Source organism: Cryptomeria japonica, chromosome 4 (genome assembly GCF_030272615.1).
Source record: "Cryptomeria japonica chromosome 4, Sugi_1.0, whole genome shotgun sequence".
Lineage (NCBI taxonomy): Eukaryota > Viridiplantae > Streptophyta > Pinopsida > Cupressales > Cupressaceae > Cryptomeria > Cryptomeria japonica.
Window position 1 is genome coordinate 271268138 of NC_081408.1, and position 576716 is coordinate 271844853.

General features: G+C 36.3%; 1 protein-coding gene across 1 annotated transcript; it reads left to right on the forward strand.

Moving 5' to 3' along the window:
- Positions 1 to 125718: 125718 nt before the first annotated feature.
- On the forward strand, positions 125719 to 128602 carry LOC131074036 (probable xyloglucan endotransglucosylase/hydrolase protein 5). Its single transcript, XM_058010584.2, has 4 exons — positions 125719 to 126382; positions 126505 to 126605; positions 127563 to 127756; positions 128066 to 128602. Exons 1-4 carry the CDS (start codon positions 126184 to 126186, stop codon positions 128451 to 128453), a joined length of 882 nt encoding a protein of 293 aa, XP_057866567.1. The 5' UTR covers positions 125719 to 126183; the 3' UTR covers positions 128454 to 128602.
- The last annotated feature ends 448114 nt before the right edge of the window (positions 128603 to 576716 follow it).

A 576716-nucleotide genomic window follows, 5' to 3' on the forward strand; every position in this document is an offset into this window, starting at 1 on the left:
GAAATGACCATGTCAAGAGGTTTGTTACATTTTATGTCCTTAGTTTGGATAAAGATCAAGGGATAGATTTGGCTAGGAGGCAGATATGATAAGAAAGATCAAAAGGGGGTAATGATGGATGGAAGCAAGCAATGGACAAAATAATGGATAGGAGCTTAAGGTTGTGGATCAAGTGCAATAGATAGGACACACAAAATCCTGTAAAGATCCTTAACCTTGTCAAGATCAAAGGTGGAAAAAGGGATATGGATGGATATAGAGTGAATGAGGGATAATGGAGGATGAGGGATAATAGATGGATGCACAAAGATGGAACTTGCCCGCAGTGAATAGTACAAGAAGATAATGGATTATGCATGACACCTGTTTGCTAGGTTTTCATCATGGTACTTACCCAAGGTGTCTGTTTGCTAGGTTTTCACCAATGGATGAATTTTTTTCTCTTTACTTTTTCTGATTTTTCACTTTTTTTTCTTTTCTTTTTTTTCTTCTTTTTCTCTTTTTTTTTCATTTTTTTTCATTTTGACTTCTTTCTTTCATGTTTTTTTTTGTTGTTGACTTTTTTGAACTTTTGAAAGATAATGGATACATGATAGGAGATATGACTCAGGAATCAAGTTGTACTCTGGATAGTACCCTTGAAAGATGTTCTATAATGATCCATGGTTATTGAAGGTATTCTCAAAGATGTCGATAGGATGATGGTAAAGGGAGATGAAATGGATGATAAGATGGAAAATTTATACGGATTTATGCAAAGGATTGGATAAGAGGGATGGAAGGATATAACATAGGTGTTGGATAATGGATGGGATGTTGGAAGAATTGTGCATGGCTAGATGGAAATGCTAGCAAGATCAACATTGGCACGCACCTTGAGGGGTGGTGGGCTAGTGGAGGAATAGTGGATTTTGGAGTTTGTGATTTTGATGGAAAGGTTGAAGTGGATTTTAGGACACAAGGAGCCAAAATGGATGTAGGAGGTGAAATAGGTTTTAGGATAGTGGATGTGGGAGAAGCTGGGGTAGAAAACTTGAATGCCAATTTTGATTTTTCTTTAGTGTGCAAGTCCTATACGAGTAACTTGGGAATCCACATGGTTCTTAAATTTTCATTCTTTTGTGATACTTTAGAATGCATTTCCGCGATGTAAGACTTGGGAAGCCATACACATTTTGAATTTTCTTCTTTCTTTGTGGGCCTTTGTGGCCTTTTGGAAATTTATTTCTTTTGTAGTGTCTTGGAATGCATTGCTTCTATAAGCACCTTAGGAACCCATATGGTTTTTGAAATTTCTTTCTTTTTCTCAATGAGCCTTTGTGGCCTTTTGTATATCTCTTTTTCTTTTTGGATCGCATTTGTATTTGTTTTTACATGTCAATTAGATGGGACATGTTGATCCTTAAATGCATGTGGATTGTTTGACTCGTGACTTGTATGCTTGGAATCCACATTGCTTGGAGAAGGAAAAAAATGTGTAGATAGATAGGAATGATATGAAGGTATTTTGGATGGATGGAAGGTGCTCGAAGATGTGTGCCTTTGTTGATCCTACATAAGGGAGGGAGGGATATAGGGACCTAAAATAGATGGAAGGGGTGAAGGGGAAGGCGTGTATTTGGATTTAACTAGACAAATGTAGGATTTATGAGGGATACCAACATCTTGAGAGTGAGCAATGCAGCCATTATAATCAAGATTTTCTTTTATATCAGGGCATTCTAATATACCCTGTTCATGAATGTCTAACCCTTTTCTTTGATAATGTATGCTTTGGAAGATCTTTTTAACAAAGGGTTTCTTCTTACTTTTGATGCTAGAGGCAAGTCCACTTTGAGGTGGAGGTGTCTTGCAAGGAATGGTAGGATAATGAGAGGGCTTTATGGGAATGATGTAATATTGAGGAAAACATGGAGAATTATGACAAGGGAATAAAGGGATACTTTGATCTTGACATGGAAGAGGACCATTGGATAGAGTAGGAAGGGTGTTTGACACTTCATTTTGAATAGGACCATTTGAAAAGGTGGAAGAGGCATCATGATCTTCCTTAGGAAGTGGATTAGGAATGGGATTTGGAAGGATGCTTCTCTCTTGAGATGGAAGGGGATCATCTTGGAAGAATAGAAAGGTACAAGGGGATCATCATGGGATTCTAGGGAGGTAGGATCTTTTTCAACCATTGGATGGGATTGGAGAGTTTTGGTGTCTTGATCTTGATTTATGATAGAACTCATTTCTTCATTTTTTAGATTATCCTCTTGACATGGAGCCACTTCTAAGGAAGGGGTAGTGTTTGCGATATGCATGGGGGATCCTTGGAAGGTGTTCATGTTTTTGCATAATGGTGAAGCATTTTGGATGGGGCCTTCTAGAGTGGGTATGATTGGAATTGGAGTGCATGATGGCATAGGATCTAAGATATCTGAATTGTATACAGGATTTGTATAAAATAATGTGTTAGGTTGGATTTGTACTATTGATAGCCCTGGAGGTTCAACATGAGAAGTTTCACCTTTAGGTTCATTGTTTGAAGGAGATGGTATGGATTGTTGTTGAGAAGTTTTAGGAGATGAAGGCATCATGGAAGAAATGGAGGCCACATATGGAGCCTTGCTAGACATAGGTGTATTATTTTGATCATTCTTAGGAGTACTACCTTGTTTCTCTATAGATGAGTCATTAGGATCTTCAATTTTAATGATACCATTATCAAGGAGGTCTTGAATCTTATGTTTTAGTTCCATGCAATCTGAAGTCTTATGTTTGTTATGTCTATGATATTCACAATAATTGCTCAAAAATTCACATCCCCATGTAGTCTTGTTAGGCAGTATGATAAGATTGTGCTCAAGAAGCTCTTTCAAAGCCGACTCAATAGATTGCCCCAATGGTGTAAACTGTCTATCTAGGGGATACAAAGAACAAATGTCTTGTTGTCTTAGTGAAGAATTCATGTGATCTTTGTTGAGATTTGGCTTTTGATTTTCAATTATTTATTGTTCCACATTATATAGTTGGTTTAGCATTCCTTGAAGTTTGTCATTGTTGATATCATGAATTTGTTTCTCAAAAGGGGTCATTGATTCATTTTGTTGAACTTGAATGTCAGATATTTCTATCTTGAGCTCTTGAATTTGTTGGGCCAAGGTAGCCATGGAGATTTACGATAGTTCTGAAGTTTGACCTAGGACAATGTATGAGACTCTAGGTATGATGAAAGCACTAAAGTGAAAAGGGGGAACTATATGATATAAGTGAGATTAGGATGTGGTAAGGATCAATGCAAAAATGCAATCTATGTGACATGATTGAGAAGGGAATGTGCTAAAGAGTTGATGCAAAATATTTCCAATGTGGGGTTTGACCTGTGCTATGATGGATAGACACACGGATAAGTTATCAAAGAGAGGGCATGCTATAATAGGAGATGATGAACTCCAAGCAGAATACCAACTCAAGGACATTGATAGATTCCCTAACTCAAGGAAGATGCACCTCAAGTGATAAGGGGGATTGATGATCAAAAGTTGATGTCAGAGCTAAGAATCCTAAGTGCAAGCAAAGTGTTTTTTGTTTTTTTTTGTTTTTGGATTTTGGTATGCAAATAATAATGAAATGCTAGGACCAATGATGAAATGACCTAAGGAACTTATGCAAGGTTTAAGGTTATGTCCTAAAGGAATGATGTAAGGCTATGCAAAGATTATGGGTATGATCTAAGGGGATTATGCATGGGTTTGATCTAGGGGGGATATGCAAAGACTAGGTATGATTAAATAAGATATGCAGGGATTAAAGGTGAAACTAGGTGAAGACTTTGCAAGGACCTAAAAGGGTATGGGAAACTAGAATGATATGACTATGTGAGGACATAAAAGATTAGAACTTCAAAAGTGATGTCTCAAGAGATTTGAAATGATTGTTTTGAGAACGCAAGTTCAACGTTTCAAGGACAATGTTGTTTTACAATGTGGATGGATACTTCAAAGCTTAGACCAAGCTTTTTGTAAAGTATTTCAATTTCAAGTGTAGTGTTGATTGTGAAATGTTCTTGTTTGTTTGTGCACACACTAAAAAAAAAACATGGCAGACCAAAGGTTTGTTTGATTTTGCAATAAAAACACATTCAAGAACAATCCTAAGGTTGGCTAGGACAATAGTTATTGAATCTCACTTGGGGGGTTACCCTGAGCTACACAATTCAGAGTGGATACTTAGATGCTTGACCCCACTGGCTCCACCCTTGGCACCCACTTCTCTAGGGTAGCCAAGCATCAGTCCCCATGAAAACTCCCCATGGTGAACTTTGTATCTCTACTAAGAACTATAAGAATGTGAGCCGCTTCAGAGGTCCGACCTCCTACATCAACAACTAGAAGGTTTTTGGCTTCTAATGCAAAAGGTGTCTAGTAAGGGCATCTGTTCGAGTTTCCATACATGTGGCAGCATATGCTCTATTAAGGAAGGCTCCCAGCCTATAGAGGTTGCGCTCTATAGGGTTTATGGGGAGACATGCCGTCGGTATGAACTAATCAACACTCATTGCTTGCAACTTTCATCACAAACACATTTATTTATAGTGGTTTGGAAGAGATTGGCTTTAGCATGTTACCACTTGGCTTGTTCCCTCTCACCAAGCCTTAAGGGCTTCTCGGGAGGTAGGCCCTCTAAAAGGTAAACACAAAAGAGCCTAATGCTCAAAACATGAAAGACACTGGTTAATTTTAAAGTACCAATTCGAAATGTGATCTAAGCTAAAAATCAGACAATCAGTTTCAAATCACCATTTCTTCGACATGCGTCCTGCATCAAACAATGCTAGTAAATTCAAGATATCTCCTTTGACACAAGAGATTGGATGCCACAAGAGGGAATAGGGCATGCCAATTGTAGATGGAGGAAATGGGAAACTAAATCATGGATTTAGCTTCTTCCAACATCCAACAATGAAGTACCTGCAAAACACACACATGCAAAGCCAAAATAAACAAAGGAACACACATGCATTAACAAGAATTTGCCTCCATTGCTCTCCTATCAACCAAGGTCTTGTATTTTAAGATTTTTCTCTTAGAGCATTGTGCACAAGAGGCTATGGTGAATGGAGATAATTTTAAAATAAATATGTGTGATTGATCAAGAACATGAAATGCAAGCAATGAATTTTGAATGTAAAAGTTGTGGATGAGTGCTCAAATTGCAAAGATGGTGAAGAATACAAACTGACATAAGTTCGATGCATAAAGATTAGATCCTCAAATAAGAGAGGGGGGCTTGTTTAAATAGATTTTCTCTGGGTGAGTTCATGTTGTGGGATGAATATGGGATAATGCAAGATGAGTGGTATAGGGAAGATGAGTGGTAAATGGGAAATAGTAAGTGGGAAATGATAAATGGTAGGAGGGGATATTTAAGGGTTTTATTAAATAAATAGAGAAATTTGTATAACATGAATACATGAAGGTGTATGCATGATATAATGTTTTATTAAATAAATTTAATGGATAAATGGTAATATATTAATAATAATATAATAAAATATGGAAATTATGAATAATGAATTATGGAGAAACAATAGTGTAATAATAAGGACTCGCCCGATATTCAGAGAAATTTGGAATTAAATGCAGACAAATTAATGGAAATTTTTATGTGTCTACAAGTACAAATGACATTTTTTACCTTTTCCATCTCAAATGGAATAAACTAGTTGCTGAAGGGTCTTTGCTAGTTCACGTTGATCCGGTTGTCAAAATTTCTCATCCAGTTGCCATTTGGTCTTGGATGCATATGTGGTACAAGATTGTTTGCTCCATATTTGAACTCAACAGATCTATGTCCATACATTTTGCATGTGAAGCAATGACCTTCAAATTTCTTGGACACGTAGCTGGCATTAGTATTGTAGCTTGTATTTCTGTTATGTTTGTCTTTACAAACATTTGCAGTGTGACCAGGTTTATGGCAAACAAAACAAACAGGTTTAAAGACCTTCTTATCGGTAGGCTTCCAGATCTTAGGAGCAAATTTGTTCTTAAGAGTGTTGCTCTTAGTACTAGAGGATTCACCTTTTTCAGTTGTATGAAAACCAAGTCCAGAGGTATCACCTTTCATCCTTTGTGATTGAATTTGTTCTTCAAGCAAGGTAGAACTCTTGTTGAACTTTTCCAGTTTCCCATTATCTTTAGTAAGTTGTTTGGTGATATCTTCATTATGCTTTGACAGGTTCTCTCTTAGAGATGATGCTAATTTAAGATCTAGCTGTAATTTCTCCTTCTCTTCTCTTTCAACATTCAAATGCTCATGCAAGGTAGCATTTTCTTGCTTGATCTTGGCAATCTCTTGATCTCTTTCTTTGATAAGATCTTTAGTAGCTCTTCTAGCTTCCATTTCTTGACTCATGCAGATGGTAAGACCTTCCAACTCTCTCCTTAGGTTTAGCTTTTCACCTTTTAACTTTTCAACTTCCTTGGCTCAAGCATCAATATTGGCATCATCTGAAGAACTATTTTCAGATATCTCTAACAGTTGTTTAGTTAGCTCTCTCCTTTTGACTTGTGAAGCTTTTAGTTTGACCCTAAGGGTTTCAAGCTCATTTCTACTAGCTTCTAGCTCTCTAGCCATCTCAAAGTAGCTCATGTCTTCCATGGTGGTTTCAAGGCTCCCTTCTAAGCAATTAGGCTTCAAAGAAGTTAGGCTCTGATACCAATTAATGGACTTGAAAAGCACTGAGAGAGGGGGGTGAATCAATGACACCAAAAATAAAACTACTTCAAACACTAACCGGTAGATGAACTTAACAAAACTTTTAAACACAATGCATGTAATCCAAAATGATATAACAACATCCACAATAAGTAAAACATCCACCATAACATAAGTGTTTGTATGTGGAAAACCCAAATAGGTAAAAACCATGGTGAGATGGAACTCACAAGTTAATTATCCACAGTAATAGATAACTCACCGGTTAGGGTCTACAAAGTGCTCTGCTAGGAGCAAATCTTGTTAGAGATCCCAAAGCTTGATTAGAAGCTTATACCCCGTTAAAGGTAGTACCCTGTTAGGAGTAACCTCGATGGAGGATTTCTAAACCCAAACTAATGGATCACCCTGTTAGAGGATTTGTACAAAGAAGCTTGTTAGAGCTTACCCGGTTAGGGGATTTGAATTTTGTTGTGATTGTTAGAAACAATAGGATTGGTTTGATCTATATGAGTAGCACAATAATTGCTTGATCAAATCCTTCTAAACATATTCAACACTTCTCTTTTGCATACTCTGCAACTTAACTCTTTTGAATTTCGCACACAACATATCACTTTCATTCATATGAAATAATTCATTGTAATGTCAATATATAGACATTAAGATTTCATGTCGACCCAAAGAAATCATAACACAATTTCCTAGGTGCAGTGTATCCGATCAAGTGATCATAACTCATCACAAAAATACCGCCAAACTTTTTTGGTGGGATAACTAATCACAAAATCAATAAATACCGTTTGGAACAATCAATACCAGTTAGAGTTAAATATATGAACTATTATCCTTGAATCTTCTGATATAATCTCTGCTTGATCTTCATGTGATGCCGACTAATGTGTATCCATTGGTTGTCTTCTATGTATATATCGGTTGTCACAAAGTACTGGTTAGAGATAAACCTCTTAGTATAACCTCTAGCATACTAGTTGTAGAATAAACAACTTGAAGTTACATTGGTAGACAATATAAACATATGTGTGTGTATGTGTTTCATCAATGACAATATATGATGAATATATTACAATCATCATCAAGCCAACATATTCTTTATCTCTTCATCTTGTACTTGGATTCTTGGAGCAAATTAATATGTATCTTATGAATTAGAGATATTTTGGTATAGTGTATCATGAGATGTGTTGGAATCAAGGAATACTAAGAGGTGGGGGGGGGTGAATCAATGTTCTACAAACTTTAATATTAGTTATCTATTCTTTCAACCACTTAATACATTTAATCAAAATAAAGATGCAAGAACATAAAACCAACAACCAAGCACCATAACACAAATATTTTGGACGTGGAAAACCTTGTTAGGGGAAAAACCACATTGGGGATGAACCCACAAAATAGGTATACTCTGGTTGGCTGAACACTCATCACCTAATTACAAGAATACAACCATACTCATCACAAAATAACATGCAAACCAAGAAATGTTGGTTAAGACATAGCATGGACCCAAATCTCTCATCTTAGACATGTTACACCTCCAAAAATTATACCACGAACATTTGCAACACGCTACAAGCATCTAGTTGACCAAGAACATGAAGAACATCAATATACCAGAGAAAAATATCAATTACGAGCACAACGATCAATGTGAACCACCAAAAAAAAGACACACGATCCAAAAACATCCACAAGCATCATGAATTACTATAGCAACATTCACACCAACACAAATGACTAGAATCATCAACATCTTCATACTGAACATTAGGAACACTAATTGCAATGATTATCAACCTGGAAAAATTAATTATGGACCTCCAAACCACAAATCACTTTAGTTGAGGACACACACTAATGTCCCAAACATTCATCCAAATCCATAGATCAAGATATTATATTGCGGAGCAATACAAATCAAAATATTGACACTTTGTCACCATTGAACAATTGAAAAACCAACCACAACACAAATACCAATAACTCAATCAAATCTCCATGCGGACCTCTAAAAATTGAATTGAATCAACTACAGACAACCCTCTACAAACCCTTTAATCCACAAACTCTGATCTTCATCATACTGAACAAACTAACTTACTAAACTATATTGCATCACTATCACAGACATAGAAATATGTTGACATCAATGATAACACATATCTCAAATATCTCTCAAGCACATATTTGCAACATTCTTCCAATAGAGGTGTTCATATTTGTAGTTGGAAAAAATGTTTCTTGTTGTAGAGATGATATTGTAATATCGTAAGACTTACTATGAAATGGATGATTATTCTTATGGTATTGTTTATAGTTCTTATTGGTAATGGATGGTGTATGTTGTCACAAATGTTTGCACTCTTGTTGAACATTAGTTCTCAACAACCTTGTGCAACATGGAAACAACCTTCAAGTGTAGGACCTTGTGCATATGAGGTTGAGTCTCCAAAGAAGGCTGGATTCCTTATCAATCATGGTACAATGTTGGACCAACCCAACACTTATAAAACTTGTTCTAATAGCTTGCAGGGGAAAATGGGAGAAGGAATGCTGAAAGGGAAATGTGAGGTGATGCACCTAGATTGAAATGATCATTTTCCCTACCTATAACTACACAAAACATTAACAAAACAACCCAAAAAATACATAGATTCTTATCCTTAATTAACCCCTAAGACATATATGAGATCAAGAATTAATGTAGAACTAAGAGGAACTGAATTATTCATAGATAAATCTCATAAGTAGAGTTGATATAACATTTAAATCAAATAAAATTGATAAGAAGCAAATTCATAACAAAGGCAAGGTAATTTTGTGGAAGGTAAATGAACTTGGAAAGAGGTAAAAGGATAACTTAATTGATGCAAAGGAAAGGTAAATTTACAGTTGCAAAAATCCTATAATTTTGTAAGAGAAAAAGAGAGAAGATCCCTAGAAAGGTTACAAAATTGCCTTTATAGGTTAGACATAATTCAGATGATACACTCAGTTTAGAAACCTTAACTAGCTAGGGTTAGGTTACAAAAAAGAGAGGATCAAATTAGACAGATTGATCTGATGGTTGTGTGCCCTGAAAATATCTCCCAAAACTGGGAAAGAAAAACAATCCCTAAAATGAGGAGAATTCCTACAAGAATGGTGTCTGAATGTCCTCTACTAGCCTAAAAGTCTTTATTCTATAATAGATGAGCATGGAGGTTGAGAGAAATGTTCGCAAGAGCATGGCAGAGTAATGGTAATTGTCCCTCTACCCTTCTGAAAGTGGTTGAGATGGATCGGATTTGATTTGGTTAGCCGACGGGGTCAAAAATTGATTTTTGACCCATTAAGTCGACAACCATCCTTGTGTAGTTTTTTGAATTTCAATTATCACCTCTAGTTTAAATTTGGGACATTAGATCCTCCCTATTACACATGGATGGATGGCGAATAGGGTAAAAGCATGGAGTTTTGTCACACTTTGGGCCAACTGAGGGTATTCCGGTTGGACCGAGTGCAAATGGACTAGTTTGAGCTGTGTGGCGCCACGTGGCATCAAAATGGCATCAGAAGTCCAATTGGTCTAAGTTTAGTTGGACTCAGTTCGGTCGGAGTAGCCTATGTGTCATGTTATGTGGCACAATAAAGGTGAAAAACTTTGTATTTCTGAAACTTTTCACTTCTGCTCAATTTTTCTTCAAGTAGAAAATGCTTTTACAAAAATTAAAAAACACCCTTTTGTGGAGCTCGAAGTCACGAATCTAGACATAATTTTTTGAGTATTTTGATTAATTTAAATATTTTTTATTAATTAAACATTGCAAGTAGATTTTTAAAGTTAAAAAAGAGGCTAATTAGAAATTAAAAAAATTAAAAAAAATATTTTACACTAGATGAGATAATCTTCTTCAAAAGGGTATTTTTTTTTGGTTAATGATAAATTTAGTAGTCAAAAGGTGACACCGAATGAAAACTGACAAATTTAGCTATGTTGGACTTCAAAATATTATAACAAGAAAAATATACATCATTTGTTTTGGTGACGTTGACTAGAACTCCCAATTTTCAGCATTTTTCAGCAATGAAAAATCTGTCTTTGAATTTATTAAAAAAATATCAATTGTTTTTATAAAAAGTTTAAAAAATAACAAACCTAAATTTCGTTAATATTTCTGCATTTGATCAGTTTACATCATTTCAAAATTCAATTTAGAAATGTCACTTTTATGCTATTGAAGTTAAACAATTTTAGTTGTGTTGGCTTGTTCCTTTATAAAAGTGTGACATAGGTTTGTGCTTTTAACCAATATTGTGCCGTAAATTTTGGACCCATTAACAAAAAATAAGTCCTATCGCTATATCGCAACCACAAAAAAGGCCTACATTCTAACTGTTGTGAATCTACAAAATAATCTACCACTGATACCAACCTATCACAACATTGGAACCAAGGGTGGTACCTAGCTCCTGATCGCTGCAAAACAACGATAACAACCCTTCCCTCATTATCACTTTGCCTATCATTCATTGCTCTTTCACATGAAAAAAGAATAGTCATAGAAGGGAATAAAAGTGGAAATGCCCTGACTGCATGACACAACAAAAAGAACTCCCGCCAACAACTCCATTTCCTCTCGGCCATATCGCTCATTATGATTTTGCACAAAAGAGGAAGATCCAAATAGGGATCAAAAGTGGAAGTTCCCGACCAATGCGACATTGTGATAATAGGATCTCCCACCAACCGGTAGAGGGTGAAAGGGGCTAGTCCTGCCATAAAGAAGGGGCCCTCCAACTGGTAGCCTTTAAGTGAAATGACCACCCTGTTCGATCAACGAATGAAAAGAATAAGGCTAAAAAAGGTTAAGGCAAAATACTTAAGGGTTTAGGGTTTTAGGTCTTAGGGGTTTTAATAGGGTTTTTTAGCCATTGATGATATCTTAGATTGGTTGTCTGCATGGATAAAGTTGAAAATGGTCAACATTTCTAGTGACTCGGAGAGGACAACAAGCCTGATTGGCACAAGACAGAAATCTTGGGAGAAAATCGATTGGGTGTAGGATCAAGACTGAAACATGATAAACATCCTATCCCAGCAACTTGCAAAAAATCAAAATTTTTCCATTCTAGGGAAGAATGGCCTATTCTCATGCACTTCTTGAGAAGTTGAAAACTATCTAATATTTACATGGGCCAAAAAATCATCTCAAGTACAAGCCTTGAGGTGGATGCGATTGACTGCAATAAGAAGGGCTTCACCATCAAGCCTAGATAGGTAAAAATAATTGGCTTCCTTGCAGCTGGTAATAAAATATGAGCTACTCCAAATAGAATTAAATTTGGAGTGCCTACCTGGTTTACCTCGATTAGAATCCCACTTTAGGACAAGGTCACCAACCTTGAAGGTCCTAAAAGTGGCCATCTTATCAAAAAACCTTTTGACTTTTCCCTGGTGGAAATTAAGGGTCTGGATGGCCTTACTTCTGATTTCCTCTAGCTCCATCAGCTTTGCATATCTAACCATCATGGCATCCTTTTCTGAGATCTCTAGCTAGTGTGTTAGGTCAAGAGAGGTTAATTTAAGTGATAAGGGAAGCCTTGCTTCCCTTCTATATACCAATATGAAAGGTGAATTACCAATTTCTCTCTTAGGTGTGATCTATCAGCCCAAATACCAAGATCTTTGATTGTCATCTAAAGTCTTCTTGATGATTTTGATAAGGTTCTTATTTGAGGCCTAAGATAGGCTATTCCCTTAGGGCTAGTAGTTTGATGATGCCTTCAAATATATGTCATGCCTAACTTCCCATAAAATGATTTGAGCTCTGACAAAAGCCTTGGCATTATCTGATATAATAGTGGAAGGGGCACAAAATCTGGTTACAATTCCTTCCAAGAACTAAACCACTAAATTTTCAATTGCATCCTTCAAGGAAATTTCCTCTGTCCACCTTGTGAAGTAATATGTGGTGGCCTAAATCCACTTATGGCCAATGCTTGACAAAGGATTGATTGGGCCAATGAAATCTAGGCCCCATTGAGTAAAAGGATAATCAATTTTTATAAGATGGAGAGGAAGGGTGACCAACCTTTGTTTATCGGAGAACAAGGCACACTCCTTGCACTTCCTTATCCACCTGTGTGCATCTTTGATTAAGTAAGGCCAATAGTATCTCGCCCTAATTATTTTCATGGTAGTGGTCCTTGCAAAAAAGTGGCCACCCAAGGGGCCATCATGAAACTCTTTTAACATTCTGCTGACTTGGTCTTCTTTGATGCATCTTAGTAAGACTCCATTTAGGTCCATTTTGAGCAAAATATCATTGACTAGTACATAAGGAATAGACTAAAGTCTGAAGTGTCTTCTTTTAGTTCTGTAAAAATTAGGAGGGTAACTACCATCCCTCAAGATGGCATTCATGTCTTCAAACCAACTAGTTTTCCTATCTTCATTGTTGGTTGATTGTTCCTCCTTCTGCAACACAAGGGCAACCTCTGGGTCCTTGTTAAAAGATGAAACAAATTATTCACACAAGCCTTTGCCTCTTACTAACTTGGTAATTTTGATATTAAAGTCACATTCCATGACCTTGGTGATCCATCCAACCCTCTTCTCACCAATATCCTTGTTTAGGAGGAAATCCTTCACGCTTGCATGAGAGACTAGGAGTTGGATCCAGTTGTTAGATAGCATATGTATGAAGTTATTTAATTCTCTAACCATTGTGATGGCTTGCTTTTCCATGTAGTTGTACTTAAGCTCATAATATTTTAGGTCCTCATTGAAAAAAGAAATGGGCTGCTCTAACCCATCATCATTCAGCTGTGTTAAAATAGATGAGATAATTTCCTCGCCTCCCAAGGTATAGAGGATGAAGTCTTTGTCATAATCAGTATTTACTAGGGTAGGAGCCTGAGAAATTTCTTGTTTGATTTGTTCAAAATCATCTTTACCTTCTCTAGTCCATCTAAAAGATATATCTTTCTTCAACATGGCTGTGAGAGGCTTAACTAAAGCAACCAAGTTTGGAATATATCTCCTTACAAAGTTGGCCCTACCAAGGAAACTTTGCAAACCCTTTTTGTGGCTTGGGAGGGGAAGAGATAACATGGCCTCCACCCTTTATAGATCTATGTCCAAACTATCCTTTGATACAATGTGTCCTAACAGTTTATCCTGATCATAGAAAATACACACTTATTGGGATTGAAAGACACCATACTCAATGCATTTTTTGAATACTTGCTCAAGGTGACCAAAATGGTTTGCTGAATGTTTGGAGTACACAATTATATCATCTAGGTATACCAACACAAACTCTGCTAATACTCTTTTGAAGGCCATATCTATAGCCCTTTGGAAAGTGGCACCTACATTGGTTAGTCCAAAAGGTATTTTACAATAGGCATAGGTTCCCCATTTAGTAGTAAATGTAGTTTTGAATTGGTCTGATTCTTGGACTAGAATTTGATTATATCTTGAATACCCATCCAAGAAAGAAAATATCTCTAAGCCACTTTAGCTAAGATTTATTCCATGGAAGGAAGGAGATAACTGTCCTTAAGGGAGGTTGTATTGAGATCCCTAAAGTCTACACATAATTTGATTTCCCCATTCTTCTTCCTACCTGGAATAAGATTAGCTACCCAATAATAATGTTTTATTGGAAAATTTATATTCGACTCTATGATCTTAGATAACCCCTTTCTCATTAAGGGCTCAACCTTGGAGTTTATTGGTCTTTTCTTTTTCCTGACAAGATTTGCATTTGGATCTAGCTCTATGGCATGTTGGGCTAAAATAGGGTCAAACCCTTTTAGATCCTCATAAGTAAAAGAAAAGACATCATTATATTCTTTACAAATTTTGGTAAAAAAATCTTGGTCTATTTTGGAACATTCCTTCCCATCAGCCACTGAGATTGATTTGTAATCTCCATTTTTTATGGCTAGGTTCATAGTCCTCCCTTTCACTTGATCATCTAAATTGAAGACCCCTTCCAAGGTGATTAATCCTTTAGGTAGCTTGTTTGAATTGAGCTTCATGATCTGATCTCCATATTTATTTGTAGTAGGGATTGTTTCTTGGCTGGGAACTCTGCCTCCTCTTGTAAAAAGTTGACAATATGTTGATCTAAGTTAAAATCTTGCCAGTTAACTTGATTATCAGGTACAATAGGCCTAACCACAAGCCTGACTTGTTGCTCCTTGTTGGCTGCAATATGAGTTGGTATTTCATGCTGAGCACCAATCGCTACGAGCCTATCAACATGTTTGTTTTGATTTCTAGGGACACTAGGTATATTGAAGGCTTGAAATCCTTCTATCCTAAATTCTATGCTTGTACGATTTGAGAAGGTTGTTTTTGGTTATTGTAATGGTGCAAAAGTGACCCTACAAAGGGAAGAACTATGTTCCCTTGAGAGCCAATTTCACAACATACATTCATATATCTCCAATTAGTAAAACTGATAAAGATATCTAATTAGGGAAATTGAAAGAGCATATATAGAGAGTATTCAGTCTAAGTTTGAGCGCCTCAACCAAGAATGCTAGCACAATGCACAGATGTTTGCATGGCATGTTGTAGTCTTATACAAACCACAAATAGAAAAGACTCAGAAACATGAAAACTTGACTTTGCATTCTTTAGATAACTTGCAAAACCAAGAAGTTAGGAATGTGATAACGAATAGCTCATATAATAAATAAAAATAGAAATGAAATAAATAAAGAAAAAGAAAACTCTCATGCATTCAAATGTTTCTACTAAACTTGCACACATGAAGAAGAGGAAAAATGTTGGTGGTTGTGTTTAGATGCCTACCTTAGTCAAACCCCCGGTTTAGTATTTCCACCTCCATGGACAACCCAAATAGATAGATAGATCAAAAGATAAATAGCTAGAATGATAAAATAAAAAGGGGATGCGAAAAAACCCAAGATGCTCAAAGACAAGATAGATAGAATGATAGAAAGATATTACCAAAGAGGTTTGAGTTCCAAGATTATTGTGAGAGCTTGAGAGTATTGTAGCAAACTAGGGACTAGTGCAGCAAGTGAGAGAGAGAGAAAGAGAAATTTATGAGAGCTAAGAGAACCAGAGATATTGTATGGAGGAACTAGAAAGATTGAAAGAAGAGAAAATATGGATTTAAAATGAGAGAATAGGAGGGAAAGGAGAAGTTGACAAGTCATTTAGGAGATTTTGAGCTGTTCCCACTTACCAAGATTGGTGACAAGTGTCGAAATGCACAAAACCAACATTTAAATGTTATGATGTCATGGGATGAAGGCATAACAAACAAATGTTTGTGCGATGCACTAGTGTCTAGACAAATCATGCTAAAAAATGACAAGTGGCAAGAGAAACATGTGACTAACATAAAATAGAAGCTAAACGATAGCCATTGAAAGGAATCTTGAGCATCTTGAGAGGAAAAAGATTGATACAAGGGCTGAAATGAGCCTACTCAAATTCTAGGGGAATGGACAGTAAAGTGGCTAAAAAAATGTAGGTGGAATTGTAAAGGGGTATGCAATTTTTGACTCTACAACTTGTTCCCTAATTAATGTCTCCTAAATCAACTCTTGTTGAAAAAATTCTTATGGAGGTGTGATAGAGTCATAAGACTTCAGTGATACATCTTAGAGTTTTTGGTTACAAGATATATGCACATGTACCAAACTAGAAGCGAAAAAAGTTGGAGAAAAAGGCTATGAAATGTAGCTTCATTAGGTGCACTTATAGTGTGAATGTTGTCACGAAGGATTGCGCCTGAAAATACTAAGTGTGAAACCTAGCAATCCTATGAAACATGGGAATACTTTCAGGCCTGTGGGTATGCCTATCGTAAAGGTAGACCTCCAAAGACCACGTCGACTTCCTATCTTAATGAATCTCCTACAACTAAATTTTGCTGTAATCTGTTCATGCACTTCTAGGGTTTTTCAAAAAATATTTTATTTCCCTGCCCTTCTTTTTTTGTTATCACAAAATCTTTTATCATTTTGGTGAAATATTTCATTCAAAATGATGTGCATACCTAGGGTTTCTGAATGAAACCCTAGATATGCACATTTTGTTTTGACTGTGATAAAAATAATGAATATAATCATTGTATTCTTTTCATGCACTGTATTATGTTCTTGGAATCTCTATCAAAAAAACTATTTTGCTGTCCTCTGAGCCTCATGACTTCCTTTTGGGTCTTTATATTGTGCTACACTATGTTGGATATGACTTCTACTATCTAATCTAGCTCTTTATTCACTGCTGTGACTATTTTTTTTCTGTAAAGATAAAGGAATAATCATGCTTTTTCATCTCTGTCTCTGGCTTAGGGCTATCTACTATTCCTGTTTGTGAAGATAAAGGAATAATCATGTTATCTCCTGTTGATTGGCTAAACAATTGGACTGTTACAATTGTCTGTGGCTTCTTTACATTTACTGTTTTGATGAAGTTGATTTTTTTCATGTCTCAGTGAGTACTAGGACTACTCGTTGAGGTTGAATATCCTTTATTAGTGTTCATATATTACACTTATGACACCTTACTGTGTTTCCTTGTACACACTGGTTATGTCTATGTTGGAGCTCACTATCATTCTAAGTTTGTGTATTTGTTTAAATGCCCTCATGACTGTATATTTATCAACTTACTATCTTTTGATGCTGCACTAAAACTATAATCTCAAACTTTTGATTGCTCATACTATTGTTCATTTTGAATGAATCTTGGTGATAAATATTCTCAACTTTGTCAAAATTGTGCTTTTGAGAATAAACCTAATTTTCCTTTATTAGGCACTGCTCTTTTGATAGTCCACCCTTTATTATCGTATCATATTCTTTTGACACTTTTGTCAGTGTATTGCATCATTGGCTGTGAGATACCTGTTGGCATTATGTGAATCGGCATGAAGACATAACGATATTGTATGTTGTCATTGATGTCAATATGAGACATGGTGTGAACCCGCACATGTGATAGGTGAAAAGAGAGAGGAACCGACATATGTATGAACTGGTTTATATGCCAAAGTGAAGTGACATATTTGTTCAAGATGAACCGGCATGCAGTTATGGGAACCGGCACATGGAAGCATTGTGTTACTACCAGTTGGTAGGTAGTTTACACTTCAGGATTTTTGGTTGGAGTACCTCAAGCTTGTGTGACTCAATCAGTGATCTTTGTGATAATGGAGAAAAGATTTTGTTGCCACGTAAGCTCTGTGCATGTGAAGGATCTTGCATGAAGAATACTATTCCTATCTACCTCGGGAATGTGTGAAGTCTGTAAAATGGTGATAATGCGTGATGAGTTATCAGCCACCATGAAATCGGTGGAAAATGGATGATGGAGAATGTCTTGAGATCGATTCAAGATTGTTGCATTTAATGTAGTATGATTCAACGATCAGGATGGAATTGCTTGAATTGCTTAACCCAACAGGTTTAGGGTTTAGGGTTTTTGCTATCGATCTATCTGTTTCCTAAAAGGTTGATGTTGTGTTTCTTTCTAAGGTTGCTGGCAAAAGTTGTGAGTGTGTATCCAAGGGAAGTGATATGTGGTTCTTGCCAGACCAAAGGAGAGAAGAGATAGTTGCAAAGTGAATGTGCAAAAGGAGAAGAGGAGCCAAAACATATCTGCATTAGCATTGAGTGTTGTTATCAGATCATTGTAATTCCTATTGATCTTTAACCACTTCAACAGTTGTAAAATCTCCTAATAGGGTAGTCTTAACCGACTTGATTCAAATCCCTTAACCAAGTAACTCGAGGTTAATGAGTTCTGAGAAGCTATAGAGCTCTAGAGATCCTTTAGCTATTTAGTTCTTGAAATCCTCTAACAAGGTAACCCTACCGGGTTTAACCCTTAACCAGGTATTATAGCCATCCCTTAACTGGGTGATCCCTAACAAGATCGGTTCCTAGTAGAAACTATTGTAATGTCTTTAACCAGACAAGGCTCCTAACAGAGCGGACTTCAAAAGAGTTCAAAAGCAACTTGTGGGTATTCATCCCCACCGTGTTTTTTCCCAGTTGGTTTTCCACATGAAAAATATGTGTGTCATGTGTGATGCTTTTGTCTTGTGATGCTTTGTTATCACCTGGTGAGCATATGATGGTTTTGTGTTTTATACCTATCTGTAAAACATACTAAACTAACTATTGTGATGATCAGATGATAGTTTACCTATTCATGCATGAAAGCGTAATGATATTATAGTATTGAGCTAAAAGGAAAGCTTAGTGAGTGACCGGTTTGTGACTGTTTGAGCTATACTAGATGTTACCTGTTGCACTCTATTTTGACCAGTACCTCTATTTGTCAGTCATTTGGAGTATCTTCTATCAAACCGGTTTTGGACTATATTTGTGTTTGTACTGATTCACCCCCCCTTCTCAGTACCGATTTGGTACTAGTGGTTCATCATTGAGTTATCAATTTGTATCAGAGCACTCCAGGTCCTTTGTGTTGTAAGCTTAACCACTTGAGGAAAAGATCCTAGTCAAAAGATGAAGAGGGAAGGTCCAAAGTTTAACAGGGAGAATTTTGGCATATGGAAAGACAGGATGAAGATATTCATCAAAAGCATGGGTGTTCAACATTGGAGTTATGTTGAAAATGTATATGTTGTTCCTACTGGTACTCTCACCAATGACCAAAAGAGAGAGATACAAGAAAATGGGCAAGTCATGGAAGCCCTCATCAGTAGTCTATCTGACATTGAGTTTATTGATGTTCAGGACAAGGAAAATCCCAAAGAGGTATGGGATGTTCTTGAAAATATCTATGGTGGTGATGAGCATATAAAACAGGCTAAGGAAGAAAGCCTGAGAGGGAAGTTTGAAGACATGCAGATGGTTGAAGGAGAGACCATTCAGTTTTATGGAATAAGAATCAAAATGGTTGTTGGAGATATCAAGAGTGTAGGTGGCAAAATAGAAGATTCCATTGTGGTAAGTAAAGTCCTGAGATCCCTATTGCCAATGTATGCAATAAGGGTCACTGCTATTCAGGAGCTGAGATCAATAGACAAGTCTAAGGTGTCCTTGGAGTCCATCATAGCCAAGTTGATAGCCTATGAGCTAAATAGTTTTGATGGCAGTGTTCAAAAGATAGAATCAAATTTTAAAGCCTCTGCTATACCATCCAAAAAAGGAAAAGAGGCTAGCACTAGTGGGGAACCTAGTCAGAGCAGAGAAATGAATGATGAGGAGTTTTTGATGGAATTTGAAGCTCTTCTTGCTAGGAAATTTCCAAAAGGAACTGGTAAATACAAAGGTAAGCTCCCTTTGAAATGTTTTTCCTATAATCGAATAGGACATATTGCTATGAACTATCCTAATAGCGACAACAAGGATAAACCAGAGAGGTTCAAGAAATTCAAAGGAGGAAACTAGAGAAACTATTTTGTGGCAGTTGATGAAGGTGTCATAGATGAGGAATTAGAAGATGAAGAGAATGAAGACATTGTGTTTGTTGCTATAAAGGAAGATGTGGTAGACAAGAAGGCTCTTGTCTCTTGGTTTGATAATTCAAATGAGTGGATCATTGATAGTGGCTATTCTCACCATATGACTGGTGACCGGAGCAAGTTTCTATCCTTGGAGGAGTATGATGGTGGTGTAGTTCACTTTGGCAATGATGCACCATGCATGGTCAAAGGCAGAGCGTCCATCTCTCTGAATGGAAAGAGCAGTGCTAACAATGTGTATTGGGTTGATGGTCTCAGACACAACCTTCTAAGTGCTGCCCAACTAGATGATAGTGGCCTCACTCTGCAATTCAAGAATGGAGTTTGCAGAATCAATGGAAAAGATGGTAAATTGGTGGCCACTGGAATGTAGACCAAAGGTAACCTATTTTATTTGAATACAAATGTAAGTACCTATCTTATGGCTAAGCTTGATGATAGTTGGATATGGCATAGGAGACTCTGTCATGTAAACTTTGATAACATTGTAAAGGCTAGTAAGATCAAGGCAGTTAGAGGGTTGCCAGTGCTAAACAAACCTGATAGTACCTTGTGTAGAGAGTGTCAATTGGGGAAAATGTCTTCCTCAACTTTTAAAGGTAAATCTTTCACTATTGACAACTTGCTCGATCTTGTACATACTGATTTGTGTGGTCTTATGAAAACTAGGATTATGCAGGGTGATAGATACTTCATGATCCTCACTGATGACTGCTCAAGAATGATGTGGGTGACATTCTTGAAAGACAAGTCTGAAGCCTTTGGGAAATTCAAATCTTTCAGAGCATTAGTGGAGAAGGAAAGCGATAAAAGGATCAAGTGTCTCAGAACTGATCAAGGAGGGGAATTCACTTCCGGTGAATTCAACAAGTACTGTGAAGAATTTGGCATCAAGAGGCAGCTGTCTACCCTCTGGACTCCACAACAGAATGGCCTAGTAGAGAGGAATAACCGGACTATGGTTGAAGTAGCTAGAACCATGTTGATTCAAGAAAAGGTTGCTCATACCTTTTGGAGAGAAGCGGTGAGCACTGCAGTCTACACTATGAACCGGGTACTCATCAAGAAAGGTAAGGACAAAACTACTTATGAGTATTGGACCGGTAAGACACCTATGGTTAGCTACTTTAAGGTATTTGGTAGCAAATGTTACCTCAAGAGGAGTGAACATCAGGGCAAATTTGAAGCTAAATGTGATGAGGGAATATTTCTAGGATATTCCACCAAGAGTAAAGCTTTCAAGTGCTACAACAATAGGACTCAGAGAATTATGGAAAGCATCAATGTAAGAGTTGATGAATCCTCTGAGAAAACTAAGGAAACCGATAGTGAGCAAGCTATAAATGAACTAGTTGCAACCTTCTAGGAACCAGTTGTTAGCCAACCAAGTACCGGTAACAGTGTCCCTGAATCGGTGAATGCTGATATTGATGAAGATGAGGATGAAGAAGAAAAGCAAGAAGAACCGGTTAAGACCATTCCTCGGTATGTCAAGTTGAATCATGATCCTAAGCAGATCATAGGTGATAAGGATGCAAGAATCCTTACAAGAAGAAAGATCAGAGAAAACTCATGTATGATCTCTAAATTTGAGCCTAAATCATTCAAAGAGGCTCATAAAGATGAAGACTGGATCAAGGCAATGGAAGAGGAACTTGACCAGATAGAGAAAAATGGTACATGGTCCTTGGTACCTAGACTTGAGCATAAAAATGTCATTGGCACCAAATGGGTGTTCAAAAACAAGTTAATGAGGATGGCATAGTGATTAGGAATAAAGCCAAATTGGTATGCAAAGGATATGCTCAAGAAGAAGGAGAAGACTATGGAGAAACCTTTGCTCCTATAGCCAGATTGGAAGGAGTTTGTATACTTCTTGCATATGCAGCTTTTAAAAGGTTCAAAGTATATCAAATGGATGTAAAATCTGCATTCCTAAATGGTGTAATTGAAGAGGAGGTATATATAGAGCAACTAGATGGGTTTTCCCTATTTGAAGATAGTGATATGGTGTGCAGGCTACATAAAGCACTATATGGTCTAAAGCAAGCACCTAGGGCATGGTATGAGAGCCTACATTCCCATATTATGAAGATTGGATTTGAGAGAACAAGTGAAGATAGTAATATCTACTTGAAGTCTGAAGGAGATCAAATCCTGATCTATGAGGTTTTTGTTGATGACATTATCTTTGGAGGAGATGACAAGATGAGTCATGAGTTTGTGGATGAGATGAAGAAAGAGTTTGAGATGTCACTCATAGGGGAGATTAAGTTCTTCATTGGAGTGCAGATCTAGCAGATGGAAGATGGAATCTTTATCACTCAGTCCAAATTTGTCAAAGAGGTACTGAATACCTTTGGCATGGAAGATAGCAAACCGGCTGGTACACCGATGGTGACCGGTTGCAAATTGACAAAAGAGGATGATTCCGCACTGGTTGATGAGAAGGAATATCGATCAATGATTGGTAAGTTGCATTATGTAGTGCATAGCAGACTAGATATTGCACATGCAGTTGGCATTACTGCAAGGTTCCAGAAGAGTCCAAGAGAATCCCACTTGATTGTAGTCAAGTAGATTCTTAGGTATCTAAAGGGAACAATTGACTATGGATTGTGGTACCCATACAACAATGATTTCAATTTGAAAGTGTTCACAGATGCTGATTGGGTAGGTAATGTGGATGACCGGAAGATCACAACCGGTGGTGCATTCTTTCTTGGTGGTAGACTAGTCTCATGGATGAGTAAAAAGCAGAGTTGTATCTCTCAGTCTACAATGGAAGCAGAGTATGTTGTAGCTTTCATGAACTGCACTCAAACAATTTGGATGAATCATGTACTGGAAGGCTTTAAGATCCTTGTATTTGAACCAGTAAGTATATTCCACGATAACACAAGTGCTATCAATATATCTAAGAATCCAGTTTTACATTCTAGAACCAAGCATTTTGAGCTTAAGTATCATTTCTTGAGGGAAAAGGTTTAGAATAAGGAGATTGCACTCGAACATGTTTCCAGTAAGGAGCAGTTAGCAGACATATTCACCAAGGCTCTCCCAAAGACAACATTTGTGCATTTGAGAGGTGAATTAGGGGTATTGCCCCTTCAGAAGGTGAACTAAAAGTAATTGTTCCACATCAGTTAGGTATTGGAAAGACAAATTTTTGGTTGATTGATGTGTTGAAGGATGCTACTCCTCAGGGGGAGCAACATGATGGAATAGAGATGCTTGTACCTCCACTTTGGCATTGTTGTCAAAGGGGGAGAAGGAGTGAAGCAAAAAGATATCTGCAACAAATGGGGGAGAAGATGTGAAGCGGAGAAGATATCTTTGTATATTGGCATCAATGCCAAAGGGGGAGATTGTTGGCAATATGTGAACCGACATGAAGACATAATGATATTGTATGTTGTCATTGATGTCAATATGAGACATGGTGTGAACTGGCACATGTGATAGGTGAAAAGAGAGAGGAACTGACATATGTATGAACCGGTTTATATGCCAAAGTGAAGCAGCATATTTGTTCAAGATGAACTGGCATGCAGTTACGAGAATTGGCACATGGAATCATTGTGTTACTACCAGTTGGTAGGTAGTTTACACTTCAGGATTTTCGGTTGGAGCACCTCAAGCTTGTGTGACTCAATCAGTGATCTTTGTGTGATGATTTAGCAGTATAATGGAGAAAAGATCATGTTGCCACGTAAGCTCTGTGCACGTGAAGGATCTTGCATGAAGAAGAGTATTCCTATCTACCTCGGGAATGTGCGAAGTCTATCAAATGGTGATAACACGTGATGGGTTATCAGCCACCATGAAATCAGTGGAAAATGGATGATGGAGAATGTCTTGAGATCGATTCAAGATTGTTGCATTTAATGTAGTATGATTCAACAGTCAGGATGGAACCGCTTGAATTGCTTAACCCAACAGGTTTAGGGTTTAGGGTTTTTGCTATCGACCTATCTATTTCCTATAAGGTCAATGTTGTGTTTCTTTCTAAGGTTGTTGGCAAAAGTTGTGAGTGTGTATCTAAGGGAAGTGATATGTGATTCTTGCCAGACCAAAGGAGAGAAGAGATAGCTGCAAAGTGAATGTGCAGAAGGAGAAGAGGAGCCAAAATGGATCTGCATTAGCATTGAGTGTTGTTATTAGATCATTGTAATTCCTGTTGATCTTTTACCACTTCAACAGTCGTAAAATCCCCTAACAGGGTAGTCTTAACCGGCTTGATTCAAATCCCTTAACTGGGTAACTCGAGGTTAATGAGTTCTGAGAAGCCATAGAGCTTTGGAGATCCTTTAGCTATTGATTTCTTGAAATCCTCTAACAAGGTAACCCTACCGAGTTTAACCCTTAACTGGGTATTATAGCCATCCCTTAACCGGGTGATCCCTAACAGGATCGGTTCCTAGCAGAACCTATTGTAATGTGTTTAACCAGACAAGGCTCCTAACAGAGTGGACTTCAAAAGAGTTCAAAAGCAACTTGTGGGTATTCATCCCCACCATGGTTTTTCCCAGTTGGGTTTCCACATGAAAAATATGTGTGTCATGTGAGATGCTTTTGTCTTGTGATGCTTTGTTATTACCTGGTGGGCATATGATGGTTCTATGTTTTATGCCTATCTATAAAACATACTGAACTAACTATTGTGATGATCAAATGATAGTTTACCTATTCATGCATGAGAGCGTAATGATATTATAGTATTGAGCTAAAAGGAAATCTTAGTGAGTGACCGGTTTGTGACTGTTTGAGCTGTACTGGATGTTACCTGTTGCACTTTGTTTTGACCAGTACCTCTGTTTGTCAGTCATTTGGAGTATCTGCTGTCAAACCAGTTTTGGATTGTATTTGTGTTTGTACTGATTCACCCCCCCCTCTTAGTACTGGTTTGGTACTAGTGGTTCATCATTGAGTTATCAATACCTTGAAGATATTTTGTAACTATTCCATAATGATTGATACTCCTTTTTGTGACTGTAGATTGAGACTTCATTGTCAATTCTCTTTGCAAACTAAGACACTTTACCTTTGAGATCATTATGTCCTTGTATAGCCTTGCATCTATTATCTAATATTTGACAAAACCTTTTGACTATTACATACCCTTTGGTAGGCTCATACCTTATATATTCTACTCTCTTTATTGCTGAGTGAACTGTGCAATCAAGACTATTGAGTTTTTATAACTTATTGCAGCTTTTGACTTCTGTCTTTATTTTGTAAAAATGTTTTAAATATAATTGTTGGCATTTGTAATTTATGTATCCCTTTATGCTTTTGAAATACTATCTTTGTTTTGCTGGTTCTAAACACTGCTACATGAATGGCTAATTTTTTCTTTAAAATCTTGTTATCACGAATATCTCCATGTCACTGTAAAATGTACTATGATTTGGTGTTTAGTGCACTATCAAAGGTTTTTAATGGTGATCATTCACTATTCCTGCCTTAGAATTTTAGTGCTATTACCCTTGTCACAATCATTAATGTTGTTATCTATGTCTCATATGAAGTTAGTAATTTTTGTCAAAGGGTGCATTGCATCTTGTTCTCTATGTCACTGTTATAGGTTTGCTTCTTTGTGGCTTTCTTTTCGTACCATATACTTAGGCATGAATTCCTGCATGACTATATTTTGGGCATAATGAGATGCATTCATTGAATCTTGGAAATGGCTATGAACTTTGATCTCTGTATTCATGAGATTGTCCTTATCGTTACTATTACTTATTGAAGTAAGTATATACACTCTTTTTTATATATTCCGATCTCTTAAATTGCTCAATGATGACTTAAATTTTTCCATTCTTCAATGCCATGCACCAACTTACTTATGTCTTTGATTTATCATCCATGACTTTCATTTCTTAGTATTGTTCCTTTCTATATTTTCCCTAGACTGTTCTTTGATCTTCACGCACTATCCCTTTTGTTGATGACAATATTCATATTTGCCATCAATCACCTCTATATGATATAATTCCTTGTGATATGGATTATGCTCCGATTCTCTATCTTATTGACCTGAGCCTTTCATCATTGTACTCTATCAGAAAAAAATGTCATTGCCGTGTTTTGGTAGGTTGCCATTGACTGGGACTTCTCACTGTATTTGTTGATTTGGCATTATTGTACATTACTATTTCATGACTTGACAACCTTCTATACTCACTGTAGTATGCCCTTATTGTCTTATGACTGTCCTTTTGGGTCTTTGACTACAAAAATAGTATTGAGACTAATATAATTTGTATGCAGAAAATTAATTACTTGTATACTGCTATATGTCTTTATGACAATATATTATCATAAAACTGTTATCTCAAAAAAATCTTATTGTGGATGACCATTGTGCTATCCTCGAATTTGACTGCTTCTCTTCATTATATATCCTTGATGGTGATGGTACAATGATTTCTCACTGGTATTTGACATTCTTTGTTGAAGCTGATTTCTATATAAAGTGAACATGCAATGATTCTATGCTTTGTCATTAAAGTCTAAGGCTGCTCTTACTCTATAATTGCCTCTTTGGAGCCCTACTGCTACTCTGACTATAGCTTCCTTGTGGATGCCATGTGAATGCTTAATAAGATGTCTTGTGATAATGCCTTTTCATTTTAATGATTGTACATTTGTTCTTTAAAGCTTATATCTTCATCAAACTCATCATTGATCTTTGATTGTATATTAGTCCTTAATAGTGAATCATTGTTTTCAAACTCTATGTGGACTGCTAGCACTATATTTTAGCTTTTCACTGTCTCTATTCCACTATCCTTATAACTAGTTTTTCTCATTTGTACAAATATTCATTCTCACTGTCTCATATGCTTGCAAACTTTGTCAAAAGTATTGGGATTACATTTAACTATGTATTTAACATTGTTTATGATATGCTTTGTAATATATTACTATCTTGGGGCTCCTTAGGGCTACCATCTTTTCCCATTATTCACTATTCTCAGTCATTCTCTTTGACTGTCCTAAGGTCTTGAATATCACTTCTTGACTGTTGAACTTTGGCTTTGTAAGGTGACTATCTTTTCTATCCTTCAAGTTTGATTGTTAAAAGTTGCTATGAGCTCTCATATAGTACATTGATAAAAGTTTCTCTTGTTTAATCATTGTGTATTAAGATTTTGCCTTATAATGAATCCAAATACTGATTGTTCCTATTTTTTATGCATTGGAGGTGCTTTCACCGTGTAATTTTACTGCTCTTGCTTCTTAGCTTTATCATACTCTACAAGACTGTGCTTACTTCATTGTAATGCCTGCAAAAATACCCCAGAGAAATATAGCTAAATACACACTAATTTATTTATTTTTTATTTAACAATACAACACATAACATCACTTAAAAAATGCAGCGAGCACACAAACAACATTTACATGTTATGAACATAGAATAATTCACTCAAGCTATTCAAACAATTACGCAAGCAAAATACAATAAATCATTTCTACTAACTCCCTAGGGTATCCCAATGCCATTACTTAATCTACCTACATAAGCAATAAGCATTTACTTTCTTCCAGATCAATACCTCATAATCTTAATCATTATACACATATGGGTGCATCATAGCAATACCTAACACTCATGATATGCAACCTACTTAATCTTTCATTTAATATGAGATTCTATCTTTCAAAGCATAGCTATTTCCCTTTTTCTCTTAGGTTCATTTTATACACCAAGTCCAAATGTTCCTATTACCATTAACCAACCTTTGACTATTAACATCACCATTCATATACTGAGATTAACCCTTACATTGAATTAACACCAATTCCATTTATGATTAAATTCCACATAATCATTTATGATTCTATGCTCCTAGCATGCTTATTACTTCATCATGATTCCTAAAGTACATAAGGCAATAATCACAAAGTCTTCCTAAACATTTAACCCATAGCTCATTTAATACTCCTAAAATCTCTTACACTATATCAATTAACTGACAATCATCTTATTACAAATTAATTAACTACACAAATTCATATCAACATAAACTAAGATACAATATCCTAATTCCATAGCAACTAATAACATCCACCAAATGGAGATATAATCTTAAACCATAACACATGATACATTCTAATCCTTTCCTAAAAGACAAGAAATCATTTTACCATCTACCCATACACTTACTATTAATTTCCATTAATAAGATTAGTAATTAATTCATTAAGAACATCCATACAATATTTTCATAATGAACATTCAACTACATCCCCAACATTATAAGATTTCAATCCTACCATTAGATCACTGACTATGAAGTATGATACTATAAGTTAAAATTCTTCAATCACAACTCATAAACATGTCCTAAGATATCTTCCAATATTACTCATACTCATACATCCTACCAAGGCATAACATTTCTTCTACTTAAAGAATTAGTTAAAGACATTATTTCTAGGCTATTACCATTATCATAACATTTACACCATTTCCCTTTAACATGGTTCATCAAGAATACAAAATGCATCATTTAATTCTAAACCACAATACTTATCCACATCTCATGCATCCATTTCATTTAATATAAATGCATTACAATACAACTCAAGGTTCATCATTACAATCATATACCATAACCAAGACCTATCACTATAAATAGAACAACATAATCATTTCTCATAAGCATGATTTCTTTTACAATCATTACATAATAATTTCATTACATAAATCACATCATCATTTACATTCTTGTTGCACTTAATATCCATGAACTATCTGAAGAAGCATCCTCACCACGCAAGAAAAATCCAAAGATAGAAACATCCCAATGGTTTAAAAGCACCAACCGACTGACCATGTGGAACCAAAGGAACCACCCCCGTGCTAGGAGATGACACAAGGCCCCAACACACACTCTACACCTAATCTGGCACCTATAACCAAGGAGACTAACCACACAAGGACTCTCAAGCAATAACTCACACAAAACAACAAGAATGAACTTCTAGAGGCGTAAAACTCATCAAGACAAAAATGCACCCAAGAAGCATAATCATAAATCATAAAGGGGAAACACATGTAGGAGTGGAGTGTCATCACATGCCATCCTCATAACATAATAACATGATAACACATGGCACTAGCCTGATGGACATGTGGAGCCATCTCAACCTATGGGAGACCAAGGGAGATTAGCTTACCATCTTCACGGCCTTCTCATGCTTATCCTAAAACATCCTCCCTAGGAATAAGCCATGAGGCTGAAAACTATTCATTATCTTGTTTAAATGAGTTCTAATTACCCATCCCCAATTAATTCATTATCAATATTATCACTTGTTTACAAATCATGGAAAACTCTAATGTGCCTTAGTGGTCTAGACTTCATGCTGTTAGGATTAATGATAGTCCCAAAGATACTGAGAGGGGGGGGGGTGGTGAATCAATATCTAATTGGTTTGTAGAATATTTAACCTTATTAAGAACTTTGCATTCCAAAATAGTGTACCGGTAAATAAGAATTAATGCAGTAAATAGGAACAATAAAGACAACATAGAAAACACACCATAACACAAGATGTTTAATGAGAAAACCCGATGTGGGAAAAACCTTGGTGGAATTTGTGACCCACAATATTCACTCACTGGCCAATGAATAAACATTACTTACAATGAGGGGCCTGCACATGCAGGAATGCCAACTACCTAGAGCTCACTGCTCAATAAGAGTCATATTGACTACAAAAGTGGATTATGAAATCCAATACAATGTACTACTTCAAAGTTGCATCAACTATGCCAGGTTCAGTATCAGTTTAAGCTCATTCTATAACCAAAACCTTTGCTATCACTTATATCACCTTATACATAATTCACAACTCTGTTCTTCTACAAAATGACCTATAAGATCTCATACATATATATGAGTCTTTTACAATACGCCATGTTGGCTTTACAAAAGACAATTTCAATTAAATACAATAAACAAAAGTTTATTCCCTATCAGTTGGGGTGCCGATATGCATTGTTGCCGCTGCCGGTGTATGTAAATGTCTATGTCAGTGCCGATGCCTACTGGTGGCTTTACTAGATGAGTGCTAGAAGGTTGCCATCAATGACACCACCATCATTCTCATAAGAGTGTAGAATGCCAACACATGCATCCTTACAAGGAACCTCATGCAAGCCTATCTCTCATGACCCCGGTCATCACAAGGAAGCCCACTCCTTCTAGCATGGCCCAACAATAAATCACAAGAGGCTCTACCAACATAATTACATGAAAATAATATTCAATGTAGCCAAAAAATTCCACACATACTCTTACAACATATGCAAGGCTACAACAACATCAATATAGCAAAAATAGCCTCTTGGCTAGCAATAAACAAAAGTATATCAAGCCATCAAATGCTGCCATCAAATAAAAGATACCATCACAACAAGGCCTACCCACTTGCTAGTCCAAAACAACATAGTAATCATCTCAATCATCCATGGCCTATCCACATGGAAGAGAGTCTAAAATCTCAAAAATGGTGTAGAGAAGTAAATATACATAAAACCATCAAAATACATCAAAACTGATAAAAGCCGAATGTGGAAAATATTAACAGACCTCAAATAAAGCCTCTGGTACAATAATCAATTCGAGAAAATTAATTAAAATAAGTAAAATTGTGAAAAACACATAAATCAGATAGGTTCACACATTTGCCCAATAGGTTCATGCTTTTGTTCAATAGGTTAGCTCTTTTGTTCAACAAGTTAGCTCTTCTGTTCAATAAGTTAGCACATTTGTCAATAGGTTTGTGCATATGTTCAACAGGTTCCCATATATGTTTAACAAGTTCACACATATGTTCAATAGGTTCGTGCATATGTTAAAACAATGCATATACCTAAATTTGACAGAAATACTCAAAAACTTACGACAGAAAATAAATTAGGTTCGCACATATGTTCACAGGTTCGCGCATATGTTCAACAAGTTCGCACATATGTTCAACAAGTTCGTGCATATGTTAAAACAATGCATATGCATAAATTTGACGGAAATACTCAAAAAAATTTCAGGTAGAATACTAAAATCCAGACTTCATCAAAGGACTTGAAAAATACATGAAAAGAGATGCCCAGAAACAAGGAATACATAGGTATAAACGAAATAAATCAAATTAGACTAAAAACCAAGATTAAATCAAATGTCTTCACAAGAGTTTTCACAGAACCAGGAATGACATACACAAGAAATACCAAATACATATTTTCCAGCAACTATACAAAACCCAAATAATATAAAGTTTCCTCCCCAAATATTTATTTCCAAAACTATATTAAGACTATAGAATATGCAATACATATTTCTTTCAACCCAAGCCTAATACACTTGCAGACACGATGCATACATAGATAGGCCATTAAAATAAAAATACATAGCCTCAAGCTCAAACCTGCAACCTGAAGTAATGGAATGAAGTTGAAGAAGAGCTCCCACAAAGCCAAACCAAAATCCAACCAAGCTCCAGCCAAAACCAAGAGTGAAGAAATCCAAAACCAAGGAAGAAAACTTGCTGGAGAAATTTCCAGAAAATAACCAACCCCAAAAACTTCATGAAAATGAAAATAAAAAGCCAAACAATAACCAAAAGCCCTAGCCTCCACAATAGCCAATCAAAATATTCGATTCTATAATATATTTTACCAACCCCACCATATAACATAATTTTACCTCCCTTTTCAAATTCAACCAATAAGAGAAGAGGGTAGGTAAGATAAATATAAATCATGTTTTTACAATTAGGTGGGAATATTTTATTATTTTATTTTAAAGTGTATTTATACAACCCACTTAATATAAAAGTCAAACAAATAAATAATACATGAGCCACAATTAAATAAATCAAATGGGAAAATTAAATTAAATAAACCAAAGGCTCATAAGTGAATTAAAGAACCAAATAAATATTAAATACTAAATAAATATTAAACCATAGACAATTAAATAAATAAATAAATAATTAAATTCTACTAAAAGGTCAAATCACAAATAAATATAAAACCACAACACAAGATAAACAATAAATATTAAATAAATATTAAATCATCATTAAAATAAATAAATATTTAAAAATAATTAAATACCCAAAAAGGCAAGAATCCAATAAATTAAATTAAACATTAGATAATCAAATAATCAAATCGCTATTAATCAAAATAATTGAAATAAACATTATTAACTATTTAATCTCACATCAATAATCAACCAATCTCAACATAATAGAACTAACCAACCAATACTAACATACAACACATAAGAAACCAAGCTTGCTAACTAACATGGCGACTTGCACCAAGACACTGATGACTCATAGTGAACAACTTAGACCTAGAGTATGTGAGGGGAACTTGTGCCAACTCTGAACCACATGCCTTTGGTATTTAAAGACACGCTCAGACCTGTGGAGCCAGGTGGAGTCGATGTCTGGTACCTGAAAAATCCTGCATCCACAAAGAAATGATACAACATATGCATATATATTATAACAGACAAGGGTTAGAGAATCACAATGACACATCCCACTCACAATGAGTGATGTGGCATTGTCTCTATCCTGAAGACAGTCATACAACAAAAACCACACCATAAGATCAACTCATCATAGATAATCATTAAATATGGTCAGTACATAAAAACATCATCAAGTGCATGATTAGTATAATTCATGATTATAGTAAGGCATGTAAAATCCATCAACACTTATGCTCATCAAATCACATGATCAATATAATCTTTCGATAATATATCACATAATAAGTATATAGTGTCTAATAAATCACACGATCAATAATGATAGTATCAACATCATATAAATCATCTGAAATAGCCTATGCCGAATAATGTCTATCATGCATGAATTAAAAGTCAACTCTAGTCAAGACAAGTCAAGTCAAGGGTGGACACTACATTCACTGTCACTGTACTTATTTTTGCTCATGAATACTATTTTTATTCACACGATGGCTCAAGTTATTTTTTTTCATTGAGTGCAACCATTTTTCTTGTTGTATATGCTGCCACTGGATGGTAGTTTATAGTGTCATTGAGTGACAGTATATGGGACTGTGGATATGATTGTACCCCATGTTTCATCTTGTGAGTGATGACTAGTATTCTAAGTTCAACCCTTGTGGGAGCCCATTTTACCCCACATACTTGATAAATATGGAATGAAAAACCTGTATCTGCACATGAAACAAACAAGTTATATAAAACATGATACTTTCTATTATCTCATGGCTCCTTCTCTACATTGATCTTTCTTTTTGCTTTGAGTCAGATGTAGCACTATAAGCACATTGGGAATATCATTATGTATGTAGGAGTGAGATAAGTAACCTAAAGCTCTAACAAATATTTTCTCTTTCTCTTTTCATGTCATCTCTTGGAGTGGATAGCGACACACTTGGACCAACCAGACTGATCAGAAGACTTCTAGAAGGAACTATCAACCTACTCAGGCAATGATGGGTTCCTTCTCTCCCTCTTTCATACCTTCTTTTGTTATTTATATGTTTACCATGTTATGATAAGGTGGATCATCTCTTGGCTATTCCCACAACTTGTGTGGGATTTCATGAATAGTTTGGTTTCATAAATAAAGATGTATTTTATGCAATGTTAAACTTTAATATCTCTTGTTTGGTTTAAACAATTGCATATCTAAAAATGAATACTATGTATAGTATACATGTTTATTTATGAATGCAATCAGAAATTTTATATTTCCACATCTCTCCAATACAATCTTGTTGTTACTTTATTAAAATTAGATTGTATATCTTGAAACAAACTTTTGACTTTCAAACCATGATGTAAAGATGGAGAAACTGATAAAATTTTATGTGTACCTTTTTGCAATTGCAATATATAAGGCTTGTAATAGGCTACCAAATTTGGGTGTAGCAAAATTTGGTAATAGTGAAAGGATACAAACTTTGGGATCTCATTTCATAGAAGATAATTCATAGTAAAACTATTATTTTTAGACAAAAAAACCTTCTAATAGATTGAAAATAAAAAAATCAAACAAAAATATGTGATTCAACTTCCTTCTACATCTAATAAAGTTGAATTATGGTCACTAGATAAATAAGAAGTTCAAGAGAGCTCATCTACCTCTAAATTTTATAGAAGAGGAGGAAGAGTCTCCAAGTTAGCTTGTTTAAAGGTCTACAAGGTATAGACAACCATCTAAAAGTTATTCACTTGATGATTGGAGATGCATTTTTTCTTTGAATACTAATATGGATGGACCTAGATATATAGAAGAGACATTAGGTATGAATGGTGTAGAACCTTAGAAGATTACTATGGACAAAGAAATGATACAATGATAAATGGGATCTACTACCATTGCCCGAATGACTAAAACTTCTTGGTTGCAAACATGTGTTCAAGAAAAAAGGTTAGCTTAGATGGATATGTTGATAAGTACAAAATGAGGTTGGTTGCAAAAGGTTACTCTTAGGTTGAGGATGTTGATCTTACACTGAGATATTTTCTAGTATTGCTAAAATAACATCCACTATATTTTTTTCTTTCTATTGTTACTACTTATGTTTTAGAGGTTGAGAAAATGAATATGAAAATGACTTTTGTTCATGGTGATTTAGAGGAGGATATTTATATGAAATAGCTAGAGAAACATGTGGTGAAAGGTAAAAGTATTTTAATTTGTAAATTAAAGAAATATTTGTATGACCTCAAATAGAGTCATATGATATGGGAAAATTTGATATATATGTGTCGAGTTTGACATTTGAGCACATTCTAAATTAGTTTACTATATTTATTATAAGCCAGATGGTAATTATTTTCTACTTATTGCAATGTATGTTGATGATATGCTATTTATTGGTGAAAGGAAATGTATAATTTCAAAACTAATGTCTTAACTTGTAGCTAGATTTGAAATGAAATATCTTGGTGCAATTGAATACAATCCTAAGGTAGAAATTATAAGAGATCTATAAGATTAACATAAAATTATGGATTGTCTAGAGAAATTTGTTAATTAAATTTTAATAACCACATAGGATTATAGACCATTATGTTTTTTATTTATAGTTTGAATGATGTTATCTTCTTTAGATTGTTAAAAATCCTCATCAAAGATGGAAAACATGAGAAAAGTGCTTTAGTAAAGTGTAGTTGGAAGTTTTATGTATGCTATAATCTAAAATAGACCAAACATTGTGCAACCAATGGTAGTTGTTTCCAGATATATGTCTAATCTCATTAGAGTTCATTGGGATGTAGTTAAAATATCCTTCAAATATTTTAAGGGTACCTCAAAGTAGTAATTATATTATCATGGTAATTTGATAGAAGATAATATTTTTTTGATATTCATGATTATGTGGATCATTCAAAAATGATAGGTGATGTTGATAGTAGAAGATACACTAGTACTTTTGTGTTTACTTTAATTTGGAGACTTGTAATTAGTTGGATGAGAAAGTGACAAGCTAGGGTTAATTTGTCTACTATTTAATATGAATATATAACAAATATTCATGCTTTTAAAGAAACCATTTATATTAAGAGACTATGTTTATATATTATAGAATAAAATAAGGTGCAATAATAGATTACTGTGACAATCAAAGCAATTTGTTTAGCTATAAACTTGTCATTTAATGCTAGGACCAAGCACATTGATGTATTGTATACCATTCAATTTTCAGTTTATTTAATTTTTTTTAAAATTCAATACTATAATTCTAATATAATATTTCCTAAAGTCTCTGACCCCTTGCAACTTTCAGACTTTAGACCTATCGGTCTGTGTAACATAGTTCTGATTAATTAAAAAAATAGGTTTTTAGGACCCGAAACCTTTTCTATGTTACATAGGTCTGTGTAACATAGTTTATAAGATCTTTTCTAAAGTATTGATCAATAGAATCAAACCAATGATGGAAATACTAATTAATAGGAGTTAGAAAAGGTTTGTACTAGGTAGACAAATAATTGATGCTACAATTTCAACACATGAGATCATTCACTTAATGGATAGATGTTGCCTTTTGGGAATGATCCTTAAGCTTGACATTTCCAAGGCTTATAATAGGGTGAGATGGAATTTTATTTTTATTCCTATGGAAGATGGGGTTTCAAAATAACCTATTAGATTTGATCAAGGAATGTGTAACCATTGCAAAATACTTTGTTCTAGTTAATGGAGTCTCCAAGGGATTCTTTGATGTTGAAAAAGGGCTTAGGCAACGGGATCCACTTCCCCCTTACCTTTTTCATAATAGTGGTTGAAGTTTTGGGAAGAAACTTTTTGAATATGGTGGAAAATGGCATTTTATAGGTTGTTAAGGCAACTTCAACTATCCCACCCAATTTCATAGCGATTCATGGATGTTGCCATCTTGTTTAGTGCAACTTTGGTTGTGGAGGCCAAAAAGTGGAAATTTATTATGAACTAGTATTTCAAAGAATCAAGACAACACATAAATTTTGATAAGAGAAACATATACTTCTTTCGTACAAGGGATGAACTTAAGAGAATAATTAGACATATTTTAGGCCGTCATAGTGAAGCCTCTAGGTGGTCTACTTGGGCCTATCCCTGATGATAAAGGAGGTTACTCACTCATTTTAGAACTCTATATTGGAAAGACTTCAATGGAAGCTTGCGGGGTGGAAAGGTAAGTTGTTAAGTAGCACAAAGAAATTACATCTCTTGACTACCTCCCTACAAGGTATCTTTGTCTACTTTCTCTTCCTCTTTAAAATACCAACATCCATTTCTAAGAAACTAGAGAATCCAAAAAAATTCTTGTGGATAGGGAAAAAGGAAAACAAGAAAATGGATCTAGTCAATTGAGACACGACATGTTGCCCTAAGAAGTTTGGAGGACTTGGATTAAGAATAATCAACTTACTCAACAAGGCCCTCTTATCTAAAATGGGATGGAATATTTAACTAAACAAATTCGAATAAAGTAGTTTTATGAGTGCTAAGTACCTCAACTTTGAAAAAATTTATACAACCTTTTTCCACCTTTAGACTCCCTAGTGGGTCTAGAAATTGGAATAATATCATAAAAGTAGAAATCTGATCCCTATGGGCATAAAGTGGAAAATTGGTGATGGGATAGAAAGATCCTCTTTAGGGAGGACAAATGGTTGGGAGACATGCCCATGGTTATCCATATCAATTTCATAGACATCAATGAAGGGGATAAGGATATTTTTGGATCTTGAGTTATAAACAAAATTTCACCTCCAAAAGCATGGAAAGAAATTGTGCAGTATCATTAGAATCAATCAAATTTACTTAAGTTGGCTTCCATGTTTCAACAACTCTTGTAGTGAAGCATAATCCCACTCTTCAGAAAGGAGGATACGAATGTCTTGTCCAAAAATCCAAAAGGTGATTTATCGATTAAATCAACTTACAATATGTTGATAAAGGAGGGTACACATACAAGATTATGGAGGAAAATCTAAAACCCTCAACTGCTACATAAGATCAAATTATTTTGGTGGATGATAATGCATAATAAGATTCTCACTTTGGATAATCTCATTAAGCATGGATTTTAACTCCCTAATAGATGCATCCTCTATAAGAAAGATGAAGAATCCATCCTCCATATCCTTTTACACTGCCAATTTTCTCATGATTTGTGGGGACAGGTTTTTCTAAAATTGAATGTGTAGTAGTCTATGAATATGCCCCCCTATCCCTTACTCTAGATTGGTTGTGCCTTTCTTAGTATCTCTTGGTGGGGGAACTCTGGAGACAAATCCTATCTCACCCATGTTGGAATATCTAGAAGGAAATAATAATAGAATTTTTAGAGAGGAGGAAATATCCATGGAAGAGGTGTTCAGCAACTTTGCTAGACTCCTAAAAGATAACATATATGTCTATAAGTGAAAGTGCCCTTCTTACTTCCTCTCATAGTTTAATAATAAAATGGCAAGGAATTGGAACCTTCCTAACCCCTATGTGAGATTCAACAACTCTAAAAGGATTGTGAGAATTAATACTCAATGGAACCCTCCTTAGTTAGGATGGAACAAGATAAACTTTGATGAGGCAGCTAGGCAGGGCTTGATTGCTACTTGAGGAGTAATTTGATCCAGCATGGGTGCCTTGGTGGTAGCTTACATGGGTAGTTTGGAGGATGGTACTGGCAATCAGGTTGGGAGAATGGATCTTCTTTGGGGGGTCAAAATTGACCTCTTGATTGACATTTGAGTTAGGGATATTGAGGCTGAATCAAATCTTATTGTGGATTCTATCAAAGGCAATAACATGGGAGGATGGACCATAGATGGCATTATCAGAGATGTTCATAAATTGCTCCTAGGGCGAGGCACTTTTGAAATAAGACACACATTTAGGGAGGGAAATAGTGTTGTGGATTCCATGGTGGCTTTGGTCTTAGGGATTTTCATCCTTAGATATTGGAGATCAAGGGAGTGTCTACCCACAAATGTTCAAAGAATCCTTATATAGGAGATAAAATCTAATCAACATGATTGGATGATGAAAAAATAAGAGGTTTAGATTCTAGGTGTCATTGTTTTCTTGCTCTTTATGGCACAAAGGATGGGAAGTAAAGGTATAAAATTTAAATTACTTGGGTGGGAAATAGATTTAAATTTATTAAAGGCTAGATGTGATAGTGAGGCTCCTAATAGGACTAGTAATCAGATGAGGGATGTGGAGCTAAGATGGTTGAGTAACTTGACGTGGACTAATATCTAGGTGTGCAATAGGGCAAAATAGAAAAAAGGGTGGGACCCTCATGGAAGCGGTCAAGCCTATGGGGGTGGAAACTATTGGGCCTACATGAATGCCCTTCTTGTGACCCACTTGGAAGAAAGGGTATCACCATGGGTGCAATGAGCTAACTATAAGGTGGATGATGTCTATTGAAATGATGTGGAAGTGTAGTCCATGATACTGCATGCCAAATTGGATAAATCGGTGGGGTGACCTTTATAGTGAAGTAGTTATGATGCTAAGATGGCTAGTTTGTGCATGGGTCCCTCACCACCCCAAAGGAAAAATTAATGAATTTAAGATGTTATCATTTTGTGTGCAACCATATAGTTGAAATGGCTATTAAGATAAAATATAATTCTTTTTTAATGGTTTCCTTAAATATTGGTATTCCTCATTATAGAAATTCCCACTGTAATCTTCCTTTAAATTCAGAGGGAAAGGGTTGGCACATTTGGGGTTTATGGAAGGCATTGTTTAATCATTAAATCACCATTGGAAGATTTTTAACTAAGGAATTTAATGTAAAGGCTATGAAGTTTGTTATATTGGCTAACTATAGATTGTAGTAGAAAGAATAGGCTTTAAAGTTTATAGTTCTTTGTGTTATTGTGATGACTTTCCATATAGGTGAGGACACAGTTAGGATTAAGCCTAGCACTCACACTAAGTTCAAAGGGAGTAATATTATTTGTCATATCTCTAGAGGGACAAGTGACATCATTTATCAAATGGTTATGATGGAAATCTATCTTTATTTTCTAAGTCTTGGGTAGATAGGAGGGTTACCGTGGGGAAAGTTTCATTTGAAATGAGTGAGGAGGTCATTGGGAAAGCAACAAGTCTTTCCACAAGGGTGAGAAAATGGAAGAATCAGAGCAAGGCTACAAATAGAAAAATCTTAACCAAATTCTTCTAGGAGGACAAGGAATCAGTTGAGTATCATGGTGGGTTTGCTTGTTGCAAATTGCCAAAATCTTGGAGTGACATTTTTATACTCTTGATGAACTTTTTTAATCTTATAAGGAAGATTCAATGTTATTAATTACTATTACCATCTTCCTCTTCTTAATTATCTTTAGAACCATGAACTAATTTCTCTTATGTTGTTTTTGCTAACTTCTCTAGAAAGTTTAGTTCATGATGCTCTGGATTTGGCCAAAAATCAAGGCAAGAAACCTATTCCGTTCCACCAAGGCCTAATTTTACTCTTATACCACATCCACTTGGCCCTTTTTCTACCTAGACAACTATCTATTATTGGAGCCCCTAAAGCCTTGTGCTCTAACTCGCTCCCCGTGGCTACAATTCTTGACTCTTTAGGGACTACCAAAAAGAAATTCCTACAAATTCCTTCTCCTACTAAAGCCCTATCTCACCTTGACTCCCTAACTACCCCCACCCTTTGCTTGGGCCAAAGATAAACTCTCTCTTCTAGGTCCTCTAAAATAGAGAAGAAAAGGAAATACCAAAGACCCTCCCCTAGCTAAAAAGCACAAAATTACCATTTAGGAAGCGGTTAATGATAAGGAGGGTGCCAAACATGATAGTAAGAGTAAAAATTCTAATCATAGATAATTGAATAGGTTAATTGGCCATATGGTGAACAAAAATAGAGGCAAAAAATTGGTTGATTATGAGGAAGAATCAAAGGAGGAGGAACTAGTTGACAATGAGGATGTTGTCGAGGATGAAGATGAAGAGGAGGATGCCATGTGTAAGGTGAAATTTAAAAAAAACCAACCAATGACAACTCTAAACATAGTGGTAAGAATGAACCCTTGGACCTGACCCAAAGTGTATTGCTAAAAGAGGTTGACAATCGACTAGGGGAGAGAGAATGCAATTGTGTTAATTATAGGACCACGATAGAGGAATTAGAGGACTTGAGGAAGAAGGTAATGGGATAGAATGAACGATGATCAACATATCCAAGTTCAGTTTGAGGGTGATGCACAACTCTGCCACTTCCTTATGTCCAACGAAGAAAAACATTATGGGCAAAGATGCTGAGAATGAAGGGAATTACAAGAAAATTTTAAAGGTCCTTACTAATGATTGGATCCTTGTATTCAAATAGACATTGATTGGCTAGTTTTAGTTTTTAGGCCGTTTGGTTTATGCTATTAATACTTTTATATCATTTTACTGTTTGGTTAAGACTCTTTGCTATAGTTGATGTTTGTTGTTAAGTTGTTGATGGGCTATTAGTGTAAAGGGTCAACACCTTTGTTTTGTTGCTTTTAATATTAAATATATAATAAATATATGCTAATTTTAATTCAAAACTAAAACTAAACTAATTTACTTTACATAATTGAATTCTTTTAAACAAATAGTTCATCTTACAATGAAATAGTTTGGAGCATAATAATAAATTAAGACAAAGCCACACACACAGACACACACACAGACACACACAAAGATAAATATATATATATATATATATATAATATTGCATAGTTCTTTTAGTCTTCATTTTAATTAAGGTATCAATCATTAATAAAATTAAAATTTGAGACTTAAATTATATTTAAAGATTATATTTGTATAAATAATATGAAGATTATAATAAGATTTAAAATTTATGGATTAATAATACTTGAGTTAAATAGTATTAAATTAAATTTTATTCTATAAATATAATATAATATAATATATTAAAATAATATAATCTAAATAAAATACGCTCTTCTCTGAATAATGTGAAAATGTGAGGAAAAAGACAAATAAAAATAAGAAGCATTACCTGATAGTATCAACATAGCGACCCTATAGAACTGGGAAACTATTGCAGAGATCCATATACCCAACAAGTGTGGCTTTGAGGGCAAACTTTATTCCCGTGGCTCCCCCTCGACCAACCCTAGTATCTAATAGTTTTCAGTCTGGGATCCATGGGAAGGTGAATAGGTCACAAAACTCCAATTCAAATGTTGATTTAGAAATGCAGAAAACTAAGGCAGATATCCCCAAACTAACATCTAGGGTGAATTATGATTACCTAGGACATCACCCACAATGGGTTTTTTAAAATGGTGGCTAGGTGGATAAATGTTATAGGCAAAATCAACATGAAACACAAAAGAAATTGGTAAACAACAATCCAATCTAAAATTTGGTCTGAGAGGAAAATCAAATCAATGGGAATTCTAATGCAAATCCCAACAATGAATGGCAGGTGGTCAAATTAAAGAAAACAAGATGACTAGAAAAATAGGGTCAAACTTTCCCAGGTGTGGTGCTTAGACCAAAATTCTATAGGACCAATTTTAATACACTCTATTAAATAACAAAGAGGGTCAAATCAAAAGTCCTGGGTTCATAATGGAAATAGGGGATATTCAAAGGATGGATTAATAAATGCAATGGATTCTAAGTCTAGCGGCAATATCTCAGAAAAAATTGCTAGTAAATTGTTGGCAACAACAATGAAAGAAAACTAAGAGAGGGTGGGGGGGGGGGGCAGGGGGGTGAATCATTTTTCACCAGATTAAACAAATCAAGCACAATATCAGATTTGGTCAATTGCAACAAGAATAAGAATAAACACAATAACAACAACACACATAACACCAATATTTTTGATGTGGAAAACCTGGCTAAGGGAAAAACCATAGTGGGAACCTACCCACAACAATATGATACTCTACAGTAGTATGTGTAAATATTACAATGGGAAATGCACATGCATTTAGGCACACTGCCTAGAGCTCACTGCTCAAAAACTGATGACCCAGAAGGCTACAACCCTCAGGGAGGTTTCTGATAGTTCTGATACTTAATATAAGTATATATCCAATAGCCAACAAGATGAGAGAGGGGGGGGGGGGGGGTGAATCATACAAACTTAATCATCCATAAAAACATCAGATTCAATCTCGGTAACATATATATCAGTCATATAACCAAAAACTGTCAAACATGCAAACTCAAAAGCATATGAACAATATAAACCTCATAACACCAGATTTAATGTGGAAACCCAAATAGGGAAAAACCACTGTGGGATTTCAGACTCACTAAGAAATATACTCTTCTAGAGTATGCTCGGTTAAAAGCAAATCCTGTTAAAGATTACAAACACATTGCTAGATGTGACCCAGTTAAGGGATTTCCCTCAGATCTATTAGGATCTTCACTTTGTTAGAAGTGACCTTGTTAAATTATTTCAAACACTCAATAAGAATGTCACCTTGCTAGAGGATTTACATATAAGACTGTTAAGTCCACTTGGTTAAGAGATTTTCTGCTACTTTTCAAAATAACAGTAATAAAGATATGTCTACAACTTCACATCTAAAAATGCTAAAGTAGATTCTTATTTGTTCAATACAATCAATTCATAGGACTTATCTTGTCCCTCTGCTAGGCTCTATACTCTGTTATTCTAACAGGTCTTCAAGCTTTTGTGCTCGGTAATCACTATGTAGCATCCCTGTGCATACACTTGCCCACATGCATTGTTTATCAACAATTTCCTATTTATAAACAATCTTCTAACCGCTTAATCTAATTTATCACATTTCCCATGATCAATCATAGCCATAAGATCTTCAATCTTGTCCAGGTTCAATGTATTCTTTGATCTAAAAATGTTTTACCCTGCCTTGGAACTTGCATATTTACCTTGGAACTTGTGTTAGGGTATTGCAGTTCAATCTAAGTTGTAGATCTTCCTGCCAATCTTTCTTTACCATAGATTCTTTAACAATCTTCATACACGGCTTACCAATCATTTAATTTGGTCTAGCTCATCACCTTCCTTCATTAAATATCACATGTAAACATTTAATACATTTTGTTATAGCTCAGTTGTAACTCGGTAAATACTAAACTTCACTCGGTAGACATTCTGCCTTCATTAACTGATAGCGATAACCTTAGGGTTTACTGACTAGGTTCCTTAGGGTTTACCGACTAGGTTCTTTGCTTGATAACATAGTATAGTATTAACCTTTACATTTTACAACATATGTATGATGTTAAAACAATCTAAAACATCACGATCTCATCATTGTCTAACTTGGTAGTAGTTGCCCATTGAATAACTTATCCCCTTATTCATCATATTCTTTCCTATGTCTTTTACCGACTTCTTTATAATCTTCATATCATACTTCTCAAGATATGGCAACATCATACTAAATTAGAAAATCAATTTCTTGACATCAATGACAAAATAATAATATCAAGATAGTAAAACATCTTTAATTAGTTATGTCCATAATCATCAACAACCTTCTAAATATCCTTATTGAAATGTCAACAATCTTTCATTGTCTGTTATAATGTAATATTGCCAACAGTTTCACTACCTTACAACAATATTCAGACTACAATCCGATTAAGATGAACTGAAAGAATAGCACCTGCTAATGCCTAATGATAGTTCCAGTTAAGCACAATTGTTTGCCCTACAATACACCACACCAAAAGATAATTTTTCTTGTTTTCACATACATGACTCTCTGATAATGCAAACTCAACACCCATACCCAAATTACATGAATATAACACCTATTTATACAAATCATCAACCTTGACTACAAGGTCGGCCAAACCCTCAACACCTAATTATAAAATTACACCACATGATACATAAATCAAGAACATACCAATACAATGTCACAAGAGCATATCATGGACCCAAATCAACTCCTCGAACATGCAACACCACCATAAATCTTTCCAAGATCAACCACAACATGTTAAACCTATTGTTCATCATAACTGATTAACCCAAGTACACCTGCAATTGATCTATGAAGTAGCCAATTCAATCTATGAAGAACCTCAAGGCTTGGACAACATGACAAGGATATGAATCCTTCTACTCTTCAGGCTCTGCAAAACCTAGGCGGGTATACCTTTGATGCTTAAAATCAAACCTATTACACACCTATGATAGCATCAATAATGCATATAGATCTCACAAGGGCTCAATAACAAGTGGGTTACTGCAGATGGGCTAGATCTACATATACAACTCAGCTATGCTTGAGCATGAGATAGATGAAACGTTTCAAAACATAACATGAAATAAAGATATTCTAATTGGATTTTAAATTGGTTTGAGAATCCCCTCAATTGCAAGATCAGTGCCTTATCCAAGGGCAACAAAATCACACATCAAACTATATATGAGAACTTATACTGTAGATCCATCTTCATTCTTAAGTATTCCTACATTTAATGCCTTGCATAGATGTATTACTCAACTCATCCATAGAAAATATCAGATCCAGAAACATGAACCCTATTTTATTAATGTTTGCTCATAGAGTTTAAAATCTTCCTTGAAGATTATCTACAAACAAGCATTACACTCACAGACACAGCTGCTCATGACCAACTTGATCCTCCTTAAGAATCATATTTGAATAAAATGAGAATACATTTCAGAGATAAATTTTGTGCGAATTTGTGCATGCCTTACATACACAAGAACCTGGAACTAAGAACATCTACAACAAAGAATTGAACTCCATTACTGAAAGAAAAGCCTTGCCCTATACAATCTTGAAAAAAACTCAAAATTGGAAACCATGAAAATATGGAGCAATTCTCCAAATTTCTAGAACCCTGACAATTTAGAAGAATTCGAAATAAGAAGAGGAGGGAAAAAGATCAAATCTCATCAAAATTTGCCAAGTGTCTTCTTTTCTCACTGAAATCCATTTTCTTCCTCCTTCCTGTGGAAACTTCTCTCAAAATATCCCATATCTATTAAAACTAACTTCATGATTCGATTCCTTATCTGAAGAGCTTTTCGATGATATATAATACTTGATATTGTGGGCAAAAATGAGCCTTTGGGAAAATTAATCCTTTTATGCCTCCATCATTTAATTTTTTTGAATTTCTCCTATAGTCTAAACTATATATTAAATTTGATTTTTCTCTAATTTTTGGCCTGACACCCTACCACGTGGCAGCCTCCAATTGGCTGATGGGGTCCACTAGGCAAATTTGATTTTTCTTTGATTTTTGGCTTGATACCCTGCCACATGGTAGCCTATGATTGGCTGATGGAGTCCACTAGGTGCCACCTTGGATGACACCTCATCAATCCACCACGTGTCTTCCACATGTACTACCACATGTATGCCACCTATCTACCACATCATCGCTGCTAGATGATACCCGCGAGCTGGACCTCCACTTGGACCTGTTACCTATATGCCATGTCATCTTTCGCCATTTCACAATGGCCAATAGATGTGCATCTTTCCTTCATGAATCCACGAGCACCATTGGATCTCTTTGAATTTGTAGGGTCTTTAACACCTCGCCATTTCACGAATTTTAACCAGAGAGCATCTTTGATTTCACGAGGCACCGTCAATTTCTTTGGAACATGCTCGATCTTTAACTTTTTTTGCTGCTTCACCTTGCTTAATTCTCGCACATCTTTACCCCACAAATCAACATGCATTTTTGGATCTCCTGCAACTTCGTCACTGGTTAAGTTGCCCTTTCTCTGCAAAACTTGCCTCGAGATTCATGCCTACGTGGGGTCCACCTGGTCACCACTCAGCCTCCTTGGTCGCCTCAGGAAATGAACTTGCACACATGGGGTGTTGGTATTTTGCTATGGTTTTGTCATTGATGTCAACACCTACTAAAACACTAGCACTTTGGAGATCCAGCAGCATTCACCGGCAAGCAAGTAACTATTGCACAGTTACTGGTATATGGTACACCGACAGGATATAATTATCACCAGCACTTGGAATGATATGGAAGACACTTAGTAATATCAAAGACATCGTGTCGACATCTTATCTTAATGAATTAATCATTGGTATATTCATATTTACATATTTGCTTTTACTGACAAATAGGTCCAGGGTTATCTAGGGTTACACCGACAGGTTTATCTTTTCCAGATCAGCATGACACACTATGAAGATGATTAATTATTGTTATAAATGCATTAAGCCGACATGTTCAATCGGTTATTGCATCAGATATTATATTGTTTGTAAAATGTTTTTATTATAATATCTTGTAGAGCCGACCTACTAAAATTGGTCTTAGATTATGGTATAAATTTAAAATCTTATTTGTAAGATCAAATGTGGAATGCGAAAAAGAAGTGTGTGAAGGTATATGGGAGATTAAGCAGAGCAATACACGCAGACATCATTTGAAGGTGAAGTTAGGTTTTTGTGAAAGCATATCAACATTACACTGGTACTGAATCCAACATATGAAGATGCTATTTTGAGGAGTACATTCTTATTGGATTTAACCATCCAATTGTAGTCAGTGTGACTCCCATTTTGTGATTGAGTAGTGAGCTCTAGGCGCTTGGCCTTTCTGCATGTGCAAACCCCATTTATGTACACTTACTATCTGCAGTAGTATCATCTGATTGTGGGCAAGGTTTCCCACCATGGTTTTTCCCCTTACAGGGTTTCCACGTACAAATATTGGTGTTATGTGTTGAGGATGACTTTGTGTTTATGTTTCATGCACTAATCTTTACCGGTATAGAAATTAATTGTTAAAACTGTCTATCAACATACTTAACTTGTTTACCAGTATTAAGAATTATTTTGGTTAAGTTGTTTTTGGTTTGAATTTATTTGACAACTAATTCACACCCGCCCCCTCTCAGTTGTCCCCGGGACCTAATAATTGGTATCAGAGCTTAGTCCTCTTTTGCAGAAGTTTAACAACTTGAGGAGATCCAATGTCTACTAACTATTTCAGGAAGGACAGTCCTAAACTTGATGGAACCAACTATGGCATATGGAAGATCAGAATGGAGACACATCTAAATTGCATTGGAAAGGACATCTGGGATGTTACAAAGAATGGTTATACTGTTGCTATACAAGGTCAGCCCAGTCTAGCTAACTTGACTAAAGATGAAGAAAATGATTGCAAAGAAAGAGAAGCACTTCTGAGTGCATTATCAGATCAACAAATCATGGGACTATTAGATAGGTCTACTGCTAAAGCTATTTAGGATCATTTGGAAACACTGAATGAAGGAGATTCCACAGTCAAAATTGCAAAACTTGAAAGCTTCCGGGTCAGGTGTGAAATGTTGTGGAGGAACCTTAAGTGAGGATGAAATTGTTTCAAAAGTTTTAAGAGGATTGCCACCGGCATATAAAATGAAGGTTACTGCTATAAATGAGTTGAGAACAATGCCTAATACATTAGTAACTAGGGATACATTGATTGGGAAACTTTCAGCTTTTGAAATTGAAGAATTTGGTCCTATTGCTACTATTAAGACAGATTTGGCCTTTAAAGAATCAACATCATCTACTCCATCATTTGACAAATCTGATTGGAAAGCCTTTTATGCAAGAGAACTTGAAGAAAGCAGGAAAGAAAATGAAGAACTTGAAGAACTTGAAGCACTATTTGCAAGGAAAATGCCTAAAGGTCCAGTTGGAAGTAAGTATGAAGGTAAAGCACCCTTTAAATGTTTTAACTACAATAAGATTGGTCATATGGCTTCAAGATGCCCTGATAGACATGCTAGACTAAGAGAAGAAGCTAGAAGAACATACAAGCCTAACCCTGAATATCAGAGATACAGATTTAAGAAGAATAAAGACAAATCTTGTTACATTACTGATGAAGGTGTGACTAATGATTCCGATGAGGATCGAACAAACAATGGATGCGTTTTTGTTGCTATAATAGAAGATCAACCAGCACCTACTACTCAACCGGTAGAACAAGCCCTAGCAGCTAAAGTTGAAGTAAAGGATGAATGGATAGGAGAAAAATGTAAATTCTTGAACTTTCAAGAATACAATGGTGGTTTAGTAAGATTTGGAGATGACAAAGCAAGACTAGTGTGTAAGGGATATTCTTAGAAGGAAGGAGTTGATTACAATGAAACCTTTGCACCGGTAGCTAGAATTGAGGCAGTCAGATTATTTTTGGCTTTTGCAGCACACAAGAACTACAAAGTTTATCAAATGGATATTAAATGTGCATTTTTGAATGGAGATCTTGAAAAGGAAGTCTATATTGAACAACCTGATGGATTTTCTTTGACAGATGATAATGATATGGTTTGTAGGTTAAGAGAAGCTCTGTATGAATTAAAACAAGCTCCAAGAGCTTGGTATGCAAGATTGGATAAGTATCTTTTAAAGATTGGTTTTACTAAAGGAAATGCATACAACAATTTATATTACAAAATAACTAATGATGACATCTTGATTATAGAAGTATTTTTTGATGATATAATCTTTGGAGGAGAAGATGGATTATGTAAGGAATTTTCTATTAAAATGCAACAAGAATTTGAAATGTCTATGATTGGAGAAATAAAATTCTTTTTAGGATTGCAGATTTCATAGATTGATAAAGGTATATTCTTGAGTCAATCCAAGTACCTAAAAGAGTTACTAAAGAAATTTGGGATGGAGAATTCTAAACTGGTAAGTACACCTATGAATACAAATGACAAATTATCTCAAAGGGATGAATCTACACCTGTTAATCCAACTAGATACAAATCTATGATAGGAGGTTTACTATATTTAACACAAACCAGACCTGATATTATGAATGCAATATGTATTGTTTGAAGATTTCAAAGTAATCCTAGAGAAAATCATGAATCAGTAGTAAAAAAGATTTTTCGGTACTTACAAGGCACTATAAATCTTGGATTATGGTATCCTAGAGATGAAAATTTTGATCTATGTGCATACACAGATGCAAATTGGGCAGGAGATGTGGATGATAGGAAAAGCACCACCGGCAGAGAATTCTTTCTTGGAAACAGATTAGTTTCTTGGTTGAGTAAGAAACAAAGTTGTACATCTTTATCAATAGCATAATCAGAATATGTTGTAGCAGTAACTAACTGTACACAGGTACTATGGCTTAAGCAAATGTTGAAAGACATAAAGGTAAAATGCAAGGAACCTATTACTATCTATTGTGATAACACTGTAGCAATTGATATATCTAAGAATCTAGTACTACATTCTAAAACAAAACATGTTTCTATCAAACTGAATTTTCTAAGGGAAAAAGTTGAAGAAAAGGAGATAAAACTAGTTTATGTGAATACTAAAGAACAATTGTTGTTTGGGAGAGATTATTACTCTCTGTATGATCTTTTTGGAGATTGTTGGTTTTTGGTATTTGGCATTTTTGTTTTGGCACTTTGATGGTTTTTCCATCTTGTGTTGCCATCAATGCCAAAGGGGGAGATTGTTGGTATTTTGGTATGGTTTTGTCATTGATGTCAACACCTACTAAAACACTAGCACTTTGGAGATCCAACAGCATTCACTGACAAGCAAGTAACTATTGCACAATTACTGGTATATGGTACACCGATAGGATATAATGATCACCGACACTTGGAATGATATGGAAGACACTTGGTAATATCAAAGACATCATGTGGACATCTTATCTTAATGAATTAATCATTGGTATATTCATATTTGCATATTTTCTTTTACTGACAAATAGGTCCAGGGTTATCCAGGGTTACACTGACAGGTTTATCTTTTCCAGATCAACATGGCACACTATGAAGATGATTAATTATTGTTGTAAATGCATTAAGCTGACATGTTCAATTAGTTATTGCATCAGATATTATATTGTTTGTAAAATGTTTTTATTATAATATCTTGTAGAGCCAACCTATTAAAATTGGTCTTAGGTTATGGTATAAATGTAAGATCTTATTTGTAAGATCAAATGTGGAATGTGAAAAAGAAGTGTGTGAATGTATATGGGAGATTAAGTAGAGAAATACACATAGACATCATTTGATGGTGAAGTTAGGTTTTTGTGAAAGCATATCAGCATTACACCGGTACTGAATCCAGCATATGAAGATGCTATTTTGAGCAGTACATTCTTATTGGATTTAACCATCCAACTGTAGTCAGTGTGACTCCCATTTTGTGATTGAGTAGTGAGCTCTAGGCGCTTGGCCTTTCTGCATGTGCAGACCCCATTTATGTACACTTACTATTTGCAGTAGTATCATCTGATTGTGGGTAAGGTTTCCCACCATGGTTTTTTCCCTTACAGGGTTTCCACGTACAAATATTGGTGTTATGTGTTGAGGATGACTTTGTGTTTATGTTTCATGCACTAATCTTTATCGGTATAGCAATTAATTGTTAAAACTATCTACCGACATACTTAACTGGTTTACTAGTATTAAGCATTAAGTTGGTTAAGTTGTTTTTATTTTGAATTTATTTGACAACGGATTCACCCCCCCCCCCCGTCTCAGTTGTCCTCGGGACCTAACATGGGGTCCACCTTGGAGCCCAACCGGCTCCTTGTGTCAAAAGCCCTTGAGGCTTTGACACTATGAATGGGTGTGTTGTTTCTTTTAAATATCAAATACTCCCATTCTGCAGTGAATGTGGGATAAAGCATTTCACCTGGGACTGTGTTTTCTGAGCTTTTCCCCGAGTGTTAATGGCTGCCTTTCTTTTGAACGCATGTGTTTGATGGTTGTTTAAACTCCATACAAGATCCATGCACAACAAGGGGGCAATGATTGGCCAAATATCTATTACCATTTCCTGGGAGACTTCATGTGGAGGGAGGGTTTGGCTGGGAGCCTGCCCAAAATGCATTTGCAGAAATGTTTCAACTTCTTCAAACTCCACATGGAAGGTTAGACATTTTCAATGGCCATGGACTTTAGCATTACACCTACACATTGCCATTGCTTGAAAATTTCTTATTTTAATTACCCTTCACCAACTGAATTACATTTGTTTGGATTTCATTTGCTAAAAGTTTCTTATGCTTTTAACTTACTGCGTGGGAGGAGATTGCTGCCTTCAAACCATGCCAATTGCATTTGCTTTAATAGTCTCTGCAACCTCTTCAACGTTGCCCCCAGGAGGATTTTGGTTTCAAATCTGCTAATTGCATTTGCATTGAAATCTTTTAATTACCTTCACATTTCCCTTTTCTTCCAATGCAAGGGTGGCTCTGCACCCACCATCTGAATTAAGATTGAAAAGTTTAATAAACTTCTCCACCACTCACACCATAGCAAGGAAATTATTTGGTTTCAAATTTACAATGGACAGATTAGAAAATTTAAGGGATGGAGATCTCTTGAGGATGCAGGGAGTTGCCATTTTAATTTGCTTTGAATTTCATTGTCCTCTAAACTGCCACACCATCTGTCGGGTGCATTTTTTAAAAAAAAAATCTCTTCTCTGTTGCTGAAGGAGGATTTGGCATTAAAATCGCCAATCTAAAATTGCCTAGAGGTCTACAGTCTTTTCAACTCTTATGACATGTCTCTTGATTACAATCCATATTTAAATATATTCTTTTAGAAAACCAAGTCGCTAATAAAATCAATGCACGGGCATGAGTCAGGTTGGGCCCCAAAGTGGGTCCGACTAAATGTTTTTTCGTTTTCATGCAAGTGACCTTCATAATGCTTTAGGAACCCCAAAAACACCTCTGGAATCGATCGACACCATTTTTGGATCATTAAATTGAGTTTTGCAACTTTCAGGCGCCTATGCCACATTTTTGCATTTAATCGCGAAGATGTAATTTTCAAACTGGTCAAAACACCTTTCTGGACCTCGCCATCTCATAGGCGTGTACTCTGATATACAAGCATGAACTCTACCAAGAGGTTTTTCAAGATGAATCTTGATTGAAGAGGTATTAATGGTCAAAGATGACCAACTGGCTTTGTCGACATTGCGGACCTGATGAAGTCAATGCACAGGCAACTGATGACGCCTTTCTTAAAAATATCAAATGATCTCCGTAGACCCTCAAATTTGAGGCATAGGTACCTTGAAGTATATATCAAATCTTAGAATACTCACTTTGACCAAAAGGCTAACTGGGTGCAAATGGTGCACTCATGAAAATGGCTACTTTAACTGATATGTCAATGAAAGTATGGAACATTGAAAATAGATGGCTCAAGAAACCCTTTTGAAAACTGACTAAACGGATTGGCAGGAGCTTGAAACTGGAAACATAGCTTATCATTTATACCAACAATAGCCCAGAATAAACATTTTGACATAACACTCACTGAGACAACTTTTACACTTATGCAAAACAAAGCTCCGACTAGGTCTTGAAACAGGGATTTGTCAAACCATACAAACTGCAAACAGATCGAGCTTGGTAAACTGAGCAAATGGATTCATGAAGACTTGAAATTTTGCACGGAGGCACACTTTTATGCATAGAATTCAATCCATTTTTAATTTCACTATGAATATCAACAGGGAAAAATATATAAGCACTCAAAGTAGGCTACTTGGTAAAATATGCATTTGCACCTAAAATGGACTTTTAGCTCACCCCTTGAAATGGGTACCTAATAAACTAATCCAAACTGAAATCTAAAAGTTGCAACACACTCCATAGGTCAAATGAAGGGTGTAGGACATATTTACCAAGCCTTACCCTTTGAAAATCATCTGGCTCCATTTTACCCTCTCCCTAACTAGGCCATCTGAATGAGATTAGGTGCGTTTCTAAAAATGCAATATCAAAATTTTGAAATGGGGCTCAAAAATTAACTCAAATTTAATGATTCCCAACAAAACCATCAAAAAATGTTGCATAACATGAAGAATATCACCAGACCCATAAGGTATTCAATAACATACACAATGATCAATGCGGATCACCAAAACAAATAGGACATGATTAGGAAACACCAACAAGCACATTAGAATAATCTGCAATAGCTACACCAACACCACTTAATCAAATATTCATCGATCAACACACTAACACTCAAGAACATTCAACAAAAAAAACTCAGACAAGAAATATAACTTGCGGAGCACCAAATCACGAACCATCTGAAATGAAGATACACACAAACATCCCAAATACTCTCCCAAATATGTAACACAAGATATAATCCTTTCGGAGAACAACAAATCAAACACCCGGAAACAGTAACACTGAACACTTAAAAACAATCTTCATAACAGAATCCACAAATCAATCAAATAACCACATAGCATCATGAAATCAATATGTAATGAAGTATCTCTAGTTGATTCAACATATCAAATAGATAAACCAACTAGATTGACTCACTGCAAACAGTAGATCACCAAAATAATTCTTTGCAACACCAAAACATAGGAATATGTTGACATTAATGAAAACAACATATCCTAGCAGTAGCAGTATCAAACATAAACCCTATTTATAGGGGGAGTCACAACCAAGATCCAATCAACATACAAATGCTAAAGTTAATTCAAAGAATCTTGGCCTTAAAAAACCCCAATTTAATAATGAAAGAATGTTTAAGAAAGAGAATCTACATCTTGAAAGGAAGGCTATAAAGCATTCATCATTCATAGTAAAACTATGAAGGCTAGATGGAATTACTACTAGAAGAATGGCCATTTCCCAAAATGGTGTGGAGCAAGGCAATCCATTCAAGAAATTGCAAATTGGTGGAGGTAGGCATTTCCCAATTAGGTAAGTATCTCTATCCTTGCGAAAAATTTCCTTTTCATAGATTGTAAAAAAGAATCCTTTAAAAAAGAATTATTATTTGTTAAATCTATAATTTTTTAGATTGGCAAATGAACTTTAATCCATTGTCATACAAATCAAAGAACCTCCCTAGATGGATCAAAATCCCATATCTACCAATAGAATTGGTAAACTTAGAGATTTTAGTAGAAATCAATAATGCTCTAGGTTCCTTTATTGGGGTGAAAGTTAATTTTTCTGAAGCAGCAGAGGTTAAATATTAATAGATATGGATAGTGAGGCTAGAACCCTAGACCCCCTGGAAATTATTACAGCCTAGGAGGCCTACTATATCAGACCATAATTCTTCAAAGGCCCCATCTTAGGTAATGTAATAACAAACAAGGCTCGATCAAATAATCTAGTTAAGACAAACATAGAGCCTTTGAAGGTTAAGGGGATTGATATTAAGTTTAATAATGACTTGGGGGGTTTCATTATTGAAAATGCAGTTCAAAATATGGTGATGAAGAAACTTTTGACCCTAGAGAATACAGTCATGAGGAATTCAGATAATATAGCTGTCCTGAATTAGACTTCAATGGATATTGAATTCAAGGAGGAAGTGAGAAAAGTTTAGACAGTAAAGGAATATTTCCCCAAGGATATGGAGATGCAGGATGAGGACACACAACAAAAGGAAGTAGGGGAGGGGTTTAATAGATTAGAACAAGAATAAATACAAGAATTAGAAGTGGATCAAATTCTGGCTGAATTAGAAGTAGTTTATAATCTGATGGGAATTAATCATCCCCCGGAGTTAGAATATGAAACAAAAGAGGAAGACTCTAAGAGATTAATTAAAGATATCCTGGAACTAGATGTAAAGGAGTTGTATGAGCATGAAGAGGTAGTAGGTTAATATATCAAAATTCCTAAACAAATAGAGAATGTTGGTGCCATAGGGAAATTGGGATTAACAAGTAGTTGCCTTGAGAAAATAACCCCAGAATGTTGGAAGTCAACGAAAAAGAGAGGGAGAAAGTCCCTAAGTGAGTTAAGAGAATTGGTAGGATTAGAAAAAGACCAAGCTAAGATTACTTCACTAGAAAATATTGGGAAGGGGAAGGGTGTTCCCTAAGAAAAATGAAGGTCATAACTTGGAATGTTAGGGGCTTGAATTCCCCTAACAAGAAACACTTAGTAAAGCACAATTTATCAATATTTAAATTAGACATAGTTCTTTGGATCTAAAATGTTCCGTTTCACCTCAAAATTAAAAAATCTCAAACACAATATGTTACAATGAAATAAAGACCACTTTAAAAATATCTTTAAGCTAAAACAAGATATAGAGTTGGAACTAGATAAATTAAATGAAAGTGTCATTAAAGATGGTATGGACCAAGGAAAATATTTCAAAGAAAAAGAATTGTTAATGAATTGTGAAGATGTTTTGTCAAAAGGAGAAATCTTTTGGAAACAAAAGTCCTAGGAGATTTGGTTGTGAGAGGGAGACATAAATTCAATTTTTTTTTCATAACAACATGAAAACTAGAAAAAAACATCAACAAAATCACAAGAATATTAGGAGAAAGAGGATTATTAGTAGAAGATCCACAAGTGATATCCCAAGAAGTGGTTAATTTTTTCAAAAACAAATTAAATAATTGGACAAGCTCTGATTTAACATAACAACAACAGATGCTAGCAAACATATCGAAAATAATAACAAATGATCACAATAAAATGCTTATCAATAGTTTTACTATAGCCGAAATTGAAGCTGTGCTAAATCAACTTCAACTTGATAAGGCACTTGGGCCAGATGGGTTCCCTTCATCTTTTTTTCAGAAATGTTGGTATTTCTTAGGTGAGGAAATTTTAGAAGCTATAGAGAACCTAAGAAATTCAGGAAGGATTTTGAGGGACATAAATAATACCTTTATTGCACTCATACCTAAGAAAGAAGTAACACAAGAGCTCGACAATTTTAGACCTATATCAATTTGTAATACGATATATAAAGTCTTATCTAAAGCTCTAGCAAATAGAATTAGGAAAGTGTTGCCTTTCATTATTTCAGAAGAACAAACTGAATTTGTCCCTAGGAGATTTATTTTGGATGGTGTAATTATAGTAGATGAAACCATACACTCGGTCCAAAACAACTTAGAACCCTCTATGCTCATTAAACTCGATATTAAGAAGACACATGATAAAGTGGACTAGAGGTTTCTGTGTAAATGTATGGAAGCATTTGGTTTTGCAAAACAATACATAAACTTGATTTATAGTTGTATATCTAGCCCTAGGTCTTCAATATTGGTTAATGGAACTCCATAAGGGTATTTTGAGAGTTCAAGGGGGCTTAGACAAGGGGACCCAATTTCACCCTTCCTCTTTATTATCATGGATGAAGCCTTTGGCTAGTCCATTAGTAAGGCACATGATCATGGAAGAATTAGAGGAATTCAAGTAACTAAGAAAATGGCAAATATAACTCACCAATAGTTTGTGGATGACACAATGCTCTTTGGGAAAACTAAAAAGATAGAGGCTAGAGAGTTTAGGAATATTTTAAATATATACTCCAAAGCTTCTGGTCAGATGGTTAATGCCAATAAATCTAAATTTACTTTTTTAACACCAATAATAGATTAGAAGCAGAGATTTGTTAGATTCTATAATTCAATAAGGGTAAACTTTGCTGCAGATATTTAGGATCTCCTTTGGGCAAATGATGTTGAGTAAATAAACTCTAGGACCCAATTGTTAAAAGAATGGATCAAAAAATGAAATCATGGAAAGGGAAATGGTTATCTAATACAGGTAGAGAAAAAATGGTCAAAATTGGTTCTTTTGCAATCCCAATATATCAAATGTCTTGTCTACCTATATCATAAGGAGTGATAGACAAGTTAGAAAAGAAAGTGAGGACTTTCTTTTGGCAGGGGGTGTCAGAGAAAAGAAAATTAGCATTAATCAGCTAGGAAAAGATCTGTCGACCAAAAGAGGTGGGAGGGGTAGGGTTTAAAAAATTGAATTGACAAAGAAAAGCTTTAGGGGCAAAGTTGGTTTGGAAAATGTATAGAGAACCAGAGAAAAAATGGGTAAAGATACTTCAAAGAAAGTATTTGAATGGTTTTGATCCAAGTAATATTTATAGAACAACAGATCCACCAAGAGGCTCCAGAGTATGAAATTTCATTTTAGATAGTAGGAATCTGATTATAGATAAAATCACTTGGGATATTGCAACATGCAATAATGCATTATTTTGGAGCGATCCTTGGGGAGGGTATGCAACTCTATAAAACTGTATTGTGTCTCCCAGGACAAAAATAGTGCTAGAAAAACTTTGGGGTAGATTATTCAAGTATTATATAGAGTACCCCAGTGGGGATCTAACACTTGGGTGGAGATGGAAATCTTTGGAGGGGACACCATTATCAAAGGAAGAAAAGTAGAATTTAGAAACATCTTATTAGGAAGACATATTACAGTTAAAAAAGGAGAGGATAATTTAATATGGACAAGTTTTAAAATAGGAGAATATAAAGTAGGAGATGGCTATGCAGACTTGATAAAGTCAAAACATTTAGAAAATATAGATATTCCCATTCATTTGTGTTGGGATAAATCATGTTTACCAAATCCAGGGATGTTCTTATGGGCTACATTGCAATATAGAATTCTGACAGCTGAGTGGTTTAGGAAAATTGGTTTCAAAGGCTCTTCAACATGTCCTTTATGTGAAAAGTATGAAGAAACAATAGATCATTTACTTTTGACCTATCCTTATACTTCAATTTGTTGGAATTGGCTATGCTTTAAGCTAGGGTGATAGACTACACTATCTAACAACCTAAGGGATTCCAAGGAAAGCAAATGGACATTAACAATCTCTTAAATAAAATATAAGCAGTTATTGTTGAAACAACCAACAACAGATTACACAATGCTAATTTGAGAGGTAGTGTATTCTCAAGTTGGGATAGTAAAATTAGAAAAGAATGGTTTAGTCTTAAGATACCCCCTCATTATGGTAAATGGGGAAAATAAATTAAGTTATTAGGAGAACAATGTACCTGGAGAAGACGTGATTATGGCTGGTATAAACTTAATTTTGATGGTGCATCGAGGGGCAATCTTGGGTTGGCTAGGGTAGGATGCATTTTTCATTTGTGGCATGACTCTGTTTGTGCTAGATTGGCCAAACATTTAGGGATGGCTTCAAATAATATGGCTGAACTAGAGGCTCTTATTAAAGGCTTACTGCTTTACAAAGACCTAGAGATAGATAAACTAACCATAGAAGGTGATTCACAGATAATTATTAATGTCATCAGAACTGGGAAAACCCTGAATTGGAAGTTAAACTCAATATTGAGAAGGGAAATAGAACTCTTACATTATTTTGAAGAGACAATGATTGGCCATACATGTAGAGAAGGAAATAGGGAAGCAGATAAATTAGCTAACTTAGGGGCTACTGGCTTTACATTAGAAGTGGTAGGAGGTGAAGCAAGTTCTCTTTAAAGATCGTGGCGATAAGTTTCAAATCCACGGAGGTCTTGAACGCATCTAGGAAAAATTATGTACCTATATTAATGTACTAGCAACTAAGAGTTTGAAATTTATTTAAGGTAGCTATTATTTTCAAATTAAATTGAATAATAATTATATGTAGTGGTTTGAGGTTAGTAGTAGGGGTATTGAAAAAGGTTATTGATTTTCATAGCCAATTCATATCCAGTTAGCTATTTTTAGCTAGGTAATATTATTAGTTAATTTAGTAATGCCACACATTATTAGGTGAGACCTTCCAAAATTTCTAGAAGTAGTAACAGTCTGGATGGCCTATCCTTGAAGCTAGCCCATTTCCAACTATAGTTCAAGATATATTAAAAGTAATTATGCTTTGTAATTAAGCCACAAAATTATCGCTTCTCATTATACTTATGAAAGACACCTCGAATGAATCAAATATTGTGGAGCTAATCTCAATTAATTTTTCTAGGTGAATTTTCATTTTAGGGATATCTTTCGAATGTCACTAGCCTCAGTTAGGAAATAGCATTCTCTGAAAACTTTAAAGAGTATTGTTGTGACAAAGATAATGAAATCAAATTTGAGGTTGGTCCTAGTCGATGATAATAGATTCATGAATTTCAGAGGTGAAGTGAAACCTAAAAGGTGGGGCAAGATATTGAATGACCTAGACAAATTTTCAAGCAGAGTGGTAAGAGAAATCATGGGAGATGAACAAGTCAACAATGAATTTTGTTTCCAATTAAACTGTAACATTCCTACAACTTTCATTGATATTTTATTGGTTATGGGTATTCAAAAAGAAGAAGCTAAAGTACTCTATATGAAAGTATTTCAGAATGACTTGTTGGGTAATCTAGATATTGCAGTGGATTGTGTGGATGATAATTTGATGACACCATATAACCCTAAAGATTATCCTATTGTGGTTGGAATAGGGGAAATTAACAATCCTAATTTGGTAATAGCTAAACAGCCTTTGTTGATTGTGAAAGATGCTTATACCTTGGAAAGTAGGAAACAAGGTATTGTCAGGAACATAGATTTTCTCCTCAAATGACTGCATTTGAGGGCAACTTCTAGGAATAAATGGTGGGTTGAATATCTTATTGCAGAAGGCTACCAGCCCCAAAAATCTCTACTTGTTATAGAAGTGGACAAAATATAGGTACTATCTCTGGTGATCTTAAGGGCCTGCATGGAAAGGGGGGCCTTGAGGAAGAAAGAGGCAAAGAAGAATATAGTTTCGAAGAAAGATAATATAGGTCCTTTTTTTTCTTCCATAGATTTTGACTGTGAATATATGGATAAAAGTCTTATGGAGGAATGAGTCGAGCACTTAAGGGTAGGTTCAGGCTTTGGGCTAAGGTTTATGTCATAAGCACATGAGAAAATTTTGGTCATAGGCACTCTATACATTTAAGGATATTATGATGTAAATATTTACTTATGTTAAGTCTCTTAATTGTAGGAGATCTTTTAGTAAGATTTTAGTTTAGAAATAGTAGCTTTGAAGGACTTGAACTTCTATATGACCTTTGTAGATTTATATATGGGAACCTAAATTTTTTATATGCATACTATTAATGGATAAAATTACTATTATGGCTTATTAGTTCTGTTTATTAAGTTTTGAGAGTGGAGCATGTTAGCAACAATAAATAAGGAAAACTAAAAGGGGGGGGGGGGAATCATTTTTTACTAGATCTACAAACTTTACCACAAATACAAGTTTGATAAATTGCAACGATAACACAGATAAGAAAATATATACCATTACACACAACACCAAGATTTTGATGTGGAAAAATCAGTTAAGGGAAAACCATGGTGGGAACCTACCCACAATAAGATGATACATTGTAGTGGGGAATGCACATGTGTCCAGGCACACTGCCTAGAGCTCACTGCTCAAAGACAATGACCCGAAAGGATAAAACCCTCAAGGAATTCTCATTGACTTACAACAATATTTAGACTACAATCCAGAAGAAATGAACTGTAATAATAACATCTGCTAATTCTTGATGACAGTTATGGTTAAGCATAATTGTCTACTCTGGAACACCAATCTTTGATCAATACACCACACTGAAAGATGAATTATTTTTCACACATATACCACTCTTTGATAAGGTAGACATAACTTCTATATCCAAATTACATGGCAATACCACCTATTTATACAATTCATCAACCTTGACAACAAGGTTGGCTAAACAATCAACTCTCAATTATAAAATTACATCTCACAATACAAAGATCGACCACCGAGCCAATATAATGATATACATGGTGTAACATGGACCTAATTAAAATTTCCAAATGCTCATTTCCATCGGTAATCACAACAAGATCAACTGCAACATGCTACACCACAAGAAATACCGCATAACACGAAGAAAATCACTGGATCAACAAAATCACCAACAACTCGCACAATGATCAATGTGGATCATCAAAAAAAATAGGACACAATTAGGAAATACCAGCAAGCACATTAGAATCATCAGAGACAACTACACCAACACCACTTATCAAATCTTCATCTGTCAATGTCTGAAAAATCAAGAACACAACCAATCAATAACCGTCACAATGAAAGATAACTTGCGAGACACCAAATCATGAACTATATGAATGAAGATATACCAAACCATCTCAAGCAATTTCCCAAAGACTTATCTTAATATCTTGATCACACTAGAATATGCCGAAGGAAATATCAAACTCTACAAAGCACTAATCAAAAAACAAAACTGCAAACCAGATCATATGCTATGATCAATTAATCTTCCCAGATCACCAAAAATAATATAGAAAAATATAATCATACTAGAAATAATCAATACACAAAACCAAAAACCCAATAAACCAATCTACAAGCACCAGAGCAATAAATCACAAGAATATGTTGACATCAATGACAACAACATATCCTAGCAGCAACAATGTCCAACAATCTCCCCCTTTGGCATTTATGGCAACATATGAATGTGAAAAACAATCAATGCAAAGAAAGAAAACATCTCCAATATACTCCCCCTAAGATCAAGCAGATAAAATAGTTTTTCACATGCTTCTCTCTCCCCCTTTGACAACAATGCCAAAGATCTCAAAATAAAAAACCAAACTCTCCCCCTTAGAATATAAAATATGAATCTTTCTCCCTTAAAAAACATAACTAGACCACTCCACTAGAGGAGTAGCACCAACTCATCAATCTAGAAAAAGAGATAAGACTGTGAAGTCCATTAGATTGATGCAACTCAATGCATCTAGTTCTCACCAGGAGGGGTTGATACCCCTAACTTGTCTCTCAAGTAGACAAATGCATTTGCAGGATAGAGTTTAGTGAAAATATCAGCAATTTATTCCTTTGTAGAAACATACCCTAGCTTTACTTTCTCTTCATTGGCTTGTTCTCTCAAGTAATGATATTTGATTGATACATGTTTAGTTTTTGAATGTTGCACCAAATTCTTTGACATGTTTATAGAACTATAATTATCACAGTATATGACAGTAGGCTCATCATAGATAACTCTGATATCCTTCAACATTTTCTTCATCCAAACTACCTGAGTGCAGTTACTAGAAACAACAATTCACTCAACTTCAATAATAGATAAAGATACTGAATCTAGTTTCTTACTAGCCCATGAAACCGATTTCTTACCAAAAAAGAATGCTCCACCAGTATTACTCTTTCAATCATAAATATCACCAGCCCAATAAACATCAATGTAAGAACATAAAATGAAATCATCATTCCTCAGATACCACAAACCATAATACATAGTCCCCTTCAAGTATCCGAATATCCTTTTTATAGCAGTGGCATGACTCTCTTTTGGATCAGCTTGATATCTAACAGCCATGCACACAACATGCATAATGTCTGGCCTAGTTTGAGTAAGATATAGTAGTCCACCAACCATAAATCTGTACAAAATCTGATTAGCTTTAGGAGATTCATCATTTTTAGACAATTTGCAGCTAGTCTCCATAGGAGTTCCAACCGATTTGGAGTCATCTAACCCAAACTTCTTCAACAATTCCTTCACATATTTAGTTTGAGATATAAAAATACCTTTTCTAGTATGTGAAATCTACAAACCGAAGAAGTTTTTTTATCTCTCCTATCATAGACATCTCAAATTCTTTCTGCATATCACTGACAAACTTTATCCTCAAGTTATCATCTCCTCCAAAGTTAATATCATCAACAAAGACTTTAACAATCAATATGTTATCATTCTCAATCTTAAAATATAAATTACTATCAACAATCCCTTTATTAAATCCTAATTTCAGCAAATATTTATCCAATCTAGCATACTAGGCTCTAGGGGCTTGTTTCAATCTATAAAGAGCTTTCTTCAATTTACATACTGTTGGTGTTATGGATATGTTGCACTAGTTTTGTAATTGATGTCAACACTTATCCACACTTATCCTTCTGGAGATCTTTGGTTATGTTCACCAGGAAGTTCAGTGACTTATGTATAGTCAATGGTATTTGATTCATCGGCAGGTTATATTGTTCATCGACACTAAGGATGACTTGTTATCATCTGGAGATCACTTGGTTATGTCAAAGACATGGTTTGGACACTTGGTTTTGGTGATTTGGTTATTGGTCTAATCAGGTTGACATATTTGTTGTTACCGACAAATTGGTTTAGGTTATGGACCGGCATGCGTTATCTATTCCAGAACAACACGACACGTTATGGAGATGGTTTAATAAATTGGTATTATTGTTGAGCCGACATGATGCATCACATCTTGACTTATTTGTTCTAATTGATTTTATTGTAATATTCTTAGTGAGCCGACCTACACATTTGGTCTTAGGTTTTCGTATATATGTAAGATCTTATTTGTGAGATGATGTAAGTGAGAGAATAAATAGAAGGTATATGGTTATGGTATTGTAACATGGTATGTGTGAATACTGAAGATCATATGAGTAGACCATAGAAAAGGAGATAATCAGAGCTTAACCGGTACTGAATCCAACATTGGAGATGCTACTTTGAGCAAAACATTATCATTGGATTTAATCATCCAATTGTAGTCAGTGTGAATCCTATTTTGTGATTGAGTAGTGAGCTCTAGGTGGTTGGCCTTTCTACATGTGCATACCCCATTTGTACACATATACTATCTATAGTACTATCATCTGATTATGGGTAAGGTTTCCCACCGTGGTTTTTCCCCTTATAGGGTTTCCACATACAAATCTCTGTGTTATGTGTTGTGAATGTTGTTTCTCTTTCTGTTTCATGTATTAAGTTTCACCGGTATTGATATTAATTGTTAATCTGTTAACCAACATTAAGTTTGGTTTATCGGTATTATGTATCAAGTTTGATTAAGTTATATTTAGTTGAAATTAATAGACAACTGATTCACCCCCCCTCTTAGTTGCCTCAGGGTCCTAACAATTGATATCAGAGCTAAGTCCTCTTTTTGTAGAAGTTTAACTACTTGAAGAAATTCTATGACAACTAACAATTTCAGGAAGGACCATCCAAAACCTGATGGAACTAACTATGGTGTATGGAAGATTAGAATGGAGACACATCTGAATTGCATTGGAAAAGACATATGGGATGTTACACAGAATGACTATGTTGTGTAATACCCTAAAATTGGTCATCTAAACCATGGGCCCCTAATCTTGACAACATCACCAAGGTCCTAACCAAAGGCAATTAAATCAATCTTGAGCACATTATTAATTCTTTAATCATCAAATATCACATGGAAAATAAACTACTCAATATTAATTAAATATTTATTTAATTAATCAAATCATTTCCAATAATATCATTTTGATCAATTATCCCATTTTAATTTATTAAATATCCTTGCATATTTAATTAATTAATAAATTTTCCATTCAATCATGCAAAAAGGATTAATTTATTACAAAAGATGAATTAATTTATTACAAAGAGTTGAATTGAAAATAAAACAAAAGGAATTGAATTGAGAGAGAAATCAAACTTGAGATATTATTTCTTTTTCTAAATTTAGAACTTGAAATCAGAAAGGCAATTTAATTGAATTATTGAATTATTCTCTAAAATTGGAACTCAAAGCTTTTCAGAAATAAGTTCAGTTGCATTGAAAAGACCTTTTTCTTCAATAAATCAAATATGTGCATGGAATTATCTATGTTCATCATATATGCATGGAATTAATTTATTATTATTTTCCAATGCAACTTGGACTTCTAATTTGAATGCATTTCAATTAAATTATAATTGGAATCTATCTCCAGGTTAACTGAACATGATTTCTCAATTATTTCAGTTAATCCAAAATTAAGCTTTTTCATCATCTCTCTTGTGATTCTCTATAAATTCAGTCTTTAGCTCTCATTCCAATTGACCCCAGAGATTTTTAAGAACATGCTTGGAGATTATTATCACGCTAATTTCGCTCTGGAGTCATTGAAGATTATTGTGCTTTTTAGATTGTTTACATCCATTTTCCATTCATTATTGCTTGCATCCATCATTGCTTGAATTGATTATTGCTTGAATTATTCATCCATCTTGCATCCATATAGTTAATATCATATAGATTAAATCCTTCATCTTGGTGTAGTCTAGTCACTGGTATTGCTTATAAAAATCTGAGAGCAATCTTATACTCACATCTTTTAGAAGGCAATTGGTCGCTTTGCTATGGTTGATTACTTATTGATTATTGATTACTAACCATGCATATAATGACTTAATTGAAGTGTTGTGCTTGCAGCTACAGGTTCACTTTTTCACACACACATCTCTGGCGCCCATCGTGGGGCCTGAAGACTACACTTTTTCGGCCTCCAAGACTGACCACTTTTTTTTTGTTATTTTCCAGATTTCAAATTTTTTGGTTTTTCATCCATACATCTCGTACGACAATTTTTACAGGCTGAAATGACAAACTGTAGGTGTCACACGAATTGCAATATCCTATCGTATGAGCAGATCCTCTGTCGTACGAGCAGAAATCCTCTATCATACGAGAAGACATCATCAACAATCTTCTTTCGTACGATACTAAATCCTATCTCATACGAGTCAAGTGTCTTTTGTACGATTCTATATTTTCTGGTAAAAGAGACAAATTTCATAATTTTCTCATTTCTGATTGATTATTCTGACGACTAACCTTGACTATTTATTTGTCTATCTTAGAGTTTTTCCACAGCCTAACTAGTTTTTGCAGAACGCTTGTCGAAGAATATGCTTGTCACACAAAGACAATATGACTACTAATTCATTGTCTTTGCAGGTTGCCTGAGGAGAATAGACGAAACATCGTGTATTCTTTAAATTCATTTTTAAGAACCTAACTTGCTATTTGGTTAAAGAACAAATTTGTCTTTCGTGCTTTTAGAAGATTCTGAGAGGTAGGAGAGTATGCTCTTGTCTTTTTCTAGACAATCATAAATCCAGACCCTTGAAGCTTTTTCTTTGTTTGAGATTTGTACATCTTTAGTAGGCCTGCCCTCCCAAGGGGTTGAAAAACTCTTAAAGCCATTACAGCCAGTGTGAGGGGAACGACCTAAGTGGGAATGGATAAACACCAAGTACTCCAACCCACTATAAAATAAACGTGATTTTGATGAAAATCAAGTCCATGATAGTGCTTGAGAATACCTCTCCTCTGTACCTTTGGGTATATTAAACCTTGGTTTTCAAGGCTGGGAGACCTCTTAATTGAGTTTATACCTTGACGCGCCGAATGGATCCCTGACTAAACCCAATTCAAATTTAGAAGCTACTCGGTTCACCTCCGAAAGGGAGATAATCTTTGTGCAAGAGAGATAGTAACTCTCCCAAGATACTTGTCATTTCATGCCCCCATTAGCATTTGGAGTCGGATAATATGGCATTGAGAATCCATTGTGTGAGACTCAGTGGCCATATTCTGATTAGCTATTGGGTGTGTACTTGAGTCTACAAGAAAAGGTTTTCTTTCCTCACCAAATTCCTTAGGGTTTTGCATGTTGTGATTGGAGTCACTATACATACTACTTGTTTTCTATGTTTTCATCCCTGAAACAAGAACTGAAATACCAAAAATTGGTGAAGACCAGAAACAACTCAGTGAGTTGAAATTCTGTCCATGTCAAAAACTAGTCCATCCCGAGTCAAAACCCTATCTGTGTTAGAAACTAGTGCATCCTAAGTCAAAACTCTATCTATGTCAGAAACTAGTCCATCCTAAGTCAAAACTCTATCTGTGTCAAAAACTAGTCCATCCTAAGTCGAAACTCTATCCGTGTCAGAAACTAGTCCATCCTAAGTCAAAAATCTGTTCGTGTTAGAAACTAGTCCATCCTAAGTTGAAACTCTGTTCGTGTCAGAAACTAGTCCATTTTAAGTTGGAAATCTATCCGTGTTAGAAACTAGTCTATCCTGGTCAAAAATATGTCCATCTCAGAATTAGTCATACTCAATTATCATACTTAGCAATCGGAAAAACTCAAAATTTCTAGGCTCTATCCCGTGAATAGTCATACGAGTCTGATAATCCATCGTGCTGCACCAAGTCCTGTGTCATACGAGTCTACTGGTTTGTCATCCTATACCATATTATCTGTCGTACGTGTCTGAGTCATCTATCATCTTGCACTGTATCTTGTCTCGTACGAGACATAATTGCCCTCAGTCTTTTGTCATCCTGCACATGCCCATTTGTTGTATGGTACAAGGCAGCAACTTGTACAAAACATAACTATTGTTTTCCTATAGCTGCTAAATTGTCGTCCGGTCCAGAAAATACTGTCGTACGAGTCTCTAGTTTTGTTAGAACATAACAATCAAACTTTCCTAAAAACAACTTACAGTGAATATAATATTGGTTATCATTTTCCTGAGCATAAACAAATCAAGACAATGTACCTCTACCATTTGCATCACATGATTTGGTAGATCACCTTTCAGCTAGTTCAATCAACTACCTATCAAATTTTAGTCACTTAGATAACATCTTATACAGGATAGATCATTCCTGAAACCAGACTGAATCTTACACTATGCTTAGAATCAACTTAGCTAAACATATTATACAGGATAGATCATTCCTGAAACCAAATTGAATCTCAGTTGTTTCTCCCAAACAAATACTCCAAACAGAATAACTAGCTCTGAAATTGATCTTGACCTTTGCATCACAAAACAACTTTAGGTCATACTAATCCATAAAAATGCCTATTCAAACCAAGAGTTCTTGTAAGAAAGAAGCCAAAGGCAAAGGACAAACCTTCATCTATCAAGATATTCCATTCTATGTGAAGGATCCACTCACTGACATGCCATCATCATCGGGCGGACCAATTTTTGATGAATCGAAATCTCCCACTATACATGAGACAGAATATAATGATGGAAACAAAAACGACCGTAATATTCTCAAAAATCATAATGACTCCTCATCATCAAGTGAGACTGACGAAGACGTTGAACCTTCAGGAAAAGAATTCCTTGACTGTCAAAAAGACAAAGACTTGAGAAAAATGATGAAAACTATCATGACCCAAGAGAAGGAAGACTATTTCTTAGAACTAGCAAAACAAGGTGCCAAACTTCCTATTGGATATGATGTTCAGACACTTGTTACTAAAAAGGAAGACTCACCTATACTCATGGTACACAAATAATTACTAGCTTTGCGGATGGAGGTCATAGAGCTGAAGAATAAGGACATGTCTCCAAAACAATATTCTCTGGAAACAATATGTCCCTTTTCATTTGACAAGAATCTACACATGCCTCCATTTCATCCACGAGTGGAAATCCCAAAAATTGACAAATATGATGGTACCTTAGATCCTGAAGATCATGTTAGGGAATTTAGTGCTTCTTGTATTGAGTTCATGCACATTCAAATGTACCTCATGCGTCTCTTCCCAAGGAGTTTGGGGCGTCAAGCAATGGAATGGTTCTCAAGTCTACCCAAAGGAATAAAAACATTTGAAGAACTAATCCTACTATTTTTACAATAATACTCATACAACATTTGACATCCTGTGACTATGATCGATCTTTGTAATACTCAACAGAAAATAGGGGAACCTCTTCTTACTTTTCTCCAATGCTGGAGAAAGATGTTCTCTAGGTACCTATGACCTATTCTAGACTATGAGAAAATGGATATATTTGTCAATAACTTGGTCCCCAAACTGAAATATACAAACAAATGCAAGTACACTCATCATTTAAAAAAATGGTAGATAATGCCATTCGAATGGAAGATGTGCTCATAAAGAAGGGGGATATCACACCTTGGAAAGAAACACAAACAGGATCTAGCTTTGAAGAGAAGAACAAGTACTGGAAATTTGGCAAAGACAACAATAAGAATGTTGTTAACGATGAAGTAGTAGACATTGTTAAAACCAACTGAAAATCCACAATATTCAACTTGGCTAGTGGTACACAAGAACTTAAAGCTGTTGAGGCTGCCGTAGAGAATTCACCAAAGAAAGCAAAGGAATGGTTCAAAGAAAAGCCTTGGCTTTCCAAACCTAAACATGATTTTACTCCTCTCGAAGAATCATATGAATCTACTTTCAAAACTCTATTGGCAAACAACTTGTTAACACTACCAGATAACTCCAGACCATATGATTCAGATGCCAAACCAAGATGGTGGAGAGAAAATGAATATTGTGACTTCCATCAGAATAAGGGTCATAACATAAACAATTGCATGAAGCAAAAACATGAGATTCAAGATCTCATAGATGCTGGTAAAGTTGTTGTTGGGAATCATCCAACCAATTCTAATCATAAAGCATTTAAAGACCCTTTGCCTGCTTATGAACAAGGTGATTCCTCAAAGACCAAAGGAGGTGCCAAGGTAAATTATACTTATGCCAGCTAGGACAATGTTATCAACATGATTGAGCCTTCACACTTGGAATATTGCAATGTGATTATAGTTCAAGATAACCAAATGAATCACGATATGCAAGAGCTCTGACCCAATCTCAAAAGAAAGTTACCCCCTCAGGAGCTAGTTCTTCCAACCCAGCTCAAGAAACATCAAATCCAACAACTTTGTCAAACAAACAAAAAGAATCAACCTTGGATAAATTTAAAAAGTTAACTTCATCATCATCCTCCGGATACAGTGTGGTCAAACAGTTAAAAAGGACAAATGCTCAAATTTCAATTTTTGAATTGCTACAACTCTCATCTTCTCACAAGGAAGTCCTAGACAAAGCATTGCTCACTACCAATGTTTCAAAAGATTTAGACATTGATCGGTTTCATTCTATGGTGGGTCATCTAACTTCACCTCACTATTTGACCTTCTCTAAAGAAGATGACAATTCATCAAATCATCCACATAACCAACCATTGCATATTGAGGCCATGATCCACAAATACAGAGTTAAATGTGTTTTGATAGATGGAGGCGCAGGGTTGAATATCTATACTTATCATCTTCTTACACAACTAGGATTCTTTGAAAATGTTATTGATCCTGGCAAGAAAATAACAATAAAAGCCTATGATGAGGAAGAAAGGACCTCCAAAGCTCTAGTATCATTACCAATTAGAGTGGGACCGGTAGAGAGAGATGTCCTTTTCCAAGTTCTTGATATTCCATTGTCATACAATATATTACTGGGTAGGCCGTGGATTCATGAAATGAAGGCAGTACCGTCAACATATCACCAATGCTTAAAGTTTCCTTATAACAGAGTTGAAGTCAATATTCTTGCTGATACAAATGTCATCTATAATGCATTGACAAAAGGTGCAGATACTTTTGTGCCTCATAAGAGGGCAGCCTCTCCAAATGAAGATCCAAAAAAATAGATGAAAGACTTAGAAAAGAGATTGAGGATTACAGATACCGACATGGATGGCTACAAGATAGAACCAGTACTATCATTAGTTTCTCTCCCTCCATCACCAAGATAGTTGGGTAAACCATCAGAGGCTATGAGAACACAAACTTCAGCTCCAAATACTATATATGATGGTATCTTTATACAATCTTCTACCTCCTTGGCAGATGAAATAGAAGAGGATGCTATGCTTAACTGGCTCTTTAAGGAAGATAGTCCAAATGAGGAGGTACAACATTGTGAGATTTCCTCAAACCAACATGTTGCGGTTACAAAATGATTCAGTGCATGGGGTACTCAGGTACTGGTCCTTTGGGCAAACAAAATGAAGGTATTACTAAACCAATTCAGCTACAAACCAAATCCACACATGATAAGGCTGGACTGGGATACAATCTGAAAAAGACATCAGACCAAAAACATGTTTCTAAGTCTAAGTGCCTGAAAGGATATCACCTTTAACATTACACGAAGCAGATCATAAAAAAATAAAAGTAGAGTGTAGAAAAGAGAGAGAAGAATCGGTAGTCAAGAAAGAAGAAATAGTCAGTGCTCAAGCTTCAATGGTATCAGCTATGATAATACAAGAAGTTGAGGTTCCTGAGGATATAAGAGATGAAATGGTAAGAATCAGAGAATTGTTTGCACCACTAAAAGTTCTAGTTACATATACTGGCAACAAGTAGATGATTCCGAGATCGATTCAAACAAGTATGAATGGGGTCCTAACTATCTTTCAAACACATCCACTACGGAAACTCCAGAAGAATCTAGTGGTGTCATAGATGATACTCAAGAGCTGATGTGCATAAAACTAGAGAAGGAAATACAAGAAATTAGACAAAAGAGGCAAGCAAATTATGAACAAGGATTGAAAGAAGGAAGAATACCAAAAAGCTTCTCATCTATGTGCCCTTATCCTAAAATAGAACAAATTAGTTATAGCACTACATAGGAAGAGTTAGAAGCTACAGAACAAGAACCGGTCATCAGTCCAGAAGAAGCTGAATGGAGTAGATGACAACAAATCATAGAAATAATGAGATCATGTCAACAGGTGTGTCAAATACAAATGACAAATGAACCACAACATGAAGGACCTTGTAGCATTAAAGATGTCGGTATTGATACCATACACATGCTTACTAAATCACCTAAAAGAGCCTTGGAAAATTTATCTGATGACTCTGATGACTCTGATGACAGTCTTATTCATGATGATATCCACTCAACCTCAAATTCTGAATCATCTGATACAAACAATGAAAAGTTGCCTACTAGTCTTATTGTTGTTAAACCATGATATGACATCCAATCTAGCATAGTAAATGATGTTACATGTATGTCTATTAGATTAGATTGATTAAATTCTAATGTGAACTTTAATAATCATGATCTGACTCTTCCTGGTCTTGAGACACTTACGCAAGGTATCATTCTGGAACTCGACTTTTTGATCCACAGCTATGATAATAATATTGTGAACGCCTTTGAACCTATCCAAAATTTGTCCTTAGTACATCCCAAATTGATTGATTGTACTTTACAGAACCAACCCATGGATGTACCTACATTTGCCAATGACTATACATTATCCTATTATCTCAATGCAGTAGAACCTATAAACTCTTCCATCAGTGAACAGAGTGAAAATATGACTAAAGCAGATATCAAGTATCTTAGTTGCAAAAACAAGAAAAATAAAAATAAAAGATCTGATGGTGAAAACCATATTGTGGCGGTGTCAGAATCTAAAAAAGAGAAAATAAAGGACGTACCTAAAGGTGAAAACCTCTTTGAGGCACCTGAAGGTGAGATACTTGGTATACTGCCCAGTCATTTCCAAGAGAGGTCTTCCATATTGATCAAGCCAACTCAGCCAGTGAATATCGGGAATCAAGAGACACCACAAATCATTCACATAGCTCAATCACTATTAGTAGAAGAATTGAAGGAGTTCACTCAACTATTCTTAGAAAAGAAAAGAAACTGTGCATGGACATACTCTGATATGCCAGGCTTAGATCCCAATCTCATAATGCATCACCTCTTAATCATGCCATGAGTAAAACCAGTTAAACAAAAACTCCGTAAGATGCACCCACATGTAGCGTTATTGGTCAAAGCTGAACTAGAGAAACTGCTCAAAGTTAGATTTATCAGAGCAATAGATAATGCTGAATGGATTTTCAATATAGTGCCTGTGTTGAAGGCAGATAAATCTATCAGAGTTTGTACAAATTTTAGAGATCTCAATAAAGCATGTCCAAAAGATGACTTTCTATTGCCAAATATTGATATGATAGTCGACATGACAACTGGGTATGAGATGTACTCACTAATGGATGGATTTTTCGGCTACAATCAGATTAAAATTGCTCCTAGAGATCAAGAAAAGATAGCTTTCACCTGTGCATGGGGAACCTTTTGTTGGAATGTCATGCCATTTGGGTTAAAGAATGCAGGGGCGACCTATCAAAGAGAAGTTACAACTATCTTTCATGACATGATGCATAAGAATATGGAAGATTACGTTGATGACACCTTAGTGAAGACTATGAAAAGATCAACGCATATTCAAGAGTTAGGTCCTATACTTGATAGAATGAAAAAATTCAAGCTTTGATTAAATCCAAAGAAGTGTGCATTCGGAGTGACATCTAGTAAACTACTTGGCTACATCATTTCAAAGAAGGGAATAGAGGTTGATCCTGAGAAGGTCTAAGCTATAATGGAAATGTCACCTCCAAAGAACATCAGTCAAATGAGAAGTCTACAGGGACATCTCCAATCCATTAGAAGATTCATTTCTTAGCTAGCAGACAAGGCTCAACATTTTACAAAAGTATTGAGAAAAGGAATAATATACAACTAGGATCAGTAGTGTGAACAACATCTTCAGTAGATAAAAGAGTACCTGTCTAATCCACCAATATTGATGCCACCTATTCAGGGTAAGCCACTAATCTTATATATATCAGTAACTAATTCATCACTAGGGGCACTTCTGGCACAATGGGATGACAACAAAAAGGAACGGGCTATTTATTACATTAGTAGGACATAGGTGTCATATGAAATGAACTATAGTATAATAGAAAAAGCATTCTTGGCATTAGTCTTTGCATCACAGAAACTGAGGCACTATATGCTAGCACATTCAGTCAAGCTGGTGGCCAAAATCAATCCACTCAAGTATCTTCTTAATAAAGCAACACTCATAGGAAGATTGGCGAAATGGGTCATGATCCTTACAGAGTTTGACATTGAATATGTGGAATGCAAAGCCATAAAAGGATAGGTAATTGCTGATCAATTTGCTAAAGCTCCACTTGAGGATACTCAACCACTACACATTGAGTTCCTAGATGAATTAATAATGCATCTTACTCAACAACCCTGGAAGATGTTCTTCGATGGTTCCTTTACTCAAAATGGTTCAGGTGCTGGCATATTATTTATTACTCCTTAGAAGTATTCAATCCCAAAGTCTTACAAGATTCTATTTCCCTGCACAAACAATATTGCATAATATGAAGCTTTGGTGAATGGATTAAAACTAGCTATTGAATGGAAGGTTGTTGAATTACATATCTATGGAGATTCTCAGTTGGTCATCAATCAAATCAACGATACATATCAGACTCGAGATGAGAAATTGATGCCTTACAAGAGGATGGTGGATGATATCAAGAAGTACTTTGCTTTTGTATCATTCCAATAGATTCCTAGATCAGCGAACAAAGCAACAGATGCTATGGCCACCTTGGCATCTATACCTGAGCTACAGAAGTCCAATTTTTGCTTTGATTTCCTGTTGGAAGAGTTATACTACCCCGCTTATGATTCTCCTAAGACCCAAATAGTCTATTTTATTATTGGACATGATTCATCCAGATACAACCACATCTATTCCTATCTATGCAATCAAATTATCCCTGAAAACCTTACTCGTAATGAGAAAAGAAACCTAACTCAAAATGCTTCATGGTATGTTATCATAGCTAACGATTTATTTAGATGAGGTTTGGATGATACATTTATTAGATGTCTAGAAATTGAAGAATCTAAACGTGCATTATTGGAAGTCCATGAAGGTATTTGTGGATCTCATTCGAATGGTTTTACTTTAGCTCAGAAACTATTATGGGCTGGGTACTATTGGCCAGATATGGAAAAAGATGCCATTAAATTTGCTAAGACTTGTGAGAAATGTCAGCTTCATGGAAATCTCATACATCCCCCGACAAGGGACCTCATACCATTTATAACACACTGGCCTTTTCAACAATGGGCCTTTGATCTCATTGGTCAGATATATCCAGCTTCATCAAATGGCCATAAATTCATCATAACTGCCACTGAATATTTCACCAAGTGGGTAGAGGCAGTTCCGCTCATCAAAGCAACTAGTAAATAAGTCGCCTTGTTCATCCTAAACTATATCATTTGTAGGTATGGGATACCTTCATCCATCATGACTGATAATGGAGGACAATTTAAGAATAAAGATTTGGATGAGCTTTGTGAGAAATTCAAAATAAAGCAACACTAGTCATCAGCATATTACCCTCAAGGTAGTGGACAAGCTAAGGTGTCTAACAAAAACCTACTGACTATCTTGCATAGAACAGTGAACAAGTCTGGGAAGGATTGGCATCTGTAGCTCAATCCTGCACTATGGGCTTACTGAACCAGTATCAGAACACCTACTTGGGCTACACCTTTCTCTTTGGTGTATGGGTCTGAAGTAGTATTACCTATTGAAGTAGAAATACCATCTCTAAGAGTTTTGTTGCAAGGTCTTGTTACTGATGAAGATCATAGAATATCTAGATTGCAAGAACTCGAATTGCTGGATGAGTGTCGACAAGTGGTGTTTGACAATCTCAGAGTGTATCAGAAGAGAATGTGCAGAGGATATAACAAGAAGGTTCGATAAAGAGAATTTCAAGTTGGTGACCTAGTTCTAAGAGAAAATCCAAAAAATCAACAGTTTTGTGACAATAAAGGGAAGTTTGAACCCAACTGGCTGGGTCCCTAGATTGTTACTGCAGCATACGGCTCTGGTGCCTATCAACTCTCAAACTTAGAAGGAGAACAGCTCCGTGAAACAATTAACACCATCCACTTGAAGAAATTCTTCACTTAGCATTCTCTGCTCCAGCAAACATGTATAGCTGAAAAAAGTCCTGAAAAAATCCTAAAAAATCAGAAAAAGTCCTGAAGAAATCCAAAAAAAAAAAAAGAAAAAAGAAAAAAAATAAAAATATATATATATATATAAAGAGAGAAATTGCCCTTATGAAAACCTGGTAAACAGGCACCTTGGTAAAAAAAAAAATGAATCTCTGTCAAGTAGGTGAAAACCTGGCAAACAGGCGCTTCTTGTACTCAAGCGCTCCATCTATCAATGCAACATTGGCATTTCCTGCTTTCATGCATCTTTTGCTTTCACTTGTACATATTTTCAGTCACTTTTGTGACATCCTGTTTCGCTAGAACCCTCATGACTTGAAACTAATCAACGTCCTAGTCTTAGGTTACTTGACAGAGCACATTACATATCCTAAGCAGTGTCAACCAAGTCATTCTTCCGTTAGTGAAACTTGGTCGTCCACTCCGAGTTAGTCACCTGTCTCCTAACTACCAAAGAGTTTATCACTAAGTTCATAAAGCAAAACAACATAACGGAAAACAATCACTAAATAGTTTGAGCTATGAACAAAATTTTTCTTTGTATGTTGTCTTTTATATTGATTTTTGATTATTGTCCCTCTGAGTAACTCGAGGAAGTCTATTGTGACTAAGAGGAGCATGGATTGGGGGCATAATATTTTCCTTGTTTTCTGCTTGTAGGAATGATCCTGATGTTCTGGAAACATATAATTAGCCGAGTGTCTATGATAAGAGCCTTCACATCAAGGTGAAATTGCCTCACATACTTCGACTCCACTTATTTGTATGCTACAGGGAGGTCCATATCATTTCTTTGTTTGTTTTGAGGGAATTTCTTTATGATGCAATTAGGGTCCCTACAAAATCTGTCCAAGGATATGAACGAAAAAAAAGGTCATTGCAGACAAGATAATTAATATTGCACATTAAAAAAGAAAGGAACTCTAACCTTCCTATTGTGTTTGTTATGCTCAGTGATGAATCTTAAGTATTTTAAATCCAGTGACTAGATTTAGGTTACATTTTGCACATCATTTTGCATATCATTTTGCATTTTTGTGAATCTAGAGTGATTTCGGTATGGTAATAATCACTTTATCTTCTAAAGGAGAGCTGAAAGCATCATCAATACTTACGCTAAGTGGTCTTTTTATCATCATTTCTTTGATTGAGTACTTGTGTTTTGAGATGTTTTAGTTGCATACATAACATTTCATATAGCTTCATACATTTCATTATTACTCATTTGCATTATCATTTATTTGCATATACAAGAAACAAAAATATACACTCATAATCATTTGCATTACATACATTCATATGGAAAAGAAATGCATACATATAGAATAAATCATATAAGAGACATCTCATAAGTGAATCAACACAAGTATGATGAAGTCAAATCAGATCTCGTATATATATATATATATATAATGTCAAGTATAAGAGTACAAAATGATGTCCAATGATATATACAAACTCCCATCGGACCAAGAATCATATAGGCTACAAAAAATGGGGGTGTCTACAAAAAAATATATCTAAGCTACACAAACAGGAATAATCTAGCTCACACCCTCTCCCTCATCGCCTGGTGGTGGAGGAGGAGCCTGATGCCTAGGATCCTATCGAGGTGCTCATGCTCCCTTTGATCGGGCCATATACTGTGAATAGGGTTGCACCTGCTGTGCAACAGGAACTGCGACACTATATGCTGCCACATAATATGCTGCCCTACTGCTCTGGAGAAGAACCTCCTATCATAGAGACTCTATCTTTGCTCTTGACTCTGCTCTCAATGCTGTGATCTGGCGATCACGCTCGACCCTCACCTCGACCAGCTATCGGTCTCGCTCCCCTAGTTGAGTCTGAGCCACTATCAACTGTGACTGTAGCTCTGCAAGACGTGCTCTCATCGACCATCCCATGTCAGCCCCTTTCTCTCTTGCAGGCTCTCTGCCACCATCTCCACCACCATCTCCACCTATGGCTCCACCCTGCTCATCCCGCTACTGTCGGACCTGCCTCCGAGCTTCTTGCTCCTCCTCTTCGCCACCCAACCTCACGCCTACTCTCCCAAGGGATCCACCGTCACCCCTTTGTTGTCCAACATCAGCTGACACCCTACTACTACTAGCACCAAGATCACCACCAGTCCGTCGTGGAGCCTCTGATCTTTGTGCCTGTCCCTGCCTATGGCCCTATCCCTGTACCGGTGCAGGGGAATCATCCTCCACATCCTCAATATGAGGAGCCTGCTCTCCCAGATCTATAAATCAAGGGAACAAATGCTGTTGAAAGTAATCCCTATACTGGGGCAATACCCCCGCATCTGCTACATCATCCAGGTAATCCCATCTCAAGCAGTGTAACCCTGTCAACTCCTATATCGCCAATGCGTAAGATAACCATGAAGACCATCCCTGTCTCTCCTCATCTTCATATCAAGCATACGTTGTATACTCCTGCGAGATCCCCTGAGGCCAGCCATACTACCTCATCACTCGTGAAATGATGAATCGCTCCACAATAGTCTGTGATCTCCCGATTAGTGGGCGTGTCACAAAAATGTCCCTGCGAACCCTCCGCCAGTCATCCCATAGCTCCAATCCTCTATATGGTCTCCATACAATGGCTATCAGGTCATTAAGGTGCCATCTCCAGAAGTCCATCTTGCCCAGATGGGGCTGTGTGATATATCCGGCATACTTGTAAATGATTGGCTGCTCGAGCTCTCTACTATCATCTACAATCGACCAAAAAATGGGAAGGTGCTCCTAAGTCCACACTTGCAAAATGTATACACCCACGACCATGCTCAACCCATCTCTGTAAACAATCTCATGCATCTCCTGATACATGTGGGCCAATAAACAAGAGCCCCAGCCAAGTCTCTGAGGGGTCTCTATCAACCTCTCTAGCATCCAGCCCCATCCGCTCTGGAAACCCTACTGCCCTCTATCCAACATCAAGAAGCAACCAATGAACCCTACTAGAACACATGCCAGGGGATACTCCTCACTATACCTGCTCATAAGTATGTCCCAACTCATGGAACGAGTCAAAATGTCTCGGTCCCTGAATACATTCCTAAGTGCCTGTAGTCTAGGTAACAATGCGGTATCATAATCCACCTTATCTCCAACAAAAGGGATATGAAGGATCCTATACACATCCTCGGGAGTGATAGTCAACTCCCCAACTGGCAAATGAAATGTATTCTGCTTTGAATGAAAACACTCAACCAATGCCGTGAGCATTCCGTGGTTCACACGGATATCAGGTGATCACAATAGATGAGTCAAGCTGCATAAATCAACATGAGCCTCCTCAACCTTAGATAAATGATGAACTAATGCCATCGTAGGAGGATATACACATCTAAAGAGCATAGGAGGTAATCGAACCTGCAAAAACCCAACAACGATCATTAGAAAACATTCCAAATGAGCCTACAAGAGAAGTTAAACATCACGCAAATACAAATAAGTCAAATACAAAACCAAAATTTCATGTTTACACTTTCAAAAATGATCACTATCTTTCGAACGACAAAACATAGTCAAGCAACATCTCGTACGAGTCAAGGAATGGCTTTCGTACGAGAAAATAGCCTCAAACGATAAACTTTTACACATCGCACGACAAAATGGTCTTTTAACAGACCTGTCGTATGACACGAGGGTGGACCCCATACGACAAAACTAGTAGGCTCAAACGAAAAAAGATTTTTTACTAGTTTCTCGTATGAGACAGGATCCTGTCTCGCACGATAAACCGAGACACCCGACCCAAAACCCATGAAAAACTTCAAAAAAGCATAAAAAAATTCAAAATTGGAAACATAAAGAGGCTTAAGATCGATCACTTACTACTGGCTAATACTTTTGAGGTCGATTATGTCTTCTCTGGCACTCAAATTGATGCTGACGAGTAGGGACCACCATTTTTCTCGCAGAAGGCTTTTTGAATTTTCAAACTTGGAGGGTTAAAATGATTTGAAAATGACACTTTCATCCCATATATAGCCTAAAACCTAATTTTTCAACTTGCTTTGATGGTCATGAAAATTGTACCCTTAGCTAATTTGCCTACTCTGATTCCATTTTTGGGATCAAAATTGAAATTTGAGATCATTTTTCTAGTCAATTTCACAATTTCGACCACTTAGTGCTCTTTTCATCAAATGCTCATTCTTTCTTCAAATTGCACTCAATTTCAACGCTGAATCTTAAATCAATTTCATTCTACACATCAACATTACAATCAACTCTATGCCCAATATGTCATCAATCGACGCTGAAATTTTCAAAAATTCCTTAGAATCAATTTGTGCTCAAATAATTTATTTTTGCCACACAATTGCATATAATCAATCCCTCGCTATCTTTCGATTTCGCTCCCGAGGGGGCATACTGACGACCTTATGAACCTTATGACTTCACATCTCACAAGTCAAGAAATTTTTTTAAATCTTCATCAAAAGTCGGGCAAAATCTTTTCAATTAAAGAAAATAAATCCTTATTGCTAAGAGGCATCTCAGCTTCATCGCTTCACACTGAGTTGAGATCTCTCAATCATCTGAATCGAATCAATCACTAGGGGCATATCAGTTTCATCACTTCAAATCAAGCTGATATTTGTCTTTCATCTGAATTAATCTCTTAACCTTAATCAGTTTCATTGCTTCAAATCAAGATGATTATTCATTTAAACTCAATCAAAAGTTTCAAGAGTATCTTTGATCACACTAAATCTAAGTAGATGTTCAGTATTCATTTCTTGATCAAGCTGAACGGTTCATTCTTTGCTCATCGTGTCTTGATCAATCAAGTTCAAGATTGATTTTTATCATCACTCACTATATCTAAGATCAATCAAGTTCTAGATCAGTAAGATCCGCTTCTTGATCAATCAAGTTCAAGTTCGGTATCTTTTGTCTTCTATCGTTCCTCAGTTCAATCAAGTTCAGGATCGGTATCACTTTAATCAGACTTCATTCAGCTTTGTCACTTTGAATCAAGCTAAACACCTTGCTTTTCATCTAGTTCGTGATTAATCAAGTTCAGAACTGGCATCTCCTAGACATCACACATTCTTTGAATCAACGCGTTGCTCGCACATTAATTCAAAGAGGGGCAAATGTAATACCCTAAAATTGGTCATCTAAACCATGAGCCCCTAATCTTGACAACATCACCAAGGTCCTAACCAAAGGCAATTAAATCAATCTTGAGCACATTATTAATTCTTTAATCATCAAATATCACATGGCAAATCAACTACTCAATATTAATTAAATATTTATTGAATTAATCAAATCATTTCCAATAATATCATTTTGATCAATTATCCCATTTTAATTTATTAAATATCCTTGCATATTTAATTAATTAATAAATTTTCCATTCAATCATGCAAAAGGGATTAATTTATTACAAAAGGTGAATTAATTTATTACAAAGAGTTGAATTGAAAATAAAACAAAAGGAATTGAATTGAGAGAGAAATCAAACTTGAGATATTATATCTTTTTCAAAATTTAGAACTTGAAATCAGAAAAGTGATTTAATTGAATTATTGAATTATTCTCTAAAATTGGAACTCAAAGCTTTTCAGAAAAAATAAGTTCAGTTGCACTGAAAAGACATTTTTCTTGAATAAATCAAATATGTGCATGGAATTATCTATTTTCATCATATATGCATGGAATTAATTTATTATTATTTTCCAATGCAACTTGGACTTCTAATTTGAATGCATTTCAATTAAACTATAATTGGAATCTATCTCAAGGTTAACTGAACATGATTTCTCAATTATTTCAATTAATCCAAAATTAAGCTTTTTCATCATCTCTCTTGTGATTCTCTATAAATTCAGTCTTTAGCTCTCATTCCAATTGACCCCAGAGATTTTTGAGAACACGCTTGGAGATTATTATCATGCTAATTTCACTTTGGAGTCATTGAAGATTATTGTTCTTTTTAGATTGTTTACATTCATTTTCCATTCATTATTGCTTGCATCCATCATTGCTTGAATTGATTATTGCTTGAATTATTCATCCATCTTGCATCCATATAGTTAATATCATATAGATTAAATCCTTCGTCTTGGTGTAGTCTAGTCACTAGTATTGCTTATAAAAATCTGAGAGCAATCTTATACTCGCATCTTTTAGAAGGCAATTGGTCGCTTTGCTATGGTTTATTACTTATTGATTATTGATTACTAACCATGCATATAATGACTTAATTGAAGTGTTGTGCTTGCAGCTACAAGTTCACTTTTTCACACACACATGTTGGTCCTACACTGGGTCAACCTAATCCACCTACATTGAGTAAGGATCAAGAGAATGATTGCAAAGCAAGAGAAGCACTTTTGAGCGCCTTGTCAGATCAACAAATCATGGGATTATCAGAATGATCTATTGCTAAAGCTATTTGGGATAAATTGGAAACATTGAATGAAGGTGATACGATTGTCAAAATTGCAAAATTGGAATGCTTCCGGGTTAGGTATGAAAATTTGAAAATGGAAGAAGATTAAAGAATTTTTTATTTTATGGTAAGGGTTAACGAAATTGTTTTGGGAATACAATGCTATGGAGGTTCCTTAAGTGAAGATGAAATTTTTCTAAAGTCTTAAGAGAATTGCACTGGCATACAAAATGAAAGTAACTGCTATTAATGAGTTGAGAACAATGCCTAATGCATCAATATCCAGAGATACCTTGGTTGGAAAACTTTCAACATTTGATCTTGAGGAATTTGGTTCTATTGCTACAATTAGGACAGATTTAGCCTTCAAAGCATCATCATTTGCATCATCATCATCATTAGCTAATAAATCTGATTGGAAAGAACTTTATGCAAGAGAACTTGAAGACATCGGGAGGGAAAATGAAGAACTTGAAGCACTATTTGCAAGGAAAATGCCTAAAGGTCCTATTGGAAGTAAGTATGAAGGTAAAGCACCCTTTAAATGCTTTAACTGCAATAAAATTGGTCATATGGCATCTAGATGTCCTGACAAACATGCAAGATTGAGAGAAGAAGCTAAAAAAACATATAAGCCTAACCCTGAATATTAGAGATACAAATTTAAGAAGAATAGAGACAAATCATGTTACTATGCTGATGTAGGAGTTACTGATGATTCTGATGAAGAATCAACAGACAATGGATGGGATTTTGTTGCAATAACAGAAGATCAACCAACACCTATTGTTCCACCAGTGGAGCAGGCCTTGATAGCTGAAATTGAAGAAAAGGATGAATGGATTATAGATTCCAGATGTTCACATTATATGATTGGTGATAAAAGTAAATTCTTATCTTTTTCAGGAATACAATGGAGGTCTAGTAAGATTTGGAGATGACAAACTTGTTTGATCAGAGGGAAAGGCACTATATCTTTTGATGGTAAGCACAATACTGACAATGTTTATTATGTTGAAGGTTTGAAGCATAATCTTTTGAGTGTTGGTCAATTAGTTGAAAAAGGATTTCAGCTACAATTCAAGAATGGTAAATGCAAAATCATGAATAGAACTGGCTTAGAAATTGCAATCGGTAATCAGACTAGAGGTAATATCTTTCATTTGAATAACAATGAAAAGACATGCTTGATTGCACTTATTGATGAAAGTTGGTTATGGCATAAAAGACTCTGTCATGTGAATTTTGATTGCATTGTAAAGATTAGTTCATCTAAGGTAGTAAGGGATTTTCATGAGATTGTAAAACCTCATAATCTGGTATGTAAGTAATGTCAAATGGGAAAGCAAGTTAGAACAACTTTCAAGAGTGTTTATGAGAAAACCAATGATGTTCTTGATTTAATTCACACTGACTTATGTGGTCCGGCAAGAACAAGAAGTCTACAGGGAGATATATACTTTATGCTAATCATTGATGATTATTTTAGAATGTGTTGGGTTACCTTTCTTAGGGAAAAATCAGAAGCTTTTGGGAAATTCAAATTGTTCAAGGCACTTGTAGAGAATGAAACCGGTAAGAAAATCAAATGTTTAAGATCAAATCAAGGAGGTGAATTTACATCTAAAGAGCTCAATACATTTTGTGAAGTGAATGAAATTAGAAGACAACCATTAGCACCCTAGAAACCTCAGCAAAATGGAGTTGTGGAAAGGAAGAACAAAACTATTCTGGATGCAACTAGAAGCATGATATCAGAAGCAAATGTACCTCATGTGTATTGGAGAGAAGCAATGAATACAATGGTTTACACTTTCAACATAGTTCACATCAAAGGTGAAACTGATAAGACACCCTATGAATTATGGTTGGGTAATATTTCTACTCTTAAGTACTTCAGAATATTTGGAAGCAAATGTTACATTAGGAGAGATGAGTATATTGGCAAATTTGATCCTAGAAGTGATGAAGAAATATTTCTTCGTTATTCATCTAAGAGCAAAGCATATAGATGTTTTAATAAAAGATTGCAGAAAATCATTGAGAGTGCAAATGTGAAGATAGATGAACACTTTAGAGGAAATTCAAGGTCTATGGATTCTGAACTGGTAGTTGAGATAATCACAAATGAACCTATATAGAGTGCACTGGTACATAATGTTGATCCAGTCACATCGGCATCATCAGAGAATTCCACAGTGATTGAAGAACAATGACAAGTGAACACACCCAGGTATGTAAGACTGAATCACTTTGAAAGTCAGATAATTGGGAATAAGTATCAAGGAGTTATGACAAGAGGAAGACTAGCAAATGAAGAGGTATGTTTAATTTCTCAAATTGAACCAGCATCTGTCATTGAGGCATGTGAAGATAAACATTGTATTAAAGCTATAGAAGATGAATTGGAACAAATTGAAAAGAACAATACATGGACATCAGTTCCCCGACCTAAAAATAAAAATGTAATTGAAACTAAATGGGTATTCAAAAAACAGCTTAATGAAGATGGTAAGGTAATAAAAAATAAAGCAAGATTAGTGTGTAAAGGCTATTCACAGAAAGAAGGAATTGATTACAATGAAACCTTTGCATCGGTAGTTAGAATTAAGGCAGTTAGATTATTTCTTGCATTTGCAACACACAAGAACTATAAAGTATATCAAATGGATGTTATATGTGCATTTATGAATGATGATCTTGAAGAGGAAGTTTACATTGAGCAACTTGATGGATTTTCATTGACAAATGATAAAGATATGGTTTGCAGATTAAGGAAAGTTTTATATGGATTGAAGCAAGCTCCTAGAGCTTGGTATGATAGATTGAACAAATATCTTTTGAAGCTTGGTTACACTAAAGGTAATGCTGACAACAACTTATAAATCAAAGTGACTAATGAAGACATTTTGTTTATTGAAGTTTTTGTTGATGACATCATTTTTGGAGGAGAAGATGGATTGTGTAAAGACTTTTCTAATAAGATGCAGGAAGAATTTGAAATGTCTATGATTGGGGAGATATAATTATTTTTAGGATTGCAGATTTCATAGACTGATAAAGGTATATTCTTATGTCAATCAAAGCACTTGAAGGAATTACTGAAAAAATTTGGTATGGAAAACTCTAAATTGGTAAGTACTCCTATGACTACAACAGATAAACTATCATTGAAGGATGATTCAACTCCTGTTAATCTGACAAGATACAAATCTATGATTGGAGGTTTACTATATTTAACACAAACAAGACCTGGTATAATGAATGTAGTGTGTATTGTTTCAAGATTTCAGAGTAATCCTAGAGAAAATCATGAATCAACAATGAAAAGGATTTTCCGATATCTCCAAGGCACAACAAATATTGGTTTATGGTATGCTAAAAGATGAAAATTTTGATTTATGTACATACACCAATGCTAATTGGGTAGGAGACATAGATGACAAAAAGAGTACCACCGGCGAGACATTCTTTCTTGGTAGTACATTGATTTCATGGCTGAGCAAGAAACATAGTTGTACATCATTATCAACAACAGAATTAGAATATGTTGCAGCAACAACTAATTGTACTTAGGTATTATGGATTAAGAAAATGTTGAAGGACATAACTTAGGTAAAATGCAAAGAACCTATAATCATCTATTGTGATAATTCAACTACAATTGATATTTCTAAGAATCCGGTATTTCACTCTAAAACTAAACATGTTTCTATCAAATATAATTTTTTGGAAGAGAATGTTGAAGCAAAAGAAGTAAGATTGGTTTATGTGAATACTAAAGAGAAAATTGCAAACATCTTTACTAAGCCTTTCCCTAAGGAAACTTTTGAATATCTCAGAGAAGAGCTTGGGGTTATACCCTCACTGGTAGAGACTTAGACAGTTGAGGTTTGGCATCAAACCGACAAAATTTACAGAAAAATATTTTTCTGGCTTTGATGGAGGAGAGCTACTTCTCAGGGGGAGTAGTTGGTATTTGCAATTGGTTCTATAAACTGGTTGTATCTGGTATTTGTATTGCTTTAGCATTTGATGTCATAGGGGGAGATATATCTATGGAAAAACAAACATTTTCCTTTGGGGAGAGATAATTCATTGTGAGAGAGATTTTTATTCTGGAGATTGTTGGTTTTTGGTTTTTGGCATTGGTATTATGGATATGTTGCACTGGTTTTGTCATTGATGTCAACACTTATCCACACTTATCCTTCTAGAGATCTTTGGTTATATTCACCGACAAGTTCATTGACTTATGCACAGTCACCGGTATTTGGTTCATGAGCAGGTTATATTGTTCACTGACATTGAGGATGACTTGTTATCATCTGGAGATCACTTGGTTATGTCAAAGACATGGTTTGGACACTTGGTTTTGGTGATATGGTTATTGGTCTAATCGGGTTGACATATTTGTTGTTACTGACAAATTGGTCTAGGTTATGGATCGACATGCGTTATCTATTCTAGATCAGCATGGCACATTATGAAGATGGTTTAATCAATTGGTATTGTTGTTGAGCTGACATGATGTATCACATCTTGACTTACTTGTTGTAATTTATTTTATTGTAATATTCTTAGTGAGCAGACCTACACATTTGGTCTTAGGTTTTCATATATATGTAAGATATTATTTGTGAGATGATGTGAGTGAGAGGATAAATAGAAGGTATATGGTTATGGTATTGTAACATGGTATGTGTGAATATTGAAGATCATATGAGCAGACCATAGAGAAGGAGATAATCAGAGCTTAACCGGTACTAAATCCAGCATTGGAGATGCTACTTTGAGTAGTACATTATCATTGGATTTAATCATCCAATTGTAGTCAGTGTGACTCCTCTTTTGTGATTGAGTAGTGAGCTCTAGGTGGTTGGCCTTTCTACATTTGCAGACCCCATTTTTACACACATACTATCTACAGTAGTATCATTTGATTGTGGGTAAGGTTTCCCATCGTGTTTTTTCCCCTTACAGGGTTTCCACATACAAATCTTCGTGTCATGTGTTGTGGATGTTGTTTCTCTTTTTGTTTCATGTATTAAGTTTCACCGGTATTGATATTAATTGTTAATCTATTAACCGACATTAAGTTTGGTTTACCAGTATTATGTATCAAGTTTGATTAAGTTATATTTAGTTGAAAATAATAGACAACTGATTCACTCCCCCCTCTCAGTTGCCTCTAGGTCCTAACACATACTATGTCTCCAACATTTGATAATGGAAATCCACCAGGTTGCTCAATGTAGACTTCTTCCTCAAGATCACCATTCAAAAAGGCAGATTTGACATCCATTTGATATACTTTGAAATATTTGTAAGAAACATATGCAAGCAATAGTCTAATAGCTTCAAGTCTAGCCACTAGAGAAAAAGTCTCCTCATAATCAATTCCTTCTTTCTATGAATATCCTTTGTATATCAGTCTAGCTTTATTTCTGACAACTTCACCGACTTCATTCAATTTTTTCTTGAATTCCCATTTAGTACCTATAACATTCTTATCTTTAGGTCTAGGAACAAGCTCCCATGTGTTATTCTTTTCAATCTGATTTAATTATTCTTCCATATCTCTCATCCAATTTTCATCTTTACAAGCTTCAATAACATCTTTAGGCTCAATTTTAGAGATCAAACATACCTCTTCAACAACTAGCCTTCTTCTAATCATCACACCCTTATTTTTATCTCCAATAATCTGATTTTTAGAATGATTTAATCTTACATACCTCAGAGTCTTCTGATTGTTGTGATTTTTAGGTTCCCACACCTCTTCATTGACAACAACAACATTCAGATTAATAGTCTCTATCGGATCATTTTGTTTCAGTTCTTTAGTCTGAATAGGCATTAGAATAATATGTTGACCATCATCATATCCATAAGCTTTGATTTCTTTCCCAAGGTTCTCATTCACCTTCACATTTTCACTTTCCACTATCTTTCTCAGTCTCTTATTGTAGCACCGATATGATTTTCTCTTTGTTGAATATCCCAAGAAAATTCCTTCATCACTTCTTGCATCAAACTTTCCTATTTTGTCATCTCTCTTGATATAGTATTTTCTAACAAATATTCTAAAATATCTCATAGTAGGAACATGACCAAACCATAGCTCATGGGTAAAAGTACAAAGCTGTGTCACACTTTTATAAAGGAAATGGTCATTGGTCAATCCTGATTCAACTTTTTAAATGAAATCAATAGAAAGTGAAATATATGTTTTGGATTTTAAATGATGCAAACTAATAAAATTTATATTCTTTTGTCTATTTTATGTTTGTAATTTTAACATAAAATTAAAAAATTATTTGAATTTAGTTTTTTATAAAGTAAACACTATAATTTAGTTGCTGATAAAATGTTGAATTGAAGTTACACAAGCCACCACACTTTATTTAGTAAATTTTATCTTTTTTCTTCAATTTTTTGTGTATGTTGATAACTTGAAGCTTCAGTGCATGGATATATTTTTTACTATTTTTTATAAATATATATTTTTCAATAAATTTGAAAAGTTGTGTGTACTGAAATAAAACTCTTACCAATTCCCACCACCTTTTTTCTTAATTATTTATCATATTTTCTCTACTGCATCATAGTTTTTTCAAAATTTTTAAATAAATTTTAGTATTTTTCCTTGACAAGATAATCAACCTTATATTTTAGTGCTGATGACCTACTTTCAATAAAAATAAAATATAAAATATAAAAAACTAATTAAAATATTAAAAGATATATATTTTGGAAAATTCATATAGATCTATAAAAAAATATTTTTACATTTCAAAAAAATATCATTTATAAAAGTAGGAGTCGTTGAAACATCGAGTTTTTTTATTTTTTTGATAATTAGACTCAGAGTGGTATAAAATATACATTTAGTTGACACTTCCAATTGGGAAAGTTGTGGCCCATATATAACTTAGCTATAATGAATCTATATAGACCATATGTTTGACTAAAATTAATTTTTAGTTAGAATTACTTAAATTCACTTGTGCTGATACATTGGCCTAAAACATGACACAGTTTTGTGCATTTACCCTCATAAGGGGTCTTACCGGTATTACCTTTAATATGAACACGATTGAATGTGTAAACAATACTGCTAATAGATTCTCTCTAATAGATTTTCAAAACATTCCCTTCAATCAACATAGGCCTTGTAGGATCCAAAACAATCTCGTTCTTCCTTTCAATGACTCCATTCCACTGAGGGGTTCGAGGAGCAGATAATTGTCTTCTAATCCCATGCTTTTCACATAATCAATCAAACTCACCAAAACAAAATTCTCCTCCCCTATCAGATCTCAGTCATTTCACCTTCAATCCTGACTCGGTATCAACCTTTGCCTTCAATATCTTGAATTTGTTTAATGCTTCAGATTTATCCTTCAAAAAGACAACCCACATCATCCTGGAATAATCATCATTCAATAACATAAAATATCTCTCCCTGCACACTTCTAACATTTGTAGGTCCACATAGGTCAGTATGCACAAGATCTAGCAATCCCTTAGATGTATACTATTTTCTTTTGAAAGAAATTCTTGTTTGCTTACCCAACTTACATTCTTGACATACTGGATTAGTAGGCTTAACAATCTTACGTACATCTCTAATAGCTTGAGTAGAACTGATCTTAATCATTGAATCAAAATTAACATGATACATTCTCCTATGTTGCAACCAAATTTCATCAATCTGAGCAATCGAGCAACTTTTCTCACCAGCATTCAAATTAAAAATATTACCTCTAGTCTTAGTTCCAGATGAAATATCTATACCGGAGGCATTTAGGATTTTGCATTTTCCATTTTTGAATTGTAGATCATAACCTTTGTCAACCATCTATCCATCACTTACAAGATTATTCTTTAAACCTTCAACATACATGACATCATCAGTGTTATGCTTACCATCAAAGCAAAGAGAACCCCTACCACGGATCACACATACTTTGTCATCTCCAAATCTTACTATTCCACCATCATAGCTTTCCATACTGACAAATTTTATTTTGTCACCAGTCATATGATGTGAACAACCGCTGTCAATCACCCATTCATCTTTTTCTTCAACTTTAGTAGCTAAATCTTTCTCTTCAATAGTACAGCTAGTGGAATCAATAGGTATTGGTCTATCTTCATTAATGACAATAAACACAACTTCATCTTCTTCCGATTCTTCATTTGTAACACCTTCATCAACAACAAAATAGAAGTTCTTCTGATGCTTGTACTTTTGGTTAGACTTGTAAGGATTATCATACTTCTCATGCTTCTCATATCTATCATTCCTATCATGCTTATCGAACTTATCATACCTATCATATTTAGCCATTCTATTTGGGCATCTAGAAGAAAAATTCCATATCTTATTACAAGAGAAACATTTCAGAGGCAATTTTCCATCATACTTACTAGCTCCTTTAGGCAATCTTTGGGCAATCAATGCTTCAAGCTCATCCAATTATTTTTCTTGCTATTCCATCTCTCTCCTTTCTCTTTCATATTTGGATATTGTTCACTCATCGGGATCATACTTCTACTTTGTGAATATAGATACTGATTCTCTAAACATCATCTTAGACTTTCCATGTGATTTTCTAAATTCACTTAGTTCAAATGCAACAATATTTCCTACTAACATGTCTCTTGTTACTATAGTCACACTCTAGATTTCATCAATAGCAACTACCTTATGTTTATAAGTAGGAGGCAAAGATCTCAACACCTTAGGAAAAATTTCATCTTCTTCAAGGGTTCCAGCGACACATCTGATACCTAGGACTAGATCATTCACCTTAGCCATAAAAGAGTGTATGTTCTCATCTTCTCCCATCTTTAACATTTCATATTTTCCTTTCAAACTCTGTAACTTTCACTTATTTATCTCCTTCATATAGGGTTTCAAGCTTCTCCCAGAACTCATGTGTAGTTTGAAGTCCCATTACATTTGCAATCTCTGAATTAGTCAAGGCACTCAATAATGCTTCCTTCGCTCTAATATTATGTTTAGCTTACTTGATCTCATCAGCAGCAACTGGTCCATTCTAAGGAACAAAATAGGCATTCTTTGTAATTTTCTAGTAATCTTCTCCAAGAAATCTCAAGTTCACTTCCATCCAGTTCTTCCATATAACATAGTTACTTCCATCAAATCTCATACTCTCCTTCTTAAAGATAACACTTCCAATTCCAGTTGTCATTCTGGATCTCCTCAAGAAGTTAAGCTTCTTCCAAAGGATCTTGCTTTGATAACAATTGTTAGAAACAATAGAAAAGGAAATCTGAGAGGGGGGAGTGAATCAATTTTCACTGGATGTACAAACTTAACCACGAATATAGGTATGATAAACTACAACAATAACAAAGATAAGAAAATAGATACCACAATACACAACACCAAGATTTTGATGCAGAAAACCCAGTTAAGAGAAAAACCATAGTGGGAACCTACCCATAATAAGATGATACTCTGCAGTAGTATGTGTAAATATTACAATGGGGAATGCACATGCATCCAGGCACATTGCCTAGAGCTCATTGCTCAAAAGATAATGACCTGAAAGGCTACAACCCTCAGGGAGGTCTCATCGACTTACAACAATATTTAGACTATAATTCAAAAGAAATGAACTGCAATAATAACATCTACTAATGCCTGATGATAGTTCCAGTTAAGCACAATTGTCTTCTCTGCAACACCAATCTTTGCTTAATACACCACACCGAAAGATGAATTCTTGTTCGCACATATACCACTCTCTGATAAGGCCAACACAACCTCTATATCCAAATTACATGACAATTCCACCTATTTATACAATTCATCAAACTTGACAACAAGGTCGGCTAAACCCTCAACTCTCAATTACAAAATTACATCACATGATACAAAGTTCGACCACCAGACCAATACAATGATATACATGGTGTAATATGGACCTAACTCAAATTTCCAAATGCTCATCTCCACTGGTAATCACACCAAGATCAATCACAACATGCTACACCACCATAAATACTGCATAACATGAAGAACATCACTGGATTAGAAAAATCACCAACAAATCGCACAATAATTATTGCGGATCCTCAAAATAAATAGGACACAATTAGGAAACACCAACACGCATGCTAGAATCATCAACAACTCACACAGCGATCAATGCGGATCCTCAGAAAAAATAGGACACAATTAGGAAACACCAACAAACACGTTAGAATCATCAGAGATAGCTGCACCAACACCACTTATCAAATCTTCATCTGTCAACATCTGAAAACTCAAGAACATAACCAATCAACAACTGTCATGAAGAAAGATAACTTGCGAGACACCAAATCATGAACCAATTGAAATGAAGATAGACAAGACCATCTAAAATAATTTCCCAAAGACTCAGCTCAATATCTTGATCACATCGAAATATACCAGAGGAAATACTAAACTTTTCAAAGCACTGATCAGCAAAACAAAATTGCAAACTAGATCATATGCTATGATCATTTAAGCTTTAAGCTTCCCGGATCACCAAAACTAATACAGAAGAATATAATGATACTAGAAATACTCCATACACCAAACCAAAATCTCAATAAACCAATCTGCAAGCAACATAGGAATAAATCATAGGAATATGTTGACATCAATGACAACAACATATTCTAGCAACATTAATGTCCAATAGAGCATGGTTAAAAAACTAGGAGGTAGAAATCATAGTTTGACTATAGAATGGAGTATTGCTATGATAAAATTAGGTAGTATTGGTTTCGTTTATCGGAAATCTTGCCTTTGAATTACTTTTTTATTTTATTTTGTCATTTAACAGTAGACTCAAATCTAAATAAGTGACTAGTTTTGGAAATAACAATTCTAATGACGAGGTGGTAGTAAAAGTAGATAATTGGTTGGATTGTGATTTTCTTTGAACAAATCTACAAATTTTAGGTGATTTATGCAGCAAAGGCAGGGAATACTTGATAGCTTTGTTTATGGGAAACTATATGCGATTATGTGTTATCTTAGCAATAGTGTATACAATCTAACAACTGATAGGTTTTGAATATAGAATAGTTTGAATTGCGATGTATGAGTTAGTGGTAAATAAGAAGGCTTTACACTAATCTTTTCTTATAACTAAGTTTGGGATTTGACAAATTGTGAAGATTTGTGCAAGTGTGATTAAGGAAGTAGGATTCAAAATATTTCTTTAGTACCCTATACCGACTTCGGCTCATTATCTAACAAAAATAAATAAATATAATATATATAAATTATTGAAATAAAAAAATTGATTGATCTATTAAATATATTAATTAATTGATTGATTATTATAATCACTCTATTAAAATACAAAATTAATAAATAAAGACAAGAGAAAAACTCTTTCAAATTATATAAAAGAGATAAGATAAAGAATTTTATCTTAAAGTTGACTATTTTTTATTATTAGAATTTTTAATGTAAAAAATATATTATTATAAATATAGAATAAAAATTAAATGCGTTTAATAATATTTAAAAAAATTTAGAATAGATTTTTAAATTTAAGTAGATTTGTAATTTTGTATTTAGAATTTATCATTATAATTATTGTTGTTAAATGATTATCCTAAAAAAACATTAATAATAAAAAGAAGATTCTCATACTCACTTGGTCTAATTTGAAAAGCAAGCTGTATATCATTGCTCATCTTATATTTAAAAAAAAGTAATATATTATTGCATTCAATAATATTTGAAGCAATATATTAGTGCATTTTATTATTTATCATATAGTTTCTATTATTAAATGATTATCTTTAAAGATTATTTGATTTTTAAATTTGATCAATAAAAATATGATAGTTCTTTATTATTTTTTTATGTGGATAAGGTATAAAATTGTTATAGATCTTGAATTAAGATGATATTTTATTAGAGTATTATTAAATAGCATAAATGAAAATAAAATTTTCAAAGACATCTAATCAAATTAGAAGAGTTCAAATTTTATTATTACACTTAAATTATGCTTTTTAATAAGAAAATTGAAAAATTAATAAACCTTTAACTTTAATTTTATATATTAACTAAATGAATTCATTGGAATCATGAGTAAAACAACCCCATCACAAATAACTAATAATTTAAGCTTACCAATAATAAGAATGGCCAAACAACCATAACAACAAAAACTTAAATCCAAATAAATACAATAATAGTGTCCTTATCCATACACCTAACCCAAATTATTAACAATATTTTCCATAATAAAAACCATCAATTTCAATAACTAATAATTTAAATCTCTCAATAATAAGAATCCCAATCCAACCAAAGAAACAAAAACTTAAATCCAAACAAACACATTAATAATAACTACGACTCAAAATTAAAATACTACACCCTTAACAACACACATAATGAGATTTTTTTAACATTATATCTCATAATTAAATACTCATATAATGTCTTCATCCCTATTATAAAATCATTACAATAGTACTAACCTAACCACAAAAACTAATAACAATACCCTTCAAAACTAAAATACTACACCCTTAACAATACACCTAACCTAAAATATTAATATTATTTTTCATAATTAAATACTCATAATTATCTTCATCTTTTAATAATCTACATAAAATTGATCTCCTACTATTTCTCATTGAGAATGCGCCTCTGTTTAAAACTATCAATTATGAAATGATTAATAATAATAACAATATCCATAAAAACTAAAATACTACACCCTTAACAACACACCTAACTCAGATTATTAACATATTTTTTCCGTAGTAAAAAAAACCCATAATGTCTCCATCCTCTCCTATTATATCCCCAACGAAAACGCGTAGATCTGGTTTTCTTTCCCAGACAAAACTAATGCCAAACCACCTTGAGAATAAACTGTTTCAGAATTTTATATGGGATAATATAAAATTTTCTTTCCTAATCTGGACCGTTTATAGAAAAGAGACAGAAAAAGAATCAAAGCCGTCCTGACAATTACAGGTAGATTTTTGTCTGAAACAAATTTCAAACTAAGCTTTCTAGGTGGTGATGAAATTCTTCCCGGAAGACAAAAACAAAACAGAAGAAAAAACAGTTGGGCACCCAAATAATTAGCCGTTTGAAATTTAAAATAAGGCAGAAAGTCTCTTTCAGAGGGTAAGGTCTTTCCTGGTTCATCATTCCTTGAAACACGAAAAAAGATGCTGTAATTATAACAAATGGAAATATTTGAAGCTACTTCAATGCTTTCTGGTACTCATTATGATCATCTAACAACTGCTCTAGGTAACCTAACCGTTTCTGTAGATTGTACGTTGAGTTTTTTCATATTGTCTATGCTTTCAAATGATAAAAGTTACAGTCAATATGATGCTTGCATGGAAACTATAAACCAAAGAAAATTCAATTTTCATTGCCATAATCATCTCCCTAGTTTGATCTATAAAACCCATGGAAAAGTTAAATTAAATTAATATTTTATTATTTAAATAAATTAAATGAAGGTGGTATTAGTTTTAGTAATAATTTTTTAATGAAGGTTTTATAATTTTTAAATGTTATAAAGATACTTATAATTAACAATTCAAATTTTAAGAAGATTATTGTCAATTATACTAATTTCATGTCTTTTCAAAATATATTGAATATGTATTTTATGTCTTATTCAAATGTATCAACTTTGATTATAATTGATTTAGAAAAGTAAGGTAAAGTCATATGAATATAAATATGAGCGTGCATGAAGATTATTTTCAATTTCATAAAGGTATTAATATTTTTCTAAAAGATGTTGAAAACATATTTCGTGTCTTATTCAAATAAATTATTTTTTACTATAACCGACTTAAAATAATAAGTTAAAGTCATGTGAACATGAATCTTAGTATAGAACTGTTAAAGAATAGTAGTCTTCTCTAATATCATAAGAATAGTGTACAAACATTGAAACTATAATATTTTAACTAAAAAATAATATTGTTAACAAGTGAAAGTATAACATTTTTATACAAAATAACCAAAAGAAATTTGGAAATAAATTTAATTATAAAATCTATTATTGACCTTCAAATTGATATAAACAATTAGATATGTTGTCTTAAGTAATTGTATCTAACTTTTATTACAAAAATGATAACATAAAAATGTTACTTTCTCATATTATTAAGAGGACCTCTTTCAACTATATCGATAGAGGAGTTCTTTTTAGGAGGATGCTTGAATTTTTAAGTTTTAACTTCTTTAGACTCTTTGAAATTCTTATGTGTATCCATAGAAATTATATGGGGAAAGGCTAGTTTATAATTATGAGGAAAGGTGAAAAAGAAGCTATTTATCATATTTTGAACTTTGGAATTAAAATTATAAAGATGTTGAATCTAAAAATAATTGCAAATTGAAAAATTATAAATAAAAATTAGAATATTTTATTAATTTAAAAAAATATTTTATTTGTTCAAATTTTAGGTTAGTAATGCAAATTCAAAAGTAAAATGTAGATAGGGTTAAGAAGATTGAAGCTACCCAAATTTGATCTCCTCTCACTAAAGCAAAAAGAACTATTTAGAAATTGATAGGGAAATTTAAAATCAGATACATAATGCTTTATGGTATAAGGGCCTATGATAATTTCCTCTTTAAAAGGGATTTGTGTTTTCTCGCCATAAGTTTTTCATGCTAGGAAGTATGGAACACTTTGTTACTATGCATTGCTTTCTCTACCATTGTCATAAGGAGGTGTGATCATTTAGAGGTCACCCATTCAAAAATGTCTAATTATAATAGCACTTTGTTACTTTAAGATATTAAATAGCATGTTCAAGATACGCAAACAAAATTTTAATTTGACTCATTTGAGATCTTCGTATGTGGAATTTTTTTATCATTGCAAATCATCTTGGCTCAACTAAGGAATATGTTTTCCTTTCCTCTTCTCTTCAATTACTATCACATTTGGACAAGTACCATTTCTATGGTATTCCTTACAACTCATGGAATGTGCTAAGGAAAAGAAAACATAACCTTGAAGAAAAGGTATTTACATTACCTTAATACAAGTTTTAAGATATTATTAAATAATTATTACTTTTGTCATTACTTGATTATCCTTCACAAAGTAGCTTGTCATTGTTGGAAGTATGAGATTTAGTTGTTGTTATTGATGTCAAACTTGGTCATCTGGATGGATTTTGGTCTAGATATCTCATGGTTGTTGCAATTGTGTTTTGAGTTACAAATTAAGTTTGATATTTTGGTGTTGGTTGTGGTATTTTCATTTAGATAGTTATTTGTATTTTTTGGTAGTAAGAGTGTTTGTTAGACTAGTTAGAAAAGTATTTGGTGGCCTTTAGATATGTTGTAGATTGTGTTGCAGTATAGTGGATATGATTTAATGGCTCATGTAGTATTCTCAGTGTGCTTCTTTGATGGATTCTCTATTCTAGAAGAGAACTCTATTGAAATATGTGTGGGATATTTAGTTACATTGTAAGTTTGGTGTGTCTGATTGGGATATCTTGTTTGGATCATGTTCTTTGGTCCAAATACACATTGGAGAATGAGTTAGAGTATTTTTTTGGGTCTCACCATGGCATTTAGAGATCTGAATGTGATAATTTCCATTGAAAGATGTCTTTTAGATGTCAGTTTAATAAGATCTATCGCCTATCTACACATTATGTTTGATGGTGACTTTGGAGGATGTGTTAGTATGTGTCGATCATTGGATTCATCTTGGAAGGTTGCTTTATAATGTATATGGATTCTCTCTTTCTCTTGGAGTGGATCGCTTTGAGTATTTTTGGTCCAGGTGGTTTATTTTGTGCAATATTGTTTATTTTGATTGTGGTTGACCCTCAATTAAATTTTTATGATCTACATTATATTTAAGGAATGAGATCGTATGAGTTGTGTATGGAATGCATGTGAATTGATGGTAATTGTATGCAAATAACATGAAAGAAGATTTGAGTTTGTAAGTGTTCGAAAGTCAGTTGGTGAAGGGCTTTGAAGGTGATATATTCAAGAAGACAAAGTGTAGAGATAGTGTAAGAGTTCAGAGATGTTTTCCATGATATTGGTCGATTGATCCTAATGTTCAAGGATAATTTCAATTTTTAGAGATCCTTCTCATATAAGTTTTGATATTTCTTCTATTGTTGAATGATAAAAGTGGGTATTTTAGTAGTATTTTGTATCTTTCCCTAAAGCAGTGTGCCTTAGCTATGCAAGTCCATGTATCTTGCCCTAAGGTAGTGTGCCTTAGCTTGCAAGTCCTTTAGGTGTTGTTACTCCTTAGTAGTGAGCCTAAAACATTGTAATCATTCATACTCATATTCATATTCATACTCATATTAATATTCATATTCATATTCATATTCATATTCATATTCATATTCATATTCATATTCATATTGTGAGTTAGATTTTCACTGTGGTTTTCCTTGTTTAGGTTTTCCACATAAATATGGTATCAGAGCGAGATTCATTTCAGAGATTGCGTTATCCTAAGAATTTTGCTGTAAGGTGATAGACTATGGATCTGATCTGTAATTGTAGAGGACTAGCACGAAGATGGCATAAAGAGGAAATGGGAATGGTGGAGTGCGTGGGAATGAAGACCCTGCTGTGATGGAAATGTTGTGAGTAATTGTAGCTCGATTGGAAGCCGTTGAGACAACCCAGAGAAGAGGCCGACATATTGAAGATGTGAGTGAATATGAGGAAGAAGAAGCACCAAAATATCAAGTAGCAAATCCACCGACAATTGATCTAGATGAAGACAGGTTATTGATGGTTTTGAGTAGGGTGAACACTAAACCATATTTTACCTCCAGAGTATGATGGAAAGTTGGATTCAGAGGAATTAATAGATTGGATCTCAGAGATGGAGAAATATTTTTATTTTGAGAACACAACAGAGAAAATAAAGGTAAAGTATGCCTATACCCAGTTGAAAGTCATGTATCTCTTTGGTGGGAGAATTTATAAGTTGATAGACAAAGAAGAGGTAAAGAGAAGGTCAAAATATGGGAGTGGATGATTGCTAAATTAAAATCAAAGTTTATGCCAGCTGATTATCAAGTAAATCTGATCCAGAAATTGCAGAACTTGAAGCAAAAGGAATCTAGTGTGGAGTACACCAAAGCATTCTACAAGTTGAATATTAGATCTAAACATGTTAATGATGAGGTTGAACAAGTTGTGAGATATATGAATGGATTTTGGATATCTATAAAAGATGAACTCAGTTTGATCAAGTTACAGAGTGTTGAAGAAGCTTATCAATATGCCTTGAAAGCGGAAGAGAAGCTGAACAAAAGACATGAGAAGAGACAAAGAGGTAGAGGTGGAAGGTTTTCTGGAGGAAGATTTCAAGGAGGAAGAGGATTTTCTGGAGGAAGAGAAACCTGTATAGATTAGAACAAGGAAAAGGAAGTAAGAAAAGATTATAGTTCATACCAGAAGGATGATAGAAGTTTCTACCGGAGAAGAGAACATGATGGTTACCAGAATGAGGGTTTTGGAAAAGTTGATAGAAGAGAAGATAAGAGAGTCTTTAGAGGAACTTGCTATAAGTGTGGAGTAGAAGGACATCATGCTTTCGAATGTAAGAAGATAGAGAACATTGGGAGAACAGTATTGGTGGAAGACAATCCCACCAGATTAGCTAACAAACCAGAAGATGGAGAACTTTTGATGACGAGGAGAGCTTTGTGTCATACCGGAGAAGATGAGGAACCCTTGCAAAGGAGAAATTTGTTCAAAACTAGATGTAAGGTATAGATGGTAAGTGTTGTAAAGTTGTTATTGATAGTGGTAGTTCAGATAACCTTGTTTCAGAAGAGATGCTGACTAAGTTGAATTTGGAAAGATTGAAACACCCTAAAACTTATCAGATAGCATGGATTCAAGATGATAATAAGTTGTTAGTAAGTGAGCAATGTTTGGTGAAATTGAAAATTGGAAATTATCATGATGAAGTGTTGTGTGATATTATGCCTATGGATATTTGTCACCTTTTGTTGGGTAGACCTTGGTAGTTTGATAGACAGGCAATACATCATGGGAGAAAGAACATATACACTATTGTAGCCAATGGGATGAAACAAACCTTGTTGCCCTTGGAGGAGCCTCTGAAGAGTGAAGTCTGTATAAATGCTAGAATTTATTTGGTGGATGGAAGGAAATTCTTGGATGGGATGAGACATTAGAATGTGTGTTTTGCCTTGATTCCTAAGAAGACTAAGAATTTAGAGCAGGAAGAAGAACAACCAGAAGAGATAAAGGAGTTACTGACAGTGTATGAAGACATCATTTTAGATAATGTGCTCAATGGATTACCACCTGTGACGAGTATTAGTCATTTTATGGACTTGATTCCCGAGCTAGTTTGCCTAACAAAGCTATATACCGGATGACACCACCAGAGAATGAAGAGTTGAATAGACAAGTGCAGGAATTGTTGAAGAAAGGTTTGATTAGAGAAATTACAAGTCCCTATGTAGTGCTAGTAGCATTAGCACCTAAGAAGAATGGAGAATGGAGGATGTGTACCGATTCTAGAGAAATAAACAAGATCATAGTGAAATAACGGTTTCCTTTACCTAGGATAGATGACATAATGGACTGTTTGAGTGAAACCAAATTATTCACAAAGATAGACTTGAAGAGTGGATATCATCAGATTAGAATTAGAGAAGGAGATGAGTGGAAGACAACATTAAAGACAAATGAAGGACTATATGAATGGTTGGTGATGCCTTTTGGGTTGACTAATGCACTGAGTACTTTCATGAGATTGATGAATGAGGTATTGAAGAAATTCTTGGGTAAGTTTGTTATTGTATATTTGGATGACACTATGATTTTCAGTAAGACAAAAGAAGAGCATTTGTTGCATTTAAGAAAAGTTTTGCAGAGGTTGAGAGAAGAAAAGTTGCTGATAAATCTTAAGTGTACTTTCATGAAGGAAGAGTTAGTCTATTTGGGATTTGTGGTATCTGTGGATGGATTGAAGATGGACCCTGAGAAAGTAAAAGCAATTGTTGCATGACCTACACTAGAGATCATTGGAGAGGTAAGATCATTTCATGGATTGGCTAGTTTCTATCAAAAGTTCATCAGAAATTTCATTTCAATTTTAAACCCTATGAATGAGACAATGAGGGGAGATTAGAAGGAATTAAATTGGACAACCAGAGCAAACATATATTTTGAACTATTGAAGTAGATGATAACTTAATGATGAACGAATAGTACCAAACCGGTACTGAGAGGGGGGGTGAATCAGTACAGGCAAAAACTCAACCTTAAACTAGTTTGTCAACTAACACTTATGCATTGACAGACAAACAACAGCACCGGTCCTTCAACAGAGTTCAACTGGCAAAACCCAGTGTAACTAAGACAAGCAAAGACTGGTTGACACTTATCTTCTCATATAATCTAACTCTTCATTCCCATTTCACTCTAATGCATGAACAGGCAATCTACCATCAAAGATGTACATATTACAGCAAGATGAACATGCATCACCACTTAATCAGAAAATAATCATAACATCACACATGATACACATATTTTTCACGTGGAAACCCAACTGGGAAAAACCACGATGGGGATGAATACCCACAAGCTTGTTTTTGAACTCTTTGGAAGTCCGCTCTATTAGGAGCCTTGTCCGATTAAAGATAGATACAATAGGTTATGTTAGGAACCGATCCTGTTAGGGATCACCCGGTCAAGGGATGGCTACAATACTCGGTTAAGGGTTAAACCCTGTTAAAGGGTACCTTGTTAGAGGATTTCAAGAACTCAATAGCTAAAGGATATCAATGACTCAGTAGCTTCGAGTTACCCTGTTAGAGGATTTTCAACAAGCCGGTTAAGGCTACCCTGTTAGGGGATTTCACAATTGTTGAAGAAGTTAAAGATCAACAGGTATATCAATGACCTGATAATAGCACTCAATGCCAATGCAGATCTGCTTAAGCTCCTCTTCACCTTCTACACTTACACTCTTCAGATATGACTTCTCTCCTCTGGTCTGGCAAGAATCACGTATCTCTTCTCTTAGATACACACACACAACTTTTGTCAACAAACTCTAAAAGAATCACAACATCGACCTTATAGGACAACAGATAGGTCGGTAGCATAAACCCTAAACCCTAGACCTGTTAGGTTAAGGAATTCAAACGGTTTAATCCTGACCGTTGATCATACTGTATTGAATGCAACAGTCTTGATCCAATCTCAAGACATTCTCCATCGTTCATTTTCCACCGATTTCATGGTGGCTGATAACCCATCACATGTTATCATCGTTTCCAGACTTCGCACATTCCCGAGGTAGATAGGAACACTCTTCTTTATGCAAGATCCTTCACGCACACAAGGCTTACGTGGAAACACTATCTATTCTTTGTTATCATGCTAACTTCATCACATAAAGATGACCGATTGAGTCACACAAGCTTGAGATACTCCAACTGGAAATCCTGAAGTGGAAACTACCTACCAACCGGTAGTCATATAATGCTTCCATGTGCCGGTTCCCATGACTACATGCCGGTTCACCTTGACATGATGGTTCATCTTGAACAAATATACCGCTTTACTTTGGCATATATACCAGTTCTCACATATGCCGGTTCTCTCATCATATCACATATTGACATCAATGACAACATACAATATCATTATGTCCTCATACTGGTTCACATAATGCCAACAATCTCCCCCTTTGGCATTGATGGCAATATACAAAGATATCTTTTTGCAAACTCATCTTCTCCCCAATTTCTGCAGATATCTTCTTCGCTACACTTGTTCTCCCCCTTTGACAACAATACCAAAGTGGAGGCACAAACATCCCTGTTCCGTTATGCTGCTCCCCATGAGCAGTAGCATCCTTCAACACATCAATCAAATTTTTTTTTGACTATGCAATACCTGACTGATGTGGAACAAATACTTTTAATTTACCTCTTGAAGGGGCAGTACCCCCAATTCACCTCTTAAATACACAAATGTAGTCTTTGGGAGGGGCTTGGTGAATATGTCTGCTAACTGCTCCTTACTGGAAACATGTTCCAGTGTAATCTCTTTATTCTAAACCTTTTCCCTCAAGAAATGATACTTAAGCTCAAAATGCTTGGTTCTAGAATGTAAAACCAGATTCTTTGAAATATTGATAGCACTTGTGTTATCACAGAATATACTTACCGGTTCAGATACAGGGATTTTGAAGCCATCTAATACATGCTTCATCCAGATTTTCTGAGTGTAGTTCATGAAAGCTACAACATACTCCGCTTCCGTTGTAGACTAAGAGATACAACTATGCTTCTTACTCATCCATGAGACCAGTCTACCACTGAGAAAGAATGCACCACCGGTTGTGCTTTTCCGATCATCCACATTATCTGCCCAATCAACATCTGTGAATACTTTCAGGTTAAAATCATTGCTGTATGGGTACCACAATCTATAGTCAATAGTTCCCTTCAAATACCTAAGAATCCGCTTGACTGCAACCAAGTGGGATTCTCTTGGACTTTTTTGGAACCTTGTAGTAATGCCAACTGCATGTGCAATATCTGGTCTGCTATGCACTACATAATGCAACTTACCAATCATTGATCGGTATTCCTTCTCATCAACCAATGTGGAATCATCCTCTTTTGATAATTTGCAACCGGTCACCATCGGTGTACCAACTGGTTTGCTATCTTCCATGCCAAAGGTCTTCAACACCTCTTTGACATATTTGGACCGAGTGATAAAGATTCCATCTTTCATCTACTAGATCTGTAGTCCAATGAAGAACTTAATCTCCCCTATGAGTGACATCTCAAACTCTTCCTTCATCTCATCAGCAAACTCATGACTCATCTTGTCATCTCCACCAAAGATAATGTCATCAACAAAAACTTCACAAATCAGGATTTGATCTCCTTCAGATTTCAAGTAGATATTGCTATCTTCACTTGTTCTCTCAAATCCAATCTTCACAAGATGGGAATGTAGACATTCATACCATGCTCTAGGTGCTTGCTTTAGACCATATAAGGCTTTATGTATCCTGCACACCATATCACTGTCTTCAGATAGGGAAAACCCATCTGGTTGCTCTATATACACCTCCTCTTCAAGTACACCATTTTGGAATGCAGATTTTACATCCATTTGATATACCTTGAATCCTTTAAAAGCTGCATATGCAAGAAGCATACGAACTCCTTCCAATTTGGCTACAGGAGCAAAGGTTTCTCCATAGCCTTCTCCTTCTTCTTGAGCATATACTTTGCACACCAATCTGGCTTTGTTCCTGATCACTGTGCCACCCTCATTCAGCTTGATTCTAAACACCCATTTGGTGCCAATGACATTTTTATGTTCCGGTCTGGGTACCAAGGACCGGGTACCATTTTTCTCTATCTGGTCAAGTTCCTCTTCCATTGCATTGATTGAGTCTTCATCTTTATGAGCCTCTTCGAATGACTTAGGCTCAAATTCAGAGATCAAACATGAGTTTTCTCTGATCTTTCTTCTTGTAAGGATTCCTGCATCCTTATCTCCTATGATCTGCTTAGGATCATGATTCAGCTTGACATACTGAGGAATAGTCTTGACTGGTTCTTCTCACTTTTCCTCTTCATCCTCATCTTCATTAGTATCAACTTTCACCGGTTCAGGAACACTGTTACTGGTACTTGGTTGACTGACAACCGGTTCCCAGAAGGTTGCAATCAGTTCATTTACATCTTGCTCACTGCTTGTTTCCTCTGGTTTCTCTGAGGTTTCATCAACTGTCACATTGATACTTTCCATAATTCTTTGAGTCCTATTGTTGAAACACTTGAGAGCTTTACTCTTGGTGGAATATCTTAGGAATATTCCATCATCACATTTAGCTTCAAACTTGCCCTGATGTTCACTCCTCTTGATGTAACATTTGCTACCACATACCCTAAAGTAGCTAACCATAGGTGTATTACCAGTCCAATACTCATAAGGAGTTTTATCCTTACCTTTCTTGATGAGTACCCAGTTCATTGTGTAGATTGCAGTGCTTACTGCTTCTCTCCAAAAGGTGTGAGCTACTTTTCCTTGAATCAACATGGTTCTAGCTACTTCAACCACAGTCCAGTTATTCCTCTCTACTAGGCCATTCTGCTGTGGAGTCCGGGGGGCAGATAGTTGTCTCTTGATGCCAAATTCTTCACAATACTTGTTGAATTCACCGGAAGTGAATTCCCCTCCTTGATTAGTTCTGAGACACTTGATCCTTTTACCTCTTTCCTTCTCCACTAATACTTTGATAGCTTTGAACTTCACAAAGGCTTCAGACTTGTCTTTCAAGAATGTGACCCACATCATTCTTGAGCAGTCATCAGTGAGAATCATGAAGTACCTATCACCTTGCACACTTCTAGTTTTCATAGGACCACACAAATCAGTATGTACAAGATCAAGCAAGTTGTCAGCAGTGAAAGATTCACCTTTAAAGGTTGAGGAAGACATTTTCCCCAATTGACACTCTTTGCACAAGGTATTATCTAGTTTGCTTAGCACCAGAAACCCTCTAACTGCCTTGAACTTACTAGCCTTCACAATGTTATCAAAGTTTACATGGCAGAGTCTCCTATGCCATATCCAACTATCATCAAACTTAGCCATAAGACATGTACTTATATTTGCATTCAGATGAAATAGGTTACCTTTGGTCTGCATGCCGGTGGCCACCAATTCACCATCTTTTCCTTTGATTCTGTAGATTCCATTCTTGAATTCCAGAGTGAGGCCACTATCATTTAGCTGGGCAACACTCAGAAGGTTGTGTCTGAGACCATCATCCCAATACACATTGTCAGCACTACTCTTTCCATTAAGAGAGATGGACCCTTTTCCTTTAACCATACATGGTGCATCATTGCCAAAACGAACCACACCACCATCATACTCTTCCAAGGATAGAAACTTGCTCCGGTCACCAGTCATATGGTGTGAGCAACCACTATCAATAATCCACTGATTGGAATTATGAAAGAGGGAGACAAGAGCCTTCTTGTCTGACACATCTTCCTTTACAACAACAAACACAATGTCTTTGTTCTCTTCATCTTTTGATTCCTCATCCGTGACACCTTCATCAATTGCAACAAAATAGTTTCTTCGGTTTCCTCCTTTAAATTTCCTAAATCTTTCTGGTTTATCCTTGTTGTCACTATTAGGACAGTTCATAGCAATATGTCCTATCCAGTTACACGAAAAACATTTCAAAGGGAGCTTACCTCTGTATTTACCAGTTCCTTTTGGAAGTTTCCTGGCAAGAAGAGCTTCAAATTCCATCAGAAACTCCTCATCATCCATTACTATGCTCTATCTTGGTTCACCACTAGTGCTTGCTTCTTTTCCTTTCCTGGATGGTACAACAGAAGCTCTAAAAGCTGTTTCAGTCTTTTGAACACTGCCATCAAAACTATTTAGCTCATAGGCTATCAACTTTGCTATGATGGAGTCCAAGGATAACTTAGTCTTGTCTATTGATCTCAGCTCCTGAATAGCAGCAACCCTTATTGCATAGACCGACAATAGGGATCTTAGGACTTTGCTTACCACAGTGGAATCTTCCATTTTATCACCTGCACTCTTGATATCTCCGACAACAGTTTTGATTCTAATACCATACTGTTGAATGTTTCCACCTTCAACCATTCGCATGTCTTCAAACTTTCCTCTAAGGCTTTCTTCCTTAGCTTGTTTTACATGCTCATCACCTCCATAGATATTTTCAAGAGCATCCCATACCTCTTTGGGATTTACCTTATCTTGGACATAAATGAACTCGATATCAGATAAGCTACTGATTAGGGCTTCCATGACTTGCCCATTCTCCTGTATCTCTCACTTTTGATCATCGCTGAGACTACCGATAGGGGCAACATAGGGATTCTCAACATAGCTCCAGTGTTGAGCACCCATGCTTCTCATGTATATCTTCATTCTGTCTTTCCATTTACTGAAATTTTCTTTGTTAAACTTTGGACCTTCCCTCTTCATCATTACAACAGGATCTTTCCCTCAAGCAGTTAAGCTTACAACATAGAGGACCTGGAGGATGCTCTGATACCAATTGATAACTTAATGATGAACGAATAGTACCAAACCGGTACTGAGAGGGGGGCGGGGTGAATCAGTACAGGCAAAAAATCAACCTGAAATCAGTTTGTCAACTAACACTTATGCACTGACAGACAAATAGCAACACCGATCATTCAACAGAGTTCAACCGGAAAAACCTAGTGTAACTAAGACAAGCAAAGACCGGTTGACACTTATCTTCTCATATAATCTAACTCTTCATTCCCATTTCACTCTAATGCATGAACATGCAATCTACCATCAAAGATGTACATATTACAACAAGATCAACATGCATCACCACTTAATCAGAAAACAATCATAACATCACATGAAGAAAACATCACACATGACACACATATTTTTCACGTGGAAACCCAACTGGGAAAAACCATAGTGGGGATGAATACCCACAAGCTTGTATTTGAACTCTTTGGAAGTCCGCTCTGTTAGGAGCCTTGTCCGATTAAAGATAGATACAATAGGTTCTATTAGGAACCGATCCTGTTAGGGATCACCCAGTTAAGGGATGGCTACAATACCCGGTTAAGGGTTAAACCCTGTTAAGGGTACCTTGTTAGAGGATTTCAAGAACTCAATAGCTAAAGGATATCAATGACTCAGTAGCTTCGAGTTACCCTATTAGAGGATTTTCAACAAGCCGGTTAAGGCTACCCTGTTAGGGGATTTCACAACTGTTGAAGTAGTTAAAGATCAATAGGTATATCAATGACCTGATAATAGCACTCAATGCTAATGCAAATCTGCTTAAGCTCCTCTTCACCTTCTGCACTTACACTCTTCAGATATGACTTCTCTCCTCTGGTCTGGCAAGAATCATGTATCTCTCCTCTTAGATACACACACACAACTTTTGCCAACAAAATCTGAAAGAATCACAACATCGACCTTATAGGACAACAGACAGGTCGGTAGCATAAACCCTAAACCCTAGACCTGTTAGGTTAAGGAATTCAAATGGATCAATCCTGACCGTTGATCATACTGTATTGAATGCAACAGTCTTGATCCAATCTCAAGACATTCTCCATCGTTTGTTTTCCACCGATTTCATGGTGGCTGATAACCCATCACACGTTATCACCGTTTACAAACTTCGCACATTCCCAAGGTAGATAGGAACACTCTTCTTTATGCAAGATCCTTCACGCGCACAAGGCTTACATGGCAACACTATCTGTTCTTCGTTATCATGCTAGCTTCATCACATAAAGATCACCGATTGAGTCACATAGGCTTGAGATACTCCAACCGGAAATCCTGAGGTGGAAACTACCTACCAACCGGTATTGATACAATGCTTCCATGTGCCAGTTCCCATGACTACATGCTGGTTCACCTTGACATGCCAGTTCACCTTGAACAAATATACCACTTTACTTTGGCATATATACTGGTTCTCACATATGCCGGTTCTCTCTTCATATCACATATTGACATCAATGACAACATACAATATCATTATGTCCTCATACTAGTTCACATAATGCCAACAATAGAAAGTGACTAAGATGCCTGTGTTAGCTTTACTAGATTTCAAGAAAGTGTTTCAAGTAGATTGTGATGCAAGTGGAACAGCAATTGGAGCCTTATTGAATCAGTAAGGGAGAGAAGTACCTTATTTTAGTGAGAAGTTGAATGATGCTCAAAGGAGATATTCAGTTTATGATAAGGAATTTTATGCCATAGTTCAAGCCTTGAAGAAATGGAGACATTACCTATTGCCTAAGGAGTTTGTGTTGTATAGTGATCATCAATCTTTACAATGTTTGAACAATCAAAGTAAGTTGAATCAAAGACATATGATATGGGTATAATTTCTATAGAGTTACACCTTTGTGTTGAAGCATAGGAGTGGAAAGTCAAACAAAGTTGTTGATGCATTGAGTAGAAGGATTTTTCTAACAAAAATGAGAGTGACAGTATTAGTATTTGAGGAGTTGAAGACCTTGTATGAGGATGACTCGAATTTTGCAGAACCTTGGAGAGCATGTAGAGAATTGGTTATGGTAGATAGAGGCAAGTGGTTGGATTAGTTCATTTAGGATGGGATGTTATTCAGAGGAGTTCAGTTGCGCATATCTAGGATTTCTATGAGGGAGAATTTGATAAAGGAGAAGCATAGTGGAGGATTAGCATGACACTTTGGTATTGATAAAATAGTAGCCTTGGTGAGTGAATATTACTTTTGGCCTCCAATTCATAAGGATGTTAGGAAATTTGTGCAGAGTTGTGGAGTTTGTCATGTTGCAAAAGGTAGTAGTCAGGATGTGGGATTGTATAAACCTTTGATAGTACCAGAAATACCTTGGGAGGATATCAACATGGAGTTCATACTTGGATTCCCTTAGACATAGAGAGGGAATGATTATATATTTGTAGTAGTAGATAGATTCTTGAAGATGTCTCATTTCATACCTTGTAAGAAGATATTAGATGCAGTGCATATAGATGACCTATTTTTCAAGGAAGTAGTGAGATTGCATGGATTACCTAAGAGCATAGTTTTAGATAGAGATACTAAGTTTGTTGGTTTTTTATGGAGAACACTTTGGAAGAAGATGAAGACAAATTTAAATTTCAGTTCTAATTTTCACCCATATACTGATGGACCAATAGAGGTAGTAAACTGGAGCTTGGGAAATCTACTGAGATGCTTGGTTGGAGAGAAAATTGGAAGTTGGGATTTGATTCTTGCACAAGCTGATTTTGCCTACAATGATTCAGTGAACATGAGTACCATAAGAACACCTTTTGAGATTATTACCAGAACACACCCTAGAGGTATATAAGAATTGAGATATATTAGAAGTGAAGATAAGAGAAGTGCAGATGCAAAACAATTTGTAGATCACATGAAGGCCTTGTATATTCAGGTTAAGCAGCATTTGGAGGACATGAACAATAAGTACAAGGAGAAGGCATATGAGAAGAGAAGACATAAAGAATTTGAAGTTGGTGAAGAAGTGATGGTGTATCTAAGAAAATAGATATTTCCAATTGGAACTTATAACAAGTTGTAGATGAGGAAGTTTGGACCTTGCAAGATCTTGAGGAAATTTAGTTCCAGAAATGCATATGAAGTGGAGTTACTAGATAGTTTGAGAATTGAAGCTACATTCAACATTGAAGATCTACATCAATATCATGAATCAAAAATCAATGAAGAAAGTATTGTAGACTTGAAGAAATAGTTGCCCTAGAAGAAACCAGATCATATTAAAGACATTTTGGATAGTAGGATTGGGAGTAGTACCCGGAGTAATCAGTATAAGGAGTATCTAGTGAAATGGAAGGACAAACTAGTTAAAGATTCATCTTGGATTTCTCAGGCAGAGGTGGACTGCCTTGGTTTTCCTTTGACCCCATCAAAGTGAGAGACTCATTTTTTTCATCAACCCTGGATGTATGATGTAGGAACATCCCTGGTTCTTGGCAATCTTGCATCAATTGAAAAAAAAATTCTTTTTTGTTTGCTTTTTGTTTTGCAGTTTTAGTATTTCATTCTATATTTTCTTGCATTGGCTCATCGGATCTTGTGGAGTTGGATTTTTCTTGACGACATGATCATATTCCTTATTCCTAAACCGTAGAGAATTTGAATCATTTTCAAGCAAGTTATCGATGTTATTCTAAGGATCTAGTAATTACTAAGAGGGTGGGGGGTGTTGAATCAATAATTACAATAAATTGCAATCTTTCACTAATCTACAAATACTTCTCAAAAATAGTACACAACCAGTACCGGTAACTACTTAGTCAATCACTTAAAGAAGATTCATCAAACTACTCATTCATATGTTCATCAATGTGCATGCAATGTAAAGATATCAAGTCCATACATAAACAAATTTTTCATGTGGAAACCCAAATGGAAAAAACCACGGTGGGAATTAGCACCCACAAAATTTGCACTCTTTCAGAATGTGCCCTGTTAAAGACCTAGCTTGGTTAGGATCTTTACAACAATGCTTGGTTAAGAGCAGACCCTGTTAGGAGTCACCCATTGAAGGGATTTCAACCTTAGCTCTATTAGAAGCTCTACCCTATTAGGAGTAACCTTGTTTAAGGAATTAAACCCAAATTAATGAGCCATAGGGTGAAGGGATTTACAAGACAAGGCCTATTAGGAAGTACCCGGTTAAGGGATTTTAATACTGCTGTAACTGTTAAGGAACAACATATAAACAATCTGGTTTCAACACTCTCGACTTGTTTGTAAAGATCCTTTTTAGCTCAAATCTGCTCCACTCTCACAGATACCTCAAACTAATTTGACACACTCTTCCTTTCTGACCACCGACACGATAAACCTTCTCAAACTTGACCTAAATATATTTTTCAAATTAGTCTGTTACATAACCCTAACTTACAATGAATTTACATCATAGATCATATCAGAGCATTCCAAATCATTACAGTTCATCATACATATCATTACAAGTAATTACAGTTCATCATAATATCATTACAACAAATTTCAAGACAATTACAGTCGTTGAATGATCATAACACATCACCGCACATCGATGTGATAAGCTGTAAAACCCTTATGACATTTTGCTAAGCACTTCACTGTTTCCCAACAAATTCGCTCCTCGATCTTGCTCAAACAACATCTTATCCATTCAAATAAATTTTGACACATCACCACTAAGTTAAGAACATGAATTTAAGATTCACTGCTAGACTATAAAACATCACTAGTTAAAGATCTTGTTACCAATTCTCAAACCCTACACTGAATATACAATACTCAATTACAAACATGACTTCTGATTCTCCAAACATGATGCAGTTCTTGTCATAAACTCATTATAATGCCATAAGCATATATTCCAAACTGCAACACCTAACGCAATATGGCTCTCTACCGCAACCATCTCCTTATCTATTCCTACTTACCGATTGACTTCTACTTAGCAGTTTTGCTATCCAAATAAATCCATTACCACTTAGGCTATATCAATAGATAGATAACTTAGATGACATACCAAACATAAACAAACATGGTTGATATGAATGACAACACAAATAACTAATCATCAAGTGAAAAATCTTCTCATTGGCATTACCGTTCATCAACTTATCTCATCATCAGTTATGCCAACATGCCAACATTATCCCCCTTTGGCATTGATGGAAACACTAAGAGAATTTAACACCAAAATAATCAACATAATGCACTGATCTCTGATCTGTTCTACACTTGTTCTTCTCTTCCTTTCAATTTTTCTTCTCCCTCTTGTTGTTGTTCTTCTCCCCTATTATTCTTCTTCTTCCCCTTTGACAACAATGCCAAAGGTGCAAAGGCATCTTCTATCTTTATTCTTGCTGCTTCATCTCTACTACTATTGTTTCCATAATCTCTATTTGCCTCATCTCAGTTGCTCCCCCTGAGGAGTAGCCCTCTTCTCATCAATCCACAGTGAATGATATTCAATAATTCCACTAAATTGATGCATCACCAGCATCTTAGTTGATCTTGTGTGGGGTATAACCTCCATCTTACCTCTGAGATACTCAAAGGTTTCCATAGGTAATGTCTTAGTGAATATATCTGCAACTTCTTCTTGCTAGACACATGTTCCATCTTAACTTTCCTTTCCTGCACCCTTTCTCTCAGAAATTGATACTTCAATTCAATGAGTTTTGTCCTAGCATGCAACACAAGATTCTTTGAGATGTTTATTTCACTTGTGTTATCACAATATGTGATCATCGATTCTATCATATCCTCCTTAAATCCTTTCAATACATGTCTCATCCAAATAGCTTGTGCACAATTCATGGATGTATCCACATACTCTTCTTCTATTGTAGACTGAGATATACAAGTTTGTTTCTTACTAGTCCAAGATACCAGTCTACCACCGAGAAGGAAAGCTCCACCGGTTGTTCTTTTCTAGTCATCCATATTTCCTGACCAATCTGCATCTGTGAAAACCTTCAAAGAAAAATTCCCTTTGTATGGATACCAGAATCCATAATCAACTGTTCCTCTAAGGTATTTGAATATTCTCTTTATTGTTGTCATATGTGTCTCCTTAGTGCTCTTCTAAAATCTTGCTACTAAACCAATTGCATGAGGAATATCCATTCTGCTATGAAAACCATAATGCAGTTTTCCAATCATAGATCTATATTCTTTACATCTACTAAGGGTAAATCATCTTCTTTTGACAATCTGCAACCAGTAACCATAGGTGTTCCAATCAGTTTACAACCTTCCATCCCAAAGGTCTTTAACACTTCCTTCACATACTTAGATTGACTGATAAAAATTCCACCTTCCAACTGTTGGACCTACAATCCGATGAATTTTTTTATCTCACCTATCAGAGACATCTCAAACTCTTTCTTCATCTCATCAACAAAAGTTACTCATATCATCATCTCCTCCAAATATAATATCATCAGAAAATACTTCTGCAATCAATATCTTGTCTCCATCAGTCTTCAAATAAATATTGTTGTCGTCACTGGTTCTCTAGAATCCAATATTTATCAGATGTGCATGAAATATTTCATACCATGTCCTTGGTGCTTGATTTAATCTATATAATTGTTGGCAATTGACACTCATTGGATTTATATGTTATCATTGATGAGGACTTCCTAAGCCTATAATGCCACTAGTTTCTATTGAATGAGGACTTCGTAAGCCTATAATGCCTATTCTTCTTGGTAGTGACCCTAGAATATTTTTGATAGATTTGACTGATGTCATTCCATGATGATTGAGTTATATCTCCACCTCCCATAAGGTCTAGGGCATCCGTGCATTCTTCATTGATTCCTCTCAAAAATATTATCTTGAGAGATTTTTCATTTAGTGTACTATGTTTAAACTTCTAAACACAAAATAGAAAACTCTCAAGATAGTCTTCTAGACTCTCATCCTCCTTCTGTGTCATTCTAAAGATATCATCTCCATGGAGGTTAGTTCCCCTATAATAATCCTTACATTTCTCAAGAAAAAATCATTTCATCTCATCCCATGTATCTATTGAGTTACTCCTTAAGCCCATAAACCATCTGAAGATAAACTCTTTTAAAGTAGTAGGGAATATCTTTAATCTATGGGTGTTTGTAGTATAATCATATCTCCTATAGAGGACACCAAATTCAAACAAGAAAGTGTCTGGGTCTTCTGTAACTATCCCATAGAATTTAGGCAAAGAAGAAGCTAGAATGTTCTTGAGATTGGCATTATCATGCAGATAAAAAATGAGAAATTCAAATGTTGGGTTAAGAGGTAGATTGCCACAACCTAGAGCTAGGGGATTACCTCCTCCTCCTGGTGGATTAGCTCCACCTCCTCATCCAGCCATTGGTCCTTGGTGAACAACTAAAGGTTAATGATCCTCTTCAGGTGGTTCAATAACAAAATGAAGGTTGTTTTCTAGAAGTTCAAATGTAGGATAGTCCGAATTATCTGGGGCTTGATAAAGTGCAGCAAAAGGATTTACATCTGGTGCTTCATATGGATTGAGTCCTCTATGATAAAGGTGATTAGGAAGGAATCTACCATGAGAATATCTTCTTCTTTTATGCAATCAAATTCAAAAAAATTAATCGAAAACTTATCTTAAACTACCAATATAGAATTGTTGACTAAAAAATTGAAAACTCATGACTATGATAGGTTCTTAGTTTGGCATCATCCCTGGAAACGGTACCAAAAATGTCCTCTTTGCAAATTCTGATAATAAATAGACTTGAAGCCTTAACTCAGGGATTGGACATCCATTTTGAATAGCTATCATTCCTATGGATGAGGTTCATTTACTTGTCAAGACAAGGACGTAATACTTGAAATGAGCCAACACTATTTGTGCACTAAGTTCCAGTAAAAGGCATTCTATCCTACTGCAACAAAAGAAGTTATTGAAATAAACATACAAAGATACAACAACTAAATGGCTACAAGACATATGAATACAGAAAGATGATTTAAATGAATAGCTATTATCTACATTCAAAGCTAGCAAACAAAAACTACATTGTCTGCTATGGTTGCAGGAACAACCACAAGATTTGATTCTAGTGGCTATAGGAGCAGCCAATTGCTGGAACAACTACTATAGCAAAAGAAAACTTAATTTAATAGTTACATAGGATTTCTCACCAAGTGGACCCCCTCGGATGAGCGTACTTATATTTAAAATGCTTCTATATGCTTAGAATAACATAACTTTTATTCATTATCTCCAAGAGCTGTTACAATACATAAAACAGGGAAAATACTATTTAGTTCTGAAAACTTTGTCTAACCTCTATGAAGAGGTTCAAAAATTTATTTATAAGAAGATTCTAACAAACTCTTAACTACCTAGACCACGCCCATGATAATAGGCAGAAAATTTTATCACAACAAGGAAAAAGTCATCTACAACGACCGTGGGACTTTCATCATTACATGGCTAGGAATATAGCATGACGATTTTCACTAGATTGCAACCTATTGAAGATAGTCATAAATAAATCTGGTACTTCCTCACTATTCTTTAGCTGCTCCACTTGAACACCATCTCCCTTATTGCCTTTAATGCTCTCAACCACCTTGAAATATCTCTAACAACTTGCATACAATCCTCCAAACTGGTATAGCTTGAATGCTTTTGCAACAACTTATTTATTCCTACATCAAGGGTTAGTGCATGAAAACACATACATATCCATTTTCTGTCAATGTTAACATTTATGCATCCATGCATTAAATTATCATAGTAATTCACATAGCTACAGGAATATTTAGCCAAAATAATACAAGGTTCAGTAGGTTCGATTAATGTCCAATATGCACATAGTCAAAACTCTATTATACCCTATGAACTTTACATTATCTGATTACACAATTTAAATCATGAAAATCATAACAAACATGGACACAAAAAGAACTATTATTCCAACTCATCGCCTAGGCTCATATCTTTGATCTCATCAATGGGATCAAACTGAAATGCATTAGCCCACTCATAAAGTAGTCAATCAGGAGCCTCATCCAGCTTTATTATAGGCTCTCTGATTAGTTTATCTTCATTCTCCTTATGAAAAGTACAATTCATATTGATAGGGGCTGGGGTATAGTGTATAATGTGATCAGAAATTGGATTGACCCTAATGGTTACTTTTGTGCCATATCTTGTCCTAAACAACACATGTGACCAATCAGCAAATAGGTAGCCGCCTATCTTAGAGGTAAATTCCCTAGATAGACAAATAGAAAAATGGCCAGGGAGCTCAATCACTGAGATGTCCTACAACACACGACAATCTGAGTAGGCATGCAAGATTAAATTTAAAATCTTTAATTACCCCCAAGGTTTGGACTGATGTGCCATGAATTTGCACAACTCCTCTTGTAATGGGCTTATACTTGATACCTAGGTGATCAACTATTCCCTTAGGCATAATGGAACTACCAACCCCACTATCTATCAAGCAATTCTGAACAAGTTTATCTCCTATGATTAATGATAGATAAAAGGGTGGGGGCTTATTGATTTTCTGCCTCTAAAGGCTACATTAAGCTTGTAGGAGTGGAAGGGTTGCCTCTTTTGCTTTAGGCTTTTGCAACATTCATATCTTTTAGGGCCTCTTGAAGAAGATCTCTCTGAGATTGAATAGAGAGTGCATTTCACATAGAAACATTAAGGCTAGCCCTCTCCATTTGATCCAAAATACTGAATGAAGCAGTGGCCTTAGAATGAGTTTTCATAGCAATAATATCAATCTTTGATATTGTAGGAACCTTTGGTTGCCCAACTTATGTGACCTTTTGAGTCAAATTTTGTTCTTTATTTGTAGTAGCCACCCTATCAAGAGGTTTCAATATTGGAGCTTTTATGGTAGATTGTGGAGCTTGAACTACCATAGTAGAAGCAACATTAGGATCTATGGCCCTTCTTTTTGATCTTGTATTGTTCACAACATTATCCCCACTTGTCTGATTCATTCCACAAAAATCAACCTCTTGCCAATTCATGAAGGTACCATCTCCTCATGGATCATTTGGATAGTCACCAAATTGCTATTTGCCTAAGGTTGTCGGTTTATTTTGAGCCTCTAAAGATTAAAAAAATTCACCATTCTAATAAGCGGGCTGATTGTGAGGCTGATGCATGGAGTACACCAATCTTGTTTTTGAATAAGATTATTTTGAGTTGGTACTAGAGCCTTTGAGGTACTTGAAGATGTAGGGTTCAAGCTATTCAAGGGCTCGAAATTACTCGATTGGTTTCACCCTTGAAAGTTAGGTCTTTACTGCTGGTAATTATAATTTGATGCCTGGTAAGGCCTATTGTTAGCCTATGACAGATGCCTCTTAACAGAGACCTATTCATTTCCAAACTCCTACAGTTGTTTTTGTAAAGGGTTGATCATTTATGTGCTGAGGCCTCAAGAGAGGAATGTAGATCCTTTCTCTCTAAAAATGGTTGAGTTGGTCTAGGTGTGAGCAAATGACTTGTATATGTCATTGGTATTGGTGCCAAGGTAGGCTACTGTGTAGGAACCTCTAGAAATAAAGGCATTGGAGGCCTAGGAGATATTTTTCCTACCTATATTAGATAATGTTTCGCCCTTATGGTAGTATCATATTCTTCTAGAAGATTATCTCCTCCCATGGACTATATAATAGCAGCAATATCATTGTTGAGAGCCTTAATAAAATACAAAAGAGAATAATTTGATTAAGGATTTACTAATGATGGGATTATATCCCATGTCTTTTGAATCCTATAGTTAAAATCACCATAAGAGAATTTATGGGGTGCTTTTTTGATTTTAGTTAGCTACTCCATAAGTGATAGATGGTCACTTTTATCTTCAAAATGTCTACACAATTTCTCCCCTAACTCATCCCAATTGTGAATCGAGTTAGGAGATAGTCCTCTATACTGTTGATGGGCTTTTACCTTGAATGAGGAGGCAAGAGGCCTCACTGCAACATTGTCTTCAGTGACATCAAACACGGTACAGATACTTGGCACATCTTGAATGTGTTCCTGAGGAGTGACAAAGGTCTCTCTACTAAAAAATGGGATAGCCTTTAAGGCTGCTACTAGAATGTCATTCCTTTGGACTAGAACCAAAGGGTGGGAACCATCAAAGGTGACAAAGATGTGTGCTCTAGGGACTTCCATGTGAAATAATGGTCAATTGATGTGAATAGAAGGCCCTCTAGATTGAGACGGTTTGATAATAGGAGGGGTAGAATGAGACCTTAGGGGTGTAGATATTTCTACTTGGGTTCCCCTTGTAGGTAACAAAGAATGCCTACCCTTTCTTCTTCTATAATTAGAACTTGAGAGATCATAATATTAGAAATTACCTCTAGAAGACGCTCTAGTTTGAATTATTGGCATGAAAATGGAAGTTGGTCATCACCAAGAGTCTCAATTTGTCCTCAAAGTTGCCGAGTGCTAAATGAAATTGGCTCCAAAGAGAATAATGTCAAGAACAACACTGAATCCCTAGCAAGAATATCTTGAAATGGTGTCCCACCAGGTGTGACAAAAACTATTGTCATAAAAGTTTGCACCCTTGATGATCAACCTTGTGAAACATGAAAACAACCTCCCAAGTGTGGGACTTACAAAAGTGAGGTTGAATCTCCAGAGAAGGCCAACTTCCTATCAATCTGAGATGCAAGTGTTGGTCTAACCCAACACTTGTAAACCTATTCTACTAATTTGAGAGGGGAAAAGGGAGAAGGAGGAATGCATCAAACATAAAATAAGGCTTGCACCTAGATGGAAATGTGATCTCCCTACCTATAACTGCACATACCAACAAAATCACCTCAAGTATGCATAAAACTCTATCTAGATTTTCCACCTAAGTGCAATTGAAGTTTGGAAATATTTTGGAAAGGCAAAAGGAACTAAGATCAATTCATAGATGACATCCAAAGAGGGTCAACATAATCACCTATGCTAAGGAAAATAGATATGAATGCATTCAAATAAAAAAGGTAACCGGTTACACAAGTTCTAAGAATTGAATCAAGGCAAAATAAGAAAATTCTATTGATGCAATGCAAGACAAAATTACAAGTGTGGAAGATATATAAATTTTTATAAAAGAATGGAAGAATACCCTTACGAAAGATACAAAAATTGCCTTTATATAACTAAAGCATAACTCAAAAATGAAAGCTCAGCTGGAAACTCTAACCCTACTTGGGGTTAGGTTACAAAAATATCCTAGAGGAGGATCAGATTAGAGGATGATTTGATGCCATGTAGAAAGAATTCTAAGAAAGTTTCCATCTTTGGAAAGAGGCAAAATGTTTGCAAGAGAAGGTGTTTCTATCCTTTTGTATATTGTGGCAGCATGACAAAGAAGAAAAGTCTTCAAAATGTAATGAAGAAGCATGGGTAGCATCCAAAAGAGTTTTAGAGGTCACCTCTGGAGTTATTGAGGGAGATCCTTGATAGTTGAATGCCAAAAAGATATGATCTTGGGCACCGACTGAGAAAAAAATGATATCTCGACGATTGCGTCAATAACTACCCCTATATAGAGCATTTGAATTCCAATGGCCCCTACAAGTTTGAATACCCACCATTGATCCTGAGACCTTGTGCAAAGATGGATGAATGAGATCTCAACACAAAATCGCCCACCAGGTCCAACAAAAATATAAAAAAAGTCTGTTTGATATGGCTTATGAAGATCCATTGGTCACCAATGTCTGACGTGGCAACTTCCACCCATTGTTGACTCAAGATGATTGAATGACTAGTGTGCCTCTATGGGGGGAAATTTTGTCAGAAGAAGGGAGGCCACAAAGCCATGATATTTGTTGAATTAGAAAACAAACCCCACATGCACAAGCAAACCATCCTTGGGCCCACCATGTACATCGGTGCTACACAAAGAGCTCAGGGAGCTTGACACTCACCTAGGACAAGAACCTCACCCTATCAAGGCCCAAGAAGATGAGTCATCCAGCCATGTGGATATCTCCAAGGAATTCCACCCTCGGTGGGAGAGTGAAGCTCATTCCACCAAGTCCCGAGTAGTCGACCTCACCACTACCGCACGGGCCCACCACGCACAATTTGTCACCAAATAACATATAGAATAGAATCTAGAAGCTAAAATGCCATGCGGGGAAGAGGCAGGACAAGTTAACAAGCCCCCCAATCGCTCCCAAAATAAAAATGAATCACCAAAAAGACCATGCGGGGGAGTGGGAGGGACAAAAATTTGCACCAATCAGTGGAAACAAAGGGGGAACCGGTTGCCAATGACCTTGCTAGCCTTGAGCTGGTAAACTTAAGTGAAAGAGACTGTCCTGGCCAATCAATTCAAAAATATAAAAAAATGGAGGACAAAAGGATAAAAAGGCCTATAGACCTTAGGGTTTAGGGTTTAGGGTTTTAGGGCTCAATTAGGGGGTTTAGCTGTAGTTCTCCTAGGCAGATATTTTCATGGCTATGGTTGATAGGAAATTAGGTCAACAAAACACATTATGATTGATCATTATTGTTGAAACAAAAATGTAGAATTGAATGCTTCTTGCTTTGTATTGTAGATCTACACTCAATTGACTCAAATATGCTTGATTGGATGTTCATAAGATATCTCAAGAAGACTTAGAGTTTTAATGAGAGAGGGAGTTGTATTTATATGCAACATAAACCTTTCTAGATTTAAGTTTTGAGGAGGTTCGACATTGAAGGGTAGTTTATTGCCACTTACAAAGGAAACATTCATATTTAAAAATTTGGGGCCAAACTACCTGTACAACCTAGGCACTAGGCACCATAATCATATTAGTTTGGTTTGGGAAAAGATCATGAATAAGGGAATTCACTAAGTTAACTAAAATGGTCCTAAAACTATGCATTAATTACATAAATTAGGCATACATTATGCACAAGCACCAAACTGGGTGTAAACTATTTGTGAAATTATAAAGAGATACAATCTACCTACACCCTTGTTCCTACAAGAACATGCATTCTCTTTTTCCTTTTCTATTGTGAGAACACACACTCTTTTGGTGTATGGATCACCTAGGCTAGTGTGGATTTCTAGTTGTTAGCATGTTATTTGCATTCCTTGAGGTGTTGATCATCTAGTATAGCATGAGTTACTATTTTTATTATTTATTTATAATACATGGATCACCCAACATAACACAACATGTTAGCTAGTGGAATTTGTGTTGTATATATGAATTACCTAATATAACATATTTCCTATTGGAATTCATAGAATCTCTATGGACCCATAGAATAACAAAACTTTTTAGTAATGGTCCATGGATCCTCTTGTCATCCTAATGGTGTAAATTCTCTTGTCTCTTTCTAGAAGTCCACTTGTGCTTTTATATTAGAATTTTAAAACTGATAGTTAGTGGTTGAGACAACCTTAACATCAAGTTTTTTTTAAATAGTTGACTTGGAACCTTTTTTTTTCTTTAGTACTAACATTATTTGGTTCAAGTACACGTGTATCCTAATTTGAGTTTTTTTGTACGGTTTGACAAGATCCTAAGATTTGTGGCTTGCACGTTCATTGACTTAGTGTCATCCTATCCCTAGTTTTTCTTTATCACAATGTTTCTCTACTTTACCATGAGTATAAGCATAAGATCATTCTTCTAATAAAGTAGGGGCTAAAGGCAGTGTCATAAATTTTATACCTTAACAATTTCACACTCTATTTGATACCTACTTTAGTATGGTTTCACGTAGATAATTTTAAGCCTAGGTGAACCCACAATAATGGGTTATACTTTTTTGGATGAAAAAATTCAATCTTTTTTCCAAAAATCAATTTCAGACATGTTCTATCGAAACCCCCTTTCAATTGAATGAAAAAAACATGTTTGATCGAAACCCCATTTCGATCAAATCCAAAAAAGCATTCAACACAAAATTTCCATCAAGGGGGTTCAATAGAAAGGGGGTTCGATCAAACGCCTTTTGATAGAACATATGTTCTATCGAACCTCCATGGTAGAGATCTCTCCCCCAAACTCTCATGGTTTTTTACAAAGTTTTGGTCTTTGAAGCTCAAATTAGGTGTTTAAATGGATGAATTTTGACAAACCCAAACACATAATGGTAGTACTCAAAGAGAGCTTTCCAATGATTATTATTTTAATATATATTGAATTTATTAAGATTTTTTTAGGTTGACTGAACATAGGTTTCACACCAAACATCAATTTCCGAGTTCAATGCTTATAGAAAAATAATAAACAAGTGAAAAAAACTTCTAAAAAATATCTACATACTAGGTATTGAAGTCGTCTTTCCAACTAAAAAAGTAAAATGAATTTCATTACATACGCAAGTTATGAATGACCAAATAGACATATGTCAAAATTATAGTTAACTCGACCTCAAAACTTAGTAAAATATGCAGTATTGAAGATAATGTTATGAAACCAATTGCAAACATTAGATATGGATGTTACAAAACTAAATTAGAAAGAATCACATTCATATCTATTTTACAAAAAAATTTATGCCTCACCAAGTGAGTATTACTATTTAAAAATGTTGTTTTTTGTACAAAAATAGTTTTCAGGGGAGATATAAAAATGGAAGCAAATTGATTCCAAAAATTTTCAAAAAAATATATTTAGAATCTACACACAAAATGACACAAATCACTAGTTCGCATCATCTACAAATTCCTTATGGTTTTGTAGTAATAGGTGTCTGAATGAGTAGTTTTTAAAAAAAATAAATATTGTAGTGTCAAAGTTGGCAAAAAAGTGTAACCCATTATTGTGGGTTCACCCACCTATATGTTCTCTATTTCATCTTGAAACTTAACAATTAATCCTAAATATGATAATCATCAAATGCCAAAATTAGGACTAGTTGACATACCACAAACCTTAACACTTTCTTTTTCCTTTTAGAGAGGTGATTTTGGGAGGGCTAGAACACACAAATCCTTAGTCCTACAAAAATATCCTAAAATTGTTGACATTGCATGTGTGGGCCTTTACATTTTTAAATCTAGTTGTGATATTCACTCTTGACTATTCTATGTCAATTTTTTTATTTAAAAATTAAGATTGTGACCCCAAATATAAATAACATCTTCTATCATTTATAAATTCTACATTCTAAGTGGTCCAAGTGATTTTGAACTATCAAGGAATAATTCTAATTTTGAGCTATCAACATATGGAACAACAAACTACAAGCATTTAATATTCAAGTAGGATTTCATGTTTCACACTTATTTCTATCATGTTATTGCATTAATACTTGTGGGATGTGTCTAAAGAGAATTGCACCACCAACTTTATATGAACATCCATGAGAAGGTTTCATACCTAAGGTAGCACCATTCATTTAATCATTTTCAATACTATTTTGCCTCTATACTACCTAGGGCATGCACTCTTTTTCTTTATTGCAACTGCATAGGGAGGTGGGAACACCAACATGAGGTTTTACCTAAGCAAGCCCCTATACAACATAATTGTTCTTCTCTGTTTTCGATGTGTACATGTTTATATCTAATAAAAAAGCAGTAAAAATGTGTAGAGGAGACTGTTACAAGTTGTGATAGATTTCAAACATGTGAATAAACCTAGACTAAGGAATTGGGTGCCATTGTCCTTCCACTTAAGCTTTTTTTTTTGGAGATAGTAGCACATAGCCTCTTGATTGAATTTTTGGCCACCTAGGACAATTTTGGATACCTATAAACTAGAGTGCCTTGCAGTCATGTCTGACACTTTTTGCTTTAATTTTTAGATTCTAGTTCAAGTCTTTGTATCTTTATTCGAAATCTAGCTTACTCTATCTATCATTCCTTCTATAATTTATTGTTCATGTTGAAATTAATCTTTTTTCTATCATTAACCCTATGTCTCATACACACACTTCACAATTTCAACTCCATTGTAACAAAGGGACAAAATTCAAGTGTTCAACTCTCTTATCAGGATTGTAGTTTAACCTATTTGTGTTCCAATGCTATGCTATGATACTTTCAGATCTCAGTTTGTATGCATAAGTCTAGGATCTCATTTCCATTTAGGCATAAGGAGGCTTAAATGGTATAAAGAAAATCACACCGGAAGTAAGAGCCCAATATAGTGTAAATTGTTAAGGTATACAATTAATGACATTACAATTTGTAATCTAAATTTGACAGACATTTTTTAATTAATAGAAATAGTGTATTTTCTTCGATAGTTTTGTGTATTGTTTTATGACCAACAGCTTAGTTATTGTTTTTTTAATGGCATGTTTGTGTTTTATCCTTGTTGTTTGTCTCCACTTGTAGCTTTGAAATTCATTCCATCAAATTGGTATTAAGAGTATTGCATTTTCTATTTTATTTGGATTTATTCCTTCAACTATAGGTAGAAAGAAGAGTGTGTACTTCCTTGATACTATTCCTATTCCTTAGTCATTATACAAAGAACAAAAACATGTAAAATAAAGATACAAATGGTAATGCAACTAATATAAATCAAATTGAAATTATTCATTGATCAAACTTCAATTAAACTCTTTTAATAAAAATAATTGATACCAATAAGTGACATCCTATGAGTTAAAAAATGTTCTTAAATAGATGCTCCTAAACACAAAACATAGACTTTTATTATATTGATTCATAATTCAAAAAATCATCTTTAATAATAAAATTAAAATAAACAATTACCTAATCCAAAAAATAGAACTATATGTCCAACCTAATCTAAAAAGGTAGAGATCCTATAAATTAAACAAATTCTAAATAAAATAATAAATAAATGACTGTATATGTTAAAAATTTAATAAACAAAATTAATGTAAAACAACAATAAACAAATGATTATAAATGTAAGACTTTAATTCATTAATACGCCAAAAAAATTAAATTGACTACTAAAGTCATGCATGTACAATATCAAAGTGAAGTGAGACAAAACGAAAGATAAAGGCAGAGCATTCACTTCCATCCCTTACACATGTAACGAGATGGGCGAGTCTTAACAAGACTGCCTTACAAAATTACAAACCTGAAAAAATAAAACACCATTCTTGAAAGCTCATTCATTGTTAGCAACATGTGAAAGATTAATAAATTCATTTCTTCATTTAAATCCTGTGTCTGTTCAACCTCTCACAGCTGGCGATTATAGCTGTTATTATTAATAATTTACTATGGAGTTGGTTGATATTCCCCTCGCCAATGGAAGTTGACAAGACTTGTCTTGCCTGCTTATAAAAACTTATTCTGGATGGAGGCGTGGAGAACTAGAAGAGAATAGATCAGACCATATGATGTCATCTTCTTTGATAATGTCTTCCTTCTGTTTGTCCAAACGCTTATACCTATAATATGCTCGTTTGCATACACATTTCATATATGACATAAAGAGGAGTCAGAGAAATTGTGGCTGTCAGAATTGTTCATTCCCTGTCAGAGAGAGAGGGGGCACCCAGTTTATTTTTCTTTCAGAAGCAATGAAGAACTTTCCAAGGCTTTTAGGTTTTAAAAGAGGCCCATTACATATCTGTTCGGTCCTGTTTATGATTCTCAACTTTTTGTTACAAGGGGAATCGTCCAACTTCAGTGAGAACTTTGGTATCTTATGGGGGAAAGATCAATTTAAATTGTCAAATGATGGACAGACAGCCCATCTTACCTTGGATCGAGCTTCAGGTATTTTTACTGGCAAAAACCCAACTCAGAGACTGATCATGGTATTGGAATTCTTTTAGATCATACCCATGATAATGAAAATATTGACAATGATGGCTTTCAATGGTGGTTTCATGTTTCAGGTTCTGGTTTTTCCTCCAGGAATGAATACTTGTTCGGGAGCTTCAACATGAGAATAAAGCTGATAGCTGGAAATTCCGCTGGAATAGTGACTGCCTATTATGTATGTAAGCTATCCTGATTCATGAAACGTTTGAAAAGGTTTACAGAACCATTTACAAATCCCAGATACAAAACCATACAGTTTAATAGTTATTCCAAAGGCATTTATTCCCATAACAAAATTTCATGAAGCATATAAGCAATATGCTACTACCTGTTTCTTAGGTTTGGACTGATCCATAAAACGATCAACGGAATACTGTCTGTTTCTTAAGTTTGAATTTTAGCTGATCCATAAGATGATCAACACTCATGTCTCTGATATCACTTTATTTATCCACTAGATTATGACTGCTTATAACCAGAACATGCTTTCCAAATGAACCCAAATTGATTACCCTTCTGAAGGGTATGGCTTACCAATCTTACAATTGCCTCATGAAGTTTAACAATTATTCCAAATGCATGTATACCCATAACAAAATCCCTTGAAGCTTACAACCAAAATGTTATCTGTCTTTTAGATTTGAGTTCTATCTTTTTAGATTCGAGTTCTAGTTGGTTCATGAAAAGTTCAAGTCATATCAGTTTATTTGAATCCTCTTATTTATGTTATCCACTAGGTTATAACTGTTTATAATCGGAACTTACTTTCCAAATCGACCCAAATAGATTACCTTCCTAAAAGTTTAATAGTTATCCCAAATTCATGAATATCCATAACTAAATCCCTTAAAAGATAATAAGTAATATATTATTGATCTTTAGATTGAGTCCTAATTGATTCATGAAAAGTTCAGCTGATATTAGATTATTTAGTTTACCCTTCTGCAGACTATGGCTTACCAATCTTACAATTACCTCATGCACACAAAAATGGTAGGAATACAATCAACTGATTGGTATGCAGGTAGGCTTGGTATAGCAGGAAGGCTATCAAACAATTCAATTGATTTGGTTAGGAATAAAATTGACCATTGAGATATGAAGTAACGGTTGCATGTGTATTTTGCATCAGTTGTCATCAGCCACATCCGCCCATGATGAAATTGACTTCGAATTTCTGGGAAACCTGCCACGAAAGGGTTACCATCTACAAACGAACGTTTTTGCAACTGGGGTTGGAAACAGAGAGCAAAGGATTCGACTCTGGTTTGATCCATCTGCAGATTTTCATAACTACTCAATTGTGTGGAACCAAAACCAAATAGTGTATGAGATCTTACCTTCTACAAATCTATAATCTAATTAGCTCAATAGTTGGTCATTTATTTCTCTGTCAGTCTGCTTTGATGTTTCAAATTTTCACAAAATAAGATAATTTGAAGGGTTATTCAGGGCAAGATAGTATGTACAGCCTAGATAGAGTATTCATGTATATATAAGACGGCTTCTAAGAGCAATGATGATTGAAATAAATTCTCTAAATTTTGCTCTCGTTTACTTGAACAAAGGCTTTCTGATAGGTGGTCAATTAGTGCAAATATTTGTGTCTAATGTTATTACCTGATTTCTAAGCAGGTTTTCTGTGGATTCGGTCCCCATTAGAGTTTTCAAAAACAATGAAGGAGTGGGTGTCCCATATCTGAAGAATCAACCCATGAAAATCATCTCCACCCTTTGGAATGGGGAAGACTGGGCCACAGATGGAGGAAGAGTGAAAGTAGATTGGAGTAAAGCTCCCTTCGTTGCATCTTATCAAGCCTTTGAAGTAGATGGGTGTGTGGCATCTGCTTCATCCGAATCCTGTACAGGGCACTGGTGGGATCAATCCCTTTTTAGTGGCCTGAGTAGAGATCAACTCAAGAAACTTCGATGGGTTAAAAGAAAGTACATGTTTTATGATTACTGCAAGGATAAGTCTGGAAGGTTTTCTACACCACCACCTGAATGTGCAATAAATCCCTAGTTACAAAGGGTGATTGTCTTTTTATATTTTAAACATTCAGTACAAAATTTATATCTTATTGCTTCATCAGTGATCTGTAATAAGATGAAGAAATTCAAAAGTATTTTCTGTAAAGTTTCCATAATATTGGAGGTTCCATATTGAAAGAAGATTTAAATGCCAAGAAGGTTAATTAAGTAAAAAGAACTTCTTCAAATTTATGTGTATTTTACATTATCATCAATGTTTTAGATTAGGTTTCATAATAGCGATCTAAATATTCATTAAAATATAAGATTAATTTTTTCTTTATAAATGAGATAATTGAACAAAACTTTGTATTATAGAAGACAACAAATTACAAGTTATGCAATGGTTTATATAAATCTATTCTTTCTCATGAACTATATTCAACTTACCAACTACCAATTAATTATATTAATATTTAATAAACATTTATATCTTATATATTAATAAAGAAAAAGGTTATTTTTGATGAAAAGGATCATGAAAGCCAACCTCCTCCTCCACCTAAAACGTGAAAATCAAAAGTTTTGGAGCATCAATATTTTTGATTCACCTACCCACTCTTTAAACTTTGTTTTCTATCCCTCGCTATTGATTAATTTATGTCAACATCTATATGCATCCTCCTAATACTTAACCTCTACATTCCTCTAGATCAACAACACTTGCCAATCAGCTACATCTACTACCTTGTGCCATTGTGAAGATACATTATCTATTCCTCACACTACTTGGAACAATCATGCTAAAATTAATGACAGCATTTTGTTAAGAATCTATGCTACATTACTTGAGTTATTTTGGCTTTCCACTTGATGATCCATTGCCTCTTTTTGACACTACATGTAATGCTAAATTTATCACTACATGCCTCTAAAAGTTTGTACCACATGCAGTATGAGAAAGATATCATTGTCCAACTATAATGAACATTGTCCTAGTGGTTACATTTTATACCTACAATACTTAGGTTCATCCGCAAGAGATTCCTAATTTTGTAATCCCATACATATCATGAAAACCTATCACCCCTAATTAGTTTATAGGTGGGAGATAATTGATATAAATTCATAAGAAAATTATTCTTCATTTAATCTCAAGAATAGAAAAATGTAATGGAGCATAATGCAACCCACATTAAACATGATACTACACTAAAAATTATATTAAAATACGAAATTAAAAGTAAATTTTGTAGGTACACAAAAATGCATAGGTCAACACATTTTTGTTTGATGGTATGATTAAAATTGATCGTAATCAATTGTGCATTAAAGGTGGCATTTGATCTTGAATTTTATTTGTCTTTTCTCATGTGAATTTAATTTTCATTTCCTAGTTATGTTGAAATTTTTTATTTTAGTAATCGATGGTTATAAAGCTATTATGATTATTATTAGAGTAATTAGGATATCACCTAATCAATTATCTAATTAGGTCTTTATTACTTTATCCTCTTAATATGAGTTTAGGAGTTCTTTTTATTTTATTAGATTAGGCTAATAATAGCTCATGTTGTCTAATTGAATATAATGTCAGAACTTGTCATTAGCTAATTTAATCTTCCTCTAGGTTTAAGATCTAAGGTTGCAATATCCTTTCTATAAAAATTCATCTTTAATTGTAATTGTAATTCAATTTTTTTTTTGCATCAATACAATTCTCATATTATTGAGAAAATCTATCTTGCTTGATCTATATTTGTGATAGGTATTTTTTTTGCATGTGATTGTTAGTCTTGTGGAGTTAAATCAATAACCGCATCATGGTATTCAAGCTCTAAGTCTACAAGTTTCCACTTAAAATTTGAGACATCCAACCTTGAGCCATTGTTTGTGCACTTTGGGCTCAAACGGATGTTGTCATCATGTTCAATTTTTTTCAAAACTTATAAATTGGCTACCATTTTTATCAAAATTTGAGTAGTTGAATTTTCACACAATTTTTTAAGGGCGTGAGATTTGGTTGTACAATCATTTACAAGGAAACATAAGAAGAAATAGAAGCGTAAATATTACCAATCTAATCAACCAAATGTGGAGTCCCATTCAAAAGATTCATCAAATTATTATTCTTATTCCAATTGGTATTCATCTATTAATGGCAAGCTAAAGTGTGGATATTGCACCAAGACGAACATAATGAGCATCATTGTTATGAAACCCACATAGAACTTTGAAGCATCTTTTATAGAAGAATAATGTCCATCTACCTTCATCTAGTCCATCTACCTTCATCTAGTTCATCTTCTTCTAGCACTTCAATACCTTCACATTCTATGTCATCTTCTATGGCACATGGAGAGGACAAGATGAAATTATATTCTCTCTTGGCATCTACACATCTTAAGTCTAGTTGTTGGATTCTTGATTTAGGAGCCTCTCATCATATGCCATCATCTATTGTTATGTTCTCTTCTTTTGAGCATTATACTTAACCACATATTTTTATGGGTAATAAAATGTATGTCTTATGAGGAGAGAGTATATAGAGGATGGTTATGACACATTCAATGATGTCCTTTATGTTCCTTTATTATTTTTCAACCTCCTTTCCATCTACCATATTAGTCACACTAGGTTGGGAAAGATAGTAGATTACACACCTGATTTATTGCTTATCAGAGACTTGCATAGTAGAGACCTTATTTTAATTATTATTGTTGATCATGCATTTTTATTATATGAATTCTCTCATTTTTCTCTTATATGAACATGGAGTTGACTAGCTCCCACTCTCCTCCATCTAGAGTGCATCATATTTCTAAGGAGAGGTTTAGTCACTTTAACCCATGCATTCTTCCATAACCACCTTATTTCTTGAAACTTGTGTTGAGCATTCACCTCGTCCACGTCCTAATTTTTGAAAGATCAATTTAGTTCAACAAGATCATACTTCACTTCCATTTTCAACACCATGGGATGATTTCTTTCTACACATTAGAATGTTATTTGTAGAGTCACACATTGGAAACATTAGGGAATTTATTACATATACTTCCTCTTTGATGGAAGCTTAATCTTTCTTATCATTTATTGATAAATTACTAAAGAGGTTTTTCATAGATGTTTGATCTTGCTTCCTATCGTTTAGAAACATTTGATTCAGACATGTGCACAATTAAGCAATTCTTCTTGGAGCACATCATGTGACTATTCCTACCATATCCTTTCATGGAGTTGCTTTTACTTTGGCCATTAAAGTTTTTTCTTCCTAAGGAGAGGAACATTGTATGCCACTCTTGGATCATCATTAACATTCATCTTCGAGTATTCACTATTGGCATTGGAGATTATTTCTTAGTGGGGGATCATACATCACATCTTTCATTCTCTCATATAGGTGGATATTAATTGTATTTATAAGACTAAATCAATCGTTGGGGTGACATAGTAAGTCATACATTCTTAGTCACGTACTCATTTTATTTTATTTTCTATCTTTTGGAGAGGATTTTTTTCAATGTGGCTTTCTCCTTTTCTATGGTTGTGAGAGATTGCATTTATGTGTACATGGGTGCCTCACCAGTCGTTGTAGGTAGGACTCATCCATGCATCCATTCATGTATTTATCTTTAAATTCATTAATAGGGTTTTAGCTTCTCCTAGGATAATCTTAATGGGAGTGTTAAAGTAATTAGGATATCACCTAGTAATTTTCTGGTAAGGTCCTTACTACTTTATTTGCTTGAGATAAACTTAGGAGTTGTAAATTTATTTTATTAGATTAGGCTAATAATAGCCCATTTTATCTCATCAAATATGATGTAGACACTTGTCATTAGCTGATTTAATCTTCCTCTAGGGCTTAGATCTAAGTTTGAATTATCATTTCTATAAAGATTCATCATTCATTTTGATTGATAATATTTTGTGCATCAATACAATTCCCAAGCTGTTGAGAAAATATATCTTTCTTGATCTCCATTTGTATAGGTGTTTTCATTTTAGGTGATTGTTGGGCTTGTGAGGTTAAACCATTAACTCCAACAATTATTTTGTAATTATTATTGTAGTTTCATATATTCCATAGTAGTTTCTCTATGTCGCGATGGGTTCAAAATTATTTTTCTATTAGAAGTGATGTTTTTCCTATTACTAAAATTATGAAATTTGAAGTGTCATGTTTCTATATATTAATATATTATTTATATTTTTTAATAGCTCTTGGCTCAACCCTCAACGATCATTTTCTTTAATTAATTCAAGGGATCCATCTATTCTTTATTTAAAAGTTCAAATTTAAGTATGAAAAAGTGATTGGTACACCACTTTTCATCCTTTCTAACCTATTACTCTTCATTATTTTAATTATTAATACCAATTCACAACAAGTTCTTTAATTCATCTTCTATGTCAAGAATATAAAAATATTTCATTTTTTATATTCTAGTAACTAGAGTCCCTACATTTATGTAATGTTAATATATAATTATCTACTTGCCATTGTCTTTTTTTTATCACTTTTTTATTTGAATCCTTCTTCCCTATCCCTATTTAGCTTTGGGTTCTATTGGGACCTATGTAACACACACTAGTTCCTTAGGAAATAGTGAACCCATCAAGGAATGCACTTCTAAAGAAATACCTTATCACATGAAAGCATATTGAGGGCTTCCTTTTGTAGTCAATTCTTGCGCTTTGGGATGAAATATTGTAACTTGAAGGAAATTTGTCTCACATCTATCTTGTATTGTATCTCAATGTAACTTAGTTTGAGAGGGAGACACAAACATTTCAGATATGAGCTGTTATAAAACCTTTTGAGAAATTATTATTAGTAGTATTTACCTTAGAGCCATTTCGCTGTGCAAGTTCCTTTAAGATGATTGATATAATTTTGTTATAATGTATTTTCTCCTTGATTTTTGTCTCATCTTATTTGCCTTTATGTAAAATGATGTATATTTTTGCAAGTGACTTGTGTTAAACAACTAGGGATAAATTTTAAGTTGTGACAACTTCTATAGATCCTTCTAAATGATATGATTAGTACTTTCAGCCTAGTTATGAAACACTTATGTAAAGTACATTTACAATTATAAGTTGTGTGTGTTTTGTTTTGAGAAGTTGATCATATTATCTATCCAAAAAATTAGTGTAGGTCCTATATCCATTGTGGTGTATAACCTTTTTAGCCTTAGTTTCATCTCGTTTTTCTTTCCATCCTTTTCATAGTATGCAATAATATCACAAGTAGAATAGGTGAAGCTCCAATAGACCCAAACCTCTTTGGAGGTTGTTCTCAACCATCAACGCGCATGCTTTGTGAGATCATCCCATATTTCAAAAGGTTCTTGATTTAAGAGCTCAACAAATGTGCAAACCTTAGTGAAAATAGTGTCATTGTGATAACTATTAGGTTCATTCCCTTTCCCTCTACCCAATAGCACACAATTTTGCCAAATGGATTGTAATATCATTGTCTTTATTAGATTTATCGATGGGCCTAGGATATGTGTTGCATTTGTTTGTTAGTGCAACCTAAAGTGCACCACCATTTTGCACTCATGATAGAATGACAATGTGCCCTGTGTACCATAGGTACTAACCTTTTTGGCCAAATAATGAAGTAACATTGGGTCCCCATTTCTATCAAAGAAATATGCATAATATTTTTGTAGCATCATGACTTTGTGGTGGGTCATATTTTAATACCCTTTGATCATGTAATTCGGCACCATGTGGACTATCTAAACAAGTCAACACTTGAGGGAAACAAATATAAGTAATGGTACCAGAAATGTGTCCTTATTTTGTAATATCACAACTTGATGTTGGGCAACCCTATTGAGTCTGACAAATGTGCAACAAGGTGTTGGATGAATTTTTTTAACAAGAATTACATCATCACACGCTAGATATATAATCCCAATGAAAATAATGAAAATTGAAAAATATGACATATGATGTGATTTCAGAACATTATAGGCATAGCTAAGACTGACTTCTTGTAGCTTGTAATTGGGTACTTAGGAATTTAGAACATAAAGTGACAAGGGACATGAGGGTTTAGGATTTTTATAAGGAAAACAAAATTCTTTTGATATGCATGAATGAACCCTAGGTTAGAGGAATTATTAGGTGGCATGAAATGCCAACATTATCTTCCTCAAATAAGTATTTGTCAAATTTTTTAATCACATTCTTCTATTGTGAATTTTGCTTCATTAAAAGTCGTATTAGAGAATGATCTTGACAAATAAAGGGAAACAAATTCTAAATTTCATACATCTCTCAACTTGGACAATTTTTAACTTATTTAAAATGTGTTCTTTTAGTAAAAAATTGAAGCTACTATATAGTATATCTTAAGGTTATTTGGATTAAAATCAAAAGATTTATTATTAAATTAGGCTTTCATAAAATCACTCATAGTGCTTCAGATGAATTATTTTCCCTAAATTATAGAGGGTTGAAAAAGAACCCATTAATATACCAAAAATCATGATTTGTATAAATTTGGATGTTTTAGTAAGTATTTTCAATTTTAGCATTTTCCATAAGTTCACTATATAAGCTATAATATTAGGGATTTATTGGATGAAGTTATGTTTTTGAAAGATAGTTTTTTTGTTCTATTTATATAATCCAATTTTTTCCCACTTTTATAAAAATAATTTAACCAAGGTTTGGTCTTTTTAATAAAAAAAAAGGTTTTGCATTGCTAAGCATTAGCATGATATGACCATACACAATATCCAGGGGAAAAAAATTATACGAATAGGGGATATTGACACCATGGACAATATAATGGAAATAAAACAACAATATAAAGGGAAAAATTACATGAAAATGCTATTGTAGTTTTGATGAATCCATAACAAATAGAATATCAAGTGTGTATTGGGTAGAAAAATTTCACAAAGAATGCTAGGATAAAAATTTATCTCCTAAAGGACATAATGATTTTTTGTAATAATTATTTTTAAAGATGTATTACGGAATGTTACAAATGAATGATATGGAAGAAGGAGATACAATTGTTTTAGGTAGGGATTAGATTCAAAGATGAATTCTAACTTGTTTCTAATCAAGGATATGGAGAGAGAAGGAGACAAGAGGGAGAGAGGGAGAGGGAGAGGGAGAGTGAGTAGGAAGAGTAGGATGAAGAAAAGGACGAAGAAAGATGATGAGGATATATGAGGATGATGATGGCAATGATTACAAAGATACAAAGATGATGGTGAAGGATAATTAGGAGGAGGAAAAAATTGAAGAGGAAGAGGAAGAGGAAGAGAAAGAGGAAGAGGAGTAAAATTAGGACCTGAGGAGAAGGAGGAGGAGGAAGGATAAAAAAAAGAGGGAAAGGAAAGAAAAAGGAGGAGGGGGAGGAGGAGGAGGAGAAGGAGAAATAGAACAAATAGAAGACGTAGAGTGAGAACAAGGATTAGAAGAATTAAAAGGAGAAAGAACAATTAGAATAATTAGAAGGAGAAGAAGGATAAATATGAAAATAAGTATAAGGAGAAAGAGTAGAAGGCTAATATATAGAATAAGCATAAGGAGGTGAAGAGAGACAAGTAGGATAACAATGACTTGGGGGAGAAGAAGAAGATGGAGGAGGAGAATAAGTAGGAGGAAGAGGGGAAACATAAGATGGAGTAGTAGGAGAAAAATATGAAGAAGACGTAGGAGAAGAAGAAGAAGAAGAAAGAAAAAGAATAATACTAAGGAGATGGAGAAGGTGAAGATGGATGAGGAGATGAAGGAGAGGAAGAAGAATAAGTAGGAGAAGTAAAATTATAAGGAAGAGGAGGAGTAGAAGAAGTAGGCTAATAAACCAATTTATCTTAACTTTATTTTATTTTTGGGTGATGAAAAATTACCCATGAAACTATGTATAGACAAACACTTAAATTTCTTTCACTATAAACATTATTTAAGATTTTTTTTAGAGAAAAAATATAATTTTTCGTGTTTGAATTTATGTATTTATTTTTCAACCTAGATTAATTGTATTGAGAAAATTTATATCAAGTATCTTCAAGAACTAAAGAACACCTCCAAGTTTTGTCCCAATGGTATGCATATTAGGACTTTGGTTCCTTCTTTTCCTAAATTTCCTTTTTCCTCTCATAATTTTAGTTTTCTACGGAAGTTTTTGCTTCTCATGTTTTGAAATTTTCAAAGATTAGCAATTATGTATTACTTTTACTTTACACAAGATAAAAATTAAGTAATTTGTTTAACAATGTAGCTGAAAATGACAAGTGTAGTTTCAATAATTAGGTTTCTATGTGGTCATGGGATTAAACAATTGAGGGATTTCATTGATTTATGGAGCAATACCTCTTATACTGTAAGTAGAGTTACATTATTCTTCTATGAAGTTTCAAATTCTTCCCATGCTTTTAGACCATGTCAAAATCCACAATTACAACAATAGTTGATCAAGGCATCATGAATAATATAGCGGTCCCCAACTACAAACCTTATTCCATGTTCATGTCCTTTGCAACACCGATACTTCAATGTAGATATCTATTTTACAACATATATAAAATTTTTCTAGAAACAACACTCTTGTTGAATTGATGATAGAAATGAAGAAATGTCACTTCTAAATTATGGGTCGTGTTGGGTACATGACCAAAAATCAACAAAATGACAATGATGATCATGACCATACCCCCACACATTACATTTTTATATACAACTCAATAGTTCAACTTCTATTTTAGTTTATAACTAATTAAATATAAATTTAAATGACGTTTAACTCTAATTTAAAATATATACACTCAATATCTTTATTCTACGATAACCTCTTGATACCATGAATCATTCTATCTTTTAAGAAAACCAAATTACGAGGAGGAATATCTATTGAAGGTAAAAGTTTAATAGGACTATAAAATCTTATATGCACGGAAGTAATCAAGCATAGTCCAGGAAAACACTGTACAACCGAGCGAAGAATATTACACTCATAAAGACAACATACAGCCTGGCCAAAGATTTATCATTAGGACAAAACATGAACAAAACTCATAAATTAATATTGTGTCAATCTAAAGGTATCTTAACGAACAGTTCTGCCTGCCAAGAAGATCAAAGCATATACCACCAAAATTGGCCAGGAAATATATGTTGGATTTCACTTGTTAATGTATTCCTCTATGTTTCAATTGACTCATGGTTTTCATATCACAGCTGGTCGTTAGATTTCTGAGTCTGATGAAGCAAGTAAAACAATGGCTACTTGACAATTATCTGATCTGTCATTCTTTTATTATTATTAAAATTATTGTTTTTGTCCCACTGAACACACAAACATTGCATATAAATATATGTTTGTGCTCGAATCTGTCTCTGTGGAAAGAGGCAACAAGTACAATATACCTAAAAGCAATAACAATGAAGAGTTGTCGCAATCTCTTAGTTGTCACAATATCTGTTGAGTCCGAGTCCTGGTTCTGATTATAGACGTTTTGTTCTAAGAGGAATCCTCTACCCTCCCTTACAGCTTGATATCTCAAGGTAAGCGATACGTTGAATTGTCAAATAATAGACAGGCCACACAGCTCACTACTTAACGGACGTCTGGTATTGCACCCAGCAAAATGCCAACTACCCGACCATATTGATTATTGTATTGGACAGGATTTTGATAATGTCTGACAACCTAAATTTTAATATGTAGATGTCCTTATAATAGGGAATTACACCAGTTTCAGAAAGTTGTCTTCTCGTTTGACAACCAAAATTTTTATAATATGTGCTTGCAAACATTTACTTGAGACCTAAGGTGACGTAACAGTCATCTTCATATCAATTCACCCCATATTATTTACTTGATATGCTCTATTTTGAGAACACTCCTGGGTTGGAAAACTCCCTCTTGCAAACAATTGACTATTAGATCAAGCTTTGATAGTTTTAAAATCTCTCTGGGGTGTAAAAGTTAGGGATTACATGATATGCTCTGATAAAAACAACTCCATTATCTTTAGATGGAAGGATTTTTCCAACCTTCCTTTCCCTACAGATCAAAAGGAACTTCTTTTTAATTTTCTATAGGATTTAGAGATGTGCATCTTGCTCCGAAGGAGGATTATTTAATATGGGTTGCCTCACCTTCAGGATCTTACATAGTGAAAAGGGGTTACGAATACCATGTTTTTCAAAGAACTTCAAGAGCCTCTTCAAGAGATTTTATTTTTTGTTGGAACACATCTATTATACCAAAAGCTAGAGTGTTCACTTGGACTACTCTCAATCAAAGGATTCTAACTATTAATCACCTTTCTCATTTGGGGATAGCTAATAATTTCAATTGTGTACTTTGTAATTCAAAAGTTGAAAATTCGGATCATCTTCTTATTCAATTCCCATTCCCTCAACAATATTGGGCCTAGTTAAAGAATAAGCTCAATTGGTCTTCTCCACTCATGAATACATTAAAATATGTTCTTGACAATTGGCCTCTCTTGCATTAGGAATCATTCTTTCCAGACATTTGCATTGTTTCTCCCCCTATTCAGATTTGGAGCTTATGGTGGGAAAGAAATAAGACAATATTTAGGCATCAATTTCAACTCATTGAAAAAGTGATTAGTGGAATTGAATCTTCAATCTCTAAAAATGCTAAAGATTCAATTTCAAGGAGTAATAATCTCACCTCAGTTTTCACATCATGGCATTCAAATATTTTATCAGACCAAATGTATGTCTCCCTTCCTTTCAAGGGTAGCCTTTTTCATAATTCTCTCCCTAAGGTAGATAGAAAAATTGTAGCATGGACATTACCCCCCTTAGGATTTTCAAAACTAAATTTTGAAGGAGCTTCAAAATGAAACCCTAGATTATCAGGTGTGGGTTGTGCGATTAGATCTCATTCAGGTAGAATCATTGCAGCCTCAACATTCTGAATCCAAGATGGAACTAACAACATTGCAAAAGCCCAAGCATTGTTACTGGGTCTCAAATTGGCAAAAAACCCCAAAATTTCTCATATAGACATTGAAGAAGACTCACTAGTCACAAATAATGCACTTAGTCTCAAGTAGATTTCCAATTAGAAATTGAAATATATCTATTTGAAGTATTTAGAACTCCTCAATTATTTTCAAAGCTATTAGATATCTCATTATTTCAGGGAGTGAAACAAACTAGTAGATTACCTCACTAATATTGACTCTTCTCTTCCAAGAGGGGAAAAGTCATTCATGCATGATGAGCTTTTAAAAATTCTAGAACTTGTAGCTGATTTTCATTAGAAGCAGTATGTTTTCTTATCTTCTCCAATTTTGTCTTCGTGGATCAGTTGGGTACCTCGCTTTATCAAAAACTGCATAGTTTTATGGAGTTATCTTTTTTCTATCATCTTCTATCCTTGTTACTCTTTGCAATTACTAGTTGGGGATACCAACTCACCTTAAGGGTGATGTATTAATCTTCCACCATGTCATTTTTCCCTGGATCAGTTTTTTTGACTCCAAAGTACATCTTTTATTATAAAATGACATCATATCTGCCCTCTACCTACTGGTGCCATCTTTTCAAGGATCCTTCTCAAAGTTAGCAACCTCCAAATTAGGCTATGTTTTGATTACACATGTCTTCTATTATATTTTCAAATGTTCTTAAGGCATTTAAAAATTTGTCTAGAATTTTTCCCATGGCAATACTTTTGAACCCAAGGCAAGATTGAGAGGGGGGTGAATCAGTCTAAATTAAAATTAATGCATCGCATAAACAATTAAACAACAACACAAAACCAACACATCAACACCAAGATTTTCTACATGGAAAACCCAAATAGGGAAAAACTATGATGAACACGTACCCACAAAATATATCCACTATGTATATCAAATTACAATGAAAGAGATCACTACTCAAGACTTGCAAACTGAGGCTAAATGCTCTTGGAGCAAGATACAAAAGTCACTTGCAAACTTGATGCTAAATACAATAGGGAAAAATACAATAAAATGATTAAAAAGAAGGATCTCCTAATCATGAATCGGTCCTTGAACTCTACATCAAGTGACCAAGCTCAACACACACAACTCATACCTCATCTATCAATTCACTGTCTTAGATTTTTTCTATAGTCTCGACCAACTTGCATATCATTATAATAAAACTCTTCTTCTTTTCTCTTCACTGAATTTTGTTGACTATCTCCACATCATATTCTCTACCATATACCTATTTCCCATGCTCATCACCATCCTTACACAAATTATTTATATATAAGATAGATCAAAAAAACCTAAAACAAGTTGGCTTGAAAACAAAATAAACCTTTTGGACCAAAAGTGCACACTCTGATCCACTCCAAGAGAAAGAGGGGAACAAAACACATCTTCATAAGATGAATTAATCAATCTACAAACACTAAAACATAACCCACAATATTCCAACTGATAATGTGTCCATTATACAATTAACAACCCAAAACATATTGTCCAATGCAAATTACTCTTATCCAAATCTCCACATGCTACTGTGAGACCCATAATACATTGAATTACTTCCCATAAATCATACCTGAACCAAAAAAGGATTAACACAAAATACTGCAACCATTCAATGAAATAGACTACAACATCCAGCGAACACAAAGATATTTCTAGACCACAAAGCTAACATATCCTTAATGCCAAAAGCATAACCAAAAAAGATGACAACACCAAGCAACATTAATAGTACTTCCTAGACTTGAACACTTTTGGAACAACCAATAGAATAACTGTAACACCAATACAACAAGATATCTCTACACTACAAACTTTTCAAACTAACAACTATCCAGAACAACAAGTTTGACATCAATGAAAACCATAACATCACATACTTCCAACAATATCCCCCTTTGTCATTGATGGCAATATTTGACCAATCTAAACACTCAACCAATTTGCAAAACATACTGCTCTATCAAAAATTGCCACAACTTTCTCTTTCTCTCCCAAGGACTATAAAAAACTACAACACAACTTTCTCTTTCTCTCCCCCTTTTCCATCAAAGAAAAAGGCTACAACACTAACACACACTCCACTACTTCTCATGAGAGTAGCCACAACATCAATCTAGGAAAATAAATTGTCATGAGAGCTCCCCCTAGAAAGATGGACCCTCATAATGCACCAAGTCAAAAGAAGGGGAAATGAACCCATTCCCAAAGAAACTCAAATGTATCCTTTTCCATTGCCTTAGTGAAAATAGCTGGAACCTATTATTTTGTAGAAATATATTCCAATTGAACTTCTTTCTTAGCAACCTTCTCCCTTAAGTAGTGACATTTGATTGAAATGTTTTTTGTTCTTGAATGCATAACTAGATTTTTAAAAATATTTATTGCACTTCTATTGTCACACTGAATAGGAATTGCTTCATCATATGTCACCTTGATATCTTTAAGAGTTTGTCTCATCCAAATTACCTAAGTACTTCAATATGTTGTTTCAATATACTCTGCTTCAACAGTAGATGGAGAAACTGAATCCTATTTCTTATTGAACCAGCAGACCAATTTGTCTTCTAAAAAGAAATCACCGCCACTAGTACTCTTTCGGTCATCAACACTTCCAAACCAATATGCATTAGTATAAGATTTTAACAAGAAATTTGTACCCTTTTTGTACTAGATTCCAAAATAAATAGTACCTTTCAAGTATCTAAAAATTGTTTTCACATCTTTCTCATGTGTCACCTTTGGATTAGCCTGAAATCTAGCCACCAAACAAACAACTTGCGGGATATCTAGTCTAGACGCTATCAAATACAACAATCCATCAATGATTTATCTATACTTCTTCTAATATACTTTCAGAGACTCATCATCTTTTCTCAGCTTGCTTCTAATGATCAAAGGAGTTGTAACATGTTTACAACCATCAAACTCAAATTTATTCAACTTTTCTTTCACATATTTTCTTTGCAATATTAAAATTCCATATTCAGATTGAAATACTTAGAACCCAAGAAAGAAGGATAACTATCTTCATATTGAAATAAAGATTACTATTTGTCATACCTTTCCTAAAATTTTGTCATAGCAAATACCTGTCTAATGTTCATACCATGCCTTGGATGCTTGTTTAAGCCCATACAATGCTTTGTTCAATCCACACACCATATTTGGATCTTCTATTAGTCTTAACCCATCCAGTTGTTCAATGTACACTTCTTGATACAAAAATAATGACTTGACATCCATTTGATAATCTCTAAAGTTCTTGTAAGCAAAAAAAGAAAGAAACATACGTATAGCTTCCATCCTTGATATCAAAGAAAATGTTTCTTCAAAATACATGTCTTCCACCTAAAAATATCCTTTACGTACCAATCTTACTTTATTTCTTATGACTTGTCCTTTCTCATTTAGTTTGTTTAGGTGAATACCCATTTAGTTCCTATCACATTATTGTCTACTGGTCTAGGTATTAGCTCCCAAGTCTTGTTCTTATGTATCTAATTTAGTCCTGCTTCTATTGCTTTTATCCAACTTTCATCTTTACTTGTTTTCTCATAAGTCTTCAACTCAATCATCAATAGAAAATAGTAGTTGACTAGTTCTTATGCTTCCACAATTTTCCTCCTTTTTTAACACCTTTTTTCTTATCTTCAACTATCCGATTTTCTAAATGATTCTTTTGAACATACTTAGTAGGAGTTTTTGCTATGTCTTCCTCTTCTTGTTATTCATTTGTTTTCTCATCCTTGTTCTCTTTCTAGTAACCCGTCTTCTCTATGATTGCTGGAACAATATCAACCTTGACTTCAGTGTCAAGTTCAATTTAATTCCAATCTTTGCAAACTTTTACATTTGTACTTTCTACTATTCTATTCAACCTTTTGTATAAACATCAGTAAGCCTTGCTATTTGTATCATATCTCAAAAGAATTCTTTCATCTACTCTAGTATCAAACTTCCCAACATTATCTTCATCTCTCATGATATAACATTTGCTTCCAAAAAATTTGAAGTATTTCACAATAGGTGCTCTTCCATTCCATAGTTCATAAGGTGTTTTTGTGTGATTTACCTTGATCTACACCTTGTTAAGAAGATATATAGTAGTATATACTACCTCTTTCCAATACACATTAGCTAGATTATCTTCCTTTAAAAAAGTCCTAGCCATCTCTATGACTGTCCTATTCTTTCTTTCCACAACACCATTCTACTAAGGAGTCCTCGAAGAAGAAAGGTGCCTTCTAATCCCACGTATTTCACAAAAATTATCAAACTCCCATGAAGAAAATTCTCCTCCTCTATCTGATCTTAAGCACTTAATCTTACAATCTACTTGGTTTTCAACCATTAATTTGAAAACTTTAAATCTATCAAAGGCCTTAGATTTATCTTTTAGAAATGTAACCCAAGTTATTCTAGAGAAATCATCAATAAATAACATGAAATAACTCTCTATGATCAATCCTCTTGTCTTTGTAGGTCCACACAAATCTATATGAATTATCTATAGTGGTTTTGTAGTGGAATACTCCTTATTCTTGAATCTTCTCTTTTCTTGCTTCCCCAATTGAGATTCTTTGCACACTATGTCAGTAGGCTTCATAAGTTTAGGTAAGCCTCTAACTATTTTGGATGTACAAATCTTAATCATGTTATCAAAATCGACATACTCCATTCATTTATTCCATAACTAACATTCATTACTCTATGTTAGAAAACATTTTATTTCTATTTTATCCTTGATTTAGTATACATTTCCATTTATTCTAGCCCCTTCTACAACCCTTTTACCAGTCTTCTCTTTTCTGATAACACATCCATACTACTGAATAAAACTTCATAGCCTTTTCTACACATCTAACTAACACTTAATAGACTATGTCTTAATCCTTCAACATAATAAACAACATTATTTTTATACTTACCATCAATAGAGACACTTCCAATACATCGAATAACAACACCATCTTCTCCGACAAATTTCACTAATCCATCATCATATCTCTTGAGATTAGTAAACCTATCTTTGTCATCAATCATATGGTTTGAACATATAGAATCAATGATCCATATATTTGGTTCTATTTTTGCATGAGACCAAGTCTTGATTATTTTTTCCTCTTCTCATATCTCTGATGCATTCTTCTTTTCTTCAATTACTAAAACCAAGGATTCTTCATTTGAGTCATCATCAAGTTCACCCTCAAATTAGTGTTCCTCTATGGAACATAAGCCCTTTTTCTCTCTTTTATTAAAGTTGCATCTTCTAGTTTCATTTTTCTTATCATCATCATCCAATTTCTTATAGTCCTCTTTGTAAGTTCAGTGAGAAGCATAATGTCTAATTCTACTATAAGAAAAATATTTCAGAGTTATCTTACCTTTGTATTGTCTAGTGCCTTGCTACAATCTTCTCACAAAGTTTGCCTCATCTTCATCCATATGTCTACTACATTTTGCATCATCATGTCTTGAAACATTAAACGCTGCTTCTTTCTTTTCTCTTTTCTCTTCATCCGTTTTGAAAATTTCAAAGGCTGCTAAGGTACCAGTAAGCTAATCAATGGTATACTTGTTTAAATCATTTCTTTCCTATATAGCACACCTCATTTCTTTGTAAGATTTTGGTAGGGTTAGAAAGATCTTTTGAATAACATCACCTTCGTCCAAATGTCCACTGATAACTCTAATGCCATCAACAATTTCAGTCACTCTATTTATATAGTTTTCAACACCTTCATCTTCAAGCATTCTCAAATATTTATACTTTTCCTTTAAATTCATCAACATAGCCTATTTTGTCTTTTAATCTCTTTCAAATTATAAACATAGCTTGTTCCATATAACTTTGGCTTCTTTTAATCCTCTTACTCTTCCAAATGTTGAATAACTTATACAACTGAAAATTACAACTCTATCTTTTACATTAGTCTCTTGTAACTTTTTCTCATTAGGAGTTTGAGGACCATATTTTGGGGGCACTGTTTATATGGTTTGAATGATCTCCCATATTCAATTTTGTAATGTCTCCAAATGTGCTTCCATTCTCTCCTTCTAGTATAGAAAGTTTGTGTCATCAAATATCAGAACTTTGTAATGCAATTCCCATGCCATACCAGATCTACCTCAAGCAGTTAAGCTTACTCCAGAGGATTCTTTCTCTAATACAAATTTCTTAACCCAAGGTACGATTGAGAGGGGGGGTGAATCAATATAAATTAAATAGAAACACAAAACCAATGCATCAACACCAAGATTTTATACGTTGAAAATGCAAATAGGGTTAAAAAACAACAGTGAGCACTCGCCCAAAAATAAATCCACTATGTATATTAGATTACAATGAAAGAGCTCACTGGTTTGGACTACCAGGAGAAGTATAACTGCTCTTGGGGAAAGATACAAAAGTGACTTGAAAATATTATGCTAACTACAATAGGGAAATATACAATAAAATGATTTGAAAAGAAGGATCTCTTGATCATGAAGTTTTCCTTGAACTTCACATCAAGCGACCACTATCAACACACACAACTCATCTCTCATCTATCAACTCACTATCTCACATTTCTGCTATAGTCTGAAACAACTTGCATATCATATGAACACAACTCTTTATCTTTTCTCTTCATCAAATTTTACTTACTATCTCCATATCACATTCTCTACCACATACTTGTTTCCCACACTCATTACCATCCTTACATCATTTCTTTATATACAAGATAGATCATCAAAACCTAAACCGAGTCGGCTTGAAAATAAAATTAAACTTTCAGGCCAAAAGTGCACTTTGATCAACTCCAGGAGAAAGAGTGGATCAAAACACATCTTCCTAAGACCAATCCATCGATCCATAAACAAAGGAACATAACCCACAACATTCCAACACATAACATTTCCATTATACAATTAACAGCCTAAAAGATATTCTCCAATGCAAACAACTCTTATCTGGATCTCCACACGCTATAGTGAAACCCATAAAACATCAAATTAATTCCCACAAATCATACCCAAACCAAAAAAGTATTAACACAAAATATCACAACTAGTCAATGAAACATACTACAACATTTAGAGAACCCAAAGATATTTCCAGACCACAAAGCTAACATATACTTAACGCCAAAAGCATAACAATAAAGGATAGCAACACAAAGAAATATTAGTAACTATAGCCTCCTAACATTGCATCCTTGAAATTTTGAGTGCATTTGGGGCCCTTACTTTAGTTTTCTCATCTTCACGCTTGATCTCAACCTATTTATGACTTTGCCATGCAATAAATATCATATTTTCATCTTGTACCTTACCGTGACCCCTTAAACCTCATCCGATTTGGGGTAGAACCAAAGTGTGGTTCCTTGGTCATGACTGGGACCATGGTGCCATGCCATGGTCCTCCCTAATTGGGGCCTAATTTGGACCCTTGGTCCTACCCAAAATTTGGGTGGGAAACCTTCCTCTTTGTTGGCCAATATCGGAAAATTAATATGTTTGTGTGATGTTGGAAAAATGGTGAATGAATGAGATCTAGAGGAAAGCTTTTCTTCCCTCCAAGGAGAGATTAAAGTTTCACTTTGGATTTATCTTCAAACACATTTTCTACATTACATTGGAAGAGGGGGGAGAATACACTAGATTCAACCTCTAGAGAAAAAGATTGAATTCTGAGTGATGGTAAGTGAATCACCTCTTCTGAGATTGAGATTCAAATTGATTGAATTGTGTACCTATGATCAAGTGTAAAAGTGACAAAGATCTAATTATAACTCAAAATAGAAGCATAGGATGAAGCTGTGCACCTGGATCTGGCAATAATCTATTGAAATGAAGTTGCCTTGTGAATTTGGGAAAAAGTTGTCCGGACTGTGGCGGGAATGTACACAGTCCTTCGAAAAATCCATGAAACAAAAAGGGTTTTTCCGCCTCTGCAAATGGAGCTCAAATCCGAAACTATAGCTGTGCACCTGCAACCTACACACAGAAAAGAGAGGGAAAGGTGTTAGGATTGGGGGTTTGCCTTCAAGTCAAACCCCAGTTTTGGAATTAACCAAATGATGAAAGAGAGTACTTGCAAGTACATGTAAATGAAAGATTGTAATGTAAATCACCTCAAGGGAGGCTTTAGATAGAATGTAGGTAGATTTGCTTGTGTGGAATTGAATGTTGGAATGAATCTCCTCTTTAATGATTGAATCATTGACTTGAATGCAACACCTAGCCTTGAAAGGAGACTTGAGAATGCTCAATGCTGGAAAATAATGCTTGAATGTATGTTCTCCTATATTTATGTTATGCCAAAATTGAAGGGGAAATGTGACTTAAATACTTGCTAATTAGGGCTAATTGACTGATTTTCCATCACGGGCTGACACTGGGGGAGTCTTCCCGCTCAATGTGCAACCTCCAAAGCACATTTGAAAAGGGTCTTGCCCAAAAATGGGGTAGGGTAAAGGGGCATCATGCCCATGTTCTTCCCTTTTTTGTAGGATAATATGCAATCTAGGCAATGCAAAGGGTAAGCAAGATGCGGTTCTCAGGCGTCGAACAAGTCTTTGGTCATTGATGTGGCTTAGGGATTCAAATTGCATGCATGAGGAACCTAATGTGGTCAACAATTGCAAGGGTCTCAATTTCATAACACTACATTTCTCCCCCACTTTAGTGGGAGTATAAGCGTACGCCAATACTATCGGTAAAGTACAAGGAAACAAGATTGAAAAACTTCTACCATGTCAAGGAGGCAAGTTGCACCAAGCCCCCAGTGGACTTAGGATCTTACAACATCGATTGACAAAGTAAAAGGGAAAACAGTGATAGAAAGTAGTAAGGTTCCCCTCACTATGAGTCATGAAAAAGATACTAAAATTATGAAGCAAAGCCAAGTTCACTGAATAATTCTATGTATCAAAAAGGAAAATATGAGTAGAGTGTATGCTCCCACGTTAAAGCGATCACATGCGCCTTATCGGGAGTGATTGCTTTAAGGTAGGATACACCCAAGAGAGAGAGAAGATAGGGAGCATGTTATCACAAGGATTTAGCCCCCGAGTGAGTAATAAACCCAAGGATAATGAACACAAAAATATGAGGTACGAGGTAGTTTCACTTTCCTCGGGGTCAGTATGCTATATGATAACTCATGTTTATCATATATATATATGCATATCGTCATTCCCCAAAGGACACTACCTTGGAAGAAAGGGAAGAGAGGTTGTCTTTCGAGTCAACATGAAAGAGACCAAAAGAGATCTCAATGCTTTGCATCGTCCCCAAATAAACACTAAGGGAACAATAGAAGATCAAGGATACACATAAAAGAATAGTCACAAAAGAGGTAGAGAGAGAGAGAAGATCTACAGTGCTAAAATTTGCTAATCTAACATGACATCCACATCTCAATCTTGCTGATCACTATTTCAGGAAGGCAAGCAACATGCCAGAGGAGAGACATCAAGGACAACAGATGGAGTTATCACAAGATCCAAACAAGAACTATGCTTATGTTGTAAGTCACTTTGTTTGATTCTAGGAGCTAGGATTAGGGTTTGTTAAAATTCAGTTGATAAATGTTTGTCAACATCAACATATTCATACTCACTATCAGAAGCATTAGGAGTTGTATTACCATCATGAATAACATTGTCACTCATTTATCCATCAAAGTTTAGAGAAAAGGGAGAAAGAACAAAAATAGGAGTAAAACCATCACATATTTTATGCAACTTATGATTTGAAGATGTAGGTTGAACATATTTCTTAGGAAAAAGAGGAATCATATCAACTGTTGGATTCTTAGGAGATTGAGTATTTTGAGGGACAACTTCACAAGCTCAAACATGGTGTCTTTGTCAGCATTCTTTCACGCAATGATTTTGTCGAGTCTTAGTGGAAGGCTGAGAAGGAGGAGGAACACTTGGAAAAGTAGGAATGTTTCTCTCCTTGATAGTTGAAGGTTTAGGTTGAGGTCTTTTAGGTTGAACAAGAGGATAGGTGGGCCTCTTCTCTCAATAAGAGGAAGGAGGTGGAACTACGGCATATAAAGGAGGAATGTTAGGTGTAGGAAGAAGACTAGGTCCAACATGAGGAGGAGGTACAAGTCTAATCTTAGGAAAAATATTGTTGTTCTTCATAGGAGAAGGTATAATCACATCCATAGGAATAGGTTGAAGATCTTCCTTAGGATGGAGATTAGTTATATCTATGAGGGGAAGAAATTCATTAGGAATGTCAATTATTGGGGATCTAGGTTGACTGAAGGATAAGATCATATCTTTCTTCCATTTTTGATAAGATTGAAAAAGAGCATCGCTCCTTGATGGAAAAGATTGAAATTGTCTAGGCCAAAAGAAATCAATAGGAACATTAGGGCTTCTTTCGGATGGATGAAATAAGCTATGGTTCATAGTTATGATTTCTCCATTGTGAGGAAATTTCAGACACTTGTGTATTCGAGAAGCACTAGCCTTCATGGAAGATTGCCAAGGATAGCCCAACTTCACACGGAATTGCTCAGAAGAAGGTATGATAACAAAGTCAACATCCATGGATTTAGTATGAACTTCAATAGGAAGGGTGATAGAGCCAATGGTAGGACAAGAGAATCCATCAAATAACTTCACCACTACATTAGAAGCATCATATAATAGTTTATGCAATCGTAAAGTGAAAAGATACTCCTTAGTGATGATGTTAACCATGCAAGAAGGATCAACAAAAGAGCCACGGAAAGGGATATCCTTAACTTTCACAACTATGTATAAAGGGCCATTGGGTGTTCTAATGGTCTCACTAGGGTCAAATGTAACACTAGGATCCTTAGGTGTATTTTTTTTCTACCATATTTACCAAGTTCGGAGCCATAGAAGTGAATTCCAAAGAGGAGAAATAAGTATACTCAGTCTCAATCATGTTAGAGGTATGAGAAGGCAAAGGATTAGTAAAATTTTTAAGATTTTGATTAGGAGGAGCTACTAATTTTTTTCCCTTGTCATTCACACCTGCCACAAATATAGTATTGTTATCAATGAAATCTTGAATCTTATTTTGCAATGCAAAATATTTCTCAGTATCATTGGTGCAGGAGCACCTGGTTGAGCACAACTCTCATTTTTGAGTATTTTGTGATTTCATGTTTGTAATGTATTTTGTTAGGTTGATAATGTTGTTTTAGGTTGTTATGTGTCTTGTTTTGTGGTTTTGATATCATTTTGGGCTCAAGAGATCAAGTTTTGCCTTTCAAGCTTTGAGTTGACATTTTTTGGCAAAAATGTGCAAAATTGCCAAAAAGGTCTTCTAATGCTTTCCAAAGAATTGAAACATGTTTGATAAGTTTTTTTAAGCATATCAAAGTTGTTTAGAAAAGTTTATAAGGTTAGAGTGTCAAAAATGTCCTTTGGAGCAAGAAATGTTGTCATTTGGCTTGCAAAAGTTGTCAAAGTTGTCATTTTTGGGTTTTTCAAGCAAAATGCAGTTGTGGAAGCCTCATGTCCATACAAGACTTGGTAACTAAATTGGAAATGCTATAAAAAGGCCTCCATTTTCCTTTGGAAGGGTTGGTTATGGTATTAGCAAGAGATTCCTAATAAAATCATGAAATTTTGGCTTTATTGACTGTTTTTTGCTTCTTTGGAGTAACAGTCTGTACTGTACCTTTGGAAGTGTTCATAGAAGTTTTACCATGCTATCCAAGTGATTTTTCTACTGGTTTCCTTTGGCAATTAGTTTGTACAAAATTATTTTACTTCTGTGTGCTCATTGCCCTGTCAAGGGTTTGGAGTTCCAACATGCCACCACTTGACTAATCCAGGTCTGGGATCCCACAAAATGGATTTAGTCAAGTTGTCACACATGTATATACTGTTCATATGCTTTAATTTATGCCAAAATTATGTTTGGAAGGAGGACTTGAGCGAATACTAAGCAAGTATTGATTACTCGGCTAGTAGCATGATCAAAAACTCAAGATTTGCACCCCGAAGAAATTTGGAGTGAACAAATGTATGAGGCAGAGGTCTAGACACATGGCCAAGGGTGTTGAGAATCATCTTGGTTTTTTATAATAGCTTATTCTTATTGAACATTCTCATTTTGTAAACAAAATAGTGAGTTCACTATTTTTGTGAATTGTGTTGCCAAATTGCTCAAGGAATGCTTCAAAAGCATAATCCAAGCCTTGTAACTATGAAAGCTATGTAATAGGAGGTTTCAAAAGTGTTTTTAGACCTCTTTGAGGTGTATTTGTAGTTCCACTTCTTTTGTGATGTAGGTCCAAAGGTGTAATAACTGCTGATTGGTAAAAGGGCAGCTTTTTGACTGTGACAGTGACAATTTTACTGATTTCTCAGTGGCTTGCCAAGTGTTTAGCGTAATGCTTGTAAAAAAAAGGTAGGGGAAGTTTTAATTTGCTATGGAAGAGGTCTCCTAGAAATGTGGGAGTTTTTATCAAGCTTGGTGAAAGGAATCCATGGTGGAAGCACCCAAACCCTCACTAAACCCTATGTTTAAGCCTAAATTTGTGGATAGTCACTAAACCAGGTCAAGGGAGCCTAAAACCATAAAAATATCTTTTCTAAGACCTTATCCACACTATCCAAAACATCTTCCATGGTCAATAATTCCATCATTAGGTAGGGTGAGAAAAAAGGTGCCAATTAGGCCTCCACGGGCTAGTAGCCCTTTGACTACATAACACACACTTTTTAGAACCCGATTGAAATGAGGGGTTTGGGGCACATGAGACTTTGTGTGGAAATTTTAAAATAGTGATCCAAATGAAAAATAGGACCTTGGTTAGTGCATAGCCTTAGTTGGATTTTTCGACCCTTGGTTGGTGAGTTGAGTAAGCCAAAGGCTATGGGTCTTAAGCTAAGTTTGATTACCAAAACCTTGAGTAAATCTTTTTACCCTACATGTCCATGTTGAAGGATCCTAATGCACTCTGAAATAGAGGGTTGAATGCCACAAGAATAGGGTTTGAGAATGTGTAGATGGGTGGAGTGAGAAATTGGAGTAGGTTTGAGCATGGGAATGAGCCCACTCAAAAGGGGAGTTTGTTAGGGAAGTGAAGCATGGGTTTCTAGCATGAAGACTTCAAGAATGACTTGTAAACATATACAACTACCACAAGTAAGTCTTTGGGAAACATAATTGAACCTTTAGACTCAAAACCTCTTTGTTGAGCACTCATCTAGAAAACTTACTATCATAGTGGTATCAAAGCCAACAAAAGATTCAGGAGGAAAGGAACATTTGGAAAACATGGTGACTAATGTTGAATTAGCCAAGAAGGTTGAAGACCAGGAAGAGGAAAATAGGGCACTCAGAGAAAGATTAGATCAATTAGGAATGAAACTAGCTGAAGTAGAATTCAAAACTGAAGAAGTCCATGATAAGGTTGGAGATCAGGGTAAAATGGTGGCCATAGAAGATGAGGTTCCCATACCTGACCCTGTTATTGAGCAAGAACCATTCTTGAAAGCCTTGAGAGCTATAAGTGGTAAAACCTTAGAGGGAGTGGCTCTTTCTAGTGGGAAGATGGATCCAGATGCTCTTATAGAGTGGATTGAAGGGCTAGAAAACCATTTTGAATGTGATGGAGTAACTGAAGCACAAAAGGTTGAGAGGGGTAGCCTTAACTTGGTGGAAGTTCATCCAAGAGGAAAGGGTGAAAGAAGGTAAGCAACCAATAGCCACCTAGAAAGAAATGGTAGCCAAAATAAAAGAAACCTACCTTCTTGAAGACTATGAAGTCCAACTTCATAGGAAACAACAAAATTTGAGACAAAAAGACCTAGATGTCAGTAGCTACACTAAGGAGTTTCAAAAACTATGCATGAGATCCTAAGTAGTAGAGGATGAGAGTATAAAAGTGGCAAGATAATTGAATGGGCTAAGATGGAACATCCAGGAAGAGATGAGCTTGTTATGCCCACAAATAGTACACAAGTGTTATCAACTAGCACTTAAGGTGGAGGAGAAAAGTAGGAGAAAGCAAGAGAAAAATAACAGAGGAAGAGGTAGGGGAAGAGATGGAAGAGGCCATAGAGGCAGTTTTGGGGGAAGGAGCATAGATCAATGATCCCAGGGAGAGTCTAAACTTATAGAGCAAAGTGGGGATTCTCAGAGCAAACCCAACTATAGGGGTAGGGGATCAAGAAACCCGAGTAGGGGTAGATCTAATGGACCAGGGAGAGGGTCCTACTTCTCAACCATGAAGTGATATAAATGTCAAAAGTTGGGCCACCCTGCCTATAGATGCCTAGAGAAGCCTAGTTCATCCTATGGTGGTGAAAAGAGGGTAAACTATGTTCAGGAAGATGGAGGTAATACTAGAACTTCAGCATTGAACCACCTAGCTTTAGAAGATGGTGAGAGTTTAATGATCAAGAGAGTGTTAATGAAGAAGCCACACAGTACAGAGGTCTCACAGAGAAGAGCATTGTTTAGGATTAAGTGTAAAATTATGGGTAAGGTGTGTAAGGTGATCATAGATTCAGGATCCACAGATAACATCATATCAGAGGAAGCAGTCAGTAAATTGAAACTACCTAGGATACAACACAAGGAACCATACAAAGTAACATGGTTAAACTGTTAGGATTACCAAAGATACTGAGAGGGGGGGGTGAATCAGTATCTAACCGGTTAAATAAATTTACCGATTTAAAACATGAAAAGCATATAAATACTATGTACCGATAAACCAAAAATAATGCAGTAAACAAGAATAAAAACAACCACATGAGAAACACACCATAACACGGTATTTTAACGAGGAAACCCGGTGTGGGAAAAACCTTGGTGGGATTTGTGACCCACAATATTTGCTTACTGGTCAATAAGAGAATATTACTTTTACAATAGGGGCCTGCACATTTAGGAAGGCCAAGTGCCTAGAGCTCACTGCTCAAATACAAAAGGAAGTCTCACTGACTTACAAAAATGGATTGTATAAATCCAATGCCTTGTACTGCTTCAAATAAGCATTTGCTATGCTAGATTCAGTACCGGTTTAGCTCTGCTACATACATAAACCCTTAACCAATAATTTGCATACTAGGTTTGCAAATTATACATCATACTTCGCATACATCTACTCTTTTTTGTCGATTACAAAATGATCTCATACATATATGAGTCATATTACAAATTGCCATGTCAGCTTACAATGATTTAATAATTAATTATAAAATACATTAAGAACAAAATTCCTGTCGGCCAGGGTGCCGGTATCCTTCCTTTCATTGCCAGTGTTTTGTGTGTCGGTGTAGAGTTTGTCATTGCTGGTGCCGGTATCATATGATTGCAAGGTTTCCATCAATGACAAAACCTTCAATCACCTACAATTCTCATTGGAGTGTGCATTTTCCAACAATCTCCCCCTTTGGCATTGATGGCAATACTCATGAGAAAAATTTCAAGAATGTATCCAAAATTGAAATCCAAAAATCTTTCCAAAAACTATACTAAAAATTTTACTAGATGTGTGCTCCCCTTGAGCAGATGGTCTTTGCTTTTTGATTTTTCTCATCACACCATTCCCCCTTTGACATCAATGACAAAGGTTGTCATTCGCTATCAGTGGAGTCCTACCTAAATTCTTGTAATCAGTTGATTACAATCTGAAAAATGTCTATCAAAATTTGATTTATGCTATTTCTGAATATTTTGCTTTCTTTTATTGCCTCTTGTGTTCTCTGCAATGTACCGGTGAGTATGTGCATTTTCTCTTTTGGTGTCTTTAGTCTGGGAACTAGAGCCTTAGATATTCCTTTTCTCAAAGAAATAAGATACTCTAGTCTTGGACTAAGTCTGCATCTCAAGTCCTTAGTCTTTTCCTTTATTCCCTGTTTGTCATTTTCCAGTTTCTTGATTTTCTCTTCCTGCCCTGCAATTTTCTTCTCTAATTCTAAAAATGAGTCTGATGTTTCAATCGTATTATCAGCAATATTATTTATCTTCTCTTGTATTTTGCTGCTCTCCTTGTCAAGATCTTTTGTTAATACATTTGTTTTGCAAGTGTCCCTGTACAGTTTCTTGAAGTCAAGAATTATTTCTTCAAGTTCTGGTAATAAAGTATCCATGTCTTCCTTTCTCTTCTATACAATATCCTCAAATAATTTCTCTTTTTCTTTTGTAATCCTTTCCTTAAATGTATCCTCATTTATTTGGTCCAGTGTTATTAGGTTGCCGGTTATATACTTAGACAATGTGTCTAATTGCCTCAAAGAATCTTTATTATCTATATTACACTTTGGAGCAATCATCTTCAAAATTGGTAAAGTGTCATCTATAGCCTTATAAGATTGTGCATTGCATTCTGTTATTTTCTTTATTGAGTCCAGTAGTACCTCTGTTACATTTGTTGGCCTAAATTCAGTCATTGATTTGTCGGATGATTGTCCAACTGTATTCACAATCTGTAGTCCGTCGGTTGTGGTGATAGCTTTGCTTACCTCTTTCTCTGGAGGATCTGTCTGAGTTTGCATTTCCACTACCAAAGGCTTGGGTTTTTCAGATGTAGCTAGTGGTACATTTTGAGTAGGTACCTGTAAAGGATCCTGTTGCTCTACCTATTTTTCTGTGGTATCCACTGCCGGTTTTTCTTTGTTTACCTCTGTGCTGCCTATTGCCGGTGACTCAGTTGGTTTTTCAGTTTTAGTAGATGTCAGTGGCTCAGTAGATGCATCAATATGCACAGCTCTGGTTTTTGCCTTTCTAGTGTCCAGGGGTACATTTGATACTTCAGTTTATTGTTGTTCCCCAATTCCAATGTTTTCAATTGCAACATTTCCCGCCGGTAGCTCTGTTGCCACATCTATTTTCTCAGTTGATTCCTTATCCACCATGATATTGACTTCCTGAGTGTCAATGTTCATTGTATATAACACCTCAAGATCAGGATTTGTATACTCATGTGGTGTATCCATACTCTTAGTTGCCGGCTGATTGTCGGTTGTGTCTACCAGTGGAGTATCTAAAGTCGGTGGGGGTAAGTTATCAGTTATCTTTATACCTGGAGGTCCACCTACCTTACCTTTTCCCTTATCCCTGTCCTTTTGATATACTATGAAGGTTTTAGGTTTTTGATACTCTTCTTGTTTCTTTGTTTCTACCAGGAATATATCCCATGCATCTGCAGTTTCTTCAGATACTTCATTCACTCTGCCAGCCATTAATGCTACATTCCGGTGAGCAGTTGAGAATACTGACCGATTAGCTTCAGAGATTAATTGATCTATTTCCTCAGGTGAGTTTATAGGGTGCACTACAAGTAGTTTTTCCATCTTAATCTTTTTATCCAGTTCAATAATAGCTACCCTTCTAGCTTCTAGTCCATGATATAGGTCAGCTGGTATTTCATCAACAACTTGCATCAAAAATTTCTTGAAAAATGTCCAAGTGTAAGATTACACTGTTTTCTACTCTCTCTTTGTCATTAGTGGATAGTGTGTCATACATTTTGCTGATATTCTTCAACTTACCATCCTCAATTATTTTGTTAAGAAGTTTGTCTAGTGGTGCAATGACTTGTTTTACCTTCTTTTTCTTTGGAGTTAATTTCTTTGCTGGAGCTCTCACCGCCTGTTGCTTTTGCCTTGTTCTTTTTGGAGTAGGAGAGGGTGCCGGTGAAGGTTTTCTTTTTCTTTCAACTCTCTTGAATACTGTAGATATGTCACTCTCTAAAGAAGTTCCAACTGGTGAAAGGTGAGTTTCCAGTTGAAGTGCTTCCAACTTACTTTCAGTTATACTGGTTTGCTTCAAAACATCTTCCTTGATTGCTTTAGCCTGTCGGGTTCCTTTTCTCACAGTTGCTTCAACCTTTTTAACCCTTTTCCTAGATTGAATTTGGCTTATTATAGTTTCAACATCACCAAATACTTTCTCTTTCGATTCCTTAGGAGCTTCGAGGAGGGCTTTTGCATAAGTTTCTATGATGTTATCATTTGTCTCATAGCCCATTTCAGTTACCCAAATGGTTCTAGGGATAACTACCTCCATCCAAATTTCATCTTTCTTTATCACAAAATAGATTTTCTTTTGATACTTATCCACAATAGCTTGTGATAGCCTTACTCTGGTTTTCATTCGAGCTTTTAGTGCTTGAAAATGCTCATTAATGTTTTTCTTCTTGTTCTCTCCCATACTGTTTAGTAGTTCTGATAGTTGTTTTCCTACTGGTATATCAAAACCAAAGTCTTTAGCACCAATACCGGGTACTTGTTTGGTTATGTATAGCATCAGACAAACACGTAGGTTTCCAAATCTGAATGTACCTTTCTTATCCCTTTTGACCTTTCCAAGATTGTCTATTAGCTCATCTTTAAGCCATTCACATATGTCTATCCTTGCATTATCATTTACCATATCATAGGCACTCTTAATACATAAGCTAGAAATTGAGTTTAACCTATTTGTATGTGTATCCTTATAATCTAAGATCACACTGATAAATCTGATATTTATATCCTTTACATCATTTATCCTTAGTGATCTCTTATCAAATGTTGCACTGGTTAGGTTCATCACTAAGTCATTTGAGACCTTCTTTGTTTTGTCTGGTCTGTTACTGGTGGAAGGTAACCCTGTTACGGCTCTTACTACGTCTTTTGTGATTTTGTGAATAGAGTCTAACCAGAAAAATTCACCAAGCACTCTGCTTAACACAATTCTTATGATATCCTTGGGTAAATCCAGGATATTAAGAATCTCAATGAAACCTAGGGTTTCTATTATCTTATGTTCAGACTTGACATTTCCGAATTCATCACAGATTATAGTATTATACATATTTTTAATTTTGTCATCACCTAGTTCATCAATATGATAGTGTATATACATTCTAGGGTCATCAGCATATACTACTCCTTTAGGGATTTGAGAGAATGCACCTATGCTATCATCTTTCTTAGCAATTTCAAGAACTAACTGAAAAATGGGTCTAGGTCGCTTAACAACTTCAACAATAGTAGGGTTTGCAATAAATTCAGGAGTGGATAAAGATGCCATAGCTAAAAATACCTCAATCTTCCTTAAGGATGAATGATATGATGGATTGCTTCTCTTCTTTGCTTGGAATGCCTTCGCTCAGGAATTTTCGTGCTCTCAAAGATTTGAATGCTCGGTGAAATAAAAATGGAGCCAAAATACTTTCTTTATAATGTTATTTTCACCAACTACCACATTAAATGCTTGCCGATTAAGTCACAACTTAACTCATCTGCCGGTATAGAAGTAATTTCAACTTCTCACCATCAACCGAGAGAATAATAGCATGTTTTTCAATTTGTTGCTAAACCCCCAAAAGAATCTTCTTTAGTTAGATGAAGAGTCTCCTGCCAGTGGAGTGTTACTCTGTTCTGCTGGTGGAGAAGTATTCCCATCAAGATTTTGTTCTGACTTTTTGATCCATTGTCTTCAGAAATCTTGTTTTACCTCTTCAACCTTTTCTTTACCCTTCAAACTAGGACCTTTGTTATTTTCCGGTGGTGTCTTACTTCTACAAAATTTTGCAATATGTCCAATCTTGTTACAGGCATAACAAGTCACATTGTTCTTCTGAATAGCTTTCCCATATCCTATGCTGGTTTGTGTTCTACATTGATTAGATAAGTGTCCAAATTTTCCACAAACATAACATCTTACATTCATTATGCAATTCTTTGAATTATGACCAACTTTTTTGCATTTAGACCATTGACCGGTGGGTGTATTAGTGTTCTGATAATTTCTAGATCTACACTGATTTTCTCTATGACCATACTTGTTACAGTTAAAGCATTTTCCATTGAATTTGTAAGCATTAAGTTGTCTTACCAGTTTTCTATGATCATGATTGTTTGCAGTACCGGAGCTTTCACCAACTTCAAAGCCAAGGCCATTTGTATCACCATTAGGTTTCTAATTTTTCAGCATGTCACCAAATTCTTCTAAGCTTTTCTTGAATTTCTCCTTGTGTTGATTTACAATAGCCAATACTCTTTCCAAGATTTCTTTCTGTCTCATGAGTTCATTTGTGTCATTTTGTGTATGCATGAGATCTGTCTTCAACATATCATTTTCATGATTGAGTCTTGTGTTTTCATTTGCAACATCATTCAGTCTTCTAACCAAATGATCTTCATTCTTCTTTCTATCTTCATTCTCTTTACAAAATCTCATAGTCATATCTTGCATCTCATTCTTCATTGTAGTGTTTTCTTGTCTCAGTTTGTTCACAAGATCATTAAGAGTTTCCTTTTCATCTTCATTATTCTGCATCTTTTCACAAAGTTCTCTTCTCTTGTTTCTTGCAACAGTAAAATTTTCTTGAAGTGCTTGAATAATATCCTGTGCACATTTTAGATCATCTTCAAGTTTTATATTCTTTAATTTCTCTACATCATAGTCTGAAAGAGTTGTTTCAAGTTGCTTCATCAAGTTTTCCATCTCTACCGGTGACAAGATCTTCCTCAAACTATTAGGCTTCTGAAAATAGAGGACCAAGCTCTAATACCAATTGTTAGGATTCCCAAAGATACTGAGAGGGGGGGGGTGTGAATCAGTATCTAACTGGTTAAATAAATTTACTGATTTAAAACATGAAAAGCATATCAATACTATGTATCGGTAAACCAGAAATAATGCAGTAAACAAGAATAACAACAACCACATGAGAAGCACACCATAACACAGTATTTTAACGAGGAAAACCAATGTGGGAAAAACCTCAGTGGGATTTGTGACCCACAATATTCGCTTATTGGCCAATAAGAGAATATTAGTTTTACAATAGGGGCCTACACATGCAGAAAGGCCAAGTGCTTAGAGCTCACTGGTCAAATACAAAAGGAAGTCTCTCTGACTTACAAAAATGGATTGTATAAATCTAATGTCTTGTACTGCTTCAAATAAACATCTTCTATGCTAGATTCAGTACCGGTTTTAGCTCTGCTACATACATAAATCCTTAACCAATAATTTGCATACTAGGTCTGTAAATTATACATCATACTTTGCATACATCTACTCTTTTTTGTCTATTACAAAATGATCTCATACATATATGAGTCATATTACAACTTGCCATGTTGTTTTACAATGATTTAACAATTAATTACAAAATACATTAAGAGCAAAATTCCTATCAGCCAAGGTGTCAGTATCCTTCCTTTCACTATTAGTGTTCTATGTGTCAATGTAGAGTTTGTCATTATCGGTGCCAATATATTTGTCTTGCCGGTATCATATGATTGCAAGGTTGCCATCAATGACAAAACCTTCAATCACCTACAATTATCATTGGAGTGTGCAGTTGGCAACATAAACAAGGGACAACATGTGTTGGTAAATGAGCAAACCTGGGTGGATTTCCATATAGGTTGATATACTGATAGGATCCTATGTGACATCCTTCCAATGGATGCTTGCCACCTACTATTGGGTAGACCATGGCAGTTTGACCAAAAAGCACAACATGATGGGGAAAGAAACTCCTACTCATTTCAGAAAGATGGAGTAACCTATCAGATTCAATCCCTCAATGAAGAAGGAGAGAGCAGCAACAAAGTGCCTAATATCTTGTTGGTAAATGAGAAAGAATTCATCAAAACACTTGAAGAAGGTGAAAGAGTGTGATTTGCACTCATAGTGAAACCCAGGGAAGAAAAAGTAGAAAATAAAGTTGAGATACCTTATGAGGTGCAACAAATCCTTGATAACTTAAAAGAAATAATCAGTGATGGTACACCTGCAGCCTTACCACCTCCTAGAGCCATTAGCCATCAGATTGATTTCATACCTAGAGCCTCTTTACCAAATAAGGCAGCCTATAAGATGACCCCTAACTAAAATGAAGAGGTAGCAAGAAAAATACAAGAACTCTTAGACCAAGGGCTGATTAGGAAGAGCATTAGTCCTTGTGTAGTACTTACAATGTTGGCACCCAAGAAGGGTGGAACATGGAGACTTTGTATAGATTCTAGAGCCATAAACAAGATCACCATTAGATACAGATTTCCCATACTGAGGATAGAAGATTTGATGGATTGTTTGGGGGTGCACAGTATTTTAGTAAGATTGACTTGAAGAGTGGTTACCATCAGATAAGAATCAAAGAGGGGGATGAATGGAAGACAACTTTCAAAACAAATGAGGGTCTTTATGAGTGGCTTGTCATGCCTTTTGGACTCTCTAATGCTCCCAGCATATTCACAAGACTCATGAATGAAGTTTTACATGATTTCATTGGCAAGTTTGTTGTTGTGTATTTAGATGATATTCTTATTTTCAGTAAAACTAAGGAAGAGCATTTGAAGCATTTAGCTATTGTTTTGAACAAGTTATTTGATGAACAGCTAACCATTAATCTTGAAAAGTGTGATTTCTTGAAGCGAGAATTGGTCTATCTTAGTTTTGTTGTATAAAAAGGCAATCTGAAAATGGATCAATCTAAAGTTACAGCAATAACCAGTTGGCCAGCTCCTAAGACAGCCAGTGATGTCAGAAGTTTCCATGGTTTGGCATAATTTTACAGAAAATTCATCAGGGGATTCAGTGAGATTTGTGCTCCAATGTTAGACACCATCAAAGGGGGTGTAAAGGTAAAGTTTTAGTGGATAGTTTCAGCCAATAAGGGGTTTGAATTATTGAAAACTAAAGTATCTACTCAACCAGTGCTCATTTTGCCTAGTTTTGATAAGCTTTTTAATATTGAATGTGATGCTAGTAATATTGCTATAGGAGTTGTTTTAAGTCGGGATAATAGACCAGCTGCATTCTTTAGTGAGAATTTGAATGATGCAAAGAAAAATTATTCTTCCTATGACTTAGAACTCTATGCATTAGTACAGGCACTTAGGAAATGGAGACACTATCTTCTTCCAAAAGAGTTTGTTGTATACACAGATAATCAGGCACTAAGTTTCTTGAACTCACAGGATAAACTGAATCATAGGCATGTTAAATGGCTAGAGTACTTGCAAGATTACACTTTTACTCTTAAGCATAAGAAGGGTCAGTTGAATAAAGTAGCAAATGATTTGAGTAGAAGGTTGTTAACTATTCATGAGATTCAAGTTCAGAGCATTGGTATTGATAGTTTTAAAGAGATGTATCCTACTGATGATGATTTTGCTGAAGCTTATAAAGTTTGTCAAGATTTTGAGAATAATTTCCATGGTGCATATGCTGATTTCACATTGTAGGATAGTTTGTTATTCAGGGGTGGATAGTTGTGTGTTCCAAAAGGCTCTATGAGGGAGAACCTCATTTAGGAGAAGCACAATGGGTACTTAAGTGGACATTTCGGTCTCAACAAGATCTTAGAGTTGGTTCAAAGGTTCTATTATTGGCCTAAGATACAGAGAGACATCAAGAGGTATGTTGAGTAGTGTTTGGTATGTCAGAAAGAAAAAGGTAATTCCTCTAATGTTGGTTTATATTAGCCTCTTCCCATTCCACATAGGCCTTGGGATTGCATTAGTATGGATTTTGTGGTAGGATTACCTAGAACTCAAGCAGGATTTGATAACATCTTTGTAGTAGTTGACCGATTCAGCAAAATGGCTCATTTTATTCCTTGTAAGACAACACATGATGCAAGTCATATTTCTTACTTATTTTTCAAAGAAGTTGTTAGAATACATGGATTGCCTACTAGCATTGTTTTAGATAGGGATGTTAAGTTTCTTGGTCATTTCTGGAAAACATTGTGGAAGAGATTGGGTACTAATCTCTCTTTTGGTTCAGCTTATCATCCACAAACTGATGGCCAAACCAAAGTTGTGAACAGGTCTCTTGGAAACATGCTCAGGTGTTTGACAAAGGAATATGGACAGAGTTGGGATCAACTCATTCATCAAGCAGAATATGCCTACAATGATAGTGTTAACTGGTCTACTCGTAAAAGTCCTTTTGAAGTTGTTTATGGTATGCATCCAAGGGGTATAATGGAGTTGAGGGATATTACTAACTTGCAGCCTAAGAGTGGGACAACATATGACATGACTCAATCCATGAAGGAGGTTCATGAGCAAGTGAGAAAAGCTCTTCAAGATACCTCCCAAAAAGTCAAGGCAAGAGTGGATGCTACAAAGAGAGATGTTCAGTTTTCCATAGGTGATTATTTGATGGTTCATTTGAACAAGGAAAGGCTACAAAAGGAAGTTCCAAGCAAACTTTAGATGAGGAGAATAGGCCCTTGCAAAATCTTAGCTAAGTATGGGTCTAATGCTTACAAAGTTGATTTGCCTACTGATGTTTCTTTTTCTCCCATTTTTAATGTTGCAGATTTGATTGCTTTCAAGGGGAAGCCACCTAAGGAGATTCAAAGAGTTTTAGATGTTGCACAATCCCTTTCTGATCTATGTCTCCCTTCTCTCTCTATTCCCCAAGCGGAACAGGTTCTAGACTCTAGGATTCTCAAAAAGATAAGGCATCACACCTATATGGAACATCTAGTCAAATGGAAGGATAAGCCTATCTCAGAGGCCACATGGATACCTGAAGCTCACTTTTAGAAAGCTGGAATACCTTCTTCTTTTCTACCTCAAGGAGTCACATGACTTCTTTGTTTTGGAGGGAGTATGGTGCAGGAGCACTTGGTTGAGCACAACTCTCATTCTTGAGTATTTTGTGATTTCATGTTTGTAATGTCTTGTGTTAGGTTGATAATGTTGTTTTAGGTTTTTATGTGTCTTTTTTTGTGGTTTTGATCTTATTTTGGGCTCAAGTGATCAAGTTTTGCCTTTCAGGCTTTGAGTTGACAATTTTTGGCAAAAATGTGCAAAATTGCCAAAAAGGTCTTCTAATGCTTTCCAAAGCATTGAAACATATTTGATAAGTGTTTTTAAGCATATCAAAGTTTTTTAGATAGGTTGATAAGGTTAGAGTGTCAAAAATTTCCTTTGGAGCAAGAAATGTTGTCATTTGGCTTGCAAAAGTTGTCAAAGTTGTCATTTTTGAGTTTTTCAAGCTAAATGCAGTTGTGGAAGCCTCATGTCTATATAGGACTTGGTAAATAAATTTTAAATGATATAAAAATCCCTCCCTTTTCCTTTAGAAGGGTTGTTTATGGTATTAGCAAGAGATTCCTAATAAAATCATGAAATTTTGGCTTTATTCACTGTTTTTTGCTTCTTTGGAGTAGTAGTTTGTATTGTAGCTTTGCTAGTCCATACTATACCTTTGGAAGTGTGCATAGTAGTTTTACCATTCTCTCCAAGTGATTTTTGTACTGGTTTCCTTTGGCAATTAGTTTGTACAAAATTATTTTACTTCTATGTGCTCACGGCCCTGTCAAGGGTTTGAAGTTCCAACATGCCACCACTTGACTAATCTTGGTCTAGAATCCCACAAAATGGATTTAGTCAAGTTGGAAAACATGTATATAGTATTCATATTCTTTACTTTATGCCAAAATTGTGTTTGGAAGGAGGACTTGAGTGAATACTAGGCAAGTATTGATTACTCAGCTAGTAGCATGATCAAAAACTCAAGATTTGCACCCAAAAGAAATTTGGAGTGAACAAATGTATGAGGCAGAGGTCTGGACACATGGCCAAGGGTGTTTAGAATCATCTTGGTTTGTTATAATAGCTTATTCTTATTGAACATTCTCATTTTGTAAACAAAATAGTGAGTTCACTATTTTTGTGAATTGTGTTGCCAAATTGCTCAAAGAATGCTTCAAAAGCATAATCCAAGCCTTGTAACTATGAAAGCTATGTAATAGGAGGTTTCATAAGTGTTTTTAGACCTCTTTGAGGTGTATTTATAGTTCCACTTCTTTTGTGATGCAGGTCCAAAGGTGTAATAACTATTGATTGGTAAAAGGGCAGCTTTTTGACTGTGATAGTGACAATTTTACTAATTTCTCAGTGGCTTGCCAAGTGTTTAGTATAATGCATGTCAAAAAAAGGTAGGGGAAGTTTTAATTTGCTATGGAAGAGGTCTCCTAGTAGTGTGGGAGTTTGTATCAAGCTTGGTGAAAGGAATCCATGGTGGAAGCACCCAAACCCTCACTAAACCCTATGTTTAAGTCTAAATTTGTGGACAGTCACTAAACTAGGTTGAGGGAGCCTAAAACCACAAAAATATCTTTTCTAAGAACTTATCCACACTATCCAAAACATCTTCCATGGTCAATAATCCCATCGTTAGGCAGGGTGAGCAAAAAGGTGCCAATTAGGCCTCCACGGGCTAGTAGCCCTTTGACTGCATAGCACACACTTTTTAGAACCCAATTGAAAGGAGGGTTTTGGGGCTCATGAGACTTTGTGTGGAAATTTTAAAATAGTGATCCAAATGAAAAATAGGACCTTGGACAGTGCATAGCCTTAGTTGGAGTTTTTGACCCTTGGTTGGTGAGTTGAGTAAGCCAAAGGCTATGGGTCTTAAGCTAAGTTTGATTACCAAAACCTTGAGTAAATCTTGTTACCCTACATGCCCATATTGAAGGATCCTAATGCACTTTGAAACAGAGGGTTGAATACAACAAGAACAGGGTTTGAGAACGTGTAGATGGGTGGAGTGAGAAATTAGAGTAGGTTTGAACATGGGATTGAGCCCACTCAGAAGGGGAGTTTGTTAGGGAAGTGAAGCATGGTTTTCTAGCATGAAGACCTCAAGAATGACTTGTAAACATATACAAATACCACAAGTAAGTCTTTAGGAAAGAAAATTGAACCTTTAGACTCAAAACCTCCTTGTTGAGCACTCATCTAGCAAACTCCCTATCAATCATGACCAGACTAATGACGAAATTGACAAAAGGAATTGTTATCAAAATAAGGGGATGGAAGTTTATGAGGATCAACTTGTTTTATAGGAGGAAGTTTGATAACATTTCTTTACAACAACTAAGACATAATACTATTTAAAGATTCATTTAAAGGAGTAAACTGTCTTTCTCTTTTGAAACTTTTAGAAATAGAAAGCACACCTGTTGTAGCATTCACATTGTTGTTGTTGATTGTATCATTGAACTTGATGAAGATTTTTGTTGGTTTGAAATTCGCAAATGATTTTTGAACACTCTCCTCTTTATCACTCGGAGCCATCGGAGTAGATTGCTCCATTTAACTCACAACCAGTTGATAATTGTGGAGTGTTGCACACAACTGTGGAAAGGAAGTAAAATTAGACAAAATAAGCTTTTGCCCGTTATATTTTTGCAAATTAGAAATGAAAATTCATTGAATATCATTATCAGGTATATGAAAAGAAATTTGAGCACACAAATTCTTATATCTATGAATGAAATCAGTCACTTTTTCTTTAACACCTTGTTTACAATGCATTAAATTAGTCAAAGTAATTTCAGGACCAATGTTATTTTGAAATTGTTGGATGAAAGCATTTGCTAGTTGTGGATAAGAAGTGATGGAATAAGAAGGAAAAGAGCAATACCATTGTAAAGCCTTATCTCTTAATGTTCTTGTAAACAGTTTTGCAAGCAATCTTTGATCATAAGCAAAATCAATATACAAGGTTTGAAATGTTTTAACATGTGTGAGAGGGTCACCCTTTTCATTATAGAGTTATGATTGAGGGACCTCCACATCCTTAGGTGGCACAAATTTAATAATATCAAGAGAAAGTGGTCTCGCAGCATGAAAGGTGGGTAGACTCAACTTGGCTTGACTCATAGAAGCAATTTGGTGTTGTAAGGAAGACATAGTTTGAGAAAGATTATTGATTGTTGCTTCGGTAGAAGAATTGATGATAGACATGGTTGATTGAGAAGGTGGTGTGATGTTATTGAAGGAAGGCATGGATTGAGAATAAGGTGGTGGGACATTAAGTAGGCATAGGTGTTGATTGTGTAGGAAATAGGACACTCAAAGGAGGAATAAAATTGTTGAATGAATTTCCCCCTTGTGTCACATTGATTGGTTGAGGGATAATAGGAATACTTATGGAAGACATAGGTAAACATAGAGGATTAAATGAAGAAGAAGGATTGCCCCCATGACCAATAGTTGTAGGAATGACATTTTGAGTTGAGTTGATGTAGCCATGATGTTTAAAGTGAAAGTAGGAACACTAGCCATTGAAGTGGTCAAAGAAATAGAAGAATTGATTTGATTTGAAGGTTGTGAATAACCTAAGTTCTCAACACAACTTGTGATAGGCATGACATTAGAATCTACAATATGAGAAATGCCACACAATATATCAATTCCATTCTTATCTCTTTGAATCATATGTTTAAGGCCTTGAATTAATGGAAGAGATTCACTATTAGGGTACTCTTGGGACATCCATTGTTGAAACTTATCAAATTGATTTTCCAATTTGGAAAGTTGATCTATGGAAACTCTATTCAAAGCTTCTTCTTCTTCATTATGGGATTCATCAATTGGATAGATAGGGACATGATTAGGATGGGAAGCAATATCATTATCCTCATTAAATAAGTCACCCAAATTATGCTCCATCTCCTTGGTAATTAAACCTTGAAAGATTTTAATTCTAATGCTTCATCTAAAGGGGATAGTGTAGGTAGGACTAATAGTGGTGAAGCTCATGCTCTAGAGGAAAAATTGAAATTTTGAATTTGGAACAAAGCTTACAAAATTGATTAATGCAAAATTTATGTAAATACTGATTAAACAATTTGAACTTTGTTGGAAGAAGAGGATGACACAATTTCCAAAAATGAAAGGAAATTGGAATTTTAAAATTAGGGCCAAGGGAATACCACTTAATTTTAAAATCAAAATTATTAAAATTAGGGAAGATTATAATTAACCTCTTAATTTTAAAATTTTCTTGAAATTTGAAATTTTGAAATGTGAAGGTATTTTCGATGTTAGAGGGATAAAAAATGACAAAAGTAGCCAATCTTTTGGATTTAGGCTATTAAATACAATCATAACAGTCTCCCAAAATTTTGGGAAAAAAGCCAAGGACCGTGGTGGGAATGCACACAGTCCAACCAACTTTTTTCAATTTTTTTATGGATTAATGTTATGATGATTTAAAGCTAACCCCCAAAAAGTGGAAAATTTTACTATTTTGAGATAAGCGAAAATAAGGTTCCAATGTGGAAATAGGACCCTATTAGGGTTTTGAAGAAAAAGAGGAATTAGACTGCAATTTTGAAGAGGGTCACACCTAAAGGGGAGGGACACCGTGGAGAATGTTTGGAAATTTGAATTTGAAAGAAATTGAATGAAATTTGCACAAAATCCAATGAATTTTGAAAATTAGGGTTTTATGACCTAACCACTTAATTTTTGAAATTTTGAATTTCAAAAAAAGGACGGTTCAATTGAAAATTTAAATTGTAGGACAAAAGATTAGTTTGAAAACAGTCACAAATCTGAAAATTAAATGGAAATTCAATTTTTACACAATTTTAAGATGATTCTTAAAAATTAGGGTTTTGACAATTAACCTCTTAATTTTGTGAATTTGATTTGCAAATCGAACAAGGCTATGAAGAAATTGAATTTGACAAACAGAGCAATTTTCAGATCTAAGACAATAAGAAGCAATTTTTTGCAAAACACAAGTTCAATTTCAATTTAAAAAACTAGGGTTTTGAATGAATTAACCACTAAGTTTGCAAAAAAATTAAACTTGTAAATGAAAAATATGCAATGATTTTCAGAATAAAGCATGTAAGACGTTGGGTTCACTAAAATGTGATGTTGGAAAAATGGTGAATGAATGATATCTAGAGGAAAGCTTTTCTTCCCTCCGAGGAGAGATGAAAGTTTCACTTCAGATTTCTCTTCAAACACATTTTCGACATTATATTGGAAGAGGGGGGAGAATATAGTCGATTCAACCTCTAGAGAAAGAGATTGAATTATGAGTGATGGTAAGTGAATCCCCTCTTCTGAGATTGAGATTTGAATTGATTGAATTGTGTACCTATGATCAAGTGTAAAAGTGACAAAGATCTGATTATAACTCAAGATAGAATCATAGGATGAAGCTTTCCACCTGGATCTAGCAATAATTTGTTGAAATGAAGTCGCCCTGCGAATTTGGGAAAAAATTGTTTGGACCATGGCAGGAATGTACACGGTCCTCCAAAAAAATCCATGAAACGAAAAGGGAATGTGTTGGGATTGGGGATTTGCCTTTAGGTCAAACCATAGTTTTGGAATTAACCAAGTAATGAAAGAAAGTACTTGCAAGTAGATGTAAATGAAAGACTGAATTGTAAATCACCTCAAGGGATGTTGTAGTAGAAATGTTGATAGAAATGCTTGTATGGAATTGTATGTCAAAAAAAATCTCCTCTTCAATGGTTGGATCCTTGACTTGAATGCAACACCTAGCCTTGAAGGGAGACTTGAGAATGCTCAATGCTGGAAAAGAATGCTTGAATGCTTGAATTCTCTTTATCACTTATGACCTTATCCAAATTCCACTTATTGAACTTATGCGAATGAGAGACCGAATGCCCCCTTCAATACATGTTTGAAGGGTTTTTATTTCATCACGGGCCGAAATTAGGGAGATTTCCTACTCATTTCACAACCCACAATGCATTCTCTAGGAAGGTCTTGCCCCCAAAATAGGGTAGAGATAGGGGCGCCACGCCCTGTCTTGGGAGGACAAGGGCGCCATGCGCATTTTTTGTTTCACGGATTTTTCGAAGGACCATGTACATTCCTGCCATGGTTTAGACAACTTTTTGTCAAATTTGCAGGGCGACTTCGTCTCAATATTTTACTACCAAATCCAAGTGCACAACTTCATCCCATATTAAGCTCTCAAGTTATAATTGATTCTTTGTTACTTTTTCACTACATGATTCAATCAATTTCCTTTCCATTTCAAACAAAGGAAGAAGGGATCATCCTAACATTCTTAATTCATTCAGAATTGAATCTGTAGCATAGGAAATAGGAAATCATCACAAGCAAATATCAAAATACTAATCTAGCTCAATAACGAAAGCTTATTGCAATGATCTATCCTAAACACATTCAATAGAGACATGAAAATTGAAACATTCAAAACTAAATACTATGCAAACCAGACGTAGATCTGAATGCTTCCTTCATGCGGCTCCATTGTTCTTCTTTCTTCTCCAAATAGCCTTTGTTTGTGGATCTCACCTTCAAGTGCATACACATGAGATGAAAGCAAATAGACAAGATTATGGCGCAAGAGTACTCAAAATGTGATTTGACAAAGTGATTAGAAATTCAATAATCTAATTAGCGGCCTGAGATTGAAGAAATTCATCCAATTTATAGAAAAATTGGAAAAAAGACAAGATTAGCATGATTCAAATCAAATGGAAATTGCAAATCAATTATGTCAATTATGACAATTTATGACAAATTATGCACTTTCTATGCAAAATTTGTTGATTGATAATTTATGACAAATTATAACAAACTTCTATGTCAAAAATTAATTGATTGATGATTATGACAAAATTATGACAAATTTCTATGCAAGGATTTATGACAAGATTTTGAAATAGAAATAGACATTTAGGAATTTAGGAGAAATTAGAAAATTAAGTTGGAAATAATGACTTGGAAATTAGGAAATTGATGAAAAATAAGTAAATTAATTAATAATTTCTCATTCATTAATTTACAAAAATAGGAGGAAATTAATTAGCCAATTAAATAAACATTTAATTGTGACAAGAAGACTTAGGATAAATAAATAAATTATTTAACCTAGAGGGAAAATGCCAAACAAGATTAAATAAATAAATCATAAAACCTTGGAAGATGAATTAGAAATGCAAGGATGACAATTAGGTCTTGACAAAGGATAGTTGATATTGATTCGATCATGATTTTGAATTGATAAATGACCAGTGTTGATAAATGATTTGATTGAGATTGGTTGACAAAAATCAATGACAAATTGACCAAATTGACATGATTGAAAAGGACAAGGATCGATGACGAATCGATCGCAATATGACAAGATTGACAAGGACAAAGATCGACCCAAAATCATGATTGAAGATTGTTGTCGACAAGACCAAATTCGAAAGCGAGACAGATGAAGAATGTAGAAGAAGGACTCAATGCTTGCAAAGGATAAAGACCAAGTGCGTGACATAGGAGAAATGTTAATGCGATGCAAAAACCTAAAATGAGGCAATGCGCAAATGTGAAAGTATGACTCCACAAGCGTTGACCATCTTTAGGTGTCTACATTTTGCCCCTCTTTGAGGTGATTTTAAGCGTTGTTTCAAAGAACAATAATGAAAATGCCCCAGACAATAACAATGACATATGCATGCCCCCTCGAGGAATTGGCCGGAAACATGCAGAAAAGAGGCCAATTGATCGATAAAAATGATAGGATCAAACGGACTAACAATCGGAGATCGGATGCATGAAGAACAAGAAATTGATGGTGCAAAAGACTGCGACCAACATTAGATGGAGAGGGTGCACGTCCATCTATGCACTGACAAAGATCTATAAATGGGACCAAGAAGGTGAAAAGAGCTTATTTGCACTCGACAAAGAGGAGGATTTGTTGCTCTGGACAAGGACACTTGCAGAGAGATGGCGAACATTCCAATGGCGGATCACCTCAGGGAATGTGTATGCACATACAGATGACCAGACGACGTAGGAGCAGTGGTATGGATCTCAAAAACCCATGTTTTCAATTTCATGAATTTTGATTGCTTGCGGGACATTGCGGGGCCCACAAGGAATGCAGAAAAGGACTCCTATGCTTGTGTAGGGTGAATCCTGTGCTTGTGTAGGGTCTTCTGTGCTTGTGTAGGGAGACACAGGCGCAGGTTCCTTGACACAGGCGCAATTGTGCATTTGTGACTCAAGTTTGGTTCGAAACTGCATGCAAATGATCCGGAAAGGGGGGATAAGGGTAGGATAGGTCAGATTAGATGAAAAACACCCTGATTTGGACATGAAAAAGAGGAAATGCAACCCGTAGGAGCAAACTCTAAAACTGACAAAATATGCCCCAATTGTGATGCAGAATTGACAGTATCCATTGATCACACGGGAGAACCGACCAGATTGCCTCATGCTATGACATAGACTCAGGAGCACAGACAGAGATACATTAGCAGGACTTGGGATATACTATGTCACATTCATGCCTGAGATTAGGGCAAACACAGGACTTCTTACCGCATTGGCAGAGCGATGGCATTCAGAGACCTCCTCATTCCATCTGGCGACTAGAGAGGCGACGGTGACACTGGAGGATGTATGGCGTATCCTCCGCATTCTGATTCATGGAGAGATGATAGAGTATGACCCAGTGACAGGGAGAGACGCATTGTGCAGACTATTTGAGTGTGATGCAGATGATCTGGATATTGTTGAGAGGGAGATTGGCTGGGAGACCATGGCATTGGAGTATGATCGACGATATGTGGTGATAGCAGTGGTGATAGCATGCCTACTAGCAGGAGACAGACGAGGACATGGATTCCCTATTGGATGGGGAAGAGTGCTAGAGCAGATGGTGACAGAGGGGATGGTGTATGTATGGGGACCATGTGTACTGGCTATGCTGTATTTTCAGTTGCATCAGATAGCATATCAGGGAGTTCAGACTTTGAGCTGTGGAGTCACACTGCTACAGGTATGGGCATTTGAGCACATAGCCATATGTCGACCGATTATAGATAGACAGGTAGTACCACATCAACCGTATGTGTACTGCTATGGGGGAGCACTAAGACAGGGTCCTTTTGGATACATATTGTACTGGCGACATGAGCTAGACAGACTGAGAGAGTTAATATGGAGGCCATATCGGGATTGTCCGGGATGGTCAGATGACAGTGATGAGCTACCATATTGTAGATAGGAGAGGTACCTAATTGGGTGACCAGTGAATCGCCAGAGAGTGATTGAGTTGTACCTGCCAGAGAGAGTCAGATGACAGTTTGGAGAGAGGCAGGATGTACCTAGGAGGACTGCACACTTTGCCCGATCTCACAGAGAGACGAGTCAGTGGGGGAGTATGATTCAGCCACACATAGCATATGCTGACTTCTCATAGCTACAATAGAGACAGTGGGATTGGAGATCAGATGTGGTGGACGTCGGGACAACAGAAAATTATGAGAGATGGTTTGCACGACTACGGCTAGTGCCATTGACAGATCTGGATATTCCAGTACCGAGGCGACAGGAGGACTTCCCACTCACAGGAGAGGAGGAGGGAGATGATGAGGATGAGGATGAGGATGATGGGGATGATGAGGATAGAGATGAGGATGATGGGGATGATGAGGACGGAGATGAGGATGGGGGTGATGATGATGAGCCAGATTCAAGCGAGTAGGAGGCATTGTAGGATATACCCATAGGGCCGGAGATAGTTAGGACAGAGGAGATGGAGATGTGTAGGGCTATCATAGAAAGTCAGCAGGATCACATTGCAACATTAGAGACACAGCAAGATCAGTTCAGAGCGGAGATAGCCAGACTCACAGCGGCTCGAGATGCAGCAATAGCTCAGGCACAGCGAGAAGAACAGAGAGTCACTGAGTATATTGGGTCGATTCAGGATGCCAGTGCACGCGAGATGGCACAGATGCTGGTAGAGACCAGAGAGGAGATACGTCATTGGAGGACACTATATGAGGGTGTCGTTCCACCAGAGCAGAGAGCAGCTTCATATCGGGCACGATCAAGGACAGAGAGTAGGGCACGCTCTCGGAGGTCATTGAGCAGCATGGGAGTGAGTGGACCTATGAGACCACCACAGCCAAGACCAGGAGGGACATCATCCGTGAGACATGGCAGGGATGAGGAGGACAGAGGGAGCACCCAGTGACAGAGGCACGTGCTCCTTATGACAAACAGTGGACATTTATGTAGTTTGACATTTTGTAGTCAGCTTGCGGGCCATACTTAGGACAGACAGTCCAATTTTGTACTCCGATATTATGTTGACATATGATATGATATGCATCGATATGATGGGATGCAATGTGTTATGACATATGTTATTTTCCATGTATGGATGACTTATGCACTTTTGATGTACCATTGTGGAACATGTATGAATGTATTTTTTTTTTTATGTGTTTTTTTGATGCATTGATAATATGAAATGGATAAAATGCGTGATGTAATGCATGATGTAATGCAAATGTACTAACCAAATGGATGCAGGATGCTGCATATGTTTTTGGAGATCGGAGAACGATATTGAATTGACTATCCGAGCTGATGGAAGAAATGTTAGTAAGAAGAAATGAGACAAAGGACAGTTAGAGACGAAGAAAACTTGCTTTTAGTAATGCACTTTGTAGGTGAGAACCTTTATTTTAATGTAGAAAAATGGATGTGTAGCATCATGGCATTGAAGGCCAGAGCTGAAATGCAACCCTTTGTGCAAAAGACAGACACATTGCAGACAAACAACAATCACAACAAAAAAGAAAGGAACCATGAACCATCCTGGTCACTCTAAATCACTCAGTGACATCATCGAGCAACATAGGAACATGATTGAAGATAAATCAATAAAAAGATAAGATGCACAAATTCCAACAAGTCAAACAAACATCTTGATCTTAATTGTCAAAAGTTGAAAGTGCTGAGAGGACGATCATGCTGTCTGGTTTCAGGACATGCGGTACCCCGTCTAAGACAGGACACAGTCTGGTTTCGAGTATACCACACCCTGTATAAGACCCATGATATTAGTGACAAGGACAAATAAATTTGCGGTTGATTGATATGACAATTCGGATCAGTTTGAATGTCTGGTTTGATTGAAAAGTTCATGCGTTTAAGTGTGATTTCATTAAAGCACAGTGTTGATTGCGAGTCATTGGATGTATACTCAGTGAGCTGTCTATGCACAGAGGGGTTATTTATGTTTTTGTTTTGCTTTTCGAGTTTTTACAATTTTTTGTTTGTTTTTTTCAGGACTTTATTTGACTTTTTTGGATTATTTCAGGACGTTATTCAATTTTTTTGAATTATTTCAGGACATTTTTCAATTTTTATGAGATTTTTTTTCAGGACATTATTTGATTTTTTTGAATTATTTCAGGACATTTTTCAAGTTTTTATGATTTTTTCAGGACATTTTTCAATTTTTAAGAGATTTTTTTTTCAGGACATTTTTCAATTTTTAAGAGATTTTTTCAGGACATTTTTCAATTTTTAAGAGATTTTTTCAGGACATTTTTCAACTTGTATGATTTTTTCAGGACATTTTTCAATTTTTATGATTTTTATGATTTTTGCCCCCAGTGTCTAGCAAGGTAAGGAATATGATAGGTGAATAAATAGGCTTTCTGAAATGATGGTGGATAGAGGGAAGACAAAGGCCTTTTATTATGGAGACAATACGGATGCAATTTTCAAGGGCTATTGTGTGATGGGACAAGAGACTGGATATGACAATGTAAAGCAGTGACATGGCATGAGGGACATGTCAAGAGGCTTTTGAAACTATGTTTAAATTTTGCGTCCTTATGTCAGATCAAGATCAAGGAATGAAAAAGAGTGTATGGATAGTGATAAGATATGGATAAGATAAGCAAGACCAAGAATGGATAAGGGACATGGAATGAAGGTCGGGATTGGCTAAGGGATAGTGGCAGAAAGTTGCAATAAGATAGGGAATATGGATAAAAGGTTGCAATAAGCAAATGGATAAATGACCAAAAGCTATGATAGACTGAAAGCTGCAAGCAAGATGCATGATGCTCATGAAGATTGTCAGCCTTGTCAAGATCAAAGGTGGAAAGGGAAAATGGACATGAGGGACAATAGGATAATGGAGGAGTATGACAGGGGTTCGATAGGATAGTGAAGGGCAATAGGATATGAAAGAGTATGACATGGGTTCGATAGGATAATGGAACAATGAAGGACAAAAGGATATGATAGGATAAAACCTGCCCCCAAGTGTGGTGTGCAAGAAGTTCATAAATTACGCATGACGCCTGTTTGCCAGGTTTTCATCACGGTACTTGCCCAAGGCGCCTGTTTGCCAGGTTTTCACCAGTGAACGAATTATTTTTGCTTTACTTTTTCCTCTTGTCTTTTTTTTTTTTTTTTGTATTTTGACTTTTTCAATAGAAGATGGACACATGATAGGGGATGGAAGAAGGACTCAAACATCTTTTTGTTTGGATAGTAGCCTTGAAAAAAAAAATGGACCATGACCTTTAAAAGTATGCTCAAAGACGTTGGTAGGATAAGGACATGGAAAAGAGATGAAATTAAGGCGAGGTTTTATGCAAAGGATGGGATCAAAGGGATCGAAGGATGGAAAATATGCATTGGATAATAGATAGGGTATTGGAAGAATTGTGCTTTAGTGGATGGAAATGAAGGCAAGATCGACATTGGCACACACCTTGAGGGGTGATGGATTGATGGAGGAAAAATGGATCTCAGATTGTGAGATTTGGAAGGAGGAAAGGCTATGGATTTTGGGACATAAGGGCCCAAAATGGATGAAGAAGGTGGTGGAGGAATAGACTTGGAAGGTTTGGATGGAGGAATAGCAATTTTGGATGCCAATTTTGATGTTTCTTTAGGCTTTTGTGCTTCAAGGAGCTGCTTAGGGATCCACATGGTTTTTGATTTTTCATGCTTTTGTGGTTCCTTGGAGTGCATTGCTTGCACAAGGGATTTAGGAACCCATATATATTTTGACTTTGCTTGATTTTGAGAAATGGGCCTTTGTGACCTTTTGGATATTTCTTTTTCTTTATAGATCATATTGTTCTTTGTTTTGACATGTCGATTATATTGGACATGTTGATCCTTGAATACATGTGGATTTTTAGACTTATGACTTTTATGCTTGGCATCCAAATTGCTTGGAGGAGGAAAGGAATGCATGGATGGATAGGAATGAAATGGACTTCTTTTGGATGGATGAAATTTACTCAAGGATGTGTGCCTTTGCTGACCTTGCATAGAGGATGAAGGGATATAAGGACCTAAGATGGATGGAAGGGATGATGGGGAAGGGATATGTTTTGATTTTGATGGAGGGATACCAACGTCTTGAGAGTGAGTTGTGTAGACATGACCCTTAAGATCTTCTTTGATATGGAGAGATTCTTGCTTATGGAGATCTACTCCTTTGCCTTTATGAATATATTGACTTGTAGGATACTCTTTTCTTTGGGAAGAAGACATGAGCCCATTATGAGGTGGATATGATATGAGAGAAATAATGAGATCTTGAAGTGGATCAGATTGCACCAAAGTGGAAGAACCCATTATGCATGTCGAGGGTTCATGAACATCTTGCACTGACACATTAGAATCATGAGAGGGATTAGGATCATGAGGGGGACTAGGATTGTGTAGTGGACATGGTTCAATGACAGGCTCTTCAAGAGATGGAATGGGAAAAATAATGGGATCATCAAAAGAAATGCGATCTTGGAGTGTATATGGAGCATTAGGACAAGGAGATGGAGGAACAAGTGGATCTTGTGGAGGATCTAAAGGAATAATTTGATCTTGACAAGGAGGAAGATCATTGGAATCCTCTTTAAAGTTGCTTTGCTCTTGACTTTTAATGGGATCATCAGAAATGATGGAAGGGATATCTTGATCTTGCTTAGGAAGTGGAATGTCAATGGGATTTGAAAGGACATTTTTATCATGAAATGGAATGGGATCGTTTGGGATTGGATGGACTGGGATATCTTGATCTTTCTCAGGGAATGGAGTGTCAATAGGACTTTGGATAGGATGGACACGAATAGGGGAATTGTCATGAGTGTCTGGGGAAATGGGATCCTGGTCAACAATTGGATGGGATGATAAGGTTTCAAGATCTTGATCTTGATTTGTTTTAAGACACATTTCTTCATGTTCTAAATTATCCTCTTGACATGAGGTTGGACTTTGGATATGCATGGAGGATTCTGACAAGGGATCAATGGTTTGGCATGAAGGAAATGCACTTTGAACATTTGTGATGGATTCTGGCAAGGAATCAATGCTTGAACATGAGGAAGAGGGACTTCGAATGGGGTCCTCTAAAATAGGTAATGGCAATAAAGTGCATGGTTGCATTGGGTCTTGTATTTCTAAAACATGACAAGGATGTGCATCATGAATTGGATTATCTTGGCAATCAATTATGGATAGCTCTTGGATAATTGCATCCTTGGGTGTATTGTTTGATGAGGACAATATAGAAGGTTCTTGTGAAACTTCTAGAGGTGTAGGGATAGATGCCACTGGAGAGTCAATTTGTTTATGGGGGGATGAGGCATTGCTAGACATAATTATATTATCTTGATCTTCCTCAAAGAACTCACTTGGTAGTTTCCTTAAGATCATTGCAATAAAGCCACCTTTCTTTCGAGGTTTTGACATAGTTGTATCTGGAATTTGAACTTGTTTTTGGTTTGATGTCATGTTTTGATTTCAAACTAGATGTTGATCAAATTGGTTTGACATGTTCAAAATTTGGCTTGGTGCATGTTGCAAGTTTTGTTTTTGAATTTGTGATTGTGGTTGTTGACGTTGATATGTTGATTGAACTTGTTGATATTCCACCATTGGTTGAACTATTTGTTGAAATTGTATAGTTGGTTGGACATATTGTTGAAATTGAACCATTGGTTGTGTTGATTGAATATGTTGGACCATTGGTTGTGTCTATTGGAAATGTTGAACAACTGGCTGAACAATTGGTTGTGATGATTGAAAATCTAATTGATAGTAAACACCTTCTTGTTCTTGTTGTGGAGGCACATAATGTTGTTGAAATTGATGTTGTCTCTTTTCTTGAAATTGTTTCATCATCTCTATTTGTGAGAGGAGAGCTGGTATGTCTGATCGTTCAAGAAGAGATCTTACATCAATTGGCTCAATATTGGGATTTTGACCTGGAAGTTTTCGAAACATTTTGGACATTTGTGATCTATTCTTCTCAATGTTTTTCACTCTTTGTTCCAATATCTCCTCTTCTTGAGCTAGTTTCTCCTCTAGTTTTTGTATTTGGAGACTTGTTTCATCATAAAAAGTTTGATCGATATTGCCTTGTTGTTGGGTTGGATATAATTGTGATTGCATTGTTGGTTGATATGTCAAACTTTGTTGCATCATTGGTCCTTGGAACCTTGTTTCAATAGACATGTCACTATGCAAATGCAATATTTTTGAAATTTTTCAAGGATAATGTATGATATGCAACTAAATGCAAACTAAATAGATGAAAATGCAATCTATGGCAAGAATGCAACCTATGTTTTTGGTTGTTTTTCAAGATTTTGACAAACTTTTTGGAATGCAGATCTAAAAGAGACCCTTAGGAAATTGAAATGATGTCTAGACCTCAAAGGACAAAAGGACCAAGTGACAAAAGGACAAATGACAAAGTCTCCCCTATATGCTTGGATACGAAGCTAGGTTTGACCAAATGACAATAATGACATAAAGACAAAAGGTTTGATAAGGTCTAGACTTCTTAACAATGACTTAGGGTTTATCAAAGATTTGCATTACTCAAGTATGACAAAACCTAATTTTTGAGACTATATGCAAAGGGACAATTAATATGCAAGTGACCCTAATATGATATGATAATGACCCAAGCTTAATGAAGAGACCTAGGGTATGCAATGTATGACAATGGTATGACTTTAATGCAAGAGGACATATGCAAATGGATGACCCTTATTGATATGCAAAGGACTATGACTTAGGTGAAACCTAACCTTGGTACTTGACAATGAACTTTACAAAATGCAAACCTAAGATGAACCTAAATCTAAATGACATGAATGTTGAGACAAGATTTTGAACAATATTTGACAATCATGTTTGAAAGTGTTTTGAAGTTTGTTGGATGAAATGCTCTTATGTTTAACCTTGTTTTGAATCAATTTGCCTTGTTTTTGAAATGATATGCAATTAAACTTTTGACAAACAAAGAAGACAAGATATTTCAACTTAGACTCAAGACAATCATGCTCATTCACACATTTCTTATGGATGGTAAAGACAGTAGGTACTTGAGAGGTAGACTCGTTATGAGATTCAAGGAGAATACATAGATGCTTGACCCCACGGGCTCCCCTCCATGGCACTCACTTCTCAGGGCAGCCAAGCATCAGTCCCCATGGAAATCTCCCCATGGCGAACTTAGTATCTCTTCCAAGTATCCGAACTTGTCCTTCTCAAGCAACTAGAAGGGTTTTTGGCCTCTAAAAACAAGGTGTTTAGTAAGGATTTCTATTAAGCATTACTCCTTGATGTCACGAAAGCGTGATTGAGACATTAAACCCATCAAGATACCAAACAAATGTAGTCACGCAAGCCCGATTTAGACCAAGGGGCCCTACTTAGATGTTGATATGAGAAAGAGTTCAAGGGTCATCACTTCCCAAGTAACTACAATTCCCACGTAACCCTTCCTTCAAAGCTTTCGCCCATCAGGTATTTGTTTATAGTGAGTTAGAATGCCAAGGTATTCTAGCCATACTCACTTGGGGTCATTCCCTTATCACAATTATCACTTGCTTGCAAAAGAAAATGGTCGGGAAGGCAGGCCCTCTAAAGGAGACACACAATCAAAGACACGAGCATGGTATCGAAGATCTGGATTTCTGATCACCCTAAGAAGGATGAGAGCATACTCTCCTACTCCAATGTCACACTCAACAATCAAAGAAAACATATATTCATTCCATCCTATTTAGAAATCATACTAGGTGCCTAATTAAAAACCACAAACACAAAGTTTGGTTGGAATATAAGGAAACCTGCAAAATCACTAAGTTAGGAGTTTGATTTGTTTAGTCTTTGACTATCGATTCTGCATAAAACATGTTAGTAGTTTCATTTGTTGTCTTTGCCATGTGTATGTCAAGATGCTGCATAGATAATTAGTACCAAAAACCAAAACACAGAAAATAGAATGCAAAAACAAACAATTTTCAAGTAAAACACTGCATTTTCACCTCTATTTCTGGACTTTACATAGGTGCAGAACCCATGACACAAGCGCAGAACTCATAACACAAGTGCAGAATGTCTCTAACACAAGTGCATAATGCATAACACAGGCGTAGGTTGTCTGACACAGGCGCAGAAGTCCCCAGAAAGCCCTGCACTGCCCTGTTTTTGGGTTTTTTGGCTTGCAAATCAACTGAAAAGCACTCAAAAACACAGTTAAGGGGTTAGATGGTTAGTGTTCATGTCGGGTTCACCAATTAATGTAGCATAGGAAATAGGAAATCTTCACAAGCAAATATCAAAATACTAATCTAGCTCAATCATGAAAGATTATTGCAATGATCTATCCTAAACACATTCAATAGAGACATGAAAATTGAAACATTCAAAACTAAATACTATGCAAACCAGACGTAGATCTGAATGCTTCCTTCATGCGGCTCCATTGTTCTTCTTTCTTCTTCAAATAGCCTTTGTTTGTGGATCTCACCTTCAAGTGCATACACATGAGATGAAAGCAAATAGACAAGATTATGGCACAAGAGTACTCGAAATGTGATTTGACAAAGTGATTAGAAATTCAATAATTTGATTAGCGGCCTGAGATTGAAGAAATTCATCCAATTTATAGAAAAATTGGAAAAAATACAAGATTAGCATGATTCAAATCAAATGGAAATTGCAAATCAATTATGTCAATTATGACAATTTATGACAAATTATGCACTTTCTATGCAAAATTTGTTGATTGATAATTTATGACAAATTATGACAAACTTCTATGTCAAAAATTAATTGATTGATGATTATGACAAAATTATGACAAATTTCTATGCAAGGATTTATGACAAGATTTTGAAATAGAAATAGACATTTAGGAATTTAGGAGAAATTAGAAAATTAAGTTGGAAATAATGACTTGGAAATTAGGAAATTGATGAAAAATAAGTAAATTAATTAATAATTTCTCATTCATTAATTTACAAAAATAGGAGGAAATTAATTAGCCAATTAAATAAACATTTAATTGTGACAAGAAGACTTAGGATAAATAAATAAATTATTTAACCTAGAGGGAAAATGCCAAACAAGATTAAATGAATAAATCATAAAACCTTGGAAGATGAATTAGAAATGCAAGGATGACAATTAGGTCTTGACAAAGGATAGTTGATATTGATTCGATCATGATTTTGAATTGATAAATGACCAGTGTTGATAAATGATTTGATTGAGATTGGTTGACAAAAATCAATGACAAATTGACCAAATTGACATGATTGAAAAGGACAAGGATCGATGACGAATCGATCGCAATATGACAAGATTGACAAGGACAAAGATCGACCCAAAATCATGATTGAAGATTGTTGTCGACAAGACCAAATTCAAAAGCAAGACAGATGAAGAATGCAGAAGAAGGACTCGATGCTTGCAAATGATAAAGACCAAGTGCGTGACATAGGAGAAATGTTAATGCGACGCAAAAAGCTAAAATGAGGCAATGCGCAAATGTGAAAGTATGACTCCGCAAGCGTTGACCATCTTTAGGTGTCTACAAAATCTATCATCTTTGTGTGGAGATTGAATCTAGTGAATTATCCCTTATCTTCCTAATGTAATGGTGAAAAGTGCTTGAAGGATAATCAATAGTGAAATTCTCATCTCTCCTTGAGGGAAAGGGTTGTTCTCCACTTGATCTATCACTCATCATTTTCCCACCATTACATTTTGGTGAACCCGACATCTTGCATGCTTTCCTTTGAACAATATTTCATGTTTTTCATTTGCAAGTTTAAATTTTATGCAAACTTAGTGGTTAAATCATTAAAAACCCTAGTTTTTAAAATGAAAATTGAACTTGTGATTTGTAAAAATTGCTTGTGGTTATCTCAGATCTGAAAATTGTTTTGATTGTCAAATTCAATATCCTCATTGTCTTGTTCAATATGCAATTAAAATTTAGAAAATTAAGAGGTTACTTGTTCAAACCCTAATTTCCAAAAATCATATTGAACTTGTACAAAAATTGGATTTCCCTTTAATTTTCAGATTTCTCATTTTTGTCATATTTGTCTTCAATCCTACAATTCAAATTTTCACTTTCCCCACTTTTTCCCAAAATTCAAAACTCAAAATTAAGTGGTTAGGTAATCAAACCCTAATTTTTAAAATTAATTACATTTTGTGTGAATTTCAAATCAATTTCATATACATTCAGATTATTAAACATTTTCTAAGGTGTCCCTATCCATTAGGTTTTGACCCTTTTCAAAATTGCACTTCAATTCCTATTTTTTCTTCAAAACCCTAATAGAGTCATATTTTCACATTTGTGCCTTCATTTCTCCCATCTAGAGATCGTAAAAATCACCAATTTTTTGGGGTTAGCTTTAAAATCATTGTAATATCCATCCCTGAAAATTTCAAAAATAGTTGGTCGGACCATGTGCAATCCAACCATGGTCCTCGAATTTTTTTCTAAAATTTTGGGAGACTATTATGACTGTATTTAATAGCCTAAATCTAGAAGATTGGGCTAATTTATCAATTTTTGAACCCTCTAGAATCAGAAATACCTTCAAAATTCAACATTTCAACTTTCAAGAATTTTTTTTAAATTAAGAGGTTAATTATTGTCTGCCCTAATTTTAAAAATTCTAATTTTAAAATGAAGTGGCCTTCCCTTGGCCTTATTTTTAAAAATCCAATTTCCTTTCATTTTTGGAAATTGTGTCATTCCCTTCCTCCAGCAGAGTTCAAATTGTGTAGTCATTATTTTCTTGAATTTTGCATTACTCAAATTTTGTAAGCTTTGTTCCACAATTCAAAATTCAATTTTCCCTCTAGTGGATGAGTTTTACAACTATCAGTCCTACCCATCCTATCCCTGTTAGACGAAGCATTAGAATTAAGTTTTCCCAAGGTTTAATTACTGAGGAGATGGAGCCTAATTTGGGTGACTTCTTTAATGAGGATCATGCTAATTCTTCCCATCCTAATCACGTGCCTATTGATGGATCTCATGATGAAGAAGAAGCTTTAACTAGGGTTTCTTTAGATCAAATTTCTACATTGGACAATCAATTTGATAGCTTTCAACAATAGATGTCCCAATAATACCCTAATAGTGAAGCTCTTCCATTAATTGAAGGTCTTAAGCACATGCTTCAAAGTGATAAGAATACAATTGATATATTGTGTGACATTTCACATATTGTTGATTCTAATGTCATGCCTATCAAGAGTTGCACCGAAACCCTAGGTTACTCACAACCTTCAACACATTTCAATTCATCTATTCCTTTGACCAGTTCTATAACGAGTATTCCTACTTTCACATCTAACATCATGGCTACTTCCAATCAAAATGTCATTCCTACAACCATAGGTCATGGGGTAAATCTCTCTTCTTCATTTAATCCTCCATCATTACCTATGTCTTCCATGAGCATTCCTACTATTCCTCAACCAATCAGTGTGACACAAGGGGGCAATTCCTTCAACAACTTTATTCCTCCTTTAAGTGTCCCTTTTCCTACCCAATCATCACCAATGCCTACTTATCATAATGTCCCACCACCTTATTCTCAGTTCATGCCTTATTTCAACAACATCACACCACCTTCTCACTCACCTATGTCTAACATGAATTCTTTCACTGAAATGACAATTAACAATCTTGCCCACCCTATGGCTTCCTTACAACAAAAAATTGCTTCTATGAGTCAATCCAAGTTTAGTCTGCTCACCTTTGTGATGAATACTAAGAGGGGGGCTGAATTAGTATACCAAAAAATGTTGTACTGAAACACTTAAACAATCTAGCAGTAAACCAGTAAGATGGTTTAATAAACAAACCGGTTATCACACATGCAAGACAAATAGCAAATATGACATTCACCCATAGGAGAAATACCACCATAACACATGATATTTGATGTGGAAACCCAAATGGGAAAAACCACGATGAGATGAAACTCACAAGTCACTATCTGCAGAATAGAAACCAAACCGGTTAAGGTCAGACCGATTAAGGTCATACAATTTTCTTTACTAGAACAGACCTATTAGGAATCTCAATCTCTGTTAGGAGATAAGTCTGATTAAAGACTACCTTGTTAGAGGATTTTAGATTTACAGATGTGAACCATCTTGTTAGAGGATTTTACAAAAGCCTTTTTGGGCCTACCCGGTTAAGGGCTTCAATCTTGTCGAAGATGTGAGTAATCAACAAGTGGGTGATCTAGCATATAGAATAGATTGCTTGATTAGATCCTTGATAGTTCTCTCTTACTGCATTCTAGCATTACTTCAGTCTTTAGCTCATTCACACTCTGCCTCCTCTCACAGACCTTAACTTCTTTTCAATCGCTCTGATAAAAACTCATCAATAACCTAAAACCCTCACGACATTTTTAAAACCCTAGACATGATGTCCTTATAAAGGAATCTGGTTTCATGTTAGTTGAATAGGATTACATGCAATTTCCTAGGTTCACTATATCTAGACAAAAAGTACCGCTAAAGTGTCGACACCACCAAACAAACGGTGGACGATAACTCATCACAAAGTATTACCGGTTCAAACAAAAATGCAGAATACCAGAATACCAATTGCCAGTTTGACAAAGAGTGAAGATTGGGAAATAGGGGTTTTGCCGCTCTGTTTCTTCGTACCGATTGAGATCCTCATGCCACTTGAGTCATGATACCGATTGAGATTGGTAAAACATTTTCTGCATAACACAGATAGTCTAAAGACTAACACATCATACTGGTTGAAACAAATACTGGTTGAGCATACATACAAAAAGTGATCTCAAAGCAAGTGTGTGTTCATCAATGACAATCACAACATAATCATCAAACAATGCCAACAATCTCCCCCTTTGGCATTGATGGCAACACTTAGGAAAATTTTGAAATCTTAAACAAAAATCTGCCTTAAACAAAATTACTCCCCCTAAGCATATACACTATCCCTTTGTATACTACTCGCTTACAGAAATAATCATGAAAATATACATCATGATATCAAAAGTACATCAAAATTTATATCCTTCTCCCCCTTTTCCAACAATGACAAAAACAGTTAACAAAGTCCTATTAACAAAAATCTAAATTAGTTTATGACAACAAGGAGTGAAATTTGTCAAAAACGGATTTAAAGTCCTTCAAAAAGTGCTTCATGGAGAGGGACCATGACTCAAGTAGGGAGGCAGCCACTTCTTTCTCTGTCTGCATCTAGGAGACCTCTTCTTCCATGGCATCAATTGTGCTCATCTCCTGAGTTACTGTTAGGGCGTCTTGATTTAGGTAGCATTTTTGGAGTATTTGTAGACATGGGAATAGAATCAGTTGGAGTTCCTACAAGTCCCATGTCCCGTTGCTGATTTCAAGCTCTACCTTTGCAGACTGGATATAAAACTAGTGAATGGTTTGCCCATAAGCTGAAAAAGAGTCATATGGTAGCTTGAAGATGCTTATGTAAGTCTGTAGGTCTATTTTAAGCTTTTCCTTTTGAATAAGCACATCATCATAGAAGAGATGTGGTTGGCATATCTTACTAAGAAGTAGATTGCCTTCATCTAGAGCATCACTGATATCCTTTTGAGCTTTGTGAAGATCAGACCAGAGCTCAATCATCTTCTTTACTAAGGCAATGTTTAGAGCTGGCCCCTTTTGACATATTGCTGAATGAGATCACAGAGGAAGGTAAATTGAAAAACATAGGGAAAATCTATGACACCCTATCAGATGATGAGAAAGGACAAGTTGAGGAAAGTGTTATACTACATATGGATATGTATAAAAAGTTTTTGATGCAAGTCCTAAATGAAATTCCTGATGAATTATATAAAAGACTTCAGGCCAAAAGGCAAGGAATAATTGAGTTAGATAAGAAAATTAAAATAGAAAAATTACTTGCAGTATACCCAGTCAACTCACATAAGGAAATTGATGATTTGATAGCTCAGGCCAACCGGACAGTCTTTTCCATTGCACACCGACAAATATCATTAATGGCAGGTAGAGTTACTGAAGTTTCAACTGAAACAGAAGATGGTTGGGATAGATTCTTGGTTGAAAAAGAAAAACAAGAAGAATATATGAATCCCAAGCCCATTCTGGTATATCAAAAGGATAAAGGGAAAGGTAAAGTTGGTGGACCACCAAGTATCAAGATTAGAGACAACTTACCCCCACCTCCTTTAAATACTCCACCGGTAAAAACAACTATAGAAGATCAACCGACAGCTAAGAGCATGGACACAGAGGATAATAATCCTAATCCTGAAGTCCTATATATTGTGAATGTTGATACTCAAAAAATCAACATAGTGGTAGATAAGGATACCACAGATAAATCTGATAACAAAGAGCAACTGGCAATAGAAAACAAAGAGCAACCAACAACAGATTTAGAGAAAAAGATGGAATCTGGAACACAAATAGAGCAACCTCTAGAACAGACGCCACCGATAAGAAATGATGCAAGAAAAACTGTGCTTAAAGAGATGGAAACACAAACAAACCTACCAGAGGTCAATACCAGCATGGTCCCTTCCACCGACACTCAGTTTATTGGGTCACCATCAAATGTGACAAAGGTATTGCTCGAATCTATCAAGAAAATAACTGATTATAGCTCACAAGCCTATAAAGCGATAGATGATTCAATTCCAGTTTTGAAATTAATAGCTCCAAATTGTAATATAGCCAACAAAGATTCTTTAGGCTAGTTGGATACACTTTGTAAATATATTTCTGGAAATTTTGAGCAAACAAAGGTAGAAACTGTAAAGGAAAGTGTAGAAAAAGAGAAACAGAAATTCTTTGAGGAAGAATAAAGAAGTGTAACAGGGAATTTGACACACTTCTACCGAAACTGTGCAATTTGTTGAATGAGTACAAAACTCTGTACAAAGACACCTGTAAGATAAACTTTTTGACCACGGATGTAGACAAAAAGATGAGCAAGGTACAGGAAGAGATCAATAAACTTGCTGATAATTTTGTTAACTCACCTGATACATTATCAGTTTTTGAGGAAAAGATAACAAATTTTGAGGAAGAATTGCTCAAATTAGAAAGAGAAAAAGAGAAAATAATAAACAAGGCAAAAGTTTTGAGATCTAAACTAAGTCCAAGATTGGACTATTTAGCATCTCTGCGTAAGGAAATCTTAGAGGCACTAACACAGGGTAGCAAAACACCGACAGAGCACTTGCAGCATCTCACTGGTACAGTATACAGAATTGAGATAGCAATAAAGGAGAGCAAGAAGTTTATGGATAGTATAAACTTAATTTTGGGAGATATTCTTCAGATAATAACTACCCAACTACAAGGTTGAGGTTATGAATTGGTACAACTACAAAATCTACTAACCTTTTTCATTGATGCCAAAGGGGGAGTAGTAGATGAGAAAATTCAAAACACAGGGATCACATGCTCAGGGGGAGCCCTCACACTTTTGGTAACATTTTTGGTATACATATTTTTGGATATCTTTTTGAAATTTCTCATGAGTGTTGCCATCAATGCCAAAGGGGGAGATTGTTGGCATATGGACACTCCAATGAGACATTGTGTGTGATTGAAGGTTTTTTCATTGATGGCAACCTTGCAATCCTATGGCACCGGCAAGACATTATACCGGCAAAGCATTATACAGGCAACCTTGCAATCCTATGGCACTGGCAAGACATTATAGCGGCAAAGTATAACATAGGAAAGATAGTACACCGGCATTAGAAGATCAATCTACACCAGCACCGGCACAGAAGATGTACACCGGCATAGAAGGAAATATGTATATTAGCACAGAGGCCGACATGATTTTTGATATGTAATATTTTGTTTATCATTGTAAGCCGACTTGGCAAATTGTAAAATGACTCTTGTATATAAAAGAGATCATTGTAGTCATTTGTATGATATGGATAGAATGAAATAAATAAATTATAAGGTAGACCTAATGTGTGAATTGTAGGTCAAGGGTCTATGTAAAGAATAGAGCAAGAACCGGTACTAAATCTGGCATTGAAGATGCTATTGTAAAGTAGTACAGAATATTAGATTTGTGTAAATCCTCATTGTAAGTCAGTGTGACTTCTTATTGAGCAGTGAGCTCTAGACAGTTGGCCTTCCTGCATGTTCAGGCCCCTATTGTAAGTAATATTCCCTTATTGGCCAGTAAGTGAATATTGTGGGTCACAAATCCCACTGAGGTTTTTCACACACCGGGTTTCCTCGTTAAACATCTTATGTTATGGTGTTCTTTTCATGTGGATGCTTTTGATTCTATTATTTGCATTAATTCTTGCATACCGGTATACTGTTACTTTATATTCTACATATTCAGTTTTAAGAAAATTACATTACCGGTCAGATACTGATTCACGCCCCCCCTCTCAGTATATGTGGGAACCCTAACAAGGGACCATGACTCAAGTAGGGAGGCAGCCACTTCTTTCTCTGTCTGCATCTGGGAGACCTCTTCTTCCATGGCATCAATTGTGCTCATCTCCTGAGTTACTGTTAGGGCATCTAGATTTAGGTAGCATTTTTGGAGTATTTGCAGACATGGGAATAGAATCAGTTGGAGTTCCTGCAAGTCCCGTGTCCTATTGCTGATTTCAAGCTCTACCTTTGCAGACTGGATATAAAACTGGTGAACGGTTTGCCCATAAGCTGAAAAAGAGTCATATGGCAGCTTGAAGATGCTTATGTAAGTCTGTAGGTCTATTTTAAGCTTTTCCTTTTGAATAAGCACATCATCATAGAAGAGATGTGGTTGGCATATCTTACTAAGAAGTAGACTGCCTTCATCCAGAGCATCACTGATATCCTTTTGAGTTTTGTGAAGATCGGACCAGAGCTCAATCATCTTCTTTACTAAGGCAATGTTTAGAGCCTTTTGATGCTCTTTCTTTGCATCTGCCTCTGCAGCCTCTTCTAGGCTCTGCACCTGATCATCCACTATTGTACATAGAAGCTTCAATTGAGCCAGTGAGGAGTCAGTACTAGGAAGGGTTGTGCCAGGTAATAAATCGGTAAGAGTGTCCACTATAGTTTGGATCACATCTTGTTCCTTCTTCCTCCTTAATTCTTCTAAATGTTCTTGAGCAACATTAATGCTCTATAGCAGCTCCATTTTGTTGGCAGACTGGAGGTCAATAGGACTGGTGAGTTCAGCTGGTTTGGCTTGACTATTAGGTGCCTTTGGAGTCTCCATCTGAGTACTCTTTGCCGCTTTCTCTTCTTCCTTCCCTTTCTTTTTTGCTTCCTTTTGCTTCTCCTCTTCCTCCTCTGATTTTTTCTTTTCTGCCTCCTTTCTCTTCTCTTCTTCCTTTTCCTCTGCATCCTTCTTCTTTTTCTCATCCTCTTGTTTCTTTCGCTCTTCTTCCTCTCTTCTCTTTTCTTCTTCTTTCTTATCCTCTTCTTCTTTCTTCTTCTATTCATTTTCTTGCTTCTTTTTCTCTTCTTCCTCTTTTGTCTTTTCCTCTTCTTTTTGTGTCTTCTCATCTTGTTTTTTCTTTTCTTCTTCTTTCCTATCTTCATCTTCTTTCTTTTTCTTTTTATCCTCTGCTTTCTTCTTTGCTTCCTCTTTTCTGTCTTCCTCCTCTTTCAGTTTCTTCTCATCTTCTTTCTGTTTCTTCTGCTATCCAGCCTGCTTCTCCTATCCTATTGCTTCTGATGGATCCACTTCTTCTAGAGCATCGACATCAATGGTTTGTGCAGGATCAATGATTGGGTTTCCTTCATTGTCAAAGACCTCATCTGGTTTATTGACCTTAGGTGCTAGCACAGCCTTCAGATTTGCTTGTAGAGCATTGTAGGTGTAGACAACAGTCACCATATGAAGATGGGTGTCTTTTTCCACATCATCAACTCGGCCTTCTAGCAACCAGAGTCTTCTCCTTCTTGTGAAGAATAGACCTTTGTTTTGGTTGATGACTTCAAACAGCTCAGAGTTGGACAGCTCAGGAAAGTATTGGGCAAATACTTTCTCCCTTATTTCCATTTCCTTTTCTATGGCAATTCATGATTTGTTATCTAAGGACTTATACAAAGAATCTGGTGTCTCAAATCTAATTTCTAAGGGTGACCGGTCATTAATACATAAATATCTGATAACTTCTTGTTCCACTTCCTCTTTCTCATCAATAGTAAAATCATCAAAACAATCAATTAAATCATTTAACAATTTTCTCCTAATATTTTTAATAGTTCTTTGACAATGTGTCAAAGGCTTGTAAGAGGAAATATCGATAGTTACCAGTGCAGAAGTTGCTAGTTCATTCTTTGTCTTTTTCCTTGTTTGCCTTGTCTTTTTAGGCTGCTCTTTTGACTCAGTGTCTTCAAAGTTGGGTGTGCTGCCTTTTGTCTTTCGCTTCCTCTCAAAAACTTTAGCGGGAGCAGCTTCTGGTTTCTTCTTAGATGGTGACCGCTTGGTCACTTTTGGACTTTCTCCAGTAACCGGTACTGATACTGAAGGTACTGACTTTCCCTTCTTTTCTGATGGATCTTCAACTGGTGTCATCCTCTCTAGATAGGTGTTGGTTCTTTTTGCCTTGGGATCTAGAGGAGAGGCAATAAGGATAGAGGCATACTCTTCCAGCATATCATACAAAACCTCATATCCCATCGACTCCACTTCTTGTTGTCTGGGCTCTACCACCTCCATTATGCACTCATCAACTGTGATGGTGAAGTAGATATCATCCTCATACTTTGTGATGATATCATTGGATATCCTTATCCTTAGGCTCATCTTGCCTCTAAATTCATCAAAGTACTTGTTCAAGACTTCAGGGTGACCGGATCCAATAGCTTGTAGGCTTTCTTTGATTTTCTTGGTTACCGGTTGGTCCACAAACCACTAAATATCTCCAACTCCTGCGAAATATCCCTGAAAGTAGAAGAATAGCCCAACCAGTAGTTGCCCAAACTTAAACCTTAATGCATTGTCCTGTTTGATCGATTTTAGGTTTAGGAGAAGTTGTCTTTGCATTTCAATGCATAAATCATATGATGCATCCTCCTTGATCACCCTGTATGTTGCATTTACCACTGCAACAGAGATAGAGTTAATTCTACTTGCAGAGAAAGTCCAGTAACCTATCACCATGCAAGCATACTTAACCAGATCATCCTTGATGGAATTTACAATCATTCCTCTTGAGTCACCCACTGAACCGGTGAGCTTGGTCATTTCAGTTTTGCTGATCTTCCTTAGGGCTGGCACTTCATCGGTGTTACAAAATTTGGTAATGGCACGAATAGCCTCTGGTGTTATGTCATGTGTCCTCTCAAGATACATCTTATCACCATGAACCCTGCTCAGAATGATCCTGATATGATCATCTATGAATTCTTCAAGGAAATAAACAACATTGTGGAGTTTCTTCTTTTCCAAGATGCTATACTCTGGTTTGATCTTTTTATCCTTCCCATAGAACAAACCTAGCTGTGAGTGGATTGCCAGAGACCCTAGTTCTTCAATTTTACAGTCTATGTAATCTGAAATTCCTTCTTCCACCATTACACTGGTAGGTACTTGAGATAGGGCATTATATTTAGACATGTGTTGGATGAAATTCATAGATTCAATAGGTACACTAGAGATAGCATGTGATGTGGAAGCCATGATAAAATAGAAAGATCATGAAATACCTTTGGAATTTGGAAAATTAGGGTTTGCAAATTTCACTTCGCCTCACACCTTGTCGGTTGCCGAATCACCGCTTTGAGTTATTCACCTAACCTTTTGATATGAGCTTCTGTATCTTCTTTGGGATTTTGAAATCTCTCAAGTCGCAAGACAAATCGCTCTTACTTCTCTCTTCACTTAAAAGAAATTTCTGCTCAAGAAAATGATAGTGAGAATTGGTTTGGAATTCCTTTTTAAACATATTCCCCACCTACCATAATAAATGCTCCATAATTAGGGCGTAAAACCTAATTTGCCTTTTACCATTTCCAGTCTTCTACCCACTGACAAGTATCACACACCGGTTGAGGTCTCTTACCGGTGAAAGATGGGGGTTTGAAATATTTCACCGTTCACTCCCCCTAAGTTGTTCGGTCGCTTAGTTTGCCGGTTCATCAGCTTCTACACTGGGCGCACAAACCGGTTCATCTTTTGACACTTCCACTTGTTTCTTCTTCCAAGTTTTGTTCATATTCGCTTGGACTGTTTCTACATCAATCTTTCCATCCGAAGTGACCAGCATGTCATCTGATATGCTCTTTCTTGCTCTGCAGAATCTGGCAATATGGCCCGGTTTATTGCAATGATAGCAAACCATTCTAGGTGCTCTCCATAGTCCATAATTCATGTTTCCATTCTTTCTTTTGCATGTTGTAGCAGTGTGATCATGACCATGACAAATCACACAGATTGCTCTCCATCTGGTTCCTGTCTGATAGCCACCACTTCTAGTCTAATGACTATAGGTGTTAAACCGATTCTGGTTCCGGTTCCCAGAGGGTTCAGGAAAAGCTCCTTGACTCCTTTGTGGATAACTTCTGGTATTGTGCATGACAAACCAGCACTCAAATGCTCTATGCCCAAACTTGTTGCAAGCATAGCAGTTACCATTGAATCTATTGGTTCTAGGCTTATCATTTAAAAAATAAGGAAAATTTTCGTAAGCCTTACTTCTACATACATTAGCAATGTGTCCTTCCTTAAGTTAGTTAAAGCAAACAGGTTTGAACTTTTGCTTACCTTTATCCTTTGGTGTCGGTTTCTTCTTAGATGCTCCATCTTTTGCTCCAGAGGTTTCACCTTCCTCATGACTATAGAAACCAAGTCCATTGGTGTTCTTAACCGATTTGGCCGATTCAAGCTTTTGCTCCAGCTTGACACTACTCTTGTTGAACTTAGCAAGTATTTCCTTTGACTCAGCAAGTTCCATGGAAATAGCAGCATTTCTTTCTGTTAAGTTTGCATTCTCAGAAATAGCTATGTTCAGTTAACCTTGCATGTCTTCTTTTTCCACATTGCTCACATGGAGTTGAGCAGTTAGGGCATTGATATCTTGCTTCAGCTTGGAGATCTCTTGATCTTTGTCTTTTACCAAATCTTTAGCTTTTCTTCTGATCTCAAGGTCCTGACTCATCCAGATAGTTAGTCCTTCCAGTTCTCTTCTTAGGTTGAGTTTTTCTACATTCAACTTTTCTACTTCATGGATTAGGGCTTCCATGTCTGCTTCATCAGAAGAACTATTTTTGGTTAGCTCCATCAGTTTTTCAGCATGCTCTCTCCTTTTTGCCTGAGAGGCCTTATATTTGATCATAAGTTCATCATAGGCTTGCTCAGCCTGAGTGAGTTGATGAGTAAGTTCCCTCACGGTGTATTCCCCCATATCTCTTTCCAAGTGGTTAGACTTATAGAAAGGTTGCCTCTGATACCAATTGATGAATACTAAGAGGGGGGGGGGGTGAATTAGTATACCAAAAAATGTTGTACTGTAACACTTAAACAATCTAGCAGTAAAGTGATAAGACAGTTTAATAAACAAACTGGTTATCACACATGCAAACCAAATAGCAAATATGACATTCACCCATAGGAGCAATACCACCATAACACGCGATATTTGACGTGGAAACCCAAATGGGAAAAACCACGATGAGATGAAAGTCACAAGTCACTATGTGCAGAATAGAAACCAGACCGGTTAAGGTCAGACCAGTTAAGGTCATACAATGTTCTTTACCAGAACAGATCCTGTTAGGAATCTCAATCTCTGTTAGGAGATAAGTCTGATTAAAGACTACCTTGTTAGAGGATTTCAGATTCATAGATGTGAACCACCTTGTTAGAGGATTTTACAAAAGGCTTTTTGGGCCTACCTGGTTAAGGGCTTCAATCCTGTCGAAGATGTGAGTAATCAACAAGTGGGTGATCTAGCATATAGCACATATTGCTTGATTAGATCCTTGATAGTTATCTCTTACTGCATTCCAGCATTACTTCAGTCTTCAGCTCATTCGCACTCTGCCTCCTCTCGCAGACCTTAGCTTCTTTTTTTCAATCGCTCTGATAAAAACTCATCAATAACCTAAAACCCTCATGACATTTTTAAAACCCTAGACATGATGTCCTTATAAAGGAATCTGGTTTCATGTTAGTCCAATAGGATTACATGCAATTTCCTAGGTTCACTGTATCTAGACAAAAAGCACCACTAAAGTGTCGGCACCACCAAACAAACAGTGGATGGTAACTCATCACAAAGTATTACCAGTTCAAACAAAAATGCAGAATACCAGTTGCCAGTTTGACAAAGAGTGAAGACTGGGAAATAGGGGTTCTGCCGCTCTGTTTCTTCATACCGGTTGAAATCCAATGCCGCTTGAGTCATGATACCGATTGAGACTGGTAAAACATTTTCTGCATAACACAGATAGTCTAAAGACTAACACATCATACCAGTTGAAACAAATATCGGTTGAGCATACATACAAAAAGTGATCTCAAAGCAAGTGTGTGTCTATCAATGACAATCACAACATAATCATCAAACAATGCCAACACTTTGATGTTGCGAGCCCACTTTCTCTTGATATTGTTAAAGTCATGCCACATAAATATGTTGAGATCCCTCAATTGGAACTCTATAATGGAAAAGGTGATCCTCTTACGCATGTCAAAACATGTCAAACCTTGTGTACGAATTTTTCTAATGATCAAAGATTGCTTGCAAAACTATTTACAATAACACTAAGAGATAAGGCTTTACAAAGGTATTTCTCTTTTCCTTCTTATTTTATCACTTCCTTTCAACAACTAGTAAATGCTTTCATCCAACATTTTCAAAACATCATTGGTCCTAAAATCACTTTGACTGATTTAATGCATTGTAAACAAGGTGTTAAAGAAAAAGTGACCGATTTCATTGGTAGATATAAGCATTTGTGTGCTCAAATTTCTTTTCACGTGCCTGATAATGATATTTAAAGAATTTTTATTTCTAATTTACAAAAAGATATAAGGGAAAAGCTTCTTTTATCTAAGTTTACTTCCTTTCCGTAGTTGTGCACAACACTCCACAATTATCAACTGGATGTGAGTCAAATGGAGCAATCCACTCCTATGGCTCCGAGTGATAAGGGGGAGAGTGTTCAACAACCCTTTGCAAAGTTCAAACCAACAAAAAGCTTGATCAAGTTCGATGATCCAATCAACAACAATCATGTGAATGCTACAACAGGTGTGCCTCCTATTTCTAGATTTTTCCAAAGAGAAAGAAAATTTACTCCTTTGAATGAATCTTTTCATAGTATTATGTCTTAGTTATTGCATAGAAATTTTATCAAACTTCCTCCTATAAAACAAGTTGATCCTTTCAAACTTGCATCTCCTTATTTTGATAATAATTCCTTTTGTCAATTTTGTCGTCAACCTAGTCATGATACTGAGAAATGTTTTGCAATGAAAAATAAGGTTCAAGACTTAATTGATAATAATACTATATATGTGGTAGGTGTGAATGATAAAGGGAATAAATCAATTGCTCCTCCTAATCAAAATCTTAAGATTTTCACTGATCCCTTGCCATCTCGTACCTCTAATTTTATTGAGATTGTGCCTAATTCTCTCTCTTCTGAAACATTCATCTGTATGGCTCCAAATTTTCTTAATATGGTAGAAACTTAAGATACTCCTAAGGATCCTTGTATTACATTTGACCCTAGTGAAACCATTAGAGCACCCGATGGCCCTTTATACATAGTTGCAAAGGTTAAGGATATCCCTTGCCGTGGTACCCTGATTTATACCTCTTGCATGGTTAATATCAAAACTAAAGAGTATCTTTTCACTTTACGATTGCATAAACCACTATATGATTCTTCTAATGTAGTTGTGAAGTTATTTCATGGCTTCTCTTGTCCTACCATTAGTTCTATCACTCTTCCTATTGAGGTTCATGCCAAATCCATGGATGTTGAATTTGCTATCATACCTAATTTTGAGAAATTCTATGTGAAGCTAGGCTATCCTTGGCTATCTTCCATGAAGGCTATTGATTTTCCAATCCAAAAGTGTCTTAAATTTTATCACAATGGAGAAATCATAACTGTGAACCATAGCTTATTTTGTCCATCCAAAAGAAGCCCCGGTGTTCCTATTGATTTCTTTTGGCCTAAACAATTTCAATCTCTTCCATCAAGGATTGATGCTCTTTTTCAATCTTATCAAAAATGGAAGAATGATATGATATTATCCTTAAGTCAAACCTATATCACCAACACTTGACATTCCTATTTTTCTTCAAGATGAGGTCCTTCCCCTCTCAGATAGAACTAATCTCCCTCCTAAGCAAAATTGTCGACCTACTCCTATGGATGTGACTTTACCTTCTCTTAAGGAGAATCCCAATATTATTCCTAAGGCTAGACCTATCCCTCCTCCCCATGATGGACATGGTCTCCTTCTGACACCTAATATTCCTCCTTTCTATGGTGCAATTCCACCTCCTTCCTCTTATCGATAGAAGAGGCCTACTTCTCCTATTGTTCAACCAAAAAGACCTCAACCTAAACCTTCCATTATAAAGGAGAAAACCATTCTTACTTGTTCAAAGGTTCCTCCTCCTTCTCATCCTTCCACTAAGACACGATGAAATCATTGTGTGAGAGAACACTAACGAAGAGGCCATGTTCAATCTCATGAAGCTATCCCTCAAAATACTCAATCTCCTTAGACTCCAATAGTTGACATGATTCCCTTTTCTCCTAAGCAAGATGTTCAACCAACATCTCCTAATAATAAGTTTCATAAAACATGTGATAGTTTTACTCCTATTCATGTTCTTGCTCCCCTTGCTTTAAACTTTGATGAAGAAATGGGTGAAAATGTTATTCATAATGGTAATACAACTACTAATTCTTCTGACAATGAGTATGAGTATGTTGATGTGGACAAACATTTATCGGATGAGTTTTCACAAACTTTAATCCTAGCTAATAGAATTAAACAAAGTGACTTACAACATGAGCATAGTCCTTGTTTGGATCTTGTGATATCTCCATATGTTGTGCTAGATGTCACTCCTTTGGCATGTTTCTCGCCTTCCCGAAACAGTGATCAGCAAGATCATGAGGTGGATGTCATGCTAGATTAGCAATATTAGCACTGCAAATCTCTCTCTCCTCTCTTTCTCTTTTGTAACCATTCTTCTATATGTATCCCCATTCTTCTATTGTCCCCTTAATGTCTACTTGGGGATGATGCAAAGCATTGAGATCTTCTCTTGGTCTCTTTCATGTTGACTCAAAAAGTCATCCTCTTTTCCCTTTCTTCTAAGGTGGTGTCCTTCTTTGGGGAATGAAGATTATTATATGCATATACATACATGATATACATGAGTTATCATACCACATACTGACCTCGAGGAAAGCGACACTACCTCGTACATTGTGTTCATTGTCCTTGAGTTTATACCTCGATTAGGGGCTAAATCCTTGCAATAACGTGCTTCCTCTCTTCTCTTTCTCTTGGGTGTATCCTACCTTAAACCAGTCACTCTCGATAAGGTGTGTGTGATTGCTTTAATGTGGGGGCATACACTCCGCTCATACTTTCCTTCTTGTGATACTTAGAATTACTTAGTCAACTTTTCTTTGCTTTGTAATATTTTTATCCTTGCTTTCATGACTCATAGTGAAGGGAACTTTGCTACTTCCAGTTATGGTTCTCCCCTTCTCGATCTTCTCTTTTACTTTTTCAATCGAAGTTGTAAGATCCTAAGTCCACTGGGGGCTTGGCGCATCTTGTCTCCTTGACATGGTGAAAGTCTTTCAATATTGTTTCCTTGTACTTTACCAATAGTATTGGTGTACACTTATACTCTTGCTAAAGTGGGGGCTAAATGTAGTATCCTCAAATTACAACCCTAGCCATTTATGACTGCATTAGGGTCCTCACGCATGCGAACTCGAATCCTCAAGCCTGATCGGAGACCCAAGAGTGCTCGGCTTGAAAAAATAGCTTCTTCCTTGGCCTCTACATCACTTTGTCCACACTCTGCCCTGGAGAAAGGGGTGGGATAGTGATAGGGAGGATCCTATATTGCTTGAGTCAGCTTGACTCACTCCAAGGCCTTTTTCCTAGCCCTAAACCAGGAATGCTCTTCTCTATTCCCGTATTCCACTCTAGGTCCTCACTACCAAGGTTTGTTACTCTGCTGTTTGTGAATTAACTTTCATAAATCCATCAACTCACTATTCCACTAGATCTCACTAGACATCTTGTAGGGTTTTCTCTACCATTAGCTATCCCTTTGACTTTTCCAAAGTCATTTCCCTCTTATACTTGGATCTTCTCTCCTATTGATCCCATTTTCCTCGAGTCTGAGGCTGGTAGCCTTAACTCTAGTTTACCCTGCAAGTGATTTCTTTTAGGTCACTGATACCTAGCCGGGCTATCATCAAGCTCACCTAGGGTCAGTACAATGAAATGACCCACGCCATTCCCTGGTCTGCTACAAATGGAACTCTACTGTACATGATTGGCTCTTCTTGACAATCTCCAATGGTCGTGTGGATCCCATGGTGGATAATCAAGATAGAGCCATGTTTATAATTGCTTGTCACCAATAGAAAACAAGAAATAGAAAGACAACTTTATCTATAGAACCGATTTTGGCACGAATTCATAATTGGAACTCACAAAACACAGAAAAGTAACATCTACTCTATCTGCATTATCACTTAAGGATTTAAGCCATGTTTACAACAGAAACTTAACTCTGAGAAAGAAACTAGAAAATCATCTTCCAATTGTTATTCAAAGAAGTTTGTTCCTTTGGAATCAACACATCTTACAATGCCAATCCAACCTCATTACAGAATGCCCATTTGGTCTTTTATATCCTCCTAGAAATATCTTGAATTATCCCTAACAGACGAGATTCAACTTGACACAATTCGGTTTCTGACTATAACTGTCTTTCCTCTCGTCATCGGGTCATTGGGTTAGCATCGAAACACTCACTTTGATGTCTGATGGTAGTTTACAAATCACTCAGTTTTCCATCGGGTCATTGGAGTAGCATCAAAAAACTCACTCCGATGTTCGATGACAATTTACAAATTGCACACTCCCTCATCGGGTTATCGGTGTAGCATAAAACATCTCTTGTCAATGGCCAATGGTGTGCTCCCAACAAAATGCTTCCTTTTCAGGTTATCAGTGTAGCTCCTAACATGTTAAGTCGATAGCCGATGGCGCGCTCCAAAATAGTATGCTTTCCTATCGGGTTATCCGTTTAGCTCCAAACATGTTGTGTTGATAATCGATAGCACCACTCTGAACTCACTCCAACTCACTCCAACCTGCTGGCGACCTCATCGAGATATCGGGGTAGGTGAAAAACACTTCTGTCGATATCTGATCAAACCATCTCAGCCTTATGTATCATCATTGGGGCATTGGGATAGGGTAAACCCGGTTGTTCTGATAGCCGATGGTAGCACTTCCCATGCTAGCAATTTCATCGAGGCAAGTCTTGCTGAAAAAAAATAATTCAAAATGAAGTCAAAATGCACTCCAAGCTCCCTATAGACAATCTAATGGACTTGAACCAGTCCTTATGCCAAAATTGAAAAGGGTATTTACTCACCCTTAGGTTCTCCTGCACCATATTCCCCCACACAAAAATCAAGTCCCCCCTAGGGACGACAAAGCGATATCAATGCCCAGTCTGTTGAAATCAGATTCTGTAACCCAAATGGCTTCAACTTCAAGTAACTGGTGCCACTTTACTAAGTGTTCCATGTACACTCCATGCCTCATTTGCCTCTTCACCCTAGAATCTAAAATCCATTCTGCCTATGGTTTAGAAACAGGTGGTATTGGAATATTACTGAGAGTAGTCCCCCCTATTTGGATTCGGTCCATCTATCACTTCTACGGGACCCTTAAATTGAACCAAGTCTTGGACATTAAACACAGGGGACAATGCCAAATGTGTGGGTAAATTTACCATATAAGCATTGGAGCCATATTTAGCCAAAATTTTGCAAGGACCTATTCTCCTCATCTAAAGCTTACTAGGGACTCCCCTCTGCAATCTTGCCTTGTTTAAATGGACCATAACCATGCCTCCCACTGCAAATTGAATGTCTTTTCTCCTCTTGTATGCTTTAGCCTTAATCCTCTACGTAGTGTTGATCAAGGTTCTCTGCATTTGTTCATGCACCTCTTTCATATATTGAGTGAAATCCTTTGCATGTCCACTTCTTCCTTCCAGGATTCCTAAATCTCTAAGTTCATAAACACCTCGTGAGTGGAGTCCATAAACAATCTCAAAAGGACTCTTACCTGTAGTTCTGTTGACACTATCATTATATGCAAATTTTGCCTGTGGTAGCACTTGATCCCACATTTTTCCATATTCTTTCATCTAGCACCTCAGAAGATTACCCAATACCTGGTTAATGACCTCAGTTTCACCATCTGTCTACGGATGGTACGCAAAACCAAAAGAAAGGTTAGTTCCCAGTCTTGTCCACAGAGTTTTCCAAAAATGTCCCATGAACTTCACATCCCTGTCTGAAACTATACTTAGAGGCAACCCATGAATTCTTACCACCTCTTTGAAGAATAAATGTGCAATGTAACTAGCATCATGCATAGTCTTGCATGGAATAAAATGACTCATTTTACTGAACTGGTCAACAATGACAAAAATACTATCCAGGATAGACTTGGTCTTTGGTAAAACCACAATGAAATCCTTGCTGATGCACTCCCATGGTCTTTTGGGATTTGGTAAAGGTTTGTATTATCTAGCATTTGAACTAGTACCCTTGGCTTTCTGACACACAATACACTGCTCAACATACTTCCTAATATCTTTGTGCATTTTTGGCCAATAATAAAATCTTTGCACCAACTCAAGTGTTTTATTCATACCAAAATGTCCACTAAGACTTCCATTATGTTTTTCCTATATGTGATTTTCCCTCATAGATCCCCTTGGCACACATAACTAACATCCCTTAAATAAAAGACAACTCTGTAGGGTGTAATCTACATACTGGCTATTGAAATGATTATTAAACTCACTGCATACCTTGTATATTTCAGAGAAATCTTCATCTGCCTTGTAAAGCTCCTTGAAACTCTGCACACCTATGCTTTGCAAAGTCACTTCTTGGATAGTGAGGAGTCTTCTACTTAAGTCATCTGCTACCTTGTTCAACTGTCCCTTTTTGTGCTTGATAGTGAAAGTGTATGTCTACAGGTATTCCATCTATTTGATGTGTCTATTACTCAACTTCTCTTGGGAATTGATGAAACTCAAGGCTTGGTTATCTGTAAACACTACAAATTCTTTTGGCAAAAGATAATGCCTCCACTTCCTAAGAGCTTCCACTAAGGCATAAAGTTCTAAGTCATAGGATGAGTATGTCTTCTTGGCCTCATTCAATTTCTCACTATAGAATGCTACTGGTCTTCTCTCTTGGTTCAAAATAGCTCCTACTACTATATGACTAGCATCACATTCTAGGGTAAACAATTTATCAAAACTTGGTAAAACTAGGATGGGCTGGGTAGCTATCCTCTTTTTGAGCAACTCAAACCCCTGGTCTACTTCTTTAGTCCACCTAAACTTAGTTTTCAACCCACCCTTAATTGTATCAAGAATAGGAGCACAAATTTCACTAAAACCTTGAATGAAATTTTTATAAAATTGGGCAAGCACATGGAAACTTCTTACCTTAGTAGCAGTTCTCGGTGTAGGCCAACTCTGTATTGCTTCCACCTTGCTAGGATCCATTTTCAAAGTATCTTGTGACACTACAAAACCTATATAGATGAGTTCTTGTTTCATGAAGTCACTTTTTTCAAGGTTGATTGCCAACTGTTCCTCATGTAGTTTCCTTAATAGAATCTGCAAGTGTTCAAGATTCTCTTCCTTTGTTCCACTGAAAATGAGGATATCATCTAGGTATAACACTACAAATCTACCTATGTAGTCTTTCAACACCTCATTCATCAACCTCATGAAGGTGCTAGGGGTGTTAGTAAGCTCGAATGACATAACTAACCACTCATGTAACCCCTTTGTAGTCTTAAAAGTTGTTTTCCATTCATCCCCTTCTTTAATCCGGATCTGGTGATATCCACTCTTTAAATCCACCTTAGTAAAATACCTTGCTTCTCCAAGACAATCCTTTAAATCCTCAATTCTAGGGATAGGAAATCTGTATCTTATGGTAATTTTGTATATTTCCTAAGAATCAGTACATAATCTCCATTTACCTCCTTTCTTGGTTTCTAACACAACTAGCACAACACATGGACTTATACTTTATCTTATTAGACCTTGGTCAAGCAACTCTTGTACTTGTCTTGCCACTTCCTTGTTTTGTTCAGGAGTCATCTTATGTGAAGCCTTATTAGGTAGTGATGCTTCAGGTATAAAGTCTATCTCATGACTTACTATTCTAGGAGGAGGTAGCATTGCGAGTGTTCCATCACTCACAATGTCTTTAAATTGTTCTAACAATTGCTAAACCTCTTTAGGTAAAATTTCTTGTTGAATCTTCTCTTATTGACTAGGTTTCACGAAGAGAGCATAATGTTCTCCATCTCCTTTCTTGAGATCTCCCAAAAATTCTTTTCCTCCAGCCAACAACACATTTGGACCACTAATCTTGGCTCCTTCATCCTCTACCAAAGATTTAATCTTGTATGTCACCCCTTCCTTTATGAATTCATAAGATTTCTTCTCTCCATCATGGTTAGCTTTTCTATCAAATTGCCATGGTCTGCCTAGCAACAAATGCCAGGCATCCATGGGTAAAACATCACATAAAATTTTGTCAGAATATTTCCCAATTGTAAATTCAACCCATACTTGTTCAGTCACTAACACATGTTGTCCTTTATTCAACCATGTGACCTTGTAAGGATGACTATGTGGCATGCTACTCAACCCAATTTTACTTACTGCTTATGCGAAGATGATATTGTCAGTTGATCCTGAGTCAATGATCACTTTATAGACCTTACCATGTATCTTGTACTTTACTCTGAAAGGAGAGCTCCTCAATTTAGGCTCTTCCTTAACCGACTCCCTGATTAGTACCCTTCTAACCATTAGATTCTCACCACTCTCTGAGTCAAGGTTTACTTCTGGAGACTTCACACTACTAGAATCCTCTTGTATATAACTAATTTTTTTCTCTAAATGTGATGAAGTAGACTTCTCTGGACACCTATAGGCAGGATGACCAAAATTATTGCAATGGTAACACTTCATGATTGCAAAGTATGAACCTCTGCCAGAACTTCCAGATCTACCTCTACTGTTTCTATTAGGACCTATTCCTCTACCATAATTTCCTCTATAACTTTTTGAATCTTGGCCTCTACCTCTGCCTCTACTAGTGCTTTCATGTTTCTTCTTATTCTTTTCTTCTACTTTTAGCGCCAATTGATAACATTTGTGAACGGTAGTTGGACTCAATAAACTTATTTCCTCTTGAATGTTCCATCACAAACCATTAAGGTATCTTGCTACTCTAATTCTTTCATTGTCTATCACTTTTGACCTTAGACACAACTTTTGGAACTCTTTAGTGTAGGTACTTACATCTAACTCCTTTCGCCTTAGGTTTTGTCTTTTCCTATGCAACTGCACTTCATAATCCTTAGGAAGATAAGTCTCTCTAATTTTTCTTACCATCCCTTTCCAAGTAGAGATGGGGATCTTACCTTCTTTCTCCCTCTCATTTTGTATAAGCTTCCACCAAGTAACAATAGCACCTCTCATTCTTGACTTATCCATGTTAACCTTTTGGGCCTTAGTCACACCTTCACACTCAAAATAGTTTTCAATTCCCTCTATACATTCCATTACCAACTCTGCCTCCATCTTGCCACTAAACAGTGGTACTCCTTCCAAAGATTTTCCACTCATTGCCTTCAAAGCCTTCAAGAATGGTTCTTGATCAATAATAGGGTTTGGCATAGGGACTTCATCCTCTACCACCACTATTTTACCCTTCTCTCTTACCTTCCCACTCACTTCTACTGTCTTGACTTCCATCACACCTAGTTTCTACTCCAACTGCTCCAACCTTTCCTTGAGCAATCAGTTTTCATCTTCTTGGTCTTTGACCTTCTTAGCCAATTCTGCATTGGTCACCATCTTTACTCCTACTGATACTAGATCAGTCTTACACTCTTCACCCCAAATCTTTGACTTTCTCTGATACCAATCTAATAGGGAGGATCCTAGATTTCTTGAGTCATCTTGACTCACTCCAAGGCCTTTTTCCTAGCCCTAACCCAGGAATTCTCTTCTCTATTCCCCTATTCCACTCTAGGTCCTCAATACCGAGGTTTGTTACTCTACTCTTTGTGAATTCACTTTCATAAATCCATCAACTCACTATTCCACTGGATCTCACTAGATACCTTGCAGGGTTTTCTCTACCATTAGCTATCCCTTTGACTTTCCCAAAGTCATTTCCCTCTTATACTTAGATCCTCTCTCCTATTGATCCCATTTTCCTCGAGTCTGAGGTTGGTAGCCTAAACTCTAGTTTATCCTACAAGTGATTTCTTTTAGGTCACCGATACCTAGTCGAGCTATCATCAAGCTTGCCTACGACCAATACAATGAAATGGCTGACGCCATTCCCTGGTCTGCTACAAATGGAACTCTACCATACATGATTGGCTCTTCTTGGCAACCTCCAATGGTCATGTGGATCCCATGGTGGAGAATCAAGACAGAGCCATATTTATAATTGCTTGTCACCAACAAAAAAAAAGAAACAGAAAGACAACTTTATCTACAGAGCCGAGTTTGGCACGACTTCAAAATTGGAACTCACAAAACATAGAAAAGTAACATCTACTCTATCTGCATTATCACTTAAGGATTTAAGCCATGTTTAAAATAGAAACTAAAATCTAATAAAAGAAACCAGAAAATGATCTTCTAATTGTTATTCAAAGAAGTTTGTTCCTGTGGAATCAACACATCTAACAATCCGAATCCAACCTTGTTATAGAATGCCCATTTGGTCTTTTATAGCATCCTAGACATATCTTGACTTATCCCTAATCGAAGAGATTCAAATCGACACAATTCATTTTTTGACTGTAACTGTCTTTCCTCTTGTCATCAGGTCATTGGGTTAGCATCGAAACACTCACTCCAATGTTCGATGGTAGTTTACAAATCACTCTCTTCTCCATCGGGTCATCGGAGTAGGATCAAAACACTCACTCCAATGTTTGATGATAATTTACAAATTGCGCACTCCCTCATTGAGTTATCAATGTAGCATAAAACATCTCTTGCCGATGGTCGATGGTGTGTTCCCAATAGAATGCTTCCTTTTCAGGTTATTGGTGTAGCTCCTAACATGTTATGTCGATAGTCGATGGCGCGCTCCAAAATAGTATGCTTTCCTATTGGGTTATTAGTGTAGCTCCAAACATGTTGTGCCGATAGCCAATAGCTCCACTCCGAACTCACTCTGACTCACTCTAACCTATTAGCGACCTCATCAGGATATTGGGGTAGGTGGAAAACACTTCCGCCGATATCTGATCAAACCATCTCAACCTTATGCATACTCATCGGGGCATCAGGATAAGGTAAACCCAGTTGTTCTGATAGCTGATGGTAGCACTCCACACGTTGGTGGTTTCATCGTGGCAAGTCTCACCGAAAAAAAATTATTTTAAAATAAAGTCAAAATGCACTCCAAGCTCCCTATAGACAATCTAATGGACTTGAACCAGTCCTTATGCCAAAATTGAAAAGGGTATTTGCTCATTCTTAGGTGCTCCTACACCAGATAGGGGTGTGGTGCCCCTGTCCCCACTTGGACAGGGGCTTGGCATCCTTGTCCTCTTGAGACAGGGGCATGGAGTGCCTTTCCCTACCCTATTTTGGGTTAGGACCTTCCTAGAGCATGCATTGTGGGTTGTGCAGTGAGCAGGAAATCTCCCCAAAGTCGACCCGTGAGGAATTAAAATCCTTCAAACATGTATTTAAGGGGGCATTCACTCTATCATTTGCATAATTTCTATCATGCCTGTGAAGTGTATATCTGCAGCCACAACACAAAACACTCAATAGATCATTACAAGCATGGTTAGCAAATTTGAAAGAAATAAAGATAAAACCATGGCTAATCAATCAATCGCCTCCTAATAAATGCGAGTGTAGATTTGCTCTCAGATCTAGATAAGAAAATTCTAGTGACTTGACTACATCTAGATGGAGGATTTAAGATGATAATGATGCATTTAAGCTAGAAAAAAAGAATGATTAAGCTACATGATTCAACAATTATGCTAGAAAATAAGCTAGATTTAAGATTCAATTGCCTATGATAAAAATGATCAAATGATATGCTGGAAGATATATGCGTATAGTAACAATGCATAAGATGTAAATGAGATGGGATGATTATTACTCCAAAATTGGGTCTATTTATAGGATTTCCAAGGACAGGGGTGAGGTGGCAAGAATCAACGGTCAAGATTAAGTCTGAAGATATCAATGGTTAAATTGGAGGAGGTTGGAAAAGAGGTTGGATGAAAGGGAACATTTGGAGGTTGGTAGGAGAAGAGGTTGGATGAAAGGGAACATTTGTCATCTCTATGGTGACAAATGTTAAGAGGCTTTACTCATGAGAGAGCAAGTGTCTAAGGAAAGGGGACATGTGGCCCAAGAATGCCACGTGTCTAAAGGAGGTTAGGATGTGCAAGCTAAGGTAGGTTTAATTAAACCCAGGGTTGGATGGAAGGGGTTAGGCTAGGTGGTTAGAAGTTAGGAGGAATGTGGGTGATTTGAATTTAAAAATTCAAATAAGACTAATTAATTCTCAACAACTCATAAATTGATTTGTTTTAATTAATTAGGGGATTAGAAGAATTAATTGAAGATGTGGGGAGAATTAATTAATTTGAATTAATTAATCAAAGGGGATTATTGAAATGAACCTATTAAATAAATCCTTAGACTTATTAATAATTAGATGAAAAGAGAATTTAATCAAATTGCTTAATGAATTTAATTAAATTGGGAAAGGGGGATTAATTAAATAATTGCTTATTTAATTAAATTTTCTTCAGACTATTTTTAGGTGTATACATTTTGCCCCTCTTTGAAGCGAGGTGTGATGACGTGTTGATTCAAGGAATAATCTCATTTTGATGATGATATCGGTTTGATAGGATGCCCCAACTCTTGATTGATAAATTGTTGTACGATTATGCCCCCTCAGGAGATCAATTGAGATAATTGATTTGTTGGAGTGATTGGACGGTTACGAAATTGATATCCTGATTAGAAATGATTTGATTCTGCAAATTGATTGATGAAAATGTGAGTTCTTTGTTCACGATAGTGTGGTTCTTGATGATAAGATCGATAAATCTTGATTGATAAGATAAGATTGATTGGATTGATAAGATCTAGACTTAGTCTGGTTTCAGGAATGACATCTCCTGTATAAGACAAAGATGATCAAAAGCATCTAGTTTCAGGAATGATATATCCTGTATAAGACTTGATCAAGATGTCTGGTTTCAAGAAAGATACATCCTATGTAAGACATGATAGAATAGATCAGATGTGATCAATTGATAGAATGGATAAGGTTGATTGGATAAAGAATTGACAGTTTGTTGATATCAGGTTGCAGAAAGATTTAGATATGTTGTTGTTGATTTTGTTGAGAGGGTAGCATAATATTTTCACTTGGTCTACAATATCTAGAGAAATATGAGTCATCAATTTGATTGCATATACACTTGTGATGATACCATGATGATTCTTGTGATATATTTAACCTTGGATAAAAGGAGCATGTGGGATCCCATGCAAGAATGAAATGCAAGCTACATGCAAATGCAATGCTATGATCGGACCAGTCATTGGATTATTGTGTTTTGTCATCATTGAGATTTTTAAAATGTGGGAAGTGAGTGCAAACATCAATGGTATACTTAAACCATGACGACCTGAGCACTATTTTCCTGGTTTTTGATATGGCAAGTTAGCACAAGCATCGAGGTATAATTGAGTGTTACTTGCGTAAAACAGGCAGTATTAACCATTTCAATACGCAAATTAGAAATGGCTTTGATGATACTCTGATGATCATGTCCTGAAACAAATTTGCACATATTAATGATTAATTTATAGACAACAGACAAGAAAAATATCATGTTCCTTCCTTATTCCTCTAGTCAAAGACATCCTGGAGTCACTCAGAAATTATGATAGCAAAAATCAATATATAAAAGTTGAAGGTTGAACAATCATACTAAAATCATTATCCAAAAGATATCATCTATGTGTTTAGGTTGACTTTGTGATAGTTTGATAGTTGATAATTTGATCTCATGTTCAATGTTAGATATGTCTTAGTTTTCGCTTGATAAGGTTGTCTAATTCTTTGTTCTACCTATTTGAATAAGCTCAAAATGATCAAGAATTTTGCCCTCAGCTAAGTGCAGGATTTTTCCCCAAGCCTAGAAACAAATTTAGTATGATATACCCAATGATCCAAACCATGGCAAGATATTAGCTGGGATGCCTGCGCATGCACAAAGGCTTTATTATGGATATGGACAATGTTGATGGAAAATGAATGCAAGCAGAAGGATGCATGAACTAATAGATGAAAGAGCTAGCGGATAGATAGTGCAAATTTGCTAGGTTTTCACCATCTATTTTTACTGCACTTTTTCTCATATTTGATTTTTTTTAGATTTTTTGCTTTTTCACTGTTTTTTATTTTTCTGATTTTTCACTTTTTTTTTTTGATTTTTCTTCTTTTTCAAACATAGAATTTCTTCAGATGCATGTTATTGATGGGTTCCTCGAGCTGATCTCCATCCTATGTTGATAGCTGATATGCTCCTGATTCAAATACTACTGTGATCACAAACGGACCTAACCAGTTTGGTTCAAACTTTCTTTTCTTTTCTCAATCTGCCTGGTTGTGTGGATTTTCCTTTAGTACTAGTTCCCCTACTTGAAAGACTTGCGGTTTCACCCTGTGATTGTAACTGTGGCACATTCTTTGCTGATATACCTTTAAATGATCAAAGGCATTTTGTCTTCATTCATGGATCAGTTCTAACTCTCATAGTCTAGATACTTGTTGTTCTTTGTCTAGTATAAGACCTTTTAATGATACTCGTAGAGAAGGTATCTCTACTTCAATTGGAAGTATTTCTTCTGATCCATAAACAAGAGAGAAAGGTGTGGCACCTATTGGTGTGCGGATACTGGTATGGTAGGCCCATAGACCAAGGTTTAATTGAATATGCCAATATGTGCCAGCATCATTTATTGTCTTTTTGAGGATTTTCAAAATAGTTTTGTTTGATGCTTCTGCTTGATCGTTTCCCTGTGGATAGTAGGGTGTGGAGAATCTATGTTGGATCTTGAATTTCTCACATAGCTCTTGTACATCTTGATTCTTGAACGGTTGCCCATTATCAGTGATAATGGTCATTGGTATTTTGTAGTGACAGATGATGTAGTTTAAGATAAATGCAACAATTTGTTTTCCTATGATATTTGTGAGAGGCACTGCCTCAATACATTTTGTGAAATATTTTGTAGCTACAAGGATGAATTTGTGACCATTAGATGAAGAAGGATTTATCTTTCCTACTAGATCAAGACCCCATTGGCTGAAAGGCCAAGATGTTGCTAAAGCATGAAGTTCTTGTGCTGATGCATGAATCAAATTTCCATGGATCTGACATTGTTTTCATGTTCTAGCTATCTGAAAAGAATCTCGTTCCATAGTCAGCCAATAATAGCCCAAGCCTATAAGTTTTTTCAAAAGGGTAAGACCACTTGAATGAGTGCCCTAAATGTCATTATGGATTTCATGTAAGGCCTTCTCAAATTCTTCTTGTTCGAGAAATCTTAAAAGAGTACCATCTAGACCTCATTTAAATAGGGTATCTGCAACAAGAGTAAAATGGGAGGATTGGCGAATAAAGTTTCTCTTTTGATTTTTTGATAAGTCGGGAGGTAAGGTGTTATCTTTCAGGTAAGTGTAAGTTGGGCCATAGCTGGAGGAATCGTGCCTAGCAAGGTGACATATAGTTTGGGAATCAGGACAATTATGAGTAGGGTAAAACAACTCTTCCACTAGGAATTCATAATGTTGTTGATTTTCCTGTGTCTTAAGGAGAGAAGCAAGCGTATCCATGGCATCTATTGCTTTGTTGTCATTTCTTGGAATCTGCTGAAAAGTTATTTCTACAAAGTATTTCTTGATATCATCAACCATCTTTTTATAAGGCATTAATTTTTTGTCCTTTGTTTGATAGTCATCATTGATTTGATTAATAATGAGCTGAGAGTCTCCAAAGACTTGAAGTTGTGTAATGTTCCATTCTATAGCCATTTTGATACTTGTAACCAAAGATTCATACTCTGCTATGTTGTTGGTGCATGGAAAGCTTAGTTTGTATGCTTTTGAAATGGTATGACCTTGTGGTGTGATGAAGAGAATGCCTGCTCCTAATCCATGTTGTGTATATGAGCCATCAAAGTATAATTGCCATGTTTTTGTTGTGACTGTTAGGATATCAACATCAGGAAACTCAATCTGTAAAGGATGATCATCTTGAAGTGGTGCCTCAGCTAGTTGGTCTACATTGACTTGTCCCTTGATAGCTTTTCTCTCAACATATTCAATATCAAACTCACTCAGGATCATGATCCATTTTGCTATTCGTCCTATTAATGTTGCCTTGCTGAGAAAATATTTCAATGGATCAATTTTAGCTATCAACTTAATGGAGTGAGATAATAGATAGTGTCATAATTTTTGAGAAGCAAAAATTATAGCCAAGCATGTTTTTTCTGTTGGTGAATAGTTGTCTCGTATCCTGCTAGTGTTATGTTGATGTTGTAGCTGGCTCATTCTTTTCCTTCATTATCCCGTTGTGCGAGAAAAACTCCTAATGATGCTTTGGTGGTTGATACATAAAGTAACAATGGTTTTCCTAGAATTGGTGACATTAGGATGGGTGGTTGCACGAGATATGCCTTGATCTTGTTGAATGCATCCTCACATTGATGGGCCCACTTGAAATGAACATTTTTGTGCAATAGATGAGTAAATGGTGACATTTATCTGCTAGTTGAGCAACAAATCTTCTGATTGACTGGAGTCTTCCTTGGAGTGATCTGAGTTGACTTATATTCTTGGGAGATGTCATTTCCATGATTGCTTTTACCTTAGCTGAATCTACCTCGATACCTCTAGCTGAAACAATGTATCCTAATAGCTTTCCTGAAGTAACACCAAAGGCACATTTCTTAGGGTTTAATCGTAGCTTGTATTGTTCTAACCGATCAAAGATCTTTTCTAGTATCTCTATATGTTCTTCTATGTTGTATGATTTAGCCAATATGTCATCCACATAGTCTTCCATGAATGTATGCATCATGTCATGAAATATAGTTGTCATAGCTCTTTGATATGTAGCACCTGCATTCTTTAATCCAAATGGCATAACGATCCAGGAGAAACTACCCCATGGACATGTGAAAGTTGTCTTTTCTTGATCGTCGGGTGCTATTTTGATCTAATTATATCCATAGAAACCATCCATTAAATAAAACATGGAGTGTCTAGCAGTTAAATCTATGATGATGTCGATGTTAGGCAAAGGAAAGTCATCCTTTGGACATGCATTATTAAGATCTCTGAAGTCTGTGCATATTCTGATGCTTTTATCTAGTTTTGAAACAAGAACGATGTTGGATACCCATTCAGGATATGCTACAGGTTTGATGAATCCGACATCAAATAATTTCTTTAGTTCTTCTTTGACTAGAAGGGCAATATGAGGATGAATTTTCCTTAACTTCTGTTTGACTAGTTTAGCTCCTAGATTGACATTTAAGTGATGCATAGTAATCTTTGGATCTAACCTCGGCATGTCTGCATAGGACCAGGCAAAATCGATTTGTCATCATTTGAAGAATTCTATATATTGTTGAATTTCTTGCTCAAACAGAGAAGTCATTGGATGAAGAATCTTTGGTTGCTTTGTTGTGCCAATGTTAAACTGCCTTTGTGGTTCGATCAAAATGGATGACCTTTCTTGATAGTGCTTAGGTGAAGTGTCAAATCTCCCATCTTCTAGAGCCTCAAGAGGTTTTCACCATTAGATGCATCCTTTCTTTTTACTTTTCCTGATCTAATGTTGCCAAGAAATGGTTTTCAGCATTAGACTTGATATTCTTTTCTTTATTTTCGCTTTTGCGACTAGGAGATTTGGCACCCACTTGACTGGAAGATGCATTGCTGAAATTCCTGGTGAGAGTTGTTGTTGGTTCAATGGCATTAAGATATACATATATAGCATGGTCATTAGGAAAGGTACCAATGACAGTGTGTCCTTAATTTTCCCAATCAATAAGCTCAGGGTGGAGTAGAGGTAAGGGGTCTTTGGGTTGGGATGTTTTGAGGATATCAAGGGTCATGATGGATGTATCAAAATTTTCAATATGTGTGTTAATCTCTAGAACATTACTCTCATCAGAATGACCTCACATAAGAAACTCCTCATTGTCCTCGGTTAAGTCCAAGTTAGCCAAATGTGATTCTAATTCAAGTGAACTAGTTCCTGACGTTTGTCTTGCATACGTGTGAACTACATTGACTCCTACATCTCCTTCAAAGAAATTTTATTTAGTTGATTCTTCAAAGTGATAGGAATCCCATTCCCATTCATTAGAATCTGTATCACTTGCAGCCTGCAATCTACAAATTTGGTCATATAACATTTCTTCTTCTTTTCTGGCTATATCTTTTCTTCTTTTATATTCAACCTCTTCAGGACTGAGATTGAGTTCTTTCAACTTCTCTATGAGCTCTCCTGGATTAGTATTAGGTTCATGTTTATTTTGATTGAGATTTACTATTGCTTGAGAGGTGCTTTTAGTTTGTTTCTCTTATTGATTTGAAGCTTGTTTCTTTTCCCATTTCAGGTTTTCTTGTGTTTGTTGCTTAGCTGATGTTTCTTCTCTTTCAATTGCCAGTTGTTCTTGTCTGTTTTCATATTCCTCTTGTTGTTGACTAAAAGATGCATTTTTTGGTAAAGTAACTTGTCCATACCCTAAGCCTATTTTGTCTATAGTCTACTGAGTATGACGTTGAATAGGTTCTGAGATACCTTCTTTTCTTTTTCCTATAGGACCTGTTCTAGTGTATCCCATCTTTCTGAGAATGTTAAATCCTTTTCCATACTTTTATGTAGGTATGCAGACATTGTTGATCTTTTGTTGAAATTATTCATCTTTGTATAGCCATTGTAGCACATCTTTGTCTTCTGTTTCCTCTGATAAGGTTCCAGCACTAACAAATGTTCCATCAAATATCGGAAGATGTTTTACAATTGGTTGCTGTTTAGAGTTTGATGGTTTTTCAAAGGATTTAGGGGAAATTTGTATTTTTGATATTGAATATTCTTTGTTCCCTCGATCTCTTAACTGCATTTGTTTTTCCATACTTGACAAAATAGAGGCAAATGATTGTTCCTTGGATTGTGTGTTTGAAGATGATGCCTCCCTATTATGAGGAACAATGACTTCTTGAATTGGTTTAAGATTACTACAATACTGAAATGATTTGAATATGATGAGATCGTGATTTCTTGCCCACTACAAGGAAACTTTAAGTACTGGTGGTATGTTGATGGAATAGCTTGTATGTCATGTATCAAGGGTCTTCCCAAGAGTATGTTGTATGATAAATCTAAGTCTAGAACTTGGCATGCTGTTTCTTTCTGCAAGGGTCCTACTCTGATGGGTAACATCACAATTCCTTTAGAGGAACTTTCTTCTTCATCATAGGCTTTAATGGTGATCATTTTGAGGGGATCAACTACATCTTTTGAATAACCCAAAGCACAAACAAGACGCAAAGTGGAGATGTTTAAACCAGCTCCTCCATCTATTAGGACACATTTAACTCGCGTCTTATGAATGATGACTTCTATATGCATAGGAGCATTATGGGGATGTTTCAAGGACATGTCATCTTCTTCAGTGAATGATAAGCAATGACGGGTTGTGAGGTGTCTCACCATGGTTTCGAATTGATCGATATCAAGATATTTGGACACTGTTGTATCTACTAATGCTCGTTCAAGAATTTCTTTGTGTGCAGGTGAAAGCTTTAAAAGTTCCAAGATGGATATTTAGGCGGGTGTTTTCTGCAATTGCTCTACTAGACTATATTGTTTTGCAGTAGATGATGTGTTTGTTGTAGGACCCGACAAAACAACTTTGGTTTTTCTTCATGTGATAGCATGAGCAGGTTCTTGATTTTGTTTTTCTTTAACTACAATCACATTTACCACATTATCATATGTATGAGCGTAATTTAATTCATTTTACCCTTACCATTATTTATTGTTGATGATTCACCTTTCTCATAGTTTGGAAGTGGAGTTTTAAAAGCTGTATGAGATTCATTTGTTGTATTTCCATCCACTGTTATTACTCCATTATCAATAAAATCTTGGATGACATGTTTCAATCACTGTTAATTATCTGTGTGATGTCCCTTGTTTTGATGGAAATCGCAATAATGGTTATCATTCCATCGAGGTGGTTTTATTTGAGGTTCATAGTTCCTTCTTCTGGCAAAGCGATCAATTTGTTTGTGAGAAGTGTCTTTAGTGTTGACCCAAGGGGTTCACCAATGTTTGTAAATTGCCTTTGAAAGAAATTTTTGATAGTTGCTTTTTGGTGATGGTTGTTTTGCTGAGCTACTACTGAGTGAGTGGATAAATTAAAAACTGATTGCTTTGGTTTCACATTGTTGTTATCCACTATTCCATCATTGACAACATTTCAATTTCTATTCCAAAATTCTGGCTTATCATTGTGATTGTTGTTATTAGTGTTGTTATTAGGAGGATGAACTCCATCTTTGTATATTTTCAACTCACCTTTCTTTATCATGGCTTCCTCCATTCTAATTCCATTATCAATCATCTTTCCAAAACTTTGATTTCCTTGCATTTTTAAGTAATAACTCATTTGATCATTTAAGTTGTCGATGAATATGTTCATTTTTTCGTACTCTCGCACTGTACGAGGATACAGCGAATCTAACCGTCTCCATCATTATAAAAATGTCATGAAAGGTTCTCCAACCTTTTGTTTGGAATTACGTAGGTCTAGCATTGTTATTTCATGTTGTATGTTGTAAGAGTATTGTGAAATAAACTTATCCACCAATTCTGAGAATGATTTGATTCTAGGTGAAAGTTTGGAGAACCATTCTGTAGCTATTCCAGTTAAGCTTTTCGGAAATAATCTCATCAAGTAGGTATCCTCATGTGCAAACTCCATACTCATTGTGCAAAATTCTCAAATATGATCTTGAGGGTTAGTGCTTCCATCATATTTTTTTGTATCTAGGAGTTTCAAAACCTATAGGAAATGGTATCATGTTTAAATTTATGTCAAATGGATAAGGACATATTTCTTAAAGTGAGTATCTTCTAATATTTCCTCTTTGCATATCTTGAATTTATGTTTACATTGTTTGTAATTATTGTATGAGAGTTGTGATAGAATTATTGACATGATTTATTCTTGTATAACCATGATTTTGCATTCTAGGAGGATCTGGATCTCGTCTTGTGTCATCTCTTGTCCTTCTTGTATCTTCATTGAATTGAATGTTATTCAAAATTTCTACTTCATCTCTTTTGGGAATGTAAGTTTCTTCATTGGTTCTCATGTTACTAGGAATTGATGTGTCATCCATTTTGAGACCAAAAATATCCTCATATTGTTTGTTATTAGGGGGAGGATCACTTTTCTTTTGTGTCAATTTGTTCACATCAAAATCTTGGGGGAGTGTAGCACAAGATTTTGCTAACATTAGGAAATATTTTTCTTTTTCTCCTTCCAATAATTTCTGCATAAATTTGTCGAATTGAGGATCTTTCTTGATGTCTCTGATATTTTGTTTTGTTATTTCTCCCTCAACTTGTATTTCATCTTCATGTTCCATGGTTCTATGCTCTTTGGTTATTTCCAATGTTTCGATTTCCGTCTCTGCAATTTTTCGTCTCTGAGCTCTGGTTAAAATGGGCATACACGTGTCTCAGATATTGCTAGGATTCGATTGTCCAAAAATTATTTTGGTAAGTGATCAAATGTCAAGGTAAATGTGATAGCGTGATATGACATGAAAAGATGGTTCAAGTGTTTAAAGGTTTGCAAGCTTTTTGATCTTTGGTTTAGGAGTGCAATGGTGATGATTTGATAAGAACTAGGTCTAGTAGGAATGATATATCCTACGATGTGGGACAAGATTATGCTGACCAAATGTTTCAGTTTCGTGATAAAGGATGATAGATCCTAATGAGAAACTATGTCTGAGTGATTAGTTTATCAAATAGGTTGATGATGCACTTTGAGATGTTTAGATCTTGAACTTGTTGAGGGTAAGAACTTGAAAATATTGAGGTGTTTATGTCTAGAGTCTGATTTGACAAATGATAACTTGACCAAGAGAACCAAGAAGACAATCTAAGCATAAGTCAACCAAGAATAGGTGTTTATGATTATTGCAAATTGATCAAGAAGAAATGATAGATCCAAAAAAGGTATGCAAGACACAGCTCTGGACTGGCAGAAACAAAGACTCATACGACAAACTATACAGCCCCAAATGACAAAAGATACAAGACCATATGACAAACTAGGATTTTTATGTGCAAACGCATAGGCTCGTACGACATATTTTTTATGTGCAAACTCATAGGCTCATACGACAAAATTTTCTTAACCATACGACTAAAGATTGATCTCATACGACAAATGACTAGTCAGTATGACAAATTTTTTTGAACCATACGACAAGATAAATTCTCAGATGACAAACTTTTCTGAACCATACGATTAAAGATTAATCTCATACAACAAATGACTAGTCAGTACGACAAACTTATCTGAACCATATGACAAGATAAATGCTCATATGACAAATTATAGAACATAGGTAAATGCATTTGTTTGGTCGAATTTTGATTGATGAATTCTGATATTTTGCTTATGTTTTCTAGTTTTATATGTCTGATTTTTTGATTTAGGGATGAATACACAACAAAAATGCGATATGTTAAGTGACCTCAAGCATGCTAACCCCTAAGGAAGTTGGATGAGAGAGAAAACCTTTGCTTGCAAGCTTAGGTACACACCCAATAGCTAATCAGAATATGGTCGTTGAGTCTCACACAATTGATTCTCAACGCCGTATTATTTGATTCCAAACACTAATGGGGGCACGATATGGACAGTGTCTTGGGAGAGTTACTATCTCTTGCATAAATATTATCACCCTTTCAGAGGTGAATGAAGTAGCTTCTAATTTAACTGGAACTAGTAAGGGATCCGTTCAGTGCATCGGGGTATAATACTCAATTAAGAGGTCTCCCAGCCTTGAAAACCAAGGTTTGATATACCCGAAGGTACGAAGGAGAGCTATTCCTGAAAACTATCATTGAATTGATTTTCATCAAATCACCTTTATTTTATAGTGGGTTGGATTACTTGGTGTTAGCCATTCCCACTTAGGTCGTTCCCCTCTCACTGACCTTAATGGCTAAGAGTTATTAGCTCCTCAGGAGGGCAGGCCCGCTAAAGATATGCACTAATGAAAGTAAAAGATGAGTCTAGCTATCTGATCACCTAAGAAAGGTGAGAGCATACTCGCCTATCATCAAAAACACAAAATACATGATTGTTCATTCCTTTAGCAAAAGACAAGTGTTCCTAGAAAGATTTAAGAAATACACAAAGTTTTGTTGAATTTTTCTTAGGCAACTTGGAAAATAGATCCATTAGTAATCATGATGTGTTTGATTGAAATAATTTTTTGGCTGGTGTATCTTCGACAATCGTCCTGCAAAACTAGTTAGGCTACTGAAAAGCTCATAAACAAATCAGGGTTAGCATTAATAATTGTAGCGTAGAAATTAGGATTCATCAAAATAAGATATATCAATCAAAACACAAGACATGATAACATAATCAAAAGAATACTCAATGCAATGAACCTAATTCCAAAGCACATTCAATAGAGGTATGGAAACAAAGCATTCAAAAGTAAAATTATGCAAACCATATGCTTCTTCCATGCGGCTCCATTGTTGTTCTTTCCTCTTCAATAGTTTTGTGGATCTCACCTACGAGTGCTCACACAATTTGAAAGCAAAAAGGCTCAAGAGTACTAGAAACGAAGGTTCGGTAAAAATTCGAGATTCATGAAGGATTTGATTGAAGAAAACATCCAATTTATAGAAGAATTGGATAAATGAGCAAATTAGTATGAAAGAGATTTGAATAGAAATTCAAATCAATAATAGCAAAATTATGACATATCCATGACAAATTGCTATGCAAGGCTTATGACAATTCATGACAAATTTCTATGTCAAGAATTTATGACATTTTATGACAAATTCATGACAAATTCTATGACACATTTCTATGTCAAGAATTTTATGACAATTTATGACATTTTATGACAAATTTCTATGTCATTGCCATAAATTTAGGAAAGAAATAGGAGAAAATTGAATTTAAGAATTAAGAAATTAGGAAATTAGAAAATAATGAAAATAGGAAATTAGAAATTGAAAGAAATTAGAAATTAGGATTTAGTGAATTAATTAATAATTTTTCATTTATTAATCAATTCACAAAGAGGAATAATTAGACAATTAAATGAAGATTTAATTGTAATAAGGAAACTTAGGATAAATAAGTAATTTATTTAATCCTAAAGGAAGAAATGACAAATTAGGTTAAATGATTGAATCATGAAACCCTAGAAGATGAATTAGAAATGCGAGGATGATAATTAGGTCTATAATTGACTTGATCATGTTTTGATTTGATAAATGACCAATGCGACAAAATGATTTGATTGATAGATGCACCAACTGACGAGGAACAATGACAAATTGATCCAAATTGACATAATTGAGACAGATAATGATCGATGACAAATCGGACACAAGATGACAAGATTGACAAAATAGACAAGGATCGACAACGAAATAGATTGCAAGATGACAAGGTTGATAACGACCACAATCAATGACAAATTGATTGCAAGATGACAAGGTTGAACATGACAACGATCGATGACAAATCGATCGTTAAAATGACAAGATTGAAGGATTGATGATAAAATTGATAAGATTGATAGGAGGACAAAACCCTAATTAGGATTGACGATGTCCAAAATGATGACAAATTAGCACGCACATTGATGCAACAAGATAAGATTGATCAAAATCATGACTGGATAATGTTGTCAACAAGACCAAATTTGAGGACGAGATGATTGAAGAATGTAGAAGAATGACTCGATGTTCGCAAATGATAAAAATCAAGTGCGTGACATAGGAGAAATGTTAATGCAACGCAAAAACCTAAAATGAGGCAATGCGCAAATGTTAAAGTATGACCTCGCAAGCGTTGACCATTTTTGGGTGTCTACATTTTGCCCCTCTTTGAGACAATGCGATTTTAAGCATTGTTTCAAAGAACTTAATGAAAATGCCCCAGACAATAATAATGACATATGCATGCCCCCTCGAGGAAGTGGCCGGAAACATGCGGAAAAGAGGCCAATTGATCGATAAAAATGATAGGATCGAATGAACTGACAATCGGAGATCGGATGCATGACAGACAATCAATTTAATGTGCACAAGACCGCAACCAACATAAGATGGAGAGGACGCACGTCCATCTATGCAATGACAAAGAGCTATAAATGGGACCAAGAGGGTGAAAATGACTCATTTGCACTAGCTAAAGAGGAGGATTTGTTGCTCTAGACAAGGACACTTGCAGACAGATGGCGAACATTGCAATGGCGGATCACCTTGGAGAACGTGTACACACATTCAGACGACCGGATGACGCAGGAGCAGCGATATGTATCTCGAAAACCCATGTTTTTGATTTCATGAATTTTGATGACTTACGGGACATTGCGGGGCCCACAGAGGATACCAAAATGGACTCCTGTGCTTGTGTGGTCTAAACCTGCGCTTGTGTAAGGAGTTCTGCGCTTGTGTAGGAAGACACAAGCGCAATTCATCTAACATAGGCGCAGCTTCTCAAACACAGGCGCAAGTTGGCATAAAATCCTTAGTTTTGACTTGAAATTGCATGCAAATGACCTGATAGGGGGGGGGAAGGGTAGGATAGGGTAATGTGGATGAAAAACACCCTGATGTGATCATGAAAATGAAGACATGCAACCCGTAGGAACAAACCCTAAAACTGACAAAATGATGCCCCGATTGTGATGCAGAGTCGACAATATCCATTGATCGCACGGGAGAATCGACCGGACTGTTTCATGCTACGACATAGACTCAGGAGCACAGAGAGAGACACATTAGCTGGACTGGGATTGTATTACATCACATATATGCCCGAGATTAGGGCAAACACAGGACTGCTTACCGCATTGGCAGAGCGATGGCACTCGGAGACTTCCTCATTCCATTTGGCGACTGGCGAGGCGACGGTGACTCTAGAGGATGTATGGCGCATCCTCCGCATTCCTATACATGGGGAGATGATAGAGTATGACCCAGTGACAGGGAGAGACGCGTTATGCAGACTGTTTGAGTGTGACGCAGATGATCTGGACATTGTCGAGAGGGAGATTCGCTGGGAGACTATGGCAGGGATGAGGAGGACAGAGGGAGCACCCAGTGACAGAGGCACGTGCTCCGTATGACAGACAACAGACATCATGTAGTTTGCCATTATGTAGTCAGCCGGCGGGCCATACTTAGGACAAACAGTCCGATTTTGTACTCCGACATTATGATGATATGTGATATGATAGGCATCGATATGATGGGATGCAATATGTTATGACTTATGTTTTTTCTCATGTATGGATGACTTATGTACTGGTTTATGAACATGTATGAATGCATTTTTATGTATTTTTTTGATGTATTTACAATATGAAATGTATAAAATGCGTGATGTAATATGTAATGGAATGCAAATGTATTGACCAAATGTATGCAGGACACAATATGGTTTTGGATATCGGAGCACTAGACCGAACTGACTATCCGACCGGACGGAAGAAGTGTTAGTAAGAAGAAATAAGACAGAGGACAATTAGAGATGATGAAAATTTGCTTTCAGTAATGCACTTTGTAGGTGAGAACCTTTATTTTTATTTAGCAAAATGGATGCGTAGCATCATGGCATTGAAGGCCAGAGCTGAAATGCAACCCGATTTGCAAAAGACAGACACATCACAGACAAACGACAATCACAATCAAAAAAGAAAAGGATCATGAGCCATCCCAGTCACTCTAAATCACTCAGTGACATCATCGAGCAACATAGGGACATGATCGAAGCCAAATATAAATCAATAAAAAGAGAAGACTCACAAATTCAAGCCAATCAAACAAACATCTTGATCTTCATTGTCAAAAGTTGAACGTGCTGATAGGACGATCATGCTGTCTGGTTTCAGGAAAATGCGGTACCCCCGTTTAAGGCAGGACACAGTCTGGTTTCGAGTATACCACACCCTGTATAAGACCCATGATAATGTGACAAGGACAAATGATATCGATGCTGATATTCGATTGAGATGACAATTGTGATCAGGTTGAATGTTTGGTTTGGATTGAAAAAGTTCATCTGTTAAAGCATGATTTCATTAAAGCATAGCGTATGATTGCGAATGTCATTGGAGGAATGCTCAGTGATCTGTCGATGCACAAAAGAGATAATTATTGCAAAAATGCATGTTTTTGGTTTTTTGGAGTTTTACAATTTTTTTTTTGTTCATTTTTTCAGGACTTTATTTGATTTTTAGAGATTTTTTTCAGGACATTTTTCGATTTTTATGGATTTCTTCAGGACATTTTTTATTTTTATGGATTTTTTCAGGACTTTTTTCAATTTTTATGATCTTATTTCAGGTCATTTTTCGATTTTTATGAATTTTTTTCAGGACATTTTGAGATTTTTATGAATTTTTTCAGGACATTTTTCGATTCAAAAGCTGCAGTGACCGATCATGACAAGGGGAAGGCACCTAATGCGCATTTGAAAGACACATAGACTAGGACCAACACATATGTACAAGAAACTAGTGTAGACAAGACAGCGATGTTGACCAATAACAGACTTGGAATAGAACATTAGGTCGAGATCAAGATAGGCATGATAAAGTGGTCAAGAGAAAGCATATCTAGAAGTCATGATAGATGACAGAGCAATAATCTCATTACTCATGGCGCCTGATTGCCAGGTTTTCACCATGGTACTTGCCCAAAGCGCCTGTTTGCCAGGTTTTCACTAGAGGGCGAATCATTTATTTTTTTGCTTTTTTGCTCTTTTCATTTTTTTGTGTATTTTTTTTTTTTGCTTTTTTCATTTTTTTGTATTTTTTTTTTGCTTTTTTCATTTTTTTGTATTTTTTTGCTTTTTTCATTTTTTTGTCTTTTTTTCAGGATCATATTTGAAGAAATATCTGACAGAAAACTATGCCCAGTACTTGCGAAGATGCATGCTATTGATAGGATCAGACAAAGGTTCACCTTCGGGAGTCGCAAGCTGATATGCCCTCGAGCCATAGGCTGCAGTTACTATGAAAGGCCCAACCCAATTGGGTTCAAACTTTCCCTTGATGATGTCAGTAGACTGTGCATTCTTGGGATTTGCCTTTAAAACCAAATCTCCCACTTCGAAGTGTCGCCCTTTGACCTTCTTATTATAAGAGCGACGAAGACGGTTTTGGTATGCTTGCAAATGTGTCAGAGCTGTCTGACGTTTTTCATCTAACATCTCAAGCTGATGCAGCCGAGAGACTCTGTGTGTCTCATCATCAATCAGGTGTTGCAAGGAGACTCTCAAGGAAGGAATCTCAACTTCCAAAGGTAAGATGGCTTCCGCACCATACACCAAGGAATAAGGTGTTGCGCCAGTAGGTGTGCGGATAGAAGTGCGATAGGCCCACAGTGCTGGATTTAACTGTACGTGCCAATCTCGACCAGCGTCATTGACAACTTTCTTCAGGATCTTGATAATGGTTTTATTTGACGCTTCAGCTTGACCGTTACCCTGTGGATAGTATGGGCTAGAAAAACGGTGTTGAATATGAAATTTTTCACAAAGCTCTTTAACATCTTTATTCTTGAAGGGTCGACCATTATCTGTGACTATGGCAAGGGGAACCCCATATCTGCATATGATATAATTTAGCAAGAATTTTGAAATTTGGACACCAGTGATATATGTCATGGGGATGGCTTCAATCCATTTTGTAAAATATTCTGTAGCTGTAATAATGAACTTGTGTCCATTTGCAGATGTTGGTTGAATCTTGCCGATAAGATCCAAACCCCACTGAGAAAAGGGCCATGGAGATATAACAGAATGAAGCTCTTGAGCTGGTGCATGAATATAATCTCCATGAATCTGGCACTTGTAGCACTTTTTAACAAATTCATGAACATCTTTTTCTAAAGTGGGCCAATAATACCCAGCACAAATCAACTTTTTGGCTAAGCTAAGACCATTGAAATGGCCCCCACATATACCATCGTGAACCTCGTGTAAAGCCGTTTGTGCTTCATCAGAATCCAAACACCTGAGGAGGGTATGGTCAAAACAACGGCGGTAAAGGGTGTCGGCGATGATGACATATTTGGATGTTTGTCGAATAAAGGCTCGGCGTTGGTTAGCGGAAAGGTTAGGTGGTAAAGTCTGGGATTTCAAATACTGATATATATCATTGTACCAAGGGGAATTTGGACCAACAAGAATGCACATCACATCAGCAGTCGGAATGTCAAAAGAGGGGACTAGCAATTGTTCGACTAGGAATTCACACTTGTCCATATTATGAGGCATATTTATCATAGAAGCAATTGTAGCCATCGCATCTGCCGACTTATTTTGTATTCTTGGCACTTGACTGAAATGGATAGCTGTGAATTTGGTCTTGAAGAAGTCTACCATGTGCTTATAAGGAATAAGCTTTTCATCCTTTGTCTCGTAGTCATCATTGACTTGTCGGATGACTAATTGAGAATCTCCATAGACTTGCAAATGCTTGATGTTCCAGTGTACTGCCACTCGAAGTCCTGTGACCAATGCTTCATATTCTGCAATGTTGTTGGTACATTGGAAAGTTATTCTGTATGACTTTGGAATAGCATCACCTTGAGGAGTGACAAACAAAATGCCTGCGCTGGATCCGAACTTGGTGTGGGACCCATCAAAGTATAACTTCCATTCATTGGACGGTGTGAGAGCAAAGACTGATTCATCTGGGAAATCAGTCAACATGGGATGATCGTCTAAAATAGGAGCATCTGCTAGTTGATCTGCTATGACTTGTCCTTTTATCGCCTTTCGCTCTGTATAAACAATATCAAATTCACTGAGGATCATTACCCACTTTGCTAGGCGACCTGTTAAAGCTGCTCGGCTGAGCAAATATTTTAAAGGATCAATTTTGGCAATCAGCAATGTTTGATGGCTGAGCATATAATGTCGGAGCTTCTGTGTTGCAAATACCACTGCTAAGCATGCCCTTTCAATAGTTGAATAATTTAGCTCATAGCCGACCAGTGTCCGGCTGATATAGTAAATAGCTCTTTCTTTGCCATTTCCATCTTGTTGAGCCAAAAGAACTCCCAATGTTGTTTCAGTTGCAGAGATATACAATAGAAATGGCTTTCCTTCAATAGGAGGCATTAGGATAGGTGGCGACAGCAAATAGTCTTTAAGAGCTTGAAAGGCTGATTGGCATTGCTCAGTCCATTTAAAAGTGACACCTTTGTGCAATAGATGCTGAAATGGATGACATTTGTCGGCCAACTGAGCTATGAAGCAACGAATTGACTGGAGCTTTCCTTGCAGACTTCTTAATTGCTAGAGGTTGGAAGGTGGAGGCATATCCATGATTGCTTTAACTTTGGCGGGATCGACCTCAATGCCTCGATGAGAAACAATGTATCCGAGCAACTTTCCAGCTGTAACACCAAAGACACACTTTTTTGGATTAAGCCTGAGTTTGTAGGTCTCCATTCTATCAAAGATTGGGCCCAAGATGGCTAGATGACTATCTCTGGTGACAGATTTGCACAACAAGTCATCCACATAATCCTCCATCAAAGTATGCATAAAATCATGAAAGATTGTCGTCATTGCTCTTTGATATGTTGCACCAGCATTTTTCAGACCGAAGGGCATCACGTTCCAACAATAGGTGCCCCAAGCATAGGTGAATGCAGTCTTATGCTGATCTTCAGGTGCAATACGGATTTGATTGTAGCCGGAGAAACCATCCATTAGTGAAAGAATCTCATATCCAGCCGTCATGTCCACTATGATGTCTATGTTTGGCAATGGAAAATAATCTTTAGGGCATGCTTTATTCAGGTCCCTAAAATCTATGCAGATGCGGATGCCCCCAGTTACTTTGCTAACTGGTACTAGATTTGAAATCCAGTCTGCGTAATCAATAGGTCTAATGAAGCCCACATCTAGCAATTTTTTCAATTCCACTTTGACTAAAAGAGCCACTTGAGGATGCATTTTTCTAAGTTTTTGTTTGATAGGTTTAGCACCTGGTTTCAGTGGCAAATGATGAAGGACTAACTCTGGATCGAGGCCAGGCATATCTGCATAAGACCACGCAAAGCTGATCTTCTTCACCAGGAAGAAATTAATAAAATCAATCTTCTCTTGTTTTGACAAGGTGGCAGCAAAGTGAATGACCTTAGGGTTATCAGGTGTACCCAAATTGATTTCCTCAGTCATCTCTACCAACAATGTGGATTTGTCCTGAATTGATAGGGGTACGTCCACTCTTCCACCTTTGGGTGCCTCAGAAAGGTTTTCACCCGCAGGTACGTCTTTTATTTTTACTTTTGTACGATCAGAGAGCGCCTTACGGTTTTCACTCAAAGATCTATTCTTTTGATTTTTTTCTTTTTCTTTTTCTTTTTCTTTTTCATGACTGGAAGAGGGAGTTGACTCCCCAAAATATGTCGTTGAATCCAGGTCAATAGCAAAGCCTGCCTTATGGTCGCCTTGTGGTATACCTTCCCGTAGTCCCAGGAACTCTGCAATTGCTTCGTCATTTTGAAAACAATCCAATGCGAGTGGTTCTTGTTGGTCATATTGGATAAGTTGGGGATATATAAGGGGCATGTCATCATCGATTGTAAGGATAGAATGGGCTGATATGGTAAAAATATGAATGTCTGTGGTGTCACTATCCGAACTACTTGTGTCGGATTCGGAGCTGGGATCCCAAAATGACTTAATCCAAGCATGAGGACAAGTTTTAGGAAGAGGAGTTATTTCATGTTTATCCTCCATAGGCAAGTTATCAGGGTCAATGAAGATATTGTCAAGGGCATAGGAGCTAGAAGAAAAAGAACTCCACTCCCATTCATTAGAATCAGTCTCGGGTTGGGTAGCCTCAGGTGTTATTTCATCGTCGGAATCACGCCCTTTTCGACACATGGACCTTTTGGTAGATGTGGATCCAATTCGTAACGGTACAAAGCCTAACCCTAAAGTTGGGGGTCGCCTCTCAGGTATAATGGGTTCTAGCCTTCCATTGTTTTTCAAGCCTAAGCCACTGTAGCCATCATATCCTTTCTTCTGCAGCATATTAAATCCTTTGCCATATAATTCCACTGGCAACTTGACAGGTGGAGTTTCAGTTGGATCCTTATAGAGCCAATCTATGGCATCATCATTTATAGTTTCTTTGTCAAGTTCCCCCCATCTTGCAAATGTAGTGGGAGGCTGATATTGAATAACAACCTTGGATTCCTTTTGCAATAAATGCGGTTTTCCATATGACTTTGGAGACATCGGCAAATTCCCAATGAGGAATGTTTGGTCCATTGAATATTCTCCACACCCTTGGTCTTGTATCTTCAGTTTTCCTTTGACAGCATCCAACAATGCATTGGGATCCACATAACTGTCGGATTTGGCTTCTGTATTGACTGGTACTTGCCGCTGAGGAGTATCTTTTAGGGTAGCACAGAACTGAAATGGATTAGGGTCTCCTGGAATGGTTATCTCAGTTCCGTTGTAAGGATATTTTAGACATTGATGATAAGTGGACGGAACTGCTTTCATGGCATGGATCCACGGGCGGCCAAGGATCATATTATAAGGGAGATCAAGGTCTAGGACTTGTAGGAAAGTGTTTTCCGTCACTGGACCAACTCTGATGGGCAATACAATTATCCCTTTAGATGGGCGTTCAGCATCATCATAGGCTTTGATTGTTATCCTTTTGGAAGCATCTATGCCATTTTCTGAATATCCGAGGCCAATGACCACTCTTAAGGTGCAGATATTGAGACCTGCTCCGCCATCTATCAGGACTCGTCAGATTTTGCAATTGTGGACAAAGACTTCTAGGTGCAAAGGGTCATTATGGGGAAGCTTGTCAGGTGAGATATCACCATCGGAAAATGTGACACTTTGGGAAATGGCTAAATGTCCAATCCATGCTTGAAATTGGTCAACATCAATATCTGTCGGGACAGTTGACTCAGTCAAAGCTTTATCTAGGACTGCACGATGCATGGGAGACATTTTCAACAACTCTAGAATGGATATTTGTGCAGGTGTTTTTCCTAGATGATCCAAAAGATTATAGCGACTTGTAGGAGTTGGTTTGGGAGGAGCGGTAGGAGCTCCTTTCACGACTATTTTAGACCGACGAGTGGTGACCGCACACGAAGGATCTTGTCCTTTTATCCGCAAGGTGGACACATACTCATGTGACGCATGAAAACAATTAATGACATTGTGATAACCGGTATTTGCATAATTAGCCATTTGAGCAGAATTGGAAGAAGACGCTTTACCCTTGTCATGATCAAGCAAAGGAGTTTTGAAAATAGTATGATCAGTATTAGAGGTCAGATGGGTTGGATCTATCTCAATTACTCCTTATTCCAATAAATCTTGAATCATATGTTTTAATTGAAAACATGAAGCAGTTTTATGTCCTTTAGACCGATGGTATTCACAGTACGCATTATCATTCCACCAATGCGGTTTTACCGGTGGTTCTGCCTTAATATCTGGTAGTTTGATAAACTTCGCTTGTATTAATTGCTTCATGACTGATTCGATAGGCTCTCCCAATGGTGTAAACTGTCGAGGAGGCCCATCCCGCGATCGGAAGGGTCTGCGTTGTTGATTTTGTTGTTGGCCTTGCTGCTGATTATATTGTTGAGCATGCTGTTGTGGAACCTGTTGTTGACTATATTGTGGCTGTTGAGCATGCTGTTGATACTGCGACTGTTGAGTATGCTGTGGATATTGCGACTGTTGAGTAACATTGTTCCTAGGTGCTTGATTTTGTTCCATAGTCGACATATTAGGAACACTCAACTTCTTAATTGTGAATGGGGGTTGATTTGCATTCACCACTCTCGCATCAACAACACCATCATTAGTGATGTTCTTGTTCTTATACCAAAATCTGTTTCTATCCCCTGAATAATTTGTGTTGTCATTGTCCTTATTGAGCTTGATAATTCCTTTAGCTACAAGAGCTGCTTCAATATTCATTCCTTTCTTAATGAGTTTTTCTATAGTACTAGGACTTTTCAATTTTAGCTCATACATCATTTCTGGGACTAGATTCTGGATAAACAGATTCACTTGCTGTTCTTCAGGTATATCGAGAGAAGAACGACTATACAAACTTCGCCATCGTTGCAAAAAGGTCACTAATGGTTCACCTTGCTTTTGTTTGGTATTGCATAAATCCGACATAGTCACATCGCTGTCGATGTTGAACGCGAAATGAGATATAAACTTTTGCGCCAGTTCTGACCAAGTCTTTATATTTCCTGGCAGATGAGAATACCAATCCATAGCTTGTCCAATGAGACTTCGTGCAAATAATCGCATTAAATATGTGTCCTCATAGTTTATTTCTATGCATGCCGCGTAAAATGCTCGAATATGATCTCTTGGATTGCCATTCCCTCTATATTTCTCAAAGTGGGGTGCCTCAAAATGCTTGGGGAATGGAGGCATGTATACACTCTTGTCAAAGGGATTAGGACATAAATCTTGATCTGTATACAACTTCTTTGTTCCTTTAGTTTCTAATGCGTCAATTTTTCGTCGCAACATCTCAAGTTGTTGCGCAATTGTATCAGATTGTAGAGGTTCATCATTAATCCCAGTTGGTATTCTTTGTTGATATATCGGATTTCCGATTGGCTGTTGATACTCCGCAATGGCCATTTTTGGCGTCTCCTGCATATAAAGTTCTTGGTACTTTTCTTGTTGTTGCGGTTGTGCTATGCCTTGATATTGACTTTGTTGTTGTGCTTCTTGGAGCCCAGGTTGATATTGCAATTGAGTAGGCTATTGATATTGCATAGGCGCCACTTGCGGTTGTGAAGTAGGATAACTTGTTTGTCTTGGCACATATTGCGGCACATATTGTTGGTGTTGATGAATTGGAATTTGTTGACTTTGTGCCAATTGTTGTCGTGGTGTATATCCAATCATTTGTAAAAAAGCTTGTTTAGATGATTTTCGTTGCTTCTCCTTAGGATGGGGTATAGCACTTACATTAACTTGCTGTGTTGTTTGTCCAATCCCTTGTGATGGTTGCAAGTTTGTGTTAACTTGTAATGGTGCCGAAGGCGCTGCAATTTCTTGTCGAATGTGACATTGTTGTTGTTGCACTTCATTTGTTTGCACATTCGATCGTACCTTCTGCGTATTACTCAATTGTTGCAACAATTGCTGATGGTGCACACCACTATCTATAGCTCTTTGTGTAGCCATTATCGAAGGATCTGTCGCAATAGTGTTTGCCAAAGATACATAAGAACTTTGTTGCATCATGGAATTGCCTTGGACATTATTGACATTAGGCATTCCCGTTGTGAAACTTTCTTGTATCTTGGATGTTGATCCAATTTTGTGCGTACGAGGAACCACTTCTTGTTGAGGAACTGCTGTCGATATTTGCATAGTCTTCATTTGATCTTGTATTGCAGGCGTTGTATTGAATAATGGATTATTTATTGTCTCAAACAATGACTTTTGAGGAATAGTCACTGACAATGCCTTTGAAGTACGTTTACTCATCAATGTAGATTGAAGCTCTTGTTGCACATTTTGTTCATTGAGATGCGAAGAGAAACTTAATGGCTCACTGCCTTGTTGTGTTTGCACATTAATTGGTTCATTTAAGGGAACCATATCACTCATCATGTGAAGATACTTTTGAGGATACGTTTTAAAAACTTTGCTCAGGAATTTATCCATTCTTTTTATTACCTTTGGATCTTGAAGGAACATGTCAACCTCATCAGAGGCATCAGAATCAGACGAAGAATCTGGTTGGACATTTGGATTCGTTTCTTGTTGAATACCTTGGTCTGAACCGAATCCTTGTGAAAGAGTTTGGTCTTCATACAGTGTTTGAGTTCAAATATCATGTTGCAAATTTGGTTGATCCCAATTAAAAGGTGCACTTCCTCTTGGAGTTGGTGGAACACTCCCATGTCCTGGTTTCATGGGTACAAATACTGGTTCATATAATGGAGGTGGTCCAAGTTGAACCATCCCATATGGTGGTAGAGATGTGTTTGATGAACCTTCAACTTGCGCTGTTTGACTAGTTTGACACTGCGAACTTACTATGTTATCCATGGATTGATACATTGATTCACTCATCTTCTTAGATCTTGATCTTGTCTCAACTGGCATGTCACTTATGCAAATGCAATTTTTTTGGAATTTTTTTCAAGGATAATATATGATATGCAACTAAATGCAAACTAAATAAATGAAAATGCAATCTATGTTTTTGGTGTTTTTGAAGATTTTGACAAACTTTTGAATGCAAATCTAAAAGAGACCCTTAGGAAATTGAAATGATATCTAGACCTCAAAGGACAAAAGGACCAAGTGACAAAAGGACAAATTGACAATGTCTCACCTATATGCTTGGATACTAAGCTAGGTTTGACGAAATGATATTGATGACAAAAAGGACAAAAGACTTGATGAGGTCTAGACTTCTTAACAATGACTTGGGGTTTATCAAAGATTTGGATTGCTTAAGTATGACAAAACCTAGGTTTTTGAGACTATATGCAAAAGGATAATTAATATGTATATGATCTTAATATGATATGATAATGACTCAGGTTTAATGAAGAGACTTGGGATATGCAAATGCAAATGTATGACAATGTCAACCTAAGATGAAACCTAAGGTTTAATTATGAAATGATATTGCTCTTATGCAAGAGGACTCATGTAAATGGATGACTTTTATTGATATGCAAAAGAAGTATGACTTAGGTGAATCCTAACTTTGATACTTGATAATGAACTTGCAAAATGCAAACTAGGATGAACCTAAATGCAAGTGACATAAGAGTTGAAACAAGTTTTTGACCAATGTTGGACAACCATGCTTGAAGTATGATCTTTGAATCTTGTTGAATGTTTGTTGGATGAATGTCTTTGGTGTTTGATCTTATGTTAATCAATGTGTTTTGCTTTTGAAATGGGATAACATTCAACTTTTGACAATCAAAGAATACAAGATGTTATAACTTAGACTCAAGACAATCATGCTCATTTCCACATTCCCTTGGGTAGGAAAAGACATTAGGTACTTGAGAGGTAGACTCATTATGGGATTCAAGGAGAATACATAGATGCTTGACCCCACGGGCTCCCCTCCACAGCACTCACTTCTCAGGGCAGCCAAGCATCAGTCCCCATGGAATCTCCCCATGGCGAACTTAGTATCTCTTCCAAGTATCCGAATTTGTCCTTCTCAAGCAACTAGAAGGGTTTTTGGCCTCTAAGAACAAGGTATGTAGTAAGGATTTCTGTTAAGCATTACTCCTTGATGTCATGCAAGCATGATTGAGACATTAAGCCCATCAAGATACCAACAAATGTAGTCACGCAAGCGCGATTTAGACCAAGAGGCCCTACTTAGATGTTGATATGAGAAAGAGTTTCAAGGGGCATCACTTCCCAAGTAACTACAATTCCCACGTAACACTTCCTTCAAAGCTTTCGCTCATCAGGTATTTGTTTATAGTGAGTTAGAATGCCTAGGAATTCTAGCCATACTCACTTTGGGTCGTTCCCTTCTCACGATTATCACTTGCTTGCTAAAGCAAAGTGGTCGGGAAGGCAGGCCCTCTAATGGAGACAAACAATCAACAAGACAAGCATGGTATTGAAGATCTGGATTTCTGATCACCCTATAAAGGATGAGAGCATACTCTCCTACTCCAATGTCATACTTAGAAAACAAAGCAAACAAGGGTTCACTTCCAACCTATTTAAAAAAATCACTAAGTGCCTAATTAGAAAACTCAAACACACAATTTGGTTGTTTCTCCAAGGCAACCTGCAAAACACATGTCAGAAGTTTGATTTGTAGTCTTTGACCATCGAATCTACATAACACACGTTAGTAATTTGATTTTTAGTCTTTGTCATGCGTAAGCCAAGATCCTGCACAAATAATCAGTACCAAAATCCAAAACACAGAAAACAGAATGCAAAAACATCAAAAATTTCAAAGAAACTGCATTTTTTTACCCTTTGATCTGGACTTTACACAGGCGCAGAAGTCATGACACAGGCGCAAGTTGTCAAACACAAGCGCAGATTGTCTTGACACAGGTGCAAGACTCTTCAACACAGGCGCAAGATGCTTAACACAGGCGCAGAAGTGTCCAGAATACCCTGCACGGCCCTGTTTTTGAGTTTTTGACCTGCAAATCAGCTTAGAAGCACTCCAAAACACAGTAAGATGGTTAGAAGGTTAGTATTCACGTCAGGTTCACCAATTAAAAGTCAAGAGCAAAGCACCTTTATCCACGTCAGTAATGCACTTTGTAGGTGAGAACCTTTTATTTTTATTTAGCAAAATGGATGCGTAGCATCATGGCATTGAAGGCCAGAGCTGAAATGCAACCCGATTTGCAAAAGACAGACACATCACAGACAAACGACAATCACAATCAAAAAAGAAAAGGATCATGAGCCATCCCAGTCACTCTAAATCACTCAGTGACATCATCGAGCAACATAGGGACATGATCGAAGCCAAAGATAAATCAATAAAAAGATAAGACTCACAAATTCAAGCAAATCAAACAAACATCTTGATCTTCATTGTCAAAAGTTGAACGTGCTGATAGGATGATCATGCTGTCTGGTTTCAAGAAATGTGGTACCCCGTCTAAGACAAGACACAGTCTGGTTTCGAGTATACCACACCCTGTATAAGACCCATGATAATGCGACAAGGACAATTGATTTTGATACTGATATTCGAGTGATAAGACAATTTTGATCAGTTTGAATGTTTGAGTTGACTGAAAAGGTTCATCTATTAATGCATGATTTCATTAAAGCACAGTGTTTGGTTGCAAATTGTTGGATGTATACGTAGTGAGCTGTCGATGCACAAAGGGAATCATTTATTGCAAAATGTTTGTTTTTGGGAGTTTTATACTTTTTGTTCATTTTTTCAGGACCTTATTTAATTTTTATTGGAATTTTCTCAGGACATTATTTGATTTTTTTTTTGGAATTTTTTCAGGACATTATTCAATTTTTTTTTTTTTGGAATTTTTTTCAGGACATTATTCAATTTTTTTTTTTGGAATTTTTTTCAGGACATTTTTCAATTTTTATGACTTTTTTCAGGACTTTTTTCAATTTTTTTTAAGACTTTTTTCAGGACTTTTTTCAATTTTTTTAGGACATTTTGAAATTTTTACGATTTTTGCCCCCAATGTCTAGCAAGGCAAGGAATATGATAGGTGAATAAATAGGCTTGCTGAAATGATGGTCAATAAAGGGAAGACAAAGGCCTTTTATTATGGAGACAATAAGGATGCAATTTTCAAGGGCTATTGCGTGATGGGACAAGAGACTGGATATGACAATGTAAAGCAGGAACATGGCATGAGGGACATGTCAAGAGGTTTTTGAAACCATGTTTAAATTTTACGTCCTTACGTCAGATCAAGATCAAAGGACAGAAAGAGTGTATGGATAGTGATAAGATATGGATAGGATAAGCAAGACCAAGAATTGATAAGGGACATGGACTGAAGGTCGGGATTGGCTAAGGGACAGTGGCAGAAAGTTGCAATAAGACAGGGAATATGGATGAAAGGTTATAATAAGCAAATGGACAAATGACCAGAAGCTATGATAGACTGAAAGCTGCAAACAAGATGCGCGATGCTCATGAAGATCCTCAGCCTTGTCAAGATCAAAGGTGGAAAGAGGAAATGGACCTGAGGGACAATAGGATATGAAGGGTAATGACATGGTATGATAGGATAATGAAGGGCAATAGGATATGAAGGAGGAAATCTGCCCCCAAGTGTGGTGTGCAAGAAGTTCATAAATTACACATGATGCCTGTTTGCCAGGTTTTCATCATGGTACTTGCCCAAAGCGCCTGTTTGCTAGGTTTTCACCAATGGACGAATTATTTTTCTTTACTTTTTTTTTTCTTTTGTCTTTTCAATTTTTTTTTTTGTATTTTGACTTTTTCAAGAGAAGATGTACACATGATAGTGGATGGAAGAAGGACTCAAGCGTCTTTTTATTTGGATAGTAGCCATGGAAAGAAATGGACCATGACCTTTAAAAGTATGCTCAAATATGTTGGTAGGATAAGGACATGGAAAATGAGATGAAATTAAAGCAAGGATTTATGTAAAGGATGGGATCAAAGGGATCGAAGGATGGAAAATATGCATTGGATAATGGGTAGGGTATTGGAAGAAGTGGGCTTGAGTGGATGGAAATGAAGGCAAGATCGACATTGGCACACACCTTGAGGGGTGATGGACTGATGGAGGACAAATGTATGTTGGATATTGAGATTTTGACGAAGGAATGACTATGGATTTTGGGACATAAGGCCTCAAAATGGATGAAGAAGGTGGTGGAGAAATAGACTTGGGAGGTTTGGATGGAGGAATAGCAATTTTGGATGCCAAGTTGGATTTTTCTTTCGGCTTTTGTGCTTCAAGGAGCCGCTTAGGGATCCACATGGTTTTTGATTTTTCATGCTTTTGTGGTTCCTTAGAGTGCATTGCTTGCACAAGGGATTTAGGAACCCATATATATTTTGACTTTGCTTTATTTTGTTCTGTGGGCCTTTGTGGCCTTTTGGATATATTTTTTTCTTTATAGATCATATTGTTCTTTGTTTTGACATGTCGATTATATTGGACATGTTGATCCTTGAATACATGTGGATTGCTAGACTTATGACTTTTACACTTGGCATCCAAATTGCTTGGAAGGGGAAAGGAATGTTGGTGTGGATGGGAATGATATGGAGGCCTGTGGGATTGATGGAAAGTTCTCCAAGATGTGTGCCTTTGTTGATGTTGCATAGGAGATGGAGGGATATAGGGACCTAGAATGGATGGAAGCGATGATGGGGAAGGTGGACATTTGGATTTTGACTTTGAAGGGATACCAACGCCTTGAGTGTGAGCTTTGTAACCATGACCATTAAGATCTTCTTTAATATGAAGGGATTCTTTCTTATGGAGATCTACCCCTTTGCCTTTATCAATATTTTGACTAATAGGATACTCTTTTCTTTGGGAAGAAGACGAGAGTCCATTATGAGGTGGATGTGATATGAGAGAAATAAGGAGATCTTGAAGTGGATCGGATTGCACCAAAGTGGAAGAACCCATTATGCATGTCGAGGGTTCATGAACATCTTGCACTGCCACGTTAGAATTATGAGGGGGATTAGGATCATGAGGGGGACTAGGATTGTGTAGTAGACATGGTTCAATGATAGGCTCTTCAAGAGATGGAATGGAAGAAATAATGGGATCGTCAAAAGAAATGCAATCTTTGAGTGGATATGCGGGATTAGGACGTGGAGATGGAGGAACAAGTGGATCTTGTGGAGGATCTGAAGGAATGATAGGGTCTTGTGTTGGAAATGAATTTGGAAGGATACTTTGATCTTGACAAGGAGGAAGATCATTGGATTCCTCTTTAAAGGTGCTTTGCTCTTGACTTTTAATGGGATCATTGGAAAGGATGGAAGAAAACATCCAATTTATAGAGAAATTGGATAAATGAGCAAATTAGTATGAAAGAGATTTGAATAGAAATTCAAATCAATAATAGCATATCTATGACAAATTGCTATGCAAAGAGGCTTATGACAATTCATGACAAATTTCTATGTCAAGAATTTATGACATTTTATGACAAATTCATGACAAATTCTATGACACATTTCTATGTCAAGAATTTTATGACAATTTATGACATTTTATGACAAATTTCTATGTCATTGCCATAAATTTAGGAAAGAAATAGGAGAAAATTGAATTTAAGAATTAAGAAATTAGGAAATTAGAAAATAATGAAAATAGGAAATTAGAAATTGAAAGAAATTAGAAATTAGGATTTAGTGAATTAATTAATAATTTTTCATTTATTAATAAATTCACAAAGAGGAATAATTAGACAATTGAATGAAGATTTAATTGTAATAAGGAAACTTAGGATAAATAAGTAATTTATTTAATCCTAAAGGAAGAAATGACAAATTAGGTTAAATGATTGAATCATGAAACCCTAGAAGACGAATTAGAAATGCAAGGATGATAATTAGGTCTATAATTGACTTGATCATGTTTTGATTTGATAAATGACCAATGCGACAAAATGATTTGATTGATAGATGCGCCAACTGACGAGGAACAATGACAAATTGATCCAAATTGACATAATTGAGACAGATAATGATCGATGACAAATCGGACACAAGATGACAAGATTGACAAAATAGACAAGGATCGACAACAAAATAGATTGCAAGATGACAAGGTTGATAACGACCACAATCAATGACAAATTGATTGCAAGATGACAAGGTTGAACATGACAACGATCGATGACAAATCGATCGTTAAAATGACAAGATTGAAGGATTGATGATAAAATTGATAAGATTGACAGGAGGATAAAACCCTAATTAGGATTGACGATGTCCAAAATGATGACAAATTAGCACGCACATTGATGCAACAAGATAAGATTGATCAAAATCATGACTGGATAATGTTGTCAACAAGACCAAATTCGAGGACGAGATGATTGAAGAATGTAGAAGAATGACTCGATGTTCGCAAATGATAAAAATCAAGTGCGTGACATAGGAGAAATGTTAATGTGACGCAAAAACCTAAAATGAGGCAATGCGCAAATGTTAAAGTATGACCTCGCAAGCGTTGACCATTTTTGGGTGTCTACAATAATGATCAGATTAAAACCTAAAAACCCTAAAATGCAGTCTATTTAAAGAAAACAGAAGTAGAAAGTCATACGAAATACTTTACCAGCTCGTACGATAGAACTTTAGATCTCATGAGAATGCAGAAATAAGCTCGTACGATAGAGAAATGAACTTATATGAGTAAAGAATGACTATCGTGCCAACCCACAAAGAAGTTCGTATGAGTCAGCAAAGGAGCTCGTACGAGTTTCTGAACCAGAGCTAAGCAGAGATGAATGTTGATGAAGCTTAAGAGGACAAAAATGATAATTTTGGCCCCACAGTGGGTGCCAAAATTTCATGCTTGTGAAGTGTATATCTATAGCTGCAACATAAAACACTCAATAGATCATTACAAGCATAGTTAGCAAATTTGAAACAAATAAAGATAAAACCATGGCTAATCGATCTATCGCCTCCGAATAAATGCGAGAGTAGATTTGCTCTTAGATCTAGATAAGAAAATTCTAGTGACTTGACTACATCTAGATGGAGGATTTAAGATGATAATGATGCATTTAAGATAGAAAAAAAGAATGATTAAGCTACATGATTCAACAATTATGCTATAAAATAAGCTAGATTTAAGATTCAATTGCCTATGATAACAATGCTCAAATGATATGCTAGAAGATATATGCTTATATTAAAAATGCATAAGATGTAAATGAGATGGGATGATTATTACTCCAAAATGGGGTCTATTTATAGGATTTCCAAGGCTAGGGGTGAGTTGGCAGGAATCAATAGTTAAGATTAAGTCTGAAGATATCAATGGTTAAATTGGAGGAGGTTGGAAAAGAGGTTGGATGAAAGGGAACATTTGGAGGTTCGTAGGGGAAGAGGTTGGATGAAAAGGAACATTTGTCATCTCTATGGTGACAAATGTCAAGAGGCTTTACTCATGAGAGAGCAAGTGTCTAAGGAAAGGGGACATGTGGCCCAAGAATGTCATGTGTCTATAAGAGGTTAGGATGTGCAAGCTAAGGTAGGTTTAATTAAACCCAGGGTTGGATGGAAGGGGTTAGGTTAGGTGGTTAGAAGTTAGGAGGCATGTGGGTAATTTAAATTTAAACATTTAAATAAGACTAATTAATTCTCAACAACTCATAAATTGATTTGTTTTAATTAATTAGGGGATTAGAAGAATTAATTGAAGATGTGGGGAGAATTAATTAATTTGAATTAATTAATCAAAGGGGATTATTGAAATGAACCTATTAAAGAAATCCTTAGATTTATTAATAAGTAGATGAAAAGGGGAATTTAATCAAATTGCTAAATGAATTTAATTAAATTGGGAAGGGGGGATTAATTAAATAATTGCTTATTTAATTAATTATCTTCAGACCATTTTTAGGTGTATACATTTTGCCCCTCTTTGAAGCAAGGTGATTTACAATTCAGTCTTTCATTTACAACCTCCCTTGAGGTGATTTACAATTCAGTCTTTCATTTACATCTACTTGCAAGTACTTTGTTTCATTACTTGGTTAATTCCAAAACTGGTGTTTGACCTAAAGGAAAACCTCCAATCCCAACACATTTCCCTCTCTTTTCTGTGTGTAGGTTGCAGGTTCCCAACTGTACTTTCAGATTCGAGCTTTATTTGTAGAGGTGGAAAAACCCTTTTCGTTTCGTAGATTTTTCAAAGGACCATGTACATTCCCACCATGATCCAGACAACTTTTCATCAAATTTATAGGGTGACTTAGTCTCAATATTTTACTACCAAATCTAGGTGCACACCTTCATCCCATATTCAGATCTCAAGTTATAATCGATTCTTTGTCACTTTTGTATTACATAATTCAATCAATTTCCTTTCCATTTCAAACAATGAAAGAAGGGATCATCCTAACATTCTTAATTCATTCAGAATTCAATCTATCATCTTTGTGTGGAGATTGAATCTAGTGAATTATCCCTTATCTTCTTCCTAATTTAAAGGTGAAAAGTTCTTGAAGGATAATGAATAGTGAAATCATCATCTCTCTTTGAGGGAAAGGGTTCTTTTTCTCTTGATCTATCACTCATCATTTTTCCACCATTACAGATACATATTTTATGAATGATCTCTCCTTAGAGAGGTTTTGTGATCCCTCTTCTATCTCTCTTTATTTTTTAAGATATTACCTCTTCTTTTGTGTTGCATTATTCAAAATGTGATGTCCTTTCTTACATAGGGTTATCCTTCATGCAAGCACATGGTTGTTCCTTGGTTATGATCTATTCCTTATTTCAAACAACACGTCTCTTATGAATAACATCTCTTTAGAAGATGTGTATTTGTTCTCCTTGTTCTCTTGCTTGGGGACCAAAGATGGCATTTTCTATCTCTCTTTCTATCTAATGTATCACAATTCCCTTTAGGGGTTACATTTCTCATGTGTTGATATCCTTTCCTGGAATGGTATGTCTCTTATGATTAATTCCTCCTTAGGGGAATATGTGATCTCTCTCTCTCTCTCTAGAATGCTCCATCTTATACATGAGCATAGAATGTATTCCACCCGTAAGACAACCCCATGAACACATGAAGGACTCTTGAAATTATTTAGATATCATGTTTAATGCATTTGATACCACTTGAGACATATTCTCCTTTTAATAAATCAAAGTCCTTTGTAAAAGGTTGGAGAGACGTGTCTTTTCAAAAGAGGATAAAATTGAAAGAATCGTATCATGTTGGTACAAGTTAGCATTGCCCCTTAAAAGAAATTAGTCTATCTCTCTCTCTCTCTCTGTAATGCATGCCAAAATACCCTAGAGAAATACACCTAATCTAACTACAAATAGAGATAATTTTTTTTCAAAATCTCTACTAAACAACACATACATCTATATCATCCATCTAATAAATGCATCATTACAAATTATACCTTAATCTTAATTACTACATTTCATAGCACATCATCACACAATTTACACAAGTAGAATAACATAACATATCATCTTCTTCCCTAGGGTATCTTAACATCACTACTTAAGAGTAACATCCTATAGTCTACCTGTTCATTTTAAGCACCGATACTAAATGTTCCTAAATCCATATAATGCACTCATTCCTTTTATCATAAAGATAATACATATCCTTCCTAACATCATGACTCTTATTTCATAATCACTCATTACTTCAATTAAGACTACCTTAGATCTACAAATCTTATGCATAACATTAGGATTACTTTCTTATACAATAAAATTAACAAACATTCATGATATCTAATAAAATACATATTCCATCTAATAGCCATAAATAAAACTTATTTTAACATACAATAGGACAACTCATGTCACATTCAAGAATACCATTTTATTACATACAATTTCTAATCTTACAATGTCACATTACATAGATCTGTTGGTATTATGGATGTTTTGCATTGGTTTTTTCATTGATGTCAACACTTATCCTTCTGGATATCTACATTGACACTATGGCTATATTGGTTTACTATTGAACCAAAACATTGTGTTCACCGGCAAGGTCAGTGGCTTATGCATAGTCACCGGTATATGATTCACTGACACTGATGATGACTTGTTATCATCTAGAGATCACTTGATTATGTCGAAGACATGGTTTGGATACTTGGTTTGGATGTTTTAGTTATTGGTCTAATCAGGTTGACATATTTGTTGTTACCGACATATAAGTCTAGGTTATAAACGGGTATACGCTATCTATTCCAAATCAACATGACACATTATGGAGATGATTTACTGATTGGATATTGTTGTAAATGTATTGAGTCGACATCTTGTATCGCATCAAGGCTTATTTGTAATTAATTTAATTGTAATATTCTTAGTGAGTTGACCTACACATTTGGTCTTAGGTTTTTTATAAATGTAAGATCACATTTGTGAGATAAAGATGCTCATGGTATGGTATTGTAACTTGGTATGTATGAATATTGAAGATCATATGAGCAGATCATAGAGCGAATCAAGAAGACATCATTTGAAGGTTAAACGAAGGTTTAAAGGTGTTTATCAGAGCTTAAAATGAAACTAAATCCAGCATTACAGATGCACTTTGAAGCAGTACATTATTCTATGATTTAACCATCCTACTGTAGTCATTGTGACTCCCATTTGAGTAGTGTGCTCTAGGCAGTTGGCCTTTCTACATGTGCAGACCCCATTTGTATACACATACTATCTGCAATAGTATCATCTGATTGTGGGTAAGGTTTCCCACCATGGTTTTACCCCTTTTAAGGTTTCCACGTCAAAAATATACATGTTATGTGTTGTGGATGTTGCTTCTCTTTCTGTTTCATGCATTAAGTTTCACCAGTATTGATACTAACTGTTAATCTGTTAACCGACATTAAGTTTGGTTCACCGGTATTAAGTATTAAGTTGGATTAAGTTATAATTGGGTTGAAATTCATTCACAACTGATTCACCCCTTGACTCTCAGTTGTCCTTCCGGTTCCTAACAAACCTTCAGGGAGAAAGTTGAAAAGGAGAAGGATAAATTCTTTGAAGACATAATAAATAAGTGCACAAAACACATGAATACACTATTATCGACACTGAACTCTACAATTTTGGAATACAAGGAGCTTTACAGGGAAACATGCAAACCCCATCTTTTGACAGAGGACTTAGAAAAGGAGATCAGTAGAGTACAAAAAGAAATAGATGACATAGTTGATAACATAATTGGTTCATCCGAACCTATATTAGTTATTGAGTAGGAAATAGAAGGTTTTGAAGAAAAATTAGAGAAACTTGAGAAAGAGAAAGCAAGGATTAAGTCTAATACCGGAGAACTTAAATACAAACTTGGTACTAAGCTGGACAATCTTATCTCTCTGAGAAATGAAATATTTAAGTCATTACTTCAAGGAGAGCGATCTCCGGAAGAACACATGCACTATCTCACTAGAAAGATCCAATAGACTGAGGCAACCCTGACCAACAACAAAAGATTCATGCAAAGTCTAAATTTGGTTTTGGCAGACATCTTTCAGATTGTAACCACTTGGTTACAAATTTTGAGATGAAATTTTTGCACTCATTTGACTATTTTTGACAACCTTTGTCATTCATGTCAAAGGGGGAGTAGTGGAGAGAAAAATACTTCTTCAGAGAAGATCATTTGCTCGAGGGGATCACATCTTTCTAGAAAAAATTTGGACTTCAGTTATTGGAACAATTTTTGGAGTTTTCTCATGAGTGTTGCCATCAATGCCAAAGGGGGAGATTGTTGTCATTCTACACCCTTATGACAATAGTTGATTTTTTCATTGATGGCAACCATCTGCCATCCATCTGGCAAGCCACCGCCAGTTACTGGCACTGGCAATAGACTTCTACATACATCGATAAGCACTTCACCGGCAACAACAACAACGCATACCGACACTCCAGCCGATAGGGAATAAACTTTTGTTTATAGTATTTTAATGTAATTATCTTTTGTAAAGCTGACATGGTATATTGTAAAAGACTCATATATGTATCGGATCTTGTAAAGAGAGATATAGTAGAAGATGAGAGGATAGATGATATATTGATATTGTTCATAGCGAAGGTTTTTGCTATAGACTAAGATTAAACTGGTACTGAATCTGGCATAGTTGATGTTGATTTGAAGCAGTACATTGTATTGGATTTCATAATCCACTTTTGTAGTCAATGTGATTGTTATTGAGCAGCTCTAGGCAGTTGGCCTTCCTGCATGTGCAGGCCCCTCATTGCAAGTAATATTTATTCATTGGCCAGTGAGTGAATATTGTGGGTCACAAATCCCACCGAGGTTTTTCCCACACCGGGTTTCCTCATTAAATATCTTGTGTTATGGTGTATTCTCTATGCTGTCTTTGTTATTCTTATTTACCGGTACACTATTTTGGGATGCAAAGTTCTTAATAAGTTTAAATATTCTGCTAACCTGTTAGATACTTATTCACCCCCCCTCTCTCAGTGTCTTTGGGACTATCATTAATCCTAACAAAGTCCTCTTTTTGCAAAAGCCTAACAACTTGAGGAGATCCTATGGATTTATGAACTTTTTTAGGAAGGACAGTCTAAAACTTGATGCAACTAACTATGGTATATGGAAGATCAAAATGGAGACACATTTGAATTGCATTGGAAGAGATATATTAGAAGTTACAAAGAATGACTATGTTGGTCCTACTACGAATCAACCTAATCCACTAACATCGGGTAAGGATCAAGAGAATGACTGCAAAGCAAGAGAAGCACTTCTGAGCGCATTATCAGATCGAAAAATTATGGGATTATCAAACTGATCTACTGCTAAAGCTATTTGGGATAAATTGAAAACATTGAATGAAAGAGATACCACTATCAAAATTTCAAAATTAGAATGTTACTGGGTTAGGTATGAAAATTTGAAAATGGAAGAAGATGAAAGAATTTCTTCTTTTATGGAAAGAGTTAATGAAATTGTTTTAGGAATACAATGTTGTGGAGGATCCTTAAGTGAAGATGGAATTATTTCTAAAGTTTTAAGATCTTTTCCATCGGCTTACAAAATGAATGTAACTGCTATTAATGAGTTGAGAACAATGCCTAATACATCAGTATCTAGAGATACCTTGGTTGAAAAAATTTCAGCATTTGAGCTTGAGGAATTTGGTCCTATTGCTATAGTTAAGACTAATCTAGCCTTCTAAGCATCATCATCTGCATCATCATCATCATCTGACAAATCTGATTGGAAAGAACTTTATGCAAAAGAAATTGAAGATATCAGGAGGGAAAATGAACAACTGGAAGAACTTGATGCACTATTTGCAAGGAAGATTCCTAAAGGTCTAGTTGGAAGTAAGTATGAAGGTAAATCACCATTTAAATGTTTTAATTGCAATAAAGTTGGTCATATAGTATCTAGATCTCCTGATAGACATGTAAGATTGAGAGAGGAAGCTAAAAGAACATATAAGCCTAACCCTGAATATTAGAGATACAGATTTAAGAAGAACAGAGATAAATCATGTTACTATGTTGATGAAGGAGTTACATATGATTTTGATGAAGAACTGATAGACAATGGATGGGCATTTCTTGCAATAAAAGATCAATCGGTACCTACTGTCCCACTGGTAGAGCAAGCCCTGGCAGATAAAATTAAAGAAAAAGATGAATGGATCATTGATAGTGGATGTTCACATCATATGACTGGTGATAAAAGTAAATTCTTATCTTTTCAGGAATATAATGAAGGTCTAGTAAGATTTGGTGATGATAAAGCTTGTTTAATCAAAGGAAAAGGCACTATATCTTTGGATGGTAAGCACAATACTAACAATGTTTATTATGTTGAAGGTTTGAAGCATAATCTTTTGAGTGTTGGTCAATTAGTTGAAAAGGGATTTCAGTTGCAATTCAAGAATGGAAAATGCAAAATCAGAAATAGAACTGGATTGGAGATTGCAACCGGTAATCACACTAAAGGTAATATCTTTCATTTGAATAATAGTGACAATACATGTTTGATTGCACATATTGATGAAAGTTGGTTATGGCATAAGAGACTCTGTCATGTAAATTTTGATTGCATTGTGAAAATCAGTTCAACTAAGGTAGTAAGAGATTTACCTAAGATTGTGAAACCTCATAATCCGGTATGTAAGGAATGTCAAATGGGAAAGCAAGTTAGAACAACTTTTAAGAGTATTTCTAAGAAATCCAATAATGTTCTTGATTTAATTCATACTGACTTGTGTGGTCCAACAAGATCAAGAAGTCTACAGGGAGATAAATATTTTATTCTAATTATTGATGATTATTCTAGAATGTGTTGGGTTACTTTTCTCAGGGAGAAATCAGAGGCTTTTGGAAAATTCAATTTATTCAAAGCAATGGAAGATGAATTAGAACAAATTGATAAGAACAATACATGGACATTAGTTCCCTGACCTAAAGACAAAAATGTAATTGGAACTAAATGGGTATTTAGAAATAAACTTAATGAATATGGTAAGGTAATCAGGAACAAAGAAAGATTAGTTTGTAAAGGATATTCACAGAAAGAGGGAATTGATTATAATGAAACCTTTGCACTGGTAGCTAGAATTGAGGCAGTTAGATTATTTCTTACATTTGCATCTCATAAGAACTATAAAGTATATCAGATGGATATAAAATGTGCATTTCTAAATGGATATCTTGAAGAGGAAGTTTACATTGAACAACCTAATGGATTTTCATTGACAAATGATAAAGATATGGTTTGTAGATTAAGGAAATCTTTATATGGATTGAAGCAAGCTCCTAGAGCTTGGTATGCTAGATTGGAAAAATATCTTTTGAAGCTTGGTTACACTAAAGGTAATGTTGACAACAACTTATATTATAAAGTGACTAATGATGACATCTTGGTTATTGAAGTTTTTTCTCATGATATCATTTTGGAAGAGAAGACTTTGCTAACAAGATGCAGGAATAATTTGAAATTTCTATGATTCGTGAGATAAAATTCATTTTAGGATTGAAGATTTCACAAACTGATAAAGGTATATTCATATGTCAAACAAAATACTTGAAGGAACTACTAAAGAAATTCGGTATGGAAAACTCTAAACCGATAAGTACTCCTATGACTACAACTGATAAATTGACATTGAAGGATTATTCAGCTCCTATTAATCCGACAAGATACAAATCTATGATTGGAGGTTTACTGTATTTGACACAAACCAGACCTAATATAATGAATGTAGTATGCATTATTTCAAGTTTTCAGAGTAGTCCTAAAGAAAATCATGAATCAACAATAAAAAGGATTTTTCGGTATCTACAAGGCACAACAAATCTTGGCTTATGGTATCCTAAAGATAATTTTTTTTATTTATGTGCATACACTGATGCAAATTGGGAAGGAGATGTAGATGACAAAAAGAGTACCACTAGAGGTGCATTCTTTCTTGGTAGCAGATTGATTTCATGGTTAAGCAAGAAACAAAATTGTACATCATTATCAACAACAGAATCAGAATATGTTGCAGTAGCAACTAATTGTACTCAGGTATTATGGATTAAGCAAATTTTGAAGGACATAAAGGTAAAATGCAAAGAACTGATAATCATTTACTGTGATAATTCAGTAGCAATTGATATATCCAAGAATTCAGTATTTTACTCTAAGATTAAGCATGTTTCTATCAAATATAATTTTTTGAAAGAGAATGTTGAAGCAAATGAAGTAAGATTGGTTTATGTGAATACTAAAGAGAAGATTGCAAATATCTTTACAAAGCCTTTGCCTAAGGAAACCTTTGAATATCTCAGAAAGCAGCTTGGGGTAATACCCTCACTGATAGAGACTTAGATGATTGAAGATTGGCATCAAACCAACAAAAACTAACAGAAAAACCTTTTTCTGACTTTGATGGAGGAAAGCTACTTCTTAGGGGGAGTAATTGGTTGTATGTTCTAGTATTTTCTTAACTACTTTGGCATTTGATGTCAAAGGGGGAGAGATATCTATGGAAAAAAATTATTCCTTGGGAGACAATATTCATTGGGGGAGAGATATATACCCTTTGTATTTTGGTTTTGATTTTTGGTATTGATCTATTTAGGAGATTGTTGGTTTTTGGTTTTTGGCATTCTATTTTGCCACTTAGATGTTTTTCCATCTAGAGTTGCCATCAATGCCAAAGGGTGAGATTGTTGGTATTATAGATGTGTTGCATTGGTTTTGTCATTGATGTCAACACTTATCTTTCTGGGAATCTACATTGACACTATGGTTATATTGGTTTACTGTTGAATGGACACATTGTGTTCACTAGCAAGGTCAGTGACTTATGCACAGTCACCGGTATATGATTCACCGACACTAATGATGACTTGTTATCATCTGGAGATCACTTGATTATGTCAAAGACATGGTTTGGATAATTGGTTTTGATGTTTTGGTTATTGGTCTAATCGCGTTGACATATTTGTTGTTACTAGCAGATAAGTCTAGGTTATGAACCGGTATATGTTATCCATTCCAGATCAGCATGACACGTTATGGAGATGATTTATTGATTGGATATTGTTGTAAATGTATTGAGCCGACATCTTGTATCACATAAAGGATTATTTGTAATTGATTTAATTGTAATATTCTTAGTGAGCCGACCTACACATTTTGTCTTAGGTTTTTTATAAATGTAAGATCTCATTTGTGAGATAAAGATGCTCGTGGTATGGTATTGTAACCTGGTATGCGAGAATATTGAAGATCATATGAGCAGATCATAGAGCGAATCAAGAAGACATCATTTGAAGGTTAAAGGAAGGTTTAAAGATGTTTATTAGAGCTTAAACCAATACTGAATCGAACATTACAGATGCACTTTGAAGCAGTACATTATTCTAGGATTTAACCATCCTATTGTAGTCATTGCGACTCCTATTTGAGTAGTGTGCTCTAGGTGTTTGGCCTTTTTGCATGTGCAAACCCCATTTGTATACACATACTATCTACACTAGTATCATCTAATTGTGGGTAAGGTTTCCCACTGTGTTTTTTCCCCTTATAGGATTTCCACGTCAAAAATATTCATGTTATGTGTTGTGGATTTTGTTTCTCTTTCTGTTTCATGCATTACGTTTCACTGGTATTGATATTAACTGTTAATCTATTAACCAACATTAAGTTTGGTTCACTAGTATTAAGTATTAAGTTGGATTAAGTTATAATTGGTTTGAGATTCATTGACAACTGATTCACCCCCCCTTTTATTTTTCCTTTCGGTTCCTAACAAGATCCACTTCTTCAAGGTACATGATCCTTTCCCTAATACTATGCCATCATGAACACATGAGTAATACAATACACAGAATCAGTTGCAAGTCTTCTCACATTATGAAGAGCAATAGAATCCACATCCATGCATGGGAGTCCAATGAAGAATATCCCAATGGGAGAAGGCATCAAACCACCCGCCCATGTGGAACCCAATAGAAACCACCCCTCATGTTAGGAGATGACATGGGCTTCCAACACTCACTCATAACCTAGGAAGACACCTAGCAACCATATAATGAACTCAACATAACAACAATCACATTACTTCACAAGGCTGAAATCAACAATAGACTCTTCCAGAGGCATACAATAAAATCATGGCATATGGACATGGTCACATGTAGGAATGAAGTGTCATCACATGTTGTCCTCATCTATAAGAGAATATGGCCATACTTACTAGTCACGCTCCTACGTGCTAGCCTCACAAAGAAGGTAATTATGCACCCATAGTAGACATGTATTATATCCTCACAAAGAAGAGCAATCCGTACTCCTAATAGTCATATAGGCTACCCTCACAAAGGAAGGGTGAAAACAATCCCTTAGCAGAGATGTGGAGCTATGTCAACCTATGTGAGTACAAGGGAGATTAGCTTTCCATCTCATATGACCCAGCCATATAGAATTATCTTATTAGGTGAAACCCAAATCCAATCAATTATTACAAGTTATCATTGAATTATAAAGAGGAAAAATCCCATTGTGCCCTGGCGGTCTAGGTGTCAAGCAACCTAACTAACAAGACCCCGCTCATCACAAGGAAGCCCACTCCCCCTAATAATATTCCAAGCCATAGGGTAACACATAAAATGACATCATAACACATGAAAGAATACTCACAAAGAGGTCTTCAAGAACATATAACATCACTGAGCACATACTGCACATAAAGCATACATATGAACCATTACAAGCATAAGCCCTTCTCAAATACCTCATAGGTATAGTATCAAAGAAAGAACATGAAACATAACTAAATCATAAACTACTAAAAATCCTCAATGACATACAAAACATCCCATTGGATTCATAGAAACAATCCTTAAACAGCAATGCAAGAACCTCTTGCCGGAGCAAACTTTTGCATAAGAAAACTCCTCAATGATAGGGTATGATCCCACATACTAGAGCACAAAATAAATCATGAAACATCATATAACATCATAAAACAATAAAAATTACTCAACATAGACTTCACATGCCTTTGGAAACTTCACGCAATCCAAACTAGGGCTTTACAACACCAAAATTGACCTTTATGGGCATTCTGGACTAGTTTAGCTCTCTTGGTATGCATAGTGGCATTCCTGGTTTGTAGGGTAGCATTACTGGTACCTCTCATAGCATTTATGGTTCATTTAATAGCATTTTTTGTCCATTGGTCAGCGTTTTGGGTCCATAGGTCAGCTTTCTCAGTATGTAGGTTAGCTCTTCTAGTCAGTTTGTCAGCTCTCTAGGGCTGAACGATGGCAATTATGGTATGCATAGCAGAATTCCTAGTAGATAGGGTGGTGTTCTTGGTTAGTTTGGTAGCATTTTTTGGTTGGTTTGGTGGTGTTTCTGGTTGGTTTGGTGGCATTTCTGGTAAAGTATGCAAAAACTCAAGTTGGAAGGATCCTGAAGGTAAAGTAGCTGCCCAGATTGACTCAGGAGACAAAACCAACCTCATGGGCATGACCAGGAGGTTGGATAGGAAATAGAAAATGTGTATACAAGGTTTATGCATCAAATTCAACTCACAAAAATGAGTTTGCAACTTAGTGGGTAAGCATTTTGGCTAAAACTGCATTTTAGATCCAAAGAGAAAAGGAGAGCACCTAATCTCAACCAAGAGTTCACTATGAGCTTCAAGAGATCTTACAATGCAACCGACACATTCAAATCAAATAAAACAACTCCTATCTCAACCAAGAGTTCACAAGAGAACAATACAAAAATAGATATTCAAAACACTCTTAGAACATACTGGAAACATCAACATTCATATGCATGGGATCCATTTTAATTTTAACAACATTTCAAGATGTAACATTCCCGAAAAACACACTCAAGAGAATTTCACAGAGAAGATTCAAAATAACGATTCACAAAAGAGAATAAATCCTTCCCTATAAATCTAAACATTCCCTTATCAAACCAAAATAAACTAATCCCAAAACAATCTTTGAGTTGCAGACACGACAAACATATTTTCTCAGGAAGGAAGCATTCTCTAAAAACATGAATGGAAAAATAAAAAATCCATAGATCTTCAAATCGCAATCCAAAAGTGTTGAATTGAAGTAGAAGAAATGCTGAACCCAAAAACACTCCAAAATCTTAAATCAAAATAAAAAACATGAATCCAAAATCCAAAATAGTTCTCGTTGGTAACCCCCAAACAGCTACAGGAAGCAAAATAAAAATATCTCTAGCAAAAACTCTCGACCAATCAAAGAAATCCATAAAAAATAATATTTCTTACCTACCATGTATAGTTCCAAGGTAAGAATATTTATTATACTTTCTACCAACAAATTTAAATTCACCCAATCAAATAGGAGGTTTTATAACTTTATTTATTTTTACACCTCCCATGCATGGTAAAAACAATATATTAATATTATTACTTTTTAGAGGTGTAGGAATAGAAATAGGCTTTATACTTTTATATTTATTAATTAATAAAAATCAACTCTATAGCTATATCTAAAATAATTTAAAATTAATCAATCAACAATAAATCAAAAGGATAAAAATAATTAAAAAAAATAATAGCTAATAAATCAATTAAATAAATAATCAATCAATTAAATCCAAAGTAAAATAATTAATTAATAAATTCAATAAAAATAAATCAAATATCTATAAATTGATTAATTAATTATAATTTTATTAATTATTACTCATCATTAACTAATTAACTAAATAAACATTATCCAACCATAGGATAATTAATCCAATCCAAGAGAAACATTACACACACATAACCAACCACACATAGATAAAACAAGATATCGACTAAAGACTGGACAACACTTACAACCCACAAGACTGATAGGGTGGGCATACTATATTATGAGTAGGTGAGGAAAAACCAAGTCATCTCCAACAACTACCATTGGGATTAGGACACGCTCAGACCTATGAGACAAGGTGGAGTCGAGGTCTGGTACTTGTAAACATGCATCCACCGATAAACACAAAAGAGCATATATATATGTACAACATCATAGTAGCAAGCAAGTGGAAGAGAATCAAAATACCTTATCATTCTCGCGATGAGTGATAAGGCATTGTCCCTTTTATGAAGATAGTCATCCAATACAAACACATCTCATTAAATCATCCTCATGAAGTAGGGTTAGTATCATCATCATATATCATGAAATCATATAAATCACATAAGAATCTTGAATACATATGTCTATCAAGAAATATCATCCATTGAGTAATCATAACATGTCACCCATCACATATATCATTAAAAGTCATCAATATATCATATGTCCATATAGCATCATAAATGTCTACTAGATAGGAATAAAGCTATAACCATCATCAATATATCATCTTAAGTCTAGATAAGTCTATCGAATCATGAATGAAAATGTAAATCTAGGAGGGACACTACATCCTCCCCCACTTTGCCTAGGCTTACTCCTGGAAGCTTGAGAACAAATAGGGGTACAACTCTCTCATCCACATTGCATCCTCCCATGTTGCTGAAGAATCATCACTTGGGTCGCATTGGACCCTTACCTGCTCCACAACTCGACCCTCGAGGGTCAACCCTCGATGCTAAAGAATGTGCATGGGCTTGAGAGAAAGTTGCATGTCCTTGACCTGCAATGCATGCCAGTCCAAAACATGTGATATATCAGGATGATAGAGCCTCAAAACAGACACATGAAATACATCATGGATACGGGACAATCTAGGCGACAAGGCAAGGCGATATGCTACAGGACCAATCCACTCCAAAATCTCAAAAGTTCCTACAAATCAAGGCACCAACTTAGAGCCTTTTCCATAATGGATCAGACTCTTTTGCGGATGTACTATCAAAAACACCTTATCCCCAACCGCAAACTGCTTGTCCACATGGTGAGCATTTGCATATTTCTTTTGTCTAGCCTGTGTCGCTGTCAAATGCTCTCTAATACGCATCACCTATTGCTCCATGTCCTACAACATCTCTGAACCAAGTAGTACTCTATCCTCCAATCTATCCCAACTCAAGGGTGTACAGTAAGGCCTACCATATAATGCTTGGAAAGGAGATGTTGTTCTCCATTTTGAAAACTTCCATTTCTTCTCTTTAAAAGTGAAAACTACTGCCTCTGTGCTGCAATGGAAGAAACAACAAAAGTTTGGAATAAAGATAATAATATGAGGTTCCAGAATTAGGAAACCTCCTACACTTTAAGCTTATAAAAGTTTGGGCAGGTGAACCCTTTTAAGATTATTTTCTCAAAAAAATATTAAATAGTTTGCAGAAAACCAGTGTAAATTCCTGCAAACTATCCTTACTGACCAGTACAACTGAAACTAAATGGAAAGTTGAGTTGAATTTTAAGAAGGATCACAAAATGCAACAAAAACCAATAGATAAACCAGTGCCTTATCTGGGTAATAGAGTCATCCACAATAGACTGCAACCTAACAAGAGAAACTAAAACACAAATCACATGTTCCTGATCTATCAACTCTGAATATGCCTGACATACACAGAGTCCTAATCTACACTAGATTTCATCATCAGATCTACACCAGAAATACTGATATCAACGACTTTGTTCAAAGCATATTTATATTTTTCTCATTAAGAAAAAGACTCAGAAGAACTTCATTAGGTTCCTAGAAAATAATTCAAATAAGCAATCCTTAATTACTTAAAGAAATGAACATCAATACAATGACATAGAGACAATACAAGTTTGACTTTAAATTCTCTGGACTATATATTTCATTCCTCTATCAAAAGGTTACAAGTACTTCATGTTTGACTTAGAAATTTCTAAGACAAAGGCCTGTATTAATTTTGCCAGAGTTTAGCTACAAAATTTGTGTCCTGTTTACTAGGTAGCCTTGGTATCCTTTTATAGAAATCAGGATGCAACAAGATTTGGACTACCTAGAAGAATAATCTTACCCTAACCATCATTTAATGCAAAAGTTACATTTCTGTGCCATTGTAGTTGGGGGAGAAACCTAACATTCTTTCTGGGATGTGTGCTTCATTAATTCATTGGGCATTCATTTGGAGGATGGTCGAAAGGGTAGGCTCATGTTACCAAAAATTGGTTACAACAACCGTCGGCCTCATAATGCTGGTGTATCATCTCGAGCCAGAGTAGTGCACAATTATGTTCTTTGCATATCTCCCTGCAAATCTCCTCAGTACCTCTCACCAACCCATCCTTATCTTGAAGAAATGTCGGTTGCAATTTGCATAGCTCTGCCAATATTTTGTTTGAATATTTAAATTTCTTTGGTGCCAATGGCTCATGAAGCCTTCTCTCTGAGCATTTTTCCTTGTGTCATCAAGTTGTGGCCTTTAATGTTTGGACGAGTTTCCATTGCAGTATAGCGACAACCATTCGATCATGGGAAACTAACACGCCCTTTAACTCTCCTAAGTAATCGGCTTAAAAACAGGCCCCACCACTTGGTCTTTGGTTGTTTTAAAACTTAACCACTATCGCACCTGGCCTGCAGAAAATCCAATCTTTTTGACTGAAGAATAAACTCTAAGATCCTAAGGTCACTGTCCCAAAAAATACTTATCATGGGTTGCATTTGACTACAAAATCAGATTCCTCGGATCGAGAGCCATCCACTGATATTTGACAATTCCATATCTAGGCAAAAACTAACGCTCGCAGATCTCGGCCACAAGTCACCTCTTGGTTTGGTTGTGAGTCCATCTAGACTCCACCTATCTTGCCACCTCAGCACTGCCAAGGGTCACTACTAGAATGAAGCTCTTTGTTTCTTCCTTGGACTTGCTTGTTCTTTATTTTCTCCAGACTTCTCTCCTTCTCCATCGGGCCTCACCGCTTGGTCGCCAAGTCGCGGCTATTAGCCATCAAGAAAATTTTCATTGTGACTTGGCAACAGCCGTAGATCTTCCCTGGATCACCGTTGATCGCCCTTGACTTGCTTGGCCCCTACCTCATCTGAGTGGCTCCCTCTATCACTTTCTCTTCTGGTGGGCCCAACATGTGGCCCATCCTAATTTTCCTTTGGATCCATTTACATTCCACCTTGGACTGCCACCTGGTCAGTTGCTATGTCGCAGGTGATAACCATCAGGTATCTTCACATGGTGGTATAGCGACAGCCGTAGATCTTCCCTAAAGCTACTCGATCCTTAACGTCTGGGCTGCTTTCCTTTTAGTGCATGTTCTTTGTTGCTAAGTCACATGGGATATTTGGAAATCACTTTTGCATCACGACATGGTGACAACCATTGGATCATCTCGCTCTGTTGTTGATCTTCCTAAACCCACTTGGCCTTTAGCTTCTTTGAATGGCTCTCGCCTATGCCACGGTGTCACCACTTGGCCTCTTTGGATTCGCTCTAAGATCTTCTTGGACCCCACCTATCTAGTCAGGCCTACCACTTGTCAATTTCTGGTTCACCACCTAACACACCTGGACCACCTAGTCATCGCTACTTGGCCCACCACTTCCTTTGGTTTGTTCGACATTATCCTTTTGGCCAAACTTCCTCTTCGACTAGCCACTTTCTTGTCTCATCAAAACCGTAGTTTCATCGATGCCTTCACTTTTTTATGGAACAAGTTGATATTTCTTCGATGTGCCCTTGTTGATTGATCTGAGCATTTGGTGAACTATTTTCACGTCTTATCAAAACCTTAGTTTCATTGAAACCTTCTATGTCGATGAAACTAATGCCTTCGGTGAGTCCTCCCTGAGATCCATCGAAACCATGGTCTACTCAACATTCATCTGCCATTTGTTCTACCATGTCACCACTGGGTTTGCTGCACTGTCACCATGCAACACCTCATGACTTGCTTAGTTCTTACCTCGGTGCCACCTGGCCTGCCAGCTCATCAGTCAGCAAGTTGCGTTGTTAACAGTCGAGCACTTTCATCTCGTGGTATAGCGACGACCGTTTGATCTTCTGCAAGCTGCTCGTTGTTTAACTTGCTTTTTTACTGCAAAGTTTTGGGCGCTTTGAGCTTCGTACAGGGGGGCCGCCACTTCTAAGCTACTACTTGCCAAAAGCTCATAAGCTTTGATACTTAGGATGTATGAGCCCTTGCATAAAAATATTAAGATTCTCATCCTCATGGCTAATATGGGATAATGGATTATGCCTGGGCCCTTCCATTGGGTCATCGGGATCTCTCCAAACATACTAACCTGATGGTCGATGCCATCTTTCTGCACTCCTCACCTCTTTGCACTATCCATCGTGTGATCGGGATAACTTCATAACTTAATTTTTGATGGCCGATGACAAACTTAATTGCTATAACAATTCTTATCGGGTCATCGAAATAGGGGAAAACCTTGGCATCTGAAGGCCGACGATAAAATTCCCACTCCGGACAATGTTGCATCAAGTAGCATCAATTTGAGCTATTCTGATGACCAATGTCACCATTGTATTACCTCCCCTCCTTGCACCATGTCATTGGGTGGTCTGGATAGCCTTAAACCGTTCAACCTGATACCCGATAACTCCACACACATGGCCTACAACCTCATTAGGATGAGTCCTGTTGATTGGGGTAGGTCTTGCCGATAAGGCAAAAGTTTCAAAAACTACCACGAACATAGGAAAAGACATAGGACCATGGAAAAATTAAATTTTATCATAACCCATCGAGGCCTAGACACAAAAAAGGGGGCCCCTCCCAATGATGCAAAGACCCTTCCGCTTAAGTGGAAAAAGGTAACTAGTTAAAACATTCAGCAAAAGAAAGGGATATTTTGAACCTTGAACCTTGAACCGATTGGCAAACGGTTCAAAACTAAAATAACACATTCCCACTTGTTTATTAAAAAACATTACATGGCTATGACTCATGGATTAGGAATGATTGAACCTTGAACCAAAAAAGCTTCAAGGGTTCAAGTTCAATATGAAATACAATGATGCGCTACAAAGGCTTAATTTTTCTAAATGTTTTCATGGAAAAGCAAAAACCCTAGACCCTCAAAATTTTATAGATCCCAACAGTGGCTCTAACTAGGGATGGTTGGATGCAAGGCCAACACAACAATCTACAAAACTCTAGAACGAAGACAAATAAAACCCTACAGGAAGGAAACCTAAAATATATACAACCTACCACTACTATGCATGGACTGAAATAGATCAAGAGAAGTAATATTTCAGGAATTGTCCATGCATTGGAAATTCTTGTACTTCGCCATCCATTCTTCATAGGAAGTATGAATCCTTTCCATTGATATCATAGACAATAAACAGGCCTATCCATAGTGATACAAATTTCTTGTGCTTGCCCTTGTCTTGGTCTCTTGCATTCCACTGCAACACCATGTCATCCATCTGGAACTTTCTTGCACTAGTCCTTTTATCAAAAAGGTACTTCGACTGTAATTGAAGTTTCATATTCCTTTTATGGGCTACAGTCCTCATTTTCTCCTGCTCTACTAACTGGATCATTCTTTCTTCCATAGGATCAGACATTTCTAGTTCTTGAATCTGCAAAAATTGGTAAACTGGAAGCAAATTGTTCACAGGTAATCTGGCTTTTACTCCATAAACTAGCTCAAAAGGGGATGTACCAATGGTCCTTTTTACAGTCACTCAATCAGCTCACAAAGCTAACATGAGCTTTTTATCCAAGGACCTTTTATTTTCTTCTAGGATCTTCTTGACGATGTTGAGGAGACTTTTGTTACTCAATTCTTCCTGACCATTTCCCTATGGGTGGTATAGTGAAGAGTATGACATAATAATCCCATAATTATCACAAAACTCTGCAAACTCCTCAGACCTAAAGCACATAGCGTTGTCCATCACTATTTTAACTGGCACACCAAACTTTGTCACTATATTATCCATCAGAAAATTAATAACTACCTTACTAGTGGCTTGTTTGGTAGGTATGACTTTGATCCATTTGGTGAAATAATTTGTAGCCACCAGGATCCATCTATGACCTCTCCCTGATTTTTCTATTATCTCTCCAATAAAATCAATTCCCCATTGAACAAAAGGCACTTCAACTGTAACAGAATTCAAAGGCAAAGCACCAACATACCTTAGCTTAGAGGAAAACCTTTGACAAGGATCACATTTTTGAACATATTCATGAGCGTCCCTGAACAAAGTTGGCCAATAATACCTTGCTCTGATTATCCTATGAGTAGTAGTATTAGCTAAATAGTGGCCTCAACACACCCCATTGTGCATCTCTTTCACAACCTTCTCAGCTTGGAACTCATCCAGGCAAAATAGTAGCATCCCATCACTATTCCTCCAATATAGGTCTCCCTAAATAAGAACATACTTCTGTGATTTTAATCTTAATGTTCTCCTCTGATTGTGCATCATACTTTATGGGCATGAGGCATTCTTCAAGAAATACACCACATCTGAATACCACGGTTGCCTCTCTTTACTAGTAATCAGGAATTCCTCTATTTCAACATTATTAACATCAACAGTAACCAGATTTGATTCAGCCATCAATTTGGCAAGGCCTAATCCTCTTACTAGTTTGGTGATCTTGATCTCTAAGCCAAACTCTTGTATTCTAGTTATCCATCTGCATCTCTTCCCAGTTACTTCAGACTAGGACGGGATATCTTTCACAGCTGCATGTGGTACATAGGCTACAATTCGATCATTTACCAGATAAGGCCTAAATTCTTTTATGGCTTTGACTAGAGCATATGCCTGCTTCTCCATGATTTCAAACTTTAACTCAGCAGCCTATAAAGATTTTCTGTAGAAAGCAATTGGATGTTCATATCCTTCATCATCCTTTTGAAGTAGAACTGCTACTACTGTGTGATAAGAATCAAAAGAAAATAATGAGAAAGGCTTACTGTAATCAGGTGATTTTAGCACTGGTGATTCCTGAATGGCCTTCTTTATTTTCTCAAAAGACTATGCAACTTCTTCATCCCAAGAAAACTTTGCATCCTTTTTAAGGAATTTAACAATACACTTAACGATTTCAGCAAAGTTAGCTATAAATATTTTAACAAAATTCACCTTGCCCAAGAAAGACTGAATCCCTTTAACATTCTTTGGCTGAGATACATTATTTATAGCTTCAATCCTTTCAAGGTATATTCTAAATCCTTCCTTGGAGACAATATGCCCTAATAATTTTCCTTTAGTCACTGCAAAGTGACATTTCTTTGGGTTCAAAGATACACTAAATTCCAGAGCCTTGCAAAAAACCCTTTCCAAATGACCGTAGTGGTCATCTTCCTTCTTTGAAAAACATGTCAAATCATCCTAGTAAACCACCATGATGATGTTAATGAACTCCTTAAAAGATACATCCATTGCTCTCTGAAAAGTAGCTCCAACATTCTTCAAACCAAATGGCATTCTCACATACACATAAGTCCCCCAAGGGGTAGTAAAAGCAATCTTAAATTGCTCAGTCTCTTTCACTAGTACCTTATTATAACTTGAGAACCCATCCATCATTGACAATAGATCACAACCTGTTACCCTTTGTAACATGGCCTCAATATTTGGGGAAGAATAATTGTCTTTTAAAGAGGAAACATTCAGATTTCTAAAATCAACACAAAGCCTTATATCCCCATTCTTCTTTCTGACAAGGACCAAGTTGGATACCCATGAAGAATGTCTTATAGGTTTTATAATCCCCCCTTCCCTTAACTTGGTTAATTCATGTTACATTTTGGTCTCCAAAAGGGGGTTAATAGGTCTTTGCTTCTGTCGAAAAGGCTTAGCATCAACATGCAAAGGAATTTCATGTTAAAATAAATCTTGTCTATATGCCTTTAGGTCCTCATAGGACCAGGAAAAAACATGTTTGTACCTTTTTAATAAGTTAATGAGGTTGATCCTAATATGGGGAGACATGTTCTTCCCAATATACACTAACTTAGGGGATGCTTTTGTCCCTAATTTCACCTCATCCAACTCCTCCAACTTTGTAGATGATGCTTAATGTAAGCGACCATCGTTGTAATTGAACATACTCTCTAGTTCAACTAGTCCCCTGGGTATTTCATTTGTTTCTAGCTGCACTATGTCACTTCCAAGAATGGTTTCCTATCCATCTACTACTTCCACCAATGTATTACAGTCAATATTTTGACCTTCATATTTGTCTATGCATTGTAAAAATCTAAGGATGTCCTCATCATCCTCAAAAAATTTCCAATTGTACAAATTATCGGGGATGGCTAGTCTAGGTTTTGTCTCAATTCCTAAAACTCCAATAATTGTTACATTATCATTCTTTAATGCAACATTAGCTAAAAAATCTGCCATAATGTTCTTGCACCTTTCAATCCAATCAATGGAAAATGCATCAAAGTGTTCAAAGACATCCCAAACAACATGCTTGTATCTTTTTAATTTATCATTTCTATATGCATATCTTGACCTTATCTGAGACACTACCAGTTCTAAGTCTCCATAAACCCTTAACAACTTGATCCCATGTCTTTTAGCAATTTCTAGGTCTAATAACAGAGCTTCATACTCAGTTGTGTTATTTATACATTGGAATGCTAGCATAAAAGAATACTTGAAGGTAATACCTGATGGGGAAACAAATAACACTCTCGCTCCAGACCCTTCCTTAGAGCAAGCTCCGTAAAAGTACATCTTCCACATTCATTCTTGTTGTGATTCTAGCTCATCAACAATAGGATCAGCATTCTTCAACTGAGGTTGAATGGGTTAAATCCTGAAGTTATCAAGATACACATCAATCATGCAATTAAGTATGTTTGGGTTTATTTTCTCAATGACCAATGGGGCACGTGGTTCTCCGTACAACTTTACAAAATTCCCATTCACTGGGATAGTTGCATATGATAGATCTAGCTGAAGATGTCCTCCAACAGTAGCAGCCCATTGTCTAGATAGAAGCATGCCATAATGTGGCTTGGTGTCTGTAACGATCACATCCATTTTATAAGTTGCATCAGGGAACACTGCTATTTTTACTTCTACATCTTTCATAGTACCCACAATAGGAACTTCCCTATTATCCATAGCATAACACCTCCCATATGAAGTGTGTACCGATAGGCCAAGTTCTTTCATAACCCCATAAGGCATTACATTAGCGGTTGCACTAGAATATATCATGCAATTCTTTATCAATTTGTTATTAACTAATAGTGTGACATAAAAGGGATCTATCTGAGATGGTTCTTGATTAATAGTAGTGCCCACATAAAATTTTGGGACTCCTTGTTCTTGGTCCTTCTCATCCTTTGCATTTTCCCTTTTAGAAGAAGCATCTCCATCTGAGATACTTGAAATTAAAGAAAACGCAACCTCCCTATGTTCTTTTATTTTCAGTAGCTCTATCAAAGGTATTGAAACCTTCATTTGTGTTAACGCTTGAGTCACATACAAAATAGAGCTAACACTAAGCTCAACATGACTTTTGGTGACTTGTTCTCTTGTCACCGGTGGCTTCTGCCTTATTTCCAGTTGTATCAGCAATATCCAGTTTTGTTGAACTACTTGACTGATCACCTTTTGGCTGGTCATTTTTGTCAGAAGTTTTGTTCTCAGTGGACCTCTTAGAAGAAGTTTCTTTAAAAAATAGAGAACCAGACATACCTTGACCTTCATCATCCTTGTGGCTGCTCAGGTTGTAGTTATGCCTAGCTTTAGCTATTGCAACCTTAGTGAGATTCTTGACTTCTTCCTCACTAGGCCTTCTAAGATGAAACTCTTGATCTTCTATTGTGACTACATTCAAAGTGGGATGCCAATCAATTGCCAATTTCCCTTGGCAGTTTGCATCTTTGCTCGAGACATCATACTCAATTGCTTCATCATCTGAAGACTCATAGTCACTATCCACAGGACACTCAAACATATTTGTTGTCTTCAAAATTTGATTCTCTTTAACATCCTTAACATAATATGATTGAACTCGGTGCAGATGAGATATCAAAGATAAGGAAATTCTCAAGACAACATATGACAAGGTTTAGTTAAACTTTCTACACTTTGGACTTGCTCAGAGTCCAAATGGGTATACCTTTGTGAACTAAATTCACACTTTCAAACATAAACCCACAACAAACTAGTCCAGAAAACCAGTGGATTTAATCACCTTGAAACCAACTGAAACAAAAGAATGCAAATTATACTCATATTCAGTATTGTGACTAACAAAACATGTAATAGACAACTTCAATCAATACCAATGCCATATCCAAGGTCACAGAGTCATCTAAAATTTAGACAATACTCCCCAAAACAAAATACCTTCACACATCCCATTGGCTTGACTTCTATTAATCCTTATATGTGCCTAACACTTATAAGAATTTATGCATATCAAATTAAACCATGATCATCAAGATTCAAAGTTCCCTACAAAGAATTCACTGGTAGGAATGATCCCCGTATCTTTAATTTCCCTCTTAAAGAGAAAAGCTAGTGAACACATCTACTAAAAATTGCCTTGCAACCCCATTCAAACAAAATAACCCTAGATTATTCAGAATGAAAGCAATAAACAAATTGTAGGAATACTTGAAGACAACACAAAGTTCACTCAAAAGCCGATGGTCTGCATATTGATATTATTATTCAAAGAAGTATTACAAAAACTTTGGAATTTTCTCCATTACACTTAGAAAAGCTCAGCTATGAATTTCAGAAGTGTTTTCTTACAATTCTTTGCTATCTCCTTTCCTCTAGTCTTGGTATCCATTTATAACAACATGGATGCACAAAGCTTCGGACTTTTCAAGGAGAGTTTGTTACAATCATTTCTTTCAAAACAAAGAAGGTTACAAGATTTTTAGAAAAACAATTACAAGCTCTTTTCGGCCTCTGCAGTTTCTTCAACAGGTTGTTCAGTTGTAACTTCTTCTACCTTTTCAGGGGCACTCTCCAACTGTTCCGGATCATGGGTGGCATATTTTGTGGTCCACTCATCATACACATCTTCTATCAGCCATGAGAAATTAATCACTTTATCCTTAGCCTTGGTCAACCTTTTCCAAGAGTTTCTCATTTTGTTGACTTCTGAATTGAGAAAACCATAATGTGACTTAATTTTTTCTATCTCTTCTATCGTCAAAACAAAGAAAGAAGCATTATCTAGATCAATAATTCCCTTAATTCTTGCTGATAGCTTGGCTTCTACCTCCTTAAGCCACATTTTTTTGTCCTTCAGTTGATCTAGGCTAGCAAAAATTCCTGGGAGCAACTCAAAAACTTGATCAACATATTCCTTTTTGCACAAATTAACTTTCCTATCAACATTATCCACCCCTACTGCTAATTGTACTAAATCTTTAGTGATGTCAGAAGTGGATCTAATGATGGGATTGGCCCTTTCTTCATCACAAGATACACACATAAACTCTAAATCTTGCTCCCTAGGCCTCCATTTGTCAAAAACAGGTGTCAAAATGGCCTTGTCTCACCTAAGCTCATTCCATATATCCAAAATTTTACCTACATTGTTGTAGAGAAATGAGGCATTCATCATATCTTCAAAATTGGAAATTGTAGCCCTTACTCTCTCCTCATACTTCTTTGCATATAAGGCCTGAGCCTTTTTTAAATTTTCTAATTCTTGAGGAGTAATCTCAACCATTTGAGAGCTGGAGGGTGCTGGAGATGGTGGAAACTCAACGATAGGGCTAGTAGGTGGAGGTCTTGCAAGAGAAGAGGAAATCATCAGTGTTGAAGACTCATCTTGATGGTATTGTCCAGTCAACTGGCTCTGCAGCTTGGAAATGATGCTATCCTTACCTCTTACCTCCTCCTTTGCACTGTTATAGGCCTTCAAAATTGTCTCCAACTTGACTTGGAGGATCTCCTTTTCTTTGGCTTCCTTTTCTGCTACAGCAACACTAAATTTTACAGTCTCTAGCACAGTGCTAGCAACTTCCACTACCCCTGTACTCTGCACTCTCTTCACCATCATCCCACCAAGGTAACTTGACCCTGGGGTATCTTTGCTTTTCTTACTCTCATTTATTTTGAGAGACCACATGACAAGTGTAGCGTTATCCTTACTGAAAGTAATTCCCTCCATGGGTTTAGTCTCCTTCCTCACTGCGTCTAGTACCAGGGCATCTGCTATATCCCACTTGGGTAAACTAAGCACTCCAGCTTGTGCCACCATATCTCTCCCTTGCTCAGGGGTGATGGTCTTGAATTCTTCCATCATCTCTTGCTTTATTTCCTCTTCTACTAGAGTTGGATCTTTATTAGGCTGCTTAGCCTTTCTCTTTTCACATCTAGCATTATATTTATCTATGTTCTCTTTCCATATAAACTGCATAAATGCTTCTGATGTGACAAAATTATTGTCAGCCAAGAAGGCATTACTTGCCTACTTTATCTCAGGATCCCACTCCTGGCCTTTGAGTTCAGTGGTGGTAATGTCCATTTCAGTAGCAAGGGGTTCTTTTGGCATTCCTTCTTCCACTTCATCATAAGTGTAGGCAATTTCCCCTAGACTGCCTAACTGTAGGAGTTGCTCAACTGCTGCTTGCTCATCTCCTATGTGGATAGGGGATTGGGATGGAGAATACAAAGGTGCATTCGATTGTACTTCTTTCCCTACCCTTTGCTTCTTTGGGCTCTCTTGGATGTCAATGACATCTTGTATCTTCCTCTTTCCTTTAGAGGTAGAGGGCTCCCCTGTTGTAGGCATCGGCACACTATAACTAGATTTCTTGTGCAGTGTATAATCACAAGGAGGGATTGCTTTGCTGGAAGCTGACCTACTTAGGATCACTCTCGCTTTTTTAGGGTTTCTTTTGATTACAGCTTCCCTCTTCTCCTTTAGGGTCTACATCACATCTTCAAAGCAAACAATTAAAAACTTTATTTTCTCCTTCAGAGGGAAGAAACTGGACAATGGGTCATAGCTGGCATCAAACTGATGCACAAAATCCAAGGCTTTCTTATAAGCCACCCATTTCTCTTTCCTCAGCTCCTACTCATCTAGATCAAACTCATTTTTGATGAGGTCTTCAGGAAACTAAAATTGATGAGGCCTACCTCTGCATGCTGCTCTCTTTCTAAACATGTCATTGAAGAAGTCTTCCCGATCAGCACACCTGGATACTATAGTAGACAAATGATAAGGCTTGAGAAAGTCCTCAAAGCAATTCCAACCTCCTTTTTCTATTACAAATTGATGGGCTATGGTAACTGTAGGCAAAATAGTCCCTTTACCCCTACCTATCAGCTCTGCCTCTTGTACACCACCAATTTGCCTAAGGATCTCGGCAATTCCCACTTTGAGAGGGACCTGATAGGGTAACAAGAATGGGGTGCCCCTAAAACCAAACACTCTAAAGACTGTTGAAACTGGATACAAATAAATGTCACCCCAATTGTGAACAATTTTTATGTTCTCTGTGAATTCTTTTGGTCTTATCAATTCCAAAAGAACCTTGGGGATTCTTGGGTTCTCCGAGCAGAGGAGAGTCCTGATCTTGGATGCAAAGTATTTGTCAAACTTCAAGAAATTGGCATCCTGCCTATCCCATGACAACACAATACTCCATAGTTGTACTGGCATATTTTCTCCTTCTTTCTCCTTGACAAGGTCCAATCCACTGGCAAAGTAATCACCACCTTTGAAAAGAAATAGATGCATCAGGAGTGAGTACCATCCGAAAGTCCTATCCACCTTTCCATTCTTTATTCCTGTTAACCCTCCATGGACAACATCAGCAATGAAAGAAGCATAATCAAATGTAATTGCAAGAGAAGGATTCAAAATCTGAGCAATCATTAACATGTAGTGATTTGGCATATTTGCTTCAACATCTTCTCCCAAAATTTGGCAAAGTGCCCAATACATTCCCTTAGCCCTAAGGGTGAAAATACTCAATGAAAAGGGCTCTACTATGTTGGGTCCTACAACTGCCAACCCACCTATCTTTACAAAAAATTCCTTGAGTGGCCCATTCCTGAGATGATTCCTTTGTGCACTATAAATTTGAGCTAGTGACTTGAATTTTATGGGCTCTAGGTGAACTCATTAAGCCCAAAAGCATTCCTGAATTCTTCAGCATTAATCTCAATAAGGGTTTTTCCATTTATATCCCGAATGCTTCTTGTGACTATATCATAGTTGAGTGCAATTTGGGTCAACAAATCTATATCCATAAATACCCCTAGGACTACCAATTTCCCAACATCTAATTCCCAAATACTATTTTTTGGGGCCAGAGAATTTCTCATTCCAAATCCAATCTTAAATAACCCCAACCCAGACAATCCAACCTGTGGGTCTCTCAACCAGTTACCCTTGTCATATAGTCCTTCTCCTATCTTTAAATAGGGAGCTCTAGGCACTAATTCTTTTGCCTTCGATGCCTGATTTGTTGACAATGTCAACTGTTCAAGAAAATCATCACAGACACTTCTTTCTGAATAATTGACTTTGCCAGAAAATTCTCTTTTAGGAGCCATTTTAAAAAAAAATGTAAGAAATGAATACCAATCCTAAATACTTCTATGACGAATCAATATCTTATCTGAAACACACCACACAGGATTTGCTACACAAGAGTACGAGAAAAACTGTTCTTAACTTGAAGGAATTTGCTCTGTACTTGAAGAAGATAGCTCTACATCCGCTCCTCTGCAAAAATTATTTAAAAGATATCTTCACCCGGTTGATGGGAAATCATATATTGTACCCAAGGTCTTAACTACAACATTGATTCCACATGCTTCGGCCGTCCATTCAAAATTGAATTCATAGGAGAATTCATATTTTTTGCTCCAACAGGTCACAATGTTCCTGCAAGTCTTTCTTTTTGCTCTTTTGCAACTTCGCAAAGCATAACTATCAGGCAGCTTGGTCCTACGAAATAGCGCCGGCTGTCCAATCAAAAGAAACCTGATCAACCATTATACTAACTAATAGCTTTGGCTCCACGCTGGGTCCTGCTTCTCTATTGGCTATGTGGTACCATGTGGCACTCAACCACTAGCCTTGAAATGCCTTTTGCATTCGACTCAATGCTGGACGCGTGTCTTTCTCTTATACTGCTGGTTCCACCTTGGCGGGCCCACAGCTTTCTTCTAAGACCACGTGTCCCTAGACACGTTGCCATCCATCATGACACATGGACGGTTCTCGTTCACTTTCGCTATTTCACAGGGTATAAGGCACAAACATCTTACCCTTGCAAAATAGCGCGGGCCATCAGATCATTTTTTAGTTGATCGGCTTTTAACCATCCGAATAGGCTTCGGGAGGGGTGGGCCCTCTGACTCACTTTGAACACTTGGCGTACAGTCATCTTCAAAGCTGACATGTCACTTTTTTATTTGCCGAGAAAAAGCACTGGGCTCCAATTAATTCTTGACACCTATATTTGCCATGTCATCTCCTAACCCGCAACGTGACTCACCTCTGGGACCCGCCTTTTAACCTTTAATCCCGACTTGCTGACTATTGTAGCTTATGCCGCATGCCGCCATTTTACTTGCCCTCATCGACTAGCTAGACCACCTAGTTAGCATGCCATGTCATTTTCGCAACTTCGCTGGTTTTAAACTATGCGCAAATTTTCCTAGCGAAATAGTGAAAGCCATAGATCCATCCGCGAGATGCACACTAGTTACTAGGCCCGACAACTTTAGGAGGAATACACATAAGGCATGAATTTTTTTCAATTAATTAACATGACCACCTAGGCAAAAACAAGGGGGGACACTTCCTACAATCCCATGACCCATTACTTAAGTGGATAAAGTAATGAAAGAATAGAAACCAGAGGGTTTTAAATAGACATTATGCGATTTAAAATCAAAAACCCTAAACCCTCAAGACCCTACATAGAGCTGAAGCAATTGAAAATGTGCCTTACTCAAAATTTCAAAAAACCATAGCCAATTATGGGAAAAGAAAAACCCATTTTTAATCAGTGATAATAGCGGCTCTGATTGGGGATGGTTGATCACAAGGTCAACACAAGAAAACTCAGAAACTTTGGAGAAACAGACCAAAACACAGACCAAAATAGAAAAGCAGGAAAGGAACAAAATATGTACAAACAAAGGACCTACCATGCATGGACATTAAGAGAAATAATGTTTCAGGAATTGTCCATGCACTGGAAATTCCTGTATTTCATCATTCATATTCTTCAAGAAATAAGAATCCTTACCATTTAAGTCATAAACCACAAAAGGGCCAATCCACAGTGATTCAAATTTCTTGTGCTTTCCCTTATCCTGTCCTTTTGCATTCCACTGAAGAACCATGTCATCAATTTGAAACTTCCTTAATGATGTCCTTTTATCAAAAATATATTTTGACTGCAACTGGATCTTCTGATTTCTCTTATGGGCAGAAGTCCTAAGCTCCTCCATTTCTACAATTTGGATCATTCTATTTTCCATTGGTTCAGATATCTCCAAGTCCTCATTTTGCAAAAATTAATAAACTAGAAGAAGATTGTTTACCGGCAATTTGGCTTGGGCACCATAGACTAGTTCAAAAGGTGACATTCCAATGGATTTCTTAACTATTATTCTATCTGCCCATAGAGCTAACTTCAATTTTTGATCCCAAGATCTTTTATTTTCTTCTAGGATTTTCTTGATGATATTCAACAGGCTTTTATTGCTGGATTCTGCTTGTCCATTCCCTTGAGGGTGATAAGGTGAAGAGTATGACATGAGTATATTGTGACTAGTACAAAAGCCTACAAACTCTTCTGATCTGAAACACATGGCATTACCCATCACCAATTTTGCAAGTGTTCCAAATCTAGTTACAACATTATCCATCAGGAAATCAATGACAACTTTACTAGTAGCTCTTCTTGTAGGGATGGCTTCTATCCATTTGGTGAAATAATCAGTGGCCACTATGATCCATCTGTGACCTCTCCCTAACTTCTCAATAATCTCTTCAATAAAATCAATGCCCCACTAGACAAAAGGAGCTTCTACAGAGACTTGATTTAAAGGTAAGGCTCCTTCATACTTCAGCTTGGATGAGAATTTCTAACATGGGTCACATTTCTGAACATATGCATGAGTATCTTTAAATAAAGTGGGCCAATAGTATCTAGCCCAGATTATCTTACCAGTAGTTGTCTTAGCAGAGTAGTGACCTCCACATACTCCATCATGCATTTCAGTCAACACCTATTTAGCTTGAAATTCATCCAAACACATTAGTAGCTCTCCATCTCTTTTCCTCTAGAAAAGATCACCCTGAATGAGCACATACTTTTGGGAGTTGAGTTTCAGAGTTCTTTTCTGATTGTGTGTCATCTCTTCTGAAAATGTGGCACCTTTTAAAAATTGGACTATCTCTGAGTACCAAGGTTGCCTCTCAATACTAGTGACTAAAGCATCTCCAACTTCAACATTATGTATTTCTACATTCATGAGATTAGATTCAATCATGAGCTTAGCCAAACCTAAACCTCTCACCAATTTGGTGATCTTCATCTCTAAGTTGAATTCTTGAATTCTATTGATCCATCTGCATCTCTTCCCGGTAACCTCAGATTGAGACAAAATATCCTTAACTGCAGCATGTGGGACATAGGCAATGATATTTGAATTCACTAAGTATGCCCTAAAAGCCTTAACAACTTTAACTAGAGCATAAGCTTGTTTCTCCATGGTCTCATATTTTAGTTCTGCCACCTGCAAAGACTTACTGTAGAAGGCTATAGGATGTTCATATCCTTCATTGTCCTCTTCTAGCAATACTGTAGCCACCGTATGATATGAAGCAAAAGAAAACACAGAAAAAGGTTTACTGTAATCAGGAGATTTTAGCACTGGTGCTTCCTGAATAGCCTTTTTGATTTCAGCAAAAGCCTTTGAGGCTTCTTGGTTCCAACAAAATTTGGTATCCTTCTTAAGCAACTTGACAATAGGCTTCACTATCTCTGCAAAGTTTGCAATGAATCTCCTAACAAAATTTACTTTGCCTAAAAAAGATTGAATACCTTTCACATTTTTAGGTTCAGACACCTTATTGATTGCTTCAATTCTTTCAAGGCCTATTCTTACCCCTTCCTTGGAAACTATGTGTCCCAGTAGCTTTCCTTCAGTGACCCCAAAATGACATTTCTTGGGATTTAGTGATACACCAAATTCCAAGGCTTTATTGAACACCTTCTCCAGATGTCCACAATGATCATCAGCCTTCTTAGAGAAACAAGTTAGGTCATTTTGATAAACCACCATGATGATGTTAATGAATTCTTTAAAAGCTACATCCATAGCTCTCTGAAATGTAGCCCTAGCATTTTTTAACCCGAATGGCATTCTCACATAAACATAAGTTCCCCATGGAGTAGTGAAGGCTATTTTAAATTGTTCAGACTCCTTTACTAACACTTGATTATATCTTGAGAAACCGTCCATCATGGATAAAAGATCACATCCTATCACTCTCTGTAGCATGGCTTCCATATTTGGGGATGAGTAGTTATCCTTCAAGGAAGCAACATTTAAATTCCTAAAATCTACACACAATTTGATGTCTCCATTCTTCTTCCTTACTGGGACTAGATTGGAGACCCATGAAGAATGCCTTATTGGTTTGATAATCCCCCCTTCTCTCAATTTGGTCAACTCTTGTTTCATTTTAGTTTCTAACAAGGGATTGATAGGCCTCTATTTCTATCTGAAAGGCTTAGCATCTGGAAGTAAAGGAACTTCATGCTGAAAAAGATCTTGTCTATAAGCCTTTAGGTGTTCATAAGACCAAGCAAAACCATGTTTATACCTTTTCAATAAATTAATAAGGTTAGTCCTGACATGAGGGGGTAGCTTCTTTCCAATATATACCAACTTAGGGGATGATTTTGTCCCCAGGTTTACCTCCTCTACCTCTTCCAACTTGGTGGTAGACTGCTGATGTAAGTGACTATCATTATAACTGAACATGCTCTCCAGCTCTACTAGCCCTTTAGGTATTTCATTAGTTTCCAACTGGACCACATCATTTCCAAACACTGTCTCTCTATTGTCTACCACTTCCACCAATGCATTACAATCAATCTTTTGTCCATCATAATCGTCAACACATTGAATAAACCTAAGAATGTCTTCATCATCAGCAAAAACTTGCCAATTGTACACATTGTCAGGAATAGTAGGCCTAGATTTTATTTCCACAGTGGAGATACTGGTTAGGGTTGTATCATTATTTTTCAAAGCGACATTAGCTAGGAAGTCTGCCATAATATTCTATGCTCGCTCTATCCAATTGATAGAAAATGCATCAAAATGTTTAATAACATCCCAAACAACATGCTTATACTGCTTTAATCTATTATTCTTGGATGCATATTTAGATCTGACCTGAGAGACAACTAGTTCTGAATCCCCCATTACTTTCAACAATTGGATTCCATGCCTTTTTGCAACCTCAAGTCCTAATAACAGGGCTTCATATTCTGCAGTATTATTTGTGCACTGGAATGCCAATAAAAATGAATACTTAAAAGTTATACCTGATGGGGACACAAAAAGAACCCCTGCCCTTGATCCTTCCTTGGAGCAAGCTCCATCAAAATACATCTACCACAATCCATACTATTGTGCTTGTAACTCGATCACAATAGGGTCAGTATTCTTCAATTGAGGTAAAACTGGTTGAAGTCTGAAGTTATCTAGGTCTACATTAATCATACAACTAAGCATACTAGGGTCTACATTTTTTTATCACCCTAGGAGCTCATGGCTCTCTGTACAATTTGACCTGATTACCATTAATAAGAATGGTGGCATAAGATAAGTCCAGTTGGACATTTCCCCCTACTGCTGCTGCCCACTATCTGGAAAGTAGCATACCATAGTGGGGTTTAGTGTCAGTAACAATAACATCCATTTTGTAAGTGGCTTCAAGGAAGGCTACTATTTTTACTTCTACATCTTTCATTGTACCTATCATAGGCACTTCTCTGTTATCCATGGCATAGCATTTCCCATACATAGTGGTTACTGATAACCCTAATTCTTTCATAACACCATAGGGCATTACATTAGCAGCAGCTCCTGAATCTATCATGTAGTTTTTAATCAACCAGTTATTGACTGACAAGGTAACATAGAAGGGATCTACCTGAGAAGGCTCTTGAGTGATAGTGGTTCCAACATAAACCTCTAGGGTTTGGAACTCTTGATCCTTTCCAACTTTAGCTGAACCGGTGGGTAAGACCATGTCACTATCAGATATACTAGAGAATAAAGACAAAGCTGTATTTCTATATTCTTTAATCTTTAGTAATTCTACTAATGGAACAGTGACCTTCATTTGAGTAAGAGCTTGGGCCATGTCAAATGTAGAACTATTGCACATTTTTTCACTGTCTCTGTTCTTTGTACGTCACCAACATTTTTATCATCTTTGCCTTTGGGTACATCTTTAACTTGTTCCCCTTTTTCTTGACCGACCTTAGGAATAGTAGTAGCACTACTTGATGCCCCCTTTTTAGTAACTTCCTTTATGAACATAGAACCCGACTCACCCTGATCAGTATCTCTCTTAGTGCTTCTCAAATTATAATTGTGTTTTGCTTTGGCAATTGCAGCTTTAGTGAGATTTCTAACCTCTTCTTCACTAGGCCTCCTAAGATGAACCTCTTCATCTTCAATTGTTACCACATTCAATGTAGGATGCCAATATAAGGTTAACTATCCTTGCACTAACCTTTCATTATCCAGCACATCACTATATTCACTTTGCATGGATTCCTCATCACTTTCTATGATGGTTTCAAACATATTAATGTCAAGTTCTGCTTCTGGTCTCATAGATTCTTCAAGAGCTTGAGCCACTACACACTGATGAGGAGAATGTGGTCCATCACAAGCAATACACTAGGGAGTATTTTCTATATTGTGAACATTTTTCCCTTTCAAGGGATCTGGAGTGTCTTGGCTTTGGGCAATTTTAGGCTTCTCAATTTGGGGCTTACCATCTTTCCAATTGATATTATATGGCATATCATGTAATTTAGGGGGTCTATCTTGGTAGTTATAATGAGGTTTATCATTTTTGTTAACCTTGGCAGCCAAATCTTTCATAGTAGTAACCAATTTCTCTATCTTAACATTTTCCTTAGCAGCTTTATTAGGTTGTTGTTTGGTTTCTTGCCACAATCTACCATCTGTCCTTCTTCCTAATTTCCCAGATGTTTTTCTGTTACTTTCTACATTTATGACAATTCTAAAAGCATCTCTCAAGTTATGGGGATTTTTATCTCTCAAGATATAGGCCATTTTAGAATCAAATGCATTATAATATGTATTAAGACACATGTTATCATCTAGCCTCATCACTTGATACAATCTATGCATGGCCTTTTGGAATCTAGCATTGAAATCAGTGACCAATTCATTTTCAAATTTTCTAATATTGTTGAATTCATTTAGCATGAAACTCACATTAGTCTTGTCACCATACTGGTCTTGGAAACAATTTTTAAAATCTTCCCATGACCCTATGCTATTGATCGGGAGACCTCTGTACCAATCTCTTGCATCATCAACCAAGGATTGGACAAACAGTTTCATAATTACATCTTCATCTACTATCTCATAATCATTTATTAAATCCCCAAAGGATTTCAGGTGCTCCTCAGCACTAATTGCATTGTTCCCAGCAAATTTATGGAGTCTATCTCTTAACTCAGTGGGAACATGATTGGGATATCGCGGAATCCCATCAAAGAACAATTGTCTATATTGTTCTAAATTGATTGGTCTTCTTTGAAAAGGGGTAATAGCATTGTTATTTCCCATGGTCATTTTAGCTTTTGGGATTGGAGATTGTGGTATTTGAGTGCACTATTTATTTACAGGGATTTGACTTACTGAGGCAATATTAGCTTGTACTGTAGGTTGAGTATTGGCCTAAGGAAGGGAAATGTGTTGGGGATTAGGCTTGCTAAGATCTTCTGATGGGAATGTAATAGGGGGAGCCTTTAAGTAGTTGATATTTCTTTTTACTTTTTGATTAGCTGCTTCTAACTCAGCCTTTTCTAGTTCCATTTGGAGATCTTCCTTTTCTTTCCTCATCTTTTCCATTTCTCTCTCATGTGCTAGAAGCTTATGAGAGATCTCTCCTACAGTTTTAGATTCTATTCCATCATCTACCCATTTCTGTTTTCCTTTATCCATATTAGCTCTAGGAAGTTGGGAGTCATTAAATACTTCCCTAGTTGGCTATACTACTAACGTACAAGCTTGTTTAGTTTTGGGAATTAGAATCTCTTTAATCACAGGGCCTTCTTCATCACTCTTTTCTTTCTCCCTAGCCAATACTTCAAGATCAGCTATCTGTCTAAGAAGCCTATCTCTTTCCATTAATTTGTCTTTAACTTCCTTCTCCTTATTTGCTTCCTTTTGGGGTCTTAGGGATATTAAGTGATGGACTCTTCTATTTAAGTCTTCAATCTCTTGAGACGCTTTATTCTCATCAGGGAAGTTTTCTTCAGAGTCTGATGCATTAACTTGATCTATGTCAATCAAACTAATGTTCCCATCAATTGTCCTAGGAACGGAGTGCCTAATTGCATTTGAGCTGGTTCTATCTCTCGTAGAAACACTAACATGAGATAAATCTTGATTTAAAATGGGTGCATTATCAATATTTCCAAACAATCCTGAATGGAAACCTAATATATCATGTTCTGAATCTCTGGAAGATGAATTAGACTTTGCATAATTAGGTCAATTAGGCATCTTACCAATATTATTGTTTTTTCTGGACCCAAGTAGCATTTGATGGCTCATGCAACACAGATCTCTTCTGGCCTCTCCATGACTGTTCTGGCAGACCTTCTTGCAAGGTTTCACAAGGATGTTTCTTCATGAATGATCTCGTGTTTTTTGCTCCTTGCATCTCGCTTGTCTTTGTGTTGCATTTTGGTCTCCAAAAGGGGGTTAATAGGTCTTTGCTTCTGTCAAAAAGGCTTAGCATCAACATGCAGAGGAATTTCATGTTGAAATAAATCTTGTCTATACACCTTTAGGTCCTCATAGGACCAGGAAAAAACATGTTTGTACCTTTTTAATAAGTTAATGAGGTTGATCCTAATATGAGGAGACATGTTCTTCCCAATATACACTAACTTAGGGGATTCTTTTGTCCCTAATTTCACCTCATCCAACTCCTCCAACTTTGTAGATGATGCTTGATGTAAGTGACCATCATTGTAATTGAACATACTCTCTAGTTCAACTAGTCCCCTGGGTATTTCATTTGTTTCTAGTTGCACTATGTCACTTCCAAGAATGGTTTCCTATCCATCTACTACTTCCACCAATGCATTCCAGTCAATATTTTGACCTTCATATTCATCTATGCATTGTACAAATCTAAGGATGTCCTCATCATCCTCAAAAACTTTCCAATTGTACACATTATCTGGGATGGCTGGTCTAGCTTTTGTCTCAATTACTAAAACTCTAGCAATTGTTACATCATCATTCTTTAATGCAACATTAGCTAAAAAATATGCCATAATGTTCTTGGACCTTTCAATCCAATCAATGGAAAATGCATCAAAGTGTTCAAAGACATCCCAAACAGAATGCTTGTATCTTTTTAATTTATCATTTCTAGATGCATATCTTGACCTAATCTGAGACACAACCAGTTCTGAGTCTTCATAAACCCTTAACAACTTGATCCCATGTCTTTTAGCAATTTCTAGGCCTAATAACAGAGCTTCATACTCAGTTGTGTTATTTATACATTGGAATGCTAGCATAAAAGAATACTTGAAGGTAATACCTGATGGGGAAACAAATAACACTCTCGCTCCAGACCCTTCCTTAGAGAAAGCTCCGTAAAAGTACATCTTCCACATGCCTTCTTTTTGTGATTCCAGCTCGTCAACAATAGGATCAACATTCTTCAACTGAGGTTGAATGGGTTAAATCCTGAAGTTATCAAGATACACATCAATCATGCAATTAAGTATGTTTGGGTTTATTTTCTCAATGACCAATGGGGCACGTGGTTCTCTGTACAATTTTACAAAATTCTCATTCACTGGGATAGTTACATATGATAGATCTAGCTGAAGATGTCCTCCAACAATAGCAGCCCATTGTCTAGATAGAAGCATGCCATAATGTGGCTTGGTGTCTGTAACGATCACATCCATTTTATAAGTTGCATCAAGGAATGCTGCTATTTTTACTTATACATATTTCATAGTACCCACAATAGGAACTTCCTTATTATCCATAGCATAACACCTCCCATATGAAGTGTGTACTGATAAGCCAAGTTATTTCATAACCCCATAAGGCATTACATTAGCGGTTGCACTTGCAATTCTTTATCAATTTGTTATTAACTAATAGTGTGACATAAAAGGGATCTATCTGAGATGGTTCTTGATTAATAGTAGTGCCCACATAAAATTTTGGGACTCCTTGTTCTTGGTCCTTCTCATCCTTTGCATTTTCCCTTTTAGAAGAAGCATCTCCATATGAGATACTCAAAATTAAAGAAAAGGCAACCTCCCTATGTTCTTTTATTTTCAGTAGCTCTATCAAAGGTACTGAAACCTTCATCTATGTTAATGCTTGAGTCATATAAAAAATAGAGCTAACACTAGGCTCAACATGAGCTTTAACCTTTTCTGCCTTCTGGTGACTTGTTCTCTTGTCACCAGTGGCCTCTACCTTATTTCCAGTTGTATCAGCAATATCCAGTTTTGTTGAACTACTTGACTGATCACCTTTTTGCTGGTCATTTTTGTCAAAAGTTTTGTTCTCAGTGGACCTCTTCTTAGAAGTTTCTTTAAAAAATAGAAAACCAGACATACCTTGACCTTCGTCATCCTTGCGGCTGCTCAGGTTGTAGTTATGCCTAGCTTTAGCTATTGCAACCTTAGTGAGATTCTTGACTTCTTCCTCACTAGGCCTTCTAAGATGAACCTCTTGATCTTCTATTGTGACTACATTCAAAGTGGGATGCCAATCAATTGCCAATTTCCCTTGGCAGTTTGCATCTCTGCTCGAGACATCATACTCAATTGCTTCATCATTTGAAGACTCATAGCCACTGTCCACATAACACTCAAACATATTTGTTGTCTTAAAAATATGATTCTCTTTAACATCCTTAACATAATATGATTGAACTCGGTGTAGATGAGATATCAAAGATAAGGAAATTCTCAAGACAACATATGACAAGGTTTAGTTAAACCTTCTACACTTCGGACTTGCTTAGTGTCCAGGTGGGTATACCTTTGTGAACTAAATTCACACTTTCAAACATAAACCCACAGCAAACCATTCCAGAAAACCAGTGGATTTAATCAACTTGAAACCAACTGAAACAAAAGAATGCAAATTATACTTATATTCAGTATTGTGACCAACAAAACATGTAATAGATAACTTCAATCAATACCAGTGCCATATCCAAGGTCACAAAGTCATCTAAAATTCAGACAATACTACCCAAAACAAAATACCTTCACACATCCCATTGGCTCGACTTCTATTAATCCTTATATATGCCTAACACTTATAAGAATTTATGCATATCAAATTAAACCATGATCATCAAGATTCAAAGTTCCCTACAAAGAATTCACCGGTAGGAATGATCCCCGCATCTTTAATTTCCCTCCTAAAGAGAACAACTAGCGAACACATCTACTGAAAGTTGCCTTGCAACCCCATTCAAGCAAAATAACTGTGGATTATTCAAAATGAAAGCAATAAACAAATTGTAGGAATACTTGAAGACAATGCAAAGTTCACTTGAAAGCCGATGGTCTGCATATTGATATTATTATTCAAAGAAGTATTACAAAAACTTTGGAATTTTCTCCATTACACTTAGAAAAGCTCAGCTATGAATTTTAACAGCGTTTTCTTACAATTCTTTGCGATCTCCTTTCCTCTAGTCCTGGTATCCATTTATAACAACATGGATGCACAAAGCTTTAGACTTTTCAAGTAGAGTTTGTTACAATCATTTCTTTCAAAACAAAGAAGGTTACAAGCTTTTCAGAAAAACAGTTACAAGCTCTTTTCGGCCTTTGCAGTTTCTTCAACAGGCTGTTCGGTTGTAACTTCTTCTACCTTTTCAGGGGCACTCTCCAACTGTTTCGGATCATGGGTGGCATATTTCGTGGTCCACTCATCATACACATCTTCTGTCAGCCATGAGAAATTAATCACTTTATCCTTAGCCTTGGTCAACCTTTTCCAAGAGTTTCTCATTTTGTTGACTTCTGAATTGAGAAAACCATAATGTGACTTAATTTTCTCTATCTCTTGTATTGTCAAAACAAAGAAAGAAGCATCATCTAGATCAATAATTCCCTTAATTCTTACTGACAGCTTGGCTTCTACCTCCTTAAGCCACATTTGTTTATCCTTTAGTTGATCTGGGCTAGCAAAAACTCCTGGGAGCAACTCAAAAACTTGATCAGCATATTCCTTTTTGCACAAATTAACTTTCCTATCAACATTATCCACCTCTGCTGCTAATTGTACTAAATATTTAGTGATGTCAGAAGTGGATCTAATGATATGTTTGGCCCTTGCTTCATCACAAGATACACAAATAAATTCTAAAGCTTTCTCCCTAGGCTTCCATTTGTCTAAAATAGGTGTCAAAATGGCCTTGTCTCGCCTGAGCTCATTCCATATATCCAAAATTTTACCTACATTGTTGTAGAGCAATGAGGCATTCATCATATCTGCAAAACTGAAAATTGAAGCCCTTACTCTCTCCTCATACTTCTTTGCATATAAGGCCTAAGCCTGTTTTAAATTTTCTAATTCTTGAGGAGTAATCTCAACCATTTGAGAGCTAGAGGGTGCTGGAGATGGTCGAAACTCAACGATAGGGCTAGTAGGTGGAGGTCTTGCAGGAGAAGAGGAAATCATCAGTGTTGAAGACTCACCTTGATTGTATTGTCCAGTCAACTGGCTCTGCAACTTGGCAATGATGCTATCCTTACCTCTTACCTCCTCCTTCGCACTGTTATAGGCCTTCAAAATTGTCTCCAACTTGACTTGGAGGATCTCCTTTTCTTTGGCTTCCTTTTCTGCTACTGCAACACTAAATTTTGCAGTCTCTAGCATAGTGCTAGCAGCTTCCACTACCCCTGTACTCTGCACTCTCTTCACCATCATCCCACCAAGGTAACTTGACCCTGGGGTATCTTTGCTTTTCTTACTCTCATTTCTTTTGAGAGATCACATGACAAGTGCAGCATTATCCTTACTAAAAGTAATTCCCTCCATGGGTTTAGTCTCCTTCCTCACTGCGTCTAGTACCAGGGCATCTGCTATATCCCACTCGGGTAAAATAAGCACTCCAGCTTGTGCTACCATATCTCTCCCTTGCTCAGGGGTGATGGTCTTGAATTCTTCCATCATCTCTTGCTTTATTTCCTCTTCTACCAGAGTTGGATCTTTATTAGGCTACTCAGCCTTTCTCTTTTCACATCTAGCATTATATTTATCTATGTTCTATTTCCATATAAACTGCATAAATGCTTCTGATGTGACAAAATTGTTGTCAGCCAAGAAGGCATTACTTGCCTGCTTTATCTCAGGATCCCACTCCTAGCCTTTGAGTTCAGTGGTGGTAATGTCCATTTCAACAGCAAGGGGTTCTTCTGGCATTCCTTCTTCCACTTCATCAAAATTGTAGGCAATTTCCCCTAGACTGTCTAACTATAGGAGTTGCTCAGCTGCTACTTGCTCATCTCCTATGTGGAAAGGGGATTGGGATGGAGAATACAAAGGTGCATCTGATTGTACTTCTTTCCCTACCCTTTTCTTCTTTGGGCTCTCTTGGATGTCAATGACATTTTCTATCTTCCTCTTTCCTTTAGAGGTAGAGGGCTCCCCTGTTGTAGGCATCAACACACTATAACTAGATTTCTTGTGCAGTGTATAATCACCAGGAGGGATTGCTTTGCTGGAAGCTGACCTACTTAGGATCACTCTCACTTTTTTAGGGTTGCTTTTGATTACAGCTTCCTTCTTCTCCTTTAGGGTCTACATCACATCTTCAAAGCAAACAATTAAAAACTTTATTTTCTCCTTTATAGGGAAGAAATTGGACAATGGGTCATAGCTGGCATCAAACTAATGCACAAAATCCAAGGCTTTCTTATAAGCCACCCATTTCTCTTTCCTCAGCTCCTGCTCATCTAGATCAAACTCATTTCTGATGAGGTCTTCAGGAAACTGAAATTGATGAGGCCTACCTCTGCATGCTACTCTATTTCTAAACATGCCATTGAAGAAGTCTTCCGGATCAGCACACCTGGATACTGTAGTAGACAAATGATAAGGCTTGAGAAAGTCCTCAAAGCAATTCCAACCTGCTTTTGTTATTACAAATTGATGGGCTATGGTAACTGTAGGGAAAATAGTCCCTTTACCCCTGCCTATCAACACTGCCTCTTGTACACCTCCAATTTGCCTAAGGATCTCTGCAATTCCCACTTTGAGAGGGACCTGATAGGGTAACAAGAATGGGGTGCCCCTAAAACCAAACACTCTGAAGACTATTGAAACTGGATACAAATAAATGTCACCCTAATTGTGAACAATTTTTATGTTCTCTATGAATTCTTTTGGTCTTATGTATTCCAAAAGAACCTTGGGGATGTTGGCATTTTTGATGTTTATGTTGTGATTGTCATTGATGGACACACACTTGTATTGAGATCCCCTTTATATGTGTGAGCTCATGCTCAACCGGTATTTGTTCCAACCGATATGTTGTACTCTAGTCTTTAGACTAGTAGTGATTTTGCAGAATGTGTTTTCTCGGTCTGAAGCGGCATGTCGAGCCCAAGTGGTTTGCAGATCACAAGCGGTACAAGGAAGCAAAGCGGCACAACACATTCTTACTAGTCTTCATTTTTGTCAAACTGGCAACTGACATTTTTGTCAAACCGGCAACCGTCATTTTGTATGAACCGGTAACACTATGTTGAGTTACCAACCGGCATTTTGTGATGAGTTACCAATCCACCGATTGTTTGACGGTGCCGACACATTGACGGTGATTCTTGTGTTGTGTTACTGAGTATGTCTAGATTCACTGAACCTAGGAAATTGTAATGTAATCCTATTGGACTGACATGAAATCAGATTCCTTTAAAAGGACATCATGTCTAAGGTTTTAAAAGTTGTTGAGAGAGCTGCGAATAGGGTTTATGTTGAGCTAGGGTTTAAGGTGAAAGAGTAGAGCGATCTTATGAGAGGAGATTGAGTTGTAACTCAAAGTGAGATAGAGAAGACTGAAGTAATGCTGGAATGCATTAGCTGTGAGCATACTGGATCTAACCAAGCAGTTTGTGCTAGTAGATAGATCAAACACTTGTTGATTACTCACATGTTTGACAAGTTTGTAGCCCTTAACTGGGTAGGCCTCAAAGCCTTTATAAAATCCTCTAACAAGGTGGTTCACACATGTGAATCTAAAATCCTCTAACAAGTTAGTCTTTAATCGGACTTATCTCCTAACAAAGATTGAGATTCTTAACAGGATCTGTTCTGGTAAAGAACATTGTAAGACCTTAACCGGTCTGGTTTCTATTCTGCAGATAGTGACTTGTGAGTTCCATCTCACCGTGGTTTTTCCCAGTTGGGTTTGCACGTCAAATATCTTGTGTTATGGTTGTATTGCTTTTGTGGGTGAATGGTTTATTCGCATTTTGGTTTCTATGTGTGATAACCGGTTTGATTATCAAACTGCTTTACCAGTTTATCTCTAGAGTGTGTAAGTGTTTTAGTGCAAAGATTTTTGGCATACTAATTCACCCCCCCTCTTAGTATTCATCAATTGGTATCAGAGCCAACCTTTCTATAAGTTTAACCACTTGGAAAGAGATATGGGAGAATACACATTGAGGGAACTTACTCAATGGCTCACTAAGTCTGAGCAAGCCTATGATGATCTTATGGTCAAATACAAGGCATCTGAAGCAAAAAGAAGAGAACATGCAGAGAGGCTGATGGAACTATCTAAAAGTAGTTTTGAAGATGAAGCTAACATGGAAGCTATGATTGCTAAAGTGAATAAGCTGAATGATTCAAACTCTAATCTAAGAAAGGAGCTGGAAGGGCTGACTATTCGGTTTAGTCAAGAACTTGAGAACCGGAGAAAGGCTGAAGATCTGGTAAAAGACAGAGATCATGAGATCTCCAAGTTGAAACAAGAGATTAGTGCACTAACTGCTCACCTTCATGAGAGCAAAATGGAGAAAGAATACATGCAAGGAGAACTAAACATTTCCATCTTAGAAAATGCAGGTCTTATGGAGACAAACACTGCTATTTCCAAAGAACTCTTTGAATCAAAGGAAATACTAGCTAAGTTTGGCAAAAGTAGAGTCAGGCTAGATCAAAAGCTTGAATCATCTAGACCGGCAAACAATACCAATGGTCTTGGTTTTTTTGAACATGAGGAAGGAGAATCCTCAAGGACAAATGTTGAAGCATCAAAGAAGCAACCGGCACTCAAAAGAAAAGGTAAGCAAAAATTCAAACCTGTTTGCTTTAATTGTCTTAAAGAAGGACACACTGCTAATGTGTGTAAGAGCAAATCCTACAATAATTTTCCTTATTTTATCAACAATATACCTAGATCCAATAAGTTCAATGGTCATTGTTATGCATGCAACAAGTTTGGGCATAGAGCATTTGAATGCAGGTGTGTAATGGATAACACCAGAAGATATCCTCAGAGGACCAAAGGAACTGGTCCTGAATCTTTTATGAACCGGAACCACAACTGGTTTAATGTCCTCTCCCATCAGTCAAGAAGCGATGGTCATCAAGCCGCAACCGGATGGAGAGAAAGTTGTATGATCTGTAATGGTCATAGTCACACTACTGCAACATGCAGAAGGAAGAATGGAAACATGTACAATGGACCTTGGAGAACACCTGGACTTGTTTGCTATCACTGCAACAAACTAGGTCACATTGCAAGATTCTGCAGAATCAGAAAAAGTATATCTGATGATATATCGGTCACTCAAGAAGGAGAAATAGATGTTGAAATAGTTCAAGAAGACATGAAGAAAGTATGGAAGAAGAAACCAGCATTATTGGAGGAGGAACCGGTTTCTGCACCTAGTGTGGAAATATCTGAACCGGCAAACTAAGCCTCAAAGGCTTAGGGGGAGCAAACGGCAAAATGCTTTCGAACCCCAAGTTAACACTGGTAAAAGACCTTAACCGGTATGCTACACCTATCGCTTGGCAGAAGACTGAAAACAGTAAAGAGGCAAATTAGGGTTTATGCCCTAATATAGGAGCATTAATGATGGTAGGTGAGAGACATGTATAGATGCAATTTTCAAATCATTTCTCACAATCTGTATTTTGAGTGAAGAAAAGTTTTCAAGTGTAGAGCAAAGAGAAGGTGATTTGAGCTTAGATTTCGAGGAATTGGAGAGATTTGAAGGAGATTCAAATATAGTTTGCAATTGGCAGTGGAGAACTCAAAGCGGTGATTTGGCTTCTGATGGAGAGCGAAGCAAAGCAGAATTAGGAAGCCCTAAATTCGCGTTTGAAAGGTATTTTTCATATTCTTGAAATACTCTTCAATGGCTTCCGCATCTCATACCAGTTCAAGCACATTCATTGAGTCAAAAAATTTCATTCAAAGGAAGTCCAATTATAATGCTTTGTCACAAGTCCCAGCTGAAGTCATAGTCGAAGAAGGAATTTCTGACTATATTGATTGCAAGATAGAAGACATAGGGTCCTTGTCCATTCACACTCAATTAGGTCTATTTTGCAAAAAGGATAAAAGGATCAAACCAAAGTTCAGTATCTTAGAGAAGAAGAAACTCCATAACGTGGTGTATTTTCTGGAAGATTTCACAGAGGATCACTTCAGAATCATCTTGAGCAAAGTCCATGGTGACAAGATGTACCTGGAGAGAACGCATGATATCACGCCTAAGGCAATCCATGCAGTCACCGGTTTCTGCAACATAGGGGAAGTACTAGCCCTAAGAATGGTAAGCAAAATGGAAATGACCAAGCTCACCGGTTCGACAAGTGATTCATGAGGTATGATAGTTAATTCTATCAAGGATGAACTGGTAAAATATGCCTGCATGGTGGTAGGCTATAGGACATTCTCAGCCAGCAGGATTAATTCTGTATCTGCTACAGCGGTAAATGTCGCTTACCAGATGATTATAGAGGATAAATCATTTGACTTATGCACCGGTATGCAAAGGTAACTCCTGTCAAATCTCAAGGCAATCAAAAAGGACAATTCAATGAGATTTAAATTTGGACAACTATTGCTAGGATTGTTTTTCTATTTCCAAGGCTACTTTCTGGGTGTAGGAGATGTCTAGTGGTCCCCTAACCAACTGGTAACCAAGCACATAAAGGAAAGTGTGCAATCTATTGGAACCGGCTACCCTGAGATCCTGAACAAATACTTTGATGAGTTTAGAAGAAAAATGAGTTAGAGGATGCGAATCTCAGGTGACATAGTGAAGAAGTATGAAGATGACATCTGTTTCACTATTCAGGTGGACAAATGTCTAATGGAGGCTGTTGAGCCTAGAATGGAGGAAGTGGAGCCTATGGGCTATGAAGTCATGTATGACATGCTAGAAGGGTATGCTTCAACCCTTATTGCCTTGCCTCTTGATCCAAAGGTGAAGCGAACTGGAACCTACTTGGAGAGGATCACACCGGTTGAAGAACCATCGGTGAAGAAGGGAAAAGAACGGGCAGCCAAGAAAGCTAAGGCAGTGCCTGCGGCATCAGCACCAACTACCACTGAGACTCCAAAAGTGACCAAGCGGTCACCGGCAAAGAAGAAATCAGAGGCAACACCAGCAAAAGTCTTCGAAAGAAAGAGGAAGACTAAGGCAAATGAACTGGACTCCAAAGAAACTAAGTCTGATGAATAGCCAAAGAAGGCTAGACAAACCAAGAAGGTGAAGAAGAATGAATAGGCAACATTCGCACCGGTAAATATAGATATCTCCTCTTACAAACCTTTGACACATTGTCAAAGAATAGTAAAGAATATTAGGAGAAAGTTACTTCATGATTTAATTGATTATTATGATGATTTCAATAGTGAGGAAAAAGATGAAGTACTGCAGGAGATTATTCTTTATTTATGTAGAAATGACCGGTCACCATCAAAGATTAAATCTCAGACACCGGATTCATTGTATAAAGCATTGGATGACAGATGGCGCATTGCCATTGAAAAGGAACAAGAGATTAGGGAGAAAGTTTTTGCACACTACTTCCTCGAACTCTCAATCTCAGAATTATTTGATGTATTAGATCAAAATAAAGGTCTCTTCTTCACAAGGAGAAGAAGACTCTGGTTGTTGGAAGGAAGAGTTGATGATGTAGAAAAGGATACACATCAACACATGGCCCATGCTATCAGTTCACACAATGCTTGAATGGCCAACCTCCAAGCAGAAAAGGAACCAGTTATTTCCAAACCGGATGAAGTTTTTGATGAGAAAGGAAACCTAGTGGAGGAACCAATCAACACCATAGATGTCGATGCCTTGGATATAGAAGATGTCACTTAGGGAACTGAATAGGGGCAATAGGGCGATCAGGGTGGTGAACAAGCTATGGACACATAGCAAGCGGCAAAAGACAAAGAAGAAGAGAAAAAGAAAGAGGAAGAGGAGAAAAGAAAAGATGAAGAGAAAAAGAAGCAAGAAGAAGAAAGGAAAAAGAAAGAAGAAGAGGACAAGGAAGAAAAGAGGAAGAAGGAAGAAGAAGAAAAGAAGAAGAAAGAAGAGGAAAAGAGGAAGAAGGAAGAGGAAGAAAAGAAGAAGGAAGAGGAAGAAAAGAAGAAAAAGGAAGAGGAAGAGAAGAAGAAGAGGGAAGAAGAAGAAAAGGAAGAGCAGAAGAGGAGAGCAGAGGAGAAGAAAAAGGTAGAAGAAGACAAGGAAGAAGAGAAGAGAAGAGAAGCGGAAAAGAAGAAAGTTGAAGAAGCCAAGGAATGTGAAGTGGCAAAAATCTCTCAGGTGGAGACTCCGAAGGCAACTGGAAGTCAACCCTCACTGGTTGATCTCTCTAGTCCTATCAATCTCCAATCTGCAAGTGAGTCGAAACTTATGCAGAGCATCAAGGTTGCTCAAGAGCGCCTTGAGATCATCCGCAGGAAAAAGGAACAAGACATCATTCAGGCAGCTGTAGACACGCTCACCGGTTTAATCCCTGGTACTAATCTTCCTGACACTGATTCATCACTAGCACAACTCAAACTTTTGTGTACTGTAGTGGATGATTAGGTGTAGAGCCTAGAAGAAGCAACTGAGGCCAATGTAAAGAAAGAGCACCAAAAGGCTCTTAATGTTGCTCTAGTGAAGAAACTGAATGAGCTTAGGACTGAACTGTCAAAGGATCAAAAGGACATAAGGAGTGCTTTGGATGAGGGAAACTTGCTACTCAGCAAAATCTGTCAACCTCATCTATTTTGTGATGATGTGCTAGCTAAGAAGCAACAACTTCAAATGGACTTACAGTCCTACTTAAGCACATTCAAGACTCCTTATGACTCCTTTGCGGCATATGGGCAAACCGTTCACTGGTTCCAGATCCAGTCAGCCAAGATAGAGCAAGAGATTAGCACAAGATCTAGGGATTTGTAAGAACTTCAACTAGTATTACTTCCATGATTGAAAATTCTTTAGAAATTCTATCTAAACCTGGAAGCACTGACAGTCACCCAAGAACTGAGCATAATAGAGGCCATGGAGGAATAGGTATCACAAATGTAGACAGAGAAGGAAGTAGCGACCTCCCTACTTGAGTCCTGGTCTCTCTCCATGAAACAATTTTTGCAGGACTACAAAGCAGTTTTTGACAAGTATTATTCATTATTGTCATAAACTCTTTTATATATATGGAAATAGGTTTTTGCAGCGGTACTTTGTCATTGTTGGCAAAGGGGGAGAAGTACATGGCTTTAATTAAAATTTTGATGGTCTTAAATTTTGAAATTTTTATATATTAGGGGGAGAAGTATATCAGAGGGAGAAGTATCTTTTTTTGAAATTTTGATATATGCTATATGCTCTGAATGCAAAATTGCTATACACTCTGTTGATTAAGGGATAGTGTATATGCTTAGGGGGAGCAATTTTGTTAGTGGCAAGTTTTTGTTGTAAAACACTTAGATGTCAAAATTTTATTTTCCTAACTGTTGCCATCAATGCCAAAGGGGGAGATTGTTGGCATTTTTGATGTTTATGTTGTGATTGTCATTGATGGACACACACTTGTATTGAGATCCCCTTTATATGTATGAGCTCATGCTCAACCAGTATTTGTTCCAACCAGTATGTTGTACTCTAGTCTTTAGACTAGTAGTGATTTTGCAAAATGTGTTTTCCTGGTCTGAAGCGGCATGTCGACCCCAAGCAGTTCATAGATCACAAGCGGTACAAGGAAGCAAAGCGGCACAACACATTCTTACCAGTCTTCATTTTTGTCAAACCGGCAACCAGCATTTTGTATGAACCGGTAACACTCTGTTATGAGTTACCAACTGGTATTTTGTGATGAGTTACCAATCCACTAATTGTTTGACGGTGCTGACACATTGACGGTGATTCTTGTGTCGTGTTACTGATTATGTCTAGATTCAGTGAACCTAGGAAATTGTAATGTAATCCTATTGGACCGACATGAAATCAGATTCCTTTAAAAGGACATCATGTCTAGGGTTTTAAAAGTTGTTGAGAGAGCTGTGAATAGGGTTTATGTTGAGCTAGGGTTTAAGGTGAAAGAGTAGAGTGATCTTATGAGAGGAGATCAAGTTGTAACTCAGAGTGAGATAGAGAAGATTGAAGTAATGTTGGAATGCATTAGCTATGAGCATACTGGATCTAACCAAGCAGTTTGTGCTAGTAGATAGATCAAACACTTCTTGATTACTCACATCTTTGACAAGTTTGTAGCCCTTAACCGGGTAGGCCTCAAAGCCTTTGTAAAATCCTCTAACAAGGTGGTTCACACATGTGAATCTAAAATCCCGTAACAAGGTAGTCTTTAATCGAACTTATCTCCTAACAGAGATTGAGATTCTTAACAGGATCTGTTCTGGTGAAGAACATTGTAAGACCTTAACCAGTCTGACCTTAACCGGTCTGGTTTCTATTTTGCAGATAGTGACTTGTGAGTTCCATCTCACCATGGTTTTTCCTAGTTGGGTTTCCATGTCAAATATCTTGTGTTATGGTTGTATTCCTTTTGTGGGTGAATGGTTTATTCACATTTTGGTTTCTATGTGTGATAATCGGTTTGATTGTTAGACTGCTTTACTGATTTATCTCTAGACTATGTAAGTGTTTTAGTGCAAAGATTTTTGGCATACTAATTCACCCCCCCCTCTTAGTATTCATCAGGGGATTCTTGGGTTCTCTGAGCAGAGGAGAGTCCTGATCTTGGATGTAAAGTATTTGTCAAACTTCAAGAAACTGGCATCCTCCCTATCCCATGACAACACAGTACTCCATAGTTGTATTGGCATCTTTTCTCCTTCTTTCTCCTTGACAAGGTCCAATCCACTGGCAAAGTAATCACCACCTTTGAAAAGAAATAGATGCATCAGGAGTGAGTACCATCTGAAAGGCCTATCCACCTTTCCATTCTTTATTCCTATTAACCCTCCATGGACAACATCAACAATGAAAGAAGCATAATCAAATGTAATTGCAAGAGAAGGATTCAAAATCTGAGCAATCATTAATAGGTAGTGATTTAGCATATTTGCTTCAACATCTTCTCCCAAAATTTGGCAAAGTTCCCAATACATTCCCTTAGCCCTAAGGGTGAACATACTCAATGAAAAGGGCTCTTCTGTGTTGGGTCCTACAACTGCCAACCCACCTATCTTTACAAAAAATTCCTTGAGTCTCCCATTCCTAAGATGATTCCTTTGTGCACTATAAATTTGAGCTAGTGACTTGAAATTTATGGGCTCTAGAAAATTGGTGAACTCATTAAGCCCAAAAGCATTCCTGAATTCTTCAGCATTAATCTCAATAAGGGTTTTTCTATTTATATCCCGAATGCTTCTTGTGACTATATCATAGTTGAGTGCAATTTGGGTCAACAAATCTATATCCATAAATACCCCTGGGACTACCAATTTCCCAACATCTAATTCCCAAATACTATTTTGTGGGGCCGAAGAATTTCTCATTCCAAATCCAATCTTAAATAACCCCAACCCAGACAATCCAACCTGTGGGTCTCTCAGCCAGTTACCCTTGTCATACAGTCCTTCTCCTATCTTTAAACGGGGAGCTCTAGGCACTAATTCTTTTGCCTTCGATACCTGATTAGTTGACAACGTCAACTATTCAAGAAAATCATCACAGACACTTCTTTCTAAATAATTGACTTTGCTAGAAAATTCTCTTTTAGGAGCCATTTTAAAAAAAAAGGTAAGAAATGAATACCGCTCCTAAATACTTCTGTGACGAATCAATATCTTATCTAAAAAACACCACACAGGAATTTCTACACAAGAGTATGAGAAAACCTGTTCTTAACTTGAAGGAATTTGCTCTGTACCTGAAGAAGATAGCTCTGCATCTGCTCCTCTGCAAAAATTCTTTAAAAGATATCTTCACCTGGTTGATGGGAAATCATATATTGTACCTAGGGTCTTAACTACAACACTGATTCCGCATGCTTCGACCGTCCCTTCAAAATTGAATTCATAGGAGAATTCATATTTTTCGCTCCAATGGGTCACAACGTTCCTGCAAGTCTTTATTTTTGCTCTTTCACAACTTCGGAAAGCATAACATTCCTGCAGTATTATATGGCATATCATGCAATCTAGTAGGTCTGTCTTGCCAGTTGTAGTGAGGCCTCTCAGGTTTACTTACTTTAGCAGTAAGATCCTTGACCATAGTCATTAATTTTTCTATCTTATCCTCTTCTTTGGAGGATTTATTTTGTTGTGATTTTTTCTCTTGCCACAATCTTCCATCAGTTCTTCTTCCCATTTTACCTGATGCTTTTCTATTACTCTCAACATTGATCGCAATTCTGAAAGCATCCCTTAAGCTATGTGGGTTCTTATCTATGGGAATGTAAGCCATTTTGGTGTCAAATGCATTATAGTAGGTAGTTAGACACACATTTTCATCTAACCTCATCACTTGAAAGAGTCTATGCATTGCCTTTTGAAACCTTGCATTAAAATCAGTGACAGTTTCATTATCATATTTCCTGATGTTGTTAAATTCATTGAGCATGAAGCTCACATTTTTTTTGTCTCTATATTGCTCTTGAAAGCAATTTTTGAACTCTTCCCAAGAACCAATATTGTCCATAGGTAACCCTTTATACCAATCTCTAGCATCTTCAATCAAAGATTGCACAAATAGTTTCATGATGACATCCTCATGTGCAATTTCATAGTCGTTAATCATATCACCAAAATATTTCAGGTGCTCTTCAGCACCGATAGCATTATTCCCAACAAACTTCTGGAGTTTGTCCCTCATTTCAATAGTGACATGGTTTGGATATCCTGGAATCCCATCAAAATACAATGGCCTATACAACTCAACATTTATTGGTCTCCTTTGAAACTGATTTCCAATAAAGTTGTTTCCAGTATCCACCCTTGGGCCTAAACTACTAGCTATAGGGATATGATGACTTTGATTATGGGATGGTCCATGACTAGTTTGGTTTGTTGGAAGTGTACTTGTAGGAATAGCAGAAATATTTGGGGCAGCACCTTTAGATTGGTTAAGGGGTGAGATAGCACTTGTTTGCATCTTTTCCTGAGTATTTAACAGAGAGGTAGAAGTATGTTGGGACGTAGGATTGCTATGATCTATAGGAGGGAAGGTTATAGGAGGGGATTTTAAGAAGCATATCTTTCTTCTGAACTCAGCATTAAGTGCTTCTATTTCAGCCTTTTCCAACTCTCTTTGCAGGTCTTCATTTTCTTTCCTTACCCTTTCTATCTCAATCTCATGCAACATCATTCCTTGGGGTCTTTTTGCACTTCCTGATACTAGACCCACAGATCTATTCTCCACTAGCTTCTGCTTCCCTTTGTCAATAACAGGTCTGGCAGGTTGGGGATCACTATGGACCTCCCTATTAGGTTTAACTGCAACCTTAGGTGCAGAAACAATTTTAGGATCAAGGATTTCTCTAATAACAGGACCTTGCTCTTTACTCCTAGGTTCTTCTTGAGCAAACAACTCAAGTTCAACAATCTTCCTTAATAACCTATCTCTTTCAATGAGTTTGGCTTTGGTTTCATTCTCCTTTTCCTTTTCTTTCTTTTTTCTTAATGTAATCAATTGATGTACTCTCTGACTTAGAGCCTCAGTCTCTTGGGACACTTCATCCTGGTCAAGCAAGGTTTCCTTTTGAATCAAACACATTTAGCTAGTCCATATCAATCAGACTGATATTGCATTCCATAGTTTTGGGAATGGAAGTGGCTCTATTGCTTGTACTATGCCTATCTCTCCCAGGAATACTGGCATTAGACATTCTTTGGTGAGAGTTTTGGATATCATCATAGGTACCAAACAGGCCAGCATGAAAACCCATAATGTCATGGTCAGAGTCATGAGAAGAGGCATTGGACCTTGCATATATAGGGTGCTCAGAAGACTTACCCATTTCACTACTCTTCTGCTTCCATGACTGATTTGATTGATCAAGAATAACAGTTCCTCTCCAGCCCTTCTTGATCAGTTTAGGTAACCCTTCATGTAGCTTCTCATGAGGGTTTTCTTCATATAGGATCTAGTATTCCTTCTCCTATTCATCTTACAAACCTTGTGAAGTGGCTGTGATTTTTTTCTAAAAGAACACTGGCTTTTTTTACTTCAGAGTCACCACCCAATATCTTGGGAATAAAATATATACTATAACATAGTGAATCACTTACAAGACACTTAACAATGAAACTATAGATAAGCTCAATAATTTTCAGACTGAAACCAAAAGGAACCTGATCTCAAGACTATTTTGCAATAAAGACATAGATCTACAGTATAAGACTTATCTTATTGACTCTCCCCAACAGAGTCACCACTTTTATTGTTCTCCATTTTGAAAACTTTGGTTTCTTCTCTTTAAAAGTGCAAACTACTGCCTCTGTGTTGCAATGGAAGAGAACAACAAAAGTTTGGAATAAAAACAACAATATGAGGTTCCAGAATTAGGAAACCTCCTATACTTTAAGCTTATAAAAACTTGGGCAGGTGAACCCTTTTAAGATTATTTTCTCACAAAAATATTAAATGGTTTGCAAAAAACCAATGTAAATTCCTGCAAACTATCCTTATTGACTAGTACAACTGAAACTAAATGTAAAGTTGAGTTGACTTTTAAGAAGGATCACAAAATGCAACAAAAACCAATAGGTAAACCAGTGCCTTATCTGGGCAATAGAGTCATCCGCAATAGACTACAACCTGACAAGAGAAACTAATACACAAATCACATGTTCATGATCTATCAACTCTGAATATGCCTGACATACAAAAAGTCCTAATTTGCTCTAGATTTCATCATCAGATCTACACCAAAAATACTGATATCAACAAAAATTTTCAAAGTATATTTATATTTTTCTCCTTAAGAAAAAGACTCAGAACAACTTCATTAGATGCCTAGCAAATCATTCAAATAAAAAATCCTTAATTATTTAAATAAATGAACATCAGTACAATGACATAGAGACAATACAAGTCTAAGTTTAAATTCTCTGGACTGTATATTTCATTCCTCTATCAGAAGGTTGCAAGTACTTCATGTTTGACTCAAAAATTGCTAAGACAAAGGCCTATATTAATTTTTCCACAGTTTAGCTACAAAATTTCTGTCCCATTTACTAGGTATCTTTGGTATCCTTTTATAGAAATCAGGATGCAACAAGCTTCGAACTACCTAGAAGAATAATCTTACCCTAATAGTCATTTAATGCAAAAGTTGTATTTCTTTGCCATTACAGTTGGGGAGAAACCTAACATTCTTTCTCAAATGTGTGCTTCATTAATTCATTGGCCATTCATTTGGAGGATGGCCGAAAGGGCTGTATCCTATTACCCAAAATTGGTTACAACAACCATCGGCCTCATAATGTCAGTGCATCATCTCGAGCCAGAGCATTGATGGTTCTACCTAGGAAGACACAGAGTGGTACACCATTATGTTCTTTGCATATCTCCCTCTAGATCTCCTAGGTACCTCTCACCAACCCATCCTTATTTTGAAGCAATGTCGGTTTCAATTTTCATAGCACTACCGATATTTCATTTGAATAGTTAAATTTCTTTGGCACCAATGGCTTAGGAAGCCTTCTCTCTAAGCCTTTTTCCTTTAGTCGCCAAGTCGCAGCCTTTAATGTTTGGAAGAGTTTCCATTGCGGTATAGTGACAACCACCCCATCATGGGAAACTAACACACCTTTTAACTCTCCTGAGTAATTGGCTTAAAAATGGGCCCCACCACTTGGTCTTTGGCTATTTTACAACTTAATTGCTACCGCACCTGGCCTGCAAAAAATCCAATCTTTCTGACTAAAGAATAAACTCTGAGATCCCAAGGTCACTGTCCCAAAAAATACTTGTCATGGGATACATTTAATTGCAAAATCAGATTCCTCGGATCGAGAGCCATCCACTAATATTTGATAATTCCATATCTGGGTGAAAACTAACCCTTGCAGATCTCGGCCACATGTCACCTCCTAGTTTAGTTGTGAGTCCCTCTGGACTCCACCTATTCTGCCACCTCAGCACCGCCAAGGGTCACTGCCAGAATGAAGCTCTTTGTTTCTTCCTTGGACTTGCTTGTTCTTTATTTCCTCCAGACTTCTCTCCTTCTCCATCAAGCCCCACCGCTTGGTCGCCAAGTCATGGCTATTAGCCATCGAGCAAATTTTCATTATGACTTGGTGATATCTATAGATCTTCCCTGGCTCATCATTCATCGGCCTTGACTTGCTCGGCCCCTACCTCACCTGAGCGGCTCCCTCTATCACTTTCTCTTTTGGCGGGCACAACATGTAGCCCATCCTGATTTTCCTTTGGATCCATTTACCCGCCACCTTGGACTGCCACCTGGTCAGTCTCTATGTTGCAGGTGATAACCATCAGACATCTTCACATGGTGATATAGCAATGGCCATAGATCTTCCCTAAAGCTACTCGATCCTTAACACCTAGGCCGCTTTCCTTTTAGCTCACATGCTTTGTCACTAATTTGCATGGGATATTTGCCGATCACTTTTGCATCGCGACATGGCGACAACTGTTGGGTCATCTCGCCCGATCGTTGATCTTCCTAAACCCTCTTGGCCTTTAGCTTCTTTGACTGGCTCTCGCCTATGCCAAGGTGTCACCACTTTGCCTTTCTGGATTCATTCTGAGATCTTCTTGGACCCCACCTTTCTAGTCAAGCCTACCACTTGTCAAACTCTAGTTCACCACCTAACACACTTGGACTGCCCAATCATCACCACCTGGCCCACCACTTCCTTTGGTTTGTTTGGCATCATCCTTTCAGCCAAACTTCCTCTTCAGCTAGCCACTTTCTTGTCTCATCAAAATCATAGTTTCATCGATGCCTTCACTTTTTGATGGAACCGGTTGATATTTCTTTGATGTGCGCTTGTCGATGGATCTGAGAATTCGGTGAACTGTTTTCACATCTTATTGAAACCTTAGTTTCATCAACACCTTCTACGTTGATGAAACTGATGCCTTCAGTGAATCCTCCCTGAGATCCATCAAAACCATGGTCTTCTTGACATTCATCTACCATCTGTTTTGCCGCATCACCACTGGACCTACTGTGCTATCACCACGCAGCACCTCATGACTTGCTCAGTGCTTACCTTGGCACTACCTAGCCTACTAGCTCATCATTTGCCAAGTCACAACTGTTAACAGTCAAGCACTTTCATCTTGTGGTATAGCAACGGTCATTCGATCTTTTGCAACCTGCTCACTGTTTAACTTTCTTTTTTACTACAAAATTTTGGGTTCTTTGAGATGCGAGCAGGGGGCCCACCGCTTTTGAGCTGCTACTTGCCAAAATTCCATAAGCTTTGATACTTAGGATGTATGAGGCCTTGCATAATAATACTGAGATGCTCCTCCTCACAGCCATTGTGGGATAAATGGATTATGCCTGGGTCCTTCCATCGAGTCATCGCGATCTCTCCAAACATACTAACCCGACGGTCAATGCCATTTTTCTACACTCCACACCTCTTTGCACTATCCATCGGGTCATCGAGATAACTTCAAAACTTAATTTCCAATGGCCGATGACAAACTTAACCACTATAGTACTTCATATCGGGTCATTGGGATAGGGGAAAACCTTGGCATCTAAAGGCCAATGATAAACTTTGTGCTCTGGACAATGTTCAATTGAGTTATCGGGTAGCTTCACATTGAGCTATTCCGATGATCGATGTCACCACTATATTAACTCCTCTACTTGCCCCATGTCATCAAGTGGTCAGGATAGCCTAAAACCGCTCAACCCGATACCTAATAACTCCACACACACCGCCTACGACCTCATTGGGATGAGTCCTGCCGATCGGGGTAGGTCTTGTCGATAAGGTAAAAGTTTCAAAAACTGTCAGGAACATAGGAAAAGACATAGGACCATGGAAAAATTAAATTTTATCATAACCTGTCTAGGCCTAGACACAAAAAAGGGGGCCCCTCCCGATGACTCACAGACCCTTCCGCTTAAGTGGAAAAAGGCAACTAGCTAAAACATTCAGCGAAAGAAAGGGACATTTTGAACCTTGAACCTTGAACCGATTGGCAAATGGTTCAAAACTGAAATAATGCATTCCCACTTATTTATTAAAAAACATTACATGGCTATGACTCACAGATCAGGAACAATTGAACCTTGAACCTTGAACCTTGAACCAAAAAATTTTCAAGGGTTCAAGTTCAATATGAAATACAATGATATGCTACAAAGGCTTAATTTTTCTAAATGTTTTCATGGAAAAGCAAAAACCCTAGACCCTCAAAATTTTATAGGTCCCAACATGAGACATGCGAATAGAACTATGATACCCATTATTATAGGAAAACTCTACTAAATGAATGTACTCCTCCCATCTAGACTGTTGATCCATGACTTAGATCGTCAACATATCCTCCAACACCTGATTCACTCTCTTTGTCTGACCATCTATCTCTGGATGATATGACGAACTAAAGTTTAGCTATGCTACCAAATCATGATGAAGAGCCATCCAAAATATTGAGGTGAACACTGGATCACAATCTAAAATGATCCATCAAGGAATACCATGGAACCTCACAATTTTCTCCATGAAGATATGAGACACAGATGCTTTTGTATAGGATAATCTGATCGGTAAGAAATGTGCCACCTTGGTCAACCTATCAATGATGACCATAATAGCATCATGTCGATGTGAAGACATAGGCAAACCTGATGGATGGTGGTGCTCTGCCTTCACGCATTGACACTCTAGGAAATATGCCACATAATCAGCTATGTCTCTCCTCATACCTGCCCAATGATACAACTATCTCAACTCTGTGTGCATCTTCTTGACACTTGGATGTGCTGAGTAAGGTGCACGATGGGCCTCAGTTAAGATCAAGGCTTGAAGACCATCTGAAGGTGGAACATATATGCATCCCAAATGTTGAAGAAGACCATCTGACTCCAAGGAATAATGTACATATCTACCATCCAAAGCTCTCCCTAATGCAATCTCTGCACTAACCTCCTAATACCAATTGTCTGAAGGAAGAGCACTAAGAATCTTGCTCCTCAAATCAACACTAAGAGACACCACTGAAACCTCATGCCTCCTGTGACTCAAGGCATCTGCTACCACATTCTCCTTACCCTGGATGTACTTCACCTCAAAATAATACTCACATATGAACTCCATCCAGCGTCGTTGCCTAACATTAAAATTCAGTTGCGTGAAAATATACTGAAAGCTATGGTGATCATTGTGTAGCTCAAATCAATGCCCAAGGAGAAAGTGCCTCCAACAAACCAAAGAATGAACCACAACTGTAAGCTCTAAATCATGAGTATGGTAATTCAACTCATGATCTTTAAGCTTGTGTGACTCATATGCTATTACTCTATCATGTTGCATAAGGACCACTCCGAGACCCTCCAAGGACGCATCTATATACACCATGAAATTAATGAAAGGATCTGGTACTGCAAGAATAGGTGCACTAGTCAGACGCTCCTTAAGGATCCTGAAAGTTGTCTCACACTGATTTGACCATACAAATTTCTTCCCTTTCCTCAAAAGAAAATTGATGGGATAAGAAATCCTTGAAAAATCCTACACAAATTTGCGATGATATCCTGCTAGACCCATGAAACTACGGACCTCTCCCACATTAGTGGGTGCTGACCAATCCATAATAGCCTGGATCTTAGTGTTGGCAATTGACACTCATCAGATTCATTTTGTTGTCATTGATGGCAACAAGATTAGATGGAAATCATTTACCGGCATTAGGAGGCATATACTAGCAGACACCAGCTTTGGAGCATTCATGGCTACACTGGCACTAGCACCGACATCAAGAAATATTTATTTAGTAAATCATTTTGTAATTATTATCAAGGCCGACATTGGATATCTTTTGTAAAAGCATTCTAAGCTGACATAAGGCATATTGTTTGCAATAGGTATATAGGTCAGTCTACTAGGGCATTTTGTAGATATGATAATGATATGACATGGGATGCGACATAGGAGAATATAGCAGAACTATATAATGCGAAGTATATGTATGTAGATTATCTCTATGCGAGTGTTATATCATGCAATGATCTGTAGATAGCTTGCAAAGAGTTTTGGGAGGAGAAGAGATACTGGTAGTAGTGTTCAGTATAAACTTGTAGTCAGTGAGACTCTTTATTGATGAGAAGTATGCTCTAGGTAGTGTGCCTTCCTGCATGCCCAGGCCCCCACTATATATAATATCCTTTCATATGGCTAGTGAATTGATATTGTGGGTTACAAATCTCACCATGGTTTTTCCTCTTTATGGTTTTCCACGTACAAATTCTATGTGTTATGGTGTTCATTTATGTGGATGGTTTATTTGCTTCATGTTATATTATTAATGTGTTCACAGGTTTATATGTGTATGGTATAAAAGGATAAAATCTACTTTTACTAGTAGAACACTGATTCACCCCCCCGTCTCAGTGTTTTTGGATCCCAACAATTGGTATCAAAGCCTGGTACCTCGGAAGAAGTTTAACAGCTTGAGGAAGATCCTGAAACTAGAATCTTTGAACATGGCTATGGAGAAGCAACTTGAGATGGCTCTTGAGGATTATGATGTTGAAAGGATGAAAAACTTGAAATTGTAAGAAGAATTGAATTCTGCAAATGAGTTCATTCTTATCCTGCAAGAAATTTTATCATCAGCTCAAGCCAAGAGAAAATAACTTTTGCAAAACCTAGATGATAAGGAGAAGAATGCACTTAACGAACAATGTTAGAAACTAAGTCAAGCAAACATGCTCATGAAGAATGAAATGTAAGAACTGACTATCAGGTTATCAAAATATATTGAGGATAGAAAGAAGAAGGAAGATAATCTTGTTATATCTCAGAAGAACAAATTTGATGAATGTGCTAGATTGACTCATGAGAATAATCTATTGAGAACTGATTTGGCACACTTCCAAAACAATGAACAAGAAATTGAAAGACAAATAACTACTCTAAGAGATGATCTAACTACTGCAAGTGAGTATAAAGAAAAATTCAGGATTAGTGCTACACAGTTGTTTGACTTATTGAAAAGACAAAGGCAGATTGATGATTCTAGAGGACTTGGATTTGTACAAGGTGAAAGCTCCAGTACTGCAAATGAAGATCAGACAACTGGTATGTAGAACTCATCTAAACAGAGGAAACCAGTAAGGCAATCTAATGCTTATAAATTCAATGGTAGATGTTTTGTTTGCTATAAATTTGGGCATATGGCTAAACAATGTAGAAATAAAGCAAATCAAAACTACAATTTTGTTCCCAATCAATGCACAAATTGCTAGAAATATGGTCATAGATCAGAAGATTGCAAAATGAGTGTTAAATGTCATGCATGTGGAAAGTTTAGACATTTTTATAATCACTGTACGTCAAGGAATGACACCAAATTTGTCAAAGCAATTTGGAAGAACAATGTTACATGTTATGCATGCAACAAAATAGGTCATATTGCTAAATACTATAGAAGCAAGACTCAACCGGTTAGCAATGATGAAGATAACAAGAAAGGAAAGAAGAAGGTAGATGAAATACAACAAGATCACACCAAGAGATGGGTTAGAAAATATGATGAACCAAATGGAGATGGATCTACACTGGTAACTCCACCGGTAGAATAGGGTATTCCTCCATCGACAGAAAATTCCACTAGTAACTGAGGCATAATCCTTAAGGGTTGGCAAAGTCATTGAAAAATACTGCATATTACCCTAGAGGAGATCTAAAGAGAACTGGAAGAGATCTAGAGAGTTGTGTTCATCATTGATGAAGGTTCACCCAACATAAGACTATGAAACTAACATCCATAGGGTTGTTGGTGAAGAATTTATTATAGAGAAAGATTAAGGTTTTATTCGCTAATAAAAGGGGTAAGTGAATTCATTTTCACTCACCAAGAACTCAAGCATTCAGAGCGAAGAAAAGGTGAATTTTAGGCAAATTAAGAGCGTGCAAAGGCATTCTGAAAAGATTTTGAGCAGTTATAAATCTTCCACCGGTGTTCACTTTCAGGTATTCTTTGAAAATGGCATCTGGATCTTCAGCTCCTACTTTCATTGCAAATCCCACCATTATCGAAGTCAAGGATAGTTTAAGGCCCATATTCAAGGAGGTTCCCAAATTGCTAAGAAGGAAGACTTCGTGGGAGCATTTTCTAGGGTTCTTGATGGTGTAATGTATGTTGAAGACATAAGGGCATACATTCACTACACCCTGGAGGATCTAGGCAGAAAGAACATCAAAAGCACGTATCAATCCATGATACTGGGAGACTCTGGAACCATCAAGCCAAAATACAAGGCAATTGAGGATCTAGGGTTAAACGATATTCTATGCATATCAAAATTCAAGGATGAATTCATTAGACACATTTTGAGCAGGGTTCACAATGAGTTCATCTGGCTAGATAGGCCTTACATGATCACTAAGGAGGCTATTCAAGTAGTCACTGGCTTACCCAAAGTCGGACAAGAACTGGGCAAGAAAATTTCCAACACAGAGGTCAAGAAACTCACTAGTGCAACACCTGATAGAAGATCAATGATGATCAACATAATCACTGACACTAATGTGAAATTTGCAAGCATGATAATAGGTTATAAGGTAACTCAATATAATTGATTGAATTTTGTTGCTAGTTCATGCATTCATGCTGCATATCAGATGCTGAGGAATGATACAAAGTATGATTTATGTGAATGGATGAGGAGTGAATTGATGTTGAACCTTGGGAACATCAAGGGAGTTAAGAAAGGAACCTTCAGATATGGAAATTTGATTTCTTGTTTAATTCTTTACTTCCTGAATGAGTTGCCTAGTCTTGGCAAGAAGCATTGGGCTCATGACATACCAGTAGGTATGCAGATAAAGGAAGAAATCACCAATCTTGGTATCGACAGAGATGAGAAAATTTGGGGGTATTTCAAAACATTCCAAGAAAACATGAGGCAGAGGGAGAGAATATCAATGAGAATTATGGAGAAGTACTCCACTGATATCTATTTTATGGTGAAAATCGATGAAACTTTTATGGAGACAGTTGAACCTAGGACAATTTGGATTAATGAGCTTGGATATGACGTAGATGATAGAATTTTTGAACTCTATGCAAAAATGTTGCTAGATGCCCCATTGGATGACCAAACAGAGCATTTTGGTACAACGGAAGAGAAGGCCCTTGAAGTCAAAACTGGTTTTAACAAGAAGAGAAGAGAGAAGAAAATAGAAAAGATGTCTACATATGTACAGGATGTAATTCATAAGGTACACACTTAACTGGGTGCTAGATCCAAACTGGCAGCAGAACCGGAAGTGGCTAGTACTATAGAGGTGAAGAAGCCTGAAGCTTACATCTCTACCATCACTTATGATTCTGACCTTGAGGACAATGAACCTCTAGCTTTCAAAAGGGTACAAAGGAAGAAAGTGGATCAACCATCGGTAGAGTAGAAGAAGGCAGAGCCTAGGAGAAGACTTGTCAGAAAGGCAACTAAACCTACTGCACCACCACCCTGGCAAGGAAGCCTATACAAAAGAGGAAACCGGTCACATCTACACCAGCAACCACAAGCAAAAAGAAGAAGAGTGGTGATACTGAAACCGGTAAGACTAAAAATACCTGTGCTGAATTAATTAATGAAATTACAAAGGATGGTATGTTGAAAAATGTATCTAAGTATTATGAAGATTTACAGGATGATGAGCAAAATGAAATTGAAGAGGCAATTTTGTTATACATAGATATATATAAGAAAACTTTAGTAGAAATTTTAAAGGAGATACCTCTATCTCTGTATAATAAACTTGATGCTAGAAGAGTTGACGTTGTCAAGAGGGATATGGAGCTTAAGGAAGTAGCACTTTTGGAAATGTGTGGTTCTATAAGAAATGAGGAAATGAAAAGATGCATAGATGTTGCAAATAGGACAATTTTCAGTAGTAAACCCCGACAGATAAGCCTTATGATGGGCAGAGTTAATGAGGTGATAAATGAGACCAGTAAGGGTTGGACTAAATTCTTCCAGAAGAATCCAAATTTTCTCATATCTCATGAAGAATTTACAAAGGCAACATCTTCCACCATTCCAGACAAATCAAAAGGGAAAGGTATTTTGGGTAGTTCAGCTCCAATTTTGACTACACCGACAGTAACTATAGACATATAGACACAACCAACAGTAAAGGAGAGTGTATAGTCCATACTGATTGAAATGGTTTCTGAGCAAGGCAATGTACAAGATACTGTAAATATATTGGATAATACTCCACCGACAGTATTTGAAACTACACCAAGTGGTGAAGCCATCGGTGCAAAAGAGGTTATAGAAGATAAGGTAAAGGAAACTGAGTCTACACTGATAGGTAAAACTAATTCCCTGGCAAAGGTTTAGGAAATTGACACTTCTCAAGTTGAGAAGAAATTTGTCACTGAGATGAGTCCAATTGAGTTGATGATGATGGCAACTTAGAAACTATTGAAGGAAGGTACTGCAGACAAGGGAATAATTGATCAATCAGTTACATTATTGCACAAATTATTACCTGATTGTCATATTGAAGATGGAGCAAGCCCTTCTGACAAGCTCAAGACTCTAACAGAACATATTTCTAACAATTTTCAATCTCTGAAGTAGATTGCAGACTGACAGGCTTTAGAAAGATTCACTACAGCTAAAAGAGAAGCCTTTGACCAGATCATAGAAATAGAGAAAAAGAAAATTGAGGACAAACTCATTCTTATTGAGAAATGTTTGAAACAAGGTACAAATATCTATAGAGTGTGTTGTAACATAGGAAATTCTTACAGCTAATGTAGATAGCAGATTAAAGGAGTTACATGATAAGGTAGCTAGTATTTCTAATTCTTTTGATGGATTAACCGCATTGACCACATCTATTGATGGATAAATTTGGTCCTTGGAGAGCCAAATTTTTTCTTTTGAGAAGGAGAGAGATAAATTCATTAGGAGAGAAAGAAGTCTGAGAGGACAGGCGAGTCCTAGATTAGATTCATTGGGTGTACATAAGAGAGAGTGCATTTAGATGATTGCTAAATCCACATCGACAGATGTCAAAGAGAAGGAAACACTTGCCCACTTACTAAGTGGACTAGTATCCATTTCAGAAACTTTCAAAATCGGCTGGGATACATATCTTCAGTTGTTGAATAAGGCCTACCCATAAATTTTGAAGTTGGTCAGGCTCCAGTGAAATTAACAGTATTCATTTATTCTTTTGTTCTGAATTCTTTCAATTCTTTCACCGGTCTTTGGCATTGATGCCAAAGGGGGCATATGTATATATGTAAAAAATATCATAAAAATTAGACATGATCACATGGGAAGGATATCAGGATATCAGAAGGACTGTATTGCTCAGGGGGACCATATTTCAACTGAACTGACAGGGAATCCATTTTTCACATGAGTGTTGCCATCAATGCCAAAGGGGGAGATTGTTGGAAATTAACACTCATCGGATTCATTTTTTTGTCATTAATGGAAACAAGATTAGATGGAAATCATTTACCAACATTAGGAGGTATATACTGGCAGACAATGGCTTTGGAGCATTCAGGGCTACACTGTCATCGACACTGGCACGAGCATCAATACTTGAAGGAAGCTAACATCAAGAAAGATTTATCTAGTAATCATTTTGTAATTATTGTCGAGGCCAACATTGGATATCTTTTGTAAAAGCATTGTAAGACGACATAAGGCATATTGTTTGTAATAGGTATATAGGTCAGTCTGCTAGGTCATTTTGTAGATATGATAATGATATGACATAGGATGCGACATAGGAGAATATAGCAGAACTGTATAATGCAAAGTATATCTATGTATATCATTTGTATGTGATTCTTATAGCATGCAATGATTTGTAGATAGCTTTGAAAGCATTTTGGGAGGAGAAGAGATACCAGTAGTAGTGTTTAGGGTTTATGAACTAGTACAGAGAAGAGCTAGAACTGAAACTCTATCTGGCATAACAGATGCATTTTTTAGTTCAATTCTATTGTTTTACTTCAATAGAAACTTGTAGTCAGTGAGACTCTTTAGTGATCAGCAGTATGCTCTAGGCAGTGTTCCTTCCTGTATGTGTATGCCTCGACTATATGTAATATCCTTTCATATGGCCAGTGAACTGATATTGTAGGTCACAAATCCCACCGTGGTTTTTCCTCTTTGAGGTTTTCCACGTAAAACGTATGTGTGTTATGGTGTTCATTTATGTGGATGGTTTATTTGCTTCATGTTATATGTTTATTTTTTCACCGGTTTATATGTGTATGGTATAAAAGGATAAAATCTAGTTTTACTGGCACAATACTGATACACACCCCCTATCTCAGTGTTCTTGGATCCCAACACTTAGAAGGATGCACTACAATGCCCTCTCCTAAAATGACATGTATGAGATATCCCACTTCCGACTAGAAGAACTCACACTTCGCCACATTGGCATACAACTAATTATCTTGCAAACATTGTAACATTCGTCTCATATGTTGCTCATGCTCCTCTACTGACATCAACAAAATCAATATGTCACCCAAGAATACAAACACAAATTTTTTGAGATATGTCCTGAAAAACCCATTCATCAAGCTCATAAAAATTGATGAAGCATGAGACCAAAAGGTACCACTGTTAACTCATAGTGACCATATCTAGTGCAAAAAGTTGTATGATGAATATCTGCCTACTAAATCTCTAGCTGGTGATACCCTGACTTAAGGTCTATCTTGGAGAAGACCTTTGCATCCTTAATTTGATAAAAAAATCACCAATCTTGGGCAAGGGATATTGGTTCTTCACCATCACCTTATTAAGATGCTTGTAATCAATGCATAACTGAAGAGATCCATCCTTGTTCTTCACAAAAAATCCTTGTGCACCCCATGGTGAGACACTAGGGTGAATGCATCCCTTAGATAATCACTCCTCAAGTTGGAACCTTAACTCAACTCCTGAGTAGTCATCTGATAAGGATCCTTCAATATGGGCTCTGCACCTAGAACCTGTTAGGATTCCTAAAGATACTGAGAGGGGGGGGTATCTAACCGGTTAAATGATTTTCTTAACTTAAAAAATGTAAAGCATATCAATACTATATACCGGTAAATTAGAAATAATGCAATAAACAGATATAACAACAACCACATGAAAAACACACCATAACACAGTAGTTTAATGAGGAAACCCGGTGTGGGAAAAATCTCGATGGGATTTGTGACCCACAATATTCACTTACTGGCCAATAAGAGAATATTACTACTACAATAGGGCCCTGCACATGTAGGAAGGCCAAGTGCCTAGAGCTCACTGCTCAAAGGAAGTCTCACTGACTTACAAAATGGATTATACAAATCCAATGTCTTTGTACTGCTTCAAAATAGCATCTCCTATGCCAGATCCAGTACCGGTTTTAGCTCTGCTTCATACATATACCCTTAACCTATATTTTGCATATTAGGTCTGCATAATTTTGCCTCTCTCTTCACACATCTATTACCTTACATACTTACAAAATGTTCTACAATGATCTCATTCATATATGAGTCATGTTACAACTCTCCATGTCGGCTTACAATGATTTTACAATTAAATACAAAATACATTAATACAAAATTCTTGTCAGCCTTGATGTCAGTATCATTCCTTTGTCTGTCGGTGACCTGTGTGTCGGTGTAGAGTCTGTCATTGCCGGTGTTGGTATCCTATCTTGTCGGTGCCATAGATTGCAATGTTGCCATCAATGACAAAACCTTCAATCACCTACACTTTCTCATTGGAGTTCTTTTGCCAACAATCTCCCCCTTTGGCATTGATGGAAACACTCATGAGAAAAATAAGTGTAATCCAAAAATGAGTCTGTCAGAATTGTCTTACCAAAAATATGTTACCAAAAAAATGTGTGCTCACCCTGAGCTAATGATGTCTTCTGCTAATCATTTTTCTCATTACCACTACTCCCCCTTTGGCATCAATGACAAAGGTTGTCAAAGTATCAACTAAGTGGAGTGTCCAGCTTCATCCTTGTAACCGGTTGGTGACAATCTAAAAAAGATCTGCTAAAACTAGATGCAGGCGCTCAATGAACCATTCACTATCCTTTAATGTGGCCTCTGTCCTCTGGATTGTACTGGTGAGTTGTTACATCTATTGTTCTGGTGTCTTCTGACCTTGAACCAATGCCTCAGATATCTCTTTTCTTAAGGAGGTGAGGTAGTCCAATTTTGGACTAAGTCTCCATTTCAAATCTTTTACTTTTCCTTTTATTCTTTCCTTCTCTCTTTCAAGTTTCTGAATTTCTTCCTCAAAACCTATTATTTTCTGCTCAAAAATTGATAATGGTTCAGATGAATTAATGAAATTGTTAGCGAATTTGTTTATTTCTTCCTGTGCCATATTGATCTTCTTATCTATATCTACTATCAAAAAATTTGTCTTGCATGAATCTCTGTACAACATTTTGAATTCTTTAAGTGTTTTACATAGTGCCGGTAGAAGTGTGTCAAATTGTCTGATGCACTTCTTTATTTCCTCTTCAAAGAGTTTGTGTTTTTCTTTCTCAATTTTCTCCTTGAATTCTTCCTCATTTATTTGTACAATGTTGTCAGTGATATACTTAGACAATGTGTCAAGTTGATTTAAAGAATCTTTATTCTCCACATTACACTTGGGAGCTATTTTTTTCAAAATTGGAATTGTATCATCAATTTCTTTGTATGCCTGTGCACTGCACTCTATTATTTTCTTTATTGAATCTAATAATACCTCGTCACATTAGTCGGTTTGAATCCTACCATAGAAGAGCTAACACTCTGAATTCTGCCAGTGTGAGTAAATTCTTTGCTTGTAGTAACCTCTAGTAGGTCAATTTGTGTTTGCATTTCTCTAAGCAAAAGTTTGAGCTTCTCAGCTATTGTCGGTGGCACTGCCTCTGCATGAACCTGTTCCTGTTTTTGTTTCTCAGTGTTGTCCATTGTCGATTTTTCTTCTATGCTGTCTGCTACCGGTGGCTCAGTTGCCACATCTAATTTCCCAGTTGATTCCTTATCAACCACAATATTGACCTTCTGAGTATCAATGTTCATTGTATATAGCACCTCAAAATCATGATTAGTATCCTCATGTGGTGTGACCATACTCTCTGTTGCCGGTTGATTTTTAGTAGTAACTACCGGTGGAGTATGTAGAGGCGGTGGGGATAAGTTGTCTTTTATTTTTATGCTGGGTGTTCCACCAACCTTACCTTTACCCTTGTCCTTCTGATATACCTTGATGTGTTTAGGGCTTCGATACTCTTCCTATTTTTCCTTTTCAACCAAAAATGTATCCCATGCATCTTTTGTTTCTTTAGCTATTACATTTACTCTCCCTGCCATCAGTGCTACATGTAATACCCTAAAAATGGTCATCTAAACAATGAGCCCCTAATCTCGACAACATCACCAAGGTCCTAACCAAAGGCAATTAAATCAATCTTGAGCACACAATTAATTCTTTAATCATCAATGTCACATGGCAAAATTAATCAATCAATATTAATTAAATATTTATTTAATTAATTAAATCATTCCAAGTAAATCATTTTAAACAATTATCTTATTTATTTTATTAAATATCCTAGCATATTTAATTAAATAAATCAATTTGCCATTAAATCATCAAAAAGAGGAATTAATTTGAAAAATAAATAAAAATTGCTATAAATCTTCAAAAAAGCAAACAAATCAAGAAAGAACAATCAGAAATTATGACCACAAATCTTCAAAAAAGCAAACAAATCAAGAAAGAGGAATTCGAAATTATGAGCACAAATCTTCAAAAAAGGAAATAAAGCAAAAAAGGAATTAATTGACAAAAGAAAGAATTAAAAATTGAGAAAAGAAATCAATTGGAGATAATCTTGAAAAACAAAATGAAAATTGATAAATAATCTCAAAGAAAAGCAATTAAAACAATTAAATATTAAAATTGAATGAAATAGGAAATAAATCAGTTTTTTCTGATTTTATCTTATTTTTAGTTCAATTTCCTTTAAAACTAAGAAAAGCATTCAATCACATCAATTCACCTGGATTGTGCTTCCTCTAGGAAAATCATGAGCGCTCATCATCATTTGATCTCAGCTCTTGGTTTCTTTCTAAATTTTCTATAAATTCAGGCCTTCATCTCTCATTCAAGGACCTTGGAAAAACCCTGAAGAAAAATCCAGGAGAATATATTGTTATTATGGTGATTTTTCTCTAGGTTCATTGAGAATATTGCATAACATATTTAGATCATTTATCTCATTTATTGCTTAAATCTTGTTAGATTAATCTTGCATCCATCTAGCATTAATATCATGCTCATATAGATTAAAATCCTTTGTCTTGGTGTTGTCTAATCACTGGCTTGCTTATACAAATCTGAGAGCAATCTTATACTCACATCTTTTAGAAGGCAATCAGTCGATTTGTTATGGTTTTCATATTCATTCTTATATCTGTCTAACCATACATGTAATGACTTAATTGAAGTGTTGTGCTTATAGATACAAGTCCACTTTTCACATACACCATTTCTGGCACCCACCGCGGGGATCAAACCCACACCTCCAAGATTTCTGATGTTTCTTGAACAAATTTAACGTTTGGTTTTTATAACTAATAAACATGCATTAAATTTGCAGATGAAAAAAACTTTCTTTTTGTTTGTTCTTCTATGACAGTCAAAAATGGTCTTGATTTGGAAGGCATAACTTTTTATTGAACTAGTGAATCTAAACTAATTTTTCATATATTGTTGAAAACCAAGTTGTCTACAGGTTCACTGAAGGGATTTGCCTAAAGAGTTTGGGTTTGAAAGTTATTATTGACATAGTGCAGGACTATCATTTTACTTATTCTTTTGTGACTGTCACAAATGGTCTCGGTTGGAGAGTATAACTTTTTATTGAACCATTGGATGTAAACCAATATTTTATATGTTGTGTAAAACCAAGTTTTCTACAGGTTCACCCAAGGGATTTTCCTAAATATTTTGATTTTTAAAGTTATGATTGACAGAGTGCAAGACTATCATTTTACTTATTCTTCTGTGACAGTCAAAAAATGGTCTCAGTTCGGAGGGCATAACATGTTATTGAACCATTGGATCTAAAAAAAAATTTAATATGTTTTGTAAAACCAAGTTTTCCACATTTCCAGTGAAGTGATTTTCCAAATTATCTCTGGTTCAAAAGTTATAAACTATAGAGTGCAGTACTATCAAAACTGTCATAACTAGGATAGTCATAACAAATGGAAATTCTTGTTAGATTAGTTTAATTTATAGTTTGCATGCTAGAATTTTCTTTTGATAATTATTTTTTATGTTATTTTGGAAACTAATTTTGGGCTTTTAATATTTTTAGGATGCTTGTCAAAGAATCTACCAATCAAACATATGCTTGCCAAAGAATCAAGAAGAAAATGACTACTGACATATTGGTTTTGCAGGTTGCCTAAAGAGAATCAACCAAACATCGTGTATTCTTTAATTTTTAGGAACCTAACTTGCTATCTGGTTAATGAACAAATCAGTCTTTTGTGTTTTCAGAAAAATCTGAGAGGTGGGAGAGTATGCTCTTTTTTTTTTACAGACAATCAGAAATCTAGACCCTCGAAGTTTTTTTCTAAGTTTTGAGATTTGTGCACCTTTAGTGGGCCTGTCACAATGGGAAAAAGTAATCACCCTGTGAGAATGACCCAAGTGAGTACAGCTGGACCTGGGCATTCCAACTCACTATAATAAATAGGCCTCTAGTGATTAAAGTCTCAAAGGATGGGATTATTTGAGTTTTCTCTTTGAGATCTCTCATATCGAGCATTTTGTATGGCCTCGTGGTCTCAATCACATTTACGTAACTACAACTTGTTTTGGTACCTTGTCGAGCTATAGGCCTTAATCATTCTTGCGTGACTTCAAGGGGTAATTTCAAATGGAATTATTGACTAAGAACTATAAGATTAGAAGCTACCTGATTCACCTCCGAAAGGTTGATAATCTTTGTGCAAGAGAGATAGTAACTCTCCCAAGACACTTGCCATATCGTGCCCCCATTAGCATTTGGAGTCAGCTAATACGGTGTTGAGAATCCATTGCGTGAGACTCAGCGGCCATATTTTGATTAGCTATTGGGTGTGTACCTAAGTCAGCAAGAAAAGGTTTTCTTCTCTAAGCCAACTTCCATAGGGTTAGTGTGTTGTGATTGGAGTTACTATATATCTTGCGTGTTTTCTGTGTTTTAAATACTGAAACTGGAGAAAACAAATGAAACAATGTCAAACAATTTAGTGATAAACTTTATCTATGTCCAAACTGGTCTCTATCAGCCATTGAAACATCAATCCTTATCAAAAAATGGTAGTCGTCAGTCATTGAAACTTTGTCTGTCAAAATCTCATCTCTGTCCAATCCTCTGTCATACGAATTCCTAATTTTACCAGTCAAGAACAGTCATACCTATCCAAAATAGTCTACAACGAGCCTAAAACTAGTTATCATCCTCCTGAGCATAAACAACCTTGATAGTGTACCTCTGCCATTGCGTTGCACGATTTTGTCGATCATATTTAAGCTAGTTCAAACAAACATCTTATCAAACCTAAGTTAACTTAGATAATGTCTTACATAGGATAGATCATTCCTAAAACTAGACCAGATCTTAGTTACTTCTCTCAATCACTACGTTAAATGAACTACTAGCTACAATTTGATCTTGACTTCTGCAACACATCTCACTCTCGGTCCTATCAGTTACAAATGCCTATTCAAACTAGAAGCTCTTCTAAATCTTTTGACAAAATTAAGAATCCCATGGATCCCTTAGCTCCAATTTCCATGGCTCAAATGTTTCAAGATGTCAAGAAAGAAATATATAACCTGAAAATCCAACAAAAGGAATCAATGACTCCATTTGAAAAACAAATGCATGATATCAAGAGTGAGAAACTTGAAGGAATGCTAAAATAATTATGTGATTTGACGATTAGATGCCAACAAATAATTGACAATAAAAGACCAAGTCCCGTACAAAATCACAAAACACCTTCACCAAGACATAAAGACATTTCCTCGAAATATCCTCTAGATAGACAATTTACACCTTTGGGGCAATCTATTAAGTCGACTTTGAAAGAGATTCTTGAGCATAATCTTATCATATTGTCTAAAAAGACCACATGGGGATTTGAATTTATTAGTAATTATTGTGCATATCATAGACAAAATGAACATAAGACTTCGCATTGCATAGAATTAAAACATAAGATTCAAGATCTCATTGATAATGGTGTCATTGAAATTGAAGATCCTAATGACTCACCTAAAGAAAAAGAAGGAACTACTTCTAAGAATTATCAAAGTCATGAGCCTATGTCTAGCAAGGCTCCATATGTGGCCTCCATCCCTTCCATGATACCTTCATTTCCTAAAACTTCTTAGAAACAATCCATATCATCTCCTTCAAACAATGAAACTTCTCATGTTGACCTTAAAGGGATATCTCCTATGGAAGTCCAAGTTAATGCCAATATTGATACAAATTCCTCTAAAGATTTAAAAATCCTAGATCCTATGCCATCATACACTTCAATTCCAAACGTACCCACTCCAGAGAGTCCCACTCAAAATACTTCCCCATCATGCCAAAATATGAACACCTTCCAAGAATCCCCTACTCCTATCAAAAACACCACCCCTTCCTTAGAAGTGACTCGATGTCAAGAGGATAATCTGAAAAATGAAGAAACAAGTCCTATCAGAAATCAAGATCAAGACACCAAAACTCTCCAATCCCATCTAATGATTGAAAAAGATCCTATTTCACTAGAATCCCATGATGATCCCCTTATACCTTTCCATTTCTTCCAAGAAGATCCCCTTCCATCTCAAGAACAAAGCATCCTTCCAAATCCCATTCCTAATCCACTTTCTAAGAAAGATCATGATTCCTCTTCCACATTTTCAAATGATCCTATTCAAAATGAAGAGTCAAACACCCTTCCTACTCTATCCAATGGTCCTCTTCCATGTCAAGATCAAAGTATCCCTTCATCTCCTTTTCATAATCCTCCATATTCACCTCAAGAGTCCATCATGCCCATAAAGACCTCTCATGATCCTATCATTCCATGCAAGATACCTCCACCTCAAAATGGACTTGCCTCTAGCATCAAAAGTAAGAAGAAACCCTTTGTTAAAAAGATCTTTCAAAGCATGCATTATCAAAGAAAAGGGTTAGACATTCATAGACAAGGTATATTAGAACCCTCTACTATAAAAGAAAATCTTGATTATAATGGTTACGTTTCTCACTCTCAAGATGTTGATATCCCCCATAAATCCTACATTTCTCTAGTTAAATCCAAATACATGCCTTCTCCTTCGCCTCTTCCATCCATTCTAGGTCCCTATATCCCTCCATCCCTTATGCGGGATCGACAAAGGCACACATCTTTGAGTACCTTCCATCCATCTAAAATACCTCCATATCATTCCTATCTATCCATGCATCTCCCTCCAAGCAATTTGGATGCCAAGCATAAAAGTCATAAGTCAATCAATCCACATGTATTCAAGGATCAACATGTCCCATCTAATCGACATGTCAAAACAAAGAAAAATATGATCCAAAAAGAAAAAGAAAAATACAAAATGCCACAAAGGCCCACAAAGAAAGAAGAAAAGTCAAAAGTTATATCGGTTCCTAAGGCACTTGTAGAAGCAATGCACTTTAAGGAACTACAAAAGCATGAAAAATAAAAAACCATGTGGATCCCTAAGCGGCTTCTTGAAGCACAAAAGTCTAAAGAAAAATCAAAATTGGCATCCAAAATTGTTGTTCCTCCATCCAAACCTTCCGACTCTATTCCTCCAACACCTCCTTCATCCATTTTGGTTTCTTATGCCCCAAAATTTGTAACATTTCCTCCATCCAAATCTCAAAATATGAGATTCACTTCTCTTCCATATGTCCACCATCCCTCAAGGTGTGTGTCAATGTTGATATTTCCAGCATTTCCATCTATCCATACACAATTCTTCCAACATCCCATCCATTATCCAACACCTCTTTTTCACCCTTCCATCCCTCTTATCCAATCCTTTGCATAAATCCTTGCCCTAGTTTCATTTCATTATCCTACCAACATCTTTAAGCATACCCTCATAGCCATGGTCTATTGCAACTCATATTCTAAGGGTACCATCCAAAGTAGCAAGACATTGGTATCCTTCTTCCATCTCCTATCATGCCTCCATTATCTTCCAAAAAAGAAAAAAAAAATGATGAAAAAGAAAAAAAAAAATCAGAGAAAAAAGTAAAGAGAAATAAATTCATCCTTGTGTGAAAACCACTTCTTGTGGCGCCTTGGGCAAGTACCATAATGAAAACCTAGAAAATAGGCATCACACGTAATCCATTATCCTTTTTCACTTTACACTGGGGGCAAGTTCCATCCATGTACATCCATCTATTATCCTTCTTCCTCCATTATCCTTCATCCTCCATTATCCCTCATTCGCTCTATCTACATTCATATCCCTTTTTCACCTTTGATCTTGACAAGGTTAAGGATCCTTGCAGGCTTCATGTGTCCTATCTATTACACTTGATGCAGACCCTTTAGCTCCTATCCATTGCTCACTTACATCATTCATTACCATTGATCTTGATTATCCTATTTGTCCCCTATCCAGACCTATTCCTTGATCTTGATCAACACTATGGACAAAATACAAAAACATGCTTTCTACAAACCTCTTGACATGGCCACTTCTTTGGACCATATGGCTTCATTATGCTATATCCTTTCTTCACTCTGCTATATCCTTACTTTACATCACTAAAATCCTTGGTTTACATCGCTAAAATCCTTGGTTTACATATCTATATTTGGACCCTGTGCTTGGATTAACATTGTGAGATAGTCCTTGAAAGCATCCACCGTCATTCACTTATCCATTCATGTACTCAAAATCCCTTTTGTCTTGCTAGATACTAGGAGAAAACATTAAAAAATCATAAAAAATCATAAAATGTCCTGAAGAAATCCTAAAAATCATAAACTGTCCTGAACAAAATCCTAAAAATAAAAAAACTCAAAATAAAAACTGAAAAATCAAAGCAAGAAAGCATAGACTATCCTTCAAACTAAATCAACCATAAAAAAACTCTCAAGGTTTGCAATCAAACTTATCACATGTCTTGTTAATCAATCTATCAATGTCCTAGTCTTAGGTAATCGATAAGAGCACATTACATATCCTAAGCAGTGTCAAACAAGTCATCTTTACATCAGTGAAACCTGATCGTCCACTCTGAGTCAGTTACCTGTCTCCTAACTACTGAAGAGTTTTTATCACTGAGTTAACAAGCAAAACAACATAACGGAAAACAATCACTAAACAGTTTGAGCTATGCATGAAAATTTTCTTTGTGTACTATCTTTTATATTGGTTTTCAATTATTATTCCCTCTGAGTAACTCGAGGAAGTCTATCTTGACTAAGAGGAGAAAGGATTAGGGGCATAATACTTTTCTTTGTTTTATGCTTGTAGGAATGATTCCAATGATCTGGAAACATCTAAATTAGTTGGGTGTTTGTGATAAGAGCCTTCACATCAAGGTGAAATCACCACACATACCTCGACTTCGCTTATTTGAATCCTATAGGGAGGTCCATATCATTTCTTTATCTATTTTGAGGGAATTTCCTTATGATGCAATTCGGGTCCTTGCGAAATCTGTCCAAGGATATGAACGAAAAAAGGTCATTGTGGACAAGATAATTAATATTGCACATGCAAAGGAAGGAACTTTATTTTTCCTGCTATGGTCGTAAAATGCTCAATGATGAAAATTAAGCTTTTCAAAGTCCAGTGACTAGGTTTAGGATTTCATCTCATCTTGCATTTCATTCTACATCTTGTGAATTTAGAATAATTTCGATATGGTAACAATGATCTCTTTATCTTCTGAATGAGATTGGAAGCATCATCATTTCTTAGCTAAGTGGTCTCTTCTTCATCTTTTCTCCGATCGAGTACTTGTGTATTGAGATGTTTAGTTTCATACATGAGCATTTAATAGATTCATACATTCATTTACATTCATCTTACTGCATTGAAAAAAAATAGAAAAAATATTTACATTACTTATTACTCATTTTCATCCATTTTATTTGCATATGGAAAGAAAAAATAAATAAACTTCCATATTCATTTGCATTCATTCATCCATATTGAAAAGATATGCATACATATAGAATAAAGCATATAGAACAACATCTCATAATCAATCAACACAAGTACAATGAAATCAAATCAAGAGCTCGTAAATCGACTTCCCTGAGTCCATTTTCGGGTTCAAAATCGAAATTTGAGATCATTTTGCTAGTCAATTTTAGAATTTGGACCACTTAGCGCTCTTTTCATCTAAAGCTTATTCTTTCTTCAAATTGCGCTCAATTTCAATGCTGAATCTTAGTTCAGTTTCATTCTACACATCAACTTTACGACCAACTTTATGCTCAACTTCTTATCAATCAACGCAAAAATTCCAAAAATTCCTTTGATTCAATTTGTGCTCGAATCATTATCATCGCTCAAAATTGCCTAGAATCATGAACCCTCGCTATCTTTTGATTTCGCTCCCAAGGGGGCATACTCGTGACCTTATGACCTCACATCTTCAAATGTTGAGAAAATTTTCAAATCTTCATCGAAAGTCGAGCAAAACATCTTTTTCAACTAAAGAAAATCAATCAATCAAATCCTTATTGTTAAGGGGCATCTCAACTTCATCGCTTTATATCAAATTGAGATCTCTCGATCATCTGAATCAAATCAATCTCTAGGGACATATCAATTTCATCGCTTCAAATCAATTTGATATTTGTCTTTTATCTGAATCAATCTCTTGATGTTAATCAGTTTCATCGCTTTTCATCAAGCTGATTGTTCGTTTAAACTCAATCAAGGGTTTAAAGAGTATCTTTGATCACATTCAATCTAAGCAGGTGTTTAGTATTCGTTGCTTTGGATCAAGATGGACAGTTTATCTTCGCTCATCGCATCTTGATCAATCAAGTTCAAGATCGATTTTATCATCACTCACTGTGTCTAGATCAATCAAGTTCTAGATTAGTAAGATCTGCTTCTTGATCAATCAAGTTCAAGTTCTGTATCTTTTGTTTTCTATCATTCCTAAGTTCAATCAAGTTCAGGATCAGTATCACTATAATAAAACTTCATTCAACTTTGTCACTTCGAATCAAGCTAATGTTGGAAATATGGATGGAGTAACTGAGAGGGGAGGGGTGAATCAGTTACCACAAAAATAAATCCACAAGTCCCTTAGATGTCTTAAATATAAACTGCTGTAACTCGGTAAATTAGCTTATCATTGTTCATCAAACATTAATATGCATGAAACAAATAACATGAACACAAGTAACACCAGATATAACGTGGAAACCCAATTTTGGGAAAACCACCAATGTAACTAGTTACTGATTTTCACTCTTCTGAAGTGAGCCCTGTTAGGAGCCAACCCTGTTAAAGGTTATAAAACACACTGTTAGGTGTGACCCTGTTAGAGGATTTGATCACCCTGCTAGGAGTGGCCTTGTGAAAGGTCTTAAGAACAATTCAACTGAATTGTCACCTTGTCAGAGGATTTACAAAATGGTTGTTAGACCAACTCTGTTAAGAGATTTTGGTATCACTGCTACAATGGTTAGAAAGCAACAATGAAGTGACCTGAATTAAACACAACTTATCTTGCTGATACAGATCTCTGTTCTGCGCCAATAGATCCTTACTAATCACATATATCTTTTCTGCACCTCAAGGATATCACTGATCCTTCATCAGAATTCGCACATTTCTGCTCCTTCACATTTCCATACTTTTCACTCTTTTTCCTACTCTTCAAAATCGCAACTTGATCTCTCATATATACCATTCAGGTTACCAAGTCAGCTCAATTATAAGTTACAATAAATATTACATAGGTTGGCTACATATACAAGTTTCAATAAATAAATATTGCTTCGGTCTGCTGCATAAACATTTCACTGATGCTCGGTGAACACTGTTGATTCTTCGGTAACCGACTGAACTCGGTAAGTACTGCGAGCTCGGTAAAGACTGACTTTCCTTCACATTTTCTTCGAAGACCGACTTAACTCGGTAAAGACTGTGAACTCGGTATAGACTGACTTTCCTTCACATATTCTTCGAAGACCGACTTGACTTGCTTCTCTTACCGTCTGAACTCGGTAGACTCTGTCTGACTGCTTTGCCAAACATTCTGAACTCGGTAGACTGATATGATATTTGTGTAACATCAAAGACAATACACAATTAAACAATTGTATCCAACAATCTCCCTCTTTGGCATTGATGGCAACACAACATGTCATAGCAGAATGAAATTTGAAAACAGGTCTTTTCTTTTATGACAGCAACATGCCAACATAACTTTCCCTTTGGATAGAGAACACTCTTTCTTTCAATAATCTCCCTCTGTGAAGTAACTTCATCTTTGGACGGTAAAACTCTCCCTCTTTATCAAACAACTCTCCCTCTTTATCTTAATGAACTTTCTTTCAAATTTTAGTAGGATATGACAGTAACTCTCCCTCTTTGACAACACATGCCAAAGACAATAAGACTTTATCTGAGTTATAATGTACCTTTTGTACTGATTCATATGCAATATTTTCCTGATTATACTGCATCAACTAGTAGATTTTTCACTTAGGATGAGTTGATGCATCACTAAAACTATTCTTTAGTGAATTTCAGATAGGGGAGTGACCCCTAACTTACCTCTTAGATACAAGAATGCATCCTTAGCCAATGGTTTTGTGAATATGTCAGCAATTTGTTCCTTTGTGTGAATATATTCCAATCTGATCTCCTTGTCCTGCACCAGTTCTCGGACAAAATGATATTTTATTGCAATGTGCTTGGTTTTGGGATGCATCACTGGATTCTTGGACATGTCAATTGCACTTGTATTATCACAGAACATAACAATTGGTTCTTTGATTTCCATTTTCATGCCTGCCAATAGCTGTTTAAACCAAACAACATTTGAACAATTTACTGCTGCAGCAACATATTCTGCTTCTGCTGTAGATTGGGATATACAGTTCTGCTTTTTGCTTGTCCAGGAAACCAATCTCTTTCCTAGAAAGAATGCTCCTCCGCTTGTACTTTTTCTATCATCAATGTTTCCTGCCCAATCAGCATCAGTAAATACTTTCAAATCAAAATTTCCTCCAAATTTGTACCATAATCCATACTCTTCAGTTCCTTTCAAATATCTCATTATTCTTTTGATTGCCGTCATGTGACTTTCTCTTGGCTTTGCTGAGAATCTTGCAACAATACCAACTGCAAGAGCAATATCTGGCCTAGTATGAACAACATACTGCAGCTTTCCAATCATAGATCTATACAGTGTTTGATCTACTTCTTGTGATTCATCTTCTTTGGTAAGCTTTAATCCAGTACACATAGGAGTTCCAACTGGTTTACAATCTTCCATACCGAACTTTTTCAGTATCTCTTTGATGTATTTTGATTGTGTAATGTAGATACCATTTTTGTTCTGTTGAATTTGAAGACCAACAAAGAATTTGATCTCACCAAACATAGACATTTCAAATTCCTTATTCATTTGTACTGAAAATTCTTTGCAAAGATCATCATTTCCTGTGAAAATAGTATCATCTACAAATATTTCTGCTAAGACAATTTTGTTATCTGATCCTTCCTTGATATACAAGCTACTGTTATCATTTGTTCTTTGAAATCCAATCTGAATAAGATAGTTATGCAATCTTTCATACCATGCTCTAGGGGCTTGTTTCAGACCATACAATGCTTTATGTAATTTGCAGACCATGTCCTTCTTTTGTGGATCAACAAAACCTTCAGGTTGTTCAATATAAACCTCTTCATCCAATATACCATTAAGAAATGCAGATTTAACATCCATCTGATAAACTTTGAATTCTTTGTAGGCGGCATATGCAAGTAAGGTTCTGACTCCTTCCAATCTTGCAACAGGAGCAAAAGTTTCTCCATAGTCTATTCCTTCTTGTTGAGCATATCCTTTACATACTAGTCTTGCTTTGTTTCTTGAAACTTTGCCATCTTCATTCAATTTATTTCTGAATACCCACTTAGTTCCAATGACATTTTTATCCTTAGGTCTGGGTACAAGAGTCCATGTCTTGTTTTTCTCTATCTGTTCTATCTCTTCTTTCATAGCCTCTGTCCAACTATCATTTCCCAATGCATCTTTGACATTTCTAGGTTCAAAATCAGCAAGTAAACAAGTACTTTTCAACTTACCTCTTGTCATGGTTCCTTCAGATTTGTCTCCAATGATCTGATCTGCTGAGTGATGTCATCTGACATACTCGGCTAATACAGGTTTCTTGCCTTTAGAATGAATTTCATCATTGTCCTCTTGTTCTTCAACTGGCTCGGTAAATATTTGCTCGGTTTCTTCAGACTCGGTAGACACTGGTTCTGGTTCATCAGACTCGGTAGATACTGGCTCGGTTTGCTCTTTCTGTAACTCGGTTACTGATGACTCGGGAGTAGAAGATTCCTGATTTGCAGATGTATCTGGTATTGTATCAGGTTCAATAGACACAAATCTTCTATAATCTTCTGGTTCTCTTTTGCTTTCTTCTTCAGATCTTTCTGCAAACTCATCAACTTTCACATGTGCACTTTCTATAACTTTTTGAGTAGACAAGTTCAAACATCTATATGCTTTACTCTTGCAAGAATATCCGAGGAATATACCTTCATCACCTTTCACATCAAATTTTCCTTTTCTAGATTCTTTCAAAATGTAACATTTACTTCCAAATACTTTTAGGTAACTTACATTAGGTTTGTAGCCATACCATAATTCATAGGGGGTTTGAAATGAGTCCTTCTTCAGCTGTACTCGGTTCAAGGTATGAACAGCAGTGCTGATAGCTTCCTTCCAGTATTTGATAGAAATATTCTTTTCAATCATTAAGGTTCTTGCACAATCCATGATAGATCTGTTCCTTCTTTCAGCTATTCCATTTTGCTCAGGAGTTCTAGGGGCTGATACTTGTCTTTTGATTCCTCTTTCAATGCAAAAGTTATTGAATTCATGAGAGATAAATTCACCACCTCTGTCTGACCTTAGACATTTAAGTCTTTTACCTGTTTCTTTTTCTACTCTAGCCAAATACCATTTGAACTTTTCAAATGCTTTTGATTTGTTCCTTAAATACATGACAGTCATCATTCTTGAGTAATCATCAACAAAAAGAATGAAGAACTTTTCTCCTGTATAACTTTCAGTTCCTATGGGTCCACATAAATCAGTATGCACAATTTCTAATATATCTTCAGATTGATAGTTTTTGCTTTTGAAACTAGTCTTTCCCATCTTTCCAATTTGACAATTCTTACATAGACCGACCTCAGGTTTCTTTATATCTGGAATACCTCTTACTTTTTTGAATTTACTTATTTTCACTAGGTTATCAAAATTTACATGACATAACCTTTTGTGCCATAACCAACTTTCTTCAATTTGAGCAATAAAACATGAATTTTCACTTGTTTCAAGTCGGAACAAATTACCTTTTGTTTGAGTGCCTGATCCAATCAGCTTTCCTTGATTATTTAGCAGTTTGGCCTTCCCATGCATGAATTCCACCTTGAGTCCACTATTAAGTAGCCGTGCCACACTCATCAAGTTGTGATTGAGACCTTCAATCCAGTAGGCATCATCAAATACAAGTTCTTTGGTTATAGGAATTCTACCTCTTCCTTTTATGTAGCGAGGTTCATTATTACCAAACCTTACACTACCTCCATCATAGTCTATAAAATGTTCAAACTTGGTTTTATCACCAGTCATATGATGAGAGAAACCACTGTCTATGATCCAAGTATCATTTTTGCTTATATGAGAAATAAGTGCCATCTTATCTTCCTCATCATTATCAGAATCATCTCTTATAGCAATATAAACAATTTCATCTTCACTATTATCAGAATCCTTAGCCATAAAGCATGTTTTCTTACCTTTGAATGATTTGTAGTCCTTTTTGCCATTCCATTTGTGATCTTTCTTCTCATCTTTGCTCTGCTTGTTTGGGCATCTAGCAGAAATATGACCAACTTCATCACATGAAAAACAGATTAGAGGAACTTTGCCTCTGTATTTTCCTCTGCCTTTGGAATATTTCTTTGCTAGAAGAGCTTCAATTATTTCAAGATCACTGTCTGAACTTGGTTCTGATTCATCTTCACTTTTTGACCGAGATTCCTTTTTCTTTTTGCCTTTCTCCTTGAGTGAAACCTTAGCTTCAAATGCTGATTCCATGTTTTTGGAAGCTGGAACATAGTTGTCATAGTTGTCTAACTCAAATGCAGTTAATCTTCCAACTATGGCCTCTAAATTTATCTTGTGATTTGCTTCACATCTTCTTTCCTGAATTGCAGAAACTCTGATTGCATAAATGGGTAGTAATGTTCTAAGAACTTTGCTTATGACTGTTTCCTCTGAGATATCACCTCCAGATGCTTTGATTGCACTGACACTGGCTTTGACTCTTTCAACATATTTTGCAATATTTTCATCCTCACTCATTTTTAATTGATCAAACTGTCCTCTCAAGCTTTCTGCTTTGGCTCTTCTCACATTGTCATCACTACCATAGATATCTTTCAGCTTGTTCCACATTTCAAATGCAGTTTTGCAATCTTTGACATCATCAAACTCTTCATAGCTTAGGGCAGATGCAATGTCTATCATCATGGTGTTATGAGTCTTCTTTGCAGCAATATCAGCAACAGTTAGTGTACCAGTGGGTGTCACATATTCTGTGTCAAGATGTGTCAATCCTGTATCTCCAATGGAAGCCAAATGGAGTCTCATGAGACCTTGCCATGCTGAAAAGTTATTTCTGTTTAACCTTGAAATTTCCCTCTTGTAAGACATCTTGATCTTTAGCTTAGATCTTTGAAATCCTTCCTATAAGCACCAAAAGCTCTGATACCAATTGTTGGAAATATGGATGGAGTAACTGAGAGGGGAGGGGTGAATCAGTTACCACAAAAATAAATCCACAAGTCCCTTAGATGTCTTAAATATAAACTGCTGTAACTCGGTAAATTAGCTTATCATTGTTCATCAAATATTAATATGCATGAAACAAATAACATGAACACAAGTAACACCAAATATAACGTGGAAACCCAATTTTGGGAAAACCACCAATGTAACTAGTTACTGATTTTCACTATTCTGAAGTGAGCCCTGTTAGGAGCCAACCCTGTTAAAGGTTACAAAACACACTATTAGGTGTGACCCTGTTAGAGGATTTGATCACCCTGCTAGGAGTGGCCTTGTGAAAGGTCTTAAGAACAATTCAACCGAATTGTCACCTTGTCAGAGGATTTACAAAATGGTTGTTAGACCAACTCTGTTAAGAGATTTCGGTATCACTGCTACAATGGTTAGAAAGCAACAATGAAGTGACCTGAATTAAACACAACTTATCTTGCTGATACAGATCTCTGTTCTGCGCCAATAGATCCTTACTGATCACATATATCTTTTCTGCACCTCAAGAATATCACTGATCCTTCATCAAAATTCGCACATTTCTGCTCCTTCACATTTCCATACTTTTCACTCTTTTTCCTACTCTTCAAAATCGCAACTTGATCTCTCATATATACCATTCAGGTTACCAAGTCGGCTCAATTATAAGTTACAATAAATATTACATAGGTCGGCTACATATACAAGTTTCAATAAATAAATATTGCTTCGGTCGGCTGCATAAACATTTCACTGATGCTCGGTGAACACTGCTGATTCTTCGGTAACCGACTGAACTCGGTAAGTACTGCGAGCTCGGTAAAGACTGACTTTCCTTCACATTTTCTTCGAAGACCGACTTAACTCGGTAAAGACTGTGAACTCGGTATAGACTGACTTTCCTTCACATATTCTTTGAAGACCGACTTAACTTGCTTCTCTTACCGTCTGAACTCGGTAGACTCTGTCTGACTGCTTTGCCGAACATTCTGAACTCGGTAGACTGATATAATATTTGTGTAACATCAAAGACAATACACAATTAAACAATTGTATCCAACAGCTAAACACCTCACTTTTTCATCTAGTTCGTGATCAATCAAGTTCAAAACTGGCATCTCCTAGACATCAACTATTCTTTGAACCAACGCGCGGCTCACACATTATTTCAAAGGGGGGCAAATGTAATACCGTAAAAAAGGTCATCTAAAACATGAGCCCCTAATCTCGACAACATCATGAAGGTCCTAACCAAAGGCAATTAAATCAATCTTGAGCACACAATTAATTCTTTAATCATCAATGTCACATGGCAAAATTAATCACTCAATATTAATTAAATATTTATTTAATTAATTAAATCATTCCAAGTAAATCATTTTAAACAATTATCTTATTTATTTTATTAAATATCCTAGCATATTTAATTAAATAAATCAATTTGCCATTAAATCATCAAAAAGAGGAATTAATTTGAAAACTAAATAAAAATTGCCATAAATCTTCAAAAAAGCAAACAAATCAAGAAAGAAGAATTGGAAATTATGACCACAAATCTTCAAAAAAGTAAACAAATCAAGAAAGAGGAATTGGAAATTATGAGCACAAATCTTAAAAAAAGGAAATAAAGCAAAAAAGGAATTAATTGACAAAAGAAAGAATTAAAAATTGAGAAAAGAAATCAATTGGAAATAATCTTGAAAAACAAATTGGATAAATAATCTCAAAGAAAAGCAATTAAAACAATTAAATATTAAAATTGAATGAAATAGGAAATAAATCAGTTTTTTCTGATTTTATCTTATTTTTAGTTCAATTTCCTTTAAAACTAAGAAAAGCATCCAGTCACATCAATTCACCTGGATTGTGCTTCCTTTGAGAAAATCTTGACCGCTCATCATCATTTGATCTCAGCTGTTGGTTTCTTTCTGAATTTTCTATAAATTCAGGCCTTCATCTCTCATTCAAGGACCTTGGAAAAACCCTAAAGAAAAATCCTGGAGAATATATTGTTATTATGCTGATTTTTCTCTAGGTTCATTGAGAATATTGCATAACATATTTAGATCATTTATCTCATTTATTGCTTAAATCTTGTTAGATTAATCTTGCATCCATCTAGCATTAATATCATGCTCATATAGATTAAAATCCTTCATCTTGGTGTTGTCTAGTCACTAGATTGCTTATACAAATCTAAGAGCAATCTTATACTCACATCTTTTAGAAGGCAATGGGTCGATTTGTTATGGTTTTCATATTCATGCTTATATTTGTCTAACCATACATGTAATAACTTAATTGAAGTGTTGTGATAGATTTCTTCACTTCTTCATTTGGATTGCCTTTGCTCGTGATTTTTGTGCTCTCAAAGATTTGAATGCTCAGTGGAATGAAAATAGAGCCAAAACACTTGCTTTATAATGTATTTTCACCAACTACCACATTTAATGCTTGTCGGTTAAGTAATGACTTAACATATCTACCAGTATAGAAGTAATTTCAAATTCTTACCATCAACCAAGGAAATAATAGCATGTTTCTAATTTAGTTGCTAAACCCTAAAAGGATTTTCCTTCAGTTAGATGAGGAGTCTCCTGTCGGTGGAGTGTTACTCTATTCTGCCGGTGGAGGAGTATTCCCATCAACATTCTGTTCTGATTTTCTGATCCATTGTTTTGAGAATTCTTGTTTTACTTCTTCAATCTTTACCTTTCAAACTCTGACCTTTATTGTTTACTGGTGAGGACTTGTTTCTACAAAATCTAGCAATATGCCCAGTTTTGTTACAAGCATAACAAGTCACATTGTTTTTCTGAATTGCTTTCCCATATCCTATGCCAGTGTGTGTCCTGCATTGATTAGATAGATGTCCAAATCTTCCACAAACATAACATCTTACATTCATTCTGCAATTTTCTGAGTTATGACCAACTTTGTTGCATTTAGAACATTGACCGGTGGGTGGATTAGTGTTCTGATAATTTCTAGATCTACACTAATTTTCTCTATGACCGTACTTGTTATAGTTAAAGCATTTGCCATTAAATTTATAAGCATTAGGTTGTCTTACCGGTTTTCTATGATCATGTGTGTTTGCAGTACCAGAGCTTTCACCAACTTCAAAGCCAAGGCCATTCATATCACCATTAGGTTTATGATTCTTCAGCATGTTACCAAGTTCTTCTGAGCTTTTCTTGAATTTTTCTTTGTCTTGGATTGCAGCAACTAGTTCACCTTCCAAGATTCCTTTCTGTCTCATGAGTTCATTTGTATCATTTTGTGTATGCATAAAGTTTGTCTTTAACATATCATTTTCATGACTATGTCTTGTGTTTTCATTTGCAGCATCATTCAGTCTTCTAGTCAAGTCTTCTTCATTTTTCTTCCTATCTTCAATTTCCTTACAAAATCTCATAGTCATATCTTGCATCTCATTCTGTGTTGTACTGTTTTCCTGTCTTAGCTTGTTTACCAGATCATTAAGAGTTTATTTCTCATCTTCATCTTTTTGCATTTTCTTATAGAGTTCTCTTCTCTTATTTCTTGCTCTGGTGTAATTTTCTTGAAGTCCTTAAATAATATCCTGAGCAGCCTTCAGATCATCTTCAAGTTTGATATTTTTCAATTTTTCTGCATCATAGTCTGAAAGAGCAGTTTCCAATTGTTCCATCAAGCTTCCCATCTTTATCGGTGTCAAGATCTTCCTCAAACTGTTAGGCTTCTGAAAATAGAGGACCAAGCTTTGATACCAATTGTTAGGATTCCCAAAGATACTGAGAGGTGGGGGGGGAATCAGTATCTAATCGGTTAAATGATTTTCTTAACTTAAAACATGTAAAGCATATCAATACTATATACCGGTAAATCAGAAATAATGCACTAAATAGAGATAACAACAACCACATGAAAAACACACCATAACATAGTAGTTTAATGAGGAAACCCTGTGTGGGAAAAACCTTGGTAGGATGTGTGACCCACAATATTCACTTACTAGTCAATAAGAGAATATTACTACTACAATAGGGGCCTGCACATGCAGGAAGGCCAAGTGCCTAGAGCTCACTGCTCAAAGGAAGTCTCACTGACTTACAAAATGGATTATACAAATCTAATGTCTTGTACTGCTTCAAAATAGAATCTCCTATGCCAGATCTAGTATCAGTTTTAGTTCTACTTCATACATATACCCTTAACCTATATTTCGCATATTAGGTTTGCATAATTTTGCCTATCTCTTCACACATCTATTACCTTACATACTTACAAAATGTTCTACAATGATCTCATTCATATATGAGTCATGTTACAACTCACCATGTCGGCTTACAATGATTTTACAATTAAATACAAAATACATTAATACAAAATTCCTATCGGCCTTGATGCCGGTATCCTTCCTTTGTCTATCGGTGACCTGTGTGCCGATGTAGAGACTATCATTGCCAGTGTTGGTATCCTGTCTTGCCGGTGCCATAAGATTGCAAGGTTTCCATCAATGACAAAACCTTCAATCACCTACACTTTCTCATTGGAGTGCTTTTTCCAACATAACCAAGTGTATCCGAAAATCGATGTCGCACTTCAGTGGCAAACATGAAATCTCACTAGGAAAGACATCTGCAAAATCTTGAAGAATGGGATGCTGATGAAGGAGATCATCGCAATTTCCTTCCTCATCCAAATCATTCACTCTAACAAAAAATAACTAACATCATCATCATGCACATTGCTTCAGCTGCATAGCAAAAATCATGCGAAGGGAAATAGGCCTCTTAACTCCTACTATATCCACACTCCTCCCACTATCATCCAAATACTACACTCTCTTACCATAAAAATCAATAATATCCTAATGAGACTCAAGCCAATCCATACCAAGCACAACTCCATAAGATCCCAAAGAAAGAAGGTGAAGATCTACTAAGGTGGTGCAAACTCCCAAATCTAACTCACAACCATGCACCATGGAATCAACTACCACCTTGGATCCCATAGAAAGATCAACTTGCCATCTATCACCTTGCTTTGCCACAACAAGCCCACATCACTCTACTACTAAAGGAGAAATGAAAGAATAAGAAGCACCTGAATCAAATAGCATAGAGCAAGAGATACCACTATCTCACCTCTAGTCTCAACAACTGTAGCCTGGTGCTCAGCTTGATGGTTCTCAACCAACACAAACACATGACGAGACCTCCCTGCATCGCCTATTGTAGGCTCATAAGTTGTTTGTCTCTGTCTTGATATCTGTGTGGATCTTTGAGGACAATGAGATGCATAATGACCAAGTTTCCTACAAGTGAAGCAACTCCCTCTAGTGAATCCTCGAGTCTCTGGAGGTGCACTGGACTGTTGAACACTTTCTCTATCAAACTGTTGAAAACTGTGAGCTGGCTGAGAAGGAGCCGATCATCTATCATGCTTCCTACCATGGTCTCTATCTTGCTAAGATCTCAAACCACGTGCAAAATTTTAATTCCGAGGATACTTCTTCCGATACTGTGGATCACTACGAAAGAAAGAGGGATGACTCCTAGCAATGCTTGATGACTACGACTGTGCACTCCTCCCAACTAAGAATGGACCACCAAATGACTACACACATGATGCACATCCTAATGCTAAAATTAGGTTATCCTCTACCAACTATGCCTTCTCTACAGCTACCTCCAATAACTTAGGCTCATGCGTCCAAACCTCACAACTGATGTGATCACTAAGACCTCTAACAAAATGTTGAATTCACATTGACTCATCATCATCTATTCTGACATATTGCTTAAGCTCAAAGAACCTTCGCTTGTACTTCTCAATTGACAAACCCTATTGTCTCAAGTCATGAAACTCATTGGCCTTCCTCTGCCTCCAGTGGTCTAATAGAAAAGGAACATGAAAATGCTCTAAAAACATCTCCTATGGAATAGTAGCAATATTAGTATGCAACTTACACTCCTCTATCTGCCACCATCTTGACATAAAATCATGAAGATGCATGATCACACATCTTGCCTTCATGTTACTACTATATGGGTACATAGAAAAACACTTATTCAAATCTAGCAACCATGTCTCCACCTCCATTCCACTACTGAGACCATCAAAGGTAGGAGGACAAGCTCACAAGAGATCTCTCATGTAGCTAGCTACACTAGCATATAGATCCATCTCCACTCTTATAGGTGGTGAACGTGAATGCTCCCTCTCTCGATGATGAGAATGATAGGACTCCTCTTGAAGATTCCCCTCCTGACCTGGTCCTAATTGGTCAATAAGATTCTACAATGCCGCTACCAATCATGGAACCGCATCACCTATAGGTTGCTCCTATTGCTACTCCTTGTGGTGTGACTCCTTAGAAACCTCAGGGCAAGGATTCCTACGAATCCCCATGTGACCTCCACGACCACGTCCATGATCTCTACCTCTAGTAGGAATCTTGTCTAAGCAAGATACAAAAGAACCATAAGCTAATGCTAAAGCAACTCATACAAATAACATAACAAGCAGGGATAAATCGTTGGGCTACCCCATGCTAAGTGCCAACATGCACAATGGGCTCAAGTGAAACCAGAGTACCCAGCGTATGAACATGGGATCTAATACTAGATGTAATGCCCACCAAAATACCCTCAAGAAATACACCTAATCTAACTACAAGTAGAGATAATTTTTTTTAAAAACTCTCATCTACTAAACAACACGTACATCTATAACATCCATCTAATGCACATCATATACATCATCTACTAAATACATCATTATAAATTACACCTTAATCTTAATTGCTACATTTCATAACACATCATCACACAATTTGTGCAAGAGGAATAACATACCATATCATCTTCTTCCCTAAGGTATCTCAATGTGACTTAAGAGCAACATCCTATAGTCTGAGTTCATTTTAAGCACCAATACAAAATGTTCCTAAATCCATATAATACACTCATTATATCATGATAAAGCTAATACATATCCTTCCTAACATCATGATTCTAATTTCATAATCACTCGTTACTTCCGTAAAGACTACCTTAGATCTAGGAATCTTATGCATAACATTAGGATTACTTTCTTATACAATAACATTAAAATCCATCCATCATATCTAATAAAACACATATTTCATCTAAGAATCATACATCAAACTTATTTGGAAACACAATAGTACAACTTGTGTCACATTCAAGAATACCATTTTATTACATACTATTTCTAATCTTACAATGTCACGTTACATAGATCCACTTTTTCAAGGTACATGATCCTTTCCTTAATACTATGCCATCATGAATACACGAGTAATACAGTACATAAAATCAGCTGCAAGTCTTCTCACTTAATGAAGAGCAATAGAATCCACATCCATGAACGTGAATCCAATGAAGAATAACCCAATGGGAGAAGGCATCAAACCACCTGACCATGTGGAACCAAATAGGAACCACCCCCCATGATAGGAGATGACATGGGGTTCCAACACTCACTCATGACCTAGGATGACACCTAACAACCATGGGACTCAACATTGCACATAATGAACTCAACATAAAAATAATCACATATTTTCACAAGGCTGAAATCAACAATAGACTCTTCGAGAGGCGTACAATAAAATCATGGCATATGGACATGGTCACACGTAGGAATGAAGTGTCATCACATGTTGTCCTCATATAGAAGGGAATATGGCCATCCTTACTAGTCACACTCCTATGTCATAGCCTCATAAAGAAGGTAATTATGCACCCATAGTAGACATGTATGTTATCCTCACAACAAATAAAAATTCATGCTCCTAATAGTCATACAAGCTACCCTCACAAAAGAAGGGTGAAAATAATCCCTTAACAAACATGTGGAGCCATCTCAACCTATATGAGTACAAGGGAGATTAGCTTTCCATATCATATGGTCCAACCATATATAATTATCTTATTAGGTGAAACCCAAACCCAATCAATTATTACAAGTTATCACTCGATTATAAAAAAGGAAAACTCCCATTGTGCCATGGCGGTCTAGGTGCCAAGCAACCTAACTCACGAGACCCTAGTTATCACAAGGAAGCCCACTCCCCCTATTCATATTCCAAGCCATAGGGTAACACATAAAATGACATCTCAACACATGAAAGAATACTCACAAAGAGGTCTTCAAGAACATATAACATCACTGAGCACATAAAACATATATATGAACCATTACAAGCATAAGGCCTTCTCAAATAACTCATAGGCATAGTACCAAATAAAGAACATCAAACATAAGCACATCATAAGCTATTACAAATCCTCAATAATGAGGTACAAAACACCCAACTGGAGTCATAGAAACAATCCTCAAACAACAAGGCAAGAACCTCTTGTCGGAGCAAACTTTTGCATAAGGAAACTCCTCAATGATAGGGCATGATCCCACATACCAGAGCACAAAATACATCATGTAACATCATATAAAATCATTAACCAATAAAAATTACTTAGCACAAACTTCACATGCCTCTGGAAACATCACACAATCCAAACTAGGGCTTTAAAACACCAAAATTGACCTTTCTAGGCATTCTGGACCAGTTTAGCTCTCTTGGTATGCACATTGGCATTCCTGGTTTGTAGGGTAGAGTTCCTAGTACCAAGTCTAGCATTTTTGGTTCACTGCATAGCATTTCTTCTCCATTGGTTTGCGTTTTGTGTCCATAGGTCAACTTTCTTAGTCTATAGGTTAGCTCTTCTGGTCAGTTTGTCAGCTCTCTAGGTCTGAACAATGGCATTTCTGATATACATAGACATGTTCTTGGTAGATAGGGTGGCATTATTTGTTATTTTGGTGGCGTTTCTGGTTGGTTTGGTGGCGTTTCTTGTAAAGTATGCAATAACTCAAGTTTGAAGGATCCTGAAGGTAAAGTACCTGCCCAGATTGACTCAGGAGACAAAAACGACGTCATGGGCATGACCAAGAGGTTGGATAAGCATCAAAAGAGGTATACACAAGGTTTATGCATCAAATTCAACTCACAAAAATGAGTTTGCAACTCAGTGCATAAGCATTTTGGCTAAAACTGCATTTTAGATCCAAAGAGCGAAGGAGATTACCTAATCTCTGCAAAGGCCAAAAGAACTGAACCATTGCATTTCCAAACCTTCCAATACTCCAACAACAATATTAAAAATGCTTGAACATGACATGGACACTTCACTGTGAGCTTCAAGAGCTCTTACAATGCAACCAACATATTCAAATCAGAGAAAACAACTCCTAACTCAACCAGAAGTTCACAAGAGAACAATACACAAACAGATATCCAAAACACTCTTAGAACATATTGGAAACATCAAAATTCATATGCATGGGATCCGTTTTCATTTTAACAATATTTTAGAGATTCAACATTCCTAGAAAACACACTCAAGATAATTTCACAGAGAAGGTTCAGAATAACGATTCACAAAAGAGAATCAATCCTTCCCTACAAATCTAACCATTCCCTTATCAAACCAAAATAAACTAATCCCGAAACAATATTTGAGTTGCAGACATGGAAAACATATTTTCTCAGGAAGGAAGTTGTTATGCCTTGCATATCCACTCCCCATTAGTTTCCTTATGTTACAATATGGGTCCCCTATTGTTGCTCTCTTTTGCTTTGTTCTTTTTCTTTTTGTTCTCTTACCTCAGAATTCTGGAGTACCGAAGTCCCGAGGTCCCTTTTTGTTATTTTTCTTTCACCAGCCCCGAAACTTCAGACCCTCGAAGTCTCGAGGTTGGTCTCCTTCTTTTTTTCTTTTGTTTCCTTTTCCTTTACCTCGGAACTCCGGTGTTTCGGAGTCTCGAGGTGTGTCTTTTGTTTGCTTGTTCTTTACCTTGAAACTCCGGATTTTCGGAGTCTTGAGGTATGTGTTGGAGTCCTTTACCTCAGAATCCTAGAATCTTGGATTTTTGAGGTGTGTGTTTGATCCACCCCAGAACCCTAGAGTCCCAAGGGGGATCCTTGCTTTCTTTCCTTCCTGGCCTAGAACCCCAGAAGCCTAGAATCCCGGGGTCGGATGTTTTGTTTGCTGAGCTCAAAACCTCGAGACCCCGGAGTCCCAAGGTCCTATTTAAATCGGTCATATGGACATGTTTGGGAGGGGGTATAAATAGGAATGATGAAATTTTAAAATTCATTTGTGAATCCAGAGCTCCTGATTTCTTGTCTCCTAACTGCGAGCCTCCAAACTGTCGAGCTTCCTTTTGCATTCTTGGGCATTTTGATCCACCAGGTAGGTGATTTTTTCTTTCCCTTTTGGTCATTTGTAGGTTAGATTTATTTTTATTTCTCTTCTTTCTCGAGGTTTTTGTTTTTATTTTCTCTTCTTTTCATTTTTTGTGTGTTTTCTCATGTGTCCCTCGTGCCCTAATACCTAGCCCAGAACCCCGGACCCCTAGAGTTTTGGGTGGTTTTCTCTTACCTACCCTGGAACACCGAAACCCCGGAGTTCTGGGATTTTGTTGAAACTTTCCCAGAACCCCAAAAACCTAGAGTTCTAGATTATTTCTTTGCCAGGGAGTCATATCACTTACCCTAGAAGCCCAGAACCCCGAAGTTCCGAGGTCTATCTTTTATAAATCCTTTTGCTGAAATCCTATTGGTTATTTTGCTCGGGACCACGAGATCCTGAGATGAGCTTAAATTCTTTACCTTGGAACCCCGAAGTTCTAGAATCATGTGTTATCTACCTAGCCTAGAACACCAGAACCCCTGAGTTCTGGACTGTATTGATGAGTACCTACCCTAGAACCCCAGAGTTCTGGACCCTGTTTTAAAAAGAAAAAATCCCTACTCCAAAAAACCCAAAGTCCCAAAGTGAATGAACATTTTATGTTTTTGATAAAGAGCTGATCCTCATTTTCTTCCTACAGGTTTGGGTAGTTAGATGGACTCATCTTCTAGCAAAAGAAGCAAAGATATTGACAAACTTCTAGCTACCATGAAATACCACTATCAAGGACAAGTCTACTCCTCAAAGTTGGATGATCAAGTCAAATGGGTCACGGACATAGAAATTGGCCATATTGAAATTCAAGATATCAGAACCCAACTAAATAAGCCCAGACTGGAGGCCCTACACAGGAGAATCAAAAAATCAGGGTTAGTGGAGATAACTCTTTTTCCACAATCAATGCAAGCACCAGAATTTATAATGACAATTACTCAATTCTACAACCCAGATACTAGAAAGTGCACTGGCGCACAGGGAAGGATAGTTATAGACTTGTCTCCTGAAATGCTGGGATTCATGTTTGGTATCCCAACTAGAGAGGAGATATTCCTCTCAACTAAAGAGGAGGCTTTAAAGGTATGGAATGACAAAGTTGCAGCAAATAAAAGGAACATGAATGAAAACTAGTTAGAAGAAGAGAGAAGAATAAGTCTCAAGGCAGCAGAGATCCTGAGGGTAGACTTCAAGGAGCCCCAAAGAGACTTGATTATTATGTTGAGCAAGGCCTTTGGCGAGCTTGATTGTAAGCATGTCCATCCATGGATGTTCCAGTTTATGACCACTATCTTAATTGGAAAATAATATTTTGATTGGCCGCAGATCCTCTCTGACAATATTTGCAAACAAATGAAGGAAGTCCACCAGACCCAAAAATTCTTTTTCACATCTTATCTCATCTGGGTGGTTGCCAGGGCTAGAAAGTTTCTAGGACTACAAGTAGACGGTTAGTTAGGGAATGAGGAAGGATAGAAGAAGTTATGGGAATATTATTCCCAACTTCCCCTAGTCAATACAAAGGCTCATTTCAAAAGAATTAATGATGCCTTCATTTTTTTGATAAAAATTAAATTAACAGAAGACACAAGATACCAGATTAGCCCAGAGGCCATGGCTATTATTTAAGAGTGGGCATGTTGGTTTATCCAAAAAAAATGCTCTACTTACATTAGAGTCAACAGATTCACAAGGAACTCAATGTTGCTTCCCAGATACTACATTGATAGAGTAATTTTGTTGGAATATGTAAGGAAACTATTGGGCCTCCAATATCTCTTATCTTCAAAACATAAAACAAGCATTGATTTTTCAGTATCTATTGGATACTTCTCATGCTCAAAGATACAGGTTACAAAGCTATTAGAGCCAGAGCTTCAAGTTTTGAACTTGAAAGAATATGATTATGCTAGGGAATTTTATGATCCCTATGGGAAGCTCAAACAAGCTATGCCTAAGGCATATGAGGGACACAGGCTGAGACTAGAGGATTTTTGGGCCAACCTCCAGGAGAGTTTTGAGGTCAGAGAGAAAAACTATAATAGGTTATCTATGCCACAGCTAAGAGATTTCTAAATTGAGACCAATCTCCCTAAAGACCTCAGGGATGATGGAGACCTGCTCGATGCAGCTTATAAAGGGTTAGAAATTGATAAGAATCCCCTCTCCCCAATAAGATGGTCCATGAAGGAGGATGTGAATATTGAAAAGGTTTCTCAAGTGGTCATCAATAAGACCAAGTAATGGCTAAGCTAGAGAGTAAGGCCAAGTGCCTCAAAGGGGAAACAAAAGGAGTCTACTTTAGGGGTACCCTAATCAAGGTGTTATAAGGTGTATGCTCGGTGTATACATCTAAAAATGGTTTGAAGATAATTAATTGAATAAGCAATTATTTAATTAATCCCCCTATCCAATTTAATTAAATTCATTAACAATTTGATTAAATTCCCCCTTTCATCTACTTATTAATGAATTTATGGATTTATTTAATAGGTTCATTTCAATAATCCCCTTTGATTAATTAATTCAAATTAATTAATTCCTCCCCATCAAATTCATTCTTCCAATCCCCTAATTTATTAAAAGAAATCAATTAATGAGTTGTTGAAATTAGTTAGTCTTATTTGAATTTTTAAATTCAAATTACCCACATGCCTCCTAATCTTAACCATTTCTAAACCTAACCCATTTCACCTACCACATGTCCCCTTTCATCCAACCTTTCTAGAAGCTTCTTTACACTTGTCACCATAGAGATGACAAATGTTCCCTTTCATCCAACCTCTCATCCAACCTCCTCCAATTTAACCATTGATATCTTCAGACTTAATCTTGACCATTCATTCCTACCACCTCACCCCTAGCCTTGGAAATTTTATAAATAGACCCCATTTTGGAGCAATAAGTATCCCATCTCATTTTGCACTCATGCATTGTTACTATAGGAATATAGCTTCTAGTTTATCATTTTAGCAATGTTATCATGATCAATTTTAGCTTAAATCTTAGCTTATTTCATAGCAATATCATAGAATCATATAGCTTAAATCATTATCTCATCTAGATCATGCATCTTAATCATTTAAATCCTCCATTTAAGTGTAGTCAAGTCACTAAAATTTGTATAACCAGATCTGAGAGCAAAATTCATACTCGCATATACTACGAGGTGATAGATCAATTAGCTATGGTTTATAGTTCTTTACTTTAAATCCATTAACCATTCCTGTAATGATCTATTGAGTGTTTTGTGGTTGCAAGAATAGGTACACTTCACATGCATGACATTTTTGGCGCCCACCGTGGGGCTAAGATCATCATTTTTTGCCTCTCAAGCTTCAACAAATGTCCATCCCTACCGGGTCTGATTTAGAATGTTGTATGAGTTGATTTTCCAACTCGTATGAACTCCTTTCTTGTCTGGGACAAAACTTCATCCTGACTCATATTAGCTCAATCTCATGTCGTATGAGCTTCTTTATGTTGTCACATTAAGTCTAAATGCTTGTCGTACGAGTTTCTCCCTTCACATTTTTTGATTCATACTAGCTCATTTCTGTGTCATACGAGCCTGCTTTTGCTCCTGTGCAAAATCTAAATTGTTGTCATGTGGATTGGTAAATTGTGTCATACGACTCTTTGTCTTTGTGATTTTTAACAAATTGCATCTTAGGGTTTTTTGGTTTTAACCCGAGCTTTTCTAATGCTAACCCTGATTTGTTTGTGAGTGTTTTGGTAGCCTAACTCTTTTCTGTAGGACAATAGACAAAGATATGCTTGTCAAAGATCAAATTCAAAACAAATCAATGACTACTAACAAATTTATTTTGCAGGTTGCCTAGGAAAATTTGACAAAACTTTGTGTTTTCATTAAAGTTTTCTAGGCACATTTGTCTTTTTGCTAATGGAAATGACAAATCATGTATTTTGTATCTTTGATGATAGGTGAGTATGCTCTCACCTTTCTTAGGTGATCAAAAAGCTAGACTCATCTTTTTCTTTCATTAGTGCATTCTTTTAGCAGGCCTGCCCTCCCGAGGAGTAATAACTCTTAGCCATTAAGGCCAATGAGAGGGGAATGACCTAAGTGGGAACGGCTAATGCCAAGTAATCCAACCCACTATAAAATAAATGTGATTTGATGAAAATCAAGTCAATGGCAGTGCTCAAGAATAGCTCTCCTTTGTACCTTTGGGTATATCAAACCTTGGTTTCAAGGCTAGGAGACCTCTTAATTGAGTATTATACCCCGACGTGTCGAACGGATCCCTTACTAGTTTTGGTTAAATTAGAAGCTACTCGATTCACCTCCAAAAGGGTGATAATATTTGTGCAAGAGAGATGGTAACTCTCCCAAGATACTTTCCATATTGTGCCCCCATTAGTGTTTGGAGTCGAATAATACGACATTGAGAATCCATTGCGTGAGACTCAATAGTCGTATTCTGATTAGCTATTGGGTGTATACCTAAGCTTGCAAGCAAAGTTTTTCTCTCCTCAGACAATTTCCTTAAGGTTTAGCATGCTTGGAGTCACTTATCACATCATGTGTTTGCTGTGTATTCATCCCTAAATTGAAAAATCAGACATCTGAAACTAGAAAACATAAACAAAACATCAAAATTCACTAATCCAAATTTGACAAAACAAACATATTTTTCATTGTCCTATTATTTGTCGTACAAGTCAGGTGATTTGTCGTACGAGGAATATTTTTTGTCGTATGACCCATAAATTTTTGTCGTACGAGTCTCTACTTTTTCAAAGGAAATTTCTGAGTTGTCATCTGGTCATGTATATTTTGTTGTATGGTTCCTAAAGTATTGTCGTATGAGTCTCTATTTTTATCAGTCTAGAGCTGCCACTTTGCATGAATTTTTTAGGTATGTCATTCTGCTTGATCAATTTATAGTATTCATAAACACTCGTTGTCTATCATTCTATGCTTAGATTGTCTTTTTGGTTCACTTGGTCAAGTTATCATCCATCAAAGTCAGAATTTGGAAAGATAAACACCTCAAGATTTTCAAGTGCTCACCCTCAACAAGTTCAAGATCTAAACATGTCAAAGTGCATTATCACCCTCTTTGATAAATTGATCAATCAAACATAGTTTCTCATCAGGATCTATCATCCTTCATCACGAAACTGAAATGTTTGGTCAGGATAATCTTGTCCCACATCGTAGGATATATCGTTCCTACTGGACTTGGTTCTTATCAAATCATCACCATCGCACTCTTAAACCAAAGATTGAAAAACTTGCAAACCTTTAAACACTTGAATCATCTTTTTGTGTTATATTGCACTATCAAACTTACCTTTATAATTGATCACTTACCAAAACAACTTTTGGATAATCGAATCCTAGCAATATCTGAAACATGTGTATGCCCATTTTAACCAGAGCTCAGAGATGAAAAATCGCAGAGATGGAAATTGAAACATTGGAAATGACTAAAGAGCATATAAGCATGGAACATGAAGATGAAATAAAAGTCAAATGAGAAATAAGAGAAAAAAATATCAGAGACATCAAAAAGGATCCTCCATTCGACAAATTTATGTAGAAATTATTAGAGGGAGAAAAAGAAAATTAGTTTCTAATGTTAGCAAAATCTGGTGCTACTCTTCCCCAAGATTTTGATGTAAACAAATTGACACAAAAGAAAAGTGATCCTCCTCCTAATAATGAATAATATAAGGATATCTTTGGTCTCAAAATGAATGACACATCAATTCCCAATAATACCAGAACCAATGAAGAAACTTACATTCCCAAAAGAGATGAAGTAGAAATTCTGAATAACATTCAATCTAATGAAAATGCAAGAAGAGCTAGAGAGGACACAAGAAGAGATACAGATCCTCCTAGAATGCAAAATCATGGTTATGCAAGAACAAATCATGTCAATAATCCTATCACAACTCTAACACAACAACTACAAACAATGCAAACACAAATTCAAGACGTGCAAAGAGGAAATGTTAGATGATATTCACTTCAAGAAATCTGTCCTTATCCATTTGACAGAAATCCAAACATGATACCATTTCCTATAGGTTTTGAAACTCCTAGATACAAAAAATATGATGGAAGCACTGACCCTCAAGGTCATATATGAGAGTTTTGCACAATGAGTATGGATTTTGCACATAAGGATACCTACTTGATGAGATTATTTCTGAAAAGCTTAACTAGACTAGCTATGGAATGGTTCTCAAAACTTCCACCTGGAATCAGATCATTCTTAGAATTGGTGGATAAGTTTGTTTCACAATAATTTTATAACATACAACATGAAGTAACAATGCTATACCTTTGTAACACCAAACAAAAGAGTGGGGAACCTTTCATGACATTTTTACAATGATGGAGATAGTTAGCCTCGCAGTATCCTCGTACAGTGCCAGAGTATGAAAAAATGGACATCTTCATTGACAACTTAAATGATCAAATGAGTTGCCATCTAAAAATGCAAGGAAATCAAAGTTTCAGAAAAATGATCAATAATGGAATCAGAATTGAAGAAGCCATGATAAAGAAAGGTGAGTTGAAAATATACAAAGACGGAGCCCATCCTCCTAACAACAATAACAACACTAACAATAACAACAATCACAATGAAAAGCCAAAGTTTTGGAATAGAAATTGAAACATCGTCAATGATGGAATAGTGGATAACAACAATGTGAAACCAAAGCAGCCGGCTTTTCATTTATCCACTCACTTAGCAGTTGTTCAACAAAACAACTATCATCAAAAAGCAACTATCAAAACTTTCTTTCGAAGACAATTTACAAACATTGGTGAACCTCTTGGGTCAGCACTAAAGACACTTATCGCAAACAAATTGATCACTCTACTAGAAGAAAGGAACTACGAACCTCAAATCAAACCACCTTGGTGGAATGATAACCATTATTGTGATTTCCATAAAAATAAGGGACATCACATAGATAGTTGTCAGAAGTTGAAACATGTCATACAAGATTTGATTGATAATGGAATAATAATAGTGGACGGACATACAACAAATGAATCTCATATAGCTTTTAAAACTCCACTTCCAAACTATGAGAAAGGTGAACCATTAGCGACAAACAATGGTAAGGGTAAAGCAAAGGTAAACTACGCTCATACATATGACAATGTGGTAATTATGATTGTAGTTAAAGAAAAAAAAATCAAGAACCTGCTCATGCCATCACAAGAAGAAAATCCAAAGTTGTTTTGCTAGGTCCTACAATAAACCCATCATCCACTACCAAACAATACAGTCTAGTGGAGCAATTACAGAAAACACCCGCCCAAATATACATCTTGGAACTTTTAAAGCTTTCACCTGCACACAAAGAAATTCTTGAATGAGCATTAGTAGATATAACAATATCCAAAGATCTTGATATCGATCAATTCCAAACCATGGTGGGACACCTAACAACCCCTCACTGCTTATCATTCAATGAAGAAGATGACATGTCTCTACAACATCCCCATAACGCTCCCCTGCATATCGAAGTCATTATTCATAAGACATGAGTAAAACATGTCTTAATAAATGGAAGAGCTGGCTTAAACATCTACTCTTTGAGTCTTGTTCGTGCTTTTGGTTATTCAGAAGATGCAATTGATCCCCAGAAAAAGATCACCATGAAAGCCTATGATGAAGAAGAACGTTCCTCCAAGAGAATTGTGATGTTACCCATCAGAGTGGGACCTCTACAGAAAGACAGAGCCTGCCAAGTTCTAGACTTAGATTTATCATACAACATACTTCTGGGAAGACCCTATATACATGAATTGCAAGATGTCCCATCGACATATCATCAGTGTGTTAAATTTCCATACAATGGATAGGAAATCACAATATCTGCAGATTCAAATCCATTCCAATACTGCATCAATCTAAAAATGGCTCAAGAAGTAATTGTTCCTCATAAAAGGGAGGCAACATCTTTGAACACACAATCCAAGGAACAATCATTTGCATCTATCTTATCAAGTATGGAAAAACAAATGCAGCTAAGAGATCGAGGGAACGGAGAATATTCAATATCACAAATACCACTTTCTCCTAAATCATTTGGAAAACCATCAAACTCTAAGCAACAACCAATTGTAAAACATCTTTCGATATTTGATGGAGCATTTGTTAGTGATGGAACCTTATCAGAGGAAATAGAAGACAAAGATGTGCTACAGTGGCTATACAAGGATGAAGAATCTCAACAAAAGATCAACAATGTCTGCATACCTACAGAAAATTATGGAATAGGATTTAACATTCTTAGAAAGATGGGATACAGTGGAACAAGTCCTATAGGAAAAAGGAAAGTATGGAGAATTTCAAAACCTATTCAGCCTCATACTCAGCAGACTATAGACAAAACAGGCTTAGGGTACAGACGATACAAGGATGAAGAATCTCAACAAGGACAAAGAAGGAAAGTGGCTATACAAGGACAGATGTTTAAGTAGGAAAAAGGAAAGTGGCTATATAAGGATGAAGAATCTCAAAACCTATTCAGCCTCATACTCAGCAAACTACAGACAAAATAGGCTTAGGGTATGGACAAGCTACTTTACCAAAAGACACATCTTTTAGTCAACAACAAGAGGAATGTGAAAACAGACAAGAACAACTGGCAATTGAAAAAGAAGAAACATCAGCTAAACAACAAACACAAGCAAACCTAAAATGGGAAAAGAAGCAAACTTCAAATCAACAAGAGAAACAAACTAAAAGAACCTCTCAAGTAGCAGTAAATCTCAATCAAAATAAGTTAGAAGCTAGTGCTAATCCAAGAGAGCTCATAGAAAAGTTGACAGAACTTAATCTCAGTCCTAAAGAAGTTGAATACAAAAGAAGAAAAGATATAGCCAAAAAAAAAGAAGAAATGCTATATGACCAAATCTGTAGGTTGCAAGCTATAAGTGATACAGATTCTAATGAATGGGAATGGGATTCCTATCACTCTAAAGAATCAGCTGAAGAAAATTGCTTTGAAGGTGATGTAGAAGTTGATGTAGTTCACACATTTGCAGGACAAACATCATAAACTAGTTCACTTGAATCAGAATCACATTCGGTTGACTTGGACTTAACTGAGGATGATCAGGAGTTTCTTATGCGAGATCATTCTGATGAGAGTACCGTTCTAAACATCAATACACATATTGAAAACTTTGATACATCCATCATGACCCTTGATATCCTCGAAACATCCCAACCTGATGATCCCTTGCCTCTAATCCACTCTAAGCTTATTGATTGGGAAAATGAAGGACATACTGTCATTGACACCTTCCTAATGATCATGTTATATCTATACATCTTAATGTGATTGAACCCGCAACAACTCTCACCAGGAATTTCAACAACGCATCTTCCAATCAAGTGAGTGCCAAATCTCCTAGTCATAAAAGTGAAAATAAAGAAAACAATATCAAGTCTAATGCTAAAAACCATCTATTGGCAACATTAGATCTAGAAAAAGTAAAAAGAAAGGACTCATCTAATGGTAAAAGCCTCCTTCAGGTGTCGGAAGATGGGAGATTTGACAATTTACCTGAGCACTATCAAGAAAGGTCATCTATTTTGATCGAACCAACATAGGCAATTAACATTGGAACACCAGAACAACCAACGATTCTTCATCCAACAACTTCTCTGTCTGAGCAAGAAATGCAACAATATATAGAATTCTTCAAAAGATGACAAATCAATTTCACCTGGTCCTATGCAGACATGCTAGGGTTAGATCTAGAACTTATTATGCATCACTTGAATGTGAATCCAGGAGCTAAACCAGTCAAATAGAAGTTAGGGAAAATGCATCCTCATATTGCTCTTCTAGTCAAAGTAGAACTAAAGAAATTATTGGATGTAGGATTCATAAGACCTGTAGCATATCCTCAATGGGTATCCAACATCATTCCTATTTCAAAAATAGATTAAAACATTAGAATATGCACAGACTTCAGAGATATTAATAACGCATGTCAAAAGGATGACTTTCCTTTGCTTAACATCGACATCATTGTAGATTTGACTGCTGGACACTCCATGTTTTCTTTAATGAATGGTTTCTCCGGATACAATTAGATCAAAATAACACTCGAAGATCAAGAAAAGACAACTTTTACATGCCCGTGGGGTACTTTCTGCTAGAACGTTATGCCTTTTGGACTAAAGAACGCAAGTGCTACATATCAAATAGCTATGACAACAATATTTGATGACATGATACATAAATTCATGGAAGACTATGTGGATGATATCTTGGCTAAAGCATACAATAGAGAAGAACATATAAAGCTACTAGAAAAGATCTTTGATCGGTTAGAACAATACAAGCTAAGGCTAAATCCTAAGAAATGTGTCTTTGGTGTTACTTCAAGAAAGCTATTGGGATACATTGTTTCAGCTAGAAGTATTGAAGTGGATCTAGCTAAGGTAAAAGAAATCATGGAAATGACATATCCCAAGAATATTAGTCAACTAAGATCACTCCAAGGAAGACTACAATCAATTAGAAGATTTGTTGCCCAATTAGCAGATAAATGTCAACCATTCACCCATCTATTGCATAAACATGTTCATTTCAAGTGGGATCATCAATGTGAAGATGCATTCAACAAGATCAAGGCATATCTCATACAACCACCCATCCTAATGTCACCAATTCTAGGAAAACCATTGTTACTCTATGTATCAACCAATGAAGCATCATTAGGAGTTTTGCTCACACAACAGGATAATGAAGGAAAATAACGAGCCATCTACTACATCAACAAAACACTAGTGGGATATGAGATCAATTATTCACCAATAGAAAAAGCATGCTTGGCTGTAGTTTTTGCTTCTCAAAAATTATGACACTATCTACTATCTCACTCCATCAAGTTAATAGCTAAAATTGATCCTCTAAAATATTTACTCAGCAAGGCAACATTAATAGAATGACTAGCAAAATGGATCATGATCCTGAGTGAGTTTAATATTGAATATGTTGACAAAAAAGCTATCAAAGAACAAGTCATTGCAGATCAACTAGCTGAGGCACCACTTCAAGATGATCATCCTTTACAGACTAAATTTCCTGATGCTGATATCCTAACAGTCACAACAAAAACATGGCAATTATACTTTGATGGTTCATATACACAACATGGATCAGGAGCAGGTATTCTATTCATCACACCACAAGGTCATACAATCCCAAAAGCATACAAATTAAGCTTTCCATGCACCAACAACACACTAGAGTATGAAGCTTTGGTTACAGGTATCAAAATGGCTATAGAATGGAACATTACACAACTTCAAGTCTTTGGAGACTCTTAGCTTGTCATTAATCAAATCAATGATGACTATCAAACAAAGCACAAAAAATTAATGCCTTATAAAAAGATGGTGGATGATATCAAGAAATACTTTGTAGAAATAACATTTCAGCAGATTCCAAGGAATGATAACAAAGCAACAGATGCCATGGCTACACTTGCTTCTCTACTTCAGACCCAGGAAAATCAACAACGTTATGAATTCCTGGTAGAAGAGTTGTTTCACCCTGCTCATAATTGTCCTGATTCGCAAACTATCTAGCACCTTGTTGGGCATGATTCCTCCTACTATGGCCAAACTTACACATACCTGAAAGAGAAAATCTTACCTCATGACTTATCAAAGAATCAAAAGAGAAACTTTATTTGCCAATCCTCCCATTATACTCTCATCGCGGATACCCTATTTAAATGAGGTCTGGATGGTACTCTCTTAAGATGTCTCGAACAAGAAGAATCTGAGAAGGCCTTACATGGAGTCCATAATAGAATTTGTGGCACTCATTCAAGTGGTCTTACCCTTTCGAAAAAAATCATACGCTTGGGCTATTATTGGCTGACTATGGAATGAGATTCTTTTCAGGTAGCTAGAACATGCAAACAATGTCAGATCCATGGGAATTTAATTCATGCACCAGCACAAGAACTTCATGCTTTAGCAACATCTTGGCCTTTCTTCCAATGGGGTCTTGATCTAGTAGGAAAGATAAATCCTTCTTCATCCAGTGGTCACAAATTCATCCTTGTAGCGATAGAATATTTTACAAAGTGGATTGAGGCAGTACCTCTCATAAATATCACAGGAAAACAAATCACTATATTTATCTTGAACTACATCATCTATTGCTATGGAATACCAATGACCATTATCACTGATAATGGGTGACCATTCAAGAATTAGGATGTACAAGAACTATGTGAGGAGTTCAAGATCCAACATAGGTTCTCCATACCCTACTATCCACATGGGAATGGACAAGAAGAAGCATCAAACAAAACTATCCTAAAAATCCTCAAAAAGATAGTAAACGATGTTGGCAAAGATTGGCATATCCAATTAAACCCTACTCTATGGGCCTACCCAACCAGTATCCGCACACCAACAGGTGCCACACCTTTCTCTCTTATCTATGGATTAGAAGCTATATTGCTAATAGAGGTAGAGATACCTTCTCTACGTGTATCATTAAAAGGTCTTATCCCAGATGAAGAACAATGAGTATCTAGACTACAAGAGTTAGAATTAATCCATGAATGAAGACAAAATGCCATTGATCATTTAAAGGTATATCAACAAAGAATATGCCAGAGCTATAATCATAGGGTCAAACCATGAATCTTTCAAGTTGGAGAGCTAGTACTAAAAGAAAATCCACGCAACCAGGTAGATCGAGAAAAGAAAGGAAAATTTGAACCAAACTGGTTAGGTTCGTTTGTGGTCACAATAGTATTTGGATCAGGAGCATATCAGCTATCAACGTAGGATGGATATCAGCTTGAGGAACCCATCAATATGATACATCTGAAAAAGTTTTATGTCTAAAAAATTAGAAAAATCAAAAACAGTGAAAAATCAGAAAAATCAAAAACACTAAAAAATCAAAAAAATAAAAAACACTGAAAAAGCAAAAAAAAAATTCTACCAAAAAAATCAAATATGAGAAAAAGTGCAATAAAAATAGATGGTGAAAACATGGCAAACAGACGCTATCTGTCTGCTAGCTCTTCCATCTATTAGTCCATGCAACCTTTCGCTTGCATTCATTTTCCATCAACGCTGTTCATATCCATCATAAATCCTTTGTACATATGCAAGCATCTCAGTTAATTTCTCGCCATGGTTTGGATCATTGAGTATATCATGCTAAATTTATTTCTAAGCTTGGGGCAAAATCCTACACCTAGCTGGGGGCAAAATTCTTAATCACCTTGAGCTTAACCAAATAGGTAGAACTAACAGTTAGACAACTCTTATCAAGCGAAAACTAAGACATATCCAACATTGAACACAAGATCAAATTATCAACCATCAAACTATCACAAAGCCAGTCTAAAACACATGGATGATAACTTTAACATAATGATTTTAGCATGATTTTTTAACTTTACTATCTTGATTTTCGCTATCATGATTTCTAAGGGACTCCAAGATGTCTGTGACTAGAGGAACAAGGAAGAAACATGATATTTTTCTTGCCTGTTGTCTAAAAATTACTCATTTGACTCAGGACATGATCAACGGAGTATCATTGAAGACATTTCCAATTTGCGTATTGAAATGATTAATACTACCTGTTTTATGCAAGCAACACTCAGGTCATCTCTATTCAATTACACCTTGATGCTTGTGCTAACTTGCCATATCAAAATCCAGGAAAATAGTTCTCAAGTCATCATGGTTTAATTATACCATCAATTTTTGCACTCACTTCCCACATTTCAAAAGCTCAATGATGACAAAAATGCAATAATCCAGTGACTGGTTTGGTCGTAGATTTACATTTCATTTGCATTTAGCTTGCATCTCATTTTTGCATGGGATCATGCATGCTCCTTTTATCCAAGGTTAAATCCATCACCAGAATCATCAAGGTATTATCACAAGTGTATATGCAATCAGACTGATGACTCATATCTCTCTAGATATTGTAGACCCAATGAAAATCTTATGCTACCCTCTCAACATAATCAAAATTAGCATATCCAAATCATCCTGCAACCTGATATCAACAAACTGTCACTTCTTTATCCAATCAACCTTATCCATCTTATCAATCGATCGCATCCGATCTATTCTATCATGTCTTATACAGGATGTATCTTTCCTGAAACTAGACATTCTGATCAAGTCTTATACAGGATATATCATTCCTGAAACCAGATGCTTTGATCATCTTTGTCTTATATAGGAGATGTCATTCCTAAAACCAGACTAAGTCTAGATTTTATCAATCCAATCAATCTTATCTTATCAATTGAGAACCACACCATCATGATCAAAGAACTCGCATTTTCATCAATCAATTTGTAGAATCAAATCATTTCTAATTGGGACATCAATTTCGCAAAGATCCAAAAACTCCAAAGATCAATTATCTCAATTCATCTCCCGAGAGGGCATCATCATACCGCAATCTATCAATCAAGAGCTGAGGCATCCTATCAAACCAATATCAACATCAAAAATGAGATTATTCTTTGAATCAATGCACCATCACACCTCACTTCAAAGAGGGGCAAAATGTATAGACCTAAAAATGGTCTGAAGATAATTAATTGAATAAGCAATTATTTAATTAATCCCCCTTTCCAATTTAATTAAATTCATTAGCAATTTGATTAAATTCCCCCTTTCATCTACTTATTAATAACTTTAAGGATTTATTTAATAGGTTCATTTCAATAATCCCCTTTGATTAATTAATTCCTCGCCATCAGATTCATTCTTCCAATCCCCTAATTAATTAAAACAAATAAATTAATGAGTTGAAATTAATTCATCTTATTTGAATTTTTAAATTCAACTTACCCACATGCCTCCTAATCTTAACCATTCCTAAACCTAACCCATTTCACCTACCACATGTCCCCTTTCATCCAACCTTTCTAGAAGCTTCTTGACACTTATCACCATAGAGATGACAAATGTTCCCTTTCATCCAACCTCTCATCCAACCTCCTCTAATTTAACCATTGATATCTTCAGACTTAATCTTGACCATTGATTCCTGCCACCTCACCCCTAGCCTTGTAAATTCTATAAATAGACCCCATTTTGGAGAAATAAGTATCCCATCTCATTTTGCACTCATGCATTGTTACTATAGGCATATAGCTTCTAGTTGATCATTTTAGCAATGTTATCATGATCAATTTTAGCTTAAATCTTAGCTTATTTCATAGCAATATCATAGAATCATATAGCTTAAATCATTATCTCATCTAGATCATACATCTTCATCATTTAAATCCTCCATTTAAGTGTAGTCAAGTCACTGGAATTTGTATAACCAGATCTGAGAGCAAAATTCATACTCGCATTTACTAGGAGGCGATAGATCGATTAGCTATGGTTTATATTTCTTTGCTTTAAATCCATTAACCACTCTTGTAATGATCTATTGAGTGTTTTGTGGTTGTAGGAATAAGTATACTTCACAGGCACGACAGTCGGAAGATGAGATCAAGCTCAAGACAAAATACATCCATTGATCCTGATTAGGGGGAGAAACCTCAAGAAAGCACCAAGGACTTGTTGAAGAAAATCCAAGAGAAGATGAAGGAGTCTGAGTTGTTGAAAAAGCCAGTAGACCTTGGAGTGATCGATGGATTAGGAGCAGTACCACTGGCTAAAGTCCTCCCACCAAGGACAACTATAGGGCAAACTATAGGAGAGGGTACCTAGGAATAGGAGGAAGAAATAGAAATTGCTAAAGTTATACCTACTCAACCACCTTCAGCAGCTACCACACAGGATCCAAGTACCAATGCCCCTGCACCACCACCACTTAATATTCTTGCATGGTAGCCTAGAGTGCAAGGCTTCAGGTCTAGCACTGAAGGAATAAGAGTTAGGAGCATTGAATCTGATTTAAATCAGGAAGAAGAGGATCTTGAGCAACATCGGCCGCTAGGAAGCAAGAAAGAAGGGGATGAGTCAGAGAACCTATTGAATGAAAGAATAGTTCTAACCCCTCAAGATAAAGAGGCCCTCCTCAAGGACATAGCAGTCGAGCAAGGTGAAACAAAGGCAGGTGAGGAAGAGATGACATTCAATGAAGAGGTTAGTGGAAAATTGGGAAAATTACATAAGAAACGGGCTCTCCAAACCAATCTAGCCCACCAAGTTACCTCACCTCTAGATCTCAGGCAAACACAGGTAGAAGAAATAGATGAAGTAGAGGAGCAGGCAAAGGTCCATGTTATAACTAAAGATATAGTGTCACATCAAGGTGAAAAGAATGAAGATATTCCACAATGGCTTGAGTTCACTTTTGAGAAGAAAAATAGAAATGAGGAGCTTCCTAAGGTCACTTTGCAACAAGTAATCACCAAGGAGCCACCAAAGGTTAAGAAGCCAAAAACCATACATCATTTATAAAAAATGGGCTCCGATGAAGTAATTACATATGTGGCACTTCCACTCCAAGCTGAGGGACAAGTGGTGTAGGAGAACCTATGGAACACCTATGAAGCACCTATGAAGACCTATGGAACACCTATGAAGCACCTATGAAGACCTATGGAGACAAGGTGCACTAAGGTCACTGATAGGCCCTAATGGATAATAAATGATCAATGATGTCTAAAAGGCCTTTAAGGTCTTAAAACAATGTAATCATGGCCAATAGAGCCTAACTATGCAATGAAATGTAATATAAAGATCAAAAAGTGTAAAATTGTCAAAATTGGCAATTAGGCCTAGAAAGGGCTAAAATTGGGTTTTGAAGGGTAGAATAGGTTTGTGAGGAATAAAACATGTTTTAAATGTTTGTAAGGTCATATTAAGACCATTTTTATGTGTTGGTAGAGTTAGAGGTCCAAGTTGTTCATGTTGACAACTTTGTTTGTCAAATGACAACTTTTTGAGCAACTTTTATTGTCAAAATTGCAAAAAATGACAAAAATAGGTGGTTAGAGGTAGTTAAGGTTATGGTTCAGTCGTGAAGGACACAAGTGCTATAAAAGGTTGTAAAAAAGTGACATTTGGAGATATTGTGAGTCTTTGGTCGAACATAATCATTTGGACCAATAAAAAACAATATTTTAATGTGCATTTTCTAAGTTTTCAACATGACAGTCAGATCTTTTGTTAATTTTGATGCATTTGATGTTTGTATTTTGAAAGATTATTTTTTGGGGATGATAAAGGAATGATATAAATTTGTTTTTGAGGTAGTGGCATTTGATTTGGTGTTCATTTGATAAAGATATCAAAGTTTTAGTGAAATCTGCCAGAACCCTGGCTTAGGGTAACCCATGACCTTGCAAATGCGATATCTTTTGTTTTAGTGATTAACCAAACCCCATTTTGGGAAGGCATGAGGCAAAGGATGTGTATTACCTATCCAAGGTATGTGCAGGGTTCCATGAAGGAGTTGGTATGTGCATGCAAGAGGTTTTTATGATTGTTGCAGTCATAGTGTGACAGAATGACAGTCACAAAAAAATGCAGCCTGATGCAAGGACCATATCTTAGAGTCGAACTGTTGGATATGTTGTTCTAAATCAATTTCTTCAGAATCTCAATGGAGCGATTGAGGATTTTAGAATTGGGTCATAATTTATATACCTCTGTGTATAGGTATATCTAAGAGGACAGCAAGAAGGTAACTTTGGTTTTATTTAATCAAAGTGTTAAACATTTTTGGCTTGTGAACCTAGTTTGGAGTATAGTGGATTGTAGGGCTTTAAAATGAAATGTGGGAAGATTATAACTTGGCGTTAGGGTATTGAGGAGGCTTAAGAGTCAAGTGTTGATCCTTGATTAGGGTCCAAAGGAGTGAGTAGGTTATCAAACCTTAAGAGGGTAGTCTTAAACAAATGATGAGATGATCAATCATGACCATTAGAAGTTGGAATGGGAAGTTGATTTAACCTAGTATGTAGAAGGATCCTCTTGAGTGTCACCTTGAGTGACCAAACCCATGAGAGGTCTAGAGTAAGAGAGATCCCTCTACATCAGATGGTATCAGAGTGAGCAAAAGGTCTGGGATATGTGTGTAGGAATCCTAGATAGGTGAGAAGATGTATCTAACAAGGTCAGAAAAAGAGTTGTGTAATTCTTTCACAGAATACTTGGATGGTAGAAGGAAGAAAATAGAGAAAGAAGATGAGAGAAGGAGGAAGAGGATAGATGAAAAAGAGTTTAGTAGATTGAAGAAATAACTTGGTGATGTTGATGAGAAGTTAAGAAGACTTGTAGAAGAGAGGGAGAAATTGAGAAAGGAAAATGAACATTAGGAAGCACAAATGAAGTTAAGGTTGGAAAACCTAGAGAGGAAAGTGAAGAGTTGGCACTTGAGGGTGCACAAGAGGGTAGTTTGGACTATGAAGAGGCTTGTTAATGCATAATAGTTTTGGTAAGATAAATGATTGAATGAGAGATAAATGAAGTCTCTCATTCAATCATTTGTCATATCGATAACTATGATAAAACCATCAAGAAATTAATTCATCCTTGATAGCCATTCTATATTTGCATATGGACAACCTATTGATAAATACTATGTATCTTCCTCATGTTCATCTATCTAATGAATCTTGTATCTAGTTTAATATCGATTAAACTTAAGTAATGATGATACCGATTAATATATATCGGGTTGCATATAATATTATATTGGGTTGCATATAATATATATCGGGTTGCATATAAGGTATATCGGAATGCATATCGGGTGGCAATATATTAGTCACTGATAGTTATCGATGTGTTAGTCTACACCGATAGTTATTGGTTGTCAAGGCTAACACACCGATAACTATCGGCTGTTAGCATTTATAGTCACTGATATACTATCAGTTGTTAGCATTGGGCAAACACCGATGAACTTCGGTTATAATCCTACTCCACTCCAATTGGCATTTATGGTAACATGCTTTTGTTAGTATAAACAAAAAGGCACGATCAAGTAATGTCTTGATCGGCCATGACCGATCAAGGCATTGCTTGACCGTGCCTCATTTGTCATATACTTATAGTAAGTGGCATTCTTGAGATAGGACATAGAAAATATTAAATGCTCCTCTCATCTACCACAAGCAAGAAGATAGTTAGATATATACAATAAGAAAGTAATAATACCAAATTAGATAATAGAATATAACTTGCATATTGAATGTAAATTGAACATCATTTACATGGTATCAGAGCTATAGTTAAATCAAACCTGAGGTTGTTCAATTTTATGTAAAATTCAAATCAAGTATATATTCAACATCACAATCCTATCAATGGCTAGCACTATCATAGTTGAAGATAGACTTGCAGGAGGTGACGATTTCTCCGCATGGAAATTCAGAATTCAAATGATACTAAGAGATAACAAAGTTGAATCATTCATAAAGACTGAATCCAAAGAAACTGAGACTGAACCTGATCAAGCAATTTGGAGAGAAGGAAATGATAAGGCTATCAAAATAATAGTTGATGGGGTAAGGAACAATATTATGCCCATTATAAAGAAACATGAATTAGCCTTCAACATGTTCAAGGCAATTGAGGATGCTTTTGAGATATCCAATGCCAGTAGAACCTTGGCTCTAAAAAGAGAGATAAATCATATAACGATGATAAAAGGAGAATCAGTCAATGCCTACTTCATGCAGATATCTACCTTAAGGGATGAACTAGCAACCCTTGGATATGAGATCCAAAGCAAATAATTAACCCTCATTGCTTTAGATGGGTTTCCTAGTATCTAGGAAAAGTCCATCCAAGGCATCAGTGCAAGGGATAACTTTCCAAAATTTGATAGACTAAAGGTTGACTATCTCCAAGAGGAATCAAGGAAAAATAAGAAAGGAATCAAACAAAAGAATATAGATGAATATCTTCAAGTTCTAACTATGAACTCAAACAGAAAGGGAAAGAAGAAGCAATTTAGGAAGAGAAAAAGTCGTCATGGCAAGAACTCTTTCAAAAAGGACCTCTCTCAAATTCAGTGTTATAGATGTGACAAATTTGGGCACTATGTTGCCAAATGTCTAGAAAGAGCTAAACAAGCCACATTTGCCAAATCAGGAAAATTGAAAAGGGAAGAGGACTCTGAGAAGTATGTGCTCTATTCAGCACTCACACATCAAACATCAAATAAAGTGAACTCCTGGGTAATCGACAGTGGCTCATCTAGAAATATCACAGGATTCAGAGAAGTACTAGACTTCATGAGAGAGGAAAATGATGAAGAGGTAACTATTGGAGTTGAGAAACACAACACCACAAGAGCCTAAAGATCTTCTACAAGCTAAAACAATCTGTCACAAGGAGAAGCAATGAAGGAAAGCAATCTGAAGAACAATACACAGGAAAAATATGCTCAAAAGAGGAGAGCTCAATATTCACCAAAAAAGTGTAGTGTCATAATGATACAAAGAAGTGAAAAATAACCTCTAATAGGTCAAGAAACCCTAAAAGGGAAAGCCTAGGCTTGCACATAATAATTAATAAATGAATTAATTATTATGCACCTAATGTTAGATTAAGTGTAAAAAGATAATAGGGAACTTAAAGAATTAAACTAATATTGTTTAATTAATCAAGTAAATACCCAATTACTCTAACACCCCCCCTTAAGCTAGGCTTAGGGAGAAGCTAAAGCCTAGAACAACTACTAAAAGCAGGAAAGATGGGTCCCAGCAACAAGGCCTGATCAGGTACCCACATACAATGAAATCTCTATGAAACGGAGAAAAGGAGAAAACCCAATGGGAAAAAAATCCTCTCCAAAAAGTGATAAAAGAAGAAGAAGGAAGGAAGGCCTCATAAAGACCCCCCAAGGACAACTTCCTTCACCCCAAGCATAGAGCTTAACTAAAGATAGCGTGGTGATGCAAAAGGTTTTGTGAAGATGTCTGCAACCTACTCAGCAGTGGGAATGTACTCTAGAATGAGAACACCATCCTGAATCAACTGGCGGATGAAATGCATGTGAAGCTCAATGTGCTTCATCCATTGATGCTCTACTAGGTTGCAGGAAATATGAATAGCACTCTGATTGTCACACCAAAGAATAGTGGGACTATCAGGAGGAAAACCAAACTTAGTCATCAACTATCGAAGCCATAAGATCTTCCGACTGGCGAGCACAACAGCTCGGTACTCAGCCTTTGTAGATGACAATGCATGAGCAATCTGCTTCTTGCAAGACCATGTGATAGGACCAGAGCCAAGACAAAAAAGAAAGCTAGAAGTAGACTTCCGATCAGTGACATCACCAGCCCAATCTGAGTTAGTGTAGCCAATAATGTGAGGGTCCCTTGATGTATAGTGAATGCCATGAGAACTAGAGCCCTGAATGTACCACAAAATACGTTTCACTACTTGCCAATGACTCTCATGAGGATCATGGGAGAATCGAGAGACAAGGCCAACCACAGAGGAAACATCAGGATGGGTGTGAGTTAGGTACAACAAACTGCCAACCAACTGCCTGTAAAGTGTAGAATCTATTGAAGGAGTGGGGCAAGTGGTGGTCAAAACAACCCCTGACTGAAATGGAGTGGGAGAAAGCTTGCAATCAAGCATGCCGAAGAGCCAAAGCATGTCAAGAGCATACTTCTATTGGTAAATGAACATCCCATTAGAAGACTGAATCACCTAAAGACCAAGGAAATAGTGCATAAGACCAAGATCTATCATCTCAAACTGATCCATCAAGGCTCGCTGAGTATGTTGAATCATAGAGGATGAGCTACCGGTGATGAGGAGATCATCAACATATAGCACAAGAATCAGGATCTCACCCTCAAGAAGCTAAATGTACACTGTATGATCAGAATGACTGCGGGTGAACCCAGTGGATAGCAAGAAAGAATCCATCTTCTCATACCAAGCTTGAGGGGCCTATTTGAGACCATACAATGAACGCCAAAGTCTGCAAACCAAAGAACTATCCTGCACAAATCCTTGAGGTTGCTCCATGTAGATTTCCTCCTATAGATCCCCATGCAAGAAGGCACTCTTCACATCCATCTGAAAAATAGGCTAACCCCGAGAAGCTGTAAGAGATAGTACAAAATGAATGGAGTTCATCTTGGTGATAGGGGCAAAGGTCTCAGAGTAATCAATTCCCTCAACCTATGAGAAACCATTCACAACAAGACGTGCTTTGTACTTGATGCTCTGCAAAAAGGATTAGAAAATCTGTTTGATGGCAACACACACAAGAGCACAAGAAACAAACGTTAGTGTTAGCAACAAAAGATTATCCTAAACAGGCATATCAAGAGAGATATTAAGCATGAAATAGAAAGCATATAAACATAAAATGAAATAGCTAATCAAGATGCTCATAGTTGCTCCTCCCTTGTTCCTCTCCTCTCCAAGTCCCAAATGAGTGTAGCTCTCAGCAGCTTTTTGCACTATGGATGCTTATGGAGGATTGAGATTTAATACTAAGCTTCAAATATGAAATGAAAAGCTAAATACTATGCTAGAGTAGATAGTGATGCTATGAAAAAGCTCTATGCTAATGCCAGTATAACAACAATACTCTAAAATGCTTCTCCTTTTGCTTGAGGAGAAGGGTTCTATTTATAGAAGAAATAGGGAAATGAAGGGTTAAGATTGAGCAATCTTAACAAGGGTTAGGATTGAAAGTTGGGGATCCATGTGCACAATTGGCACCAATAAAATGGTGACAAGTTTCAACATAGGATTGGGTTGAGAGAAGAGGTTGGAGGCATTAAAGGCCTGAGAAGACCTCATGGTTATCTAGAAGGCAAGGGTCAAGTCTAAATTAAGATTACCCACTGGATTAAGAGTTAATCCAAGGATAAACCTTTGTGCAAATGTTTAAGAGATAATCATGGTCAAAGCATTAATGGCCTGATGAGACCTTTGGGTTGGGTAGAGGTTGAGTCAAAACAAATGTTTTAACCATGTGGGAGGGTTGAATTAACCATTAATGGTTATTGGAGACTTTGGGGATTAAGTGGTTGAAGGTTGGAAGCTTTCAAAGGTTATCCAAGACTTTGAGGGTTAATTTGTTGAACACACAAAGCATTAATTGCTTTTCAAAGACTTTGGAGTCTTTGAGAAGTGACTCCAATTTGCTTAGGAATGTGACAATATTTAGGGGATGGATTAGGCTAATTAGGAAGGGTTTAGAAGAATCTAGAAGGGGTTTAGGCATACAAGTGGATTTTGTAGGAAAATGCAAGTGGGAGAAATTTTGGTATTTTCAATTAAAATAAAATCATTTATTTCAATTAAATGGTGTAAGTTGCATTTGGATAAATATTCAAATAAATATTAATTTATTTAAATGAGAAAAATGAAGATAAAGCATTAAAATGCTTGAAGACTTTGAGGGAAACCATTAAAGGCTTGAAGACTTTAAGGAAAACCATTAAAGTCTTAAGAAGACTTTAAGGGAAGCCATCAAGTTTGAAGACTTTTTAAAGCCATCAAGTTTGAATACTTTAAGGGAAACCATTAAAGGTTTCAAGTGGGTGAGGATAAATAGGATTTTAAATAAATAATTTATTTAAAATAGTTGTGCAACTTGCTTTTGTAGGAAAATACAAGTGGGTGGAGGATAAAGGTGATTTAAATAAATTATTTATTTAAAATAATTGTGCAACTTGCATTTGTAGGAAAATGCAAGTGGGTGGAGGATAAAGGTGATTTAAATAAATGATTTATTTATTTAAATGTGAGAGGTGGGATTTTGGGGGTTTTAAATAAATATTAATTTATTTAAATGTGAGAGAAGATTTAATTAAATAAATATGATTTATTTATTTAATTAATGGTCTGAATTTGGTTAAGTGAATTAAATCAAATAAATTGAATAATTTATTTAATTAATAGGAGAAGAGGGTTAAGATGAATTAATTAAATATATTAATTTAATTAATTATTAATTGATGGTTAAATAATCAAATAAATATTAAATATTCATTTAATTAAGTGGACAGATTTATGTGACTACATTTGCCCCTCTTTGAGACGGTGCGGTTTATCGCGTCGTTTCAAAGAAAGAAAAATAGGTGTGAAGAAATGCCCCATAAAATGTAAATTTAATGGGTGGTATGCCCCCTCGAGAGATGGGCCGAAATTTTTTGAAAAATCGGGCGATCTCTCGAAAAAGAATGAAAAGCGGAGGGGAGGTAGAATAGAAGAAATTAGAATTAATGATGAAAGAATGGGAGAAAATGGAGTGAATATGAAGAAACAACAAGCCAGCGAGTACCCTGAGGTCATGCAAGAGATACAGAGCAGATGTAGTGTGGGGTTTTGATTGATGCTATACAATTGATCAAAATTGGTTGGACAATCTGGTGCAATCGGTTGAATTGCCCCGGTCAAGTCAAAGCGTGACAGTTGATGTCAGTTGGTCGCTTGGACATGATAAAGTCTGAGTAAGTGAATCAAAGTGACCTGATGGTGACTTAGACAATTGATGTAATTGCCCGATGAAGTCAAGGTATATGAAGCAAAATACTCGTTGAGACGTAGACAATTGATGTAATTGTCCGTTGGATTGTGTTTGATTGGTTTGATCAATTGATAGTATGTGCGTGTGATGGATGGTTGTGGGGAATCATGGCAGCCCCATTGAGACTAGGTCATTATGATAAATGCCTGATGTAGTCTAGGATTACCATAATCGATTACCTGTTGAGACCTGAAGATACTTGATCAGAGTATCTGTTGATAGTCTAGGTGTGTGGGAGTCGATGTATCTGTGTAGACAGAGCAACTGGCTTAATTGTGTGGATGAATGAGGATGGGAAACACAATCCCTCCTATTAGAGATGGATGGTGATGAACGTGGCTTGATTGGGTTGATGGGAAACGATGAAGGATATGTGATGCTGATTATCGAGATGGGGAGGGTGGGGGGGGTTCAATGTTAAATAGAAGAAATGGAGGACCTATTACATTCCTATGGAAGAAGAGGAAAATACAGTATCCATTGTCATTACTATGTATGAATGATATGCAGCTATTTATGAATGTATGGATGGATGGAATGCAACAAAATGCAATATATACAGATGAGATGAAATGACGATCCATGGTGCTTTATTTTTCATCATTGAGCTTTAAAATGTTGTAAGAAAATACAAGCAACTTGACATAAAGATTCAAGATGACCAGAGTATTTCTTACATGGATTTTGATATAGCAAGTTAATACAAGCAACTTGATATAATGGATCAAGTTGACCTGAGTATTGCTTGCGGAACAGACAAGGATTATCTCCTTTCATGCATGACTTGGATCGTCCTCCTTGATCTTAGGCTGATCAGATCCTGAGACAAGTGCATACCGTACTAAGAAATAAAACCTTTATCCAGTTTGGATGAGGTAGGAGGAACCAAAGAAAGAGCATTGTACCTGCAAACAAACAATATATACATAAAGAATAAAGAATATGGATCCTTGGTAATGGTTCATGCTCATATAGTCGAGGTATACGTTGTAGTCAGCAAGCCGTAATGATCTATGACTGCATTTTGCATAAGATCATGTAGCTTGGTGAACTTCCCACGTAGACACCATTAGTACATGCCCCAGAACTTCATCGGAAATAATGCGCAAACGATACAAAACAATGCTGAAAGATCCCGATACAGATAAACAAATGAATTACTCATGAATCAACCAAGCATTTGATAGCTTAACATAATTTTCTTGTCAAAGAAAATGTCACTTTTGTCTTTGTTTTGGTAAGGAAGGATGCATCCTTGTTTTTAAAGACAGTTTCTGATTTGTTGATGTGGATTGTGTGGTCGTTTGGTAAGTGGTCATTGTGTGAGTAGTTTGTCGCAATGTTTGTTTTGGTATCTGCATGGATGAATATGTACAAGGTGTTGCCATGTTTTTGTGTGATTTTTCAATGGTTTTGTCGATGTTTTTGGATTTTGAATTGTTTTGAATGTTTTTGGTATTTTTGCGAGATATTTTTGAATGTTTTTGGATTTTTGATGATTGTTTGAATGAAGAACTTAATGAATCATAAGACAATGTAGAATCCACTTCCATCAATAGGTTAAAGGCATTGCCCCCAGTTTTAGACATGACTATGAAAAAGCGGGATGCAAGATGTATGGAGTACTATCATAATTGCAGAGGAATAACAAGCCATGGTTGATGGATGGATGGATGTATGTATGAAGTAGATGTGATCGCCACAAGTCTGAAAGATAATGGAGCCATAGCCTTTACGAGTGGCGCTTGTTTGCCAGGTTTTCACCATCGTTCTTACCCAAGGTGCCACCGGAGTGGTTGTTCACCGTTTGGATGCATGATTTTTCTTTACTTTTTTGAATGTTTTTATATTTTCTTCAGGACATTTTTCTGAATGTTTTTTTGGTATTTTCTGATAGGCAGGGGAGCCTGATGCTCTGTACAGCTTATGTGTAAAACCGTTTGAGGTGCATGCTGTTGATTGGATCTGCGAGCGGTTCTCCGTCTGATGTAGCCAACTGATATGCCCCGGACCCGAATACAGCAGTGACAACATATGGGCCCAACCAGTTTGATTCAAACTTGCCTTGATGTTCTCTGTTTGGTTGGTTGCGAGGATTTTCTCGAAGAACAAGATCACCTACCTCAAATGTATGAGATCTAACTCGGTGATTGTAGCTTCTACTCATGCGCTGCTGATAGGCTTTGAGGTGATTGTATGCAGCTTGTCGCTTCTCATCTAGTAACTCTAAGTCCTGAAGACGAGATACTCTGTATGCTTCATCATCGATGAGATTGTGCAATGAAACTCGTAAGGATGGTATCTCGACCTCAATAGGTAAGATAGCTTCAGCACCATAGACCAATGAATAAGGAGTTGCACCTGTAGGGGTCCGAATGCTAGTTCGATATGCCCATAGCGCTGGATTCAATTGAACATGCCAATCACGGCCGGCATCATTGACTGTCTTCTTTAGGATCCTCAATATGTTTTTATTGGATGCTTCGGCCTGACCATTGCCTTGTGGGTAATAGGGAGTGGAAAAGCGGTGTTGGATATGAAATTTCTCACAAAGTTCACGGACATCCTGATTTTTAAAAGGAAGACCATTATCTGTGACGATGGACATGGGTACACCATACCGGCAGATGATGTAGTTGAGGATGAATGAGGCGATCTGCTTGCCGGTGACTTGGGTAAGTGGAACAGCTTCGATCCACTTGGTGAAATATTCGGTGGCGGTAATAATGAATTTATGGCCATTGGATGAAGATGGATGGATTTTACCCACAAGATCAAGACCCCATTGACAAAAAGGCCATGGTGTTGTGATTGGTTGTAGTTCTTGTGCTGGTGCATGTATTAGGTCGCCATGAACTTGACATTTTTTGCACTTCCTAACAAAGTAGTAGGAATCCTTTTCCATAGATGGCCAATAGTATCCAGCTCGCATGATCTTCTTGGCTAGTGATGGACCACTTGAGTGAGTCCCACAAATTCCTTCATGTACCTCTTCCAAAGCCTTTGTTATCTCACCTTGTTCTAGACATCGAAGGAGAGTACCATCAAGACTGCGTCGGTATAGGGTTTCGGCAATAATGGTATATCGAGCAGTTTGGCGAATGAAGGTTTTACGTTGGTTATTTGATTGGTTGGGAGGAAGGGTGTGATCGCGGAGATAGGTGTAGAACTCACCGTACCATGGGGATTCAGAACCAACAAGGCAACATATCATTTCAGATTCGGGGATATCATAAGCGGGGATCCAAAGTTGTTCTACCAAGAACTCGTAGCGTGTTGAATTCTGTGGAAGATCTAGTAGAGATGCGATGGTAGCCATGGCGTCAGCAGCTCGATTCTGATCTCTTGGTATCTGCTCAAAAGTGATAGTAGTAAATGATGTCTTTAGATTGTCCACCATTTGCTTGTATGGCATGAGTTTATCATCTTTGGTCTGATATTCATTAGTTGCTTGTCGAATGACCAATTGTGAGTCGCCATATACTTGTAGTTCTTGTAATTTCCATTGTACGGCTAACCTGAGTCCTGTGATCAAGGCCTCATACTCTGCTATGTTGTTTGTGCATGGAAATGTGAGCCTGTAAGACTTCGGGATGCTATCACCTTGAGGTGTGATAAACAGAATGCCTGCCCCCGAGCCGTGCCTAGTGTATGAACCATCAAAATATAGTTTCCATGGTTGTGCTTCTGTGATCATGAATATCTCTTCATCTGGAAAATTGGAAATGAGAGGATGATCGCCTATGAGTGGTGCATCGGCCAATTGATCTGCAATGACCTGACCTTTGATAGCTTTACGGTCCACATACTCGATGTCGAATTCACTTAGAATCATTACCCATTTAGCTAAGCGACCTGTCAATGCTGCTTTGTTAAGTAAATACTTGAGTGGATCAATCTTTGCAATGAGTTGCACCTTGTGTGTTAACAGATAGTGCCTCAGTTTAGTGGCTGCCAAGATTACTGCTAGGCAAGCTCGCTCAATAGGTGTGTAATTGAGTTCATAGCCCACAAGTGTGCGAGAGATGTAGTAAATAGCACACTCTTTTCCTTCTGCATTATGTTGTGCCAGTAGTACACCCAATGCTGTACTTGTTGCTGAGATATAGAGCAATAATGGTCTACTTGGATCTGGTGGCATCAGCAATGGTGGATTCATGAGATAGTCTTTAAGCGCCTGAAATGCTTGCTGGCATCTGGCATCCCACTGAAAGCGGATGTTCTTGTGTAGCAGGTGTGTGAATGGGTGACACTTATCAGCCAATTGTGCAATGAATCTGCGGATAGATTGAAGCCGTCCTTGTAGTGTTCTTAGCTGACTGATATTCCTTGGAGGTGGCATGTCCATTATTGCCTTAACCTTTGCTGGGTCGACCTCAATACCTTTGCTTGAGACAATGTATCCTAGAAGCTTCCCGGAGGTCACTCCAAAGACACATTTCTTTGGGTTGAGTCGAACATGATATTGTTCCAGTCTATCAAAGATTTGTTCTAAGATATGGAGATGTCCTTCTCTTGTGAGTGATTTTGCTAGTAAATCATCCACATAATCTTCCATCATAGTATGCATCATGTCATGGAAGATGGTGGTCATTGCTCTTTGATAGGTCGCTCCTGCATTCTTTAGACCAAAAGACATTACATTCCAGCAGTATGTGCCCCATGGACATGTGAAGGCTGTCTTATGTTGGTCCTCTGGTGTGATCTTTATTTGATTGTATCCTGAAAAGCCATCCATGAGTGAAAGCATGGCATGTCCTGCTGTCAAATCTACTATGATGTCGATATTTGGTAGAGGGAAGTCATCCTTAGGACATGCCTTATTCAGATCTCTGAAGTCTGTACAAATGCGGATGCCCCCTTTTGGTTTGCCAACTGGTACAATGTTGGAGATCCATTCTGCATAATCAATTGGTCTAATGAAACCAACATCCAGGAGTTTCTTGAGTTCTGTTTTGACTAGCACGGCAATCTGAGGATGCATCTTACGAAGCTTCTGCTTGACAGGTTTGGCTCCTTTTGCTACTGTGAGATGATGCATGACTAAATCAGGATCAAGCCCAGGCATGTCTGCATATGACCATGCAAAGTTGATCTGACGTTGTTGGAAGAACTCTATAAATTGAGGTTGTTCCTCTGGAGTGAGAAGAGATGCCAGATGTATGATATGAGGGTTTTCAGGAGTCCCCACATTGTATTCTTTGGTCTCTTCGATAAGAATCGTTGATCGTTCCTGTTGTGTACTAGCAGGGAGAATGTCAAACCCTTCATCCTTAGGCGCCTTAGAGAGGTTTTCACCATTGGATACGCTCTTTCTTTTTACTTTTGTTGGATCAAACAGTGCCACAGTGTGGTTTTCACTAGAAGATCCATGTTTTATTGTTATGTTTTTGCAGCTGAAGGGTTTGGCATCCGCCCCGAAGTATGCTGCGCTATTAAGTTCAATGGCGAATCCAGCTTTGTGATCCCCGCTTGGTAGATTATCCCTTAATTCTAAAAAGTCAATGATAGCCTCATCGTTCTGGAAGAGGTCAAGACATGGGGGATTTGGTTGGTTCCATTCGATGAGTTCAGGGTGGATAATGGGCATTACTTCATCGATTAAGTTAAGTGCGTTAGAGGTATCAGTGAGGGTTAAGATAGTGTAGTGAAGGTCGTTGATGGTACTTTCCCTGTCAGAATCAGGCGTAGGATGAGACGTAGGGTCTGTGGAAGATGTTTCCAGCTCAGGTACCCAAGTGGTCTTTATCTGTGCTTCTCCGTAAACAGGGATGTCTTTGCGGGGTGGAGGTGGTGATGTGTCTTCCTCATCTGAAGTGTTAAGTTGCACTGAATCGAATTCCCACTCATGTGAGTCGGTCTCTGAATCACTCTCCAGCATCCGATTGCTATACCATACTGGGATGTCTTTGGAGTTAAACACGGCAGGTGTGATTGGTTTATGTATCCTTGTAGTGATCGATGTTGCAGGAATTGTGATGGGGTTTAATGGATTTGTCACTGGAAGTATCGGTAATGGTGACTCAGTGGCTTCTGCTGGAATTACTGGCGCCATAGATGTTGCAGCTGGTTCTGATACAGTTGTTGCTGCTATTGGTGTTATTGATAGGATTACTGGTTCGTTTGATGGGATGAGTGACATTGGTGATGGTTGAGTTGTGAGCCTTGAGGGGGCAGTGGGGATAGTGCTTGATGGTGCTTTGATTATGAAAGGTATCCTCTTTGCAGTAGGTGGGCAAAATGGTTTGCTGGGTTTTCCTTTGAATCTGAGTTTAGGAAGGATCTCTTTTTCAAAGCCAAGGCCTGTATTACCTTTGGGCTTGAATTCTGGTAGTAGAGGTTCGTGTCATCCTTGTTTGCAGTATCCCAAAGCACTCTGACCATCATATCCCATTCTTTGCATAATGAGGAGGCCTTTGCCATATTGTTCCGTAGGAAGTGTAACTTGCGGTTTGTCAGTGGTGATGGGATCTTTATAGATCCAGTCCGCCAGGTCCTCATCTTGGGTTTCTTCCTCTTGACTCTTTCCAAGGACGAAAGGCGTCAAAGCACATGCGGGCGTGACTATGGGTTTTTGGAGTAACTGTTGTGGTTTACCATGTGTTCTAGGAGAAGTGGGCATTTGTCCCACACAAAAGAGCTGACTCAAGTTGTATTCTCCAGGACCTTCCTCTGCTACTTTCATCTTAAGCTTCTCTTTCTTGGGTATAGGGGTGTTTGAACTGGCAAGAGAGGCAGGATTTACATATGATGTGGAAGAAATAGCTTCCCTATTATTAGGAACAGTAATCTCCGGTTGATGGCTGATATTATGGCAAAATGCAAAGGGATTTGCATCGCCTAGGATTGTGATCTCTGTACCGTTATGTGGGAACTTGATACATTGATGGTAGGTAGATGGAACAGCTTGCATGGCATGTATCCAAGGTCTCCCTAATAATAGATTATATGGCAGAGGAAGGTCCAGAACCTGACAAATTATGTGCTTTACCATAGGGCCAACCCGGATTGGTAGTACCACAGCTCCTTTGGATGAACGCTCTGCATCATCATAGGCCTTGATGGTGATCTTCTTGCGAGGATCCACTGATTCTATTGCATATCCCAATGCTATGACCAACTGTAGTGTACAAATGTTTAGGCCTGCTCCATTATCTATCAAGACTCGCTTGATCCTGTGTTGGTTGATAAAGCCTTCAATGTGGAGTGAGGCGTTATGCGGTTGTTGGAAGGAGGAGTTGTCACTTTCGGAAAAAGTGAGACAAGGTGATGACTTTAGATTTCCAACCATGGCTTGAAATTGGTCCGTATTTAGATTTGCAGGGACTGACGCCTCTTGGAGTGCTTGATCCAAGATTGTTTTATGAGAGGGTGACAGACGCAAAAGCTCCAAAATGGATATAAGTGCAGGGGTTTTGTCTAATTGTTCCACAAGATTGTATTGCTTTGGGACAGAGGTGGTGCCCTGTGGAGCTGCCTTTATGGTAACTTTGCCGCGACGTGTAACAACATTGCAATTTGAGGTGGGATTTTTGAAGGTTATAGTTGCAATTTGTTCACTGGCATCATATAGGTGATTTACAGTGTAGTTATACGCAGCCTGCGTATAATCAGTGGTATCAGTGCCTCGCCGGGAAGTGGAAGGACCCCTTTGATCTTGTGATGGAAGTGGATTCTTAAACATTAAATGATCATTATTTGTCATTTTTGGATCATGTCCTTCAATCTCAATTTCTCCTCGATCAATAAGATCTTGAATGAGATCTTTCAATCGATGACAATTACTTGTCTTGTGTCCTCTTCCTTGATGGAACTCACAATGTTCAGTATCTCTCCACCATGCTGGTTTGACCTGAGGCTCATAGTTGGATAGCTTAGGTAGAGTGATCAAATTCTGAGAAAGGAGTTGTCGCAACACTGTTTCAATGGGTTCCCCTAAGGGAGTGTATGTGCGTTTTTGTTTTTGTGGACGAGGTCTTGGTTCATCATGAGATGTGATGCGACCTTGATTAGGAGGAACATTTGTGTTATTTTGAGGTGGAGGATTTTGTCTTGCAAATCGAACCACAGGTTGTGCATTTTGGATAGTTCGAGCATCCACAACTCCATCGTTGACGATGTTCTTATTCTTGTTCCAGAAGTTCAGTTTATCGCTATTGAAGCGCGGGCGAGGAGCATCTTTTGGTTCATTAAAGATTTTGATGAGTCCTTTTTTGATGAGTGCCCTTTCACATTTTATACCCTTGGTGATCATATCGTTAAAAGAGTCTGTGTCTTTGACATCCAGGTGAAATTCCATTTCTTCGTTTAAGTTGGAAATGAAAATTTCCACTAGTTCTCGTTCAGGTAACTGAAGAGAACGTCTGCTAGACATTTGGCGCCATCGTTGCAGGAATACTGCGAATAGTTCACCTGGTTTTTGTTTGGTATTGCATAGATCAGCCATGGTGATGTCACGTTCAATGTTATAAGAGTAATGAGATAGGAACTTCTGGATGAGTTCCTCAAATGTTCTAATGCCACCTGGAAGTCGGGAAAACCATGATGTGGTTGTTCCTCCCAAGCTTTGGGGAAAAAGGCGCATTAGGTATGTGTCCTCATAAGCTACTTCAAGACAAGCAGAATGAAATTCTCGGACATGATCACGGGGATCCCCCTTTCCTCTATATTTTTCAAATTTGGGTGTTTCAAACCCGCGTGGAAAGGGTGGCATATAAAGATTCCTATCAAACGGATAGGGACAGATGTCATTAAGTGAGAATTGATTGGTCCTAACACCACTATGAAGTTGTTGGGCGAGATTCTCGACTTGTTGCCGCAACATCTCCATTTCATTTGGAGGAGGAGGTGGTGGGTTACCTCGAGGGATGTTATATCTGATGTGATTTCTACCTCTTTCCTCCTCATGACGACTTTGTCTTTCTGATGCTTGTCTTATTTGGGCAAGATCAAAGTCTGAGGGGAGTTTGGCTCCTTCTTGAGCGAGTCTTAAAAAGTGAGCATCCGCATTTCTCCTTAATATTTCATCAAATAATCTGTTAAAATGAGGGTTATGCTGAACCCTTTCGATTGTTGAAGGAGTGGGACTACTTGGGTTTTCATCATTTACATTTCCTCCAAGTGCTTCTTGAAATTCATTGAGGTTGTCCTCTTCTTCCTCAATTTCTATTTCTCGTTGCCTTGATCGCGATCGGGTTTGAGCCATTTTGTTTGCAAGTTTGTGTTGAAGTTGATTGAAGATGATGATGAGTTGGTGATGAAATGAAAGATTGATGGTTGGTGATTTGTGTTGTATGTAGATCTCTAGCACTCTAAGGTAGATGTAACCGAAATTCTTTCTTTGAATTGCTTGTTTGTTTTGAGGAGTTTGGATGTGATAAGGTGTAGAGAAATCTGAGATGTGTTACAGACTTTGACTACCTAGTAATGAGAGGATTCACTCATGAACTAGTTTTAACCTGCGTAGATGTGTCTCTTAGGATGAGCTTATCCTAGATGTAGAAACAATCTAAAAAGTGATGTGATGTGTTTTGATTTCAAGCAATATCTAAAAAAGAATCTTGGGACAAGAACCTCTTAATGTTTTGAGAGTTGGGATGGATTGATGATGAAGTGATGATGTATGAGTGAGATGATGGATGTTTTTGTTTTCAACTTCAATAAAAACTCTGTGTCACAGATGGGACAAACTCTACCTCTTCCCTTTCAGGCGTTGGTGGCACTTATCGAGCTGTGTTGTAGGTGATACAGATGTTTGGGAAGAAGTTGGGATTAATCTTTCCTCCTTGATTTTTGTGATAACTCAGAGCTCTATATTGCATAAAAGCTCTGCGGTTCAGTGATTCTGAATCAAACTCGTTTGTTTTACCTTGAAGATAGAGACGCATGCGATGTAGAAAGACTCTATGTGAGACAAAGATTTGTCTATTGAGATAGAAGAATTTCCTCCTTTTGATCAAAGCCTTTGAGCTTAGTGGTCTCCTTTTCAAGGTGATATTCTGATGACACTTCTTCTTTCGCAAGATGTGAAGAATGGTCATAAATTTTTGATTCTTTGTTTGTTTGTACCTTGTTTTTGATGTTTTTGGTTGTGTTGACAGATGTTGGATGAATACTTTGTTTTTGGGATTGATTTTCTGATTTTTCTTTGACAAGAAAACAAAGCAAGCACACAAACACAAGAATGTTGCCTCAAAAGGCACAAATGAGTATGGGTCTAGATCAACCCAATTCTTGGACTTGTTTTTGACCCTTCCTTTAGATTTATTTTAAGGTGTAATTCCAAAGCCTGAAGTCGGCTCAATTTGCACTAGGTCTGTAAAACGAACACACTTCAAACACTCTTTATCCCTAAGGTCAAATGGCCAGTTGTGATAAATTTAGCCCACATCTTGATATTTCTTTGACTTTGGTACTACATACCTTATGAATCCCGCCGTGGCAGGTAAGGATGTGATATACTAAGTCTTGCACGAGCATAACAAATAGATGATCCCTATGATGGGGGAGTCACCACTTTTATCAAGTCACAAGTGACTTTTCAAAAAGCTATGTTTCTACTCAAGGAAATATGTATGGTGAGTATCTTGGGAGCAAAACCTTCTATGCTCTTGCACTAAATTGTATCTCAAATATCCTCAATCAATAGAACGGGTGAGCTACTACTTAAAGGTGTTTAGTCATGTTCGATGGCTTTGGACATAAGTTCATTCTGCAGTGACTCACTTAAGAGCCTTGTAACTGGTGGTGGGGCCCATTTGTCCTTTCGGCCAGTTACACTGTAGGAACAGCTATACCCAAGGCTACAGCTTTCGCTCTCACCTGATTTCTATAGCGGCTCGAAGGATTTACCGCTCGAGGTCGTTCCCAAGAGTATCGATCCCTTGGCAGGCCTCTCTTAAAAAGATAAAATTTGAGCGTTACTAACACTTTTCTCTTGCACCTAGGACCACGAGAGCCAAGGGAGAGGATAGTGTGTGTTAGAGGTAGGACCACTCGACCAACTCTTTTGCACAAGTGTGCCAAACACAAAATTCACTTGTTCCTTTTAATTTGTCATCGCAATGATTTTCTATCTATTTGGAGATGTTGCTCCAACAATCATGGTGTTCTTTTTAATTTTCAAAGGCAATTGTTGGAGTAAACTAGAATTTGAAAATCCTGGTCAACTTAATGAAAAACACGTTTGCATGAAGTAAAATTGCTTTAAAAATGAGACAAGTTGATTGTGAATTTTATTTGCACCAAAAATGGAAGTGTGGATTGTGAGTTTTATCTTGATGCAAGAAATAAAATTTGCCTTGTTGATTTTAAGCACCAAAACGAAGTTTGTTTCCTAACTTGCAAAAAAAAAAAAAAGTTGTTTTTGTATAAGTTTGTGGTTCTTTTTACCTTTGAACAATGAAATTCTTTTTAAGAGCCCCAAACAAATGTGTGATTCTTTTTTTTTAAAAGCCCAAATTTGAAATGTGAAGTTAATTTTAAACCAAAATAAAAAGTGAATTCATTTTTAAAACCAACTTCAAAAACAAGTTAGTAAAAAATATAAATCTACTTTTTAATCTAATTTAAATCTGCACAAAAGAGAAAAATAGTTAGTAAAATCTGCCTATTTGGTGGGCTTCTACAAGCCTAATTTTTATTTTTTTTTGGTTACAAGGTGATTTGTACAACGTTTTGTTACAATAGCGCTAGTCTGCGTTTGAACAGAGGCACTATTTAACACAAATGCACTAAAAGAAAGGGAAAGACAGAGAAGGAAAAAGCACTGAAACAGGGTGAATAGCGCCAAAATAATGTCAAATGCACCAAAACAGTGTCAAAAGCGCAACCTGTGTGACATTTTCAACATTCAAACATGTTATTGGTTAAAAAAAAAAGTTGAACTTTTTGGTGTTTGGATTCACGTCAGGTTCACCAAATGATGCTCTGCAAAAAGGATTAGAAAATCTGTTTGATGGCAACACACACAAGAGCACAAGAAACAAACATTAGTGTTAGCAACAAAAGATTATCCTAAACAGGCATATCAAGAGAGATATTAAGCATGAAATAGAAAGCATATAAACATAAAATGAAATAGCTAATCAAGATGCTCATAGTTGCTCCTCCCTTGTTCCTCTCCTCTCCAAGTCCCAAATGAGTGTAGCTCTCAGCAGCTTTTTGCACTATGGATGCTTATGGAGGATTGAGATTTAATACTAAGCTTCAAATATGAAATGAAAAGCTAAATACTATGCTAGAGTAGATAGTGATGCTATGAAAAAGCTCTATGCTAATGCCAGTATAACAACAATACTCTAAAATGCTTCTCCTTTTGCTTGAGGAGAAGGGTTCTATTTATAGAAGAAATAGGGAAATGAAGGGTTAAGATTGAGCAATCTTAACAAGGGTTAGGATTGAAAGTTGGGGATCCATGTGCACAATTGGCACCAATAAAATGGTGACAAGTTTCAACATAGGATTGGGTTGAGAGAAGAGGTTGGAGGCATTAAAGGCCTGAGAAGACCTCATGGTTATCTAGAAGGCAAGGGTCAAGTCTAAATTAAGATTACCCACTGGATTAAGAGTTAATCCAAGGATAAACCTTTGTGCAAATGTTTAAGAGATAATCATGGTCAAAGCATTAATGGCCTGATGAGACCTTTGGGTTGGGTAGAGGTTGAGTCAAAACAAATGTTTTAACCATGTGGGAGGGTTGAATTAACCATTAATGGTTATTGGAGACTTTGGGGATTAAGTGGTTGAAGGTTGGAAGCTTTCAAAGGTTATCCAAGACTTTGAGGGTTAATTTGTTGAACACACAAAGCATTAATTGCTTTTCAAAGACTTTGGAGTCTTTGAGAAGTGACTCCAATTTGCTTAGGAATGTGACAATATTTAGGGGATGGATTAGGCTAATTAGGAAGGGTTTAGAAGAATCTAGAAGGGGTTTAGGCATACAAGTGGATTTTGTAGGAAAATGCAAGTGGGAGAAATTTTGGTATTTTCAATTAAAATAAAATCATTTATTTCAATTAAATGGTGTAAGTTGCATTTGGATAAATATTCAAATAAATATTAATTTATTTAAATGAGAAAAATGAAGATAAAGCATTAAAATGCTTGAAGACTTTGAGGGAAACCATTAAAGGCTTGAAGACTTTAAGGAAAACCATTAAAGTCTTAAGAAGACTTTAAGGGAAGCCATCAAGTTTGAAGACTTTTTAAAGCCATCAAGTTTGAATACTTTAAGGGAAACCATTAAAGGTTTCAAGTGGGTGAGGATAAATAGGATTTTAAATAAATAATTTATTTAAAATAGTTGTGCAACTTGCTTTTGTAGGAAAATACAAGTGGGTGGAGGATAAAGGTGATTTAAATAAATTATTTATTTAAAATAATTGTGCAACTTGCATTTGTAGGAAAATGCAAGTGGGTGGAGGATAAAGGTGATTTAAATAAATGATTTATTTATTTAAATGTGAGAGGTGGGATTTTGGGGGTTTTAAATAAATATTAATTTATTTAAATGTGAGAGAAGATTTAATTAAATAAATATGATTTATTTATTTAATTAATGGTCTGAATTTGGTTAAGTGAATTAAATCAAATAAATTGAATAATTTATTTAATTAATAGGAGAAGAGGGTTAAGATGAATTAATTAAATATATTAATTTAATTAATTATTAATTGATGGTTAAATAATCAAATAAATATTAAATATTCATTTAATTAAGTGGACAGATTTATGTGACTACAGTACTTATCAATAGAACCATCAGCAGCATGCTTGGTGCGATACAACCAGTGACACTGAAACATCTTTCTGCCCTTAGGAAGAAGACAAAGATCCCAAGTGTGATTCCTCATCAAAGAAGAATACTCCTCCTCCATAGCACAATCCCACTCAAGATGACCGGTAGCCTCTGAAAACTTTTGGGGATCATCTAAAATAGCATGACTCAATAGACTAGAACCCACAATATGAGAATGGGTTCGACAAGTATCTGAAAGATCACCAGCCAGAGGACCTGTCGCGTCAACAGTAAAGCGAGCCTACTTGGGCATCTAAGGTGGAGTAGGTGGAGGTGGGGATGGTGGATCATCAGCACCATTATCAGAATCATCCTCAAAAGGATCCTGAAGAGATGCAGTGGAAGGAGTAGGTAGAGGAGTAGACACTGGAGTCGGGGTATCCACTATGGGAAGGCGCTCATCAAACTGAACATCCTATCGAAATAGAACCTCTCTGGAATCAGGATCAAACAACCTGTATGCCTTAACATCCTCACAATAGCCAACAAAAATGAGTGGTCAGCTCTTCTGCTCTATGGCTTTCCTCTGAGCATCAAGAATAAAATTCCATGCCTCACTGCCAAACACTCAGAAAAAAGAAACATGAGGCTTAACGTGAGACCAAGCCTCCTTAGGAGTCATATGTCGAATAGCCTTCTGAGGCATCTGATTCTGAATATAGTTGGTACAATTGACTGCCTCATCCCAAAAGGATGAATCTATGGACCTGGACTGAATCATACAATTCTCCATCTCCCGTAAAGTTTTATTCTTGCGCTCAGCGACACCATTCTGCTGAGTGGTGTAGGGAACAGTAAACTGATGCTGCAAACCATACTCAGTGCAAAAATCTTTGAAAGCCTAATTCACATACTCCCCCCCATTATCTATACATATCCATTGAATAGAACAACCTGACTACTTCTCAACAAATGTCTTGAAGATTTGAAATGAATCAAAGACATCAGACTTGTACTTAAGAAAGTACACCCATGTGCGTCTGGAGAAGTCATCAATAAAAGTGAGCACATACTTGGCCCTAGAAAAAGGAGTGGGAAATGACATGAGATCATTGTGAATCAACTCCAAGGGTGCCAAAGCATGAGGGGCTCCTCCCTTCGGAAAGGGATCTCTGTGATGCTTGCCAAGTACACAACCATGACACTACACTTTTTTGGTGAATATTGAGCTCTCCTCTTTTGAGCATATTTTTCCTGGGTATTGTTCTTTAGATTGCTTTGCTTCATTGCTTCTCCTTGTGATAGATTGTTTTAGCTTGCAGAAGATCTTTAGGCTCCTATAATTGACATGGCCCAAGCACTCATGCCAAAGCTTACTCACTGATTATGCATGTGCTATAAGAGACAAACCGACACCCACAGAGGGCTCAAATCCATCAAATCTGTATAGATGAGAAGTAGTATCAACACTCCCAGTAGCAATGACTAAGTCAGAATCATGGAGGTCCTGAATAACCACATCATATGGTGAGAACTCAACTATTTTACCAGAGCTAGACTGGAAAATCTGATAAATGGACACGAGGTTCGTCGAGATGTCAGGGACAACCAGAACATCCTGCAAAGTACCCCCATCCAATGAGACAGAACTTGAACCCAAGACTGAAAGATCAACTGAGTCACCCACTGCAATCTATGAAGTACCACAAGAGGCAAGAGAAGTAACCAACTGCTGAGTGTGATTCATATGGTGAGAAGCACTAGAATCAAGTATCCATGTGGACCCATAGGTTGAAGCTCAAGCAGTGAGAGCATGACCTTTCCCTATGGAAGGAGAAGATTCCTGAGGTGAGGAGATGTGATGCTGTTGCATGGCTTCCTCTAAAGCCTCTAAACATTTCCAACACTAGGAAACAGGATGTCCTTCCTTGCCACAAAAACTACAAGTATCTCTTGTTTTCTTCTTAGTCTTGGAGGAAGACTTACCAAATTGTGAAGATTTCCAATGCTTGGGAGGAAGTGGTGGTTTAGATTTAGACTTAGGAGTAGGTTTGGAGGGATTCTCACTACTTGCAGAAGGCTTCTTCGGCTTCAGTTTCTACTTTTGTTTCTCTTTAGAGGACTGAGAAACCAATACTTTGTTCTTGGATCCTGAAAGCATATCTAGGTGAGAAATATGAGACTACTCACGAGACAAACACTCACAAAAGACATCAAAGGTAGGCATGATGAAATGAGCAGCCAAGCCATCCATGGTGGAGTAGAAAGAAGAGGCAAAAAACTAAAAATGACCTCGAAGCTTCGAAAGAATCAAATGAATGCACTCTTTGTCTGTGTTGAGCTTGCCACATCCCTAAAGAACATATCGGGTAGTCTTGAACTTGTTCGATAAATCCTCAATGGTGGGAAAGGAATCAGGTGACAAAGAAACCAACTCTACCTCAATCTGCAATGCTTGAATCTCATTGACCCTCCCGAAGAGAGACTCAAACTTTAACCACATAACCCGAGGAGTAATAAACTCATTAAGGTGAAACAAAAGACTGTCTGAGACATGCAATGAGAGCAAACCCATGGCCTCATCCATCTTGTTCCTATGCTGAAGAAGCTCATAAGGATGATGCAATACTAGCTAAACCTCATCCAAACAAGACCACAAACCTTATGCCCTGAGAAGCCTTGTGATGCGAGGCTTCCAGGTGTGATAGTTATGTGAAGTCAACAACTCAACTGAAGGATCTACCATGAGAATAAAACTCTTTACCTGCACTTGCACCTGCTTGTTGGTTTTTTTTATTATATGATTTTTAGAATAGACAAAAGATGCAGAAGGGTTTGTTTTCTTTTGAGAGTTTTGGTGTTCTATATTTTTGATATAAATGACAGAAATCAAGAAAAAACACCCCCCCATAATAGATAAACCCAAACCCTAGTACATACTGATGAGAAGGAAGTAGTGCATAAAAAAAAAACTTCAAACTAATATCTCATGTACCTGATGAAAATTATGAGAAAAAAGATCACAAATCTAAATATATCATGCTGAGAGCTTTCCAATGCCTATTCATTTTTGAAAAATGGATTCCGTTTGCCCATTCTACGGCCCCAAAAGTGTAGAAAAGAAGCCTAACTTTGACTAGAAAAAAGTATAGTCAAATAGTAGCTTCAGAAAATAAATCCAACTCCATGACATCTAGCTCAGAACTAGCTTTTCAACGCCTATTCGTTTGTCAAAATCCAACTCCAGATGTGAAAGATAGACCAAAAAAACCAACCCCCTCTCAAAAAAGACTAGAGAGTGGAGAAGGCAGGAGGAGGTGGCTGGAGGGCGGCGGTGGTGGTGGTTAGGCCGAGTGGAGGTGGTGATCTTAGGTGGAGTGGAGCCTACAAGAGGAGCAGCAGTGGCGGGTATCTTAGGGTGGGGTGGCAGCGCCGGCTGCAGGCGGCCATCGACGGGGAGAGCGGCAGCGGGGGCCGGGTCTGGCGGTGGCCGACGGGGACCGCAGAGGGCTACCGGTGGGCCGGAGGGGCCGGTGGTGAGGGCTAGAGTGGCCAGTGGGGGCCATAGGGGCTGGACTGATAGGTCTGGTAGGCCATACGACGGCCAGACTATCAGGTCTGGTGCCATGCGAGAGACCCCAAAAAACCAAAAACTTTTTCGTGCCCTCTTGTTTTTTTTTATTCTTTTGGAATTTTTGATTTTTGTGATTATTTTTTGTGATTTTTAAAAAAAATCAAAAGTCCGACCCGCATGCCGTAAAAAGGCAAAAAAAAATTTGAATTTTTTTCTCGATTTGCATGCCAGAGTCGTACGACCTGGTGTTGAAGAAAAAAAATCACCCAGATGCTCAAGAGTCAAAAATAGACAAATTTTATATGACTATAAGGATTTTTGGGTCTTCTGAGCACGATGGTGAGGTCCGTTAAGGCCCAAAGTGCTTAGAAAAAAAGGCCTATCCCTAAGCACACAAAAAAAATGCCTGAAACCCCAGATCTTCTTCTAATGCAAAAAATTCTCAAAAACAAGAACAGATGGCTGCAGATCTGAGCTCTGATACCATGTTGGAGTTGAGAAAAACAACACCACAGGAGCCTAAAGATCTTCTGCAAGCTAAAACAATCTGTCACAAGGAGAAGCAATGAAGCAAAGCAATATGAAGAACAATACACAGGAAAAATATGCTCAAAAGAGGAGAGCTCAATATTCACCAAAAAAGTGTAGTGTCATAATAATACAAAGAACTGAAAAATAACCTCTAATAGGTGAAGAAACCCTAAAAGGGAAAACCCAGTCTTGCACATAATAATTAATAAAAGAATTAATTATTATGCACCTAATGTTAGCTTAAGTGTAAAAAGATAATAGGGAACTTAAATAATTAAACAAATATTGTTTAATTAATCAAGTAAATACCCAATTACTCTAACAGTAATGATCGAAGATGACTCCACACACCCTGTTAAAGGAGTTGGAAACTGCACCATCAAAATAAAGTCAGGTGTATCATTACAACTTAAAGGAGTGTTATATGTTCTAGGCATTAAGAGGAATCTTGTCTCAATATCATCATTGGAGGAAAATGGATACAGAGTGACCTTCATGGACAAGAAAGTGTTGGCTTGGCCAAAGAACTCATCTATCAAGAAAGCTAATACAATTGGTCAAAGACAAGGCTACCTATATGAGCTATGCATAGAGCCCAACTTAGCCCTAATTCATGAAACTATAGATGCCAATGAAATCTGGCATAGAAGACTAGGCCACCTAAATTTTAGAGCTTTATCATCAATGGGAGACCTTGTCATAGGTCTACCTAAGCTAAAGCAATATCATTCAGGGACATGCACAGGATGTGCCCTAGGCAAAAATACTAAGGGTGCTTTTCAGAGTAGTACTAGGAAAACAAGTAAAGTCTTAGAGTTAGTTCATTATGATGTATGTGGACCTATGTCTATAAATTCATTGGGGGGATTTTTGTATTATGTGATATTTGTCGATGATAACTCTAGGAAAACTTGGATCTACTTTCTGAAATGCAAAGAATCAGAAGAGATCCTTAATAGGTTTAAAGAATTCAAATCATTAATAGAAAACTGCTCAAGAAACAAGATTAAAACCCTTAGAATTGATAATGGGGGGGAATACACATCAGAATTATTTAAAGAGTTTTGTAAAAATTCAAGGATTAAGAGGGAGTTAACAATACCTTATGACCCTCAACAAAATGGGATAGAAGAAAGGAAAAAAGGGACAATCATTGAAGCTACCAAAGATATGATTCTTGATCGGAATCTAAATATCAATCTTTGGGTAGAAGCAACCAACACTGCAGTATACATTCAAAACATATGAACTCACTCTCATCTTGAAGACAAGGCCCCTGAAGAAGTCTTTACAAAATCAAAACTAGATATAAGCCACCTTAGGATTTTTGGATGTCCAATGTATATTCATGTACCTAAGGAGAAAAGATTAAAATTAAAGCCCTCTAGAAAGAGGGGAATCTTTGTAGGATACAGTGAAACCTCCAAAGCCTACAAAATATATATACCCGGCAAAAAGAACATTGAACTAAGTAGGGATGTGATCTTTGAAGAAAACTTAGCCTTCAAAAGAGCCCAAAGCTCTCTAGATCCTGAAGTTGATATTCCTAAACTAGGCTTAGATAGAGATCCTACTCCTGAGCTTCAGAGGGAGAATCCTGAGGAAACTATGAGTGAAACTTTAAGTCCACATAGAGAAAACCTCAAGAAAAGACCACTATGGGCCACCAAAACTGTAGAAGAAGCTGAGAAGTTTGCTGCTCCCTTAGGAACCTTCAGAGAAAGCAAAAGGCCTAATAAATTTACTAGCTATGTTGCCCTTATGAATGACCTCTCTAAAGCTGAACCAAGCAATGTATTGGATGCACTTCAACACCAAGTATGGAAGGATGCCATGTCTGAAGAGTATCAATCCATTATGAAAAATGGTGTTCAGGAGATTGTTCCTAGACCAACCAAGAAATCTGTGGTTTCATCTAAATGGTTGTTCAAAATCAAACATGCTGCAGACGGAAGTATTGAAAAACACAAGGCCAAATTTGTAGCTAGAGGCTTCTCACAAAGGGAAGGAATTGATTATGAAGAAACCTTTGCACCTGTTGCCAGGTATACCTCAGTAAGAGCTGTATTGGCCATTACAGCAACAAAGGGATGGAAGGTACACCAAATGGATGTTAAGACAACTTTTCCAAATGGTGAGATCTTAGAAGAAGTCTACCTAGAGCAACCTGAAGGCTTTAAAATTCATGACATAGAGTCTCATGTGTGTAGACTCAAGAAAGCTCTCTATGGGCTCAAACAGGCTCCTAGGGCATGGTATGAAAGAATAGACACCTATCTCTTAGGACTAGGCTTCTCCAAAAATGATGCAGACCCTAATCTCTACTACAAAAGAAATAAAGATGATATGCTAATATTGATCTTATATGTTGATGACTTATTAATCACAGGAAGTGATCAACTTATAAAACAATGCAAGAATGATCTATCTAAAGAATTTGATATGAAGGACTTAAGACTCCTCCATTACTTCCTAGGATTGGAAGTATGGCAGAATTCTGACAACATTATACTAAACCAAGGAAAGTACACTTTGGATATTTTGAAGAGATTCAGAATGCTAAATTGTAGACCCATGACCTCTCCTATGGAAACCAACTTACATAAACTTAAAGAAGCAGCAGCAGAGTCACAACCCACTGATTCTACTCAATACAGACAGATGATTGGGTCCCTAATGTATCTAGTAAATACAAGACCAGATATCTGTTATGCAATCAATGCTCTAAGTTAGTTTATGTGTGAACCAAATGAGATACACCTGGTTGCAATGAAGCACATTATGAGGTACCTACAAGGTACTCTAAACCTTGGTCTCAAATACAAGAAGGTTGAGATATACTTACATGGATTTACAGATTCAAATTGGGCTGGAAGTGTAATAGACAGGAAAAGCACTTGAGGGTGTTGCTTCAGTCTAGGTTCAGCTATGATATCTTGGATCAGTAGGAAGTAGTCTTCTGTAGCTCAAAGTTCCACCGAGGTAGAATACATTGTAGCTTCTATGGCTACTCGAGAGGCAGTATGGCTTAGGAAGTTGCTTGTGGGATTGTTTGGAGAACCTATGAAACCTACTGTTATACATTGTGACAATCAAAGTTGCATAAAACTTTTAGTAAACCCAGTGTTTCATGACAGATCCAAGCATATTGAGATTCCATACAACTATGTGTGAGATATGGTAGAGAGGAATGCAATCCAACTGGAATATGTTTGTATAGGAGATCAAACTGCAGACATTCTGACCAAACCCCTTTCCAGAGTGAAGGTTGCTCACTTCAGAAAAGGCTTAGGTATGACAAAAAGGTAAATTGCTTTGTAACCTATATTTGCATACCTATAAGATGTTTAATATGTAAACCTCTTTGTCATGTTAGGACAATTTTGGATTTTATCCCCTGGGTTCACATCTAAGAGGTGAAGATCTCTCAAGATAGTGAACACTTGTATGGGGACATTATAAGGTGATGATCTTATAATGTCCAAACTAGTTATCATGTTGGATCGCTGGTATGTCATGGATGTGCCATGATTGTGTTGTGATAAAACATTTGTATAAAGTGTTAGTGCACTTATCACAACTACGATAAGGTGAGAAATTAATCTTTCTCATATGATTATCCTTAAGTATTGCGTGTAGGCAATACTGATATCACATGCTTAGGTGATATTCTGTCAATTGCAAGATTGATGTGATGAACTTCAGTATCATGTGTTTAGGTGATACTTTATACCAAATGATTAGGTGGTATGATTCCCATGAATGACTAAAATGATCACTATCAATTAAATTATGATGCTTGAATATATTGTCTACATTCATCTTACCTAGCTAAGAGGGAGTGTTAATGCATAATAGCTTCGGTAAGATAAATGATTGAATGAGAGATAAATGAAGTCTCTCATTCAATCATTTATCATATCAATAACTATGATAAAACCATCAAGCAATTAATTCATCCTTGATAGCCATTCTATATTTGCATATGGACAACCTATTGATAAATACTATGTATCTTCCTCATGTTCATCTATCTAATGAATCTTGTATTTAGATGAATATCGATTAAACATAAATAATGATGATACTGATTAATATATATTAGGTTCCATATAATATTATATCGGGCTGCATATAATATATATTGGGTTGCATATAAGGTATATCAGAATGCATATCAAGTGGCAATATATTAGTCACTGATAGTTATCAGTGTGTTAGTCTACACCGATAGTTATCATTGTGTTAGTCTATGCTGATAATTATCGGTTGTCAAGGCTAACACAACGATAACTATTAGCTGTTAGCATTAATAGTCACCGATATACTATCGGTTGTTAGCATTGGGTAAACACCAATGAACTTCGATTATAATCCTACTCCACACCGATTGGCATTTACGGTAACATGCTTTTGTTAGTATTAAAAAAAAGGCACGATCAAGTAATGTCTTGATCGGTCATGACCGATCAAGGAATTGCTTGACCGTGCCTCATTTGTCATATACTTATAGTAAGTGGCATTCTTGAGATAGGACATAGAAAATATTAAATGCTCCTCTCATCTGCAACAAGCAAGAAGATAGTTAGATATATACAATAAGAAAGTAATAATACAAAATTAGATAATAGAATATAACTTGCATATTGAATGTAAATTGAACATCATTTACAAGGCTAATAGCAGAAAAGAAGAAGGCTAATGAGGAAGCCTTGAAGGTGAATGATGAGTTGATATGCCTAGGTGAATGGCATGAGAATGAGAATGAATTTGGTGAAGGAGAAGAACCTGATCTATGGGCATTGTATGCAACCATAGAGGAAGAATGGAGAATCCATGGTGGGGTTGACCCACTTGAGATGTTGGCACGAAAGGTTCCTATGATGGAACAGGTTGATATTATAAATAATGATAACACTATATTTGTTTTTCCTAATCTTTTTTATCCAGGTTTCCTGAGCATTTACATGGATGACAAGATTGTAGGTGTTTATATTGAGTACCATTTGCTTGGAAGGATTTGTAATGAGCCACCAAAGCATGGAAATTTTATTGCAGGGTACAAACAGCAAGTACCTATGAATTGGAAGACTAGAAAGAGGAGGCAGCCATTCAAGGGGACCTTGAATCTTTTTTCCCCTGGAGTATGGTGTAGGAGAACCTATGGAACACCTATGAAGCACCTATGAAGACCTATGGAGACAAGGTGCACTAGGGTCACTATTAGGCCCTCATGGAGAATAAATGATCAATGAAGTCTAAAAGGCCTTTAAGGTCTTAAAAAAATGTAATCATGGCCAATAGAGCCTAAATATGCAATGAAATGTAATAGAAAGATCAAAAAATGTAAAATTGTCAAAATTGCCAATTAGGTTAGAAAGGGCTAAAATTGGGTTTTGAAGGGTAGAATAGGTTTGTGAGGAATAAAACATGTTTTAAATGTTTTTAAGGTCATATTAAGACCATTTTTATGTGTTGGTAGAGTTAGAGGTCCAAGTTGTTCATGTTGACAACTTTGTTTGTCAAATAACAACTTTTTGAGCAACTTTTATTGTCAAAATTGCAAAAAAATGACAAAAATAGGTGGTTAGAGGTAGTTGGGTGTCTATGGTTCGGTCTTGAAGGCAAAAATTGCTATAAAAGGTTGTAAAAAAATGACATTGGGATATATTTTGAGTGTTTGGTTGAAGATAATCATTTGGAGCAATAAAAAACCATATTTTTATGTGCATTTTTTGAGTTTTCAACGTGACAGTCAGATTTTTGTTAATTTTGATGCATTTGATGTTTGTATTTTAAAGTATTATTGTTTGGAGATGATAAAGAAATGACATAAATTTGTTTTGGATGTATTGGAATTTGATTTGGTGTTCATTTGATAAAGATATCAAAGTTTTAGTGAAATCTGCCAGAACCCTGGCTTAGGGTAACCCGTGACCTTGCAAATGTGATATCTTTTGTTTTAGTGATTAACCAAACCTCATTTTGGGTAGGGATGAGGGAAAGGATGTATGTTACCTGTCCAAGGTGTGTTTAGGGTTCCATGAAGGAGTTGTAATGTGCATTCAAGAGGTTTTTATGACTATTGCAGTCATAGTGTGACAGAATGACACTCACAGAAAAATGTAGCCTGATGCGGGAGCCATATCTCGGAGTCAAACCATTGGATTTGTCTAAATGTTGGATATGTTGTTCCAAATAAATTTATTTAGAATCTAATTGGAGTGATTGAGGAATTTATAACTTGGTCAAAATTTATATGCCTCTGTGTATAGGTATATCTAAGAGGACAGCAAGAAGGTAACTTTGGTTTTATTTAATCAAAGTGTTAAGCATTTTTGGCTTGTGAACCTAGTTTGGAGTCTAGTGGATTGTAGGGATTTCAAATTCAATGTGGGAAGAGTCTACCTTTGTGTTAGGGTATTGAGTAGACTTAATAGTCAAGTGTTGATCCTTGATTAGGGTCCAAAGGAGTGAGTAGGTTATCAAACCTTAAGAGGGCAGTCTTAAGCAAATGATGAGATGATCAATCATGATCATTAGAAGTTGGAATGGGAAGTTGGTTTCACCTAGCACGTAGAAGGATCCTCTTGAGTGTCACCTTGAGTGACTGAACCCTTGAGAGGTCTAGAGTAAGAGAGATTGCTCTGCATCATATGGTATCAGAGCGAGCAAAAGGTCTGGGATATGTGTGTAGGAATCCTAGATAGGTGAGAAGATGTATCTAACAAGGTCAGAAAGAGAGTTGTGTAATGCTTTCATAGAATACTTGGATGGTGGAAGGAAGCAAAGAGAGAAAGAAGATGAGAGAAGGAGAAAGAGGATAGATGAAGAAGAGTTGAGTAGATTGAAGAAAGAACTTGGTGATGTTGATGAGAAGTTAAGAAAACTTGCAGAAGAGAGGGAGCAATTGAGAAATGAAATTGAACACTAGGAAGCACAAATGAAGTTGAGGATGGAAAACCTAGAGAGGAAAGTGAAGAGTTGGCACTTGAGGGTGAAAAAGATGGTAGTTTGGCCTATGAAGAGACTAATAGTAGAAAAGAAGAAGGCTAATGAGGGAGCCTTGAAGGTGAATGATGAGTTGAGATGCTAAGGTGAATGGCATGAGAATGAGAATGAATTTGGTGAAGGAGAAGAACCTGATGTATGGGCATTGTATGCAACCATAGAGGAAGAATGCAGAATCCATGGTGTGGTTGACCACTTGAGATGTTGGCACAAAAGGTTCCTATGATCGAACAAGTTGATATTATAAATAATGGTAACACTATATTTGTTTTTCCTAATCTTTTTTATGCAGGTTTGTTGAGCAGTTACATGGATGACAAGATTGGAGGTGCTTATATTGAGTACCATTTGCTTGGGAGGATTTGCAATGAGCCACCAAAGCATGGAAATTTTCTTGCCAGGTATAAACAACAAGTACCTATGAATTAGAAGACTATAAAGAGGAGGAAGCCATTCAAGGGGACCTTAAATCTTTTGTCCCCGAGAGTATGGTGTAGGAGCACCTATGGAATACCTATGAAGCACCTATGAAGACCTATGGAGACAAGGTGCACTAGGGTCACTGATAGGCCCTCATGGAGAATAAATGAGAAATGAATTCTAAAAGGCCTTTAAGGTCTTAAAATAATGTAATCATGGCCAATAGAGCCTAAATATGCAATAAAATGTAATAGAAAGATCAAAAGGTGTAAAATTATCAAAATTGACAATTAGGCCCAAAAAGGGCTAAAATTGGGTTTTGAAGGGTAGAATAGGTTTGTGAGGAATAAAACATGTTTTAAATGTTTTTAAGGTCATCTTAAGACCATTTTTATGTGTTGGTAGAGTTAGAGTTCCAAGTTGTTCATGTTGACAACTTTGTTTGTCAAATGACATCTTTTTGAGCAACTTTTATTGTCAAAATTGCAAAAAATAACAAAAATAGGTGGTTAGAGGTAGTTGGGTGGTTATGGTTCGGTCTTTTAGGCCAAAAGTGCTATAAAAGGATGTAAAATAATTACACTGGGAGATATTGTGAGTGTTTGGTCAAACATAATCATTTGGAGCAATAGAAAACCATATTTTTATGTGCATTTTCTGAGTTTTCAATGTGACAGTCAGATATTTTGTTAATTTTGATGCATTTGATGTTTGTATTTTGAAAGATTATTGTTTGGGGATGTTAAAGGAATGATCTAACTTTGTTTTGGAGGTAGTAGCATTTGATAAAGATATCAAAGTTTTAGTGAAATCTACCAGAACCTTGGCTTAGGGTAACCCGTGATCTTGCAAATATGATATTAGTGATTAACCAAACCTCATTTTTTGTAGGGATGATAGAAAGGATGTATATTACCTATCCAAGGTATGTGCATGGTTCCATGAAGGAGCTGGCACATGCATGCAAGAGGTTTTTATGACTGTTGCAGTCATAGTGTGACAAAATGATAGTCACATAAAAATGTAGCCTAATGCGGGGGACATATCTTGGAGTCAAACCGTTGGATTTGTCTAAATTTTGGAAATGTTGTTCCAAATCAATTGTTTCTGAATCACACTGAAAAGATTGAGTAATTTCAAACTGGGTCAAAATTTATAGACCTCTGTGTATCGGTATATCTAAGAGGATAACAAGAAGGTAACTTTGGTTTTATTTAATCAAAGTGTTAAGCATTTTTGGCTTGTGAACCTAGTTTAGAGTCTAGTGGATTCTAGGAATTTCAAATTCAATGTGGGAAGAGTCTACCTTAGTGTTAGGGTATTGAGTAGGCTTAAGAGTCAAGTGTTGATCCTTGATTAGTGTCCAAAGGAATGAGTAGGTTATCAAACCTTAAGAGGGTAGTCTTAAACAAATGATGAGATGATCAATCATGATCATTAGAAGTTGGAATGGGAAGTTGGTTTCACCTAGCATGTAGAAGGATCCTCTTGAGTGTCACATTGAGTGACCGAACCCTTGAGAGGTCTAAAGTAAGAGAGATCCCTCTGCATCATATGGTATCAAAGTGAGCAAAAGGTCTAGCATATGTGTGTAGGAATCCTAGATAGGTGAGAAGATGTATCTCACAAGGTCAGAAAGAGAGTTGTGTAATGCTTTCATAGAATACTTGGGTGGTGGAAGGAAGCAAAGAGAGAAAGAAGATGAGAGAAGGAGGAAGAGGATAGATGAAGAAGAGTTGAGTAGATTGAAGAAAGAACTTGTTGATGTTGATCAGAAGTTAAGAAGACTTGCAGAAGAGAGGGAGCAATTGAGAAAGGAAAATGAACATTGGGAAGCACAAATGTAGTTGAAGTTGGAAAACCTAGAGAGGAAAGTGAAGAGTTGGCACTTGAGGGTGAAAAAGAGGGTAGTTTGGCCTATGAAGAGGCTAATAACAACAAAGAAGAAGGCTAATGAGGAAGCCTTGAAGGTGAATGATGAGTTGAGATGCCAAGGTGAATGGCATGAGAATGAGAATGATTTTGGTGAAGGAGAAGAACCTGATATATGGGCATTGTATGCAACCATAGAGGAAGAATGGAGAAGCCATGGTGGGGTTGAGCCACTTGAGATGTTGGCACAAAACCTTCCTATGATGGAACAAGCCAATATTATAAATAATGATAACACTATATTTGTTTTTCCTAATCTTTTTTATGCAATTTTGCTTAGAATTTACATGGATGAAAAGATTGGAGGTGCTTATATTGAGTACCATTTCTTTGGGAGGATTTGCAATGAGCCACCAAAGCATGGAAATTTTCTTGCAAGGTACAAACAACAAGTACCTATGAATTGGAAGACCAGAAAGAGGAGGCAGCCATTCAATGGGACCTTGAATCTTTTGTCCCCGAGAGTATGGTGTAGGAGCACCTATGGAACACCTGTGAAGCACCTATGAAGACCTATGGAGACAAGGTGCACTAGGGTCACTGATAGGCCCTCATGGAGAATAAATAAGAAATGAAGTCTAAAAGGCCTTTAAGGTCTTAAAACAATGTAATCATGGCCAATAGAGCCTAAATATGCAATGAAATGTAATATAAAGTTCAAAAGGTGTAAAATTGTCAAAATTGGCAATTAGGCCTAGAAAGGGCTAAATTTGGGTTTTGAAGGGTAGAATAGGTTTGTGAGGAATAAAACATGTTTTAAATATTTTTAAGGTCATCTCTAAGACCATTTTTATGTGTTGGTAGAGTTAGAGGTCCAAGTTGCTCATGTTGACAACTTTGTTTATCAAATGACAACTTTTTGAGTAACTTTTATTGTCAAAATTGCAAAAAATGACAAAAATAGGTGGTTAGAGGTAGTTGGGTGGTTATGGTTCGGTATTGAAGGCCAAAAGTGCTATAAAAGGTTGTAAAACAATGACATTGGGAGATATTGTGAAATTTTGGTCGAAGATAATCATTTGGAGCAATAAAAAACCATATTTTTATGTGCATTTTCTGAGTTTTCAACATGACAGTCAGATCTTTTGTTAATTTTGATGCATTTGATGTTTATATTTTAAAATATTCTTATTTGGGGATGATAAAGGAATGATCTAACTTGGTTTTGGAGGTTGTTTCATTTGATTTGGTGTTCATTTGATAAATATATCAAAGTTTTAGTGAAATCTACCAAAACATTGGCTTAGGGTAACCCGTGACCTTGCAAATGTGATATATTTTATTTTAGTGATTAACCAAATCTAATTTTGGGAAGGGATGAGGGAAAGGATGTATATTACCTATCCAAGGTGTGTTCAGGGTTCCATGAAGGAGTTGGCATGTGCATTCAAGAGGTTTTAATGACTGTTGCAGTCATAGTATGACAGAATGACAGTCACAGAAAAATGTAGCCTGATGTGGGGGCCATATCTCAGAGTCAAACCATTGGATTTGTCTAAATGTTAGATATGTTGTTCCAAATCAATTTTTTCAGAATCTCACCAAAGTGATTAAGGAGTTTTGAATCGGGTGAAAATTTATATACCTCTATGTATAGGTATATCTAAGAGGACAACAAGAAGGTAACTTTGGTTTTATTTAATCAAAGTGTTAAGCATTTTTGGCTTGTGAACCTAGTTTGGAGTCTAGTGGATTGTAGGGCTTTCAAATACAATGTGGGAAGAGTCTACCTTAGTGTTAGGGTATTGAGGAGGCTTAAGAATCAAGTTTTGATCCTTGATTAGGGTCCAAAGGAGTGAGTAGGTTATCAAACCTTAAGAGGCAAGTCTTAAACAAATGATTGGATGATCAATCATGATCATTAGAAGTTGGAATGGGAAGTTGGTTTCACCTAGCATGTAGAAGGATCCTCTTGAGTGTCACCTTGAGTGACTGAACCCTTGAGAGGTCTAGAGTAAGAGAGATCCCTCTACATCAACAAGCTTCCCCTAAGTATCAAATATCCCAGGTAAATTTGGGTAAGAAAACAATGTGGGGAGAGCTACACACTTTGGAGTTAGCCACAAGTGTTGTCAGGGGGCATATAAAGAAAGAGCATACCTCAAACATGGAGCTCAAAGCACAACTAGGGCAATACAAGTAGCTACTAATTGAAATGAGCAAGCCTCTAGACTCTTGTAGGGTTGATGACCTACCTTCGACCTCATCCCTGCCAGAGGAAGAAGTAAAGGCACTAGTGGAGGAGAGACGGGTGGCCGCTATAGCCAAATCATGGACCCAAGTAAATGTAGCTAAGATTAGATTATTTTTGTAGGATACTATGAGGATAGACGATAGGGCAGTATAGGTAGGTTGAGCTTTAGCTTCTTTTTCTACGTAATGGGAATGAAAGCTAAGCATTTTTAATAAGAAGTTCCAAATTTTGAATAAAGTATTGCGCTTAGGGGAAGAGACAATAATGGAGGAGGACCTCTTAGGAGGAGACAATTGTGAAAATTTGCAGTCCTATGTGTACATCTTGGAGCTGAAGATTGAAATGTTTCAACAATATATGAAGGATATGACAGAGATTCGAGTTCCTCTCCTCAGAGAAATTTTGAAGTATGAGAATTTTGTAAAACATATGCTTGGAGCCTTTGGTTTAGGATTAACTAGTACCAGAATAATGGAACAGCAACAAGTTTTGAATCAGTGGGATGCATACGAGGCTCAACATTTAGGACCTTCATCCTAGTTCGATGTTGCCCTCATGGATAGGTATACATACTTGATCACTCAGTGTCAAGAGGTGGTAGAGACAATAGAGGAGTTAGAGAAAGGAAAGAAGCATGTAGATGGAGTTTTGAAGAAGTTTAAATTTAGAATTAAACACGTAGTTGATCCTCCTATCCAAGAAGTCGCACGCATAATGGATTATTATAGAGATTTTATTAAAAAGTTAAGGATGAACATACAGTTACTAAAGATAGCAGGTTTTTGCATGACCCCCAATTTTGCATTTTCAACTGCAGCTCCAACTCAGGTTCCAATTTTGAGCAAAATTCTACATGACTATGAAAACGTGGCTCATCAAACATGGTCTTCGTAGTGCTCATGCAACCCCCATTTTGTAGTAGTTAATTGGAGTATCAAGGCAGAAACTTGCAAGTTAACTGTGACTCCTAGTTTCAGTTCTTAATTTAGGTTAGATTTATTTCCTAGATAATAGGGCAGAAAACTTCTATAAATTGAGAATTTGGATTCATTTGTAAGGGTCCCCAAATTGATGATTTGTGGCCCACTTAGAAATTTTAGAATATTTTTTCAGATTGTTAAGAAGCTGAGTTATTTTGTTACGTATTCATTGAGATTAATATAAGAAGCATCTTGTAGATTGCCTGATCTACATCTATATTCTACTAAATTGTTTTGTGTAATGTGGTAATGTCTATTATTTGGATTTAGCAACGTAGTTTGATCTTTTTTGTTTATCACTTTATGCATCATATTGTGCACGTCAGTGGTGTATGAGAATTACTATGATAGGCCATATTGTTGATGATTTTATTTCCATAGATCTGTGAAATTGATGATTTTGCAGGTTTTCTAGAGGTCCGTTGTTGAATGCTAACTTGGATAATATTTTATAATCTCTTGGATTGCAGGGAACTAACTGAGTAGTTAATTAAGTTGTTATTGTATTGGTTTTATTGTTATTTTCTTGTTCCCTTTTACTATTCGTAGTTTATTTTCCAAAGTATCTTAAATCATAAAGTACAAAAAAAATGAAGTTCAACCATTCACGACCAGCGAGATTTAATTTCAACCAGTAGGCCCTTTTATAGGTACAACCACATCAACCATTGGGCTGCCCATTACCATCGTGACCCGACTATAGAGACCTTGGGGTAGTTAGTTTTCCCAAATTCATTGTTTTTCAAGAGAGGTGGTGAGTGTTCACATTGGCTACCTGATTGTTGGCGAGTGTGTCAAAACCAGTCGTCAACAGAAGCATTCTCTGAGAAACATGAATGTAAAAATTAAAAATCCACTAACCTTCAAATCGCAATCCAAAAGAGTCAAATTGAAGAAGAAGAAATCTTTAACCCAAAACCACTCCAAAATATACAATCCAAATCATAAACACGAATCCAAAATCTAAAATAGTTCCCACTAGTAACCCCCAAACAACTAAAGGAAGCCAAATAAAAATATCTCTAGTAGAAACTCTCGACCAATCAAATAAATCCATAAAAAATAATATTTCTTACCTACAGTGTATAGTTCCAATGTAAGAATATTTATTATATTTTCTACCAACAAATTTAAATTTGCCCACTCAAATAGGAGCTTAGGTAGAATTAACTCTATTTATTTTTACACCTCCCATGCATGGAAAACACAATATATTAATATTATTACTTTTTAGAGGTGTAGGAATAGAAATAGGCTTTATACTTTTATAATTATTAATTAATCACAATCAACTCTATAACTATAACTGAAATAAGTTAAAATTAATCAATCAACAATAAATCAAAAGGATTAAAAATAATTAAATAAAATAATAGCCAATAAATCAATTAAATAAATAATCAATCAATTAAATCCAAAGTAAAACAAGTAATTAATAAATTAATCATTAATAAATTCAATAATGATAAATCAAATATCTATTAATTAATTAGTTATAACTTTATTAATTATTACTCATCATTATGTTGGCAATTGACACTGATTGGATTCATATGTTGTCATTGATGGCAACAAGATTCTATTGAAGGAATATACCAGCAGATATCGATATTGGAGGCATACACCGACAGATACCAACATAGGAGTAATCAGGGTCATCACCGACACCGGCATCGACATCCAGCACTTCAGTGAAGCCAGCATCAGTCTAGATCCGAAAAGTTTTATTTGTAAAATCATTTTGTAATCATTGTATAGGGCTGACATTGAATATCTTTTGTATTTTAAGCCGACATAAGGCATATTGTTTATAAAGGGTATATAAGTTAGTTTGTTAGGTCATTTTAATCTATGAAAAGGTATTAGGATAAAGTGATGCAAAGGATATGTATGTAGATCATTTTGTATGAAAAAATTATATCATGCAATGATCAGTAGATGGTTTGTAAAGCATTCTTGGAGGAAAGGAGATACTAGTAAAAGGGTTCAGGGTTTATGAATCGATATAGAGCAGAGTTATAACCATAACTCTTTTTGGCATTGCAGATAAATTTTGTGAGTTCACCATTACTGTTTTATCTCCATAGAAGCTTGTAGTCAGTGAGAATATTTTGTGTGGAGAAGTGTGCTCTAGGTAGTGTGCCTTCTTGCATGTGCAGGCCCCCATGCTATGTAATATCTTTCATATGGCCAGTGAATTGATATTGTGGGTCACAAAAACCACTATGGTTTTTCCTCTTTGAGGTTTTCCACGTATAAAATTTTGTGTGTTATGGTGTTCATTCATCTGGCTGGTTTATTTACTTCATGTTATATGTTTCTTCATTTATTGGTTTATATGTGTATGTTGTAATAAGGTAAAATCTTATATTATCGACAAAACACTTATTCATCGCCCCTTCTCAATGTTCTTGGATTCCAACAATTGGTATTAGAGCTTGGTACCTCGGAGGAAGTTTAACAACTTGAGGAAGATCCCAAAACTGGAATCATTGAACATAGTTATGGAGAAGCAACTTGAGATGGCACTTGAGGATTATGATGCTGAAAGGATGAAGAACTTAAAATTGCAAGATGAATTGGATTATGCTAATGAATTCATTCTTGTTCTGCAAGAAAGGTTATCATCTTCTCAAGCTAGGAGGAAGGAACTTTTGTGAAACCAGGATGATGAAGAAAAAATGCACTCAAGGAACGATGTCAAAAATTGAGTCAAGCAAACATGCTCATGAAAAATGAAATGCAAGACCTGACTATAAGGATGTTAAAAGATATCGAGGACAAAAAGGAGGAAGAAAATATTGCTATATCTCTGAAGATCAAATTTGAAGAATGTGGCAGATTGGCTCATGAGAATAATCTATTGAGAACTAATTTGGTACAATCCCAGAATAATGAACAAGAGCTTGAAAGACAAATAATGATTCTAAGAGATGATCTAACTACTACAAGTGAGTATAAAGAAAAATTCAAGATTAGTGTTGCACAATTGGATGATTTATTGAAAAGACAAAGGCAGAGTGAAGATTCTAGAGGACTTGGATTTGTACAAGGTGAAATTTGTGGTACTACAAATGAAGATCAGACAACTGGTATGCAGAACTCATTAGACCAAAGGAAATCGATAAGGCAATATAATGCTTACAAATTCAATAGTAGATGTTTTGTTTGTAATAAATTTGGGCATATGGCTAGACAATGTAGAAATAGAGCAAATCAAAACTACAATTCAGTTCCCGGTCAATGCACAAATTGCAAGAAATATGGTCATAAGTCAAAAGATTTTAAAATGAATGTTAAGTGTCATGCATGTGGAGATTTTGTACATTTTGATAATCAATGTAGGTCAAGGAATGACACCGGATATGTCAAAGCAATTCAAAAGAAAAATGTTACATGTTATGCATGCAACAAAATAGGTCATATTGCTAAGTACTGCAGAAGCAAGACTACACTAGTTAGCAATGATAAAGCAAATGAGAAAGGAAAGTAGATGGTAGATGAAATACAACAAGATCACACCAAGAGATGGGTTAGAAATTCTGAAGAACCAAGTGGAGATGCAACAACACCGGTAACTACACCAGTTGTTGTTCTAAAAAATGAGCAAACCAAGTTCACGTGTAATCTATCTATGAAATAGCCAACTTCATACAATGAAGAGCTTTAGGACTTGGACACCATAACAAGGATTTGAATCCTTTTACTCTTCAAGCTTTGCAAAACCTAGGTGGGTGTACCTTTGATGCATTGACTCAGACCCATTACACACATATGATAGCATCAATAAAAGCAAATAGATCTCATAAGGCTTAAACAACTAGGAGGTTACTGTAGATGGGCTAGATCTACATTGACATCTCAACTAAGTTGAAGCATGAGATAGGTGGAACAAACTAAACCTACAAACATAAAAGTAAATGGATATTTGATTTAAAAAAAATCTCTGAGAATCCCCAGAATTTGTAAGACCAGTGACTTATCCAAAGGCATAGAGTCATACATCAAACTGTAAATGAAAACCTCTACTACAAATCCATCTTCATCATCAAATATTCCTGCATTAATGTCATACATAAATGCAGTACTCAGCTCATTCACAAAATCATCAGATCTTGAATATATATTCCATTATTTATGAATGATTACAGAGTTTAAATTCTTCCTTGAAGAATACCCACCAACAATCACAACAATCTCCTTGAGATGACAAATTCTAGCCTCCTTGAGGATTTAACTTGTAACAAAGAAATACATATGTAGAGACAATCTTGTGTGAATTTATGCATGCCTTACATACATAAGAACCTACAACAAAAACACCTACGTCAAGAAGATATACTCCATTACTTGAAAAAAGACATTATATTACAAACTTGGAAAAACACAGAATTGGAAACCAAGATTAAGGAGCCTTGCTCACAAAAAATATGGAACCCTTACAAAATGAGAAGACCTTAGAATAAGAAGGAAGAGAGAAGATTCAAGATTTCATCTCTGACAATGGTGACTGCCCAATCTTTCAGCATTAACTGCTCACACATTTGGCCTGTAGAAAATCATCTTTGACAAACTGAAAAATAAATTTTGAGATCCCAAGGTAACTGTCCCAAAAATATTTGTCGTGGGTTACACTTGACTGTAGAAATGGATTCCTCATTTTTAGAGAGTTCCAACGATATATAATACTTAGATAGCAATGTTGACTATCTCATGGCCACTTCTTATCTTGGAGGAGATGAATATTTTTCTGATATTGAAACTCAGGGCCTAGATGTGGAACCAAAGGCTAAGAAGTGACCCATATCATCAACAATTTTTTTCTGATGAAGGTCTTGGTGTAGATGATCAAGTGTGTAATGTTGAACAAGGAGAGGATAAAATATCCTTGAGAAGACCTTTTGATGATGATATTGGCAAAATAACAACTACTATGGTGGATCAAGTTAAAAGTAATTACCAAATTAGAAACAAAACAATCAGTGAAGATCAAGGCAAGCCTTCTGGTCTATTCATCAAAGAACTGAAATTTAAATGCAAGGAGGTAAAAGAAGATAAATAAAAAAAGGATATAGTCACAATCAAGGAGGTCAAGGAAAAGGAATGGGCTAAGGAAGTTGCCTCACCCAAGGTGAAGACAAAAGTAATTGAAAAGTCTTCTACACCTATTGGAGAGGACCTGAAGCAGAAAAAAAGTATTAAAAGTAATAAGCTAAAAGGAAAATGAAGAAAAATTAGGTATGTCTCTTGAATTGCCAGATTACACACCTGTTGATATGTTGCAGTTGTTTTCTTAAATTACAGTTAAGGTTCCTTGACAAGAAATGTTAAGAATAAATGAACATAAGGAGAAAGCCATGGCTTGGATCAAGGGTGTTTCCTCTTCTATCAAAATTGAACATAAGAGTGATATTCTTACTGTAAGGGAACAAAGGAAGAAAAATGAGAAAAAGGAAAAGGAACTTGAGTGAATGGTTTCACAGATTCCTCAAATTTATCTTGAGGATACAATAGATGAGTGTTCTAGAAATGTGGATCCTTTTTTCTTATGTGTTATCATAAATGGGGGTGTATTGAATAATTGCATGATTGATTCTGGAGCCTCAAACAATGTCATTCCAGTGAGAATTATGCAAGCAATGGGTGTAAATGTTGATACCACTTAGAGAAGATGTTGTGCCATCGATTCAAGAGAGGTACATGTGATAGGTAATATAAGGGCACTACCTTATAAGCTTGCAACTTTTCTTGAGAAGGACTTAACCATGAGTGTCTTAGTTGTAGATATCCCACCTCATTATGGGATGCTATTGTCAAGAAAGTGGAGTGCTTCTATGGGTGGAAGTTTGTAGTGTGATTTATCTTATGCAACATTTTGCATTGATGGTAAGAATGTAAAAATTGAGAGAGAGTCAAGGGTGCCATATACGTTGGTGCATGAACATGACTCTTATGAGGACATGGTATGTTTTGTAGACACTGGCATCAATGGATTCAGAATTGAAGACTCCCCAAGAGAAGAAATGGAACAACCTACACCATTGGATAAGGAGGTAGAAAAATCATCAGATGATGAAAGCCTTTGGACAATGTATTTTGATGGAGCTAGTTCAAAAGAAGGCTCAAGTGTAGGTGTATTGTTTATCTCACCCCATGGAAAAAATTTCAAGTTTTCTATTACTCTATCCTTTGCATGCACAAATAATGTGGCAGAGTATGAATCATTACTTTTGGGATTGAGACTACTGGAAAAACATGGGATAAAGAATCTCAAAGTTATTGGAGATTCAGAATTGATCATATCCCAAATTAGGTCAAAGTATGCATAAAAAAATAAAAGATTAAAATAGTATAGGAATGTTGTATGGGATGAAATTGATAAATTTGATGCATTTGGCATTGATTGGAAAGAGGAGCCATAATAGGATGGCAAATTTACTAGCTAATATTACATTAAGTTTAGGAGATATAACTTTTGTTGGAATCTTAAAAGTTGAGGTTCAAACTAGACCATCAGTCCCTGACAACATTGAAAGCTGGCAAGTTTTCAATGATGATGATGATATTATAAGATTTCTACTTTGTGTGGATGAATATGAGAATCACATGATTGATTTTAGCACTTTTGTACATACAGCGGATGGAAAGGAAATAGTTTTTGGGAATGAGGTGATCTAGCTAAAGACAAATAAGATTCCCAAAGGCTTGGTTGTGCTAGAAAGAGTGTTTGATAGTTAAGATAAGGCTAAAGTTGCTACTACAGCCTCACATCCTAAGGATTTAGAAGAATTTAACCTTGGAATTGAGGGGGCACTAAAGAAGGTGTATATTGGTAAAAAGATGTCACCTAAGGTGAGGAAAATGTTGATTGATCTATTGAGAAAGTATAGACATGTCTTTTCTTGGTCATATGATGATAGAAAATCTTATAGGGAAGACTTATTCCAACATGAAATTCCTTTGAAGGAAGATGCTAAGCCTTTCAGACAGAAGCAAAGGCCAATTAATCCAACCATAACACCCAAAATGCAAGAAGAACTTATCAAGCTTAGGGATGTTGGGATTATAAAACCTATTAGACATTCATTATGGGTGTCTAACTTGGTACCTGTAAGAAAGAAGAATGGAGATATTAGACTGTGTGTTGACTTTAGAAATCTTAATATATCTTCATTAAAAGACAACTATCCATTGCCTAACATGGAAGCTATATTGAAGAGGGTCACATGATGTGAACTTATGTTCATGATGGATAGTTTCTCAAGTTACAACAAAGTAATGGTTAAGGAATTAGAGCAGTATAAGACAACGTTTACAACACCTTGGGGAACATATGTTTATGTAAGAATCCCTTTTGGGCTAACAAATTCAAGAGCAACATTTCAAAGAGAAATGGATGTTGCATTTTCTGATATCATAAGTGTGTTCCTAGTTGTTTATCAAGATGATTTAATAGATTAGTCTAAGAAGGAAGGTCATCATTATGGCCATCTTGAAAATAATTTTAACAGAGCTGTTGAATATGGTATATTATTAGACCCAAAGAAGTGTGCTTTTGGGGTAACTGAGGGTAAGTTGTTGGGCCATATTGTGTTAAAAGATGGTGTAAGGATTTATCCCAAAAGGGTGGAAGCAATTGATAAGATACCTCAGCCCAGGATAGTGAATCATATTCAATATTTCTTTGGGCAGATAAATTTTCTCAAAAGATTTGTCTCTAATTTTGCTGAAATTAGTAGACCTATTTCTAAAATGTTGAAGAAGGGTGCAAAATTAGAATGGGAGGGAGAACCAGCTAAAGCATTCCAAGAAATAAAGCAAGCCATTAAGAATGCTCCTGCCTTGAAAACACCAGATTATAGTAAACCCATGCAAATTTTCTCATTTGCATCTTTTCATACTGTTGCTGTAGTTTTTTTGCAAAAGAAGTAAAGGGTTTTGAACAACCCATTGCAGTTTTTAGTAAATCTTTGCAAGTTGTAGAACAAAAATATGAATTAAATGAAAAGAAGGATTATACACGAGTGAAGGTTGCTTAGGATTTTAGGAGTTATCTAATGGGAGCAACAATGGTTGTATATGTGCCCAATGCAGCAGTAAAGGACATCTTCACACAAGAAGAGGTTTCAGGAAGAAGATGTAGGTGGATCAACAAGATCCAAGAGTTTAATATTTGTATCAAAATCATCAAATTGGTGAGAGGACAGGGATTGGCCAAATTAATGGCTCAAAGAAATTTGGATGCCAATCATATAAATGTTGTAGAAGAAGAAAACAAAGCTTATCTTTGTGATATGGATGGTTGTGACTGGTATGATAATGCAATATACTACTTATAGAAGATGAAATGTCTTGAAGATATGAGTGATAACAAAAGGAGGAAATTGAAGTTATATGCTATAATGTATGTCATTATTATATAAATTTTTGGTGGAGAAACAATGATGGTGTTATGCCAAAGTGTGTTGACCAGGACCAAGCTCAGAAATTGTTGACAAAAATGCTTGGTGGAGTCTGTGGAGGGCATTATATGGCTAAGACAACTGAACACAAGATATTAAGGTCTGGGTTTCGGTGGCCAATAATTTTTAAAGATGCACATCAGTTGGTTAGAAAGTATGATCCATGCCAAAGGTTTTCTAGGGAAATTGAAGTTTTCAGGAAATCTGCCATTAAAGCCAGTAGAGGTGCAGGCTCCATTTCAGCATTGGGGCATAGATTTTATTGGACAAATAGCATGTAAATCTAGTAGCGGTCATCCTTGGATTTTGGTGGCCACTGATTACTTTACAATTTGGGTAGAGGCTATTCCAACCAAGAGAGAAACTAATAAGGTTGTCATTGATTTTCTTACAGAAAACATATTGATAAGATTTGGATGTCCTGAAAGGATAGTGTCTAATAATGCAATGAGTTTCAGATGAGAAGAATATATTGATTTCTACAATAAATATGAAATTAAGATATTTTACTCATCACCTTACCACCCACAAGGAAATGGACAAGAAAAATCAAGTAACCAGAGCTTGATGAAGATTATCAAAAGAGTCCTAGAAAAGAACATTAAGGCTTGGAACTCAAAGTTGAAACTTGCAGTTTGGGCAAATAGGGTAACAGTGAAAAAAGCAATAAGATGTGCTCCTTTTGACTTGGTTTATGGAATACATGTAAGGTTTCCCCAAGAAAATCTGATGGAAATGTATAAGTTTGTCCAAACTTATTGCAAATGCAAGTGAAAAACTTATATGACAAAAGAGAAACTGCAAGAAACTTTCAACTGGTTGATTTGGTTCCGATGTGGAAAGCCAGATTAGAAGATAAAGGAAAACATGGAAAATTTGATTCCCTTTGGCTTGGTCCATATCTGATTCAGAGAAAATGGGGAGAAGATTCATATTTTCGCCAAGAAACAACTAGTGATACTCTTGAATTGTCTGCTCATGGACAATTCTTGAAGCCCTACTTTTCTTAAAGTGGTTCTCTTCCATCAACATTAGATTAGGTATTGTAAATAGTAGAGTAGTTTTCTTTTATGTTTGTGTTTCCTTGTCTGGGTAACTTCCTATTTTTGTCTGCTCCGCTAATGGTATTCTCCACCTGAGATTCTAAATGTTTGCTTCATTCTAGTGAAATGAACGTCCCCAACCAGAGCTATTGGTAGTCCTGCAAAATGACCTAGCAAAAATTTGATGTTCTTTTGAAAACTTTTGTCATTTTGAATTTATTTTGCTCTTTGTTATTACCCTCAAGCTTAGGGTTTAGGGTTTATGCCATATTTGATTAAGTCCTATTGTTAAACACTTAAACCTATTATAATCATGTGTTACTTTATTGACTTAAGGTTGAGGGTCATCCTATCATTGAAGGGGACCATGTCATTTTTCCGAAGAATTAAAAATTTTATGTCGACCCTTTGTTAATATTTCTTAAGTCTCACATGCTATATTATTTCTAGCCTCCATGGTCGGGTCCCCCTTTATTTCCTAAGGTTATATGTCTTTCTCTATCATCCTAGGTGGGTCCCCTTTAATTTTTATTAGCAAGCACTTTAATTTTTCCTAAGTCTGAGCCTTGTATTATTTTTGGTGGTGTCCTTGTGATAAATATTGAGCTACTAAATATTATTATATCTGTACGTGCTTAAATGGACAGTGATGTTTTAATCGCAATCAAAAGGTTCTTGATTGGTAAGAAGCTAAAGTTGGTGGTCATTGTGTCCGGAAGATAATGTTCGAGCATATTAGACAGCCCTCGTGACCTTGTAGTCAAAGATGTGAGGAGGATAATCATTGCAACATCACGAGATGATGCCACATGTCCAAGGCAGGCTGAGGTAAGCCAATAGTGGGACCGATTGATCGTGGTGAGATAGCAATGAGATGGATGTGCTACATCATACTTTTTGATGGGCTTGCTTGCCATATATGATAGTCAATATAAGATTGACCAATTTGGTTCATGTGATTTTCCAGTATGGAAATGATCAATAGTTCAGATTCAAATTTGATTTAAATAAAAATGGAGCAATTTGAGGACGGTGACTCTTCATTCTAGAAAGAAATTAAATTTATTTTTTTAGTTATTTTGAATGGCCAAATCATTTAGAAGAGACCGAAGAGCGATTCCAAAGCCAAAGGAGATTTCAAGGACTTCTTGCAGTATGAAATTAGGTTTTCTGGTGCATTTTAAAGTAGTAAGTTTGTCTGATCTTTTCTCATCTATTTTAAAGCAATTAAAGATGTGAACTGCATGAAAATCATAGGGAAAGAGTTATAAATTGTTCTAGGGCTAAATATTAGATAGATAGATGTGAAAATTTTCCTGAATTGTTGTTGCAATTTAGTTTTTGTGGTAGCCCTAGTCTTTTCTTTCTGGATTTGAATAATTATATTAGAAAGACTAGTTTAAGATATTGCACCTTAGAGAAATCATTTGGTACAAACATAATACTTGAAAATAAATATTTATGATGATTTCTTGGACCAATTGAAGCCATCAACAAATGACAAGTACCAAGGATAGAGGTTTGCACATGGACAAACCCTAGGTGAGGGTTTAGTCGACAAAGCTTGCAAGATATTAGATGTAAAGGTGCCTATGTCAGGGCTAAGAATATTCAGGCTATGGTTTGGATAAAGGAATTTACCAGCCCCACTTTCAAAGGCATGGTCATATGAATTAGGTAAATTGGTGGTGCCTAATGTGCTCATGGATATTGATCTACTTAGAGAAGTTGCCAATAGATATGACCCAATTCTAAGGGTCATAAGTAGTAATGAGGGAGAAATTTTGTTCTCTATCACAAGAGAGGAGATTCATAAAGTATTTGATCTATATGAGACTTCTACAACCTTGGAACCTATTGATTTAAAGGAACTGAGGAAAGAATATGAAAAAGATAAGGTATTTGATTAGAGAAAGATTGCTCCCATCCCATTTGGGTAAGGCAACAAACACTCAGTACTATATTGGCCCAAGTGTTGAAGAGCCTTTTCCAATTGATGCCTTTGCACATTATTTCAGGGCTACTTTTTTCACACTGTGTCAGATTTTAGGTCTCCACCCAGGCACAATAATCCCAATAGCATATATGCACATGGGGATTCAGATTTAGCATCCCCATTTTTTTGTAATATATGACTTTGCTCCATACCTTGCAAACAAGATACATGTGGTGTTGCTACAGATTAAAAAAGGTGACATTAATACATCATTTTATTGGTATTCCTTCCTTATGTACATGTTCTTGTACAAGAATGCAAATTTATTTGCAGAAGAAATCAAGCTGAGAATTTTGTTGGATAGAGAAAACATACCAATGTAGGTTTGGAGTATGGATATGTCTTGGTACATAAAGGATGCAAGTTATGTAAGATTTGATAATTTCTTTGCATCCAGGCTTAGGGATCGGTTGGTAGTAAATCCACCAAGGTTTCTGATAGAATTGAATGATTTTTTCAGGCCAATGAAAAGAAAACCAGAATTGAAACTTGAACATAATTGGGGGATATCATTCCCTATTCTATGAGAATAGCTATAAGAGTAAATGGTTTTGTAGTGTTGTAAATTGTACACCCTTGCTAGAGTGGTACAATTTAACACTTAGGTTAGCACCCGCCTTAGTGTGTCTTGCATCTTGCATTTCTCATTCCCCTTTAAGCATTTAATTAATTAATTAAATTAAATCTAAGGTCACATCTCATCACTTTACACATTACAAATTTGGGCCCTTTACCCTAAGTGTGCCCCTTTTCATCTGATTCCTCCAATGAATCATTTAATCATAAACCCTAATTATGTCTTATTTTGACCATTTAGGCCCGATTTCGTATATCAAAAAAACTCAAAATTAGCTATAACTTTGGGATGCGCTCTAATAACATCATATCTAATGACCCCAAAAATTTAGTAAAAAGTTGGTCAGATTGTGGCGAGGATGCACATGGTCGGCTTTTTCCCCAAAATTTTGGGAGCACAATCCTATGATATAATAATGATTAACCCCAAAATATCAGTGGGAAATTCAACTTATAGGTCAGCCTAAACATGAAATTAAGATCTAGGGTTTCATACTTAAGAGCTCTCTTTCTTCATTTGAAGGGATCTTCTTCTAAGAATCTAAGACCAAGGTTTTAAAGTATTAGAGCCTTCATTGCAGCGAAATAGTAGATCTTTGCAGTCTTCAACAACATTCAACATTCATCCATCAAACATTCACCAAACATGATTTTATCAATTGGGGGATTTTTGAAAATGTAGAAGAACAATAAGAGATCACCGATTGACGATTGGCTTGTACTTCTCCCTTGGGGTTGGGTATGGTTTCATGTTGTTTTTCATGTCTTTGCAAAGGATTCATTTTGATTTACATTCATTCTTTAGATAACTTTGCATTGTGGATTTAGAGCATTTACTTTGTCAATTATAAGCAATTGGGGTTTACTCTTTATGGTTGCTCTAGGTTGTTTACTTTCATTCTTAGGATCTTGCACATACACAAGGTTACTGCACACACATTTTTAGTACATTATCGACTATTCGTGGAGGTGGAAATCACCAACATGGGGGTTTGACTAAGGAAAAACCCTATATAGCCACCCCAAACCTTCCATTTTTAGTTGCAAGTACAAAAACAGGAATCCAAAAGTAGTTTCAGATCCCGAAAAGGCATCAACACCACCCAAAAGTCTCAAAAGTGAAAAAATCTATCAAGGATAGGGGCATGGTGTCCCATTCCTACCCAGGATAGTGGCCTAGCACCATGGTCCTACCCTTTGTCAGAAAGAATTGACAGAATAATACTTTGTAGATTTCAGAATCCCTCCTATCAGTTGCAGCTCTAGAATTGCAGAATCAGGATAGTGGCATGGCACCCTAGTCCCAAACATTTCTGATCAGATTTCAAACACAGGTGCACCTCTAATTTTTCCTTCTGATCTATACTTTCTAGCAGTGTATTAGTTGTTATTTGATCTACATTCATAGATTAGGACTTGCTTGCTTACTTGCTTTCTAGGTTAGATTGCATTTTGCATCATTCATGTCTCTCATTTATAGCAAAGGAATAGAAAACCTAAGAGGTAATCCATGGCCATCTCTTTCTCATAAGAAGTAGCTGACGTGCATTACCTCCCTAGGCTCTTTCATATTCCATGAGCATGTGTGAGAGTGGGATTAGGGTTTCCATACTTAGTCTTACTTTTTCCCCTACACATCTTTGGTGAACCCGAAGTGAACACAATTTCATTTGCATTGCATTGCATTGTTAGATCTAGATCTAGTTTATTTCATTATCTTTCAAAACATAAAACAATAAAAAAGAGATAGGTTTCTTTCAGTTTCCTTGCATTGTGTGTGTAAGTTTCATGTAATTTTCATTTCAAAATGTCAAATTTCTATTTGTTAGGATTGATGATAGTCCCAAAGATATTGAGAGGGGGGGGGGTTGTGAATTAGCATCTAACCAGTTAATAGAATATTTAGCCTTATTAAGTATTTTGCATTCCAAAACAGTCTACCAGCAAACAAGAATTAATACAGTAAATAGGAACAATAAAGACAACATAGAAAACACACCATAACACAAGATGTTTAATAATGAAAATTGGTGTAGGAGAAACCTCAGTGGGATTTGTGACCCACAATATTCACTCACTGGCCAATGAATGGATATTACTTACAATGATGGGCCTACACATGCAGGAAGGCCAACTGCCTAGAGCTCACTGCTCAAATCACTAAAGGGAAGTCTCACTGACTTACAAAATGGATTATGAAAATCCAATACAATGTACTACTACAATTAAACATCTTCTATGCTATGTTTAGTACCAGTTTATGCTCATACAATCACCAAAAACCTTCACTATCAATTATGCCAGAATATCATCCATATATTCTCTATTCGCATAATCTGCCTTCTACTAATTTTCTTCCATGCCATTACAATGATCTAAAAGATCTCACACATATATATATGAGTCTATTACAATATTCCATGTCATCTTTACAAAAGATATTTACAATTAAATACAATAAACAAAACTTTATTCATGTTGGCTGGAGTGTCGGTATACATTATTGCCGCTGCTGGTGAAGTGTCTACCGGTGTCAGTGCCTGCCGGTGATTAACCAGATGAATATCGGGATGTTACCTAAAGGTTACCGGTAGGTTGCCATCAACGACAACACCTTCATTTCTCACTAGAGTGTAGAATGCCAACAATCTCCCCCTTTGGCATTGATGGCAACACTAATGAGAAAAATCAAAAACTGTTTTCCAAAATTGAAGTCCAAAAAGTTACCAAAAGATATGTGCTCCCCCTGAGTAGATGATCTTCTTTGATTAGCCATTTTTCTCTGACTACTACTCCCCCTTTGACATCAATGACAAAGTTTGTCAAAATTTGTCAAATGAGTGCATAATTTCACCTTCAAGTTTGTAACTGGTTGGTTACAATCTAAAATATGTTAGCCAAAACCAAGTTCAAACTCTGTATGTACCTATTACTGTCCTTCATGGTTGCCTCAGTTCTTTGGATTGTATTGGTGAGATGATGCATATGTTCTTTCAGTGACTTTTGTCCTTGAATTAATGCCAGTTTTTGTGCTTGTTTCTCTATATTATCTACCGGTATCTCTGTCGGTTTTATTGTGTTATCCACTAATGGTTTCTCAGTTACTGTCTCAATGTTTGCATCAACATTACCAATAACCATTCCACTATCCAAGGGTTCCACTAAATGCTCAGCTTGCTCTGCTTTCTCTATTTGTGTATCAACCCAAATATTATCTACCAATTGCTAAGTAACAACATCATTCTTTTCCTCTATGTTGTCCTTATCTACTACAATATTAACCTCCTGAGTGCCAATATTCATAGTGTACAAAATTTTTGACTCAGGGTTGGTATCCTCATGTGGTGTATCCACATTATCAATAGTCGGTATGCTATTAGTATGTACCAGTGGAGTAACAGAAGGTTGCGGTAGGTTATCAATCACTTTTATATTGGGTATTCCACCTACCTTACCTTTTCCCTTGTCTTTGTCATTTTGATATACTTTGAAAGTTTTCTTAGGTCGGTTCAACTCTTCCTATTTTTCCTTTTCTAACAAAATGATATCCCATTTGTCTATTGTTTCCTCTGTAATTTCATTGACTCTACCAGCCATTAGGCCCACATGTCAGTGTCCACTTGCAAAAATTGTTCTATTTGCTTCACTGATTAATTCATCAATTTCTTCAACATATTTTACCGGATGTACAACTACTAGTTTCTCAATTTTAATTTTCTTGTCTAGCTCCATAATTGCTAACCTCTTAGCATCTAACCGCCTATATAATTCACTAGGAAAATCATCTACAACTTTTATTAATACTTTCTTATATATATCAAGATGTAAAATAATGTTGTTCTCAATACTTTCTTTCTCTGCATCAGTAAATGTATTGTATAGTTTGCTCACATTAGATAAATTTCCATCATCAGTTATTTTATTTAATAAGTTGTCCAATGGTGGTATAACCTATTTTTGTTTCTTCTTGGGTGTCAACTTCTTTGTCGGTGGTCTTACAGCATGTTGCTTCTACCTTGTTTTCCTTGGTGGAGGAGAGGGTACTAGTGAAGGTTTTGTTTTCCTATCAAATCTCCTAAACTCTGCAGGTATCTCACCTTCAGATGATGTACCAACCGGTGAGATATGTGCCTCTGGTTGTAATCCTTCAAGTTCACTTTCCTTGATACTTGTTATGTTCATTACGTTTTCTGTTATTTCCTTAACTTGTTTGGTTGCACTTCTTATGTATTTTTCTCTTCTTTTCCTTTGTTTCAATGTCTGTACACCAGTCTCTCTTGAATGATGTCTACATGAATAGCTCTGCTGATATTCACATATACCGAATTACAATCTTTTTTCCTTCTTCCTTGAATTACATTTAATCTCACAAATGAGATCTTACATTTATACCAAAACCTAAGACCAAATGTGTAGGTCGGCTCACTAAGAATATTACAATTAAATCAATTACAAATAAATTAATATGTGATGCATGATGATGCTTTGAAAGCCAAATCTGTCTTAATTGTAGCAACAGGACCAAATTCCTCAGGTTCAAAAGCTGAAAGTTTTCCAACCAAAGTATCTCTAAATACTCATGCATTAGGCATTATTCTCAATTCATTAATAGCAGTTACTTACATTTTCTATGCTAGTGGAAATTCTCTTAAAACTTTAGAAACAATTTCATCTTCACTTAAGGATCCTCCACAACATTGTATACCCAAAAAGAACATTCACCAAACATCATTTTATCAATTGGGGGCTTTTTGAAGATGTAGAAGAACAATAAGAGATCACCGACTGATGATTGGCTTGTACTTCTCCCTTGGGGTTGGGTATGGTTTCATGTTGTTTTTCATGTCTTTGTATAAGCTTCATTTTTATTTACATTCATGCTTTAGATAACTTTGCATTGTGGATTTAGAGCATTTACTTTGTCAATTATAAGCAATTGGGGTTTACTCTTTATGGTTGCTCTAGGTTGTTTACTTTCATTCTTAGGATCTTGCACATACACAAGGTTATTGCACACACATTTTTAGTACATTATCGACTATTTGTGGAGGTGGAAATCACCAACACAAGGGTTTGACTAAGGAAAAACCCTATATAGCCACCCCAAACCTTCCATTTTCAGTTGCAAGTACAGAAATAGGAATCCAAAAGCAGTTTCAGATCCCGAAAAGGCATCAACACCACCCAGAAATCTCAGAAGTGAAAAAATATGTCAAGGACAAGGGCATAGTGCCTTGGTCCTACCCTAGATAGTGGTGTGACACCATGGTCCTACCCTTTGTCAGCAAGACTTGACAGAACAATACTTTGCAGATTTCAGAATCCCTCCTATCAGTTGCAGCTCCAAAATTATAGAATTAGGACAGTGGTGTGGCACCCTAGTCCCAAACATTTCTGCTCAAATTTATGACATAGGTGCACCTCTAATTTTTCCTTCTGATCTATACTTTTCAACAGTGTATCAGTTGTTATTTGTTCTGCATTCACATATTAGGATTTGCTTGCTTACTTGCTTTCTAGGTTAGATTGCATTTTGCATCATTCCTCTCTCTCATTTACAACAAATGAATAGAAAACCTAAGAGGTAATCCATGGCTCTCTCTTTCTCATATGAAGTAGTCGACATGCATTACCTCCCTAGGCTCTTTCATATTCCATGAGTGTGTATGAGAGTGGGATTAGGGTTTCCATACTTAGTCTTACTTTTTCCCCTACACATCTTTGGTGAACCCGACGTGAACACAATTTCGTTTGCATTGCATTGCATTGTTAGATCTAGATCTAGTTTATTTCATTTTCTTTCAAAACATAAAAAAAGAAAAAAGAGATAGGTTTCTTTCAATTTCCTTGCATTGTGTGTGTAAGTTTCATGCAATTTTCATTTCAAAATGTCAGATTTCTATTTGTTAGGATTGATGATAGTCCCAAAGATATTGAGAGGGGGGGGTGGTGAATTAGCATCTAACTGGTTAACAGAATATTTAGCCTTATTAAGTATTTTGCATTCCAAAATAGTATTTTGATGATGTATGCAATTTTGTTGATTATAAGTTTAGTAAGGATGAATTAGATGAAGCTCTAGATGATTTTTTGAACCCTAAGCCTTCTAAACCAAAATTTAACCAACCTTGTTACTATGCCATTTCATGGTGATGAGAAAGATAAGTTGAATGATCCCTCTCATGGTTATATTCCTATCAACTCCTCCACTAGATCTAGCAACATAGTTGATTCCCATGATTCCCTCTATTATTTTATGTCTCCTTTTTAGTCCAAAGATATGCCTTTCAATCACTATGAGCATGCTTTATTGGATGATGCCCTTGATGACTTTATGTCTTTGCCTAAACTTTCAAATAAGAATAATGCATCTAAAAGGTTAATCAATATGATCAATGTGAATGAACATATCAAACCACTTTTTGTTGTCCAAGGTGCTTATCTTTCTCCAAATTCACCTCTTCCTAATCAACCTCTTTTCATGGTTCAAGGTGGAATCCCACTAAGAGTCCTTATATCTATGCTAGACAACTAACTAAGGAGAGTTATAATGTGGTTGCCCATAAATATAACACGAGAAATAATAGGCAACCTAACCCTCCTCCATTTGTTCTGACTCCTCTACCTGATCCTCAACTCATTCTTCCTCAAGCACCTTGCATTTCACAAACCCTTGGTAAGGAATATGATCTTGTCAAACAATTGAAAGCTACTACTACCAAGATATCCCTTTGGGATTTGCTTCAAAATCCTCGACTCATCATGAAATGCTACAAGATGCCTTGATAACATTGAATGTTCCACCCGTAGGGACATCCAATAATATGGCTTCCTTGATTCACTCTATTACATCACCTAAAGCTCAGATTGTGTTTACACAAGATGAGCTTCCTTCTAATGAAATTCAACAACAATATGAACCCTTAATGATTGTGGTTATCATAAATGATAGTGTGATAAGACAAACACTAGTGGATAATGGTTTTGGCCTTAATGTTTGTAGCATTGACTTGTTTCATAAGATAAATGTTGGTACATCTCTTATTAAGCCTAATTCTGTCACTATCTGTGGCTTTGATAATGTTGATAAATCCTCACTAGGTATCGTCATCTTGCCTGTTAAGGTAGGTCATATTATTTTACCTAATCCTATCCATGTTATGTCTGAAGAGTTGACCTACAACTTGTTGTTAGGGAGACCATGGATTCATAACATGCAAGTTGTTCTCTCTACATTACATAGGCAATCAAATTCATTGACAACAATACAACATACACCTTGTTAGGAGACATGAGATTTCAGGCTTGTTTACAAACATCAAGTTCTAAATCCTCTTCAATCAATTCTTCCTCAAATATCTTAGACAATTCCTCTAAAACTTCTACTCTGATTAGTGTGACTAGTTCATCAAACCTATCTCCCATATCTAGATCGATCTTGGATACTTCCTCAAGTGGACCTAAGGTTCCTAAGGAAGAGTCTTCTCAACCTAACTCTATGATTGAGAATATTTTCTCTCCTGAACAAATTCTTGCAGAAGATGATTGGGGATCCCTTGATTTCAATCCTACTTTCGTAGGGGAATACATAATTCCCCCTAGAGAGCCTAAGGTTGAAAATAAGAAAGAAGAAGAAGAACCTAAAAAGAAATCTACTTTGTCTTGGCCATTGAGTAATAACTTTGTGACGGCTTCTCAAATTTCATCTCCCTTAGTTTCTAGTCTAGAGGATTTTGATCCTTAACGTTTTGAAAACCCTCCTTCTTCTTTAGTGTTAGTGAACAGATTTGTCCTTTCTTAAAATGATCAATTTTAAACTCTGTTGCCTTCTTTTAAAGACAAGTGTTCCACTAAACAGTTGGGTAAGTGTTGTATAAACCACTTCCCTCTGAATTTTCCATAGGTACAACTCCCTATTTTAGTTATTCAAGGAATAATCTAATTAATTTTATTTGAGTAGTAGCTTTTAACCTGAAAGCATGTAAGGTTGCCTACTTCATTCTTGGATGAGAGGCCAATATTTCACACATATTTCTGAGAAAAACAATCTTTTCAATACAAGAGATGAAAGTAACTGAATCAAAGTTCAGAACACCATTTCCACAATTCCAATAAGAAATGAATAGATAAGAGAAACTGAATCTATTCTCAAACACAAATCTTTTCCTAAAAACAAACACTCAAAGGAAGGAGTACCAGAAAAATAATAATTTTCTGCAATAGAAAGGTCATTACTGTTATTTGATTAGATAAGCATATGCAAAGATATGTGTCTACACAGATTCAAAACCCACAGATTTTTCTTCTCCCAAAAATAGTATGATCTTTGTATATATATATATTCTTATGCGACAAAGGCACAATAATACATCTATAAATCCTTTTCCATTCCAGATTTAAAAGTCTGATTCTTCCTTCAGCAAAACAGAAACTTCACAAAACAGAGGGAAAACAAAAACTAACTAAAATTTGTCACCAAATCTAACCCATATTCTATCTATCCTTCTTTAATTTATAGTATTTAGAATAGGGGAGGTCTCCCTGAAAACTCGACCTCCCTCAAAATAGTTATGAAACCAACAAGATGTATTTTGGGACAGATGTCCCGAAGTCTTTGCATAAACATGAGAATTTACATAAATAAAGGAAACCGGGCCTGGATCAATACACTATGTTTCTTTCCCATCACCATCATCTTCGCTTTCATGGGCGTCATGGGCGGTTGTGAGCTCCTAGATAATAGATTGGTTTAGAACCTTCATCGCATTGAGATTTTCCTTCGCCACTTCCTTATTCCACTGGTGCTTCAACATCTTTTCGGCATGTTTCGGTAACTGATCATTTCCAATGAAGGTCATAGACTCAATCCTAGCCACCCTTGTTATATCTTCCAGAGTGAAATTACCCTTTGGCTTTGATTTTCTCCATGTTTATCTGAAAATCCCTGATTGCATCCTATGTGTTTAACCTGCAAATTCCCAATTGCCAATCATGGTCAGGGTTAACCACCTTGTTGTCATTAACTATACTGTACTAGAGATCCTGGAGCTCATAAACAAAGGTATTAGCATTGGAGATCACAAACTTGAAGGTAAGAACCCACCACATTATGGTTTTCTTCAACACAAAGAGCTGGCATTCATCCGTTACCAGTTTGATTGAGTGTTCCATCAGAAACCTGATAACCCCATATTCTTCTATTTTGGCGAACAAAGGCAAGATATTCTGCCATTTGTGTTCCTCTTTCTCCCATGGCATAAGCTGATTTTGAACTTCGGCGATAAGACTTTGTATCTCATCACATAACTTCTGGGAGTCAGTGATATACTTCTCCCCATCCTTGACTATTCCCTCAATCCATTTCTCCACGGTTTCTGCAATACTCTTGGCCCATTGAACTTGGCTCATTAACTTTTTATTTTCTGGTGAAGTTGGGTCGAAGTTCTCTGTAGCGTGAGATATTGGGAGTGCCCCAAAGCAACCAATACTATCGATGAACTGGGAAAGAACATTTATGTGTCACTTTAGCTCTCTCTTTTCCCACCCATCTTTCTTCAATCTGGTGAGCATTTTCTTTGCCGATACTTGGAAGAAATGATTTTCTGAGTCCCTACTCATATTTCCTAGCTCCACCTTTGTGATCTCAAAATCATCGGGGCTAGCTTCCTTGTTTTCATCCTCGGGTTTGTATGAGGCAATTTCAGCGACCCATTTTCCAGTTCCTTCATCATTGTCCAGGCGGGCGGCAGTTTTGAACCTTTTCAGCTTGGGGCTCTTCTCTGTGTACTTAACGACCATTTCCTAAATTGGAATAGTCACGGGAAGAAAATTCTGCTTTATGTGCACCAAAGTGGTCAACCACTTAGGAGTTGCACTAGAACTAGTTGTTCCTTCGATCGCTTTGGAAGGTGGTGTCATAGCCATGGTCACCATAAGAGAATCCAGGGCATTAGCAACATCGCTATCCAAGTCTTCAACTTCAAATATTTGGGTATCAAGAATCATATCTTTCACCCCTGTATCCTTTGCTTGATCCATCTTTCTTTGAGTGGCACTTTGGGACTGAGTATGCCAAGGAGTATAGAAATCCAAGGCTGAATTAGACCTATGTCTAAGCTAGGGCGGCTTCTTATCTTTACCTGCATGAATAGGCATAGAAGCATTGTTAGAAAGATGCTTTGGTGAACGTAGAGGGACCTCATTACTTCTCACAGAATTAGACTTAACACCTAATTTCGCTACTTTCTTCCTGGCAACCCATGATGCTGTCCTTTCCAAAACTCCTTTGGTCCTTAACTATATATCATCTTTCTCCTCTTCATCCCAGTCAATTGGAGGCATTTCAAATTCTGTGCGGGCTAAGTATCATGGTTCGAATAGCTCTAGATAGTCCTCCTTGAGCCCCTTAATGTCCAGCTTTACCTATAATGAAACGACTTGTTCTAACACCATCCTCATATTTCCCTTTTTGAAAACCTCAAGCTCATCGCTACAGTCTTCCTAGAAGTCTTCTAATTGTGGCATTGGGAGGTATGGCATTAGATCAAGACTTCAGGAAAAACCCTTATTATCAAAACCTTTCCTTTTAGGATACAAGGAAAAATTGAAATTCTTGAGATCTGCTCCAATACTCAAAGCGTTGGACATCGAACTGCAGGACAACACACCCAATTGGATGGGAAAATGACCCTCCCATTTATCCCTGGGTTGTGCCTTTTTGATTACAGAAGTCAACTGCCTACATATCTCCGCTAGAACAATGCAATCTGAATAAAAATGAGGGAGCTTGAAAGGTTCCTCTTCAAAGCCGCCTATCCTTATGTAACAGAAGCGTGGAAACTGGATATAGAAATTGCCAAACCTCTTTATCAATGTCTGCGGATCCTTGGAGATTCTTTTGGCTTTCATATTCTTCAATTCATGGCACAAGTCACCTAGAAAAGCATTGTGCACCCTTCTGAAATCCTGCAAGGCCTTATCCTTTTGCAGCATGGGATAGAACTCATACACGGGAACATCCTCCTTAGTGAGCTATTTTGGTATTCCAACTAACTCCTTAACACATGCCAAACAATACAAGAGATACAAAGACATAAAGAAATTTTGTTTGAACTGTTTAGCCATACTCAGTTGTTCTCTCATTGAATCAACAATCAATTCAGCCCAATCAAGATACTGCTTCCCTTCCAAAACTAGCTGCACGTAGCAATAAATCTAGTCATTGAAGCTGTAAGCTTTAGTAGACCCTCTAGCCTACTGCAACAAAAGCATAACATCATGAATGTGAGACACCATGTGATTCTTATTAGGATTCTTAGGTAACATGGAACCACCTCTTTGAGGAACCTTCAACTAGAATTTTGCTACGTTGTTACGGTGTCCGGTTCTGTCCGCGTTGAACTCAGTGATTGACTGAGCAAGGGAAAAGTTGGAGAACTAGTAATTAGGTATCTTGAAGATGGAGGAAATTACTTCACGATTTATGGCAAGAAGGGTTTCACCATTGTCTCTCCTAATGGTCTCAGAGACTGGGTCATATCTAGAGATACATTCCCGAATCAATTTTGGGTAAGGAATGGCTGGGGGAAAATTTGCCACTTCTATGAGACCACTACTTAAAATCTCCACACCAAAAGATTTGTCAATTCCCTTGAACACCCTCTTTTAAAACCTCAATATTTTCCCCTTTAAGGTCGGTATCGCTAACTATGGGTTCAGTACATGCAAGGCTAAAAACATTCCCGAACAAATGCAGTGTGGACTTCATAATTCAAAGCAATAAGCCTTAATTGGTTGCAGAAAACCTTTCTATGAGAGAGAAAATGTAAGTAAAAACTACTGGAGAGAACAAGAAAAGGACTCACCTTCACAGTTGAACAAAGAGATGACGACTAGCAGCAAACAAGACTCCTATCCAGGAAAAACAAAACTGCAACAGCGAGGAACAAATGCAGAGCACTAATAATCCTTCATACCTTATAGTGAGGGAAATGATATAGAACCATTAAATGCAATAATTCCAATTGTCAGTCTGAGTGTGTTAAGTTTGTGGATTAGACATTGCATGAATGCATTGAATGCATGGTGGCATTTTTGAAGTAACCGCCAGTTCCTAAAATTATTACTTACTTCGAAAAGCCAAGGATTGACGTCACTTAAGACATGGTTCACCTTCCTCATATTTGGAAATAAATGCAGCATCAAATCATTTAAATCGTGGGACCCACCAACTTTGTACACATATGAACATCCTGAACAAACTTCATTAGCGTTCAAGTAGTTCAAGATGTACACCGCACTCAAGGAAAATCTTTGCCAAGAATATTAATTATGCCAAGTTGCTGACCATTTGCACTATGTTGAACATCTTGAACATGTTTTAACCTCTTTAAGTTGGTTCAATGAGTTCAACGCCCAAAGAGAGATGAAGTAACACATTACCGAACAAGAAACTTTTAAAGAGCCGCTACAAGACACTTAAAGGAAATATTAGTATGAAAACCTCCCTGAACACCTAGGAACGTATGGAACCTAAATGAACCTATTGAACCCAGTTCAAGATGGTTCAACATGTTCACAAAGTTCAACCAATTACTAAAACTTGACATTTTTGATTGAAAGACAGTTTACAAACGTACTAAGGGCTTGAACCAAGGTGTTACAAGAAAGACAAGGACTCTGAATGGAATTTTTATAGGATGACTCGCTCTTGTCATGAGGAATGAATGACAGAGTAACATTTAGAAATGACTAACCTTTATGGTCCTAGTTTTCACATCCTGGCTAGGTGTGGATATAATGGAAATGGATGTGGTGCTCAAGAACAAGGGATTAAGGTTCCCTTGGAAAACAACTTTTGTGATATGACATTTGTGCTTGGTTATGATCCTTTCAAGCATACTAAAGCCTCTAAGAGACTGTCTATTAGTGTTAATTTTATTTCTTCTTCTCTCTCACTAAAATATCCAAAATATATTAATTTTGACCCTTCTTGTGTCTTTGCTTTGGATGTTTTTTCTACCGATGATTTCTTATCTGAATTCTTGGGAGCTTATGACAACCTTCCTCATTATCACCATAATCGCAGTTTTCCCTATTGTTTAAATGTGGAAGCTTAGTTTGGGAAAGAAATAAATAATGATGAGATACTTAAAGAATTTACTCAATTAAGAGATGCACCTCAACAAAACAATCTCCTAATAAATGACACCATTGATATCGAGATAAATTCTTGTGTTTAAGATAAGATCATCAAGATAGGGAAATGTCTTGAAGAGGAAGAGCAAAAATAGTATGCCAAATTGTTACATGAATTCTCTGAGATCTTTGCTTGGATATATTTTGATATGCCTAACATAGATCCTAAGATTGTCACTCATAACATTGTCCTAATTCCTGATGCTAAACTTGTGAAGAAAATAAAGCTGAGATTTAAAAATTGTTGGATGCTGGATTCATTCATCCTATGGATTATTCCCCATGGATTTCAAACATTGTAGTTGTGGCTAAAGTTGAAAAACAAGATTAGGATGTGTACAAATTTTCACGATTTAAACAAGGCCTCTTTAAAGGATGACTTTCCTCTCTCGAATATTGATATGATAGTTGATTCAGTAGGAGGGCATGCTTTACTATCCTTTATGGATGGTTTTTTAGGATATAATCAAATCTTCATCAATCCCCAAGATCAATATAAAAATGCTTTCACCACTCCTAGGGGTACATTTTGTTGGATTGTGATGCCTTTTGGATTAAAAATTTATGTGTAGCCTATTAGCATGCTATGACTCTTATCTTCCATGACTATATGCATAAAACCTTAAAAGATTATGTTGATGACATCTTAGCCAAATCCATTCTGTGTATAGATCATGTTAAGATCCTTCATCAAATCTTTGATAGAATTCATAAGTACAACATGTGTTTGAATCCCCAAAAATGTGTTTTTGGTGTGGATAGTGGAAAAATATTAGGATTCATAGTTTCACATCATGGCGTTGAGGTGGATACGAAGAAAATAGATGCTATTGTTAACATGCCACCTCCTAAGAATGTTTCTCAACTAAAAATTTTGCAAGGAAAGATCCAAGCTATTCGTAGGTTCATCTCTCAACTTGCGGATTGTACCTTTCCCTTCACACAATTGCTTAAAAAGAATATCACTTTCCAATGGAATGAGGATTGTCGTCAGGCATTCAAAGAATTAAAGACTTATTTGGCCAATCCTCCCATTGTTCAACCTGTTGATCCTACTAAGCCTTTCCTTCTATACACCATTGCTTCCCCTCAAGCTCTTGTAGCCTTATTGGCACAATGTGATAATGATGGTAGAAAATTCCTGATTTATTACATAAGCCACACTCTACTTGATTATGAAGTCCGATATTCTGCAATAGAAAGACAATGTCTTGCCTTAGCATTTGCAACTTAAAAGCTAAGGCATTATCTCTTGAATGCTGAGATCCATGTTATCATTAAATTTGATCCTCTTTAACATCTTTTCTCCAAACCTGATCTTTTCGGATGCTTAGTTAAGTGGGTAATGATGTTGACCAAGTTTGACCTTAAGTTTGTCTCACAAAAGGCAATAAAGGGTCAAGTGTTGACTGATCACTTAGTTGATGCTCCTTCACCCTTCTCCCTACCTAATCCAAAGTCTTTTCTCAATGAATACATTCTTTCTAGTGAGGTTGATGAAACTTGGGAACTATACTTTGATGGCTCTAACTGTCTTACAGGATCGAGGGAAGGGGTGGTCTTAATCTCTCTTAAAAACAAGCCTATTCATTTATCATATCGTCTCAATTTCTTATGTACCAACAACCTCGCTGAATATGAAGCTCTTATAGATGGAATTAAAATAGCCTTGGCATTGAGTGTGAAAAATCTACATATTTATGGAGATTCTCAACTAATCATAAGACAAGTGACAAGAGTTTATCAAGATAAACAAGACAAGCTATCACAATATAAAGATCTAGCTTTATCCTTGTTACAAAATTCAATTCTTATACCATGGAGCCCATTTCTCGAAAAGATAATTGACATGCTCATGTGATGGCATGTGTTTCCTCTCTGGTGTCTCTAGAGGACCCCTTGGTAGATCTTCTATTCACTATTCACAACCTTACTTCCTCGGCTATTGTTGATAATCCTAGTGATGTGGCATATTTTTGCATTATGGATTCTGATGAATGGTACTCACATGTCATAAGATATTTGAGTGACCATACCTTTCCTGACTTTGTGAATAAGAATACTAGGGATAGGGTTTGCAAATTGGCTGCTAGATACATTATCCTTTCTAATGTTCTCTATAGGAGGGGTTATAATGGTCTTCTCCTTCGATGCTTAAACAAGGTTGAGGTTCCTATCGCTCTCGAAGAAGCACATTCAGGTGCTTGTGGAGGGAATTTTGGGGGTAGGTCTTTAGTTCAGAGATTGCTCTGAATGGGATATTATTTGTAAACCATGGAAAAGGTTCCTTTGTGTTTGTTAAATAATATCATCAGTGTCAGCAACACATGAATTTGATCCATGCCCCTGACCAAGAGCTTCAATCACAACTAGCATCTTGGCCCTTTTCTACATGGGGTTTGGATCTTATTGATAAAATATCTCCTCCTTCATCTCAAGGACATACTTTCATCATAACTACCACTGATTACTTTACGAAGTGGGTGGAAGTCATTCCTCTTCAATCTACTACTGCTGAAGTAATTTGTCAATTCATTTTGGAAAACATCATTTCTTGATTTGGGATACCTTCTACCTTAGTTTTAGATAATGGAACGTTATTCAAAAATAAGGATGTGAAGAAATTTCTCGAGAAATATCATATTCAATATAAATTTTCTACACCTTATTATCCTCAATCAAATGGTCAAGTTGAGTCTTCTAATAGGATAATTGAATAAATTCTTCAAAAGACTGTAAACAATCATGGTAAATATTGTCATACTCAATTAACCTATGCTCTGTGGGCTTACCACATGAGTGTATGTATTGCTATGGGTTTTACCCCTTATAATCTTGTTTATGGTGTTGATGCCATTATGCCTTTGGAGTTAGAGATTCCTTCTTTGAGAGTTTCTCTTAGGGGTATAGTGGATGATGATTCCTATAGAGATAAAAGACTTCAACAACTTGAGATTCTTGATGAATGACTTATAAATACCCTCGAGCATATTAAAGCATGTCATAAGACCTTGCAACGAAGCTTCAATGATAAGGTTATTCAATGTTCCTTCTTGGTAGGGGATTTAGTCCTTTATGAGAATCAACGCAATGCAAATTCCTTACTTGAGGAAAAAGGAAAGTTCAGTCCTAACTGGCTTGGACCATACATTGTTGTTGAGTTCTATGGATCAGGTGCTTACAGGATAGTAGATTTGGAAGGTGTGCCTCTCAAGGAGCCCATAAATACTATGCATCTTTGTAGATACTATGCCTAGTTCTATTTTTCTCTCTCTTTCTCTCTTCCTAATCTTCTTTCTATTCTCTCTCTCTATATCTTTTTCTTCAAAAATTGGGTAATATGTTAGCATGTCTTCATTAAAGTATGTAGGATTAAATAATGTTATATTATTTGATCTGCATTACTTCATTCTTGACAAGCATGTTTCATTACTATATTGTTTGTCTTGGATTCTTTTATGTAAATTATAATGGATTTACATTTCATATGTGTTAAGTAGAATTATATCATGTTGTGTTTAATTAGAGTTAACTAAATCACATTAGTTATATATTTCTCTGGCTTAATACGTTCTTCTTTTACATCATCAAACTATAATTTGATTAAATACTTAGTTATTTAATTAAATCACACATGTATCAATTTCATCATGAAGCATTGAGAAATCAATCACATGGAAATTAAATTAGATATACATGATCATTACTCAATATGTTACTACTAATTTAAGAAATGTGTACATTATTTAAGCATTAAAAAAAACATAATAATGAGTGTCATCATATATACATAAATACATTAAAATCATCTCCTATACCTAGGACTAGTAGCTGAAGGATGGTGGCTAGATGCCCCCTCCAGATCTGGCTATGGTAGTGGCCCCATTTGGGTGTATCGTGATACAAACCGCAAGTGACTCCGTAAGGAGCTCCTGTGATATCTCACCATCATGATCCCTTGATATGTGGCTGCCTTTATCTGTGATGCCGCTAGGTCACACTCTATGTATCATAATCTCTCTCATAAGACCTCAACCTTTGTCCAAATAAGGGAAAAAAGGTCCTTGTGTTGTTTTGCATTCCTCTAGGATATGTGTGCTATCTATGTGGAACTAGGAATGTGCACAGTCATAATAAGGTCTATCACTGCATTCTGAATCAAAGAACGCCACTCCTGGATGGTAGCTGCAAGATAGAGAAATTTTTCATTAGTAACATTTTATATCATCAAATCTAAAGTAGGTAAGATGCATATGTTAATCAATAACAGGGTACATTACCTGGATCTCCCTCTTTACAGTAGGAATCATGGACAATGACCATCTGAGATTGGAAACCACTTTGTTCTTTGCGCTCATACTGTCTCTGTACATTCGGTGTGCACTGGTGGGGATCAACATCAAGATCCTTTATGGGATCCCTCTCTTCCTATAGTGGGAGACTCGGTGGATCCAGGGCTCTAGTGTCTTCCCTAGAGTAATGAACTATACCTGACTCATCCTTTTCCTCCCCATCGTCATCCTCCTCTTCCTCCTCCTCCTCCTCATAATCCTCCTCATCCTCCTCATCCTCCTCCTCCTCCTCATCCTCCTCCTCCTCATCATCATCTCCATCCTAATCTCCCTCTCTGCTATCAGGATCCCCTCCATCTCCACCTACCTCCTTCTCTTCTATGTCGTCAGCCTAATCATTTGAATCCTCCTCATATGCATCAGATTCCTCTTTGTTGCCTAACTATCTCCATGGTCTAGGATTCCCTCCAGGGCAGCCTATTGGGAAATAGCTCCAGGGTATGTTCTCTCCCACCATGTAATGTACCATCGATGCATACCTGAATCATCTCTATAATTTGTTGCTATATCCTGATCTGACCCATCTAAATCTGTGATGTCGATCTCATCACTAGTAGGCCTAAGAATGGCTCATAGCCTCGACATCGCTCATGAGTGTTGGATGTATACATGCACATCAGTAGGAACACACTACTCTAACCCAAATTGTCATTGAACTTAGTTGAAGTAGAAAGGAATGACTATGTGGCTATACTGTCCCTCTAGTAGACGGTTCATCTGCATGCTAAACATCTATCTGTGTAGCCCTATCGACATGGACATCCTGAGGTAGGGTCTCCGTATGATCCCGCCCACTGTCAATCTATCCAAGATCAACCTCCAATATAGGAGATCATCGAATCACCACTCATGGGTAAGAGGATAAGCATATACCATAGGTTGCTTTGGGGCTAGCTCTATGGGGGTTCCACTAGGTCTAGTGTAGGTAATATGTTCAAACATCCACACCTGTAGTAGTGTGCATGTCATCAGGCTACATCGTTGTCCAAACACATACTCCCCAAGGTCATGATAGAGATGTGCAAGCATGCTCCAACCCCAAGAGTATACTCTCCTATGTCTCTCCATCGCTTGTATGGCGTGGATGAGTCCTCCATGTATATATGTTTCACACTCATTAGGGCACACAGTTAATGCAAGGGTCACAATCATAGTTGCCTAACCAATAGAACCTCACCTTTAGGGTGTAGGATCCAATTGACCATAATGCAACCCCTCGTCTTGCTGTGTATCACTCCCCCCCTAGCATATACCTGCTATCTCTTGTAATCCTCCTCTATATGGTCAGATCGATATCTAACAGTCTCTCCTCTAATGGGTAGGCACAAAATGCAATATACATCCTCAAGGGTGACTGTCATATCCCCCACAGGTAGTGAGAATGTTGAGGTGTCTGTATCCCACCTCTCCATCAGCGCCATCAACATCACAGAATGGAATTGGATGGCTAGCATGGTCATCGCATCCCACAAACCTACTACATGTATAAAATCCCTCTCCTGTCGTCAGCCTCAGAATCTTCTCCTAAAGGCTCCGAAATGTGAGACCGATGGTATGCTCATAGATGTACAGTAGTGTCTACAAAGTACAAAACAATCTATCATTAGTAATCGATCAATCATCTATCATCATCAAATCAATTCAATTAGTCTATCATTTCTAGCGTTCATCACCTGATCCTATGTCACCATTGGATGCCCTGAATAGGGACAAGGTCACCCTGAATAGGGAGCATGGCACCCTACTGGGACCATGGCACCCTACTGGGACCATGGCACCCAGAGGGGACCATGGCACCTAGAGGGTACCATGGCACCCAGATGGGACCATGGTGCCCCCCTTGGGACCATGGCTCCCTAGGAGGACCAGGGCACCCTAGGACCCCTAGGTGTCTAAAGGGAGGGCCCCTAACCTAGACTAGGCAATGACATCATCACTTTTGAAAACTATGAAAACATGAAAAAGTCAAATGCAGTCAACTGAAGGTTGACTCACTTCATCGAGCGGTCGGTCGACGAGTATGGATTGGCTCAAAATCTCCATCCATGTAGGTCAATCAGGTCGGCGTTGAGGCATGGTGGCCTGCATGTGGGATACTCTGCAATGAATAGTGCTAAAAAGTTAGAAAGTGACAAATGAAGGTGTCACTTTCATATTTATGTGTTATGCACTTTTTGACTTTGAGTTTTTAAGTTAAAACCCTATTTCTGCACTTTTTCTTTAATCTATCATATCTTGAGCTAGGAAGCTTTGATTCTCGCACCATTGGTGGTGTTGGAATCATGAGTTTTCCCTCTTGCTCCATGTTAGTTCCATAATATGCTTTGATGAGTAATCAATCCTTGTTATGAACTCGCTTGATCACAATCTTTATCACAATTCATTGTGGAAAACAAGATACCCCATTTAACCTCACAAATAAGCAAGTCAAAACAAGGGGCGCATATAGCTACTAGCAAATTTCATCACCTTCCTTCGTAAGAATTAGGTTATTTTTTTATCGAACATGTGGTTTTGTAGGGTATGGTTCCTAAATGTATACTATAGATTCCATTGGGGGCTTTGTTCAACAACTTATGGATATATCCTTTTTCAAATGATGTTTACTTTTTTGTACTTTAGCTTGCATATGCACATAGTGTCATATGAATGCTAAAGTGGGGGCTAAATGTAGTGTCGTAAATTGTACACCCTTTTTAGGGTGGTACAATTTCATACTTATGTTAGCACCCACCTTAGTGTGTCTTGCATCTTGCATTTCTCATTCCCATTTAAGCATTTAATTAATTAATTTAATTAAATCTAAGGTCATGTCTCATCACTTTAAACATTATAAAGTTGGGCCCTTTACTCTAAGTGTGCCCCTTTTCATCTTATTCCTCCAATGAAAAATTTAATCATAAACCCTAATTATATCTTATTTTTACCATTTAGGCCCAATTTCGCATATCAAAACATCTCAAAATCAGCTGTAACTTTGGGATGCATTCTAATATCATCATATCTAATGACCTCAAAAATTTGGTAAAAAGTTGGTTGGATCGTGACAGGAATGCACATGGTTCGTGACTTTTTCCCTAAAATTTCAGGAGCACAATCCTATGATATAATAATGCTTAACCCCAAAATATCAGTGGGAAATTCAAATCCTAGGTTGGCCTAAACATGAAATTAAGATCTTGGGTTTCATACTTAAGAGCTCTCTTTCTTCATTTGAAGGGGTCTTCTTCTAAGCATCTATGAGATTTTGCCAAGATTAAGGGCACAATGAAAAGTATAAAGAGAGACAAAAGAATGACAAGAACAAACTGTATTCTCATCAATATACAAATGATCAATTGGATTAACCAATACAATGAATATGAGCCTACTTATATAGGCAAGGCCATATGCATATACGAGCACATAATCATGACACGTGGCTCAATGAGAAACAAGGGTAGGTAAGAAAAACTAGGAGTAGGTAGCAGAAATAATATAATATTCCATAAGAGGTGGAAGACTCACCTGCTTTGGTGACATAATCTTGGATTGTATCAAAATTCTTGGGATTCAAGTTAGTGAGCTCATTGTCAATCTTGTAACCTCTGATTTCATCAACTTGACCATACAATTTCTGAAATATATCCCAAGCCTCTTTGATTGTAGTATACTTCTCAATGTGAAAAATGAGGTCATCTGATACATACTTGCGTAAAGTTCCAAGAGACATGAAATTTTTAGTGAGCCATTCTAAATAAGCTTTAGGATCAGTCTTAGGATCTGGTGGTGGTGCTATTGTTCCATCTATGTAACGCGTGAGACCTTTTTCCATTAATTTACTCCATGCTTTAATTTTCCAAGATGCATAATTATGTGGAGTTAAAGGTGGAAATTTATGAGGAATCATTGCAACAAAAATGAAAGAGCACAAGGAAAGAGAGGCACAATCACACAAGACACCCCCCCCCCAAATTCACTCAATCAAAGACTCCCCCCCCCCCCCAAAAGATGTTTTGGCACTTTATACTTAGTGCATGTACAATGGGCCACTTGCAAAAAATGGCAAAGTGGACTTCTGATTTCAAATTTACAACTGCCTCAATGAGGCCAAAGGAGACTCAAACTAATAATGCAAGAGATCTAAACTAAGATCCAAGCAAATTACAAGTACCAAAGAGGCCAAAAAGACCAATATCTGAAAGTACAATATCCACTCAAAATCTCTAAAACATGATCATAGATTATGAAAGTAGACAAAAAATTATACACTTTAAAAAAATGGTACCTGAAAAGGAGGTCATATGAGCTCAAACGAAGCCTTTGAAGTTGCAAAATCAAGGATTTGATAGGTACAACTAAGAGAATCCAAAAATTATTCAAAACCTGTTCACCAAAATAAGAAAATAACCACACCACTACGAAGAGCACAAATAATTAGCCCAAATAAAAAAAACTTGCACCCAGAAAGGAGAAAAATTGAGTAAGTTATGAGCCTCCAAAGTTGACCCAAAAATCCAAACTTCTGAACGGAGAGGGGTCTAAAATTTTCAAAAAATGCTGATGTGAGCAAAATAGTGTGATAAATTTGATGGTCATCTGACCGTCAAAATGATCATCGCACCCCTGGACCAAGCTGACTGGACACTGACTGTGCGCTGCTGACTGGGCAGAAGGTATGAACCCCCAAAAAATTATTGATTTATTTATTTATTTGAAAAAATCCAAAAATTCTATACCGTATCACCCGAATTGGGCAAAAAATTTCTCCAACACCCAAAAATTGACTTTCACCAAAATAGGTCAAGTTTATAGTCAATTTTTATAGAAATGGCCTCCCAGACGCAATGGTGAGGTAAAAAATGCTCTAGGATGCCTCCAAAATGTGCAGTACCTCAAATAAAAAAATAGAAGCCTTCCAAGATGTCTCCCAAAACCAATCAATGAAGCCCCAATAGCTCTGATACCATGTGATATTTTGCCAAGATCAAGAGCACAATGAAAGGTATACAGAGAGACAAAAGAATGACAAGAACAAACTATATTCTCATCAATATACAAATGATCAACTAGATTAACTAATACAATGAATATGAGCCTGCTTATATAGGCAAGGCCATATGGATATACGAGCACACAATCGTGACATGTGGCTCAATGAGAAACAAGGGTAGGTAAGAAATACTAGGGGTAGGTAGGAGAAATAATATAATATTCCACAAGAGGTGGATGACCCACTGAATGTGGAGTGTAACAACAAAATAAGACCACAAAAGGTGGAATTTCTCCTACAAGCTATATCCCTACGTGCACACTTCCCTAAGTGTCTCATATCCAAACTACGAAGAGATGCATTATCCTAAGTTAACTTAAGTAAAGTGTAATAATATCCATGATGAATATTTATTTACACCAACAAAATCTAAGACCAGGTTTTTGGAGTATTAGAGCCCTCTTTACAACAAAAGAGTAGATCTTTGAAGTCTTCAAAAATATTCAACATTCATCCATCAAACATTCACCAAGCACCATTTTATCAATTGGGGGCTTTTTGAAGATGTAGAAGAACAATAAGAGATCACCGACTGATGATTGGCTTGTAACTCTCCCTTGGGGTTGAGTATAGTTTCATGTTGTTTTCATGTCTTTGCATAAGCTTCATTTTTTATTTACATTCATGATTTAGATGACTTTGCATTGTGGATTTAGAGCATTTACTTTTTCAATTATAAACAATTAGGGTTTACTCTTTATGGTTGCTCTAGGTTGTTTACTTTCATTCTTAGGATATTGCACATACACAAGGTTCTTTTACACACATTTTTAGTACATTATCGGCTATTTGTGGAGGTGGAAATCACCAACACGGGGGTTTGACTAAGGCAAAACCCTATATAGCTACCCCAAACCTTCCCTTTTTAGTTGCAAGTGTAGAAACAAGAATCTAGAAGTAGTTTCAGATCCAGAAAAGGCATCAACACCACCTAGAAGTCTCAGAAGTTTAAACATCTATCAAGGATAGGGGCATGGAACCCCAGTCCTACCCAGGAAAGTGGTGTGACACCATGGTCCTTCCCTCTATTAGCAAGACTTGATAGAATAGTACTTTGCAGATCTCAGAATCCCTCCTGTCAGTTACAGCTCTAGAATTGCAGAATTAGGATAGTGGTGTGATACCCTAGTACCAGACATTTCTACTCATATTTAAGACATGGGTGCACCTCTTATTTTGCCTTCTGATCTATAGTTTTCAGCAGTGTATCAATTGTTCTTTGATTTGCATTCTCAGATTAAGATTTGCTTGCTTACTTGTTTTCTAGGTTAGATTTCATTTTGCATCATTCATCTCTCTCATTTACAACAAATGAATAGAAAACCTAAGAGGTAATCCATGGCTCTCTCTTTCTCATAAGAGGTAGCTGAGGTGTGTTACCTCCCTAGGCTCTTTCATATTCCATGAGTGTGTATGAGAGTGGGATTAGGGTTTCCATACTTAGTCTCACTTTTTCCCCTACACAAGTTTTCATGGACAACCACATATATTGCTTATTAATGTTCCACTTATATTAGGATTTACAAAAGGTATGTGGTAGTTGGGATGCATACATGAAGAAGAGCTAACAAAGAAAGGTAAAGGCACCTTCTTCCCTGATTATACTATAGTTCCTTATTTTGTAATTCTTAAAGGAGGATGGGTCCATTTTGAAAAGGTTCTTTCTCCTTATTGTTTGAGAGTCAACATAAAGAGGCATAGTGACCCAGATGGTTTCTTTCAAATTTTTAGAAAAATAATTAAAGGAACCCAAATACCTCATTATTTTTATTTTCCAGAAGATCTAATCAGGGAAGGAGTTTGATTTGAATAAACAAGAAGTCAGAAAAGAAAGGTGTGTAGCTTATAAAAAATGTGCTCGACAAAGTCCATAGGTTGGATCCCAAGTATGATCGATTGATAGAGTTCAAACCATTTTATAAGAAATTGGATCATTTGATAGAAAATTTTGATGAATTCATGTATGACCTGATGGATGAGGTGGAGAAATTGGAGATAGGAAGCGGCCAAGAAATGAGAAAAGAGCCTCCAAAAGTAGCAGCCCAACAAAGGCCACTGTCAAAGCCTCCACAAAAAAGGTCCCAAATACAAAGATCAACATCACCATTAGAAGGGGAGCCAGAGGAAGAGAGACATGTCCCCATGCCTTCAAGAGGGAGGATTATTTACAAAAGATTAAGAGATGAAGGTGATAGTGAAAGGGAAGAAGGGATAAAGAGGAAGAGGAAGGGGATAATGGAACAAGAAAAACCCCTTGAACCTTAGAGTGGGCCCCTTAAGGGGGTGGTGATTATAGATGTATAATCTCCACTTGAAAAGAACCTTTCACCTCCTCCTTCACCTCTTTTGTCTAATAGGCAGAAAATTGAAAAGCCTAAAGAACAACCTGCAGAAGAAACAAAGGAGGAAAATGTGATTACTCTTACTGATGAAGAGTTGTAGGTTGGGATCCCATCTCCACCAAGGTCATTATACTAGAACCTTTCTCTATTGGATATACAAGGAAAGGCCATCCAAGATACAAGAAAAGAGGCCTGTGATAAATTTATTAAAGATGAGGCTTTCATATAAAGCCAAGCTTTCCTGTAGCTAGTATGGAAAATAAATATTGATGAATATAAAAGGAGATGTTAGGAAAGGAAAGCTCAACATCCAAATAAGACTAATAAGTAAAATAAAGATGAAGTAAAGGGTGAGATGGTGGAATAATTTGGAAGAATCACTCCTAAAGAAGACAAAAGAATCATCAGCCAAGCAGGGGTCCTAATTATGCCTGAGTGGGATATTGTTGATGCAGTGGCCTTTGATGCCATTAGGAAGTCAAAACAAAAGCCTTTCAATTATGAAGAAGAAGCTAAGTTGGCATTAAAAGGATCTGAATTTGTGCAAGATTATGCCACACTAGCCATTTGGTCATTAGAACAAGGGCCTAGAAGACCTTATATTAGGGATACTAGTCCTAATTTGAGGGGAAGCCTAATAGTCAAGAGAGATGAAGATACATCACATGTGGAAGATCCAAATTTAATTTTGGATGTGGCCAAATTTACCCATGAGATAGCTAAGAGGGAAAAGGCAGATAAAGAAGAATACCAAAGATAATATGAAAACCTTTTTGGTGAATACAACAAGGTGCAACAGAGATGTATTGCATTGTAATCTAAGGTTAAACTTATGGAAAAAGAAACAATTGGAAGCATCCTTTGATTCCCTTATGACTTCTTCATCACCCTCAACATCAAGGTCTCCTCCTATTACCCTTGTTGATGCAACAACTCAGTGTTCTTCATCAGAGCCATTTGTTGAAGAACCAACCAGGTCAACTTATCCAAGAAAGGCTCAACTATTGGAGAAGATCACAGAATTGGAGAATAAAATAAAGGAATCAAAGGACCAGTCTGCCTTTGAGCAAAGAGAAATAGTTAGCACTATACTAATTCATTTAAATGAAAAATTTGATAGCAGATTGAATATTATTCATTCTTTATATTCTTCATTGTTTAATATTCAAGGTTTTGATCAGGATAAAGAGGTGGTAATTCCTTTATTTACCAAATGGTTACCAAGGGAAAATGACCTTAGAAAAATGTCAATGGCTTCTAAATATCATGCTAAGAGGCAACCTACACTTCATCTAACCTATTTGTTGGTGAAGTCAATGCAAGAGTCCCAAATCCAACCAGAAAGCATAGAGAGAAAAATAAGAGAGTTGATGAGGAGTTTAAATGAGTTAACTGATACACTTTTGCTAAGGATTTTGGATGAGAATGGAGCTATCAAGACTTTGTAGATATGAAAGGAAGAGGTACTTGGGTGGGACTATTTTGTGAGGATTTTGATACTAATTTGCTAGAGAAAGAATGGATAAAATTGTATCCACAGGGACATTCTTTGATTCCTTTGAAAGAGAAGAAAATCAGGTTGATATAAAGTATGCTCTATATATAGAAAAAGCTGATGAGGTCATGAGTTTTAGGTGGCCATCTGATGAATAATACAATGAATGGAGCAAGACATATTTGAACAAGGAATAAAGGCTGCAAGTAGTTAGCTAGCTAACTTATTGATGTGACAGTTTGATAAATGATTTTGTTTTCTTGTAGCAGTTACCTTTTTGAACATGAGCAACAACAAGGTGGGCTTGTATTAAGATCTTCTTTGGAAATAACAAGGAAGACAGAGTGCATAAAGTGTTATGATGAACCAGTTATAAATATTTGGTCTTGGTTGTGATATTCCTCAAAAGGAATATTTTGTAATAGAATTACATATGTCCTGTCATTTTGGTTGACAAGTGTTTCCTCTGGCCCGAAGCTTGTTTTCTACCTTATTTTCTATAAAAGATAATTCAAGGCCAAGAGATAGGGTTCCAGTTTGGTACTCTATATTAAGTTTTCTAAAATCAGAGTCATAGGTCCCATTAGCAATTTTTAGGTGTGAATGAGCAAAGTGTAGTGTCTTTTTTGCAGAGCAAAATAGAATGAGTCTTATGTCATATTTTGTGCAAGTTTTGAAGGAATCAATTGTATAGTTTCTTATCACAAATATAGCATTTGAGTTAATGAAATAAAATCCAAACCTATTTCTTTCCATTGTATGATTCTACTATCTTTTGAATGAAATATAATCAAGGATTTCTTTCATTTGTTGCATTGTTGTGCTATATGTGGTTTATGTTTATGCTATGATCTAATGGATCAATTAAATGCTTAAACAAAATTGCAGAGTGGTAGGGCTTGTGTAGGGATTTTGATAAACAATTTTGGTTTGGGTTATAGTAGAGATATATTGTAATGCAATATATTCTTAGTTCAATGTGATATCAAATAAATTTTGTTGTTATTCATCTTACATTTTATTAATTTGACTCCCCAATAGAATAAGGCACTAGTTATAGCTTGTCTTAAGTCTTTACAGTCATTTTTGTGCTCCATTCATCTATATTTTCTATAAATTATTGATTTATAAGAATATATTTTATTTCATGTCCATTATTATATGTTTTATCCATCTCATGCTACAATAGGTTGAGGATCACTAAAGAATTTTCCATTCTTGAGAATTCTCCCTCTTTGTTGAGCCTGTATATGCGATTATCTGCTTTGTTTTAGTGCAACTTGTGAGCATGGCACGAAGATTATAAATTCACTAAGGGATCACCTTCCCGGGTCTTGTAGAACCCAAAGTGTAGAAGGATATTTTTAATCCATGTCAAGTTGGTCCAAGTTCTAGAGGATATTGATAGTTGGAGTTGGCTTCTCCATAGATATTTGAAGAATCACCTTGGTTTCTGTCTTTTGCAGTGTAAACCCTTTGGGGAACCAACAAGGCCTATTGAATGATTTCGTCTTTCTAGCGTAAGTTGTGTGTTTGGAAGTGTGTCTTCATTTTTTCAAAAACAATAAAATTTGTTTGGACTAATCTAGGCCCCCATCACTTTCATGCTTGTTATCAAGTGTTGGTCATGGCCAATGTGTATACTTTGTTTGATTTTTTCTTGCCAAGAGTAGTTGAAAATCAGACATCTTCCCATTTTGATTGCATTTGACCAACTTTCGATCATGATCTGGTGATTTCATTCACGCCCAAGTCAACCAAACATCCCAAAAAATCAATCCATCGTCAAGTCAAGAAGAAGAAACCTATTTTGAAACAACTCCTTAAGAACCAAAAATTATTGTATATCAATCAAAAACTCTTGTTGAAATATAGAACCTTCTTACATAGCTTTCGCAATTATCTCCATGGTCACAACAATGAGTTTGATGGGGAGTCCTTTAGAGAACGTTCTTTCTAGCATAGGTTAGGCCTTTCACAATCGATCAATAGGGGTAGTCATATCAACTTGTCTTATTTTCCTTCTCAACCAACCACATATTGAGTCTCCTTCCATCTAGAGTAACCCTTCTCTTTTCATAACATTTCTCCCCCTTCAATCATCTCTTCTCTTCCATAATCATTATCATCCTCATTAATTAATCAGCCAATTAGATTCAATCCTTAATCCAATCAATCAATCAACCTCATTCTAAGCTTAATACCTTGTCAAATTTTTATTTATACCTTCATCCTCAATCAATCAATCAATTGGATTTGTGCCGGGAAAGAATCTCCCCCAAGTACCCTTGTCTAATCATCTTGGGTTAATCAAAATCCTTATCCTTTGTCTTATTTTTCTTAGGGACATTAATCTACTCTAAGTAGAAGAAGATTTGATCATTATCACAAGGTTTAAATTTTACCTAGCTTGTTTATCACCTAGCTTATGGTTAACATCATCAATCCCTCACCCCAAATCTTAATCCAAGGACTAAGGTGTAATACCAATCAAATCCATCATGTCCTAATCCAAGGACCATCCAAATAAATTCCCATCAAATAAAACATTTCCTAAGTCCTCTCACCAACATTTCTTCTAAATCATCCTAAAAGGTTGCCCGTGTATGGTCTTGCCTCGCTCACAAAAAGTGAAAATGGTCATCGAAGGCATTTAGATGCCTAAAACTAGTCACCACTTTGATCAACATCCCCAACAAGAAGGGAAACTTGTTGATCAACCTAACCTTTCTCCACATGTCCAATATTTTGTTTCTAATCCTTACAATCATAGACATGATGGAGAGATTCTTCAAACATAATACTAATGGGCTTGTAGGTCATCTCATCACTCATAAGACACAATTGCCCCCATGATTTGACTGCTCTATCCTTGATAAACCTCTGGAATGAGATCTCATGGATCAATATGTCATTAATGTTTTCCTTTATCCACCACCCACGACATCCACACCAATGATTTCCTTACCTTCAATTTTTGTGCCTTAAAGCATGCCCAACCCAGCCATGTCTCAACCTCCTAGGTCGACTGTACCTCCCCACCATTCCCTCAATTACATCAACACAAGTTTGCCTCCCGTTAGCACTATCTCTGGATCACTTCCTCAAGTCACATCACAACCTTTTGTTTCCTCATATCAATATATTGGTGGTGGTGGTATTCCATCTTCATCTCATCAAATACCCATGCCTAATGTGGCTCATTATGTCCCCCATGTCCCTAACCCACAACCTGATCTCATAAAGGAAATTTAAGACATGAAGGACCTTATCAAGAACTTTAAGAGTGGGACAAACAAGAGACCCTACACATTTGAGGAAATATTTCTTTGTCCCTATGACCCATCTATTTTATTCACACCCTACCCATCTGGGTTTGAAATTCCTAAGTTTGAAAAGTACAAAGTCAAGGGTGATCCTAGAGACCATTTTTGTGAATTTTAAATCTTATGTCAAGACCAGGTCTCTTAAAGTGACATCTACCTTAGAAGACTTTTTTCGAGGTCTTAGTGGGGATGCCCTTGCTTAGTTTTTCTCTTTATCCCATGGCTCCATCAAGTCTTTCCTAGACCTAGCATAAAAGTTTGTGTCCCATTATGCCCACAATATTAAGAACAATGATTCTATGATGGACTTGTGCAATACAAAGCAAAGGCCTAGAAATTTTTTTTCCAACTTCCTTCAAAGGTGATGACATCTCATCAAGAAATTCCCTTGGGACATACCAGAACCACACTAAGTTGAATGATTCCAATGAAATTTGGTACTTGAGTTATCTAAACCTTTGAATTGTCAATGCTTGAGTACCTTTGATAAAATATCTAAGAAAGGTCTAGCCTTGGAACACGTTCTTTTGGAGGAAGGGACACTAAAGCATTTGTTGTCACAAAAGTTCATCTACTTAATGAGAAATACTAGTCATCAACCTTGTGCAAAATTGAATCAACCTCCAAGTGTGGGACTTGAAGAAGTGAGGTTGAGTATCCGGAGAAGGTCGGCTTCCTCTTCAATCAGATGTAGGTATTGGACCAACCCAACACTGAAATATCTATTCTACTAGTTTGATAGGGAAAAGAGAGAAAGAGGGATGCTTGAAAGAGGAAAAAAGGTTCACAACTAGACTGAAATGATATTCCTACCCATAATTGCATAAAACAATAATAGAGCTACCCAAGATATACACAAACTTCTATCCTAATTGGTCATCGAAGTGTGACTAGAGGTTATAGTTCTTGCAGGATGAAAAGAGGAACTAAGTTGGTTCACAAATGACACCTAAAGAGGGATAAACACAACACTTACAACTCAAAGAAACAAGTAGCATGCATTCAAACAATAACGTAGAAATATTACACAAATTTAAAGAACTAAAACTAGGTGAGACAAACAAATCTATTGGTATGAAGGCAAAGCATAGTTTACAGTTGCAGAGAAACATAGTTTTTTGCCAGAGAAAGAAAGAAGATCTTGTACAAATATTATATATTTTCCTTTATATTTTAGGCATAACTTAGATGGTTATAATTAAGAAACCCTAACCCTAGTAGGATTAGGTTACAAAATATTAGAGAGGAGGAAGAATCAGATCAACAAGCTGATCTGATTGCGTGCATAATAGCCTCTGAAGGTAGTCCTTTATAGCACGGGGAAAAGAAAAATATCCCTGTCTTGATGATGTGCATAACACTTATAGGGAAAAAGTCTTCATTCTGCATTCAATGAGCATGGGCAGTGGAGGAAAATAGATTGCAAAAGCCATCTCTGGAGTTATGGTGATTGAATCAGGTAGTTGGAGTGAAATTTGATAAAAAATCAGGCCTTGATCATCAACCTTCATTTTATGTGCCCTCACACCTATAGAGTATTCAAATTTTCCACCCTCCCATGAGTTTTAATCCCATCCATCAGATCTACCATTTCATGCAAAGATGGATGCGTGAGATGGCATCAAAAAGTCTCCACAACCATTGGCAAGATATAAGACATTGGCAAGACAAAAAATTTGCTTCGTTTCTATTTAGAACTTTGGCCAAAAATGCCTTCACTATCTTCCACTCAGGCCCACTGGAATCTTGCATTTCACTAAGACATGGCCTTTTGGCCAAACAAAATAATTTCTCTATCAGCCCTCAAAGGTTTGGCCAAAAGGGCCTCTTTCCATTTGCAAGATGGACCCACCAAAATCCACTTATTTGCTGAGACTTCTTGGCAGTCGCCAATCGGTCCACTTGAGCTTACATGTCATGTGGGAACCTCAATACACCTTGGCCCCTTTCAGAAAGATATTTAATTTTGCCAAGATGCCCTTTTCTCTCCTATCACTATGAAAACCTTTACTAAAAAGGACCCTCTTCACTTATCCACAAGCCGATCAACACCATCACATTGTGTAGTCACGCGAAAATGGAATAGTTGCCAAAAGGAACAAAAGATGAAAATTCCTGACCATGTGATAAGCGATAAAAAATATCTCCTGCCACATGAACTCATCCCCTCTCACCATCAGTTATCATGTGGTTGGGAAAAACTCAAACATTGGAAAAGGGAACAAAAGAATATAAGCATTCCACTTTGATTTGATGACATGATAGCAACCTCCATGAGCCAATAATGAGTTAGAAGGGGTCGGTCCTACCATGAACCTAGGACCCTCCAACATGTGAAGTTAAGTGAGTTGATTGGCTGATCTAGTCAACTCAAAAATAGAATTGGAGTCTAAAAAGAAAAAAGGGGGGCCTTCTGTAGACTATGAATAAGGAAATCCCATAAGACAAAGGTTATGTAGGTGCACATAACACATAGGTTATGTGGGAAAAGTCTTATCTCAGATTGGATGTAAGTTGATAGAAAAGGGTCAACATTTTGGCAACTCGAAGGGGGCCCTAAGCCTACTTAGGGAAAGACCAGATGTCTAAAAAGTATCCATTGGGCATAGAGTCACAAAAAGAGAATAGAAAAGGGAAACCCTCCCTATATTCTACAAAAATTTCAAAAAATTATCATTCTAGGGAAATGACCTATGCACAAGCACTTATGGAAAGCAAAAGAACAAAAATTATAGATATTCATAGTATTTATAAAGGGATCTACAAATCCCCTAAGCACATGCTTTCAGATGTATGCCATTTACTGCAATAGGGAGGGAGGTACTCACCATTTATCCTAGCTAGATTGAAATAATTAGCCTCCTTGCAGCTTGTAATCACATAGGGACCACTCCATATTGCATTAAATTTTGAATGTCTGCCCGCTTTTTCTCTATCAACATCCCATTTTAGGATAAAATCTTGAACCTGGAAAGTTCTCAAAATGGATTTCTTGTCAAAATACCTTTTAACATGTCCCTAATGGACATTTAGGGTCTCCATAGCCCTCTATCTAACCTCCTTAAGCTCTGTAAGATCTGTATATCTTACTGATAGGGCATCATTTTCAAAGAGCTCCAACTGATGTACTATGTCTAGAGATGGAAACTCAAGGGATAGGGGAAGCCTTTCTTCCCTCCCATATGCTAGCATGAAAGGTGAGTTGTCTAAAGCTCTTTTGGGAGTGATTGTATCAGCCCATAGGGTTGTTCCCAACTTGAGGTTCCATGACCTCCTATTGTCTTCCAGGGTCCTCTTGACGATTCTAATGAGATTTTTGTTGGACTCAGCTAAGCCATTACTTTGAGGGTAATAATTTGATGATGTTTTCATAAATACATCATGCTAGACTACCCATAGATTGATCTAAGATCCCATAAAGGCCTTATAATTATCTGATATGATTGTGGAAGGGGCTCAAAATTTGGTTGCAATCCCCTCTAGGAATTTAACCATTGAATTTTTAGTTGCATCCTTCAAAGAAACTGCCTCTGTCCATCTTTTGAAATAGTCTATGGTGACCAAAATCCACTTTTGGCTTGCACTTGACATTGGATTGATAGGGCCAATAAAATCAAGCCCCCATTTTACAAAGGGCGAATCTGCAGAGGTAAGATGAAGAGGCGGAGCTGCCAACCTCTATTTGCCTGCAAAGAGTGCACACTTTTGCACTTATTGACCCACTTGTGAGCATCACCAAATAGAGAAGGCTAATAATATCCTGCCCTTATTATTTTCATGGTTGTAGTCCTTGCTAAGAAATAGCCACTTGAGGACCTATTATGAAATTCCTCTAGCAACCTATTGGTCTGATCTCCTTGGATGCATCTTAGAAGAGCATCATTTAGGTACCTACTAAATAGAACCCCATCCACCAAGGCATAGGGTATGGATTTCAACTTGAGATGTCTCCTCTTGGTTCTATCAAAGCGAGGAGGATATTTGTCATCCCTTAGGAAGGTAATCATGTTTGGGAACCAACCAATTTGCACATTTTCCTAGTTTTTAATTTGTTCTTCTTCTTGTAGCAAGTGGGAGACCTTTGAATATTTTCCAAAATATGAATTGAACTACTCACATAGTCCTCTTCCCCTTACTAACTTGGTAATCTTGATGTCAAGGTCATACTCCATGACCTTAGTGATCCATCTGGCTCTCTTCTCACCTATTTCCTTGTTGAGGAGGAAATATTTCACACTTGCATGTGGGACTAAGAGCTGAATCCTATTGTTTGAGATCATGTGTCTAAATGTTTTTAATGCCCTTACCACTGTGATGACTTTCTTTTCTACATAGCTATATTTGAGATTATAGTCCTTTAGACCCTCATTGAAAAAATCTATGGGCTACTCCAAATCATCTTGATTTAAGTATGTTAGGACATCAGATATTCTTGATTCTCTTCCCAAGGTTTAAAGGATGAAATACTTCTCATAGTTTGGATTTACTAGGGTGGGAGCCTGAGCAATAGCTTATTTGATCTTCTCAAAGCCTTCCTTGCCTTCCTTGATCCTTTCAAAGGGAAAATCCTTCTTTAGCATGGCTATGAGAGGCTTAACCAAGGTTGTAAGGTTTGGGATAAACCTTCTAACAAAGTTGATTCTTCCAAGGAAGCTTTGAAGTCCTTTCTTGTGTTGTGGAAGTGAAAAAGAAATAATGACTTCCACTCTCACTAGGTCTATGCCTAGACCATCTTCGTATAAAATGTGTCCAAGAAGTTTGCCTTGACTAGTGGAACATACACACTTGTTGGGGTTCAAAGACACCATATTCTCTACACTTTTTGAATACTCACTCTAGGTGAGAAAAATGGTTTGTTGCATGTTTGGAGTATACAGTGATATCATCCAAATATACAAGTAAAAATTTTGCTAATACTCCCTTAAAGGCCATATCCATGGCTCTTTGAAATGTTATACCTACATTTGTTAGTCCAAAAGGCATTTTACAATAGGCATAAGTGTCCCACTTATTAGTAAATGCAATCTTAAATTGGTTTGATTCTTGAACTAGGATCTGATTATACCTCTAGTATCAATCCAATAATGAAAATATTTCTGAGAGACTAAATTTGGCTAAAATTTGTTGCATAGAAGGGAGGGGATAATGATCCTTGAGGGAGGCTCTATTAAGGTCCCTAAAGTCTACACACAATCTGATTTCCCCATTCTTCTTCCTAACTAGAACAAGATTAGCTACCCAAGAAGAATGCTTGATTGGAAAAATAATAGTATATTCTACGAGCTTGGATAGCTCCTTTCTCATCAAAGGCTCAATTTTGGGATTTATAGGTCTTTTCTTTTGTCTAATTGTCTTAGAATCTGGATCTAATTCTATGGTATGCTGAGCTAAACTAGGGTCAAACCCTTTTAGATCCTCATATGTAAGAGAAAAAATATCATTATACTCCTGACAAAGATTTTTAAAAGTACCTTGATCACTTTGGGAACATACCTTTCCCAAGTTGAGAGCTCTTTCATCAGATATGGGGACTTATTTGTAGTCTCCTTTCTTTGTAGCCAGGTTCATTGCTCTCCCTTTCATTTGATCATCAATGTTGAAGATCATTTCTAAGGTAATGAGTCCCTTGGGTAGCTTATTTGAGCTTAGCTACATAACCTGATCTCCATATTGGTCCTGCAACAAGCTTTTATTTTTGTGTGAGAACTCTGTCTCATCTTGTAGGAAGCTCACCATCTGCTCATTAGAGTAAAAGACCTACCAATTTACTTGATTATCAAGCACTGCTAGTCTCACTACAAGTCTGATTTGTTTCTCTTTCTCTGTTGCAACATGAGATGGAATATCATGTTAGGAACCAATTTATTCTAATCTATCAATATGTTTATTTTGATTTATAGGGACACTAGAAATATTGAAGGCCTCAAAATGTTCAATTAGGTCCCATGCTCTATGCTTGTAGTACTTGAAAAGGTTGTTCTTGGTGGTGCTTTGAGCTCTGACATGATTTACAACCAACTCACAGTCTCCATGATCCTTAAAATATTTGATTCCACTTCTTTGTGTCATTTTGAGACCCAAAATTAAAGCTTCATACTCAGCTACATTAATAGTGCAGTGGAAAAGAAGTCTCAAAGAAAGTAATATTTCTACCCTCTTGGAAAAATAAGAAGCACATCGGCCCATACACCATTCTTGTTCCTTGAGCCATCAAAGAACATATACCATATTCCATGCATGTCATTGTCTTCTTTTGAAAGATTGCGTATAGGTGCATCCTCCTCATGGAAGCAATAGGCACCTAGGCCTATATCTTTGATCTCATCAATGGGATCAAATTGAAATTTAGGAACCTCCTCCAATTAAGTTGCAGGTTGTCTTACTAAAATTTATTCTTTCTCTTCATGGAGTGTAGAATTAATATTGATATGACATGGGGTATAGGGCTCAACATGATCATTGGCCAAATGCTCAGCCCTATTGGTTACTATGGTACCATATATTTTTCTAAACAACATGTCAAAAGATTGGTAGCCACATATCTAGGTGGCTACATATATTTTTGACTAGTCAAAAGATAGGTAGCCACCTATATTAGTAGTGAAATCCCTAGATAAATACATTGAAAAATAAGCAGGGAGGTCAATCACTGAGATGCCTTGAAAAACACTACAACCTAAGCATGCATGCAAGGTAAGATTTAAATCTTTAATGGAACCTACAGTCTGAACTGATGTGTCGTCAAGTTGTACCACCCCTCTTGTTATAGGCTCATATTTTGATACCTAGTCAGTAATCTATTCCCTTAGGCATAATGGAACTACTAGCCCTAATATCTATCATGCAATTATGAACAAGCTTATCTCATATGATTAATGATAGATAAAAAGTGGGAGGCTTACTGATTTTCTTTTGATTTCTTACTTCCAAAAGATGCACCAAGCATGTAGAAGTTGAAAAGCCGCAACCTTGAATAGTATGCTTTGCAACATCCATCCCCTTTAGGGCTTCCTATAGTAGGTCTCTTTGAGATGGGATAGTGAGATTCCACATAGATACATTGAGGATGGCCCTCTTCATTTGATCCACTATGTTGAAAGGAACAACAACCTTAATAGAAGCCTTTGTGGCAATAATATCAGGTTTTGATGTTGTAGGAACCTTTGGTTGCTCTCCTTGTGTGACGTTTTGAGCCAAATCCTAAACTATATTTGAAGCAACCACCTTATTAGGGGTCTTTGGCATTGGAGCCTTCATGGAAGCCTATGGAGTTTGAGCTATTGTGGTAGAAGAAGCACTAGGGTCTGTGGCCCTCTTTTTTTATCTTGTATTGCTAGCCACATTATCCCCACTTGTTTGATTTATTCCATAGGCGTCAGCCTCCTGCCAATTCATAAAATTTGTATCTCCCTTTGAATGACTAGAGCCATTAGTAAACTATTGCTACCCTGATGTTGTTGGCTCATTTTGTGCAACTAAGGCTTGAGAAAACTCACCATTCTGGCATGCAACCTGATTTTGTGGCTGATTGCATGGAGTACACCAATCTTGTTCTTGAGGAAGATTGTTTTGAGTTGGCACTATATCCTTTGAGGTACTTATAGCTGAGGGATTCAAGCTATTCAAGGGCCTAGAATTACTCAATTGGTTATTCCCTTGAAAATTGGATTTTTATTGTTCATAGTTTTTATTTTGCTGTTGGTAAGGCTTATTGTTTTGAAATTGTTGCCTCTTCAAGGTCACAAACTCCTTGCTAAGTCCCCGCATTAGAGTATTAATCTCTTACAATTTTGATGGTGGTGAAATAGGTGCCAGTGTAATTAGATGGCTTCTGGAAGACACTAGAATAGGAGCCAAAATCGGCTACTGGGTAGGAGCCTCTGGAAATAAGGGCATTGGAGGCCTACGAGACAACTTTCCTACCTAGATGAAGTAATTTCCTACCCTTATGGCAATATCATTTGCCCCTAGAAGGTTATCTCCTCCCATGGACTGTATCATAGAAGCAATATCACTATTTAAAGCCTTAAGAAAATACAAAAATGCATGATTTTATGAAGGCTTTACTAGTGATGCGATCCTATCCCATGTCTTTTTAAATCTATAATTAAAACCACCCATGAATTCATGGGGTGCTCTTTTTATTGTAGTTAGTTGTTCTATAAGAGATAGATGGTCACTTTTATCCTCAAAATGCTTGAACAAATTCTCTCCTATTTGATCCCACTTATGAATGGAGTTAGGAGCTAGTCCTTTGTACCACTAAAGGGCCTTTCCCTTGAATGAGGAGGCAAGAAGTCTCACTCCCACATTGTCTCCTATGATATCAAACACAGTGCAGATGCTTGACACATTCTGGATGTGCTCCTCTGGAGACATAGAGGTTTCTCTTCTGAAATATGGGATAGCCTTCAAGGCTTCTACTAGAATATCATTGTTTTGGGCAAGAACTAAGGGTCCGTCATCATTAAAGGTGACAAAGGTGTGTCCTTTCATTACTTCCATAGAAAATAGTGTCCTATTGATGTGAATAGCAGGGCCTCTGGGCTGTGAAAACATTGTAATAAGAGGGGTAGATTAAGAACTTAAGGGGGAGATGATTCTCCTTGAGTTCTTGTTATTGGTGACAAAGAACATCTACCCCCTCTTCTTTTAGAACTAGAGCTTGAAAGCTCACGGAATTAAAAATTACCTCTAGAAGATGCTCTGGTTTCAATTATTGGCATGAAAGTGGGAACTGTTCATTGTCAAGAGTTGAATTTGATCCTCAGAGTTGCCAACTAATTTATTGATTGCCTCCAGAGGCAGGGATGCTAAGAGCAGCACTGAATCCTTAGCATGAATAATGAATGTGTCCTACTGGGTGTGCCAAAAACTCTAAAATGGTAGGTGGCTTGAGATGGGACTCAATTTTTTCTTGAATGCTTTAAACTAGTCCCACCAGGTATGCTAAAAACTATTGTCACAAAAGTTCACCTACTTGATAAGAAATCATGCTTATGAACCTTGTGCAACATTAAATCAACCCCCAAGTGTAGGACTTGTAGAAGTGAGGTTGACTCTTTGGAGAAGGATAACTTCCTCTTCAATTAGAAGCAAGTGTTGGAGTAACCCAACTCTAAAATATCTATTCTACTGGTTTGATAGGGAAAAGGGAGAAGGAGGGATTCTTGAAAAAGAAAAAAAGGTTCACACCTATATTTAAATGATCTTCTTTCCCATAGTTTCATAAAACATCAATAGATCTACCCAAGATATATGCAAACTTCTATCCTAATTGGTCATCGAGGTGTGACTATGGGTTATAGTTCTTGCAGGATGAAAAGAGGAACCAAGTTGGTTCACATATGACACTTGAAGAGGGATAAACACAATTACTTATAACTCAAAGAAACAAGTAGCATGCATTCAAAAAATAAGGTAGAAATATTACACAAATTGAAAAAACTGAAGCCAGAGAAAGAAATAAGATCATATACAAATGTTACAAATTTTCCTTTATAGTTAAGGCATAACTTAGATGGTTATAATTTAGAAACCCTAATCCTACTAGGGTAAGGTTACAAAATATCATAGAGGAGGAAGAATCAGATTGACAAGTTGATCTGATTGCATGCATAACAACCTTTGAAGGTAGTCCTCTTCAACATGAGGAAAAGCAAAATATCCCTGCAAGGAAGATCTCCCTATCTTGATGGCATGCATAATATACTTCTAGGGAAAAAGTCTCTCTACTGCATTCAATGAGCATGGGGGGTGGAGGAAAATGGCCTAAAGAAATCATCTCAGTGATTACATCAAGAAATTGAATTGAAATCTGATTGAAAATAGATCCTTGATTGCAAACCTTTGTGTTATGCACCCTCCATCTGCAGAGAATTCAGATTTTCCACGTACCCGCAAGTTTGAATCCTAATTGTTAGATCTATCATTTCGCACGAAGATGGATGCACAATATGGAATCAAAAAGTCTCCATAGGAATTGACAAACCTAAGACATCGACAAGACAAAAAAGAGTTGCTTCATTTCTATTTAGAACTCTGGCCGAAAAGTCCTTCACTATCTCCTAGCTAGGCCCACTGGAATCCTATATTTTGCTAAGATATGGCCTTTCGGCTAGACAAAATAATTAATTTATCATCCCTCAAAGGTTTGTCTGAAAGGGCTTCTTTCCATTTGCAAGCTAGACCCACAAAAATCCACCTGTCCACTGAGACCACCTAGCAGTCACCAACTTGTTATCAAGCACTACTGGTCTCACTACAAGTCTAATTTGTTTCTCTTTCTCTGTTGCAACATGAGATGGAATATCATGTTAGGAACCAATTTCTTCTAATCTATCAACATGTTTATTTTGATTTATAGGGACACTAGAAATATTGAAGCCCTCAAAACGTTCAATTAGGTCCCATGCTCTATGCTTGTAGTACTTGAAAAGGTTGTTCTTGGTGGTGCTTTGAGCTCTGACATGATTTACAACCAACTCACAGTCTCCATGAACCTTAAAATATTTGATCCGACTTCTTTGTGTCATTTTGAGACCCAAAATTAAAGCTTCATACTCAACTACATTAATAGTGTAGCGGAAAAGAAGTCTCAAAGAAAGTAATATTTCTACCCTCTTGGAAAAATAAGAAGCACATCGGCCCATACACCATTCTTGTTCCTTGAGCCATCAAAGAACATATACCATATTCCATGCATGTCATTGTCTTCTTTTGAAAGATTGGGTATAGGGGCATCCTCCTCATGGATGCAATAGGCACCTAGGCCTGTATCTTTGATCTCATCAATGGGATCAAATTGAAATGCATTTGCCTACTCATCAAGTAGGCAGTCAGGAACCTCGTCCAATTAAGTTGCAGGTTGTCTTACTAAAATTTATTCTTTCTCTTCATGGAGGGTAGAATTAATATTGATATGACATGGGGTATAGGGCTCTATATGATCATTGGCAACATGCTCAGCCCTAATGGTTACTATGGTACCATATATTCTTCTAAACAACATGTCAAAAGATAGGTAGCCACATATCTAGGTGGCTACATATATTTTTGACCAATCAAAAGATAGGTAGCCAGCTATATTAGTAGTGAAATCCCTAGATAAATAAATTGAAAAATAAGCAGGGAGGTCAATCACTGAGATGCCTTGAAAAACACTACAACTTGACCATGCATGCAAGGTAAGATTTAAATATTTAATGGAACCTATAGTCTGAACTGATGTGCCATCAAATTGTACCACCCCTCTTGTTATAGGCTCATATTTGATACCTAGTCAGTAATCTATTCCCTTAGCCATAATGGAACTACTAGCCCTACTATCTATCATGCAATTATGAACAAGCTTATCTCATATGATTAATGATAGATAAAAAGGGGGAAGCTTACTGATTTTCTTTTGATTTCTTACTTCCAAAGGCTACACCAAGCATGTAGAAGTTTAAAAGTTGCAACCTTGAATAGTATGCTCTGCAACATCCATCCCCTTTAGGGCTTCCTATAGTAGGTCTCTTTGAGATGGGATAGCGAGAGCATTCCACATAGATACATTGAGGATGGCCCTCTTCATTTGATCCACTATGTTGAAAGGAACAACAACCTTAATAGAAGCCTTTGTGGCAATAATATCAGGTTTTGATGTTGTAGGAACCTTTGGTTGCTCTCCTTGTGTGACCTTTTGAGCCAAATCCTAAACTATATTTGAAGCAACCACCTTATTAGGGGTCTTTGGCATTGGAGCCTTCATGGCAGCCTATGGAGTTTGAGCTATTGTGGTAGAAGAAGCACTAGGGTCTATGGCCCTTTTTTTTTTATCTTGTATTGCTAGCCACATTATCCCCACTTGTGTGATTTATTCCATAGACGTCAGCCTCCTACCAATTCATAAAATTTGTATCTCCCTTTGAATGACTAGAGCCATTAGTAAACTATTACTACCCTGATGTTGTTGGCTCATTTTGTGCAACTAAGGCTTGAGAAAAGTCACCATTCTGGCATGCTACCTAATTTTGTGGCTGATTGCATGGAGTACACAAATCTTGTTCTTGAGGAATATTTTTTTGAGTTGGCACTATATCCTTTGAGGTACTTACAGCTGAGGGATTCAAGCTATTCAGATGCCTAGAATTACTCAATTGGTTATGCCCTTGAAAATTGGATTTTTGTTGTTGATAGTTTTTATTTTGCTGCTGGTAAGGCCTGTTGTTTTGAAATTGTTGCCTCTTCAAGGTCAAAAACTCATTGCTAAGTCCCCGCATTAGAGTCTTAATCTCTTACAATTTTGATGGTGGTGAAATAGGTGCCAGTGTAATTAGATGGCTTGTGGATGACACTGGAATAGGAGCCAAAATTGGCTACAGGGTAGGAGCCTCTGGAAATAAGGGCATTGGAGGCCTACAAGACAACTTTCCTACCTAGATTAAGTAATTTCTTGCCCTTATGGCAATATCATTTTCCCCTAGAAGGTTATCTCCTCCCATGGACTGTATCATAGAAGCAATATCACTATTTAAAGCCTTAAGAAAATACAAAAATGCATGATTTTATGAAGGCTTTATTAGTGATGGGATCCTATCCCATGTCTTTTTAAATCTATAATTAAAACCACCCATGAATTCATGGGGTGCTCTTTATATTGTAGTTAGTTGTTCTATAAGTGATAGATGGTCACTTTTATCCTCAAAATGCTAGAACAAATTCTCTCCTAGTTGATCCCACTTATGAATGGAGTTAGGAGCTAGTCCTTTGTACCACTAAAGGGCCTTTCCCTTGAATGAGGAGGCAAGAAGTCTCACTACCACATTGTCTTCTATGATATCAAACACAGTGCAGATGCTTGACACATTCTGGATGTGCTCCTCTGGAGAGACAGAGGTTTCTCTTATGAAATATGGGATAGCCTTCAAGGCTTCTACTAGAATATCATTGTTTTGGGAAAGAACTAAGGGTCTGCCATCATTAAAGGTGACAAAGGCATGTCCTCTCGGTACTTCCATAACAAATAGTGTCCTATTGATGTGAATAGCAGGGCCTCTGGGCTGTGAAAACATTGTAATAAGAGGGGTAGATTAAGAACTTAAGGGGGAGATGATTCTCCTTGAGTTCTCATTATTGGTGACAAAGAACATCTACCCCCTCTTCTTCTAGAAATAGAACATGAAAGCTCACGGAATTAAAAATTACCTCTAGAAGATGCTCTGGTTTCAATTATTGGCATGAAAGTGGTAACTGGTCATTGCCAAGAGTTGAATTTGATCCTCAGAGTTGCCAACTGATTTATTGATTGCCTCCAGAGGTAGGGATGCTAAGTGCAGCACTGAATCTTTAGCATGAATGTTGAATGTGTCTTACTGGGTGTGCCAAAAAATCTAAAATGGTAGGTGGCTTGAGATGGGACTCAATTTTTTCTTAAATGCTTTACACTAGTCCCACCAGGCATGCTAAAAAATATTGTCACAAAAGTTCACCTGCTTGATAAGAAATCATGGTCATGAACCTTATGCAACATTGAATCAACCTCCAAGTGTAGGACTTGTAGAAGTGAGGTTGACTCTTTGGAGAAGGATAACTTCCTCTTCAATTAGATGCAAGTGTTGGAGTAACCCAACTCTAAAATATCTATTCTACTAGTTTGATAGGGAAAAGGGAGAAAGAGGGATGCTTGAAAAAGAAAAAAAGGTTCACACCTATATTTAAATGATCTTCTTTCCCATAGTTTCATAAAACATCAATAGATCTACCCAAGATATATGCAAACTTCTATCCTAATTGGTCATCAAAGTGTGACTATAGGTTATAGTTCTTGCAGGATGAAAAGAGGAACCAAGTTGGTTCACATATGACACTTGAAGAGGGATAAACACAATTACTTACAGCTTAAAGAAACAAGTGGCATGCATTCAAACAATAAGGTAGAAATATTACACAAATTGAAAAAAACTGAAGCCAGAGAAAGAAATAAGATCATATACAAATGTTACAAATTTTCCTTTATAGTTAAGGCATAACTTAGATGGTTATAATTTAGAAACCCTAACCCTACTAGGGTTAGGTTACAAAATATCATAGAGGAGGAAGAATCAGATCGACAAGTGTATCTGATTGCATGCATAATAGCCTCTGAATGTAGTCCTCTTCAGCACGAGGAAAAGCAAAATATCCCTGCAAGGAAGATCTCCCTGTCTTGATGGCATGCATAATATACTTCTAGGGAAAAAGTCTCTCTACTGCATTCAATGAGCATGGGGGGTGGAGGAAAATGGCCCAAAGAAATCATCTCAGTGATTACATCAAGAAAGTGGATTGGAATCTGATTGAAAATAGATCCTTGATTGCAAACCTTCATGCTATGCACCCTCCATCTGCAGAGAATTCAGATTTTCCACCTACCCGCAAGTTTCAATTATGATTGTCAGATCTGTCATTTCACATTAAGATGGATGCACAATATGGAATCAAAAAGTCTCCATAGGCATTGACAAGACCTAAGACATTGACAAGACAAAAAAGAGTTTCTTCGTTGCTATTTAGAACTCTAGCCAAAAAGTCCTTCACTATCTCCTAGCTGGGCCCATTGGAATCCTGTGTTTCGCTAAGATATGGCCTTTCGGCCAGACAAAATAATTGCTTTATCAACCCTCAAAGCTTTGGCTGAAAGTGCTTCTTTCCATTTGCAAGTTGGACCCACAAAAAGCCACCTGTCCACTGAGACCACCTAGCAGTCACCAACTGGTCCACCTGAGATGACGTGTCGCAAGAGAACCTCAATGCCCCTTGTCCCTTTCAACAAGACAAGATATTTTTCTAAGATTCCATTTTCCCACATGTCACCATTGAAAACCTTTCCCGTAAAGAACCCTCTTCACTTATCTATAGGCCAAGCCCCACCATCACATATCACGTAGTCACGCAAAATTTGAACAATTGCCGAAAGGAATAAAAGCTGAAAACTCCCAACCACATGATAAGCGATAAAAAAGAACTCCTGCCACATGTCCTCATTCTCTCTCACAATCACCTATCGCATGTATGGGTGAAAATGGAACATCAGAATAGGGAACAAAAGAATAGAAGCATTCCACTTTGATGCGATCACATGATAGGAGCCTCTACCAGTTGGTAATGAGTTAGAAGGGGTCGGTCCAACCATGAACCTAGGATCCTCTAACCGGTGAACTTAAGTGAGTTGACTGACTGATCTGGTCAACTAAAAAATAGAATTGGAGCTCAAAAAAAAGGGGGGCCTTCTGCAGACTATCAATAAGGAAAGCTCATAACAAGAAGGTTATGTAGGTGTGCATAACTAACAAGTAATGTAGGAAAAGCCTTGTCTTAGATCAGATATAAGTTGAGAGAAAAGGGTCAACAACATTATCAAAGACCTAACCAAGGCTCCTCTTATAATGACAAGGCAAAGTTTTGGCCTAAGAACAAAATATGGTCAATGATGGAGTCACCGACGCCAAGCGTGTCAAAACTATTTCCACCCCATCCAAACCCACCACCACTAGCAACTTCTTCAATAACTAATCCAACTCTCATAATCAATCCAACAATCAATCACAAGGTCAACCTCCCTGCCCCAACAATGAGTCCCAACCTGAGTACACTATTAGACAGTTCTAATACTGAGAGAAAACTGAGAGAGGGGGGGGGTGAATCATTTTTTACACAAGTATAATAGTTAATGTAGACTATAACCTTTATACTAGAGCATAAATAAACCAACATAATGAAAGATAAAACATGAAATCACAATACACACAAGACCAATGTTTTGACGTGGAAAACTTGGTAAAGGGAAAAACCATGGTGGGAAACCCTACCCACAATCAAATAATACTTCTGCATCAATATGTGAAATAATTACAATGGGGATTGTACTTGCAATTAGGCCAACTACCTAGAGCACATTGCTCACCACAAAAGGGAAGTCTCACTGACTTACAAACACATCAGACTATAATCCATAAAGAATGAACTGTGAAACTAGCATCTCCTAATATTTGATATAGTTTTAGTTAAGCATAAATGTCTGCCCCACAACACCAAATCCTATACAACCTTCCCTTGAATAATATTTCACTATTCACACATAACCTTTCTCTGGTAATGTAGACATAACCATCAATACCATCCATATCCAAATTACATGAATAAGTCACCTATAAATACAGATCATCAACCTTATTGATAAGGTCGGCTAAAACCCTAAACCCATAAACTCATAATTACAAAAATTACATTACACGATATCACTAGACCAATATTATGATTTTCATTACATAGCATGGACCAAATTCAAATTCTTAAACAATTACATCTGCCAAAAATCACGCTAAGTCCAATATCCAACACGTTTCACCAACCGGTAGAAACCCTCAGCATAATAACATAAAATATCTAACTAGATCCAAATAGGACCATCATATTAGCACACCAGCCAATGTGAAGCCACAAAACAATTGGGACATAATCAAGAAGCACCTTCAACATGTTAAAAATTATTTCCATAAGCCAGACCAAAATCACAACCAAATCATCAAGTATTGCCAACTGGTAAAGCTAGCCGATACAAAGAAATATCAACCGAGAACATAAGGATAGCTTTTGGAGCACCAAATCATGAACCAACTAAATATGATAGGTATGTAGTCAACCTGAATAACCATCCAGAATTGAATCCAAGGATTTGATCATATCAGATCAGAATCACAACCAAAACCAAGACAAACACCAAGTCTAACTGGGATAGGTCCAACCGAGATAACAAAACCATGTCCAAATGGGATATAGTGTTGACATCAATGACAACACTTAACCAAATCTAGCATATTGCCATAAACCTCCCCATTTTGCATTGATGGCAACACTGAACATGAAAAATATAAAGTGCCAAGGAATGCCAACAATCTCTCAAAGACTGATCTGAAATATATCTCCCTCTTTTATTAACTGAAGAACACATGAACACCATCTCCCCAAAGATTAATTATTTTTCACATGAACACCATATCCCACTTTGACATCAATGACAAAGGATGGATACCAAACCAAGAAGAAACTGAACCAAACAACCGACTACTCCCCCTAAGCAACAACATCATCTCATAAACCTGGATCAAAAACTATGTTTGGTAGGATCACTGGATTGATGCATACCTACATCTCTAAATCTCTTCTAGAGGGTTGGTGACCCCCAACTGATCTCTAAGATATTTAAAAGTATATTTAGGCAATGGTTTTGTTAGAATATCTGCAATCTTTTCCTTAGTAGGCACATAAACCAATCTGACTTGCTTTGCTTCAACCTTTTCTTTCAGGAAATTATACCTTATAGAAATGTGTTTTGATTTGGAATAAAATACGAGATTCTTTGACATATCAATAGCAGCAGTATTATCACAGTGAATAACAATAAGCTCATCATAACTTACCCTTATATCCTTCAACATTTGTTTCATCCATAAAATCATAGTACAGTTAGTTGCAGCAGCTACATATTCAGCTTCAACAGTAGATAATGAAGTGCATGATTGTTTCTTACTAAGACATGAAACCAATTTCTTCCCAAGAAAGAATGAACCACCTGTAGTGCTCTTTCGGTCATCCATATCTCTTTCCCAATCAGATTTTGTATAGGCACATAGTCTGAAATCATCATCCTTTGGATACCATAACCCATTATCTATTGTACTTGCCAAATATCTAAATATCCATTTAACAACAATATCATGAGTTCCTCTAGGATTTGACTAAAATATAGAAGCAATACAAACAACATTCATTATATCAGATCTAGTCCGAGTTAAGTATAGTAATCCACCAATCATTGATTTGTATCTACTTGGATTTATTCTAGGAGATTCATCATCCTTTGACAATTTGCAACCAGTTATCATAGGAGTACCGACAGGTTTAAAATTTTCAAGTTTGAATTTATTAAGCAATTCCCTCACATAATTAGTTTGACAAATTAAAATACCTTTATTAGTCTGAGTAATTTGTAAACCTAAGAAATTTTTTATCTCACCAATCATAGACATTACAAATTCATTCTTCATATCATCAGCAAATTTCATGCATAAACTTCCTTCTCCTGCAAAAATGATATCATCCACAAAGACTTCAATGATCAGTATGTCATCATGCTCAATCTTATAATATGAGTTACTATCAGTGTTAGCTTTGCTAAAACCGATCTTTGAAAGATATTTATCTAATCTAGTGTACCATGCTCTAGGGGCTTGTTCCAATCCATATAAAGCTTTCTTCAATCTGCAGGACATGTCTTTGTCTTCTGATAAAGAAAGTCCATTAGGCTGCTCAATATAGACTTTTTCTTCAAGATCTCCATTAAAAAATGCACATTTGACATCCATCTGATATACCTTGTAGTTCTTATGTGCAACATAGGCAAGAAATAGTCTTACCACTTCAATTCTTGCAAGTGGAGCATAAGTCTCATCATAATCAACTCCTTCTTCCTATGAGTAACCTTTGCAAACCAATCTATCTTTATTTCTCATAGCTTGACCTTCCCCATCTAATTTATTCTAAAAAATCCATTTAGTTCCAATAACATTCTTATCTTTAGGCCTAGGGACCAATTCCCAAGTCTTATTCTTTTCTATCTGATCTAGTTCCTCTTCCATTATTTTCATCCAATTCTCATCTTTATTTGCTTCAATAAAAGATTCTGGTTCAATTTGAGAAATTAAACATGCCTCTTCAGTAGCTAGCCTTCTTCTTGTCATCACACCTTTCCTTTCATCTCCAATGATTTGATCTTCATGATTTAGCTTCACATACCTGGGAGTTTTTCATATTTTCTTGACTATCTGATTCTTTATATCCTTCATTAGTCACTATGGAATTTTCTGATGTTACCAGAGCAATTGGATCTATTTTTTGAACTGATTCTTGCACTGCCAGTTCTGATCTGACAAATTCATCTTTCGATCCATAGTCATATGATCTGATCTGATTATTACCTTGCTCATCCACCTTGGCATTTATGCTTTCCATAATCCTATTCAATCTTTTGTTATAACATCTGCATGCTTTACTCTTAGTAGAATAACCCAAAAATATACCTTCATCACTTCTAGGATCAAATTTTTCTAATATATCGTCTCTTCTAATATAGCATTCACTTACAAAAATTCTGAAATATCTGATAGTGGGAATATGATCAGCCCATAATTAATAAGGAGTCTTACCGGTATCACCTTTTATGCGTACTCTATTGAAAGTATATACTACAGTATTAACAAATTCTCTCCAATAGATATTGGGCAATTTGGCTTCCATCATCATTGTTCTTGCAACATCTAAGATAGTTTTGTTCTTCCTTTCCACTATTCCATTATGTTGTGGGGTTCTAGGTGCAAAAAATTATCTTCTGATTCCACGCTTCTCAAAAAAGTTGTTGAACTCATTGGATGTAAACGCACCGCCTTGATCTGATCTTAAACATTTTATCTTCAATCCTATTTTAGTCTCAACCATAGATTTGAATATTTTGAATTTCTCAAGAGCTTTAGATTTTTCTTTAAAAAATGCAACCCACATCATTCTATAATAGTCATCAATAAGCAACATAAAGTATCTATCACCTTAAAAACTTTTATTCAGCTCTGATCCACATAGATCAGTATGAATAAGATCAAGAATTTCATTTGATCTATCATGTATACTTCTGAAATAATTTCTAACTTGCTTACCCATTTGGCATTCTCTATATACTGGACTATGAGGTCTACCAATCTTGGGCAAATCTCTGACTGCTTGTGTTGACCTGATCTTCACTATGCAATCGAAATTTACATGACACATCCTCTTATGCCATAACTAGATTTCATCAATCTAAGCATAAAAGGAGGCCTTCTCACCAAAGTTCAAATGAAAGATATTTCCTTTTGTCTAAGTTCCAGATGCAATCTCCAATCCAGATCTATTGATAATCTTGCATTTTCTATCTTTAAATTGCGAATGAAATCCTCTATTGACCATTTGACCTACACTCAAAAATTATGCTTCAATCCTTCAACATAATAAACATTATCAATAATAGTCTTACCATCTAGGGATATTGTGTTGGGAAATACACTCCAATGAGACTTTGTAAGTGATTGAAGGTTTTGTCATTGATGGCAACCTTACAATCCTATGTCACCGACAAGGAAATTCACCAGCACCAGCAAAGATAGATTCTTCACCAGCACACAGACCCCAGCAAAGAAGACCCCAACACACAGTCACCGACACTGGCAGAGAAAGGAAGCATACTGGCATGGAAGCCGACATGAATTTTGTTTATAATTTGTTTTGTAATTATTGTAAAATCATTGTAAGCCAACTTAGGCGAATTGTAAAATGACTCTTATATAAGAGAGATCATTGTAGAATACTTTGTGAGTAGAGATGTGAAGGGATAGGTGAAATAAGGAAGACCTATTATGCGAATTATAGGTTAAGGGTTTATGTAAGAAGCAGAGCTATAAACCGATACTGGATCTGGCATTGTAGATGCTATTCTGAAGCAGTACAAGACATTGGATTTATATAATCCATTTTGTAAGTCAGTGAGACTTCCATTTGAGTAGTGAATTCTAGGCACTTGGCCTTCTTGCATGTGCACACCCCTATTATAAGTAATATTCTCTTATTGGCCAGTAAGCAAATATTGTGGGTCACAAATCCCACCGAGGTTTTTCCCACACCGGGTTTCCTCGTTAAACTATTGTGTTATGGTGTGTTGTTCATGTTATTTTTGCTATATTTGTTTATTGCATTATGTAGTATTAATATGCTTTACATGTTTTAAGTTAAGAAATCTTATAACTGGTAAGATACTGATTCACCCCCCCCCCCCGCCCCTCTCAGTATCTGTGGGAAATCCTAACAATTGGTATCAGAGCCTAGTCCTCTATTTTCAAAAGCCTAATAGCTTGAGGAAGATCTTGAGACCAGTAAACATGAAAGCTTGATGGAACAATTGGAAACTGCACTTTCAGACTATGATGCAGAAAAATTGAAAAATATCAAACTTGAAGATGATCTAAAGGCTGCTCAGGATATCATTCAGGGACTTCAGGAAAACTACACTAGAGATAGAAATAAGAGAAGAGAACTCTATGAAAAGATGCAAAAAGATGATGATGAGAAAGAAGCTCTTAATGATCTGATAAACAAACTAAGATAAGAAAATAGTACAATGAAGAATTAGATGCAAGATATGACTATGAGATTATATAAAGAAAATGAAGATAGGAAGAAGAATGAAGATGATTTGGTTAGAAGATTGAATGATGCTGCAAATGAAAACACTAGACTCAGTCATGAAAATGATATGCTGAAGATAGATTTGTTACACACACAAAATGACTCAAGAGAACACATGAGATAGAAAGAAATTTTGGAAAGAGAACTAGCTGCTGCAATCCAACACAAAGAAAAATTCAAGAAAAGCTCAGAGGAACTAAATGAGATGATAAATAATCAGAAATCAAATGGTGATACTAATGGCCTTGGTTTTGAAATTGGAGAAAACTCCGGTACTGCAAACACACATGATCACAGCAAACTGGTAAGACAACCTAATGCTTATAAATTTTTTGGCATATGCTTTAACTATAATAAGTATGGTCATAGAGAAAATCAGTGTAGATCCATAAATTATCAGAACACTAATCCACCCACTAGTCAATGTTCTAAATGCAACAAAATTGGTCATAACTTAGAAAATTGTAGAATAAATGTGAAATGTTATGTATGTGGAAGATTTGGTCATTTGTCTAATCAATGCAGGACACATACCGGCATAGGCTATGGGAAAGCAATTCAGAGAAACAATGTGACTTGTTATGCCTGTAATAAGATTGGACATATTGCAAAATTTTGTAGAAGTAAGACATCACCGGTAGACAAAAAAGGTCCTAGTTTGAAAGGTAAAGAAAAGGTTGAAGAGGTAAAACAAGAATTCTCAAAACAATGGATCAGGAAATCAGAACTAAATACTAGAAGGAATACTCCTCCACTGGTAGAACAGAGTAATACTCCACCGGCAGGAAATTCTTCATCAAACTGAAGGAAAATATTTTGGGGGTTTAGCAACTAATTGCAAAACATGCTATTATTCCCTCGGATGATGGATAGAAGTTGGAATTACTTCTATACCGGTAGATAAGTTAAGTAACTACTTAATTGACATGCATTAAATGTGGTGGTTAACATAATTAGCATTATAAATCAGTGTTTTGGCTTGATTTTCATTTCACCATGAATTCAAATCATCGAGAGCGCGAAAATCCCAGAGCAAAGGCATTTCGAGCAAAGAAGCAAAGCATTTCAACAATCAATCTTTCCAAAGGCAGAAAAAGGTATTTATAATCATGGCATCCTCTTCCATACCTGAATTCATAGCAAACCCTACTATAGTGGAGGTAATAAAGTGCCCTAGGCCCGTATTTTAGTTAGTTCCCAAAATAGCTAAAAAGGATGATAATGTTGGTTCTTTTTCACAAATTCCAAAAGGAGTTGTTTTTGCAAAAGACCCTAGGTTATACATTCACTATCATATAGATGAATCAGGAGATGAGGAAATCAAAAACATGTACAAAACTGTTATATGTGATGACTCCGGTAAAGTAAAACCTGAACATAAAATTGTTAAAACCCTGGGATTCACTGAAATCCTCAGCATTCTAGATTTTCCTAAGGAAGTGATAAGGATAGTATTAAGTAGGGTACATGGTGAATTTTTTTGGCTGGATTCAGTCCATTAAATTACCAAAGAAGCTGTGAGAGCTATAACAGGGTTACCCTCCACCGGTAACAGACCTAACAAGACAAAGAAGGTCTCAAATGACCTAGTAACAAAACTGACAGGTGCAACATTTGACAAGAGATCCTTGAGAGTAAATGATGTTAAGGATGCAAATATGAGATTCATTAGCATGATTATTGGTTACAAAACAACTCATTCTAATAGACTTAATTCAGTCTCCAGTTTATGCATAAAAAGTGCTCATGATATGGTTAATGATAATGTCAAAATTGATGTATGTGAGTGGTTAAAAGATGAACTTATTGATAATCTGGGAAAGATCAAGAAGGATAAGAAAGGGACATTTAAGTTTGGCAATCTACTTGTATGTATAATGCTACATGTAACAAAACAGGTCCCCGATATTGGTATCAAGAATTTTGGTTTTGATATACCGGTAGGAAAACAGTTATCTGATTTATTTGACAATATGGGTGAAAATAAGGAAAAGAATATAAATGAATATTTTCAGTCACTGAAGGCACGGATGAACACTAGAGTTAGACTGTCACAGAAAATTGTAAATAAATACAAGGATGAAATATGTTTTGTTATCAAGAAAGATGAAATTTGGATGGAGGCAGTTATCCCAAGAACAATTTGGGTTACTGAGATGGGTTATGAAACTGATGATCACATAATTGAAACTTATGCAAAAGCCCTTCTGGAAGCCCCTAAGGAACCTAAAGAAGAAGTATTTGGTAGTGTTGAGACTATTGAAGGACAAATTCAATCAAAGAAAAGGGTAAAGAAAGTGGAAGCTACAGTAAGAAAAGGTTCTAGGCAAGCTGAAGCTATAAAAGAAGATGTACTCAAGAAAACTGGCATCACTGAAGATGAGTTAAAAGCTCTACAACTTGAAACTCACCTTTCACCGGTAGAATCTTCTTCTGAGAGTGATATGCTAGTTGCATTCAAAAGAGTTGAAAGGAAAAGAGAACTTTCACCGGTAGCTACACCTAGAAGAACCAGATAGAAACAACAGGCAGTGAGGCCCCCGGCTAAAAAGTTGACTCCCAAGAAGAAAAAGACAACACCTAAGAAAAGGATTCAATAAGATATTGCTCCAATTGATAAGTTACTTGATGAAATTATAGGAGATGGACAGCTGAATAACATCAATAAACTATATGATTCATTATCAGCCGATGACAAAGAATTGGTTGAAAACAGTGTAATTCTACACTTGGATATTTACAAGAAATTTTTATTGCAAGTTGTAGATGAAATTCCAGCTGAACTGTTTAGGAGACTTGAAGCTAGAAGAGAAACTGTTATAGAGCTTGACAAGAAAATAAAAGTAGAAAAACTACTTGCTGTTTATCCAGTTAACTCACCTAAGGAAATAGATGATATGATTTCTGAAGCCAACCGGTCAGTATTTTCAACTGCTCACCAGCATATAGCACTTATGGCTGGTAGAGTGAATGAGGTTGCAGAGGAAACTAAAAATGCATGGGATATATTCCTTATTGAGAAGGAAAAATAGGAAGAGTATAGTAAACCCAAGCCAATCAAAGTTTATCAAAAGGACAAAGGTAAAGGAAAAGGAAAGGTTGGTGAACCTCCAAGCTTAAAGATAACTGATAATCTACCCCTACCGCCTCAAGATACTCCACCGGTAGCAACAACTGAAGATCAACTGGTAGATGAGAGTATGGGTATATCACAAGAGGATACAAATCCTAATTCAGAGGTACTATACACAGTTGATGTTGATACTCAGAAAGTCAACATTGTGGTAGATAAGGACACAACCGGTAAGATAGATATGGCTAGTGAGCCACCGGTAACTGATAACATAGGGCAACAGACTGAAACACAAATAGATAATCAAATAGAGCAACAGGCTCCAGAACAGCAATAGCTTAATGCAGAACTAATACCACCAATAACTGTTGAATAAGGCAGACCATTGCTTAAAGAAATGGAAATGCAAACTGACCTACCAGAGGTCACTGCAAGCAAGGTTATTGCTCCTACCGATGGAATTCAGATTGTTGGCTCCTCTACTGGAACTTTTAAATCAACAAATGTTATAGAAGTTCTTTTAGATTCAATAAAGAAAATAACTTATTGTAGTTCACAAGCTTATAAGGCTATAGATGATACAATCCCAATTTTGAAGATGATAGCTCCAAAATGTAATATAGACAATAAGGATTCTTTAAGTCAACTTGAAACTTTGTCTAAGTATATTACTGACAACATGGTGACAGTTGAACAAATAAAGGAAGATGCATTAAAAGAGAGGTTAGAAAAAGAAAATCAAAAATTCTTTGAGGAACAAATAAAGAAGTGTACAAGTCAATTTGACACACTTCTATCGGAACTATGTAGGACACTTACAGAATTCAAAGAGCTATATAGAGACTCATGTAAAACTAACTTTTTGACAGCTGATATTGATAAGAAGATCAGTAAGACACAGGAAGAGATAAATCAACTACCAGACAATTTCATTAATTCATCTGATACATTATCAGTTTTTGAGAAAAAGTTAACAGGTCTTGAGGAAGAACTATTGAAATTAGAAAGAGAGAAAGAAAGGATAAAAGGTAAGGCTAAAGATTTTAGATGGAGACTAAGTCCAAAACTGGACTATCTTGCTACCTTGAGGAAAGAAATATCTAATGCTCTAATTCAAGGACAGAAAACACCGGCAGAACAAATGCAACACCTCATCGGTACAATTCAAAGGAAAGAGGCCGCAATAAATGATAGTAAGAAATTTCTTGAGTATCTGAATCTGGTTTTGGCAGATCTTTTTCAAATTTTGATCAACCAGTTAAAAGGGTGAAGCAGGAAACTACACCATTTTGATATTTTCACAACCTTTGTCATTGATGCCAAAGGGGGAGTAGTGTGAGAAAAATTCAGAACAGAGTGTAATGATAAATTCAGAACAAAGTGTAATGATAAATGGACTCATCAACTTAGGGGGAGCAAGCATATTTTTGGTAGCACATTTTTTATGACACTTATTTTTCTCATGAGTGTTGCCATCAATGCCAAAGGGGGAGATTGTTGGCAAATACACTCCAATGAGACATTGTAAGTGATTGAAGGTTTTGTCATTGATGGCAACCTTACAATCCTATGTCACCAGCACCAGTAAAGATAGATTCTTCACCGGCACATAGACCTCGGCAAAGAAGACCCCGACACACAGTCACTGGCACTGGCAGAGAAAGGAAGCATACTGGCATGGAAGCTGACAAGAATTTTGTTTATAATTTATTTTGTAATTATTGTAAAATCATTGTAAGCCGACTTAGGCAAATTGTAAAATGACTCTTATATAAGAGAGATCATTGTAGAATACTTTGTGAGTAGAGATGTGAAGGGATAGGCAAAATAAGGCAGACCTATTATGCGAATTATAGGTTAAGGGTTTATGTAGGAAGCAGAGCTATAAACCGATACTAGATCTAGCATTGTAGATGCTATTCTGAAGCAGTATAAGACATTGGATTTATATAATCCATTTTGTAAGTCAGTGAGACTTCCATTTGAGCAGTGAGCTCTAGGCACTTGGCCTTCCTGCATGTGCAGGCCCCTATTGTAAGTAATATTCTCTTATTGGCCAGTAAGTGAATATTGTGAGTCACAAATCCCATTGAGGTTTTTCCCACACTGGGTTTCCTCGTTAAACTATTGTGTTATGGTGTGTTGTTCATGTTATGTCTGCTATATTTGTTTATTGCATTATTTCTAGTTCACCAGTATGTAGTAAAAAATATGCTTTACATGTTTTAAGTTAAGAAAACTTATAACCGGTAAGATACTGATTCACCCCCCCCCTCTCAGTATCTATGGGAATCCTAACATATTATTCCTTTGCCTTTGATCCTGCATGCCTTGTTGTCTCCAAATCTAGCTAGTTCGCCATCAAATTCTTGAAGAGTTAGAAATTTCCTCTTGTCATCGGTCATATGATGTGAGCAACCACTATCTATAACCCATTCATCATTCTCTTCAATTTTAGAAGCTAAAGCCTTCTCCTCAGTATGAGTTGTATCAATGACAAGTTGCAGAGAATCATCATTGACAACAATAAAGACCCAATCTTTACCAAACCTTCCAGTACTGGATCCACTTACAGGTTCATCATCATCAAAATTAGTAACACCAAAATCATCATCACTAACATAGTAACATGATTTATCCTTATTCCTTCCAAATCTAGGTGTGGTCTGATATTTTGGATTAGGCTTATAATTCCTCATAAATCTTTCATGATTCCTACTAGCTCTTTTAGGACATCTAGAAGAAAAATGACCAATCTTATTGCATGAAAAATATTGAAAATATAAAATTTATTCATAATTACTTCTAATTGGTCTTTTCGGGATTCTTCTAGCAATTAGGGCTTCCAACTCTTCAGGTTCTCTGTTTTCTCTCTCAATGTCTTCCAAATCTTTAGCATATAACTCCTTCCAATTTATCTTCTGGTTACTAGAGGTAGATTCTTTAAATGCAGTTTCTATCTTAGTAGTACTCTAATCTCCAAGTTCCTCTAGCTCGAAAGTAGTCAATTTCCCAAGTAATGTATCTCTGGTAATAGGGTACTTGACATTGTCTAGAGTTCATTAATTGCAGTAGCTTTCATCCTGTAAGTCAGAGGTAGAACTCTTAGAATCTTTGACACAACTTCATCCTCATTAACTTATCCACCACAACATTTGATTCCCATGACAATCTCATTCACTCTATCCATGAAATAACTTATCTTATCATCTTCTTCCATCTTCAAAGTTTTATATCTCACCCGGAAACCTACAAGTTTTGCAATATTTACTGCTTGGTCACCTTCGTAAAGAGTTTCAAACTTTAGCCAGATCTGCTTTTCTTTCTCCAACTCTATGACATTTAATATATTCTCATCAGATAAAGCACTTAACAATGCTTCTTGCCCTCTAACATCATTTTCAGCTCTCTTATGTTCATCAACAGGTGTTGGTGTTCCAGAATTAGGATCATGAGGTATATACCTTGTTGGAATTATACACTCAGATGAGAATGGTTGATGTTGTCATTGATGGCAACCAACTGGTAACATGGTTAATAGGCTTTATCGGCACCGGTAGTCACCACAAGGTTTATTCACATAGGCATCTAGTGTACACCAACAACAGATCATACTAGCACTTTAAGCCGACTTGGAAATAATATTGTTTTGTATTATAATTATATTTGTATAGCCAACATGATGTATTATAAAGACTCATATATGTATGAGATCTTGTAGGTCATTTTTTATGTAAGTTGAATGTAATTAGGTAATGAAATTTGCAGTATATCATATATCATACGTTATAATACTAGATAGTTGTTTATGCATTTTGATGTATCTATTTTGAGAGCGAATAAGAAGCGGAGCAAAGCGAAGACTATTATGTGAAAGAAGAAACATTTACTGGCAAGGTTTTTGGTTATGGTATCAGACAAAGCTTAAACCGGTACTAAATCCACCATTATAGATGCTATTTTGAAGTAGTACATTTCTATTGGATTTAACCATCCAATTGTAGTCAGTGGGACTCCATTTTGTTGTTGAGCAGTGAGCTCTAGGTAGTTGGTCTTCCTGCATGTGCAAGCCCCTATTGTACTAAGTAATATTTATTCATATTGGCCAATGAGTAAATATTATGGGTCATAAATCCCACCGAGGTTTTTCCCCTACCAGGTTTCCTCGCCAAAAATATATGTGTTATGGTGTGCATTGATTCTTATTCTTTTGTTTCTCTTTACTGCATTATTATTTTCTTATTGGTATATTAATTTGGGTTGTAAAGTTGCAAATAAGCTTAAATCTTTCAATAACCGGTTAGACACTAATTCACCCCCCCTCTCAGTGTCTTTAGGACTAACCAAGTATCTAACAATTGGTATCAAAGCCTAGTCCTCTATTTGTAGAAGCCTAACAACTTGAGGAAGATTTTGAAACCGGTACCGATGGAAATTTGAGACAATAGTTGGAAGGAGCTCTTGAAGATTTTGATACAAAAAAAATTGAAGAATATCAAACTGGAAGATGATCTCAGATCTACCCAGGAATTGATTAATGAACTTCAAGAAAACCTAGTTATGGAACAAAATAAGAGAAAGGAACTTTGTGAGCAAATGCAGAAACAAGATGAGGAAGAAAAGGAAACTCTCAGAGATATTGCAGAGAAATTGAGAGAAGAGAACAATAACATAAAGAATGAGATGCAATATTTAGCCATGAGACTATGCAAGAATATTGAAGATAGAAAGAGGGATTAGGAATATTTGGCCAGAAGAATCAATGAAAGAGCTGATGAATCTCTAAGACTTAGTCATGAAAATGATATGCTTAAGACAGAGTTGACTCACATGAAAATGAATACAAAGACAAATTCAAGAAGAGTTCAGATAAGCTTGATGATATGCTTAAAAGTCAAAAACCTGATGGAGAAATAGTTGGACTTGGATTTGAACATGGAGAAAGTTCCAGGACTACAAACAATCATGATCACAACAAACTGGTAAGGCAACCTAATGCTTATAAATTCAATGGGACATGTTTTAATTGCAACAAATTTCATCATAGAGAAAATCAGTGTAGATTTAGGAATAATCAGAATACAAACTCACCCACCGATCAATATTCCAAATGCAATAAAAATGGTCATAACTCAGATAATTGCAGAATGAATGTAAAATGCTATGTTTGTGGTAGATCTAGAAATTTATCTAATCAATGCAAAACACAAACCAGTCAAGGTTATGGAAAAGCTATTGAGAGAAACAATGTAACTTGTTATGCATGTAACAAGATTGGGCATATTGCAAGATTTTGTAGAAGTAAGATTGTACCAGCAAACAATAAAGGATCTAATGACAAAGGCAAAGAAAAGGTGAAAAAAATCAAGCAAGAATTTTCTAAACAATGGATAAGGAAGAGAGATCAGAGAAATGATGAATCTATCTCTACACCGGTAGGAGATTCTTCATTTAACTAAGGAATAATCCTTAGGGGTAAGGAAACTAATTGAAGATCATGCATTTAGCCTCAGTTGGTGGTAAGAAGTCATAAATCTTCTTTACTGGTAGACTTGTTGAGTTACAATGGAAATCCACTTCACCAACGAAGCATTTATTGCAGTTGTAAGTTAACTTTTTGGTTATAAAGCACTATAATTTCTCATTTCGGCTCACCAAGCATTCAAGCATTTGAAGAGTGTGAATGATTGAGCACAGGCATTCTAGAGGTGAAGCAGAAAAAGTTTTTCAAGGAATCCAAGGCTTTTAGTTAAAAGGTATTTATCTTATGAAATAACTTCTTCATCCTCCATTCCTAAATTCGTTACAAACCCTACTATTGTGGAAAACATAAAAATGACCTAGACCTATCTATAAGATAATCCCTAAGATAGAAAAGTTGGATGACTCTATTGGTGCATTTTCAAAAATTCTAAAAGGAGTTGCATTTGTTGAAGACCCTAGGGCATACATACACTGTAACATTGAAATTTTAGGGTCCGAGGACTTAAAGAATATGATCATGAATGCTATTGCTGACAAACAAGGCATAGTTAAACCAGAACACAAGATTTTTAAAGATTTAGGGTTCATCGACATCCTTCACATACCTAAATTTTCAGATGAGATTGTCCATTACGTTCTTAGCAAAGTTAACGGTTAATTTTTGTGGTTAGATTCAGTTTTCAAGATCACTAAGGAAGCGATAAGAGTTGTCATTGGTTTACCTTCTACCGGCACTAGGCCTGACAAGAAAAAGAAAATTCTAAACAAAGAGGTTATGAACCTAACTGATGCAACATCAGATAATAGATCACTTAGGGTTAGTGATATAACCAACAACAATGTGAAATATGCAAGTATAGTCATTGGATATAGAGTTGCACATACTAATAGGCTAAATTTTGTTTTAAGTTTATGCATTCGTAGTGCCTATGAGATGATTATGAATAATGCTAAAATTGACATTTGTGGATGGCTGAAAGATGAACTGTTAGAGAATCTGGATAAAATTAAAGGTGATAAGAAAGGAACCTTCAAGTTTGGGAATTTGATTGTGTGCTTCATGTTATACTTCTGAAAGGATATTTCTAGTATTGGACACAAGGATTTTCCCTATGATATTTTTGTTGGAAAATAGATAAAGGAGGAAATCACCGGCATGGGCTCAGATGGTGACAAACTGATAAAAGAGTACTTAAAATATTTTCAAACAAAAATGAGGCCAAGGGAAAGGATTCCCCAAAGAATTGTTGACAAATATGACAAATAAATGTGCTTTGTGATTAAAAGAGATGAAGTTTGGATGGAGGCAGTTAGACCTAGAACTATGTGGATAACAGAAATGGGTTATGAAGTGGATTCACACATCTTAGAATCATATGCCAAAATACTCCTAGATGCTCCATCGGAACCCATAGAGAAGATATTTGGTAATGCTGAGACCATTGAGAAAGATGTTGAAATTCAAAAGTAGAGAAAGAAAAGGGACAAATTAATGAAATATGCTTCAAAATTTGTTGAAGATGTTACAAAAGGGTTAATGAATATTAGTGGTGTATTAGTGGTGTTGTTGAAAGTATGAAATAAAGTAAACCAGAATAGAAATTGGTAGCACATATTTCTCCTGTGGCTACCTCATCTGATTCTGATAGTGATAAGGCAAATGGATTCAAAAGGGTGGACAAAAAGAAAAGAAAACCCTCACCAGCACCTTCTCCATCATTGAAGAAGGAAAGGACACTGAGAAAGAAACAATAGGTTGTAAGAGAGCCCGGTGCTCCCAAGAAGAAAGTCACACCAAAGAAACAACCAAAACAAAAGGAACCAGGTAGTCTTTCACCGAAAGAGTTGGTAAATGAAATTACTCAAGATGGTAATCTTAGCAATGTTAATAAATTTTATCATTCTTTTAAGGATTCAGATAAGGATACTATTGAGAAAAGCATTATTTTGTATCTGGATATATATAAGAAGGTTCTTATTGAGGTGATAGATGTTCTTCCAAATGATTTATATTTAAGACTTGAAGCAAAAAGAATGTCTATTATGGAAGTAGATAAGAAATTGAAGGCAGAAGCTTTGTTAGTCATGCATCCTGTTAAGTCTAAGCAATAAATAGATGATTTAATATATGAAGCCAACAAGACTATTTTTGTAAGTGGTCACTGACAAGTTAGTCCTATGGCCGATAGAGTAAAAGAGATTGCAGATGAAACAACTGATAAATGGGATATATTCTTTGTTGAGAGAGAGAAGAAAGAAGAGGAAGATACAAAAAAGGTTGATAAAACATTTACTAAAGTTTATCAGAAAATAGATAAGGGTAAGGGTAAGATTGGAAGTTTAGCTGATGTCACAATTAAGGACAACTTATAGCCACCGGCATAGGACACCCCACCGGTAGTATCAAAGGCACCAAAACAAATGGAAAGTCAGCTTGAAGAAGAGAAATCAGAGGAAGTGAAAACATATGATATTGATTTGGAGTCAGACATTCTTTTCACAATGAATGTGGACACTCAAGATATCAATATTGTAATGGATAAGGAAACTGTTGAGGAAAAGAAATCAAAATCCATTCCTATTGACACTTAGCTGAACTGAGAGATATCGGTAGAAACAGAACAAGAACAAAAAGCATCTGAACCAACAGAGAGTAAGAATGAGGATAAGGTTGAGAATAAGATTGAGAGTAAGTTTGAGAATAAAGAAGAAGAGGTTAAGGCAACTGAGAAGACATCTGGAGAAGAAAAGAAACACATTTCAGAACCGAGCACTTCTCCCAGTACATCAACTATAGACTACAGACTGACAAATGTTATTGATGTACTATTAGATTCAATAAAGAAGATAATAGATTTCAATACCTTAGCATTTAAGGCTATTGATGATTCTTTACCAATTTTGCAGATGATTGCATCAGTGTGAAAAGTTGATCACATTGTTGGGTCTATAGGTAAATTGGACACATTGTCCAAATTCATTTCTTCTAACATTCAAACTGTAGACAAGATAAATGAAGAGACCATTAGGGAAAGAGTAAATAAGGAGAAGGATGAATTCTTTGACAAAACAATAAAGGAATGTACATAACAGATTGATTCATTATTACCGACACTGAATTCCACCATTCTAGAATACAAGGAATTGTATGGAGAAGTATGTAAGTCTCGCCATCTTACAGAAGATATTGATGAGCAGATAAGGAAAACACATAAAGAAATTGATGAAATTGCTGACAATATGATTGGTTCTTCGGAACTAACATCATTTTTGGATCAAGAGATGGCTATTAATGAGGAGAAGATTGAGAAATTAGAAAGAGAGAAAGCAAGGTTAAAGATGAAAACTCGGGAGTTAAAGAACAAACTTGGTCCTAGATTGGATAACTTGTTAACACACTGGAATGAGCTAACCAAGTAAACTATTCAAGGGGAAAGATCATTGAGCAACCAATGCATTATTTGACCAGGATGATTCGACAGAAAGAGACTATAATTTCAGACAGTACAAAATTTGTGCAGAGTCTTAACTTGGTTTTGGCAGACATTTTTTAGATTGTACACAACCGACTACAGGTTTCTAAGTAAATTTTGAATTATTTGATTCTTTTGACATCCTTTTTCATTGATGTCAAAGAGGGAGTGGTGTAATGAGAAAAATGTATAGAAGGAGATCATTTTCTCAGAGGGAGCACTCTTAGTTTTTGGACTTCATTTTTTGGATATAAGTTTTGATTTTTCTCATGAGTGTTGCCATCAATGCCAAAGGGGGAGATTGTTGGAATTGTACACTCAGATAAGAATGGCTGATGTTGTCATTGATGGCAACCAACTGGTAACATGGTTCATGGGTTCTACTAGCAACAGACTTCACCTACTGGCACTGATAGTCACTACAAGGTTTATTCACACTGTCATCCAGTCTACACCGACAACAGATCAAACTGGCACTCTAAGCCGACTTGGAAATAATATTGTTTTGTATTGTAATTATATTTGTATAGCCGGCATGATGTATTGTAAAGACTCATATATGTATGAGATCTTGTAGGTCATTTTTAATGTAAATTGAATGTAATTAGGTAATGAAATTAGCGGTATATGAGATATCGTAGGTTATGATACTGGATAGTTGTTTATGCATTTTGATGTATCTATTTTGAGAGAAAATAAGAAGCAGAGTAGAGTGAAGACTATTTTGAGAAAGCAGAAACATTTACCGGCAAGGTTTTTGGTTATGGTATTAGACAAATCTTAAAGCTGTATTGAATCCAGCACTGCAGATGCTATTTTGAAGCAATACATTGTTATTGGTTTTAACCATCCAATTGTAGTTAGTGGGACTCCATTTTTTTGTTGAGCAGTGGGCCTTCCTGCATGTGCAGACCCCTATTGTACTAAGTAATATTTATTCATATTTTCCAGTGAGTAAATATTTTGGGTCATAAATCCCATCGAGGGTTTTCCCCTATCCGGTTTCATCACCAAAAATATATGTGTTATGGTGTGCATTGATGCTTATTCTTTTATCTCTCTTTACTGTATTATTATTTTCTTTACCGATATATTAATTTGGGTTGTAAAATTGCAAATAAGCTTAAATATTTCAATAACTGGTTACACACTGATTCACCCCCTCCCTCTTAGTGTCTTTGGGACTAACCAAGTATCTAACATACCCTTTCTCCACTATCTCCCAAACTTCAACTCCAAGACATCTCAGATGAATTTTCATTCGCTCCTTTCATATTTTGTAATTTGTACCATTGAATCTAGGACTCTCCTTCCATAGGGATTAAATGTAGAACTTGATGCTGATGCCATCAAATCTCCTCAAGCGGTTAAGCTTCTATAGAGAGGACCTTCATTTGATATCAATTTTAGATAGTTCTGATACTGGGAGAAAACTGAGGGGGGGGTAAATCAGTTTGCACACAAGTATAGTAATTAATGCAGATTATAACCTTTATACTGGAGCACAAAGAAACCAACACAATGAAAGATAAAGCATGAGCACACTACACACAACGTCAATGTTTTGATGTGGAAAACCTGGTAAAGGGAAAAACCACGGTGGGAAACCCTACCCACAATTAGATAATACTTTTGCAACAGTATGTGAAATAATTACAATGGAGATTACACTTGCAATCAGGCCAACCACCTAGAGTGCATTTATCATCACAAAAGGGAAGTCTTAATGACTTACAAACACATTGGACTACAATCTAGAAAGAATGAATTGTGAAAGTAGAATCTCCTAATATTTGATATAGTTTCGGTTAACCACAAATGTCTGCCCTGCAACACCAAATCCTTCACAACCTTTTGCTGAATGATATATCACTGTTCACACATAACCTTTCTCTGATAGTGCAGACATAACCATCGATACCATATCCAAATTATATGAATAAGTCACCTATAAATATAGATCATCAACCTTATTGATAAGGTTGGCTAAACCCTAAACCCATAAACCCATAATTACAAAAATTATATTTTACGATATCACCAGACTAATATTATGATTTGTACTATATACATGGATCTAATTCAAATTCCCAAACAATTACATCTGCCAAAAATTATGCTAAGACCAATATCGAACATGTTTCACCAACCGATAGAAACCCTCAGTATAATAACACAAAATATCTAACCTGATCTAAATAGGACCGTCATATCAACATGCCAACCAATGCAAAGCCACCAAACAATTGGGACATGATCAAGAAGCACCTTCAACACATTAGAAATCATTTCCATAAGCCAAACAAAAATCACTTAACCAAATCATCAAGTATTTCCAACCAGTAAAGCTAATCATTACCAAGAAATATCAATTGGGAACATAAGCGATATCTTCTAGAGAACCAAATTATGAACCAACTAAATATGACAAGCATGTAGTCAACCTGAATAACCATCCAAAACTAAATCCAAGGATCTAATCATACTAGATTAGAATCACAACCAAAACCAAGACAAACACCAAGTCGAACCTGGATAGATCCAATCCAGATAGCAGAACCATATCCAACCAGGATACAGTGTTGACATCAATGACAACACTTAACAAAATCTAGCATATTGCCAACAATACTCCACTTGGTGATCCTGTAGAGGTTATTTTCCAAATGATTATTGAAGCTGGCGCAGTTGTCTTTTTGATAACCCATCCTTTTGAACCCAATCAGCTCAAACCTCGATGATACAATGAGAATGAATATTTTGATTATCACTGCATCAATGGTCATGATAGACAAAAGTGTATAAAACTCAAGAACTACATTCAAGACCTAATTGAGAAGGGTAACATTGAAGTAGCAACTGCCAAACTTGGTAATTTTAATGATAAACTCAAGATGTACCAGGACCCATTCCATAAATAAGGTAAGGACAAGGCCTCATCATCTCATATTGTCAACTATGACTACACTAACTACATCTCTAGCTTTAAATCCTCTATTGGTCACATAGAACTCGTTGATACCCATGTTAATACCATCACAATCCAAGGAATTTATCCCCCTCCCACCACTCATAGACCCTGGGTTACCATCCAAGTTGTCCCTCCTCCGCAATCATCTAGTCGGTCCTCTCAAACCAAAATAGTCATTTAAGGTGTTGCACCTTCAATTCCTAGAATGACTACAATGTGACCACTCGTAGAGGAAGGTTGATTTTCCAAGAAATCCCTCCCCCTCCCCCACAACCCCCCATGTCATCCACCCACTGATATGATATCCTTTATCATCTCGAGAAAACTCTTGCACAGATCTCCATCCTTGAGCTCCTCAATACATCCCTTGTCGATAAAGAAAAAATTGAGAAAGCCCTCCTAGAGTCTCACATACCTAACAATATCAACGTAGCCTAGTTCCAAGCCCTCATTGGTAACCTTTCTATGCAACACCACCTTGTGTTCACATCCAAGGATGCACTCACCGATGACCTGTCTCATAATAAGCCCCTTCACATTGAAGCTATCATACAGAAACACAAAATTAAGTGAGTCCTTATAGATGACAGATCTAGTTTAAACCCGTGTACATATAAGTTAATCAAACAACTAGGAATCTTTGAAGAGTTGGTTGACTTGTTTGGAAAGATCACAATCAAAACCTATGATGATGCAGCAAGGGTTTCAAAAGGTACAATCACAATGCCTCTTCAAGCAGGCCCTGCTATTGTGGAAACAACATGCCAGGCCTTGGAGCTTGGCCTCCCATATAACATCCTTCTCGGTCATTTGTGGATCCATTCCATTTAAGTTGTCCCATCCACCTACCATCAATTCCTAAAATTCCCATTCAATGGTAGATAAATTACCATTCACACTTACCCATAACCCTTCCAATATTGAAAAATTATTGAAGGAAAGCACCCCTACCATTGTCTGCTCAATTTATTCTCTCCAACACCCCCATCAGATCCCTCAAATGTTGCTTCCATTTCATCTCAACCAGAGGTCAAAGTTAAAATTATTGTTAATGGTTGTGGAGAGTATACCCTTCAGAATTTTCTCTATGTGGTTCAACTCCCACCTTCGCACAAAACATATGGTAAGCCAAAAGAAATCAAGAAGCAAAACAAAACCACAATAAAGTGCAAGAAAACCACCTTCTAGCAGTGGGGCCCACTCAATGAGGAAAGTCTAGAAACCAAGGTCACCTCTTGGTTGTATTGAGAGGAAGATGAAGAACCATCAGACATCCCCAAGTAGATATATCCAAAGGAATCCACCATGGTAGATAAGATGGGTTACAAAGGACATGGATTTGGACTAGAAGAAAAAGGAAAAAGAGCACCCATCTCTCTAATTTCCTACAAGTGCAATAGTGGCTTGGGCTATTCTCTTATACCTAAGATCACTATTGTTGGTGCCCATCCAGATCCTCCTATTGAAGTTGAAGACTCTAATGAAGATGAATTTCATGAAATGCCTTTCGAATATCTTGATGATGCCTATGTAAACACCATCACCCCCATCACCTCTCCCATTACATTTGAGCTTAAAATTTTACACCACAAATTTATTGATTGGGGCCAACGAGAACAATCTACCTTGGATATTTGTGTTGATGATGATGCCCTCCTAGAATTACTGAGCATACAAGACCTTGACAGACACAATTCTATCAAAGAGATTTAGTTTCATCCAGAAGATTACTTTGGTAGTTAGGTCAACTCCCTTAGTCGTAAAAATGAAAATAAAAAGAAAAATTAGGAGTCCTCTGGTGAAAACCTCTCTGAGGAACCTTCAGACATAGAAAAATTAAAAATAAAGGATGCATCTTCTAGTGAAAACCTGGATCAAGCACTAGAAGATGAGGGACTTGACCTCCCTACCATGGTTCCCCCAAATCAAGAAAAATCACCTTTTCTCATTGAGAAGACAAACACAATCAATTTGGGTACATAAGATAGTTCGAAGAATGTGCTCATAGACAAGTCTCTAATAGATCAAGAAAGAACTTCATGATCTTTTTAGATGAGACAAAAATCAATTTCACTTGGTCGTATGCTAAGCCAGGCCTTGATCCCAACTTGGTTGTACATAATCTTGCTATTCACCTAGATGCCAAACCATTCAAATAGAACCTATGCAAGATGCATCCTCAGATTTCTCTCCTAGTCAAATCATAATTACAAAATATTTTGGATGATGGTTTCATCAAACCCATTGATTATCTTGAATGGGTTTCAAATACAGTACCTATTGGAAAGCCTATTGGGGGAATTAGAATTTGTACCAACTTCAGAGATCTCAATAAAGCATGTCCAAAAGATGACTTTTCACTGCCCAACATAGATATGATAATAGATCTCACAGCTGGGCATGAGATGCTTTGCTTGATGGATGGTTTTTCTGGATACAATCAGATAAGGATTGTCGAAGAAGATCAACATAAGACAACATTCACTACACAATGGGGCAAATTTTGTTATCAAGTCATGCCCTTTGGTCTCAAGTATGTAGGAGAAACCTATTAATGTGTAATGATGACTATCTTTCATGACCTCTTGCACAAAATCATGCACGACTATGTGGATGATCTCCTAGGGAAATAAAAAATAAGAGATGAGAATATTCCAATCCTAAGGCATATCTTTGAGAGACTTGAGAAATATAAGTTACATCTAAATCCTATGGTTTATAGCCTCTCAAAGAGGTATTGAAGTAGACCTCGCAAAAGGGAAAGCTATAATGGAATTGCCTCCTCCTAAGACATTGAGACAACTTTGCAGCATTCAAAAGATACTCCAGTCTATCTGTGGGTTCATTGCATAGCTGGTAGATAAATATTACCCATTTGCACATCTCCTACATAAAGATACTAAATTAAATTGGGATTGTTTCTGTCAAAAGGCTTTTGATAAACTAAAAGAATATCTAGCTTCTCCTCCAGTTTTGTTGCCTCCTATTACAGGACAATCACTTCTCTTGTACATACTAGCAACCATAGTGTCACTGGGGGCATTACTAGAATAGATAGATGACCAAGGAAAAGAGCATGCAATCTACTACATCAATTGTACACTTGTTGGATATGAGATAAATTACACCCCCATAGAAAGAGTTTGACTTGCACTTTTTTTCAACACACAAAAACTGCGACACTATATACTCAACAACAAGATAAAACTAATAGCGAAAATCGATCCTCTCAAGTATTTTCTATCCAAATAAGCTCTTACTAGATGCACTACTAAGTGGGTCATACTTTTGAGTGAATTGACACTGAGTATGTAGACCAGAAATCAATCAACGGACAAGTTATAGAAGATCAATTGGTTGAAAACCCCCTATAAGGAGATCATTCCCTTATCACAGAATTTCCTAATGACACCATTATGACTATAACCACATCTTCAAAATGGCAGTTGTACTTTGACAACTCCTATACACAAAATGGATCAGGGGCCAGTATCTTTCTCGTGACACCACAAGGAGATTGCATCCTAAAGTCATACAAGATTTCCTTTGCATTCACCAACAACATTGTACTGTATGAAGCTTTAATCATTGGGCTCTACCTCACCATCCAATGGAAGATAACTGAGTTGTAGGTTTACAATGACTCCCAATTTGTCATAAAATAATTAAATGATGAGTATCAAACAAAAGATGACATATTACTTCCTTATCACAGAATGGTAGAAGACCTCAAGTAGGATTTCACTTTTATCCAATTTGATCAGATTCCTAGAATGAACAATCACGCTATTTCTACAACTGATTCCCTCCTCTGGATGCCGACAAATAGTTAAAAGTGTGAATTATTTGTTGAGCAACTCCTAATTCTGGTATATAATATCCCTAAATATGAAATGGTGTGTGTCCTCATTGGTTCTGACTCCCCTTGGTATTAAGAAACCTTTACCCCCCTTCAAGATAACAACATTCCCCCACACCTCACTAAAACCTAACAAAAAACCTTCATCTCCTCTTTTCGCTCACTACACTATCCTTCGTGACACCCTCTTTCGAAGATATTTTAATGGATCTCTCCTAAAGTGTTTAGACAAAAAGGAGGTTGAATGGGAACTACACGAAGTGCACGAAGATATTTGTGGAGCACACTCAAGTGGTCTCACTATGGCTAAAAATATCTTATGCATGAGATACTATTGACCTACAATGGAAGAAGATACATACCATTATGTGAAGAAATATCCCCTAACAGAAACATGTCAACAAATTCATGCACCTTCTCAGGATTTGTAGCCGTTCATTACACCATAGCCCTTTTCACAGTGGGGTCTTGACCTCATAGGGAAAATCCACCCTACTCCATCCAATGGCCACAAATTCATAATAACTGCCACTGAGTACTTTACTAAGTGGGTGGAAGCCATACCCCTCACTTTCACAGTTGGCAAGCAAATTTCCAAGTTCATCCTGAACTACCTCATCTACTTCTATGAAATCCCTAAAATTATCATCATAGATAATGACAAACCCTTTAAGAATCAGGACAATAAAGAATTATGCTAGAAATTTTCCATCTAACACCACTTTTCCACTCCATATTACCCGCAAGGTAATGGTCAAGCTAAGGCTTCAAATAAAACCCTTATCAAGATCCTCAAGAAAATAGTCAATGAAGTTCATCATGATTGGCACTTGTAACTCCATCCCACCCTATAGGCCTACCACACAAGCGTCCTCACATAGCACATGTGTCACTCCATACTCCCTAGTCTTCAATTCTAAATCTGTCCTTCCCCTTGAGATCGAGATCCCATCACTTAAGGTATCGGTGCAGAACATTCTCCCTAAGGAAGAATATAGAGTTTCCAGATTGCAAGAGCTTGATTTGCTAGATGAAAGGCATCACAAGGCCTTGAATCATCTCTGGGTTTATCAAAATCACCTCTGGTTAAGCTACAATTCAAAGGTTTAAACTTGGGAGTTTGACGTTGGTGACCTTATCCTTATGGAAAATCAGAGAAATCTATAGGATCGTGAGAAGAGAGGAAAGTTTGAGCCTAACTGGCTTGGACCATGTGATCACAATAAAATATAGATTAGGTGCTTATCAATTGACCACTCCTAAAGGAGATCTTTTAGAAAATCCAATGAACATCATGCACCTAAAAATATTCTATGCCTAGTCTTCAGAGGGTACCAGTTTTAGAAAATCAGAATAAGATAAAAAAAATAAAAAAATCAAGAAAAATACAAAAAAAAAAAAAGTAAAGAAAAGTCAATTAATCCATCAGTTAAAACCACTTTGTGGCGCTATGGGAAATTACCTTCGTGAAAACTTGGTCCAAGGTGTCAAGGTAAATAAGCTAGATCCATCATCTATCCGAACAATACCGAGTCCCTCCCTCCTCCTCACACTTTCATGATTTTGTCAGTATTCATGAGCAAATTTTGCTTCCCATCATCACAAAACCACCCACCCACTCGTGGCCCATTTTGAAAAATCGAATGGTGTGCAAGAGGACTATCCATTTTGATCACTCCCCCATTTGCTGCAGTGCCTACTCACAACCAGAATTAGAATAATATCTGACCCACCCACTCCCAACCACATATCCCCACCATTTCATTGTGCTTTCTTGTACACTATGAAAGACATTAGCTTATTACAGATCACAAGCCATCTTCAATCCACACCACTGTATAAACCTTCAAACACATCACCACTAGATATCAAGGTTAACTGTATCTTAATTAAGAAAAATGATCTCTTGACCCTGCTAATTCTCCACCTTCATGAGATGATGAGTCTTTGTCCAAAATATGAATAAGGATTAACCCACTACACTAAACTTCTATCCTATCACACCAATCTTTCCCTCAATCTCTAAGCTTATCCTATCAAGTTGAGATTCTTCTTGACTTGCACGTGATCCAACTACTCATCCACAAGCACTTAATAAAGTCCCAGTAGTCAGTTTCATATCTGCATTCACTTACATATCCCATCTTCTCTATTTCCTATTTAGTCCCATCAATCACGTCTGCCCATCGAGATGTATCCTTCCCATGTCCAATAGTTTATCCATCATCCTAATTCCTACTCTTGGTAAGAGATGTCAACTGGCCTTGTGCATTTTTTTTGCGTGATTTATTTGGTTCTTTTGATTCACATCTTCATGTCCTATGACTACTCCTATCTATATTTTCTAGGATCATTCTATATCTCGGTATGTCATGGGTTGGCATACATTGGGGCATTATTTTTTGGTATAGAATGTTTGGGGGTCTCTCTTGTATGAACCTGCAGTGTCGTATCTACATCATCATGGTGTTTGTGTGATTGCGTGCAAGGGGTACCTATTGGCTGAGAGTATAGTTCATGCCTTGGATCCTCACACAATTTTGATTCCTATAAGTAGTGATGTATATCATCCTTGGAAATATCAAAACTAGGTTTTCTCTCCACATATACACAACAACAAAACCTCCCCCCCATTTTCATCCATATCACTTGCATTTATCCCATCTCGCCCTTTTTACATTGTAGAGACCTCAATTTATTCATCCCTCCCCTCCCCCCTTCCTCTTCTATCTAGTCCCATGACATTGTATTATGATTGGCACATTACCAAAATCATTATTATCGTTTCATGTAGTTGCATGTCTTATTAAATTGCATATTCATTTTAGGTTCATTACATTAATATCTCACGTGAATGGTAATTTGAGCCATTAATTGGCCTCCTTTATTTTTGCAATCATTAATAATCACACTATTCAAAATAAAACTTTTTCAGATAATCACATTTTGGTAAGTTGGTCAAGAACAAGATCAACACACTTTTTGTTTGTTCTTCCTATAATAGTAGTGGCTGAATAAGGGTTCTCATTAGGGTCTGAAACTCATTGCATTACATCTTAGGTGCATTATATTATTACTTACATTCATCTTTATTTATATGTATTCATAATAATAATTGCATTTATATCTTTTAGGTGCACTATATTATGAATTATATTTCATTTGCATCTAGTCAAAGTCATCATAGTAATCACATTCATTTTAGATTCATTACATTCATTCATCATTTAGGTGCATTTTATTATTAGGTGCATTCATTCCATTTTGTTGCATATTCATATTTAGTATCATTTATTACATCACATTTGCATAGAACATCCATAAAAATACATATACATCAAATCATAAACATTAAGTACATATAGGGCATCCATTTTTGCATTGCATACATCATAAGTATAACATAATAATTCATCCATAAACATACATCACAAAAATTAAAAATTTGCATATCATATAGTGTGCATCCATCCTTCATCCACAAACATGTTAGGAATATCATATAGAGGACACATGCATATCTAGCATAACCATCCATCCTACAACACAAATAGATCAGATCACATGCATAATCATAAATCATCATCCATCACATAAATAAATAAGTCCATGAACAATCCATAATAAATACACATGCATCTCACCACCAAAAATGCATCCACCTCATATATATCTCAAAAAATAAAATGTGTCTAATCATGGTACAATGGTACATCCCCGAATGGTCAAAAATATGTCACATGTGAATCATTGAGCACTAGATTGTGAGTTCCTTCTACTTCTAAACCTAAGGGTCCACTTGGTTCTTGTGGTGCCCTCATCCCCATGGAGGCACCTGACTGTTGGCTCTACATCCTGTGGGATCAGGTGCTATCTACATATGAGGGTGATCACTAAACTCTGAGCATGACCTGATGGTACAGATCCCTATAATACTAGATTTCCCTCCCCATCTTCTCTACCTACTGCTTCATTGTTGAGATCTCTATCAAGAGGGGTGTCAATCTGTTTGGAGATAGTAACTATTGACCAATGTATCTCTTAGTCCTGAGCTTGGTAGTGTCTACCTCTTCTCTACTTAGCCAGGAATAGAGCATATCCAGCTCATCATCCATCTGAAGCATCTTCTCTCAGAGCTACTCTATGGCTTTTCTGCTCAGTTCCTCCTCAAGAATCTTCTCAGTCTCATTGGATTGTACCTGTAGGCTATCTCTCTCAGATACAACAAAATGCAGATCCTCTCTCAATACATACCCCTCCCTCCTCATCCGATCCACCTCCTCCTATAGGCTCTTTGCTTGAGCCCTATCTTGATGTGCCTGTTGCCTATCTAGGGCTAGCTAATCCTCTATACTCTATGCCCTCACCCTCTCTGTGTCCCACTTGGAAACAACCCTATCAAAATCTTCCTGAGGCACCTATCCAACCTATCCCTGTACCTCTATAATATCCATGGGCTCTTCTCCTCCATCACCACCCTCATCTTATCCTAGCCCTACACCAATCTTCCCTATAGGTGCCTATACTTGTAGGGGAAAATTTTCCCATGGTGCCTCTTGTCCCCTCATCCCCCTCTATAGTAGTTGTTTCTGCCCTCTAGGTCCTCATCCCTTCCTCCATCCTTTCCCTCTCCCCCTCCAACAACTACCCTATCTCTGGGACCATCCCCATCTCCTCCAACCACCTCATCTACAAAAATAGTGTAGTCCAATCTGCTTCTAGTACCCCTAGAATTCTCAGATGAACTGACATGTGTGCCTCCTACCAACATGTGTAGGCCCCTATGCATCCTAGGTACTATCTTGCCTAATACTGCTCATCCCATTGGATCATCTCTACATCTATCCAACTAAGCCTGACCTCAAGTAGCCCCATTGCCTATCCCCATGTAGCTGTCTCCCGTGTGATGCATGGGTGGGTGCAGTCATGTCCCACAATGTCCTATATGTAGACAAACTATCTCATCACCTAGTGAGGCAGGTATGTTGGAATCAATGAACACTATGCGAGGGGTGAATTAGTGTTTTTTAAATTACAAACTTATTAAATTTATTCTTAAACCACCAAATGCATAAGACTGAAAGTAAAGTAGAAAAACATAAGCCAATCAACCACAAAACCATAACACCAATATTTTTACATCAAAACCCAGAAAGGGAAAAACCATGGTGGGATTTTAACCCACAATATTATTATACTTTGATGAGGAGTATGATAATATTACAAAAAGAGGAATGCACTTGCATTCGGGCTCACTGCTCAAATACAAAATAGGGCTACAACCCGGAGGACTCAGTTTCCTATAATTTATTACAAATAGTTACAATAATGAATGAACTAAAGAATAAGATATATATATGCCAAATAGCAGTTCCAGTTGGGCTCAATTTGACTTTTGCAACTGTTCCATATCTCTGCTCTGTCATATATCAGAGCACCAAAATATTCAATCACATTCACCAAACTTCACACCTTCACTCATACATACTTCTCACTTGCATATCACCTTCAAAATACTCAACCAAATCAATCTTATATATCTGCATCAACAAAACAAATCATTTCTCATGTCGGCTTCCAAAAACCACATAGCACACAACATGAAATGTGTAACCAATGATTTGGCTCAATCCATCCACAAATCCATATATGGACATAAACAAAATGATAAAAATCTTTAGATTTGTTGGCCCAATCTCCTTGAACATGAAACCAATCACTAAGGTCATCCCAAATATTCCAGACCATACGTTCCACCAAAATAGCTCTGTTCTTCCTGAATTAACGTATACCGGACCTTCAATATTGCTCACAAATAAACACCAGTCATCAGGATTACAAAATAAGTTGTCATGAACCTCAAATCATCTACCTCTTACACCACAACCAAAGTAACACAACCAAAATCAATATCTACAAACTGAACTCATAATCTACCGATTATTGTATTCCACCTTCTAGACTTATGCCAAATGAATAATGCAACTTTTGATAAATCAAATATATGTACATCGGATATGGTTTCTCAACTGAGTTGCCATCATTGACAACTCCTAAGCATCTCTCATGAATCAATCTTTACCGAAACAGTGTCTCTTGCCAACAATCTCCCCCTTTGGAATTGATGGCAACACTGAAAAATGAATTGTATACTCAAGACTGCAAAACTTCAAAACTTGAAAAATATCAAAAACTCAGCAAGACTCAACAAGCTCAATAAGATCCCTTTGAGGATTTCTACCATTTTTTACTTCACTCTCTCTCTCCCTTTGATAGCAATGCCAAAGATTTTAATCCACCGACATTTATATACAGGGATATATGCAATTACTTACAAAAATTTAAAGATATCAGCAAAAATTGTCCTTAGACTTAGCAAGTTGTTATCCCAACCCTTCTCCAAACTCTCCAAAATACAGATCAGCCCATTGAAAAGATAGGTGTGCATCTCTACTTCTCTTCTATCTTCTGGAACATTCTTGTTTAGAGAATCCTTTGCATCTTGCATATTTCTAATTAGTGAGTCTATCTAGGGAGTGATAAGGCTTCTTACTGCTCCCACTCTACCCAATGTTCTATCCTTTTCCTGATTTAAACTCTTAATCCTATCCAATATACTCAAAACTTGGCCTTCAAAATTGCTAGTTAGGACTGATTAGGGTGCATATTGTAGACACCTATTTTTGTACACTTAATTAAATGAATTTTGTTTGTTTAATTATCATTTATCCAACCATTAATTAAATTAAGATTTATTTAATGTCTCCTTTCTTCTATTTAGTTATTAATCAAGTTTAATATTTAATTAATTAACCTTTCTTCTGTTAATTAAATTTGCATTTAATTAAATTCATCTTCTGATATAAATGAATCAATATTTATTTATGAATTACCCTCCCACTTGTGTGTCCCTACAAATGCAAGTTGCACCCATTAACTGATATAAATCATTTTATTTTAATTAAAAATCCTAATTTCTCCCACTTGCATTCTCCTACAAGATCCACTTGCACCCTAATCATTCTTCTAGAACCTCCTGAATCCCACTTAATTAAATTAAATCCTATCCTAAATATTGTCACATTCCTAAGCAAAAACAAGTCACTTCTCAAATCCCCAAAGTCTTCAATAACCATTAAAGGCTCTTACATAAGCCATTAAGGGTTTTCTCCCTTCAAGCAAGTTAACCTCCAAAGTCTTCAAAAAGCATTTATTTCTCTTACAAGACTTCACTTCTCAACACACTAACCTTTGCACAAGAGTTTTTCCATTGGCCAAAGTCTTTATCCTTGGATTATATCTTTATCCAATAACCTTTCTCACATGGGATTGACCACCATGTCTACTCCAACATTTAATGTTTCTTCCCTCTCCTCTCAAGAAATCTCATGGTGACACTTGTCAACATGGGACTGAGTTGAAAATATCACATGGATTAAAAATCATTCAATCCTAGCCCTTGTTAAGCCAATTCAATCTTGGCCATCCAATTGACCATTTCTTCTATAAATAGCTCCCATTTCTTCATAATCTGAATCCCAAGTTATTGCATCCAAGTTTTATACATCCAAGTTATCAAGAATTTGCATTTGCCTCTCTCATAAGCTTAATCATTTTATATAGCAATAGTATTATCATAGCATTATAGTCTTAGAATAATCATGTTTAGCATATCATAGCATATCATGTTAGTAGTATATCATCTTAATATCATCTTCATGCTAGCTTAAAAATCATCCTAATCTCATCATCTTTCAACATATCATAGTTGCATATCAATATCATGTTAATATATTATCTGATTTACGTTTACATCTTTGATCACATATCCCTCGTTCTTTAGGTAGTCATCCGAGAGATCATGTTCTCATCCATGTTGGGAGCCACCTTGGAGATAGAGATCAATGAGATGATTTTAGGAGTTTGATTGACTAAATTTTTTGTCTATTTAAATCTCTAATGCAATGTTACATTGGAACATTTGAATGTGTTTTCTATCATTTGGTTGACCCCTCTTATCAGGTGTACATTTCTGGCACCCACCATGGGGCAACCCACTCATTCTAACAAATTTTTCCACAGGTTCATGCCTGAAAAATACAGAGGAAGTTTTAGCAAATATAAAATTTCATGTAGAGCATGAATACCTTCTTCTAGTTCTTTTAGCACATATACACATTTTTCTGGTGCATTTAGTCTTTCTTTTAGTGCATAGAGTCTCTTTTTTGGCACATATAGTCTTTGTTTTGGCACATATAGTCTTTCTTTTGGCCCATTTAATCTTTCTTTTAGTGCATATAGTCACTATTTTGGTGCATACAGTCTCTGTTCTAGTTCATATAGTCTCTATTTTAGAACATACAGTATATATTTTAGCACATAAAGTCTTTGTTTTAGCGTATTTAACATAGAGAGTAGGAAAAATTTATAACTGGCCAAGAAATTAGGCTTGTGAAGCCCACCATCGGATTTGATTTTCAAACTAGTTGCTTGCAGGTCTAACAGTGGTTTTGCAGAAACAAAGGAGTTAGTTTAGTTTTTTTTACTTGCCTTCAAAGTTGGTAAAAAGAATTCACTTTCCTTTTTGCAAAAATATAAAAAGAACTACATTTTCATTTGGTACAACTAAAAAGGACCTCATTCTCATTTGGTACTTAAAAAGATTCAAATCTTTCTTTCTTGAAAGGATAAAAAGAACAATCAATCTCATTTTAAAAGTTAAAAAGAACAAGCCATATTTTATTTTGCCCCTCAATTTATTTTGTTGACCACGTTTTCTTTCAAGTTCAAACAATTTCAATGTGGGACTAAAATACATACCATGTTTGTTGGAGCAACATCAGCAAATAGCGGTTGGATAATCATTGCAATGAAATATTAAAATGAATAAGTTGTAAGTCGTATCTTAAAAGTGATAGGTATTGTTGACTTCATGTTGATGATTTGATGTAATAGTTTTATTGATGACTTGTTTTATGTTGTCATTGATGGAAACTATGTTTTGATAGTTATCTAAGTCTTTTAGGCCAACTGATAAGGTATAACTGGTAGAGGAGACATTTTACCAGTGAACCAGCAAATAGGATGTTGGCATTCTACACTCTAGTGAGAAATGAAGGTGTTGTCATTAATGGAAAGCTACTGGCAACCTTTGGGTAACATCCCGACATTCATTTGGTAAATCACCGGCAGTCACTGGCACCGGAAGACAGTTCACCAGTAGTGACAACAATGTATACCGGCACTCCAGCCGACAAGAATAAAGTTTTGTTTATTGTATTTATTTGTAAATATCTTTTTGTAAAAGCCTACATGGCATATTGTAATAGACTCATATATGTATGAGATCTTGTAAATCATTTTTGATAAGAGGATATGGATATAGGAAATGGCATGGAAGAAAATTAGTAGAAGGTAGATTATACAAATAGAGAATATATGGATGATATTCTAGCATAATTGACAACAAAGGTCTTGGTGATTGTATGAGCATAAACTGGTACTGAAATTGGCATAGCAGATGTTGAATTGTAGCAGTACATTGTATTGGATTTTCATAATCCATTTGTAATTCAGTGAGACTTCCTTTTTGTGATTTGAGGAGTGAGCTCTAGGTAGTTTGCCTTCCTACATGTACAGGCCCATCATTGTAAGTAATATCCATTCATTGGCCAGTGAGTGAATATTGTGTGTCACAAATCCCACCGAGGTTTTTCCCACATCAGGTTTCCTCATTAAACATCTTGTGTTATGGTGTGTTTTCTATACTAACTTTATTGTTCCTATTTACAACATTAATTCTTGTTTATCGGTACACTGTTTTGGAATGCAAAATACTTAATAAGGTTAAATATTCTATTAACTGGTTAGATACTGATTCACCCCCCTCTCAGTATCTTTGGGACTATCATCAATCCTAACAATTGGTATCAGAGCTTGGTTCTCTATTTTCAAAAGTCTAACAGCTTGAGGAAGATTCTGACACCGGTACAGATGGAGAACTTGAGAAAGCAATTAGAAGGAACTCTTGCAAACTATGATGCAGAAAAGTGGAAGAATATCAAACTTGAAGATGATCTAAGGACTGCATAGGAATTCATTCAAGGACTTCAGGAAAATCTCACTATTGCTAGAAATAAAAGAAGAGAACTTCATGAGAAGATGCAGAGTGATGATGATGAAAAGGAAACTCTTAATAAGCTTATAAACAAATTGAGATCGGAGAACAATACTATGAAAAATGAAATGCAAGACATGACTATGAGATTTTGTAAAGACATTGAAGAAGAATGAAGATGACTTGACTAGGAGACTCAATGATGTTGGGAATGAAAATCTAAGACTCAGTCATGAAAATGATATGTTGAAGATAGATCTGATTCACGTGGAACATGATAAAATAAAACTTATGAGATAGAAGGGAATTTTGGAGAATGAGTTGGCTACTGCAAATCAACACAAAGAAAAATTCAAGAAAAGTTTAGAAGAACTTGATGATATGCTGAAAAATTCAGAAACCTAATGGAGATACTAATGGACTTGGATTTGAAGTTGGTGAAAGTTCTGGTACTGCAAACAATCATGATCATAGTAAACCGGTTAGACAACCTAATGCTTACAAATTTAATGGGAAATGCTTTAACTGTAACAAGTATGGTCATAGAGAAAATTAGTGTAGATCTAGAAATAATCAGAACATTAATGCACCCACCAGTCAATGTTCCAAATGCAATAAAATTGGTCATAATTCAGAAAACTACAGAATGAATGTAAAATGTTATGTTTGTGGAAGATTTGGGCACTTATCTAATCAATGTAGAACACAAACCGTCATAGGATATAGAAAGGCTATTCAGAAGAACAATGTGACTTGTTATGCTTGCAACAAAATTGGACATACTGCAAAATTTTGTAGAAGAAAGACTTCACCGGAAAATAATAAAGGACCCAGTTTGAAAGGCAAAGAGAAGGTAGATGAGGTAAAGAAAGAATTTTCAAAACAATGGATTAGAAAGAGAGATGAGACTATTTCTTCACCAGTAGAACAAAGTATTACTCCACCGGTAGGAAATTCTTCATCCAACTGAGAACTAACCCTTTGGGGATATTGCAATAAGTTGAATATCATGCAAGTTTGCCCTCGATTGATGGTGAGAAGATGGACTTCTTCTCTACTAATAGATGTGTTAAGTTTCACTTAACCGACAAGCATTTAATGCGGTTGTTGGAAGAAAAGACATTATAAAACATTGATTTTCCCTCTTTTTCAAATTCACCAAGCATTCAAACTTTCAGAGAGTGTGAAATCCGAGCAAAGGCATCAAAGGTGAAGAAATGAAGAAAGTTCTTTCAAGCACTCAAACCTATCAGGCAGATTAAGGTATTTATCAATGGCTTCCTCCTTTGCTCTAGAATTTATTGCAAACCCTGTTGTTGTAGAAGTTGTGAAGTGCCCTATACCTGTCTTTAAAATTATTCCTGAGATAGTGAAATAGGATGATTCCCTAGGTGATTTTTCAAAAATTCCAAAAGGTGTTGCTTATGTTGAAGACCCTAGAATCTTTATTCATTGCAATATTGAGGAATTAGATTCAGAGGAAATATTGAAAATGTTTAGACCTATTATCTGTGATGAAAGTGGAAAGGTAAAACCCGAACATAAGTTTATTGAAACTTTAGGTTTTGTGGAGATCTTAGACATCCCGGAATTTCCTAAGGAGGTAGTAAGGATTGTCCTTAGCATAGTTAATGGAGAATTATTTTGGCTAGACTCTGTCTACAAAAACACCAAGGAAGCAGTTAGGGCAGTGACTAGTTTACCCTCCACCGGTAGCATGCCAGATAAAACTAAGAAGGTTTCCAATAACACAGTGATGACATTAATAGGAGCAACATCTGATAGCAGATCCCTGAGAGTGAATGATGTTAAGGATGTGAATGTTAGATTCATAAGCATGATTTTAGGCTATAAAACCACACATGCAAATTGACTCAACTCTGTTTCCACTCTATGTATTAAAAGTGCATATAATATGGTCAACAATGATGCAAAGATAGATGTATGTGAGTGGTTAAAGGATGAGTTAATAATAGATAATCTGAAAAAGATCAAAGGTGATAAGAAAGGTACATTTTGTTTTGGCAATCTTTTGGTATGTCTAATGTTGTATCTTACAAAAGAGGTTCCTGGTATTGGCAAGAAAGACTTTGGTTATGATATACCAGTAGGCAAACAACTGTTAAAAATCTTCACTGGTATGGGCACTAATAAGGATAACAATATCACTAAGTATTTTAAAGCCTTTAAAGAAAAAATGAAAACTAGAGAAAGATTACCACAAAGTATTATAGATAAATATGAGAAGGAAATTCGTTTTGTAATTAAAAAGGATAAAATATGGATGGAGGCAGTTCTTCCTAGAACTGTATGGGTGACAGAAATGGGGTATGAGGCAGATGTAAACATCATTTAAACTTATGCTAAATCCCTACTAGAAGCCCCTAGAGAACTGGAAGAAAAGGTTTTTGGTAATGCAGAGACAATAGAGAGTGATGTGCAGACATTAAAACAGAGGAAGAAAAGAGAAAAAAACATAAGAAGTGCAACCAAACAAGTAAAGGAAATAAAAGAAAACATAATGAACATAACTGGTATCAAGGAAACTGAACTTGAAGGATTACAACCGGAGGCACATATCTCACCGGTTGGTACATCATCTGAAGGTGAGATACCTGCAAAGTTTAAGAGAGTTGATAGGAAAAGAAAACCTTCACTGGTACCCTCTCCTCCACCAAGGAAAACAAGGTAGAAGTAACAGGTTGTAAGACCACTGGCAAAGAAGTTGACACCCAAAAAGAAATAGCAGACAAGTGGGACATTTTCTTTGTTGAGAAAGAAAAACAGGAAGAGTTGAACCAACCTAAGAAAACTTTCAAGGTTTATCAAAAGGACAAAGACAAGAGGAAAGGTAAGGTAGGTGGAATACCAAATATAAAAGTGACTGATAACCTACCACCACCTTCTGTTACTCCACCAGTATAGACTGATAGCATACCGGCTGCTGAGAATGTGGATACACCACATCGGGATACCAAACCTGAGGCAGAAATTTTGTACACTATGAATATTAACACTCAAGAGGTTAATATTGTAGTAGATAAGGACAACACAAAGGAAAAGAATGGTGTTGCTACTGAGAAACTGATAGATAATATTAGGGTTAAGACACAAATAGAGAAAGAAGAGCAAGCTGAGCATTCAGTGGAACCCTTGGATAGTGGAACAGTTATTGGTAATGTTGATGCAAACATTGAGAAACCTGCAGAGACAACAACTGAGAATCTGACAATGGATAACACAACAAAACCGACAGAGATACCAGTAGATAATATAGAGAAACAAGTAGAGAAACCAACAGATTCATAGGGACACATTGAGACAATGCAATCGGCCATCACAGAGAAACCAAAACCATTGCTAGTGGAAATGCAAACACAGACTGACCCACAAGAGGTCGATTCAGGAAAATTGGTTACTCCCACTAGAAGCACAAAAATTGTAAAGGTAGTTGGGAAGACATCCAGTACTTCATTGACTGAATTTAGACCTACTAATGTGACTGAAGTACGTCTGGACTCAATAAAGAAGATAACGGATTGTAATGCATTGGCATATAAGGCAATTGATGACACAATACCCATTCTCAAGATGATTGCATCCAAATGAAATGTACATAATATAAAGGATTCTTTAAGTCAATTAGACACATTGTCTAAATATATTACTGGAAATATACTGATAGTTGACCAAATAAATTAGGAAACATTCAAGGAGAAAGTGGAAAAGGAAAAAGAAAAATTCTTTGAGGAGATAGTAAAGAAGTGCACGGAGCATATTGACACACTTTTACCGGCACTAAATACAAAAATTTTGGAGTACAAGGAACTGTACAGAGATACTTCCAAGACAAATCTATTAACAGTAGACATTGATAAGGAAATAAGCAAAGTCCAAAAGGAGATAAATGATATAGCTGATAATATCATTGGTTCATCTGAACCAATATCAATTATTGAGTTAGAGATAGCTAGATTTGAAGAAAAAATGGAGAACTTAGAGAAAGAGAAGGAATGGATAAAAAGAAAAGCCAGAGAGCTAAAATGCAAACTAAGTCCCAAATTAAACAATCTTATCTCTCTAAGGAAAGAGATCTCTGAGGCACTAATTTAAGAACAAAAGTCACCGGAAGAACATATGCATCATCTCGCCAGTACAATCCAAAGAACTTGTTGAACAATATATTTGAAAATCAAGAAGTCTTCCCAAAGGCGTGAGTGCTAAAGGGTCATCGGCCAAAATATCATATTGAGCATCTCAGAAAGAGTTTCACCGAAAGGATAGTTTCATCGAAATAAAGCATAAAGTATAAAACAATAAAGATGTCTTCGGCAGAATATCTCTTTCGGTAAATAAAAGAAGCCACTCATCGATATTCCAGTTTCATCGAAAAGTGAAAAGCAAAAAGCAAAAGGTGAAGTCGAGGAAATACATCGGAGGGCTTGCATGAACTTTCACCGAAGAACAGAACTCATCGAAATATGATTTCGATGAAACTCACGGATGACTCATCGAAAGAAATTTCATCGAAGAAAGAATGATTTCAAAGAGACGAGAAGATGGTTTTTCGACAAGGGTTATTCATCGATAAGGTGATATCGAGGGAAATGAACTTTCGATGAAAGATCAGAATATTCAGCCGAAGAAAAGGGTTTCATCAAAAACTCGATTCATGATCATTTTAGTTGAACAGTACTTCCCGCGAAGGAATTAAAAGCTCAAGTGCAGGATGTCACATGTGCAGTTAAGTTTAAACATTTGAATAGCCATTATGAACGCAGAGACATTAACTATTGCACAAGTTGCCCATACAATTACAGCTGAATTGATTGAATTTTTATAAGAACCAGATTGTTGCCAAAAGATAGAAAGTTGCAAGCAGTTTGCTGAAATCCGTAAACGACGATCAGAAGAGCTCAACAATTCTCCAAGTAAGTGTGATTTCTTGCATTAATTGAAATTATGGAACCTTCTTCTTCTTCTAGAAAGAGTAGAAAAGGAAAGGAATTGAATCCAGAAGAGAAGCCCAAATGACAGAAAAAGGAGGGTAGAGCTTTAACTCAGGATTTGCTAGACCAGTGCCCGACATCCAGTGTAAGGTCCAAAAAAATCAAGAGTGAAGAGGAAGGGTTGGAAGATAAATTTGAACATTTAGGAGACATATGGACTGAAATCAGAGGACATGAGTTGTTCTTATTTGGTTACAAGAGAAGGGATGCTCCTGAGCCCGTGAGTAACCTATGGAAGAAAAATTTGAGGAAATTGGCAGTTCCGAATATATTTGTGGATGTCGAATTAATGAAAGCCTTCGTAGATTGTTATGATCCAAAAACCAAAACCATGTGTGACTACCGGGGGAATCCTATGGTGGTAATTAACAAACAGACCATTGATATGGTGTTTGATCTAGATTGGGATGTGGAAGAGAAAATTGACATACAGAAGCTGTCACAAGAGTTCTTCAATTTAGAGGACTTCTATAGGAAATGGAGACTGCCCATTCATCAGCCAAAAGTGGAAAAATCCTTAGTTCCATTCAGTAAAGATGACAAGGTGCCATTTGATGTCAACCAATTCCCTCAGTATTTCAAGTATACATACTATGTTGCAGCCCAAGTATTAGGCTTAGAGGCTCACCCTCTCATGGATATTGGGGTTATGGTCCTATGTGTTGATCTTCAATCAAAAGACCCTAGGTCATTTGACTATGCCACTTATGTTGCAGAAGCCCTAAATCATGGGTTGGAAAAGTTAAAAGGACATCTTGTAAATGTTCATTTCTCATTGTATTCCTTATTAATGCACATTATTTTTTATTGTGGACAAGAAGTCAATTTCTGGTCTGATGATTTTAGCATCAGAATTTATGATAAAAATGGTTTGAAGAAACCAGTCCAGTTATGGGTTTCTGCATGGGATCAGAGATTTATAAACAACCAATATTGGCACTTTCAGGAATATTTTGTAAAACCACTTAGCGCAGCCTTCGGACAACATAGAGATTATACTTTATCTCCTGAAATTAAGAGATTCCTCAGGCCAAAAGACTTCTCTCCAGAGTCTCAGATCGATCACAACTGGGGTGACTGGTATTGCCACCTTAATCATACAAAAATCAGGGTATTCGGGTATGAAGGAAAGCCATACATGCTTCCAATTATAGTGCCAAACAGGGTGGCTAGCCTAGAGATTGTAAGACAATTATCTGCTGTCAGTGCCAAACATCTTATAGATTTTGGTAAACAATCCATTGTGCCAGGATTACTGGTGTTTTCTGATTTTATTGTTAAAAGTTCCAAAAGTTATAATTTACTTCAAAATAAATTAGATTACTATGGCATGACTCTGGGTGATCCTAGAGAGAACTTTGATCCTGAGGGATATATAAGAGCTGCAAGGGCAGCACAAAAACTAAAAGCCGGAATACATGTGGCTCAAATGCCAGACGATTTAATCAAGAACCTTGAAAGGGAAGATGCCAAGGTTTTGAGAGAAAGAAGCGAGATGACTTGGGAAGCCTTCAAGTGGAAAAGAGCAAGGGGGATGGTGGATGGAGACCTACTTGGAAACCTCCAAGATCCTTTGGAGATAGCCAAAAAACTACTTTAGCATGAGGTAGAGATTATGCATAGAGTACCCCCACAGTTCCTCCATTTTGTCAACACTGAAAAAGATAGTAAACCATTGGCTCACATGTCTCCGAAATCAACTGATAGTAGCATCCCTGCTGACTCCCCTAGAGAAGATTATCCACCTGGTTTTGAAGCAGAGGTAGATGTGGAAACTGGTGATTTTAATATTAGGGATGTAGTTGACATAAGGATGACACAGCATGAAGATTTTGTTGCGGATGACAGATTCGCTTCTTCTAGAGAATTCCTTTCATTCCTATACCAGTACAAAGGGGCTCATGTGAAACGAAGTATGGCTGGAAGAATAGAAGAAGAATAGATGAGAAGGCTACAAGATGAGATAGATACCCTCATGAAAGATATGACCCCCGAGAAAGGGAGGAAAATATTAAAGGAGGCTGGAGTTATCATATTTTTAGGTTGGGATATAAATTCAGCACTTCTGTTTGATGGATTCTTGAAGAAGCAAGACACTAACCAACAGGTATTGCCTCAAGAGATAGCTAAATTGTTCATGTTCTCGGGGTATGATCCTGATCAAAAGGCTCTCCTACAATGGGCATTATATCTGAGAGGAAAAAGGCCAATTATTGTGGATGTTGAAGAAACCTTTGGACACCTTATGGTCCATCAGGTAGGAAAGACTGACCCTAGGGTCACTGCAAAATTGAACCTGGATGTAGCCAAATTAAATTTGGATCAGAAAGAGTTTTTGGTCAGGGAGAACATTACATATAAGGGCTTATATGAAAGATCTAAAGAGGAGAATCAAAAGCTACAAGCAAAGATATTACAACTTGAGACAGGAGCTCCTTTAAGTGAATATGCTTCATATCCCACAGGACAAAGCTTGGATGATGTTTCTAATGTTCTGTATTGGAAGTATCAAGTGGATAAGGCTACCAAACATGTAAAAAATGTCCAGCAAAAGATGGATAAATTGGTTAATGATATCATTGAACACCGATTCAACACCATGCTTATACATGTTGAACATTATTGGAGGGTGTACACTAGAACCATAAAGGCATTACGAGAGCATGAAAGGTTAAAAGCACGATTGCATGAAATGATAAACAGTGTTGATGTGATGACGCTAGAAGAAAAAACAAAAGGGACTTTGTTTATGGAGAATCATGTTAAATTCAAAGATATGCTAAAAGGAGATCTGAAAGAATTGGATGATGGGAACCCTATTGCAATGCCCTCGATTTATAAGGAAGGAGAATTAATGTCTATGGAGGAATGGCAGAATGAACTTATAAGCATCAAGGATCGAGCTCTGACGAGATTGGATCAAAGCAAAGACATGGCCCCTACCGTCAACCAGATGATGTTCGAATACCTTTCACAGGGAGAAGAATTAAAGAAACAGAGCATCAAGATTAAGACTTCTAAAAAAGATGACTAGATCCATCATTTAGGGACGCTTAATCTCTTTTTACTTAAGTTTGTTAGGAGTGTTCAAGTTGACAGTTAATATTTCGAACATACATGTCTTTTCATAAACAGCATTCGTTCTCATATATATATGAGAAAGATTTCTTGTAATATTTCTTAACATAACAAGGAGAGCAATACAGTGATATGTGATAGCTTGTAAGTTTCCTGTTACACAAATTTTGACAGATACATAATATAATCAGTTATCTTTTCTTTGCATATGTGCTATGGATTATTTCATTCATTGTTGGCAATTGCTTGTGATATTATCTAAAGAAGATAAGGTTATTCATATTCTTTGAGTGAGATTTATGTTGTATGTTATAAGGTTGAAATAAAAGTTCTGCTTGTGAATTATAATTGTTCTTTGCAGTGCTTACTTGGATGGTCCCTTAAAGGTAGGGTTAAATTCATTTAGGCAACTTATGATATAGGCATTCAATTGATCTCATAAGAAATAATAACTGACAGATCCATAAAAGGGGCGGGTTTAAAAACTGTCTCACAAGTTCACACAATAAGTCCTAAGGCAATATAAAGACTCTGTAGCCCAAATAGCAAAGAAGGCACTGGCCATTTATAAATTACAATTTATCACCATATTCATCATATTTTATTTTACAATTGGAGTAATTGAGTAGGAAGCATAGAGTAAGTTGGCAACAGTGTATATATATAAAATTCTAAGCACAAAGATCAAATAGCTTCCACAACAACAATCTTGAACTCATCTGCTATATCTCCATTCCAGGAACTTATGCCATTCTGTGATAGGAGGAAGCTAGATCAAGATACTTAATTTTCTATAAAAGGCACTAGTCCTTGAAAACAACTAGTGAATAGGTACACCCACCTAGGTCCTGCAGAGCCTAAAGTGAGAGAGTTAGTAACCAAATAGGTTCACTCTATAAGTTGGCCAAGTCAATTGGAGGGTCTGATCATAGGAGTTGGCATTTCCTTAGAACCTATCCAATCTATTGATTTGAGACCCAACAGATTGGCGACTCTGCTGGGGAAGAATTATTAAAACTCTGCTAGGGAAGAATCCATATAAAAAAAAAAGAAACTTTCCTCTCAAGGAGAGAGGTGGCAGCTCTGAAGTAAGGGAGAAGAACATCAATGCACGGAATGAGATCAGTCACAAAAGGACAACCTTTATCCCAATTAGACTTCTCTCAATGAAAGAACAAAAACAAAGAAGAATCCATGAATGAATTCATAAGAGAAAGGTACAATCAGTATAAGTATGAAAACAACCAACATTCACCTTTAAAAGAAAAGGGTAAAGCAACTACTTCAAGCCCAGTGAATGAGGATTTGGTTGCAGCATATAGAGCCCAAAAGGGCCAATATCAAGTTCCCCCTAGTTTTGAACATCACGAGGCACGATCCAGATAGGACACATCGACTTCATCGGGATCAAGTAAGGCAGATCCTACAGATAGATTTGCAGATTTAACTAAGAAGATGATGGAGGCAGCTACTAAAATGAGAGATTCTGGAAGGGTTTAGGAATGTTTGGAGTTATGTGCTAAATTAGGCATAAATGTTGGTGAGGATGAGTTTAATCAAGATGTAAACAATTACAAAAGAAAATATACTCAGACAGATCAGGGAGTGAGTAAAACAAAGAGTGATGATTTTAAAGTGTATGAGAACCCCTTGTTCAGTAACAGAAGGAATGATCATGTGCAAGCAAGTGCACCACCAGTCTAGCAAAATGTTCATAATAACTTTGCTGCTCATAACCAGTTTCCACCTCAAGGTCAATTTAATAACCAATGTCCACCCCCTAATCAATTTCAACATCAATACCAAAATCGATACCCTTTTCCTTATCAAAATCAAATGCCCTTATATGATAACATGAACCAAAACTTTAGGAACCCCCAAGGGGGACATGGGCTAATGAATATGGAATGGATGAGGTAGTTTGATTTCTCAGGAATGATGGTGTACCCATATCCTATCCCAAATGAGATCAGGACTGCAATACCAAGATTCACTGGAAGTAATGCAATTACGGGGGAAACTCATTGTAAGGCTTTTGATGCAGTAATAGAGGATTTTGGTTTACCACATGAAGATGTTAAGATCAGGTTATTTATGTAGTCATTAACAGAAGATGCAAGGGATTGGTTTAGAGCATTGCCTGATGCATCCATTAGAAGTCTTGCAGAATTCAAAAGCTTATTCCTTGAACAATATAGAGACCATAACAGCCCTGAATTTGCTTTGCATGAGATCATTAGCATCAAGAAGGAGAAAAATGAATCAGTGGTAGATTTTAACAAAAGATTTAATAGGGTTCTAAACAAAATTTCCAATAAGATGAAGCCAGTACCTGAGGTAAGCATTCTATATTACATCAATGCTTATGATAGTAAAACAAACTATGAGTTGAGAACTAGAAATCCTAGAGACCTCCGGGATGTTATGAAAGCTGCCATTATTATAGAAAATAACAGGAAGGCCGCTGGTAAAGTAGGAAAGAGAGAAGATGCAAGGTTGTACAATCTTAAAGCACCCAAAGCTAACAAGGATGAGGATAAGCTTGACAAAGTTTTGAATGCTCTAAAAGATCTATCTGTGAGGGTAAACAAAATAGAGAAGCAGCAATATTATCATCCTGAAAGGCCCGGATTGCATGATATGCCCTATAACACTACATGGAAAGATGGAAGACCAGTAGACAGGAACCATAAGGATAACAAACAAGTCCCAGATCCCTTGAAAAGAACAGTGAACTACGCTCAAGATGATGACATGTGGTGTTATGCTTGCAATATGCCACATGCTCCTTCTTTGTGTGTTGTAGCAAGAGGATTGCAGGAGGAAGAGAATGGCTATGAGGAGCACATGGGCAACCCGACTGTTAACATGATATCCTTCGAAGGAGGATCAGATTCCATGAACATCGATCAGTGCTCTGTGTTACGCATAATCACCAACATAGGTGAAGGTATTAAGCTCAGAATCCCCACTGAAGAAGAGAAAAGAAGAATTATAGCCTCTGCCGTTGCACAAGCAAAAAGGACTTACGATTTGAGGAACAGAATGGTGAATCCAGAGCAAGGTAAACCTGCTAGTCTTTTTATAAAAGAAACTGATGAGACACCCAAGCAAACAAATAAAGCAGCTAAGACTAAGGAAGCTGTACCAAAGAATAATAAAAGGGGTCTTGATGATCAAAAGGAAGAAATAACAAAATTTCCTTTAGCACAACACTCTACTTCATTTGATATTTCAAGTGCATTAACACAATTAAAAGTTTTTGTTCCATTGATGGAAATAATGAAGTTTCCTGAATACAAAGAGAAGACGCTGGAGATGATTTCAGGTATCAAAAAAGAAAAAGTAAAGGAACAGAAACAAGAGATTCCAAAGGGTGACAATAATGAACAAATGGCCCCAGTTATATATTTAGGGTCCACCATAACCAAAAACCCAACACAAGTAGACCCATTTTATCTCACTTTGGTGGTAAACAATAAGAAAGTGAAGAATTGTATGATCGACTCAAGAGCAGCCATAAATGTTATGCCTGCTGGAGTGATGAAAGAGCTTGGATTGGAAGTTGATACTACCTTTGGGAATTGTTATGCCATGGACAACAAGTTGGTTCCAGTGGTTGGTATCATGAAGGATGTAGAATTCAAATTGGCATCTTGTCCAGAAGCATCGTACAAAACAGATATTACAGTGGTGGATGTCCCTCCAAACTATGGGATGTTGCTGTCTAGGCAATGGTTGAACATGATTGGTGGGTATGTGCAGTTAGATTTATCATATGCTACGATTCCAATCAATGGACATGAGGTAAAAATTGATAGGGAACCTCGGTCCACATATATCATAGAAGACATGGAAGAATCAGCAAATCAAATATGCTTTTTGCAAACTGATATGGACAATTTCCAAGTGCAGTTGACAAAACCTAAGGTTGATGAATGGATCCCCATTAAATCATGTATAGCTGGAAAGGATGATCAAGTGTGGAAAATGTTCTTTGATGGATCTTGTAGCAAGGAAGGGAGTGGGGCTAGAATCCTATTTATTTCACCCACAGGGGAAACCTACAAATATTCTTTCAAATTGTTATTTGAGTGCACAAATAACATTGCAGAGTATGAAGCCTTTCTCACTAGTCTTAATATAGCAGTTAAACATGGAATTAGATTACTCAGCATGTTTGGTGACTCAGAGTTAATAGTCTCACAGGTAAAGGAGAAGTATTCTTCAAAGCACTTAAGATTGAAACAGTATAAAAATGCTATCTGGGATACTATAGAACTTTTTGATGCTTTTCAAATAAACTGGATAAACAGATCAAAGAACATTATGGCAGACTTTTTGGCCAGTATTGCATTCAAGGATAATGATATAACACTAACTGGGATATCTGAAGTAGAGATGAAAGTAAGACCATCTGTTCTTGACAACTTATATAATTGGCAAGTGTTTCAAGATGATGCAGACCTGTTGAAATTCTTACAGTGTGTTGATCACTATCAGATTCAGGCTATAAATTTCAATGACTTTGTGGTAAAGACTGAAGGTAAAGAAACTTTATTTGGACATGAAATCATATAATTGAAGTCAAACAAATTACCAAGAGGCCTAGTAGCATTAGAAAGGGCTTTCAATACTCAGGATGTGATTGAGACTAAAGGATCATCTGTTAAAGAAAGTGATGTGGAACAAGTCAATTTAGGAAATGAAGAAACTCCCAGAAATGTTTTTATTGGGAAAAGGTTAACTCCTGCCATGAGGCAACAACTGACAACATTGCTAATGAGGTATAAACATGTGTTTGCATGGTCTTATGAAGATCTCAAAGCTTATAGAGAAGATCTTTTTCAGCATGAGATACAACTTAAGCTAGAAGCTAAACCATTCAGACAAAAGCAGAGACCTATTAATCCAACACTGTTACCAAAAATGAGGGAAGAGATCATAAAAATGAAAGATGCAGGGATTATTGAACCCTGTAGATATTCCACATGGGTCTCTAACTTGGTGCCAGTTAGAAAGAAGAATGGGGATATTAGATTGTGTGTGGACTTTAGAAACCTAAACATATCATCTCTAAAAGACAATTATCCATTGCCAAATATGGATAACATGTTGCAGAAGGTGACAGGGTGTGAGTTATTGTCTATGATGGATGGGTTTTCAGGTTACAATCAGGTGAAAGTTAAAGAAACTAAAAAATATAAGACAACCTTTACAACTCCGTGGGGCACTTATGTCTATGCACGAATGCCATTCGGATTGACTAATGCTGGTGCTACATCTCAGAGGGCAATGGATGTGGCTTTTGCAGAATTGATTGATATAATCATGGTGGTATACCAAAATGACTTAACTGCATACTCAAAGAAAGCTGAGGACCATTGTGAGCACCTTGAAAAGATATTCAAGAAAGCCTTACAGTATGGGATTTCCTTGAATCCTAAAATATGCCACTTTGGTGTAGAAGAAGGAAAGTTACTTGGACACATAGTATCCAAGGAAGGGGTGAGAATTGACCCTAAAAGGGTGGCAGCTATCAATGAGATTCCCATTCCCTGAACCATCAAAGCCATCCAGTCATTCTTGGGACAAAAAATTTTTGTAAGAGGGTTCATTTTAAATTTTGCAGACATAATAAAACCTATAATAAGGATGTTAAAGAAAGGAGCCCAAATAGATTGGACTGAGGAAGCAATCGACTCCTTTATAGCAATCAAGAGAGCAATTTCAGAAGCACCAGTATTGATCTCTCCAGATTTTAGCAAGCCTTTTATAATATTCTCATTCGCCTCATGTCACACAATAGCGACAGTATTGCTACAGAAGAATCAAGAAGGGTATGAGTAGCCAATTGCATATTTTAGTAAGTCTTTGAGCCCTTCAGAAATAAAATATGAGTTGAATGAAAAGCAAGCTTATGCCTTGGTCAAATCAGTAAAATAGTTTAGACCATACTTAGTAGGGGCTGAAGTTATAGCATATGTTCCCAATGCAGCAGTGAAAGATATCTTCAGACAAACTAAGGTCACGGGCAAAAGATGTAAATGGATCAACCAAATACAAGAGTTCAACATTGAACTCAAAATTTCACAAGTTATCAAAGGTCAAGAATTGGCCAAACTCATGACAGGAATTGAGATTGAGGAGTCTCGTGTAAATCAAGTAGGGATGGAAGAAGCTAATTTCAGCATTGAGAATACAGCATGGTACACTGATATCATGTATTACCTTAAGCACTTGAAATGTCCGGATGGTATGACTGATAATCAGAGAAGAACTCTAAAGCTGAAATCTACAAAATATGTGATTGTCAATGGGGACTTGTATTGGAAAAACAGAGATGGGATATTATTATTATGTCTAGATGACTACCAAGCAAAGAAAGTTCTTCAAGAAATGCATGATGAGGTTTGTGGTGGTCATTTTTTGGCTAAGACTACTGCACACAAGATATTGAGAGCTGGATACTTTTGGCCATGTGTCTTCAATGACTCTTACAGATATGTCAGAAAGTGTGAAGCTTGTCAAAAAATTTCAAGCAAAATGAAATATCAAGGGTCACTCCCATTAAGACCAATGCTAGCTGAAGAACCATTTCAACAATGGGGAATAGATTTCATAGGAGAGATATCAGAAAGATCCAGCGGAGGACACAGGTGGATATTGGTTGCTACTGACTATTTTACCAAGTGGGTAGAGGCAATACCCACTAGACAGGCTACTAGTAAAGTAGTAATAAAATTCATAATGGAGAACATTATCACTAGATTCAGTGTTCCTGCAAGGATCATCTCAGACAATGGTATGTCCTTTAGGTCTGAGGAATTCAACACTTTTTTTGAAGAATATGGCATCAAAATATCTCATTCTTCTCCTTACCACCCTCAAGGGAATGGGCAAGCCAAATCAAGCAACAAGAACATCCTAAAGATCATTAAAAAGATGCTAGGACACAACAAGAAGGCATGGGATTCAAAGTTGAGTTTTGCATTATGGGCAGATAGAATAACAGTGAAGAAATCTACCAGAAAATCTCCATTTGAGTTGGTTTATGGCAAAAGAGCCAGATTGCCTTTGGACAATCTCCTGCCTGTACATAGATTCATGACACAAGAAGGGATAGATGCTGAAGATCCTTCACAAGAGAGGATGATGCAGTTAGTAGAGCTTGATGAAGTCAGAACAGAGGCTTAAAAGCAGACTATCAAAATCCAAAATCAGATGAAGAGATTGTATGACAAGAGGACAGCCAATAGGAAATTTTATGTGGGTGATTGGGTCTTAATGTGGAATGCAAGAAGTCAAGATAAAGGCAAGCATGGAAAATTTGAGGCCTTGTGGATCGGACCATATGTGATTATGGATAAAAAAGGGGAAGATTCCTATTTGCTCCAAAGTACAATAGGGGAAGTCTAAGAATTGCCAGTACATGGACAATTTTTGAAAAACTTCTTCTCTTGATATATTCTGTTATATGTACAATAGATTAGGATCCACTTCCATTGTAAATACCATGGCTTGTCAAAATGTATCCTCGCTAACCAGAGATTCTGAATTCTTGAAGACATACACAATATGCCTCCATCCTCAGTCAGAGCCATTGTTGAACAATATATTTTAAAATCAAGAAGTCTTCCCAAAGGCATGAGTGCTAAAGGGTCATCGGCCAAAATATCATATCGAGCATCTCAAAAAGAGTTTCACCGAAAGGATAGTTTCATCGAAATAAAGCATAAAGTATAAAACAATAAAGATGTCTTCGGCAGAATATCTCTTTCGGTAAATAAAAGAAGCCGCTCATCGATATTCCAGTTTCATCGAAAAGTGAAAAGCAAAAAGCAAAAGGTGAAGTCAAGGAAATACAACTGCCGAAGAGACTTAAAAAACATTCATCAAAAAGCAAATCTCATCGATAACATTATATCGAATAAAAATAGAGGGGTTTCATCGATAAAAAGGACATCGAAGAAAAAAGGTTTTCAGAGGGCTTGCATGAACTTTCACCGAAGAACAGAACTCATCGAAATATGATTTCGATGAAACTCACAGATGACTCATCGAAAGAAATTTCATCGAAGAAAGAATGATTTCGAAGAGACGAGAAGATGGTTTTTCGACAAGGGCTATTCATCGATAAGGTGATATCGAGGGAAATGAACTTTCGATGAAAGATCAAAATATTCAGCCGAAGACAAGGGTTTCATCGAAAACTCGATTCATGATCATTTCAGTTGAACAGTACTTCCCGCAAAGGAATTAAAAGCTCAAGTGGAGGATGTCACATCTGCAGTTAAGTTTAAACATTTGAATAGCCGTTATGAACGCAGAGACATTAACTATTGCACAAGTTGCCCATACAATTACAGCTGAATTGATTGAATTTTTATAAGAACCAGATTGTTGCCAAAAGACAGAAAGTTGCAAGCAGTTTGCTGAAATCCGTAAATGACGATCAGAAGAGCTCAACAATTCTCCAAGTAAGTGTGATTTCTTGCATTAATTGAAATTATGGAACCTTCTTCTTCTTCTAAAAAGAGTAGAAAAGGAAAGGAATTGAATCCTGAAGAGAAGCCCAAACGACAGAAAAAGGAGGGGAGAGCTTTAACTCAGGATTTGCTAGACTAGTGCCCGACATCCAGTGTAAGGTCCAAAAAAATCAAGAGTGAAGAGGAAGGGTTGGAAGATAGATTTGAACATTTAGGAGACATATGGACTGAAATCAAAGGACATGAGTTGTTCTTATTTGGTTACAAGAGAAGGGATGCTCCTAAGCCCGTGAGTAACCTGTGGAAGAAAAATTTGGGGAAATTGGCAGTTCCAAATGTATTTGTGGATGTCGAATTAATGAAAGCCTTAGTAGATTGTTATGATCCAAAAACCAAAACCATATGTGACTATCGGGGGAATCCTATGGTGGTAATTAACAAACAGACCATTGATATGGTGTTTGATCTAGACTGGGATGTGGAAGAGAAAATCGACATACAGAAGTTGTCACAAGAGTTCTTCAATTTAGAGGACATCTATAGGAAATGGAGATTGCCCATTCATCGGCCAAAAGTGGAAAAATCCTTAGTTCCATTCAGTAAAGATGACAACGTGCCATTTGATGTCAACCAATTCCATCCATATTTCAAGTATACATACTATGTTGTAGCCCAAGTATTAGGCTTAGAGGCTCACCCTCTCATGGATATTGGGGTTATGGTCCTATGTGCTGATCTTCAATCAAAAGACCCTAGGTCGTTTGACAATGCCACTTATGTTGTAGAAGCCCTAAATCATGGGTTGGAAAAGTTAAAAGGAGATCTTGTAAATGTTCATTTCTCATTGTATTCCTTATTAATGCACATTATTTTTTATTGTGGACAAGAAGTCAATTTCTGGTCTGATGATTTTAGCATCAGAATTTATGATAAAAATGGTTTGAAGAAACTAGTCCAGTTATGGGTTTCTGCATGGGATCAGAGATTTATAAACAACCAATATTGGCACTTTCAGGAATATTTTGTAAAACCACTTAGTGCAGCCTTCGAACAACATAGAGATTATACTTTATCTCCTGAAATTAAGAGATTCCTCAGGCCAAAAGACTTCTCTCCAGAGTCTCAGATCGATCACAACTGGGGTGACTGGTATTGCCACCTTAATCATACAAAAATCAGGGTATTCGGGTATGAAGGAAAGCCATACATGCTTCCAATTACAGTGCCAAATAGGGTGGCTAGCGTAGAGATTGTAAGACAATTATCTGCTATCAGTGCCAAACATCTTACAGATTTTGGTAAACAATCCATTGTGCCAGGATTACTGGTGTTTTCTGATTTTATTGTTAAAAGTTCCAAAAGTTATAATTTACTTCAAAATAAATTAGATTACTATGGCATGACTCTGGGTGATCCTAGAGAGAACTTTGATCCTGAGGGATATATAAGAGCTGCAAGGGCATCACAAAAACTAAAAGCCGGAATACATGTGGCTCAAATGCCAGACGATTTAATCAAGAACCTTGAAAGGGAAGATGCCAAGGTTTTGAGAGAAAGAAGCGAGATGACTTGGGAAGCCTTCAAGTGGAAAAGAGCAAGGGGGATGGTGGATGGAGACCTACTTGGAAACCTCCAAGATCCTTTGGAGATAGCCAAAAAACTACTTTAGCATGAGGTAGAGATTATGCATAGAGTACCCCCACGGTTCCTCCATTTTGTCAACACTGAAAAAGATAGTAAACCATTGGCTCACATGTCTCCGAAATCAACTACTAGTAGCATCCCTGCTGACTCCCCTAGAGAAGATTATCCACCTGGTTTTGAAGCAGAGGTAGATGTGGAAACTGGTGATTTTAATATTAGGGATGTAGTTGACATAAGGATGACAGAGCATGAAGATTTTGTTGCGGATGACGGATTCACTTCTTCTAGAGAATTCCTTTCATTCCTATACCAGTACAAAGGGGCTCATGTGAAACAAGGTATGGCTAGAAGAACAGAAGAAGAACAGATGAGAAGGCTACAAGATGAGATAGATACCCTCATGAAAGATATGACCCTAGAGAAAGGGAGGAAAATATTAAAGGAGGCTGGAGTTATCATATTTTCAGGTTGGGATATAAATTTAGCACTTCTATTTGATGGATTCTTGAAGAAGCAAGACACTAACCAACAGGTATTGCCTCAAGAGATAGATAAATTGTTCATGGGCTCGAGGTATGATCCTAATCAAAAGGCTCTCCTACAATGGGCATTATATCTGAGAGGAAAAAGGCCAATTATTATGGATGTTGAAGAAACCTTTGGACACCTTATGGTCCATCAGGTAGGAAAGACTGACCCTAGGGTCACTGCAAAATTGAACCTGGATGTAGCCAAATTAAATTTGGATCAGATAGAGTTTTTTGTCAGGGAGAACATTACATATAAGGGCTTATATGAAAGATCTAAAGAGGAGAATCAAAAGCTACAAGCAAAGATATTACAACTTGAGACAGGAGCTCCTTTAAGTGAATATGCTTCATATCCCACAGGACAGAGATTGGATGATGTTTTTGATGTTCTGTATTGGAAGTATCAAGCGGATAAGGCTACCAAACAGGTAAAAAATGTCCAACAAAAGATGGATAAATTGGTTAATGATATCATTGAACACCGATTCAACACCATGCTTATACATGTTGAACATTATTGGAGGGTGTGCACTAGAACCATAAAGGCATTACGAGAGCATGAAAGGTTAAAAGCATGATTGCATGAAATGATAAACAGTGTTGATGTGATGATGCTAGAAGAAAAAATAGAAGGGACTTTGTTTATGGAGAATCATGTTAAATTCGAAGATATGCTAAAAGGAGATCTGAAAGAATTGGATGATGGGAACCCTATTAGAATGCCCTTGATTTACAAGGAAGGAGAATTAACATCTATGGAGGAATGGCAGAATGAACTTATAAGCATCATGGATCGAGCTCTGACGAGATTGGATCAAAGCAAAGACATGGCCCCTACCGTCAACCAGATGATGTTCGAATACCTTTCACAGGGAGAAGAATTAAAGAAACAGAGCATCAAGATTAAGACTTTTAAAGAAGATGACTACATCCATCATTTAGGGACGCTTAATCTCTTTTTACTTAAGTTTGTTAGGAGTGTTCAAGTTGACAGTTAATATTTCAAAAAGATATGTCTTTTCATAAACAACATTCGTTCTCATATATATATGAGAAAGATTTCTTGTAATATTTCTTAATATAACAAGGAGAGCAATACAGTGATATGTGATAGCTTGTAAGTTTCCTGTTACACAAATTTTGATGGATACATAATATAATCAGTTATCTTTTCTTTGCATATGTGTTGTGGATTATTTCATTCGTTGTTGGCAATTTCTTGTGATATTATCTAAAGAAGATAAGGTTATTCATATTCTTTGAGTGAGATTTATGTTGTATGTTATAAGGTTGAAATAAAAGCTCTGCTTGTGAATTATAATTGTTCTTTGCAGTGCTTACTTGGATGGTCCCTTAAAGGTAGGGTTAAATTCATTAAGGCAACTTATGATATAGGCATTCAATTGATCTCATAAGAAATAATAACTGACAGATCCATAAAAGGGGTGGGTTTAAAAACTGTCTCACAAGTTCACACAATAAGTCCTAAGGCAATATAAAGACTCTGTAGCCCAGATAGCAAAGAAGGCACTGGCCATTTATAAATTACAATTTATCACCATATTCATCATATTTTATTTTACAATAGGAGTAATTGAGTAGGAAGCATAGAGTAAGTTGGCAACAATGTATATATATAAAATTCTAAGCACAAAGATCAAATAGCTTCCACAACAACAATCTTGAACTCATCTACTATATCTCCATTCCAGGAACTTATGCCATTCTGTGATAGGAGGAAGCTAGATCAAGATACTTAATCTGCTATAAAAGGCACTAGTCCTTGAAAACAACTAGTGAATAGGTACACCCGTCTAGGTCCTGCAGAGCCTAAAGTGAGAGAGTTAGTAATAAAATAGGTTCACTCTATAAGTTGGCCAAGTCAATTGGAGGGTTTGATCATAGGAGTTGGCATTTCCTTAGAACCTATCCAATCTGTTGATTTGAGACCCAACAGAAATGAGGCAACCATGAAGGACAACAATAGGTACATACAGAGTTTGAACTTGGTTTTGGCTGACATATTTCGGATTGTAACCAACCGGTTACAAACTTCAAGGTGAAATTCTATGCTCATTTGACAAGTTTTGACAACCTTTGTCATTGATGTCAAAGGGGGAGTAGTAGTCAGAGAAAAATGGCTAATCAAAAGAGATCATCTTCTTAGGGGGAGCACATATCTTTTGGTAGCTTTTTGGACTTCATTTTTGGAAAACAATTTTTGATTTTTCTCATGAGTGTTTTGATCAATGCCAAAGGGGGAGATTGTTGGAATTCTACACTCTAATGAGAAATGAAGGTGTTGTGATTGATGGAAACCTACCAGCAAACTTTAGGTAACATCCCGGAAATCATCTGGTAAATCATCAGCAGTCACCGGCATCGACAGACACTTCACCAGCACTGACAACAATGTATATTGACACTCCAGCTGGCAGGAATAAAGTTTTGTTTATTGTATTTATTTGTAAATATATATTTGTAAAATCCAACATGGCATATTGTAATAGACTCATATATCTATGAGATCTTGTAAATCATTTTTGATAAGAGGATATGGATATAGGAAATGGCATGGAAGAAAATTAGTAGAAGGTAGATTATGCAAATAGAGAATATATGGATGATATTCTAGCATAATTGATAGTGAAGGTCTTGGTGATTGTATGAGCATAAACTAGTACTGAACCTGGCATAGAAAATTCTAAATTGTAGTAGTAAATTGTATTGGATTTTCATAATCCATTTGTAAGTCAGTGAGACTTCCTTTTTGTGATTTGAGCAGTGAGCTCTACGAAGTTGGCCTTCCTGCATGTGCAGGCCCATCATTGTAAGTAATATCCATTCATTGGCTAGTGAGTGAATATTGTGGGTCACAAATCCCACTGAGGTTTTTCCCACACCGGGTTTCCTTGTTAAACATCTTGTGTTATGGTGTGTTTTCTATGCTAACTTTATTGTTCCTATTTAGTGCATTAATTCTTGTTTACCAGTACACTGTTTTGGAATGCAAAATACTTAATAAGGTTAAATATCCTGTTAACCGGTTAGATACTGATTCACCCCCCCTCCCCCCCCCCTCTCAGTATTTTTGGGACTATCATCAATCCTAACATAGGACTTCAACTGGTAAATAGGAACAAATTTGTATTCAAGCAACCGGTAAGAGCAATCAATGAAGAGTTAGGTGATGCGGTTTTTCAGTAGTATTGGAGATTGTATCAAGTAGCTATGTTTCACATTGCAGTGGCACATTCAATAGGAAGGGAAAGTTATGTTGTATAGAGTAGTCAATCATGAAGAACAACTAACCAGTAGAATAAATTCACTAAGATCGGTAAATCGGTAAACATATTATTTTATTTTTAAGTTATTATGTCGGTGGATGACATAAGTAAAGCGTGTAGTACAAGATTGACTAGATTTATTGAACTTAGGAAATTGTTCCAAGGTTGTTAGCTGACTAAGTTGATGTCTATAAAAAGTGTGATGAGTTATGAGATGAAGGATGACATCGAAAGTGAATATTAAGAGTTTGATTGTGCGGTAATCTGAGAAGCTCTATATGGTTGTGTTGTTGATGTATTGAGCACAACTAAAGTGGATCTTATCAAGCACAAAGGTTCTACATGCAGATCATTTTACTGTTGTTTTCCTAACAGTTGCAGCAGTCAAATCCCTTAATTGAGTAGGTCCTAGCAGGCCTAAGATTGTAAATCCCCTAATAGGGTAGCTCATTAATTTGATTCTAAATCCTCTTGCAAGGTTTCTCCTAAGAGGGAAAATATTTTAACAGGGCTAAGGTAAATCCCTTAACTGGGTGACTCCAAATAGGGTCTGCTCCTAACCAGGCATATTTGTATGACCTTAATTAGTCAAAGATTTATATTTTGTAGATAGTGAATCTTGTGGGCATTAACTCCCACCGTGGTTTTTCCCTTTTGGGTTTCCACATATATCGATGGTATGATGAAATAATAAGTATCAAGTAGATTACTGAGAGGGTGGTGGATGAATCAGTAAACTAAAAAGCTGATACAAGCTTTCCAAACTCAATCTCAATCACACAAAGTAAACTTATCAATAAAATATCACTGTCAATATCAATACTCATAAGAATATTGGTTGACTATTATAGCAACTTAATAGTAAACAACTATAATCTTGCAAACATCCAAATGCCTAATCATATATCAACATACTTTATCTCTCAATGCTTCTAGTTATCATGCCTTATCTGAATAGTTAAGTAGTTAATCAAATCAACAAATAAGATTGTAGACGTCTAAAAATAGTCAATGGTTGCGGAATCATACTTTAACATTTGCGCATTGCCTTATTTTAGGGTTTTGCATCGCATTAACATTTCTCCTATGATTCGCACTTGGTTTTTATCATTTGCGAGCATCGAGTCCTTCTTCTGCATTCTTCATTTGTCTCACTTTCAAATTTCGTCTTGTCGACAACAATCTTCAGTCATGATTTTGGTCAATCTTATCTTGTCACATCAATGTGCGTGCTTATTTGTCATCATTTTGGACATCGTCAATCCTAATTAGGGTTTTGTCCTCTTATCAATCTTGTCATCTTGCGATCGATTTGTCATCGATCATTCTAGTTTTCAATCTTATAATCATGTGATCGATTTGCCATCGATCGTTGTCATTTTCAATCTTGTCATCTTGCAATCGTGGTCATTTTCAATCTTGTCGTTTTGCAATCTATTTTGTCATCGATCGTTGTCATTCTTGTCATTTTGCGATCGATTTGACATTGATCATCGTCATCTTCTCAATCATGTCAATTTGGATCAATTAGTCATTGTTTCTCGTCAATTGGCGCATTTATCAATCAAATCACTTATCAGTATGAATCATTTATCAATTCAAAATCATGATCGAATCAACATCAATCTTACATCAAGACCTAATTGTCGTCCTTGCATTTCTAATTTATCTTCTAGGGTTTCATGATTTATTCATTTAACCTGGTTTGTCATTTTCTCTCCATTTTCTCTTTAGGATAAATGATTTATTTATTTATCCTAAGTCTTCTTGTCACAATTAAATGTTTATTTAATTGGCTAATTAATTTCTCCTATTTTTGTAAATTAATTAATGAATGAGAAATTATTAATTAATTTACCTAATTTGCATCAATTTTCTAATTTCATCATTTCTAATTTTCTAATTTCCTAATTTTCTAAATTCCTAATTCCTAATTTCCACCTATTTTCTAATTTGTCAAAATTCAATTTCCACCTAATTAATTTCTCTCTAGTCTCTCCCTATTTTTGTGCTTCAGTGGAAGCATGAATTTCTCATGCGTCATACTATTGGCATAGCAAGATGTCATAAGCTTCTAGTCCTCTAACCTTTGCATTGGCAATATGTCGTAATTCATGACATAGAAGGTGTCATAACCTTCTTCCTTCAACTCAATTTTGCCATTTTTGAAATCAATTGCCTAAATATCAATGTCATGCTAATCTGGTCTTTTCTCCAATTTATCTATAAATTGGATGAATTTCTTCAATCAAGGTCCCTAGTCGAATCAATCATGCTTCGAGTATTCTTGCACTATCATCTTGTCTACTTGCTTTCACATCATGCTCATGCACTAGTAGGTGAGATCCACAAACAAAGCCGTTTGAAGGAGAAAGAAGGACAATGGAGCCACATGAAGGAGACATTCAAGTTTGCAATGGTTTGCGTTTGAATTGATGTCTTGTTTTCATGTCTTTATTGAGTGTTTTTAGGATTGTTATCACTGCATTTTAGTTTTCGTGATTGAGCTAGTCCAATTTTATATTGCTTTGATGATTTCCATATTTCCTAGCTACATTAATTGGTGAACCCAACCTAAACTAACCCCATAACCATGCTTTTGAGTTCTTTTGAGATGATTTGCAGGTCAAAAACCCAAGAAACAGGGTAATGCAGGCCTTTCTAGGCACTTTTGTGCCTATGTAGGAGCAATCTGTGCCTATGTCAAGCATTCTGCGCCTATGTCAGAGACTTCTGCGCCTATGTCAGAGACTTATGTGCTTGTGTCAGAGACTTCTGTGCCTGTGTTGCATCATTCTGCACCTGTGTTGCATCATTCTACGCCTGTGTCAAGCATTTTGTGCCTATGTAAGTCCAGAAACAGAGGTTAAAAAAAGCAGTGTTTTTACTTGCAAATTGGTTTGTTTTGCATTCTGTTTCTGCTTTTTGGTTTTATGGTACTGATTCTTTGTGCAGCACCCTGGCATTACGCATGAAAAAGACAACAAATGAAACTACTAACACATTTTATGCAGATTCGATAGTCAAAGACTAAACATATCAAACTTCTAACGTGGTGGTTTTGCAGGTTGCCTTGGATTACAACTAAACTTTGTGTTTGCAATTCATATTTAGGCACCTAGTATGATTTCTAAATAGGATGGAATGAACGTATGTTTGCTTTGATTGTTGAGTTTGACATTGGAGTAGGAGAGTATGCTCTCATTCTTCCTAGGGTGATCGGAAATCCAGATCTTCGATACCATGCTCATGTTTTGATTGTGTGTCACCTTTAGAGGGCCTGCCTTCCCGACCATTTGCTTTTGCAAGCAAGTGACAATCATTAGAAGGGAACGACCCAAAGTGAGTATGGCTAGAATACCTTAGCATTCTAACTCACTATAAATAAATACCTGATGAGCGAAAGCTTTGAAGGAAGGGTTACATGGGAATTGTAGTTACTTGGGAAGTGATGACCCTTGAACTCTTTCTCATATCAACATCTGTGTAGGACCTCATGGTCTAAATCATGCTTGCGCGAATACATTTGTTTGGTATCTTGGTGGGCTTAATGTCTCAATCACACTTGCGTGACACCAAGGAGTAACACTTAACAGAAATCCTTACTAAACACCTTGTATTTAGAGGCCAAAAACCCTTCTAGTTGCTTGAGAAGGACAAGTTCGGATACTTGGAAGAGATACTAAGTTCACCATGGGGAGATTTCCATGGGGATTGATGCTTGGCTACCCTGAGAAGTGAGTGCCAAGGAGGGGAGCCCGTGGGGTCAAGCATCTATGTATTCTCCTTGAATCCCATAATTAGTCTACCTCTCAAGTACCTAATGTCCTTGCCTACCATAAGAAATGTGTGAATGAGCATGATTGTCTTGAGTCTAAGTTGAAATATCTTGTCTTCTTTGCTTGTCAAAAGTTGAATTGCATCTCATTTCAAAAACAAGACAAATTGATTCAAAACAAGGTTAAACACAAGAACATTTCATCCAACAAAGTTCAAAACATCTTCAAACATGGTTGTCAAACATTCTTCAAAATCTTGTCCCAACATGCATGTCACTTAGATTTAGGTTCATTTTTAGGTTTGCATTTTGCAAATTCATTGTAAACTACCAAGGTTAGGTTTCACCTAGGTCATACTCCTTTGCATACCAATAAGGGTCATCCATTTGCATGTGTCCTCTTGCATTAGAGTAATACCATTGTCATACATTTGCATTTGCATACCCTAGGTCTCTTGCATAGTAATTGTCCCTTTGCATATAGTGTCAAAACTAGGTTTTGTCATACTTGAGGAATCCAAATCTTTGATAAACCCTAAGTCATTGTTAGGAGGTCTAGACCTTATCAAACCTTTTCTCTTTTTGTCATTATTGTCATTTCGTCAAACCTAGCTTAGTATCCAAGCATATAGGGGAGACATTGTCATTTTGTCCTTTTGTCACTTGGTCCTTTTGTCCTTTGAGGTCTAGACATCATTTCAATTTCCTAAGGGTCTCTTTTTAAATTTGTATTCCAAAAAGTTTGTCAAAATCTTGAAAAACAACCAAAACATAGATTGCATTCTTGCCATAGATTTCATTTTCATCTATTTAGTTTGCATTTAGTTGCATATCATATATTATCCTTGAAAATTTCCAAAAATATTACATTTGCATAAGTGACATGCTTGTTGAGACAAGGTCAAAATCTAAGAAGATGGGCAAACCAACATATCAACCCATTGACAACATATCAAATTCACAATTTCAAACTAGTCAAATAGTACAAATTGAAGGTTCATCAAACACATCATTACCACCATATGGAATGGTTCAACTTGGACCACCTCCATTATATGAACTAGTATTTGTACCCATGAAACCAAGACATGGGAGTGTTCCACCAACACCAAGAGGAAATGCACCTTTCGATTGGAATCAACCAAACCTGCAACATGAAATTCAAACATTACATGAGGAACAAACTCTTTCACAAGGATTTGGTTTAGATCAAGGCATTCAACAAGAAACGAATCCAAATGTCCAACCAGATTCTTCATCAGTTTTTGATGCTTCTGATGATGTTGATATGTTCCTTCAAGATCCGAAGTTGACAAAAAAGATGGATAAATTCTTGAACAAGGTCTTTAAGATGTTCCCACAAAAATATCTTAACATGATGAGTAATGTGACCTCCTCAAGTGAGCAAATCAATGTTCAAAAACAACAAGGTAGTGAGCTGTTAAGTTTCTCTCCATATCCAAATGAAGAAAATATGCAACAAGAAACTCAATCTACCTTGATGAGTAAACGTGCTTCAAAGGCATTGACAATGACTATTCCTCAAAAGTCACCATTTGAGACAATAAATAATCCATTATTCAACACAACACCTGTAACACAAGATCAAATGAAGACCATGCAAATATTGACAACCATCCCTCAGCAAGAAGTGGTTCCTTACATGCATAAAATTGGATCAAAATCTAAGATGCAAGAAAGCTTCACGACTGGAATGCCTGATATCACCAATGTCCAAAACAATTCCACAATGCAACAAAGTTCTTATGTCCCGTTAAGCTCAATATATTTACCAAACACTATTGTGACAGATCCTTCAATAATGGCGACACAAAGAGCTACGGATAGTGGTTTGCACCAACAACAAATGTTGCAACAATTGAGTAATACACAAAAGGTACAATTGAATGTGCAAGCAAACAATGCACAACAACAACAATATCGCATTCGACAACAAATTGCAGTGCCCTCTGCACCATTACAAGTTAATGAAAACTTGCAACCATCACAATGGATTGGACAAACAACACAACAAGTTAATGCAAGTGCCATACCCCATCTTAAGGAGAAACAACAAAAACCACCCAAACAAAGTTTTTTGCAAATGATGGGATTTACACCGCGACAATAATTGGCACAAAGTCAGAAAATTCTGATTCATCAGCATCAACAACAACATGTGCCTCAATATGTGCCAAGACAAACAAGCTATCATACTTCACAACCGCAATTGGCGCCTGTGCAATATCAACAACACCCTCAATTGCAATATCAACCTAGGCTACAAGAAGCACAACAACAAGGTCAATATCAAGGCATGGCACAACCACAACAACAAGAGATGTACCAAGAACATTATATGCTGGAGACACCAAAGATGGAAATTTCAGAGCATCAACAACTGATTGGAAGCACGATGTATCAACAAAGAGTACCCACTGGGATTAATGATGGAGCTCCAAAATCTGATACAATTGCACAACAGCTTGAGAAGTTGCAACGACAAGTTGACGCAATTAGAAACTAAAGGAACAAAGAAGTTGTACACAGATCAAGATTTATGTCCTAATCCATTTGACAAGAGTTTATACATGCCTCCATTCCCTAAGCATTTTGAGGCACCTAATTTTAAGAAATATAAAGGGAATGGCAATCCAAAAGACCACATTCGAGCATTTTTCACGGCATGTACTGAAGTGAGTCATGAGGAAACATATTTAATGTGCTTATTTGCATGAAGTCTCATGGGACAAGCCATGGATTGGTATTCGCATCTGCCAGGAAACATAAAGACTTGGTTAGAACTGGCTCAAAAATTTATATCTCACTTCGCATTCAACATCGACAGTGACGTGACCATGTCAGATTTATGCAACACCAAGCAAAAGCAAGGTGAACCGTTGGTGACTTCCTTGCAACAATTGCGAAGCTTGTATAGTCATTCTTCCCTAGATATACCTGAAGAACAACAAGTGAATTTGTTTATCCAAAATTTGGTCCCAGAAATGATGTATGAACTAAAATTGAAAAGTCCCAGTACTATTGAGAAAGTCATTAAGAAAGGGATGAACATTGAAACTACTCTTGTAGCTATAGGAATCATTAAGCTCAATAAATACAGTGACAACACAAACAATTCCGAGGACCGAAATAGATTTTGGTACAAAAACAAGAATGTCACTAATGATGGAGTTGTTGACGCAAGAGTGGTGAATGCAAATCAACCCCCATTCACAATCAAGAAATTGAGTGCTCCTAATATGTCAACTATGGAACAAAATCAAACACCAGCGAGCAATGTTCCTCAATAGCCGCAATACCAACAACATCCTCAACAATATGCTCAACAATATAATCAACAACAAGGCCAGCAACAAAACCAGCAATGAAGACCTTTCCGATCAAGGGATGGGCCTCCTCAACAATTTACACCATTGGGAGAGCCTATTGAGTCAGTAATGAAACAATTAATACAAGCAAAATTTATCAAGCTACCAGATATCAAGGCAGAACCAGTGGTAAAACCGCATTGGTGGAATGATAATGCATATTGTGAGTACCATCGGTCAAAAGGACATAAAATTGCATCATGTTTTCAATTGAAACATATGATTCAAGACTTGTTAGAGCAAGGAGTAATTGAGATAGATCCACCCAATGTGACCTCTAACATTGATCATACAATTTTCAAAACTCCTTTGCTTGATCATGACAAGGGTAAAGCATCTTCTTCAAACTCTACCCAAACAACAAATTATGCATCAATTGTCATCAATTGTTTCTGAGCACCAAATGAGTATGTTTCCACCATAAGAATAAAGGAACAAGATCTTTCTTGTGCGGTCACCACTCATCGATCCAAAATAGTCCTAAAAGGAGCTCCTGCAATTCCTCCCAAACCAACTCCTACAAGTCAATATAATCTCCTGGATCATCTGGGAAAGACACCTACACAAATATCGATCCTTGAGTTGTTGAAAATGTCCCCTATGCATCGCGCAGTCTTAGGTAAAGCTTTAATTGAGTCCACTGTCCTGACAGACATTGATGTTGACCAGTTCCAAGCTCGAATAGGACATCTAGCTGTTTCCCAACACATTGCATTTTCTGCTAACAATATTTCACCTGATAAGCTCCCTCATAATGATCCTTTACATCTTGAAGTCTTTGTCCATAATTGCAAAATCCGACGAGTCTTGATAGATGGTGGAGCGGGTCTTAACATTTGTACCTTGAGAGTGGTCATTGGTTTGGGTTATATAGAAAAGGATATTGATTCTTCTAGAAGAATAACAATCAAAGCATATGATGATGCTGAGTGCCCATCCAAAGGGATAATTACATTGCCTATCAGAGTTGGTCTAGTGACAAAAAACACTTTCTTGTAGGTCTTAGACCTCGACCTCCCTTACAATATGATTCTTGGTCGTCCATGGATCCATGCAATGAAAGCAGTTCCATCCACTATCAGCAAAAGGAACCTAAGGTAGTTATCCAATATCAGCCCCCCACTACATTTACAAGATGGGGTGAACTTGACAAAGAAACTTTGGATGATGATGTCAGAGACTGGCTTTATAAGGACCCTACTGAGACACCACCTGTCAGGTTGCCAGTGGAGCGATACGGCAAAGGATTTACTATGCTGCAAAAGAAAGGATATGATGGCTGCAGTGGTTTAGGTCTAGACAAGAAAGGAAGGCTAGAACCTATTATACCCAAGATGAGACCTCCAACTTTAGGGTTAGGTTTTGTACCATTGAGAATTGGACCCTCGTCTACCAAAATGACCATGTGTGGAAAAGGGCGTGACTCTGATGATGAATCAACACCTGAGGATACTCAACCCGAAACTGATTCCAATAAATGGGAGTGGAGTTCTTTTTCTTCTAGCTCCTATGCCCTTGACAATGCTTTCCTTGACCCTGATGATTTGCCCATGGAAGACAAACATGAAATAACTCTCCCTCCAAAGACATGTCCTAATGCTTGGATAGAGTCATTCTGGGACCCAAGCTCTGAATCAAATGGGAGCAGTTCGGATAGTGATACCACGGATGTTCACATCTTTACCATTTCGGCCCTCTCTCTCCTTAAAACCGATGATGACATGCCCCTCATTTATCCCCAACTTATCCAACATGACCAACAAGAACCACTCGCATTGGACTGTTTTCAAAATGATGAAGCAATTGCAGAATTCCTTGGACTACGGGAAGGCATACCACAAGGTGATCATAAGGCAGGATTTGCTATTGATCTGGATTCTATAGCATATTTTGGGGAGTCAACTCCATCTTCTAGTCATCAAAATGAAAAAAGAAAAGAAAAAGTACAAAATAAAAAAGATAGGTCTTTGAGTGAAAACTGTAAGGCACTCTCTGACCATGAAAAAGTAAAAATAAAAAACGTACCTATGGGTGAAAACCTCTCTGAGGCGCCCAAAGGTGGAAGAGTGGACATACCCCTATCAAGTCGAGATAAATCAACATTGCTTGTGGAAATGATCGAGGAAATCAATTTGGGTACACGTGACAACCCTAAGGTCATTCATTTCGCTGCTTCTTTATCAAAATAGGAAAAGATAGATTTTGTCAATTTCTTTCTTGAGAAAAAGATCAGTTTTGCATGGTCCTATGCAGATATGCCTGGCCTTGATCCAGAATTAGTCCTTCATCACTTGCCATTAAAGGCAGATGCCAAGCCTGTCAAATAGAAACTCAGAAAGATGCATCCCCAGGTGGCTCTTTTGGTCAAGGTAGAACTGAAAAAATTACTAGACATGGGCTTTATCAGAACCATCGATTATGCAGACTGGATTTCCAATTTGGTACCAGTTAGCAAGGTAACTGGGGGCATCAGAATCTGTACGGATTTTAGGGATCTCAATAAAGCATGCCCTAAAGATGATTTTCCACTCCCAAATATAGACATCATAGTTGACATGACTGCTAGATATGAGATGCTCTCATTGATGGATGGTTTCTCCGGCTATAACCAAATTCGCATTGCTCCTGAAGATCAACATAAAAATACATTCACCTGTGCTTGGGGTACCTATTGTTGGAATGTGATGCCCTTTGGTCTTAAAAATGCTAGCGCAACATATCAAAGAGCGATGATGACAATTTTCCATGATTTCATGCATACTTTGATGGAGGACTATGTTGATGACTTATTATGCAAATCTATCACTAGAGATAGTCATCTAGCCATCTTGGGCCCAATCTTTGACCGAATGGCAACCGACAAGCTCAAACTTAATCCAAAGAAGTGTGTCTTTGGTGTCATAGCTTGCAAATTACTAGGGTACATTGTTTCTCACCGAGGCATTGAAGTCGACCCTGCCAAGGTTAAAGCAATAATGGATATGCCTCCTCCTTCCAATCTCCGGCAATTAAGAAGTCTGTAAGGAAAGTTACAATCAATCCGCTGCTTTATAGCTTAGTTGGCAGACAAATGTCATCCATTCCAGCATCTATTGCATAAAGGAGTCGCTTTTAAATGGACTGAGCAATGCCAATTAGCATTTTAAGCTCTTAAGGACTATTTGTTGTCGCCACCTATTCTAATGCCTCCTATAGAAGGAAAGCCATTTATATTGTATATTTCTGCAACTAAAATGGCACTAGGAGTTCTCTTGGCCCAACAAGATGAGAATGGCAAAGAGTGAGCTATTTATTATATCAACTGGACACTAGTAGGCTATGAGCTGAATTATTCAACTATTGAACGGGCATGCTTAGCTGTGGTCCTTGCAACACAGAAACTCTGACACTATATGTTAAATCACCAGACTTTGCTAGTTGCAAAAATTGATCCCTTGAAATACTTGCTTAGCAGAGCAGCTTTGACGAGTCACCTAGCAAAGTGGGTTATGATCCTCAGTGAATTTGATATTGAGTACATGGAGCGAAAGGCAATAAAAGGACAAGTCATAGCGGATCAACTTGCAGAGGCTCCTCTTTATGATGATCATCCCATGTTGACAGATTTTTTGGATGAATCAGCCTTTGCTCTTACATCTTCTAATGAATGGAAGTTATACTTTGATGGGTCCCATACCAAGTTTGGGTCTGAAGCAGGCATATTATTTGTCACCCCTCAAGGTGATGCTATTCCCAAGTCCTATAGAATAACTTTCCATTTTACCAATAACATTGCAGAGTATGAAGCACTGGTCACAGGACTCCGAGTAGTGGTCCACTGGAACATCACACATTTACAAGTCTATGGAGATTCTCAATTAGTCATCCGTCAAGTCAATGATGACTATGAAACAAAAGATGAAAACCTTATTCCCTACAAGCATATGGTAGATTTCTTCAAGACAAAATTCACGGCTATCCATTTCAATCAAGTTCCAAGAATGCAAAACAAGTCAACAGATGCGATGGCTATGATCGCTTCCATGTTAAATATGCCCCACAATATGGACAAATGTGAATTTTTGGTCGAACAATTTCTTGTCCTTTGTGTATCCGGTCTCTGATTGTCAGTCTGTTTGATCCTATCATTTTTATCAATCAATTGGCCTCTTTTCTGCATGTTTCTGACCAATTCCTTGAGGAGGCATGCATATGTCATTGTCAGTTGTTTGGGGCATTTTCATTTAAGTTCTTTGAAACAACGCTTAAAATTGCATTGTCTCAAAGAGGGGCAAAATGTAGACATTTAAAAATGGTCAATGCTTGCGGAATCATAATTTAACATTTGCGCATTGCCTTATTTTAGGGTTTTGCATCGCATTAACATTTCTCCCATGATTCACACTTGGTTTTTATCATTTGCGAGCATCGAGTCCTTCTTCTGCATTCTTCATTTGTCTCGCTTTCGAATTTGGTCTTGTCAACAACAATCTTCAGTCATGATTTTGGTCAATCTTATCTTGTCGCATCAATGTGCGTGCTTATTTGTCATCATTTTGGACATCATCAATCCTAATTAGGGTTTTGTCCTCTTATCAATCTTGTCATCTTGCGATCGATTTGTCATCGATCGTTCTAGTTTTCAATCTTATCATCATGCAATCGATTTGCCATCGATCGTTGTGATTTTCAATCTTGTCATCTTGTGATCGTGGTCATTTTCAATCTTGTCATTTTGCAATCTATTTTATCATCGATCGTTGTCGTTCTTGTCATTTTGCGATCGATTTGACATTGATCGTCGTCGTCTTCTCAATCATGTCAATTTGGATCAATTATTCATTGTTCCTCGTCAATTGGTGCATTTATCTATCAAATCACTTATCAGTATGAATCATTTATCAATTCAAAATCATGATCGAATCGACATCAATCTTACATCAAGACCTAATTGTCATCCTTGCATTTCTAATTTATCTTCTAGGGTTTCATGATTTATTCATTTAACTTGGTTTGTCATTTTCTCTCCATTTTCTCTTTAGGATAAATGATTTATTTATTTATCCTAAGTCTTCTTGTCACAATTAAATGTTTATTTAATTGGCTAATTAATTCCTCCTATTTTTGTAAATTAATTAATGAATGAGAAATTATTAATTAATTTACCTAATTTGCATCAATTTTCTAATTTCATCATTTCTAATTTTCTAATTTCCTAATTTTCTAAATTCCTAATTCCTAATTTCCACCTATTTTCTAATTTGTCAAAATTCAATTTCCACCTAATTAATTTCTCTCTAGTCTCCCCCTATTTTTGTGCTTCAGTGGAAGCATGAATTTCTCATGCGTCATACTATTGGCATAGCAAGATGTCATAAGCTTCTAGTCCTCTAACCTTTGCATTGGCAATATGTCATAATTCATGACATAGAAGGTGTCATAACCTTCTTCCTTCAACTCAATTTTGCCATTTTTGAAATCAATTGCCTAAATATCAATGTCATGCTAATCTGGTCTTTTCTCCAATTTATCTATAAATTGGATGAATTTCTTCAATCAAGGTCCCTGGTCAAATCAATCACGCTTCGAGTATTCTTGCGCTATCATCTTGTCTACTTGCTTTCGCATCATGCTCATGCACTAGTAGGTGAGATCCACAAACAAAGCCATTTGAAGGAGAAAGAAGGACAATGGAGCCACATGAAGGAGACATTCAAGTTTGCAATGGTTTGTGTTTGAATTGATGTCTTGTTTTCATGTATTTATTGAGTGTTTTTAGGATTGTTATCACTGCATTTTAGTTTTCGTGATTGAGCTAGTCCAATTTTATATTGCTTTGATGATTTCCACATTTCCTAGCTACAAAGATCATAACCACAAAAACATTCACCACATGACACGAATATTTATATGTGGAAAACCCAAATAGGGGAAAACCACGGTTAGATGAGACTCACAACATAGCTATCTAAACTCTTCTAAAGTTCACCCTATTAGGAGCCAAGCCTATTTAAGATTTTACAATAAGTCCTGTTAAGAATTGATCCTGTTAGGATTCGCTCAGTTAAGGAATTTACAAATGCCTTAATAAAAAGAAAATACCTTGTTAGGAGTAACCTCGGTAGAGGATTTAAGAATCTAAGCTAATGGACCACCTTGTTAGAGGATTTAAGAAGTAACCAAGCTTGTTAGAGCTTACCCAATTAGGGGATTTCAATTCTGCTGTAATTGTTAGAAGACAACAGGTTTTTCTTGTTCTGTCTGAATAACACTACATTTTCTTGATCAGATCCTTTTAAGGTTCAATCTGCCTTTACACAAACTACATATTCATTATGTAGTTAGGCAACCACACACTCAATTGATTTCTGCCAACACCTTGTTTACAAAATAGCTTCATCGACCTTAAATACAAATCAATTAGGTTGGTAACATAACAAAAACCTAATTCTCTCATAGAGATTACAAATAGATTGGTTCAAGTGTGACCATTGGATTTACATAGCAATCTATACACATTCTTCAAGAAAATTTGAATCGCTCCATGATCACCACTTCATCGGACTTGTAACACATCACATGCTTTGCATTAGATGCAATCCAGTTTTCTCATTCCCTAGACAATCAAACAAATGCGCCACAAAAAATTGAACTTGTCTTCATACAATGACCACACGTGTCACCATCATTATCGCTCATCATCAGATAATAAACCAACATAACCGTTTCTACAAACTTAATCGGTTAGGGTTTAACAAAGACAACTGGTAGGGTTTTTTGGTTACATTGCATAGAAAGGGTTTAACCTTATACATCGGTTACCTGTTCAACTCACAAACTTACATACCGGTTTACAACATCTTCCACAAAGCTCTTCCTACTAGTTACAAGACAATATCAATAATAACAACAATATCAGCAATATCATAAATACCATTACCAGTTCAATTGACATCAATGGCAACATAACATATCATTAATGCGATCTTCATGCAAATGCCAACAATCTCCTCGTTTGGCATTGATGACAATACAAATATCAACACCTCTTATTGCTATTGTGATTGGTGAATAGGAATCCTGGTTTACATTACCAAGTATTCACCATGCTCTGTCTATCTTCAGCTTGTGGCTGGTTTCCCTTTTCCAATCATAGAATTCTTCTCCCCCTTTGACAACAATGCCAAATTGAAAGTAAAACATATAATTGAAAATTTTCACTATGCATCAACAAGATACTACAACTGGATGCTCCCCCAGTGGAATACATCCACTTCTATATCAATCCATATAAAATTATGCAAGTGATTCAGGGACTGATACAATCAACATCATTCTCAACTGACCTCATGAAGGGGTACAACCCCTAGTTGACTTCTAAGACACTCAAATGTAGTCTTAGGTAGAGGTTTCATAAAAATATCTACAAGATTCTCCTTGGTAGAAACATGCTCTAAGATAACATCTTTACTTTGAACTTTTTCCCTTAAGAAATGATACTTCAATTCAATGTGTTTGGTTTGTGCATGCAAAATAGGATTCTTAGAAATATTTATGGCACTTTTATTATCACATAAAATCTTTATAGGTTCTGAGATTTTCATCTTAAAACCTTCCAAAATGTGCCTTATCCAAATAGCCTATGTGCAATTCATGTAAGCTGCAACATAATCAGCTTCAGTAGTAGATTGTGAAGTACAACTCTGTAACTATACCAACCACATGGGCTATATCTAGTCTGCTGTGAACAACATAGTGTAATTTGCCAATCATTGACCTATATTCCTTTTCATCAATAGACTTATATTCATCTTCCTTGGACAACTTACAACCGTTAACCATTGGTGTTCCAACTGGTTTACAGTCACTCATGTGAAAAGTCTTCAAAACCTCTTTCACATACTTAGATTGTGTAATGAAATTACCATTCTTCATTTAATGTATCTGCAAGCCTATGAAATTTTTTATTTCCCCTACTAAAGACATTTCAAACTCATTTTTCATTTCATCTGCAAAATTGTTGCTCATGACATCATTACCTCCAAATATGATATCATCAACAAATACTTCACTTATTAGTATTTCATCTCCTTCAGACTTGGGATAAAGGTAACTATCATCACCATTATTGCAAAGCCTATCTTCATCAGATGTGTATGAAGCCTTTCATACCATGATCTGGGTGCCTTCTTTAATCCATACAAATCTTTATGGAATCTACATACCATGTCTTTCTCATCTGTCAAAGTATAACCATATGACTGCTCTATGTATACCTCTTCTTCCAATATCCCATTCAAAAATGCAGACTTAAAATCCATCTGGTATACGTTGAACTTCTTATGGGATGCAAATGCAAGTAAAGTTCTAACACCTTCCAATCTTGCTACTGGTGCAAAATTTTCACCATAATTTTCTCATTCTTCTTATGCATAACACTTACAAACCAACCTAGCCTTATTGCGAATTACAACACCATCTTCATTCAACTTGTTTCTGAATACCCATTTAGTACCTATAACATTATTATTTACCAGTCAGGGTACTAGGGTCTAAGTGTTGTTCTTCTCAATTTGATCCAATTCCTCCTCCATAGCTTTAACCAAATGATCATCACCAAATGCCTCCTTAGCACTTCTTGGTTCAATGGTGGAGATAATGCAAGAGTTCTCTCTTATTCTCCTTCTAGTTAGTACTCCAGTATCCTTATCCCCAATAATCTGTTCAGGACTGTGGTTCAGTCTCACATATCTAGGAATAACATGATCATTATCTTGAGGTTCAGCTTCTTCCTTATCATCTTCTTCTGAATTTATTTGTTTCAGTTGAACAAGTGCATCAGAATTTGCTTTACTAGTTTTTGATTTAACAGTTTCAGGTTCAAAAAGAAAAATGCAAGGATCGTCATCCTTTTTTTCTGAACTGGTTCCTTCTGAGACTTTAGGACATTCATCTACTTGAATATCAACACTCTCAACAATTCTCTGTGTCTGGTTGTTGAAGCATTTATAGGCCTTACTCTTGGTGGAATAGCCAAGAAATATGCCTTCATCACTCTTAGCTTCAAATTTGCTAATGTAATCACCTCTCTTAATAAAACATTTGTTACCAAGTATCTTAAAATAGATAAAATCAGGTGATCTTCCATACCAATATTCATAAGGGGTCTTGTCCTTACCTCTTTTCACTAGAACTCGTTTCATTGTGTAGACAGCTGTACTTACAGCTTCTTTCAAAAATGTTTTCGCTAAACCTCCTTGTATCAACATTGTCCTAGTACCTTCAACCACTGATCAGTTGTTCCTCTCTACGATACCATTCTGTTGTGGTGTCCTTAGTGGAGAAAGATGTCATTTGATACCATTCTCATCACAGTACTTAGTGAACTCCTCAAAAGTAAATTCACCACCTTGATATGTTCTCAGACATTTTATCTTTTTGCCACTCTCTTTCTCAGCTAAGGCCCTAAATGCCTTGAACTTACAAAAAGCTTCATTCTTATCCTTAAAAAATGTGACCCACATCATCCTTGAACAATCATTAGTGAAAATCATGAAATATCTATCACCTTGAATACTTCTTGTTCTTATTGGTCCACATAGATCTATATGAACCAAATCTAACAATTTCTCTGCTAAGAAGGACTTTCTCTTGAAAGTTGAAGAAGTCATCTTTTCTAACTGACATTCTTTACAAAGAGCATTAACTGATTTGTCTAGTTGAGGCAGACCTCTTACTATCTTGGACTTGCTCACTTTAACAATGTTATCAAAGTTTATATGAAAAAATCTCCTATATCAAAGCCAGCTATCATCTATCTTTGCAATGAAACAGTTGCTAACTTTAGGACTAAGATGAAATAGATTACCTCTGGTTTGTTTCCCGGTTGCTATCAATTCACCTTTGTTGTCAAAGATTTTGCACAGACTATTTATAAACTCCAGTGGGTATCCTCTGTCATTAAGTTGTGCCACACTTAGAAGATTGTGCTTTAGACCTTCAACCCAATAGACATCGTCAGCACTACTCTTCCCATTAAGAGAAATAACTTCCTTACCTTTAACCATACAGGGTGAGTCATTTCCAAATCTGACAACACCACCATCAAATTCCTTTAAGGAAAGAAATTTTCTCCGATCACTGGTCATATGATATGAACAAACACTATCAATGATTCAATCATCATAGTTATCCATCCTGGACACTAATGCCTTCTGATCTGATATCTCTTCCTTAATAGCTACAAACACAATATCTTCACTAGCATCATCATCAGATTCTTCATCAGTGATACCATTGTCAATAGCTATAAGACAATCTCTCTTGCCTTTATCCTTATACTTCTTGAATTTGTCTCTCTTGTGTTCTTTTTCACCATTAGGACAATTAGTTTCTATATGACCAATCTTTTTGCATGCAAAATATTTTAAAGGTAGTTTACCTATGTATTTCCCAGTGCCTCTAGGTAGTCATTTTACCAACAATGCTTTAAGCTCCACTAAGATGTCTTCATCATCAATATCTTTACTAGATCTAGATTCATATCCATGACTAGTATCTCTACTTTTTCTCACAGATGGGTTAGAGATAGAAGCTCTGAATGCAAATTCTAATTTCTATACACTACCATCATAGTCATTTAATTAAAAAGAAATAGGTTTGCCAATGATAGAGTCAAGAGTTACCTTAGTTTTGTCTATGGACTTCAAATCTTGAATATCTCCAACTCGGATAGCATAGACCGATAGTAGGTTTCTGAGTACCTTACTAATCACTGTGGCATCTTCCACTTTCCCTCTTGCACTCTTTATTTCACCAACTATCTCTTTTATCCTTTGACCATACTATTGGATATTCTCACATTCAGACATTCTCATGCCATCAAACTTTCCTCTTAGGCTCTCCTCTTTAGAAATCTTAACATGTTCATCACCTCTATAAATCTCTTCAATTTTTTTCCATACATCATATGCATTTTCAAGACCATGAACATCTACATATTCAACATCAGACAAGGAATTGATAATAGCCTCTGATGCTTGATGATTTTCTTTTTTTTCTTTCTTCTGATCATCACTCAGAGTTCCAATAGGTGCAATATACTTAGTTTCTACATGATCCCAATACTGACTTCCCAGACTCTTGACGTAAATCTTCATTCTATCTCTCCATATTCTATAGTTTTCTCCATTGAACTTCAGACCTTCCTTCTTCATCATGATCAACAAGATCCTTTCCTCAAGCTGTTAGGCTTTAGATTTAAGAGGACCTGAGATGCTCTAATACCAATTGATGGTATGATGAAATAATAAGTATCTGGTAGATTACTGAGAGGGGGAGTGAATCAGTAAACTAAAAAACTGATATACGCTTTCCAAACTCAATCTCAATCACCCAAAGTAAACTTATCAATAAAATATCACTATCAAGATCAATTACTCATAAGAATACCGGTTGACTATTATAGCAACTTAATAGTAAACAACTTTAATCTTGCAAACATCCAAATGCTTAATTATATATCAACATACTTCATTTCTCAATGCTTCTAGTTATCATGCCTTATTAGAATAGTTAAGTAGTTAATCAAATCAACAAATAATATCATAACCACAAAAAAATTCACCACATGACACAAATGTTTATAAGTGGAAAACCCAAATAGGTAAAAACCACGGTGAGATGAGACTCACAAGATAGCTATCTGAACTCTTCTAAAGTTCACCTTGTTAGGAGCCAAGCCTGTTCAAGCTTTTACAATAAGTCTTGTTAAGAACTGATTCTGTTAGGAATCACTTGGTTAAGGGATTTACAAATACCTTAAAAAAAAGAAAATACCTTGTTAGGAGTAACCTCGGTAGAGGATTTAAGAATCCAAGCTAATGGACCACCTTGTTAGAGGATTTAAGAAGTAACCAAGCTTGTTAGAGCTTACCCGGTTAGGGGATTTCAATTCTACTGTAACTATTAGAAGACAATAGGTTTTTCTTTATCTGTCTAAATAGCACTACATTTGCTTGATCAGATCCTTTTAAGCTTCAATCTGCCTTTACATAAACTACAAATTCTTTATTAGGTTAGGAATCCACACACTCAATTGATTTCTACCAATACCTTTTACAAAACAACTTCATCAACCTTAAATACAAATCAATTAGGTCAGTAACACAACAAAAACCTAATTCTCTCATAGAGATTACAAACAAATTGGTTCAAGTGTGACCGTTGGATTTACATAGCAATCTGTACACATTCTTCAAGAAAATTCCAACTGCTGCATGATCATCGCTTCATCAGACTTGTAACTCATCACGTGCTTTACATTAGATGCAATCCACTTTTCTCATTCCCTAGACAATCAAACAAATGCACCAAAACAATTTGATTTTGTCTTCATACAATGACCACATGTGTCACCATCATTACCGCTCATCATGAGATAATAAACCAACATAACCATTTCAGAAAACTTAATCGTTTAGGGTTTAACAAAGACAACTGGTAGGATTTACCGGTTACATTACATAGAAAGGGTTTAACATTATACACCAATTACCGATTCAACTCAGAAACTTACATACCGATTTACAACATCCTCCATAAATATCTTCCTATCAGTTACAAGACAATATCAATAATAAGAACAATATCAACAATATCATAAATACCATTATCAGTTCAATTGACATCAATGACAACATAACATATCATTAATTCAATCTTCGTGCAAATGCCAACACATATATCTTTGTGTTATGTGGAGCTTGATATATTGGGTATTAGATTATGTGGTGATATTTCTTTTATGTTTATTAAACTTTAAGTTATTTAAAGTGGTGATCAGATTTGTGTTGTGATTTTTGCTTGCACTGATTCACCCCCCGCTCTCAATTCCTTATAAGTTTACCAATTGGTATCAGACCCTAATTCCCTTAAGGCTTAACCGCTTGGGAAAGATCCCTAAGGCTATCATTGTTGGCAATATAACAAGGATATTGAGAAGGTTGTTGATGATTATGGACATAACTGATTAAAGATGTTTTACTATCTTGATATTATTATTTTGTCATTGATGTCAAGAAATTGATTTTCTAATTCAGTATGAAGTTGCCATATCTTAAGAAATATGATATGAAGATTATAAAGAAGTTGGTAAAGACACGGGAAAGAATATGATGAATATAGGGATAAGTTATTCAATGGGCAATTCTACCGAGTCAGACAATGATGAGATCTTGATGTTTTAGATTGTTTTAACATTATACATATGTTGTAAAATGTAAAGGTTAATACTACACTATGTTATCAAGCAAAGAACCTAGTCGGTAAACTGTAAGGAACTTAGTCGGTAAACCCTAAGGTTATCACAGTCGATTAATGAAGATAGAATGTCTACCGAGTAAAGTTTAGTATTCACCGAGTTGTAACCAAGCTATAACAGAATGCATTAAATGTTTACATGTGATATTTAATGAAAGAAGCTGATGAGCTAGAGCGGATAAATGATTGGCAAGTTGTGGAAGAAGTTTGTTAACAAATCTAAGCCAATGGAAAGTTGACAAGAAGATCTATAGCTCAGATTGAACCGCATTACCCTAACACAAGTTCCAAGATGATTGTGCAAGTTTCGAGGCAGGGTAAAACATTTTTCAGAACATAAGATATAATGAACCTAGACAAGATTGAAGATCTGATGGCTATGATTGATCATGGGAAATGTGATCAAGGAGATTAAGCAGTTAGATGATTGTTTATAAATAAGGAACTATTGATAAACAGTGTATGCGAGCAAGTGTATGCACAGGGATGCTACATAGTGATCACCGAGCACAAAAGCTTGAAGACCTTTTGGAATAACAAAGTATTGATGCCCAACAGATAGACAAGAATAGTTCTATGTCTAGATTGTGTTGAACAAATAAGAATCTACTTTAGCATTTTAGATGTAAAGTTGCAGATTGATTGTATTACTATTAGCTTGTGAAAGTAACAGGAAATCTCTTAACCGAGTGGACTTAACAGACTTATAAGTAAATCCTCTAACAAGGTGACATTCTAAATGAGTGTTTGAAATCCTTTGACAAGGTCACTTCTAACAAAGTGAAGATCCTAACAGATCTGAGGGAAATCCCTTAACCGGGTCACATCTAGCAATGTGTTTTGTAATCTTTAACAGGATTGGCTTTTAACCGAGCATACTCTAGAAGAGTATATTTTTGAGTGGATCTGAAATCCCACAGTGGTTTTTCCCTATTTGGGTTTCCACGTTAAATCTGGTGTTATGAGGTTTATAATGTTCATATGCTTTTGAGTTTGCATGTTTGACAGTTTTTATTCTATGACTGATATATGTTACCGAGCTAGAATCTGATGTTTTCATTGATGATTAAGTTTGTATGATTCACCCCCCCCTCTCATCTTGTTGGCTATCGGATCTGTACTTATATTAAGTATCAAAACTATCAATTAGTATTAGAGCCTTGGACTCCAAAAGGAATGTTTAAAGGCACTTGAGTTAAATATCCAAAGATGTATAAGAGGGATGCACCTAAGCTGAATAAGTCAAGTTTCTCTACATGGCAGAAAAGGATGAAGCTACATCTATCAGGAGTTGGAGAATATGCTATATACTATCTGGAGAATGATTTTGTTACACCGAGCACCTATCCATTGACTATGGAAGAGATAAAGGCAAAGCAAGAACACATTCAAGCAATGATTGAAATAACATTTACATTAACCGATTCTGAGTTTAATGATCTAGAAGGCTACAATGATGTGAAGGCTATGTGGACTAAGCTCATATCTGTATATGGAGGAGATGAACATGTTCAAAGAGCAAAAGCTGATAGTCTAAGAGGATAACTTGAATCTATGAGGATGAATGAAGGTGAGAACATAACCCAGTACAGTACAAGACTAAAGGAGATTGTAAATCAAATCAAGGGAGCAGGAGGAACTATTGAAGAAAAGGATGTGACAAGTAAGTTATTAAGAACCCTTCTACCTGCCTATGCAATCCAAGTCTCTACAATCAATGAATTGAGGTCTATACCTAATATGCCAGTTTCCTTGGATGCTACTATTGGTAAGCTACATGCATTTGAGTTAAGTAATTTTGATAACAGTGGGTCATCGGTAAATAAAGTTGAATCTGCATTTAGTTCTTTTCATCTGAATGAATCTAATGATTACAATGAAAGAAAGTATAAGTACTCTAAAGGAGATCACAGTGGAGCAAGTGAAAGATTTCGGAAGAACATGGAGGAGGTACACAAACTGTATGAAGAAATCAGAAAACAAGAAGAGTTTGAAGCACTATTGGCCAAAAGGTTACCAAGAGGCAAAGGTAAGTATAAGGGAAAACTACCCTTGAAATGTTTCAATTGTGATAAGATTGGACATATGGCTTCTAACTATCCTGACAAAGATTTCACTAAAAAGAGAGATAACTGAGATGACAGACAAAAAGATAATCATTATAGAGGTCATTGAGACTTCAGAGGAAGAGATAGAAAGACCTTCTTAATTGCTGATGAGGAATCTGAAGATGATAAATCAGATGAGACTGATACAGAGGAAGTTGTTTATGTGGCTATCAAGGATGGATCAGATGAAGAAAGGTATGAAGAAAAAGCCCTAATATCTCACATAAACACTAATGATTCTTGGATTATAGATAGTGGATGCTCACATCATATGACATGATATAAACACAAGTTTGTTATGTTAGAAGATTATGATGGAGGCTATGTTAGATTTGGTAATGATGCACCATGTCCAGTAAGAGGTAAAGGATCCATAATACTTCTTGATAAAGAAAGATGCAATGATGTTTATTGGGTTGAAGGTTTGAAATATAATTTGTTGAGTGTAGCACAGCTAAACAACATAGGTTACCGAATAGAATTTCAGAAAGGAATTGTCAAAGTTCATGACAAAAATGGAAAGTTAGCTACTACCAGGACACAAACAAAAGGTAATACATTTCACCTTGACTCTACTCACAACAAGTGCTTGCATGCAAAGATTGATAACACCTGGTTATGGCATAAAAGGTTTTGTCATGTTAATTTTGATAATCTGATCAAGATAAGTAAGAAGCATAGAGTAAGAGGTCTACTGAGTCTTGAAAAACCTAAGAATGCTATGTGCCGAGGATGCCAAATGGGCAAGATGACAATATCTAGCTTTACAAGTAAGTCCTACACTTCTAAAGGAATTTTAGATCTTGTACACACTGATCTTTGTGGTCCTATGAAAGTTCAAAGTTATTATGGTGAGAAGTATTTCATATTGTTTGTGGATGATTATTCAAGGATGATGTCAGTAATGTTTTTAAAAGAAAAATCAGAAGCTTTTCAAATGTTGAAGTGGTACAAAGCTAGAGTTGAAAATGAAACAGGAAGACAACTGAAATGTCTTAGATCAGATAGAGGAGGAGAGTTCACATCTGATGAGTTCATCCTATTTTGCATTGATCATGGTATTAAAAGACAAGTCTTTGCACCGAGGACTCCACAGTAGAATGGAATAGCTGAAAGAAGAAACAGATCTATTGTGGATTGTGCTAGAACACTGATGATTGAGAAGAAGGTTCCATAAAAAATTTGGAGAGAAGCAATAAGCACAGCTTTGTACACCTTGAACCAAGTTCAATTGAAGAAAGGTACTTTGAAGACACCTTATGAAATCTGGTATGGCAAGAAACCTAACGTAAGTTATTTTAAGATCTTTGGAAGCAAATGCTATGTTCATAAAGATGATAGAAATGGCAAGCTTGATCAGAAAAGTGAAGAAGGAACATTTCTAGGATATTCTTCTAGAAACAAAGCATTTAAATGTCTGATCAAATCATCTAACAAAATAGTAGAAAGTGCAAATGTGAAAATTGATGAATTTGTAGAAAGAACTAATGACAGGAATTCCAAAGAACCAGAAGACTATGATGAATTTGTCTATGTGCAACCGAAAAGTCCTACCGAGATAATTGTTGAAGGAAATGAGGAAGATATCTAGTTACCGAGTGATGAAGAGGATCATACAGAGCCTATCGAGCCTGTATTAGCCAAATATGTTAGAAGACATCATGCACCAAGTCAGATTATAGGAGATAAGGATGATCCAGTGATGACAAGAAACAAACTAAGACAGAACACATGTTTGATATCTGAATTTGAACCAAGAATAGTAAAAGAGGCATTCAACAGTGAAGATTGGATAAATGCTATGACTGAAGAGATTGATCAAATCACGAAGAATGACACATGGACACTAGTCCCAAGACCTAAGGACAAAAATGTAATCGGTACAAAGTGGATCTTCAGAAACAAGCTAAATGAGAAAGGAGAGGTCATTCGGAACAAAGAAAGATTGGTTTGCAAAGGTTATGCCCAAGAAGAAGGAGTTAATTATGGTGAGACTTTTGCACCTATTGCCAGACTTGAAGGAGTTAGAACATTGCTGGCATATGCTACTTTCAAAACTTCAAGGTATATCAAACGGATGTCAAATCTGCATTTCTGAATGGAATATTAGAAGAAGAAGTTTTCATTGAACAACCTGAAGGATTTGTTGAAGACAATAATAAAGATCAGGTATGTAAATTGAACAAAGCTTTATATGGTCTGAAAAAAGCACCTAGAGCATGGTATGAAAGACTGCACTCTTATTTGATTAAGATTGGTTTTATAAGGACAAGTGAGAACAACAACATGTACATGAAGAATGATGAAAATGGAATACTAATCTCAGCCATATTTGTTGATGATATTATATTTTGTGGAAATGACTCTTTATGCAAGAACTTTGGTAATGAAATGAGCAAAGAATTTGAGATGTCATTAATCGGTGAGATAAAGTATTTTATAGGCTTACAGATACTGCAAATGAAATATGAAATTTTCATTACTCAATCCAAATACATAAAGGAAATCTTGAAGAAATTTGGAATGGAGGATTCAAAGCCAGTAAATACTCCTATGACTACAAACTGCAAACTATCAAAGAATGATGAATCTGCATCTGTTGATGAGACACTCTACCAATCCATGATTGGAAAACTACAATATGTTGTTCACAGTAGGCCTGATATAGCACATGCAGTAGATATTGTTGCAAGATTCTCTACAGATCCTAAGGAAATACACATGACAACAATCAAAAGAATTTTCAAATAATTGAAAGGCATTGAAGATTATGGCTTAGTATATCAGAAAGGAAATGATTTTGATTTGAAAGTCTATACTGATGCTGATTGGGCAGGCAACATTGATGACAAGAAAAGCACAAGTGGAGGAGCTTTCTTCTTAGGAGAAAGACTAGTGAGTTGGCTTAGCAAGAAACAAGGATGTGTTTCTCAGTCAACAGCCGAAGCTGAATATGTTGTTGCAGCACTGAATTGTACCAACATTGCATGGATCAAACAATTGTTGGAAGGAATAAATGAGAAAGTTACCGAGCTAGTAACTATATTCTGTGATAATACTAGTGCCATTAATATTTCAAAGAACCCTATTATGCACTCTAAGACAAAGCACATATCTATCAAATATCATTATCTTAGAGAAGAAGCTCATGAAAAGAAAGTGGTGTTGGAATATGTTAACACAAAGAAACAAATAGCTGATATCTTCACCAAGCCACTACCAAAGGACACTTTTGAATATCTCAAAAGTAAGTCAGGGGTCCTACCCCTATCTCTTACTCACTGACCGAGTTCGGTGAAAGCATCACTTCGATGAATCTATTGAATATCTTTTAGGGAGATGATGTTGGAGTGATACACTTTAAGAATGCTTTTCTGAAAGTGTACTGGAACAATATTGGGATAATACAGAAAATGATACAGGAAACAAGAATTGTAAACAAATTCTCTGACCGAGACTCAGTTGATACACATCAGCAGGAAATAACTTCTTATAGAAACAACTTATGTTTTAGTTTTTTTCTTTTTGGCATTATTGTCCAAGGGGAGAAGACTACCATGAGGAGAAGATCTACCCAAGGGGGAGAAGACTAAAGGAGGAGAAGACTACTAGGAGGAGAAGACCTAAGAAGATTGAGAGAAAACTAGAAGAGAAGTTTGATGTATGGGGAAGAGCATTTCAGCATTTCAGAATCATAGCAATCCGAATTCTTAACGGTCAAATCAATTGGTTTTGCCATCAATGCCAAAGGGGGAGATTGTTGGCAATATAACAAGGATATTGAGAAGGTTGTTGATGATTATGGACATAACTGATTAAAGATGTTTTACTATCTTGATATTATTATTTTGTCATTGATGTCAAGAAATTGATTTTCTAATTCAGTATGAAGTTGCCATATCTTAAGAAATATGATATGAAGATTATAAAGAAGTTGGTAAAGACACGGGAAAGAATATGATGAATATAGGGATAAGTTATTCAATGGGAAACTCTACCGAGTCAGAAAATGATGAGATCTTGATGTTTTAGATTGTTTTAACATCATACATATGTTATAAAATGTAAAGGTTAATACTACACTATGTTATCAGGCAAAGAACCTAGTCAGTAAACCCTAAGGTTATCGCAGTCGGTTAATGAAGATAGAATGTCTACCGAGTAAAGTTTAGTATTCATCGAGTTGTAACCGAGCTATAACAAAATGCATTAAATATTTACATGTGATATTTAATGAAAGAGGCTGATGAGCTAGAGCGGATCAATGATTGGCAAGCCATGGAAGAAGTTTGTTAACAAATCTAAGGAAATGGATAGTCGGCAAGAAGATCTATAGCTTATATTGAACCGCATTACCATAACACAAGTTCCAAGATGATTATGCAAGTTTCGAGGCAGGGTAAAATGTTTTTTAGATCGTAACATACAATGAACCTGGACAAGATTGAAGATCTAATGGCTATGATTGATCATGGGAAATGTTATCAAGGAGATTAAGCGGTTAGATGATTGTTTATAAATAAGGAACTGTTGATAAATAGTGTATGTGGGCAAGTGTATGCACATGGATGCTACATAGTGATCACCGAGCACAGAAGCTTGAAGACCTATTGGAATAACAAAGTATTGATGCCCAGCAGATAGACAAGAATAGTTCTATGTCTAGATTGTGTTGAACAAATAAGAATCTGCTTTAGCATTTTAGATGTAAAGTTGCAGATAGATTTTATTACTGTTAGCTTGTGAAAGTAACAGGAAATCTCTTAATCGAGTGGACTTAACAGTCTTATAAGTAAATCCTCTAACAAGGTGACATTATAAATGAGTGTTTGAAATCCTTTGATAAGGTCACTTCTAACAAAGTGAAGATCCTAACAGATCTGAGGGAAATCCCTTAATCGGGTCATATCTAGCAATGTGTTTTGTAATCTTTAACAGGATTGTCTTTTAACCGAGCATACTCTAGAAGAGTATATTTCTTAGTGGGTCCGAAATCCCACAGTGGTTTTTCCCTATTTGGGTTTCCACATTAAATCTGGTGTTATGAGGTTTATATTGTTCATATGCTTTTGAGTTTGCATGTTTGACAGTTTTTATTCTATGACTGATATATGTTACCGAGGTAGAATCTGATGTTTTCATTGATAATTAAGTTTGTATGATTCACCCCCCCCTCTCATCTTATTGGCTATCGGATCTGTACTTATATTAAGTATCAGAACTATCAATCATGGGGGATATGAGTTATAGAGAGTTTTCTAACTAATTTATAGAATTTGAAGAAGCCCTAAATACATTGAAAGGCAAGTATATAGCCTCACTTTCTAAGATAAGAGAGTTTGTAGAACAATTGATGCAGTTTACTAAAAACACTTCTTTTGATGAAGCAAACATGGATGCATTGGTTATTGAAGTTGAAAAAATGAATGATGAGAAGGAAAACCTAAGGAGAGAGTTGGAATCCCTAACCATGAGGATGAGTCAAGAGCTTGAAGAAAGGAGGACAATTGAAGACAAGATCAGAGAAAAAGAACATGAGATCTTTAAGCTGAACCAGGAGGTTGGAACCCTGTATCATCATCTTCATGAGGAACAAGAAGAAAAAGAAGAAATAAAGGCTGATCTAGACATGGAAATGTCTATAAGTCTGATGAAAAAGAGTGAAGGTCTTACAAAAGAACTTGTTGATGCTAATGAGATACTTGCAAAGTTTAACAAGAGCTATACTATGCTTGATGAGAAAATCTAGTCACAGGGGATAAATGGAGATACACATGGCTTGGGATACACTAATTTTGAGAAAGGTGAGCCTTCTAGTACTAAGGACATCATGCATGAAGGTAAATCTGCACCTAAGATCTAGAAATCCACTGATAAGAAACCCTACAAACTAGTATGCTTTAATTGTCATAATCCAAGACATACAGATAATGTTTGTAGATTTAATGTTGTTAATGGTTATAGGCCTAATGCCTATCAAGGATACAAACCTAGAACCTTTAATGGTTATTGTTACACTTGCAACATGTTTGGGAATAGAGCTATTGAATGCAGATATGGAGCAAATAATCTGACACCCTACATGAATCAGAGGTCTGCTAGAGATTGGCAAATAACTTTTCATAACCAAAGAAATGCAAATTGGCAGAGACCCTATGCTGACTGGTCTAGTCCCTATAAGATGGAAAAGAGAATGAATGTGATTTGCACAATCTATCATAACTATGGTCATGTAGCTATGAATTGTAGAAGAAGGACTGCTAGTGGCAATGCTGGACCTTAGAGAGCATCTAGTCTGGCATGTTTTTATTGTCACCAACTAGGACACCTTGCAAATTTTTCTAGAGCTAAAATGTGTCAATCGGTAAATCAATCTGCTAACCAGAAAGGGAAGAAGAAAGTTGATGTGTAAGAGACCAGAGAAGAAGTGAAGAAGATCTAGAAAAATAAGAGTGATGAGAAAACTAAAGACAAACCATCAGAAAATCCTAATTCTTCACCTCATGTGGAGAACTCATCACTGGAAAACTAAGCTATTAAAAGGCTTAGGGGGAGCTTAATGACTATCCATTTCCAGACCCCCTTATATGGTGTGTGGTAAGATAAATTTGCATATCTTGATGCATTATGATATTGTAAAGTGCTTTTATGATTAAACTAGTAGGTTTGATGTGATATGAGAACTGGTAGTATATTGAATGGTGTTTTAGGGTTTATTTGTTTATAGAAATGAGAATAACATTTAATGTGGTAGATATTAAGAAATAAAGGACTTTTTGAATATCATTTGTCACTTCGTATTCTTGAGAGCACTTGAATAGTGAAGAAAGCAGAGAAGAGCTTGTGTGAGCAGCATTTGATCAGTTTCACAAAAGATTTGGTACCTATAAAGAGAAATCTATTGATGTGCACTCTGAGTTAAGTAGGCTGGTAATTGCTAAGAAAGTGAGAAAGGAAGTTGAGAAGTTTGTTGAAGCAACAAGTATTTACCAAGGAGGAAATAGTAGATGCTAGAGAAAAATATGAAGCTAAACAAGCAGGAGAATCTAGTATCCCAACTGGTACCACCACTGGTAGACAAACAAGGAGTATAGTGGTGAAGGAGAAACTTGATGAAGCAAAGAAGGATACACCTTTCAAGATAAAATTCAAGAGAAAAGGTAAATTCATTGAGCCCCCTACACCTAAAGCACCCAAGGTGAAAGAAGTTTATAGGAAGAGGAAAAAGGAGCAAGCAAAGAGACCAACAACTGATGATGAAGAAGAAACTAAATTAGAAGGTGAGAAGAAAGCTTTGAGAGCTAGTGACAAAAAGTTAAAGGTTGTAGGAGCATCCACTGTCAAATCCGTCAAAAAAATGGTAACTAAAATTACAATTTTTGAAAAGATTTTAATGAATATTAAGGAATATGGTGTTGTTAAGGGTTTGGATAAATTGTATGATAAGTTTAGTGAGGATGAACAAAGGAAGATAGAGGATGCAGTTATTTTTATGATGAATAAATATAGTAAAGCCCTAATTGAATTGCAAGGGAAGATTTCAAATTCTTTGTATGATAAGCTTGATGCTAGATGGAAGGAAACCATGAAATAAGATAGAGAATTTAATGAATTTATTCTTAAAAACTTGCAACTTGAATCCACAAAGGAGGTAGATGATATTATTGCAAAGGCTAAATCATCTTTTAGATCCAAGAAGAGGTTGACAAGACTATTAATTAGTGAGACCCAATCAATTCATATGGAAACTGAGCTAATATTGAAGAAGTTACCGGGTTTGATACCCAATGAGGAGGAAGAGCAACCAGAGAAGTTTAAGGTAGAAGATATTATGGACAACGTTGATATCAATGATTTTACACCTGATGAGTTTGTTATGGGAAACCAATTGGTAAATGAAAAAGGAAATATAGAACTGATAAATGTACAAATTGAGACTATTATAATTTCAGATGATGATACAAAAGATCATAGTGAGGATAAACAGGTTGAAGGTGTTTAGATGACTGAACAACAAGAACACGAACCAAAGAGAGGAGAAGAAAAGAAGACTGAGTAAGAGCCACTAGTGATCACTCAAATGTTGATACACAGGCACCACCAATAACGGACAAGGAGAAGATAGAAGAGAAGAAAGAAGAGGAAGAATTGAAACCAGAACCTAAAGTGATATCTTTAACACTTACTTCTAAGAAGAAATTTGATGATAATGAGGATGATGATGCACTAAGTATACAAGAACCCATCAATATGGATGTATTGAGTTCTATAGAACTAATGGAGATTGTAACTGCTATGCAATCTAGAGCTATGGAGAAAATAATGAAGGAACAACAAAAGGAAGCTCAAACTATACAATGTGCAATTGAGATTTTGTCTAGTCTGTTACCAGAGACAGACACAAACAAACTATCTACACTGATTGATAAGTTAGGTCAATTGATTGCTGATGCTAGAGAACAAATAAAAAGTTTTGAAGATGCAACATTTTTTAATGTGGAAAAGGAATACAAGAAGAAGAGAATAGAGTAGTTGATGAATGATATTGATAAAGACAAAGTTTCTCTGATGGTTAATAAAGATCATATTAAAGATGCAATTAAAACCGAAGGTAAAATCCTATCCACTATTGCAAAGTTTTCATTATTTTGTGATGATCTGATGAAAAGGAAACAAGAAGCTGAAAAGGAACTTGAAGTTCTAAGTGAATCATTTAGCTCCCTAAATGATTCAACTATAACCTATGGAAGATCATTTGATGAACTTCAACATAAGCTAAAAGCTTATGAGAATGAACAGGTCAAAAGGACGAAGTCACTGTAGGAGCTACATACACTTTTGATCCCTAAGGTTGGAATTTTGGAGAGAGGTTACAAGGAAATTGAAGCTATTCTTGCTACACCTGAGATGAGTACAATTGATGCCATGGAGGAGTTGGCTTGCCAGATAAGAACACATGTTGAGATAACTGACACTCTTTTGGAGACTTAGCACAATGATTTGAAGCAGTTAAAGTCTCATTTTGGAGATGCATTTTCTAAGATGGAATTGTAAAATATTTTAAACTTTTATATTTATCTATGATAATGCAAATTTTGATGTATATTGAACTTATCTTTCATGTATTTGCTTATCTTTGCCATTACTATCAAAGGGGGACTAGTAGTGAAGCCAAAATTTTGAATTGTAATGGGGAGTAGTAGTATATATGTTTGTAAATTTTGTAATAGAATGCAATTTCTAAGGGGGGGTATGTGTCATAAGTTGAGTCAATTTTTGTATTGCACACTTAGACAAAAATTTTCCTAAGTGTTGCCATCAATGCCAAAGGGGTAGATTGTTGGTTTGATGTTGATGATTTGATGTAATAGGTTGATTGAGCACTTGTTTTATGTTATAATTGATGGCAACTATGTTTTGATAGTCATCTAAGTCTTTTAGGCCAGTCGATAAGGCATAACCGGTAGAGGAGATAGTTTACCAGTGAATCGACAAATAGGACTTCAACTGGTAAATAGGAATAGAGTTGTATTCAAGCAACTGGTATGAGAGATCAATGAAGAGCTAGGCGATGCCGTTTTTCATGAGTGTTGGAGATTATATTAGGTAGCTACATTTCACACCTCAGCGGCAGATTCAACAGGATGAGAAAGTTATCTTGTACAAAGTAGTCAATCATAAAGAACAACTAATTAGTAGAACAAAATCACTAAGATCGGTAAACCAGTACACATAATGTTTTATTTTTAAGTTATTATGTCAGTGGTAGAAATAAGTAAAGTGTGTAGTGCAAGATTGACTAGATTCATTGAACCTAGGAAATTGTTCCAAGGTTGTTAGCCGACTAAGTTGATGTCTATAAAATTTCTGATGAGTTATGAGATGAAGGATGAGATCGAAAGCAAATATTGAGAGTTTGACTATGCAGTAATCCAAGAAGATGTGTATGGTTGTGTTGTTGATGTATTGAGTAGAATTAAAGCGGATCTTATCAAGTATAGAGGTTCTACATGCAGATCATTTTACTATTGTTTTCCTAACAATTGTAGCAGTCAAATCCCTTAACCATGTAGGTCCTAATAGGCCTGAAATTGTAAATCGCCTAACAGGGTAGCTCATTAATTTGAGTCTAAATCCTCTTGCAAGGTTTCTCCTAACAAGGAAAATATTTTACCAGGGCTGAGGTCAATCCCTTAACCAGGTGACTCCTAACAGGGTCTGCTCCTAACTGGGCATATTTGTATGACCTTAACTGGTCAGATATTTCTATTCTGTAGATAGTGAATCTTATGGGTATTAACTCCCATTGTGGTTTCTCCCTTTTGGGTTTCAACGTATAAATATTTGTACTATGTGGATCTTGATATATTGGGTATTAGCTTATGTGGTGATATATCTTTAATATTTATTAAGCTTTAAGTTATTTAAAGTTGTCATCAGATTTGTGTTGTGGTATTTGCATGGACTGATTCACCACCCCCCTCTCAGTGCCTTATAAGTTTATTAGGTATATGGTCTCCCCTTAATTGGGTGATCAAAAAGCCAAACTCACTATTTGAAAGCTTTATTGAAATTCTTGCAATAGGATAAAACCTTTAGCAGGACTTCTCTCCTGAGAAGCCCATAAGATCGGTGAGAGGGGAATGACCTAAGTGGGGAATGACTTAAAGCCAACTTTACCAACTCACTATAATCAAATGTAGATGGAGATTAAAATCACATCCAATGGTAGTGTGGATTGATAACCTTCCCCCCAGTATCCTTGAGATATGAAAAGCCTTTGTTTTAAAGTTTGGGAAGCCTCTTAAGGGAGTTTATCTTTCATCGTGCCGAATGAAACCTTTATTACAAGCCTTAAAATTAGAAGCTTCGCCAAGTCAGTAACCAAACATTTGTAATATCATAGTGCAAGGGTGGGAAATAATTTTCCCCCAATACACTCACCATACATCTCCCAAGAAAACTATCCAATTGAGGAGAAGTCCTCTTTGGTTCAACTTCTGGAAAAAGGGAAAAAAATGGGTGCGCCCTAGGGTGTGACAAGACTATTTGAGCTGAAGGAGTATTGATTTGTGGTCTATGATATTATTTATGACCCTTGAATAAAGAGTCCTCTTGGTGTGTTTTTCTTGTATCAAACCAGTGAAAACATTGGGGATTTGAAAAGATCCTAAAAAGAACATATACTTCATGTTAGATTAGGACTAAAACTATGATAAACTTATAAGGCACAGAGAGAGGGGCATGAATTAGTGCAATAAAAAATAACAACATAAATCTGATCACCACTTTTATCAATTTGAAACTTAACAAGCATGCAAGGAAAATAACCACATAAACCAACACCCAAGAAAGCATGCAACTCATAACACAAATTTTTTCACGTGGAAACCCAAATGGCAAAAATCATGGTGGGAATTAGTATCCACAAGATCAACTATATACAGAATAGGGATCTAACTGATTAAGGTCTTACAATTTCTTTGTTAGGAGCACACCTGGTTAGGAGTGTCTTAGCCTGGTTAGGAGCTATTACAATAAGGCCTATTAGGACTAGTCTTGTTAATATTTATCTAGCTATGGGATTTAAACACAAGTTAATCTATGACCTTGTTATGGGATTTAACCTTCAGATCTATGAGGATCCTAATGCACCCAGTTAGGAGTGACCTTATGAGAGGATTTTATCTTGCTGTAACTACTAGGGAACAACAAGTATAATTGATCTACATATAGCACCTATGTGCCTGATTAGATTCACTTCAATTATGCTTCTAATACCAACTAAACATCAATACAAAGATTCACCTTTCACTGCACAATCAAATTCGCACTACAAATTTCATATATCATACATCATCACATAATATACTCTTTTTAATAAACAACTCTGTTAAGTCATCTAAGAACCCTTAGAACAATTTCCTAGGTTCAATGTATCTAGACAATCTTGCATATTACACTTTACTCATGTCAGCCACAAAAAACATAACTCAAAAATAAAACATTAAGTCTACCGATTTACCGATCTAAGTAATTTTGCTCTACTAGTTTAACGATTCTTCTTGATTGACTGCTCAATACATCATAACTCTCTCCAAACTTTAAATCTGTTGATGTGGTTCTAACCATAGACTCATACCAATGTCATGAACATACATACCAAACCACAACACTTAACTCTTCACTGATCTTCCATATTGGTCACTTGAGCATATCTCTATCACTCCTTACTGGTTCACTATTTAACTACTTCCTCTACTGGTTAGGCTTTACTAGCTGGTCTAAATGAATTAGATGACTGAGAAAACATGGTTTCCATAAATGAAAACACAATACAAGTCCTCAATCAGCTTATTACATCAATAATATCATCATCAAGCCAACAATCTCCCCCTTTGGCATTGATGGCAACACTTAGGAATTTTTTTGTCTAAGTGTCACATTACAAAAATTATGACCCATAAATGCATAACATGACTCCCCCTTAGCAATTACATGCTATTACAAAAAACAATTATACTAATAACCTTTTACAAAATTTTGACCCATACTACTACTCCCCCTTTGACAGTAATGGCAAAGGTAAGTAAATACATGAAAAGATAAATGCAATATATATCAAAATTTACATTACCAATATATATAGGAGTTCAAAATGTATTAAAATGTCATCTTATAAAGTACATCTACAAAAATAGACTTCAAAAGTGTCAAATCATTGTGCCAAGTATCCAAAAGTGTCCCTATTATCTCAATATGTGTCTAGATCTGAGATGCAAACTCTTCCATGGCATCAAGTGTGCTCATCTCCGGTGTAGCAAAAATTGCTTCAGTCTCCTTGTAGCCTCTCTGCAAAATTTCAATCTTAGGGACTAATAAAGTTTGCAACTCCTACAGTGAAGTTGTCCTTTTCACCTGTTCAGCCTCATAAGCCTTAAGATTTTGTTGTAGTGCAACAACTAATCTACCAAAATGGATTGTAGAATCATTCAGGGATTCACTCAAAACTTTAATCTCCTGTTGATCTTTCTGCTTCTTCTACTCATGATCATCACAAAACAATGAAAAATTGGCAATTGTGGAAAGGATTTTACCTTCGGTTTGTAATGCTTCTTTAATGAGGTCCATGTTGATAGTAAGACCTACTCTATCTTTAACAATGCCTTTCATTAACTATTCAATTTTTCTCTTCTCATACTCCTTTTCCACATTCTTAATTGCAGTTTCCTCCAAGATTTTTATTTGATCTCCTTCTGTTGTGACCAGTTGCTCTATTTTGTCAATAGGATTAGGAAGATTGTCTATATCAGTCTCTGGTAATATACTAGATAGAATATCAACAACAACCTGAATTGTTTGAGCTTCTTTTCTCCGAGCCTTCATTATTTTCTTTTGTTCCTTAGATTGCATGATAAATACAATCTCCATTAGCTCAGTTGGGCTCAACGTCTCCATATTGATTGGTCTTTGAATGCTCATAGTGTCATCTTCTTCATCATCAACAATCTTCTTTTATGTAAGTGAGTGGGAGGTCACTTTCTGATCAGGTTCTCCATCCTTCTTTTCGTCATCCTTCTCCATCTCTACATCTTTTTCTGGTGCTTTCTTTTCTACATTCTCCTTTGTTTATGTGATCACTGGTGGCTCTTATGTTTCTATCTTGTTTGGTTTCTTGGTGGGTTGTAAATTTTCTATTTGTTCATTCACCGATATCTTTGTCATTTCCTCATCTTGTTGTTGTGCCTTCTCTGCATCTTCTTTACCTATACCGGTTAGATTCACTTTTGGTAATACGGTCTCATCATCAGGGATAATGATTGGATCTTTCCTATTGATTGTATCTGTTAAGATAACTGGTGAACAACTAATAGGGGGGGTGAAGTAGTTGTTAACAGATTATAACATTTAATCCACTTAATAACCTTTAAACAGATCAAGTACCGGTAGGGCAGAAATAAATACCAGTAAACAATACAACTTAACAATTAAACAGATAATCAATGCAAAGAAACCATGCCACATAACACCATGATTTGTAAGTGGAAAACCTGGAAATGAAAAAACCATGGTGGGAAGCCTACCCATAGTCAGATGATACTTCTGTAGAAAGTATGTGTTACAATGAGGGGCCTGCACATGCAGGAAGGCACACTGCCTAGAGCGTACTGCTCATTACAAAAGAGTCTCATTAACTATAGAGAGGCTACAACCATCTCAAGATAAATGGACAACAATCCAGAATAATGAACTACTGAAGATAGCATCTACCATGCCTGATTACAGTCCTAGTTAAGCTCAATACCGAAGGCCTTTGACCTCTTCCTTAATCCCAATTCGATCACCTATGATCGACCAAATCTCTTTCGCATATGATATTGCATTCCAAGACCACGACACTATATTACAATGATATCTTACATCATTTATACCAACCCTAAGGCCTAAACCAATTAGGTCGGCCACCTAAAATATATTACAATAAGATCATTTCATAAATCCATAGTACAATGATATGCCATATCGGCTTAAGACCAAAACAACAATAACCAATCCATAAAACATCCTGAAACATCCTGATAACATGTAGAGTACATATTATCATGATACCCATCTATAACCTAGATAGGTACTAGACCTATTTAGGGTCCACCATGTCAAACCAATGTCTTTAAGCAGCTAAAGCACGATCAAAGAGAATCTCTAGCATCCTGAAAGCCATGTAGAATCTACACCAACACCAATTATGCATCCTGTCAAGATTCCTCAGTGAAAGCTCTATAGGTAGAGCCTTAAACCAATGCTGGTAAGAGTTTACAAGAGTGTATGATAGCATCTGATTACCAAGTCAATACCAACTGACCAAAACATGCTCAAGGAACATCAAACACATAAAATCAAACATACGTCACTGATCCAAATATGTCGAAAGTGTCCAATAGATAGTCTCTTCTATCGATAACACTAGATCTTCTACCGATAGCCAAAACCTATTTGTTGGTAACCAACCATAACAGCTAGTGTTGACAGCAATGACAAAACATCAATGCAACACATAATCAATTCATCCATAATGCTAACAATCTCCCTCTTTGGCATTGATGGCAACACTAGATGTGAGAAACATCTAAGTACCAAGAAATACCAAACAAGTCTCCCCTTGTGGAAGACAACCAACAATCTCCTGAATATCAATAACTCTCCCCCTGTGAATAATATCTTTGTAAAGTTCTATATTTATTTTTCACATCACTATCTCTCCCCCTTTGACATCAATGCCAAAAATTTGACAAAAATATCAAAGAAAGAATATAAACCTCTGAATCTCAAAGTTGACTACTCCCCCTGAGTAGTAGCACTAGCCATCAGTGCTAGAATGAATAATATCTCTGATAATGCATGCCAGACTGATGATAAACTACATCAATCAAGTCTCTTTCAGAGGGGCAAAAACCCCTAACCTATCTCTCAAATACTCAAATGATTCCTTAGACAATGGTTTAGTGAATATGTCTGCAATTTGTTCTTTAGTGTTCACATAAACCAATTTGACTTCCTTTCCTTCTAACTTATCCTTCAGAAAGTTATGCTTTATTGATATATGCTTAGTCTTAGAGTGAAATAACGGATTCTTAGACATGTCAATAGCTACAAAGTTATCACAATAGATAACTACCAGTTCACTATAATTTACCCTAATATCCTTCAACATTTGCTTCATCCACAAGAATTGAGTGCAATTAGTTGTTGTTGCAACATACTCAGCTTCTGCAGTAGATAAAGAAACAGATGACTATTTTTTGTTGATCCATGAAACCAGTTTCTTTCCAAGAAAAAAAGCTCCACCAGGAGTTCTCTTCCTATCATCAGTATCTCTAGCGCAATCTGAGTCATTATATGTACACAAAGTAAAATCATCATTTTTAGAATGCCATAAACCATATTTTGTTATTCCTCGCAAATACTGGAATATCCTCTTTACTGCACTTTCATGATTTTCTTTAGGATAAATTTGATATCTTGAAATAATTCTTACTACATTCATAATATCCAGTCTAGTCTGAGTTATATATAACACACCACCAATCATAGACTTATACCTTGTCAGATTTACTGGTGTAGAAGTATCCTTGATAGATAATTTCTCACTTGTCACCATAGTAGTACTTACCGGTTTGGAATTATCCATACCAAACTTTTTCAACAATTCCCTTAGATACTTAGTTTGATAGATAAAAATGCCTTTGTTAGTTTGAGTAATCTGCAAACCTAAGAAAAATTTCATCTCACCAATCATGGACATTTCAAATTCATTCTTCATATTGTTAGCAAATTCCATGCACAATTTATCTTCTCCTCCAAAAATGATATCATCAACAAATAATTCAATAATAAAAATATCATCATCAGTGATCTTATAATATAAATTACTATCAGCACTTCCTTTAGTGAAACCAAGCTTCAAAATATATTTATCCAACCTTGCATACCAAGCTCTAGTAGCTTGTTTCAAACCATATAAAGCTTTCTTCAATTTGGAAACCATATCTTTATCATCTGTGAGTGAAAATCCATCAAGTTGCTCAATGTATACTTCTTCCTCAATTTCACCATTCAAAAATGAACATTTAACATCCATTTGATAAACCTTATAGTTCTTATAAGTTGCATAGGCAAGAAATAGTCTAAGAACTTCAATTATAGATACAGGTGCAAATGTCTCACCATAATCAATTCCTTCCATTTGAGAATATCCTTTACAAACCAATCTATCCTTGTTTCTTACAACTTGACCATCCTCATTCAGTTTATTCTTAAAAATCCATTTAGTTCCAACAACATTCTTATTTTTAGGACGAGGAACTAAAGTCCAAGTTTCATTCTTCTATATCTGATCTAATTCATCTTCCATAGCCTTTAACCAATGTTTATATTTACAAGCTTCAATAAAAATTGTCGGTTCAACTTGAGAAATAAGACATACCTCTTCATTTGCCAATATTCTTCTTGTCATAACTCCCTTGTTCCTATCTCCAATAATTTGATCTTCAGAATGATTTAATCTTACATACCTTGGTGTCTTCTGAACTTTGGGTTCACTACTCTGATCATTAGTCACAGTTGAATTTTTTGATTTTGCCTGTGTAACTATCTCAGTTTCCTATACCGGTTGAGGCATTTCCAGTTCAATTATGATCATTTCCACTGTCGGTTCCTTATCATATGATATAGAATGATTTATGTACTACTCATCCACTTTCACATTAGCACTCTCCACAATTTCCTGCAATCTTTTTTTATGACATCTATATGCTTTGCTTTGAATTGAATAACCAAGAAATATCCCTTCATCACATCTAGGATAAAAATTTCCAATTGAATCATCTCTTTTGATATAGCATTTACTTCCAAAGGTTATGAAATATTTAATACTAGGTGTATGTCCAAACCATAATTCATAAGGGGTCTTACCGATTTCAGCTTTGATGTGAACTCTGTTGAATGTGTAGACTATTGTACTCACTACTTCTCTCCAGTAGATACAAGGCAATTTGGCTTCCATCATCATAGATCTTTCTTCATCCAAAATGGTTCTATTCTTTCTTCCCACCACTTCATTCTGCTAAGGAGTCCTAGGTGTAGATAATTGTCTCCTGATTCCATTTGTCTCACAATAACTGTTAAATTCATTAGAAGTGAACTCACCACCATGATCTGATCTTAGAAATTTGATTTTCAATCCAGTTTCAACTTTTGCTCTAAAGATCTTGAATTTCTAAAAATCTTCAGACTTCTCCCTAAGAAAAGTCACCCACATCATTCTAGAATAGTCATCAATAATCAGCATGAAATACTTATCACCTTGAAATCTTCTAGTCCTTTTTGGACCACATAAGTCAATGTGAATCAAATCAAGTACATCATTAGATTTATCATGTATGCTCTTAAAAGAACTTCTAACTTGCTTTCCCAATTGACATTCCTTACATATTGGATTATGAGGCTTCATAATCTTATGTATATCTCTAACTACCTTCGTTGAACTGATCTTATCAATACAATCAAAATTAACATGATACAAACTCTTATGCCATAAAAAACTCTCATCAATATGAGAAATCAAACATGTCTTATTACCAGTGTTCAAGTGCAAGTGATGCAGATCCCTTCTTGTTATCTTCCAAACACCTCAAAATGTATGACACTGACCCCGTAAAGCAAGACTGGGATCCTATCAAGTCAAGGCTCTACAACTTTAGTTCAATATTCTCACCATCTCCAAGACTCATGCCGACTCAATCAAGGGTATCATGCTACAACACACTCCATGATTCCTCCAAGGGTTACAAGTCATTTGCATACTGGTATTAGGTCATAAAAGACTCCCTAAGGTCAGACAAAGCACTAGTTGCAAGGATACATGCTCATCCCTTAAGAAACTCACCCAATTAGACCTAGTTGCTTGTAGCCCTATTTATCTGGTAATAGGACCTTAAATTAAAATTTTCCCAAGTATATTGACAAAAAAATGATGGATTCAAAGACCCTTTTTTAAGTTATACAAGTCCCCAAAAGGAAGGATCAAGGTCTAGAAAATAAAGGTCTTTGCTGGAAGGATGTTGACTGTCCTAAAAGGGCTAATTAGGCCTCTTTTGTGAAGCAACTATGCTTAGATGAATGAAATGGCCAATTAAAATAACATGGGCATGTGAGGAACCATAAACCATAATTTATTCCATGGTTACATGCCTAGTATCATCACCATTTGTACACAAAGGTGATTTTGTTTGTTCAAGGTCTAGGTAGCCACATAGAGATGTCTACCTAGGGTCGCTCCAAACACTTCTCTCCCTTGCTCCTCCTGAAAAAAACTCTTGAAATCCTAGAATAAATTGACCATAATTACCTTTCACCAAATCCCATGAGTCTTAGATTGGTAAAGTGCAAGATATGGCCATGAAGGAGGTAAACCCTAGTTTTCTGGGTACCTATAGTAAAACTTGAATATAAGGAGCAACACACACAATAAAGACTTCAAATCAAAAACAAAATAGAGTTAACTCTATTCTCCAACCAATTCACATTATTGGGAATGGGTATCAGTCCATACAAAACCGTACCATGGACAAAAAATCCAAAATTGCAAGAAAAACTCAAGATTATATTAGTTTATTGGCAGCAAAAACTTCTTCGTATAATCACCACCTTGGAAATTGGATCCATGAGGTGTATAAACTATTCCAAAACTTCTCTCAACCAAAAAGCAAGAGGTTAGAGCCATCGGAGGAGTTTCAAATTATCAAAATGCAAAAAAGTGCATAAAAGTTGCTCATGACAACTTTTCCTTAAGTTGTCAAAATGTCATCTTTCACCTCCTAATGCCTTGGGTTGAGTTCAACCCCTCCTTAAACATCTTAAAACACTGAAAACCAACACATTTGATCCCCTATTGTCCAAAAGTCCCAATTGGCTCATAGAAATGCCAAAATAGGAGTTTGGCTCACAAGATGGGGTTCATTATTACAAACATATAATGCATGATTGAAAACCTATATAAAACATTCTAAAGACATTTTTAATGCATTATCATTCCTTCTCAGAGTTTGACTTGTCATCTTGAAGGGTTTAATGGGGTGCTCCTGCACCATACTCCTTGGAAGAAGAAATCTCAAGTCCACTTGAGATGAGAGTCTGTAGGTCTACACCATGATCTTTGATCTGTTGTTCTATCATCCATACTGCTTCAGAATCAGGTTGTCCTTTCCAAGACACCAAATACTCCATGTAAACTTTGCTCCTAATTTGCTTTGCAACCTTAGTGTTTAGAACTTTATGCAACTTTGGTGGTTCATGTTTGGGAATGTCATCATTAGCAATAACTTGAATTGTGTCTTCTCCTATACCAACACTATATTTATAAAGAGTTAAGTCACAAACATTAAAAATAGGTGACAAATCAAGATTAGATGGTAGTTGAAGTTCATAGGCATTTGGACCATATTTCTTCAAGATTTGGCAGGGGCCAATCTTTCTTTGCATCAACTTTGTGTATCTATCTTTTGTAAGTCTTTCCTTCTTCAAGTGAACCCACACCAAGTCTCCTACATCAAACTGAACATCTCTCTTCTTTTTATCAGCATGTGTTTTATATTTCTTTGCAGATTGTTGAAGATGAGTCTTCACTTGGTCATGGATCTCTTTTATGGCAGTAACAAAGGTTTCTCCGTCTACACTAATGGCTTTTCCATGAGGTATCTCTCTCAGTTCCATCATACCCCTTGGGTGGATGCCATATACAATCTAGAAAGGTGACTTACCAGTACTCCTATTCATTGTATCATTGTAGGAGAATTATTCCTGAGACAATATACTATCCCACCTTTCTCCATGTTGTCTAGTCAAACACCTTAGCAGATTCCCTAGTGACCTATTTACAACTTCAGTTTGGCCATCTATTTGGGGATGGTAGGATGAGAAGGATAAATTTGTACCAAGCTTCTTCCAAAGGGTTCTCCAGAAGTGCCCAATAAATTTTACATCCCTATCAAAGACTATAGTCAAAGACAAACCATGTATCCAGACAATCTCCTTAAAGAACAAGCTTGCTACATAAGAAGCATCACAAGTGGTTTTGCATGGAAATAAATGTGCCATCTTACTGAACCTATCCACCACTACAAAAGCACTATCATATCCTTTCCTTGTCCTAGGCAATCCTAAAACAAAATCCATACTTATGCTTTCCCATGGTCTTGAAGGTATGGGTAAAGGCTGGTATAAGCCTACATTAGTGGACTTTCCTTTTGGCTTTTGGCAAATCACACATGTCTCCACAAATCTCCTGACATATGCCTATAGTTTAGGCCAAAAATAGTGTCTTTTTACCAAATCTAATGTCTTATCAAGACCAAAATGGCCTGCCATTGCTCCACAATGTTTTTCCTTAATGATATTTAGTCTCATAGAGCATTTGGGTATGCATAGTTGTGCACCTTTAAACAACAATCCATTTTGACTAGAAAATTTAGAATACTCAACATGAAACTATTCACCAAATGAAGTACATACCTTGTAGGCCTCTCCAAAATCTTCATCACCCTCATACATGGCTTTCAAAGAGTCTATTCCAACACTCTCCAACTAAATTTGATTTGCAGTTAGGACTCTTCTCCTCAAAGCATCTGCCACCTTGTTCTTGACTCCTTTCTTGTGCTTAAGAATGAAAGTGTAAGCTTGTAGGGTCTCTACCCACTTCATGTGCCAGTGATTCAACTTTTCTTGACTATTTATGAAGGTAAGGGCTTGATTGTCTATGAAAACTATGAAATATTTTGGTAGCAAGTAGTGTCTCCACTTTTTCAAGGATTGGACTAGAGCATACATCTCTAGGTCATAAGATGAATATCTCCTCTTTGCCTTGGTCAACTTCTCATTGAAGAAATCAATAGGTCTTTCCTCTTGACTGAGTACTGCTCCAATAGCCATATGACTAGCATCACATTCCACTTGGAAGATCTTGTTGAAATCAGGTAGGGCAAGGACCGACTGCTCTATAACTTTTCTCTTCAGTGTTTCAAAAGAGTTATCTAATTCTTTTGTCCAACTAAACCTGCACTTTTTTCCTCCCTTTATGGTATCAAGCATAGGGGCACAGATATGGCTAAAGCCTCTTATAAACTTCCTATAGAAGGTATCTAATCCATGGAAAATTCTAACATCATTCATTGTTTTTGGTGTAGGCCAAGACAATATGGTACTCACCTTTTCTTGATCCATTTTCAATTTACCATATGAGATTACAAATCTCAAGTAAATGATCTCTTTCTGCATAAAGAAACACTTTTCCAAGTTGATCATTAATTGTTCTTCATACAATATTCTCAGGACCAAGTCTACATGTTTTAGATGTTCTCCTTTAGTTTGACTGAAAACTAGAATGTCATCTAGGTAGACTATAACAAATTTCCCTATGAAATCCCTCAAGACTTCATTCATTAACCTCATAAAGGTAGTAGGTGCATTAGATAAGCCAAAGGGCATGACTTTCCACTCATACAACCCCTCATTTGTTTTAAATGCAGTCTTCCATTCATCTCCATGCCTAATCCTAATTTGATGATAGCCACTCTTTAAATCAACTTTTGTAAAATATCTAGCAACCCCCAAACAATCTATAAATCTTCAATCCTAGGCATTGGAAACCTATACCTGATGGTAATATTGTTGATATCTCTTGAGTAGGTGCAAAGCCTCCAAGTGCCTTCCTTTTTGGGTGTCAAGAGTGCAAGGACTCCACATGGGCTCAAACGTTTGCCAATCAATCCAGAATCCAACAATTCTTCAACCTATTTTGCGATCTCAACATTCTGATCCAGTGTGAGCTTGTATGCTTCTTTATTAGGCAAGGTGGATCCAGGTATAACGTCTATACAATGGTTTATGTCCCTCAAGGGAGGTAGTGACCTTGGCATGCCATAAGACATGACACCCTTGTATTTGTCTAGTAGCTGATGTACTGCAAGGTCAATCAACCTCAATTTGTCCTATTTCTTGTCTTCAGACTTCTCCACCTTTGTTAATGTTGGAATGGGGATTAGGGCATAACAAACCATGCCTTCATCTGTCATGTTCTTCATGAACTTATTCCCTCCTAACACCAACACCTTGGCCTCCTTTTGTTTGGTCTCCTCCTCATCCTCCATTAAAGGTAGCAACTCAATCACCTTACCATCCTTGGTGATGGAATATGTATTCCTAGCACAATTATGTTGTGCCTTCAAGTCAAACTACCATGGTCTCCCAAATAGGAGATGGCAAGCATCCATCTTTGCAATGTCAAACATCAATCTATCTCTATAGCTACCAATCTGGAATTCCACCCAAGCCTACTCCTCCACAACAGCTTGTTGTCCTTGTATGAGCCATGAGACCTTGAAGAGGCAAGGGTGAGGTAGTCTCTATTAGGTCCTGGAGATAACTAAGAGGGGGGGGTGAATCAGTTGTCAAATAATTCCATATCAAAACAACTTAACCAACTTTAATGCCAGTAGATAGTTTATCAGTTAATTGTTGTACCGGTAAAGAATAATGCATGAAACCAAAAGACAATAACATCCACAACACATAACACCAATGTTTGTACGTGGAAACCCTGTAAGGGGAAAAACCATGGTGGGAAACCTTAACCACAATCAGATAATACTACTGCAGATAGTATGTGTATACAAATGGGGTCTGCACATGTAGAAAGGCCTAACGCCTAGAGCTCACTGCTCAATCACAAATGGGAGTCACACTGACTACAATTGGATGGTTAAATCCAATAAGAATGTACTGCACAAAATAGCATCTTTCTATGCTAGATTCAGTACTAGTTTAGTTCAGATGTCTTTACAAAAACCTTCCTTCAACCTTTAAATGATGTTTGCATGTATAGCTCTGCTTATTCTCACATATACCAAATTATATCCTTCTTCGCATTCCATAGTTGATCTTACAAATAAGATCTTACATTTATACCATAACCTAAGACTAATTCTAGTAGGTTGACTCTAAAGGATATTACAATAAAATCAATTTACAAGTAAATCAATAACTGATGCAATAACCGATTCAACATGTCAGCTTAATGCATTTACAATAATAATAAATCATCTACAAAGCGTGTCATGTTGATCTGGAATAGATTAGTCTGTCGGTGCAAAACCTAGACCTATTTTCCAGTAACAGCAAATATGTAAATATGAATATACCAATAAACAAATCTCAAGGACAAGATGTCCAAATGATGTCTTTGACATAACCAGGTGTTATCTATATCATTCCAAGTGTTGGTGAACAATATATCTTGCCCGTGAACTAGATATCGATGACTGTGCATAAGTCACTTGCTTGCCGATGAACAATAATAGTGCTCTGATAGTACCAGAGTTGATAAGTGTTAGTAGGTGTTGACATAAATGATAAAACCATACCAAAATACCAATAATCTCCCCCTTTGGCATTGATGGCAACACAGGATGGAAAAACCATCAATGTGCCAAAATAGAAATGCCAAATACCAAAAACAAACAATCTCCCAAGAAAGATCATAACTAGAAATCAATCTCTCCAACAATCTCTCCCCCTAGGAGTGACTCCCTCTTTGACATTAAATGCCAAAGAAATACAAAAACCATATTCAAATACAAAATACCGACTACTCCACCTAAGAAGTAGCTCTCCTCATCAAAGCCGGAAAAAAAGATTTCTCTATTAATTTTGTCAGTTGATGACAAACATCAATTGTCTAAGTCTCTACCGGTGGGGGTATGACCCCAAGCTGATATCTGAGATATTCAAAGGTTTCCTTAGGCAAAGGTTTAGTGAAAATATTTGCAATTTGCTCTTTAGTATTCACATAAACCAATTTTACTTCTTTTGCTTCAACATTCTCCCTTAGAAAATTCAGTTTGATAGAAACATGTTTGGTTTTAGAATGTAATACCGGATTCTTAGATATATCAATTGTTGTAGTGTTATCACAATAGTTAGTTATAGGTTCCTTCTTTATGTCCAACATTTTCTTAAGCCAAAGTACCTATGTACAGTTAGTTGCTGCTGCAACATATTCTGATTCTGCTATTGATAAAGATGTACAACTCTGTTTCTTGCTCAACCAAGAAATTAATCTGCTTCCAAGGAAAAATGCTCTGTCGGTGGTGCTTTTTCTCTCATCCATATCTCCTACCCAATTTGCATCTGTGTATGCACATTTTTCAAAGTTTTCATCTCTAGGGTACCATAAGCCAAGATTTGTAGTGCCTTGTAAATACCAGAAAATCCTTTTTACTGTTGATTCATGATTTTCTCTATGATTACTCTAAAATCTTGAAACAATGCATATTGCATTCATAATATCAGGTCTTGTTTGTGTTAAATATAGTAGGCCTCCTATCATAGATTTGTACCTAGTCAGATTAACAGGTGTTGATTCATCCCTTAGTGATAATTTGTCATTTGTAGTCATAGGTGTGCTTACCGGTTTAGAGTTCTCCATCCCAAATTTCTTAAGTAACTCCTTCAAGTATTTGGATTGACTCAAGAATATACCTTTATCAGTCTGTGAGATCTGCAATCCTAAAAAGAATTTTACTTCTCCAATCATAGACATTTCAAATTCTTGTTGCATCTTAATAGAAAAGTCTTTACATAATCCATCTTCTCCTCCAAAGATTATATCATCAACAAAAACTTCTATAACCAAGATGTCATCATTAGTCACTTTATAGTATAAATTGTTGTCAGCATTTCCTTTAGAGAATCCAATCTTCAAAAGATATCTATCCAATCTTGCATACCAAGCTCTTGGAGCTTTCTTTAACCCATACAAAGATTTCCTTAACCTGCAAACCATATCTTTATCTATCAAAGAAAATCCATCAGGTTGTTCAATGTAAACTTCTTCTTCATGATCTCCATTCAGAAATGCACATTTGATATCCATTTGATATACTTTTTAGTTCTTGTGTGATGAAAAAGCCAAGAATAATATGACTACCTCAATTCTAGCTACCAGTGCAAAGGTTTCATTATAATCAATTCCTTCTTTATGAGAATATCCTTTACACACTAGTCTTGCTTTATTTTTGATTACCTTGCCATCTTCATTAAGTTTGTTTTTGAATACCCATTTTGTTCCAATTACATTTTTGTCTTTAGGTTGGGTAACTAATGTCCATGTGTTATTCTTTTCAATTTGTTCTAGTTCCTCTTCCATAGCTTTAATCTAGTACTTATCTTCACATGCCTCATTAATTGATGATGGTTCAATTTGAGAAATAAGACATACCTCTTCATTTTCCAATCTTCCTCTTGTCATACCTCCTTGATACTTGTTTCCAATTATCTATTTTTCAGAGTGGTTCAATCTTACATACCGGGGTGTCTTTGTTTGTTGTTGTTCCTTAGTTACAGTGGAATTTCTAGATGATACCAATGTAATTGGATCTTCATTCTATACCTGCGGGTTCAATGTAGGTTCAACTGTTAGTATCTCTGTTGCCGATTCAGAGTCTATATACCTTGAAGTTCCTCTAAATTATTCATCAATATTCACATTTGTACTCTCAACAATTTTCTGCAATCTCTTGTTAAAACATCTATATGTTTTTCTCTTAGATGAATAACCAAGAAATATTCCTTCATCACTTCTAGGATCAAATTTGCCAATATACTCATCTCTTCTAATATAGAATTTACTTCCAAATATTCTAAAATATTTAAGAGTAGGAGTAATACCAAACCATAGTTCATGAGGGGTCTTACCGGTTTCACCTTTGATGTGAACTTTGTTGAATGTGTACACCACTGTACTCATTGCTTCTCTCCAATATGCATGTGGTAGATTTGCTTCAGATAGCATACTTCTAGCTACATCCAAGATAGTTATGTTCTTCCTTTCTACAACTCCATTTTGTTGTGGTGTCTACGGTGTTGATAATTGTCTTCTGATTCCATTCACTTCACAAAATGTATTAAATTCCTTAGATGTGAATTCACCTCCTTGATCTAATCTCAGGCATTTGATTTTCTTACCAGTTTCATTTTCTACCATTGCCTTGAATAGTTTGAATTTCCCAAGTGATTCTGATTTTTCTCTGAGAAAAGTGACCCAACACATTCTAGAATAGTCATCAATGATTAGCATGAAATATCTATCACCTTGTAAGCTTTTAGTTCTAGCTGGACCACATAAATCAGTATGAGTTAAGTCAAGAGCATTATTGGATTTTTCTGGAATACTTTTAAAAGATGCTCTAACTTGTTTTCCAAATTGACATTCCTTACACACCAGGTTGTGAGGTTTGACAATCTTAGGTAAATCTTTAACTGCCTTAGTAGTACTGATTTTTACAATGCAATCAAAATTTACATGACAGAGTCTCTTATGCTATAGCCAACTTTCATCAATGTGTGCAATCAAGCATGTCTTTTCATTGTTATTCAAATGAAAGATATTACCTCTAGTTTGATTACTGGTTGCAATTTCCAAACCAATTCTATTCATAATTTTGCATTTGCCATTCTTGAATTGTACCTGAAATCCTTTTTCAACTAGTTGACCAACACTCAAAAGATTATGCTTTAAACCTTCAACATAGTAGACATTGTCAGTGTTGTGTTTACCATCAAGAGATATTGTACCTTTTCCTTTGATCAAACAAGCTTTATCATCTCCAAATATTACTAAACCTCCATTGTATTCCTGAAAGTTCAAGAATTTACTTTTATCATCAGTCATGTGATGTGAACATCCTGAATCAATGATCTATTCATCCTTAATTTCAACTTTAGCTGCCAGGGCCTGCTCTACCAGTTGAATAGTAGGTGTTGGTTGATCTTCTATTATAGCAACAAAAACCCATCCATTGTCTATCAGATCTTCATCAGAATCATCAGTGACTCCTTCATCAGCAAGATAACAAGTTTTGTCCTTATTCTTCTTAAATCTATATTTCTAAAATTTAGGATTAGGCTTGTATGTTCTTCTAGCTTCTTCTCTTAGTCTAGCATGTCTGTCAGGGCATCTTGAAGCCATATGACCAATCTTATTACAGTTAAAACATTTAAAGGGAGCTTTACCTTCATACTTACTTCCAATTGGACCTTTAGGCATTTTCTTTGTGAATAGTGCTTCAAGTTCTTCAAGTTCTTCATTTTCTCTCCTGATTTCCTCAAGTTCTTTTGCATAAACGGCTTTCCAATCAGATTTATCAAATGTTGGTGCAGATGATGTTGATGCCTTAAAAGCTAAATCTACCTTTATAGTAGCAACATGACCAAATTCCTCAATTTCAAAAGCTAAAAGTTTTCCAATCAATGTATCCCTAGTTACTGATGTATTAGGCATTGTTCTTAATTCATTTATAGCAGTAACTTTCTTTTTGTATGCTAGTGGAAACCCTCTTAAAACTTTTGAAACAATTCCATCTTCACTTAAGGTTCTTCCACAACATTTAATACCCAAAACAATTTCATTAACTCTTTCCATAAAAGTAGAAATCCTTTCATCTTCATCCATTTTTCAGATTTTGATACCTGACTCGGAAGCTTTCAAGTTTTGCAATTTTGATTGTGGAATATCCTTCATTCAATGTTTCCAAATGATCCCAAATAGCTTTAGCAATAGACCTATCTGATAATCCCATGATTTGCTGATCTCATAATATGCTCAAAAGTGCTTCTCTTTCTTTGCAATCATTTTCTTCAACTTTAGCCAAGATAGGTGGATTAGGCTGACCAGGTGTAGGAGCACTATAGCCATTCTTTGTAACTTCCCAGATGTCCTTCCCAATGCAATTCAGATTTGTCTCCTACCTGATCTTCCATATGCCATAGTTGGTTCTATCAATTTTAGGACTGTCCTTCCTGAAATAGTTAGTAGACATTGGATCTCTTCAGCTTGTTAAACTTCTGCAAAAAGAGAACTAGGCTCTGATACCAATTGTTAGGTCCTGAAGACAACTAAGAGCGAGGGGGAGGGGGGAGAATCAACTGTCAAATAATTCCATATCAAAACAACTTAACCAACTTTAACGCTTAATACCGGTAAACCAAACTTTAATATCGATAGACAATTTATTAGTTAATTGCAGTACCAGTAAAGAATAATGCATGAAACAGAAAGACAATAACATCCACAATACATAACACCAATGTTTGTATGTGGAAACCCTGTAAGGAGAAAAACCACAATGGGAAACCTTACCCACAATCAGATAATACTACTGCAGATAGTATGTGTATACAAATGGCGTCTGCACATGCAGAAAGGTCAAGCACCTAGAGCTCACTACTCAATCACAAATGGGAGTCACACTGACTACAATTGGATGGTTAAATCCAATAAGAATGTACTGCACAAAATAGCATCTTTCTATGCTAGATTCAGTACCGGTTTAGTTCTAATGTCTTTACAAAAACCTCCCTTCAACCTTTAAATGATGTTTGCATGTATAGCTCTACTTATTCTCGCTTATACCAAATTATATCCTTCTTCGCATTCCACACTTGATCTTACAAATAAGATCTTACATTTATACCATAACCTAAGACCAATTTTAGTAGGTCAGCTCTAAAGGATATTACAATAAAATCAATTTACAAGTAAATCAATAACCGATGCAATAATTGATTCAACATGTCAGCTCAATGCATTTACAACATTAATAAATCATCTCCAAAGCGTGTCGTGTTGATCTGGAATAGATTAGTCTGCCAGTGCAAAACCTAGACCTATTTGCCGGTAACAGCAAATATGTAAATACAAATATACCAATAAACAAATCTCTAAGACAAGATGTCCAAATGATGTCTTCAACATAACTAGGTGTTATGCATATCATTCCAAGTGTCGGTGAACAATATATCCTATCGGTGAACCAGATACCGGTGACTGTGCATAAGTCACTTGCTTGTCGGTGAACAATAATAGTGCTCCAATAGTACCAGAGTTGATAAGTTTTTGTAGGTGTTGACATCAATGACAAAACCATACCAAAATACCAGTAGTCTCCTCAACTTTAGCTTTTCCACCATCTCTAGGGACACAATGTTCTTATTTGAACCGGAGTCTATTAGGACCTTACATACTTTTCCACCCACTTTGCAAGTGGTCTTGAATAGGGAATTCCTCTGTGGGGGTTCTCTATCAGACATCTTCATAGTGGTTATTGCTCTCCTGATCATCAAGGCATCACCTCTTTCAAGGTATCCATAGCTATCAGGGGTATCGACACTTTGGTATGTGTTTGCACTTGCCACACTTTGGCAATTAGCCTCTATGATCAAGTTACTTCTCCTTTCTCCCATGGAACTAGTAGGTTTATCCAGGCATCTATTGGCCATGTGTCCCTCTTGATTGTAGTTATAACATCTAATTGGACCTCTACCTTGATATCTCCCTCTAAATGGTGGTCTTCTTCCTCTGAAGTTACCTCTCTGATTGTATCCTCCATTGTTATTGGGATTGCTCTCTCCTTTAGTTCCTTCTTGACTGGTTTCACTTTGATTTCCAAAGCCATTTCCTTTACTTCTGAAAAAAATTCTTCCACCCCTCTGTTGTCTTCCTCTTCCTTTAATATTCTACTCTTGTCTCCTTTTGATCTTCTCTTCCACCTTGACAGCAAGTTGATGGCATCTACCAATGGTTTCCGAGCTAAGAAGGTTCAATTATTCTTGAATGTTGTACCTAAATCCATTTAGGTACCAGGCAACTTTCTCACTCTCTTCCTCTTTTGTTTTAGACTTCATGCATAGCCTTTGGAATTCCTCAGTGTATGAGTTCACATCCATCTCCTTCTGCTTGAGATTTTGTCTCTTCTTGTGGAGTTGTATTTCATAGTCCTTGGGTACATAGGCCTCTTTGATCAAGGCAACCATCCTCTTCCAAGAAACAATCTTGGGCTTATTGTTCTTCTCTCTTTCTTCTTGGACAAAGTTCCACCAAGTTAGGGCTGCTGCCTTCAACTTGGACTTAGCAATCTTCACCTTCTGGTGTCCTGGAATATCTTCACACACAAAGAAACTAGATAGGGAGTCTATCCAATCCATCACAACATCTGGTTCCATTTTCCCAGTGAAAGTTGGCAAATCAATCTTCTGCTCCATGGTTCTCCTCTCCATGGATTTGAGGGCATTAAGGAAGTGCCTCTGGTCAGGAGGAATCACCTCTTCCTCCAGCATAGGGATCTCATCCTCATCCCCTTCTTCACCACTACAAGTGCCTCCATCCTCCTTCCCATCTACTTTGCCTCTCAACCTCTCTAGCTCCCTCTGCATTGCCTTGCAAGCAGTGGCCTACTCTCTCACAATCTTTGCCAATTCCATGTCGGTGATTGGTCCTCTGGGGACCTCTTCTTCTTGTCCCTCTGACATCTCTCAAATCTCTATCTCTTTATCAAATCCATTACTATCTCTGATACCACTTGATGTAGAGCCCTCCTTGTTACCTACCAAACACCTCAAAATGTATGACACCGACCCCATAAAACAAGAATGGGATGCTATCAAGTCAAGGCTCTACAACTTTAGTTCAATCTTCTCACCATCTCCAAGACTCATGCTACAAGAAACTCCATGATTCCTCCAAGGGTTACAAGTCATTTTCATACTAGTATTGGGTCATACAAGACTCCCTAAGGTCAGACAAAGCACCGGTTGTAAGGATACATGCTCATCCCTTAAGAAACTCACCCAATTAGGCCTAGTTGCTTGTAGCCCTATTTAGCAGGTAATAGGACCTTAAATTAAAATTTTCCAAAAAAACTTGACAAAAAAATTATGGATTCAAACACCCTTTTGGAAGTTATACAAGTCCCCAAAAGGAAGGGTCAAGGTTTGGAAAATAAAGGTCTTTGCCGATAGGATGTTGATTGTCCTAAAAGGGCTAATTAGGCCTCTTTTGTGAAGCAAGTATGCTCAGATGAATGAGCCGGCCAATTAAAATCACATGGGCATGTGAGGAACCATAAAACATAAGGTATTCTAGGGTTACACACCTGGAATCATTGCCATTTGCACACAAAGGTGATTTTGTTTGTTCAAGGTCTAGGTAGCCACATAGAGATGTCTACCTAGGGTCGCTCCAAACACTTCTCTCCCTTGCTCTTCCTGAAAAACACTCTTGGAATCCAAAATAAATTGACCATGCTTTTCTTTCACCAAATCCCATGAGTCTCAGATTGGTAAAGTGCAAGATATTGCCATGAAGGAGGAAAAACCCAAGGTAAACCTTGGTTTTCCGGGTACCTACAGTAAAAATTGAATATAAGGAGAAACACACACAATAAAGACTTCAAATTAAAACCAAAATAGAGTTAAATCTCTTCTCCAACCAAGTAACATCATTGGGAATGGGTACCAATCCATACAGAACCGTACCACAGACAAAAACTCCAAAATTGTAGGAGAAACCCAAGATTCTATTAGTGTGTTGGCATCAAAAACTTCTCCTTACAATCACCACCTTGGAAATTGGATCCATGAGGTGTATAAACTATTCCACAATTTATCTCAACCAAAAAAGAAGAGGTTAGAGCCATTGGAGGAGTTTCAAATTATCAAAATGCAAAAAAGTGCATAAAAGTTGCTCATGACAACTTTTGACAACTTTTGCAAAAGTTGTCAAAAAGTCATCTTTTGCCTCCTAATGCCATGGGTTGAGTTCAACCCCTCCAAAAACATCTTAAAACACTTAAAACCAACATATTTGATCTCATATTGTCCAAAAGTCCCAATTGGCTCATAGAAATGCCAAAATAGGAGTTTGGCTCAAAAGATGGGGTTCATTATTACAAACATATAATGCATAGTTGAAAACCTATATAAAACATTCTAAAGACATTGTTAATGCCTTATCCTTCCTTCTCAAAGTCTGACTTGTCATCTTCAAGGGTTTGATGGGGTGCTCCTACACCAGAAAGATATTACCTCCAATCTGAGTACCGATTGCAATATCCAAACCAACCTTGTTAATGATTTTGTATTTTCTATCTTTAAACTAAAGTTGGAAACCCTTGTCCACCAATTTAACAACACTCAAAAGATTATGCTTTAAACCTTCTACATAATAGATATTATCAGTATTATGCTTACCATCCAGAGAAATAATACCTCTACCTTATATCATATATGCTTTGTCATCTCCAAATCTGACTTGACCACCATTGTATTCTTGCAGGGACAAAAATTTCCTTTTATCACCAATCATATGATGTGAGAATCCACTATCAATTACCCATTCATCCTTATCTTCAACTTTTGCTGCCAAGGCCTTTTCTTTATTTTTGATAGCTGGTTTCGGTTCATCTTCCTTTAAAGCATAGAACACCCATTCCTTTCCATTTCCAGATCCACTAGCAAAGTCTTCTGTCATTTCATCTCCAGAGTCATCAGTTACTCCTTCCTCCTCCACTATGTAGCATTGTTTACTTTTCTTGAATCTATATCTATTCTGGTTAGGCTTAAATGATTTCTTAACTCTTTCCTCAAACCTTGCATTCCTTTTAGGACATCTAGATACAAAATTACCAATCTTATTACATGCAAAACATTTAAAAGGTGCTTTTCCTTCATACTTACTTCCTATTGGACCTTTAGGTACTCTTCTAGCAAATAAGGTTTCAAGTTGCTCAAATTATTCATCTTCTTTCCTCATGTCTTCCAATTCTTTTGCATATAGGATTTTCCAATCACTTTTGTTGGTAGATGATGATGATGATGCATGAAAAGAAGGTTCAAACTTTATAGCTCTAGAAGATCCAAATTATTCAAGCTCAAAAGAAGATAATTTCCCAATCAGAATGTCTCTGTTAACTGAAGTGTTTGCCATTATTCTCAACTCCTTAATTGTAGTTGCCTTAATCTTGTAAGCTAGTGGAAGGGCTCTCAAGACATTGGAAACTATTTCATCTTCACTTAGAAATCCTCCACAACATTGAATTCCCATAACAATCTCATTTACTCTTTCCATAAACACAACAATTCTTTTATTATCTTCCATCTTCAAGTTTTCATATCTTACCCGATAACCATCAAGTTTAGCAATTTTTATAATAGGATCACCTTTATTTAAAGTTTGAAATTTATCCCACATAACCTTTACTGATAATTTATTAGTCAATCCCATGATCTGCTGATTAGTAAGTGCACACAAGAGGGCTTCTCTAGCTCTGCAATCATTTTAAATATTCGTGTCCAAGTTTGTAGGAGCAGGATTGCCACATGCCAGATCATAAGGTGTATATCCTTTCTTAGTGATCTCCCAAATATCCTTTCCAAGACATCTAAGATGAGTCTCCATTCAAATTTTCCATATCCCATAATTTGTTCCATCAAGTTTAGGTATTTCTCTTCTGAAAATAGTTGCTGGTGGATTTGAAGTGTTAGCTGCCATAGGATCTACCTCAAGCAGTTAAGCTTGTGCAAAAGAGGACCAAAGCTTTGATACCAATTGTTAGCATAACAGGTGAACAACTAATAGGAGGGGGGGGAATCAGTTGTTAACAAATTATAGCATTTAATCCACTTAATAACCTTTAAACAGATCAAGTATCGATAGGGCAGAAATACATACCGGTAAACAATACAACTTAACAGTTAAATAGATAATCAATCCAAAGCAACCATACCAAATAGCACCATTATTTGTACATGGAAAACCTAGAAGGGAAAAACCAAGGTGGGAAGCCTACCGACAATCAAATGATACTTTTACAGAAAGTATGTGTTACAATGAGGGGCTTGCACATGCAAGAAGGCACACTGCCTAGAGCGTACTGCTCATTACAAAAGAGTCTTATTGACTACAAAGAGGCTACAACCATCTCAAGATAAACGGACAACAATCCATAATAATGAACTGCTAAAGATAGCATCTACCATGCCTGATTACAGTCCCGGTTAAGCTCAATATCGAAGTCCTTTGACCTCTTCCTTAATCCCAATTCGATCACCTATGATCGACCAAATCCCCTTCACATATGATATTGCATTCCAAGACCATGAAACTATATTACAATGAGATCTTACATCATTTTATACCAACCTTAAGGCCTAAACCAATTAGCTCGGCCACCTAAAAGATATTACAATAAGATCATTACATAAATCCACATTACAATGATATGCCATGTCGGCTTAAGACCAAAAAAATAATGACCAATCCATAAAACATCCTGAAACATCCCGTTAACGTGTAGAGTACATGTTAACATGATACTCGTCCATAACCTAGTTAAGTAAAAGACCTATTATGGGTCCACCACGCCAAAGCAATGTCTTCAAGCAGTTGAAGCATGATCAAATAACATCTTTAGCATCTTGAAAGCCGTGTAGAAGCTACACCAACACCAATTATGCATCCTGTCAAGATTCCTCAGTGAAAGCTCTTCCGGTAGAGCCTTAAATTAATGTTGGTAAGGGTTCACAAGAGTGTATAATAGCATCTGATTACCAAGTCAATACCAACTAAGAAAAACATGCTCAAGGAACATCAAACACATAAAATCAAACATACTTCACTAATCCAAACATGCCGGAAGTGTCCAATAGATAGTCTCTTCTACTGGTAACACTAGATCTTCTACCGGTAACTAGAACCTATATGTCGGTAACCAACCATAATAGCTAGTGTTGACATCAATGACAAAACATCAATGCAACACATAATCAATTGATCGATAATGCCAACAGTATCAACTGATGTGTCAGGAAAGAGAATCTCATCCAGCGTAATATCATCAATCTCCAAATCATCAGGGAGATCTTCTCCCTTTAATCTCTTAGAATCCTCTTCTACTTCAAGAATAAAGCCCAAAAAATTCTTTAAAGTTCTCCCAATCTCAGCATGTACTAACTGAGATTCACCAGCTAATAATCTTGTCAACCTTTTATTTGTAAGAAATAATGGCCCTGTCTTAGAAATAATTTCTTGAATGTCTTCCCTAGAGGTTTCTAGTTGCAAGTGCATCAATATAAATTCAATCAATTATTTGTCCTGCTTTATAGCAGTCTTCCATCTTGCTTCCAATTTATCATACAAAGAATCAGGAATCAAACCTTGAAACTCAATCAATGCTTTATAATACTTGTTCATATACTAGACAATAGTATCTTCCATTTTCATTTGCTCATCTTCACTAAAATTTTTATAAAGTCCCTTTACACTAGTCAAAATACCATACTTTTTATTTTCTCCAAAATCCTTTAAAGTAAAGTGAGTTTACTTACTGGTGGTTTCACAGTAGGAGATCCAACTACTTTGTATTTCTTCCCACTAGCTCTTAATTCTTTGTCCTCACCTTCAAAATCAGTATCCTCTTCCTCAACAGTTTAAAGTGTCCTTTGTGCTTGTTGTTTCTTCTTTTTCTAGTATACTTCTTTCACCTTGGGTGCTTCAGGCTTAGCTTCCTTAGGTTTTCTTCTAATTTGAATCTTAGGAGTTGGAGGGGGCTTCTCCTTCACCATTGTACTCCTTGTTTGTCTACTAGTGCTGGTACCAGTTGGGGCACTAGAGGATTCAACTTTCCTTGCTTCAAACTTAGCTCTAGCCTCTGCACTTGCCTCGTTAGTAAAAATTTGTTCAACTGTAAATTGTTCCACTTCTTTTCTTACCTTCCTTGCAATGACTAGTTTTTCTAACTCAGAATGTACCTCAATAGATTTCTCCTTATATGTTCCAAACCTTGCTACATTTGGATCTACTAGTGTAGATAGAAGATGATCAACATAAGCAACCAAAAGATCAGCTTCTACCTCATAACCCATGGGCATCACCCATGATGTCCTAGGTTCTACTACCTCCATTTGACAAGTGTTAGTATAAACCATGAAACATATAGAATCTTCATACTTTTTAAGAACCTATTTTGGTATCCTTTCTCTTTCATGCATCCTCTTGTGAAAATGTTTAAAATATCCCCAAATTACCTTTGTAAACTCATTATCGATCATCTTGATGATGTTATTGATTTGTAGCATTGCCAGTGTACCTTCTGACCATTGTATATCACCAATACCAGAAAAGGAGTTCTAGAAATAGAAAAATAAACCTATGATCAACTATCGAAATTTAAATTTCTGCCTTTTATCCTTCTTGATAGATTTCATATTTAATAGCAACTGGGTTCTCAGGGCTTCAGCAAGATCATAGTCTACATTTGTTTAATCATCTGGTAGGCAATATGAATCGCAACTCTGAGAATACTGTTTGTTATGCTTGAATGACAAACCCTATATCTGATGATAGAACCTCGGGGTCTTCAATCTCATTTATAGTCATTGCTCAACCATCCCATTTAGACTTTATTAATCGGGCGACTTCATCCTTTGGGATTGATCTTAGCATAGGAACTTCACTGGTTGCTCACAATCCAATGATGACATGAATAGCTTCCTTTGTAATCTTATGCAATCAATCAAGCCACATAAACTTATCATGTATTATGCTCAAGATATATCTAATATGGTCTTCTTTGAATTCATCAAGAAAGTTTAGCATATGGTGAAAACCCTTGTCGGTAACCCTTCATAATTGATCTTTTATAACTTCTTTCTTATCACACAAAGTCCGATACTGATTAAACATAGCAATAGTTCCCAAATCTTCTAGTTTTTAATGAATATAGGATCGGACATCTTCCACATGTAATAAACCATAGGGTACACTGGATAGGGCTCCAACTAGATTGGTTTCTGTTGAATTATGTGGATGCCTCTTGAATTTTGGTCAAGGCCTTTCAGTAACATCTACAAAGTGTGGTGTGTCCATTGCAAAATATCAAACAAAACTTTAGATTCTCAGATAAATAACTTTTCAACTTCTTTGCTGCTAGGGTTTCTACACTTTCCAGTCTGAATGCACTTCATTGATTCACTTCTCCACAAATCTCTTTAATTTGCAATCAACCTTGCCAACGCAGTAATCAAAAGCTCTTCTTTGCTTTAGTCACTCTCCAAATGCTCTTGACAATGCAAAGGTACCAAACAAAACTTGTAAAACACTTTTTACCTTTTAAAAATTGCATTAAATGCTATACCTAGTTGAACAAACCCTAAACACCATTCAACCCTAAAACATGCAACCAGTTCTCACAACACATCTAGCTTACCGGTGTCAACTCAAAATTATTACTCATCATCAAATTACATCTGAATATGCAAATTTAACTTACTACATAGTCCTTTAGGGGGTCCAAAAATGGATTTGACAATAAGCTCCCCCTAAGCTTTATAACTAGCTTAGTTTACGGGTGAGGGATTCTCCAAACTAGGTGAAGAATTATAATCTTCTGATGGTTTCTCCTCGCTTTTCTTTCTCCAGATCTTGTTCATCTCTTCTCTATTTTCCTCCACATCAACCTTCTTCTTACCTTTTTGGTCAGTAGTCTGATTAACTGGTTGGTTCATTCTTACTCTGTAAACATTTGCAAGGTGTCCCAGTTTGTGACAATGAAAAAATGCCATTTCAGATGCTCTCCAGGGTCCAACATTGCCTACTCTAGTTCTTCTTTTGCAATTCATAGCTACATGTCCATAGTTATGACAAATAGAACAAGTCACATTCTATCTATACTCCATCTCATAAGGACTAGACCGATTTACATAAGGTCTCTGCTAGTTAGGGTTTCTTTGATCATTAAAATATCTCTGCCAATTACCACCAAGCCTCTGATTCATGTAAGGTCTCTGATTATTCATTCCAGACCTAGACTCAACAACTCTATGCCCATCTTGTTGCAATTGTAGCAATAACCATTAAATGTTCTAGGCTTGTAACTGTCATAAGCATTAGACATATAACCATTAAAAGAACTAGATTTGCTTCTACAAACATTAACAATATGACTTGTTGGTGCCCAAATTGGGTTTTATGCTTTGAAAGCCACCAATACACTAAATCAAATTTCTAAGAAGTAGCAAAACTTTAATTGTGGAAATTATCATGAGGATTGGACCAACTAACAAGGATTCTACAAATCCTTCTATGCTTCGGGCTCTACAAAACCTAGGAGGGTAATCCCTTTATTGAATTTCCTAATCTCTACACCACACTCACAAATTCACTAAAACAAAGCAGATGATCTCATAAGCATGCTCAACAATAGGGAGAATTCTCAAGGATGGAAAATCCTTCATTGATCCCTCACCTAACTAGAGAATGAGATGGGTAAGATAAATGATAATAGATATGAAATGAAAGGTATTATAATAATCAACAAATTATAGCAATTCATCAGTGAATTTGAACACAATACTGAGATTTATACTAGCAGTGATCAGTTTCTTACTCCTTTGGGTACCTGAAGATACAAAATGTAAACTCAAAACGCGACTAAATTTTATCTAATAGTATAAGATCTAAGATAATATTGCCTTACAATATATTTGATTTGCTATCCCAACCAAACTGCTTATCTAAATCCCTGCATAAGCCCTATCACTCTTTAATACCACTCAAGCATTTAATCGACCCCTTAGGTCAAAGCATGAAATAAAAAATTACATACATCATAACAATGCAACAAATGAAAAAACCCTTGATTCTATTCATTTGAAAGATGGTGGAATTATACATTGAAGAGAAATAGATCAAAATTTTATTTCTATTGAATAAAATTACTACTTCTGTCATAGAATAAAATTTACATATAACTCCTTCAAGAACCTACACAAAGCTTGACACTAAATGCTTTTCATTTTGCTTTGTAAATGACTTTACAACTTGCTCACTCCACCTAGACTCGCTACTGGAACCAGACAAGGAAACCCTAACGGAACTAGATTCTTCGAATCCTCAAGAGACTCCCCAAATCCCAACCCCTCTAATGGCCTTGATTTCCCTTTTTATAAAAGAAAAGGGAGAAACAAGCTTCAAGCCAAGAGACACATGTCAACAACAGATTTACTCTCAGCAATTAGGCCTAAAACACCATATGCAATTCTATTACAAAAATATTCCATATCCATGCGCTGACACCCATGAATCAAAATTTTCAACTAAAAATTAGTCAAAGAAAAACTGCTTGAGCCATGCCATTATCACCCTAATGCCTTCAGATGGAGTGTGAGATGTTACGTTCTATTCAACAGAGTGTTTCCCTTCTCGAAAGGGATACAAGTTCTCGACAAGAAGAAAAGTCACCTCTAAATTAGAGGAGGAGCTTTAGCCTTCATGCCCAAGATCAGAGAAAGTAGAAGGAGGAGCTTAAGGGGAAACATAATATGTTGGGGAGGGGTCACAACTTCCATGTATTCACAGAGATGACTGGCTACCACTTCCCACCCAAACAAATCCTTCTTTCATTCCTTTGCGAGCTCCTTCTTTGAACCCCCTGCCATCCAGTGGCAGACTAGAAGTAGAGGTTGTGCCATGCGTGGCCTTTCTTCATAAGAAAAGGCTTCCATGCCCCCTCTAGCAATCCTTGTCACTTTCACAACCCCTCTGACAATAAACACACTCACACAGGAGAAAAACATCCATCCGGTATCACAAATCATAAAGTAACTCCATGCACGATCTTGCTCAAACATCATCTTCCTTGCAGAGGAAAGAACTGCTCTCAGAAAATGAAAAGGTTTATTTTCTCTTCTACCAATTTAGTCACCACCCTACTGTATTGATAATAAAAAACACTTCATCTGGTAATTATCATTCACCTAAAAATTTATCATTTTGGTGCTCTCAACTCAACCTACAAGATATGGATTCTATAAATCGTGCTTATCAAATCCACTGCCTCCTACTAAGGCTCATCTTATGTGAATGATTTTATTCTTACTTTATGTAAAATTTCTTCTTTAAAATCCATAACAACAAGTAATCTCTGATATATCAGAGAAATCCACGATCTCCTCCTTTAGCTCTGAAACTATCAAATCCTTTCATGCCTCTGAGACATCATCCTTGCTTGTCTAATCAATCCCGACTCAGTAGAAACCTTCAAAATAGTCCCCCAGGAATGAGTAAGCATCCAAGTATTCTGACTTGCTGCTATATTGTTCCATGTCAACAAGCCTGCATTCTATTTGTTCCATCTTTTCCCACGCAGGTGACAAATAATACCCTTTTTAAAATTAGTTTGAAACTCTACCGTAGATCTTGCCCAGCCTAGTGAATCAAACGATCACTAATAGTCAATCTGACATTAACTTTCCATCATTGGTTGTGGACCCATTAAATATGTGACGTAGCAGTGCCATATCATCTCCTAGCCTAATACTATCAGCGGCCCCACCATTGGTCTTCTTGTTCAGCTCGTGACACATGGCATCATCTCGTGATGTTGCGGTCCATAAACTTCTTGCATCTTCCTTCTCGGGGTTACGAGGGCCATTAGATATGTTCACACTTTACCTTGCAACCACAGTTCCTGCCAACCTTTGCAAATTAAAAGTTTAGCACCTTTTCGCCCAACTTATAACATCACCATCCATTGAAACACGTGCAAATTGATGGGGCCATTAGTAGTCTGATTTTTATCTCTTGAGAACCAGTAATATGAGGATTTTGAATATTTAAACCACCGACTTACCCCTATTTACTGAGGACACATGGCATCATCTCGTGATGTTGCGGTCTTTATCTTCCTTGAACCTTCTACTGTGGGGCAACATAAACCGTAGGATCTATTCTGCCTTTATCCACCAGCCAAAGTATTTAAAATTTTAGACTTAGTAAAAATATAAAGGGGCCAACTGAAAACAACTTAATTCTTAGGAAATACAATGGCCTTGCCAATGGTAACCGACCCTTGGCTTAAGTGGAAAAAGGTAATGATAGAATATAATAGGCTTAGGGTTTTTCTTTTACAAGAGTTAATCAGAAATTCACAAACCCTAAACCCTAGACCTTGAAATTTGACAGAGGGTAAAATAAATCCATAATGACCAATATTTTGACTCAAGCATGAAAAATTTTGTGCAGTCATTTTTAGGACTATCATGACCTACCTTGTGACAAATGAAGCATACTGGTTTCTAGGGTTTCTTACCAATGTTCTTCTTTGTCTTAGAAACAGATTTGCCTTCATGCATGGTGTCCTTGGTACTAGAAGGCTCTCCTTGCTCAAATGTAATGTATCCCAAGCTATGTGTATCTCCATTCTACCTTTGTGACTGGATCTACTCATCAAGCATAGTAGATCTCTTGTTGTATTTAGCTAGGATCTCATTAGCATCAACCAAATCCTTAGTGAGATCTTCATTCTTCTTCATAATACTTTCTCTAAAAGACATAGTCATGTCTAGATCAGCCTAAATTTCTTCTTTTTCCTCATGAAGATGTGCATGCAGGGTATCAATCTCCTGATTCAGTTTAGAGATCTCATGATCCTTCTCTTCGATCTTGTCTTTAGAAGCCCTCCTGGCTTCTAGCTCTTGACTCATCCTAATAATTAGGGCTTCTAGCTCTCTCCTTAGATTTGACATATCATCATTCATCTTTTCCACCTCATTAGCCAATGCATCAATGTTAGCTTCTTCAGATGAACTATTTTCACTAATTTCATACAACTACTCAGCTAGCTCTCTCCTTTTAGCCAATGAAGCTTTATAATTGACCCTTAACTCACCTAGGGCTTCTTTCAATTCTACAAGCCAGTTAGAAATCTCTCTATAACTCATATCCCCCATGATAGCCTTGAGGATCCTTACCAAGCATTTAAGCCTTAAGGGAATTAGTCTCTGATACCAATTGATAAACTTGTAAGGCACTGAGAGGGGGGTGAATCAATGCAAGCAAAACCAACAACACAAATCTGATCACCACTTTTATCAATTTGAAACTTAACAAGCATGCAAGGAAAATAACCACATAAACCAACACCCAATAAAGCATGCAACTCATAACACAAAGCTTTTCACGTGGAAACCCAAATGGGAAAAACAATGGTGGGAATTAGTACCACAAGATCAACTATCTGCAGAATAGGGATCTCACTAGTTAAGGTCTTGCAATTGCTCTGTTAGGAGCACACCTAGTTAGGAGTGTCTTAGCCCGATTAGGAGCTATTACAATAAGGCCTATTAGGACCAACCTTTTTAGGAGATAACCAGCTATGAGATTTAAACAAAACAAGTTAATGTGTGACCCTATTAAGGGATTTAACCTTCGAACCTGTGAGGATCCTACTGCACCCGGTTAGGACTAACCTTGTGAGAGGATTTTATCTTGCTACAATTGCTAGGGACCAACAAGTTTAACTGATTTGCATATAGAACCTATGTGCCTAATTAGATCCGCTTTAGTTCTACTTCCAACATCGAATAAACATCAATACAGAGCTTCACCTTTCACCGCACAATCAAATTCACACTATGGATTTCATATATGATACATCATCACACAATATACTCCTTTTTATAAACAACTCTACTAAGTCGGCTAAGAACCCTTGGAACAATTTCCTAGGTTCAATGCATCTAGACAATCTTTCATATTATTCTTTTCTCATGTCAGCCATAAAAAACTTAAGTAAAAAATAAAACATCAAGTCTATCGATTTATCGATCTAAGTAATTTTGTTCTACCGGTTTAATTGTTCTTCTTGATTGACTCCTTAGTACATCATAACTCACTCCAAACTTTGAATATGTTGATTTGGTTCTAGCCATAGACTCATACTAATGTCATGAACATACATACCAACCTGCAACACTTAATTCTTCACCGATATTTCATACCGGTCACTTGAAAATAGCTCTGTCATTGGCTATTGGTTCACTATTTAAATGCTTCCTCTACTAGTTGGATTAAATGACTTAGATGACTGACAAAACATGGTTGTCATCAATGAAAACATAATATAAGTCATCAATAAACTTATTACATCAATAATATCATCATCAAGACAACAAACTACTATTGTTTTCATGTGTGTTTGATGTGTTCTTCTCAGATATCAAACAAACATCTTGCAAAAATATCAACAAAGTCAGGAATCACTTTACCATATCTTCACCCTTCTCTGTATCAAATTCTCCCTTTTCTTGATCACCTTTTCCAATCTCCTCAGCTTCCTTCACTAAATCAACCTCTATCACCAAAGGATCTTATTCAACTTCACCAACATTATCAACATTTTGATCAACACATCAACTACTGCATGCTCATTGGATTTTTTTGCCGGAATAACTTTCTCAGTTGATTGATCTTTTTGTAAATTGGGAACGGTTGTATGTACTTCCATAATAGATGTATCATGTGACTTCTCTTCCGGTTGAGTGTCATCATGTGCCAGATTAACATCATATCTGTTCTCTTTCAAAAATCGTCTCAAAATTGCTTCAGTTTCTTTAGTTACTTTATCTATTTTATCGAGCATAATTTTATTGACTCTCTTCTTTCTTTTGAATCTATCTTTAGAAATATTTAACAATCTATCAACTTCAGCTTTAGAATTTACAAAACTCAAATTTACTAATACATATTCCTTTATCCTTTCATCTTCCAAACTAGCTGTATATCTCCTTGCATCTAAAATGTCATATAGGCTCTTGGGTATCATGACTGATATTTATATTAATTTTTTATTTTATACATCCATATACTATACAACTGCTTCCTCTATAGCCCTTTGATCATTATCATCAAAATTATCATAATATACATGCACATTCTTCTAATTACCTTCCTTAAGCACTTCATCAATTATTTCTTTTAATGCCATTGGAGGGAAAACATCATAAGTACCTTCAACTTTGTCAGACTTCAAAGCTTCATCCAACTCAAATTTTTGCTTCTTTCTTGCTCTAGCTCTATCGGATGGGTCAACTTCTATCCTTGGCTTCTTGGTTGTCTAGACTCCATCGGATTGAGGCTTCCTCACTACCCTATCATAGGTAGTTGTCTTCTTCACCTCTTTCACTAGTTCATTAGATTTTGTTTCTACATCCTCAACAATGCCTGCAACATATTCTCTTTGTGGTTTCTCCTTCTTTCTTTTTTTTACTCCACCGATTGACCTGGATTCTGGCTTGGGTGGAGGGATAGGCTTTTGGGAACTTGGGGTAGGTACTGACTAGGCTTGACTTGGCTTGGAAGGAGTGGAGACTATTTTTGTCTTTTTAGGCTTCACCATGTCCTCCTCCTTCAGTATATTTTATGCATCAAGTGTGTTTCCACCTAATTCATACCCCATGGGAATTATCCAAACAGTTCTTGTTTCAACTATCTCCATATGAAATTGATCTTTATCTACCATAAAGAATATGGTATCCTCATGTTGTTGAACAATATCTTTAGGGATCCTCTCTCTGATTTGCATCATACCTTGAAATGATTTTAAGTAACCCCACAAAGAATATTTCTGAGTTACCACATCACCTAATCCTTGCAAACCTTCTTTAATTTGTACTACCACTAGTTTATCATAAGACCACTGTACTTTTCTTAATTGGGGATTTCATTCAAGAAGTGAAGTTCCAAACAAACAATCAGAGAACCGAACTTGAAAATATGTTTCTTATCTTGTTTTATCTTTTTCATATTTCTCATTAGCTCACTGATAAGCACTCTACACAAATCATATCTCTTATCCTCCTTGAGCATTTGATAGGCTACATGTATTGTAGTACCAGACATTGAATTCTATCTACTAGACTAGTATACCTTATATCCTATTACCATTGAGGTAAATCTCACGTCATGTTCAATGATATCACTTATTGTCATTGACCGACTATCATGTTGGGATCTGGTAACTACATTCACTATTGTGTTCTTGACATTTCTCAGACTGGGGATCTCATCGGTTGCATGCAAACATGTTACCGCTTGAATGGATTGATTGGTGATCTTGTGAGGTCAATCCAACCACATAAACTCATCATAGATTCGACTCAAGACATACTTGAACCATTTGGTTTCATCGAACACATGAAAGTGAACAAATTAGATAAATCCCTTGTCTTGCAATGATTTGTATTTAGGATTCAGACTCCCCATTCCATCCATCATATGCTTGGTGTATAATGATAACATGTCTGCATTCCCAAGATCTTCTACATTACAATGAATGTATGCCCTAATGTCCTCATTGTTTAGCATGCCATACGATACAAAGGAAAATGCTCCTTTTGGATCATCTTCAACGAATTTGAATGGATGTTTCTTAAACATTTCCCTTGCCCTTTCAATGACCTCTACTACCAATGGAGTTGCTACACCAAATACATAGGCCAATTCAGAAATAGGGTTATAAACAGATAGCTCAAAGATGGATAAATACCTTTTCAAATTCAACAAGATGCTAGGAATCACTGTCGGATCACTTTAAGCTTTGTTTTCGCTGCTTAATCGCGGTTGCCTTACTCTCCTTCTCTTTCTCTTCATTCACAATGTGAATATTGAATGATAGAATTCCCTTTTTATCTTCCGACAACCTAACTTTAAGTTGTAATAAATGCACAACCCTAAAGGCTTTCTAGATACCCTACTTCTCAAGAATTCATCATCGGATACTCAAATAGGCAATGTGATCTTTTAGATATCAATTGCATAAATAATCTCAATCATCTGTAACCTTCTTTTGCCTATTATAGATCTCCAAAAGGGGGTTTTAATAATCTGCATGAAAAGCTTCCCCCTAAGGCTTTGTGCCTTAGTTAACGGATGAGGTTCCAACACCAGAATCAAGTGTGGAGCCATTGTGATCATTTGAATATTCCTTCTTTGTTTGATACTAGGAGACTCCCAAAAACACTGAGATGGGGGGTGAATCAGTGTCTAACTGGTAGATGAAAGATTTAAACTTATTTGCAACTTTACAACCCAAATTAATATACCAGTAAACAAATAGTAATGTAGTAAAGAGAAACAAAAGTATAAGCATCAATGCACACCATAACACAGATATTTTTGGCGAGGATGCCCAGTAAGGGAAAAAGCTCGATGGGATTTGTGACCCACACTATTTACTCACTGGCCAATATGAATAAATATTACTCAGTACAATAGGGGCCTGCACATGCCGGAATGCCAAATCCCTAGAGCTCACTACTCAACAACAAAAAGGAGTCCCATTTACTACAATTGGATGGTTAAATCCAATAACAATGTACTACTTCAAAATAGCATCTACAATGTTGGATTCAGTACCGGTTTAAGCTCTAACTAATACCATAACCAAAAACCTTGTCGTTAAATAATTCTGAATAGCCTTCACTCTGCTCTGCTTCTTATTCGCTCTCAAAATAGATACATAAAAGTGCATAAACAACTATTGGTATCATAACCTATAATATCTCATATATCGCTTATTACATTTCCTAATCATCATTCAAAATGACCTACAAGATCTCATACATATATGAGTCTTTACAATACATCATGTCAGCTATACAAATATAGTTACAATATAAAACAATATTATTTCCAAGTCTGCTTAGAGTGTCAGTTTGATCTGTTGTCGGTGAAGACAGGATGCTGGTGTGAATAAACCTTATAGTGACTACGGTGTCAGTAGATGATGCCTATTGCTGGTGTAACCTTTGAACCATGTTACTAGTTGGTTTCCATCTTGATGACAACATCAACCATTCTCATCTGAGTGTATAATGCCAACAATCTCCCCCTTTGGCATTGATGGCAACACTCAAGAGAAAAATCCAAAAACTGATATCCAAAAGTTGAAGTCCAAAAATTGATCCAAAACAGAGAGTGCTCCCCCTGAGCAAATGATCTCTTCTATACATTTTTCTCATTACACTACTCCCCCTTTGACATCAATGACAAAGGATTTCAAAAGAATCAAATAATTCAAAATTTACTTAGAAACTTGTAGCCAGTTATGTACAATCTGAAAAATGTCTGCCAAAACCAGGTTAAGACTCTGCACAAATTTAGTGTTGTCACAAGTTATAGTCTCATTCTGTCAGATCATCCATGCCAGATAATGCATCTATTTCTTTGGTTATCTTTCCCCTTGAATAGTTGCCTTAGATAGTTCATTTTGGTATATTAACAAGTTTTCAAATCTAGGAACAAGTTTGTTCTTCAACTCCTGGGTTTTCATTTTTAACCTTGCTTTCTCACTTTCCAATTTCTCAATCTTCTCTTCATAAATTGCCATTTCTTGATCCAAAACTGAAGTGAGTTATGAAGAACCAATCATATTGTCAGCAATATTATCAATCTCTTTCTGTCTTTTCTTCATTTTCTCATCAATATCCTCTGTTAGATGGTGAAGTTTACATGCTTCCCTGTACAATTCCTTATATTCCAAAATGGTAGAATTCAGTGCTGGTAATAAAGAATCAATTTGTTTTGTACAGTCCTTTATTGTTCTATCAAAGAATTCATCTTTCTCCTTATATACCCTTTCCTTAATGTTCTCTTCATTTATCTTATCCACAGTTTGAATGTTAGAGGCAATGAATTTGGACAATGTGTCCAATTTACCTAAAGATCCAACAATATGATCAACTTTACATGTTGGTGCAATCATTTACAAAATTGGTAAAGAATCATAAATATCCTTAAATGCTAAGGCATTGCATTCTATTATCTTTTTTATTGAATCTAATAATACATCGGTAACATTTGTTGGTCTATAATCCATAGTAGAGGTGCTAGGAGGAGTGCTAGGTTCTACAATTTGTTTCTTTTCTTCTCTAGATGTCTGCTAAGTTACCTTAACCACTTCTTCTACTTTGTCCTCAACCTTATCCACATTCTTACTTTCTATCAGTTCAGATTCCTTTTGTTCATATCCTATTTATGCCAGTATTTCAATGTTCAGCTGAGTATCATCAGGGATGGATTTTGATTTCTTAACCTCAGCAATTTCCTTGTCCATTACAATATTAAATTTGGAGTATCCACATTCATTGTGAAAATAGTGTTTGACTCCGGATCAATATCATCTATTGTGAGTTCCTCTGCCTTTTCTTCTTCAGGCTGATTTTCCATATGTGTCGGTGCCTCTGATACTATCGGTGGAGTGTCCTATGCTGGTGGAGGTAAGTTGTCCTTAACCATGATGTCAAGAACACTACCAATATTACCTTTACCTTTATCTATCTTTTGATGCACTTTAGTGAATGATTTATCCACCTTTTGTCTGTCTTTTTCTTCTTTCTTCTCTCTCTCAACAAAAAATATATCCCATTTATTAGTCGTTTCATCAACAATTTCTTTCACTCTGGTGGCCATAAGACTAACTTGTCGCTGACCACTCACAAAAAATGTCTTATTAGCTTCAGATATTAAGTCATAAATTTCCTACTTAGAATTAACAAGATGCACAGCTAATAGAGTTTCTACCTTCAATTTCTTATCAACCTCCATAATAGACATTCATTTTTCTTCAAGTCTTAAATACAAATCATTAGGTAGAACATCTATCACCTCAATAAGAACCTTCTTGTATATATATAGATCCAAAATAATGTTCTCCTCTATAGTGTCCTTATCTGAATCCTTAAAAGAATGATAAAATTTATTTACATTGCTAAGATTACCGTCTTGAGTAATTTCATTAACTAACTCTTCTGGTGAAAGAGTATCTAGTTCCTTTTGTTCAAATTGCTTCTTTGGTGTAACTTTCTTCTTAGGACCACTGGGCTTTCTTACAGCCTATTGCTTCTTTCTCAATGTCCTAGATTTCTTTGGAGATGGAGCAGGTACTGGTGAGGGTTTTCTTTTCTTTCTTTCCACCCTTTTGAATTCAGCTGCCTTATTACTGTCAAAATCAGATGAAGTAGCCATAGGAGAGATATGAGCTATCGGCTTCTATTATGATATTCTTTCTTTCATACTTGTAGCAATACCACCAATATTCATTAGCCCCTCTATAACATATTTTACAAATTTTGAAGCATCTTTCATTATTTTCTCCCTTTTCTTCTTCTGCTTTTGCATATCTACATCTTTCTCAATTGTTTTAGCATTTCCAAATATTTTCTCTATTGGTTCTGGTGGAGCATCTACAAGTATTTTAGCATATCAATCCAAGATGTGTGAATCCACCTCATAACCCATTTCTATTATCATACTTGTTTATAACAAATCATATTTGTTTATCATACTTGTCAACAATGATTTGGGGAATCCTTTCCCTTTGTTTCATTTTTGCTTGAAAGCCCTTGAAGTACTCTCTTACCAGTTTGTCACTATCAAATCCTATGCCGATAATTGCCTCCTTTATATGTTTTCCAACAAAAATATCATAGGCAAAATCCTTGAGTCCAATACCGGGAATCTCCTTTGAGAAGTATAACATTAAGCACACAATCAAATTTCCAAATCCCTTCTTAACTCCTTTTATTTTATCCAGATTCTCTAGCAATTCATCCTTTAACCATTCATAGATGTCAAGTTTAGCATTATTTATAATCATCTCATGAGCACTATGAATGCATAAACTAGATACAGAATTTAGTGTATTAGCATGAGCAACTCTATATCCAATGACCATACTTGCAAATTTAACATTATTGTCTGTTATATCATTAACCCTAAGTGACCGGTTAACAGATGGTGCATCAGTTAAGCTCATAACCTCTTTGTTTGGGATTTTCTTTTTCTTGTCAGACCTAGTGTCGGTGGAGGGTAAACCAGTAACATCCCTTATAGCTTCCTTAGTGATCTTAAGCACTGAGTCTAACCACATAAATTCACCGTGAACCCTGCTAAGACCATTGTTGGTATTTTGGATGTGTTGCACTAGTTTTGTCATTGATGTCAACACTTATCAACACCTATCAGCACTGGAGATCTTTGGTTATGTTCACTAGCATGTTCAGTGACTTATGCACAGTAACTAGTATTTGGTTCACCGACAGGTTATATTGTTCACTAACATTGAGGATGATCTGTTATCATCTGGAGATTACATGGTTATGTCGAAGACATGGTTTGGACACTTGGTTTGATGATTTAGTTATTGAGTTTGCATATTTGTTGTTACCGACAAATAGGTCTAGGTTATAGACCGGCAAGCGTTATCTATTCCAGATCAGCATGACACATTATGGAGATATCTTATTTGATTGGTTATTATTATAAATGCATTGAGCCGACATGATACATTGCATATTTATTTGTTTGTAATTGATTTAATTGTAATATTCTTTGTAAGCCGACCTACACATTTGGTCTTAGGTTTTGGTATATATGTAAGATCTCATTTGTGAGATTAAATGGAAGCAAAGGATAAGTGGTAGAGCATAAGTGATTTCGGTATAAGTAAATATAAGCAGAGCTATACATGCAGACATCATTTGAAGATTCAAGGAAGTTTTGGAGAAGGCAATCAAAGCTTAACCAGTACTGAATCCAACATATGAAGATGTTATTTTGAGCAGTACATTATCATTGGATCTAACCATCCAATTGTAGTCAGTGTGACTCCCATTTCGTGATTGAGCAGTGAGCTCTAGGCAGTTGGTCTTTCTGCATGTGCAGACCCCATATTGTACACACATACTATCTATAGTAGTATCATCTAATTGTGGGTATGGTTTCCCATCGTGGTTTTTCCACTTACAGGGTTTCCACATACAAATTTTGGTGTTATGTGTTGTGGATGTTATTTTTCTTTCCGATTCATGCATTAAACTTTACCAGTATTGTAATTAATTGTTAAACTGTCAACCGTCATAAAGTTTGGTTTACCGGTATTATGCATTAAGTTTGGTTAAGTTATATTTGGGTTGAAATTAATAGACAATAGATTCACCCCCCCCTCTCAGTTGCCTCTAGGTCCTAACAATTGGTATCAGAGCTAAGTCCTCTTTTTGTAAAAGTTTAACAACTTGAGGAGATTCTATGACAACTAACTATTTCAAGAAGGACAGTCCAAAACTTGATGGAACTAACTATGGTATATGGAAGATCCGAATGGAGAATCATCTAAATTATATTGGAAAATACATATGGGATGTTACAAAAAATGGCTATGTTGGTCCTACTCAAAGTCAACCTAATCCACCAACCTTGGCTAAAGATCAAGAGAATAATTGCAAAGCAAGAGAAGCACTTTTGAGCGCATTGCCAGATCAACAAATCATGGGATTATCAGACCGATCTACTACTAAATCTATTTGGGACAAATTGGAAACATTGAATGAAGGTGATACCACAGTCAAAATTGCAAAACTGGAATGCTTTTGGGTTAGGTATGAAAATCTGAAAACGGAAGAAGATGAAAGGATTTCTACTTTTATGGATAGAGTAAATGAAATTATTTTGGGTATACAATATTGTGGAGGATCCTTAAGTGAAGATGAAATTGTTTCTAAAGTTTTAAGAGCATTGCCACTAGCATATAAAATGAAAGTAACTATTATTAATGAATTGAGAACAATGCCTAATGCATCAGTATCTAGAGATACTTTGGTTGGAAAACTTTCAGTTTTTGAACTTGAGGAATTTGGTCATGTTGCTACAATTAAGATAGATTTAGCTTTCAAGGCATCATCATCATCTAAGAAATCTGATTGGAAAGCACTCCATGCTAGAGAAATTGAAGATATCAGAAGGGAGAATGAAGAACTAGAAGAGCTTGAAGCACTATTTGCAAGAAAAATGTCTAAAGGTCCAATTGGAAGTAAGTATGAAGGTAA

Excerpts from the sequence above, each read along its gene's own strand:
- LOC131074036 (XM_058010584.2), top strand. The coding sequence starts at position 126,184 with ATGAAGAACTTTCCAAGGCTTTTAGGTTTTAAAAGAGGCCCATTACAT. Across the intron at positions 126,606-127,562 it reads GAATAGTGACTGCCTATTAT|TTGTCATCAGCCACATCCGC; the intron begins GTATGTAAGCTA and ends ATTTTGCATCAG. Across the intron at positions 127,757-128,065 it reads TGGAACCAAAACCAAATAGT|GTTTTCTGTGGATTCGGTCC; the intron begins GTATGAGATCTT and ends ATTTCTAAGCAG.